The sequence below is a fragment of the Nycticebus coucang genome, chromosome 1 (assembly GCF_027406575.1).
Source record: "Nycticebus coucang isolate mNycCou1 chromosome 1, mNycCou1.pri, whole genome shotgun sequence".
NCBI lineage: Eukaryota > Metazoa > Chordata > Mammalia > Primates > Lorisidae > Nycticebus > Nycticebus coucang.
Window position 1 is genome coordinate 3,252,743 of NC_069780.1, and position 576,716 is coordinate 3,829,458.

The window sequence follows — 576,716 nt, forward strand, 5'->3', positions numbered from 1 at the left end:
CCTGAGCCTTGCCTCTCCTGCCCACAGGCCTTCTCCTTCGTCCTCCTTCCTCTGTTTTTTAACCTTCATGTGCCCTTTACTAAGTACTTTCTCCTTTATAACCCCATGCACTGGATTAGATGTCCTGGCAATCTATTCTACAGTATTTTTTTTCCTCTCAAATTGTATTCATCAAACATTTTTGTAAATGCTTAACTATTCGTATCTTCATCTGATCTATAATTTCTGTGTGGTAGAAACGCCGTCTTGCTGTCTATTTCTGTCTTCCCAGCTGGAAGCACAAGCTTAGCATGTAGCAGGTGCCCAAATATTGATCAATAAATCCATGACTCAATAAAGCAATATTGAAAGCATCTGTTTCTCTATGGCCTTATGTATGTATGCATGCATGTCTGTATGTATTTTTTTTTGTTTTTCCTCTAAATAACTTGCTATAGTTTTCTCCTTGTTTTCATAGTAACATGCCTCATTGAGAATTCCAACAAATAGGTGTGATGCTGCTTGTCATACAAGTGTGCCTTGTTAAGCTTAGGTGAATACACTAATTAGACAGCTGATAGATTCATCGTACAACATCCAAATGGCCAAAGGTTGAAGTCCTAACTGATGACAAAATGCACCCTTTTCCTTCCATTCACATTATTACTTCTGTTTTTAGCAATGCAAACAAACTTGTGCTAATTATTAAATTAATGATAATTATAACATTTTCTAGTCTATACAAGTTCTCTAACAATAAAATGTGTGAACACAAGTTCTCTAACAAGGAATTTTAAGCAGAGACTTTATTCCAGTGATCACTTTGCAAGCTGAGAAGGGTAGTCCATGTAAAAAGAAGGTGTGTTCTGACCAAAAGGTTCTGAACCAAGTCTATGTCTGCAAATGAGAAATTCAAACGTGCTTATATACTTTGATTGGCTGACATACTGTTCTGGTGACCAGCACATCCAAAGCCTTGAGTTATGCAATATTCAATGTATCCATGTAACAAAAACACTTGTGCCCCCTTAATATTGTGAAATAAAAAAGGAGATTTATACAAATGCAGAGGAGAGGAAGGAGGCAGAAAAAGGGGGAGTAGAGAGAAAGGATAAAGGGAGGACGGGAGGAAAGGGGATTCAGAGAGAGAGGGACAGGAGAGAAGGCCTGTCGGTGTGGGGACACTGAAGAGACCCCGGACACGTGAGTGAGAGAAAACCTTGGAAGCTGAACATCTAGAAGGAAAAGTATAAAAGACTAAGGAAGAACCTGAGCCTGCCCGGTGTCACATAAGAAATCAAAGCCAAACCAGAGATGTGTCTTTTAGCTAAATAAGCACTTGGTGATATTTTATTACATCTTTCCACTTTAAGAGTTCACCTACCACCCAAACTCTCATTTTTAATATAACAATAGTAGAAGCACCAGGTAATACCTACCAAATGTCTTAAGATCAGGCACCAGAACAAATTTTCCCATGGACATAGATTCTGTATACCTGTCATATTGTCAGGCAACAAGATGAATTTTGTGGACAGGTGAAGTTACCTCGTTACCAATTATAAACATATCATTTGTTTTTTAAATCATTTTTATTGAGATTCTTTTATAATGTAAGTGCTTCTTTCTTCTTTAAATAGAAAAGATAGAACATAATTTAAATCATATTATGGCTTTTACTAAAATCATTCATTTCACTGTGTGGAATTTAAAATTTTAACTGTCAGTCTGTCTATTCTATTAATGTGAAGCTGTCAGCCATTATTTCCGTCACACCTACTTCAGTCATTCCTCAATCCATTCATTCATTCCTTATTCAGCATTCCTAGCTTCTACCACTGTACTGGTTTAAATTTGTGGTTTATATAAGCAATAAAAATGACATTTCAGTGTTAAAAGAAGAGTAAAAATGTCTGCACGGTACAGTGGAAATACCAAGAGCAGTCAATGTGGGGAGAGTCAGAAAAAGCTGAGAGAATCTTACATTATGAACAGGAATTAGAAGATGGAAGTGGGGAATGGTATTTGGAAAAAGAACAGACTTAATATAAGAAATACCATGAGCCAAGGATAGGAGCTGTGAGCTACTTAAAAAGCATTAACTAAAAAAGTTAATTAATGAGGTTTATACTTTGGAAAAAGGAGAGATTTGTTTCTCAAAAAGGGTAGCAACCTGCTGAGTGGCCATTAGAACAGTTTGGGAAGAAGAATCCCCACAAAAATGAACCAGATTTTATACTGCATGGGGTGGTCAAAGTAGGTCATACACATTCAACAAGCCCCATGGGGAGGGGCGTGCATACTCACGAGGGAAGTCCCAGGGACCATCTCTCCTCCTCTGATCCTGTCCTGTCATGCTGGGAACTCAGTTTTAAGGTGTTTTTGGAGTCCCCTTGGCCAAGAGAGGTCCTTCCACTAACAAAGGCTTAAGCTTTTGTTTTTAGTTCATAGAGAGTAAGGAAGGAAGATTTGATCAGATTTCTGTTTTAGGAAAATGACTCTGACATTACTTTTCATCTTCTCTGGTTTTTAAATTTATAACATGCCATGCTTGGTGAACAGAGAAATGAACATTAAAGAACCACAAGATAAATGAGAGCTGACAAACTAAGGTAGGTAAGATATTTGGTTTGGTTGGAAGAGCGTTAGGATTACCCTTCCATATGCAAAAGACATTTTGGAGGTGAGAGTCTTCCAAAGATAAGATAGTGAAGTCAGAAGTTAAAGCAAACTGTGTCACATTTTCAAAATGTATAAATTGTTTTAGGGTGATATGATTATATTTTTAGATAAACTCAACTTTATATCCCTAACATATATATAATTATATATACATTTACATATGTACACACATGCATACCTTAGAAATAAACATGAACCTGCAAATGACATTTTACTATTGTTGATAAAATAGAATGCTTACTGTCAATGGGGAAGTCTGGCTATTGATTTCTTTTTTTTTTTTCTTTTTTGTAGAGACAGAGTCTCACTTTATGGCCCTCCGTAGAGTGCTGGGGCCTCACACAGCTCACAGCAACCTCCAACTCCTGGGCTTCAGCGATTCTCTTGCCTCAGCCTACCGAGTAGCTGGGACTTCAGGCGCCCGCCACAACGCCCGGTTGCTGTTTGGCCGGGGCCGGGTTTGAACCCGCCACCCTCGGTATATGGGGCCGGCGCCTTACCGACTGAGCCACAGGCGCCGCCCCTGGCTATTGATTTCAAAGAGATTCTCTAAAAGCAATGAAAAAACTGAGTGAAGAAAGGCTCATGGCACTCAACAGAGGATGAAGGCTATCAGGGAATTAAATTCACAATAGCTGCTTGCCACTGTTTTTTTTTGCAGTTTTTTGGCTGGGGCTGGGTTTGAACCCGCCACCTCCAGTATATGGGGCCAGCGCCCTACTCCTTTGAGCCAAAGGCACCGCCCTGTTTATTTTTACCGTGTGTACACGTGCAGTGGTTTCAATATGATCCGAGGGGCTAAGAATGCAGCTGGAAGCCAGAGCGCGTGAGAGCATCACTGAAGGCTGCACAGTGGACACCCAGCCTGAAGACGTGTTCAGGATGTTCTCCTGATCTGGATATCAGGAGCGGAGAGGGCAGCCCTGGACTGAGGAGGTGGAGCTGGGATTCTAGCTCCTGCCTGGCGTTTATTGCTGTGATCCTTAGTGTGAATCACGTGACTTCAATTCTGACAGTCTGGTGGTGAAGATGCTGTCGAGAGGCATAGCAGAAATTTCTGGCTTATATTCCCAAAAGTGTTGACAGAAGGTGGGTAAAAATCTTCCATTAGACGCAATTTTTCATGTCGTTCATTCATTATTCAAGCAATAGAAAAACAACACATCCACACTGGTATTTACACATCAAAACCATCCCATATTGAAATTAATTAGCAACGAAAGTCCTAGTATACATTTTCTTTTAGTTTTGGTGGCTCACGTCATGTCGTCGCTTACACAGTTAGACTTTTATTTTGTGATATGAAATACAATAGATTTTGTATTTAAATTTGCAAATGGCTAAATATCCTTTGAGAAAAATAAAAGCTACCCTGAACTATCAGGAACATTCTCAGGACCTGGTGAGGCACAGCACACCACCCTGCATGTGAGGGACGAGTGATCAGATGCTGACTTCTGTGTGTGGAGACTTGCACAGGCCTCTGGGTTCTGACTTAACTCGAATATTACTTAGCTTCTAAAATAGTGGCTTACAAAACACAGAATGATAAATCTCCCATGTTCCTATTCACATACGGGCACCAAATATTAAAAGCAATTGATCTCACGAGATAAAGGGTAGAATGTGGGTTATCAGAGGCTGGGAAGGGTAGTGAGGAGGGAGGGATAAAGTGGGCTTGGTTGATGGGGGCAGAAACACAGATGGGGACCAGGTAGAATCAATGGTAATTGAGAGAACAACAAAGTGACTATAATCAACAAGTTAAGGTACAGTTCAAAATGACCAGAATAGTGGACCTGGCATGTTCCTACCACAAAATGATAAATGCCTGAGGTGATGGAGACCCCGATCATCCTAATTTGATTATTTCACATTGTATGCCTGCGTCCAACTACGACATAAATCATATGAAGAGATACAAATATTCTGTATCCATAATAATTAAAAATAAAAATAACATAAAATAGCGCTGAACACATCTTAGTGGATCGCATCACCTTTTTAAAACCAATGAAGACACAGTGGAGTCACTCTTTCCAAAAAGCATCCACACCCACAGACACACAAAATTCTTCTTATCATTTTAGGAGGTTTGTGGATGCCCCAAAGGACCATCCTGGGAGCCAAAGTTAACTCCTCCTGAAGCAGATAATTTGGTAACAATTTATCCTGTTCAGCTTTGCAGCATTTTGATGCAATTTTAAGTCAAAGAGTCATAGATGTTATTATGTGGGAAACCAGTGTAGACTGAATAATTTCAGGCGGCGGCGCCTGTGGCTCAGTGAGCAGGGTGCTGGCCTTGTATGCCGAGGGTGGTGGGTTCAAACCCAGCCCCGGCCAAACTGCAGCAAAAAAATAGCCGGGCATTGTGGTGGGCGCCTGTGGTCCCAGCTGCTTGGGAGGCTGAGGCAAGAGAATCACGTAAGCCCAAGTTGGAGGTTGCTGTGAGCTGTGTGAGGCCACGGCACTCTACCCGAGAGCGGTACAGTGAGACTCTGTCTCTACAAAAAAAAAAAAAGAAAAGAAAAGCTCTCTTTGAGTTGTAACTTTTTGATTCACACTTTCTGTGGTTGTTTTCAAGATGAGTGTCTTTTAGGAAATTTCTTAATCACGACAAGCCTCCTCTCATTTGCTGCCTGTTTTGCTTACATCACAGTTGCTTTGAACTAAATAGACTCAATTGTGATCTCTAAGTGTGAGCATAACCACAGCAACCAGGTTGTCTTAAAAGTGAGGAGGCTTTCTGCACCCTCTCCCTTTTTCTAGTAAAGAATCACAACAAAGTGTGAACTCAGTAATTTTGCAGATTGATGATGATAGGGGAAATTTTAGGAAAAATGAATAAGGAAAAGAAAAAAGGAACTTTCTCAGAGACCTGCACGAGACAATTTTGAAATGAAGCTTAATTAGATTGCCAACAGATGCATGTGGAAGAAAATAAGCATTTCTTGAAGAAAAACTCTTAGGTATTTTAAAATCACATTTTAAATTTCAAGCTGGAATAGAAGTCAATCTTCTATAATGAGGAAACATTTGATTCTTTGGAAGGTGTTGAAAGTCTTAGGTAAGCTCTACGTTTGGCTTCATAGCTTATGACATTTTAAAGCCCTTTCATGGATTCTATGTCCTTGGTCCCTATAGTGCTGCCACATATAAAAATAATCTTTGCCTCTTATTATGTTAATTTTATAAAGTGAAAAAGAACAGATACCTTTCTTTCCACTTCTGTACCAAACCCAGGGGGGCTAACATCTAAGCTTCTGGATATTCACCCCCGTACTGCTGTCTTTAACGTCTACCATTTGTCCTGCATCAGAAGGTAAATCTTCAGACTGTAGATATTTTGCTTTCAGAATTAAACACTGTGAATTTAATTTAATCTAAAATTAAATTCAAAATTTAATTCAGAATTAAATCCTGTAACTTACATACCACAGATGAGAGTCGCCTTTGCCTTTTGTGTTTATCATTTTGCTTCTAACCATTGAAAGGCGGATGTTTTTCTGAGTCTTCGCGCCGTGTGTGAATTAGGAACAGACAGGAGGAGGCAGCAGGTGGCGGAGGCATCACCACCAGAGCACTAGGGGGACCGAGCTGGTCCGTTTCTTCACTGCTGTCTTCTAAAGTCAACACCTCTATTTCACAAGTTTCCACTGTTCATGAGTATTTACCAGTGAGACTATTCACAATGAGTAACTTTGAGCTTTACTGCTGTTCATCAAACATGTGGATCAGAGGAACCCTGGGTGAGAGTGTCAGTGCTTAGGACACCGAGAAGGCCGTGGATCAGAGTAACCCTGGGTGAGAGTATCAGTGCGGTTTTTAGGACACCGAGAAGGCTGTGGATCAGAATAACCCTGGGTGAGAGTGTCAGTGCAGTTTTTAGGACACCGAGAAGGTCGTGACGCTGCCTCCCTGCAGCGTGTTCTTTCCTCACCTGTTTTGTTGCCATAATGCTTTGCCCTAAAGTTACCATGAGCATGTGTGTGTATCCAGGGTGCCAAAACCCTGCCAAACAGATCTAAAACCTGACAGACAGCATGCTGATAGCTGTGAGAAGCATCTTTACTCACTTTTATCAAAATGAGGGAAACAAAGGTTAGATCCAATTTTCACGTATATTAATAAGGAAGACTTCATATACAGTATGACAGAACACACCTTTTATATTTACTTTTCATTGAAAAGAGTATCTTTACTTATTTTGTTAATTTATGGCACTTCAAAATTGAACTGGGCATTATTCAATTTTGTGATCGTACCTCTAATTCTTTATGGTTTCATACTTAGAATAAGTGAGTAAATGTAGAATTGGTTCAGAATAAATAAAGTATAATAAATTAAATTAGCAAAGAAATTAAAATATAATGGTAAAATAATGACAAATAAAATGCCAAAGTTTATTGAGTGTTTACCCAATCAGTGGTCTAACGCCACCCTTTCTAATGTATCATCTGATTTATCTTCACGCAGTGCCGCGGAGGAGGCACAATTAGTGCTTTCATTTTTGTAGATGACAAAATTAAGGAACAGTGTCAGGGTTTAAGTCCAACCAGTTTGCTTCAGGAACCACTTGTTAACAAGGATACATCTCGGGCACAGCAAAGGGTCTTCCAAGTGGAATGGAGCTGGGATTATTGCTCGTTTGCCTGTTCTTTAGACTTGGACAGATCACCAGTGCCTTCTCTGCCATTTAGAAATTGGAACTGAGCTAGCTCGTGGAAACTGGGGAAGGGGACTCATGAAACAGGTGAAAACAAGGTTATAGAAAGAGGTTACATAGTATCTGCCAGAATATTGAATTGGAAAAGCAGGGGGTAGGGAAACATGAATATCAGTCAATAACTTAGGAATTCAAGTTGAACAACTTGTAAAATGAAAAGCCTCAAAATGTGGACTTATTTCCACACATCCCTCAGTGATTAAGTTCATAAATTTGGTGATGCTAGTATGGGAATTGTCCGTTGAGAGAGGGCCGAGAGGCGCTAAATGACCTATGTGTGAACTGTCCTAGTTTTGCCAGCTCCAAACAACCAATGAAAAGAGAGTGTGCACCTTGGTTTCCAGACGGTGTCAAGTCGGTGTGGAAATTTTCTTTTAGTTTTTATTTTATTCAAATCATGTTTGTTCCTATACTAGTAGTTTTTCCTTTGGACAAAGAATATGCCATTTAGGGAGTATACCTCATTTTAAGCTAATGAGGTATACTACTAAGTATGATGAGGCTACTCCCTAAACTAATGAAGACAAACGATATAAATTAAACAAAAAAATTTTACCAAGGAACAGTCTTGACACACTGAACAGTGAGATCTGACACGTCTTATATATAGGAGAAGCTTTTATGTAATAGAATCAAGGTTATCATCTTCAAGCACATTAACATTTAGATTTACTAGCTTGGAATTTCTAGAATCTCTGGGGTGATTTAAAATGCAAAAACTAATCTTTCTAGATCCTGAAAGAATATGGTAGTGGGTTAGAACTTCACGCCAGCTCCAGGTGGAATCCTGAACCAGCATATTCCGAAGTGGTGCCACATGCTTAGTGCAGAACTGGGCCTGGGAGAAATGCACATGCTGTCTGCAGAGCACTAAGCTCGGTGAATATGGGGCTACTTGCAATTTTCTATAAAGTATCACCTCGTTCATTACAAGGTATTCTTACCTGCTCCTGCATTTACCTGGATGTACCTTCTCTTTTTCCTCTGCCCTTTCCTTTCATTACATTGTGAGCTCCTCTCTGCTTTTAAAATTCTTTAAAATCTGTTCAAAGCAGATTTGGCACCTGTAGCTCAGTGAATAGGGCACCAGCCACATACACTTAGATTGGTGGCTTCGAGTCCGGCCCAGACCTACTAAACAACAATGACAACTGCAACCAAAAAAAAAAGAAAAAAATAGCTGGGTGTTGTGGCAGGTGCCTGTAGTTCCAGCTACTTGGGAAACTGAGGCAAGAGACTCGCTTAAGCCCAGGAGTTTGAGGTTGCTGTGAGCTGTGATGTCACAGCACTCTACCCAGGGTGACATAGTGAGACTCTGTCTCAAAAATAAATAAATAAATAAATAAATAAAAATCTGCTCAAAGCACAAAGCATTAGTTTCTCTTGGAAGCAATTTCATGATCTTAGTCTTAGGTGGGAATGATGTCTTGTGTTTTCTTCTGCACTCCCCAATTCATGGGGAGAACACTGAAGATTTTAAGCAATATTAACAGAATATGCAAAGACACAGCGAGAAGACATTACATTTATGAAAATAAAAGAAGATCATTTTAGCTAAAGTAGATGAAGTCAAAGAGAAGTGAAATGGAATTAGGTGAGTTGAGTAGCCAGGAGTTGGGTAACAGAGCTGAAGTAATGAATTTGGATTTTACTCTGTGTGCACTGGAGAGGTACTGGCCCCCCAACCAAAGCAAGTGACATGGCCTCATGTGCTCCCTGAGGAATGTTGCCCTAAGATGGAAAAACTCCTTTCTTTGTGGACATGCCCAGGCTAGTAAGAACAATCAGTTAGATGTTCACAGAAAGGAAAGTTACCGGAGGGCTTCCCACGGTTGCAGCTGGGGGCTGGGCACCTGCGGAGGTAACGGGAAGAGTGCTCTGCTCTATTCTCCTTTTAGCAAACTATTCTTTCTTAAGTTTTAGGGAACGAATCAATCAAGAACAAGACAGCTAGAAGCTGTTGTGGTTAAGCTTCAGCAAAGTGTTGAGCAAAGGGTCTCGATTTAGAACTAGCTGTGTATGTGTCCAGCAGCGTGTGCTGAACACAGAATCTCTTAGCTGTATTTATGATTTCACCATTAGATGTTCCTTTTTCTATTTCTATGCCTTATTTTTCTTTTGACTAGTGCTGTGTATAAAAACACCCAATAAATGTGAGAAGTTACCAATGGCCTGAGCGCGCCTTGGTCTCCCCCTCATAATAATCATTCTGTGCGCAGTGCTTATCTCTGAGTCTCTGAGCATCTAGTTCTGAGGACAACAGTGCAGTGAAACATCATCAATATATTTAAGCAGAGGCAGATTTAAAGGAATTATTCTGTTATGGGTTACATATAATCAGTAGTAGAAACAGGAAACCACTGGTGAAGTCCAGGAAGAGCTGGCAGCAGCCTTGACTGAGGCTGTGTGGTGGACAGAGGGATAAGCAGCTACATTCGAGATTTCATTTTCTGATGGCCTGATACGGAAGGAGGATGAGAGTGAAGGGAAGGATCTGAGCTGGCATCGGGGTTCCTGACTTAAGTAACTGGGTAGAAGTACTGCCATTTCTAAATTATGGAAGAAACTGGGCCAATAAGAAGTTGGTTGAGGAGGATGGGTTCAGAGGGAATCGAATCGGACAGAGCTGAGGGGCTCTGCCTGCATTTTCAGTTGAGAGGATTGTAGGACAGGCAGACGGAGATGTCACAGGCAGACAGAGATTGTAGGACAGGCAGACGGAGGATTGTATGACAGGCGGACGGGCAGCTGTGGACACACAATCCTGAAACTCAGAGGAATGATCTGAGTGGGAGATAAGAGTTGGTAAGACATCCTGCCTACAAATGATCCCTAATGCCAGAAGAATGAACCTTACCAAGAAGAAGAATGTATGAAGGAGGAGACAGGGACAGACCCGAGGGCGCAGACCTGAAGAATAGCAGGAGAGGAGCAGCTGCAAAGGAGGCAAGAAAGTCCAGCTAATGGCTTCCAAAAAGAACCAAGAGAGTCTTGTCACTGAAGAGAGAAATAATTCAGATGGTAGCAAACTATGGTAAAATTCTGCTCCTACAGTTCATAATCTGAAGACAAACAAGTATTCATGGATTTGGCAACATAGAGGCATACTGGTTAGTTGTAGGTGTTGACTTGGCTGGGCCAGGGGTGCCCAGATATTTGATCAAACATTATTCTCAGGTTCCTTTTTGTTTGTTTTATTTTTTTAATGAGGGTGTTTTTAGATGTGATTGTCATTTAGGTAGATTTTGAGATGAGCAGATGGCCTTCCATAAGGTGAATGGTTTTCATCCAGTTAGCTAAAGCCTGAGGGGAATAGAAATACTGGCTTCCTCCAGAGAGAACGTCCCAGCACTGGCTCCCCAGAGAGAACCCCCCCAGTACTGGCTCCCCAGAGATCCCCTCCAGTACTGGCTCCCCAGAGAACCCCCCCCAGTACTGGCTCCCCAGAGATCCCCTCCAGTACTGGCTCCCCAGAGAACCCCCCCAGTACTGGCTCCCCAGAGATCCCCCCCCAGTACTGGCTCCCCAGAGATCCCCTCCAGTACTGGCTCCCCAGAGAACCCCCCCAGTACTGGCTCCCCAGAGAACCCCCCCAGTACTGGCTCCCCAGAGATCCCCTCCAGTACTGGCTCCCCAGAGATCCCCTCCAGTACTGGCTCCCCAGAGAACCCCCCCAGTACTGGCTCCCCAGAGAACCCCTCCAGTACTGGCTCCCCAGAGAACCCCTCCAGTACTGGCTCCCCAGAGAACCCCTCCAGTACTGGCTCCCCAGAGAACCCCTCCAGTACTGGCTCCCCAGAGATCCCCTCCAGTACTGGCTCCCCAGAGAACCCCTCCAGTACTGGCTCCCCAGAGATCCCCCCTCCAGTACTGGCTCCCCAGAGATCCCCTCCAGTACTGGCTCCCCAGAGAACCCCCCCAGTACTGGCTCCCCAGAGATCCCCTCCAGTACTGGCTCCCCAGAGAACCCCTCCAGTACTGGCTCCCCAGAGATCCCCTCCAGTACTGGCTCCCCAGAGAACCCCCCCAGTACTGGCTCCCCAGAGAACCCCCCCAGTACTGGCTCCCCAGAGAACCCCTCCAGTACTGGTTCCCCAGAGGGAACCCCCCAGTAGCCCTTGGACTCCTCCACATGTTCCCTGGGCTTATCCATCTGCTTCAGTAGCAAACTGCCTTGGAGTGAAACTACTGCAGGGCTCTCCTGGGCCTCTAGCCCAGCAGCCCACTCTGTGCATGCTGAGCTTCTCGGCCTCTCTAACTGTTGAGCTGATTCCTTATACTAATGACTCTCTATGCACACGGGTGTGTGTGCATGTGCCTGCCACTCTATATTTCTGTTGCTCTGGTTCTCTGGGGAAAACTGAGTAATACAGGAGGTCATGGGGACCTTTTGAGGTGATCACTTCCAGGAGAGGGTTGGAGTGGGACAATGAGGAGATGAAAACAAGAGGTGCAGCAGGGCTGGTGAGAGGCACGGCTATGGAAGAGAGCAGACACAGTGACGGGGTAAAGAGCCGAGAACGTGGGCTCAGGAAAATGCTGTAGGACGAAAGGTACTAAGATGTGTGTCCACAAGTAGTGCTTAAGAGGGAAGGACTAATAATAGGAGAGCGGGGAAAACAAAAGAAAACCCTAGAGTAGGCAGGAGCAGGTGTAATTGTGTCACAAGTGGAGGAAGGACAATTGCTCTCACCTCCTGGAAGTGAACAGGCATGTGGTGATGTCCTGGTTTGAACAGTGTCCTCCAAAAATTAATGTCCAACTGGAACCTAAGAATTAGGCCTTACTTGGAAATAGGGTCTCTCTGCAAACATAATTAGTTAAGATGATCCTGGGTTAGGGTGGGCCCTCATCTAGTCACTGACATCCTTATAAGAGCAGCAAGCACCCACCCAGGGGGAGAAGTTCTAGCTCCTTAAACACGGTGTAACAGCCAGAAGACACTTCCCCGTGAGGCGCGTGTGAGTGGGAGAGCGCCTGGCCTGCTTGCCTAGAACCACAATTCACCTGCTGTACTTTCTCAGCCACAGACGCTCTCAAGTGCCGCTTTAGGGTATGAAGCAGCAGAACAGGAAACAGATCAGCTGTACAGAGAATCCAGGGTGACAAAAGCAAAATCATGAATGAATGCTTATAGACATGCTTCAATAGAACCTCTGGCTTTGAAAGGCTTTTTGGAGATGATCGCTCTTACAGCTATGATTAGCTACTGAGGTTGTGGATTTCGAGTAACGTGATCATGAATTTCAAAAATGCTTTTAAAATCTATAATATTATAAAATTCATTACGTTTACTTGTATTTAATTGCCAAGCTTAGAATACTATCATAGACTCCAGAATCCTCTTATAGGCTTATAAATGATACAGTCTCTTCTTCAGCTAAAAATACATTCATGGACTGCATCAGAAGGAATACGCTCTAACAAGCACCTACATGAAAATACGGAGTGTCTCCACATGACAGAATGCTAAAGCTGACTCAGAGGGCATCTGGGAGGGTTCTAGTCTCCTTTTCAATCGAGGATTTTCATCTGGTGCACATGAACCTGATTTGGGATGGTAAATGGTCTCCTTACTCCAGTGACGATCCAGCCTGTCTGGCTGTAGCCCATTCTCAGCAGAGAGTCTACCAAGAACATGAGCAGCATCGATTCAGAGCCATCGATTGGCAGCCCCGATTTGTTCTGTGAGAGCCAAACTGTAGTGTCGTCTCATTGTACAGGACAGGTATGCATGTGTGCCATTTCTCCTAGTAAATGTCTCTGCCTTTAAAGAATATATGTGGAATGTGTGTGAATTCATGCACATCTTTTCTCTAGATTCCTACTTCCTGTCAATTCTAAATGAATTGACATTTAGTCAGATAATTAAAGCAGGAATTGTGCCAAATCAAGAAACCGATCGATCCCATCATTTCACACAATAGCAAGTAGGTGGAGGGTTTAAGAGTCCACTGTAAGAGAGGCTGCTAAAACTTAAAGAGTAAAGGTGTTGCCTAGACTCAGTGCCTCCTAGAGACACAAAACCTCTGTGGGCTCCTGTCAAGTAGAATCAAACAGTCAGAAAGGAGGAGGAGGAAAAGGGAGAGCTGATTACAGCCCCAGCAGCCAGGCCCTGAGCGGTGGAAGGCAGGGTGCCGTTGACAATTCCTGAAGGAGGGAGAGAACACCATCATGCTGTCTTACTTGTTCATACAGTGAGTGTTTATTGAGTGCCTGCTCATTTTACTCTCCTAAGTGCTCAGAACACATCCGTGCACAAAACAGATAACAAGCAGCTTTGCGGGACTTACATTTTGGTACTGGAAAATAATGACAAGATCCATTAGAAAGTAAGAGGTGCTATAGGAAAAGGAAAAATACAGTAAAATAATTAGACTGGGCGTCCTGGGGCAGAAGGTAGCAGGTTGCAATTTTAAACAGGACGGCCAAGATAGGCTTTACTGAGCAGATGACTTTGAGCCATGTGTGACGGACAGGAGGGGTGGTGGTGCAGAGTAAGGGTGGGCAGCTGTGTCTGAGCAAACAGGGTCACAAAGGCTTGGGCGAGGGGTGCCAGAAAGACAAGGCTGGGGGGGCAGGACAAGGCCTTCCCAAAGACGTCCGTATCCCAATCTCCAGAATCTGTAAATAAGTCACGTTACTTAACAAAAGAAAATTAAGGCTGCAAGTAGATTTAAAGTTGCTGATTAGCTGGCCCTGAGTTGGGGAGATTATCCTTCATTATCTGGATGTACAATCTAATCACATGAGTTCTCAAAAGTAGAGGACCTTTTCCCATTTTGGTGAGGCAAGGAGGTGGCAGAAGGAACACAGAGATAAACATGAAAAGTTCTAACCTACTGTTGTTGGCTTTGAAGGAGGGCGAAGGGGCCACAAGCTCAGGAATGGGGGCATCTGCCAGAACCTGGAGAAGGAGAGGAAATGGATTCTCCACTCGAACCTCCAGAAAAGAACACAGTCCAACCTGAGCCACTGACCTGTGTCAGGCCTACCGAGCTGGGTGGTGATGTGTGTATTGCTTACACCATTAAGCTGCAGTAATTTGTCATGGCAGTGATATAAAACTCACACAAGGATTCATGGGAAACTCTGGGGCTTGGTGCTAAGACAGTGGAGGGAATGAAAATTCTAGATGAAACAGGTTGGGGGCCAGTCAGGCGGGAAGACAGGAGTCCAATTTCCTACTTGTTAGATTAGAAATTTCTACTATTCATCCCCGTGGAAATGTTAAGTCAGTAGCTATAAATATGAAACTGGAGTTCGGGAGACCATATGGACTGAGAGATACACTTGGGAGTTTCTAGCCCGTAGCCGGTATTTAGGCTGGAGAGGAGACAAGCTCACCACACTTTCTCACTGCATCTAGAAATCTCTTCCAGGCTGGGATTTAAACCCTAAACTGTCCTTGTTCCAACCACCCTGACTCTATCCTTACATAATTGAATTTACCAGTATATGCACATTTATTTTTCATCTGGTGGTTAAAAAAAAGTAATAGTCTGATTAAAATAAGTTATAAATATCCATGTAATAAGGTCACCAAGTTTCCTGACTATTTTAACTTACTTTTTGGAAATGATCTCAGCTGCAGTTAAGATGCTAGTTGTCTGAGGTTAGGCAGATCTGTGAAGGGAAATCTGCAGGGAGAAAGTGAAAATAAGAGACGAAGAAAACTGTGCCCCTTGTGGGGATGGTTACGAAGGTGTTTCCTCACTTATTCAAAAATACCTTTCAGGGGTACAAGGCTGTGGGTACACAAAGATTGAGAAATGGTCTTCTCCTTCTCTAAAATAAAATTCACAAGGATGGTAGGTAGGGGAGAGTAGAGCTCATTTTATGGGGGCTTAAAAGGCTGTGGTTAACATGAAGGGAAAAGCGGGAAGGCCTGGGGTGAGCCAGGAGCATAAAAATTAAATAAGGACCAAAGACATGAAAGAGAGAAAGAGCACAGATGCACTCACCTCGACGGGGCCTGACTCTCACGGGGCAGGGACGCCGCAGAACGTCTGATGGCAGCCAGCACAGAGTCGGAGGAGGAGGAGAGGGGAGAAGGAAGGAGGAGGAGGGGGAGGACGAGGGAGGAGGGTGAAGGAGGAGGGCCCACAGGGAGGGAGGCATTCACACGGCCACGGTGACAGGTACAGCAAATCAGGTGTGATTTAGGCGGAGATAAATGAGGACGGACAGGAGGGAACAGGGGCCCGAGCCATTTTAGAAGTGAAATCAGCTGGACCTCGGGGCTGATTAAGTGTGTGGAGTGAAAGAGAAAGGAAAGGATGATGGTGAGAAAGGTGAGCTGGTTCTCTGTGAGGCTGACTTGAGTGAGGAACGCAGCAGAGGTCTGGGAACGGGGGTTTCCTGGGATGATGGCAATCATTCGGTTTGGGAAATGTTGGGCAGGTGTTCAGCAGACAGAGATTTGGGATTAACTCTGCAGTTTATGACAGGAGATGGCAGAGCAGCCGAGAGGACGGAGAGGGTCGGAGAACGGCTCCCTGCTTGTCCTACAGAGTCTCTTCTGACTCAGAAATTGTACAATCCCAGATTGTATAAAGTCTATAATGTAAAAATCAATATTTGTAATCCAAACATTTGCAACAGTAGCTTAAAAACACATTTTCAGGCACATGGGCTCATGGGACTCACATTAGAAATCGTGAGATATAATTTTTATTCCCTTTTGTAGATGAGGGAGCTAAAAGAACTTAGGAGACAAGCTTGCTTAGCACATGGCGTGTGCTCCATCATCATCCTCACTGTAAAGTGAGGCAGCGAGGCTCGGGTTCATGAAGCAACTCCTCCACTCACAATGAGTAGACCTCAGGAGCAGCGCAGTGCCCACACTCACAACCAGGCACCAAAACTGTGCGTGAAGGAAGGAACCTCATCACAGTGTCGCCAGAATAGAAGTTGTCCCTGAGCCTTCACCAAGCAGAAATTCGTTTTCATCCTTGCCTTCAAATACTAGTTGCTTTGAACTAGTAGTGGGAGTTTCTGCTTGTTAAGTCTCCAAATGTCTCCTCTGAAAAGAAGTGTGCTTGGTGTGGAGGCACTTGTAAGTTTAGCACCTTGCTTGTCCAATAGCAGATCATAGAAGAGCTTTGTTAATTTGGTTTCAGCTTCCAGAGACATCTTGTAGGGCAGGATGATAAGATCGGTGACTTACGTAAGAGTTACAAGTGGCTGGGAAGAACCATTCTCTCCCAACATCAGAAAACGTGGGCTGGGCGCAGTTGCTCACGCCTATAATCCCAGCACTTGGGAGGCTGAGGCAGGTGGATTGCCTGAGCACACAGGTTCAAGACCAGCCTGAGCCAGAGCAAGACCTCGTCTCTGAAAAATAGCCGGGCATTGTGGCGGGCACTTGTAGTCCCAGCTACTTGGGAGACTGAGGCAAGAGAATCGCTTGAGCCCAAGAATTTGAGGTTGCTGTGAGCTGTGACGCAACAACACTCTACTGAGGCAACAAAGCGAAACTCTGTCTCAAAAAAAAAAAAAAAAGAAAGAAAGAAGGAAGGAAGGAAAACATTGGGGTTTTAGCAGATTAAAAATAAAATCAACAAAACCCAACACTACTCAGTGCCAGGTGAATTAATAACAACCCAATGGTGGGAAAGCTAATTCATCAACAATTTAATTGAAACTATGTATTGGCTGAAAAATAGCAGCCTTTCCAAGCAACAGTTTTAATGCAATAGCTTGCTGCCACAAAGGAGGTGTGTAGCTTTTCACAGAATGTCATTTACCAGAATGGGGAGAATTTATGTAACAATTCTAATTCTTAGGTAAACCCTGTGATGATTTTATAGAATTGATAACACCTTCTTTTCTATTTCGTATTTATGATGCCAAATCCATTTTAGTGGGTTACGCTTTGCTGGGTAGGCAGTGTCTTAATAAGCTTTTAAATTTTGTCTCTGGCTCTAAGCGATTTGACCAAAAGTATCTGGGTCCACAGTGAATGTTTCTAGTATTGGTTGTTGAATTGAGATAACACCTGTGTACCCTAAGGCACAGGTGTTTTATATTTTTATATTTTACTGCATTCTGAGTAATTTTTTTTTTTTTTTTTTTGAGACAAGAGTCTCACTACATCACCCTTGGTAGAGTGCCGTAGTGTCACAGCTCATAGCAACGTCAAACTATTGGGCTTAAGCGATTCTCTTGCCTCAGCCTCCCAAATGGCTGGGACTACAGGTGCCTGCCATAATGCCCGGCTATATTTTTTGTTGCAGTTGTTTAGCTGGCCCAGCTGGGTTCGAACCCACCACCCTCAGTGCATGTGGCTGGCACCATAACCACTGTACTATGGGCACCAAGTCTCGTTCTGAGTCGTTTTAACAGTCCCTTTTTCTTTGTCTAATACTTCTTTAGCAAGCAATGTCCTCTTTTCATCACTTTCCAATTGCTTTTTTTCTTAGCTTCTTCAGAAGGTGAGACAGTTATAGGGGATGACTTTGGTGTTGATATTTCTGCAAAGTGTATTAATGTAACTGCACGAGAGTCACATTTTATTTGCTAATTGTTTGGGTGCGTAATTGTACCATGGACCATCTTTGCAGAAATAGGTAACTAATAGCAGTCTCTCAGTTGACCGTTTATTGCTTGCCAAGAGAAAGAATAATTAGCTAAAATTCTCCAAAATCAACATCTGGAGATCCTTCTCAATGAGTCCATCCTATACATTTTTAAAGCTGAATTGTCTTCAAATTCCTGAAGTCCTGTTGTGCGCCACCCTCACTAAGACATAGTGACCATGGCTCAAATAGCTGTGGACGATCCAGGAAATCTCTGATTTGGCTAAGAATGAAAGTGAAGATGCTGAGGACAAGGGCAGTGATGATGACTTACATGTGAGCTCTTCCGTGTTAGGCTCTGCTGACAGCTTGACTTGTCATTTTTCATACAGTGACATGTGACAGTTTTGCTTCCCATTTGCAGATGAGGAAACTGAAACTTGAGGTTTCGTTCATTTTAATTATAAGAGCAGAAGGCAGCAGGCAAGCTGAGCTCTGTGCCTGCCACATCTCTGTTCTCTGCTTTTTCTATCATTTAGGTGTCACATGAGTGAGGTCACCCAAGGCCACTTGGGTACGAAGTGGCTGGCAGAGTTTGCAGCTGAGTCTGTCTGCCTCTGTGGTCCACGCTGAAAACCACTGCACTGCCTGTGACATTACACAGCACCTTCCATGGTGGGGCTCCCCTCCTTCCATCCTCCTGGGTCCTCAGTGATGAGTCCCCAATAATCCTCAGGTAGTCAAGGTCCAAAACTGGGGGGCAGCTTTTATATAAAACAGTTCTGAGACTGCACATTCTAAAAATAGAAGTCCCCTTGTCCTCATAAACCAGCATTAACACCATCTCCTCTCATCCTCCTCATAGTTCAACAGGACAGAAGTCAGCAGAAAGCCTCCTCTCATGGCCTTTTATTTTGTCTTTATTCACTGAAAACCATTAAAATCCACCCTTATGTGAAAACAGGAGATGCTGTCTCTTAATTTGCATCTTTTGAGAAGGCACAAGTGACAATGAACTTGATGCCATTTTGTTTTGCAGGAGGACAGGACAGGTGCCGTTCCTCTGCCACGAATGTGAGGATAAAATCTAGAGAGCCAGATCTCTACTTTGTTAACATTTTTATTGCTACATGCTCTGAATACAACAAATAGCTTCAGTAGTGTACACTTTGATAAAAAGGAATTTTTAGCTCCGTAGAAAAGAAAGCTCAAAGGTCAGAAGGATAATGAACACGGGTGTCATTACCGGAGGTGTGTGTGTGTGTGTGACCGCTTTTCTGTTTCCCTGTAGACCAGACATATGCACATGCAAGTAAACTAGAGAGAATTTTATTCGAGGGAAATTGTTAGGGGAAAAAAAGACTATGACTTGAGGCTCAGGGATTGCTTTACTATCTTGAATTAACCTAATTCATTTGATCTTCAAAATTCTTGCACAAAGTAGCAGCGATTTTTTTTAGAGGTATGGAGTCAATGGAGTTTTTCTCCTGTTAAATGCTGTTAGTTTACAATGGTCGGAATGCAGAACGTCTTGTGTATTCTGTGCTTTGAGAGGTTAACACATCTACATTTTAGTTTGCATAATACATTTTTAGACAGCTCGAGTACTGACCTCAAAAACATTATGCTGATAATGCTTATCTTTCTTTTCTAAGTATAATTCATAAAGGCTTTATCTCTTTCACATACTTTAAAAAATGTTTCTAACTCACTGTTTCATTAAACAGCCAGCTGAGCCCATATAATTTTACATTTCCTTGAAGGGGAACAAGTCATCAGCTTAATATCAACTACTTCACAAATGCAAAATGTTTTAAGAATGTCAAATTTTGTTGTTTTACCTCTTTGAGTTGGCTGAAGAAGTTTGCTTAAGGTTCTCTATTATCACAGAACAAAGTATACATATATAATTATATCTCTCTAGTTTCCCAAAATATGTCATTGATAGTAGTGTAAATATTTAGTACATAAAAATACTATCAAGGAAAAAAAATCAACTTTTAATAAATATCTTCGGTTCTGAATTCTATATACAAGTACTTTACATCCACTCCCTGGAGAGAGCGTTTCCGGCTTTGCTGTGAGCGAGGTGACCACACATATAAATTACTAGCATGTTATTCCAGTCAGATGCACTGTGGTTGCGAACATTTGCATATGAACCATGTGGAAAATAAATATCTCAACCATTGACAAATGCTTTCTTGATCCTGTCTCCAAAGCCCCAAAGCCCTATTATACTCGAATGTCAGTTTTAGATTGGTAATATTTTTCTCAGCTACCAACATACAAACAAGTCATCCCAGAACACTTTTCTTCATGATTATTACAGTACATTCAGTGAAACTGCTTGTATTCACCAACAACAGAAAATTAAAAAGGTAATAACAGCACCATCACCAGAGTGCAGGGCACCTCCCTGGCATCTCTTGAGGGCATGGGAAAGACCTTCAGTTTTGTCCGGCACAGGCTCATTACTAACCTGGGTTCCCTGTCAGCGACGCTCGCTAGGACATCAACCCTGCTCCTTTTAGCTGTGAGGGGAGAAGGCAGCAGGTGGGCTGGGATCTGTGTGTCTGCAGCTGCTCTGGGTTTTTTTTTTTCTCATGTATAATTTAGGTATCACATTGTTAATTCTGCAAAACCATACAACAAAACCCTCTGTCATGTCAGTAGCTGTAATTCTGACTTCCCTTTTGTAATATTTTGCTTTAAAAGTCAACCTACGGGATGTCAAATAAGGCAACAGTCAACGGCAGGCACCAGGAACATCCAGAAATGTGTCATAGTAAACAATCATCTGAGAACAGCTCTCAAAATAATACTGATTTCTGCAATATACAGTATTTACACAACAGCTGCAAATTTGCTCATACAATATTTCTAATGTAGATAAATAGGAATACAAGTATAAGAATTTTTTGCTCCATTTCCAAAATTTCTTGTTAAAGTGTAAACCATTGATATCTCTTTTTAATTTTTACCATAACTTTTTTAAAACAACAAAACTCAGCTGATATGCACAACTGGTGACCGTCCCTTCTGTGTCTCAGGGAGTAACCAACATACTCAGCAACTTGTTTTTCTCCTGTTCAGTCTTTGGTGCTTTCTTCCAATGAATTCTGGTAAACAGTCAATGCAGAACCATGGGAGGATGAAAGCAGCTAGAAAGTGAACCAGCACTTTTTGTTTTTCCACTTACAGATACATGTGAGTTGATGACCCAGAGATTTCCACTTTAAACAAGCGTATGCACCATGGGGAGAGGGAGGTTGTCCTGGTTCTCCTCTGAATTCCAGCCTTTGGGGTCCACGCCCTCATCTTGCCAAGGCAGATGATCTTACTGGATGTCTCTTGTCAACAATCTTTTCATCTTTCTTTGAGGTTTTAGCCTGAGAAGCACCTGCTGAGTCACTGACCGCAAGGAAGGCGGCAGTAGCCGTCTGCGGAGCTGAGTGGAGGCGGCCACTCCTTTTGGGTGGGGAGGTTGGACCCGAGACCAGCCTCACAGTCCTCCTTCCTACCTGCTGAGCCCCCCTGGGGGGCAAGTTAGCTGGGTGGGGTTCACTGTGTGGCCTGAAGGCAGCAGATGCACCTGGGCCCCCCATGGAGACACCACTCAGAGATTTCTTCTCTGCAGGGGTCCCTGGATGAGAAGGAACCAAAGAGGCCAGCATCACTGGAGACCCGGGGAGGTCACTAGGGTTAAAGACAATGTCATCCTGCATTTCAGCAGCTTCTAGAAGGTAGGGTGGTGGCAGGGTGCTGCCGCGCCTGCTGCAGGACTCACAGCACAGCCTGTTGTACCCAGGGATGGAGCAGTAGCGCGCCAGCACCTCCATCTGGCAGAATATGGACTTGTCTCCCAAACACGGCTCATCTGCAGAAATGGAAGGAAAGCAAAGTGATACGCTCACTGAAGCACTGAAAGGAGGAAAGAAACTAAAATTGTGATAGAGGATCAAAAGATGGAAGTGAAATCTGACATCTGTGGGAGCTTTCGATAGGAGACTGCATTAAAAATACAAAGGAACGTTAGGGTGGATTCACTGACGTGGGTAGCTCCTTATCCACAAAGAGTGTCGATGATCGCTGCTTGAATATACAACCAGGAGTCTTCACATCTATGAGGATGTTTTTTTCTTCAAAGTAGGAACATACTATTTGATTTTAGGATGAGAAGATAGGATTATTTATTTAACCTTTCAGTTGAATGTTTAGGATAGGAAAAGGCAAGTGTTTTGTTATTTTATTGTATTTCTGGCTTTCTCATAGATTAACTGCTATATTTAAATTTAAATTTAAGATCAAAATAAATAATAAAAACCTGTTGGAATGAAATAAATCTTAAAATTGTATTATCCAGAGAAAAATGAAAACATCATTTTGGTTAAAAGAATATACTCCACCTTGAATATAATAGTTTCATGTTTACCACTGAGTATCCTCAGGGTATTTGTTACATGAAACCACAAATTTGTGTGAAATGTGCCAATTTTCTTATGAAGAATGTATAGTTCTTAAATTTAATTTCATTAGCTAGACAGCATTTTATGTTTACAGGGCACTAAATACATGAAACCCTTGATAACATCTAAAGTAATATTCAGAAAACACTTGATACATGTATGTACACGTGATATTTTTATTATTTACAAATTTTGATGACTGCAGGGTATTAGAACTAGATTTAAATTTTTCAAATAATCCAAGTATTGAGCTCGAAAAGCTTTCCTTTCCAGTCATGGCAGGGCCAGTCATGTGGGAGGGAGCGGACCCAGGTACACAGCACCCCTGGACACGTGCAAAACCGACGGGCTCTCCCCACACCCAATTAATAAACACACAGAACTGGAAATTGTGGCCTTTATGTAACAGAATGAAAATTTCAGCACATTACTGCATAATCCCACATTTCTAGGTAAGGAACCTGCTGTACAACTCGCCAAAGAAACTGAAAAAGCCTTTCTCTAAAGACTGAAAAAAAAGAAAAAAGAAAGAAAATGTCTCTTTCCTATATGTGTGGGCTCCAGGCCCGAGGATGACAGGACCTTCTCTGACCCTGGACTTTCTCCCTCCTCCAACCCTTCCCCTCCCAGCGTGTTAGAGAAGGAGCCCACGAGACTCTCACATCTATGTGTGAACAGTTTGAAATCTCTGGTCTCATTAGGGGCAGAATGTACTTTTGTGTGGGGGAGGTAGAGGAAGACATATTCCAAGAAAAAACAAACAGGAACCAAGGAATACACTGCCTTGTATCAGGAGGAGCTTAAAGGCAAAAAATGAAATCATACAATCAAAATAGGCCCAATCCCAGCCATCATTACACTTGCCTGTAATCCTGGCTACGTCAGAGGCTAAAGCAGGAAGATTGTTTATTTGAGCCCAGGAGTTCAAGGCCAGCCTGGACAACACAGCAAGACCCCATCTCAAAAAGAAATGAGATGAAGTCATATGACAAAATCAGTATTTACAAGTAAGGAAACTTTTTAGCCTTCTTGCTCTACTCCCAAATCATTGTAATAAGTTCAGCAAAAGGGTTTTACCTGTGGTCTAAAGAAGCCATTGGGTCCTAATGGCAGTTTATGAGATTCTGATGGGAAGTATTACTTATTTAATTGAAATCTGATAGAAAGATGTGACCTCTCAGAACTTGTACAATTGGCCTGTGTGCCTAGATTTCAGAGCAACCCAGTAGCTAAAAAGAATGTGGAATCACTCATGCAGGTGTGCTATGTTATTGGTGCTTTGGTTTTTACAATAGAACACTTTCTTTTATGTAAAAGAGGAGAATCAAGATGATTCTTGCTGACCTTGGGTACATCTGCAGAAATACACAGCTGGGCCAGCTCTGAGGACCAATAAAGCTCCTTCCCAAAAGCAACGACTATATCAGAATAAGACATTATGGTGAAAGTAAACTTTAAAACTTCTAACTGGGTGACGTTTTTCTTCTGGTTTTGACTTGAATTTTGAGCTTATAAAAATATTTTCCAAAGCCAAGTTATTAACTATGTAGGTCCTATGTCTCCCTCTCGTGGTCATATTTCTTATCACCACATGTACAAATGAAAATTTATAATGAAGTACTTAATCAGATTTAAAAAAGCATAAGCCTGAAATTTCTTCAAAAAATAAAACATTTGATAAGATAGCATCTTGCAATTTTGAAAAAAAAAAAAAGGTAGCTTAAATATCAGCATATGTCAATAATTAACCTATGCCTTACTTACAGGGTTAGAGGCCAAGGAAAAAGCAACTTCTTTAATACTGAGTCTCACTAGTGTGTCAATGTCCACAGAGGTCACGGGCATGGATTTAGAACCGCATGTCGGAAGGAGGTTGTGAGAGGTGGAGAAAGGGGAGAAGGGGAGGGATGGATGACGGGATGGGGAGGGAGAGGCAGGGATGGGGACAGAGTGGGCAGGGGAGAGGGTGGGAAGAAGACAGAGATGGGAGACAGAGGTGGACACGGGGAACAGAGGAGCTTGAGTAGAGACGAGGGGCTGGAGAGACAGAAAGCAGGTGGGGACTATGGGCTTCATGTTTGTGTCCCCTCCCATTCACATATTGAAAGTTAACCCCCAAGGTGATGGTATTAGGAGGTGGGGCCTTTGAGAGGTGACTAGATCATGAGGATGGCACCTTTGTACCTGGGACCAGCACCTTGTAAATGACGTCTTCTGCAGCCTTTCTCACCAAGAGAGGACCATTCAGGAAGCCCCCACCAGACACCACATCTGCTGACACCTTGGGGACTTGCCAACCTAAACAACTGCAAGCAATAAACTTCTGTGTTTTTTTTTTTTTTTTGTATTTGTTAATAAGTTACTTGGGCTAGAGTTTTTGTTACAACAGCAGCTGGAATGGACTAAGATGCTGGGGAAGAGACAGAAAGAGATGGAGGTGAGAGAGATGGAGAAACAGAGAGAGACGCAGATGAGGACAGGGAGAGATGAAGAGAGAGTGGGAGAGACAGGGAGAGACGGGGCGGGAGAGACGGGGAGAGACGGGGCAGGAGAGACGGGGAGAGACGGGGAGACGGGGAGAGACAGGGAGGGAGAGATGGGGAGATGGGGAGAGACAGGGAGAGACGGGGCAGGAGAGATGGGGAGACGGGGAGAGACAGGGAGAGACGGGGCAGGAGAGACGGGGAGAGATGGGGCAGGAGAGACGGGGAGAGACGGGGCAGGAGAGACGGGGAGACGGGGAGAGACAGGGAGGGAGAGATGGGGAGACGGGGAGAGACAGGGAGAGATGGGGCAGGAGAGACGGGGAGAGACAGGGAGAGACGGGGCAGGAGAGACGGGGCAGGAGAGATGGGGAGACGGGGAGAGACAGGGAGAGATGGGGCAGGAGAGATGGGGAGACGGGGAGACACAGGGCAGGAGAGATGGGGAGACGGGGAGAGACAGGGAGGGACAGATGGGGAGACGGGGAGAGACGGGGAGAGACGGGGCGGGAGAGATGGGGAGAGATGGGGCAGGAGAGACGGGGAGAGACGGGGCAGGAGAGATGGGGAGACAGGGAGAGACAGGGAGGGAGAGATGGGGAGACGGAGAGATGGGGAGACACGGGGCAGGAGAGACAGGGAGAGACGGGGCGGGAGAGATGAGGAGACGGGGAGAGACAGGGAGGGAGAGATGGGGAGACGGAGAGACGGGGAGACACGGGGCAGGAGAGACAGGGAGAGACGGGGCAGGAGAGATGAGGAGACGGGGAGAGACAGGGAGGGAGAGATGGGGAGACAGGGAGAGACAGGGAGAGACGGGGCGGGAGAGATGGGGCGGGAGAGACGGGACAGGAGAGACGGGGAGAGACGGGGCAGGAGAGATGGGGAGACAGGGAGAGACAGGGAGGGAGAGATGGAGAGACAGGGAGGGAGAGATGGAGAGACAGAGAGACGGGGAGACACGGGGCAGGAGAGACGGGGCAGGAGAGATGGGGAGACAGGGAGAGACAGGGAGGGAGAGATGGGGAGACGGAGAGACGGGGAGACACGGGGCAGGAGAGACAGGGAGAGACGGGGCAGGAGAGATGAGGAGACGGAGAGAGACAGGGAGGGAGAGATGGGGAGACGGGGAGAGACAGGGAGAGACGGGGTGGGAGAGACGGGGAGAGACGGGGCAGGAGAGACGGGGAGAGATGGGTAGGAGAGATGGGGAGACAGGGAGAGAGAGATGGGGAGAAAGAGAGACGGGGAGACACAGAGACGGGGAGACACGGGGCAGGAGAGACGGGGAGAGACGGGGCGGGAGAGATGGGGAGACGCGGAGAGACAGGGAGGGACAGATGGGGAGACGGAGAGACGGGGAGACACGGGGCGGGAGAGTCGGGGCGGGAGAGATGGGGAGACGGGGAGAGTCGGGGCGGGAGAGATGGGGGCGGGAGAGAAAGGGACAGGTAGACTCACGGGGTAGAGTAAGATCAGAAAGTGGAGGGAAAGTAGAAAGTGACGACCAGAAATCAGGTGGGACGGACAGAGAGAATGTGAGTAACGTGCCAGCAGCAAGTGACAGGACCTTGGGGTCAGAGAGCCAGTCAGACCCTGAGAATGAGAGAGAAGTGAAGGGAGAGACGAGGGTCGGGGACAGATGAGGACAGTGAGCAACAGTGGAAGCAGGAGACGGGAGAGGGACTGAAACCACCTATGTGTTTTGTTTCTTTCAAAATTGCAACTTGCTTTGTATTTTAAACAAAGGGAATATACTCTGCGTTGTCAATACAGCAAGGTGGAAGGTGAGGCAGATGATAAATCAGAGCATCTGTGCCACATGGCTATTTAGAAATCACCCTGGATATGGGTAGTCAGTTCCTGGGAACATTTCAGAGCTGAGTGACATTTATCATCCACATGTCTAATTGAGTAATTTTCGAAAAATATCTCAAAACCTTCTGCAATTATGTGCCTTTTAATAATGATGCCAAGTTATAGGTAAATAAAATAACAGAGAAAGAATAAGTAGCCCCCACTAGAAACACAAGTTGACAAGGGCTATGGACAGAGCACGTCCCTCATCCAAGCATCACCTCTGAAGAGGAAGGACAGGGCTGCAGCCACTGTGACAGGTGATAGGACAGGGCATCACCTCATGTACTGGCCCTAAAGAGCCATATTAGGCTAATGTTACCCAGAGTGTCTTTCTTTGGTTATTTCTCAATAAGCACATGCATATTCCATAGCTTATCCTGAAAGGAAATTCTACTTTTTGAGGTTTAAAATATCAGAGCAGTGAAGTGCATCAGTGTCACACCCACCGTTACAAGGAGGCAGCTGGCAGGCTCTGGCTGACTCTGGCCTCTCCCCATCACACTGGTCTCCAGCCCTGCACAGGACCTGCCTCACCTCTGTTCCTTCACCGCAGGTTACTGAGCACTAGGGAAACAAAGGCTGTGTCAGACATGGGTGTCCACTGAGATCTGCACTGATGTGCTCACACAGCTACACACACACGCACACACAGCTCTGGAGCTAGTCATACGTGGGTGTCCACCAAGGCCTGCACACATGTGTTCACACAGGCTACACATACACACATGTACACAGCTCTGGAGTTCTTTGTCTTTTGATGTGGTGCCTCCCTGTGGCTTTGAAGACAGATAATATTGAGTTTATATCCTGGCTCCATTATTTACCAGCCTGGACATGTTTTTACTCTACAAACCTCAGAACCTCAGTTTCTTTATCTTGTTGAAAGCTAGGATAATAATATTTGTTTTATAGAATTGCTGTTCAACTACTAGAAGGCAAAAGAAAAAATGCAGGCAAAACATTAGTAAAAATGTCTGTCACACAGGAAGCATTGTCCGTGAAAGAAGCCATTGTTATGATGATGTCAGTATTTACTGTGGGTCCTAAACAGAGCGGCCATGTCTGTGTTCAGGTGGCTAGTCATGATATTGAGTTCCTCACTTCACCCTCACACATGGCAGAATTTGCTACCATGCTACCTGGTTTAATTTAGCCTTCTTGAAACTACTAAACTCCACTGAAGGGGCCTATTGTTCTAAAACTAAGTCCAGAAGCTTCCATGCTGCTGTTCCAAGTACGCACCCTGGTGGAGGGACTTCTGAGACTTTGATATGAATTATCTCTATGGTCCTGGGTGGTAGCCTTCACCTGTGTTATGGTTTGAATGTCACCTCTAAAACTAATGTTGAAACTCATTTGCCACTGTCACAGTGTTGATATGGGCCTTTGGGAGGTGAGTTGACGGCGTGGGTCAGCTCAGCTGTCCCTGGAGTGGTTTGCTGCCGCAAGAGTGGGCTCCTGGCAAACGAATTTTCTCTCTGTCCTTGCCGTTCCATGCCTCCTCCATGGACCTCCCAGGTGCTCACGTCAGGCTCTTGGACTTGCCGTCCTCCAGAACCATGAGCCGAATAAGCTTCTGTGTTCATAAATGACCTAGCCTGTGGTATTCTGGAAACGAAGAGAACCTGCCTGTTCTCTCTGAGCCTGTCCTCCATTTCCTCATTCTTTCTCTATCTGCTTTTCTGATGTCTTTTCCTCCAATAAACTCTTTGCAGCCACATGATTTCTTATTTTGAGTCTTTAGAAATACTAAAGATAGGCCGGGCATGGTGGTGGCTCATGACTGTGATTCCAGCATGCCTGTGAGGCTGAGGCAGGAGGATTGCTTGAGCTCAGGAGTTTGAGACCAGCCTGAGCAACAGCAACCTGACTCTACTAAAAATAGAAAAATGCAGCGGGGAGCCTATAGTCCCAGATACTCAGGAGGCTGAGTGCAAAGGTGTGAGGGTGCTGTGAGCTATGATGCCACAACACTGTACTCATGCAAAGAAAAAAGAAATAGTTGCAATATTGGTCACACTGAGTGAGCCAGTCACCAAGCAAATATAACCGGGAACATCATCTGGGTGGGTACCACACACCAGGCACCATCTGGGTAGCAGGGAAAGAAAGCAGCTCTTTGTGGGAAGTATGGCAGTCAGACTCCAAGTCGGGGTGACGTTGTGCGAAGTGTGTGCACGGGTGACAATCACAGACTCAAAGTCAGGGTGACGACACCCTTTGTGCCCACCCTGGGGTGAGCTGCGCTGCCTCACAAACGCAGAGGAGCTTCCAGGGAAGGCGTGCCCTGGCAGTTGGCAGTTGGGTCCTGGAGATGAGCCTGGTGGGTGAGGGTGGGATTACTCTGGTAAATGGGAGGAGGCAGGAAGGGCAAACAGCGGAAAGAGGCTCAAAGAAGCAGGTCTGCTTGGAGCAGTGGGAGGTTTGCTTAGCCTGGGGCGGAGCTGGGGAAAAGCGAGGATGAGAGGCGTCCGGGCGGGGCCAGATGGGTAGGGCGGGCAGTCAGCTGTGGGAGTGGAGTTGACACTGTAGGACTGGGACGTCAACAAGGACTTTCAGCACAAGACCAGTCACCTTCCAGAATCCTCTGTCGCAAACACCCAAACACCGTCCGTCCCTGCCAACCAATCATAAATGAGCAAACCTTTCCAAAGTACTGATTTTTCTAACACCTTCTGATTATTACAAAACATGCCATGATTGTCAGCTGGCACAGAGCCTAGCTGTTGTTGAGGTCAAATTACAACAGGCAGCGCCGGTGGCGGCGTCTTACCTCGCTCCAAGGCCCAGTCTTCCAGGGCGCGGGGCAGGGCACGCGGTTGCAGGCCCGGCGGCTCTCCGGGCGGTCGCCGGCGCAGTGCTTGGCGGGCACCGAGCGGCTGCTGCCGTTGTGCAGAGGCTGCAGGCAGCGCACGGTGCGCAGCTGCGAGCCCGAGGCCCCACAGGTCCTGGTGCAGTGTTCCCAGGCCTCCGCCACCCAGCTGCGGGAAGGGTCAGACCAGCAGTGTCACTGGCGTGTGCGGAGCAGAGCACCCCACCCTGCAGGGGGTCCCCGAGTCCTGACCTATGGGCTGCACTGCAGGCCAGAAAGAAGGGCACGGCCCACGATTCCAACAGGCCTGAGCTTCTGTAAGCCGTCCCATAGGTCACAAGGGGAAATTGTAGAAAACCGACCCTTTATTTACAACATATCTATTACAGAATTTTACAAAGAAGTAGCAAACAAATGTAGAGAATGTTTTGTAAAGATTTTTCAGGCCTTGTTATTTTTGCCACTCTCAGCGCCTCTGAGACCTCTTTCCCTCGAGTGTGATACGCAGAGAGCTTCTGCGGGCCACTGGGGGGTTGCTATGTTAGGGTTAGACGTGAGCGAACTGTCACCCCTGCCTGATGGTCTGCAGGGAGGCAGAAAGGAAGCCTGACCCCGGCCAGGACAGACCTACGTGGCCGAGGCTGCCTTTTCGTGAAATCTACAGAGCTTTCTCCTGCCTTCATATTCCAGCTGAGATGACCATTGCATTTCTGCAGTTGTTGGCTGAAGGCTGGCTGGGACAGCTGTGCTGTTTGGATAGCTCACTATTCTTATTAGTGGGCCTGGGGTAAAAACTACTTCCACCAAGGCACCTGATGGAAATATTTCCAAAGAGGCATTTTCAACAAGGCTTCCCCTGGGCCATTCCCAAGTTCTAGTGTCAATGTCAGCACCCCAAGAATGCTCAGATAACTGTGGATCCAGTATTATAGACACGTCTCCATCATACATGGTTACCAAGTGCCACACGACTATCGCCACTGACTCCATCTGGCTAATTACTCTGCCAGTATGGAGTTGAGACATACTATTTATTGATTTTTTCCAAAGTTCCTCTTTCTCGCAGTTTTTTTTCTTTCCACATATATGAGGAGCCAAATTATAACCATGATAACGTTAGCCTTGGTAGCCTTTAATATTCACCATTTAAGACTATTTTATCTTCTTAAACTGAAAATAAGTGTATTGTGGCAACTGAGCTGAAGAGTTTTGCTCAGTTTTGAAGAGCTCAACAGCAACTCCCACATAAATACCAACATTGTATGAGAGGTGCACTTCACACAATAGGCACCCAGGTGACCTTTCTTCCATCCTGAAATCCCCAGAAGGATAATAAACAATACAAATGTTAAAACCCACAAAGCCCAGGATAATTAACAGAGCTTTCTCCTGCCTTCGTACTCCAGCTGAGATGGAACATAATTTGGGGACCTAGAAGGCAGATGGACATACGGCAGCAAACTCAGCCAAGCTGAGAAGATGAAGTCTAAGTTCATGTTATGAGCTTGCAAGGAAACTGACTTGCACACAGCATTTTAGAAATTACAGGCTTAGTGGTTCCGGTAGAGCCTGGGCTCTGATGGGGAGGGTAAGGTTAGGGCGGAAATCAGGAGGACTAAGGAAGAGTGATTTTTAACCACAGAGAGTAATTACCCCTTTTCCAATTCAGATGAAGACATGTTGTTTATCCCCTATAGAACATGACCATACTTTTAACAGAGTACCATGGACATGATCAAGAGAGAAGGAAACCATAGTAAAAATAGAGGGTTATGTAAAAGCCCCTATGTGAAATTGTGAGACCACTCGAGACACCTATACACACAGAATCTACAGAATAGCTCTGCTCTATGGAATCTGATCATTTCATAAGAAAAGCCCTACACATACCATTAATTGAGGGTCTTTCAATTAAATGGATAAGCCATATCATACTATAGTAAAGCCCACCAGCTTACATGTCTCAACTATAAAGCCACCTTCCAGGCAGCCTTGGTAATGCAGGATTCTTATGTATGAATGAATAGCCCAAACCACCAGACATAGGAAAGGATAAAGGCGGTGGAGGTGGGGTGGGGAGGGAAGAGAGAAAGAAAAGAAAATAACTTGAAAGAAATAATGTGGAAAAAGAAAATAACTTTGATATCCTAAAAGAGATAAAGAATCTGAAATAAACAAATGTCTTCAGAAAGGAATACTTGATGACCAAAACATAGATCTTAAATATTAATGATACGATAGCAAAAGTGAAAAATTCAGTGGAACAATGTATAACAGGAGAGAAAATCTGAATTACAAATGTCCCAGAAAGAAAGAACACTGAAAAATATGAGAAATTTTTCAGAGAAAAAATGTAACAAAATCTTCCAGAGAAGAAAGATATCAGTTTCATATTTTAAAAAGCCTATAGGAATCATTTGTGACAAAGTTGATGAACCTGGAGGACTCTATGCTGAGTGATGTGAGTGTGACAGAGACAATTGCCACATCAGCTCACTCACAGAACAGAGAGGAGAATGTGGTAACCAGAGACCCAGCAGGAAAAAAGGGGAATGAATGGGCAGATGTTGGTCACAGCATAAAGGAATAACCTTTGGGATCCACTGAATGGTATGGTGACTATAGTTAATAATAACATAATATACATGTTTCAAAATTGCTAGAGAATTAAATATTTGTACCATAACAAAAAGATAAATAGGGGATGTGATGGATGGGTTAATTAGCTTGATTTAATCATTCCATAATATAAATGTGTATCAAAAATTCACATGGTACCATCTAAATATGTACGATTATCATTGTTTGGTTTTAGAAATGTCTACAGGTACACAGAACAATGGGTGAGGAAAGGTGACTAGCACGGCACCTCCACTGTGAAATGCCAGGGCCTGAGAGGCAGGGTGAGGGTCCTGCAGACTTGAAAGACAAACAGAAATAGGTCACGTAGAAAGAACTGGGTAGGGGTCACAAAGGCAACTGACGTTCCAACAGCAACATGGAAGTCTAGAAAGTAATGAGATGATACTTTGAGGTTCTCAGGGCTCCTGTAGATATATGGGGCTGTATATATATGTATGTGTGTCCAGATTATCAAAAGTGAAAGAGTTTTCATATAATCTTATATTTTAACTTCATGTACTTTTCTCAGATGTCTAAGAATGCAATTTATATATAGAAACTTTATATATTCTGTTTTAATGACGATGCTGGAAGGTGAGACCCACCAGAATGAATGAGTAAGTAAACCCATGGATAAGACTCTAATCACACAGGAAGCGAGAGGCCTCACACGATAGAGAGGCAGTGGGTCCCAAGGAGGGTGGAGAAAACAAACCCCAGGATGCAGCCAGTAAAACACCAAGCTGCAGCCAGAACAGACCACTCTCTGTTCTCTCAAAACTCTTCTCCTCCATTAGATGGAAGTGGTGGGACACTTAAGGATAGTCAGTATTTAGAGAGAATTGACACTTAGGAGGGAAGCCTGGGGATGAATTAGTGAAAGGTGATAAAAAATCTAATATAAAAACCAACACATTCATTAACTGTACAATAAACAAAATTCTATAAGAACAGAAACATAATCTCAGAGCATGGGACTCAGGTATTAAGAAGGACACATGTTCTATCAACTCTGAATATTGATATTATTGATATTGAAAAGGTGTGTTTGATCAATACCAGAAGTATTAGGAAAGGAAGAAGTGTGGTCTGTGGCTGTGCACTGGGTAGGGCTTATAAAATAATGCTAAATCCTCACCTTTCATAGTGAAAATTCAATATATGATATCAAGCCCCACCCCCTAAAAGAGTTAAAACATAAAAGCAAAAACATTTTACTTAGATGGAAACAAATAATTACCAAATATTAAAAGAAACATAGCAATCAAAAGTGGTTGTTTTTGAGCAGGAAAATGGTGTAAGGCAAGTAAATTGCAACTTTATATAATTCCTATGAAATGATTTGACTATTTAAAGGAAGTGCATCTAGAGCTTTATCTAAAAATAAAATTAAAACTGTAAAGAGCTGAAGACGTGAAAACCCTTCCTGCAACCCAAGGACCTGGTAACTGAATGAACGCTCACAGCGGGTGTGTGCACTCCTGAAGGTTGCACATCCGTCTAATGGGCTTCGGCTTCTTGTCGGCCTCACAGAAGCTGCGGTGGACCATTTTATTATCACTTTTCCTACGGCATCCATATTTAGTGTACTGGAAACCTGGAAAAGGAAATACGTTTCTTTGGGTTTAATCACTTATTCATGCTCTCAGATATTTGATTACTCATTCAATCATTCATACATTGAGTCATTCATTCAATAATATTTATTGTGTGCATACAATAAGCCAGTCACCACAATAGGTGCTGGAGGTCCCTGAGGGAATTAAAAAACCCAACATCCTTATCCTTTTAGAGCCTACATTTGTTGGATATCATCATTTATTAGATAGCAACTATGTACTTGTTAATGAACTGGGCTGTAAATGTACACAGGCCAGTGTGACAGTCAGTACCCAGCCAGCTGGGCTGTGCCAGCGCTATGTGAACAACTTACTGCAGGGGGCGCCAGAGGAGCAGGGACAGTTTGCCCAGCTGGAGGACCAGCACTGCGCAGTCTCAAAGTTCAAGTACTGGGTAAAGGAAATGAAGCAGAATTGTTCTCAAAGCCAAGGAAATTACATGTCTAGAAAACCTCAGGTCCTCAGACAGCTAAAGTATCATATGTGAAGAGGCAGAAAGGCTCAGATCCTGACAGGCTTCATAGTCAGACGAGTGTTTGGACTTCGCCCTGAAGGTTAAGGAAGTGCTGGATGGTGGTCTCTCAACCACCAACTTTTAATTTTTAAATATATATATAATATACATATACATACATATTTTAAAAGTATATGTATATATGAAGAGGGAGAGAGGTTGCCAAAAAATGTTTATACATTTTAAGAAAGGAAAAGTCTATTAAAGTATTAAAGTTGTAATACTCAAGTTACGTTTGCCTTCTGCTGAAATACAAGATACAATATACAATATAATAAACATTATCATGTATATAGTGAGTCTTATGATTTTAATAGTTTTATTTTCTCTTCTTAAAATGTGTATACTTTTTTGGGCACCCTCTGTGTAGTATACACACACATACACACACTTACAAATGTATACATACATATATAGGGTGTCCCAAATGTCACCCCTAAAGTTACCATGCAAAGGGAAAATAGGAAACTGTAGCTAAATGTATCTTTGTTTATAGAACATTCACTATGAAATTTTACAAAGAGGTGGTCCACATACAGAGAATATTTTGTAAATATTTTAAATTTTGTAATGAATATTTTGTAAATAAAGGTACATTTGGCTACAGTTTCCCATTTTCCCTATCTACGGGGACTTTGGGGGTGACTTTTGGGACACCCTGTGTGTGTATATACATATATATATATACACACGCATATATATATATACACACAGACATACATATATAGTTTTGAAAAATTTCAAACATATAAAAAGTTGTAAGAAAAGTACAATGAACATTTGTGGGCCTTGCATCTAGATTAATCTTTTCTTACTATCTCACCACACTTGCTATATTCTTTTTTATGTGCATATTATTTTCTAAACCATTTGAAAGAAAGCTATAGCCTTTCTGAGCTTCACTTCTAAATACTTCAGCATATGTTTTGTAACAGTATATTCTTCTACATAACTACAATGTAACTCTTAAAATCAGGACCTTCAGTGCAGATACAATGCTGTTATCTCACATACAGACCATAATCAAACATTTCCAATTTTCTTTATAATGATTTTCCAGTCAAGAATCATGTGTTGTATTTAACTCTTAGGTCTCTTTAGCCTCCAACAATCAGGAATAATTTCTGAACCTCTTTTTGTCTTTCACGGCATTTGGTTTTTTTGAAATGCACAAACCAGTTGTTTTGTAAGATGTTCTGCAGTTTGGCTCTTCTTAATTGTGTCCTGACAATGAGGGTCAGGTTATTCATTTTGGGCAAAGGCACTAGGTAACATGATGTTGTGTCTTCAGGGCAGAAGGATTTTAACTGGGGAAATAATCCTACTCATTCATTCATCCATGCATTCACTCAAGAAACATTATCCTAGAAATGAAGGAAAAGAAGAAAATCAAAGTTAGTTGACTAATAACTAAGCCTCTTGCAATAATCCTGCCTTCCAAATAATGAAGTCTGCTGACAAAGAAGGGAAGCTGCCGACCGGAAGAAGGTGTGTATCTGACCAATCTCGCTGCCAGGTGGGCACCTCAGTACAGCAGGGGGGAGTCTCAACTAATCAAGCAGCTTGTAACAGACAAAAAAGTGTGATTTAAAACAATTAAGTATTACCCGTTAGAAATACCCCCTTGAATTTGGAAAATAAATGGCTTTCACAGGCATTCCTTACTGTGAACAATTTATTTTTGTTCTCAATTATTCCCTGCCATTTTTGTGACCACCCCTGGCCTTTTCCTGCCTATTGGGAAGAATTTTGTCTAGGCCAGCTTGGTACCAGAGCTCTTGTTCAGAAATAGTGGAACAGATGATGGGAGAAAAGGAGGCCTCTGAGCTCCCTGACGGCGTGTACTTCAGAGCTGGCACCCGCAGCCAGGCTGTCTGGGTCTGAATCCTGCGGTCTGGAGCCAGTTCCTTTTCCTCCCGGTGATTGAGTTTTGCTGCCAGTGCACTAGAGCTAAAAATAGCTCCCACCTCAGGGCACTCTAGGGATCCATGTAGTGATCTCTGCAATAGCATCTGGTCCCCAGGACACGGCACAGTCAGCTGCATGGTCACAGGGAACAAACAGACCTCTCACTCCCAAGGAATGAAAAGAAATGTATGGAGACATGAAGCGGAAGTGGAGAGGAAATGTAAGAACCAGGGCACACACAAGTCGGGAGTGTTCTGGAGTCTGGTGAAGGGAACCATGGCAGTGAACACAGGAGGTGAGAACCCCGAGAAGGCAGGGCAGGGGTGTCCAGCCTGCCCCTGCTAGGAAGGGTCCCGTCCTCTGATCATTCTGAGATCTCCATAAAAACGCCTTGTATTAATGTTTTGGTGGTTATGTCTGCGTTTCTCAGATCATGGCCTCAACTAGAGACAGTTTCTAAGGCAGAAGCAAGACGGGTTTTTATATGAATTACACTGTAATATAATAAGTGTATTCAATTGTTACCTCCACCACAGGGCTTGGAACACTGAGACCAGCTCTTCAAAGCCCACTCAAAAGTGTCTAGCTCCTCCTGGATGACGTTGTTGCTGTTGATCGTGGGCGCCGAGTCCTCGTGAATGATGTACTTGTAGGTCAGGCTAGAGCGGGTATCATTCTCCTGAGGTATAATCTAACAAATACAGGAAATCTACATGTAAGTCACTGCAGAGTTTTAAATTTTGAGTGTAAAATTGCAAGTATTTCAGAATATTGCTCTTATTAAAAAAGAAAAACTTCCAAGTATTTTCTAAAATTATAACTTTTTATTTCTATCAACTAAAGAGCAAATGTTCTCTGTTTCAGAAAAAGATACAAATATATATAAACCTTTGAACATATGGGAAGTACATACAGTGTGGAGTGTGAGTTTGGATTATCAAAATTACAACTTTGTAACAGTCACTAGAGGCTTCTTAACTATAACATCTCCTTAGTGCATTTTAAAATTATTCTTTATGAACTATTTTGTTCTGATGATAAAGACAGTAACATTCCCTCCCCAAAGCATACACATTATGGAAAAATATAAAGAAAATGAAAATCATCCATAATTCTACTTAACTATAGAAAACTAAAGTCATTATTATTATTAATAATAATATGATAATCATGATGTGATCATTAATAGTACTGTTATTATTATTTTGGGATAGTCTCTCAAGATATTTGACTGTGTGTTTGCATTTGTGTGTGTGTGTTTATATGTGTGGGTAGAGACATCATTTTCGGGCCTTGCTAGTCAAACACCTGATGTGTCAGGCACATTTCCCTAGACACTAAATATTCTCTGAATATGTGTTTTCATTACTCAATTTATTTTTAGAAAGGGAGGAGGGCAGAAGGAGAAACGGGGAGTGAGGGAGTAAAGTCATGCTTCAAATTATAAACGTCAGCCCCGTCTTTGCTCCTGAAGGTGTTATGTATAATTTAACTACTCGCTCACTAATAAATATTTGCAGTGATTAGAATTTGTCCACACCTTTGTGGGGATTTCCAGTTCTCCTTAAAAGGCTAAGGGGAAAAATACTTTTTATAGTTCTTATACTAGACTGTTGAATGGCCTTCCAGAATATTTAGAACAATGGTTTCTTTAAAAATGAGAATATGAGAATGTTCATTCAACACTATGTGTAACATAATTTTCACCTTGATTAATTGGATGGGAAAAAGATCATTAGTTGTTATTCATTTGATAACTAGTAAAGTTTAAATTTCCAAGGTTTATGATTCACTTTATCTTTTCTGCTGCACTTTGCATGATCATCAGTTCTGTTTTTACTGGTACTGTACATATATTTTTTCTTTTCTAAATAATAAAGTATTAATCCTTTCTTGTGATAAGAATTGTGCAAATATTCTCTCAGTTTGTTCCTTACCTTTTACTTTGTTTAGGGCAAAGCAGTCCTTTACAATATACATATTTTAATTGATTTTAATGTAGCTTTTGCTACATTAAAATATACAAAGGAGAAAATGTACCATTCATTGGTATTTTAATTGAACTTTCAGAAACAGATTTTGTTTGGGAAATGAAGTGACACTAAACCTCCAGGGGTGAAGGGTCTGGTTATCTGGGTTCAGTTCTCCTCTTTCTCATCTAGTTGGGTGTCTGCTCCTTTCAGCCCCAGATGGCCCGGCCAGCATACTGCAGGGCTGCAAACCTAAGCTCTCAGTCCTTAGAGAGGAAAACCAAGGTCATGTTGAAAGGGCACTGCTTGTTCACACCTCCCCTCCTGCTACAAATCCCCTCCTTGTACCTCCAGCCAGGATACCCCCGCAGTCCCGCTGTGTTCAGTGGCAGACCTGGGGGCAGTCGTGAGTGTGGTCAGACATCAGGGCTACGTTTCTACAAGAGGATGCAGTATACTTGTGTGAGAGTGAAATGGGGTTTCTGACCTCCAATCGTTCAAACAAATAATGTGAATTAAAGTGCAGTATATATTTTTAGTATGTATTAGTATATATTAAATTTAGTATATATTTTCACATAAAACTATCTTATGGAACAACATGAGAGTCCAGAAGTAGAGCCACATAAATTTGGACATTAATTTTTGACACAAATGAAGAGGCAATTTAGTAGAGAAAGGACAAGTCCCTTCAACAGATAGTGCTGGAACAAGTGGACATCGTAGTGCTTTGAAACACATGTCCAAGATCAGGTTAAAGAATGCTGACATCGGTCCTGGCCACACTATCTCACTTCCTCTGTCACTTGAGCCCAGCTGGCTCTAGCAGAAGTCACTGCCATGCTGAGAGGTCACCTATGCAGCCCGTGCCAAGGAACCACACGGAAGATGGCCCGGGACAGCTGTATGACTCAGCTTGGGAGAGGGATAGAGTTGCCCCCAGTCAAGCCTTGAGGTGACTGTAGCCACAGGTGAAAGCAACCTCAGGAGATGCCCTGAGCCAGAGTGAGTCAGCTGAGCCGCCTCAAATACATGATCACAGACTCCAGGACATCAGTGCTGCCCGTAGTCAGCACTAAATCTGGGAGCCATTTTTTCTGCAGCAACAGTGACTAATATTGACACATGCAAAGTAAGAAACTAACATTTCATACAAAATTAACTCAAAATGGTTCATAACCCTCAATGTAAAATATAAAACTACACAACTTCTGCCAAATAAAGAAAAAGTAGAAGAAAATGTTTTGATATTGGATTAAGTAAAACATTCTTTTGTAACAGCAAAAAATCAATCTAGAAGAGAAAAACTAATAAACTGGATTTAAGCAAAGTTAAATTATATTGTTCCACAAAAGAAACTACTAAGAGAAGGAAAGACAAGCTATGGACTGGAAGATACTTGCAAATCGCATATTTCACAGATGTCTCACTTCTAGCATAGGAAGAACTCTCAAAACTCAACAAAAAGAGAAAAAAAAACCTTACTTTGACAACAGCAAAAAATTTTAACAGACACTTCAAAAGAGAAAGAAATTCAAAGAAAAAAAGAGTTAAATTGCGTGGGAAGATTTGATTTTAGATTCGTATAATTTGCACAGGACATCCGATGAATATAAATGGTGAATACAAACAGAATCGAGTAACAACTCAATCCAGTGTGTGTCTCCTGATTCCATTCAGGAAGAGTAAGGGACTCGACTTCCTGATATCAAAAATGATCAAACTGGATGGAATAAATGTGGGAACTTTTGTTTTTGGCAAAGGATAACATGGAAAAGGGCAATGATCCCTGTGAGAATAGAAACCAGCCAGGTCTGACTTCCTGACAGCAGCCAGGTTCTGGATCCCAGCACAGGGAGAAGCTCGAGCCACACCCAGCAGTCCCAGAGCTGAGGTAGAGACCAGAGTCTGGGACTGGCAGGGCAGGGTGCTCACGAAAGGTGGACTACAAGTCTGCAAAGTTGACTCAGGGTCTGTGCACACCTGGGCCAAGACATCATGGGGCCCGCAGGGAGAGGCTGCTGGGGTCTGGGGGTGACAGAGATGCTGGGGTTCAGGCAGGGCTCAGAGTGGAAGTTCTTCTGCAGCCCGAGGGCAGAGGCCTCACCAACACCTCAGGTATTCTGTTACAGCACCAGCAAGGCCTTGTCGTAAGAATAAAGACAACACTGAAAGAGACCAGTTGTACTGAAGAATAAAATCAGACCTCAAAGGACCAGGAGCCTTTGACAACGACTTAGCTGCCTGCCAGAGCAAAACCCAACATCTCACAGTCTATCATCGGTAATGCCTATTGTACAAGAAAAAATTGTCAGAGCAGGAAAATGTGACCCATAATCAAAAAGAAAAGAAAAATCAGGCACTGGAAACAGATGACATAAAGACCCAAAATTGTAAGTCAGGAAAAATCACTGCACATACTCAGAAACGCAGCAGAGAAATGGATATTACAAAAAATAAAAAATGAACAAAGTAGAAATTCTAGGAAAGACAAGTACCCCATCTGACATGAAAAATCTAGTGGACAGGCTCAAATTGACAGGGTAGGATTGGAGATCAAATAAGAGAACAGCCACTGAATTTAAACAGAGCTCAATAGAAATCGAATCTGAAAAACTTACTTTGAAAAAAGTTTATAAAAAGATGAACAGAGCCTGAGACTTGTGGAGCAACTTCAGCTGGTTTAACATACATATAAACTAGTCCCAGGAGTAAGGGAGAGAGAGAGAGAGGAAAAACAATGGACTTGGAGAGATAATGGAAAATTTACCTAAATTTGGTGAAAAACATCAACGTCCAGAGCAACGTTCTCAGTGATCCCCAAACACTTGCACAGACAGCACCACAAGCTGAGGGTGCCACAGTCAGACTAAGCAAGACGGAGAGATAAAAAGGAAACCTTTGAACGTGCCGGAGACAACCCACACCTGCACGCAAAGCAGCGACACAGTGAGGCCTCTCCTCAGGAGGGCTGGGTTCTAGACGACACAGAGCAAGTACCAGGCGGCTCCTATACCTGGTCCATTAGGCCTTTCTTCACAGCAGATGAGACCGAGGGCAGAGGCCTCGGTCATGGATCCCTAAAGCAAATTTTTACACTTCCAGTTGTTTTCAACATAGCCCAAACCGGAAGAGTGTTAGCCACATAGAGCCGGCCTGCTCTGCACACTGCATCCCATCTCTGCTAAGTATACAGCGTGGACATAAGGCTCGTGTGAGATTTAAAATGGTTGAAACTTTAAATCAACACATGCAAAGGCCTTGTGGCTCTCAGGGTCCAGCTGTGGCCGTCTTGGAGCTCTGTGGTCCCCAGATGCCCCGTGGGGCTGCTGAAGGTATCATCACGCATACATGTGCAGGGCCTCTCCACTTCTCCCTCTCTGCAGAGGCCCCTGGCCCTCCTCACCTCTGGGGAGTGGCCCCACTTGTAAACCCGTTAAGGCCTCACCCAAACTTTAGCTTGTGGGTGCTGCCGCCACCTGGGTTTACAGCTGACACTTCGCTCAGCGCCCAAATCCACCGAACCCCCTGCAAGATCGTAACATTTTTAAAGTGCTGAAAGATAAAGATAACAGCAATCCTAAATTCTATATCTAGTAAAGACATCCTTCAAAAATGAAGGGGGGTTAAAAAGACTTTCAGATATTCAAAAGCCGAAAGACTTATTTGCTAAGTACACCCACACCACAAGAAATGCTGAAGGGAGCTCTTCATGCTGGAGGTGGACGATCCGAGATGGAACGTTAGATCTACAAGCAGAACGCAGAGCACCAGAAATGGCAGATATGTGGGTAAATATGAAAGGGGACCTTTTATTTTGTTGTCTTTCAAGGATAGTTAGCACTGAAGTGAAAAATCATATACTGTATCATTCAGTTTTTGGTGCATATACAGTAAACATATGAAGATGTTATACAAAGGTCAGACGGGAGATAAACAGAGTTCCAAAAACAGACAAATATTCAACATTCAAGGTGAAAGTGTTTCCATAGAAATTGACTACACAATTATAAACCCAGCCAACTCCATAGTGAGCCGGTGACGCCACATACCAAAACAATCACAGGGTCGTGTAAGGGTCCGTCAGTGTGCAGAGTTTCAATGTCGTCTTCGATGTTGTAATCCCACTCCACACCGAGGTCTATGAAGGTCCGCGACTTGGCCTCCTCCCCTTTACCATTTAAAATATAGTGGCCTGTAGCCTGGTTCTTGATAGCTGAAGAGAGGAAATGAGTAGTTGGCATGCATCTTATTTTATCGATGACAGTGACAGACTCCTAGCAGGCCCACCCCTTTCCATAAATCAGTGGCCATGGTTTTTTTGTTAGTATCCAGCCATCCAAAATGGGTGTTAGTTCTGATGTTGTTCCCCTGTTGTTCATTAGGCATTCGAAACCCTTAAGAAGCATCCCTAACTAGTCGAAAACAATGGCAAGGTGGTTAAATAGGCAAAGATAATGTTTGCAAATATTCTCATTTGAAAACATTGCCAAAGAGCTTAATGATTTCTAATGCCTTCATCCTATAATTTCTTCAGAAAGCTGGGAACATTTTGAAATTAATGATACTTCTCCAATAATTAATGTGGAAGATCCATGCTATGACAGGATTAGCACTATGGGTTCTTTACTGTGTATTTCAGGCCAATAATTTAGTTCTTGTGATTGTAAAATTCTAAATCTGTATCACCTACTTACATAGTTAGAAAAATCTACTTAATGTGGATAGAATTATTAATGTATGCTAGAGCTAGTATGTATTATGAAATAAAATAAAAAACAAATAAAATATCTGGGGCGGCGCCTGTGGCTCAACGGAGTAGGGCGCTGGCCCCACATGCTGGAGATGGTAGGTTCAAACCCACCCTGGCCCAAAACTGCAAAATAAATAAATAAATAAAATATCTCATTAGTGGGGATTTTAAATTTTGGAGATGCTTATCAGAATATAACAGTAAGTTTGAAAACAAAATTTTATTAGTTACTGCTATTGAAAACATGAGTAATTCTAATTAAATACATTTATTTCTCTTGCGCTTTTAAACTAGTGTAGTTTTTCCAAGCATAGTAATCTGAATTCTAGAATACAAAGTAAGAAATTTTAAATACTAGAAAGAGAACTATGGCTGATAACTAGACTGTTATGACATCTAGCACTGAATTTAAATATTAGAACAATTCTGTGAAACACTATAAAACAATTCATCTTTTTAAAGTCACATATAAAATTTGTCACAAATTTTTATGGGGTTGATAGATGATAGTTTCAGATATCTTAGATTTCTGTTTTCATAAGCAAAGAAATACGTAGAAATCTGGTTTATACATATTTTAAATAATAAACCCCTTTAAAGTGACATTTCTGTATGTCAGTATTTCTCATAAAAGAGAAAAAACTTCTTCTGGAAATTATAATCAGTCATACACACAAATCTGCACATGCCAGTCAAAAACCAACCTGGCAGGTGTCAGATATCAGAGCCATTTATTCTTCAGCTAGAAAAATTCACCTGAGGATGCTTTTCCGTCAACGTGCTAAAAAATGCATTAAAACTAAGGGGCTGCATATAGTGCCATCAATTAAAACGCCAGCCCTCACTTGCCAACAGAAATACAATGCATTTTTCTATTACTCCTTAATTTAGTGCATGTTATTAGCATGTTTCTTTTTGTTATCCTCCCAAACAGAGCAAAACATGCATCACAAATACAAACTTCTCAAATAATTTTTTTCCCTCATGCAATTATGAATGAACTCATTCCTACCAAAAATTTAAAACTCTTCTTTGGGACATTTCTCATTAAAAAAAAAAAAAAAAAAACAATAGGTTTGAAATGAGCAACTAAAGCCCCGTAACATTCAATTAATTTCTATGTACATGTGATTCTCACGTACGTGTACACACATGCACACCAGCCCCATGGGTCTGTTTCTTTGACATTTCAGTGTTTCAGGCATCGGAAAGCAAAGCCAGCTGACAGCAACACTTACCAAGAACATGAGGGGAAGCCTCGTCTTCTTGGATCAACACATGTCTAGCCCCCGGGGGTATATCAAACATCTTAAGGTACCCTTTGCATGTGTGGTAAACATTGTAGGAGCAAAGAAGAAAACAAAAGCAACAACCGTGTTAGCAGAGCTCCGAGTCCCCGCCGCTGCTGCAGGCAGAAGAGGGCACCCGTGACTGAAAAGGGCAGTTTCCGGAATTAGCTTCCAAGCATTATGCACCTTTTGTGACATCTGGCATGACATTAGAGAAAACTTTTCTTTATTGAAGAGGGGGAAAATGTTAATCCTGTTACCAATTTAGTAGTCATTTATCTTGCATTGACTCATAAATTGTATCAACAATTTAGGCAAATACCATCCTTTCCTGTGTCTCCGTGTGATTCTAGCTTTCTAAATAACTCTTATGAAGTGGGGCCAATTTTCAGAGTTCACCGGGTGGTGAACATGTTATTTTAAAAGCCTAAGTGGCAAGTATGATAGCTAAATTTCTAATTATTGATATTTTTATTGATATATTTTCATGTTTAAAAGTCTAATCTAAAGAAATTATAAAAGAAAAATCAGTGGTTACCTTTCATTTTCCTCGTGATCAGAATTAATTTTTAAATGTCTAGACGAGTGTCATGATGGGACTATTTTAAAATGCATATTACAGATGTGACCAGACCATTTGATTGTGAGATGTGTGCATTGCCTTACCTGCACACTGACCTCACTCTTCCAAGCCAGAAATAATAAAATCAATACGCTTAATTGCTTGTGTAATGTATTAGTATTAGTAATTACTATACTAATACAGTAATACTGATAGTAATATTATTAATATTACTATTAATATTTCTATACTATACTATTATATTACTATAATATTATTACTATCAGTATTACATATTATACTATTACTATCAATGTCACACATCACAAATCTTCATAATATAATCACATGCCCTAAAAATTACCTCACAATTATTCAGAATTAAGATTATAACTCTAAATTAACAATGGTCAGATCCAAACGCCTTTATCTCATGACCATCAAAACAAAATGAATATAGAAATATTATGCAGTGTACACCTTCAGCATATTATGAAACCACTGATTCACATTCCAGATATGATATTGACGGGAATTCAGTTATCAATACATAATTATTGTTGGAATCAGAAAAAGCATGCTGTTTGTCACTTCTATATGTACAATTAATATGTGTCTATGTGCAGATTTATCCAACCTTTTCACAGTATTTGTTAGAGTTCTAAGGAAAGGGAATGGTTATTTTGGGATTGGGTTTTTAGCCTGTCAGCCCAGTCCTGTGTGCCTGAGGATGTGATGGCTGGAAGTGTCATGCGCGGACACCAAGTACAGCAAAACAGCCTGATGTCAGTTACGGATGCCCATCTTTCTGCAGTCGGCTACAACTTACCCAGTACATTTTTAGCTTCTCTTGTTTCAGCAAGAGAAACATTACGAGCTCCTTTGGGTAAAGTGAAAGCGCCTCTGGTCTTCCCTTAAATAGAATGTCTTTAATTAGTAGAAGTTTCATGTTTACCAAAGTCTGGCTGTTTCATTGACTATGCTTTAGGCCACATGAACTTGATTACGGAAGGTATAAAAAATGATTGGTAATTTTATATATTGAAGTAAAATGAATTTATAATAGTTAACTAATCCCAATAAACTGTTAACAGTCAGTGAAAGAAAGACTGAGCATGAACGCAAAACAATGTAGGGATCTGAAGTTGATACTTGCAGAGTTCACTTTCCAGCAACTTGAGTTCTTTATGGCACCTCTTGCTTAAATGTTCCCCTGTGGGAAAAGGTTAATTAGTCTATTGAACGACTATGATAACAACATTAGTGCAAAGAAATGGGTGTGAGATTGTCTCTGAGCAGTCTGAATCTGTATGACCTTTGAAAATCTTCCCGTTACTCTGACTTTGATTTGCAGTCTTAGAATAATGCTGGAGGCATCTGAAAACAGTATCACTACCTTATACCACATATGATATGGACAAATGATCACGTGAAAACCTTTTTTTTTTATATTATTTCGCTCTGGAAATAAAACAAAATGAATCATTTTATACCTCAAAGAATCATCTATAACCCCAACAAAGAAAAGACAGAACATTAATTCACAGCAAGATGGAGAAAATTACATTTGATTCCACCAAAACCATAGTATATTTATGTAATTATAATCCCAATTCATCCAGAAAGCAAAAAGAAATTTTTGCTTTATAGAAATTTACAAAGTATAAAACATGATAATTTATCAAACAAGAATGACAAAGACACGGGTAACGAGAGCAGGGAAAGCCCACGAGAGACAGGTGAGCGAGTGTCCCTCAGCTTCGCTCTCGTGGCTGTGTCTGACAGCGGAGCTGGTCTGTGTGCCCTCGGCCTGTGCTCCGTGCTGGGCGTCCAGCCAGAGCCACAGGACCCAGAGAAGGCATCTGGTGAAGACTAAGTTTTTCTTATTTTTTAGTCAATAAAAGGAAAAATTACCACTGTTGACAGTGTACTTAACCAAATTCCTTCCCTTGTTTCTGTTTTTTTCTTTTGTTTTCCGTCATTCCGTGAGATTCACTGACATTTGTCCACTGAGTCCTTGCTGCCTAACTTAATGATCTCCATTAAAAACACAAATTATTCAGTAAGAAACATCCAAACATTTGATAAAAATTCAGATGAATATCAAGAAACTACTGAAAGTTTTTCCTGTTCTTTGTTATAGGAGGATAGCTTTTTTCAGTGTAGGTCACAGGCACAGAAGTTCACATTCACGAGCATTTGTTTCTCACGTCAGTTTTCAGTTGTACCTCAATTTTGTTTAAAAATAAATTTGTAAAAATCATGGGAAATATAGATTATAGATTCACAGATTTATAAACAGGATAAAAAAATTGTTTGCTTTCAAAATAAGAGTAGTGAAACTAATATAATATATAAAAAGTCATATCTAAGGTTTTGTGATTTTTTTAAATTCCTGGTCAACCATTTACATGCAAGGAGAGTTCAAAATAAACATGGATTCTAGTAATTAGATCTGCAATTGATTAAAAATACAAAATGAAATACAACTACTACAGCTAACCACTATCATTTATATTGACTTTATTTGTTCCTTATCTAAATCTAGTGGATAATTTTTTCATCACAGATGCTAGGGAGTATGAATTCAGTCGGAGGTTTAAAAGGTAATCTGAATTAAAATAAATAAGCAGCTAATTTGTGGTTACGTTTATAAAGAAAATGCTACACTTCCAAAAGAAGTCTCAAAAGTATAAATTATAGAGAAGAAAACTAAATTCATGAAAGGCCTCATCTTACCGAGCTTCCTGGGAGTTCTAGTAAATGTCCCCTTCACCGTTCGACAGTGGGAATTATCTCCTCCACAGACTCCACATTTATCCTCAACCTTGTTAGAACCAATTTCTTTATCACAGCCCACTTTCTAGGGAGAGAAGATGTTAAATGTGGCTAATTTCAGTATGCCAAGATCAGCTTTCCAGAGAACGATGGACCATTTGTTTAATCACAGTGCACAGTCAGCCAGTTTGTACCAAACTTTCACTGTAGTCATGCTTTTTAACACCTCTGTCTTTTAAAAAACTAGTATAAAATCAAATGACTTGCACTGTAGGTAATAAAGGATAAATGTTCCCCATTTTTTTTTTTTTTGCAGTTTTTGGCCAGGGCTGGATTTGAACCCACCACCTCTGGCATATGGGGCTGGTGTCCTACTCCTTTGAGCCACCAGCACCACCCCGTGTCCCCCACGTTTAATGAAGTCCTTACTCCATCATAAATGTCTTAATCATCATCAAACATGTACTGAACACAGACGTAGCTGAGGCTGGGGAGACAGAGAAACTATACAATGGTGCTTTTCCCTTTTTGCTTTTCTAAAGAATAATAATATGGTGAGTCATGCATTAGTGTGATCTTTAAAGCTGTTTAGATTTTAGATGGAACTTTGATGAAGTGGTGGAGACTTCTGCAGCGCTCTGGAGGAACACAGAGAGAATGGAGAAGCATTCCAGGAAGGCACAGAGGCTAAAACAGAGCCACAGAGGTTGCATATTCACAGAAAATGGGTACAGAGATCAATGTTTAAACCCATGTTGAACGAGGGGAAGGTTAGTTAGCGTTGAGAGATAGGGAAGAACAGTGAAGTTTCTGCCCAATGCAGGCTGCCAGGATGAGTTTACGTTTTCACATTAATTTAACAGGGAACTAATGAAGGATTTCTGGACTAGGGCAGGTCCTCCTGTAAAGGACAAGGATTTAGGAGACACCACTGCACTCCAAGATTAGAACGAAGGTGGGCAGGGAAATTAACAACAACACAGATTTAATGGACTAGAAATTCTGAGTGGTGGAGGATGAACAAGACACATACTCAATCTGCTGTCGAGGAAGTTTCAGTCTGACTCTGAGGCATCTGAGCTCCTGAGACCATTAATATAACGCTTTAGTGTTATTGAAGTGAGGAGTAAATAGCCCTTAGGAGCAGTGTTTCAGTTAAAAAAGATAGAGGAAATTGACCTGCATTTATAAGGTAAAATGAAGCGAAGACACTGATTTTGCTTCTCCGCTCGCTACTTTGATTCTGCTGTAGAGCTGAGAGGTTAAACTGAGGATAAATGGGAAGGTGAGAAGAAAGAGTCATGTTAAGATACACCCTGCATCGAAGTTTTTAAAACAGGCCTTTTATTTTAATGGTAGTTGGCCACAAGGAAAATACTCCATGCAAAAGCATTGTTCCCAATTTGTGCTCCCAATCTAGAGGAAGCAGGGTTACTTAGAATAAACTGGAAATTAGGAAAACTATTCAAACTTTCATTCTGCCAAGGGCCAAAGTTAGAATTTAGTAAGCATAATTTCTCCCAAATTTACTTTAGTTACTTAATTATTCATAGATTCTCACTAAAATGCGATTGCACAAATAAGAAACCATTTCAACAGATTTTAAACGTGCAGAAACACATGATGGCGGAGGTGCACGGGACGGGGGAAGCCGCCGCACTCACCACGCACTCCCCTCGCACGCAGATGCTGTACGGGTCTTTGTAGGAGCAGCGGGTCCCGTCCTGCGCCAGCTGCTTCATGTACGCCACGTCTCCTGTCTCCTTGGACTGACAGTAAAGATGGCATCTTTTCTTGGCTGCATGAGATGGAGGATAAAATTAACTGTTTACCTAAAATGGAGTGTTTGAACAGCACAGTTTATTTTTAGATACAAAGTTTCAATGTCCTTTTCTGAAAACAAAAGGAATACTCTAAAAATAAACAGAACAAGGAGCGGGGGAAGAGGACGCACACTCAGATGTGTTTAGCAAGGGCGACCATGTGACACTTGTGAACGGGTAGTAGTAACAGGTGAGCTGGGACAAGAGGTACCAACTGTGACTGCTGGCAAACCGGGCATGTGACAGCCCCAGATCTCACTGCAGCTGTTTAATATGCCTGGATTCTAAGCCAGCTTAGTTTCAGCACTGCCAGAGCAGGGAAGGCTGTCTCCTTGGTCTCCTTCAGTCACCTAGCAAAGTTTTTCCTTTTTAGAGGATGCAACTCATTTCACCAAAGCAGATAAAAATAATGCATTTCTTCTGAATGCATTGCAACTTTGAATTCCTACAGGAATCTACTTTTTCTTTAAAACAGGTTTAAACTGAACCCATTAGGAATTATATCACATGATAAATGTCACTGTTTTCTCTTTTATTCATCTAAATAGGAAATATGCCAAGAAGTTGCCACTTGAACATATTTACCAAAAATTCAGAAGTAAAACATTAAAAGAAAATTTTAAGTGTATTCCTTAAAAACTAGCTTATAATATAAAAGTAAAGGGTTACAAAGTATCTTTTGTTATTAAATAATGGTCTTTTTCTTGGCCCTGACTCAAACGTCAAAGAATTCTATTTTTCTCTAGTTCAGAAAGGAATGGCCACCATATTGCAGAAGTGTTTCCTTAGGATTTCAGCTGGACCAGGAAATCCAGCACCTCTCCCCGGTGAGACCTTCCCACTGGTCTTTTCACTGGTGACAGGGACATGCTATTTGCCAGGAACTGTTGCACAATTCTTCTCTCTCCAGGGAAAGGAGTACTGCGCCTTATTCTTGGAAGCCCCGGAGGACCTACCCCTGAAACACTAGGTTTCCTAAGTTACCCTGTAGGGATCAAGAGTCCACAGCCCAGGGTCAGCCCCAAGTGCCGTCCACACAGCAGGGAGAGGGGCCACTCACAGTCGGCGTGCTCGTAGGGCATCCAGTGGTGTCTGCTGTTCTGGTATTCAAAGTGCGAGTTTCTCTGCTGGCACTGCTGTGCTCGGAAGTCCTCGAAGTGCTTTTGGCATTCTTCCGTATTGCAGAGCTGGTACTCAAAGTTGACACCAGGACAATCTTGACCACCGTTGATGGGCCTAAAGAAAAGAAAACACTGAAAAGGCCTTTCGGCTCTGAGCCAGCAGTCCAGGCTCCCAGACACAGTGCTTGAGGCAGACAGCCAGGGCCCCTGCACGGAGAGGGAGGGAACCGCCGCACAACCCCTGATCTCAGTCCCGGCCCGAAGTGCCCTTGGCCCCTGCTGGAGGGAAGTTACAGGATAAAGCTCAACTAAAGGAAGCTTTCAAACAGTATATCCTAAATGCATGACAGAGTATATAAAGAAATAAAAAGGATGCTATGTGGACTGAAGATTAGGTTTTTCTCCGATGTATCCAATGTGTTGATGCAACTTGAAGGAACTTAGACCACAGCTCTACGCCTTGGTTTCCTGAGAGGTAAAAAGCAAATGATAACACTGCCGCCTTCCTCAGGAAACTGTGAGGACTGAGTGCGTTCACAGGCTCAAAGCCCTCGGGAGGACACAGGCTCCCTGTGACCCAGAGCTGCTATCGCTATTACACTCTTTACTGTTTTTCCCACTTCTACCCATACAACCGTCATCTTTTCCAGGGGGAAGTTCTATGGTGTGCTGCACCTGTGAGTCCTTATGAAAGACATGTGCAGCACCGCCCTGCTGACGCACAGAGACGTGCACAGAGCCGTCCTGCTGGAGCACAAAGACGTGCACAGCGCTGCTCTGCTTTAGCACAAAGACGTGCATAGAGCCGACCTGCTTTAGCACAGAGACGTGCGCTGCGCCGCCCTGCTGGAGCACTGAGGCGTGGGCGGCGCCGCCCTGCTGGAGCACAGAGACGTGGGCGGCGCCGTCCTGCTGGAGCACAGAGACGTGCGCAGCGCCGCCCCGCTACAGCACAGAGACGAGACGTACGCAGCGCCGCCCCGCTACAGCACAGAGACGAGACGTACGCAGCGCTGCTCTGCTTTAGCACAGAGACGTGCGCAGCGCTGCCCTGCTGGAGCACAGAGCATAGGCTGCTCAGGGGTTAAACCCCGGACAAAGAAGACTGCCTTGAGTTTAGGATTTCAGGGGATTTTCCTCATAAACTAAAGTTTGCTAAGTACAACATTGGGAATTGATAAATTTATTCTGAGTGAATGAAAGCTCCCCAGCCTTTCGTCCCAGTCTTTCTGTCGGGCCACACCCCCCACCAGGAAAGGCGTCCTCCCCTCCTCCCAGCCAGTGAGTCTGTCTGCCGGCCCTGCCCCCTCCCTTGCTGGCCTCGCTACCCCCACCCCGACACCCCAAGCTTCCCAGCCTCTTGGAGTGGATCTTACAGGGTAGCACCCAGACACCAAGTGTGCAGCCATCTACTTCCCCTACTAGGCTCCTTAATATTCCTAAACACTAATTTCTCCAAAACTCTAATCTTCATTCCTGTTTCTCATCTTCATCACTGACCGCTCTTCACAAAATTAATAAATGGAGATTTATCCAAAAGAGACACTGGCTTGTGAACTGTTACTCGTTTCTTTCCCTGCTCTGCATTTCACGTGCACTTCGTGGAACAGAGCAGTAATGATGTGACAGTGAAGTATTTTTTCTGATATACCCCCAAATAACAAGAACGGCAGGGATCGTACTCACATGGGATTATTGCACTGGCGTGTTCTGAAGCGAACACCGGTTCCACAAGTCCGGGAGCAAGAGCCAAACTTGGTCCAGGACCCCCAGCTGCCATCCTGCCTCTGCTGACTGGCGCTCTTCCACATGCAGTGGCCTTTGTAACACCACTGAGGAAATGGGAAAAGGCAATTATGAAAATTCTGCAACACCACAGCTGCACCTGTCACACAAGAGGAACTTCACTGCCTCTTTCTTTAGGTGTCCAGGTGAAGATGCATTTAAAATTATCTAAAAGCAATTTAAGATGCCCTTATTGAAAGGGTCATTTAGGTTTGCTATTTTAAGTATAAAATTTAAAATAAAAAACGACATTCACTAAGTTTCTGTGATGCATTCAGCGTGTGTTAGACACATGATCAGAGCGCACGGTAGGTACCGCTCTGCTCATCTCTGCCAGGGCCTGCAGCAGGGCAGGGGTCAGAGGGCAGCGTGCTCCACACTGAGCTGATGACATGAAAAGATGTCTCGATTTAGAGAATAGTTGCCATAACATAGCCAGCTTTCAAAGCACTGTCACTTACTTTTAAAAATTTTCATTCAGAATGTTCTAGAAGACAGAGGTCAGATAGATGATCTTTACCTTGAGGATGAGGGACATGGAGGCTGAAAAGGTCATGAATGGCTGAGTCCCCACAAGGCAGTTAAGTGTGACAGTGAGGAGCTGGCCCCAGGGAGGTGCTGAGCCCACAGCACCTGGCCCACACTGGGTGCCCAAAGATGCTCCTCACTTTTATTTTCAAAATTTGGACTTACTTTTCAATGTAATAAGTAACAAAGTTTTATATTTTAAAACTCAACTTTAAAATTTAATATAACACAAATATACTTAGAGGAGTTGGAGGCTATACCATACTTCTTTTTAAAAGCAAAAATGAATCAACTCACTATGGTTCTTGTTTTTCGTCAGAAGTTTGTGATACTGAATTTTCCCAAAGCAAGAAGCTGGCTCAGCACAGAGCCAGACAGTGCCAACACTTACGGTGATAGGTTTTATTATTATTATGCATATAATTCTCATCACAAGCACAGTTCATACACATTGGAAATTAAGCTTTTAAGGAACTAAAAGCTATGTAAATCTTGCCAGCTTCTGGTTCTGTCTACACTGTCTCCTGTCTACACCAGTCAGGGCTCTTCAGCTTGAGTTCCCAGCACGCCTCTGTTTGGGGATCTTTCCTCACGAGCAGCACAGCTTGGCACTTGGCCGTTCTCTGAGTATTCAGTCCTGAGTACACAATCTGAAAGTTAAAACTCTGGGCATCTTCCGTCCAGAAGCAAGGCCAAATCCTCTGTATAAGTTCACTTGACACTTATTTCTGGACAGCTTTCACAAGGAAGGAGAAGCTCCTACCCCCACCCCCCAGTCCGCCAGCTCCACCAGGGGGCGCTGTGCTCAGTCTGTGCTCAGGGGCCGAGTGTGGTCCCATGGACAGCAGGTGCCAGTGCCTGGGCCTGCAAGTGTTGGGAAAAGGTTTCTGCAGAGTAAGAATTTTAAAAGGGGGATTGTCCCAGATTATTTAGGTGGGCCCTATGTGCTACTACATGGATCCCTATAAAACAGGGGCAGAGACTGACACAAACAGGAAAGGCAAGGCAATGTGACCCCAGAGGCAGAGGCCGGAGTGGCCAAGGCACGTGGGCAGCCCCCAGAACTTGGAGAGGACAGAACAGGCTCCTCTGGGGAGTGTGGCCCTGCCTATATGGGGACTTCAGACTTCCGGCATCTGGGACTGTAAGAGAATAAACTGTTGTTGTTTAAGGCCACCAAGTCTGTGACAATTTGCTTTGGCAGGCACAGGGACGAGCACATTCTTTCAGTGCATTCCCAGAATGAAGTCTCCTGAATGTGGTTTCATAAACACGACAGTACAGCTATCGTCACCATTTTCCAGACCTGTCAAGCCGAGTCTTACATCTTCACAGTGTGAATAGAGACACTCACTTTTCTTTCTTTTTTTCTTTCTTTCTTTATTTTTTATTAAATCATAGCTGTGTACACTCACTTTTCCAGTAGCACATTCAGTCCCATCGAGCGGGGGACCCTTCTTAGTTTTGCAGAAGTAGGGGTTATCAGGATGGCTACACCACAGCTGTTTGCATGGGTCGAAGGTTCGGAACTGCGAGAGAGGATCAAACTCTCAGCAAGTGCTCAGACAGTGCGACATGTACCACCATGTTCCACAGTCTCTGCACGCCGTGTTTCTTGGGTATTTTCATTTCAGGTGAACAGCCAAAGTTGTGGCATGTTAAGAAAAAACAGTTGCATAAGAATTCCAAGTAGAAAATACTTTGATTCTGCTTTTCTAAAGAAACAGTAATAAACATTGATTCATCTAATCCCTATCACTTAATCTGGAAATTGTATTGTTCATGATATTGAGCCCAAGCTTTATAATCTCAGATCTAAAACAGTAACGCAAGTAATTAGGAGCTCACCGTATATAGTTTAGATGGACCAAATGTTGTATATAAGAGATTTCAAATAACAAATCAATTTCTTCTCAGAACTATGAAATACTTATTTTTCCTGCTCTGACACCACAAAGCTTGGTCCAACATATAAAAGCCCTTCCTTTTGCTAAAAAATGAACTACTAAAGATCAACATGGAAATTCAACAAGACACACCTCTCATCAGAGCAGTATGTGGGAGACAGTGCTTAGTGGAGTCCATTTTAGCATTTACTACGCACCAGTATTGGGCTAAGCACTGTAATTACATTACCAAATTTAATCCTCACACCAATCCTATAAGGTACATACCATTGTTATCCACACTTTATATATGAAGAAACTAACCTGGAGAGATAAAATAAGGTGCCCACGGTTGTACATTTAATAAGCATCAGGTCCAGCACCTGACCCACCCAGTCTGAGAATGGTGCCTGTATTTCTGACTCCCCTGCTGTGCCACACAACTATTGTATGAGCAAATACCAGCACAGCCCCTTCCTACTGTCACACGTGCATGGAATCCTGGCCCCCACATCAAAGCAAAGCAGTATATCCAAGGCTTAAGAGTCATCTCTGAAGGGCACAGAAACCAGGGGAAGAACAGAACATCGAGGTTGGAGCCTGGTAGCCCTAGTTTCACAGCTCAGCTCCCCTGTTTCCCAGCCATGTGACTCAATCAGGTTGCTTAACCTCTGCAAGTGCTTTTCTTGTACAGTGGAAGTACATCAGTTTTCATCCAGTCTGTTGTGAGGATTAAACAGATAGGACATGTAAAGCATCGAGCTTTCGCACATGGCAATGCAATGAACACAAAGTACTTGGTAGACGCTCTCCTGCTGCACCTGTGAGTCTGTGAGCTCACCAAGCAGGGGCTGCACAAAGAGATTTTAAGGGGCAAAGTCTGCATCAACTGTGAGCCACGTACCGCAGTGCACATTTTATAACCAACGCCAAAATCAAAACGGGCAAAGTCGGCATCAGCTGTGAGCCACGTACCGCAGTGCACATTTTATAACCAACGCCAAAATCAAAACGGCATTGCTCGTCCATAGAATAATTGATTCCAGGAAGTTCAGGGAGTTTGGGCCAATCGTGTTCAAAAGGGTCATCAAGGAGACAGTCATAGGAACTGTAGGAAGAAAAATATTACATGTAGCTAAATTTTCATTCTTTATAATCATGTCCTAGTACAAAAGTTAAACTTTAGTTTATGTACTCTAGAATTTCATCAAAATCATAGAACAAGTTCACAAAAGCATACACATTAAGGCTTTGGCTTCGGTTCCATTTAGAAAAAGACCCTTCACCCTCATTTGTGCCAGGAAAGTAAACCACGTATGACCTAAGAATCTAGTAAAACCACGATTATTTGCATCACAATTAACCCCCCACGTTGCCTGGCAGGGCAGTCCTGACACCTACACTACAGTGTGGGGGAGGGTGGTATAATACGCAGGCAGGAATCACATGACCAGGCTCTGCTCATCCTCAACTGAAGTTTGACCATTAGTCAAAGATTCCATAAAGAATTTACTAAAGGTAAATTATATTACAGCTAAAAATTCACTTAAATTCTAGGCTTATTGATTAAAATATTGGAAATATTAAAATGTTATGGAATATTGTACCAAATTCTGAGTCATAAGAAAATGTTTATAATCAACAACCATTTTCATTTCCTAAAGTTTTGTCTTGATCACAATCCTGAGTCAGTTTCACATCTGTAGACTATAAAATAAATGCTCTTGTGACACGGCTGGGGACGCACGCACTGGATGTATCTTTTCAGCTCTTGGCCACTGCATCGGGACCAGTGGTACCGGTGGAAAGCTGCCTGCACCAAGGGGGCCATGACACTGCCCATGGCCGTCTCGTCGCCGCACCTGTTCCCTTGGCCGTCATGCTCCATCCCCAACCTGGAACACAAAGGAGACCTCCCCAGTGAGACTCAGGGGGCTACAGTTTTTGTTTCATTTCTGTTTTGAAAATAAGTGCTGGGAGATATGTGTTCTAAGGCAATGTGGCTTTCCCAGAAAAGTCACAGAAGCAGATATGAGGAGCAACCTGCTAGGAAAGCCTTTCTCCTCCCCTCAGAGCCCAGCAGCGCCTCTGCACACCGGAGTCACTCATCGAGTTTCAGTGGCCTCCGTGCAGTCTCCAGCCACTGACTTGGCAAAAGACAAGAACTCCCCCCTCCCCCCCACCCCCCCCCACCCCCCACTGCTGCAGTGCACTCTGCCCAACACGGACACAATACTGGGAGAAGCAACCGGAAAGAAAAAGTCCTTTTTTTACTTTCTAGCTGTTAACAGTGACTTACACATGGCCAGTTTCGTGGGCTACTACAAAAGCAGATGAAAAGCCATCCTCGTGATTCAGGGTGCAGCTTCTCACAGGGTGACACATGCCCGTGACTGGCGCGTACCCTGCAGAGAATGACAATCACTCTTACTTTCATTGTATGAGAAAACACACTAAGAATCACTCTGGACCTTTGCCTAGGAAGGAAAAAGAAAAGCTTTTCAGGACACAGGCGAGTATTTATTTCCCTGCTAAGAGGGTGCCACGTTCTCTTGGGAAAGTCGCAGGTCATGGTTCTAAAAAGATCCCCTGGGTCTGCCTTTTCTTCCGTCCCAAGAGAAGGACCTGCCTGGGGTTATCATTCTCTCCCACCCACCAGCTATGCCTCGTCTTTCTGCTTTATAAATGGTCCCTCAGATTGTGGTATTGATGAAGGGAGCCAGAAATTCCATCAATGCTGAAGAGGAAGCCATCAATCGGCTTTTTCAGAGCGTGCCGGTGAATGCAGGCCGACTCTGGAAGGAGGCTCTCTGGCCACGGTCATTTCTCATGGTGTCTATTTTCTCACCCCAGACAGTTAGTGGACATTGCGTTGCATCTTACAGCAACCCCTCTGTACCCCAAATGCACAATCATTATTCTTAAGGCAAGGTTAATTGATTACAGTATTCAAGTGGCATTTAATGTGTGGATTTCACAGAAGTCCCTGGAAGCAATAGGAAAAAATATATGCTTGGCTGGTACATGGTGGGAAGTGGTGGTGAAGATGTGGATACTCAGACAGACTGCCTAACTCAGGATTACTTTAGAAAGTCATGCTCTTTTAAGTTTTCTTCTATGTATTAATGATAATACCTTGCATTCCAGCAGGTCCGAAGTCTTGCCTGGTTAAGAAGATTGCATGATCATGGTGTTCAGAGTGGTTGAGATCGGATCTCTGCTGCTGGCAGGCCCAGCGACACACATTCTCCAGGCTCCTGGATGGGTTTCCCCTTTCGATGAGGCTGATGGACTGAGAGGAAACAGAACCTTCTGCACACCATAGTATTTTCCCAAAGACATCCATGAATAACTTTCTCTGATGCTGAAATTTGGGATTAGAGTACTTAATACCTTAGTAACTTTGGGGCTCATTTAGTTCCACGTTGGCTTGGGAATTCTATACACCCATGGGAGGCACCAGGGGGTGACCAATATTGCCATGTAAACTGATACACTTCTAAGAACCTCTGATGCTAGGATTTCCTACTGTGGGGCAACTGCATACGAATCGTTTGAGTAAAATTTTAATAATCTAAATATTCCTTGATTCCGCTTAGATTTGAGTTTCATTGACATAAAAAATTAAAATGTTGGGAAAAATTCTAGCATAAGACCTTTCCCCAGAGATGTGAAAATAAGAGAATTATTTAAAATTTGTGTTTATTTTTAGTCCAGAATTAATTAACATGTGGGAATAAGTTCTTCCATGATCTGGCAAAGACAGTCAAATCTTAGTTCATAGGGAGAAGTCAAATTATATTAACCTTACTCTACAAACAAATAAAAATTCCAATTTTTACATGTCATGGTAATGAAGAGAGGTAGATTCTTACCTTGTAGTTCCAACAGATGAATTTAAATTCCTTGGAATGTTGCTACTATCACATTATGGTCAGGAGTTAAAAGTTCAGAGGGGAAAGGGCCCATCCTTCCAGAACCCAGGAGCCACACTTCCCAGAGTAGTTCTGGTAAAATGAGAAACTGAACTTGGAACCCAAATTATTCCCCACTTGGCTGACGGACTGAGATTTTTGTTGCATTTCTGTAAATGTTATTATCAGTGTTTACATTCTTTATAAAGTTAGCATGGCTTGTGATACGCTGATCACATACTTTTCCAAACAAATAACTTAACAACCGACTGAAGGCTGTTATCTCCAACTGTAGTTAGCGTGTACTGGATGTTGGCACCACACAGGAGGTCGGGGCCATGGGAGGGATAAACTAAAGATCAACGACACCCTATCACTAGAAAATGATAAGGGGATGTTAAGCATGTAATGAAATGCAAACACATGGATTTTTCCCATTTCCTAAATGCACAAATTCATTACTGAAAAATATTTCATAACCAGAAGAATTTATTATGGGAGAGGGACATAATTTTAAACATCAAGAAAATTATCAGCTTAGTCATTTCCTCCTGAAAGGGAGAAAACCTTTTTACCCATTTCACTATTTCCAAGTAGAGGACACATCCTATCACATTTTACAGGTGCTAAAATTAACTACATTCTACGAAATGCCTACTGTATACATTTTCATTCAACTATTTGTTTTTTGCAATAAAGCTCTTTTACATGAAAAATGTTCACCTGTGTGTCACCTTCCTTTAGTGGACAGATATACATGTAAAATACTGTTTTTAATAAATCAAGAGAAGGCAAACGTGTGTCTTTTGTGTGCATTGATTGATATACTCCAATCACCTGGAGAGTGTCTGCCACCAGCAGGCATTTCATGTGAATGTTTGAATGAAAAAATCAATGGCAAACTTGATGACTGTCATGGGCTAAGGAGGTTCTCTTTCTTCAGTATGAGGTCTGTTTCCACCCACACCGTCATGCTTAAAATCAGAATAGCGACCTACATCTCCATGGAACAGAAGTAAACAAGCGAGTAACAGCAGCACAGAAAGCATTCACGATCTGCTCAAATTTGGAGTCTCTACCCACTGTGGAAGTATCTCTCAGAGCCAGCGGGGTCTGTCTACGCCATGTGCTGCTGTAGCTTTAGTGGTTTCGTCTTCTGTTTGTTGAGCCAGTTTCCAGTATTTACAACTCACATATTTTAAGACATTTTACCTTTGCATAACCCAGCATTATCATGCGCACCAGGACCACGTTTATATGCACTCCAAGGGACTCGTCGTGGTAAATCTCATTCACCTAAGGAACAGAAGAGATGGTTGCTAGAGGAGGCCACCGCAGAGGCTTCCCGAGAGGCACAGCACTGAAAGGTTAGCCAGGGAAGTCCCACAGCACAGGGACAAATTACCTTTTCTTTAATTGGGTTTAAACTGAACTCTGAAATGAAGTCATTTACTTTGAGCTTTGGAACAATCTTTGGATATGTGAATTACTGCTCTTATAACCTCCACAGTGACAGGAACCAAGAAAATGTGCTCAAAAAGGGCTTCATTAAACTGCTGTGGGGCTGGAAGGAACCTACGGATGATGTGACCCATGTGTGGCACTCACGGGAAGCAGTCGCTGCAGGGTGACGCTGACATGACGCTGTTGCCCTGAGCTGCTGCACCCGTGGTGACGAGAGGCAGACCAGGCCCACTGGGTCCCATGTGGAAGCTTTTTGATATGTGAATTACTCGGGTAACAGTACAAGTGCTTATCAGATTGTTAAGTTTAGATGTAGCTCAGAAGAGCAAAGTTAGTCACTGCTTTTTATTTAATTTTTAAAGTCAAGCTGAAATTTCTAAAAGTGATTTGGCACACTTTAAAATCATTGATACTGGAATTAACCCCATCCCAGAGGTTATAGGCCACAATGTTTTATACAGACGAGGATGATAAAGCCCAAATAAATTCAATGACATATGAAACACACTGGCATACGAAGCCACTGGCAGCTGTGGATGTAAAGTGGACTCTAGTTACACCTTCTGATTAAACTAGTGCAAAACTGGTGCTAAATTCATGCTAACAAAACATGCTCAGCAACCTGGCAAATGCTACTGGGGATGAGAACAGAAGGGTTATGCTAGAATACAAAGTTCTTAGCTGATCCCAAGGACAAGAACTCAACACCTGTCACAACGCCTAAAGGAGGGCTGGGATCCCTAGGGGCACAGCCCACCTGAAACACGCAGAGGGAAGATGGCACACTCTCACAGGGAGCGGCTTTGAAAATAAGATGACTCCAGAAGAAAGAACGTACTAAAGAAAAGTCACAAGTCATGCAATTTTTGACCTGCCATACTGACCAAGACACAGATCAAGAAATTTCAACCGAAATATTTCAAGAGTCCAATGTGACTGTACAGAACACTTTCAAAACCAAGGCCTTGAAGCAGCCAGCAGGTGTCTGTCTGACTAATGTCTGGGACACAATGAGGGAAACACAGCAAAGCCACACAGGTGGGAAGCCTAAGGCAGAATCTACTGACGAGGGCGAAGTGTGGTTCAAAAGAGAAAGTGTAAGGTCCTTTGAAGTGGAAAAATGCATGTGTAAACATGTACGTACATGTGTAAATATACACACGTGCATGCCAGCACACACATGTACTCACACATAAAATGGTGAGATCCAATGTCAAACCTTCACAAAATGAGCCAAGATGTGAAAGTACAAGTCTGCCGCACAGTCCTGCATTTCACAGGTGTGCAGGCCAACAGCTCGCACCGACATTGTCCCACTCCAAGCTAGTATGCACCTGAAGTCCCGAGCTCATTCTTCTGTGCTATCTTACGGCAGAGGCGTTTGAGAACACAGAGATGTGCCCAGAGAAGAGCAAAGAGCAAACAGCCCAGAAAATATGTCACATCAAGAGCGGCTGGGGAGACACAGTGGTGAAAAGCCTGAGGACCAGACCTTAACGAATCCTGATTTGACCCCTCACTGCCTGTGAGATGTTCACCTTGCTGAGCCTCAATTCAAGGAACATAATAAAAATACCATCCCACAGACTTGAGTTAAAAAGTGAAAGATTTAACGCATGTAAACAAATTGCTCAAAAACTACTGTACACGTGAGCGTGGGGGGGAGGGGTGGTGGTGTTTAAGGACATTAGAGCATGGGAAACGGAGAGGGAGACCCTAGAAAGATGACTTAGGAGCTGTCATGTGGAAAGGGGTTCAATTTATGCTGTGTATCTATAAGAAACAAAAGTAGAAAGCATTCACATCACTTAAAGGGTAAATTTCAACTCAATATAAGGAGAGTGTGAGTGCTGGACGAAAAGCTGGCATTTCCTATGGCCTTTTTCGCCACGGGCAGATTCTCTTATCTTACCCCACCCTCAAATTTACTACAGACTGAACCAACCCTTCCATCCTCCTCTTCTGAATTATCTTTAACAAACACCTAAATCTATAGTTCAATAAAAGTAAAACGTCCAAAGCCAGGCCTGTCACCAGCCCATTCACTCAAAGACTCACAGACATCCCAAGAGGCTTCCCGCAAGACAGCAGCTCCAGGTTAGAAACGTGGCTTCACAATAGTCACCCAAGGACGTGGTCAGCGCAAGTGAAATGTGACAGCATTTGACGTTAAAAAAATGATAGGAAGCAATGTTCGTAAATAAAAAACTGAACAATACAGCCTAAAACTAGACGAAAGTGAATTGAGTTCTGGAGGAGGAGGAGTGTAGCGGGAGGAGGCACCTGCAGCCCGTGCGGCACCCCAGGGCAGCAGGGAACACCAGCCTCAGAAAGCCTTTAAATCACAGACTGAAGGGAAGGCAGCAATAACAACAAATAGTTTGTGATAATTCAATTGGTATAAAACATACATATAACCAGTGTAAACTAATAAATTCATTTCCACTTGGTAAATTTTAAAATTAAGGCAGCACAAAGAAAGTATAATAGACAAGGTTATTATTTCCAGTACTTACTATGTTAGAGAATGAATCACCATTTTGAAAGTCGAATTTCCATTAAACAAAAGAACTTAGCAGGAGCCATTATCATGCTAGGCTAATTAGAAGGCCTGGTGCTCCAGGGGAATCCAGAATCAGTTGCGGAATCTTCTGAATTTGCATACATTTTTTGAAACTCAAGATGTACACATAAATTATTATGGGTAGGAATAATCAACTGTAAGGGAATAATATTTTCACATAGCAAAACCCTTCTTCCATTGTGGCAAATTAGCAAATGCTAGAAGTCTACACTGTGCAAAGCACTGAATCTTACCTATTATTTTGCTTTTTAAGACCTAAAAGAGTTGGTTCCTACACAGTACTCAGTTTTCAAAGGTACCTAATGATTGTGCACGTTTCATCTTGCCAGACCTCATCAGTGCCTGGAGAAGTGTTGTGTTTTATATTCCAAAATGCATGGGGTGTGGCAAGAGCTGAGAGACCTCACAGGTCTCAGACTCCGAGATATCAAGCCCTGGGTAATGGTCCCAGTTTGGCCAGTTAAGGCTGAGTGCCCTTTGCGGGTAATATAGCCTGTCTTGTTGGCAAAATGTTACCAGCCTAGCTCCGCCTCCTTCCCAGGCTGCTGCTCAGATGAAACACAATGCCACACAACTATACTCAGCGAAATGCGATCACACCCATCCACCCATCCCTGCAAAAAGTTTTAAAGGTCTGGGGTTATAGTTTTGTAATCTACCAGAAATGATCAAGAAAGACAGTTGCCTTCATCATAGTTTGCACTGAGAGGGATCGCAAGACTCTTCTATTTGAAATTGTTAAACTCAATCAAATGATAGACTCTAAAGTATTAAGTATTAGAAAATCATTTGATCGTAATAGTTTTTTTTTTTTTTTTCTTAACAGTCTACATGTTTAGAGCAGTGCCTTCCAGCAGGTGGCAGTGTGTCTGTTTCTGGAGGGAGGGGAAGGCCGGGCAGCTGAACACACCTGCGTCTCTGCACACACCATCGGTGTGTCTGTCTTGTCCCATATTCACACACAAATAAAACACCTTCCTTAAATAAAAAATTCAAAACCTGAGGAAAATGCTACATTTTCTATTCTTACTTGACTTTTGAAAGCAAGGAAAAACATTGAAAAATACTAAACAAAGATTTTATTTAGATTTTTCTCATGTCATCAGATTGTAACTTCATAAAAGAGGCATAAAAAAATCCCCACGACCTGACTGTTCTTAACATTCAATAAACAATATATAAAAACAGCTGAAAGTATTTCATACTGAATTAACAATTTGAATCTGTCAAGGTAGACTAAAATAATATTTGTTGAGAAAGTATAATTTTGAATGAAAAAAAGCAATTTGGGGTGGGGGGGCAGTGCCTGTAGCTCAGTGGGTAGGGCACCGGCCCCATATACTGAAGGTAGCAGGTTTGAACCTGGCCCCGGCTAAACTGCAACAAAAAAATAGCCGGGTGCTCTGGTGGACACCTGTAGTCCCAGCTACTTGGGAGGCTGAGGCAAGAGAATTGCCTAAGCCCAGGAGTTGGAGGTTGCTGTGAGCTGTGATGCCATAGCACTCTACCAAGGGCGATAAGTGAGACTGTGTCTCAAAAGAAAAAGGAATTTTTAAAAGTAAAAGCAAATTGAACAACAGAGAAAAAGAATAATATTATATAGAGAACTTTCCAGCTTCCAGAAACTGCTTTAAACACTTTACTTACATTAATTCAAGCAATCCTTGCAAAAACTTTGGATATATTATTTTCTCCATTTTATATTTAAGGAAATTGAGGCCTGAAGAAGTTAACTAACTTGCTCAGGGTGACACAGTTAGATAATGGACCCAAGGAGGAAAACCCAGGCGGTGTGTCTGCAGAGCCGGCAGCGTTGACCATGCTGCTGCCATCGCACAGACCTCACACCACAGCGCTGACTCCACGCACGGAATTTGGTTTTAGAATAATCCATAACCATTCACTACTATTTAAAAATATGGTGTGGAAACATATTGAGAAAGAGAACTTAAAATTTTCTTTTCCTTTTGATGATCTTTCTTCCTGTAAATTATAAGGAAATGACTTGGATTCTGAATTTAATATAAGAATTTCTTACAGATTAATATAAGGGTATTCTGTAAAATATTTAGGAAAAAATAAAGAGAAGATAGAGCAGCTCAGTGGAAAAGCTGAATCAGAAAAGAACAGGTAGGGTAAACAAGTAACCAGTGTTCTGGGGTTTCAGAGAAGCAGCAGTGTGAACACCCTAAGACGTCACGTATCTGCCCCACATCCACAGATCAGTGGGCGTCTCTGTGGGACTGAACATCTTTTCATGGGAATCAACCCACTGGGCCCTGGGTAGATTTTCTATGATGTGTTTAGTGTGGAGCCCAGAATCTTTATTAAATTAACCTGAAAGAAGGGGCAAACAAAATATTAATTCAATTTTCAGATGACCTTAAACCCGCAAAGGTTGCCAGTCATGTCGGGGCAGGGAGAAAAGGTAAAATCTAATCAAGTTTTCCTTTCCTTGAAAGGAAAATTCCTTACAGGTTTGTTCCTGGACATTTCGCTGGCAGGACAGTCTGACCTGCTTTGTCTGACTAGTTGATGAACAGCTTTGTCTGGCATCAACAAAGCAGTGCTCATTTTCCCCTCAGATGGGTGGGTTAGTCTTGAGAGGCAGGATGGCCCAGGGCTGTGAGCACGGGCTGTGCAGCCGGACTGCCTGGACTTGACCTTAGGCATACAACCCTGGGCGTATTACTTGTCTCTGTGCCTCAGTTTCTCCATCTACAAACTGGGATTATTACAGTATTTTTCTCAGAGGATTACTGAAAGTAATAAACTAGGTCACATATATATATATGGCACTTGAAATGGAACTTGGTTTTACAAATGCAAAAACATTTGTTAGCAATAATGATTGCTATTATTCACATAGAAGCCAATAAATAGTGCATACATATATTTTTTGAAGAGACTTTTGGTTAATGGAAGGTAAATAAGTAATGAAAAGATAGCCTGAGTGATTCTGGCTGGAAATAAAATAATTTTAAAATCGACTGAGGAAAAGTATTGCTCTGTCCAAGAGTCTCTCTCACATGGCTGAAAGCTGCAAACACTGAACTTATTTGGAGTGTCAGCGCCACACCCTATTCCTGTTAGTTGGGGAAGTACACTGTCTCCCAATCTGCCAACTCTCTTCCCTCACCCACAATCTCACCTATAATCTCAGATGAAATAATAACTACCGCTTGCCAACATTTTCGTTCAATATTTACTGAACAGCTGTGCCCAAATGTTCTGGGCACGGGGAAGGGAAGAGTAAATGAATGTCAGTCTGTTCTCATCAACCATATATTCTATTCAGCAAAAAGGGCTACGAGGATGAAAAATAAATATATACAAAGGCATATACGCAGACAAGGTCACTTCAAATGAGAATAGGTACATCTGAGTGGCAGTAGAGGCGGAGGGGCGGGGAGAGAGAGTGCTACTTACAGTGGAGCAGAAGGGGAGGGACAGACATGGCCACGTGAGCAGTGGGGAAGAGCAGTCCAGGCAAAGAAGAGAGACCAGGTGCAAAAGCTCAGCACCCACAGAACAGTGGTTACGGTGCCAGCCACATACACCGAGGCTGGCAAGTTTGAACCCAGCCAAGGGCCAGCTAAAGAACGACAACAGCAACAAAAAAATAGCCGGGCGTTGTGGTAGGCACCTGTAGTCCCCGCTACTTGGGAGGCTGAGGTAGGACAATTGCTTAAGTCCAAGAATTTGAGATTGCTGTGAGCTGTGACGCCACAGCACTCTACCAAGGGTGACATAGTAAAACTCTGTCTCAAAAAACAAAACAAAACAAAACCCAACTCAGCACATGTTAGAAAGCTAAGACCCCTGCAGAGAAGAGACAGAGACTTCCTCACCAATGCCTTATAACAAGACTGACACTCACAGAAGTCACACAATGCTGAGGAGAGATCTCCTCGCCGACACTGTGTACATTGACCGGGACACGGAGAAGTCACACAAAATTCTTTCCGATGATGGACATGCGTGGGGCCCAAGTGCGTGCTCTCTACCTGCAGCTGCCTTGTCTTTCCCATGATGGACGTGCATGGGGCCCCAGTACGTGCTCTCTACCTGCAGCTGCCTTGTCTTTCCCATGATGGACGTGCATGGGGCCTCCGTGTGTGCTCTCTACCTGCAGCTGCCTTGTCTTTCCCATGATGGACATGCATGGGGCCTCAGTGCGGGCTCTCTACCTGCAGCTGCCTTGTCTTACTGATGATGGACGTGCGTGGGGCCCCAGTGCGTGCTCTCTACCTGCAGCTGCCTTGTCTTACTGAAGCTGGACGTGCGTGGGGCCCCAGTGCGTACTCTCTACCTGCAGCTGCCTTGTCTTTCCCATGATGGACGTGCATGGGGCCTCCGTGCGTGCTCTCTACATGCAGCTGCCTTGTCTTACTGATGCTGGACATGCGTGGGGCCCCAGTGCGTGCTCTCTACCTGCAGCTTCCATGTCTTTCCCATGATGGACGTGCATGGGGCCTCCGTGCGTGCTCTCTAACTGCAGCTGCCTTGTCTTACTGATGCTGGACATGCGTGGGGCCCCAGTGCGTGCTCTCTAACTGCAGCTGCCTTGTCTTACTGATGCTGGACGTGCCTGGGGCCCCAGTGCGTGCTCTCTACCTGCAGCTGCCTTGTCTTTCCCATGATGGACGTGCATGGGGCCTCAGTGCGTGCTCTCTACCTGCAGCTGCCTCGTCTTTCCCATGATGGACGTGCATGGGGCCTCAGTGCGTGCTCTCTACCTGCAGCTGCCTTGTCTTACTGATGCTGGACGTGCGTGGGGCCCCAGTGTGTGCTCTCTACCTGCAGCTGCCTTGTCTTACTGATGCTGGACGTGCCTGGGGCCCCAGTGCGTGCTCTCTACCTGCAGCTGCTTTGTCTTTCCCATGATGGACGTGCATGGGGCCTCAGTGCGTGCTCTCTACCTGCAGCTGCCTTGTCTTACTGATGCTGGACGTGCGTGGGGCCCCAGTGCGTACTCTCTACCTGCAGCTGCCTTGTCTTTCCCATGATGGACGTTCATGGGGCCTCCGTGCATGCTCTCTACCTGCAGATGCCTTGTCTTTCCCATGATGGACGTGCATGGGGCCTCCGTGTGTGCTCTCTACCTGCAGCTGCCTTGTCTTTCCCATGATGGACGTGCATGGGGCCTCCGCGCGTGCTCTCTACCTGCAGCTGCCTTGTCTTTCCCATGATGGACGTGCATGGGGCCTCAGTGCGTGCTCTCTACCTGCAGCTGCCTTGTCTTACTGATGCTGGACGTGCCTGGGGCCCCATTGCGTGCTCTCTACCTGAACTGCCTTGTCTTTCTGATGATGGATGTGCATGGGGCCTCCATGCGTGCTCTCTACCTGCAGCTTCCTTGTCTTACTGATGCTGGATGTGCATGGGGCCTCAGTGCGTGCTCTCTACCTGCAGCTGCCTTGTCTTTCCCATGATGGACGTGCATGGGGCCTCAGTGCGTGCTCTCTACCTGCAGCTGCCTTGTCTTACTGATGCTGGATGTGCATGGGGCCTCCGTGCGTGCTGTCTACCTGCAGCTGCCCTGTCTTACTGATGCTGGACGTGCGTGGGGCCCCAGTGCGTGCTCTCTACCTGCAGCTGCCTTGTCTTTCTGATGATCGACATGCATGGGGCGCCAGTGCGTGCTCTCTACCTGCAGCTGCCTTGTCTTACTGATGCTGGACGTGCGTGGGGCCTCCGTGCGTGCTCTCTACCTGCAGCTGCCTTGTCTTTCCCATGATGGACGTGCCTGGGGCCCCAGTGCGTGCTCTCTACCTGCAGCTGCTTTGTCTTTCCCATGATGGACGTGCATGGGGCCTAAGTGCGTGCTCTCTACCTGCAGCTGCCTTGTCTTACTGATGCTGGACGTGCGTGGGGCCCCAGTGCGTACTCTCTACCTGCAGCTGCCTTGTCTTTCCCATGATGGACGTGCATGGGGCCTCCGTGCTTGCTCTCTACCTGCAGCTGCCTTGTCTTTCCCATGATGGACGTGCATGGGGCCTCCGTGCGTGCTCTCTACCTGCAGCTGCCTTGTCTTTCTGATGATGGACGTGCATGGGGCCTCCCTGCGTGCTCTCTACCTGCAGCTGCCTTGTCTTTCTGATGATGGACGTGCATGGGGCCTCCCTGCGTGCTCTCTACCTGCAGCTGCCTTGTCTTTCTGATGATGGACCTGCATGGGGCCTCAGTGCGTGCTCTCTACCTGCAGCTGCCTTGTCTTACTGATGCTGGACGTGCGTGGGGCCCCATTGCGTGCTCTCTACCTGCAGCTGCCTTGTCTTTCCCATGATGGACGTGCATGGGGCCTCCGTGCGTGCTCTCTACCTGCAGCTTCCTTGTCTTTCTGATGATGGACCTGCATGGGGCCCCAGTGCGTGCTCTCTACCTGCAGCTGCCTTGTCTTACTGATGCTGGATGTGCCTTGTCTTACTGATGCTGGATGTGCATGGGGCCTCAGTGCGTGCTCTCTACCTGCAGCTGCCTTGTCTTTCCCATGATGGACGTGCATGGGGCCCCAGTGCGTGCTCTCTACCTGCAGCTGCCTTGTCTTTCCCATGATGGACGTGCATGGGGCCTCCGTGCGTGCTCTCTACCTGCAGCTGCCTTGTCTTTCCCATGATGGACGTGCGTGGGGCCCCAGTGCGTGCTCTCTACCTGCAGCTGCCTTGTCTTTCCCATGATGCACGTGCATGGGGCCCCAGTGAGTGCTCTCTACCTGCAGCTGCCTTGTCTTTCCCATGATGGACGTGCATGGGGCCTCCGTGCGTGCTCTCTACCTGCAGCTGCCTTGTCTTTCCCACGATGGACGTGCGTGGGGCCCCAGTGCGTGCTCTCTACCTGCAGCTGCCTTGTCGTTCCCATGATGGACGTGCATGGGGCCTCCGTGCGTGCTCTCTACCTGCAGCTGCCTTGTCTTTCCCATGATGGACGTGCGTGGGGCCCCAGTGAGTGCTCTCTACCTGCAGCTGCCTTGTCGTTCCCATGATGGACGTGCATGGGGCCTCCGTGCGTGCTCTCTAACTGCAGCTGCCTTGTCTTTCCCATGATGGACGTGCATGGGGCCTCCGTGCGTGCTCTCTACCTGCAGCTGCCTTGTCTTTCCCATGATGGACGTGCATGGGGCCTCAGTGCGTGCTCTGTACCTGTAGCTGCCTGGTCTTACTGATGCTGGATGTGCATGGGGCCTCCGTGCGTGCTCTCTACCTGCAGCTGCCTTGTCTTTCCCATGATGGACGTGCATGGGGCCTCCGTGCGTGCTCTCTACCTGCAGCTGCCTTGGCTTACTGATGCTGGACGTGCATGGGGCCTCCGTGCGTGCTCTCTACCTGCAGCTGCCTTGCCTTACTGATGCTGGACGTGCGTGGGGCCCCATTGCGTGCTCTCTACCTGCAGCTGCTTTGTGTTTCTGATGATGGACGTGCATGGGGCCTCCGTGCGTGCTCTCTACCTGCAGCTGCCTTGTCTTTCTGATGAGGGACCTGCATGGGGCCCCAGTGCGTGCTCTCTACCTGCAGCTGCCTTGTCTTTCTGATGATGGACATGCATGGGGCCTCAGTGCGTGCTCTCTACCTGCAGCTCCCTTGTCTTACTGATGCTGGACGTGCGTGGGGTCTCCGTGCGTGCTCTCTACCTGCAGCTGCCTTGTCTTTCCCATGATGGACGTGCATGCGGCCTCCGTGCGTGCTCTCTACCTGCAGCTGCCTTGTCTTTCTGATGCTGGACGTGCCTGGGGTCTCCGTGCGTGCTCTCTACCTGCAGCTCTCTTGTCTTACTGATGCTGGACGTGCATGGGGCCTCAGTGCATGCTCTCTACCTGCAGCTGCTTTGTCTTACTGATGCTGGACGTACGTGGGGCCCCCGTGCGTGCTCTCTACATGCAGCTGCCTTGTCTTTCCCATGATGGACGTGCGTGGGGCCCCAGTGCATGCTCTCTACCTGCAGCTGCCTTGTCTTTCCCATGATGGACGTGCGTGGGGCCCCAGTGCGTGCTCTCTACCTGCAGCTGCCTTGTCGTTCCCATGATGGACGTGCATGGGGCCTCGGTGCGTGCTCTCTACCTGCTGCTGCCTTGTCTTTCCCATGATGGACGTGCATGGGGCCTCCGTGCGTGCTCTCTACCTGCAGCTGCCTTGTCTTTCCCATGATGGACGTGCATGGGGCCTCAGTGCGTGCTCTGTACCTGCAGCTGCCTTGTCTTTCTGATGCTGGATGTGCATGGGGCCTCCGTGCGTGCTCTCTACCTGCAGCTGCCTTGTCTTTTTGATGATGGACATGCATGGGGCCTCAGTGCGTGCTCTCTACCTGCAGCTGCCTTGTCTTTCTGATGATGGACGTGCATGGGGCCTCAGTGCGTGCTCTCTACCTGCAGTTGCCTTGTCTTTCCCATGATGGACGTGCATGGGGCCTCAGTGCGTGCTCTCTACCTGCAGCTGCCTTGTCTTTCTGATGATGGACCTGCATGGGACCCCAGTGCATGCTCTCTACCTGCAGCTGCCTTGTCTTTCTGAAGATGGACCTGCATGGGGCCCTAGTTCGTGCTCTCTACCGGCAACTGCCTTGACTGTCTTCTTCCCAATCACAGTCATAGCTCTGAGTCTCTACTTTCTTTTAAGGCTCTTTCCCATTTTTCTTAGAGATATTAGGTTCATAAGATCCACTCTCCATGCCCTGTATTAGGTGCCTCCCTTTCTGGAGTTACTCTGCTACTTTTACTAACATTTTCAAGTTTCTTTCATGGGAAAACCATCCACCTGCAATGTTTTGCAACCTTTAGAACGATTCACCTCTGTAGCCTTCAGTGACATCACTCTGTTTCTCGGGCACTGTTGGCTCTGCCTTCTCTGAAGCCCAAGGGGCAGTGTTGCCCAGGTCTTGTTCTGAGCCTTGTTCTCCTCACATACTCCCCTAATTGTTCAGTTCACTGTCGTTTCTTCAGCCAACACCTACTGGCTTACAAATTCACAATGTCCATGCATCTCATGCTGACTCACCCCTCTCAGGCCCAGAATCGTCGGTTTAACTGCAATACGGAGGCCTGTCGACTTGGAAATGTACCCAGATACCTCGAAGTGCACCCATCTTTTCATTAAAATCTGTTCTTCTCCTCTAAACATTCTGTCACAGCTCAGGACTAACCCCTTCTTGACTCTTTCCTCTTCTCCAAGCACTAGGTCAGCCTGCCACAAAGTCCTCTGCTCATCTCACAAGTCTGCCCACCTGCACATCTGGCAGCATCAGACCCATTCAGCTCACTTGGAATGATGCAAGAACTTATTGAACTTTCATAAACGTTGTGTGATCAGGGCACATTCCACTAGTCCTCTAGAAAGAAAGCTCACAAAGGTCAGATACTGTTTCCAGTAAGTTTGAGCCTGTCCACTCGTGTTAGTTTTACTTTTACCTCTGTAAGCATCAGTGAAGCTTTGGAAGGATGGGGAGTCGGCTGTCCACGGTGAGGCCCCACGGACTCTGCTGCCTGTGGAATGACGGACAGGAGCCCAAAGCCCAGGGAACTTTGTTTCCTTTCCTTCAAGACTGAAGATGATGGTTCCTTCACTAAGCGAACCTTTTCTATGTCTTAGGACTCTGGGGAAAAATAAAGGCTGGAGAATACTGGGAAGGATAAGACCATTCAGATATTTGTAGTAAAACAGAGAAGAATGAATGAATTTCAGGAAGGGGATTTGCGGTGCAGAACAAAGAGGAAAGGGATGAAGAAGCTGAGATGCTTCAGTAAAAGCCAAAGACACCCGTAGGCTGCAACCCCAAGTGGATGCCAGGCTATGTTAAGGTGACCCTGAGATGGGGACTTGCTCCAAGAATGCCAAGATATCCCTGGGAAGGTGTGCATGGTCATTTAAGGGGTGCTCACTGCAGGCTGTCTCTGCAACCTGGTATGTTCAGTCCACACTGGAAGAAGTAAGAGGGTTTGTTGAAGAGGGTAAGTATGATGTATAAAAGGGGTTTGGACCCAGACGGACTGTGGTTCATCCCCTAATTTTGTCACTTACGTGTCTATGTTCAGAGCGCAGTGTCTTAAGGGTCTCTGTCCTCCAAATCATTACAATGCATCCAGAATTCTCTTTCTAAAATGTAGACTGGTAAAGTCATTTATCTTTACAACCCTTTATGACTCTTCATTAGCAAGATGAAATTTAAACTCTTTAGGAAGCACAGCAAATTTCTAGAGCTAGCTCTCCCTCCTCCCTCCAGCCTCCTCATCTGCCATTTCTCCTAAACACCTTTCAATTTTACTATGCGGACCTACCAGCTGTGCTCCAAAGACACCATGAAGTAACCCGTTAGTATCCTGTTGCAAGCTGTTCCCCATCTTCCACTGTCTCTCCTCTTGTGTAGCAGAGAAAGGCCAACTCATCTGTACCGTTCAACTCAAATGATGCATCCCCACTGCCCTTATTTGCCAAACCACATTCCCTCTCTTTAACTTTATGTTTATACAGGAGTTTGTGGCTGACTCTTTTGAAGAAGCTATCATATTTTATTATTATAACATTATTTGTTGATTGGTTTATTTCACCTTCTAGAATTAGCTCCTTTCCACAAGGAGCTAATTTTATTAATTTTTGCCTCCTAAGAATCGGACTTGAGAGACTACGTGTGCTAAGTGAATAAATGTCTAGAGGAATGGTCTGAATTCCAGTGTCAGGAATGGATCACAGATGATGACTCCACATATAAAACAGATGTGATCTGCTCAGTCGCCAGAACACATGTCTTCCCAGATAAATCCACCTGGCATTCATGCACAACATTTTCAGAAACATTAGTTAAGAAAACAAAAGCAGTATATTGATTTAATTATCCTTAAGTAACTAGTAACCACACGTATTTGCTAACCCTTTAAAAAGTCCATTAGCCCATTAATGCTTTGTAAGGACCAGAGTGCTTTTGCAGAGTTTATATTTTCTTTTACAAATATTAGGTTGGGAATCCTGCCACATCCAGATATTGCGTCTAAGCTGCTGTTGCTGCTTCATCATCCATCAAAAGAAGCCAATTTCAATGTAAGAAAGAATTAACTAATTCTTTTTATTTCTTAGAAGTGCATGGCTGTTTTATTTTTTATTTTTATTTTTGTACTGACAGGAACTCTCTTAAATGAGTTCTTTTCATTTGATGGGTCCTGAAATTAATACACTGATTCACTTCTTTGCAAAGCACTGAAAATTTCACCAGGCACAACAGAGCCAAAAGATCACTTCACAGATGTAGCAAATGACTAAGACACTTGCCCCCTGTCACAGACAGCAATGTGTTGCTAACAGGTAGCACCTGGCACACTGGAAGAAAATAACCCACCCTATTAGCCACAAAACTCCACTTCATCATCCTGTTAGAATTTTAAACTAGACACTGACTAGTTGGATTTAATCAGGCAAGTAACTGAATTCTCATTTCAAGTACATGAGTGGTGTCACGAAACACAGACGCAGATGAAGAAAAGGTAAAGGATACATAAAACGCCTCAACTGGGTAACAATCTTTCTTGTAAACTGGTATTAAAACTAAACACATATTAGGGTTGAGAAGTATTAACCAATTCAAGTATATTGTAGAGAACCAGGCGCAGAGCAAGGGCTAAAATGTTAGTAGTATAAGCCTTCATCCTTGATAACATAAGTCATTCTTTTGAATCGAGACCCCAAACTATATGATTTCAAACACCTTTGAAGCTTTCATCACTAACTCTGATTCCACATAATCTTTTTTTTTTTTTTTTGTAGAGACAGAGTCTCACTGTACCGCCCTTGGATAGAGTGCCGTGGCGTCACACGGCTCACAGCAACCTCTAACTCTTGGGCTTACGCGATTCTCTTGCCTCAGCCTCCCGAGCAGCTGGGACTACAGGCGCCCGCCACAACGCCCGGCTATTTTTTTGTTGCAGTTTGGCCGGGGCTGGGTTTGAACCCGCCACCCTCGGCATATGGGGCCAGCGCCCTACTCACTGAGCCACAGGCGCCGCCCGATTCCACATAATCTTTTACTCATTGACCCTCATCGACACACTAGGCACCATTATCCAGCAAAATGTTCAATGGAGAAAAAGTATACATCACGTGGTTTCCTCCCTGTCCGTCAGTCTACTGGTCCAAGGGAAAATCCCAAGAAGCCACCACAAATCCCCTGTTATCACTGCAGTCATCATGGTCCAACAAGCCACCATCTCTTGCTTAGGCAACTATGATTGATTACCAGTGGACCTGTCTTTATTGTCCCTGTATCTCTCTGATTTTTCTTTACAAGGCAAAGTGAACTGGCCTGCGATGGCTTTTCACTGCACTTAAAGCTGTATTCAGACTTCTTTCTTGACCAGGCAAGGTGCTTGCCTTCCTCTCTAGCTCCAGCTGACTCCTTGAACACCAACCTTGAGCCACAATGAACTTTTGTTACTAAAACGCATGCCCTTTTACATGGAGACATCCAGTTCTCCAACACCATTTATTGAATAGGGAGTCTTTCCCTCAAGGTATGTTCTTGTTTGGTTTACCGAAGATTAGGTGTTTGTAAGATGTTAGTTTCATTTCTTGGTTTTCAATTTGATTCCAAGTGTCTGTCTCTATGTTTGTGCCAGTACCATGCTGTCTTGACCACTGTGGCTTTGTAGTACAGACTAAAATCTGGTATGCTGATGCCCCCAGCTTTATTTTTATTACTAAGAACTGCCTTAGCTATATGGGGTTCCATACAAAACGCAGAATCATTGTTTCCAAATCTTGAAAGTATGATGTTGGTATTTTGATAGGAATGGCATTGAATAGGTAGATTGCTTTGGGAAGTATAGACATTTTAACAATGTTGATTCTTCCCATCCATGAGCATGGTATGTTCTTCCATTTGTTAATATCCTCTGCTATTTCCTTTCTGAGGATTTCATAATTTTCTTTATAGAGGTCCTTCACCTCCTTTGTTAGGTATATTCCTAGGTATTTCATTTTCTTTGAAACGATGGTGAAGGGAGTTGTCTACATGTAAAAGACTGAAACTGGACCCACACCTTTCCCCACTCACAAAAATTGATTCAATATGGATAAAGGACTTAAATTTAAGGCATGAAACAATAAAAATCCTCCATGAAAGCATAGGAAAAACACTGGAAGATATTGGCCTGGGGCAAGACTTCATGAAGAAGACTGCCATGGCAATTGCAACAACAACAAAAATAAACAAAAGGGACTTCATTACACTGAAAAGCTTCTGTATAGCTAAGGAGACAACAACCAAAGCAAAGAGACAACCTACACAATGGGAAAGGATATTTGCATATTTTCAATCAGACAAAAGCTTGATAACTAGGATCTATAGAGAACTCAAATTAATCCACATGAAAAAAGCCAACAATCCCATATATCAATGGGCAAGAGACATGAATAGAACGTTCTCTAAAGATGACAGACGAATGGCTAACAAACATATGAAAAAATGTTCATCATCTCTATATATTAGAGAAATGCAAATCGAAACAACCCTGAGATATCATCTAACCCCAGTGAGAATGGCCCGCATCACAAAATCTCAAAACTGCAGATGCTGGCGTGGATGTGGAGAGAAGGGAACACTTTTACACTGCTGGTGGGACTGCAAACTAGTACAACCTTTCTGGAAGGAAGTATGGAGAAACCTCAAAGCACTCAAGCTAGACCTCCCATTTGATCCGGCAATCCCATTACTGGGCATCTACCCAGAAGGAAAAAAATCCTTTTATCATAAGGACACTTGTACTAGACTGTTTATTGCAGCTCAATTTACAATCGCCAAAATGTGGAAACAGCCTAAATGCCCACCAACCCAGGAATGGATTAACAAGCTGTGGTATATGTATACCATGGAATACTATTCAGCTATTAAAAAAAATGGAGACTTTACATCCTTTGTATTAACCTGGATGGAAGTGGAAGACATCATTCTTAGTAAAGCATCACAAGAATGGAGAAGCATGAATCCTATGTACTCAATTTTGATATGAGGACAATTAATGACAATTAAGATTATGGGGGGGGAAGCAGAAAGAGGGATGGAGGGAGGGGGATGGGGCCTTGGTGTGTGTCACACTTTATGGGGGCAAGACATGATTGCAAGAGGGACTTTACCTAACAATTGCAATCAGTGTAACTGGCTTATTGTACCCTCAATGAATCCCCAACAACAACAACAAAAAAACCACGCCCTTGCTCTTCTGCTTTTAGTCTCAGTTCACTCACCATCTCTTGAGAGACGTGACCATCAGGTCTACGCACGTCCCCTGCTTGTTACTCTCTTTCCTGCCAACTGGTTGGTTTGCTGCATAGCCTCACATAACTTACGACGTGCTTATCTGATTTCCTTACCAGTCTGTCATCTCACGAGGAAAGGAAATAGTTTCTGCTGTGTTCATCACTACATGTACAGATCACGGTTGAGACCCATTCCCAGCAAGAAAGAGTAAACCTACAAATTTTTAATATAATGAGACACGATATATAGTATTTTAACAAAGGCTTAACATATATCACAAATTTCTTCTTTGAAACACAGATGGCTTATGAAGAAGCTGAGAATGGGCAATAGTCGTGTTCTTTTAAAATGTATTCATATCCATGTATTTCTTCTTTGTGGATAGGGTTGGAGAAGTTTCAAGATCTACAAAATAGAAAGAGTTAAAACAAAAAGGAGATGGAAAGTGTCTGATAATTCTCCCCATGAGGGAATCTGGATGGCTGAAGGGTATTCCTCTCCCTGTGGGGTGTCATACCGAAATCTTCTACACCTGCTGAACATTGTCCACTTGTTCACTCAGCCCTTAAACCCCAGAGAAAAAGGCTAATGTAGGGAGCTGCCTTTCCTGCATCCAAAGCCCCAGGTTTACATGACAAGTCACCTGCAGAACTTTTACCACATTCATGTGGTTACTCGTCACTATCATTAGGAAAAATGGCCCAGAAATAAATGAAAAATACTTGTGTCCAAAAGGTGGCTAATTTGCAGACTAATTTAAAAGAGCAGATAAATCAAAACAATTTAACACTAGTCCTGAAATACAGTATATTACATTTTAAGGGCTTTTTTCTAATTACACTTAAATTATGTTTGAGTTAAAATTAAATACAACATTTTTTGAATATAACTTCAATTTTGTCTTCCCAGTAATCCTGTCTTCTTTTAATGATTAGTATCACCACATTATCATTATTTAATACTGCTTTGGAAATAGCAGACCATTTTTAAAAAATCATCTCCATTGTATTAACATTTTAAAGCCTGCTTCCTTTAGAAAAATGCCAATAACTTTTATTTGTAATATAGTTGAAAACAATGCATGGCAGCCAACAATTAATTTACTTCTTAAACACTGCTTTCATCGTATCATTGCGCTTGTCAGTTATTTCCTCTTCTGACTCCCAAGATCATTCATAATCTACCTCTACAGATTTATACTCATTTGTGCACTTAGTCCTTCTTTCATTAAAAAAGACATTTTATATTTAATAATATAAGACCTTTTTTCAAGATAAGAAAGCATGAAATACAAAATATAAGCTTCCCTTTAATTAAAAAAAAAAGTTCATTTTAAATTAAAGGGATATTGTGAGGCCAATCACTTGGACCTGAAAGTTCTCCCTTCACGCAGGAGCTGCGTGGTAACGTCATCCAGATGCTGGTGAAGTAAACAGACTACCAGGTCAACTGGAGGGGGAATGGACTTGCTGACTAGCCAGCCATGGCACAGGGGCCAGAGGATTTTAAAGAAGACCAGCTCTTTCCCTACCAGAGGAACACCTTTCCCCCCCAATTAATGCAAATAGATGAGATTTTCTGCTGTAAGTTTTCTTTCATAACCCTGTGAAAAACACAAACAAGGCAAAACAAAAAACAAATCTCTAAATATGCAGATTAAGTCCCAGCTTCTTGATAAATTATAAAACTAATGACCATCTTGTTGAATCTTTCAATTTGTAAACATGGAAACTAAATCACAGCAAGGGAAGAAATTTCTCTAAGGTCACAGAGTCAACCCGTAGCAGAGCTAGGACTAAAGCCTCACCCTTCCAAACCCAGCTTAATACTCCCATCTTGTCATGATTGGACAACCATGGCCCTATCTCCATTTTCTAAAGTGTTCATAGTATTTATATCACGATATAGTGCTGACAGTATAGGTTTTAATAACAGCATACCTTTTATTGCTTGATTTTTCTTTCTTCTAATTTCCCCAAGTGTTTTCCTTTGTCCTCAATTACTCATAAGCTCTGTGAGGAGCAGAACCACATCAAATCTCTCCTGCAGGACTCCTAGAGGCTTTCACAGCTCTGAGAGCCAGTGTGGGGCCTGCTGAGTCTGTGCTGGTTGACAGGGATGGCCAGGAACGCACTGGCTAGTACAGGTAAGAACAGCATTTCCATAGAGATTTTTAAAGTTGGGAAAACTTTACAAGAGAAACTTGACATGGATTGTGATTGTCGATTTCCTCATGTGTGTGTGCATGTGTGTATATGGCCCTGCACACAAGACGTGATGGGGTTTGCCCCTTTCACCCCCTTAGCACCTCCATTGCTTTCTCATGAGTCATATGAGAGGACTTTCCGGGATCAGAGGGTCAAAATCACTTGCCCAAGGTTGCACACTAGCAAGTCATACAAAACACTAATGTGATCCACTGACAGCCTTCTATACACATTTAACACCAAGGCTAGTAACTTGGTTTCTGCATGTATTTGTTCTTCATAACAGGAATTAGTGCCAAGGAACAAGAACAACAAAAAACGTCTGAATTTCCTTTCATCTTTTTCTTTTTTTGAAACAGGGTCTTGCTGGAGTGTAATGGCGATATCCATCGCTCACTGCAGCCTTGAACTTCTAGACTCAAGGGACCTTCTTGTCTCAGCTTCCCAAGTAGCTAGGACTACAGGTGCACCCCACCACATTCCACTAATTTTTGAAATTTTTATAAGAATGTGGTCTCTTCTTGGGCTCAAGTGTACCTCCTGCCTCAGCCTCTTAACATGCTGAGGTTATAGGCATGAGTCACTATGCCCAGCTGTGTTTGAATTTCTATGTTCATTTTCAAATTCACAGAGATATGGTATATATATATAATTTTACAAGCTGACATCTCAATGAAACAAAATATGTTTAACAGATAGACTTAAATAGGGCGGCACCTGTGGCTCACTGAGTAGGGCGCCAGCCCCATATGGCAAGGGTGGCGGGTTCAAACCCAGCCCCAGCCAAACTGCAACAAAAAAATAGCCGGGTGCTGTGGCGGGCGCCTGTAGTCCCAGCTACTTGGGAGGCTGAGGCAAGAGAATCGCTTAAGCCCAGGAGCTGGAGGTTGCTGTGAGCTGTGTGATGCCACAGCACTCTACCAAGGGCCATAAAGTGAGACTCTGTCTCTACAAAAACAACAACAACAACAACAAAAAACAGATAGACTTAAATATTGGTATAAATAAAATCATGATTCATGAATTTTAGAATTGGTCTTCTCCATTATAATTGTTTCAAATCTAATTTTGAGCATGGGGTGGGGGCAGGGAGAAGGTAAAACAACATAGATACTCAAAGAAATTAAATTAAAAATTAAAACCCAGGAGCAGAGGTGGTGAGAGAGAAACAAAAGAGAATACTTTGGTAATAAATTTGCAATATCAATTATAATATGTATACTAAAATGGATCAAGGTAAAACAAAGTACACCAATAATTCAATTACCTTTCAGAAGTGTTTTATACATTATCATTTCTCTTCAATCGATTTCTGCCAATCCAAAGGGGAAAAAAACGAACGCCAGTCTGAGGATGTTGACAAATGTTTCTACATGTGATTAAGGGCTTATTTGAGAGAAGTGAAGGACAATTCTGAAGAGCACTCTGGTGACCATCGTGCAGCACTGAGCGAGGGCTCTGTAACTGCTACGTGACCATTTGAATTATAAGGTTGAAAAAAGCTTATCTGTTCCAAAGCTATTAACACCATGAACCCACATAGTTACCAGCCGTAAATCACTCTGCGGTTGTGAGATGCAGGTGACGCTGGGCAGACGGATGCCGCGTTTACAGAGCGCGTGAAGCCCTGAGTGTCTGATCACCCCCAGAACAAAAGGGAGATGACAAGGTGGTAGTAATTCCACATAATTATGGCTTTTCAAATTTATGATTTTCCCCCGATGACAATGGGAAACCTGTTAATCAGCCAAAGAAACTTGGGCTTCACGCCTCCTTCATTTCAGCATTCTTGGCTGTTAAATATGGGAGACCAACTTTTAAAATTTAATGCAGTTCGAGGCCCGTTTGGACACTGGGCGCAGCCATGGAAGATCTCACACAGGTCTCCAAGGGGCCCTAACGAAACAGAGAGTGAATTAAAACACCCCCAGGCCTGGAAGGGGCGGCTACTCACGATGTTCATCAGGGTGAGGAGGTAGTTCTGCACGTGCTCCCTGCCGTGGAACCGCACCACCGAGTCGTCCACGCCCAGCAGCACCTCGATGTTGTAGCTGCCGTCGGCCACGTGTCTGCGCCTGCGCGCGGCGCTCAGCCTGCGGCCCAGGCTGCTGGAGGCGGCGCCCAGGCCCGCGGGGCCGCGCACGTCCGCGTCTATCCGGAAACAAAAGGAACCCAGGAGTTCAGTTTTCCCGGCGGCCCCTCTAATCACCACGTAGAGAAAAGACTCTTGGCAGGGGCCTGTCACTGCAGTCGGCCAGACCTGAGCTTCCTGGCACCTGCCCCCGACGGCGCTGGGCGGAGCCAGGCCGGGGTGAGAGGGCAGAGGGCGCGGGGACACTGGCGTTCCCCCAGGTGGAGGGGCTTGTCCCCAGCCCAGGCGCAGCCCCCTCCTCAGCGTGCACAGCAAGGGCAGTGCGAGCACAGGACGGGCTGGGGCTGACAGAGCAGCTGACCTGTCAGTGGAAAGTGCGTGTAAAAGCCACCTGTCACTATCATTTAGTGTGGTTAATTTACGTCACTACAGCCATGGAATGCAGCATTTCTGTCACATACATTTAAATCACTCCTCTTTCCAATAGCCCTAATTTAGAAATCAAATCACAGCATGACAGCACAGCGTCTAGTGACATGGTCACTCTGCAAATGTTACTGTTTCTTCTGAGGATGACATTCTCGTGAATGCTGGGAGGGAAGAAGCCGCTGCACAAGGTGCATCACTGAATGCTGTAGCTCTATCTGTGCTGCCATCGTGGAGGGCGGGTCATCCTAGTCATGTGTCCAGCGCCCCTTCATAGCTGACCACCTCCCTACACTAACCCCCTCCCTACACTGACCCCCATCCTACACTGACCCCCATCCTACACTGGCTCCCTCCCTACACTGATCCCCTCCCTACACTGGCCTCCTCCCTACACTGGCCACCTCCCTACATGGACCACCTCCCTACACTCACCACTTCCTTACACTGACCATCTTCCTACAGTGGCCACCTCCCTAACTGGCTCCCTTCCTACACTGACCCCCGACCCTACACTGACCACCATCCTACACTGGCTTCCTCCCTACACTGACCCCCTCCCTACACTGACTCCCGACCCTATACTGACAACCATCCTACACTGGCTTCCTCCCTACACTGACCACCTCCCTACACTGGCCACCTCCCTACACTCACCACTTCCTTACACTGACCATCTCCTACACTGGCCACCTCCCTAACTGGCTCCCTCCCTACACTGACCCCCCTCCCTACACTGACCACCTCCCTACACTGGCCTCCTCCCTAAACTAGTCTCTTCCCTACACTGACCACCTCCCTACACTGGCCACCTCCCTACACTGGCCTCCTCCCTACAATGGCCTCTTCCCTACACTGACCTCCCCCCTACACTGGCCACCTCCCTAACTGGCTCCCTCCCTACACTGACCCCTCTCCCTACACTGACCATCTCCCTACACTGGCCTCCTCCCTAAACTAGTCTCCTCCCTACACTGGCCTCTTCCCTACACTGACCTCCGCCCTACAATGACCACCTCCTTACACTGACCATCTCCCTATACTGGCCACCTCCCTAATGGGCCTCCTCCCTACACTGACCACCTCCCTATACTGACTTCCTCCCTACACTGACCACCTCCTTACACTGACCACCTCCCTATACTGACCCCCTCCCTACACTGGCCTCCTCCTGAAGTCCACCTAATTTTCATAGACCAGACACACACCCCATGTGTGTGTCAGCACAGTAAGCCTGGTTCTTTAAGTTGACCACCTCCGTGTGCTGACCAGTTCATCACAGTCCCTTGGGTGGTCACTGCCAGAGATTCTACCGTATATCTGAATCCGAGACAGCAGAGTAGGAGGTCAGTCAGAAAACGACCCATGTCCAAGGAAAAATGAAAGTTAAACAATTTCTTATTTTATGCAGTTCAAGGAATTTAAATTTTTCACTTTCCAAATAGACATTTTCTACCATATACATACACACATAAGCACATACATTGCCTAAAACATAAATACACACACATACACATAAATACATACGTTTGTATTTGAAAAGAAAGAGTGAGAGAGACACTATCAGCTTTAATGACCTAGATTATCCACCTTCAGATGACTATAGTTTGTGGAAAGAAAATGTTTTGATGGATTAAAAAATAAAATCTATCATTTGGTACTAAAATTAAATAGGATATTCAAAATTACTGGTGCATTAAAAACTGAAAATATATTTATCTCCATTCAAAGTATGTAAAACTTATACAGGATTCTATTTAATAAACTGTCTTGATGTCTAAAACAACCACATACCTAAAAACAAGTTTGACAGAATCAACTCTGACTCATGCTTTATATGGAGGTTTATTTAATGCTGTACCGGGGCCTGTAAGCCATTTGAATCAGCATCTGACATTAATAAATAGGTATTTTCCTCTCCACCTTTGTGGTTTTAATAAGGTCGAGGAGGGGGGAAAAAAAAGAAGTGTCTCTTGGCCAAGAAGATTGATGACCAAGCCCTAACCACATAGGACTAGGTGCAGTGGAAGTATAGATCCTATTCACACAACTTCTGCCTTTCAAAAATATATAGAAACCCAACACTCCCACACACACACAAGTAGGGGCATAAGCTCTGAATGTGATTCCTCAGGTTTGAAAGCTAGACTGTCACTCTCTTTGACACAAGCCCAACTGCTAGCTCATTAGCTGGGAATTTTCTCCTCACCGAGGAATCACATTGGCTCCACAATACATAATAACTGTAACCATCACCCACATCCAAAAGAAAGCTTTCCTCAAAAGTTGCTTTGAAGAGCTGCAAACGTGTACCGAGGGCAAGAAACCACACCTGCAAACAGCGTTAACCTCAAGGCTGTCCACACACTTGAGGATCTGAAAAGTTGTGATGGCTAGTGCCTAAGTAGGAAGTTCACAATGAGCTCTCAGTTCCAAAAATGGCTCTTGTTGGCAGAATTCAGAGACAACATCCAGTGGAAATACACTAGCAACGTCATCATATTGTGAATCCTGACCCGGGAATGGAGCAGTGAACGCTCCCTCGGGAAGACAGTTCATTCTGCTCTAACACACCTCCAGGCCGGCCTTTGCATCCCTCCTTAAATAGGGGGTTTTATGGGGAGAGAAGAGAATTCCTTTTTTATTGCATAAGAAACCTAGGAAAGAAGAAGGAAGCCTTTTAAAATTGAGAATACTTCTGTCCCATTTTCCCCTGGGCCGTGCAATATTCTTTCCATGTTTCCTAAAAGGAGCAATGTCAAATATTTGAAGAGAGTGGGATGGCTTCTGGCACTTTTACTCACACACGTCATTTCAGTTACAGTCAGCTCAGAGACTGTGAAATGTCCTCATTCACAATGAATTTGTCTTTGTCTGTCTGCTTTATAAAGGAGCGGTCAAGTGCTAGTGACAAGGGCTTTGTAATCAGACACCTCTGGCTTTAAACTTTGGTAATTGCACCTCCCAACAGTGTGATTTTACTTAAGATGACAAAGCTGTTTGACCCTCAATTTCCTCATATATAAAATGGGAAAAAAGACCTATTTTTGCAGTTACTGTGATGACATGAGTGATAATGCTAAAAACCCTATGCACAGTGCTTAGATATGTGTATTCAGTACTTACAGCTACTACTTCAGATGACGATTTTCCCATTAAAAAAGCCTTTATTTTTTAAAATCCATTTTATTCTATCACAAATTATATAGTTATTTTCAAACAGAAGGAGAAAAAAAATCTGGAATTAGTGAAGGAAAATCTGACTGCTAATAACTGTAACAAGAAAGAGGCTCACAGGGTCTCCTGCAGAGCACAGTGTAGGTACAGGTGGCTGTTCTCACCCCCTGGGCAGGGTCCTGTAAGACCGGTGGAAGTGGTGGGGATCCACTGAAGAAAAGCGGTTAAAGAGACAAGCGGTTAAAGTTAAAAGCAGTAAGAGATAAAGAGACAAGACATGCAAAATAGAATTTTCAAAGGTGGGAACACAGGAGACCACCACTAACTTATGGGGTTCTAGCAAATGGCCCTGAGTGTTCCACCCACCTTTTATTGAAAGTTATCTTGTCATTTAGCCCAGACAGTAAACTGAGGAAAGGAACAAAAACATCAGCAGTTTCTCTGAGTAAGCATGTTAGCTCTTATTCTATCTATAATCATTAACATTAAGGGTCTGAGAAGTCTTGAGTAATCCGAAACCTGAGCCCTATGTAGGAGCAGCCTCCTGTTTGTGGTCACGCACAGATTCCTTACGGGAGGTTAGACCCCTCTGGTTCTCTGTGGAGCAGCCATGATGGTGTCAGGCTCCTCTGAAGAATTGGTGGAATGTTAGACTTCTCCTCTGATTTCCACCTGATAGCGTTTACCTCCGTGATTAGGGTACAAGCTCTCCTGCCCATATTTCAGGGATAAAGCTATTCCCTTGATCTCTGACCCGGCCATGATACAAATCCCCACAATGGGTGTTTGCTTTGACCATTGACTGGGCAGGGGACAGCCTGGTTACTGTTCCTCCCAGGCCTTGCGTAGCTCCCATTATTCTTCAGTGTTCACAGACCCAGCAGAGGTGTTTTCGATCTGTATCCCATTACAGGCCAGGCTTTTAGCAAAAGCAGGAACTGCTCAGATAAGGAATTTAGCTGCTGGTTTAAAAGTAAACTAGCTGAACTGTTTTGATTATACCTTGCTCAGCTTATTTCCCTGTTTTTTCCCTTTTTCTGGGGGTGTTTTCGCTGCCCAGAGTGGGATCTTCGGACCCCATTCCTTCTGTAACAAGGACAGAAGCATCTTGACTTTCAGGTAAAATTAGGATCACCCCAGCGACATGGGCCTGTTTAATAGTTTGGAAACCTACTGAAGAATTGGGGCGAGCTGGCTTACAGATGGCACTCACCTTTACTCGCCACGTATTTTTTGAGAACTCACACAAATACAGAACCCGAGAAGGTGGGAAACCACCTGTGTCCCCCTGGGAGTGATCCCCAGGAACACCCACGAGGGTTGGATTTATATTCAGAATGAAGATGAATTGTATCATGCAGTAACAAGCCAGTGTATAGTCTTCAACAGCTTTCACAGTAGCTGGGGTAGGCAGACCTCATCAGGTACCAGAGCAGGCCTTTCAGTAATAGTTCTCACCTGTATAAAACTTCCCACTTAGAAGACGATGTTCTCTGTGACATAATTTTAGGTGCCTACATCTCTAACTCTAGCATTATCTCTGCCTTTTACCCCAAACTACAGGAATAGAAAAAATTAGTGGGAAATATCATGATAATCACATCCAAATGCTCTGGAAGATTTTTCCTGCTTAGAAGAAGAATCACAGAAAAGGCAAGTTCAGTAAGTACAAGCAGAGTGCCCCTTGGTATAGGGGGCTGAAAATGATGGCCTGCTGGAGGTGCCCTGTGGCACCCTGCTGTGCTAGGGCCCCCTCAATCATGGTGGCTAAGTAGGGCCACAGAAGGTAATTGATGTGTTAGCAGAATTAGCATACAACCCAAAATTCCAGCTAGGAGTCTCCTAATAGGTGTGCTCTCAACTGAACATTAAAAAAAAAAAAGGCAAAAATAAAAAGTGACATAGTCACAGTAGTGCTATTATTCTCAGGGTTCACTGCAGAAGAGGGAAGCTCAGAGCACTTTTTAAACTTGGCAGAAACATCAAAGATAATTTTTTAGAGTGAGTTTTCTTTATCAACCTTTTTGGACAAAAGTAAGATTTTGCAACTTACCCCAGGAGGTACAGGTGAGCATTAATTAACGTTAGCAAACATTTTGATTGTTTCCATTTGTGCCCCTCCTCAGTTTCCCAGTTGCTGCATATGAATTTGCAAACAAAGGATAACTGTACTGTAAAGCCTATTGTATTGAAATGAATATGGGGAGGTGCACATGGGTGGCCAATCAAGTCAAAATAGTTATTTCAAGTGTCAAATGTAGATCGTTAGTGTTAAATGGGAATTTTGAACTTACTAAACAGGAAAAGTAGAATATTACTTGTATTGCTGATTAAGAATACTTAGTCTTGAAATATTTTCAGGAATATGGCATGTTCATATGCCTAATCTCATTTATAGGAGATCAGAGTATAAAACTGGTGAAATCACTCCCATTCCAGAATAAATTCCTATGGGACAAAAAGGACAGGAGACAAAGGTAAAACCGGAAAGGTACACACACACTGATCAAGTTCTGAGTCCATGACAAATACACTGGGGCTGGCTGAAAGGCAATCCTAGCCATCCTGTGATAAGAGACTGTGACAGACTCATATGCCCAATACCCCTTCCCTGCTTCTGAAGGAGCAGTGTCAGTGTTATTTCAGGTGTTAATGAATCCAGCTAAAGTCATTTCCCAGTCGCCCTCCTGAGTAATGATCACATGTGATTAGGAAAAGCCAGTGAGATCTGGGCTGAAGTACTGCTTATATCTGGGTGGCTTATACTGAGGACTTCCACTGGCTTACTGTAGAAGCTTTCCACGAAGGCTCCTCCAGGGAGGCAGTTCATCCCAGCAGGTACACCCTCTGGCCTTCCACTCGATACTCTTTCCTGCTGCTTGGAATGTGAACATGAACTCCATGAGATGATCTTAGGATCAAGGCATGGCTGAATATGGTAGGGTAGCTCCCCTGGGCAGAATCTGACTCCCCAGCAACTGTGGGGCTGCCACACCAGGCCTGGAATACCTGCACCAGACCTCATTTCATAGAGGGGTAACACCTTGATTGTGTTCAGGCCACTGGTCTGATGAATTTTCTCTTATAGGTCACTATCTAGTCCTCACATGTATTGAGCTGACATATTTTAAAAATATTGACTAAGTTCCCCCCTGCACCCCTACTCTCCATGGGAATGCAAGTTATGTTCATGTTAACAAGTGAATGACAAAGTAAGATTCACTTTACCAAAATGTACCACAGCAGCCTTTTTTGCAGTGTGTCTACTTCAGAAAATGAAGAAGTATCACACTGCTTTTCAGTAATGATGAACACGGGATGAGTCCATATGTAGAAATTCAGCATTCCTCATGAACACAACACTGTTATAGAAAGAAGTGAGTGGAATTCTGCATGCTGGATTTTCCCAGAATTGGTGGAGATCCTACAATCAGCTAAAAACAGGTGTAAAATCCAACAAACGTCATCTAGTAATGTCAGAAGCAGAGAGCAGTTAACATAAATAACCGTGTTGACCTGTTTGTATCCTGTAATAGTGAGTTTTTCATTAACATTTTTTAAAATGAACACTTTCTAAAAGGATAAAGTAACAGCATCTCCATATATTTGGGGCACTATTCTACCAAGATATGAAATGTTTCTGTGAAAATCAGCTGTAACCTTCAAAAACTGGGAAATTCCATAACGATAGTTCAAAGCACTATATTCAGGCCAATTTATGATGTCAGTTCAGAACCTTCATGAAGAATAAGTGTTGCTTTTTGTTGTTGTTGTTAAAAGACATCACCATTGAATGACTATTAGTCTACATGATTATTTTCCCCCCAAGTTCTAATTCTAAAATATATGTGTTTGCTTTTGTTTTTACTGACTACTATAAGGATTGACATACGAAAATTTTTAATGGAAAATGTCTTACTTTTGAAGTAAAAACATGTGCTTATGCTTTGGGTTTGTAATCATCAGCAAATACAATTTTAAAAAGTCACCTTAATGTCTACAATATAAGCTCTCACTTTCTATTATGAATTTTTTTTTATTAAATCATAGCTGTGTACATTAATGCAATCATGGGGTACAATGTGCTGGTTTTACATACAATTTGAAATGCTTTCATCACACTGGTCAACGTAGCTTTCACAGCATTTTCTTAGTTATTGTGTTAAGACATTTATATTCTACACCTAGTAAATATGTACCCTTGTAAGATGCACCATGGGTGTGGTCCCATCAATTACTCTCCCTCTATCCATCTTACCCCCTCCCCTCCCATCCATCTCCCCTTTTCCCTTCTCCTTGGGCTATAATTGGGTTATAGCTTTCATAACAAAGCTATAAATTGCTTTCATAGTAAGACTGAGTACATTGGATACTTTTTCTTCCATTCTTGAGATACTTTGCTAAGAAGAATATGTTCTAACTCCATCCATGTAAGAGGTAAAGTCTCCATCTTTCTCTAAGGCTGCATAATATTCCATGGGGTACATATACCACAATTTATTGATCCATTCATGGGTCAATGGGCACTTGGGCTTCTTCCATGACTTAGCAATTATGAATTGGGCTGCAATAAACATTCTGGTACATATATCTTTGTTATAATGTGATTTTTGGTCTTCTGGGTATATACCTAGTAGAGGAATTGTAGGATCGAATGGCAGGTCTATTTTTAGATCTCTAGGTGTTCTCCAACATCTTTCCAAAAGGAACGTATTAGTTTGCATTCCCACCAGCAATGTAGAAGTGTTCCCTTTTCTCCACATCCATGCCAATATCTCTGGTTTTGGGATTTTGTGATGTGGGCTAACATTACTGGAGATAGATGATATGTGAAAGTAGTTTTTATTTGCATTTCTCTGATGATTAAGGATGATGAGCATTTTTTCATGTGTCTGTAGCCGTGTGCCTGAGGAGGACCCCTGGGGCAATTGAAGCAACATCAAAAATACACTACTGGGACCTGATCAAACTAAAATGCTTCTGCACAGCCAAGAACACAGTAAGTAAAGCAAACAAACAGCCCTCAGAATGGGAGAAGATATTTGAAGGTTATGTCTCTGACAAAGGTTTAATAACCAGAATCCACAGAGAACTCAAATGTATTAGCAAGAAAAGAACAAGTGATCCCATCTCAGGCTGCGCAAGGGACTTGAAGAGAAACTTCTCTGAAGCTCTCACTTTCAAGAAGAATCTTCTGTACTATGTTACTTACCTGTTTTTATCTGCAAATAAAGAAAACTTAACCCAAAAGTGTTTTAAGCAATAAAGAAGTGTTATTAGTTCACATAACAAGAAATGCAGAGATAGGGTGATTCCTGGATTAATCTGTCAGTAGATAAGGACCAGGAGCCTCCCATCCTCCCACATTCTGCCATTCTTGGTGTATGAACTTCGTCTTCAAATTAACTCCTTTAAATTATTTCAAAAGGCTGCACCATTTTAGCACTATAGCCAGGTCCAACAGACTGTTTCCTCTTGCCTTTCTTAGGGGTAGGTAAAAACCTTTCCCAGATGCCCGCTGGTGCCTTTAACCATGTGTTTCAGAGGCTAGAATCAGATTCATATGCCCATAGAAAAGTCATCCACAGATCAGAATGGAACTCCAGGCCTGTTTTGGAGAAATCAGAGGTCAAACTCCGGGTCACCTCCTCTGAAGCACATGGTAGAAGTGTGAATTCATGAACAATACTCAGGTTCTGTTAAAAAAGAAAATAAGAAGGGCCAGGGTCTAAAATGACAGAGGAGGTGGAATGACTGTTGCCCAGGCAGCCTGTGTGCGGGACTCTCCTGCTCACATCTCCCCCTGCCCCACCCCTTAGTAGCACTCACCAGCCGGTCTCTTGTATTGTGTGTTAGTTTGCACTAATGCGTTTTGCATTTAACCTGTCCTATAATCTGTCTGGTGATCATTTCTGCCTTCTGTTGGCATCTGGATGCCATTTCCATAGTAGTGGGTTCTCAATGCTGTTGTTCCTAAACCCCACTGCAACCATTTCTTGAATACCACTGAAATGTCTACATATAAGCAAGGTTGTTAGGTAAAATACACAATTCCTTGGCAAAGTCAAACTTAAGATAAACAACACTTTTTTAGTAAATCTCAAATATTGCATGAGACATACTTAATAAAAACTTGCTCATTGTTTATCTGAGACTCAAATTTAACTAAGAATGCTGTTAATATATTCTTATGTATTAAATCTGGCCACTAGGTGTGGGGATTATCTTTCCCTAGGCACTGACTTACATCCTCCTCCTGTCTCACTTTCATACCCTGCCCTTCTGTCTCGGGTCTAGCAGAGAACTCTGATCCAGGCATGGCCAGTTAGGACGTACAGTTTCCTTGGCTCCAGTATTGGGCTAACGGGTGGCAAATGGCCTAGGTCAGGCTGATGAAACCAAGACCTAGGACTTTTATTTAGAGCTAATAGGGAAAAGAAGTTCTCTTTGCTAAGCTTGAGACTGGCAGAATATAACGATGTAGATCCTGGGGCTGACATAGGAATAGTTGTTGGTTTTAGTTTAATGCAAGAAGAGGAAAGTGGAGACCGCTGACAGGATAGATTACACCCCAGTGATGACTCTGAACCTCTGAACTCAGCCATTCATTCTTTGAACCTTGTTTTTTTCTTTTTTCAGTTTCATGAACCAATAAACTGCCACCACCTCATTCTCTTCTTTTACTGCTTTTTTTCCCTTTTGTGTAAGACAGTTTGATGTGAGCTCCTGATAGCTGGAAAGGCACACAGCCTATAAGTAGCCCATCTGGTCCTCCGGCTGGGGCCGACACTAGTCCTCATTTTCCTTTCCACCCTTGTAACTCTTTTTTTTTTTTTGGAGTTTTTGGCAGGGGCCGGGTTTGAACCCACCACCTTTGGCATATGGAGCCAGTGCCCTACTCCTTTGAGCCACAGGCACTGCCACTAACTCTTTTTTAATAAACAGTTCTTACATAGTTTTTTGAAAGGGATTCTATATTCTATTTTATTTCCTGATTTAATTATTTTATTCTTCCTATTCTGTTTCATTCATTTTCATGACTTTATTTTATTTTTTCAAAATAGTAATTAGGGGGGGTTCACATGTTTTCCGATGTGGCTAGCTTGTCTAATGCTTATCTTGTGTGCTCATCACCAGAGTAATGTTCACTGCACCCAAGTTTTCATCACCCCCCACCCGGCTTCTCATGTTCTTTATATCACTTTGTGTCTGTGTATGATGACTTACTAGCTCCCACTTATTAGTGAGAACATATGGCATTTGGTTTTCCATTCCTGAGATATTTCACTTAGCATAATGGTCTCCAGTCACATCCACGTTGCTGCCAATGATGTTATTTCATTCTTTTTTCTGGCGGGGTAGTATTCTATGGTCTGTTTACACCACATTTTCTTTATCCACTCATGAACTAAGGACACTTAGGTTGATTCCACACCTTTGCAATTATGAATTGTGCTACAATAAACAGTTAGGTGCCGGTGTTCTTTCCATAAAATGACCTCATTTCCTTTGGGCGGATCCCCATCGGTGTGATTGCTTGATTGAATAGCAGGTCTACGTGCATTTCTTTCAGGAATATGAATACTGTTTTCCATAGAGGTTGTATGTGTACTAATTTGTAGTCATAAGCATAAGTCACCAACTCATAAGCATTCCTTTCTGTCTGCATCCATCTATTGTTTTTTCACTTTTTAATAATAGCCATTGTGATAGGAGTGAGGTAAAAATCTCATTATAGTTTTAATTTGCATTTCCCTGGTGACTAGACGGGTACAGGATTTTTTCATATGTTTGTTGCCATCTGTGCATCTTCTTTCTATTTTACTTTCTATTCCATTTTAAATGAAGGACTTCCTTACTAGTCACTTGCTTCCTAGTTGCTTTTACTGTTCTCATTCAGCTAAATCTTAATTTAGAAGATAGCAAAATTTTTAACTTTCACATTTTGCTGCTTGAAACATTAATATTGTTCTAATTAACATCTCTCTTCCTCTTCACAAAATTATATTCCTTCTTATCCACAGCTTCTGCAGTTGAGCTCTACTAAATCAAGGAGGTGATGAAAAAGCAGAGGAAGATGCCACCATACCCCGATCATAGGTTATATTCTAGTGATTTTAGACTGCAAAAGTCAAGTTTTTCTGAATAATCACTACTGCACGGAGAGATTAGATTCTCTTGCACAGCTGCCACTTTCAACGCTCATGTTATCTATCAGCTGCCTACTATATGCTACTTTATCAAGAACAGAAAGTTTCTTCACCTCAAACTTTCCCAGGACTCTACATTAGTATGCCAAATTTTTCTCCAAAGGCATATGGAATGATTAATAAAAAATAAACAAGCCATTGTAGCCAAACTATTAATATTAACATTTCCCATTTATTATTTGAGATAAATAAATAATGTGCATTCTCTACCTGTCACTGTTCTACTCAGAGTCCAACACTGGCCGAGGCAGACATGGTGCGTAACCTCACAGAATGTCCACTCCACTAAAAAAAGCTGTGAAGTTGGGTACAAAGAATAAAACAGAGTAAGAGAAGTAAGAGGGACAAGGGGAGGGGGGGCTAATTTTAGATAAGGTGCTCAAAAAAGAAGGCAGAGATTGGGCAAAGATCTTGGAAAGTCATGGAGAAAGCAGCTGAATGTCAAAGTCATATTTTCAGGAGATACATGCAAACTTTTTGCAAGCAGTGAGTACATTCGTATTTATGTTGTAGATCTTTTCCTGAAAGATCTATAATATAATATAAAGAAAATCAGAATGGGTTCAAGAATGTCGTTAACACACTTTCTAAAACAGCTCCACGAAGGTGCCCTGCCCCCACCCTTAGAACTGATGAGCTATCACTTCCGGGATTGTATCACGTTATGTGATTTCAGTTGACCGTAAGACAGCAGCATGTATCTGGGTACCTCTGATCTAACCTCATGAGCTTTAAAAGCAGAGAGCAAACCTGGCTGGTGGTAAAAGGGAAAGTTGGAAATAAGAATGATAAGGAAGAGGAGGGAACTTGTGAAGGGACCAGACAGCAGCCTCCAGGGGCCATCGTGAGCACAGCCTCCAGGTACTGACCGTGAGCCACAGCCAGCAGTCAGCATGAAAATGGGGGACTCAGGCCTATAAGGACAAGTACCTGAATTCTGCCAACAGCCTGCAGTAAGGATTTTTCCCAGAGCCTCCAGTTAAGAGTTCAACCTGCTCATACCCTGATTTCAGCCTAAGCATAGAACCAGCCCAGCCACCTTGACGTCTGACCTACAGGATTGTGAGCTGACCACCCAACACCGCTTTAAGCCACTGAGCTTGTGGGAATTTATGGGGCAGGAATAGAAAATAACATGAGAGGAGCCGAGCTCTGGTCCCAGCTCCGCTATGATCCGATTGCACGATTTTGAGGAACATGTTAACACTTATCTAAATCTCAGTTTCCTTGTCTGTAAAACAAATAAATTGGGTAAAAGAATTGCTAAAATATTCTTTCTGTTGAATTTTAATGATTAATAATTGGACTGTAATTTCCTACTTTACGTTATTAAAGATGCTTATTACTATGGCTTTTGCGATCATCTATGATTGATCTTACTTATAAGTTGCTCGATGCCAAACCCTTGGTCAAGGCTTTAATCACAACGAAAGCACATGGGGAAACAAGCTGCACATTAAGGAGCCTCCAGCATGGTGTAAGAGTCTGGTAACTTATCACAGTAAGAGACAATCTTCTTGCCATTTAAAGGAGAGCAGGGAATGTTCATGAGGCCTGAAGACACAGAGATATATGTACCACATCATTCTCTTCTCTAAAAAAAAAAAAAAATCTGTGTTTCTAGAGTTCATAAACAACCTCAGTTGTCTAAAAGGTGACATTTAGATTATTTAAATTACATACTGTCAAATCAGCATTTTATCTTAACTGATTAAAAATTTACTTTGTCTGGGCAGCGCCTGTGGCTCAGTCGGTAGGTAAGGTGCTGGCCCCATATACCGAGGGTGGTGGGTTCAAACCCAGCCCCGGCTGAACTGCAACCAAAAAATAGCTGGGCGTTGTGGCGGGCGCCTGTAGTCCCAGCTACTTGGGAGGCTGAGGCAAGAGAATCGCTTAAGCCCAGGAGTTGGAGGTTGCTGTGAGCTGTGTGATGCCATGGCACTCTACCGAGGGCCATAAAGTGAGACTCTGTCTCTACAAAAAACAAACAAACAAAAAATTTACTTTGTCTTTTTGTTGTGATGTGATAACACTTTATTAAAACACCTATGCTAGGCCAGGCGCAGTGGCTCATGGCTGTGATCCCAGCACTCTGGGAGGCTGAGGCGGGGGGACTGCTTGACCTCAGGAGTTGGAGACCAGCCTGAGAAAGAGTGAGATCCTGTCTTTACTAAAAATAGAAAAACTATCTGTTTTTTTGGTGGGCTCTTCTAGTCCTAGCTACTTGGGAGGCTGAGGCAAGAGGGTCACTTGAGCTCAGAGGTGTGAGGTTGCTATGAGCCGTGACGCCACAGCACTCTACCCAGGGCCACAGAATGAGAAAAAAAAAAAAATAGTAGGCTTTCACAATAAAATTTTTATTAAAGCAGAGTTCCAAATACATGGAATTAAATGTGTATATTATTATAACAAACTATTAAAGAAGTGGTCATTTTTCATTGAAAAAAATCTAAACTGCTTATGCTCATTTGAATAACACTGATCAGTTTTGAGTAATGCTCAGTTGTAAGATCAGTTTTTATAGTTACATCATACAGTTAAACATATTTAGGAAATAGTAATTATCACAAATTTAAGACAAATCTATACCAGAACAGTATTTAGTATCTAATACTATGAATGAGATAGTATAATCCCTAATCCTCGAATAACTATTCAAGCTAAATTTAATGACATAGCATTTTCTGCATTCATTAAACATTTTCGAACCATATAATACTTCTAGAATGAATTTCCACTAAAGACACTTACTTGCTAAAATAAAACCATTCTTATCTAAGGAATAAAATATGTCAGGAGAGAAACTGCTGTATCTGTACTGACCATAAACATGCAGGCCTCTAACACATTCTCCCAGATAGTATTGGTCCTGTGGGTGCAAAACATGGGTATTTACATATCTTTCATGTGTTCTAAAGCATATGAAATACATCTATAATCGTTGTAATAATATTTTTGTCTGCTAGTTCTAACATTTCTGTCTAATCTGGGTTGTTTTGCCAGACTGATTTTTCTCAGTATTACAGGTGGCATTTTCCTGCTTGTTTGCAGACTCAGTAATTTTTGGTCAAAGGTCTGATATTATGAATTTTACCCTATTGATCTGCTGGATATATTCCTCTAAGTATACTTGAGCTTTCTTCTTAGATGGAGTTAAATTACTTTACAATAGTTTGCTCCTTTCACACCTTGCTCTGAAGATTTACTAGGCAGAGCAGGGCAAGGCTCATCTGGAGCTAACTACTCTTCACTCATGAGCCCAGAGCCCTACCTCATCTGCGATGCTGTGGGAACCAGGAGATGTTGCTACCAGCCAGGGGAACAGGTGCTGGTCCCAGCCCCACATACAACCAGGCCCTGCTGCCTCTCATCTTTGCAGAAGGTTCTTTCTGAGGTTCGCATGGTTTCCCCCACGCTTGGGCTGACCAGGACTCAGCTGAACCCTAACAGGGGCCTTCTACAGACTGTCAGCTCCCAGCTCTGTACAACCTCCTCTTCCCCACACTCTATCCCGGGAACTCTGGCCACCTTCATCTCTCCAGGCTCTTCACTCTGGTTTCGTTATTCAGATCTGTCAGTCTCCAGCCAGGTTCCCTGTCATGGAAATTCAGGCTAGAAACCCTCAGCCAGTGAACTGGGGTCATCCAAAGGCTCACCTCGTTTGCCTCATCTCCCAGGACCACTGTCACTCATTGTCCGATACCCCATGTTTTATGAACTGTCGTTTCATGTATTTTGTTCATTTCTGGTTGTCTAAAGCAAGAGAGTAAATCCAGTCTCCCCTATTCTATCTTGGCTACAAGAAATAGTCCACTTAACTTGGTTTTATAAGAATAGACGGTGGCTCAATGGCCATTTAGCTTTCCCTAAGTGACTCTCTACACTTAGACTTGAGGAGGTAGAGAGTGGTGAAGTGTTCAGTGCAATCCCTGACAATGCTCTTTCATTAAAACATCATGAGACATTAAATCTACTCAAATATGCCCTCATAACACACAGACATGAAAGGGAGAGCAGCTAAGGTGAGGCAGCATTTAGCAAATCTCAAAAAAATTATATTCTCCTTTCTCATAAAAGAATGCAAACTTCTTTGTTCATTAAAAGCTATGTGAAATAAAAAGAACAACAAACTGCCCTCTAAGTATAACCAAAAGAAAAGAGGTGCTTGTTACTGATTGCAAACACGGAGAGCATTCACAAAATTAAAACCTCAACAAACACAGGTGTCACCTCACAGGCCAAAAAACACAATGTTTGAAATATTCCCGGAGCATGTTTTGCTCTGAGTTCTTCAGATAATTACAAACTAAGTTTAAAGATCAGAATTAGATGATAGAAAATTGGTGTGAACTTCAGAAGCCACACTACAGTGCAAGGGTAAGAGGTAAAGGCCACAAATTGAAGTTCAAGGTCAGCCTTTTCTTAAAATTAACAAGAGCAAGAACAAGCAGAATGAAGTGGCCTAGTCAAAAATGATGAGCTAGTGAGGAGAAAAGTAGCGAAATGCTGATTCACAGTGCACAGGTCCTGAGATTGGTCTTACTACATTTTAGAGGGCCTTTATACATTTTTAGTCTAAGAAACCTAAACATTTACATGTTCAATTCAAATTGAGGCACATCTGATGTACTGTCACAAGTATTGTGAAAATGTGCTACACTGAGTGTGGTCAAAGTCCACAAATGCTGATATTTTCTTCAAATACTAGAAAGGAAAGCCAGACTACAGGTAACGAGTCAATTTCCATGTGAGATGTGAGTTCATCCCTCAACTCATTTAGTAGTTTTAATGATCTAACTGATTTGGTAATACAAGGAAAATCTTCACAAATGAAAATGCTAGGATTACTAAAAAGTTCATTATCAGCTTCCCTCCCACCCTCCTCTTCTCTTTCATTCTTCCCTCTTATTCCCTTTATCTCAGGCTTTTTCCCCATCTCCTCTCTCTTCTTCCCCCATTTCCAAACATTTCTTGAGTACATTTTTGGCACAAAATCTGTTTTAGCTTCTACAAACAAAATGAGAGTAAGCCCAGACTTCCGTCATCAAAGAGGTCACAACTTAACAGGAGAGAAGACGGGGTAAACAGTCGCCTTCACACAACTATGGAAAACACAGCTTACCTAGAAGAATCTGAGAATGCTAAAGGAAGTGATGTCTGAGCCAGATTTTAAAAGCTGCACAGAAATTAGACGGGTGGAGGAACAGGGCAGGTCTTTCCAGAAGTGGACACATGAGCAGAAGACCTGGAAGGGGGAGCAGACATTCAAAGTGGATGGAGCAAAAAGTAAGAGGAGATTTGTGTTGGAAGATGTGGTTGCTTGAGGAGATCGTGAAGAACCTTAAATATTTTATGAACAGGTTTTGGGCTAGTTTTTCTGGTGCATTTCTGTGCCATACTTGTTATTCTGGCATAAATATTAGAACTGTTCTTGTACATTTTCAAATGTTTCTTAAGTTGAACAATAAACTAGTGGGCACCTTCCTCATAGGTCTGTCTACCCCCGAATGTGATTTCTGGAAGTTCAGGCTGGATCCTTAGAATTCTCTGTTGCACATTTGTCTTCCATTATAGCAAGGAGAGCGCAATGATGGGGTCGCCGTGCTCTTGTTATGGGGTGGTTGTACTCAGTCGTGGAAGCTGTCTGGCAGTCACCATTTATCCCATCCTCACTGGCATAGGTTCCCGCAGACACTGGGACCCCTTCTCCAATGTGCTTGCACTTGGGCTCCCAGATGAGAATTACTTAAACCTGGATGAACTCATGTGTGATCCAGAATTCAGAAGTGGCAGACGTGGTTATGAAGACACGGTAGAGACAGACAGGGGTTTTCTGAGCAGGCTTCTAGGTCTACTTCCTGGCCGTGTGGCTATTGAAAGGAGTTGGGTAGCAGTGGCAGCAGTCCGTTATCCCTGGTTGCATTCTTGGTGGTGGGGTGGTGAGGTCAGCAGGCCTGGCAGCCGCCACCCCATCCCTCCCCTGACATTAGCAGGTACAGCAGCTGCCAGGGTGGGCCAGTCTTCTGTACTGTTCTGGGAACTGGTCCTGGAGCTCGAGACTACAGGCTACCCCTCCATTATCCAAAAATTTAATGTGCTCCTAATTCTTTATATTAAATCCTTTCATGCTTAAAATAGCTAGTGTGGTTTCAATTTCCTGGAACTGAACCTTGACATATATATGGTAAGTTATTTAGCAAAACTAGGCCTCAGATCCACACCCATGCAGCAGGAGGAATGGGCTACCAGAGGGCTGCACAGTCCCTCCTACCTCCCAAATTCCACTTCTGGGGCTTTTTACTTTTATGGAGCTTGACTAATTTTTTCTCTCCTACATTCCTCAGGAATTGCTTCCAATCTGGCCTTTAGTGTACTGTTCCATATAACTGTTTCACTTGATCAGTTAGTAATATAGAGCTAGCATTCAGAAAATCTACCAAAAGGCACAGGACATGGGCAAGAAAGGGAGGAGAGCTCACTCCATCATCTGACGGACATTTACTGCGTGCCCATGATGCTCCAGGTACTTTCAAGTGATCTCACATTACCTCCTTGGCTTAGTCTGAGAATTTGTTTAGACAAAACAGTTCTAGAAATACTTTGCTCTTCAACTGGCTTGCAGTTTAATAATAAGTTTCACTACCACCCTGCAGACCCCTGCCGGCCCCTCTCCATCCCGGGCTCCAGTCCGTAGCTGCTGCTTCACAGACATCTGTCAGGACGTTCCCCTCCTCTCTAAGCCACTGTCTCTTTTTCCAGCCCATTCTGCTTTCTTCGCAGAGTGCCCATCACACACCTTCCTCTCTGACGCACTCTTCCACCTCTGTGTTTCACCCCTTCCACTCTGAGCACCCCAGGTTTCTTTGATGTAGCCCTTTGCAAATCATGTTCTCACCAACGGGTCGAGAGTAACTCCCAGGTCCATTGACTTTTACACGTGGTCCCTTGGACGAATCATTTCGTCATAAAGTTTTAATACGTTTTGAACCTAAATTATATTCTGAATTATAGGACATTTCTACATTGCTGTCCCAATGTCTTCTCATGATTATTCTCAAAGCATCAACTTATGTCAACATAATATGACCTCAATAATTTCCTTGTACTTCCTTTACAGACCATCAAAACAAGGAAGCCATTTTTACTTTGCTTGTCTCATCAGGCCCTTCCTTACAAATTCTGATGATTCTTATTACACAGTATTATTAGTTTTCCATTCCGTCACCATTTCTGTGTCCAGTATTTCAGGTTCTGAATATTATACCACGTCTTCTCTTTCTGTCTCCTACACCTACCCTATATTTTGCCACCTGAATTATCTTCTTTAAGTGTTACTCCGAGAGCTTTGGGTATTTCAAATCTGATTCCTTTCTTCATTAAATATAAACCTTTTGGTATTTGCCATAACATTTAACTACCTAAAGTATCTACCTCCCATTGTATTCCCATTGTATTTATTTTTTCTCTAGAATATGTATGCTAATTACTTTTCATTATAGTCTACAGAGTTTGGCCATTTTTCTTACCAGCTTGCAAAGTTGTCCATCTAAACAAAATGATCTTTAAAGGAACAGCTCTAAGTCTTCCCTGTGCCCAGGGACCAGCTTATATCACTTCTAACTCTAATCAATATATTCAGCAGTTCCAAAGCACTTTCTACTAAAGTCTGTTAAGCTAAACCCCCCAAAAACCCTGAAGGGTCAAAGGTAAATTTGTGTGTTACATTTTTCCTGCTGTTTAATGCTGAGGTCCCAATGCCAGGGCTGCAAACCTATACAAGTCTTGTGTGTGGCCTGTTAGGAATGGGCCGCACAGCAGGAGGCAAGCAGCTGGGGAGCCAATGAAACGTCCGTCATCTGCATTCACAGCTGCTCCCCATCACTCGCATCACTGCCTGAGCTTCACCTCGACCAGATCAGCAGCAGCAGTGGGTTCTTATAGTGCACGCAGGGGATCTAGGCTGAGAATCTGATGCCTGATGATCAGAGGTGAAGGTGCTGAGCTCACATTATCCTAAAAACATCCCCACCCTTAGACAATGGAAAAAGTGTCTTCCACGAAACCAGTCCTTGGTGCCAAAAAGGTTGGGGACCACTGGATTAATGGATATCAGAGTAAAGAACAGACACAAGTAATGAAATTCACACAGCACATAACTTCATACAACAGTGATAATGTCTCCTAAAATTCATGTTGAAACTTAATCCCCTTTGTGATTAAGAGCTGGTTAAGTCATGAGCAGATTAGGATCCTTACAAAAGGGGCTGTAGGAATGAATTTGCTGCCCCTCCTGTGAGCACACCACCTCAGTCCCTCCTTCCCTTCCACTTTGCATTATGTGAAGACATGACCCATCTGCCTTGTCCCTTCTTCATATCGACTCTGTGGGACCACAGACAGAGGGACATCAGGAAATGTTCTTGACTGAAGAATATTTTGTGATTTAAAAAAATCTGTCCATCAGTTATTGAGTCTTTAATAAAAGGGAAAATTTGTTTACAAAGTAGTCCAATGAGCCTGAAACACAGGAAGTAATGAATAGATGTCTATTAAACCAAAGAGTGAACAGATCAGCAAGTGAATGCTTGGCTTTAGAGAAAATGAGGCTGTAAATGGATCACAATGTACAAATGCACAAATTACAGGAGAAGGAAGAAGGAAAGCATGACAAGATGTCACCCAAGTTTCTAGCAGAACTGAAATTGATGATATAAACAAAAACTGGGGATAAATTACACAGGCAGGAGTGGGAGTCTGATTAAATAAGCCACATCTTACCACATGTGCACAGAGGCCCACGCTGCTATGTCACACGCTGTTATGGTCTAGCTCACACACACTCATATACACAGTTACACTCACTCACACACACACAGTCACACACCAACACACACACTCACATATACAGTTATATTCACTCACACCCACACTCCCACACACACACTCACATCCACACACACTCACATCCACATACTCATGCACATGCTCAAACTCACAGTCACACACATACACACAAGTACTCACACTCATGCTCATAAACACACTCACAAACACACTCACATACACACACATAGTACATTCACTCCCACATTCCTACACACACCACACACTTGCACACACACACACACACTCACACACTCTCCTGCTCATACGCTTACACACATCCACACACATATATGCACACACTCTCACTAACACTCACTCACTCACACACCCAGAACAGTCACTCCTCACGACTCAGCGTGCTGTGTTTAGGAACCTGTCTACTTGCTGAGAACTTTTGTAGCCCCCAAGCCCATGCTCACAATGCCTTCACAGTCACCTCAGACATTCACAAAGTGGTAAAACAAAACAAAATTCAACAAGGAAAGAACACAAAATAAAAAAATGATCCTCTATAAGGAGGGAAAAAATGTTTTACTATCTCTAGATGATATCACTGTTTTAGTTGTTTATATAGAAAATCTAAAAGAATCTACAGATTAATTCTTAGAATGAAAAGGAATTAAGAAAGTCATTGAATATAAAGCCAACATCTATATTCACCTGCATTTCATATATTGGCAGAACAGAAGGACAAACTATACTATTTTAAAAAGTATTAAAAATTTCATGGGAAAAATGTAACAAATATGTGCTACACCTCTGCATCGAAAACTATAAACATTACTTACAGGCAAATATTACTCACTCCACACTCGCAAACATTACTGAGCAACCAAGCTTGAAAAAGTATATGCAATTTACATCTGAGAAAGTATTCCTATGTAGAATATTCAAAGTACCTTCCACCAAACAATAGAGCAGATATCCTAACTTTAAGAAATATTCTTAGACATGCACTTCACAAAAATAACACTCTTATGGTCTATAGACATAGACATAAAGGTTCTCAATACTGCTAAACATCAAGAAGAAAGCAAATTAGAGCCAGAGGGGACACACCTGCCACAAAGGCTGAAAACAAAGTCAAGCATTGAATAGAACTGGTCGACTGGCCCTCAGGAACACTGCAGATGCATGTGGGGACGCTGCTGTGTGGAGCCATCTAGCATCAGCTCCACGAAAGTAAAAGAAGGAAGAAAGTAATGGTTCCAAGACCAAATAGATAATAATTGATGCAGTGTACATTTGATCCCAAGTATATGCATTTCCAAAATCTAAACATGGCTTCCTAATTCCTGTAAATGTCAGGATGCTTTGAAATGAATATTTAAAAGAAGGGAGACATGTTAATAGACTGAATGAATAAGGTGAATATGATGGTGCTACTGATTAGGGGTCCCATCCAAGAAGACCAAATCTGATTATTGAGCTCTACTGATTATAGAGATAATTAGGGGTCCCACCCAAGTAGAGCAACCAAACAGCTTTAATGAACAAAGTGACTATATACAACAGCTTCAGGGGAAGCCTAGGAATCCAGACTTTAATTCTGATTTTCTAGCTCAAAAAATAATGTTGAAGTTGATCACAAATAATCCAGATAGGAGCATCTGACATCTAAAGCATTTTAAAGTGGATCAAACATTATAAACAGTTATTATGTGAAGTTTAGAACATCACTATGACAAAGAAAATATTTTCCCCATTTGCAGACTAAGTAGCTGAAGATAAGAAATTAACTTGATACTTTTCTGACTATAAAATTCATACTGTTTTCACCACCACACTATTCTGGGTGTAAATAAACAGCATTTTACTTTTGTGGAGCTGGCAGTTATTGAATGTATTCTGCCTGTTTCCACATGAATGGACAAAACACAGGTGGTAGGACATGAAGACAGTACAGAGAATGGGGTGAAAACAAAAAAGCAGATCAGAACAGCTATTGACACATATAATAGAAATGCTATGCTAGGTGTTTTTACTTTGTACATAATTTCATTTACCCAATAGCCTTATGAAGGCTGGTGTCAATGTAACATTCTTATAAATGAGGCTAAGAGAATTTAAGTCCTTACCCAAGAACATTCCTTACCTCAAGGAACATTCTAGAATATAGCTAAACTGAGATTAAAGCCATCTATAGTCTTTCCCCTACTTCACACTATTGTCAAAAGTTTGCAGAAGACACTTCCCACCAGCTGTGGTGAAATAAGAGGCAGCAACACAATCTTCCCAGAAAAGCAACTACGAAAAACAAAACTGATACTATGACTTTTGTATTAGAGGGCTGATGAGATAACCAAGACATGACAGAAAAACAAGAACTTGTGTAGAATGAGCTGGTACTCCCAAAGCCAGGCTTTCTCCTTGGAGTGTATGCTGATTATTGTGGAGGTCAAGGGCAGAAGTCAAGACTACGTGAAGGGGTCATTGCTCAGAGTCAGAGAAGCCATTCAAGATTTGGGGTGTCTCGTGGGGATGGGGAGACAAATCTTTAAATTCATGAGTTCCCATGAAATAAGGTGAAGAGGTCAAAGTTCTGGTGAGACGAGAGGTTCAGAGACTAGAGCCTGACTTCTTTATCCTTAAGAAATTCAAATTTTTTTTTAAAAAGGCAACATAAATGGTTAAGGCTTCAATAAAAAAGGTGGTTAAAACGCAGAACACAGGTTGTAGCACTGAAGAGACAGACTCTGAAGGTCAGAGCTGGCCAAGGACGTATGGCCTTACTCAATACTATAGTTCAGATGTCTACAGGAGAACTAGAAAAGCCTCCCTGAAGACATATCAGGTGACACAAACAAACAGAAAGATTGGCAGAATCAAGACTGTTAAAATGTGCATACTGCCCAAAGCCATCTACAGATTCAGTATAATTCCTATCAAAACACTTTTCACAGAATTGGAAAAAACACTCTTAAATTTCATATGGAACAAAAAAAGCATGAATAGCCAAAGTACTGCTAAGCAAGAGTAACAAATCTCAAGGCATCACATCCCCTGACTGCAATTACACCACAGTATGACAGTAACCAACACAGCACAGTGCAGGGAGATGGCAGAGGGGGAGGGAGAGCCCAGAGCACAGTGCAGGGGCAACGGTGGAGGGAGAGGGAGAGCCCAGAGCACAGTGCAGGGGTGACGGTAGAGGGAGAGGGAGAGCCCAGAGCACAGTGCAGGGGCAACGGTGGAGGGAGAGCCCAGAAATGAGCCTTCACCAGATGATGCTGGGACTGTAGGCAGCTCTCACGCAAAACAGTGAAACCTGATCCTTCTCTCACTATATATATAAATTAACACACGTTTGGAATAAAGACTTAAATGTTGAACCTGAAACCATAAAAATATTACAAGAAATCCTAGAAAAACTATCCTTGACATTGGCCTAGGTAAAGAATTTATATTAAAACCCCCAAATCGAATACAACAAAAACAAAAATAAATAAATGGGACTACATACTAAAAAGTTTCTGTACAACAAAAGAAAAACATGCATTTATTTAATTAAGAACCTAAGTTGCAGCTTATTTGTCCCACTGAATGTGTGGAAACAGTCCCTGGTTTGTGCTGATACAGAACTCACAGGGATTATGTTCTTGCTCTTATGCTTTCACTCATCCAAGCCGAGAGCTGTTTTTAGCCTTAAGCAGCTAACCCAGAATTTAAGAAAACCAGTCACAAGGCATTATGTCCTTCACAACTGTAGTAGAATTATTACATATGTGAATTATTTAAAAATTGGATAATTTTATGTGGCAAAGAAAGAAGAAAGTTGTGAATAGAAGAAAGTAAAAGGTGTCAATATTTATTAACTAGTCAGTGTAAAGATAAACTCTTCAATAAAGGATTTTTTTTAACCTTTTTCTTACACTAAATTCTCTTCCTCTTCTGTTTCTTCCACTCTGTCCATATTGGTGTCTTATTTATTGCTATTTTAGTTATGTATTTCAAGAGAATGAGGTGACTGATTATATTTTACACAGTTTCTTGGTTTAAAATGCCATGAAAGGAATTCATTTTTAAATGTGGAACCTGTCACTCTGACATCAAAACATCACAACAGAAATGGAGAGTGAAGAATATTCTCAATAGCACCTTTAATTCTAGTCATTCTAGTTAGTATTCAAATAATTACTTGTATTAAGAACAAGAGGTTTTAGATGATTAAAGCCCCAAAGCCACTAGCTAAGCTTCATCATTTCAGTTCTTCGCTGTTAAGAAGAGCCGACTGAGTCCCACAGGTACTGCATGAAGGGAGGTCACATCAAGGTCGTAACTGGAAGCTGCTCGCCTTGAGATGTTTCCTCTCGCTGTGTTTCTTCTTGATCTCAATCTTCTCAGCACCTATTTTATGACCAGCTCCTCCTCCATTTCTAGCATGTGTTACCCTTCTGACTTCATGTGGGCACTGTCTTCCTTCCCACCACGATGGCTCAGTAGACCAGCCCCTGCGAAGCCTGAACAAATGCTGTTATGCCTTGCGAGGCAGCAGATCAACCAGCAAACCAGACTCCTGACTACAAGGAGCTGCCCCAAGCAGCCAGTGCATTTCTGGGAGTTCGGTGCATTCTGTTGCACAAATGTTTCCTTAATGCCTACTATGCACCCAGCACTTTCCAGGTGCTGAAAAGAAAATGAGTAAAACAGACAGGCTCCTGGTCATTCATGAGCTTACACACTGTGATGGAGAAGACCCAGAATAAACATGTGACTGCACAGGTACAGGATGATGAACTGTGCCGAGGGCAGGGAAGACGCAGTGCTCGGTACTCTGCAGACATATGATGCCTGGCCGTCCCATCGGCAGGGTCAAGAGAGACCCCAAGGATGTGGCATTCAGCCAAGATATAAAAATGATCATTAGGTGAGGGCCAAGCCAAGCCGGAGCCACACCAGACAGAAGGCTGCATCATAGGATGCTGCAGGTGGACATAAACTGGCAGGCCTTTTCTTACAGAAAATACTTACATTATTACCTAAAAGTGGAGAGGATGGGGAAACCTTAAACTTTACACAGGAGGGATAAATTAACATATATTCCAGAACAGTGGTTTTTTTTTTTTTCATTCCAAAGAAGAAAAATCATCTCCCTTATCTTAAATTCCGTCAAGAGTCTCTTTTGCATTTCCAAAAAAGAAATTTAAAAAGGACCCAAAATTATACAGTCAGGACATTGAATGGCTTAAAATTCCATAAGGGAAAACACAGATGACACAGAGTAAAGGTGCAAAGCTAAATAACGGTTTATAAGGAGAAGAAAAAAGAGGGCAGAAATGCCACAAACCAGGAGCAGTAAAAATGTAAGAGAGGCAAGTTCACCAAGAACATCAAGAGAGGAGCCTTGGGTACTATCACCTAGAGTTCACCATGAACATCAAGAGAGGTGCCTTGGGTGCTGTCACTTAGAGTTCATTATGAATATCAAGAGAGGAGCCTTGGGTGCTGTCACCTAGAGTTTACCATGAACATCAAGAGAGGAGCCTTGGATGCTATCATTTAGAGTTCACTGCAAACATCTAGAGAGGAGCCTTGGGTGCTATCACTTAGCGTCCACCAGGAACATCAAGACAGGAGCCTTGGGTGCCATCTCTTAGAGTCCACCATGAACATCAGAAGAGGAGCCTTGGGTACTAACACCTAGAGTTCACCATGAACATCAAGAGAGGAGCCTTGGGTGCTGTCACCTAGAGCTTACCATGAACATCAAGAGAGGAGCCTAGGGTGCTATCACTTAGAATTCACCACAAACATCAAGAGAGGAGCCTTGGATGCTATCACTTAGAGTTCACTGTGAACATCTAGAGAGGAGTCTTGGGTGCTATCACTTAGAGTCTACCAGGAACATCAAGAGAGGAGCCTTGGGTGCCGTCACTTAGAGTCCACCATGAATATCACAAGAGGAGCTTTGGGCACTAAAACCTAGAGTTCACCAGGAACATCAAGAGAGGAGCCTTGGGTGCTATCACTTAGAGTTCACCATGAACATCAAGAGAGGAGCCTTAAGTGCTTTTGCTTAGAGCTCACCATGAACATCAAGAGAGGAGCCTTGCGGGCAGCACCTATGGCTCAAAGGAGTGGGGCACCGACCCCATATGCCAGAGGTGGCGGGTCCAAACCCAACCCTCATCAAAAAAAAAAAAAAAAAAAGAGAGAGAGAGAGAGAGAGAGGAGCCTTGGGTGCTGCATTTAGAGGTCACCATGAACATCAACACAGGAGCCTTGGGTGCTGTCACTTAAGAGTCCACCATGAACATCAGAAGATGAACCTTGGGTGCTAACACCTAGAGTTTACCATGAACATCAAGAGAGGTGTCTTGGGTACTATCACCTAGAGTTCACCACAAACAACAAGAGAGGAGGCTTGGGTGCTGTCACTTAGAGTCCACCATGAACATCAAGGGAGGAGCCTTGGGTGCCGTCACTTAGAGTTCACTATGAACATCAAGAGAGGAGCCTTGGGTGCCGTCATGTAGAGTTCACTATGAACCTCAAGAGAAGAGCCTTGGGTGCCATCACTTACAGTCCACCATGAACATCAGAAGAGGAGTCATGCATACTATCACCTAGAGTTCACCATGAACATCAAGAGAGGAGCCTTGGGTGCCTTCACTTAGAGTCCACCATGAACATCAGAAGAGGAGCTTTGGGTACTAACACCTAGAGTTCACCATGAACATCAAGAGAAGAGCCTTGGGTGTTATCACTTAGGGTCCACCATGAACATCAAGAGAGGCACCTTAGGTACTATCACTTAGAGTCTAACATGAACATCAGGAGAGGAGCCTTGGGTGCTGTCACTTAGAGTTCACTATGAACATCAAGACAGGAGCCTTGGGTGCTGTCACTTAAGAGTTCACCATGAACATCAAGAGAGGAGCCTTGGGTGCTGTCACTTAGAGTTCACCATGAACATCAAGAGAGGAGTCTTGAGTGCTGTCACTTAGAGTTCACCATGAACATTAAGAGAGGAGCCTTGGATGCTGTCACGTAGAGTTACAGATTCTCACACATGTATAATGGAATTTCCTTGGAAAGTCTCCATACTTAGTCAAGAGAACTCCCTCTTGGTAGTGACCCTATAATGCTTCATGTATCAACTGAATTATTCTCTAAAATCAGTAAACCAGAATTTCATTTTTCTTTCATGTTTTTCCTTCTCACTCACATTTATGTTAGTGTGTATTGTGTATGCGTATATATGTGTGTACTCGTATGTTAGGCAGTGTAAAGCGAGGGTCCTGTATTCCTTCAGTTTTTTTTCTTAAAAAAAAAATAAAAAAAATTTTTAGCCATATGATCAGTGTAATAAAAGAGAGGATAATGTCTACTGTTTGTCCAAATCTGTTTTAAAATTTTACATGAAAGACAAAGAGAGAGAGTGGGTGATCACACTCCTGACCGCCAAGAGCTCCATCACAGCATCCTCACGAACAGATCCCAAGTGACTTAGCAGATGACCTCCCAGGATTCCTCATGTGTCAGGTGAGAAGCCAGGGTTCAGAGCCAGGTGGCCTCACCCAAGAGCTGCCCGTCAGCCCACTGTGATACTTCATCCAACGTAATCAAGGCTGAAACACTGTGATGTTGTTAAACGTTCATAAGAAAGCAGGTCTCACTATGGTGAACTAGCATGTCTTTCAGATCTCCCCCACTGACATTTATATTTTAAAAATAAGGTGAGATTAAAACACAACATCTAGTTGCAACATAAGAGTTCATTTACAAATAAAATATCTTTTTAGTAGTCAATGCTACCAAAATATCAAAAACCTGTTCTTCATCTCTGGTTGTTAAAGGATAGCTAATATAAAATATGAGATAGTTAAAATTCATGCTTGCTTCTTTTAAATTCATATTTTTATTTTTTAATTTAAAGATAATCATACAAGTTTTGCGGATGGTCAGTCTTGGAGGTAGCTAGAGGAATTATGAGGTAAAAGAAAATATTCTCACAATCTTCCTTAACCCACCCAGGAAAGACAAAGTAAACATTCTAGTCCAAGTTTTGGAAAAAGGACTCTCTATTGTGTGTGACCAAAATGAAAGAGAGAAGTGGCACCACCCAATCTCCTGCCTGCAGCCCCATGGCCAGACATCCTTCATCATGAGGACAGGTGAGTGAAAGGTGTAGTATCAGTGATGCTTTGGGACCATGATCTTTGGCTATCCAAGAATGCTCATTTCCAGAAAAGCTACAGGCTTGTCAGTTTTCAAAACATCCTTGAACTATCACAGATGTCCCACTGCCTTCCCTGGGCTCAAGTATTACACAGGGTCCCCAAGCCTCATTCAGCAGCTGGCACTCATTCCCCAGTGATCTTTTCTTTTTTTTTTTTTTTTGCAGTTTTTGGCCGGGGCCAGGTTTGAACCTGCCACCTCTGGTATATGGGGCTGGCACCCTACTCCTTTGAGCCACAGACACTGCCCCAGTCTTTTCTTATTATTTCATATTAACATGAGAGTACAAATGATTAGGATACATTATTTGCACTGAAGGTAAAGTTCCAGTTGCAGCTGAGTCCCTCACCCAGGGGCTGGGCTACGTGCCTTTACACTGTGTCCATGCCTTTCCTAAGAACATTTTATTTAATCTTCATAACAGCTGGGTGAGGCAGGCATCCCCTGCCATCAGCCCCATTTTATAGACCACAAAACAGAAACCCAGAGGCCATTCTCCCAAGATGCAGCGACTGATAACTGTCAGAACTACAGCTGCTGCCAGTCTGATTGAGCTCACTCAGCCACTGAGCCAGTCGAGTCTGGCCTTTCATCGATAATTACAAACATTCCTCAATGGCAAATACCTTCCACAGATAGTGGTGTGACTTACCTGGTGCTATTCAAGGACCGGTTCTTATGCTGGAATTTCCTAAGTGGAAGGAGGTGTCAACCACCCCTGGGCTGACACTGAGGGAGAGACCAGCTTGTAGGGATATGTGGGAGTTGTCAGGAATGAGCCTTATCTCACTCTGGAACAGGGCTGACTACGGAGATGCAGCATCTGAAGTCTGAGAGTGATCTTGCTATTGAATAAAGTGCTGTCAAGATTTCTCATCAAAATTAACTTGAATTTGGTGCCTGAGGCAACATAAGTGGTGCTGATCAAAACTCAAAGGGATCAGTCCCTCCCTAGTTGATTAAAAGGCTCAAACTCAAAGAATGTTATTTATTGCTGTCCCATGGAGTATAATTAACAGAAGATGAAAAAAGGTGTTCTTCTGCAAGTTCGTAAAGAGTATCATTTAGCAACATCAGATGCTAAAGAAGTATTTTCTAACATCAAAGTATAAAAGCCCAAATCTAGGTAATTACCAAGTAATTAGCCAATCTGTGTCTCATTTGTGGTGAGATAGAAAATAACTGAAAACACATCATTCATTATTTAAGAAGTTTTTCCTCATATATAAAGAGAATATTACATCCACCATGAATAGATATGTATTGATATGTCTACTAGATGTATTTTCATTTTTCAGTAAGAGTTGTGGTTCTACTGAATCCAAACCATTTCACCATGTTCTGTTTCTCCGGGAAAATGGAAACAAAGTGTAAGGTGTCTAGGCAGGCCCGTGGTCAAGCTGTGCTCTCAGAAGGCTTTCTGAGTAATCTGTTCACATGGCTAGAGACAGCCTTATTTGCAGTGGACATTAAACAACTCCAACTTTATTTAAAATGAAAGAAATTACAAGTGAGAAAAGAGAAAGGGAGAGAGAGATGGAGGGATGGAAGGACAGAGAGAGGGAGAGAGAGATGGAGGGAAGAAAAGGCAGAGAAACGGAGAGAAACGGAGGGATGGAAGGACAGAGAAAGGGAGAAAGAGAGGGAGGGATGGAAGGACAGCGAAAGGAAGAGAGAGATGGAGGGATGGAAGGACAGAGAAAGGGAGAGAGAGATGGAGGGATGGAAGGACAGAGAAAGGGAGAGAGAGAGGGAGGGATGGAAGGACAGAGAAAGGGAGAGAGAGATGGAGGGATGGAAGGACAGAGAAAGGGAGAGAGAGAGGGAGGGATGGAAGGACAGAGAAAGGGAGAGAGAGAGGGAGGGATGGAAGGACAGCGAAAGGGAGATAGAGAGGGAGGGATGGAAGGACAGAGAAAGGGAGAGAGAGATGGAGGGATGGAAGGACAGAGAAAGGGAGAGAGAGATGGAGGGATGGAAGGACAGAGAAAGGGAGAGAGAGAGGGAGGGATGGAAGGACAGAGAAAGGGAGAGAGAGATGGAGGGATGGAAGGACAGAGAAAGGGAGAGAGAGAGGGAGGGATGGAAGGACAGAGAAAGGGAGAGAGAGATGGAGGGATGGAAGGACAGAGAAAGGGAGAGAGAGAGGGAGGGATGGAAGGACAGAGAAAGGGAGATAGAGAGGGAGGGATGGAAGGACAGAAAAAGGGAGAGAGAGAGGGAGGGATGGAAGGACAGCGAAAGGAAGAGAGAGACGGAGGGGTGGAAGGACAGAGGAAGGGAGAGAGAGATGGAGGGGTGGAAGGACAGAGAAAGGGAGAGAGACAGAGGGATGGAAGGACAGAGAAAAGGAGAGAGAGATGGAGGGATGGAAGGACAGTGAAAGGAAGAGAGAAACGGAGGGGTGGAAGGACAGAGGAAAGGAGAGAGAGACAGAGGGATGGGAGGACAGAGAAAAGGAGAGAGAGAGACGGAGGGATGGAAGGACAGAGAGAGGGAGAGAGAGACGGAGGGGTGGAAGGACAGAGGAAGGGAGAGAAAGATGGAGGGTGGAAGGACAAAGAAAGGAAGAGAGAGACGAAGGGATGGGAGGACAGAGAAAGGGAGAGAGACAGAGGGATGGGAGGACAGAGAAAGGGAGAGAGAGAGACAGAGGGATGGAAGGACAGAGAGAGGGAGAGAGAGACGGAGGGGTGGAAGGACAGAGAAAGGGAGAGAGAGACAGAGGGATGGAAAGACAGAGAAAGGGAGAGAGAGACGGAGGGATGGAAGGACAGAGAAAGGGATAGAGAGATGGAGGGATCGAAGGACAGAGAAAGGGAGAGAGAGACAGAGGGATGGAAGGACAGAGAAAGGGAGAGAGAGATGGAGGGATGGAAGGACAGAGAAAGGGAGAGAGAGACAGAGGGATGGAAGGACAGAGAAAGGGAGAGAGAGACGGAGGGATGGAAGGACAGGGAAAGGGAGAGAGAGACGGAGGGATGGAAGGACAGAGAAAGGGAGAGAGAGAGGGAGGGGTGGAAGGACAGAGAAAGGGAGAGAGAGAGGGAGGGGTGGAAGGACAGAGAAAGGGAGAGAGAGAGGGAGGGGTGGAAGGACAGAGAAAGGGAGAGAGAGAGGGAGGGGTGGAAGGACAGAGAAAGGGAGAGAGAGAGGGAGGGGTGGAAGGACAGAGAAAGGGAGAGAGAGACGGAGGGGTGGAAGGACAGAGAAAGGGAGAGAGAGACGGAGGGATGGAAGGACAGAGAAAGGGATAGAGAGACGGAGGGATGGAAGGACAGAGAAAGGGAGAGAGAGACGGAGGGATGGAAGGACAGAGAAAGGGAGAGAGAGACGGAGGGATGGAAGGACAGAGAAAGGTAGAGAGAGACGGAGGGATGGAAGGACAGAGAAAGGGAGAGAGAGACGGAGGGATGGAAGGACAGAGAAAGGGAGAGAGAGAGGGAGGGGTGGAAGGACAGAGAAAGGGAGAGAGAGAGGGAGGGGTGGAAGGACAGAGAAAGGGAGAGAGAGAGGGAGGGGTGGAAGGACAGAGAAAGGGAGAGAGAGACGGAGGGATGGAAGGACAGAGAAAGGGAGAGAGAGACGGAGGGATGGAAGGACAGAGAAAGGGAGAGAGAGACGGAGGGATGGAAGGACAGAGAAAGGGAGAGAGAGACGGAGGGATGGAAGGACAGAGAAAGGGAGAGAGAGATGGAGGGATGGAAGGACAGAGAAAGGGAGAGAGAGAGGGAGGGGTGGAAGGACAGAGAAAGGGAGAGAGAGACGGAGGGATGGAAGGACAGAGAAAGGGAGAGAGAGACGGAGGGATGGAAGGACAGAGAAAGGGAGAGAGAGACGGAGGGATGGAAGGACAGAGAAAGGGAGAGAGAGATGGAGGGATGGAAGGACAGAGAAAGGGAGAGAGAGAGGGAGGGGTGGAAGGACAGAGAAAGGGAGAGAGAGACGGAGGGATGGAAGGACAGAGAAAGGGAGAGAGAGATGGAGGGGTGGAAGGACAGAGAAAGGGAGAGAGAGAGGGAGGGGTTGAAGGACAGAGAAAGGGAGAGAGAGACGGAAGGATGGAAGGACAGAGAAAGGGAGAGAGACAGAGGGATGGAAGGACAGAGAAAGGGAGAGAGAGACGGAGGGGTGGAAGCACAGAGAAAGGGAGAGAGACAGAGGGATGGAAGGGCAGAGAAAGGGAGAGAGAGATGGAGGGGTGGACGCACAGAGAAAGGGGAAGGAGGAGGGCAGGTAAGATCCTTTGCTTACTCACTTGTTTATACTAGATAAGAAAGACACAACTCTAAAGGTATTTTTTTAATTGGAAAATAACATTTTGGTGGCTTTCTTTCATGTGACTTCAAAACTGTTGTTGGAAGGGAGTGGCATATTGAAAAGAAAGACCAGATTTATTATATCTGGATAATTATAAAAACAGTTCTCCTAAACTCTATTTAAGGTTTGTCAATGACCAACTCACCCTCAACCTCTTGGATGACAAAGCCAAAAACAGAATGCTGGGGTTGGCCAGTGGACATCACTAAATGAGAAGGTTTGGAAGAGAGGGAGAGGGGAGGAGAGGAAGGGGAGGAGACAGGAAGGAAGAGAAGACAGAAAGGAGCTTACCACACTCACTATCAAAAAACATATAGTGATGGAGTCAACCCACTCCTCAGGTAATACGTAAGTCAAATTCTTTTTATAAACTAATCAAATGGGTAGTAATTATTTAATTGACATTCAACGACTTGCTCTTATGCTGGAATTTCCTAAGTGGAAGGAGGCATCAAGCCGCCCCTGGGCTGACACTGAGAGAGAGACCAGCTTGTAGGGACATATGGAAGTTGTCAGGAGTGAGCCTTATCTCACTCCTTAGTTAATTGACCAATTTTTTTTTTATTAAATCATAGCTGTGTACATTAGTGCAATCAAGGGGTACAATGTGCTGGTTTCATATACAATCTGAAATATTCTCATCAAACTGTTTAATATAGCCTTCATGGCATTTCCTTAGTTATTGTATGTAGACATTTGTATTCTGCATTTAATAAGTTTTGCTTGTACTCATTCTAAGATGCACCATAGGTATGACCCTACCAATTACCCTCTCTCCACCCCAACATCCCCTCTCCCCTCCCATCCCTTGGCCCTTTCCCATATTCTTGTGCTATAGTTGGGTTATAGCCTTCATACGAAAGCTATAAATTAGCTTCATAGTAGGGCTGAGTACATTGGATACTTTTTCTTCCATTCTTGAGATACTTTGCTAAGAAGAATATGTTCCAGCTCCATCCATGTAAACATGAAAGAGGTAAAGTCTCCATCTTTCTGTAAGGCTGCATAATATTCCATGGTATACATGTACCACAATTTGTTAATCCATTCGTGGGTCGATGGGCACTTGGGCTTCTTCCATGACTTAGCAATTATGAATTGGGCTGCAATAAACATTCTGGTACAGATGTCTTTGTTATATTGTGATTTTTGGTCTTCTGGGTATATACCTAGTAAAGGAATTATAGGATCGAATGGCAGGTCTATTTTTAGATCTCTAAATATTCTCCAAACATCCTTCCAAAAGGAATGAATTAGTGTGCATTCCCACCAGCAGTGTAGAAGTGTGCCCTTTTCTCCGCATCGACGCCAACATCTCTGGTTTTGGGATTTTGTTATGTGAGCTAATCTTACTGGAGTTAGGTGATATCTCAAAGTAGTTTTGATGGGGAGGACTCCCCAGGCAATTGAAGCAGTATCAAAAATAAACTACTGATCAAACTAAAAAGCTTCTGCACAGCCAAGAACATAGTAAGTAAGGCAAGTTCACATCCCTCAGAATGGGAGAAAATATTTGCAGGTTAAACCTCTGACAAAGGTTTAATAACCAGAATCTACAGAGAACTCAAACATATTAGCAAGAAAAGAACAAGTGATCCCATTTCAGGATGGGCAAAAGACTTGAAGAGAAACTTCTCTAAAGAAGACAGGTGCACGGCCTACAGGCACATGAAAAAATGCTCATTATTCTTAATCATCAGAGAAATGCAAATTGACCAATTTTTCTTTTAAAAACAACAATAAAACCCTTTTCAGGATGGATCTTTAACCCCAAAGTGCTTGTTAAACCACAAAGGAATGTTACCAACTTAAAACAGGAAAAGCCACAAAAAGATCAAGAAATGCTACATGAAATATAACTAATGTTCTTTGAATTCAAACCTAAGCTTGCAGTAAAGGAGAAGTCACCAGCACCCAACCCAAAGAAGAAATAGACAGCCTTCTCTGCGTTGCTGGCAGCATCCGACAGCCGGCTGAGGGTCCCCAGCTATTCCAGGGCTGGCAGGAGAAAGGGACTGGAGACACTCACATAAAACAAAGAGAATATTGTAAACGCCTCCGTTAGTATAGGGAAAAGTAGGAGTTCCTGTCAACATGAGTGCCGGTGTGACAAGGCCTGCTGCCAGCTGCCACACCATCACCACCCCTGTGAGGCCTAGTGCCCAGCCCACGGATTGCACCAGGGGAAAGGCTGGTGGCCCCCCGCCTCACAGCCTCGTCTGGCCAGCTGGGGCTAGAGCCCAAGCTCTATCCAGGCATAGCACAGTAGCCTGTGATCAGGCCAGCAGAGGAACTGGGACTTCCCTATCATGCAGTTTAAAAGCACTGCAACCCAATTATTGAGGCCACTGTCCCCAAATCTGTCATCATCCCCTGCCAGAGCTATTTGTTCTGCTCTGGATGCAAGGGGACAACAAGGGGCTGTCTGTGGCCTCCTGCTACTCCCCCAGGTCTGTCCCAACGTGCCCAGCAGCCCCTCAGGTCTGTCCCAACATGTCCAGCAGCCCCCCAGGTCTGTTCCAACGTGCCCAGTAGCCCCCCTAGGTCTGTCCCAACGTGTCCAGCAGCCCCCCAGGTCTGTCCCAATGTGTCCAGCAGCCCCCCAGGTCTGTCCCAATGTGCCCAGCAGCCCCCCAGGTCTGTCCCAACATGCTCAGCAGCTCCCTCAGGTCTGTCCCAACATGCCCAGCAGCCCCTCAGGTCTGTCCCAATGTGCTCAGCAGCTCCCTCAGGTCTGTCCCAACGTGCCCAGCAGCCCCTCAGGTCTGTCCCAATGTGCTCAGCAGCTCCCTCAGGTCTGTCCCAACGTGCCCAGCAGCCCCCCAGGTCTGTCCCAATGTGTCCAGCAGCCCCCCAGGTCTGTCCCAACATGCCCAGCAGCCCCTCAGGTCTGTCCCAACGTGCTCAGCAGCTCCCTCAGGTCTGTCCCAACATGCTCAGCAGCCCCCCAGGTCTGTCCCAGCATGCCCAGCAGCCCCCCAGGTCTGTCCCAACATACCCAGCAGCCCCCCAGGTCTGTCCCAGCATGCCCAGCAGTTCGTGTGTGCGCTACATCTACCCTGGCCATAGGACAGTCTCCAAGTTCTGCTCCTTTAGAAACATAAAGACATTCCTTTCTTGTTCGAGTCATGGCATTTTGGGCTCTCTTTGTGGCAGCAGTTTAACCTATTCCAACTGAGATCCAGGTTACATTTCGTCAGGGGTCTTCAAGACCACGTGAGGGTTTGATGCTGCATAGGAGGACTCCCAGGACTCCGTGTGCCATCTTGCTCAATGCCATGGTTTATCACAGTGAAAAGACACAAGGAAAATCAGCAAAGGGGAAGTCGTTGGTGGTGAGGTCCAGAAGAGGCCTGGCTTGAGTGTGCAAGAGTTCTCCCCCAGTAGGGTCACATGGGACATGCTGTCTACCAGGAAAACCATCAAGGCTCAGTGTCCAGGGCTCTTGTTGGGGGTGGGTTGTGCAGGTACCCTCTGCCTGGCGCAGACCACAACTCCAGATTTCCTGAAAGAAAGCGAGTGATTGGCGTCACCGCACCGTTGGCACAACCGCTCAGGTGCCAGGCAAGACACAACCTACCAAGGAGGCCTTTCCAAGGATAAGTGTCTTGAGGCTGCTGTGTTAACACTTTCCCACATCTGTACCCTAATGAACACATATTGTATATAATCTGGTAAAATTATGAAAATATTCACAAGAATAATTCATATCAAAGTTTGTGAATAAGTACCCCTTAGGTAGGAAGGAGTGCGAAGGGATGGGTGGTAGGGCTTTAACTACATCTGTAATATTTTCTTTTTAAAAGAAAGAAAAGATCCACAACCAATATGGGAAAACATTGATAGCTGTTTAATCTCAGGTTAAATACGCTAGTGTCCATAATTTTATTTTTGTTCAGTTTTATAACTTTGAAATGTTTCATTTAAATTAAAAGATGAAAGTTCAAAATGACCAGGAATGAAAATCCTACAAAGAGGAAACCATCCTTCACAAAAGCATACCATTAATAATATTTAGAAAGGATTATTTAGGAAGAGAAAGCTATGAGCAAACTCATGTGTGCCAAAGTTAAGACAAAAAGTTATAAGAAAAATATTTTGGAATGATATAGATAGACTATAAAAGAGGGAATCTGTGATTAGATCAATTTTTTTTTATTTATTTATTTTTTATTAAGTCATTTGTATATAGATCACAAATACATTTATGCCATTATGGGGTTCAATGTGTTGATTATTTGTACAAATTGGAGTGCTTACATCCTACTAATCAACATAGCCTTCACCTCATTTACCCGATGACAATGTTAAGACATTTGTGTTCTACACCTGATAGATCCAACTTGTACTTGCAATATGCTCCATAGGTGTGGTCCCCCTACTAACCCTCCCTCTATCGACCCACCTCCCTCCCTTCCCTTCCCCTCCCCTTCCCTCCTTCATCCTAGGCTATAGTTGTGTTTCATTTTTCATATGCAAGTGTGAGTGATTATAAATTGGTTTCACAGTAGTACTGAGTACTGGAAATTGTGAATTGTGGTACATGTATACCATGGAATACTACGCAGCATTAAACAATTAAAAAAATGGAGACTTTACCTCTTTTATGTTTACATGGATGGAGCTGGAAAATATTCTTTTTAGTAAAGTACCTCAGGAACAGATCAATATTTAAATAGGAATGATCATGTGTATGTATGTGTAGCCTGAAAGGATGAGAGAAAAAGGAAGAGGGAAGGGAATGGGAGGAGGAGGGCAGAGGCACAGCGGGGAAACAGGTGCAACCGGAGAGAATGTGTTTCTGGTCTCCTCTGCTACTTCAGATATTTCCCGATCACAGGTCTACTAGAGATTTGGAAATTATACAGATGCAATGTCCTCAATGGTCATACTTTTTCAGGATGTTTGAAAAAATTCAGCTTATAAAAATCATCTAAATTCATAATTCTGGCCCACAAGGAAAAACTAAAACCATGTTAAAATAAGTAGGAAACACAGAATTATCACAGCCCTATAATATTATTTTGGGAAGGCTGTTGTGAGAATTACATTACAAAATATCAACCATGTTAAACAACTTTTTGAAAGCCTCTAAAATTCTCCATGACTACTTTTATTTAAAATAACATTTACATTTATTTATGATGATGGTGGTGATGATGTTACTCCAGGAACTTTATCTCATTTAATTCTCAAAAGAGCCCAGTGAAGAAGACAGCTTTTACCCTCTTTTTCTATGTTGTAAAAAACAATGAGAAAGACACAAAATGCATGCTAAATAAAAATAAATGGTCTGGTATTTCAGAAGTGCAAATAAATTCTGAAGGTTTAAATTGTCTCTGACGGAGCCTGAATTCACCCTGGCAGACTACGTTCAAAGCTTATATTTTTAACTTCACTTATTTTGCCCACTTTATTTCCTATTATCTCATACTTTATGAAAACATAATATTCAGCTAAAAATAACTACATTTCCTCTACTGATTACTCATAATTTTGGCAAAGCAACTGTTATTATACAGGAAGGAGCAAAAGGGTACGTTTCTCCTGTGAATTAGGAGAAGGCTTCCGTACCATTTCCGCCATACCAGTATTCCAAAGCATAGCAAAATCACCTGTCTGGGAAAGCACTTCACTTCTTAAGCTATTCTGTAAATACCAGAAAGCTATTTTTAAAATAAAAAATGAACTGTTCCTGAAAACTTCCATGCTTTCCTAACTTCCCAAGGATGACCCTTTCTCCTGAGTTCCTAGAAAAAAGGAATTCTGGCTAACCATATTGTTTTTCAGCTTCCTTTATGTGTTGGGCAATGGAAAATGATTATGAGCTTACTCTGAGCTGACCGTCTTATGGAATGATAAGGCCCCAAACGTGGGATGTCACACCCCACCCCCGCCCAGTCCGTCTCTGCTCATCAGACCACACCTGCGGCCCTGTGCTCACGGGACATTTGAAATGGGTCACACACGGGTAGTCACAGGGAAAAAAATTCTTCTCTTCGTGGCACTTTGCACTTCTAGCACACGAGACAGTTCATTTTTATCTAGTATGTGTATGTTGTCTTCTTCTTGTTGCTAAAATAGGGTGTTGGCCAAGCTGGGTCACAGAGCTGAGGGTGGAGGAGGAGGAAAGAAAGAAGAGCGTGTTTCTGGCAAAGGAAATGGCATTCCCAAAGGCCCACACTGAGGAGAAGGCTGACCAGCCAGGAACTGAAATGTCAGTGCCTCTGGGGTAGATGGTGGAAGAGCTTGTTAATAGAAGGGGCCTGCTGGAAAAGCCCTGGTGAGCCCGACAAAGCAGGGCTGGGCAGAGTCAGGGGCTGATGATAAGACTGTGAATCATTCAGAGCAGGGGCTGAATCTCCCTGACTGCAGTTCACACCCTGAACTTGAGTTGTACCATTTGAAATCATCCATATTCAGCTAATGCTGGACCTACAGAGATGGCAGTTACCTACCTGTCACTCAATTTCATTAAACGCCTGAAAGGCAGTAGAGTTAGAAAGCCAGGAAGCTGTTCAATAGTGCAGGAAATAAACTAGAAAACACTGCTTGTAGTGAAAATATTAATGAAGTAGAGAAAATGGGTGACACGTCACTGAGGCCACTGCGGACGAGATGCCTATGCAGGAAGACAGGAACGAAGAGGGTGACCCAGAATCAGAGTTTAAGGGCTTGAAAACAGGAACAACTCTAATCACCTCATTCAATTTTTACAATCAGAAAATTACTGTTTTTTCACTCTTTCACTCAAAAAATACATTATGTGTCCCAGGTGCCAGGCCCTGTGCTGAGCACCATGAGGACAATGCAGCCTCAGGGAGCTTAACACTCACGGTGTCCATCTGGGGTGTCCACGGCACAACAGAGGCAGGAGCCTCTTTGGTCTCACTGCTAATGGCCGAACGAGAACCAGGGCTCCTGTTTCCTGACTCCCAGAGACCACAGCCCTTCCCATGATACTATCCCACCCAGGTTCCATAAGCTTCACCTGAGACAAGTGCTGCTGGGCCCCTGAGCCTTAATGTTCCATCTAGGCACGGAGTGGCAAGCGTCCTTGTCCCTAATCATGGAACTGTCCCCTTCACAGCCGCCCTCTGACTAACCCTGTGCTTTGTGAGCTGGGGGCTCTTACGCTCGTATATCTACAGCCCTACTGACAACTACCCCAGCACACCACAGACTCTTGTCTTTCTATATTATCAAAAACTTTACTCCCTTCATCTGAAGGAGAGGTAAAACTGTATGACTATATTATAACACGTAGCATTATTTTGTACTGAAAATTTGCTGTTTCAAAGTATTTTCACAGCTTTCCTGGTCTCCTCCAGCCCCTGGATTAGGCGTGGGGGTAAGATGCTAGTAGGTTTAAGGCATACACAGCTTCTTCAAGAACAGTTCTAAAGGAAGAAAGAGAGGTACAGGAGATAAAGGAATATAAATTCTTTCTTTACCTCTTTGCCTAAAATCAATTTCTTTTTTTTTTTTTTTACCTTTTTTTACTTGACGCTATTTCAAAGATAATTGGAAGCAGCCAACTTCTAGTTCTAATAGGAACTATAAAGAATTTGACTCACCCCTTGTCTTCAAAAGAGCATACCTACAAAACAGTGCCCTACCCACCAGATACTTTGCAACAGAAGTGCTGGTCTCCAGCCCTTTCCTTCTTCCTCATGATCTGGCGTTTTTAGGCTGGAATTGGAAGCTGAGCTGAGATACTCTATTTATAAACCGTAAACCACAATAGGCAAGAGAACCCGGACTAAAATGCTGACTACTTTTCTTAGACTGATAAATTTATTATTTGAATTTTTTCAAATATGTAATACATAAATACATGATTGAATTTTTAAAATCATGCAATAAAAAACTCGCAAAAATTGTCCCTCACCATCCCGTTGATGCAGGACAGGTGGCGCCACAACCTGCCACCCTAGCCCTGGTGGTGTTGGTGCAGCTGTAGCTGGCAGTGGAATCCCTGAGCTGAAGGGTAGGCGGGGGTCCTGGAAAGCTCCAGTAGCTCCAAGGGCTGGACACCTGGTGGGGAGACTCTGGTGCCTTGCTGTCTCCTCCCCTTGCACTTCTGACTGGTGAATTTCATGTAAGTTTCCAAGGTCTGAGCATTCATTGAGGACAGACTTTGTAAAGAGAGCTTGTTCCCCACCTGGGTTTGCTCTGCCAGGAGCTTTGACTTTTGTAATTTTTCTATTCTTTGTTTCTGTGAATAAATCTTGTCTTGCTACTGATCCGTGGTCCTTTGATTCATTCTTGGAATTGCCAGACCAAGAACCTGAAACTCTGGTATCATATTTGCAGAGCCAGCCAGGAGAGAAGACCAAGTTCCCGTATGGCCATCTCCCAGTTAAAAGTTAAGAGCTAAATTTTATTACCCTCAAACACAATATTACGATATATAATGATTACAATCATAGTCAAGCCTCTCTGTACACAGACTATGTGAGGAAAGTCAGCACCAGGAAAATGGAAAAGCCATGGAGATCATTACCTCATTAAACAGTTACAGACTTATTTGCAACATCTGCTGTCTGCGTGAACTGACAGTCCAGGAGAGGAAGCAACACAGGTGGGCAAGAGCCAGCGCCCTTCAGCGTGCATATGACTAGATAAGAGTCTCAGCACAAATCACCTGTTACATTTGCGGATTTTTTTAATTAAGGAACTGTATTTTAGACAAGCTATATTTATGCAAAGGACAGTGGTCAGTTGGAAGTAAACAGTGTAAACACTTCATAACTTGGTGTAACCCCTAGCTTACTCTTCTTGTTTTTCCAGGCTGACTTTTCCCCCAGGAAGGAACAGATTAAAGGGCAGATTGCTTCAAGCACTAGAAAGGTCTCTGGACTGACCCCTCCTCCAGGGGACTCTTCCAGAGAAATAGTGCTGGGGAGAACGGGGGCAGCCCGAGAAAACCCCAGCGGAGCCCCCAGCACCAGCCTGGCCGAGGGAAGCAGCAGATTCTCTCGCTTCCAGAAACTGACTTCACAAGACCAGGGGAGCCTGGCGGCGCGGCTTGGCCTCTGTTTAATTATTTCACAGAAATGTCAAAGGGGGTTAATCTGCAAGTCCAGTCACGTGCTCTCACAAAGGGCCACGGGGGAGCTCACTTGGCCTCCCTCCCTGCACCGGGCTGACCACCGCCAGGCTCGTCCTGCCCTCACCTGGGTACCGCGGTCAGGGAGGTGGCAGTGACGTCACCACCCCCAGGCCGCAGTTGGTGGGTGACGGGGAGCCCCCCACAGCGCCCACGTCTGCAGCGCAGGGCCTGCAAACACCCCTCATCCCGAGGAGCGGTGCATTTTTCTTTATTCAAAAGAAATCATATTGGAGCATGTTTCCCTTACCAAAACAGATATACTTAATTTAGCTATTAAATATGACTGCACTAGATTCATTTATTTCTATACTTAAAAAGAGTACAAAATAGTGTGCTTTTTAAATCCAATACATATATGTTACCCAATTGACGCTCTGATATTAAAAGTTCCCTAGTTGGGTAGGCAGTATCTGGCTTCGAAAGAACAAAAGTCCTATGAAACCAAGTATCGCACCTTTAGTTCCCAATATATATGCATGTAATGGCTTAAAAAAGCAAATCTGAGCTGTGATGCCACAGCCTTCTACCGGGACAACAAAGTGAGACTCTGCCTCAAAAAAATAAAAAAAAGCAAATTTGATAATCCAAAGAGCATTAACTAGTTATTCCCCTACATTTTAAAATTATAGACCCCTTTGAAAATCTTTTAAAAGCTATGAAACCTTCCTCAGAGCCAAGAGGCCGCTCAAATGTGCACATGCATAGAAACTTCAAGGAAACTCAAGGGCAGTGCAGACTTCGTGACACCTTTCAGACTAAGAAACTTTGTTCCACAGACCACAGTTCCATTAGAAAAAAGAAAACAAACCTGTCCAGGCTTTTATGAAAAGTATTTATGTGTACAATAGTAATTTTCTTAAGAGACTGAAGTTTCTCAAAGCACTTTATCATTTTCCTTGCTAACCTGCCTTATAATGTGTTCTTCAAATCGATCTCCCTTAAATTTTTATAAACAGACAACATGAAGGAAAATAAAATATTCATTTTTATTCTCAAAGGAGAATATTATATAAGATTTAAAAAGTAAAAGGTAGACATGAATTAAAATAGGCAAACCATATGTGCAGGATTTGAATGGATGGTCTCATTTAGTCCTCAGCCGAGACAAATATTACCTCTGCCTTTCAGGATGTGGATTCTCTCTCTAAAGAGGTGGTCTAGCGTTTGCCAGGTAAAGTTAAATACAGAAATACAAGCCAACAGTCTAAAAAAAAAAAAAACAAAACAAAGAGGAGAGTTGTAGTCACTCACCTATAATGACAAAAAAAGGAGACAAGTTGGAAAAAAAATGTATGTTTAAGGAATTCAGAGTTCAGTAGAGACAAAAAGTGTATAGGAGTTGATAGTAAGGTGTGGGAATCATGAATGAATAATAAGATAATATACTGAGGTTCCAGGAAATGAAGGACAATGCTAACAATATTATGTTTTATCCAATAGGGAGTGTGGAACCCCTGAAAATTTTTAGAGTGAACAACAACATATAGGTATTTCAATTTACAAAGATCACTACATCTTCAATCAAAAGCACAATATTTGTAACAGTACTTATATTGGAAACGTGCATGAAAACATTTACTGGAGTATGGAGGAAAAACAGAATTTCTATTGTTACCTTCATCATATTATTTATAATTTCTATCTCATATAGCATGCATGTTCCATAGTGTATAAAGGATAGTAATTTGCCTGGACACGTGGTCTGGGTACACACCCTCGAAGTCTGCTAGCCTATCTCAAAACAGAGTGAAGGGAGATGGGTTTAGAAGAAAGAGAACAGTCAGAGGCTGCTGCAGTATTTGAAACAAAATATGATTAGGCTCTAAACAAAAATGGAAACAGTAGAGCCTGATAGAGATTTTGAGAGCAATCTTAAGTATAAAATCGGCGTGTCTTCCTTATTACCTAAATAAGAGGTGCCTGAGGCAGAGGAGCTAGTGGGTGGACGCTGGTGCCATTAACTGGACCAGGATGGAGAAGCAGATGCAGGAGGTGGCTTAGGACTTGGTGACCTTGGTGACGGTCAGAGACAAGCTGAGTGTTAGCCAGGCTGAGTTGGGATCCCTGTGGGGACCTTGCCCCGAGGTAAGGTGAGGAAAGAAGCAAAATACCATTTATTTTGTAAATATTAATAAATAATAATTAATGAGACAGCAGATGTTGAAAACCAGATTTCAGTGAATTGAGGAATAAAACACGAAAAATGCATCATAACACAGTATAAAACAAAGTGCAAAGTGGGCAGATAAGAACTATCGGATTTCAAGGGGAAAACAACACACATTCAGGGGAACATGGAGTGACACGTGGGCTGGATAGTGAACACTAAATGCAGGTGACATGCAGAGACGGCAGGTGCAGGAGAGTGTGACTAGGTGTACAGAAGTCAAAAGGCACAGGGAGAAAGCAGGCGCCCAGCCAGCTTCCTCTCACACCTGCTTCTGGGCAGGCACCACCCTGCACCCCAAGCTGTAGCCCCTGACCCAGCTTTACCTTTTCTGTTTTGTGCCCCGCAAGTTTATCCGACACCCCACATGCATGGAAGACATCTCTCTCTCACTACTTACCACACTGCATAACTTCTGTGAGTACTTTTTTAAAACTTGTAAAATAAGATTCTTCACAGTCTGGTGCTAACCAGCCTTTTCTTAGGCAATGAGAAAAGAATATAAACTATCGCTGGGCAGTGGTAGGGCAGAAAAAAGAAGGAGAGGAAGACAGGAGGGAGGTTACAAGGTGACTGGGCATCTTGTGTAGGGCACCCTATCATTAACGGCATCTTGGGGTCGGCAGGATTTCAGGTTTATACCTGAGACAATGTTTTCTAGAGAAGCTTTCCAAAGTGCCTAAGGTCACGTAGCTCATCAACAGAGCGGTTATTTGGACACATGTCTGTCTAGCTGCAAAGTCCCTAATAGAAAAAGACTGCGGGTATTGAATGAGCATGATACTTGAAGCCATGACAAGAGGGTCCCTTTGGAAACCAGCTAGGATCCAACTGGCTGGGAGGAGAATTCACACTCAATGATGAGAGAAGAAAGACGGCCCCACACGCCCGAACAGAAAGGATAAGGAGGCTGCCCTGAGTGGGTCCGAGGACAAAAGAACAGAGAACAAAGGGACAGTGTGCTCGAAGCCTGGTGAAGAAGTCCAAGAAAATGGGTTATGAGAAAAAGAAAACTACTAGAATTTTTAGATCTCCAGAGAAAACTATTTACATCGAGTGCCGAGGACGAAAGCCACAGGGAGGGGGGCCGGCATACGAGACAGGGACAGGGAGGAGGCTGCAAAAGAAAGTGTGTTCTTCAGAGAAATGTGGCAGCCGTGGTAATGAGAAATAACAGCGTCTACAAGGGCAAAGGGTCCAAAGCACAGTCAGTTGTTTGTGAAGGCAGAGGAGACCTGCATCATCCTGGAGACTCACGAACACCGTCATTAAAGTTCGTAAGATGAAATGACTGTCCTTAGATCACAAGAAGGAAGCTAGTGACAGAGGCCGTAGTGACGAGGTAAGCCAGCTGTGCCTCACGAGCCCACAGGGCCCCACGAACAGCCTGCTCTGCCTCGTGCTTTCCATCCCTGGGCACCACTCGACCACCCCCCACTAACGCCAGTGAGGGCCTCACAGAGGCTTCACTGCACAATCTGCGTCTGACAGACACCAGAGGTGATAACGTCAGATGCCAGACGTGATGACATCTTTCGGATCTTCTTCCTATAATGTCCTTCTGAGAACTACAGACGCTCTGGCTTCCTCTGTATCGCTGCCTGTCCTACTTCCTCTTTCACATCCTGAAAAATACCAGCTGAGGCTCCTTTGTTCAGTTGTAAAAGTGCATGAAAGTCTACCACTTTATCGTCAAACCAAGAATGGAGAAAAAATTTTAATTATCTTCCTTGGTCAGTGTACCTAACATTTTTGAGTATCAGAATCACTCAATAATTCAATCAATATTATTAAAGACCTACCCTACAACGGGCACTATGCTAGACCCTGAATAAGCAACACTAAACAAAAAAATTTGAGTAATCCTTCCTATTTTTGACATATAATTCTTGAGAGGCTCAAAGTAAATAAAGCTTGTAAAGAAACTTAGAAAACTGTATAAACTGTGGTACAAATTCTGGACCCATAATGTACCATATGGGACCTATTTATATATAAATAGATTAAGTAAAATTAAAAATTCAGCTCTTCCCTCGCACTAGTCACATCTCAACAGCTGCATATTACAAGCAGCAACCATATTCATTGAATAGCATTGATGTAGAACATTTCCATCATCACAGAAAATTCTATTTAATGTCAAGTACCCAAAAGCCGGAAGTAAAAACACAGCACCTCTGCATGATACCAGGGGCTGAGAGATAAGTGATACTGTGATAAAAACAACCATAAACCACATGCTCAAAGAAAGATGGCTATTAATCTTTATAATATTATAAAATCATCATATATTTCCTGGACCATTCATTATAATGCTAACCACACATGGTTTGGTTTTAATTGTACATGTATGTTTCTTAACCAAGCTTTACTACACTATTTGATGTGAGAGGACATAGTGAGCATTCAGTAAGCAAATGATAATAATAAAGTATCTTGCTTCAATAATCCCTATGTGTTTCTCTAAAATTTATCATTAGTAATTTAATATTATGTCTTCACAGATTTTAAAGGCATAAACCATGGACTTCTATTACATTTCTGACAAATGTTTTAGTTTATTTATGAATTAGCTAAAACCTATGAGCTCTTTTTTTCTTCTCCAGAACATAGGAAATAATAAAGATCATTAAAGAAATACGTTAGTTGGGGTGGCTCCTGTGGCTCAAAGGAGTAGGACGCCAGCCCCATATGCTGGAGGTGGTGGGTTTAAACCCAGCCCTGGCCAAAAACTGCAAAAAAGAAAAAGAAAAATGTTAGTCTTATATGCTTAGATTTACTATTTCTTTATTGTTATAAAGACCCAAACTAAAGATCTAATTTTAACACTGGCTCAAAGATCAGATTCAAATATTTGAGTCTGTTTTTATAAGATATCCTTGGCTAACTTTACTCTAAGAAATTTAACACAGTTGGACTGTCTTCCTTTGGCTGCGAAACACCTTTTATAGGAACGTGGATTAGGTCTGGGGCGGGGATGTGGAGGAAAGGTGGTTAAATGGAAAATCATGTGATGTCATCTTGATGCACATGTTCTTACACTGATCACAATATGTTTTCTGAAATAATTGCATATACCTAAGTCTTATTTTTAGGTCCCTGTACCTAGAAATATATGGGTATTCTCAAGGGGCTAAGTGCTGAGCATTTGGACTTCCCACTCCCGTGAGTTTACTAACCTTCTGGGGAATACCCCACTCACCCTGTTGTTGATGCTGTAGTCACTGGATCTGAGTACCTAAGGTCAGAAACTGCCATGATGATTGGTTTTAATTTTTCCTTTGTTATTGCCAAGAACTGAAGAATACTAAAACAGATGATCTCCCTGTTTGTACTGAAGGAGGCCTGGACATGATACCTCGGTCACTTTTCTATATCTGGAAAAAAAGTTACAAAAGTCTGCAAAAGTAAGTATACGGCTTCAGGTGACTCTATTACTACTGCATATTCTCTGATGTGCAGAAACAGCCTTAGTAGTTTTAATATCATAAATAGAACATCATGTTTCCATATCCACAAAGAAAATGATATTGATTTCTTTTTTAATCATACTTAAAAATCTATAAATAGAAAATAATAATCAAGTAGCACTAAGATCCCAAATTTAGACATATAGACATGGGAAAACTGAAAACTCCTAGTTACTCAGGATGTCAAAGCTGTACTTGCGATGTGTTTTGGGTCAAACACAGGTGAAAACGTATGCTTACATTATATAGATGAAAATTTATTTTTTATAACATTAATTCCACTCTTAACCCTGTTTTATGCTCTTTTAAATTTATTATCATCCCTTATCCCAAATTACAGGTAAAAACTGTGAAAAGAAAAGCATCCCCCCAGAGCCATTTGACAATCCTCTGACAAATACGGTTTCTGCAGCTACAGTAATATGAAGTGACAACAACACTGACCACAGACATATAAGAACTCATGCAATGGAGATGATTTGGAACATAGAATGCTTATTCCTCCCTGACTCTGTGTATAGATGACCTTCTTACCCTTCCTAAGAACTGGCTGGGAGGCTTTGACAGAGAATGGAAGGGTAGGATTGCACGCCAGGAACCTGGCATCAGGAATAAAGAAGACACAAATAAATAGAAAGACATCTCAGGTACATGGACTGGAAGACTTAAAATTGTCAAAACGCCCACACTACATAAAGCAATCTGCAGATTCTATGCAATCCCCATCAAGATCCAAGGGGCAGTTTTTACAGAAATAGGAAAAAAATCATAAAATTACTGTGAAGTCACAAATGATCCTGAACGTCCATAACAATCTTGATAAAAAAGAGCACAACTAAATGCATCACATTACCTGATTTCAAAATCTACAGGTTATTACAAAGCTATAGTTGGTAAAACAATACAGTTCTGGCATTAAAAACAGACATACAGACTAATCGAACAGAACAGAGAGCCTAGAAGAAAACACAACGCATATGGTCACTGGCCTTCCACTGGGTACCAAGAATACATACGGGAGAAAGGACTGTCCTTCAACAGACAGTATTGAGGGGCTGGCATGGGAGCTCACGCCTAGAACCCCAGCACTCTGGGAGGCAGAGGCATGTGGATTGCCTGAGCTCACACGTTCCAGAGTATCTTGATCAAGAGTAAGATCCCGTCTTTACTAAAAAGAAAAATTGAGGCAAGAGGGTCACTTGAGCCCAAGAGTTTGAGGTTGTTGTGAGTTATGATGACACCATGGCCCTCTAACCAGGGCAACAGAATGAGACTGTCTTAAAAAAAAAAAAAAAAAGTATTGAGGAAACTGGATTATCTACATGCAAAAGAATAAAATTGAACCTTCCCCTTATGCCACACCCCAAATGGATTAAAGACACAAACATTAAGAACTTAACCTATAAAACTCCTAGAAGAAAGCAGAAGGGAAAAGGTTCACAATATTGGTATGATCCCAACAGCACAGGCAATAAAAGAAGAGAGACTACATCACACGGAAATCCTTCTGTCCTGCAAAGAGAATAACCAACAGACTGAAAGGCAACTATGGAATGGAAGAAAATGCTGGCAAAGCATATATCTGATACGAAGTTAATATCCAAAACATATCAGGAACTCTTTCAATTCAAGAGCAAAAAAAACAAAAGAGCATAATTAAAGAATGAGCAAGGCGCTTGAATAGACACTTCTTCAAAGAAGATATACAACCAACCAACAGATATATGAAAAGATACTCAGTCTCCTTAATCCTCAGGGGAAGCAAATCAACTCCACAGTGAGATACTGAGATATCATATCACACCCCTTAGAGCGGCTGTCATGTAACTAGGCGGGGTGAGATGCAGAGAAAAGGCAACCCTCGTATGATGAACAGGAAGGAGAAAGGTGCGGCTCCTCGGGAAAACAGAATGGAGTTTCCTCAGAATATTAAAACAAAACCACCACATGAGTTAGCAGTTCTACTGCTGGGTATACATCCAAAGGAACTGAAATCAAGATTTCAGAGAAATATTTGCACTTTGATCTTCAGCATTACTCACGATATCTAAAATGTGGAAACAACTGAAATGCTTATTGATGGATGATGAATGGGTAAAGCAAATATAGAATCTATATACAGTAGAATGCTATTCATCCTTAAAAAGAAGAAAATTCTGTCCTATGTGATGACACAGATAAACCTTAAGGTCGTTGTGCTACGTGAAATCTGACAGTCACATACAGAAAAATGCAATACAGAGTCTGAGGGATCTAACATAGCCAAACACACAGCAGCAGAGAACAGAATGGTGGCTGTTAGGGACTGGCCAGAGGGGAAACGAGGAGTGCTTCTCAGCAGCTGTGCAGTCGCGGTTATGCAAGATGACAAAGTTTAGCGATCTTCTGTGCAACAGTGTGCCATGGTTAACACTGTGTTATACACTGAAAAGATGGTTCAGGATAGATTTCATGTTAAAATCTTCTTAGTGTTATAATGAAAATAGCATAAAGGGTCACAATATTCAGTTGCTAGAATTCAATAAATATTTCTCAGAGAAAAACAGATTTGTAGACTAGACTTGTGAAAAGAGACAAAGGGTCTTCTAAATATTCTGAGTTCTCGTAACATTTTCAGGAGACCAGATTGCAAAGTTGTTTTTTTGTTTTTGGATTTGGTTTTCCTTCTGTGGAGAGAAAGTCTTAGCCATCATAAGGCTTAATCATGAGGCTGAAGTTGTGAAGAAAGAGCATTTGATTAGAGGAAGGAAAAGACGAGCCTGGCCTTGCTGATTTTAGCTGGCTTCTGGGATGAGGAAAACAGACAGGAAAGGCGGAGAGTGGCTCTAATTCTTTCTAGCTCCCTTCAAGGCCAAGTCTCAGATGGGGAGAGATGAGATTAAACTAAAAGTTTAAAACATTCAGGACTTTTACATACTGATTAAAAGATATCGGCATGTCCTTTAATTTGGATTAATGGGGTTAAAACACATAAATCGTTGAGGAACAGCAAGGGCCAAAGCCTTTTGTTCTGTTGTTTTTTTAAAGATCCTGGGAGGAGAGCTCGCTATGGGCTGCCAGGACATCAGCCCAGTTGCAACGAGAACAGCAGCATCTAGAGGTGCTGAGAGCCTGTGCAGAGGGCTGCAGAACCAGGGTCAGTGTGGTGGCCCCACAACAGAGCTGGAGAAATAGGAATCTCAGCCCAAGTCAGGGAGGTTTCTGCACCAAGGAGAGCAGACTCTTGTCAACTTGGCAGTAAATGCCAGAGGGGTTGATAGAGACCAGGCATGAAAGGTTTGTCAGGCCGCAGGTGCCTACTCAGCCAGCCAAGGAAGCCCCCACTGTGGTTAACATTATCAGATTTAATGCAAGATAGAGGCGTGATACTGTGGTTGACATACCAGATTTAATGCAAGATAGAGGCGTGATACTGTGGTTGACATACCAGATTTAATGCAAGATAGAGGCGTGATACTGTGGTTGACATACCAGATTTAATGCAAGATAGAGGCGTGATACTGTGGTTAACATACAAGATTCAGTGCAAGATAGAGGCGTGATACTGTGGTTAACATACCAGATTTAATGCAAGTTAGAGGCGTGATACTATGGTTAACATACCAGATTTAATGCAAGATAGAGGTGTGATACTGTGGTTAACATACAAGATTCAGTGCAAGATAGAGGCGTGATGCATTCTAGATTGTAGGATACCTGGACTTCGTTTTCCCTGGCTTTTTTTTTTTTTCCCCGTTTGTTTTTTCCATGAACATTAGTAAAGAGTTTAATGTGTAGCACAAAGTAACTACCTTATCAATAAAAAGACTGTGCATATCTATAGTTCTTACTACTTAGAGTAAATTCTTAGCTTCCTGTTTACTTAATTCCTATTAGGAATACAACTCTTGAAGTTAATTCAAACTATTTGAGTTGTTTTATCATAGTTACAAGGTTGTGAAAGAAAGAAATAGAGATAAACAATGCTCTTACGCACGCTGCAACTTGGGCTAAGCAATAGTAAGGTCCTGAGTCTCAAAATAATACATAATTGGGAAAGGTGACAAATCCAAAGGAGACAAGGCTTTTGTTCCACAGTAAGATTCTGGGTGATCTCTGTAATAATTATTTTGTCTGATGTCCACGCTTCAAATTGTAAATCTGTAAAAATAACCCCTATATGTAGAGAGGGTACCAAAAAATTTGTACATATTTTAGGAAAGGAAAAACACTGTGTTAAAATTATAACACTCAAGTCACATTTGGCTTTTGCAAAAATAAGAGATACAGGACACACATACCTGTGATAAGCGTTATCAGTTCGTGGTGAATATTACATTTTTAATGCAGTTTTTCCTTTCTTAAAATGAGTATACATATTTTTGGCACCCTCTGCATATATATGTCATGAATGTTCGTTAATAATTTTTGTAAGTCTGAGCTGACAGCATTTTAGGACATTTATTTTAAGAGCAAGGGTGCCGGTGGGTGTTGAAAGGACACCCAGGGGCCGGGTGGGGAGCAGCCCTGTGTGAACAGTGCAAATGCTGCTTCTGAGTTTTGAAACTCTGGGTCTTCACAGAATAGGAAAGGGTGTTGACGAACACAAAACAACATGTCCCAGCCTAATTAACTGCACTCAGCTTCCTTTAAACATGAAGAGGGAGGTCCATCTCCCACACCTGGCAGAGATTTCCACTACAACTGCCCACAAGGCTCAGAAGCCAAGGCCAGGCTTGGGAAGTGAGGAAAGAGGAGGCTTCTCGGCATCAAAGTTCCTCATTGGCTTCATCTATGTATCATCCAAATTTAGAAATGAAGAAATTAAAAAGTGGCTCTCACATTCTAACTTCCATTAGTAGAAGACTGTTTTGTGGCATTTTATTAGTATGAGTGTCACAGCACAGGGCACAAGAAAATCTATGCTTATCACTCATTTCATCTTTCAGTGAGACAAGAACCGTGGGGCTTAGACACTGTTTCTCTCCCTATAGCACCTGGGATAAGAACTGACAAAACGTGTCAACCTGAAAACAAAGTACAGAGGGCTGACCTTAGCGAAATATTGTAGTAGCATACAGACTTAACCTTTAAATGACTCACAGCAATAGCTTCCATAGGAACTGGATGAAAAATACCTAGAACTAAAGACTTTCCTATGAAAAATAGGAAATATACACAGGTTCGGTGCCTGTAGCTCTGTGGTTAAGGCCCCAGCCACATATAGTGGGGCAGGCGGATTCGAACCCAACCTGGGCCTGCTAAACAACAATGACAACTGCCTCAAAAAAGATAGCCAGGTGTTGTGGTGAGCACCTGTAGTTCCAGCTAGTTGGGAGGCTGAGGCAAGAGAATCGCTTAAGCCCAAGAGTTAGAGGTTGCTGTGAGCTGTGACACCACAGCACTCTAATGAGGGCGACATAGTAAGACTCTGTCTCAAAGAAAAAAGAAAAAAAAAAGAGAACATACACAAAGGCTCAGAATGCTTTACATGCTACTATCAGTCAGAGATCTGATATAAGGAACAAATACCTCAGGCCAAAAGCATTGAACAAGTTAGTGGGGGGTGTGTAAGTCATTACAATCATCCTGAAAGATTAAAAACAAATTGACTAATGCTTCTTTTGGACTTGTCAAATATTTTTTTCAGATACTTAGTAAGCAGCTAATAAGTGATATAGGATCATGCTATTTGTAATCAGCTGTACATAGTAATTTCTATACAATATTACTGGGGGAAATGGCTCTAATTTTTCCTAAAACAAAGCTTTCCAACATGTAGTTACAAATTCAAGAAATTCCATTACAGTTTTTTTAATTTAGATATTTAGACCCGATAAATTATAGGTGAAAATTAGAGTAAATTTTTGGCATCTAGAAAGAACAAAACTAACTATTCAGCTCTGCTTACAGTCCTATTAATTATTTCATTGTTAATTGAAGACATTTATTTTGGCCCTCACATTTTAATTTATAGTTGTCATAATTTAAACTTGAGTAATTCAAATAAAAATACTATTTCTGTGCTTCACTTATTTTTTCCCATTGTTCCATTTCTTTTCAACATACGCCACCAACCTCCACCCCACATACCAGAAAGATGACTGGGGGGAACAGACAGAGATGAAGACTCCATGAAGAGAGAGAGAGAGTTGAGAATAACCCACCTGAATCCCCCATAGGGATGCAAGGCCCCTCCCACACACAAACATGAAGTTTGCAAAATGCCAAATGAACACGTTTAGGAGTACATAACATTAATTCTCAAAAACAAATCTTATATTCAAAGTTAGTGCCTGATGACCCAGCAAGGAAAATAAAAAACAGCCACACCAAAATAAATAACACCTAATTTCAAACTTTCACTCTTCACAGATGATATGATTGTATATCTGGAAAACACAAGGGATTCTACTACATAACTCTTAGAAGTGATCAGGGAATACAGCAGCATCTCAGGTTACAAAATCAATACTCATAAATCTGCAGCCTTTATATATACCAACAATAGTCATGCTGAAAATATAACCAAGGACTCTATTCCTTTTACAGTAGTGCCAAAGAAGATGAACTACCTGGGAATTTAACTAACAAAGAAAGTAAAATATCTCTATAATGAAAACTATGAAACCCTGAGAAAAGAAATAGCTGAGGGCGGCGCCTGTGGCTCAAGGAGTAGGGCGCCGGTCCCATATGCCGGAGGTGGCGGGTTCAAACCCAGCCCCGGCAAAAAACCAAAAAAAAAAAAAAAGAAATAGCTGAAGATATTAACAAATAAAAAAAATACCACATTCATGGCTGGGAACAATCAACATTGTTAAAATGTCCATAAACCCAAAGCAATATATGATTTTAATGCAATCCCTATTAAAGCTCCACTGTCATACTTTAAAGATCTCGAAAAAATAATACCTTGTTTTATATAGAATCAGAAAAAGCCTCGAATAGCCAAGACATTACTCAGCAATAAAAACAAAGCAGGAGGAATCACGCTACCAGACCTCAGACTATACTATAAATCGATAGTGATCAAAACAGCATGCTACTGCACAAAAACAGAGAAGTAGATGTCTGGAACAGAATAGAGAACCAAGAGATGAATCCAGCTACTTACCGTTATTTGATCTTTGACAAGCCAATTAAAAACATTCAGTGGAGAAAAGATTCCCTATTTAACAAATGGTGCTGAGTGAACTGGATGGCAACCTGTAGAAGACTGAAACTGGACCCACACCTTTCACCATTAACTAAGACTTTCACTGGATTAAAGATTTAAACTTAAGACATAAAACCATAAAAATACTACAAGAAAGTGCAGGGAAAACACTTGAAGAAATCAGCCTGGGCGAATATTTTATGAGGAGGAGCTCCCAGGCAATTGAAGCAACACCAAAAATACACTACTACTGAGACCTCATCAAACTAAAAAGCTTCTGCACAGCCAAGAACACAGTAAGTAAAGCAACAGACAGCCCTCAGAATGGGAAAAGATATTTGCAGGTTATGTCTCCAACAAAGGTTTAATAACCAGAATTCACAGAGAACTCAAACATATTAGCAAGAAAAGAACAAGTGATCCCATCTCAGGCTGGGCAAGGGACTTGAAGAAAAACTTCTCTGAAGAAGACAGGTGCACGGCTTACAGACAGACATATGAAAAAATGTTCATCATCCTTAATCATCAGAGAAATGCAAATCAAAACTGCTTTGAGATATCATCTAACTCCAGTAACATTAGCCCACATCACAAAATCCCAAAACCAGAGATATTGGCGTGGATGTGGAGAAAAGGGAACATTTCTACACTGCTGGTATAGACTATGCAAACTAATATGTTCCTTTTGGAAAGATGTTTGGAGAACACTTAGGGATCTAAAAACAGACCTGCCATTCGATCCTACAATTCTTCTACTAGGTATATATCCAGAAGACCAAAAACCATATTATAACAAAAGTATTTGTATCAGAATATTTAATGCAGCTCAATTCATAACTGCTAAATCATGGAAGAAGCCCAAGTGCCCATCAACCCACGAATGAATTAATAAATTGTGGTATATGTACACCATGGAATATTATGCAGCATTAAAGTCTATTATGGAGACTTTACCTCTTTCATGTTTACATGGATGGAGCTGGAACAATTTCTTCTTAGCAAAGTATCTCAAGAATGGAAGAAAAAGTATCCAATATACTCAGCCCTACTATGAAACCAATTTATAGCTTTCTTTTTCTTTTTTTTTTTTTTTTTTTGTAGACACAGAGTCTCACTGTACTGCCCTCGGTAGAGTGCCATGGCATCACACGGCTCACAGAAACCTCTAACTCTTGGGCTTACGCGATTCTCCTGCCTCAGCCTCCCGAGTAGCTGGGACTACAGGCACCCGCCACAACGCCCGGCTATTTTTTTGTTGCAGTTTGGCCGGGGCTGGGTTTGAACCCCCCACCCTCGGCATATGGGGCCAGCACCCTACTCACTGAGCCACAGACGCCGCCCAATTTATAGCTTTCTTATGAAAGCTATAATCCAATTGTAGCCCAAGAAGAAGAGGAAAGGGGATAGGGAGGGGAGGGGGCAGGATAGGTGGAGGGAGGGTGGTTGGTGGGACCACACTTACAGTGCATCTTACAAGGGTACGTGTGAAATTTACTAGGTGTAGAATATAAATGTCTAAACACAATAACTAAAAAAATGCCGTGAAGGGTATGTTAACCAGTTTGATAAAAATATTTCAAATTGTATATAAAACCAGCACCTTGTAACCATGATTGCATTAATGTACACAGCTATGATTTAAAAAACACACACACAAATTATCCTTTTTAAAAAGTCAATCACATAACGTATAAAGAGAAATAATGAAACAAAAGATTATTAGACTGCCAGAAATATTCAGATTCCTTACAAAGCTGCTTCCCATGTACTAACATAAAAGCTTATAAATAAGTGTACCTGGAGAAAAAATAAGTGAGGGCTTGGAGAACTGTTTAGGTGGGCACACTTGGCATGATGAAAGTCGGTACGTACCAAATATTTTATCGAAAATAAGGTATGTCCTTAAAGTAAAAGTGGTTGTCACAAGAGAAGCCAAATACTAAATGTATACTACATATTTTAATAATAGAATATATTTTATATTCAGAAAGAGAAAATACATTTTAAATCCTATGAAGGTTTTTCTTGGTATGAACGTCTCTCTCATGAATCAATAATTGATGCATCTGCACCGGTTTCTGAGCAGGCAACTGTTTAATTTAAGAACCAAGATCTGGCCCAAATTATCTAAATTAGCTTCCTGCCCTGACATGTTCACTGCCTTCAGTTTCACTTCAGCTACTCAAATAGACCTAGAACTTTCAATACATTTTCTCCATTAATGCTATATCAATAACTAAATAATAATCTTAAGCTCCAAAATCTCAATACATTTTGCCTCTTTCCATATTCAATCCTTTATTTAAAAAAATATAGAGTTACTTTGTAATCCTTTAACACTGATCCATATTTCTCATAAGCTCCTTTCAGGGAGCCAATTCATGAAGAGATGAAGTGGGGCCAGCAAGTTATTTTAATAAAGGAAAAGACAATATTATCCTTTATGTTGCACATCTGAGAGCTCCTTAACCCTCACTCTGCTTCCTGATTCTTTTTTGTAATAATTCATTCTTCATATTGCCTTCGTTTTTGTCCATAATTGTTATAAATATCTCACAATACAAAACCAACCTAAAAAGAAAGTTGATAAACATGATTAGTATTTCCACATGGATCCAATAGTAACCTGAGAAAATGATGCAGATGTGAAAAATGTATAATTTAACATCTACCTAAAGGAATCATTGCTATTTGACATATCTTGCTAATCTAGTAATATTATAGCCCATGCTTCCTTTACTGAGAAAACATCAGCCAACATTAATTTCTATTATTCAATTTGTGTGCATGAGCTACCAAAGCTCACCAATGATTCTCTTTGATCAGGGTACAGGTCGTGAGAACTTCCAAATCCAAAGGGTTCGAGGACCCACTGATGTGTCTGTAAAGGCAAGAAAGGGCCCTGGACCCAGGAAGTTCTCAGTGTCAGTGACAGAGGAACAGTCCTCCCATGTTTCTCGTGCTTGTTTCATGGCTTCATTCCCCAGCAACCAGGACCAACCCCCAAACCATCCCTGACTCCATGTGGCTCCCACCTGGGACAAAGACACGCCTTCACAGCACCATGGCAACCACACCAGCAGCACAAGCACTTGGGTTCATGCAGGAAGATGAAAATCCTGAAAGGAAGCTGGGAGATAAAGGCTTACTATTCCTCGTTTCCCACTGGTAGGAAGTAATTACAAAAATTACTTTAACACAAAGCTTCTGGTGAATGAATAGTTAGTAATTTGAGGGGAGAAGCCTAAGGCTCGGGGATTAAATTAAAAATATAAAAAGCTGAGTGATGTCATACAAGTACCCCCACCTTCCCTTAAAAAGTAGGCTGCTTAAAGTAAGCTCTTTAATGATGATGTAAACAATTTAATAGATAATCAGGGGTATATTTTGGTTTTCTTTATCTGAGTTTAGACAAGTGAATGATTGAACAGCAGAAGTGACCCTTTAATATTTTATTAACCATGGTGTTAAAATTTCAAATATAAAATAATTTCGTCCAAAGTAAAGATGCCAAAAACAGATGTAATTTTAATACCCTTAAAGCAGAAACTGAAAAAGAAGTAGACTAGTTTCTTAATCGTAGGCATGCCAAGTTTATGTTTGCTGCTTAATGGAAGGGTGGTATTCCTTTGCCAGAAACAGCAGTGCTCTGTGCTATAGGCACCTGCCAGCTCTGCACTAGAAGACACCATTATCTACACTGTGAAGTACACAGCTGCTCAAGGTCTTATTCTTAAAAGAGTAATCATGAGGCACAGCACTGCATCTGTGATTTTACTATTTAGTTCCATATATTTTAAAACAGCTCTTCCTATTTCTACACATTACAAAAAACAATGCAACCTCTCTATGAAGAGTCAAGGAAAGGAAATCTGCTCTCCATGGGACTGACTGGGGGTTTTTGTTTGTACCATATGATACATCATCTCAATAGTTTCAAAGCTGTGACTTTTGCTGAAAATTCAAATGGATATTTTTAGGGGACAGAGAAAAGAAATAGATGTTTGCATTTGATCGGGTAGAAGAGCTGAGGGTTCTCAAGTGTGGTGAAAATATGATTTTGGTTTCATTTCTGGGTTTAGTTTTACTTTTTGAGGACACAGTGTCTGCTTCACCTACAGCAAATATCTTTCATGGGCTCCCAGTTCTGTGCGATGTCCACCTTCTGACCCTCAGTGACACAGCTGGGAATGAGGGCGCAGAGACGTGCCAACCATCCACAAGCCAGACTCCCGAGCTAATTATCTCTACCCATCCCCACTGCAACACCCATTAACCCCGGGCTTGCCTAGGGGCTATGTGTTTGTGATTCACTCAATATTTCAATGGATCTTCTAACTTCATCTATCCAAATTGCACCCATTTGCCACCCTTTCACGAAGCCCATTTCTATTTCTTACTTGATATGTCTGGATTCTGGAAAGATAATTTTCTAGTCTTCTAGATCAGATCTGTTTTCTTTCCAATTGAGCTCCATCTCTCCAACTCACTGCTACTCACTCAGCCCAGGTCCTGACTGATTTCAACGTAGAGCACTTGCAGCAAACTACAAAACTCAAGTGGACGGCAATTCTGGGAAGCTGAACTGCCAAAGCCAAGAACTCTATCCAGGCAATCACTGTGACAACTACAAAACACAGCAGAGCATGGACAGAATTCTCCTTCCCCCACGGAACCCCGCTGGGCCAGAACGGCTTGCTGAGGATCAGAATACCTCCTGATGACTTCTGCTGTCAGAGAAATTGATGAAGACTGTGGCTCTCAAACACATTTCTTTCTAAGTATTAGCTTAGGCATTTTACTCTTCTGACTAACTCATTAAAAAAGACCCCACTTGTCTCCTAAAATAACATCTTAAAGTGGCCCAGAAAAAGTACTATGTTATATGGTACTTTAGTTTTCATTTAGAAATCAATGTACTTTTCTACCTTAGAATTTGTTCAATTTTACATTTTAGAACGATGAAATACATAAAAGGATATTCTTAATTTACACTTGGAAGGTACTTCGTCTGTGAGAAAGCTTGGCTCTCAGTTCTGTGACCAAGAAGTTGGAGTGACTTAAAAGCTACAGTGTGGTACTTAAGAGTTGTAACTCTAAATTACTTTCTACTCCAAGGAAGAGAGTTACACTTCTAACATACATGGTTACGATTTAAGACCCTTGAAGAACGTAAATTGATATTACCCACAGCTCAATTCAATCAGAACTTCGTAAATAATAAAATGAAAGTCAATAAGTTCATATTAAGGTTTACCATGGAACATTCCTAGAGAAATGAATAGTTTTATTTTGCTTCAAAATTTAAGAGATAGAGAATTAAAAGAATTTCCTGTGCTTTGACCCAGGATCACTGAAAACTTTCCCAAGATACATTACCATAATTTGTGGCCCCCTTCCAGGAGAAGGCACACTTCTATTCATGACTGACAGACGAAATAAACACTCAGCCATGCATACTTGAAAGCAATTCTTATTGTAAACTGAGTGTGTTAATGTTGGTGCTACTGGAACTGATATTTTGAATAATTTTCTAAAAAAAGTTCCAAATTTCCTTAATCCTAACCAACCCACTTAAATGTATGTATTCTGACTACTAAGCTACTTTTCCTATTCTATCATCTAAAAACACAGTAAGTATTACTCACAATATTTCAAGAAAAATATCTCTCCTTTCTGTAAATATCAAACTAATATTTATAGAAACAGATGCCTTCAGGAACTGAATTATACTAACAGGAAACAGCTTGATGACACTATACTCGTGACAGATGAGACGAATGGGAGGACGGCCACATCGCCAACCTAACTTACAACTCCCCCAGACAATTCGATAACATGTGCTTTTCTGAAATGTATTTAGCCATTGCTCTGAAGAACATTAGAAATTAATAATATGCAGCACACGAGACCTTCAGAAAAAGCTCAGTGTTGTACTATTATTCTTTGACATAACCAGTCTTCTGATTCCGTGACATTTTTAGAATGTGAAAACACAATGAGAGATGAGATTCACACGTGCACAACCTGAAGACAAATAACATCTGACTATTTGACTTTGACAAAACTCTTAATGCGTAAACCTTTTGCCACATACTTGATTATTAACAGCTATGAAATAACACCAGCTAGTCTTCCTTATGCACCTACTGCTGTTGAATGTTATACTCAACAATTTGCATTATGTCTACTACTTAATGCAATGGTGCAAGGTCTTTTATTTCTTTATTCACAGGTAAAGAAATTGAGTCTCAAAGGCCAAGTACTAATCTAAGATGTCGGGGCAAATTGCTGTTGAGTTACTATTCGTATCAGCTGTGACTGAGGAGCTCATGCCCCTGTGTTGGTCCACACTGGGGGAGGCAGGCTCACATCTCATACGCTGTATTTACTAACATGGTCCTGTTGTTCCAACTCAGAAAGTTCTCAAAAAGGTTCAGGCTGAACTAACTCTAAGCTTCTTCTCTGTGAGGGCAATTTCTCTCTCTAATTTACAAACATATCTCCTTCATACCAAGTTCTTTTCAGATTTCATTGAGACAAATGCTCAAAATAGGAAACGTTCACATGCCATACTTTGACTTTACTCTCACTGACTTTGAAATAAAATTCAACGAAAGATTTGACTCATTGTCTCCTCCATGGAGTAAAAAGTTTTGCAAAACAGACTTTAAAGTGAAATAGGACAATTATTTCCAAACATATTCATCTCACTGGTAATACAACAAAATGCAACTCTTTACTATGCCGATGTATCTTATTTTAACAGTTTTAAAATAACATTAATAATATGTAAGATACTTCTGGAAAGCACAAATACATGTATTTCCAAATTTTAACATAAACTAAAGAAAAGAAAGTTTTAAAGTAAAACTTTTCAAGGAAATCATAAGTAACAGACGCATCAAGGCCATAAGACTGCACTGGAGTAAAATGATGCCAAGAACACAGAACTTCTCTGGGCATGTTTGAAAAGAAGAGCCGCACGCCATGGTTTACAAATACCAATGCTTCTGCTGTCTCCACATAATACAAAAGCACGTGACAATCACATTCCCTTAATTCCTGGGAGGGTTGTTTTGATAATATCTGAAACTATATTTCATTATTAAGCTTTGTTACAGACGCCTACCTGGGTAGTGGAAGTCTCTGGACATATCTACAGGAGCCCGCTCCACTGCCGACCTCTTGTAGACAACGTGAATCCTTCCTTTTTCTTCCTCCATCTGTTTACCTTTTTCCAAGGGTTCAATGAAATACTCTTCATTATCACTTTTTATCATTCCAGCCTAGATTAAGCATAAAAAGTATTAGTTTAAAAACATGTATCTACCACCTTCAGCTCATGAGTACTTCTTTTTAAATTGCAAGAATATAATTTGTGAAAACGAAAGCTTTTTCTTTCCACATTTCGCTATGTATTTAAAATGGCTAACCACAATTTACATCAGATAAAAATTCACATATAATAGGGATTTACAAAGTTCATATAAGGTAGGAAGCATAATTCACATAGGGTCCAAATAAGGAAGTCATACAGTGTACACATTTCATCAGACTGCAGAAGTGCTTTATATATTCCACTTGGTTATTTTATCTCTAAAAGAAATTCTATGGGACACAGAAGCTCACAAACATCTCTAATAACGCCTTTTGGGAAAAATTCTAGAGAATCCTCAAAACGTCTCTAATACAGCCTTTTTGGAAAGAAGTCTGGAGAATGCTCAAAGAGCTAAAAGTAGACCTTCCACTTGATCCTGAAATCCCATCAGTAGGCATCTACCCAGAAGAAAAAAATCATTTTACCATGAGGACATTTGCACTTGAATGTATACAGCAGCTCAATTCACAATCACAAAGATGTGGAAACAACCTAAGTGCCCATCTACCCATGAATGGATTAACAAACTGTGGCATATGTACACCCTGGAGACTTTACATCTTTTGTATTAACCTGATGGAACTGGAGAAAGTTCTCCCTATTCTTCCATCTCAAGGATGGAAAAAGAAGCATTCCATGTACTCAATACTAGTTTGAAACCAGCAGATGAACAACTGCAGAGCTACATGAGAGAAAAACACATCTCAAATTCCAGATTGGGGGAGGGGGAGACCTCAGTAAGCCCCCAGCTAACAGGCACATTAGAGGGGTGTGCGGCTCACCTCCTGGGTGAAAGACTCAAAGTACAACTCAGACTTTTCCTCACAAATGCAAACAATGTAACCTAATAGTATGAACACTTATGTTAATCTGAGATAAAAAATATATCTAATTTCCCATAATGACTGTGGTGGAGCTGTTGTCTGTGCATCTTAAGTTTGCTGTTTTAAAATTCATTTACATCTCCTTCCCCTAACACTATGGCATGTCCTGGAGGAGTTCCGTGCTATGCTCAGTTATTTGTCTTTAAATAGCCTCTTTAATATGCTGTGGAAACCTCACATTTATAATATGTATTAATTTGAATAACTAACTCAGATTTGTCCTTGCTTAATCTAACTTCATTATATATATCATATACATATATAATATATTATACATATTTTCTTTCCTTCCTTAAGCTCTATCCTTTCACACTAAAATCCTATCCTACTCCATCCATCTGGAATTTGATCCAATTCCTTCCATCTCTCTATTGTTTTTTCTGACTCTCTTTCATCTTTTGATTATTTAGAAAACACCAGGGCTGTACCCAGTACTATAGCTAAACACAAATGATGGTTTGTCTAAACCAGGCATCCTCAAACTTTTTAAACAGGGGGCCAATTCATTGTCCTTCAGACCATTGGAGGACTGGACTATAGTTTAAAAAAAAAAAAAACTATGAACAAATTCCTATGCACACTGCACATATCTTATTTTGAAGTAAAAAACAAAATGGGAACAAATACAATTCACACTGCTTCATGTGGCCCACGGGCCGCAGTTTGAGGACACCTTGTCTAAACTATGTCCTCCCTTAAGCACTAACTCCACATATGTTCAGGTACTTTCAACTCACATTTATCCTTTAAAGTTCATATAATAATATGTCGCATTTATTTAAATGTTAACATATTCATTTGAAGGCAAAATTGAATAAATAATTTATTAGTGTGGGAATCATAATCATTTTGAAAACATGTAGGAGATTTACAGGTCTTATTTTTTTCCTGAGTTCCTCAACTGATTCTATATTTTCACCCATGAGGTCACTGTCTCTCATGGATTACAGGCAAGACAGGGTTTCTTACCCTTCTAACTAACAGTCTGATGTTTCTGCCATCATGGTGTCATGAATGGGAGGTGCCCTCGCCAGCAGGTGCTTCCAGCTAGGACACCTCTGATAGCAGCTTTTCTGTTTCAGGTGGTTCTGGCCCCTCTTCTTTTCTGACTGCTGCCACCGGACAAGGCTCTCCACCTTCTTCCCCTGGATACTCCTCCCGGGACTCCTACAAGCCATGGCAGCTCTGCGTGCCACATCTGTACCCACTTCATGCTGTGCACATGCAGACTGCCCTGGAAACTATGAAGCTGTATATTGCAGGAAAACATAAACAAAGCAACCCCACGGTTCTTGGTCCTTACCTTCTGGACCAACTCCTACCCTGCACCAGTGGCCCCTTAGCAGAGACGCAGACCTTCCAGATAGACACTCCTACAGGTAGTTTGTTTTTTTTTTTCCTCATATGGCAATTTATATCTACTCCTGTACTGTGAAAATACACAGTATTTTTCACAAGTGGAATTATTGATTCTTCCCTCTTCGAAGTTGTTCAATGTCAATGGATTCCTCTCCTCTACAAATACTATTTCCAATATTTTCTCATGTTTTTAAATTTTCCTTTTAATTTCTTCAACATTATGTCATGTTTGCATATCTCAAACCTCAATACTCATGGCTTTTTTCCTTCTTGACCATGGATGGATTCATAATGTCCATGAAAAACATCCACTTGAATGTTTGCCTCAGAAGGTGTGGAGAAAGGTTTTAGAGGGAATGGAGTGAGTCCTCTTGTCTCCTGGCCCTTAACACAAATTTCAGGGTTGGGTTTACCTCAAGGTTAAACTTTTCATTCCCTGTCTCCCCACAGGACGGGTAGGTGCTGAGGCAGGCACATCTGTCTCCATTCACCTTTGACTCCTCACACTCCATCATAATTCCTGCCACAACACATGTGCTCAAGAAACTTCTGATGAAAAACTACATGAGTGGGTGGTTCATGAGTGGTGTGAGTGAGAGGGGGAAGAGTTTTTAGAAACTCTTGGTGGTTTTCCCAAGGTGAGAGGATGCTGTGCTGGCGACGTGAGGGAGGCGTCCCAGGTGGGGAAGGCGTCCTAGGTGGGGAAGGCGTCCCAGGTGGGGAAGGCGTCCAGGTGAGGAAGGCGTCCCAGGTGGGGAAGGCGTCCCAGGTGAGGGAGGCGTCCAGGTGAGGGAGGCATCCCAGGTGAGGGAGGCGTCCCAGGTGAGGGAGGCGTCCCAGGTGAGGAAGGCGTCCCAGGTGGGGAAGGCATCCAGGTGGGGAAGGCGTCCAGGTGAGGAAGGCGTCCCAGGTGAGGAAGGCATCCCAGGTGAGGAAGGCGTCCCAGGTGGGGAAGGCGTCCCAGGTGGGGAAGGCGTCCCAGGTGGGGAAGGCATCCAGGTGAGGAAGGCGTCCCAGGTGGGGAAGGCGTCCCAGGTGGGGAAGGCGTCCCAGGTGAGGAAGGCGTCCCAGGTGGGGAAGGTGTCCCAGGTGAGGGAGGCGTCCAGGTGAGAGAGGCGTCCCAGGTGGGGAAGGCATCCCAGGTGAGGGAGGTGTCCAGGTGAGAGAGGCGTCCCAGGTGAGGAAGGCGTCCCAGGTGGGGAAGGCGTCCAGGTGAGGGAGGCGTCCAGGTGAGGGAGGCGTCCAGGTGAGGGAGGCGTCCCAGGTGGGGAAGGCATCTCAGGTGAGGGAGGCGTCCCAGGTGAGGAAGGCGTCCCAGGTGGGGAAGGCATCTCAGGTGAGGGAGGCGTCCCAGGTGAGGAAGGCGTCCCAGGTGGGGAAGGTGTCCCAGGTGAGGGAGGCGTCCAGGTGAGAGAGGCGTCCCAGGTGGGGAAGGCATCCCAGGTGAGGGAGGCGTCCAGGTGAGAGAGGCGTCCCAGGTGAGGAAGGCGTCCCAGGTGGGGAAGGCGTCCAGGTGAGGGAGGTGTCCAGGTGAGGAAGGCGTCCCAGGTGGGGAAGGCGTCCAGGTGAGGGAGGCGTCCAGGTGAGGGAGGCGTCCAGGTGAGGGAGGCGTCCCAGGTGAGGGAGGCGTCCAAGTGAGGCAGCGCAGGTGCGAGTGAAGGGGTTGGAGAGGGAAAGCTCATGGTGGGCAGCAGGTGAGGGAGCCTGTCTTCAGAGAAGAGGCTGTGCAGGTGGCTCTGGGAACAGTGTGTGGAGCAGTGGCACTGCCCGGGGTCTGAATTTCAGTATGTGGGAGTAGAGAACAGAAGAGGAAGAAGAGAAGGAAGAAGGGATGAAAGGAAGAGGAAGGAAAGAAAAGAGAGAGAATGCAGATGAGACGTACGACAACACAGTGCTCTTCAGATGGGTCTAAGTGTCGGACGGAATCAAAGGCTAGAGAGCAAGCAAGCAAAGAGCAGAAATGATAGTCCAGGTGGCAAAGGTGGCGATGGGGAGGGAAAAGAGGAGTGAAGAAGGAAAGGAGGAATTAATTCAAAAGTGATTACATGAAAAATTAAAGCATTGGGTACCTTATAGAATGTAAGCACCTCTCCTCGAAACCTTCCAAGGTCCCCCCTTCTCACTCAGATTCATAACCAAGTTCTTACCAGGCCCACCTAGACCCTCCCTGATCTCAGCAGCAGCAACTTTGAGATGCCGTCAGTTCTTGAACCTGCTCACTCTCTCCTCTGTTGGTTCCATTCCAGCCAACATAGGCTGCTTGCCCACCCGTCCTTGAATACCCCGGCACGTGCTTCTGAGACCTTTGCAGCTGGCTCTTTCTTCTACTTGGAATCTTCTTCTAGGACCCCACATGCCTGAGTCCTTGGGTAAGTGTAAACTTCTCAGAGAAGTAAACCCCGATTACCCGCCTGCCTCCTTCCCCTGCTCTCAAAGCCCAGGAGACTGTGCAGCCCACTGTGTCCGCTGCCCGTGGTCAGCCTCCCACCCCAGCCTGCCCATCAGGATTGACTTCTAGTCTGTTTTGTTTACTGTGTCTCCCAGCACCTGCAAGAGTGCCTGGCACAAAATAGTTAATCAATAAATATTTCTTTTTTTTTTGTTCCTTTTTTTATTGTTGGGGATTCATTGAGGGTACTATAAGCCAGGTTACACTGATTGCAATTGTTAAGTAAAGTCCCTCTTGCAATCATGTCTTGCCCCCATAAAGTGTGACACACACCAAGGCCCCACCCCACTCCCTCCGAGTGCCAGCTTAGACCATGCCTTGGTTTCAAGGTTACATGACTAGAAAACAAACACTTACAGAAGCTTACAAAACGTTCACAGAAGCAGAAACGCCAAACGCAGAACCTGACTGGAAGTCAAGAAGCAGTTAATTGATTTTATCTTAACCATGTTCACCTAAAGTAGTGACGAAAATTTCTGACCAGCAGCGGGGAAGCAAAGAACTGTAACCCACCCTAGAGGCAGAGCATGATGGAAGCCGAGTAACAGCTTCCTTGCATCTGGGCACTGTGAGTCTGGGGAGATAGGACTCCAGGCATCTCTGGCTGGTGGGATCTGCCTATCATCACCCCTGTGAGGATACAGGGAGTCAGCGAGAGACTTCTGGACCCCAATAGGAGGACTAAAAAAGTGGAAAAACGGCAAGTGGTCGCGTGTGTTCAATCCATCTAAACCCGCCCGCAACTGTAAGTTCAGTAGCAGTGACACTGCAAACCAGAAAGGTCTTACCTGTGATCTGTTTTGGTGTCTTTCGACTTGGCACTCAGTTGAACTGCCTTGGGGAGAGACTGAGCGGGAGAGCGGAGAACATTCGCCATTGTGTAGGGCCCCAGTCTGAGCCGCTGAGCCAGACGGAGATAATAGTGTTTGGCTGTGGGTCACAGGGAGCCATTGTGAGTGATCTGCCCCGGCAAGCTCCGCCCTCAGGATTGCAGAGCTAGAATCGGGTGGGAGCTGGTAACCCAGTGACCGAGTAGCCTAAGGGCGGGGTCTGAGCCGCCTTGCAGCCCTAACCCTCAGGGGCAGAATGAGACCGGTTTTGGCACACTGGGTAAGTGGATAGCCACTTCAGCAGTGATTCCAATGACAAGCACTTTCCTGGGAAAGCTTCTGCTCAGCAAGTTTACAAGTTCAAAGTGCCTTTTAAGTGGGCTGAAGAGAGATTTAGGGTGTCTACCTGCTGGGGTTTGAGAAATCAGCAGCCTCCAGTCGTATCAGAACTGTGATTAACATCTCATACCCCAGAAGACCACGTGTTGCCCAGACAATATTCAATAACATATACATACTGCTTTGTTTTTGGTTGTGTTATTTTTGGTTTGGTTGGGTTTTTTTGTTTATGTTGATGATATTGTTTTGTTTTTTAATTTCAACCTTTCCATATCCGTACAGATCCTTTTTCTTTCTCAATTTTTCTAGTTTAATTATAATTTCCCATTGCTGTCTTTTTCAATAACTAGAACTTCATTTTTGCTAGCGTTTCTACCACTATTATTTGGTTTTTCACCCAATTTTAATCCGTAAAGTTTTCTGTTTGCTTGTTTTGGTTTGATTTATAGCATTTTGTCTTTCCTCTCTACTTGGTGGAGGCGGGGTACTGTGTCTGATCAGGTTAGCAAAGAGCTGCTAACATCAAGGGAACCATCCAACTGGGCACCCCCAGAAGGTGGGTTTTTTTAAAGTTGTGTCAAAGTACCCTACTGTACACCTATATTGCTCTGTCTCCCTCTTTCTGTGCCTCTCTTCTTTTTGTCAATATTCCTTTTATCCACACCCTCTCCTTTCTCTATTTTTTTTTCTTATCACTCAGTCCTCCTTTCTTTCATCCCTTTTTTGCTCTTCAACCTTCTCACCCTTCTGGTCCTGTAACCCTTAGTCCACAGGCAAGAGAACGTAAAGAGCAAGAGGAAGTGAAAGGAAATTAGGGCAAGGAAACAGATAAAAGAAATCACTCATGAGGAAGACTCAGCAGAAAACTCCAGGCAACATGAAGAACCAGTCCAGAACAACCCCGCCAAGGGACCATGAGGTAGCTACTGCAGAGGATTCCACATATAAAGAAATGTTAGGAATGACAGAAAGGGAATTTAGAATACACATGTTGAAAACAATGACAGAAATGATGGAAACAATGAAGGAAACTGCTAATAAAGTGGAAAATAACCAAAAGGAAATCCAAAAACAGAATCAAATCAGAGATGAACGATATGAAGAATATAAAAAAGATATAGCAGAGCTGCAGGAACTGAAACAGTCAATTATGGAACTTAAAGATGCAATGGAAAGTATTAGCAATAGGTTAGACCATGCAGAAGAAAGAATTTCAGAGGTAGAAGACAAAGTTCTTGAGTTAACTCAGATAGTAAAAGAGGCAGAAAAGAAGAGAGAGAAAGCAGAACGTTCGCTGTCAGAATTATGGGACTTTATGAAGCATTCCAACATATGAGTTATAGGAATCCCAGAAGGGGAAGAAGAATGCCCGAGAGGAATGGAAGCCATACTAGAGAATATTATAAAAGAAAATTTCCCAAATATCACCGAAGATTATGACACACTGCTTTCACAGGGATATCGGACCCCAGGTCACCTCAACTCTAACCGAGCTTCTCCAAGACACATTGTGATGAACCTGTCCAAAGTCAAGACAAAAGAAAAGATTCTGCAAGCTGCCAGGAGTAAGCGCCAGTTGACCTACAGGGGCAAATCCATCAGAGTGACCGCAGACTTCTCTAATGAAACTTTGCAAGCAAGAAGACAATGGTCATCTACCTTTAATCTACTTAAACAGAACAATTTCCAGCCCAGAATTCTGTACCCTGCTAAGCTAAGCTTCAAAATTGACGGAGAAATCAAATCATTTACGGATATACAAGCATTGAGGAAATTCGCCACAACAAGACCAGCTCTACAGGAAATACTTCAACCTGTTCTGCACCCTGACCACCACAATGGATCAGCAGCAAAGTAAGAACTTAGAAATTAAAGGACAGAACCTAACCTCCACACTGATGCAAATGATAAAACTAAGCAATGGACTCTCACAAAATAAGACGAATAGAATACTACCACACTTATCAATTATCTCAATACACGTTAATGGCTTGAATTCCCCACTGAAGAGACATAGATTGGCTGACTGGATTAAAAAACACAAGCCATCCATTTGCTATCTGCAAGAAACACACCTGGCTTCAAAAGACAAATTAAAGCTCCGAGTCAAGGGTTGGAAGACAATTTTTCAGACAAATGGAATTCAGAAGAAAAGAGGAGTTACAATCTTATTTTCAGATACATGTGGATTTAAAGCAACTAAATTCAAAAAAGACAAAGATGGTCACTTTATATTGGTCAAGGGAAAAATACAACAAGAAGACATTTCAATTCTAAATATTTATGCACCCAATTTAAATGCTTCCAGACCTCACTCAGTCTGAGCAATATGATATCTGATAATACCATCATAACAGGGGACATTAACACTCCTCTTACAGAACTGGACAGATCCTCTAAACAGAAATTAAACAAAGATATAAGAGATTTAAATGAGACCCTAGAACAACTGTGCTTGATAGATGCATATAGAACACTCCACCCCCAAAATAAAGAATATACATTCCTCTCATCACCCCATGGAACATTCTCCAAAATTGATCATATCCTGGGACACAAAACAAATATCAACAGAATCAAAAGAATTGAAATTTTACCTTGTATCTTCTCAGACCATAAGGCACTAAAGGTGGAACTCAACTCTAACAAAAACGCTCGACCCCACCCAAAGGCATGGAAATTAAACAATCTTCTGTTGAATAACAGATGGGTGCAGGAAGAAATAAAACAGGAAATCACTAACTTCCTTGAGCATAACAACAATGAAGACACAAGCTACCAAAACATGTGGAATACTGCAAAAGCAGTTTTGAGAGGAAAATTCATCACTTTAGATATCTACATTCGAAAAACAGAAAGAGAGCGCATCAACAATCTCACAAGTGATCTTATGGCATTGGAAAAAGAAGAACAATCTGACTCTAAACTCAGTAGAAGAAAATAAATCTCCAAAATCAAATCAGAGATCAATGAAATTGAAAACAAAAGAATCATTCAGAAATTAATGAAACAAGGAGTTGGTTTTATGAAAAAATAAATAAAATAGATAAACCATTGGCCAGACTAACGAGGAACAGAAAAGTAAAATCTCTAGTAACCTCAATCAGAATTGACAAAGGGGAAATAACAACTGATCCCACAGAGATACAAGAGATCATCTCTGAATACTACCAGAAACTCTATGCCCAGAAACTTGACAATGTGAAGGAAATGGATCAATATTTGGAATCACACCCTCTCCCTAGACTCAGCCAGGAAGAAATAGAGCTCCTGAACAGACCAATTTCAAGCACTGAGATCAAAGAAATAATAAAAAATCTTCCATCCAAAAAATGCCCTGGTCCAGATGGCTTCACTCCAGAATTCTATCAAATCTTCAAGGAAGAGCTTATTCCTGTACTGCAGAAATTATTCCAAAAAATTGAGGAAGAAGGAATCTTCCCCAACACATTCTATGAAGCAAACATCAACCTGATACCAAAACCAGGAAAAGACCCAAACAAAAAGGAGAATTTCAGACCAATCTCACTCATGAATATAGATGCAAAAATTCTCAACAAAATCCTAGCCAATAGATTACAGCTTATCATCAAAAAAGTCATTCATCATGATCAAGTAGGCTTCATCCCAGGGATGCAAGGCTGGTTTAACATACGCAAGTCCATAAACGTTATCCACCATATTAACAGAGGCAAAAATAAAGATCACATGATCCTCTCAATAGATGCAGAAAAAGCATTTCATAAAATCCAGCATCCTTTTCTAATTAGAACACTGAAGAGTATAGGCATAGGTGGCACATTTCTAAAACTGATTGAAGCTATCTATGACAAACCCACAGCCAATATTTTACTGAATGGAGTAAAACTGAAAGCTTTTCCTCTTAGAACTGGAACCAGATAAGGTTGTCCTCTGTTACCTTTACTATTCAACATAGTGCTGGAAGTTCTAGCCAATACAATTCAGCAAGACAAGGAAATGAAGGGAATCCAAATGGGAGCAGAGGAGGTCAAACTCTCCCTCTTTGCTGACGACATGATCTTATACTTAGAGAACCCCAAACTCAACCACAAGACTCCTAGAAGTCATCAAAAAATACAGTAATGTTTCAGGATATAAAATCAATGTCCACAAGTCAGTAGCCTTTGTGTACACCAATAACAGTCAAGATGAGAAGCTAATGAAGGACACAACTCCCTTCACCATAGTTTCAAAGAAAATGAAATACCTAGGAGTATACCTAACGAAGGAGGTGAAGGACCTCTATAAAGAAAACTATGAAATCCTCAGAAAGGAAATAGCAGAGGATATTAACAAATGGAAGAACATACCATGCTCATGGCTTGGAAGAATCAACATTGTTAAAATGTCTATACTTCCCAAAGCAATCTACCTATTCAATGCCATTCCTACCAAAATACCAACATCATACTTTCAAGATTTGGAAAAAATGATTCTGCGTTTTGTATGGAACCGGAAAAAACCCCGTATAGCTAAGGCAGTTCTTAGTAATAAAAATACAGCTGGGGGTATCAGCATACCAGATTTTAGTCTGTACTACAAAGCCATAGTGCTCAAGACAGCATGGTACTGGCACAAAAACAGAGACCTAGACACTTGGAATCGAATTGAAAACCAAGAAATGAAACTAACATCTTACAACCACCTAATCTTTGATAAACCAAACAAGAACATACCTTGGGGGAAAGACTCCCTATTCAGTAAATGGTGTTGGGAGAACTGGATGTCTACATGTAAAAGACTGAAACTGGACCCACACCTTTCCCCACTCACAAAAATTGATTCAAGATGGATAAAGGACTTAAATTTAAGGCATGAAACAATAAAAATCCTCCAAGAAAGCATAGGAAAAACACTGGAAGATATTGGCCTGGGGAGAAAGACTTCATGAAGAAGACTGCCATGGCAATTGCAACAACAACAAAAATAAACAAATGGGACTTCATTAAACTGAAAAGCTTCTGTACAGCTAAGGAGACAATAACCAAAGCAAAGAGACAACCTACACAATGGGAAAGGATATTTGCATATTTTCAATCAGACAAAAGCTTGATAACTAGGATCTATAGAGAACTCAAATTAATCCACATGAAAAAAGCCAACAATCCCATACATCAATGGGCAAGAGACTTGAATAGAACTTTCTGTAAAGATGACAGACGAATGGCTAGCAAACACATGAAAAAATGTTCATCATCTCTATATATTAGAGAAATGCAAATCAAAACAACCCTGAGATATCATCTAACCCCAGTGAGAATGGCCCACATCACAAAAGCTCAAAACTGCAGACGCTGGCGTGGATGTGGAGAGAAGGGAACACTTTTACACTGCTGGTGGGACTGCAAACTAGCTACAACCTTTCTGGAAGGAAGTATGGAGAAACCTCAAAGCACTCAAGCTAGACCTCCCATTTGATCCTGCAATCCCATTACTGGGCATCTACCCAGAAGGAAAAAAATCCTTTTATCATAAGGACACTTGTACTAGACTGTTTATTGCAGCTCAATTTACAATCGCCAAAATGTGGAAAAAGCCTAAATGCCCACCAACCCAGGAATGGATTAACAAGCTGTGGTATATATATATCATGGGATACTATTCAGCCATTAAAATAATGGAGACTTTACATCCTTCGTATTAACCTGGATGGAAGTGGAAGACATTATTCTTAGTAAAGCATCACAAGAATGGAGAAGCATGAATCCTATGTACTCAATCTTGATATGAGGACAATTAATGACAATTAAGGTTATGGGGGGGGAAGCAGAAATAGGGACGGAGGGCGGGGTGGGGCTTTGGTGTGTGTCACACTTTATGGGGGCAAGACATGATTGCAAGAGGGACTTTACCTAACAATTGCAATCAGTGTAACCTGGCTTATTGTACCCTCAATGAATCTCCAACTAATAAAAAAGAAAAAAAAAAGAAATCCCCACCCCCCAACCCCACCCTGCCTCAGCCTCCTAGAGTGCTGGGAGTACAGATGTGACATGTGTGCCCGTACACATGTCACAAAAAAAGAACTGTAACCCAGACAAATGGTCATAGCTGCAAACAAACTGGATGTGGGACGCATCTTCTCAGTGGCAACAGCTAAAGCTGTTAAAAGAAAGGAGGAAGGAAAGTCCATGATGGGCGGCGCCTGTGGCTCAAAGAGTAGAGCGCTGGTCCCATATGCCGGAGGTGGCGGGTTCAAACCCAGCCCCGGCCAAAAACCACAAAAAAAAAAAAAAAAAAAGAAAGTCCATGAGGAGGTTGGAGGGAGGCTGAGGAAGTGCCCTGACCACCTCAGAAGACACCCGCACAGGAACTCCCTAAGACCTCATCCTCTGGACAGCGGCCTGCACGGTTCTGTTGTAACCCCATGGGCTGTTCCCACTGTGCTCCCCGCTTCCTTGCATTCGCTTCCCCTTCCCTCTGCTTCCCTCAAGGCCCGACTGGAGGGTGGTCTGCCACCTGTCTGGGAGTAAGTGTCCTGCAGCACGGGCACCATTTGTCGGCTGCTGCGTCGTGTCCAGGGGCTAGAAAGCGCCTGCTTCAAGGTACGTGCCTCGTATCAGAGGGAGGGAAGAGTAAATGATTGTAATCGTCACAATTACTGTGACTGATGCACATGGGTAGAACCACACACACCACAGAGTCTAAACCACCCATAGCATCACAGGTGGCGTCTTGCACAGCCCTGCCCGCACCCTGTGACAGTCTCTCCCAGCAGCTACCAGAGATGGAGCAACTGTTGACAGTCTGAGCTTGCAGGTAAGACTATGCATACTTAAGGGAGAAGAAAAGTCATCAGCACTAATAAAATACTGAAGGCTTTCTATTCACTAAAATGCTCGTTGAGGTTGTCACGTATTCAACAAGTGTTTTTGGAAGCTCAGAGACGAAGCGCTGTTTTGTCCTGATGTAAGTGACACATCCTGCTGCTCCCTGACCCTTCCATTTTATTCCAATTGATACATTGAGCACATGTGACAGCAGAGTGACTTGCAGACATGAAGCCCAGCGTGCACAAAACCAAGAAGCCTCAGAGCGTGGCGTTCCAAGTATTGGTACTATGTATAACACAACCAGAATTTTACAATGTAGAAGTGTTTAGAAATGTCACACAGAAAACTATATATGCTCCTAAGGGAGTTTGTTTAAACAGACGCAATGATTTTAAATTCACCTTTATCATTAATCAATATATGACAGTAAGATAACATTTTATAAATTTCCCTTTATAACACAAAGCCATCCACATTTATAAATTTCCCTTTATAACACAAAGCCATCCACGTTTATAAATTTCCCTTTATAACACAAAGCCATCCACATTTATGATTCTAATCCCATGCAACATTACAGGAAATATTTATTGTATTTTTCAAACTATTTTCCAAAAGTTAACATTGATTTAAATATATATATGGGTATATTATGCTTAGTATTATATACAGCACTAAGCACATTATATTAAACACGTTTTGCTTTGATTAATTCTTCACATCATCCTGTTGACAGCATTTTGGAAGGACATTTATGAAACAATCATCTATGCTAAAAAGCCGGCTGCAAAATTCCCCTCTCATCTAGTCAACTCTCCCAGCTATATCCCTCAACCCAAACACTGCCAGAGTCCAGGAGTAAGTCAGACCGCCGCTGAGGATAGGAATAGTTACCACAAAGGCCACACTCCTACCCACTGGAGGGTCCCTGCAGCCACGTGTGGCATCCAAGGCTAATAAACCAAGTTAGACAGTTTTATAGTTCACCAGAGTGCAAGTGGCAAACACACACGGGGCCAGGTGCATGGGAGGTTTCAGAGGAGACCGTGTCTCTGAATGCCCTTTGTAAGCAATGAAGTCCTGCAACAAATACAGAACACCAGTTGTCGTATATCTATAATAATAAGTATCAGTCACCAAGGAAAGACTAAATTTCACCTAACTCAAGACGCACACAAAAAAAGTGTGAATGAAATTTTAAGGAATTTGACCCCAAATTACAAGTTTTTCTTAGAAATTCTGTGCCAGATAGTCCAGAAATCTTATGCCATGGAATCGTTCCATTTTTAAGTGTGACACCTAAAGGTTGCCTTACTGTAGATGTTCTCAAGTCTGTTAAGGAAGGAGAGCAGGGCTGGTATCTCTTGTTTGGTATACCAAGAAATAGGTGCCAAATATTTAACATGCAATGACCGGACTAAATATCCACCTTTTGTGCTAAATTGGTTATAATGTTACACTGGAAAGCAGCAATGAGTTTAAAATGTCTGGAAAAGACACTGAGAGAATTTTATAATAATACTGTATATAAGAGAGGGGGAAATGTCGATATAATATTCAAGAAGGACTCGTCATGCCTCCGTGACGTGGCGGCACCATCTTGGTTCACTGAGGAAGGGCTTTGGGGGAAATGCTCTTGGTGCTGCTTCCTCAAACATCTATCTACCAGTGTACCAAGGAAACACATTGTCTGATTCCTACTTCATCACTGGAATGGACATACATTATCACATGAAGATATTTCTTAAATAATCCTGAGTTCAGGCTGCGTTTCAGTGATCCCCAGAATTTCTGCAGCAGCTGCCCTGGGGAAGGCCAGTGGCTGAGAAGGGCTGGAAACAATCAGCAGTACCCACATGAAGCTGTCCTTGCAAACCTGCAGTGCGATAAGCTCACTTACTTAGGATGCATTTGGAAAAGGTTCATGAAATCAAAGATGTAGTAAAAATGCCTCCCGATGCCCCCCACTGTTTCCATAAAGTCTGCCTGCCTGTCTTCCAAAGGTAGAAGTAATTCCGGCCTCTTTTGGACTCCCCGCGCTGTGTCTCCATGTCGAGAGCATTTATGCTGCTGACTGTGCATTATAATTATATACATTATCGGTGATAGAACCTGGAAATTAAGAGATGTTGAATAAGATGGTAACTGGAACCTGTGCTTAAATCTGATTAAATGCCAGATGGATATTGAGTTTGGCTGGCATTTCATTCAACGATGATCCTTCTGGAAGCCTTGTGAATCTCTACAGCATCTAACTTAATCTCCTGCAAATGGTTCGAGTCCTAAGTTTAAGGAAAAAAAAAAAGAATGATGCCATCTCAACCTAGGATTCAATTAACTGCTAAAGCAAATGGATCCAACCTTAATTAGGGACATCAGACACTTAGCCATCTCTGCTTCACCACCATAACCAGACAGCACACTCGCTAAGCCCCCGCTGCCTCATTCTTTTCAAAACACAGGTGGTAAATATTAATAAAATGCTGTAAAGATTTCCTGAAGACTAAAAGATTTTCTATACTATTTTCCCCTGAATCCTCTAATTTCTCTCATCTCCACTACAGGCTCCAGCCTCCACTAAGAGAGGCCACGGTTATTTGAACTCCACATAGGATTACTTTCATTTGACTGCACTCAAGTGGTAAAAACATAGGCCTAAACATAGGAAAGTGATTATACAAAGACAGCCTGGGAAGCTCATTATTTTAATAACAGTAAATTTGTTGTTAAGAATTTTTCTCACTATCATCCTCTAATTGCTATGTGAGAATCCAGGAAAAAAACATTCCCACAAATTTTAGTAGTAGGAACAATTTTGCTTCTTCTGAGAAATTGGTTCATTTTATTTTCTAGCCACTGTATAATACGCAACTAGTTAGTGCCTATGAGAAAACTCAGGGTCAAATCCGTACCCTACCTCTAGGACAATCTGATACCAGGAATCCTTGGGACTGACTTTTTCTGAGACGTTCTTTTCCTTCTCTGATTTTCTCTTCTCAGTGACTTACTCTATTTTAAATATCTTATTATATGAATGTACATAAACTGCTACTTATTCTTTGTCATACTGAAGAAGGGAGGCGTTCGTCAAAAAATCACAAGTCCTATATGTCAAGCTAAAACCAAAACATTATGGTTGATCTGAAACAGAAAGCATGTCTTCTGGAAATGTGTAAATTCTATGATTTCAGCATGTTGAACACTAGCTAATATTTCACAAATAAACAAGTATTCCTAAAAAGGTGAGGATACAGAAATGATCATTTTTATCGTTCTTAGCAAAACGTGATAGTTCCTAACCCTAATCTTGCTTTTCCTTAATTTCTTAATGATTTACATTATACAATGGACACAAATATGAACTATATAAAATTGACTTTTAATTTGGGTGTTTGATTCTAAGTCACTGGAATTCCACATGTATGCAAACTATCACCTCACTAATCTGGGCAGAAGGCATATCTGAACCCAACCAGATGTTTCTTGTTACTTTTCATTGTTTTGTGAAACTTAAAGCAAATCAAATAAACAATGTCATCTACTCCACTTCTTTCTAGTGTGTTTTCCTAAAAATTAAGTTAGGTGGCTGGAAAAAGGATTAGCCCTGTATCATCCATCTTCTAATGTGATGGCTTAAAGCAACATACACGTACCTTTCAGTTCAGAAAGTCTGACAGGTGCAAAGGAGTTAGCAGGGCCAACTTCCAAAAGCCCTGAATGCAGTGGCCTGTCCCCTTCCAAACATTTTCTTACCTGCCCACTCCCCCAACACCCCTCAGAACCCAGGGGCTTCATTTGCCACCTGAAGGTCATACACCCCCATTCCAACATAACTGAAAACAGACTAAGCTGAAAGGTGCAGGAACTTCCCACTGGAGGTGAGAGTGGGACCCAGAGCATCCCGCTGCCGCCGCCTTCTTCCCAAGTCTCTGCTGCTAACAGTCACACCAGCTGTGGCCATGTTCCTGCTATTTGGCTGGTCGTGTTGGGGCTCCCAGCTCAGCTCTTCTGTCCCACGTCAAATGAGGTCACGGGGAACAGAGGCGAGGCACACACGTGGGCTCTGACACCTACGAACAGGTGTGGGAATGAGGAGACACAAAGAGCGCCCACCTGCAGCCCAAAGCTAGGAAACAGGAGAACGAAAGGGGGGGAAAGAAGGAGAAAAAGGAAGAAGAGAGGAAAGGCCTGTCCAGTGTCTCTGTGCTACAAACTCAGAGGCCTGGTCAAATGAGAGACAGAGCACAAGGGAGGGCCACAGATGAGGCGCACTCTCCTGCCTCTGCAGCACAGCAGACTCGCCCCAGCCCGGCTCTGTCGCCTGCGGTGCTACCAGGACCTGCCCCAGCAGACGGAGGAAGTTACTGCTAAAATTCCAAAAAGAAAGGTAAAATGTCAAGTAATGTTAAGGCACAGAAAATAGAGCTTCATTATTTTTTTCTTTTGTGAAAAGAAATAGAAAGTTGAAACAACGAAATTATGTAACAGCTTTAAGGATGGGACACAGCAAGTGAAGAGGAGGAGGAGGAGGACGAGGAGGAGGGGTCGTGCTCAGGAAACTGACCTGGAGACTGGCTGGGAGAGGTTTCACCTACCCTCACTCTCAGAAAGTCCTAACAGTCTGGGTAAAAATGTTTTTCATAAGCGTTTGACATTTATGGAATTTATGGCGTGCAAAATTTTTTATTCAACTAAAGAAAACCTTGGATCCTTTTCAAAAGAATATAAATTCATTGCCTCACTTATCTGGTCTGGTTTTTTATGTAAGGCATTTTGCCTGGCAATTTTTCTGACTCATGATGAGGTTTATAAGGACATGTATGTATAAAAAAACCTCTAAGAAAACGTTTAAGTTATATAACTGAAGCCATGATAGGATCAAAGATTATAAAACTTAATTTTATTAATAACCCCACAAACCAATAGAGCCCTTCTGCTTAAATGTTCATTATCTCCTTCCTACTCTTTCCATTAAAATGACAATGTCCAGGCTTAAAAATAAGGTGACCCTCTCCTGCCTTCACATGAAGGAGAAACCCCAGCTTGGTTGAAACAGAACATGGGTTTAGGTCACAGCTTTGCTATTAATTAGTGTTTCTCTTGAAAAGCCATTTAAACTCTCTGGGCCTCAGTTTTGTAATTTGAAAAATTAAATGAGTTTGACTAGATAATCTCTAAAGTGTCTTCCAACGCAATTATTCTATCGTTTAAATTATATTCCAATATTCAGGCTCCTAGGAAACATGTATATTTGAAAAGTTGCTCCCTGCCAATATCCCAAGACCCACTTATTCCCAAAAGAAATAACGTAAAATATGATTGTAAGACTAATATAGTTAACTCCTTATGAAAGTAGGTCACCAACTATAGTGTGCCAAAGAATTTAGTTCCCAACCTCAGAGACTTTTCCATGTTCTAACTCCAGAGAGTCTGATTCAGATGGACTGGGACCGGGATCAGAAGCCTGCAATTTTAACAAGCACTTCAGTGCTGCAAATAGTACTTGCCTGGAAATTAGAGTTTGAGAAAAATTGCTTAAAAATAATGTGCCAATCAAAATGGATTTTTGGAGGTTTATTCCTTTACTCCATAACAAATTTTAAGATGATTATTTAAAGGAAGCATGAGTAAATGGAACCTATGAATTAAACCCTATGTAATAATTAAAATATATAATAAATAAAGATATAATAAATACTGTACACATTTCACAGGTTTTTAAGAGTTTACAGAATGACTCAAAAAGTCTTCACAGTTATGAGAAAAAATGAAAAATTATGCTCTTTAATTCAATAGAAAAGCATTAGAAATTCTAACAATTAAAAAATAGTTGAAGGGGAAATGTAAACTCCAAAAATATGTTACTTTTTTTTTTTTGAGACAAATTCTTACTATGTCACCCTCCATAGAGTGCTGTGATGTCACAGCTCACAGCAACCCTAAACTCTTGGGCTTAAGTGATTCTCTTGCCTCAGCCTCCCAAGTAGCTAGGACTACAGGAAACCCGCCACAACACCCAGCTAATTTTTGTCGCAGTTGTCATCGTAGTTTAGCTGACCCATGCCGGGTTCGAACCCGCCAGCCTCGGTGTATGTGGCTGGCACTGTAACCACTGTGTTACGGATGCTGAGCTATATCTTACTTTTTATCTTAGAAATTATTCAAAATAGCATTATTAAACATACCAAAATACATGGCCATTCCAAACCTTCATGAGTCCAGGAGATTAGTGACTAATTATTATTAAAGCTATGATCGTGCCTTATACCACATTCTGAGGATATATGTTAGAGTCCTATTCCTAAAGAGAGAAGCTAGATCACAATCAACATTGACAGAACTGAAATCAGCAAGGACAGGTGTAATTTGTAGGAATTCTGCTTATGAACAGCAGTTCAGTAACCGCTCCCTCGCAGCTGCTGTTGCCTTGTGCTGTTGGGTGGATATGGGAAACCCCCACCAGGTTTGGTATCTCCTGGGGCAGAGTTTTCAGACTCTAAAGTGGAAACGAATCATCTTGAGATCTTGTCAAAATGCAAATTCCAATTCAGTGGTCTAAGAGTTGTGCAGGGGGAGCATGCTGGGCCCACAAAGTTCAGTATTTTTGATCCCCTCTCAGGTGACACTGATGCTTCTGGTCCCCACCATACACCTTGAACAGTGAGGCCTTGGGGCACATCGACTGCAGGCCACTATGGCTGCCTGCACCTTCCACAGATGGCCATGACACCCCGGCCTCCTACCCCACATGCCTTCCTCAGTGTGGCCCTGGCACCCCCCACGAGAGGTGGAGTTTCCCTCCTTCCCCTCGAATCCGGGCCAGCTTTCTTTCCCGGCTTACTTGTAACCAAAAGGCTGTGGCAGCTATGTCACTGCATGACATTCTGGGCCTAGATGCTACAACTTCTGCTCCAGTCTCAGAGGACACTCTCCCTCCAGAGGCTTCCAACTGGAACCCAGCAGCCACAGGGGAGAAACCCAAGCTGTGCTGTGCAAAGAGGCCAGATGCAGGCACTCAGTTGACAGTCCAAGTCCAGAATCAACTCAGCCCAGGCATTAGGCCTGTGAACGGAAAATCCCAAGAGACCCTCCACACTCAGTCAAGTAACACCCCGTCTTCTGACCCTTCCCAGATGAGGACCCAGACATTCTGGATTAAACACAAGCCATCCACACTTGCCCTTCCTGAATTTCTAACATAAAATCCATGAACATCATAAAATAGCTGTTGTGTTATATCTTCAGTTTGAGGTGGTTTGTTACTTGACAATGTAAAACTAAAAGAATGGAATTACAGTTGAGGCAGGGAAAAGGCTAAAGGCAGAAACCTGACCCCACATATCATTTTTAATAGTTCAGACAAAGGTGCAGCTTAGGGAGGGAAGGTCTCGTGAAGGAGATGAACCATCCAAAGTTATTAAAAGGACGCATGGGAAAAGTCTGGTTGGATAGGTGAGTTCTGAGATGAGGCAAGAGATTGTAAAGAAATATTATGGGAATAATAATCTCTTAAATGTAGAGAATTGCAAAGGAACTTTGACGAACAGTAACTAAGTACAGATGGAAATTTGAGAATGGAACTTGGATCATTGGGTTGAGACTTCAGTATGGTCTTTTGTTCCATCAGTGAGACTTTTTTTCATTAAACCAATTAGAACATCCCCAGAGCAAAGTAACAATCAAATTAGAGAGAGCAAAGGGAAAGCTGGAAGGAGAGAAATAGAAGCAAGACGAATTAGACACCCATAGGGCATAAATAGAAGTTGGAAGGAAGAATTATGGTACGATGGCTAAATTAGTGCTTGCAATCTGGTGGTACTTCCACTGAACAACTGTTTTTGAAATGCTATTATAGGGGCATCCACCTTTCCAGAGACCAGGGGTATAGTGAGGAACTTGACAGTGCCACTGCTCCGTTGAGTTTAAAATACTAGTGAGGACAATAAGTAACAGGCAAACAGAAAGACAGGCCGAGCACCCCAATCCTCAAACTCAAAGCTGAAACGCTCTAAGACCTGAAAGGTTTTGATGGTCACATGAAGCCACAAGAGGAAAATTCCACCCCCGACCACTCATTTGACAGGTCACAGAGACAATGCTGTCAAAACTTATGTAAAATACTGTCTACATTTGCCTCGGCCTATGGACAAGAAGGTGTGGACAAGCGAATCTCATGTTCAGACTTGGTCCCCTCCCCAAGACATATCCTGATGTGCATGCAAGGATTTCAAACCCGGGGAAGTTCAAGGTCCCAAACACGGCTGGTCCAAAGCATTCCAGATAAGGAACGTGGCAATGGTGCTTTCACACAGTGCCAAGTATGATGAGGGAATGAGGCAGAGCAAAGAAATGGAACCACTCCAGGAAGGAGAAATGGGAGAGAGATAAACACAATCTGTACATGTGTATACTAAATACAACCAAGAAGGAGTCTATGGAAAAGTAGTAATGGCAGCAGCAGCAACACTAGTAAAGGCCTACGAGAAAGTAATAATGAGAGAAAAAGCCAGGCCTTATGATGGATAATAAGTCACCAGCAAATGAGAAGAAAGACAAGGCAGCTTCCTGACCAGAGGCACAGGTGCCTGTCAGGAGTTGGGCGTCATCCCTGAGCCTGCACCAGAGGCTGCAGAACTCACCCACACCTGCGACTTCCTCACCCTCCTGGCGCACGTGAGAACTGCATTTCCCAGTCTGCTCTACAACCAGGTGTGCGCAGAGACCAGCCAATGGCATAGCTAGAGGTGACATTTGCTCCTTCTTAGCCTGGCCCTGGAAAGCCTCCCACAGCATCCTCTCTGCCACCTATGCACAAGGGAACTGGCACTAGCAGCTTCTGTTCCCCTCAGGTATGCCCTTCTATGGTGGAGCATTAACTCCCTTTCAACTGTGTCCTCTGGGGGTCCAGGGCAGCACGTCGCCAGGCTCTACACAGTCCTTGGTGCTTCAGCACCCCGTGTGGGCTTCCCTGTAAAGAATCCCTTCATGAAGCCCTGCTCAGTTACATATTTTAAAGAATGAACCTGACAGAAAAATGTAAATAAAGGTTATAATGTGTAAGTATTACCGAGAACTAATAAAAGTGACAGCATGTTAGAACTGCAAATGATCTTGGTCACATTGACCAAGATCCTCAAACTTATTTTATATCCCCTCCTTATTTTATATCCGAGGACGGCGATGGAATGGATGAGTGCGTTTTTTTCCCTTTTATGTTTTCTACATGCTCATTATATTTGGTTATGCCAAAAGAAAATAATATATTACATGCCAAACTTTTTATATATTTCAGAATATGTCTTTAAGATATTTCTAATATTTTCAAGGAAAAAAGTAACAAGATCCAATTCTTAAACTCAACACCCAGAAACCAGTTTTGTGTCTGAACCACGTGCACCCAAGCTGGAGGGCAAAGACACAGATTCTCAGTTGTCATTCTTTCTGTGAAATCCTACGCTGTTTGTAGGGCTGCCAAGTGACCAAACCAGCCCCAAATGGTTTACAGTATTGAAATATGCTAACATTTTCCTGATGATCTTCTTATGATGGAAAAAACAAGCTTCAACCAAAGCTAAAGTTGGTCATTAATGTCAGCTCCTGATCAAGAGCCACACCCTGCCTGCAAGTTACATCAAAATGTTAAAGCATCTCTCCAGCTAACCCAGGAGTCCTGAAAAACATCCATTACCAAGTGCCAGGGATGAAGACATTTTCTAGTTTCTTTGTTTTCTTCCAAATTTCCTTTTGCTCTTTTGCAGCACCCATCTCATATCTTGAGTTTCTTCTAATATTCTTGCTCTGAGATACAACTTTGTATAACATGTACCATTCTAAGAAAAGGGGAAGGCATATCTGTCAGAAAAGCTATACTACACCTTTCTTCAGACCCAGCCCCGACCCAGGCACATCAAATATGAGGCTAAACTATATCTTGCTTTAAACAGCGACAGCAGGTGATCTAATGTGTGCCAGGCAGAGTCCAGTGTGTTTCACACATTTTGTTTGATATTCCTGAATCTTTCTCTCCATACTGTGCTGTACGAAAATGAAATTTCACATAAAAATAGTGCTGTCCTATAACAAATTTATTAAAATTATTTGCTGCCACCAAAATATGTCTCTTAATGTCATAATCTTAGTTAAATACTATACTTATGATGTTTGGGGAGGGGAGAGGAACAAAAGACCTCTTATTTTATCCTGTGGGAGAGAGCCACTGAACACTGGGCCTCCTTCTCCAGGTAAGTCCCACTTGTGAGCCTAGGTATGATCCTCCCCTGCTTAAAATTGAACAAATATTTTCCTCACAATACTGAACTCGCAGTCCACCCTTCTCTTCTCACCTGGTAGTCTGTAGGCTTGCCCCTGCTGAGCCCACAGTGTTTGGCAATTCCTTGAGAGGCCTGGGCGTTGTGCGGGCCACTACGCAACAGTGCAGAAACAGTGACTCCAATGGAAGTTAGGGGGTGCGGGGAGAGGGGGACATGCAGGAGATAGAGATGGACCATGATGGTGGGCAGCAGACAGAGGCACTTATGCCCCAGGTCAGACTTTGGTGGTGCACTTCCCTGATTCCTCTGCTCTCAGGAGGGAGCCAGGCTCCAGCCCCCTTGGGTTGCCAGCAGCAGTGTGTGGCAGTGGCAGGTACACTGATAGACCTGGGCTCACTCTTTGGAGGGGCACACCTTTGTGACTCCATTGTTCACTGGAGGAAACCAGACTCTAGCCCCTCAGGTTTTCAAGATGGAACTACCTATGGATCACTACTACTGGGTCACTGGAGACCCTCTAAACTCTTCCTGTTGAGCACTGATTGTATAAACTGAGACAACTAGATTAGAACTCTTGACCTGGGCTGTCCACCCAGGAACCATTCAAGGTTGAACAGTGGTTGTTTTGTAGCAGGAGAGACAGTTCTCCACCTCTAGCTGTCACTGGTAGGGGACAGGACACCACAGTTGCTTGTATCTCTCCACAGATGAGATTTCAGCCTCATACTGCAACTCATTAGGATGGGATAGAGGCAGGCTGACTACAAGACAGAGCCAGCTAGCACTATCACACCAAGCAGCACCTCAGAGTTTCTGGCTATAGCTCTGAAAGGGACCTTTGTAAGGCTATAGGGGATAAACCACAATCACCAGACCCAGCTCATTGGTAAAGGGTTGGTTACCTCCACTTCCAGAGGCCCTCAATCCAATCTCACCCTACCAGTTTTACTAGCCAAACTGCAGAAAATAATCATGGGGAGGAACCAGCAGAAGAACTCTGGCAATGTGAATAATCAGAGTAGATCAACTCCCCCAAGGAATGACAAAGGAGATGCAACAGAAGATGCCATTCATAGACAAATGGCTGAATTGCCAGACATAGAATTCAGAGTGTGGATGGCAAATAAATGAATAGAATGGAGGGAAAGATGGAAATAGAAATCCAAAGAGTTGTTCAAAAGTTGTCTCAAGAAATTAATGAATTCAAAGACAAAATCACCAAGGATATAGACATAATGAGAAAAGACATAGCAGAGCTCAAGGAAATGAAAAAGTTGTTCGAGGAGCTTCAAAATACAGTAGAATCCCTCAGTAATAGAGTAAAGCAGGCAGAATAAAGGATCTCCAAAATTGAAGAGACAAGCCTTTAGAATGATGCCAAGCATTCAAAGAGGCAGAAAAATGGAAAGCAAAGACAGATCACTTCCTGAGAGAGTTGTGGGATCATTCCAAAAGATCAAACATCTGACTTACAGGCATTCCTGAAGGAGAAGAGGATGGTCCTAACAGCACAGATGGTCCACTCCAAGAGATTATGGAGGAGAATTTCCCAAGCATTGCAACAGATACAGAAATTCAGATAGTAGGCATTTTCAGAATGCCAATAAGACTCAATTCAAATAAAGCATCTTCAAGACAATTTGTAATTAATTTGCCAAAGTTAATATGAAGGAGAAAATTCTGCAAGCAGCCAAACGTAAGAAAAGCATAACCTACAAAGGGAGAAATATTAGAACAAGTGCAGATCTTTCAGACAAAACTTTTCAAGCCAGAATATGGTGGTCACTGACCTTCAAACTTCTAAAACAAACAAATAAACAAACAAAAACAAACAACTTTCAGCCCAGGATCCTGTATCCAGCTAAAGTGAGTTTCATTTGTGATGGAGAAATCAAACACTTTACTGACATACACATGTTAAGGAAATTTGCCATAACTAAACAAGCTCTCCTGGAAATGTTCAGACCCATTTTCCATAATGACCAGCACAATGTTCTTCCACCATAGTAAACTCACCCAGAATTTATCAAACAAAACCTAACTTCCACAATGGTGAAAGAATTAAAAATTTCCATTGGACCTTTGAAAAAACATGACAGCCAAAACACTACCATACCTATCAATTTGCTTGATTAATGTGAATGGCTTAAACTGTCCTCTAAAGAGGCAGAGGTTGGCTGACTGGATACAAAAACTCAGGCCAGGTATTTGTTGCCTACAAGAGACTCATCTTACTCAAAGGATAAAAAGAGTCAGTATGAAGGGATGGACATCTATAATACAGGCAATGGAAATCAGAAAGAAAAGCAGGGGTTGCAATGTTATTAGCAGATACAATAGAATTTTAAACCAACAAAGATAAGGAAAGACAAGGATTGTCACTACATATTTGTCAATGGAAACACTCAACATGAAGAAATTACAATAATTAACATTTTTGTGCCTTACCTAAATGCTCCTCAATTTATAAAGTAAACCCTAATAGATATGAACACTTTGATATCTTCCTGCAGTATAATAGTTGGAAATTTTAACACCCTTTTATCAGTTCTGGATAGATCCTCCAAGAAGAAACTAAACAAAGAAATAATAAACTTAAACTTGACCCTAGAACAAATGGGCTTAAAAGACATCTATAGAACATTTCATCCTAATAAAACTTAATACACATTCTTCTTATCAGTGGATCATCCTCCAAAATCGATCATATCTTTGGACACAAGTCTAACCTCAACAAATTTAAAAGAATATAAATTATTCTTTATATCTTCTCAGACCATCATGGAATAAAAGTTGAACTCAACAGCAACAGAAATCTTCAACCTCAAAGAAAGTCATGGAAACTAAATAATCTTAGGTTGAATGACAGCTGGGTCAAAGACAAGATTAAGAAGGAAATCACCAAATTTTTGGAACAAAATGATTACGAAGAGAGAAATTATCAAAACCTATGGGATGGTACAAGGGCAGTCCTAAGAGGGAAACTTATAGCATTATAAGCCTTCATCAAGAAAAGAAAAAGAGAGGAAGTCAACAACCTAATAGTTTATCTCAAGCAACTAGAAAAGGAAGAATAATCCAAACCCAAACACAGCAGAACTAAAGAAATAACCATAGTGAGAGCAGAATTAAATGAAATTGAAAACAAAAGAATCATTCAGGGGATCAACAAAATAAAAATTTGGTTCTTTGAAAAGATTACTAAAATTGATAAACCTTTGGCTAGCCTAATCAGAAACAGAAAAGTAAAATCTCTAATAACATCAATCAGAAATGATAAAGGAGAAATAACAACAGAAATCACAGAAATTCAAAAAATCCTCAGTGATTATTATACAAAAAAATCTATTCTCAGAAATATGATAATCTGGAGGAAATGGACCAATACCTGGAAACATGCCACCTTCTTAAATTCAACCAGAAACAATTAGAAATTTTGAATAGACCTATATCAAGCCTTGAAATGCATCAACTATAAGAAATCTCCCCCAAAAGCAAAGTCCAGGACCAGATGGCTTCACATCAGAATTTTACCAAACTGTCAAGGAAGAACTAGTACCTATATTACATAACCTTTTCCAAAACACAGAAAAAGAAGGAATCATCCCCAACACATTCTATGAAGCAAATATCACCCCAAATCAGGAAAGGACTCAAAAAAGAAAGAAAACAATAGACCAATATCATTAATGAATATCAATGCAAAAATATTCAGTAAGATCCTAGCAAACAGAATTCAACAATACCTCAAAAAAAATATCCACCACAATCAAGTTGGTTTTATCCCAGGGTTACAAGGTTGCTTCAACATATGTAAATTTATCAATATAATACACCATGTAAATAAAATAAAAAACAAAGACCATATGATTCTATCAATTGATGCAGAAAAAGCTTTTGATAATAACCAGCATCCTTTCATGATTAGGACACTTAAGAAAATAAGCATAGAAGGGACATTTCTTCAACTGATAGAGGCCATCTACAGCAAACCCACAGCCAATATCACATTGAATGGAGTAAAATACAAAACATTTCCACTCAGATCTGCAACTAGACAAGGATGCCCATTGTCACCAGTACTATTCAACATAGTAATGGAAGTCCTAGCCATCACAATCAGGCAAGAGAAGGGTATCAAGTGTATTCAAATGGGGTCAGAGGAGGTCAAACTCTCACTCTTCACAGATGACATTATTTTATACCTGTAAAACCCCAGGGAATCAACCACAAAGCTCTTAGAAGTGATCAAGGAATATAGCAGCATCTCAGAATACAAAATCAATACTTAGAAATCAGTAGCTTTTATATATGCCAACAATAGTCATGCTGAAAATATAACCAAGGATTCTATTCCTTTTACATTAGTGCCAAAGAAGATGAACTACCTGAGAATTTATCTAACAAAGGAAGTGAAAGATCTCTATAATGAGAACTATGAAACCCTGAGAAAAGAAATAGCAGAAGATGTTAACAAATGGAAAAACATACCATGCCCATGGCTGGGAAGAATCAACATTGTAAAAATATCTGTACTACCCAAAGCAATATACATATTTAATGCAATTCCTATCAAAGCACCAATGTCATACTTGAAATATAGTACTTTATTTTATATGGAATCAGAAAAAAATCTCAAATAGCCAACATATTATTTAGAAATAAAACAAATCAGAAAGCATCATGTTAACAGACTTCAGACTATACTATAAATCTATAGTGATCAAAACAGCATGGTACTGGCACAAAATAGAGAGATAGATTTATGGGATAGAATAGAGAATCTAGAGATTAACCCAGCCACATATCATCATTTGATCTGATAAGCCTAACAAAAACATACATCAGGGAGAAGATTCCCTATTCAACAAATGGTGCTGTGAAAACTTGCTGGTGACCTGTAGAAGACAGAAAATGGACCCTCACCCTTCACCATTAACAAAAATTGATTCTCGGGTGACGCCTGTGGCTCAAGGAGTAGGGCGCCGGTCCCATATGCCGGAGGTGGCAGGTTCAAACCCAGCCCCGGCCAAAAAAACACACACACACACACACACAAAAATTGATTCTCACTGGATAAAAGATTTAAACTTAAGACATGAAAATATAAAAATACTAGAATAGAGTACAGGGAAAACAGTTGAAGATACTGGCCTGGGACAGTATTTTATGAGGAGGACCCCCTTGGCAATTGAAGCAACACCAAAAATGTATTACTGGGATCCGATTAAGTTAAAAAGCTTCTGCACAGCTAAGGGCACTGTAAGTAAAGCAGACAACCTTCAGAATGGGAGATTTTTGCAGGTTATGTTTCTGACAAAGGTCTGATAATTAGAATCCATAAAGAACTCAAACTAATCAATAAGAAAAGAACAAGCAAACCCATTTCTTTATGGGCAAGAGACTTGAACAGAAACGTCTCTGAAGATGATAGGCACATGGCTTACAAATACATGAAAAAATGCTCCTCATGTTTAATCATCAGAGAAATGCAAATCAAAACCACTTTGAGGTATCACATAACTCCATTAAGATAGCCCACATCACAAAAATCCCAAAACTGCAGATGTTGGCATGGATGTGGAGAGAAAGGAACACTTCTACACTGCTGGTGGGACTGCAAACTAATACAGCCATTTTGGAAAGAAGAATAGAGAATTCTCAAGGGACTAAAAGTTGACCTACCATTTGATCTTGCAATATCATTATTAGGTATCTTCCCAGATGAACAAAAATCATTTTACAACAAAGACATCTGTACCAAGATATTTATTACAGTCCAATTCACAATAGCCAAATTGTGGAAGCAGCCTAAATGCCCATCAACTCATGAATGGACTAACAAATCATAGTATATGTATACCATGGAATACTATGCAGCCATAAAAAAGAGGGAGACTTTACATCTTTTATGTTTACCTGGATGGAGCTGGAACATATTCTTCTTAATAAAGTATCTCAAGAATGGAAAAAAAAAAAAGTATCAGTATCCAATGGACTCAATACTACGATGAAACCAGTATATAAACACTTACACATTCATACAAATGACAAAACACAAAGACAGTCCAGAAAGAAAGAGGGGAGAGGAAGAAGAGGGAGGAGAGAGGAGAGGGTGAGTGGAGGGAGGGTGTTTGGTGGGATCTCACCTAATGTACACGATGCAAGGTACATTTCAAAACAACTAAGGTTATATTGTAAATATCTTAACACAAAAATAAGTGAGGTGATGATTATGTTAATTAGTTTGATTTAAACATTCCACATTGTACATTAAATCATCATATTGAGCCTCATAAATGTACACAGTTATGATTTAATAAAAATTAAGTAAAAAACGTATGCTTATGTATAAATGATTTTCCAAGCATTATTATGTCATTTCTTACAAAACATTTAAAAGGCAGCAAATGTGCTTTCTGTTACGTATACTAGCTGATCAGTGCTTTTGTTCTTTTGAAGTTGTCCCACCTACCTAGTATATCATTAGGGGTAGGAGTAGGGATTATAAAAAGTCGCTTTCAATAATAAAGCACTTTTTTAAATGGAATAGCTGTCCTCTCTTGCTTCCTATTACCACCTACACTAGTGAGGTGGATGAAATCCCATTAAAATAATAGCAGGCCAATGACTGGTTGTGTCTATACTAACAATCAGTATAAACGGTACATCCCAGCCTTCAGCCCAAGCACGTGCTTTTTTTCATGTAGCCCCTGAAAACAGAAGAGACGGGTGCTCCTCTGCATCTGACAGTCACATACTGCAAGCAACATGGGGCTCCCCCAAGAGAAGTTTTTTAGGTCCTAGTATCTGGTACCAGAACCATGGTAACAATGCCAGTTCACACCTACACAGCCCATTCCATATTCCATTTGCTTGTTCAGTCTTTAAAACCACCTTGTGCTATTTAAAAACTAGGACTCTGGGAAGCGACATGTGCAAGGTCACATTATGAGCAGCATCCCAAGACTTGAACCCCTGCCTTTCACCTCCTACCTGATGTTCTCTCTACCCCATGGAGCAGAATGATGTCCTGGACCTGTAGGAAAGGCAAGTCCCGGCACTCCACTCTGGACCCACACAATCAAAACTTCAGAGGCTGGGTCCTGTGGTGGGCAGAACTGTGAGTGGCCCCGGGTCCCCATCCCAGCCCCCAGTGTGCACATCCTGCAATTTCCCCTCCCCTTGAGTGTGGGCAGGACCTGTGGATATGAGGGAAGGTCCTGCCCACACTTAGGTTACTCACACAGTGGGGGTGAAGGGATTTTTGCAGATGCAATTAAGATCCCAAATCAATTCTTTTGGGTAAATCACAGGAAGGTTATCCTGCCTGGGGGGGGCAAACTTAAACAGGTGAGAGCTCTTAAAGTCAGGGGTGGCCCTTTCTGAAGTTGGAGGGAGTGTCTCCTCTGGCCTTGAAGGAGTACATGGCCATGCTGTAAGCTGCCTACAGATGGGTCCTGCAGTAAGGATTCAAGAATGGCCTCTAGGAGCAAAGATTGGTTGGCTGATGTCTAACAAGAAAATGGGGACCTCAATTATGCAGCCACAAGGAAATGAATTTTGTCACCAATCTGAAAAACTTTGAAAGTGATCCTTTCCAAATCAAGCCTCTTGACAGTAAAGCAGCCTAACCAATATCTGGACTGCTGCTTTTGGAGATGCTCAGTGGGGGATCAAGCTAAGCTGTACCAGACTTCTAACCCATGGAGACCGGAGGATAATAAACAGATTTTTTAAAACTGTGGGATTCATGCTCATTTGTTACACAGCAATAGAAAGCTAATGCAGGACCTGAAGTCTTGCTCTGGTGCACCCCGTAAGCCTCTGCACTATAACATATCTTACCTCCAGGTATCAGAAAAGCTGATCGTGCATAGGTGGGCAATCAACATTCCTACGTGAAGCCTAGATTTAAAATCAATTACATACATACAAGAGACTTTCTCATGTACAAAGCTGTAAGGCTTTACATCTGAAAGACAGCTGGACTTGCTAATACCCCATCACTGAAAAGGAGAGGCTTGGCCAGCTGTGGCAGCCTGGACACCCTCTGGTCACTGTCATGGCAGAACTTTTCCTAGCCTTTTGAGTTTTCATGGTTTTAGCCACTGTGATTTATAATGACTTCTAGCCGGAGTACACTGACTTAGCCATCTTCACTCTGCATGTAGGGGAACTAGGGCGCGGGGCAGCGGTGTGAGGGTAGTAAGGCAAGGATTTGTGGGCCTGTGAACAAAGCCTGCCAAAAGTGCCAATGCCTGATGCTGTCCATGAACAAAACCTCTGCTTTCAGGTAGACAGAGACTCTCTAAAGCAGTGTTTCATAAGCCTTTTGGTCTTAGGACATTTTTACATTAAGATTATTATTAATATGTAAGTTATGTTACCTAATATTGGATTAAAAAATAAATTTATGAAATATTTAATTAATTAAAAAATTAAAATTACTGGATTCATTACACGGTAAAATGGAAAACCTCTTTATGAAAAAATGTTTTTCAAAGCCAAATTTAGTGAGAAGAGTGTCATTGTTGCCCATTTTTGCAAATCTCTTTCTGTCCAACTTAAAAGAAGACAGCTGAGATCTCTCCTACCTGCTTCTGAATCAGTTCCTTGTACATATTATCATATTTATCTCTTGTAGCATCTGGAAAACTCCACTGTACACTGGAGTAAGAATGAGAATGAAAAGAACAAATAATACTTGATGAAAATGATTTGATCGTACAGACCTCCTTTCAGGGTCTTGAGGACACAGGATAGGCAGGCTTCCTGGTTTGCCTGGAACTACCCTGGTTTTAATCCCACATTCCAGGGGACCCTCTGTCCAGGGCAAACCAGGATGATGGGTCACCCTGTCTGTACTACACTCCAGAACTGCAGTGGCAAGACAGAATCACAAAGGTGGACTTGCTGAAGATTGTAACACCCACTAATTACCACTCTGCCCTGGAAATCGCAAGGCCCCCAGCTCCCATACGCCCACAGTCCTGGCTGCACACATGTCCACCATCACTTACACAGCGTGCAACAGTCAGGTGCTAATTCCAAGTCAATGGAAGCTTCTCAGTAGCAGATGCCTAAAATAAATGTTTGATGCTATATTAGGTAAAGTCAAAATTAAGCTATATTTAATTTTGGTGGTTTGGGAACTTGGAATTGAACCAATGTAACTTAATAAGTAGCCATTAAAATCTATTCATTTTTAGAAAGAAAAGTAATACATGCCATTCTATGAAGTATTTACTTACAAAATGCAATCTAAAGTGTTACTCTTATAGTAACTAATTACCCCAAGCAACAATGAAAAACAATTAGCTTCCTGATAATTAGCTCATTTTTTCAAAAAGCTTTCGTATATGTATATATACACACATATAAAAATTCTGCTTTGTGACATTCAAGTGCCAAACCACGTTTTCTCTTTATCACCTTTAGTTCCTTTTAAACGAAATTGTGTATGAGTAAGTCTTTGGTCAAATATAGTCATCGGTTTCCGTAATGTTTTCCTTTTTTTAGGTGAAGAATTTCTTAAATGTTATGTATATAAAAACTAACAGTGACTAGTATAATGTTTTAATAATTCCTACGGTGCTTTTTTGTTAAAACAGAAATGACAAAAATCATATTATTTAGATTAAAATGTTATAAAAATCATCACCATAACCAGTGGTTTTCCTTCATGCAAGATATTTAACGTTATTGAATTGGCAACAGATGTTCATTTCAAACTCAAGGCATTTTTTTGCCATCTTTCTCACAAAATTAAATGTGTACCTACTGTTGCTATGTTACTAGTATAAGCCGTACCTTGGCTTAGTAATATTGTTTAAATAAATCACTTTCTGAAAAGGTGTGGCTGAAACTTTAAAATATTATTTCCCAATGCAATAATTTCCTTAAAAAAAAAAGGTGGCTTCCTTCTCCAATTTTATTTTTTATTAGATTTTATTTCACAAGTTCATAAGAAGGATATTTTTCACTTTTTAAAAGAAACACATCTAATAATGTCAATGCAAAATGTAAGAACACAGGCAAGACATCTGATAACAAATTTTCTATTTTAAATAGAAATAAAGAAAGCGAACTGCTTTACACTGAAATACAGCCAGTATTTTAAACGTCACCGTTTTGATAAAGCTTACTTTTATTGCCTGAAAGAATGATGATAGTTATGTAACACTAATTATACAAAAAGTACCAAAATCGGATAAATGAAGGATGAGCTTCTCAGTATTTTTCAAACACCTTTCTACAGAGGCCAAAGTCTGGCTTCCATTTTATAACCAGGCATCAAAATCGGGTAAAGTATTAGCACGTTAAAGGTGTTTTCACTGCAGATCAATCGCTCTGTAGCAGAAAGCTCACATCTGCACTCATGTTCCTGCCATTAGTTTCTCCATGGTTTAGCTCACTCCCCCCACAAAGCCAGACACATTCTTCAAGGAGAAAAGAAAACTGCTTCCTTGCTCAAAACCTTCCATGGATATCCGTTTCCTAAAAGAAGCAGTTTGCACCTTCAGCACAGCAGATGATGCTGTCAGCCCAGCCGCCCTCATCTCCTGCCCGTTTATCCCTTCAGCAGGCAGGCTGGGGGCCTTCGGGCTCCCGGCCCATGGCACATGCTCAGTCACAGCTCTAAAACCGCGGAGCCATCCTCCTTCAGAGCTCACATCCCCCGTGTCGGCAAACACACCTATCCTTTAAGTGAAGACACAGCACAGTGTAGATAATTCAAGAAAATTAAAATTTTTCAGTGTATGGATTTTGTTCATTTGTATGTAAAATCAAAATAATTTCACCAAGTCTAATAGGAGTGAATTATATCTATTCGATTTGGATTCGCACATTTTTACTAGGAGAATTATCATGAGAAACCCTTACTGTTACTTCTGTGTTTGTCATTTTTAATTGAAGTAAAGTTAGTAGATGATACAATGGGGCCTGGCATCGTGGCCCACACCTGTAATCCTAGCACTCTGGGAGGCCGAGGCAGGTGGATTGCCTGAGCTCAGAGATTTGAGACCAGCCTGAGCCAGAGTGAGACCTCATCTCTAAAAATAGCCAGGTGTTGTGGGCACCTATAGTCCCAGCTACTAGAGAGGCTGAGGCATGAGAATCACTTGAACCTAAGAGTTTGAGGTTGCTGTGAGCTGTGACGCCACAGCACTCTATCATGATGACAAAGAGAGACTCTGTCTCAGAAAACAACAACAAAAAAACCAAATGATGCAATGACTCACAGATCTCATGCATTCAATACAATGAGTTTTCCCAATTGCAGCTACCTATGTAGTGAACATACAGTGAAGATACAAGATGTATCTGTGGGTTTCAGAAAGCTCCTTCATACTTCCCTTTGGAGTCAGTTTCTCTCTCTCTTGCCCAGACAACCACTTCCTAATTTCTGTCATCATAGATTGTTTTGTCTATTCCTGGACCTCCTACAAATCGAACCACAGTGCATGTAGACTTTTTAATCTGGCTTCTTTCATTCGGCATAATGTTTTGAAGGGTCTTCATCCTGAAGATTCATTCCAGGTGCCCCCAGTCTGCAGACTGGAGTGCCCTGCTCCTGTAATCCTGCTCCCGCAGCGAGGCCTATCTTTGTCATGGGGAAAAGTCTAAACAGAGTTGGTCTTGATGTTGTAGCTACCAGAGTAAATATTCACAGCCTTTCCCTGCACAGAACCATCTTCTGCTGCTCCCCAACCACATTAAGATGACATGTAAGCCTGAGAAGAAGTCCTTGGTCAGCAGCCAGGTCACTGGTTCTGTGACCTGATGACGGCAAGGCTGACATCGGCATCCTCACGGCTTCTTGTCAGTCACTGGATGACCACCGCAGCTCCAGCCACCATGTTCTCCTGTGGGTGAGGACTTCAGACAAGGCACAATGAGGATGGGTTGTCCACTCCATAATGTCTAGGCCAGTGTTTTCAACCTTTTTTTATTGGAAGGTTGTGTTTTTATTAGCACATTGGAACCTATAGCTAAACTTCCATGACACACTTACATTATGTTGCTCACACACACAAAAAAGAATATACTTACTGTGCTTTGAACTTCTTATGAAAATAATTAATTGATGATCTTTAAAATTTTTCGCAGCCCACCTAAGATACTCTCACGGCACACTGGTTGAAAATCACTGATCTAGGGACCAGCTGGGGAGACGTAAAGTACTTGGTGTGACTAGAATGGCTGAGGTCTAGACTTCTCTATTCTAGAGGATCGTCCGTACATGCTTGGCGCTCAGGCTCGGACACTATGAAGACTCGCCTCTCCATGGGGCAGGGACTCTCACAGGATGTTGGCAGGGCTCTCAGAGGGCACTTAGATGGGGGGCACTTGAGAGAATTGCCCAGAAGGGACTGCTCTGAAAGGAACGGGCCAAAGTGCCAAGAAATGGAACATTGTGTGAAAAAGGTTACCAGTACATTTTAACTAGTAGCAAGAAAGAGGCAACTTTCTGGTTTTTTCATCTCAGGGAAGTCACTTGTCATTCTTGTGGGGAAAGGTGACAGATATCCCTGAATTAAAAAAAACCTGACTCACCACTGGGAGACCTTTAACCTGGGCTAGTGACCCAATGTCTTCAAACTTCACTCTCCCTTTCTGAATAATAATGGTAATTTCATGGGTCATTACAAAACTTTTGAGATATACAAAATTCAAGAAATGTAAATTCCATGTGGACAGAAACAAAGGAAGTATTCCCAGCAACAGCCACATGCTATAATATTAGAAAGGTGATTATTTTATATACTAATTTACTATAACAAAAAAGCAATGAAGTAATAATTCTACCTTACTATATTAATGTGTTAAATAATTTATCCATCATGATGGTGGGAACATGGGAAGAAATTTTTATAATTGAGTCCCCTGCCCATGTCTACCTAGTGAAATCCTAGTCGGTCATCATAACCCAGTCGAAAGACATGCATGTGTGAAACTACCCCTCACCAGGGTGACAGCGGGTCCTATGTGTCCCTCGCACTTTCATTTCAGCTCTGTGACACCATGTTGTGATTACATATTGATTCACTCAACGTCTGCTGAGTCCCTCCCGTGTGTCAAGCAGCGTGCTGGGAGTGCTGATGCTGGTTGGTCAAAACAGTCTCACCACCAGGAAGCTCACCCTCTTTCTCTGCACCAAGACATCTTATTCAGCACACTCTTTAGCAATTTCTCGTTCTCCTAAATTTTGTTTAATTAGTTTTCCATAAGAGAGAGTCTTGTTCATAGCTCATTGTTAGGGAGTCAAGCACAATCTGTATTAAAATAAATTACTGTAATCATGACAGGTAGTGTTTCCTCATTCACATTCCAAGTTGAACTAATCCTTTTTCATATTTTTACTATTACTAGGTTTAACAAACCTCAAAATCCTGGCAATAGAAAAGAATCCTACTGGTCACATTGGTGATCTTCTGTGGTCATCCAAGTGTGATCCGTGGCACCAGTTACCACTGACACAAGCCCAGTGGGCTACAGACTGACCACCCACATCTCCCTGGAGACAAAGTCACATAGTTACGGAGCTGGCATAAAGAGGTAAGTGCCTCGTCCTTACTCATCCTACTGACTCATGACTCATCCTCGTGTCTGCCACTGTATACTACAGGAAGTTTAGAGATGCTCAGTTGGGGTTATTAGGGCAGCAGGCAAGAGGGTGCACCCTGCACGGGGCTGTGTGTGTGTCTGTGCACAGCAGAGCCACTGCTGACCCCCTTCTGGGAAAAAATGAAAAACACAGCAATGCACAGACAGTTCCTTCTCCTGTCCCTAGAAAAACAACTAATAAAAGAATTCCCTGCCACCCTCACCAAAATCTAAATGGGGAGGTAAAAGAGGTACACAAATCCCAGGGTATGACGCATGATAAAAATTCCTTCCTCTCATGTCTTTCCAGGATCATAAAAAATAAGTTGGTAGCTGTCAGCACGGCCTTATCCTGGATATTTAAGGATCAACATTGAACACCTCAGGATTTTTTTTTCCAATTCAAATCTAAAGCCAGGTTCATAGTTACTGTGTTAAAAATAATGTATTCACTTATAAATTTCTCTGGCTTCTGAAATCCAGGGACTTCTCCGCACGGGTGTCTGTGTGAGTGTGTGATGAGCATGCTTGCTCACCTTCATCCTTTTCCTGTGTGAAGCTATGAGCACATTTTGAGGGAGTAAGTGGTCAGTAAACAAAGGCTCACTCATTGAAACAGTGTCACCAGAGGAAAGGAGCACAGGTAATCTAGGTGACATTACAGTTTATAATGCAAACTGAAAGATACTAATGCCTGAATTCAGATTATAGCATGAGGCAATTTATAACAGCAGAAAAGGAGAGCCAAGCCGACTGTCTCGTGACTGAAGATTGCATAAATATGGCAGAGCCACATGATGGAGCTCAGCTCTGAAGGGAGAAGGGGGAACCAACCTCTGATGTGTGCTGGGACAGTGATGAGCCTTGCAGCACACTGGGTGGAACAGGCCAGTCACAGAAGCCACACAGCATGACCCGTTTATATAAGATGTCCAGAAGGGGCAAATCCACAGGGACATAACATATATTGGTGGTTTCCTGAAACTGAGACAACAGGGAAAGAAATGGGAGGGAGCAGACAGTGACTGCGAATGGCCCAGCTTTCGTTCTGAGATGATGAAATGTCCTAAAACAAATTTCGGTGACAGTTTGCAGTGAATATCCTAGAAACCACTGAATTTTAAGTAGGTGAATTGTATGGTATGTGAATTACACCTTAATAAAATATTACAAATAAATACTACACTGTAGCAGTGAATGACTTTGTGTATTCAGAGAAGCACTGGAAATAAATACACACCCATGTTTATAAACAAAAATATGAGAGGAAAGAGGGAGGCAAGACTGAGAGAAAGGACTCTCCTCCAGGGTCCAACACCAGGAAATGACGCACGTCACACTAGCCAACCAGGACAGCCACCAGCATGTTCTAATAATCTGTGGCAAACTTTCTCAAACTGCCTCAAAATCTCAGTGAAGGGCACTGTCCTTAAAAATGAGGACCACAGGGAAAACAGTTCTACAAGGGCCGGACAAAAGATTTTAACACATTTACTTGGAAAGCTTGAAAATGAAAACATGTCCAATAAGAACAAAATAAAAAGGGAGCAGAGGCAAGACGGCTGACTGGAGCCACCTTTCCACAGAGGCTCCTGTCCAGAGGAGAGTTAAAGGATAGAAGTTTAGCAAGTAACCTAGTGGATTAGAGCTGTGCCAAGAGAGAAGGTTGAAGAATGCATATCGACCCTGCTGAGGTGAGCTGCAACCCCAAGGATACAAACAAAAGGTTAAAAATCCATCGCCAAGCGGATGGAAGTCCCCTCCCCCGTGAGAATGGCTGGCAGTACTCCATACAAACAGGTGAGCAGAGTTCAAAAGTCCTCCCATTTTATCCCATGGGAGAGAACCTCTAAAAACTGCACCTACTTCCCCTACCAGGGTGCCATGGCGCTCTCCTGCCAGGCATAAAACTGTACAAAACTGTATATATTCTCTACCTGCAATTCTGAACTCCCAGCACTCCCCTCCACTCTCACTCTGAGGTCTGGAAGCCAGTCCCCCAGGAGCCCAGATTCTTGGGTATTTTCTCAAGAGGTGTGGACAGGGCAGGGACTAGTGCTGGTCAGTACTGATTCTGTGGCATGGGAGTGAGGAGAGGATGGTCAGCGGAGAGCACAGAGCAGCAACTGCAGCGACAACAATAGGGCTCACACCCCTGGATATTCCGGAGTCACACCCCATGTCTCTCTGGGCAACTAGAGGAGGCCGGGCATCTTCTCTGGTGGCAGCCACTGGAGCAACAGATCCGGGATGGAAATGCAGGCCCCGTGAGTAAAGGGTTTGCCTAAGGCAGTACGGGCCTGGGCGGAGCGCGGGGACTAGAATACACGAACATGCAGAGACTGCAGACTCTCAGGGCGGGGCTGACCCAGAGGACCCCTTTACTGAGCTTAAGATGCACCCGGCCCTCAGGGGATCATTGCTGAGACAAAGGAGAGCACACAGAGGCTGGAACTGACAGCTACAGTGCTGCCTCAACAGAAACTATAGCTGAGACTGGGCAGCGGCACAGACTGGGCCTGAGTCACAGGTTCTGTGAACTCAAACAGCATCTGTTCTGCAGGGGAATATAGCCAGGACAGAAACAAATTCCACGAAGTTGTTCTGTTCTGTCAACAACATCAATCAGGGGTAGGGCTGGAACTGATTGAACTGCTCCAGCCTCCATTAGGCACCTGAGGTTGTCAGGCCTCACCTCCCCCTGCTGGATAGTGGCAGAGAGCAGTGGCCTGGCCGAGGAAACATAGATCTTCCTGTGATTCAGGCAGGTGCAAACACCTGGAGTACCTGCACATTGGAGGGAACTTGATCACAACCTGGTGGGGTTATCAGTGACTGGGTGTGACAGAGGTACAAGGTGGGGAAAGCAGGCATCAACCTTCCCAGACTAAATATTTGCTAGGTGGGTACTTGTGACCTCACAGAGCACTGAAGCAAGTCATACTTGAGCTGCCAGCAGACCTGTGCTATCTAGTTACTAGACACCTTTTGAATGCTCCCAACTGAGACTGGCACTGACTGAGACAATTAATTTGGACCTCTTAAACTGGGCCAATCACCCAAGAATATCCAAGTGGTACCCTGGGTGTGTGTGGTTGTGGGAAAATTTGATTTTCCTTTTCTAATTGTTGCCTATGGGGGGCGGGGTGGCTTAATTGCAGGTATTTCTCCATAGCTGAGACTTCAACCCAGAGTAACTGATTCATACTACCCAAAGCAATATATAATTTTAATGCAATCCCTATTAAAGCTCTACTGTCATACTTTAAAGATCTCAAAATATATATATACTTCGTTTTATATGGAATCAAAAAAAGCCTCGAATAGCCAAGACATTACTCAGAAATAAAAACAAAGCAGGAGGAATCACACTACCAGACCTCAGACTATACTATAAATTGATAGTGATCAAAATAGCATAGTACTGGCACAAAAACAGACAGGTAGATGTCTGGAACAGAACAGAGAACCAAGAAAGGAACACAGCTATTTACCATTATTTGATCTTTGACAAGCCAATTAAAAACATTCAAGGGGGAAAAGATTCCCTATTTAACAAATGGTGCTGGGTGAATTGGCTGGCGACCTGTAGAATACTGAAACTGGGCCCACACCTTTCACCATTAACTAAGATAGACTCTCACTGGATTAAAGATTTAAACTTAAGACATGAAACTAAAAAAATACTAGAAGAAAGTGCAGGAAAAACTCTTGAAGAAATCAGCCTGGGCAAATAATTTATGAGGAGGACCCCCTGGGCAATTAAAGCAGCATCAAAAATACACTACTGAGACCTGATCAAACTAAAAATCTTCTTCACAGCCAAGAACACAGTAAGTAAAGCAAGCAGACAGCCCTCAGAATGGGAGAAGATATTTGCAGGTTATGTCTCTGACAAAGATTTAATAACCAGAATCCACGGAGAACTCAAACATATGAGCAAGAAAAGAACAAGTGATCCCATCTCAGGGTGGCCAAGGGACTTGAAGAGAAACTTCTCTGAAGAAGACAGGCTCATAGCCTACAGACATATGAAAAAATGCTCATCATCCTTAATCATCAGAGAAATGCAAATCAAAAGTACTTTGCGTTATCATCTAACTCCAGTAAGATTAGCCCATATCACAAAATCCCAAAACCAGAGATGTTGGCATGGATGCGGAGAAAAGGGAACACTTCTACACTGCTGGTGGGAATGGAAACTAATATGTTCCTTTTGGAAAGATGTTTGGAGAACACCTAGAGATCTAAAAATAGACCTGCCATTTGATCCTACAATTCCTCTAGTAGGTATATATCCAGAAGACCAAAAATCACATTATTACAAAGATATTTGTACCAGAATGTTTATCACAGCCCAATTCATAATTGCTAAATCATAGAAGAAGCCCATGTACCCATCGGCCCATGAATGGATCAATAAATTGTGGCATATGTACACCATGAAATATTATGCAGCCTTAAAGAAAGATGAAGACTTTACCTCTTTCATGTTTACATGGATGGAGCTGGAACATATTCTTCTTAGCAAAGTATCTCAAGAATGGAAGAAAAAGTATCCAATGTACTCAGCCCTACTATGAAACTAATTTATAGCTTTCATATGAAAGCTGTAACCCAATTATAATCTAAGAATATAGGGAAAGGGGAAAGGGAGGGGAGGGGGGAAGTTGGGTAAAGGGAGGGTAATTGGTGGGACCACACCTACGGTGTATCTTACAAGGGTACATGTGAAACTTACTAAATGTAGAATATAAATGTCTTAACACAATAACTAAGAAAATGCCAGGAAGGCTATGTTAACCAGTGTGATTAAAATACGTCAAATTGTATATAAAACCAGGGTATGGTGCTCCATGATTGCATAATGTACACAGCTATGATTTAATAAAAAAAAAGAAAAGAAAAGAAAAGAAAAGAAAAATAGGTGTAAAAACCTGAGATCACCCTTTCTTCTCCTGACCCCTGCTCAGAGGCGCTGAGCAGTGTGGCTGGCTGTTCTGGGATGGACATGCTGCAGACTCACGGCCATCTCTGCACCATGGTGGGCACACTGGGCACCCCGTGCTAGAAAGCAGACCACGTGAGCGGCACAGACATGACTAACCCGTGTTTAACCCATTGTCTGGCCATTCCCACTTACTATTTTTCACGTACATTCTAGAGGTAGCAACTCTTAATACTTCACCTTAGACAATCTTTTCCTAGGACTTCACTGGCACCAATGCCACCAAAACCCAGAAGCCGGCCATGACTACACCATCTGAGAAAGTCAGTGGTGAGCAGCAATCTGCAGCTGACGTCCTATTGATATAGGGCGGGTGGCGCCCCAGCCAGCTCAGCCCAAGCTGAGGGAGGACCTGCCCTCCACCCTGGGGGTGTTGGTGGGCAGCAGCCGGCAGAGGAACCAACGGGGTTGGGGAGAGTGGGGCTCAGGAGGCTCCAGTGGCCAGAGGGGCTGGACAATTGTCAGCTCAGGGAGTGCCATGGTGTCTCTGCCCCAGCCTCTGTCTCCTCCCCTTGCATTTGTGGCTGAACAGGTAACACCCCACCCTAATTTCCCAGGCCTGGTCAATTTCATGTAAATTTCCTAAGCCTAGGTAGGAAGGGATTATATCCATTCATTTGCTGGGCTATAAGTACACCCCTAGACAAAGGACCCAGGAGGGGAGTTTTTTTCCAAGATGGGTTTTTCCCAACTTGGGTTTTTCCCTCTGCCAGGAGCTCTGGTGCTTTTTCTCTGTATTTTTTTCTATAAAATAAATCCTGTCTTACCACTGATCTGTGGTCCATGGATTCTTTCCTGAATCCCCAAGACCAAGGACCTACTGAAGAAGAAATTCCGGTAACACTATTATGGCAAAAGTGCAAAGTCCATGAGGCTTCTCTCCATCAGTCTGCAGGTGCGTCCAGCCAGGGCCTAGGTCCATCCCACCATCTCTCCCACCTGCCTTGCTAGGAAGGCCTACAAGAGAATACCAGCAAGAGAAGCCAGACACACAAACACAGTGTGCCAGTGATCCCCCTCAGGACTAGCCTCCAAAGATGAAGAAACTGGAAAAAATAGAAGAATTGAGGGGGGAGAGGAATAGGAAATAAAAGAGAAAGATAGAAGGAAGGAGAGAGAGAGAGAGAAAAAGAGAGGAAGGGAAGAAAGGAATGTAGAAAGGAAGGAAGGAAATCAGAGAAAAGAGAGAGAGAAAGAAAGAAGAGAAAATCTTCAACGGGTATGTTGTTCCTAAAGAAAACCCTTAGCACTGACACACAATTTCCATTATTTTCACTACAGAGACAGACTGCAGACAAGGAAAAGGACAGAGTACCCTTTTATGAAATCATCTACAGACCTTCAGGAATGTCAAAGCCTACTGCTGGCCAGGCATCTAAACTGGAGAGGATCAAATCTGACCCTATCCTGGCTGGATCTACGGATTCTTGAAGGTCAAGTAACATTGCGCATTAACTGACTGCCTGGCTGGAGTGGATCTGGGCAACTCAGAACAAATGTCAGCAGAAAAGAAAAAAAAATTGATAATGGGAAAAGATTTCATGGATTTCTCACTAATGTCTGAAGTCACTTCTTACCAGCGGATTCCAAAATGGAAGCAAACCATGAGTCTAACAGATTGACTGGCATTCAGAAGGAAGTCTGTGAAGCCTAACTTGGTCCAGGTAGGCCTGAAGGCACCCGTGAAAAGCAGCCCCCGTCCAATGCCCACGTACTTACAAACAAGGCCAGTTCTAATTCATGACGTAAATTGACTATTTTTTAGACCCACACATTTGTAACTACAGATTCAGAAATAGAATGATACTAAGAAGAAATAAGTTTGTTACACAAGCTGCCTCCAAAAAAGATTCAATTTCAAACTTTCAAAGTTATGAAACCAAAACCAAAACCCAATTACATTTTAGATGAGAGTTTTCATAAATTACGCACACTGAAGGAAATATAATCCATCCACTCTTTCTCATGTGTAAATGGGGCCTTACTGGAGGTTTTAAACAGCTAAACAATATATTTAAAGTTGGAGGGTTTCACTCCCTTTGTTTAGGGAGTCACTTTTATAAAAACAAAAATAGAATAAAAAATAAAAATCATGCCTTCTTGAAATCTTAAAAAGTATTGGCCAGCTCTAAACTCTACAAAGTGTGTTATCTATAATAACAGAGCCATACTATGATATGTATATATTTATAATGTATTGTTTATTAATATCATTACTAGCACAATATAGTGAAATATACCAATATATTGTAAGAAGCATGTCTATACCAATTGAAGAACATATTTAGGGTATTATCAAACTGATCTTTCTTTTTTTCTTTCTTATAAACAAAACTGTCCCAATTACCTCAGGGAGTGCAAGCTAGGACTCAGGCGACTTGTATTTCAAATTGCTTCAAAGTGTAGTTGTTTGCTTAAACAACTGCAAGCCCCTGTGTAGCTATGAACAGAGAAATTAGCAAGTAAGTCCACCAGCAAGGTAGACCCTTTTTGAAAGTGTCTCAGCAATCAGCCTCAATCTTTCAAGCAAGTTTCTTAGTAAATCAATTCAATACTGGTCTGGGTCACTGCAGTTCTCATAAGACACATGCAGGCTTGAGCCAAGTTCATGCAACAGATCTGATGAGTCTCTGCTGTATAGTTGGACTTGGGCACACGGTGCTACAAATAGGACCACCTTCGGTACCCTGCCTCCACCTCCTTCAAACCACTGTCTTCCCTCCAACTACTTGCTCATGAACAATGACCAAATTCCGTTCCCCAGTTTTTTAGCTGATAATATCAGAAGGGTATACCATGGTCTATCTCAAGAGCACCAAACACAAAGAATTTTTTTAAAAGGCAGGGGTGGTGATGGGGGTGTGAGAAGTGCCCCTGGATCCATTGCTACATACTCTGATGTTGCTTAGAGATTTACTATTACATTTGTGTACTGAAAGAACTACAAAACATTCTGACTGCTTAACCAAATGCACTCAACAAACACTCACCTGTAGTCTCAACTCTTTGCTACATTTTCTTATTCTTGCCACCTATTAATATTCTAAAAGCAAGCAGAATATGGGAGGAGACTGCATCTGGGAGGAGGCTCCCGTCTAATCTTTGGTAACAGCACGTCAGGCCCCAGGATGGGTGGTGGTGGAGGTAGGGTAGTCAGAGAACCCATCCCGACACATCTCGGACCATGCCTGGTAGCGATGCAGTTCTGCCTGATGCTAAAAATAATCTCTAACATTTATTGAGCATTTACACGTAACAGTGTTCTAAGCACTTTATAGATATTTACGCACGCAAATCACCCACCACTCCAGTTAAGTAAGCGCTACTGGTTTTCCCTGTTGGACAGATGAGGAAACTAAAGCACAAAAAGGTTTTGAAATCATTTCATAGATAACATACCCAGTATGTGGTGCAGCTGAAGTTCAAATCCAGGCAAACTGGCTCCAGAATTACTACTTATTAAACGTCTCTAATAAAGATTCAAAATCAGGTGAATGTGTTTGGTTAGGTAATTACTGTTTGGCAAACAAACCAGCAACACAAATGCAGAGTGCTGTGGTTCCAATAAGTGCAGGCCAGCTTGGGACTGTACGTGTTGATTCCAGTAAGTACAGACCAGCTCGGGACTGGCACGTGCTGGTCCCAGTAAGTACAGGCCAGCTCGGGACTGGCACGTGCTGGCCCCGGTAAGTACAGGCCAGCTCGGGACTGGCACGTGCTGGCCCCGGTAAGTACAGGCCAGCTCGGGACTGGATGTGCTGGTCCCAGGAAGTACAGGCCAGCTCAGGACTGGATGTGCTGGTCCCAGGAAGTACAGGCCAGCTCAGGACTGGATGTGCTGGTCCCAGGAAGTACAGGCCAGCTCGGGACTGAACGTGCTGGTCCCAGTAAATGCAGGCGAGCTCAGGACTGGACGTGCTGGTCCCAGTAAGTGCAGGTCATCTTGGGACTGGTACGTATTGATTTTCTTTCCCTTTACTTGTGAGAAAAGGTTCTTTTTAAAAGGGTAAGAAAGCAAACCTGAGCAGAGCATACTCACTGGAATTGGGTACATCATGCTAGGTGAGCTTAGGTAAAGTTCAACTGAGCACCAGGGGGTAAGGCAAGAGAGGCTCCCCTCTCCACACACACAAAATGCAAGCTTCTGATTCAACGGAGGGGAAAGAAGCAGATATACTTTTATTACACTGATTGTATGGACTTTGCCAATTTGCTTAAAAGTGGGAATCACTGCACACACACATCAGCACTCACACGCACAAGCATGCACACACGAGTTTGCACACAAACACACACACATATGCACACACAAGCACTCACGCACACGAGTAAGCACACATGCACATACAAACAAATAGTTTTGATTTTACATAAGAAATATTTTTGATTTTATAGGTAATTTAGCTAAAGTGATTTGCTGATGAAAGGCCTAGAACTAATTTGTAAGATCTGAGGACAGGAGGAGCTGTGATTAGAAAAATCATAATAATTACATCAGTAACGTACAGGGCCATACTTGGATTTGAGCCACCCCGTGCCAAGTGTAAATTGCCACAAAGTGGTTTAAAGTGGTTTGGGATATAAGCATTGGAGTCTGACAGATCTCAACAGTCATTTTAGCACTTCAGTGTTCTCATCTATGAAGTTGGGATTGCAACAGTGATCGCCGCAGAGGGCTGCTGGGAAGATTCCATGGTGCGAGCCTAGAGCTGCTTGATACATAGGACCTGGCGCTTGCTGGCTGTCATTGTCACTCCTGTGAATCAGCAGGCCTTGTTATAGAAATGTCATTTTAATTCAAAAATTGCCACAATAAAATATCATAAGTGGAGGAACACCAGGAGAAGGATGTTAACAGCTCCTGGAAGTCCAAACAAGGACAGACACCGTCCAGGCTGGATGCGGCAGAACAGAGTGGGAGACGTCACAGAGTCCCCCTCACCGCTGCAAAGTTACAAGTGAAGGGGCTGGTTTCCCTTAGTGTCTATTCAAAACAAATTCACCCTTCAGAAATCCATTTCATAGTCCCACATCATTATAAACAAACAACAAATTTAAAACATTGTCCTGATTTTTTCCTTTTTTATTGAGAAATGTATGGAGATTGAGTATCAGAATTCCTGTGCCTGTGAGGCACAACTAGTTGCAATGCCACAAAGGAAGGTCTATGTGCTTGTGTGTTTAAGCACTTCAGCTATCAATAAAAAAAAAAAAAATTCTGATCAACCACGCTAGAAAAACTGACTTAAATTTCTCTCTTCTCTCTATAAAAATGATATTGCGAAATCACTCAGAAAGAAGCAATTGAAGTTTGAAAGCCAGAAAATATAGTAAAAACACATAGAAATCTGTCAGGTAGTTACTTAATAAAAAGATTCCATTTCTTCTAAATTTTGTGATGTTAGTGATAGTTATCAGCTTTACCAAATTTGTAATTTTTATGATTTTTTTCTCATGCTATATATTCATATTGTCTGTAATTTTGTATTTGCAACATATTCCTTTTTCTAAAATGTGGTCTGCAAAAGTATGCAAGTTTCTGAACCCACAAACCTGAATCCACCCCTGATTATAGTAGAAACTTCCCCAGCAACCTCTATGAGTGAGCTGTTGAAATATCTGCGGTGTCAGGCGGCACCTGTGGCTCAGTCGGTAAGGCGCCGGCCCCATATACCGAGGGTGGCGGGTTCAAACCCGGCCCTGGCCAAACTGCAACCAAAAAATAGCCGGGCGTTGTGGCAGGCGCCTGTAGTCCCAGCTACTTGGGAGGCTGAGGCAAGAGAATCGCCTAAGCCCAGGAGTTGGAGGTTGCTGTGAGCTGTGACGCCAAGGTTTTAAAACTACTTACATCTACTAAGAATGCCATCTGCTGTGCTGACACAGGTGCCCACCAAGTCCCACCAGGGCTCGTGTCCTCGTGATCCCTACCTTTCCACGCAGCCACACTTGAGAGGAACCGTGGAGAGAGTGCACGCACTGCTCGGAACCGCAGGGGACCACTGGAGAGGAAGCGTGGACAGAGCGCACGCGCTGCTCGGAACCGCAGGGGACCACTGGAGAGGAAGCGTGGACAGAGCACACGCGCTGCTCGGAACGGCAGGGGACCACTGGAGAGGAAGCACGGACAGAGCGCACGCGCTGCTCGGAACGGCAGGGGACCACTGGAGAGGAACCGTGGAGAGAGCGCACGCGCTGCTCGGAACGGCAGGGGACCACTGGAGAGGAAGCACGGACAGAGCGCACGCGCTGCTCGGAACGGCAGGAGACTGTGTGCTCATTTGTTCTGTGTTCAAACAGAGCACTACTGCTCTAAGTCCATTCAGGGAGCAATAACAGAAGGATCAAAAGTCAGGAAAGTCCTTGAGAAACTTACCAAAATAAACATATTTCAAACAGCAAATATTGGAAGATCACAGCCTTCAATCTGTAGAAATAATCATTGAAGGAAATCACAACAGACCACAACAGAGACTGTGGAGTTGTGAGGGCATGAGCATGTTTTCTTTCTCTTTGTTAAATGTCTTTTAGCATCTCCAAATACCAAAGGAAACAGTATTTATGACAAACAAGGTCAATTGAGTAAAATTTTTCTGGTAGCCCAAATGTCCTCCTTTGCTGAGAGACTTTACCAGCTCAGCCTAATTATCCATAGGCATTATCTACAAGGAACTGGTAGACAGAGCGATGCCTGAAGGTGACCCACCCAGCAGTCAGGGGTTGGAGATGATTAAAGGCTTAAGTAACAGGAATAGCACTTTAATTGGCTTGCGATATAAAGGAACAAAATCGTAATAGATTTGGAATATTCAATGATCTAGCATTAGTCAGGCAGACAGGAAGAAGAACTATTCCAAATTAGATACTGCACGCTTTTGTAAATCTGGTAATACAAATTTTTGCATGTTTTATATTAAATAGAAGTAGCCATTTTAATTAAAATGGAGTGCAGTAATTCATAGATACATCACTGAAACTAGGAGGCACCAAAAGATGCTTCTGTGCTACCAATAAACAAACATTTATTGAGGTTAACAGCCTTTTAAGAACTTTGCTGCTCTATCCTCAGACTGTAGGTACACCCCCCTCCATTTTATTCTGAGTTACAAAGGTGGCACAGTTGACCAGCGGCAGGTCCTAGGTCGACAGATTCCACAATCTGAGTTGTTGGCTCCTTGGCACTGTCTTCTCCTAGAGTCATGACAGACTGATTTAAAACCAACTTTTCATCTTCAAAATATACAGAACATTTTATACTCTTTCTTCCATTCTCTCTGTTTTGCAGTTCATTAAATAAACTCATTTTCTCTGTTAGACATTATGACAAGGGCAGGTTGCAGTGACTCCCATTTGGCAGAGAGGAAGCCAAGGGAAGAGGAGGAGCCAGAGGCTTGGCTCTGATCGCCGCCTCCTGACTGCAGTCTACTCCAGATTGACACAGAGCAGGGCTTTAATCCCCTGAGTTTAGAACCCGTAATATCCAGAGGTGGAGGTGGTAGCTTAGGTGATAATGAACAAAGAAACCAAGTAATTCATTTTCTTACTATCAGGAGAGAAGAGACTCCAGGACTGTGTATGACATTGCTAAGGTACCCTTACCCAACTAACTCACTTCAAATAATTCACACCAGCCAATTATCCCAGAGACCCAAACTCTCCATATGTTAATCCCTCCCTCTCCGTGTCTCCCTGTCTCTGAACTATGTACATGTATGCAACTAGAGAGTAAGAGACCATAATGTTAATTAAAACAAAAACTAACAAACAAAAACAAATAAAACAACCGTCCATGCCCTCCTTCCTAATGCTGCTGCTAGATGACAGGAGCACTAGCAGCCCTGCCTTCACCACGGTACTCCCTAAATTTATTGAAATAAAAAAATTAAATGAAACAGAGAAAATGGCAAGCAAAAAATGCTTAGAGTTAAACATAGGAGGTTGACAGAAGAAAAAAAGGAAACGTGGTCCCAAGGCATATTAAATGTTGGGTATTTAAATGTAAGTAGTTAAGTAAATGCAGGTAACAAGGTTTTAAGAACAGGAATATTTTAAAACTTTCTTTAGGTCTAGTTATCTTGTTAGAAATTTGAATAAATGTTGAAAGGGATGATAATTCAATGCAAAACTGAGTCAATGGTGAAACACAATGACACAAGTTTTCACACACTACCCTAGACTTTACTAAGACGGTCCCCAGGTTACAAACCTCTAGGGTAAGTAATGATCAGGATTAAAACAAGCAATTATTCAATACCTCCAAATATCAGAAAGGGCTTCTGCTTAAGTGCCACACACTGCCAGTGCCGGCAGAGCAGAATGGAGCATGGGCCTTCAAGGAGCACTTCAGTATTCTCTGACAGTCTGGTGACCATAAATGACTCAATTTTATCACACTCAGTTTGCGTATAGTGCATAGGACAGCAATTGATAGGAACTAACAAAACACAGGAAATATTGATGAAAATGCTAATGAAAAACAATTTTGTATACAAAAATATTTTTTCTACTTTTCGGAAGCAATTTACATACTATAAACCATCAAATATAAAGACTCCTGTTAGATCATGAAGCCATCGGAAACACTTGGAACCAGAATCAATTCTGAGTTCGGGATGAGGTGACAGATACAGATGCTGTTTGCTCTGTGGAAGGAGAAGCCTAAAGCTGGGGAACGGCCTGACGCCAGGCAGTGAAGTTTAGAGCAAATGAGTCACTTCTCCATCTGAGCAGAGACACTGGAAGATGGCTGTCCCGGTGTCATCAATACCTGGTCATCAAGAACACTTTGCAATTGTGGAATCAAATGGAAGGTCAACTTTGAGTTCTTTCCCACTACTGGATATCTACCCAGAAGAACAAAAATCACTTTATCATTTTACCACAAAGACATTTGCATCAGAATGTTTACTGCAGGTCAATTCATAATCACCAGGTCATGGAAGCAACCCAAATGCCCATCAATGGATTAACAACTGTGCCATATATATATACACACACATACCTCGGAATACTATTCAGCCATAAGAAAGATGGTGACTTTACATCTTTTATGTTTCCCTGGATGGAGTTGAAACACATTCTTCTTAGTACAGTATCCCAAAAATGGAAAAAAAAATCCAATGTACTCAATACTAATAATATGAAACCAATATATAAATAATTACATGTCCACAGGAACAATAAAATAAAAATACAGTCTAGCAAGGAGGAGGGAAGAGGAGGGGGATGGAGGAAAGGGATGGCAATCAGTGGGCTCTCACCTAATGTGCACAATGTGAGTGTGCTCAGGACACCCCCTGGGTGAAGGGCTCAACTACAACTTGAACTTCTCCTTGGAAGTGAGAACAATGTAATCTAAAAATTTGTACCCTCATATTAATTTGAAATGAAAAAGAAAAAAATTTGTATCAACAACAAAAAAAGCAAATGCATTTCTATAATCTAATGAACATGGAGAAACTAAAATTAGAACCACAACATCATTCACAATCACTCCAAAGAAAATGAAATACTTAGGTATAAGCTTATATAGGATCTCCATGCTGAAAAGTACAAAATGCTAATGAATGAAGTTACAAACCTAAATGAATGGACAGACATACCATGTTCATGGAATAGGAAAAAAAAAAAAAACTTTGGATGAAAAAAATACTTGCTTAGTATTTAGACTCTTGGTGGTCATATAAATGCATACAATTTAGAAATGAGGAGTCTTTTAAAAAGAAATCCTCAGCAATAAATGTAAGTTATCAAAACCAGTGTATGTAGCACAGAATCTTTATTAAGAGCCTGGGGTTCGTATTCTCTAGGGCTAGTTTTGCTAAACTTTCCAAATCCTCAGGCCCAATACCTGTGAAAAAGGGATAATACCAGGACTGAGAAAATATATAACAAATCTAGTACCTTACATATACAAAGATCTCTAATTAGTTATTATTATTAATAGCTATCATCCCAATACAAAAACTCTAATATCTTTTGGTTACTTAATCAGAGGGAGATTTTAGCATAAAAGTAAGTATCCCTTACCAAAAATGCTTGGAACCGGAAGTGTTTCGAATTTCAGATTTTTTCAGATTTTGGAATTTTCATATATATATATAAAATGACATATCTTGGGGATGGGACCCAAGTCTAACATGAAATTTATTTATGTTTTATAAACACTTTCTATACAGAGCTTGAAGGTAATTTCATACAATATTTTACACAATAAATTTTTAGATGAAACAGTTCTTTTTTGTTTTAAGATACTCTCACTCTGTGCCCTGGGTAGAGTGCTGTGGCCTCACAGCTCACAGCAACCTCAAATTCTTAGCCTCCAGTGACTCTCTTGCCTCAGCCTCCTGAGCCTGAGGGACTACAGGCTCCTCAACACGCAGCTAGTATTTCTTTCTTTTTTTTTTTTTATTAAATCATAAATGTATACATTGATATGAGCATGGGGTATCATACACTCGCTTCATAAACCATTTGACACATTTTTATCACAGTGGTTAACATAGCCTTTCCGGTGTTATCTCAGTTACTGTGCCAAAACATTTACATTCTACCTTTACCAAGTTTCGCAAATACCCCTGTAATATGCACCGATCCCCCTCCCTCTACCCACCCCCCTCCCTTTCCCACTTCCCCCTATTGTTAAGTTGTAGCTGAGTTATAGCTTTCACGTGAGAGTCCCAAATTAGTTTCATAATAGGGCTGTGTACATTGGGTACTTTTTCTTCCATTCTTGAGATACTTTACTAAGAAGAATATGTTCCAGCTCCATCCATGTAAACATGAAAGAGGTAAAGTCTCCATCTTTCTTTAAGGCTGCACAGTATTCCATGGTATACATATACCACAATTTATTAATCCATTCGTGGATCGATGGGCACTTGGGCTTTTTCCATGACTTAGCTATTATGAATTGGGCTGCAATAAACATTCTGGTACAAATATCTTTGTTATGTTGTGATTTTTGGTCTTCTGGGTATATGCCCAGCAGAGGAATTACAGGATTGAATGGCAGATCTATTTTTAGATCTCTGAGTGTTCTCCATATATCTTTCCAAAAGGAATGTATTAATTTGCATTCCCACCAGCAGTGCAGAAGTGTTCCCTTTTCTCCGCATCCACGCCAACATCTCTGGTCTTGAGATTTTGTGATATAGGCTAGTCTCATTGGAGTTAGATGATATCTCAAAGTAGTTTTGATTTGCATTTCTCTGATGATTAAAGATGATGAGCATTTTTTCATATGTCTGAAGGCCGTGCGCCTGTCTTCTTCAGAGAAGTTTCTCTTCAAATCCCTTGCCCAGCCTGCGATGGGATCCCTTGTTTTTTTCTTGCTGATGCGTTTGAGTTCTCTGTGGATTCTGGTTATTAAACCTTTGTCAGAGATACACCCTGCAAATATCTTCTCCCATTCTGAGGGCTGTCTGCTTGCTTTGCTTACTGTGTTCTTAGCTATGCAGAAGCTTTTTAGTTTGATCAAGTCCCAGTAGTGTATTTTTGAAGCTGCTTCAATTGCCCGGGGGTTCTCCTCATGAAATACTCACCCAGACCAATTTCTTCAAGGGTTTTCCCTGCATTCTCCTCTAGTATTTTTATAGTTTCTTGTCTTAAGTTTAAATCTTTAATCCAATGAGAGTCTATCTTAGTTAATGGTGAAAGGTGTGGGTCCAATTTCAGTCTTCTGCAGGTTGCCAGCCAGTTCACCCAGCACCACATTTGTTAAATACGGAATCTTTTCCCCACTGAATGTTTTTAATTGGCTTTTCAAAAATCAAATAGCGGTAAGTAGCTGGATTCATCTCTTGGTTCTCTATTCTGTTCCAGATATCTACTTCTCTGTTTTTGTGCCAATACCATGCTGTTTTGATCACTATCGATTTGTAGTAAAGTCTGAGGTCTGGTAGTGTGATTCCTCCTGTTTTGTTTTTATTTCTGAGTAATGTCTTGGCTATTTGAGGTTTTTTCTGATTCCATATAAAACGAAGTAATGTTTTTTCAAGATCTTTAAAATATGACAGTGGAGCTTTAATAGGGAGTGCGTTGAAGTTATATATTGCTTTGGGTAGTATGGACATTTTGATAATGTTGATTCTTCCCAGGCATGAGCATGGTATGTTTTTCCATTTGTTAACATTTTCAGCTATTTCTTTTCTTAGAGTTTCATAGTTCTCTTTATAGAGATCTTTCACATCTTTTGTTAGGTAAATTCCCAAATATTTCATCTTCTTTGGTACTACTGTGAATGGGATAGAGTCCTTAACTGTTTTTTCAATTTGACTGTTGTTGGTGTATATAAAGGCTACCGATTTATGAATGTTGATTTTGTAACCTGAGACGCTGCTGTATTCCTTGATAACTTCTAGGAGTTTTGTAGTAGAGTCCTAGTGTTTTCAAGATACACAATCATATCATCTGCGAAGAGCGAGAGTTTGATCTCTTCTGACCCTATATGGATACCCTTGATCGCCTTTTCTTCCCTAATTGCGGTGGCTAAAACTTTCATTACAATGTTGAAAAGCAATGGAGACAATGGGCAGCCTTGTCTGGTTCCTGATCTGAGTGGAAATGATTCCAATTTAACTCCATTCAATATGATATTGGCTGTGGGTTTGCTGTAGATAGCCTCTATCAGTTTAAGAAAAGTCCCTTCTAGACCAATTTTCTTGAGTGTTCTGATCATGAAGGGATGCTGGATATTATCAAAAGCTTTTTCTGCATCAATTGAGAGAATCATATGGTCTTTGTTTTTTAATTTGTTTATGTGCTGAATTACATTTATAGATTTACGTATATTGAACCAGCCTTGAGACCCTGGGATAAAACCAACTTGGTCATGATGTATAATTTGTTTGATGTGTTGCTGGATTCTGTTTGTTAGGATCTTGTTGAATATTTTTGCATCTATATTCATTAGTGATATCGGTCTATAATTTTCTTTTCTTGTTGGGTCTTTTCCTGGTTTGGGGATCAGGGTGATGTTTGCTTCATAGAACGTGTTGGGTAGTCTTCCTTCTTTTTCTACATTTTGGAACAGGTTGAGTAATATAGGTACTAATTCCTCTTTAAAGGTTTGGTAGAATTCTGACGTGAAACCATCTGGTCCCGGGCTTTTCTTTTTAGGCAGGTTTTGTATAGTTGATGCTATTTCTGAACTTGATATGGGTCTGTTCAACATTTCTACTTGATTCTGGTTAAGTCTTGGAAGGTGGCGTGCTTCCAAGTATCGGTCTATTTCCTTCAGATTTTCATATTTCTGAGAATAAAGTTTCTTGTAATATTCATTAAGGATTTTTTGGATTTCTGATGAGTCTGTGGTTATTTCATCTTTGTTGTTTCTGATTGATGATATTAGAGATTTTACCCTTTTTTTCCTGATTAGGTTGGCCAGAGGTTTATCTATTTTATTGACCTTTTCAAAAAACCAGCTTTTTGATTTATTGATCTGTTGTATTATTCTTTTGTTTTCAATTTCATTTAATTCTGCTCTAATTTTGGTTATTTCTTTTCTTCTACTGGGTTTGGGGTTGGAATGTTCTTCCTTTTCCAGTTGCGTGAGATGTCCCATTAAGTTGTTAACTTCCTCTCTTTCCGTTCTCTTGAGGAAGGCTTGCAGTGCTATAAATTTCCCTCTTAGAATTGCCTTTGCAGTGTCCCAGAGGTTCTGATAGTTTGTGTCTTGTCGTTTTGTTCCAAAAAATTGGCAATTTCTTTCTTAATCTCATCTCTGACCCAGCTATCATTCAGCATAAGGTTATTTAACTTCCATGTTTTTGTATGGGTATGCAGATTCCTGTTGTTACTCAATTCAAGTTTTATTCCATGATGGTCCGAGAAGATGCATGGAATAATTTCTATTCCTTTAAATTTACTGAGGTTAGACTTGTGACCTAAAATGTGGTCAATTTTGGAGTAAGTTCCGTGGGCTGATGAGAAGTATGTGTATTCAGTTTTGTTGGGATGAAATGTTCTGTAGATGTCTGCTAAATCTATATATTGGATGGTTAGGTTTAAATCTAAGATTTCTTTGCTCAGCTTCTTTCTGGAGGATCGATCCAACACTGCCAAGGGAGTGTTGAAATCTCCGACGATTATGGAGCTGGAGGAAATCAAGTTACTCATGTCTGTTAGAGTTTCTCTTATAAATTGAGGTGCATTCTGGTTGGGTGCATAGATATTAATAATTGAGATCTCATCATATTGAGTATTACCCTTAACAAATATGAAGTGACCATTCTTGTCCTTCCTTACTTTTGATGGTTTAAAGCCTACTGTATTTCTATTTTTGGTAGGGATGAGGTCTTGCTCTTGCTCGGGCTGATCTTACTCCTGAGCTCAAGTGATCTCCCAGCCTCAGCATCCCAGAGGGCTAGGATTATAGGTGTGAGCCACCCCGCTCAGCCTGAAACAAAGTTTTGACTATGTTTTAATTGCAGTGCATCACTGTGAAGTCAGGTGTAGAATTTTCCATTTGCTGTGATATATCAGCAAAGAGTTCCAGATTTTGGAGCTTTTCAAATTTTAAATTTTCAGATGAGGGAAGCTCAGCCTATATTCCAAACTTAAAAACAAAACCAGGAAACAAAATATCAAATATTAAGAATGTATTTTTTTCCTTTTTCATTACCATCTTCTTTAACTAAAGATTTGAACATCATAGTCACAGATTTCTTATTCTGCTCACTGGAGCTGCTTAAGATGGGTTTTCCAGTTATGCTTACCCTTCTGGCAAGTAAGGAAACTAAGGAAGGACAATAATTATATATATTATTATTATACCATATATATTATGAACATGCACCATATATTATATGAACATGTGTTATGTATTTTAACAATTTGAAGTCAATTTCAAAAGCCATTAGCATTTTAAAAATTGACAGAGAGACAAGAAAAAAACATAAAGGATTCAATAAATGTCAAAGTTAGAGACAGCCCATTTGACACAGAACACTGAAAAGTTAAGCTTGCAATGATAATTTAGGCGTATCCAAGTGCAAAGGCCTCTAAAAAATTTCTTGAAAAAAATTAATGAAGTGCCAGTAATAAAAATAATATGTTAATAAAATACACAAATAACCCCACAATAAGATAATAAAAGGCCTGGCCTAGAATTGAAAGGAAAACTAAAACAAGTCTCCACCTATATCCAACTTTCGAGAACACTTTTAGGTATGTCCAAAAGAGGAGACAGCCACAATAGATGCTACAGAAGCTCAGAAATGCGCTTATTTATTTTGTGAAATCAGGGGGACATTCAAATACTGAAGTTGTCTTTATAAAATGGCATCACCTATTCACAAATTCATAGATACAAGATGTTCACAACTGTTGACTGAGAGATCTCTTCTGGGAATTCATCATAAGACCCTGAGTCAAAAGAATTATGAAGCTACAGGCATTCAGACAGATGTCACCTCGTCATTACCTGTAACTGAGTAAACCACAAAGATGGTAAATAATAATAAATAAAAGGTCTAATTTGGAATCTTCAGTTAAATTTAACAAATATGTACCACACACCAAGCCCAGTAGTAGCCGTGAACACACAAACCACGGAGAAATAAAGGCCTTGCTGGTGACACGGTCTCACTCGACCATGTCAATCAGATGGAACATGACAAAATCAGTTAATAAGACAGTTAAACCAAGTAGATGGATAGTTATAGTAAAGGTCAGTGCATATATAAAAATACCAAATAGAAATTCTGACATACTATGATTTGAATCATAAATACTTAATAGAAAGTGGAAAGACACATAATCATGAGAAGACTAATCAGTAGTTAACTCTAATCCATCATCACTGATGTTAATTTGACAGGCTGGTTCTCACACTATCTGTCATCTGTCAAAGATTCTCTTTAAACACATTTTTTCTTTGATGGATGGACATCTCTTCAGCCAGTCCCATCTGTTAGGAGCAGCTTGTGCTACAGCACCAGAAGCACCACTATCCTCAGACAGTGGATGTGAGCAACTACGGGGGTCTGAAAGCGACAGGAAGAGCAGGTACAATGGGGAAGGACATGCAACATGTGCTCCTAACTTCCAGACTGACACTCTCAGCACCTTCACTAATACAAACCTTATTTCTCTGCCTGGTCCTTCCGTTCAGCTGTCTAATGAAGCATTTTCGGATTCCCTGATCCATGGCTAACTTATCCATTTCATTTACCTGGCCTAATTGATGTTTACTATGTGCAATGGAAGTTTCACTCAGAGTTTTATCTTAAGTACTAAGAAATACTTCACATGTTAAATTGTTCCTTTCACTATTTTTTTCCAGTATTCACTCATGTTTGGCCAGGTGAGGTGGCTCATGCCTGTAATCCCAGCACTCTGGGAGGCCGAGGTGGGTGAATTGCTTGAGTGAAGGAGTTTGAGAACAGCCTGAGCAACAGTAAGACCTCATCTCTACTAAAAATAGAAAAACCAGCCAGGTGTTGTGGTAGGCACCTGTAGTCCCAGCTGCTTGGGAGGCTGAGGCAGGAGGATCGCCTGAGCCCAAGAGTTTGAGGTTGCTGCGAGCTGTGATGCCACCGCACTCTACCCAGGTGATAGAGTGAGAGTCTGTCTCAAAAAAAAAAAGAAAAAAATTTTTATTCAGCAGTCACTATATCCTGGCTACCCCCCTGAACACTGAGGATTGAGTCGTGAATAAGAAGAATTTCCTGTCCTCATGGAATTCACATTGAGAGAAAATAAAAAATAAAATATAATTCAGATCATAATAAATGCCATGCTAAGAAGAAAGCTGGTAAGTACTGAAAGAGTGATGGGAGAGGAGAAGAGCTTGCTGTTAGAGTGCTGGGGGAGGGGAAGGGCTTGCTGTTAGAGTGCTGGGGGAGGGGAAGGGCTTGCTGTTAGAGTGCTGGGGGAGGGCGTGCTGTTTTGCCTCTTCTGAGGATGGGACTCTTGAGCAAGAGCCTGAATAAGGTGAGGGATTAATAAAGCCACAAACCTCCCAAGACTATGAGCACCTCTAACAATAGAAGTAATAGTATAAATCTATTTTGGAAAAGAGAAACCAGAAAGATGACATATACTTTCTTCCTTTTGTGCTATCTAGTCACAGCCCATGACTGGCAGAGTAAGTGTGGCCCAGTCCCAAGCCCCCCAAACAAACATGATGCGTTTTGCACAAGTGCACAGTCAGGTAGCACATAGCAACATCTCAGGCACCAGTGGTTCACATCTACAACAGTGGTCCCGTAAGATTACAAGGAGCTGAAAAGTTCCTGTTCCTTGGTGACATTCTGTGATCCTAACCTCACGTAGTCCTGGGCTAATGTGTGTGTTTGTGCATCCTAGTTTTGAACAAAACGTTAAAAAAGGATCCCTATTTCTCACCGTGTATAAGACTAAAGATGAGTTAAAGACCTTAATGTGAGACCTGAAACCACAACTGTTCTGAGAGAAACCATAGGCATAACTCTTCTAGACATCAGCCTGGACTAAGAATTAATGGTTAAGACCCCAAAAGGAAACACAGCAACAGCCAAAATAAATAGGACTTAGTTAAATTAAAAAGTTTATGTGCCACAAAGGAAATAACCCAGAGTAAATAGACAACCTACAGAATGGGAGAAAATATTAGCAAACTATGCATCTAAAAAAGGTCTAGAATCTATAAAGAATTCAAAAAATCAACAAGAAAAGAATAATCTCATTAAAAACTGGTCAAAAGACATGAGCAGACACTTCTCAAAAGAAGACGCACAAATGGCCAACAGATATATGCAAAAATGTTCAACAATGCTAATCATCAGGGAAATGCAAATTAAAACCACAATGAGATACCACCTTACCCTATCACAATGGCCATTCAGTATATTATAAAACAACGGATGTTCGTGTGTGTGTGTGTGTGTGTGTGTGTACATAAAGGAACACGGATACACGTTGACAGAGCTGTAAACCTGTACACCCTCTATGGGAAACAGTGAGGAGACTCCTCAAAGAACTAAAAATAGGCCTACCATTAGATCCAGCGATCCCACTACTGGGTATGTACCCAAAGGAAAAGAAGTCATTATATCAAAAAGACACCTGCACCTGAGTGTTTACTGCAGTACAATTACAAAGATATGAAACCAACCAAATGCCCATCAACTGATGAGAGGATAAAGACAACGTGGGCTATAGACCATGGCATGCTACTCAGCCATGTAAAGGAATGAAGTAACATTATTTGCAGCAACTTGAGTGGAACTGGAGAGCACTGTCCCGAGTGACGGATTTCAGGGATAGAAAAACAACCACCACATGTTCTCACTTATAAATGGAGCCTGTGCTGGGCACACCTGGTCGGGAAGTGATATAAAGGACAGTGGGAAACTCAGACGAGCCTGGAGGGTGCTCAGAGTAAAGCTTACTCACTGGGTTCCGTGTACACTGCCTGGTGACGTGCATGCTACAAGCCCCGACTTCCACATCATACGTATCCAAGCAACAAGAGCACTTCCACCCCCTGATGTTTGGAAATAAATATTAATTTTAAAAGTTTAAAAGCAAAAATAAATACTCTTGAGAATTCAGAAGGAAAAAATTTTCAAAATCAGAAAGTTTAGAATAAGATATAAAGACTATGTTTTGTACAGCTATACAAGGCGTTTGTGTTTTAAGGTGTGAGCACAAGAGTTAAAAAGTTACAATTTCTTTCAAAGTTCCTAAAGTGACAGTAAGTTAACTTATCATGGAAGAAAGAAAACTTGTTTATAAATTTAGTGTTGCCTAAGTACACGGTTTCATAAGGTCTCCAGTATTATACAGTGACGACCGAGGCCTTCACCTTCACCCAGCACCACTCACTAATTCACAACTGCCAGTCCTGCAAACTGCATTCATGGTAAGTGCCCTACCCAGGCTGCCATTTGTCATCTGCTGTAATGTATTTTTACTGTACCTTTCCTATGCTTAGAAGTGTTTGTGTTATAGTTGCCCGCAGTATCCAGTGTGTAGCCTAGGGCACAGGTGTGCAGCCCAGGAAAACAGGCTTCGCCAGGTAGCCCAGATGGGAGGGTGGCCACGCCTCCATGTAAGTGCACTCTGCAATGGCCATAACGATAGAACCATATAATGATGTATTTCTTGGACAGATCCATCCTTAATTGATGCATGACTGTGTTGGTACATAGCTCTGAAATGCCCAAACTCTGAAAAAGCCAACCCCCTTCATATTCTTCTCAGGTTATCTATCTTTTGGTATTTAAACCAAGGGGAAGCACACATCGTAATCACTCAAAGAAAAAAATTCTATCCAGACCAAACAAAGTAAGACAAAGCCACAGTGAAAATCAAGGTTAACTATTCTAATAAAGTAACTTTCCACAGCTCCGCAAAGTTCAGCCTACGAGACTATTCCTTCTCCTTTTCCCTCCCCAGCTCCTAGCACTGCCTAAAAGTAGTAAAGGGATTTAGGCAATTTTTGGAAATTTATTTTTCAGTGTTTCTAAATCTACTTTGGGTACTAAAACAAGCAAACAAATAATAAAGCATTTGGTAAGAATTTCTTTTTTAAAAAAAGAAAAATTCGCTCTTCCCCATCTCTGCATCTTCTTCTTTTTTTGACTTGGCGAGTCACAGGTGGCCAGCAGCAAAGCGCTCTCCCTGCCATCAGCCAAATAGAAGCCTCCCTGGAAAGGATCAAGAGCTCTGCGTTCCGTCAACTCAACATCCCAGCGCTAGCACCGGCCAAGCAGACACAGTGGCCAGCCAAGACACACAAATGGGCCTTGGCCGAGGGGGGCCAGGTTCTGGGGCCAGCCCTCCAGTCTAAACTTCTTAAGGAGTCCACATAAACGTGCTTTTATTGGGAAGGTGCTGCTGCATCTGAAAAGCACAGCTTCAGTTCAGACACTGCCACCTTTCACGGACTCTGTTGGCTTAAGGTGTGTGCAGCTCAGTGACTGGGACCTGCGTCATAGCTACCTGCCGCTAGCGCGTTTAATCCCCAAACCAAAACTTCTGGAGCCACACTGAACACTGGCTGTTTTATCAAAAAGAAAATATGAGTGAAGAAGGGCGGAGGGCCACAGAGCTTTTCCCTGCCTCACCCCAACCCCATCCAAATAGAGGCTCACACTGGGCGAATAAATGATTACAGGTCTCCTCTGTCTCTGCTGCCTGGTGGACAGAATTTAAATTTAGTAAGGGGATATCACCCCTTCATTCCTTTCCTGGTCTGTCAGTAACCAAACATTGCTTAAAGGTTAGATTGCTTAGAGATGGGGGTGGGAGACATGGGTGGGTAGGGCTCAGTTTTGAAACCTATAAACTGAAAAGATTTTACAAGCAGTTCAAAGTTTTTACTGTAAGTCTATTTTTTAAATACCCACTAACAAACACTTACTGAGCATCTAGTCTGCGCTGAACTGTGTGTGGGGGATCAAAGAGAATATGGTCTTCACAACCCTGGAGAGATGAGCAGTCCAATTCAGTCAAAGACTGTTGGCAACAAGTAAGAATAAAAATGACTGCATCCTGAGTCTGCGCGATTCAGAGTCCTAAGAATGTGTGAGAAGAGTCTCTCTAAAGTGATGGACTGAAATTCCCTGAGCCAGTTTGTAAAGGTCGTCTCCTAACTTAAGTTTCAAACTGCACAACCTTCACCCTAGAAGTTTCAGACCTTTACTGGAATTCTGTGTCACCACGGGTGTATCCGAGCTTCCCCGGTGACTGGCAGCCACCCTCACACACGTGCCACCTATTCATCCGGTCAGCACCGGGCTTCTGAGACAGTCGGGCATTCATCTAGGTGCTGGGAATGTGACAGAAAATAAAACAAAAAGATCCGCTGCCTTTATGAAACTCGCAATCCTCTTCAGCAGAGAGAATATTAATAGGTAAATAAACATGATTATTTGGCTAGTGATGATTATGATGCTAGAAACTGCCCCGAGGCCTGGACGACATGAGGTCGAGGGCCGCGTGTCATAGGGACTGGTCTAGAAAGAGTGGTCTAGGGAACCTTTTCTGAAGCAACACTTGACCAAAGCTCGGGAGGATCAAAGGAAGCTGACCGTGGAGAAGGAGCGGCTGCTGGAGGGGAGCAGGAGGAAGAAGTGAGCTTGGCCAGTTCCAGGAAGACCCAGAAGGCCAGGGCAGCTGGAATGGGGTCAGCCAGGGCCGGCTGGGAAGCTGCAGCTCAGTCCCAGCCAGGGCTTGGATCAGGAAGGCCTTGAAGACCAAGTAACATGTTTGGACTTTATTTTGGCAGTGACAGGCCGCTACTGGGGTGAGAGGGTTAAACACGGGGGCGGCAGGGTCTGATTTGCTTGTTCCAAAGTCCACTCTGACTGTCCTTACTCATCTGAATGTTCACTGAGCATTTACGGTCTCTACACACTGGGGATAAAGAGTGAACCCTAAAGAGCAAAAACTCTACCCTCGTGAAGTTTAGGCACAGGGCAGAGAGATTTAGGGGCAATTAACATGAACAAACAAGTCAGTTCAGTATTTCAAATGATAATTTCTACAAAGGAAAAAAGAATAAGAGGCTATAGTGCAGGGATGGAAGACACTGTTGCAATGGAGCTGGCTGGGTCAGCAATCTGGTCGCGTGTCAGGAAGGCAGACATAACTCAGGGGCAGGGGCGGGGGTCACGGTAGCTCCTGGCTGGCGCAGTGGCCCATGGAGAGCGTAGAGGGACAACTTAGAGAGGCACCCTGTGGCAGAGTCCTGCGATCCCATGACATATACTCTTATACTTTCAGTGACAAGGAAAACCACTCATCGTTTTGAGCGGAAAAGTGATCATCTGACCACCGCATGGAGTAAAGGCAACAGGGCCACCGGGGAAACTCCTGTTGGCGCAGAAGAGACTCTAGGTGTGCTGTAGGTGTGCTGTGTTCTGAAGGCAGGGCCAGCGAGGTTTGCTAAGGGCCAGGCTGTGGGGTGGGAATGCATGAAACACTTCCAGCGGGTTCTAACGCTTCCGTCTTGGACACAGTGCTCTTTCTACTGTTCCTCTCTGGCCTCTCCTGGCACATCTTCTGTATTTCCCTGGGGGGCTCCATTTAATCGAATGCTACATGCCCAAAGTCCATCCTGAGCCACCTTCTCGTCTCTGCTTATAAGCACTTTTGAGCATGTCCATCCATGCTTCCTGCTTCAGCTATAGCTGTATGAGGTTACTCCCAGAGGAACACAGTGGAAAAGGTCCTCCTTCAGGGAGAGATACACGTAGGGCCATGCCAAAGTTCACTTCTCCCAGCTATGTGACCACAGGTAAGATGCCTGACCTCTTTGAATCCACTCCACCAATGGTCAGTCAGGGATGGTAATACCCAAGGGGACGCTGAGATAATTTAACACTAAATCCTCACTATGTCTCTAGCACATTGAAAGAACTGAAGCATTGTCTCAAGTTTGCATTTTATTTTACTTTAATCTTTATTTCTGGCTAAAACCCCTCTCAGAAAAACTTGTTCTTTATTTCTGTTTCCCACTGTTGGTGACCCAAGAGTCACCTTCAGCTCCTCCCACTTCATCAGGTCCAATTTCTAATCGCCAAGTCTGCAGACTCAGAATCATAAACCCTGCCGATTTCACTCATTCCTGTTAACACAGGCACGAAGGTCCCCAACAGTGAGTAGCTGACCCCTGTGTCAGCCTCACCCTGCTCGCTCTTGTTAATGCAGGCACGAAGGTCCCCAACAATGTGTAGCTGGCCCCTGTGTCAGCCTCACCCTGCTCCCTCCTGTTAACGTAGGCACAAAGGTCCCCAACAGTGCATAGCTGGCACCTGTGTCAGCCTCACCCTGCTGTCTTGTTCCTGCCACACCACTTTTCACAGTATCTACAGCAGTACCCTCTCACTTCTCCAAAGTGCTGTCCCAGTGATCTCCCTAAAATACAAGATCATATTACTCCTAACTGAAAAGCTGTGACTGGCTCCCCATCCTCTAAGTAACATCCAAGCTTGTTCATATGTATTCAAGATACATAATGTCAGCCCCATGGCATATCTCCAACCTCCACTCTTGCCTTAGCCCGTCTTTACTTATATTCTTACCATTTAAAAGTCACACTGTCCTATTCTACCACAATCTGTCCCATGTTACTTTCTCTGCCAAAAGAAATGTATCCCTCCCCCCCACCCTAAGTCTCCACCTGTCTTAACTCCTCTGAAGCATCTTTTCTGAGTATGTCAGACCAAACTCAGCATCCCTTTAAGTGATGCCAGAGCAGAAGTTTGCCTCACTCTACTGCTGCCTTCAACACATTGGATGAGATCGCTTGCTTCCTCGTATAGCGCGTCAGCTGGACAACCATCCTTGAAGACAGAACCGCTCAGGATTCTTCTCTGTATCAATGCCCACCATTCTGCAACAACCTGTAGCATGATTATACAGAGGAGTCAATCAGCATTCAAGCAGATTAAACTATAGTTCATCACATCTGACCTCCATGTATTAGGGCAAAGAAGGTTATGAATGGTGGTCCATTTTGCTTGAATAGCCATAAAACAAAGAGGGCACCCCCAAAATGTGTACACATTTTAAGAAAGGAAAAAACTTATTAAAATTGTAATACTCGATATATATCAATAACAAAAGATGAACACAAGTCACACCAAGCACCTTTTGTCATTGCAGAAGTCAAATGTAACTTGAGTTTTACAGATTTAATACAGTCTTTCCCTTTCTTAAAATGTGTATACTTTTTGGGTACCCTCTGTATATTATTTTAATAATCCTCTAGAAATTTTAAGTCTAAAAAAATCTATGTACAGGTCAAGAACATCTTCATTGGATCTAAAAATTGCCAAATGACAACCTAGTTTAGACACCTTCATTTACATATTCTAACTTAACAACAACAGCAAAATTGAATGTAATATGTGGAATAAAAATATGGTTTGGAAATTTTCACAATTACCATAAATATGATGCTAATAGAATTTGTAATATTTTCATCAAAAGCTTATAGGAGTCTTAAGAACAATAAATCAGGACAACAATTAAAATTTACTTTGAAATACAAATACTTCAATGGCAAATATTACGTAATCACTTCATATTCAAAGTTTTGGGGATTTTTAAAAAGTATTTTATAATTTTACTAGAAATTTCCACATGGCAATTACATAAATGAGGAGGGGACTCCCTGTGCCAAGCCATATTCAAATGACCAATCTGGAATAATATGCAGTGATTAACAAAAAACGTTAGTCAAATACAACTAGTTATGTAACATTTTCCTTTAAAGCTTAAATAATGTCTTAAGTAAATCATATCAATTCTTGAAGACTCTGCTGGATCAAACATCACAACAAAGTTAAACTATATCTCATTTATTTTTTTCATATTTAGGGGAGAAAGTAGTCTCACAGGTTTCAAAAAGAAGATAAGACAGCATCTTTCTTACCAGGAATAATAATTAAATAGTTGGTCATAATATTCCATATGTAATTTCCTACAGTACAAACATATAAATCATACTATGATCATGTAATTTAAACCCTCTTCATCAACTTTTATTGACTTAACAAGTTAGCACTCTTGTGCCCCCTAGTGGATGAATCAATACAAATGTGTTTGTTTTCCAGAGTTAAAAATTGGGCCTGAATGGAACACATGTATATTCAGAAAAACACTTAGAAGATATATATAGCAACAGTTAACCAGTTTCAATGTATCCCAAGAAGCTCATGAATACTGGATGATGACACCCAATTATAAGGAAAAGAGATGGCTTGAATTCAAACTCCAACCCATAGTGACACCGCCTGAGGCTGTCATTAGACATTAGATAGAGGCTCCCCTTCATCCTAAAAAGAAGCCAATAATCGCAACTTCTCAGGTTGTTGTGAAAACTGAAAGAGGAAAATATATGTGAAGTGCCTTGCACAGTCCCTGGCACTCATTAGACTATTAATAAATCTGCTTCTTTTCACCCTTCTTGCTGTGCAACCCCTTACCTCTCACTGTTGGCATATACCAACAGGGTGTAGTTGTCTCCTAAGTAAAACAGGTTTGAACTACACAGGTGCACTTATATGTGGGTTTTCTCCCGAGTCTGTGCTCCTGGGACATCAAGACCAACCCCTCCTCTTTCTGTTCTTCCTCAACTCTTCAACATGAAGAAGAGGAGGATGAACACTTTCATGATGATTCTTTAATAGTAAATATGTTTTCTTCCTTATGATATTTCTAATAATATTTTTTTCTACTGGCTTACTTTATATAAGAATACAATATAGAATAAATATAACATACAAAATATATGGTAATAGACTGTTGATGCTATTGGGATGGCTTCTAGCCAACAGTAGGCTACTAGTCATGTTTTTGGTGAGTTAAAAGTTACATGTGGATTTTCAACTATATGTGAAGGTTGTGGCCCCAAATCCTCACTTTGCTTGAGGGTCAATTGCATTGTCCTGATGTGCTGCATTTTGGTAAGTATTCTTCTGAAAATTAGATACTGGGAAAGGCTCCCTCTCAATGCCATTTTAGTCCAGTCTGATACTGGCCCTTCTGTTGGTTTCATTCAGAATCAGGATTCCAGCACTTTCAACAAATTCTCTTAGTTACAGGGACCTGATCTCTCAATCTCTTAGACACATATTATAGTCACTACCTACCTCTCAGGAGAACAACAAGGACTACCAGGACTATATCCAAAAGTTCCTTTAAATTTCAAAGCAAAAAAGAAAAACAGTAAGTATTTTTTGAAGTCATATCCTTCTTCCTGTGTTACATTCATGACTTAGAGCAGTGGCTCCCACGATTTGATCTGTGCACCTGGGGAAACATGAGACCCACTCTGTCCAAAGAGTCTGCAAGGTCCAGATTATTCTCACCTTAATATGAAAATGTTTTTGCCTTTTCATTATGTTGATATTTGCACTGGTGGTGAGTAAAATAGTTTGGCTTTAGCATGAATCAAAGCAGTGGTACCCAACATGTTCTAGGAGTCACCATCTTTTCATCATGACAGTATAATAATCATTTTTAAAAGTCAGTTGCAATCAATAATGCCCTGATAAAGCAATAACAATTACTAATTGTATTAAATCTTCAGTCTTAAGTACAAAAATTTTAATACCCTATGTGACACAAAGGGGAAACGCACAACCATAGACAACTTCCATCGCACACCAAAACAAAAGCTGTCTCAGGGAACAGCACCTGTGAGACTGTTTGAGGTGTGAGCCAAATTAGCCATTTCGTCATGGAACACCATTTTTCATTTTTACATGAAATAACAACTAACAGATAAATAGCAGTTATTCAAATTTGGGCATTTGGCAAACATCCTCTTGAAAATGAATAAAGTAAGCCTGTCTTTACAGGGAAAACAACTGACAGGATTTGTTACAAATGATAAAATTCACAATTCCAAGCAAAAATTAGAATTTTGGAGTACTTTTATCTGTCCGTGTGAGCTTGACAGTCTCCCAACACTAAAAGACTTGTTCTGATTTTATCTGTGGATATATTAACAAATGTCAATAATGTAGCATCTCATAACTCGTCAATGTGATATTTTCCAAATGACCAATGCATAAAATTATGAAATCATACATGGATAAATGATCCACTGAAAGTACAACATAGATTTTAATGTAAAGGAATACAAAAATATGGATAACAGTTTCAGATTCGACATTGCAACTAACATTTAGAATGTGTTGAGTTTTAGCATAGGATCAAAGAACATGCTTAATTATATCAAAAAAAGCTTTTAAAAAACCCTTTCTTTTCCAGCTGCATATGTTCATGAGATTTTATTTTCTTTATGTACCTCAACCATAACAACATACAGAAATACAAAATCAGATATGAAAATCTGTCTTATACTGAGCAGAAGTTACAGAGATCAGTAAAAATAAAGAACAATGACATCCCTTTATGGATTTTTTTGAAAACATAGCTGATTTCATAAAAAGTTATTTGTAAACATATGCCAATTATATAATTACTGTTATAAAATAAATAAATATTTTAAAATTTTTTCAGCTTCAGTTTTTACACTATCGATAGACATAACCTACATAAAAAAAATCTTTTTGTGGTCTTCAACAATTTTTGATGAGGGTCCCAAAGTCAAAAACTTTGAAACAAAGGCCCCCCGATGAAGAGGGCTACCAGGAGAGATGACTTCTTCCTCATTTTGAAGCCAGAATGTCAGAAACTATGCAAAATAAAGCAGATGCTTAGGGTTCCTGAGAGACATGCAAGGCAGACTTAGAAATGAAAACTGAGTTTTATATCTGGAAAGGCCCAGGAAACAGGAGACAGGACTTGACGATGTAAATGACAAATAGAGCAATAATTTTCATGAATCTTCTGATATGCATACATTCTCAATTCCACGGTATCTCATATTTTTGCTAAGGCCAAAATTTCATGCCCCATAGAAGAGAAGAAGCCTATAAAAAACCAAGTACATGCTGATCACTTGTCCTATGAAAATAAAATATTATCCTCTGTTATTGCAGAGTACGTGCCAAATGCAGAAAGATCCCTGGTGAAATATCCTTTAACAACATGCAAAGTAATTCACTGAAGGTTTATACAGTATATTAGAGACACATAAATAGTGCTTTTAAACACACTTGTAAGTTTTGCTTCCACGAAAAGCAGTTTGTTTTCTTACTGTTTCACCAAAATAGGCTAATTAACCTACTAGTCCATGTTATAAAATGCTTTTAAGCTAAAAGTCTAATAATGTCTGGAGTCAGTTTCTAAATATGTCAGTTAGGTCAGTTTATAAATTGTGCATTTCAGATTTTTCAAAAACCCATTTTATTCTGTCAGCAAGTGACCAATACATACTAAATTTTCCAATTTTTTTAAATGAATTTTACAATGTCATCTTGTCTCATATATAGTCAAGATTTTATTCCATTAAAAAGAGCCATTACCTCTTCCACTGTGCAGTTCTGGTAAATCCCAATAACTAACCAGGGCTGTTCTCATGGGAATAATTACTGAAAATGCCACACAAAAGATAGGCGAGAAGAAGGATTAAGTCAGTTCTTTATTCACGGATAGCTCATGTTGACAGTTGTAGAATGACTTAAGTGCCCCAGAGAATTTTGATAAAGATTGTTTCACAGGTCAATCTAAGGTGCCTCAATGTTAATAAACCTTATTATAACGTTTGATGACCGTAAGTATGAGTGAAGGAGAAATTCATCTACAAGGTAGAACAAAGTGGAGAAAAACAAAATAATTAACTTCCAACAATAGTAATTTGGGACTCTATGATAAAAAAAGAATAAAAAAAATAGTGACAAAACTAATGATAATTTAATTATGCACAGACTTGCTGATATTCAATCCATATATACCCAAAGGAGCATATCCTAGAGATCTTATGGATCCATGACCCGAAATGCAATCATGGATTTCCATGTCCAGGACGATAGGGCAGACATACTTCCACTCCACCTTGAGATTCTCCCTACACAGTACAACAGTCTGTTCTGGTCATTACATAAGCATCAAATATAAGACTCTCAAGGTGAAGAGAAGAAGGAAGACTGGCTAGAGACCTCAAGACCTGTGGTGAGACACTGGGTTTTGTTTTTATCTTTTCTTTTTTATTTATTTCTTCATATACCCCAGATTTAGAGAAGGGGAAAAGCTGGCAACTAAGAAATGCAACAAAAACAGGCAAAAGAAAAAGAAAGAAAGAAAAGAAAAATAAAGTTCTTTCTAACCAAAAGACCAAGAAAAATAAAGTTCTTTCTAACCAAAAGACCAAGAGAGGGCTAATCTAGGAAGATAGAAACTTACAGATAATAATAGCTCTGCCCAGCCAAACACCAGAGAAAACTCCATGGCCCCACCCTCATGGTATATAAAAAAAAGCCACATGGGGAGGTGAGACTTCCATCCCTGCTCTTCCCCAGTACACTATGCTACCAGTGGGACCACATGAAAAAATAAAACTCCTACCCACTGTCCATCAGGAACGAGGCCCTTTTCTTCTTCCTCAATGGGATGCTGTCAAACAAGGCAAAGTAAAGAGTTAGAATGTTCAGTATCGCCCATCAATGAGGAGATCTGTTATTGGAAGTCGTCCCCAACATGACGTCAGTGGAGACTATGTGAAGGGCCAGAACTCCTGCTCTTTTCCCTGTTCTCAGGTATAAGCAGAGGCCTGGGGGGAATATGAACTTCTGTCTCCACATGATAGTGACATGGCAGACCCCTCCCCATTTCATCTGCCTAAGTGGTGTTGGAAAAAAAAACAGTTGAAACAGAAGGTTTAAATAACATTCAGAGTCTTATAACATATGAAAAAGTACAAACATCAATCAAAAATCACTTATTATACCAAGAAGCTAAACAATCTCAAACTAAATGAAAAAAGACAATGGATAGATGCCAGCATTGAGATGGCAGAGGCGTTAGAATTATCTTACAAAAATTTTAAGGCAGTTATGATAAAATATTTTAATCATCAAAAACAAACATGCTTGAAATAAATGAAAAGGGACGAAGTCCCAGCAAAGGAAGAGAAAACATAAAGAAAACTCAAGTGGAAACATTACAACTAAAAATTATAATAAACCAAACAATCATTTGGAAGGACTCAACAACAGGATGGACAGAGGGAAGGGTTAGTGAACTGGAAGGCAGAGTAATAGAAACTACCTAATCTGAACAAAAGAAAATAGAGTAGGTAAAATAAATAGAGCCTCAGAAACCAGGGGAACAGCAAAACATATCTAACATGTAAGCTAGAAAAAGACTATAATTTTTTCAAACAGGTAGAATGACAAAACCAGTAGACTACAATTAAGTTATGTACATACACCTTGAGCAGCCACTAAAAAGTACACAGGGATGTACTTGAACAATGTCTGGTTACTGACAAATCAAAATGAAATTTTAAAAATGTTCAAGTAATTTCACAAGAGAGGAAAATGAAAACAAAAAAATTAAAAACAGAAAGAATTAATAAAACAAAAAGTGGTAGTCATAAACCAGTACCATAATTATATTAAATGTAAAGTTCTAAATATAATAATAAGAGACAGAGATTAAAAGATAAAACTTTAAAGCATGATCCAAATTTATACTGTGTATAAGAAACTCATTTCGAATACCTCAAAATAGGCAAGTTGTAAGTAAAAGAACAGAAAAAGATATATTATGTAAATATCAATAAAAGTAAATCAGTAATACCTATATTAATATCAGATAAAGTAGACTTAAGATCAAAGAAAATTACCAAAAACAGAAAGAGGTACTACAAAATGATACAATGGTCAATCCAAGAAAAAGAGATGGTAATATTAAATGTGTATGTACCAAATGAAAGAAATGTAAGATACGATATGACACAAAAACTGATAACTGGAAAGAAAAAAAAGGCAAATCAACAATCACAGTTATAGTCATTAGCATACCTTTCACCAGAAATGATAAACAGCTAGACAGAAAACTGGCAACATAGGGCGGCGCCTGTGGCTCAGTCGGTAGGGTGCCGGCCCCATATGCGGAGGGTGACGGGTTCAAACCCATCCCCGGCCAAACTGCAACCAAAAAATAGCCGGGCATTGTGGCAGGCACCTGTAGTCCCAGCTACTCGGGAGGCTGAGGCAAGAGAATTGCTTAAGCCCAGGAGTTGGAGGTTGCTGTGAGCTGTGTGAGGCCACGGCACTCTACTGAGGGCCATAAAGTGAGACTCTGTCTCTACAAAAAAAAAAAAAAAAAACTGGCAACATAGAAGAACTCAATAACACCAACAACCAGCAGGATCTAATTAGTATCTATAAAACATTCTGACCAGCACAATGGATCGCCAGCAAAGTAAGCACTCCAAAGCTAAAGGACAAAACCTAGCTTCTACAATGATGCAACAGATAAAACTAAGCAATGGGCTTTCACAAAATAAGATTAATAGAATGCCACCAGTCTATTCTCTCAATAAATGTTAATGGTTTTAATTCCCCATTGAAGAGGCATAAACTGGCTGATAGGATTAAAAAACACAAAACATCAGGGTGGCACCTATGGCTCAAGGAGTAGGGTGACGGCCTCATATACTAGGGGTGGTGGGTTCAAGCCCGGCCCTGGCCAAAACTTCAAAAACAAACAAACAAACAAATAAAAACACAAACCATCCATTTGTTGTCTGCAAGAAACACACTTAGCCTCAAAGGACAAATTAAAACTCAGAGTTAAGGGATGGAAGACAATTTTTCAAGCAAAGGGAATTCAGAAGAAGAGATGGGTTGCAATTTTATTTTCAGATATAAGTGGATTGAAAGTAACTACAGTAAAAAAAAGAAAAAAAAGACAATGATGGACACTTCATATTGGTCAAGGAAAAAATACAAGAAGACATTTCAATTCTAAATATTTATGCACCGAACTTAAATGCTCCCAGATTTCTGAAACAGACCTTAATTAGTGTGAGCAATAGGATATCCCATAACACCATAATAACAGGAGACTCTAACACTCTTCTTACAGAACTGGACAGATTCTCTAAATAGAAACTGGGAGTTAAATGTGACCTTAGAACAACTATGTTTGACAGAACTATATAGAACACTCCATCCCAAAGCTAAAGAACATACACTCTTCCCATTGACCTGAAAAATAGATCATATCTTACAACACAAAACAAACCTCAACAGAATCAAAAGAATTGAAATTTTACCTTGTATCTTCTCAAACCGCAAGGCAATAAGGGGGAACTCAACTCCAACAAAAACGTTCAACCCCACACAAAGGTGTGGAAATTAAACCCCCTTATGCTGAATGACAGTTAGGTGCAGAAAGAGATAAACAAGGAAATCATTAACTTCCTTGAACATAACAACAATGAAGATACAAGCTGTCAAAACCTGTGGGATACTGCAAAAGCAGTCCTGAGAGGAAAGTTTATTGCTTTAGATGCCTACATCCTAAAAACAGAAAGACAACACATCAACAAACTCACAAACTATCTTATGGAATTGGAAAAAGAATAAGAATCTAAATCTAAACCCACTAAAAGAAAAGAAATATCTATAATTAAATCAGAGATTAATGAAATTAAAAACAAAAAAATCATTCAGAAAATTAATGAAACAAAAAGTTAGTGTTTTGAAAAAATAAATAAAATTGATAAACCTTTGGCGAGACTAACTAGAAACAGAAAAGTAAAATCTCTAGTAACCTCAATCAGAAATGATAAAAGGGAAATAACAACAGATGCCACAGAGATACAAAAGATTATCTCTGAATACTACAAGAAATTCTATGCCTAGAAATTTGACAATGTGAAGGAAATGGATCATTATTTGGAATCACACCCTCTCCCTAGACTTAGCCAGGAAGAAATAGAGTTCCTGAACAGACCAATTTCAAGCACTGAGATCAAAAATCTCCAAACAAAGACCTGATTGTAAGAGGGAGTTTACTTAACAAATGCAATCAGTGTAACCTGGTTTTTGTACCCTCAACGAATCCCTAACAATAAAAAAAAAAAAGAAAAGAAAAGAAAAAAAATCTCCAAACAAAAAAAATGCCCTAGTCCAGATGTCTTCACACCAGAATTCTATCAAACCTTCAAAGAAGAGCTTATTCCCATTCAGCAGAAATTATTCCAAAAAATTGAGGAGGAAGGAATCTTCCCCAACACGTTCTACAAAGCAAACATCACCCTGATACCAAAACCAAGAAAAGATCCAACTATAAAAGAGAACTTCAGACCAATTTCACTAATTAATATAGATGTGAGAATTCTCAACTAAATCCTAGCCAATAAATTACAGCTTCTCATCAAAAAAAGTCATACCCCATGATCAAGTAGGTTTCATCCCTGGGATGCAAGGCTGGTTTACCACATACAAGTCCATAAATGTTATTCACCATATCAACAGAAGCAAAAACAAAGACCATACGATCCTCTCAATAGACACAGAAAAAGCAATTGAAAAAATACAGCATCCTTTTCTATTTAGAACACTGAAGAGTATAGGCATAGATGGCACATTTCTTAAACTGATCGAAGCTATCTATGATAAACCCATGGCTAATATTTTACTGAATGGAGTAAAACTGAAAGAATTGGAACCAGACAAGGTTGTCCTCTATCACCACTACTATTCAAAATAGTGCTGGAAGTTCTAGTCAATACTATCAGGCAAGAGAAGGAAAGAAAGGGCATCCAAATGGGAGCAGAGGAGGTCAAACTCTCCCTCTTTGCCAATGATATGATCTCTCTTTAGAGAACCCTAAAGACTAAACCACAAGAGTCCTGGAAGTGATCAAAACATACAGTAATGTCTCAGGATATAAAATCAATGTCCACAAATCAGTAGACTTTGTATATGCCAATAATAGCCAAGATAAGAAGCTAATTAAGGTCACAATCCCCTTCTCAGTAGCTTCAAAGGAAATGAAATACCTAAGAATATACCTAACAAAACAGGTGAAGGACCCCTATAAAGAAAATTATTAAACTCTAAGAAAAGAAATAACAGAAGATATAAACAAATGGAAAAACATACCATGCTCATGGCTGGAAGAATCAACACTGGTAAAATGTCTATACTTCCCAAAGCAATCTACAGATTCAATGCCATCCCTATCAAAATACAAACATCATACTTTCAAGATTTGGAAAAAATAATTGTGTTTTGTATGGAACCAGAAAAAAATGCCATACAGCAAAGGCAATTCTTAGCAATAAAAACAAAACTGCAGGCATCAGCCTACCAGACGTTAGGCTGTACTACAAGGCCATAGTAATAAAAACAGCATGGCATTGGCACAAAAATAGAGACACAGACATCTGGAACCAAATAGAAATGCAGGAGAGGAAATTAACATCTCACAGCCACCTAATCTTTGATAAACCAAACAAGAACATACACTGGGTAAAAGAATCCCTATTCAATAAATGGTGCTGGGAGAACTGGATAACCACATGTAAAAGACTGAAACTGGACCCTCACCTTTCTCCATAAAATTGATTCAAGATGGATAAAAGACCTAAATTTAAGGCACAAAACGATAAAAATCCTCAAGGAAAGCATGGGAAAAACACTTGAAGATATTGACCTAGTGAAAGACTTCATGAAGAAGAATTCCATGGCAATTGCAACAACAAAAATAAGCAAATGGGACTTAACTAAACTGAAAATCTTCTGTAGGCTAAGAAGACAACAAACAAAGCAAATAGACAACCTACACAATGGGAAAGGATAGTTACATATTTTGATAACTAAAATCCACATGAAAAAAAGCCAACAATCCCTTTTATCAATGGGCAAGAGAGATAAATAGCACTTCCTCTAAAGAAGACAGACAAATGGCTAACAAACATATGAAAAAATGCTCATCATCCCTAATTATTAGAGATAATAATGCAAATCAGACCTCCCCTGAGATATCATCTAACCTCAATGAGAATGGCCTACATCACAAAATCTCAAAACTGCAGATACTGGCCTTGATGTGGAGAGAAGAGAATACTTTTACACTGCTGGTGGGATTGCAAACTAATACAACCTTTTTGCAAGAAAGTATGGATAATCCTCAAAGAACTCAAACTAGACCTCCCATTTGATCCTGCAATCCCATTACTGGACATCTACCCAGAAGAAAAAAAAATCCTTTTACCATAAGGACATCTAAACTACAGTGTTCATCGCAGCTCAATTTACAATCACAAAAATGTGGAAACAGCCTAAATGCCCACCAACCCAGGAATGGATTAACAAGCTGTGGTATATGTATACCATGGAATACCATTCAGCCATTAAAAATGATGGAGACTTTACATCTTTTGTGTTAACCTGGATGGAAGTGGAACACATTATCTTAGTAAAGCTTCACAAGAATAGAGAAGCAAGAATCCTATGTACTCAATTCTAATATGAGGACAATTAATGACCCAGCACATGGTGGGAGGTGGGAGAAGGGGAGAGCAGAGAGAGGAAAGGAGGGAGGCAGTGCGGGGGTCACGGTGTGTGTCACACCTTTTAGGGGCAGGACATAATTATAAGAGGAACTTTACCTAACAAATGCAATCAATGCAACCCGATTCAAAAAACTAAAGAAAAAAAAAAGAATAGGTTACTCACCCTATAAAATACTGTATCACAGGACCCCTTCCATTTTAAGAAATTTACCACAGACCCTGAGAGAACTGGAAGAAACAAAACTTACTAACTTACTAACCAACTAATGTCACTGGGAAAAATAATGAAAAAAAAAAGGTTTCAGAATGGGTGAATAATAGGTATCTTGTTAGTTTATCACCCCCAGTCCATCCCCACACAGGTAACCAGGTGTGGATTAAAGATTGGAACCTGAGCCTGCTGAAACCATGGTGAAAAGGCCCCTCCTTGGTGATCCTGTCCACACCAACAGCAGTGAAGGTGAATGGCATCCCTGCCTGGATGCATCACTCACGTGTGAAATCAGCCAGCGATGGAGAGTGAACAGTCCAACAACACCCAGGGCATCCCCACTGTCTTACCCTGAAAAAACAGACTACAGCCCTGCCCCAGTCACACAGTAGGAGCTGACTGGTCCACGAAAGGCAGAAGCTTGAGGATGAGCAGCAGAGGCATGGGTCTGATTACTGATTCTTTGCTTTGGATTCTTTCACCTTCCTTCTTTAATCTGAGGCGTAAGACATGATGAAGGTTGTGAAAAATGTAGCCAAAAGGTGACCCAAAATAGACAAACTGTCAATTTTGTGTATGTGTGTATATATATATATATATATAGTGTTATATATTATATAACATAATTTTCACTTGTGTTATTGAAAATATATATATGTGTGTGTGTGTATATATACATATATAATTCTACCAAAGAATAGCAAACTACACACACTTTTAAGGCACTTTCCTCCACTTGATAAAGAGCATCTTCTAAGGCTCTGCAGCCAACATTCTACTTAGTGGTAAGACTCAAGACTTACCTCTTGAAAGTGGGAACAAGGCAAAAATGTCTACTTTCAGCCCCCTTATTCAAAACAATGCAAGAAGAAAAAATAAAACGTATGCATAGTGGACAAAAAGAAATAAAACTTTCTCTATTTATAGGTGATACAATTGTCTACACAGAAAAATCTCAATCTATTTAAAAGTTTATAGAACTAATAAGTTTAGCAAGGTAGCATAACAGAAAATACACATGCAAGGATGAAATGTGTCTTTATATTCACAACGAACACGTAGATGCCAAAATTTAAAATGCAGTACCATTTGCAACCGCTAAAATATAACAAAATATAAGTCTAAAAAAAACATATACATGACTTGTATGCCCAAAATTACAGAATATGGGTGAAAGAAATCAGAGACAATCTGAATAACGGAAGGATACAGTATGGTCATCAATTAGAAGACTCAACATAGTAAAAAAAGAGGCAATGCTCTCTAAATTTGTATATAAGTTTAATGTAATTCCTTTCAAAATCTAAGCAAGATTTTTCATAGATACAAACCAGATTATTTTAAAAATTTTCCCAAAAGATAAAGAAATTGAGATGGCTAAAACAATTTGGAGAAGAAAAATAAGGTAGGAACAAGCAGTTTACCCAATTTCAAGACTTGTATTGCTAAGGGAATCTGGACTGTGCGGTACTGGGGAGGGATAAACACACAGACCAGCAGGGCAGAGAACCCAGAGGTATATCTGCTCAGATGCGCCCAACTGATTTTTCCAAAGGCAATTCAGTGAAAGAAGAGTCTTTTCAACAAATGACAGTGTGTAGGACAGCCCACTGTTCCTTTAATTTGGATTTCCCTAAAGGTTGGTGTTCTTTTCATCAATGCACTTATTTCTCGTCTGTATCTTCTCTAGATATGTGAAATGTCTGTGAATTTTCTATTTTGTAGTTGGATTTTTAAAAATTACATTTTCAGCTTGTCTGTTTTAGATAAGTCCTTTGTCGATACGTGGTTTGCAAATATTTTCTACTACTTTTTAATGTATCTTTCCTCCTCTTAACATGGTCTCTCACAAAGCAAACATTTTTAATTTTGATGGAGTACCATTAATCTTTTTTTATGGTTTGTGGCATAAGAACTCTTTGCCTATCTCTAGATCATACAAATGTTCTTGCATTTTTTCTAAAAGTTTTATTATTTGAAGACCTACATTTAAGTCTATGATCCATTTTAAATCAATTTTGCATAAGATGTGATAGATGGGTCAAAGTTCACTCTTTTGCCTACAGTGATCAGTCACCCTCCACACTACCAGAAAGGCTAAACATACAGTGGCGTCACCAAATGCTTGCAAGGATGTGGAGTGTGCATGAAACACTCATGCTTTGCTGGTGGGAATGTAATATTTTATAGCCACTCTGGAAAACAGCTTGGCAACGTTTTAAAAAAGCTAAACAGGCAACTGGCATATGCATACAACAATTTCACTCTGAGGCACTTGTACTAGAAATGAACAGTTATGTTCATATAATAAAACTCAGTACACAAACGTTTATAGCAGCTTTGTCATAGCCCAAACCTGATGTGCTTCAACAGGCAACTGGCTTCCAAAGTCTGATACGTCCCTTATATGGGATATTATTCTTCAATAAAGAAGGGACAGACTATTGGTGTTCACAACAACCTGACTGAATCTCTAGAGAATGATGCTGAGAGAAAAATAACCAAATACTAAAAGGTTACCACGAGTCCGTTATATAAAATTCTTAAAATCGCAAGAATAGAAATGGAGAACAGATTAGTGGTCGTCAGGACTAAAGCAGGAGGTAGAGTGGGAGGAAAGCAGGGGGCGCTATAAAAGGAAAACATGAGAGATCCTTTCAGGGATGGGACCCACCACTGGCACTACACTGGTTTTCATGTTGTCCTACAGTTTTATCAGACGTTACCATTGAGGGAATCTGGCAAAAGGATTTATATTATGTCTTCTAACTGCATCAGAATCTGCAATTATCCTTAAAGAAAAAGGTTTATTTCTTTAAAAAATGCAGATTGCTTTAGTAAGTAGGGCCCGAGGTTCTATATTTATAAGAAATCTTCAAGTAATACAAATGTTGCTGGTCCAGGGAACAGTAAGTCACTAGAAGAAGCCCATGTACCCAATTGGAAAGAGAGTAGTAATAAAAAACTTATAGCTAACATTATATAAACTGTGAAAGACTGAATGCATTTTCCTTAAGGAGAGGAGCGATAGAGATCCCCACTCTCACCTTACTTTCAACATCACTAGTGACCCTGACCAATGTAATGAGGCAAGAAAAAAAAAAAAGGGTGGCCAAGCTGGGCAGGAGGAAGCAGCACTCTCCTTATTCCAGGAGCATGACAGTGTGTGCAGGAAATCCTAAGAAATCTACCAAAAACCCACTGAGACTAAAAAGCTGCAGGCAGACTGCACTCCTAAAACTGGTGAGTTTCATTGTGCTATGCCTCAATGAATCTGATTTTGAAAACTCTATAGATAAATTTGACATTCTAGCCTGCCTCGGTGAAAGCAGTATTAGTGATTAATCTTATAATAAAAGTTTTAGACTCATTTCTGTTCATAGAAAGCCCTCCAACCCCTTTTATTTCTCTTCTCTCAAAACAATGACAGCCTATTTCAATGAATTTTAGGAAGTTCATTCTTTATTTGAATAAAGAATAAATGATATCAATAAAATGATAAAATAAAATATATCATCCTCAACATAAACAGATATCACACCTGGTTTGCCCTGGTGCTGGGTACAGAATAAATTTGTGGTTAACAGTGGTTCTCAGAGAGGTGTTCATTAGTGCTCAACCTCACTGCAGAAGATCATGGTTTGGATAAAAGCAAGAAGGAAAATATGCAAGGCACATCCAAGCCTTCATTAAGATAGCATTGTTTGTTATATTTATTTGTTACATGTATTCCAAAATAACCCTGAATCCTCCCTCCTCCCTGCCTCAATCACACAACAGAATTATGATAAAGTGTAAAAAAGGAAAGCAAAATAATAATAACAAATCAGAAAGCCTTGCCCTCCACAACAGTGCACTTTACATATTAGGACACTACCCCAGCTTCTCTCATGTCTGAAATTCTTCCAGTGATGTCTCAACAGCAAATCGTCCTTATTTTGTTCTTTTAAAATATAATTTTTCATTATCATTCATAAAACAAAACACTACCTTTACTCTTTTAAAACTGGAAAGTTTGACCATCTATGTCTCACCCAAATATTCCGGGGCTGAGTGGGCTTAAAGCAGTGGAACAAAGGCCAGAGAGGGATGGGTGTTTTTGCATCTCGACAGGGCACAGACGCAACTCCACGTGGCTCACCACATCTGCTCTGCATTCCTCCACCAGAACAGAGATGCAGCCAGGAAAATTCACTTCCTTTGAATTACTGTACTCACCTGAGTAAAAACAGGGTGGATCCCACGGTCTGCTTACAGCAAATCTGTAGAGCCCGCATTTTTCATACGGGATGAATTAGAAATGGTCTTTGGATGGTGAGGACGAGCCACAGGGCAGGAAATGTGCAGTGTCCCTGAAGACTGCAGCCACTGTCATGAGTCCAGCCTCCCTCATAAGTGGGCACCTGAAGGTTACTCAGGTAGCAAGGGATATATCACCTGCTGGCCATAGACCACTCTAGCAAACAGATTTCTAAAAGTACCAGGCCTTGAAACTTCTCTTCAATCAAGTCTGCCTCTTTTTTTCTATTTCTCACGTCGCACAAATAAAAGGCATGAAATACTGCGTAAATACTGTGTAAACGTGAGTTAGATGAAATGGGTTAAAAGGAGGAATGCAGCATTTTATACTTCTGACTGTTTCTGCAGCCACCAGGTTTTCATTAAGCCTCAAGAATGTGGGTTTGTGATTATTTTCATGACAACAAACACTAAGACAGGGGAACAAAATCTGTAGTTCAAAGAAATGCAATATTCCAACGTTTACCCACATATTCCAATATACTATTTTTGCATATTTTGTTTCCAACTCAGGAGGTTTCTTGAAACTTCTACAAAAATTTCTTAATCTTAGTGATTCATTCACAAGGGGTTTAGGTTAAAATGTTTATAGTTTATCCTAGAGTTCAATTCTCAAGTAGTGATTTCTGAGCTGTTATAAATATTTGAGCAGTCATGGAAAATGGATAACAAATCAAACTTACATTTATTCTAATGCAAAATGTTAGTAAGTTTGCCTGTATCAACTTCAAGCTTTAATTACGTGTGTTCTAGTTTAATAGGTTATTGAGTTTTTGAGATCATTGGAAAGATACGTTCATGATAAAATCATTCAAGGCAAATATTTCTTTCTACTATTCCTCTTACTTCCCAACTTTTCATTTTTTAAGTTCCCTTAATTTCCAACCTCTAATTTCTTTTCTCTCCTGAGATATATTTGCTGCTCACAACCATACCTGCACTTTTTAATACCCCCTAAATTCACAAGAGAAATAAGCACTGGCATGGTCTGAGCACTTGCCTCCCCCCCAGATTCACATGTTGAAACCCCAAGGTGATGGACTTAAGAGGTAGGGCCTTTGAGAGATGATCAGGTCAGGAGGGTTTCACCCTGAAGAATGGGACTAAGACCCTTCTAAGAGAGGCCTGAGGCAGCTTGTTTGCCCCACCCGCCCCCTGCCCCAGGTGAGGATGCAGACAGGGCTCTTTGAAGCAGAGAGGAAGCTGTCACCAGACAGTGAATCTGCTCATCCTTGATCTGGAGTTCTCAGCGTCCAGACTGTGAGCAATGCACATCTGTGGTTTATAAGTTACTCTAAGGTGTTCTGTTATAGCAGCCTGAACAGACTAAGGTGACACCCTAGGATGTACTTTCATGCAAGAACTGTACATAGCAGGAGAGTTGCATGCTCCTTAAGCCAGACCAAAAATTTTCTATAGTAAATGTTATTTGCGTGTTATAAATGAGGAAACTGACATCTACAAAAATTAATTAAACTTGTCCAATTTAACAAAGTTTCTAAATGGCACAGCTAGGCTTTATCCACTTCCAGTTTACTCCAAAACCCAGTATCTATTTTGATTAAGACCATCCTTGTTAAATTCCTGGATTTGAATATTCATATACTTTACTAACATCTCTGCTCAGGTTCTGGTTCTCATTCAAAAGTTAAAGGCTTTGAAGCACAGGTTTTATGTCTATTCCACAAAGACAACCATCAGCCCAGCTCCCCCTCAGGTCTCTGAAGTAAAAGCCCTCCAACATAATAAATCCAGGGCTTTGGACACATTCTATTTTTAGAATGCTTCAAGAGAAGCAAAAGCCAGGAAAATCAAATTTTCAAATACTTCTGATACCAAAAAGTTGAATCAAATGTAAGAGGAAAAAAAATGCGTCTTTTCTAAAACCAACTGTATTACCACATGGAATAAAGAATTTAAGAACAAAAAGTGTCACATACTTAATTCAAGGGAAGAATCCAGGCACTCGAGGGTCAACGCAGTGCTCAGAACGGCCAGTGTGGAGCACATTGCCCCTCTCTCTGGTTCTTTTTGCTCCTCTGATCTACCCCTTGCTCATTCCCCTGCAGAGGCATTCATTTAAAAAGGTGGGAGAGCAAAACAGAGCCTTGCAAATAACTGCTGCCCAGTCAGCTACTGATTTTTGTCGGTATTTGATGAAAACTATGCCCCATCCTTCTGTGATTTAAGGGCTTCCTTTAAGGACGAGCCCATCTACACTCACCAAAGATACTGAGAGGTTAAATTTTTCCAAAGTCACCAGAGGACAGGCAGGGTGCCTACTGCACACCAGACGCTGTGGTTGAGGATTTATGTTTTTTACCAAACATATGTCAACTCTTAGATCTTTATATCTTTTTCACACACAAAAAATGATTCATTGTGAATAGGCATATTAATAAAATTATATTATCTTGATGTTCAGAAAAATAAGTAGAAAACAAGAGAAAAAAACTTAACATGGATTTTCTCCTCCCTTAAGAAGGAAAAAGGACACCTGTGCTAAAATAAGTTTTTAAAAATTTGCAACAAGTAATCGCACTCCACCACAGTGATCAGTGAACTTCTTAAAAGGTGGCTCGGAGCCAATGACAATTAACTAGAGAGTAAAGAAGACAGTGGCAGAACTAACCAGCAAAGCAGCACTGTCACAGCTCCTGCTAAGTGGGACAGACACCCATGTTGTCTGTCCTCCCACCCAACATGCCTGGGCCATCAGTACCATCACCTCTGGTCCCCTGTTTTCCATGTGTGCACAGTCTTATATAAATCAGTGTATTTCACTATGACACAATAATAATCATTTTTTAAAAGTCAGATGTAATCAACAATGTCCTGATAAAGCAATAACAATTATTAATTTTATTAAATCTTCAGTCTTAGTACAAAAATTTTAATGCCCTGTGTGATAAAGAGGGGAAAGTTGTTTCAGATTGGTCTTCAACATGGGCATTACATTTCCCTCTTGTTACAGCACTTGATGGATTCTATGGGTTTGAGTATATTGTGATTTCATTTTCATTTATTTTGAGAACTTTTTAAAGTTCCTTTAGATTTTTCCTTTGACCCAATGATTGCTCAGTGAGTATTTTAGTTTCCACATAGTTTTGAATTTTCCCATTTACTTGCACTTATTGATTTCTTATTTCATTGTTTTGTGATAAAAAAGTGATTTTGACTTAGAAATAATTTTGAATTTTTAAATTTTGTTGAAATTTGTCTTTTGACCTCGTATGTGATCTATCCTGGAGAATGTTCTGAGTGAGAACAATGAGTGCTCTTCTGCTGTGGATGACAAGCTTTGTGTACAGTTAGAAGCCCTTTGCTCTACAGAGCTGTTTTATTGATGTTCTGCCCAGATGCTCCACTCATTATTGTAAGTGGAGTACTGAAGTCTCTAAGTGTTATTGTATTGCTGTCAATTTCTACCTTCAGATCTAAAAATAGATGCTTTAAACATTTGGGTGCTCTGATGTTCAGTGTGTACATAGTTATAATTGCTATTATCTTCCTATTGAATCTACTCTTTTATCAATATATAATGACCTTATTTGTCCTAAAGACAGTTCTAGACTTAATGTCTATTTTGTTGGATATAATAAGAAAAGTCACCCTGTTTTCTTTTGGTGACCATTTGCATGAAGTATCTTTTATGTCCCTTCACTTTAAGCATTATGTGTATCTTTACTGCTAAAGTGCATCTTGTCAGACAACATAATACTATATCTTGTTTCTTTATCCATTCACCTACTCCATGCCTTTTGTTTGGCAAGTTAATCTACTTACATCTGAAGCATTTAAAGTCATTAGTGTTAAGTGAGGACATACTGTAGCCATTTTTATTACTGTCTGTTTGTCTTAACAGTCGTTTTGTCCCTCTCTTTTCTTCTTTTGCTTTCTTCCTTTATAACTCTGATTTTTTGTGGTAATTTGCTTTAGGTTTTTCTCTTTATCTTTTGTGCATTTATAGGTTTTGTTCTTTGTGATTAGCTCAAAGTTTGTATAAACTATCTTGTAGTTTCATTCTTCAAGTTGGTAATTATGTAAAATTCAATTGCATACAAAAACACTATGCTTTTATTCACCCATATACGAACTGTGTTTTTGTATTCAGAGCGTGCTGCTTCTTATATTGTGTATCTGTTAACAAATTGTCATCCAGTAACTTTCTTGTTAGTGCTGAAAGTAAGTTATGCACCTCCTTTACAGTGTTAGATTGATTTGTACATGTCCACATGTTGAGCTTTACCTGTTGTGCTTATGGTTTCAAATGCTTTCTGCTGCTGTTTAGTACATTTTCTTTATTTATTTTTGTTTCTTTAGCACATTTTCATTTCAATATGAACTCAAGCATTTGTTAGGCAGGTCTAGTGGTGGATAAACTCCCTCAGTTTTTGTTTACCTGGGGAGGTCTTTTTCTCTTCTTCATTACTAAAGGATAATTGTACCTTGTATAGTATTCTTTGTTGACAGGGTTTTTTTTTTCCCTTTTAGCACTTTGAATATATAATCTCACTCTCTCTTGACTTGCAGGGTTTCTGCTAAAAAAATAATTCACTTGATAGTCTTATGGGGGTTGTCTTGTACAAGATGAGTTACTTTTCTCTTACTGCTTTCAAAATTCTGTTTTTGATGTTTCACAGTCTGATTATAATGTGTACCAGTGAAGTCTTCTTTGGGTTTATGACGTTTATAGACCTGAGAGGTCCATAAATGACTTCTGAAGATAAGGTCTACTTCACAGATGTAATCACAAGCTTTAGGTATCTGTTAAAAGTACTATACATGTTTTTAATTAGAGTAAACCAAACTCTAGGCCAGAATTTAAACAGAACACAAGAAGGAAAAGCTTATTTCAACAGGACAATCTCCTCCTGCTGGTAGATATATGATTCAGAGTAAATTCTGCTCAGACAAAATGATGTGAAAACATATTTCTTAGCCTAAGGAAAGGAAACTACTTTTATTAACAAAAAACAGTTTTCCATAGTGAGCTGAGTTCAGCACCTGTCTTATATGACACTCTATAATAATGCATCTTCAGGGGCTCCAGCATTTCTTTGAAGTTTGTCTTTGAGAGGGAGAAAAGTAGCCTATGTTATGTAGCTATTCAATAGATCAACCACGAAAGTAGTGAATGGAGGGAAAAGTGGCCCAGCTCATCTACAGGCAGCACAGAAAACACACATGTGTGAGTCCATCTGCATATAAACACAGATTTAGTGTCAGAGACCACTAAAGCTCATACTTGCCACTTTTTAAAAAAGAATTACAAAGCACTGTCTACAGCAGACCTCTTGTTTGCCTGTCTGGTGCCCCTTTCCTCTTCTCCTGGTAACCATCCCGTAGGACTCTTTTGGAGAGCAGCCCCTGCCCTGCTCTGTGGCTCTGGGGTCTTGTTACGTACAGAGCCACCATTCAAAGAGTGACTCAGTCTAGGATGGACCAATCAGAATCTCACTGCTGGGAATTTAAATTTAGAGAAGGGCCATACATCATGGTTGGAACCAACCATTCCAGTCTTCCAGGAAGTATGTTTTGATTGAAAATTCTGTAGTTGTCCCGTCATTCTTTCTTGAAGCTTGGCTATTTAGCTTTTCTTCCTACTTCAGTAAATCACTCAATGTGCTTCCAGTACACTCTATTTTTCATCATGTTTGCCAGATGCTATTTCTCTTGCCAATAACCAAAAAAAAAACCCTCACCTGATAAGGCAGAAATATGCTAAGAATACTTATTTTGCTGCACTATTTGAGACACTGCTTCTCAATGAGCACTTACACCACTGTAAGACCTCCACCACCTCCCCCATGAAACCCTTTCAGATTAATGGAAATCAGAAGCCACTCTTGCCTTTATCCTGCTAGCCCAACACAAAATTCTCCATAGGCTTTTTGTCTATTTTCTAACTAAAGGCTTTATATCTCTTATTATTAATGTCCAGTACAAAGTTAAATGCTCTTCTCTTTTGACTGCCATGTTAAAGTCTTTATGGCCACCCACATATTGCTTTAATACATGTAAGCTGTTCTATTAAGTCATGCATGCCTTTATTCACAGCAAGCATGTCCCTTCTACTTAGAATACATACAGATAACGTGCATAACAGCACAGACTGTGCACAGCACCATTCACAGTGCATAGTAACACGCATATGCCCATGCACGGTTTAAAGCCACGTCTATAAAGGGCAATTTACAAACACATGCACATTATAAAATATTCATAAATATTTACTTTTCTTTAAAGTAAAACATGGAAGTCCTCATACTCAGAAATACTTCCAGTCCCCCTCCAAATATCCTCTCTATAAATAACTACTGCTAGGAGTTTGGGGTGTCAGATTCCATTCTGTACCCTGACAATGACCCATTCATAGCAATTATTCTGCAGAAGCTTGTAAGCCTGCTGAACAGAAGGGTTAAAATGGGTTAATTAAAATCTCCCACCAATAACTCTTGGACTGAAAAAGTTAAGAGTTAATTTTACTTCACTTTTCTAAGATATGTTTCAAGGCAACTACAGGAAAACAATGAGCATGGTCATGCTCTACATTGGGAAAGAAGTGAGAAAGGATTTAAATGCGTTTCTGTTTCCAAGAAAAAGCAGCATTAGGTGAAAATACCTTACATTTTTAAGAGAGAATATTTTCAAAATATTATCTAGATGACTCAAACATAAACAAGCATAATTTCATAATACCAATATTTGAGTCACAATCACTCATAGCTATTCATTAGTAGACTCTACAAGAATTTCTTATCATTATAGGAATACTATTTGGCACAATTTGAGCTAACAAAATTACTGTGTGGTTTAATTTTTTTAGTAATACAAACCTGACCCTAAATTTTAAGTTCTTTTGTTTCTACAAACATCCTGCTCTTGGGGCTCTCTCTCCTTTCCTCCACTACGTCTCTCTGCATCTTCTCTGGGCCCCTCCCCTTGCTCTCTAAAAATAGGCATCCTCTTCATCAGTAGATGCAGAGGGCACACGGGCAATCTCTGCACCTTTCCTCAATCAAAAGGTTTCTAAAAAAAAATTAAGTTCATTGAAAAAAAGTATTTTCCATGGCTCCATCCGTCAGCTCTGCTCTCCGTACATCCTCAGCCCACCCCTGCCTCAGCCTTACTGACCTCCTTCATGCCCCATGTCTTCCCAATTCCTATCCCTGGCCATACTCTCTTCAGCACCCATAACACCCATCTTCTCTTGCTAAACATCTCTATCTGCACATCCGGTTGACAGTTCACATACAACCTTTTTATTCTTCTCTTGTTTGGTTTTCCATCTTTCCTGGTCATGCCAGCTCAAAACTCTTAGCACATTTGTCTCCCCTCATAATCTTTCCTCCCCTCTTCATTCACACCAGGTGCCAAGTCTTAGGAGTTCAGCTCAGCAATGTTCTGCACTCTTTCCCTTTTCACTACGTCCTTAGTGACCGCTCTGGTCCCGATCACGCTACTCATCATCCAGCTATTGCAGTAGATTGACCTTCTAAGCTCTTCGCATGTTCTATGATGAAGCCAAATTAAAATTTTCACTATTCTTCCTTCTCTATACTTGCCACATCCATATCTTTACTTTTATGCAGTAGACCCTCCACAGCTGACCACCTCCCTACACCGACCACCTCCTTTAGTTGACCTAATTTTCATAGACTGGACATGTGTATCAGCACAGCAGGCCTTGTTCCTTATGTTGACCACGTCTGTGTGGTGACCAGTTTGTTACAGTCCCTTGGGGGTGGGGGTTCAACTCATACAGGCTCTACTGTGTTTTCCTTCACACAGACTGGAATTCCCTCTTTCCCATCTATCTGTGTGTAAATGTTGAATATTCTTTTTTTTTTTTTAATGTTAAATATTCTTTAGGGCCTCCCCTCAGAAGCCCTCCGTGACTCCCGCTGAGGGAGAGCTCATTCTACTCTGTTCATTGACTGCCCCTCTCCCTCCTCTCTTCTTCCCTTCCCTTCCCCCCCTGGCCAGCTCTCATTTTCACTGGTACAACAACTATTTCTATAACCCCAGTCCTTCCTCATCTATGGATGCTAACTATCAACAGTATTATAATGACTTAAATAAGTTGAATCCAACTGTTGCAAGTCACAAACATTTCTAGGAGATCCCAAGCAGCCTTCCCCTGCATTAGTGAATAAGGCTTCTCTCACTGTGGTTTTTATTTAAATTCTCCCCTTTGTTTCCGTGGGGCTCAGACATAAATCTATTAAGAACTGGAGTAGTATAAAAACATGAGCAACAAACAGCACCCTATGCTTAGAATTGTTCTGATGTTCAAGACCAAAATAGCTGGCTCTTCTTCCCTTAGCTAAGTCTCTCTCAGGGGATCCATCAGATTTTGCCCCCACTAGGTCTCCCTGGGCTCACCCAGCCCGTCTAGACGCCAGCTACGCCACATACTCATCTATACTTCCGCCTAGAATGAAGCTATAGTCACTGTTCCTTACTGGACTAAAAACTTTTTGAGAGTGGTATTCATGTTTAAATAATATATACCCTCACTGAAATATTTTACATAGTTTCTTACACATAGACCACCCTTAATGGTAAAAATAAAATAAAATTATTTTTAAAATAGTCCAAATTAATGATCAACAACATTTAAAAATCAATTCAAATATTATACTTATAATTTCTGTAATAGGAAATCTAGGCCCTAACAATTTAAGATTACTTCTATGCAGTGATTTACCACCTTTCCATACTTTATCAATAATCACATGCCCTTAAATATTTTACATTATCTTTTAAAAACAATTTCAAAAAAGGTGCTAAAAACAGTGAGAATTTGGTACCTACCTCATGTGGTTGTTTTAGAATTAAATCACATAATACATAAAAAGTAGTTAGTATAGTATCAGGAATGTAATCAGCCCTCAATAAAAGTTAGTTTATATTATCTTCACTGTGGAAGTTACAATTATTTTTAATTGTTCCAAAAATAAATTTTACAAAGAAACACCTTCAAAAATGACTACTTCATAAATGATACATACAGTATTCCAAATGTTGAACATTACCTACAGCTTATGTAAAATTCTATCTTTGTCAATAATCACTTCTAATTTAATTCAAGTCAATCATCTTTCAATAGTCTACCTCCATTGCTATAATAAAGAGCAGTTAGCGGGGAAATGAAGACACAGTAACCACACGGAAACAAATGCTTTCAGTAAGCAAAAGAAATGATTTTAACAAGTTTCCAGGCTACTTAACAATAGGACTGCTCTACCTAAATCTCTGAAATAAAGTCCCAATATCTAGATTTCCATCTGAAATGGCTTCAAAACCTCCCATTGAAAACCAAATGCTATAAATGTCCTCTTCACAGGCAAGGATAACACCGGAATTTTAAGTAAAAGCATGGCAGACTTCTCTAGAAATGAAGCTTAAGTGAGAGGCTGGATAAACTGCTGGAACTAATATAGAGAGAGAAGACGGACCCCAAGGGAGGGACATTTCAAAATCCAATCGGAAATGGCACATCCTTTCTCCTACACACATCCATGATTAGAAAAAAACACTGAAAGCCTTTCCTCCCACCACTGGCCTTCTGAGTAGGTGTGGTGGGACAAACTTCACCCTCAATATGCACAACAGATCTCAATCTTTTTAACACCTGGTCAAGTTTGCAAAGTCACCAAATAAAGCTTAATCCAATTAGCTTCTCCATTGCTTTTCCTTGCCCTGGAATGTTTTCTTTCTACAGAACAGATGAAACAGCAACAATGCCATCATCCTGGTTACAATCCTCAGGAGATGATGGAATCCCTGCCTGCTGAGCACACCCCCCACAGAGCAATTAACCATGGTGAGGAGAAGCCTAGAGGCCAGGAACAGAGAGGGAACCCAGTTCTCCTACAAAGTCTGAAAGTTCTATCCTATGTGATGAAAAACAGGAAGCCTCTGAAATTAGACCATTTTTAGTCCTAACTTTAAACGAGGGGTGATTATACTTGCCATCAAAGGGAACGTTTAAGTCTCCCACACACATGTTCAGTTCTACTCAATCATTACACCTTGTGTTACAGCTTTCTTGAAAACTGATATAGAAATGAATCATAACCAAAAAAAGGAACAATCTTCATTTCTGACAATGTTAAAAATGTTTAAAGCATTATAACGTTTTGAAAAGGTTATAACCATTATAAAGGTTTAACAATTAACTTCAAACAATGTTTTAAAAAAGGAAAAACACGCCTACGTTTGAGCCAGTACCAAAGGAAACTAGATTCTTGATAGCAACTATTTAATAGAATTATTAAGTGATAAAAACATAAAACCCCAACCTTAACACTACCACATAAAAAATAAGTATTTTCTTACTTTATTTTCAGATTAATCTCTTCTATCAAAATAAATAGGAAAAATAATGATGCTTGAATTCAGTAACCTAATTTTTAAGGAGTCTTGGATATCACCAAATAATCTGTCATATCACAAAGACTTAAGAACTTAGTATTCCAAAAGTTAAATGCGAAGAACAAAAAGGTAGAGAGAATGCAGAATGCATATTCAGTCTATTTTGACACATGCATTAAAACAAATAAAAATACACCTTTTTTCCTCTTTCTAATAAATTTTGAGGCAATTTCTTTAAATCTTTACAAAGATAACACAAGTCCAGAGTAATAACTCATTTTTTATTCCTGAAAAGCACAATTTCTAGAATTCTTAGTTAAAACCCTGAGGAGAATGTTATCCTATATATCTTACAAGCATTTTATTTTCCAGGACTGTGAAAACAAATTAAACCAAACAGTAAAACTGTATAAATGTCACTCAAATTAAATGAAATATAAAGAAATCTTATTGTCTACCCTACATGGTTATGAAATAATTCTACACATTGCATTAAATTTTAGTTAAGATTAAATATGAATAATCTATATTGAGAAATTTTTAAGTTGTTTAAATAATTATATGACTCATCCCTATTGCTTGTTAGTTCAAAAATTAGTGAACCTGCTCTACTGATATGCAACCCACTCAAAATGACTCATTTTGACATTTAATTATTTCCATGCACACTGGGGACAATATCTTTAACATATGACCTGATTATAATTAGATCATATTAAAGGATGAAAGCTTGGTGCATGTAGCACAGTGGTTACAGCACCGGCCACATACACCAAGGCTGGCAGGTTTGAACCCAGTCCCAGGCCAGCTAAGCAACAATGACAACTGCCACAGAAAAATAGCTGGGCATTATGGCAAGCGCCTGTAGTCCCAGATACTTGGGAGGCTGAGGTAAGAGAATCGCTTAAGCCCAAGAGTTGGAGGTTGCTGTGAGCTGTGCCACCACGGCACTCTACCTAGGGTGACATAGTAAGACTCTGTCTCAAAAAAAAAAAAGAAAACGGATGAAAATGTCCTTAGAGGGCAAGAAGAATACCAAAATTATAAGTGAAAGCCTGGCAGACTACTATAGAAACCAAGTTTAAGTGAGACGGTGGGATTAACTGCTCACGGCTGCTATCTATAAATGCCAGGACTGAGTTGTCTATTCATCAAAATATTGTTGTCTCATCAAGGTTCAATTTATGTAAGTTGAACTACAATTTCAACTATAATTTGAGTTTGACCATATTGCAAAAAATAAATAAATAATTTGCCTCTGAAGATGTACTGTGTCTTGTTTTCTATTATAAGGAAGCTAACAGCATGAAACCTAACATACTTCCTTTTCAAGCTTTAACTGCCAAAAACTTTAGAGCAATCTTTACTTCCCAAGTGTTTGATTTTATTCTGTTCACATGCTTGAGAAGACTCCCTCTAGCTTCCTTCACACAATCTTTGTTCTGATGTCTCCTTAAATGATGTAGCTGGCATGGTCCAAACATGTGGTCTCCTTGAGTCCTTTTGGAAATAAGTAAAAAGGACATCCCCCAACAAAAAGGGAAGAGTGATGGGAAGGAGGGAGGCAGCAGGAAGAAGGCAGAGAGCTGTGCAGACACCTGCACTCCTGCACTCGGAACCGCCACCGCCCTGCTGTTCCGCTGGTGCACAGCACTAGACTTCCAAAATAGGTACACTTTGGCAATGTTCTGTGATTTTTAAAGTCAAGGCAGTGACAACACTGTGTAACTTACAAACTGAGCACATCTAAAGAGAATAATAATGATAATAAAAGATTGTTGAATGTTTTTATGTCTAACGTACTATACTAATTGCTTACTTATTTATTGCTCACAATAACACACAATGCAGATTTTATTAGTATTAACTATTATTATTTATTATCACCATTTTACCAATGAAGAAACTGAGGCTTAGAATGGTTTTGTGTCTAGTGCACGGTACACCTGGGATTCAGACTGCTAACTTCAAAGTGTGTGCTCTTCGTGAGAATGCTCTCTTCACTGCTAAATAAAATTTGCATTGTTAGTCTGAGGTATACTTCTGGAGTATATAACTAACATTATGCTTCATGCAAACTAGGCACAGGACAACCAGCTTGACTAAAACGTTAAAATGAATAATAATTTAATATCACCAAACCAAGCATTTGAGTCAGCTGAGGGGAAGGACAAATAGAACTGGACAGAACAGGGAGCTGCCCCAAGATCTCTTGAAGTGCCCTAGATTCATAACCAGGTGCAAGACAGGAGAAGTGCAGGTCCCACGCCTGGGGCCCAGCTCTTTCCCTTCTGCTGATTCAGCATGGGTGACACTGACTTCAGCACTCACCTTCTCTGGGAATCAGTTTTCTCATCTATAAAATAATGGGAAAGAGTCTAGAACAGCCCAGAACCCTGTGGCTCTACTGCCCAAACCCAGGCTACTCTAGGCTCCTCCTTGGCGCACTCCCAGCTCAAGGATGGCCGGAGCATCACACGTAGAGGAGCACCTGCTATGTCTCAGAGTGGAACCAACCTGTTGAGTCCAGGGAGCCCACTCCCAACTAGTAAGGACAGACAGACCCTCCTCCTCCTTGCTGGACAAACTCTAAGTAAGTACCTGGATTAGATAAAAGACTCAGAAGTAAGCAGTCACATGATGTCCCTACTACTAAGAAGTAACCTACCACACTGATGTAACTTAGAAAAGTCTGCAAATTAAATTTCTCCCTAAAACTTCACCAATTATTAGCATTGGAAGCTAATAAAATAAAACAAAACTGTCAATAATGCGATTAGGATAACCCAGAAACGAAGCCAGTTATCAGTCACACTGTGGGACGGAACAGCTCGATCACCTTAATAGACACTTAAAAGAAGTTTTAGGAATACATTTGTCCACCTTCTTTTGGCCTCACCCTCCAAGGAAAGAGAAATGGGCAAGGTCAAGATCACACTTAAATAAAACTGTAAAGGGTAGAAAATGCGTGATCTTCTTTGCTCCTCCCCCTCCTTCCCAATGCCCCATTTTCCCAGGTCAGGTGCTGCCCAGTTTCTTTCATGCCCTTCCTGACCTGTGCCTTGTGTCCACAGTCACCCCCCAGCCCTGAGCTCTTGTCCACCTGCTCATCTCTGGTCCCTTCATTGCCCTTCACAAGCAAGTTTACTCAGTTGCTGTGTGATCTGATCTAAGCTAAAACTCATAACTAGAGAATGAGACCTTTGCATTTTTTAGACAATGGAAATTCCAGACAAGATGACTGTGAACTGGGGGGTGGAGGCGGGCAGGGGCTCTTATAACCCTCTGTGTCATCCCCGTGTACCTATGGGTCGCACAAATCAAATTCCCCCTTAAGAAAAACATGGGGCTGAGGACGAGAGGTGGTGAGATATCTCAGGAGAATTTAAAGTCTGGGATCAGCAGCACTGACCCTTTTGGGCTTTACCCAAAGGAGGAAATTGCTGCCTGCTCATGGCTTCCCCACACCGGTGCCAGGCAGCTGGCCAGCTCGCTAACCCCTTCCCTGGCCTCTCCCTGGCCTCTCCCCAGCATCGCGCAGACGGCACAATCCATGCTATCTTGGCCCTACCGTAACCCTGCAGCCTTGATAAAAACTGGCAAAGGCAGCCCAACCCATGCTATTTAAAGCTATAAGCAGCTACTGTGGTGGAGATGAGCTGCTCCAGTGGCAGAGGAGGCCGGAACAGGGAGCGTTTCACTTGTCCTGATGAAATTCACTCACCTGCTGAAGTCAGGCGCCCAGGTTTGAGAGAAAATAGCCCCATTCCATTTATTAGTTACTAGTACTCACCCATCTATCCCATCCAGCAATTTTTTTCATAGTTACACCATTTCTCAATCACAAATCTTACAATTCAATTTTCAGACTCAAAATATACTAACGAATGTATAAGGAGTCTCATATTTACTGAAATGCCTTTAATGGTGGTGTTTAGTTTTTTGTTTTCTTAATTCAAAAACTTAAGGGGGTACAGGTGTACAGGTGTTTTTGTTAAATTAAATACAAACACACACACACATACAGTGCACAACAAAACAACACACGGACTTGTTCATGTAACCACGCACAAGCATGCCTCCGTGTACCCCATACACACAGGGAACCCCCACAGAACCAGTGGGAGAGCCACACACATCTGTGCTTGAACAGACTGCCACAGCTACCTGTAACATTAGGAACAGCTGCTGGGAACCAGGATAACATAAAGATCAAAATCACAGTTTCTGGATGCAGATATCAGGGTCGTCAGTGAAACACAGAACAAGATACTCAACTCATCCTACTCTAGAAATAGAATTGTTGACAGGATTAAGATGATTCCCATAAAGGACAGACCTGTGCCTGGCCCACCATATTTAGTGCTCTTAAATTTTAACTAGAATTAGCATTATGATGGAATATCTATGATAGCTCAAAAACACCACTGGAGCAGATTAGTCTTCTTCTAAAACTCAGACTTTATTTCAGCCAACCCTGATAATCTGACTTCATGGCCTCCTTATCCTCTCACTTCTGAAATTTGCTAGACAGGCACCTTGTCTAGGAAACTTGTATTCATTCTTAAAAACTCTGCTCAACTAAAACATCCCCTGACCCCTACCCTAGGTTGGGTGACTTTGTTACTTATTTCCTAAAATAGTATCCCTTTCCTTTATACCATTTATGCACATTCATAGTTATTTACTCATTTGGGCAATTTTTTACAAAGCAATGCCCATATTCCCACTCCACCTAAGTCCCACGGGGCAGATATAACTGTGCCTGCTTTGCTCGACATGCACCCACAGCACTGAAAGTACCAGGCATACAGCTGGTGCTCAATAGCTACTCAATGAATCAGTGAGTCAACCAAGTTCTATTCAGATGTCAGCTGATCTGTTTACACCCTCCCAAGAAGCAGGCAGAGTGAGAATTCAGTCACAGGAGCAGAAAGAATCCTGGGAGAGACCCAGCAAGACAAAAGTTGGAAAAACTAATACTTGTTTAAACCAAGTCAAACAATCCAAGAACCTGAAGCAGTATGGCTTTCTGTACTTGGCCGAGACGCTTTATAACATTCCTTTAAAGAGGAAGCATAAAAGAAATGGCTCAGGGCAGCAGCAGAGAAGCAAGGCCTATATGCAAAGGGAGCATCCTTCACGCTTTCAGGAACTCAGTGGGCCTTCGTGCCCCTAGGCCATGAGACACGGTGCCTGGTTTGGGATACCGGAGTGAACACTGAAGATTCTCATGGAGTCTCCAGGGTGGTACAGAGAAAGGGAAAAGGCATTAAACGATCACCCACGTGATCGCCACAGGCAAGCTACTGCAGAATAGACGCAGGCTGCACATACCAGTCCGGAGCACGCTCTGCGTCAGACAAGACCGGCAGGGTGGAGCACGGAGGGACCCAGAAGAGGGGCCTGTGGAGCAGAGAGACAGGGAAGAGGGCCGTGTGGAGCGCAGAGACAGGGAAGAGGGCCGTGTGGAGCCCAGAGGGACCTCGAAGAGGGGCCTGTGGAGAACAGAGACAGGGAAGAGGGCCGTGTGGAGCACAGAGACAGGGAAGAGGGCCGTGTGGAGCCCAGAGGGACACAGAAGAGGGGCCTGTGGAGCAGAGAGACAGGGAAGAGGGCCGTGTGGAGCGCAGAGACAGGGAAGAGGGCCGTGTGGAGCCCAGAGGGACACAGAAGAGGGGCCTGTACAGCGCAGAGACACGGAAGAGGGGCGCTGTGTGGAGCACAGAGAGACAGAAGAGGGGCCTGTAGAGTGCAGAGACACGAAAGAGGGCCGTGTGGAGCACAGAGACAGGGAAGAAGGCCGTGTGGAGCCCAGAGGGACCTCGAAGAGGGGCTTGTGGAGAACAGAGACAGGGAAGAGGGCCGTGTGGAGCGCAGAGACAGAGAAGAAGGCCGCGTGGAGCCCAGAGGGACACAGAAGAGGGGCGCTGTGTGGAGCACAGAGAGACAGAAGAGGGGCCTGTGGAGTGCAGAGACACGAAAGAGGGCCGTGTGGAGCACAGAGACAGGGAAGAAGGCCGTGTGGAGCCCAGAGGGACCTCGAAGAGGGGCTTGTGGAGAACAGAGACAGGGAAGAGGGCCGTGTGGAGCGCAGAGACAGGGAAGAAGGCCGTGTGGAGCCCAGAGGGACCTCGAAGAGGGGCCTGTGGAAAACAGAGACAGGGAAGAGGGCCGTGTGGAGCATAGAGACAGGGAAGAGGGCCATGTGGAGCCCAGAGACAGAGAAGAAGGCCGCATGGAGCCCAGAGGGACACAGAAGAGGGGCCTGTGCAGCGCAGAGACACGGAAGAGGGGCGCTGTGTGGAGCACAGAGAGACAGAAGAGGGGCCTGTGGAGTGCAGAGACACGAAAGAGGGCCGTGTGGAGCGCAGAGACAGAGAAGAAGGCCGCGTGGAGCCCAGAGGGACACAGAAGAGGGGCGCTGTGTGGAGCACAGAGAGACAGAAGAGGGGCCTGTGGAGTGCAGAGACACGAAAGAGGGCCGTGTGGAGCACAGAGACAGGGAAGAAGGCCGTGTGGAGCCCAGAGGGACCCGGAAGAGGGGCCTGTGGAAAACAGAGACAGGGAAGAGGGCCGTGTGGAGCACAGAGACAGGGAAGAGGGCCATGTGGAGCCCAGAGACAGAGAAGAAGGCCGCGTGGAGCCCAGAGGGACACAGAAGAGGGGCCTGTGCAGCGCAGAGACACGGAAGAGGGGCGCTGTGTGGAGCACAGAGAGACAGAAGAGGGGCCTGTGGAGTGCAGAGACACGAAAGAGGGCCGTGTGGAGCGCAGAGACAGAGAAGAAGGCCGCGTGGAGCCCAGAGGGACACAGAAGAGGGGCGCTGTGTGGAGCACAGAGAGACAGAAGAGGGGCCTGTGGAGTGCAGAGACACGAAAGAGGGCCGTGTGGAGCACAGAGACAGGGAAGAGGGCCGTGTGGATAGGCGAGACACAGAAGGTGGGGCCTCTAGGAGGGCAGAAAGACAAAAGAGGGGCCTGTGGCGCGCAGAGACAGGAAAGGGGGCCATTGGAGAGGAGAGACACGGAAGGTGGGGCTGCGAGGAGCGCAGAGAGACAAAAGAGGAGCCTTGTGGAGAGCAGACACACAGAAGGGGGAGCCTCATGGAGCACAGAGGGACACGGAAGGGGGACCTCATGGAGAGCAAGATACTAGAGTGTCTGTGTCACCTGCAAAGCTGACCCTCAGGCTATAAATGCAAAACGGCTGCAGAAATTCACAAGAACTTCCCGTAACTACTGGCTGCCCAACAGTGTGAAGGTCAGCTTGAAAGCACCATCCCCCACCAGGAAATCTTTGTCTGAACAAAATGAGTGAACTGAGAATCAGACAAGTTAAGTGATGTCTGTAAGCTCACAGAGCTTCCGTGTTCTCCTGGAACATGGCCTGGGGAAGTCACACTCATGGTGCTTCAAAAAACATGCCATTCCCAGGTGAGGTGACTGAGGGGGAACTGCAGGTGTACAGCATTGATCCAAGCTGGGACTGACAGGTGCTGAGTCAAGCTGGCCAGGATTATGACTGAGTGGTGGCAAGGGCCAAGACTATTACTGGCAAAAAGGAAGAAAAAAAAAAAAAAGATTGAAATTCCTTAGCAGAGGAAGGAGGTCAGCTGAGAAGAGCCAGTATCCAGCATCATGGCACATAAACAAGAAACAGTTGCATTAGGGTCTGGCACTAATTGGGAGCATGTTAGAAATGTCTACTTTCAGGTCCCTCCACAGACCTGCTAATCAGAAACTCTGAGGTGGCACCCAAGAATCTAAATTTTGAGTAACCCTCAGGAGATCCTGATGCCCACTAAGGTCAGAGGTCTCTTTGGGAAAAGGATGATTCTCAACTTCACTTCTAGATGCCTCAAACACAACACAGGAGGACTCTCTTGGGGAAATGACCGCACCAGTAAAGCCAGCACAACACTCCTATCTCAGGTGACTTGGCTCTTCCCTAAAAGCCCATCCAAGGGACAGTCCTTCTGCTCTTAATATTACAAGACATGTGTTGCTTAACATCAGGACTACACTCTGGGAAATGCATCCTTAGGTGACATTCTTGTCATGTGAGCATTACAGAGTGTACCCACACAAACCCAGTAGTGCAGCCTCCTATACACCTGGACCACACACCTGTGCAGCACATTACTGTACTGAATGCTGTGGGCACCGTAACACAATGGGAAGTCTCAGTGTCTAAACACATCTAGCATAGAAAAAGTGCAGTAAATGGGTGGCACCTGTGGCTCAGTGGGCAGGGCGCCAACCCCATATACAGAGGATGGCGGGTTCAAACCCAGCCCTGGCCTAACTGCAACAAAAAAACAGCTAGGCATTGTGGCAGGCACCTGTAGTCCCAGCTACTTGGGAGGCTGAGGCAAGGGAATTGCCTAAGCCCAGGAGTTGGAGGTTGCTGTGAGCTGTGTGATGCCACGGTACTCTGCCAAGGGTGATAAAGTGAAAACTCTGTCTCTACAAAAAAAAAAAAAAAAGAAAGAAAGAAAAAGTGCAGTAAAAATAAAGTTTAAAAGATTTTTTAAAATGGTACCCTTGCATAGGGCACTTATGAATGGAGCTTCCAGGACTGGGGGTAACTCCGGGTGAGTTGGCAGTGAGTGAACCTGAAGGCCTGAAACAATACTGTCCACTACTACAGACTTTACACACACTGCACACTACACTTTTAAAAAACAGTTTTCTTTCTTCAATAACAAATTAACCTTAGCTTACTGTATTTTACTTTATAAACTTAACTTTTTTTTAATTGTTGGGGATTCATTGAGGGTACAAAGAACCAGGTTACATAGATTGCATTTTTTAGGTAAAGTTTCTCTTATAATTGTGTCCCACCCCCAAGAGGAGTGTCACACACACTGACCCCACACCCCAATCCCTCCTTCCCTCTCTCCACTCCCCAATTCCCACATTTCCTCACCCCTCACCATGCACTAGTTCACCAATTGTCCTCATATCAGAATTGAGTACACTGGATTCTTGCTTCTCTATTCTTGTGATGCTTTACTAGGAAGAATGCTTTCCACCTCCATCCAGGTTTATAAAAAAAGAGATGTAAAGTCACCATCTATTTTAGGGGCTGAATAGTACCCCATGGAATACCACACCTTGTTAATGTGTTCCTGGGTTAGTGGGCATTCAGGTTGTTTCCACAATTTGGGGATTGTAAATTGAGCTGCAATAAACAGTCTAGTGCAAATGTCCTTACAAAAAAGGAATTTTTTCTTCTGGGTAGATGCCCAGCAATAGAGTTGCAGGATCAAAAGGGAGGTCTAGTTTGAGTTCTTTGAGGATTCTCTATACTTCCTCCAAAAAAGGCTGTATTAGTTTGCAGTCCCATACTCAGTATAAAAGTGTTTTCTTTCTCTCCACATCTGCAGCTTTGAGACTTTGTGATGTGGGCCATTCTCACTGGGGTTAGGTGTTATCTTAGGGTAGTTTTGATTTGCATTTCTCTGATGATTAAGGATGATGAGCATTTTTTTATATGTTTGTTTTGGCCATTTGTCTGTCTTCTTTAGAGGTTATATTCATCTCTCTTGCCCATTGATGTAAGGAATTATTGACTCTTTCTCTGTTAATTTGAGTTCTCTGTAGATCCTAGTTATCAAGCTTTTGTCTTTAAAAGCTTGCAAAATAGGTAAATGTCCTTTCCCATTGTATAGGTTGTCTATTTGCTTTGGTTGTTGTCTTCTTAGCTATACAAAAGCTTTTCAATTTAATTAAGTCCCATTTGTTTATTTTTGTTGTTGGTGCAATTGCCATGAAGTCTTCTTCATAAAGTCTTTACCTAGGCCAGTATCTTCAAGTGTTTTTCCCATGCTTTCCTTGAGGATTTTTATCACTTTGTGCCTTAAATTTAGGTCTTTTATCCATCTTGAATCAATTTTATTGAGTGGAGAAAGGCGAGGATCTAGTTTCAGTCTTTTACATATGGTTATCCAGTTACCCCAGCACCATTTATTGAATAGGGATTCTTTTACCCAGTGTATGTTCTTGTTTGGTTTATCAAAGATTAGGTGGCTGTGAGATGTTAGTTTCATCTCCAGGATTTCTATTGAGTTGCAGATATCTATGTCTCTATTTTTGTGCCAATACCATGGTGTTTTGATCACTATGGCCTTGTAGTACAGCCTAAAGTCTGGCAGGCTGATGCCTCCAGCTTTGTTTTTATTGCTAAGAATTACCTTAGTTATACAGGTTTTTTTTCTGGTTCCATACAAAACACGGAATTGTTTTCCAACTGAAAGTACGATGGCAGTATTTTAACAGGGATTGCATTGATTCTTTGATTGCATTGATTGCACTGATTGATTGCTTTGGGAAGTATAGACATTTTAACAATGTTGATTCTTCCCAGTCTTGAGCATGGTATGTTTTTCCATTTGTTAATATCTTCTGCTATTTCTTTTCTTAGGGTTTACAAATTTTCTGTATAGAGGTCCTTCACCTGTTTTGTTAGGTATATTCCTAGGTATTTCATTTTCTTTGAAGCCACTATGGAGGGAATGGTGTCCTTGATTAGCTTCCCATCTTGGTTATTATTGGCATATACAAAGGCTACTGATTTGTGGACATTGACTTTATATCCTGAGACATTGCTGTATTTTTTTTATCACTTCCAGGAGTCTTGGGGTGGAATCTTGGCACAGTATAAGATCATATCATTGGCAAAGAGGGAGAGTTTGATCTCCTCTTCCCCCATTTGGATGCCCTTTCTTTCCTTCTCTTGCCTGATTGTATTGGCTAGAACTTCTAACACTATGTTGAGTAGTAGTGGTGATAGAGGACAACCTTGTCTTGTTCCAGGTCTATGTGGAAAAACTTTGTTTTACTCCATTCAGTATAATATCAGCTGTGGGTTTGCCGTAGATGGCTTTGATCAGATTAAGAAATGTGCCACCTATGCCTATAGTCTTAAGTGTTCTACTTAGAAAAGGATGCTGAATTTTATCAAATGCTTTTCTGCATCTATTGAGAAAATCATATAGTCTTTGGTTTTGCTTCTGTTGATATGGTGAATAACATTTATGGACTTGTGCTAGCCTTGCATCCCTGGGATGAAACCTATTTGATTGTGATGGATAACTTTTTTAATGTGTAGCTATAATCTATTGGCTAGGATTTTATTGAGGATTGTTGCATCTATATTCATTAGTGAAATTGGTCTGAAGTTCTTTTTAGTTGGGACTTTTCCTGGTTTTGGTATCAGGGTGATGTTTGCTTCGTAGAACAAGTTGGGGAAGATTCCTTCCTTCTCAATTTTTTGGAATAGTTTCTGCGGTATGGGTATAAACTCTTCGTTGAAGGTTTGATAGAATTCTGGTGTGAAGCCATCTGAACTAGGGCATTTTTTTGTTGGGAGATTTTTTATTGTTTCTTTGATTTCAGTGCTTGAAACTGGTCTCTTCAGGAGATCTGCTTCTTCCTGGTTAAGTCTAGGGAGAGGGTGTGATTCCAAGTATTGATCCATTTCCTCCACATTGTCAAATTTCTGGGCACAGAATTTCTTGTAGTAGTCAGGGATCATCTCTTATATCTCTTTGGTATCTGTTGTTATTTCCCCTTTATCATTTCTGATTGAGGTTACTAGAAATTTTACTTTTCTGTTTCTTGTTACTCTGGTCAAAGATTTATCAATTTTATTTATTTTTTCAAAACACTAACTTTTTGTTTTATTAATTTTCTGAATGATTTTTTTGTTTTCAATTTCATTAATCTCTGATTTAATTTTAGTTGTTTCTATTCTTTTCCTGGGTTTAGGATTAGATTGTTCTTCTGTTGCCAATTCCATAAGATGGTTTGTAAAGTATGTTGATGCACTCTATTTCTGTTTTTAGAATGTAGGCATCTCGTGTGATAAATTTTCCTCTCAGGACTGCTTTTGCTGTATCCCACAGGTTTTGATAACTTCTATCTTCATTGTTGTTATGTTTGAAGAATTTAACAATTTCCTTTTTTATCTCTTCCTGAACCTGACAATCATTCAGCATAAGGTTTAATTTCCATGTCTTTGTGTGGGGATGAACATTTATGTTGGAGTTAAGTTTCACCTTTATTGCCTTGTAGTCTGAGAAGAGACAATGTATAATTTTTATTCTTTTAATTTTGCTAAGGTTTGATTTGTATCTTAGACTGTGATCTATTTTGGAGTATGTGCCATGGGCTGATGAGAAAATGTATATTCTTTTGTTTTGGGATGCTGTGTTCTGTATATGTCTATTAATCCCATTTGTTCCAGGGTCATGTTTAAGTCCTTTATATCTTTGTTTAGTTTCTGTTTAGAGTATCTGTCCAGTTCTGCCAAAGGGCTGTTAAAGTCCCCGACTATTATAGTGTTATGGGATATTATATTGCTCAGACCCTCATAAATCTGGCAGAATTTAAGTTGGGTGCATAAATATTTAAAATTGAAATGTCTTATTGTTGTATTGTTCCTTTCACCAGTATTAAGTGTCCATCTTTGTTTTTCTTAACTATAGTTGCTTTGAATCTGCTTGTATCTGATAAGATTGCGACCCATCCTTTCTTCAGATTTCCATTTGCTTGAAATACGGTTTTCCTTCCCTTAACTCTGAGTTTTGATTTGTCTTTCAAGGCTCAGTGTGTCTTTTGGAGACAACATATGGATGGCTTGTGTTTTTTAATCTAATCAGCCACCTGTGCCTCTTTAGTAGGGAATTAAATCCATTGACATTTATTGAGAGTATTTATAAGTGTGTTCAATTTTATTCATCTTGTTATGAGAAAGTCTGTTGTGTAGTTTTATCCTTTGCATCATTGTGGAAGGTAAGTTTTGACCTTTAGCTTCTAGATGTTTACTTTGGGGGTGGTCTAGTATGGTATTCAGTGTTGAGAATAGATCTAAGTATTTCCTATAGAGCTGGTCTTATGGAAAATTTCCTCAGTGCTTGCATATCTGCAAAAGATTTGATTTCTCCATCAATTTTGAAGCCTAGTTTACAGGCAATTTTGAAGCAGGATACAGAATTCTAGGCTGAAAATTGTTTTGTTTAAGAATGTTGAAGGTGGATGACCATACTCTTCTGGCTTGGAACGTTTAAGTTGAGAAGTCTGCTGTTATCCTAATGGTTCTGCCCCTTTAGATCAGTTGGCACTTGCTCCTAACTGCTTGAACAATTACTCCTTGTCTTAACTTTGGACAGGTTCATTACAATGTGTCTTGGAGAAGCTCTGTATAAACTTAACTTTTTATAATTTGTTAACTATTTTGTTAACTAATTTGTTAACAACACTTAGCTTGAGAGACAAATCCACTGTACCACTGTACAAAAATGTATTCTTTCTTTATATCCCTATTCTATATTTTTTCTTTTTAAAAAGCTTTTATTTTCTTTTTACTTTTTAAACCTTTTGTTAAAAATGAAGACCCAAACGCATACATTATCTGAGTTTACACAGATAAATCATCAATAAAACTGTCTTCCACCTCCACATCTTCTGCCACAAGACGGTCTTCACAGGCAGTAACAGGCTTGGCTATGTCACCATCTGTAACAACAATGCCTTCTTCTGGAGACCTCCTGAAGGATCTGGCTGAGGCTGCTTTACACTTAACTTTTAAAAAAATAAGTAGACATGTGCCCCCAAATAATAATTAAAAGTATAATATAGCAAATATATAAACCAGAAATACATTCATCTTTTATCATTATCAAGTATTACATGCTGTACACAATTACATATGCTCTACTTTTATACAGCTGGTAACACAGCAGGTCTGTTTAAGCCAGCATCACCTCAAACCTGAGAGCAATGCACTACCCTACAGTGTTCTGACAGCTATCATATTGCTAGGTGATAGGAATTTTTCAGCTTCACTATAATCTTTTAAGACCACTATCATATATGTGGGTCATCATTGACAAAAGTGTATTATGTGGCACATGACTATAGATATTTATAGTCTACTTTAAATATCACACAAACTTCACAGACACCTTGTATACATATATACATGTATTTTTTTACACCGGATATTTTCACATTTATTAGGAGTCAAGCTGAAACATCTCCCTACTGTGTAACAGTAGTTAGATTCATTGAAGCCTTCAAGAGCACAGGACTTATTTCATATTTAGTGGATTAAAAAATAAATTTTTAAAAGTAGAAAAATTAGGAAGTAAACACATCTCAGCATTTGGAAAAGTGAACATTTGTTTGCATAATTTCTATGCCAAGCCATGACTAATGAATAATAGTTAATATGATGCTTTAATGTCTTTCTTGGACAGGAAATCATTGTCCATAGGATAAATCAGAATACAAACTTAGTTACAGAGTCATATAACATCAATCCTAGAACAACCCTCAGAAAGCTAATCGTTAACAGCTTCCTAATTTTACATCCCTAAGTCCACAGAAAGCAGCAGAAGCAGTTATGAAGGGCTGGGAAAGACTGTCACCATTTCATACGGCTGAACAAAATGATGCAGGTCTATGAATAATTTAACTGTTTTACTGGAAACAGTATACAAGACCAATATGTAAAGAGATTAATTTGTACTTACTGGGAACTTTGGCTAGCAATTTTATATGCTTTTCATTTTTTAAAGGTAGAAAAAATTATTAATAGTTCTTCTGGTTTACAAAATATTTTAAAACATAAGGTACAACAAGGTGAACAAAAAGAATCAATGATCTAACACAAGCCCCTAGTTTTTTTAAGTTTCAAAAGAGTAACAACATGTTGCCATGAATGCAGCCCAAATGCCAAAACATCCTTATAGAGGAACATGGTTCTAATTTTTTTCCAAGCACAGGATATAAAAAGAAATTCTCCCTGAAAATTTCAGATCAATGGCTGGGGTCTAGGACCAGTATGGCTCTGAGTCTTCCCTCATCTGTATAAGCTAAGCCTAGATGTGATGCCACAGTTGGAGCCAAGCGTGGCAATGAAGTACAGCTGACCAGATAGAGACAGAGATCTCATAGTGAATTATTTTATCTGGACCCATGTCACTGTGCTTGATCTGCTTTCTTGTCCTGGCAGCCAATTAATACCATCCTCAGAGCCAGGTATGCAAAATGAGGGACTATAGGAAGCCAGACATGGAAGCTAGAAATACGTGCACACCCTAAGCAAGATCAAATATCCTGCAAGCTCAAAGGAGACATACTCCAAGATCACAATCAGTATTTTAAAAGCATGTGTTTCACAGATAATGCTAAATAAAATGTTTTCCAATGTGTTTGAGTTGCTAACATTTGCAAATTCTCTCAATTAACTGCTGTTTTTCATTTTTCTCTCAAGCTTCACGTGCTCAGAAATCAACATTAAGACAGGTCCTGCCAAGTTCACAAAACACCCAGCAATAGCACAGTTCTCTGAATCTACAAATATTTTCTGCTTGTGGGGACATCACCAGACAGAAGTAGGCCTTCCAGAAATCTCTTACATTTTTAATTGGAGTTGAAAAATTCTATCAGCTAATCCAAAAGTCAAAGACTGCAAAGTCTATTGTGAGAATGCCATTCAAGTCTAAAAATGCATTTCCTAGTAATTGCGGCTAGGCATCCCTATGTCACTTCCATCTCCACCTCCTTCAATTGCCTCTGCATTGGTGAAGAGAATGTACACTCCTTGTTGGATGCCTTTTTCATGGAAGACTCTGGACTGGAAAAAGATAGATATAAGGTACCATATTAACCACCCTCACTTAATAGGGTGGTTAATAAAATTAACAAGGTTGGGAAGACTCACAAGAACAATATTTACCATCTGATGCCATAGAACTTTTTATCTTTATTCCAAAAATATCTCACTCTGAGTTTTGTAATTTAAAATACACAGACCAAAATGAAAAGTCTGAAAAAAATGTCAAAGTTTTGGCTTATGCATAGTTACTTCCATCTCACCTGAGGTGTGGGTTACATCACACTACTGATGGGAAATGCTTCCTATAGCAGAGTTCATCTGTGACATGGGGCACTGAATGACGGGGTGGTCAACTGTGCAAAACCTAAGTACAGTGATGACAATAACAATAAGAGGCCAATCATATCATGTCTTTGTCAACTCTCAAAACTCTAGTAAGTAGAAGAGGATATTTTCACTCCATATTTCCAAGTAGAACCCAAGGTAGAACTTTCTATATGGAATAGCTATATATGAATAAGATGGAAAGTAATGAGTTTCCCATCCTTAGAAATTTTCAGTAGGGCAGAGGTGAGAGGATTCCTCACAGAAGATAATGTTGAAGGTACCTGTGATCAGGTAGATAAGGCAATCTTAGAATACAAATGAGACTCTGCCCACCAAATATGAGGGATCCATCCACTCATCACTGATTAATGCTTCTGATCACAGAGGTACAAAGAGTAGCAACTTTTCTTGTTGTTACTCCCCCTCCCATACCACTGTTGCAAGCCCCTCCTCATCTGACTAAAGTGACTTCTAAGACAAATAGATAGCACCTTTTCTTGGCACAACTCCCTGCCTCCCCATTTTGGCAACCATTTGTTGCACACTAGGACATTCAAAAGTAACTGCATATATGTAAGAAGTTAGAAAGTCATCATCCATGCCCAGGAACAGCACAGGCCTGAGAATACCCTAATTTTATAGATCAGGATAATACTAAGGCTAGAACAGTTTATAACAATCATAAATACAAAAACCAGCAAACCTGAGGAAGGGGGAGAATCTTATTTTCAGAGATAAAATTTTATTAGACTCAAAAGTCCAGTTTTCAACAGAAAAAAAAGTCACAAGGTACACAAAGAAACAAGAAACTATAGGTCATTCAGAAGAAAAATAATAAACCAACAAATACATCCCTAAAAATCACTTAAATGGCTGATCTACTAGACCAGTGGTTCTCAACCTTCCTAACGTGGCAATGTATTTTCATTGTTAAAAAGGGGTCACAACCCACAGGTTGAGAACCACTGACTTTAAAACAACTATCTTAAAGATGCTTAAAGAACTAAAGGAAGACATGAAGAAATTCAAGAAATGATGTATGAACAAAACCAAAATATCAAGAAAGGTAGAAATTCTCAAAAGAAATAAAAATTGAATTCTGGAGCTGAGTAAAAAAAATAACTGAAATGAGAAATTCAATAAAGGAATTCAAAAGTAAAATTAAGCAGTGAGAAGAATCAGTAAACTTGAAGATAAGACCACAAAAATTATCAAATCTGAGAAACAAGAAGAAAAGAAAGAATAAAAATGAGTAGAGACTAAGGGGACATGTAGAACGCCATTAATCAGACCAACAAGCACATTGTAAAAATTCCAGAAGGAGAGAGAAAGGGATAAAGAAAATATTTTAAGAAATACATATTAAAAATTGGAAATATCCCAAATTTGAAAAAAGACATTAATATAAAAATCTAAGAATCTTCTCTATACATATACATGTGTTTATTTGGTTTCTACTTTTTGCCTTCACAAAATTAAAAAGGCTTAAAATTTAATAACAATAACAATGTTTAGGATAAGGACTAGAAACAGAAATCTTGCAAACAATGAACGAAGATAAATACATTCAGAAAAGAAATCAAACGATTGCTGCAACAAAATATTGAGTAATAATAATAATAATGCAAAAAAAGAAACATTCACATTGTCAGATAAGAGTATGTCTATCATAGAATTCTTTGACTCTGAGGTTCAGTATGGAGTCATCAGTTAACTTCTTTTTTTCCAAAAGTCTCAAAAAATAGACAACTAATATTTATAAATGAAAATGAAAGATAATTTCAAAAAACAGATCATGCCAAATCTTATAAACAATAAAAAAAGAAGAAATACTTCAAAATCTCTACTTCATCTGGATACACCTTATATTAAAATTGGAAAAAATATATTATTATAAAGGGAAATTATAAATATAGAGAAAATTTTTTTAAAAATCTAAGAATCTCGGGGAGGGAGACAAGATGGCGGACTGAAACCAGATTTCCACAGAGGCTCCCGTCCAGAAGGAGAATTAAGGGACGAAAATTTAGCAAGTAACCTGGTGGATTTGAGCTGCACAAAGAGAGAAGGTAAAAGAATGCACATCAATCCCACTGAGGTGAGCTACAATCACAAGGATGCAAACAAAAGGTACAAAATCCATCACCAAGCGGACGGGAGTCCCCCCTCCCCCATGAGACCAGCTCAAGAGCCCCACAAACAAACAAATGGGCAGAAATCAAAGGCCCTCCCACTACATTCCATGGGAGAGACCTTCTAAAAACTGGACCTACCTCCCCTACTAGGGTGCCATGGCATCCTCCTGCCAGGCATAAAACTGTATAAAACTGTAAATATCCTTTGCCTGCAACCATGAACTCCCAGCCCCTCCTCCACTCACACTAAGGTCTGGAGGCCTGTACCCCAGGAGTTCGGATTCTTGGGTGATTTCTCGAGGGGTGTGGACAGTGCCCGAGCTGCAGCTGGTCAGCGCTGACCCTGGGGCACGGGAGCGATGAGAGGGCAGTCAGCTCAGGGGGAGCCACGCCAGGGCGGCATTTCCCGGAGGCAGGTTGCAGCAGCCCTCCTTGGGCAGCAATAAGGCCAGGCATAAAACTGAGTGAAACTGTATATCTTCCCTGCTTGCAATGCTGAGCTTCCAGAGCTCCCCTCCACTCTCGCTCTGGGGTCTGGGGGCCTGTTCCCCAGGAGTCCAGATTCTTGGGTGATTTCTCGTGGGGTGTGGACAGTGCATGAGCTGCGCTGACTCTGGGGCACGGGACCGAGGAGAGGATGGTCGGCTGGAAGGGAACCGCTCCAGACCGGCAGTTCCCTGGGACACGGAGCGGCAGTTGTCTTCTGGCAGTGGTGCGGCCAGGCATAAAACTGTGTGGAACTGTGTGTGCTCACTACCTGCAGCTCTGGACTCCCAGCACTCTCATTTGCCCTCACTCTCCTTCGCCCTCACTCTGAGATCTGGAGGCCAGTCCCCCAGGAGTCCGGATTTTTGGTGATCTCTCGAGGGGTGTGGACAGAGCATAAACTGCAGCTGGTCAGTGCTAACTCTGGGGCACGGGAGCGAGTAGAGAAGGGTCGGCTGGGTGTGAGCCACACCAGAGCTGCAGTTTCCGGAGGCGGATCAACAGCCATTCTTTTTTAACAGCAAAACGCCTCACTCCTGGATATTCTGAAGCCACACCCCCTGTCTCCCTGGGAAACCAGAGGAGGCCACCCGGGAGTAAAGGATTTGCCTGAGGCTACTCACAAACCCGGGAAGCTTCCAGGGTGGGGCCGACTCAGAGAGGTAACCGAATACAAAACTCCAGCAGCAAAGACAGGACGTTGAAACTCAGAACAGCTTCTCTTCTGCAGGCGATTTTAGCAGGAACAGAGACAGAATCCTGCAAAGTTGTTCTCTTCTGTTCTGTTCTGTTCTGTCAGTAACATCAATCAGGGGCGGGGCTGAGCCTGAGTCAACAACCCCCAACCTTCATCAAGCGCCCAAGGATGTCAGGCCTCACCTCCTCCTGCTAGATAGCAGCAGAGTGCAGAGGCCTGGCAGATTTCCTTGTGATTCAGGCAGGTGCAACCCCCTGGAGTATCTGCTCACTACAGGCAATTGGGTCAGCCATCTGCAGTGATACCAGTGACTGGGTCCAACAAAGGGGCAAGGTGGGGAAGGAGGCATCAACCTTCCCAAAATGATCTATTTGCTAGGTGGCTCCTCCTGACTCCACACAGCACTGGAGTAAGCCATATCAGAGTAGTCACCAGACCCCTGGGACCCAGGTCCCAGAGACCTCTTGAACTCTCCCACCCGCGACAGGTGCCAACTGAGACAATCAATTTGGACCTTTTGAACTGAACCAATAGACTGAGGACTTTTCAGGTGGTGCCCTGGGTGTGCGGTTCTAGGAAGGTTTGACTTTCCTTTTGCAATTGGTGCCAGAGATGGGCAGGGTGACTTAATTGCTGGTTTTTCTCCACAGCTGAGACTTCATCCCAGAGTAAATGTTTCACTAGGGTCGAACAGAAACCAGCTGAAAATAAGACAGAACAACTTAGCCCCATCACACCAGACAGGGCACCAGTTTCTCAGGCCACAACAATGTACGGGCCCTTGACAAAGCCCCAGGGGAAAAACCAAGGAGAGTAAAACAACCATGGGGTGGAATCAGCGGAAAAACTCTGGTAACATGAATAACCAGAATAGATCAACCCCCCAAAGGAAAGATATGGCTGATGTAATTGAAGATCCCATTCATAAACAACTGAATTAGATGTCAGAAATCGAATTTAGAATTTGGATTGCAGACAAGATTAACAAAGTGGAATTAGGAATTCAAGGAGAAATTCAAAAGTTGTCTCAAGAATTTAACGAATTTAAAGACAAAACCACCAAAGACTTAGACACACCGAAGCAAGAATTTGCAGCCCTCAAAGATATGAAAAGTACAGTAGAATCCCTCAGCAACAGAATGGAGCAAGCAGAAGAAAGGATTTCTGACATGGAAGATAAAGCCTCTGAACGCTCTCAAACTCTCAAAGATGAAGAGAAATGGAGAGCAAAAATGGATCATTCTCTCAGAAAGCTTTGGGATAATTCGAAGAAAGGCAATGTACGAATAATTGGAATTCCTGAAAACTATGAAGAGACCTCGATGGGCACAGAGGCCCTTCTGCATGAAATTATGAAAGAAATTTTCCAGACATGCCTAGAGATTCTGAAATTCAGATAGCAGACAGTTTCAGAACCCCAGCACGACTCAACCCCAATAAGACATCCCCCAGGCACATCATAATTAACTTCACTAAAGTTAATATGAAGGAGAAAATTATCAAAGTTGACAGGAGAAAGAAAGCCATTATGTACAAAGGGAAGAATATTAGAATGACTGCAGATCTCTCTGCTGAAACTTTTCAAGCTAGAAGAGGGTGGTCATCGACTTTTAATCTCCTAAAGCAAAATAACTTTCAACCCAGGATCTTGTATCCAGCTAAACTGAGTTTCATTTATGATGGAGAAATGAAATACTTTAATAACATTCATATGTTGAAGAAATTTTCCATAACCAAACCAGCTCTTCAGGACATTCTCAGACCTATCCTCCATAATGACCAAACCAATCCTATACTACAAAAGTAAACTCACTCAGAAACTTCGGATCAAACTCCAACTTCCACACTGGCAAAGGGATTAAAAATGCCCACTAGACCTTTGAAAAACTCGATACCCCAAATTTCACCAGACTTTTCAATATTCTCCATTAATGTGAACGGCCTAAACTGTCCTCTAAAGAGGTATAGGTTGGCTGACTATGCCAATTCAGGCCAAATATTTGTTGCATACAAGAGTCACATCTTAACTTAAAAGACAAATACAGGCTCAGGGTGAAAGGATGGTCATCCATATTTCAGGCAAATGGTAATCAGGAAAAAGCAGGTGTCACAATTTTATTTGCAGATACAATAGGCTTTAAACCAACAAAAGTAAGGAAGGACAAGAATGGTCACTTCATATTTGTTAAGGGTAATACTCAATATGATGAGATCTCAATTATTAATATCTATGCACCCAACCAGAATGCACCTCAATTTATAATAGAAACTCTAACTGACATAAGCAAATTGATTTCCTCCAGCTCCATAATAGTCGGAGATTTCGACTATTGACTCCTTTGGCAGTGTTGGATCAATCCTCCAATAAGAAGCTGAGCAAAGAAATTTTATATTTAAATCTAACCATCCAATAACTGGAATTAGCAGACATCTACAGAACATTTCATCCCAACAAAACTGAATACACATACTTCTCATCAGCCCACAGAACCTACTCCAAAATTGATCACATCTTAGGTCACAAGTCTAACCTCAGTAAATTTAAAGGAATAGAAATTATTCCTTGCATCTTCTCGGACCACCACGGAATAAAACTTGAGCTGAATAACAACAGGAATCTGCATACTCATACAAAAACATGGAAGTTAAATAACCTTATGCTGAATGATAGCTGGATCAGAGATGAGATTAAGAAAGAAATTGCCAATTTTTTGGAACAAAACAACAATGAAGACATGAACTCTCAGAACCTCTGGGACACCAGAAAGGCAGTTCTAAGAGGGAAATTTATAGCACTGCAAGCCTTTCTCAATAGAACGGAAAGAGAGGAAGTTAACAACTTAATGGGACATCTCAAGCAACTGGAAAAGGAAGAACATTCCAAACCTAAACCCAGTAGAAGAAAAGAAATAACCAAAATTAGAGCAGAATTAAATGAAATTGAAAACAAAATAATAATACAACAGATCAATAAATCAAAAAGCTGGTTTTTCGAAAAGGTCAATAAAATAGATAAACCTTTGGCCAACCTAATCAGGAAAAAAAGAGTAAAATCTCTAATCTCATCAACCAGAAATAACAAAGATGAAATAACAACAGACTCCTCAGAAATCAAAAAAATCCTTAATGAATACTACAAGAAACTTTATTCTCAGAAATATGAAAATTTGAAGGAAATTGACCAATACTTGGAAACATGTCACCTTCCAAGACTTAGCCAGAATCAAGTGGAAATGCTGAACAGGCCCATATCAAGTTCAGAAATAGCATCAACCATACAAAACCTCCCTAAAAAGAAAAGCTCCGGACCAGATGGTTTCACGTCAGAATTCTACCAAACCTGTAAAGAGGAATTAGTACCTATATTACTCAACCTGTTCCAAAAGGTAGCAAAAGAAGGAAGACTACCCAACACGTTCTATGAAGCAAACATCACCCTGATCCCCAAACCAGGAAAAGACCCAACAAGAAAATTATAGACTGATATCACTAATGAATATAGATGCAAAAATATTCAACAAGATCCTAACAAACAGAATCCAGCAACACATCAAACAAATTATACATCATGACCAAGTCAGTTTCATCCCAGGATCTCAAGGCTGGTTCAATATACGTAAATCTATAAATGTAATTCAGCACATAAACAAATTAAAAAACAAAGACCATATGATCCTCTCAATCGATGCAAAAAAAGCTTTTGATAATATCCAGCATCCCTTCATGATCAGAATACTTAAGAAAATTGGTATAGAAGGGACATTTCTTAAACTGATAGAGACCATCTACAGCAAACCCACAGCCAATATCATATTGAATGGAGTTAAATTGGAATCATTTCCACTCAGATCAGGAATTACACAAGGCTGCCCATTGTCTCCATTGCTTTTTAACATTGTAATGGAAGTATTAGCCACCACAATTAGGGAAGAAAAGGCGATCAAGAGTATCCATATAGGGTCAGAAAAGATCAAATTCTTGCTCTTCGCAGATGATATGATTGTATATCTGGAAAACACTAGGGACTCTACTATAAAACTCCTAGAAGTTATCAAGGAATACAGCAGCGTCTCAGGTTACAAAATCAACATTCATAAATCGGTAGCCTTTATATATACCAACAATAGTCAAGTTGCAAAAACAGTTAAGGACTCTATCCCATTCACAGTAGTGCCAAAGAAGATGAAATATTTGGGAATTTACCTAACAAAAGATGTGAAAGATCTCTATAAAGAGAACTATGAAACTCTAAGAAAAGAAATAGCTGAAAATGTCAACAAATGGAAAAGCATACCATGCTCATGGCTGAGAAGAATCAACATCGTTAAAATGTCCATACTACCCAAAGCAATATATAATTTCAACGCAATCCCTATTAAAGCTCCACTGTCATACTTTAAAGATCTTGAAAAAACAATACTTCATTTTATATGGAATCAGAAAAAACCTCGAATAGCCAAGACATTACTCAGAAATAAAAACACAGCAGGAGGAATCACGCTACCAGACCTCAGACTTTACCACAAATCGATAGTGGTCAAAACAGCATGGTATTGGCACAAAAACAGAGAAGTAGATGTCTGGAACAGAATAGAGAACCAAGAGATGAATCCAGCTACTTACCGTTATTTAATCTTTGACAAGCCAATTAAAAACATTCAGTGGGGAAAAGATTCCCTATTTAACAAATGGTGCTGGGTGAACTGGCTGGCAACCTGCAGAAGACTGAAACTGGACCCACACCTTTCACCATTAACTAAGATAGACTCTCAGTGGATTAAAGATTTAAACTTAAGACATGAAACTATAAAAATACTAGAGGAGAGTGCAGGGAAAACCCTTGAAGAAATCGGTCTGGGCGAGTATTTTATGAGGAGGACCCCACCCCGGGCAATTGAAGCATCTTCAAAAATACACTACTGGGACCTGATAAAACTAAAAAGCTTCTGCACAGCCAAGAACACAGTAAGTAAAGCAAGCAAACAGCCCTCAGAATGGGAGAAGATATTTGCAGGTTATGTCTCCAACAAAGGTTTAATAACCAGAATCCACAGAGAACTCAAACTCATTAGCAAGAACAGAACAAGGGATCCCATCACATGCTGGGCAAGGGATTTGAAGAGAAACTTCTCTGAAGAAGACAGGCGCACGGCCTTCAGACATATGAAAAAATGCTCATCATCTTTAATCATCAGAGAAATGCAAATCAAAACTACTTTGAGATATCATCTAACTCCAGTGAGACTAGCCTATATCACAAAATCTCAAAACCAGAGATGTTGGCATGGATATGGAGAAAAGGGAACACTTTTGCACTGCTGGTGGGAATGCAAATTAATACATTCCTTTTGGAAAGAGATATAGAGAACACTTAGAGATCTAAAAATAGAGTTGCCATTCAATCCTGCAATTCCTCTACTGGGCATATACCCAGAAGACCAAAAATCACATCATAACAAAGATATTTGTGCCAGAATGTTTATTGCAGCCCTATTCATAATTGCTAAGTCGTGGAAAAAGCCCAAGTGCCCATCGATCCACAAATGGATTAATAAATTGTGGTATATGTACACCATGGAATATTATGTAGCCTTAAAGAAAGATGGAGACTTTACCTCTTTCATGTTTACATGGATGGAGCTGGAACATACTCTTCTTAGTAAAGTATCTCAAGAATGGAAGAAAAAGTACCCAATGTACTCATCCCTACTATGAAACTTATTTAGGGCTTTCACATGAAAGCTATAACACGGTTACAACCTAAGAATAGGGGGAAGGGAGAAAGGGAGGGGAGGGAGGGGGGAGTGGAGTAGAGGGAGGGGGATTGGTTGGATTACACCTGCGGTGCATCTTACAAGGGTATATGTGAAACTTAGTAAATGTGCAATTTAAATGTCTTAGCACAATAATTAAGAAAATGCCAGGAAGGCTATGTTAACCAGTATGATGAAAATGTGTCAAACGGTCTATGAAGCTAGTGTATGATGCCCCATGATCATATCAATGTACACAGCTATAAGAAAAAAAAAAAAGAATCTAAGAATCTCAATAAAATCCAAATAGGACAAATTCAAAGAAACTTACACCAAGATATATTATAATCAAAGTGGTAAAAGATAAGACAAGACAAAGAGAGAATTTTTAAAGAAATAAGAGAAAAGTGACTCATCATATACAAGACTTTCAATAAAATTATCAGCAGATTTCTCATCAGAAATTGTAGAGGCCAGAAGGCAGTGGCCTAATATTTTCAAAGTGCTAAAAGAAAAAAGTGTCAATTAAGAATCCTATTTTTGACAAAACTGCCCTTCAAAATTGTTGAATAAATTAAGAAATCCCAGAAAAATCATAATAAAAGCTGAAGAAGTTTATCACCATTAGATGTTCCCTACAAAAGAATGCTAAAGGGAGTCCTGCAGATTGAAATGAAACAATACTATACAATAACTTTAAACCAGATAACGAAATAAGGATCTCAGTGAAAATACATGAGCAATTATAAAAGCTAATATTATTATAGTAATGGCATATAACACAAATTTTGACTTCTGCGTGATTTAAGAGATCAATGAATTTTTAAAAATTAATAGTTTAGGTTTCTGGACAATGTATAATGGTGGACTGTTATGATATCAACAACTCAAAAAGATGGGTACATAGCTATCAAAGGGGGCAGAGTTTTGTTGTTATTGAATTTAAGCTATTCAATATTATAATGTTATAACTTAAGGATGTTAAATGAAATATCCATGGAACCACAAAGAAAATAGCTAAAGGATATATACAAAAAGAAATGAGTAATAAATTTAAATGTTTGGCTAAAAAATGTAACTAAACACAAATAAAGACAGTAATGCAGAAAATGAGGGACATAAAAAGCTACAAGGCATATCAAAACAAATTTTCAAAATGACACAAGTAAGTCTTCTCATATCAGTAATTATTTTAAATGTAACTGGATCAAACTCTCTGTCTCAGAACATTTTGTGATGCTGTAACAGAATACCATGGATTGGGCAATTTACAAAGAGAATGTTTATTTACCTCAAAATTCTGAAGGCTAGGAATCCAAGATTAGGCAACCCCTCTGAAGAGGTGCCATGATGCTTCAAATCATGGCAGAAAATAGAAAGGAAAGTGGTACAGTGTATGCAAAGAGACACAGGAAAGGCTTTATAACAACTCACTCTCACAATACCTAACCCAACCCTGAGAGGACAAGAGCTCACTGCTCCCTGCAAAATCACATTAACATATTCTTGAATGGGGTGCCCCATGATCCAAATAACTCCAACTATACTGAACCTCCCCAAACTAGCATATTGGGAATCAAATTTCAATATGAGTTTCAGAAGGGGCACATTCAAGCCACAGCACTCTCTAATCATAAGAAAGAAGTTGACAGGGTGGTGCCTGTGGCTCAAGGAGTAGGGCACTGGTCCCATATGCTGGTGGTGGCGGGTTCAAACCCAGCCCCGGCCAAAACACACACACACACACACACACAAAAAGATTGAAAAAAAAAAAAAGAAAGAAAGAAAGAAAGAAGTTGACAGATAGATTTTTTATATGATTCAACTATACACTGCTTTTAAGAGACTCACTTTAAATCCAAACACACACAAATAGGTCAAAAGCAAAAGGATGGAAAAGGATAATGCATGCAAATAGTAACCAAAAGAGAACAGGAGTGGCTATACTATTGTCAAGCAAAATAGAATTTAAATCAAAAAAGATCACAAGACACAAAGAAGAACATTATAAGTATGTTAGTAAAAGGTTAAATACAGCAGGAAGATACAACACTTATAAACATTTATGCACCTAACAACAGACTACAGGAATACATAAAGCAATAATTGACAAAATTAAAGGGATAGACAATTCTACAGTAATAGTTGGAGATTTCAATAATCCACTCTCAACAAATGATTGAACAACCAGCCAAAAATAGAGGACTCAAACAATGCAAAAAAAATCAACTGGACCTAAAAGATACACAAAAAACTCCCTGCTATCTGGAATTCAACCAACCAAGTTCAGGAGCTTGAACTTGGTGTGCCATGTGGTCAGTAAGCTGATGTTTTGTGCATCAATCCCACAGCTCCCATGTGTTCTCTGCAATGGATTTAAGTGTTAACATGCGTTACTTGAAGTTAAAAAAATATGGTAGTGAAGTTTAAAAGTGCATTGATTGCCATTTAACTAAAATTGTACTCTGCATTTACAAAACTTTGATATACAGTAGGTGAAATTTGTCTTAATTTGTCTTAATTTACTTTTAATTAGCATATTTCAATATTAATGTCAAGTCATACAGAGTTTATGATATGGTACGGTATAGTGTGGGATTCAGAATTAGGTAGGCCTGTTTTTAACAGTAACTCTCAAGTAACCAAAAACTACTTTTATCTAGAATCTACTGATCCCCATAGGTGCCAAATAATGGAGAAATTACTTTACACAAAACACTCTATCCAACAGCAATGGAATACACATTCTTTTTAAGTGTGCATGGGACATTTTCTAGGACAGACCATATGTTAGGCCACAAATTAAATCTCAAATGTTAAATACATTTGAAAGGATAAGTATCATACAAAGTATCTTCTCCAGCCACAAGAGGATAAAGTTAGTAATAAATAATAGAAGGAAAAAAAATTCTTAAATTTGTGAAAATTAAACCACACATTTTTAAACAACCAATAAATCAAAGAAGAAATCATAAAGGAAATTAGTAAATCACACTTAAAGAAGAATGAAAATTAAAACAATATATGAAAACTTATAGGAAACAGAGAAAGCAGTACTAGAAGAAATTTATAGCTATAAACACTTAACAGTGTAAAAATTAAGTCTGCAAACTCATCCTAGAAAAAGTGCTACATACTTCATTGCTGAATATCACTATGGTCACTTTCAAAGTACTCCCCTTAGGAAGCTGTTCACTGACACCAGCACCTAGTCTACCCTTCAAAACAATTTTGGAACTTTTTTGGGAATCACCTTCAAAGCTTTCATTGCATTACTCCTGGTGTCTTGAATGTCATCAAAATGTCTTCCTTTCAATACTTCCTTTATCTTTGGGTAAAGACAAAAGTTAGTGGGAGCCAGAGCAGGAGAGTAGGAAAGATGGTCTAACACAATTATTTGTTCACACATATAGTGCTGTGTGAGCTGGTGCCTTGTCAGAATATAAGAGCCACGTCTTTTTTATGCCAAGATTTTTCAGTTAAGATTTTCCTCAATAGATGTTTATTTCTGACAGCCGACAATTCTGATACATAATTTGATAACTTTTTACAATTTTTTCATCAGTTCTGCTTTCTACTGGCTGTCCTGACCACTCTTCATCAGTGACGCTTTCTCTCCCCTCAGAAAAATGTTTAATCCATTTGTACATTGACTTTTTTTCATGGCATTATCCCCATAGACTTGGACTAATATGTTCCTGATTTCACTTCTACTCTTGCCAAGAAATTTAGCAAATATTTGTTCCTTGCTCTAATTCAAGCTCTAACATTCTCTCAATGGTGACACAAAAACAGTAATGATCACCACATAGCAAGACGCCACCACATGTTGACACAAACACAGCTGTGAGATCCCGATCTACCAAGGTTGTGAAACCTTGCTGGGTTGTTTGTGCAGTGCTGTCAATGTAAGCACATGGTGGCAAGTTCGTGAACTTAATTGTTAAGAGTCATGTTTGGTCCTATATTCAGGTAAATACTGACTGAGCCTACTTTGACTCCCAGCGTACCTGTTGTGTGTGTTATGTAGTGCATCCATTTTACCCACTCTCTTCCCACTCTCAGGGCCATTGTGTGTGGACCCCGCACAGCCCCCTGCCTTCCCAGAGGCCTGCAGTCCCTCAGCCACCCGATTCCTGGACCACACTTGACTACTTCCCTACAAGACGTGCCTTCTGTTCAATTCTCTGAGGTAACAAATATTGCTTCTTCCATAAAACTTTTTAGCATTCAGGAAGAAATAATTTTTCATACTCTAAACTCTCACATTTCATCTCCTGCAGTCTCGATTTTAAAACATCTGCCCTGTACTTCAGTCACTCTTTGGCACGTGTGTGCACATTACTTCCAGTACTCTTTGAAGACAAAGGTTCTACCTACCCCCCTTCCCAAGTATGTGCCACAGTAGTCTATGTAGCACCTTAGGTATGCCAGTGTTTCCAGTGTTTCGTTAACTTCGATCAGCATTCATGAAATCAAAGATCGTTAAGTCAAATGAACGGCTGTGTGTTTGGAGCTGGGAGCCTTGAGGCTGAGCTCAGTCTGCAAGAAGTCTGTGACCTCAAACAGAGGCACACACACGGGTTGATTCTGTGCTTCACATTTGTTCTTGTTTTAATTATACCCAGAAGAAAACACTTAAAATGTCATTGGCAATGTTTTCAGAGTACTTAAGCATTTCTTAAGTATCTTCAAAAACTGGTATTAGTTTTAATGATATCATGGTTTACACCCAGTTGAAAAGGACAGCATTATGTCCTGGCGCCTGTGGCTCAGTGAGCAGGGTGCCGGCCCCATATACCGATGGTGGTGGGTTCAAACCCAGCCCCAGCCAAACTGCAACAAAAAAAATAGCCAGGTGTTGTGGTTGGCGCCTGTAGTCCCAGCTACTGGGGAGGCTGAGGCAAAAGAATCGCCTAAACCCAGGAGTTAGAGGTTGCTGTGAGCTGTGATGTCACAGCATTCTACCAAGGGTGATAAAGTGAGACTCTGTCTCTAAAAAAATAAAAAGAAAGAAAGAAAAAAAGAGTGGAAAGAAAAATTACTTCTTGTGCCCCAATGCTGGTTTTTCATGTCTGTCTAAAAGCAAATATCATTTTCCTCAACTGTCAATGTCAATGACCATGAGGAAGATATCATTATCCTCAATTTTTAACCATCTTTAAGTTTTATTTTGAAAAGTTACAATATCAAAGAAGAAATAATTGGAAAAAGTCATAATCAATTCATAAAATCATGAACTGTGACCAGGTAGTACTCGTAAATAAAAATGAATAATTTGGATTAACTACAAATAACAACTATAAAAGTTATTTTTTAAATTTGAAAACACTTTGGACTATTTATTTTCATTTCCCACTTTATTCCAATATCACATCCTTGGATAGTATTTGTGTAAGATAAAGTAAGTCACACAAGAGAAAAACAGGCCCCCCTCAAAAAAAAGAAAGAAAAAGGCTTGACATATGTATGATAAATTTGCTACCTCGCCATTTGAAAAAGGAGGGGTGGGGGGGCTGATGTGTCCAATAGCTCAGGCCTGGCATAAGCGGGCCCACAAAACTAGGTCGAATCTATCAGGTCCCATCAGCCACTGCTTGACCAAACCTCCCCGGAGGGAGCAATGAAGTCATAGTACTGGCTCTTATAGACTAATTAAACTGGTGAATTCTCATTATTCTCCATTTTGAAAGAGGCTGATACCTGCGTTTTTTTTCTTCTACTTCTGAGAGCTAAAGGGCACAGTGACCTTGAGCTTCTTCTAATCCTGCACTGCTGAAACAGCCTGGTGTAGGTACATGGAAGTGAAACACAGTTTCACCTGCTGTCTGTCAGCTTCTCCTAAGGTCCACAGTGACCTTGAGCTTCTTCTAATCCTGCACTGCTGAAACAGCCTGGTGTAGGTACATGGAAGTGAAACACAGTTTCACCTGCTGTCTGTCAGCTTCTCCTAAGGTCCCTTAAACCAGCATGTAGACCATGAAGGCTCAGATGTCCCCTCTGTCCCACCAATAAAACACAGGACACCTTTCATGGATGTCTTCCATGGAGGAAGGAGTGGGAGGTGACAGGTCTTCTCATAAAAGCAAATAGGCAAATTCCCACGTGTTAACACCAGCCCTCAGAAACCTTCTTTTCTAAATCTATTGTGAAAAGCTACAAACTTGTACCTATTTTTAGTATCAAGCATATTGTTCACAAGATCAAGCTGTATCACAGCTCATAATCACAGGTCAAATGTTCCCAAAGGCACATTGGCTCATATACTTTTTAAAATAAAGCTTTTTGAAAAGTGTCTCTATAGCTAGACTTACTAAAATGGATACAGCAAGAAGATATTTTTGAAGGGACCAAATCCCAAAGCAAAAGTCATAAGGATGGGATCTAGGGCTGTTTCTGTTACAGGTTGCAGATGCCCACAAAGACATCACTCATCCAGTCTTCCTCCAAATCTAACAAGAACAAAATGCCTCTGATATTAGCCAGATGTAACTTATCAGATATTTTTGAAGAGACCCCCTTGATCTTATTATAAAATCAGCCTGCTAGGAGATCACCAAGCCCAGTGACTTAGGAGAGCTGCGAGCCAGTTGGCTCTTCCATTTTTACCTGGCTTCCTCTTATGACAACCCAAGGAAATTGGCAAGGCAATATTTTTCTATAAAGTCTAGAAAAATCTAGTTCCTTAATATTATGAAACACATGACATAAAGCCTACTGACCAAATAACCCTTTATTTTGGCAAATCTGTAGACCACAAAATATGATTGTGAGCTGCCACTACTCACAGGGGAGATTTTTTGGTGTTACTGAGCAGATGCCAGGACTCTGTGGAAGAAATCTATTTTCATCTGGGATTCTCGGCCAGAAGTGTCTTCCCACCGAGAAGTGTGTGAAAAGCCTGCCACTGCCGTGACGCCCGGCCACTGGACTTTCCTTTCAAAGGTGAAACAACACAGAGGGGACACAGGTCAAGGCTCTCTAGCCAAAGACCCTCGGGAGCACACTTTCAGCTGACAACCTGGGCTTATTACCCATTGCAGGGGAAGAATGTACAGCAGGAAGGATCATGAGCATCTCAGTAAGGGAGTGTGGAAAAGAACAATGACCATTTATAGAATTGGAGCTTTGGTTGGGTAATTTTGAGGAGAGTCTAAAGAAGTGGGACATTGTTCTAGACTGGATGCTATCAGAAAGTGGGGACAACTCTATAATTGTCACAATAATTCTTCCCTATAAGTAGGGCAGACTAGAACAAGAGAGAAGCTGTCATTGGTAAAGAAGTGATAATCTTGACAAAGAACAGGAAAGCTCAATGTGGAGCAGAAACAGCATTGTTCTTGGTCACACTAGGTAAGAACCTTGGTCAATCCCTTTGTGCAGAAGATCTTGTTGATGTCAGAAACCCAGAAACTGACTGAGTACTATAGTGTCTAGATCTCCCAGACCACAGCTCTGCATCCGTCACTCAAGGAATTTTCCTGTCCTGTTCAAGAAAACGTGTGTCCCCTTCAAGGAAACTTATATTAAAGTGCCTTTCCTATGATCATTTCATATGTGACCCAGGAGAGGTAGACTCTACCTGATGATTCCAGGCATGTTTCTAACATCCAGAATGGGCAAAACCAGCCAACTGTGACTGTTGTTTCTCAAACTGTCTGTAGCAAGGAGCAGTTTCTATCTTCCCTAACCAGCTTCAGACAGATATTTTTGTACACATAAAATAAATACAATTCAAATAAAATAAATACAATTCAATAAAAAATACAATACAATGAAATTTCATTACTAGAATAATAAATGAACAAAAAAGACAACCTATGATGATTATTATTATTATTAGGGCCGGTACACATACAGTAACTGTCGAATTGCTGCAGAAGTTTCTAAACACTTCGTCTCACTGTATTTATCTTGTCACAAACCTGAGTTTGTGTAGGATGCTTTTTATTTTTGTTTTTGTTTTTAAGTTAAATTAAAAAAACCATTTTGTTAAATAATAAATTCATTCTATCTGGTGTACTTCCCATTTCAAATTCTCCTCACACCAGAGGAGAACAAGAGGTGAGAAATATGACTTCTGGAGGAGGTCTGGCTATGAACCCTCCTACTCACTGCGGCCAGCCCCTCCCTCTGTGTGACAGCCTCAGAGAACACCTGCAGAAAATCAGATCACTGTAACCACTTCTATACCAAATCCAAAATTAACCCGATCGGAAGGAGTAAATCTCCCATGCAGGCAGGGCTTCCATGGTCTCTCTTCCATGTCAGGAGACTTAATCATATACTTGCTGGGCAGAGTTTCCCAATGGTATGTTTGGGCCAGAAGTGGCTATATTTTCTACTAGAATAGGTTGGATTTGATTATAATCCCAGAGCCTCCAGAACAATGGTTTTATATGCCATCAGGTTAATCCTCAGGCATCTGTATGATCTCAGTATCCCGGCTTCCCTCCCTACAGTCAAGAAGGCCAAGTTTAAGTGCCTGTATAGATAGTTTGAAGGAAAAAACAGATTCAGGCATCACCTTTTCAGCCAAATTCATTCACAATCTCATCAATCATATTTCCCACTTCATCTCTGCTAAGGGTTGATCCTGTCCAGTGTAATTCTGCAATTTTAAAAATTCCCCCCCAACTCATTGAAGCAACCACTGTGGCCCTGAGATTTTGATCTCCCCATGACCTTGCTTTTGTTTCTGCCACCATCAGCTTTCCTCCTTCTGGCACACAGCTTCTGTGAGCTGCAAACTCTAGAGCAGACACCCATCAGCGCACGTCCACACTATCAGCACTGCCTGATGAGCCCCCTGTTCCTACATGAAACTCAGGGGCTGGCCACTTCTCTTTGCTTAGAGACTGTCCCATTCATAAAATCTTTTCAGAATATACTTTACACTAACCACAATTTCAGGTAAATAATTCATATACATACACAAAATATACACAAAACATATATAAGTATTTTATAAATGTAATTATATGTAAATATTTATATACATACTACATATTTTTTTAATATTTGCCAGAGACTTTGGAGATTTGAATTCTATGGCAAACACATATTTGAGCTCCATGAGGATGTACCCAGATTATTTCTTGCACCATTTCACAGTGCCTGGAATAGTGCTTGGCTCATAATCAGCTTCCTACAAATATTTTTAGAATAATTAATTCATGGATCAAAGAACAGAGCCAATGAATACTTGTAATGTACAAGTTTCACACAGACACATATATTATGCTGTCATATACATGGTGGCAATAGTTAACACCACATCTGAATGAGAAATTAAATAATACTAATAATTAATGTTATTCACACTTTATATCTAGTTGTTACTGCCCCCAGAGTTCTGTATCTGTGGTTAGATAAGTCAACATGTACAGTTAATAAAAACACCGATTATTAAGTCAGGTTTAAGAATCACTACCATACTCCATTAAAATGACGTCTTTACCCTTTTCCTTCCCAAAATGAATTTTCAAGCCCAAATTTCAAATCTTAACTGAGGGGATAAATAACACTGAATTAATATTTATACTTAAGATACTTTATTCAAAAGTGTTATTAAAAAAGTATGTTTTATGTAATTTATTTCCTTTCCTAATATATCTCAGAATTGAATCAAAGCTCTCCCAGTCAATACTTGAATCTAAACTTTAGTTTTCTAGAAAGCAATTAATTCAATGGCTCACAGGCCAATAGTCAATCTTTCACACAGAATGAGAAGAATTTCAGGGACGCAGCACATCATCAAACCGAATGTGGGCTGTAAAACATAAGCCAGTGGGGCTCAGGCTGGAGAGTCAAACCTGGCTCTGTGGGCTGTGCAGATTTCTGGGCTCGTTTTCAAAGCCCTAGAGAATGTCAGGAGTCAGTACAAGACTATAAAATACCTCTACCAGCATGAATCACCAGCATTTGGTAAGACGCACAGTGTCATAACTGCACTGGGCTGGGCATGCCCGTAAAGGGGGCAGTAACAGAATGTTGGTGGCATGGCGGGAGGGCCAGCCAAAGGAGAATGATTTTTTAACCAGGAATGTGAAGGATATTTTCAGAGGAGCAGTGACAAACAAAAAGTAATAGCTTCAAACGCCCAAGAAACAGCAGCCTGATAACCATAGGGGGAAAAAATGGTCACTCATTTTGAACAAAGTGTGAGAATCAACTGTGTGTGGAGGAGGCACAAGCATTTATACAACTTTCAGTTGACAACTAGAATTACTAAACAAATAAAAATACTTCGTATCTACAGAGTGTGTGAAGAAGGGTCAGTTACTGCTGCCCTCAACCATGACCTTAAAAATCAACATATGGATGTTTTATTTGGAAATAAGAATCAGCCCCCACGCAGACAGAAACATAGTGCATGCTAATGAGGCCTTTTGCTCCTTAGGCAAATCCTGCCGGAGGACCTGCTAATTTCCCACTTTCACAGGCTGTAAGGAAACCCAAAAGACGTTCTTTATGACGATATTCAATGTTTCCACTTATTTTAGAGGAATCTATGTTTCTTTAGAACGTTTTCGGAAAGCTGTGAAAGAAATAAGGAAATAAAATCCTCCAGTGTAACACAAGTGAAAACATAAACAAAACATGGTAAAATAGTCATCTTTTGTTTCCTGGAAAAATGTTGTCCTCATGTCACAAATTAAGCCAAAGCACACAGCTTTGACAGTAAAATGATTTCTAATGCTTTTTCCTGAACTTAAAATATAACAATGAGGCTTCCTTTCCAATCTACCTTCCAAACCATGCTGAAACCACCCTGTGCTCTCAACACCTGTGAACACGCGCACACACACAGACAGGAATGAGCCTTACCAGACCATCACAGTTGCTAATAGCAACAGAGGTTCCTGGAACGTCCATGATGTCACCAACATAAGCACAGTTGGTCTGCAAAGGCTCTCTTTTCCAGATTCTTTCTGAAGCTGTTCCTGGTTGATGGCCATCAGTGGGGTCAGTCACTTTCCCAGGCTCTGGAGATGTTTCATGCCATTCCACAACAGCCCCGGGAGCCACCAGCTGAGTGTTGGGCTTTAGACGCAGATGAAAACCCCTGCCAAATGCGGTGATGTTAAAGAACAACTGCTCAGCGTTGGAAGAAACATCCCTCGCTGACCTCTTTTTGTGATTTGCAGAAAGAATATGGGAGAGATAGCGTCCTTCCAGATCTGTGCTGACTGGAGTCACCAGCTCATACTCTCTCTGACTCTTTATTGGTAAATCTGTGGGGGTGAAAAACAGAATTGTAGAACTTGGTGAGCTTCATGCAACAAGAACACACAGAGGACACAAGAGGTGCAAGGGGCCCTCGGGAGGCCATGCCACAGAAACCTCAATCTGCACAGGGAGTATATTCCTGCATCATCTCGGGGTTCAATAAATCATTTTTAATTTAAAGAAATTATTACATTGTGAATACTCATATCTCATTCACACATTATATTTGACAAAATAAACATAACAGGTTTCCATGAACTATATCTGGCTTGCTTAGAATTAAGACTTACCCTCAATTAATTCATTATTGGCATAACAGACATCAGTTACAAACTTTTAACAAAGTTGCTGTTATATAGGAAAAAATAATTTTCTGATTGTTTTCATTTTTTTCCTGTAGTAATCCTAGAATTTAGACTAATTGCAGTGGCTACCTTTTGTTTCATCTACCTGAGCCAGTAATTTAAGTGCTGTGGTTTACATACATTTTTCCATCATGGCAACCCTAAGAACCACACTTCACAGGTGAGGCAACTGAGACTTGGGGGCAGGGACAGGGCAATAGATGTCCAAAGTCGAGCAACTGTGACGCTCAGATGCAAATTCAAGCCACTTCCACAGCTCACACACTTGTTCTGCTATGCCATGCTCCATAAATCTCCATTGTCAGAAAAGGAGAAGAACTGGTTAAAAGAAAAGGAACGATAATCTATAAATGAATGTTTACGTGCTGGTTGGGAACGGACTCTCACTCGGCACCACAGTCCATACACAGGACAGACAGCCAGCTGAGTCTAACTGTGTGTGGAGCCCGCCTTACAACAGGGTTGACCACCTACATGTTATCCAAATACAAGCATTGTGTCTCTTAAAACACAAATACCCTTGTAAAAAATAACACATTAAATGAACAATTTGTCCTTAATAGAAATGTTTTTTGTTTTGTTTTGAGACAGAGTATCTCACTATCTCGCACTTAGTAAAGTGCCATGGTGTCACAGCTCACAGCAACTTCAAACTCTTGGGCTTAAGTGATTCTCTTGCCTCAGCCACCCAAATAGCTGGGATTATAGGGGCCCACCACAACGCTCGTCTATTTTTTGGTTGCAGTTGTCATTGTTTAGCAGGCCCGGGCCAGGCCTGAACCCGCCAGCTTCAGTGTATGTGGCTGGCGCCGTAACCACTGTACTACGGGTGCAGAGCCCCTAGTAGAAATGATTTTAACACACTGTTGACTGGCAATTTTATGCATATGCTATCCTATGTCACCAGCTATTATTCCAGTGACATGATCAAAAAAACTTTTACAAAATCCAACATTACCCCATTACAAAAATCGCAGTAGCTAAGGCAGATGCAACATAAGTTAACTTGTGATCAGTCAGCAAAGACTGGGGGTAAAAACACAGGTACCTCATGACCCATCAGCAAGGTGTTAGGACCATAGGACACTAGAGAAGAAAATGAGGAGGACAGCAAGGAAGAAGAGAAAGCATGGAAAGGGGAATCGGAGAACATGAACTAAAAAGTCCCCTCCTTTCCTAATTCTATCCTGGGACCAGGCCTGTAGTGCATTACAGTGCCCTGAAAACTTTCTGAGTCACAGCTGCCACGCACACAGAGAAAATGCAAGTTTTGTCATCTAATAAAGTCTTCAGAGCACGAGATCTACAGGTGAACCTATAACCTAGGCTCTTAAAATATCCTTGCAGAATCATTACATTTCCATTATTCCTACTTTTTAAGCAATTTGTGAAGTACCACAGGCTTTGTTATCATTTTGCCACTTAAGTCATAAAGACCAATGTGGGGAAACAAAACATCCCTCTTTGTTAAATGCACTCACTCCTAAGCAGTGAAGGAGTGAGGACCGTAACGTAAGGGACAAAGTGTGTCCGGCTCCCAGGCTGACAGCCAGGCAGCGCAGTCCCGCTGAGCCACGCCAAGCACCAGCGTAAGCACCAACACAGACACCCGGTCTCCCTGACAACCAAATCCATGGGGATACTTTCATAAATTCTGGTTTAGAGAAAAAAATTCGAAATATAAGGAATGAACATGAAGGTCGAGGGAGCACTGATGGAGGAGAAACTTTCACAGTAAGAGATGAATCAAGCCTTTGGATGTGGTCCAACAAAGCCTTTCCATTAACAATAACTATACATTCCTTGAAGACCAGAATGACCCACTCAACCTGGTATTCCCACTATTGTTTAATACAAGACTGCACATGCCAGGGTCTCCTGTCCATTGGATTTGTTTAATATGTGTTAGGATCGAGGTGACCAGAGAGGCTTTGCTTTGTCATCTTTGCTGCTACGCAGACTGGCCTAAAACTACACACTACTCCAGGCCCACAAGAGTATGGCTGCACCTGTAATCTCTGTAATTCTTTCTCTAACCATCAGTTTACTGTTTCAAGGGAAGGGAGAAGCAATGTTTAATTTCAATGCATGGATTCCCCATCTCCCCTGAAGGGAAATCACACAACCCAAGTCTAGACAATATACTGATGCCTGCATTAAGTGACTGGAGAACAGAAAATCAGGAAGAGCTCAGGAAGGCTCCTCTATACCCAAGAGGATACCAGGGCCTCGAGCTTACAGGAAACCATACATCTTGGATTCTCTGGGGACAGTTCCATTTTCCACCGTTAGATAATATGTTCTGATTTTTTTTAACTCAAAATAAAGGTAGTATATTCCTATAAAGCTTTTTTTCCTTTAAGGCTAAATAGCAAATCATTACTAAATTGTACACATATGAAACATTTCTGAAATTAAACCCTGAATGAATCATTTTCCAACTGAAAATTAAGATAATGAGAGGAGCCCCCAGGTCTGTGGCAGTTAACAGAATTGACAAAGGAGCCACCTACTCACCTCCCATCTAGGAGCAGAATAAACACTGAGCTCTGCGCTTTTTGCCTGAGGAGACATCATCTCTAACACAACAATCACAGCAGGTGAATATTCCTGCCCTTCTCACAGACGGGAAAGCAGACCCAGAAGGCCTGACGCGCAGCAAGCAAGGGGCCTGGGCAAGTTTGTGGTTCTGATCACTTGGCTCTGAAGCCCGTGCTCCTGTGCTCCCATCCACGCCAGGACAGACAGAGCACCTGCTGTCATAGTTTAAGGTCTCTAAAGGAGAATGAGGACGGGAGTGATGTTATACCCACATGCAGCCCCGTCAGCAGACTGTCCTGTGGAGCAGCATCAATAATTTCTATAAAAGAATCTTAAAATCTGCATCTTTGGGAGAAAAAAAGGGTGGGGATAGAAACCCCAAGGGATGAAAAGCATTTTAATCTCAGATCACAGTCACATAAGCAAACCGAATTAGGTCAATGTTAACTGAGCCCCCAGGAGTAACACATTTGATAGGCCCAAGTACAATGTATCACACTGCCATGAAGCAGAGCAGCCCATGGCTGAACAGGGAACCACAGAGGCAGAAAGCAGAGGGTCAAGCCCACGTAGGGCCCCAAACAAGGCACTTATTTTCTTTTCAGTTCAGTTCAGTTGCCAACTGGAGGTTGGTAACAGTTCCAATTTCTTAGATTTGGTGAGAGATTCAAATAGCATTCTGCAGAAGATTCAATAAATATTAGCTATTACTAACTTAAATGTAAATTAGCTACTCACTAAAATAATGTCATGTTCAATTTTAAAGTTAGAAACTATAAAATTGTCAGCTGAGATGGCTGATGAGCACAGCAGTAGGCACACAAAAACTTTGTGGGTCGTGAGTTCCCCAAGCAAACCCTGATATTTGTCACTAATGATCCACGCATGGCCCAGATGTGGACATCTGTTCATAGCCCACTGGTATCTGTGCCTGCCTCGTCTGTCCCATTCCTGGTACTGTGGGTGAACGGTCACCTTACCTCAGAGCAAACCCTCCACTGTGTACAATAGCCCTTCTTACATTTCCCGTGTTTCCCAGAACAATCTCAGCAGTTGTCCTCTCACTGCACCCATCATGTTTTTCAAAAATACAAGACCATTCCCACCAGCAGATAAAGAAGCTGTCATGTTAAAGATAAAAACCTTCCTGGATGCCAGACCCATCATACCCCACTCCTTCCTTCTCCAGAGCGAAACACTTTGAGAGACGGACTCTGGGAGACACCTCCAGTCGTGGGCCTCCCAGCCTGTGCTCCTGGAGACACCTCCAGTCATGGGCCTCCAGGTCTGTGCTCCGGAGACACCTCCAGTGGTGGGCCTCCTGGCCTGTGCTCTGGGAGACACCTCCAGTCGTGGGCCTCCTGGCCTGTGCTCTGGGAGACACCTCCAGTCGTGGGCCTCCCGGCCTGTGCTCTGGGAGACACCTCCAGTCGTGGGCCTCCCGGCCTGTGCTCTGGGAGACACCTCCAGTCGTGGGCCTCCCGGCCTGTGCTCTGGGAGACACCTCCAGTCGTGGGCCTCCCGGCCTGTGCTCTGGGAGACACCTCCAGTCGTGGGCCTCCCGGCCTGTGCTCTGGGAGACACCTCCAGTCGTGGGCCTCCCGGCCTGTGCTCTGGGAGACACCTCCAGTCGTGGGCCTCCCGGCCTGTGCTCTGGGAGACACCTCCAGTCGTGGGCCTCCCGGCCTGTGCTCTGGGAGACACCTCCAGTCGTGGGCCTCCCGGCCTGGGCTCTGGGAGACACCTCCAGTCGTGGGCCTCCCGGCCTGGGCTCTGGGAGACACCTCCAGTCGTGGGCCTCCCGGCCTGTGCTCTGGGAGACACCTCCAGTCGTGGGCCTCCCGGCCTGTGCTCTGGGAGACACCTCCAGTCGTGGGCCTCCCGGCCTGTGCTCTGGGAGACACCTCCAGTCGTGGGCCTCCCGGCCTGTGCTCTGGGAGACACCTCCAGTCGTGGGCCTCCCGGCCTGTGCTCTGGGAGACACCTCCAGTCGTGGGCCTCCTGGCCTGTTCTTTCTTGTACACTTTCCACTCAGGCTCCTGTAAGGTCACCAGTGACCACATGTTGCTGAAGCCTGTAGCCAAGACTTGCTCTTTTTACTTACCAGTTTATTTCTCCTTCTGTCTTAAAATACCTTGTTTACTTAGCTTCCTAGGCACCATTCTCTTCCAGCTCTCCCCTCACCTCCCTGGTCTCACCTTCTCATCCTCCCCTCCTCGTGTCCCTTTATTCCCGTGGCCTATAAGCACTAAAATCCCAGCAGACCTGGTCCAGGGACGCCTCTCCTTTGTGCCCATCCTCTCCAGCCCGTGGGCTCCTCTTGTAAATCCACCTGCCTGCTGAGACGCCACATGCATTGTCACCAGGTATCTCAACTCACCATTACCACAAAAGTGAACTCCCATCTTCCTGCTCCTCAATCTGCCCCTTTTCCATTTCTATTCTTCTAGTTACTCAGACCAAAAACCTAACTAAACCATCCTGAACTCCCATGTGCCAAAACCGCAATCTTTTAACAAATTCTGTTAATTCTGCTTTCGAAACGTATCTCTAACTGTTCCTTACTGTTCCCGCCAGCACCTGCACCAGTCCTGAGGGCACTTCCTCACTGCTCCCCTCACTCCTGCTCATTCTCAAAACGGGCAATTTAGGTGTGGGATTGAGTCCTTCCCCCGCAACCATCCCACTCAAAGGAAGATGGCCGCACAGCCCTGCAGTCTGAGGCCAAGGGTCCTCACCTCTCAGGGTCCTGGACTTGCTGTGTCCTCTGCAAAGCCCCCCACCCCACCCCACTGCATGCCTCACTCCTCAGTGCCTTTGGGTCTTTGCTCTAACGGGAGCCTCTAAGTGAGCTCTTTCCTGACCACCAGTCCCCGTGGGGTCAGCTACTATTCCCTTTCTGTGTTTTATCTTTTTCCACAAATTGTGTCACCATCAGACACCCTACAAGCTGTCCCCATGCGTTTGCCTGAGTATGCTTCTCTACGTAGACTGCCACAAGCTACATGAGGGCAGGGCTTTCCCTTCTCTCTTCACCACAGTTACTACTAAAACTGAATCCTGAGTCACTCAGTAAACATCTGGGAATGCAGGAATGAATGGGCAAGTGAAAGAGAGTGGTTCAAGCCTGGAGGGCATCGGAAACAGTCAAGCATCCTCTTGTCCCTAAATAGTGATTTTACCACCAAGCCATGAACGATGGCAGCTGACAAGCGGTCATGTGCCTCTAATGCCAGAATTTTGCTTGAAAAACCTGTGTGTATTTCTCGCAGTTCCTGATAACTTACAAATCAAACACTTTATAGTATCCAGGTCTTCTATTTTAAGCTACCAAGAGCAGAAACTGATTTAATCATTAAAACAGACGTCCTGGCAGGCAGAGCAGCCCCTCGTCCCAGGGAGCAGCCGCAGGAAACCAGCCCCCACTCCCCACTCCCTTCCAATGCTCCTAGAATTAGAATTACACAGGTCAGACTTTTTCTTAAAGACCCTGAAAAATCATCCAATCTCTGCCTCTCTTACAATGCAGGCTTTGGAAGTAGATGAAAATACCTTTTTCTTATGTTAGCAGCCTTCAACCTGCTCCCGCTCTCTGTGAGAAGTTTGCCCTCAAGTGCCCCGTGCCTCTCTCCAGCCTGTCCTGGTGAAGGACAGTGATGGTTGGAAGTCTGGGAAGCCAGGAAGTTTGGAAGCCCAGCGCCTCCCTCTTCATGCTCCTGGGAGCCTAAGAAGGAGCCCGGGCTCGCCCACTTCAGCAGGGCAGCCCTGCCTGGCTCGGCGGGGCCTGACGGCCGGGCGTCGGGTGCACTGTGCCTGCCAAGGTGTTGGCCCTGTCTTCCACCCCAGCCTGTTGTGTGAAAGGTGTTTTATTTGTACTTATATCACTAGTTTTTCTATTCCTCAATTTGTTCAGAATGTAGGCAGGCCAGAGGACAGATCCTAATTTGATTCAAGACACCTGAACTGCACCTAAGAGTTGCCACATCCCTGATGGCAGCCCGATTATGATGCAAAAAATTCATCTTGTCAGGTCATTCCCTTATAGCTAAACTCCTAGAGTTTAAAGTAACGCCTTCTTCCTCCTTGCCCTGCATAAAACAGCCACACTCTTGGTACCTGTGTGTGCGTGTGTAAGATATGTGTATAAATCTCTACAGACTCATGCAGCTAATATACACAACCTACAAAATGAATAAGGAGGCAATGTCCCGTGTCCCCATACCCCTACAGACCTTGGACTTCCTATTTTAATGTCAACCATGTTAAACTTTCCTAAAGGTTCCCAAACTTCAATCGTTCTGAAGGTTTGGGCCCTTTATACACTGTGTTTTGCATGATACTCTGCACAAAATAAACCCTCAATAAACCCAGGTTGAAAGGAAGAAAGGAAAACCTCCCCTAAACTGTAACCTGCAAGGTGAGTTCTCTTTCAGGCTCAATACTCTGAACCAAACTGCGTTCACACCTGGATACTCGGCACGCCCTCCTGGCCTCACAGTTTCTTTCATGATGTGCTGCTTCTCCTGAGTCGGGCTAGAAAGCTATTTCAATTCAAGCCCTACTGATTTTTCCTCAGGAATTTCTCTCAAACGAACCTTTTTCTTCTTATCACGTTTAAGTCTTCATCACCTCATACTGAAAAGCTACAGATATCAAGTCCAAACTCCTCATGTAGAGCTCCTCACTACCAAATATTATTTAATTATCCCCAAATACTGTCTAGACCAAGATTTAAAACACCTAATTTTCACCACTTACTAACTCAGTGATTTTTCTCAGAGAAGATTATCCACATTTTCACTGTAAAAATGCAATTATCTGTAAAAACACAGGTAATAATATATTTACTTCATAGGCTTGTCATTAAGTGACCTAATCAGTCCACAGGGCTCTCAGCACTATCTGACACACAGCAGGTATTCGGTAAACACTAGCAATTAATATTATTATATCATTCCCTCCAAATAGCTTCAATAGCTCACCATAACTTCAGCATAAAAGAGACTTACAAAATCTATGTCTTTTTTTTTATATTAGATCTGAAAATTGCTCAAAAGACCATCTGCTAATCAAATCCTCCCACTTAAAAGGTAAGTAACAGAAACTCAGAGATTAAGTAACTTAACCCAAATCAAAAGTTAAGCTTGGCATTGAAGGCCCCCCACACTCAGCCCCTAATTTCTTTCACCGTCATCTCCCATTGAAACCCTCTGTCTGACGTGCTGGAAAGAACCAACTTGAGCACGTCTGCCTTCACAGCCCCATGCTGGAGCCTCCCCAGAGAAAAGAGCCACTGCTTTCTCTCCATGTAGGCAAACCTAGGGGCCCCCAAGGCCTATCTCAGGCTTCACCTTTCTCAAGAAACCTTCCTGGCAAGTTGTCCACAGAGTACAACTCAGATGTGCTGGTCGGAACTTCCACAGCTCTGTCAAGTCATTTGATACACTCGTGCACTATTTAAAAATTTAATAAAAATTTCTATGGGAGAAAAGCTACATGCCAATGTCTTGTACTTTCAAGATTTTAAGCTCTTTGGGGCAGAAGTACACTGTCTTCATTGTATTTAAATGGCCCCAGTGTACAGCACTCTTTGGAAAAAGGGGGCGGGGGTAGGAGAGGAGAATGGGGCAAGAGGGCAGTCTGCCCAGGCACTCGGCCACCAGCTCCTTGTGGAAGGAGGGCTTCCTGAGGAAGCATGCTCCGCGTGGGGCTAGTCAGGCACTCAGCAGGGCACCATAGCCCAGCCTTTGCGATCATTATAACTCCTTTTACACGGTCAGCCACATATGCCACGAGTGAGGACAGATAGCTTGGCTCCTTCTAACCACACTGTAGAATTATACACAAATGTCTCCTAGAGAATGCCAGATGTCCCCAACACATTACGCAGCTCACACTGTAGGATAGTAAGAAAACAAAGTATTCAGTAGTGCAGTGAGCACTGTAAGGATCTTGAGTGACCACAGACATTTTAAAGTGATCCAGTTAATACCAAAGCTACCCCAGGTACACTTGGACCAACACAACATGGCTGTGACGTCCCAGCAGGGAAGGGAGCAGGGTGAGACAGTGAGCACTGAGGTGTGGGCTCAGAAAGCACTGGCTGATAGGCTCTTTGCCATCTTGCAAGCAAATTATGAAAATTAAGGCTCAGATACATTACCTGTAAAAATGTAGATAATGGGGATCCAGTGAGGTAAGGTCCATAAAGGACCTGGCCCACCTAGTAACATTTCTGTTGGTGGACAGTGAATGGTGTTGTCATCACCACTGCCTCTGACTAGAGTGGCTCGGTGGCAGGCTGCTCCCATCCTAGCACCCCCTGGCCTCCCAGCCCAATGCTCCCAGACCAGAGTGACATTTCTGAGATGGTTAGAAGGACCTTACGTTTGGGCTCAGTGCCTGTGGCTCAAGCGGCTAAGGAGCCAGTCACATACACCTGAGCTGGTGGGTTTGAATCCAGCCTGGGCCCGCCAAACAACAATGACAGCTGCAACCAAAAAAAAAATAGACGGGCGTTGTGGCGGGTGCCTGTACTCCCAGCTACTTGGAAGGCTGAGGCAAGAGAATCACTTAAGCCTAGGAGTTGGAGGTTGCTGTGAGCTGTGATGCCACAGCACTCTACCCAGGGCGACAGCTTGAGGCTCTGTCTCAAAAAAAAAAAGAAAGAATAAGAAGAAGGACCTTATATTCCTCTTGAGCAGAGGGCCTGACATCCAGCCCACGGTGAGCATGCACACCCCACCACCCCACCTGCAGGACTGGGATGCTCCCGAGAGCTGCTGACAACCTGCTACTCAGAGGCAGTTCAACAAGCAGCTTCCTCTGTCAGGAACAACTTCCCAGAGTGTGGTAATCTGGCCTCAAGAATGAAATCAAATGAGCATTTTCAAGATGGACTAAAGAAGCAGCTCCAACATCATTACCAAATCCTGAGGGTGAGGGAAGGACTTTCATCAGAATCGATCAGGGCCAGCTGCTGCAGGCCGCGGCGGGGGTGGGGCGGCTGTAAGGAGGACAGCACTGTGAATGCTCCTCGGGCAGGGGACACATCTTCTCTCCAAAGCAAGAATTAGTTGTGACCCAGGCTGAAATCTGAGTCCAGCGTTCGTTCTTCCTCACTTCGACCCTCCCAGGCTTTCCTCACCACACAGCAGACACCCTTTCTGGTGAGTCTTTTACTTTAGTTGCAAATCTATTTTCATAGTCAAAGAATTTTTTATGAAGCTTTTTTTTTTTTTTTTTTTTTTTGCTGGGGCTGGGCTTGAACCCTCCACCTCCGGCATATGGGTGCCCTACTCCGTTGAGCCACAGGCCCCACCTGAAGCTATTTGAAAGAGGTAAAGACAGTGGGTTTTTTTATTCATGGTCAAGAAAGAATAGTTGTGAACTTAAATTCTTCTCATTTTTAAATCTGGCTTTTCAATAAATATTTGCTGCAATTGCACAATGTTTATGTTCAAGAGAACCATTGAGGAAAGAACAGCACGTTCTTTAGTGTCCTAAAACATGAAACCAGGTAAGAGAAGATACTTTAAAAAAAGAAGAGCACACTTTGAAGAAAACGATGCAAGCATTTTCTCTGCTACATCTTAAAATGAAAAAATAATCAATAATAGGATAACGAGTATAGATTTTTTTGAGTCCCAAATGCCAAAATTTTAAAATCCGATCTTAACTTTTAAAGAAGCCCTTCTACTGATCATATTTTGTGTTATTAGAAACTTTAAAGACTCAAGAACTATGCTAGGCACTCTACAAATCAGTATTTCTCATGCCTATGACAACTTTTTGGTGAATAACACTTTTAAAGATTGAGTCTAGAATGTAAAACCATGAAAACTGGCATTTGTCTCTTGGGGAAAAGGCTGGGGGAAATGAGATAAATAAGAATGATGGAAGCACTGTGAAAAGTTTTCACTGAAATTTCACTTGTGGAATTATGTTTTCCAAATCTAAAATGCCTGGCTTGACGTTTGACAAAGGTCTGAGGAGCCAGCACTGTCCAGGCGGTCATTGTGTTAGTTTCCTATTGCTCCTGTAACAAATCACTAAACATCTGGGGACTTACAACACTGCAAAAAAATTATCCTATAATTCTGGATATCAAAGCCTGAAACAGATTGCAGAAGGCTAAAATCCAGTCTCCTCCCTTGGAGGAGTTCTAGGAGAGGACGCGTTTCCTCACCTTTTTCAGCTTGCTCAGCCCGCCAGCATTGCCTGGCTCATGGCCCCTTCCCCATCTTCACAGCCAGCAGTGGCAGATGGAGTCCTCCCTGCTTCCATCTCTCTGGTCTCTCTCTTTCATCTCCTTCTTCTACTTGTAAAGACTCCTACCTAGACAAGCCAGGATAATCTCGCTACGTTAAGGTCATTTGACGGGCAGATTCCACCTGCAGACTTAATCCCCTTTTTCCATGTAACATAATATTTAATATACTCACAGATCCCTGGGGCTTGGGCACAGATATCCTTGGGAGGACCATTATTCTGCCTTCCACAGCCAACATTTCCCATCCAATGCTGTGGGAAACCTCATAGTTGTGGCATTATGTAAGTATCTGGTTCCCCAGCAATCTTCCCTCCTTTTTCTGTAACTGCACCCCAAATTTCATCCAGGTTAACCATTCCACATTCCACTTGGAGTCTGTGTAAATCAGGCATAAAATGTCTCAGTGCAGGTCAAACAAAGCACTGCATCCCCTGACCTTAGTGAACGATTCAAGGGCAAGCTTATGACTCAATCCAAGTAGCCAATAAAATTTCAAGAAGTTTACTAGAACTACAAAAAAAGAGGTGGCTGTGTGGGGTGGGGTAAGAGGTAGATGGTAGCTGGAGTTGCTGGTGACAGGCTCTGCCACATTTGGGGGGCTACGAGTGTTACCCTCATAGAGAAATGAAGTCAACAAAGAGGAAACATAAGAAAGACAAGGGGAACGAGAGGAGGGAAAGAAAGAGAGAAAGAATGAGAGAGACTGAGTCCTCACAACATTGTTTGAACCCTAGAGCCAGCTGCATGCGACTTGCTGACCATCCTGTGTGGACTGGGCTCCTGAGATCTGCATCCAGAGGTGTTGTAACTAGTACAGGACCGTTCTCGGTGAAGTGGAAAGAAAACTACAGTAAATAAGATGAGAAGAAGTAAAAGAACCGTGTCTGGTGTACACACCGCCAGGGGCAGCTGCTCTCGCCACTCCTGACCCTCTCCCACGGCTTCCTCCAGGAGCTGAGCAGCACCACCCCGAGCCACTGACATGAACACAGCACCTGAGAACAGAACTCAGAGAGCTGTCAAGTGGGAGCCAAGTGGCTGGAGGGTTCACAGGGTCATGGCACAGGAAAGGAAGGTTCCTGGGAACTCGTGGTAGTGGGCAGACCGCTCTAACATGTCGGGATTGGAACGCCATTCCTCCTAGAGCAAAAAGTGTTTCTTCAAAAAAAGGATAAGTCTAAGACATGCTAATAATAATAGTTACTAGTCTAGCTTGCTTAACACAGGTTAGTGTCTAATGAATCTTCACACATGCCTCACAATTCTGTGAAGTAAATTGTAGTATTATGCCTGCGTTACAGGTAAGAAAGCAACACTCTGAGAGGTCAAGGTCATCAGCTGGAACACGGTAGTCAAGATTTAAACCACACAGTCAACAGTCTGTGCTCCTGACCACTCAGTGACAGAAGAAGATGAATCTTAGGTCCTCCACTGATTATACAGCTTTAGAGTTTAGATTAAAGAACAGATTTTACATGCAAAAGAGAAAGGCGTTTACATATAAAGAAAAGAAACTCAAACTCATAAGAATAATGACTTCAATATATATGGACTATGAAGAAAAATGGCAGAAATAATGATTTAATATCTAAGACCACGGTATTTGAGGAATCACAACTTTAATCCTGTTTCACTTTCCATAAGAACTAGTTTTGTTGTGCTAATCATGTTAAGAACATGACATACTGTTTCACGTTGCTCACTATTTGCCCTAAATTCCACAAAGATTCATCAGACTGCATTTGTGGCAATCATTTTTATAAACAAGAAGCTGACATTTTACCACAACATCTCTCCCAGGGTTTTACAGTTAGTCAGCGAAGGCATGTAAACGTATCTGGAAAATTAAGATGAATCAGTTACATGTGGGGACAGAAGTTTCTACTAAGAAACTTCTCATGCTTTACTACCTATTTTAAAGAACGCATAACTCTCATGTGCTATTCTATGAGGTGGATGAATCTTCTCATAGCACTAATAAGTTTACAAGAACATGTGCACAATATAGTTGTTTATACTTATTGGAAACTTGACAGCTAGAGAAATGACGAATTCATTGCATCTTTCAGGGACTGGAAACCAAATATGAAAATATGCATTCATATATCAAGAACTAAGTCAACATTTTTAATTTACATTATAAGTCTAAAAATCAGTATGTTGCTGGTGGGAGTTCAGATCCTACAAACTTTTCCAAAAGGCATTGTGAAGGCTGGGTGGAGTGGTTCACACCTGTAATCCTGCACTCATGGAGGCTGAGGAGGGTGGATTGCTTAAGCTCAGGGGTTTGACACCAGCCTGAGCAAGAGTGAGATTTTGTCTCTACAAGAAAGGAAAGAAAGGAAGGAATGGTGTAAGAAAGGAAGGAAGAGGGGGAGGGAGGGAAGGAGAGAGAGAAACTAGCTGGATGTTGTGGCTCACACCTATAATCCCAGCTACTCGAGAGGCTGAGACAAGAAGATCACCTAAGCCCAAGAATTTAGTTTGCTGTGAGCTGTGATGATGCCACAACCCAAGGAGACAGAACGAGACTCCATCTCCAAAAAAAAAAAAAAATTCATTGTTATTTGTTAAGTTGTTTTATTCAGTTACCAACTTCTAGGGCTCTCCCCGAGAATAGTCATTGGAAATACAAGCAATGATCTATATAGTACGTGCAGTACGGTACCGAGTGGCAGCGTCCACTGTCACGGGAAACAGGCACTAATAGGAAGCTGATTACAAAAATTCGGGCTTATCAGCATGATGGGATTAAAATGATGCCCACAAGGACTCTGTAATGATATGGAAAAATGATGCTAAAATATTAAACAAAACAAAAAAGTAGACTGTATTGAAAAAAGACTGAATAAGGATCTGCTAAATTTAACAGCAGTTTGGGATTTAGACTACCAAAAACCTGAAGAATGCAGAAAAACTAAATACAATTACAGTAGACATATGTAAAGCATCCATAATGAGGGAAAAAACTGATTTATTAAAAATAAAATCCAACTACTTATAGTAAGAGAAGTAGTATATTTGAGGAATAAAAGATGATCTCTATTTTAAGAACACTAAAGAGAGTGTTCCCCAAATTCTGCTAATAGCAATTCTCGCTGAGGAAGTCTGAGAGTTTCTCAGGGGAACTCATATCAAAATCAGGGTCTTCATATCAAAACTACTTGTGATTTTACCAGGCAATTTGGAATCGTCCCTAATGGATTTCCAAGGTAATCTAGGTTGGCTACTCACAAGCAAAGAATGCTCAAGGATATCACCCTGGAAGCAGAGGTGACCTCGAGGGTTTCTTATCATTTCTGAGCAATATTCTAATTATTTAGTCCAATGAAAGCATGGGGAAGAAATATTTCAGCTAAATAGAAACATGCTGAACTTAACAAAATTTCATCTAAGAAGCTTGAAGCACTTAATGTTAGCCATATGCACGCTCGGCTAAGGATGGAAGCTCCATCAGCAAAGCCGACTCCATGATCTTTAGTTATAAAGAATAACAAATTGGGCAGCTGAGCCTCTAAATTTTATAAAGAATCCCTTTAAACCTCCTTCTCAATCACTTTTTATTTAGGATTGCTTCTGGCAAATTGGATTGATAGATTTTAATCTTAGATTATCTTATTTCCACTGATGCCAGCAACAGGACAAATGAGTCCAAGTAGAAATTAGTTGACATTCCAAAATTATACATAGAATTCAATTCAACTTGCCAAATATGTATTAAGCACAAACAGAAAAGCATAAAAAACCTAAGAGGCCTAAGTCTCTGTACTCTGCGGAGTGAAAACAGGAGACACAGGAATAATTAACTGCACAGCCACTGTCACCATCATTTTCATGAGGACCAATTGAACCTGGAGATGAGGAGAAAACAAGAGTATTCAAAGAAATTCAGTGCACGAATCCTAATATGATGATACCCTGCTTGCTAGGTCTATTAATTGAAAACAAGTGTTTGAGGATCCACATAGTGCCAAGCACTGGGTTATATACTGAAGAGACAGGTGTCGTCAAGACAAAGCCTTTCTCTCGTGGGGGTCACAGCAGTGGTGATGCTTACTAGTAAACAGCTAGGTAAAGACTCGCGCTAAGCCCCGAAAACCAAATAAATACCTGAAAATTATTTTAAAAAATAACCTCTCACCAGGCAGTGCCTGTGGCTCAAAGGAGTAGGGCGCTGGCCCCATATGCCAGAGGTGGCGGGTCCAAACCCAGCCCCGGGCAAAAACTGCAAAAAAATAAAATAAAATAAAAAAATAACCTCTCACCAAACTAGATGTCTGAGAGGACAAGATTAGCAGCTCTATTTTTGAAGAACGAAAGAGAATTGAATTTACAGCTGGGGAACAGAAATGGGGAAGAGAAAAATAAACATGCCCAGTTCTAAGAGAAGGGAGGGGAAGGGAAGACAATTTAGCCCTAAAGCCTCACAAGAATTTTTCTTCAAATGATACTCAGGCAATCCAAGGTGGTAGGTAGCTTATGAAACAAAGGGACTCAGAAACAAAGGGACTATTTTTCAGATTTTCCAATTTCTGCAGAACTATGACTATTTCCTAAGCCACGTGTGTCACAGAGCAAGCCTCCTTATACAGTTAGGCCAGTTGCCTACAATCACCCAATGCCAGAATCTGAGTCAGAAATGAAAGAAGCCCTGATATAGTACAGAGATGTGTCGATCTCTCCTGGAACATGCTTGCACACACACGAACACCCACAGACACATATGCACTTGCAGGGTAGGTGGGTAGGTAGGGAGTTCTCTTTAGTTGACAAAGAGGTGCAGAACTAGGTCCGGGTTCAAAACCCATGGACCCATTTGCTCTAAGGTGAATCATTCTATCCCACACACCAAGAAGGTATTATTCCATTGGTTGAAAAGGGAAGGAAAGAAGCAACACCCCATACTAGACATGATGGAGGCCACGTCTCTACACATACTCTACCCTGCCTCCCTCACACGCTGCCTTCTGCCTGCCTGAATCAAAGCTGCTTGAAGCACAGAATATGTATTTTTAAAAACTGACTTCCTCGGCTACACACTAAAGGATACCTAGGGTGGGATTTGTTTATTAAAGAGCTCAAAAAATGGCAAAATTTATTTATCCTGTTAGAAGTCAAGAGCGTGATTCCGTGTCATTAGGAGATGGGGCAGGCAGTTGGCATGAGAGAGGGGCAGGGGCTGGTGACATCCCACTGCCTGACACGGGTGCTGGGACACAGGGGCCTCTGCCTTGGGAGAGTGAGCAAACACCTGGACACATGTCCTACATGGATATTGTATTTCAACAGAAAGGTTATTTTATTTTTGCTTCTTAACGAATTATGGTTTATTATTAATTTATATTTACTTCTTCCTGAGACCTTTAATTACTTGGATATTATTCAGAGCCATGGAATTTACCCAGCAAATAAATAAAATCTATGAGCCTTTACTGATCTGCCTTGATCAAACAGCACCTCCAGGCAGCTGTATAAACTACTTCTAAGTCAGTTAGGGGAGCAGGGGGATATAGGTACAGGAGTACCTTTCCCCCAAACTTTAGGTTAGCCCTGTCTTAACTCATGGGGACAGGGGTGTGAAACCCATTATTGTACATAAGCTTTTCTTATATTGGCATTTTAAAGTCTGTCTTAAAAGTTACACAAATTATCACAACCAAAGCCAAATTTGTGTTTGCTATCACAAGGTTGTCAGCCAAAATCTGTTTCTTAACCTTCCCCTTCTCTTCATTCAACTTGAAAATGATAATAAAAATGTCAACTTGAAAATGATAATAAAAAATGATTTAAAAAGACAGACATCCCATAAAAGAGGAATGTGAGGGCAAGTAAATTCCTAGCATCACAACTTCAACAACTTCACTGATCCAATCCTATGATGCCTCGGCAGCCAAAATGGTCTTCCTGCTGCACTGGGAAGTCGGAGGAAGTCTGATGGTCTGGATGCTGCTGCTGCTGCTGCTATTGAGTTTGCTCATCCGCTCCCCTGTCCTGTCCGGGGCGAGTTGGGACTCCGCCTATACACAGCGCAGGCCGCGCTGGGTGTCTGGGCAGCCCGTTAGTTCCCATATGATCAGGTGATGACCGTGAGCATGAAGAAACTCTTCCCGTGTGCAGTGAGGTCAGTTCAGTGCCCCTAAGAGAGCGACGGTCCTCCACAGAATAGACCGAGCAGCTGCAGAGTCCATCCAGGTGGTGACGGAGCTCAGTCACAACAGGGGGCCGCCCTTCCTTAAAGTGTTCAGCCAAAATCTGAACTTGAGTATTTTAAGCTCTTTTTATCAGATGATCTTGGTGAAATTGTGTCCCAACAAATATGTAAGATGATTATGAGTCATCCACAAACCTCTTTCCCACCCTAAATAAATAAGAGGTGAGGAGTGTGCAAAAAGCAGAAAAATTGGACTGGAAAGGGTTGAGTGCTCTGCGCCCACCTCTCCTCCACACTGCTGACTGGTCTTCCTCCTACCAACCTCAAGCACACCTGTGCTGCTTCCCTCCCTCAGAGAACAAGCCTGGACCAAAGTTCAACCCACAGCCTCTTACCCTGTAGCATCCTGATTCTACCTGAAAAATTTATCAAAGCAATATATTTTACTTTGTGAATGGTCCTTTGTTGGGACAGGTAATCTTAAAACATTTCTTAAATTGCATATTGAAAAGTTGCGATGTTTAATTAAAAATAAGACTGTTTTCTTTTCCCTTCTCGTTCAGGGATTGGTTAAAGAACTCCTTCTTTAAAAAGATACAAGTTGATAGCTGAATGGTATCAACTACAAATAACTACTGTCTCCTCATTGATGCGTGAATATTTTTAGTGCAATTCTCAATCACTCTCTTCTCCTCTGCTCTGATTTCACCAGCCAGGTCTGAGCTGGGGGAATATATCTGACAGTATTAAGCCCTGGGCAGGAAGGAGCATTTTGACTTATGCACAAATAACACACTGCTTATATCCACGTGGCTCTGGGCCTCAACCTTGGGTATAGCCCTCTAGTTAACAAGCATAGATCTCCACCATGTACTAAAGTAGGCAGCTGTGTGACCACTCAGGCTTTATTTTCCTCATCTCTAAAAGAGGCACAATAGTATCCCTACCTCAAAGTGTGGCTGTGGGGATGAGGGGACTGGATGCATATGAAGTAGTTAACACTGTGCCTGCATTTACACGGCCCATGACTCGTAACTATGTCTGCAGCAGCAACAATACAAACTTTCTTTCTAAATGATGGCTTTTCAATACCACTTGACAAATACAGAATTTACAGAGACTGATACTCTGCCAAGAAGAAAATTTATCTTTTAAAGTAATCCTAGTAAAATGTGTATTAAAAGTCTTTGAATGCAGCCTGGCTTCTTGCCAGATGACTTTCAGTCTCTGCCTTCAGAACAAATATAGTATTATTCTAAACAGCTTCAGAAAAGACCAGCGACTTTGGAGTGACCTGCTGCAAGCCACTAATACTCTCTGAACCTCAGTCTCATACGTGGGAATGATACGTGGGAATAATAATCCCCACAACATCAGGTAATACTGAAGTTTTGTCATTTGCAAAAGACCTGACAGTATCTTGCACATTAGTAGATAATTAGTTTCAAGCAGATGGACTAAAAGAAGTGATCAAAGGATTACCCAAAGCAGAAAACATTTTAACAGAAAATTGTTCATCCTGTACACTTCATTTCCCCCTAATTTGTAGCATTCTTATGACTTGCCTTCTGTGCTCAGCAGATGTGTTGCTCCTACTGTTACATAAGTTGATGATATGATTTTATTCATCTCCACGTCTTCCAGCCTCTCCGTCACCCTCCAAGTACACATCAGTGGCCAGTACAGAGACAGTGATGAATGAAAGTCCAACAGCAGCAGAATTTCTACATCACTATAATTGAGCCTGAAGAAAGTGGGACCCTCCTCCAGACAGAGAACCAGATGAATAGAAATGTTTCTGGACCACAAATTATTTTTTTAACCACCAGTGGGAAAAATTTCAGAAACAATATTTTTCTAAGCTTACTCCACTCCCTACTTTGCGCTAAGATAAGAGTGACATCTGAGAACAAGGCTTACCTATTTGCACCATTTCTTCATTACCAGCCTGGAAAGGAGGGGGAAAGTAAGAAAAAGAAACAGTTACTGGGTTTCATCTTATCACCCCATGCGTTTATTTCTACCATTAATGCTTTTCAGAAGCTAGCTGATCAGGAGACGCGAGAGACTGGGACTGGAGCCCACAGGCTGCACCCCGGTCTGCAGACGGTTCTAGTGGCAGGAGCGTGAGCCAATTCAATAACCACTGGGGAAGGGAGCTGTTTGGCCGTCTTAATTTTAATTTATCTTTTATGGAGCCAGAAAAATAAATACTGACACTCAACGGTTTCTTCCGAAAACTCCCGTACTGGGTCCGGATTAGAAAAGAAAGTCTCTCAATTTAAGAAGGCAGACAGAAACCTAAACGGGGGGCCGATTCCTCAGACTTGAGGTCTGGAGTCAAGGAGACAATTCCCTGCGTTTTGCCCAAGGGCCAGACCAGGCAGACCCCAGAAACTCGCAAATTCTGTCCCCGAGTCCCAGCGGCCCCGGGCCGGCTCGGGAGCGTCGGGCTGCACCTCGGGTGTCCGAGGCCGGGGGCAGGACGAGGGGAACCGCCGCGGTCAGCCGCGCTCTGGCCCGGAGGAGCCGCGCGGGGGGAGGGGAGCGGCGCCGGCGCCTCCGGCCGCTGCCCACGAAAACGCGGGCAGGAAACGTCCCGGCCCCCTCCCCAACTGTCAAAGCCCAGCCCGCCGCGGTCCCCTCGACCGACACGTGTCCGCTGGATAGCGCCCGGTCCGGCCGGGACTTCCCGCGTCCCCGCCCCGGGGCCCGAGTGCGCCGCGGTCGGCGAGGAGAAGCCCCGCGAGCCGGACCCGCGGCCGCACCGGGCACGGGACCCCGGAGCAGCGTCCCCGGCCGCGCGGCCCGCGAGGATGCGGAGCGGCCCCCGGTCGCCGTCTCTGCCCCGGCGCCAAAGCCCCAGGTGCGACCTGCGGGGTCCCGGGCCGGTCGCGGCCACCACCCCCACCCCCCACCCCAAAGCCCCGCGCGGCGCCGACTGCGCTCCGAGCCCGGAGGGTGGGCCGGGGAGGGAAGCGGAGGGAGAGAAGGGGGAACTTTTCGGGAAAAGGCTGGGTCTGAGTTTTTATTGTCATTATTTTCCACTTACTTGTCCGTGAGCTGCAGTCCTAACTTCTACCAGCGCGGCCATCAGCCAAAGTGACAGGAGAACCATCACGAGCCGAGTCCACTGTCCGACTGCGGGCGGAGCGGATGCCCGGGGCAACCCCCCAAAATAAGTTTCTCTTAAAAAAAGAAAGAAGGAAAAACGCAGAATTTTTTGCGAAGATCCGCAGCGCTGCGCTTCAGTGAGGATGAAACCCGAGCCGGGGCCGGCCTGGCGCCGCCGCGCTCCCCGTCACCTCGCCCGTCCTGGCGGCGGCGCGGCCGGGGGCTGCGCCCGGGCGGGGACGCGGCTCCCCTGGCTCTGGCCGCGGCGGCTCGCCCGGGACCCCTCGGGCACCGCGGGTCCCTGCGCGGCGCGGACGGCGGTCGGGCTCCCGGGGCGCGGGCGGCGCGGCGAGGCAGCGGGCGCGGGCGCGGGACGGGCAGGGGCGGCGGCGGGGCGGGGGCAGCGAGGCGCAGGCGGGGCGGGGCGGTGGGAGCAGCGGGCGGCTCGCCGGCTCCCGGTGCCTCAGGGCGGCCGACTGCTGGCGGCCGGAGACCCGCGGGGCGCTCATAAGGCGGCGAGCCCCGGCCGCCCCTCCCGCCGCGGCGCCCACGTCACCCCGGGCCGGCCGCGCCCCCAGCGCAGGGCCGGGACCGGGGACCACGCGGGCGCTGTACGGCCCGGGCTTGACCCCAACCAGAGCCTCTCCTTCCCTGTAAGTTCCCTGGAGAAGGAGAAGAGGAGGGGAGAAGAGGGGAGGCGGGGTGGGGGGAGAGGTGGGGAAAGGAGGGGAGGTGGGGCGGGGTGGGGAGAGGAGGGGAGAAGAAGTGGGGCGGGGTGGGGAGAAGAGGGGAGAAGAGGTGAGGCGGGATGGGGAAAGGAGGGGAGAAGAGGGGAGGTGGGGTATGGAGAGGAGGGGAGGCAGGGTGGGGAGAGGTGGCAAGAAGAGGGGAGGCGGGTGGGGAGAAGAGGTGAGGACAGGAGAGAGGAGGTGAAGGCAAGGTCAAGGAGGAGGAGAGAAGAGAGGAGAGGAGGGCAGAAGTGGAGGGAGGAGGGAGAAGAGGGGGGAGAGGTGAGGAGAAGAGGGGAGGACAGGACAGAGGAGACGAAGGCAAGGTAGAAGAGGAGGAGGGAAGGAGAGGGGAAGGGAGAGGGGAGAAGCGCAGCGGTGGAGAGAGGAGGGGAGGGTCTCTGGATGCAGCTGGTCCTCTTGGGGGCAACCGGGTAGAGTTACTTAAAGGAAGGAGAGTGCCTGGGCTGGTCCTGGGCTGCAGGAAACACATCTTCTACAACCTCCACTCACTCCCAGTCCGGGAAAGTCTCGGGAGAAGCCCTGAACCTCTGGGTCTTCCTGATAACCCAGTAACCCAGGTGATCTGGGTTACTTCCCACGTTTTTGTTTTGTTTGTTTTGTTTTGTTTGGGGGGGGGTTGTCTTGCTCTTTGAGCTCTTGTTTATGCTTTATTCATTTTTTAGTTTTGAAAGACATCATGTCCCTTCTTTGACTCACCCGGCTGCTTCCGTTTATCACTAGAGTGCACAGGCCTTGGGTCTCTTCCTCGCACTCAGACGAAGTTACCGAAAGACTTGTGCCCCCTGTTGCAGCCTGGAGCTTCCTGGGAGCGGTGACACCAGCCTGCGGGGGGTGGAGGGGGGTGGGGGGTGTGCAGCCCAGTGCGTGCCCCCCACCCCCCGCCCCCCAGGAGTGGACTAATGTGCAGAGAGGAGGAAAAGGAATTATCTCCTGCCTTTATGGAGCTATCTGAAGGCCCCTTCCAAAAACAGCCCATGAGAAGAATAATTAGGCACAAATTCAGACATACTCTTCAAGACTTCAGGTGGAAAGGATCTTAAGAAGGCCTGCCTAAAATTAAGAGGAGAAACTCATGTTTGGTTTGGGATGAGACACCTCCATAAGTCATACCTCCTGTAAAAATAGTGTGAGTTTGGAGGGTTACCTATAACTTTTTTTTTGAGACAGAGTCTCACTATGTCACCCTCAGTAGAGTGCTGTGGTGTCACATCTCACAGCAACGTCCAACTCTTGGGCTCCAGCGATTCTCTTGCCTCAGCCTCCCGCTTAGCTGGGACTACAGGCACCCCACCACAATGCCTGGCTATTCTTAGAGATGGGGTCTTCACAGGCTGGTCTCAAACCTGTGAGCTCAGGCAATCCACCCACCTCATCCTCCCAGAGTGGTAGGATTACAGGTTTCCTATAATTTTGATGCATCAATTATTCCTAACGAGGTAAAGCAGTGTAAAGATAACGGTTAAGCCTTTATCGTACTCATTACAAGATTTGGTGTTCACTGGTATTTTGTCTGCTGTGTCATCTCAAAGTCATATAGCCAAGAGGTTTACATTTTACATATGTAAATGAGAAACCAGATAATGCCACCATCTAGTATAACTCAGGATATGAGGTTAATTTGTTCATTATTAGCTGAAATTAAAATTCCATGCCAGCACTAAAGTTATCTCTAAATTACTTTTTTCTTTCCATTAAAGCCTGTAGTATTTTTGTAACCTGTCTTTGACTTGCGGTCCAGAAGTGAGTTGGTGAAATTTTCACGTAGTTTTCTTATTCATTAAAAAGAAGTAACTCTAAACATTCCATAAATAAAAATTATGTCAGTTCACACTGACAAAAGAATACATCATCAGGAGACCTGGGTTCAGGCCTAGCTCACAGTGGTCTGACCTTGACAAGTCACTAAAACTCTATTTTAGTTTCTCCCCTATGAGGTATTTCAGCTTTAAAATGCTCTGATTTAAAGTTATAATTAATAGTGTATTTAGCCACAGTGTCACAGTAGTGCCTTTCGTATTAATTTTACAACATTCAGACATTTGTTATCACCTAACTACTGGCACAACAAGCAATTCGTGTGACTTACAGGGAAACATCCACTTGAGAAATTTTTGTCCATAACCATAGAGAAAATGCATAATACACTGTGACCCAAAAAAGTTTCATGATTTAGTACTTACCTGTAATGCATGCAACAACCCTGATATTTTCTTCCTATTTTTTTTTCCAAATACAGGGTAAATTGATTTCACAACCCCATGAGTCACAACCTTTACTCTGACAAGATCAATTTAAGAGCATAAGATATGGTTTTTATTTCTATGATTCTAAATACAATGAGTTCTAATTAGTAGGATTCTCCTGGCATGCTCTAAGAAGACTTTCCCAGAGTGTTCCTTGGAATGTTAAGTGTTTCACCAGAAAAAAAAAAAAAAAATCCCTAACAGTCAACTAAAGTTTGTGAAATACTCAGCTAACCAAAATAAAAAAGATTTCCTTCTTTTAGGCATCACGAGGACTTTAATAACACAAATACATCGTGAGTCTTCAAGGGAAGATGTAGTACAGTTCAGTCCCCCACTGACGTGACTATAGAATGTGTTTTCCTGGTGCTTTCCCTCTGCAGAGCACTCTTGGGCACATGCCGTTACAAAGCTCAATTATTAAAGTAAAATGAACTTCCATTTAGGTTCCATGCACACACAGATTCAGCCTCAGTTTTCTAAACTCTAAGATTGTTTAATAATACTGCTTTTGCAAAATGTTCATGAAGATTAGCATGATGTTGCGTGTAAACTAACTAGCACTCTGTCTAGAACATAATAAGGGCTTAAGTGTGGCTTTTTTAGCTGAAACTGATGGCATCTTACAGATGGCTCACTAGTAATGAAATAGGGGAAGTTCTAAAAAACTAGAAAATGTAAACAACTAAAATACAGTTGACTTTTTTCTTTTTTTTAACCAGAGTCACTGAATTCCTTTCACAAACTGGCCCTACCAGCCTGCCCCAGCATGGCTTCCCTCCCCTCCCCTACGCTGCCTGGGCTCCCCCTTCAGGGTTGCCCTATCTCACCCTTGCTCCAACTGTCGCAGTCTTCAACCCCACCTTCCTCTTTGTAGCCACGTGGCAAAAAAACATTTTATAGAAGATGCTAATAGGAGCTCCACAAAAATTCCAAACCAATACTTGTAGGATATTTTCTTTCAAAGTATGTTTTAACTTCATAAACAATTTTTTAAAGTAATCATATGTGCACAGCTACTGGTGTGTCATCTTCCTAACTTTTTAAATCATCCCCTTTAAGTCATGATTTCATGAAATCAGTCGACATGTAGACATTTTACTGGTGCCTCCTCATACTGAGTAAGCAGAGTTGTGGGATTATTTTCTGTTTGAGGCTAACTGATCAATTTTTTATATCTTGTCATTATTTGATATTTTTGAGCCCTAACGGTTATTGCATGTTGAACAACTGTACCTGTTAAACAAATGAACAACATTTTTGTCATTGCCTACACCAAAGAAGTCATCAATAAACTCTTCTCTTAGTTTTGTGGTGATTATCTTGGGCTATGTAACTTTCCCACATGTTAACATATCTAATAACCTGTCAGTATTCTTTAGATACACTATAATTTTTCTTTTTTTTGAGACAGAGTCTCACTATGCCGCCCTCAAGAGCACACAGGTCACAGCTCACAACTCACAGCCACCTCAAACTCTTGAGCTTAAGTGATTCCCTTGCCTCAGCCTCCCGAGTAGCTGGCACTACAGGCACCCACCACAACACCCAGCTAGTTTTTGGTTGCAGTTGTCGTTGTTTAGCAGACCCAGGCTGGGCTCAAACCCACCAGCCTTGGTGTATGTGGCCAGAGCCCTACCCACTGAGCTACAGGCGCCAAGCCCAGATACATTATAATTTTTAATTTTATTTTACTCTGTGATGAAATACATTTGACAATTCTATACTCAAATTTGTTCAAAGTGTAAATATAAAACTTTCTTGCATCAAGAGGGACTTTACCTAACAATTGCAATCAGTGTAACCCGGCTTATTGTACCGTCAATGAATCCCCAACAATAAAAAAAAAAAAAAAACTTTCTTGCATCATAAGTGTCTAGATTTATATCTACTTCCTCCTCTAAATTGAGGGCCTTGACCTGTATTTTGTTCACTTTCCATCACCAATGTCTTGTCTAATTTCTACTGCATGGAAGATGCAGAGTACTTTAACGACTAAAACCCTGTCCTTCTTATCCCCTGCCTGATGATAAACTTTATTCCAGGTCCTGGGATTCTTGACACCTAACTGATGTTAGCACAGAGGAACATTAGAGTAAGAACAGGGGACCTACCACTCTGGAACACTGAGAAGCTGGGCTGATTTCCCATTTTCCCCACACTCACCCCCTACAGCCTCACAGAATAAAGCTACAGGACAACCAAAGTGAAAGAGTGGAGGTGACAGCAGCATGTGTAGAATTATCTTGTTGCTCGTGGAGATCAAGAGTTGATCTCAATCTCTTTCTGTTCTCACATGTCACCCTCCTATTTTACACAACACTAATTTTTTCATCTCTGGGCCAAAGAATGTTGTGTAAACATTACACCTAACATTTTTTTAACCAAGGCACTAGGTGGTTAGGAGTTAAGATGCCAAACTTTCATGCTCATTGAATACGGCCTGGAACATAGTAGGAAAAAAAGAATATGTGTTGAATGAATGAGAGAGTGAATAATTACTGTCTCTATTTAATTGAGTGAGAGGAACGTGATTTCCCCCACTACTATCAGTGACTAAGCCAAATCCTATTTAGGTTTTTTTCATAGAAGTTTTCAGAGGTCTATCAAAAGTTTAAATAATTAAACATCAGAAAAATTTATGAACATTAGTATCAGGAAATCGGGGATGGAAAAGCCCTCTTCGGTCATCTAGTTTGTGTTCTGGCTCGTGGTTGAGGCAGTGTTCTTCCTGCAATCTGTTCTGTCAGGGGAAAACAAATATCTTGCAAGGATAAATTTGGTGTCCAGGAGTCTTTAATCATTTTCTTTTAGAAAAATAATGTCACAATGGGATAAAATCTTGTAGGAAAATTACCCTTCATTTTCTTTGATCTTCCTCTTTTTTCTTGACTTTGAATTATCCATTGCATCCTTAACTATGATTAGCACCATAATAGCCTCCTTTTTAACTCCATGATAATAAAGTTTGGTTTAACAACTAATATATTTAGCTGTTTATACTCAACCAACAAAAGCATATATTTCTCTGTACTTTGCTTTGGTGTTGTAGTCTTTTTATATTTCTTTAAGCCTTCAAAACATTTTTTGCTTGGAAACTCTGAATGATAATAGAAGAGCCAAGACTTTTAGCAGAAACAAGAAAGCAATTAAAATTTAAAATTCTTTCAAATGTTCTTTAACATGGCATAACCTATAATAATATTTGTAACTATTTTAATAGCAAAGGATTTAGAATTACTATCAGGCTAGTTTGCATGTATCTGTTGATTTCCCTGTTGATATGATTGCTCAAGGAATTCTAAGGTAGCAGGATGGTGGATAAAGCAGATGCATGTTTAGAACTGATTCTCAGTGCATTCTCCTGGAGAGGCAAGGGTTCAAAGTTGGGGGGTGGGGCATAGTGCTTTACCATTGCTAGGCAATTCATGTTTGATAAACTAACCGACACCTACCAGTCACCAAAGCTTGCATTTTCTATACAAGGTATATTTTCTAGACCTCTCAACATTGCACAACATTTGGGAGGTACATCACAGCACCTAAGACACTGAATTAATTACCATGTTTAAAACGTTAAAGCAGGAGTCAGACTTTTCAGTCAGATTGAATAGGCTTTACTGAGAGGCGAGAAATCCAGACAATAGGTGGTTACAGCTCAGAAATGGGATCCTTCAATATGATAGTGTAAGTACCTACCAGGCAGAAACTTAGTCAAGTGTTCTGAATTCACACCAGAGTCAAAATAAGACACAATGAGCTTATGTGGGGGGAAATAGCTGCATTAAAATTACAGTTGACAACACTTGCATATGAAAAATGAAACACAACTTTAGCCTAGGATGAAGGAGGGATGGAGAGGGGGTGGGAGGGATAGTAGGGGATAGTAGGGGGACCACAACTATGGAGCACATTGCAAGTACAAGTTGGATCTATCATGTGTAGAACACAAATATCCTAATGCTATAATTGGGAAAATGAGGTGAAAGCTATGTTGATTATGATGTAAGCACTCCAATTTGTACAAATAATCAACACACTGAAAATGGCATAAATGTATTTATGATCTATGTACAAAAGACTTAATAAAAAAATAAACTTAAAAAAATAATTAAAAAAAAACAGGGATGGAATTATAAACAAATGAAATAAAAATGTCATTCATTCATAAAAAAAAAAATTACAGTTGACAGAATCCCTCCACTTGGGTTGTTAGCAAAGCTAGTTAACAGAGCAAATTCTATAATAATAAGAAGTTCCATACATCTTTGAAATTATGTTAGAAACAGGATTCTTTTCATGGTATCTGAAGGTAGAGAGAAAGAGTCAGACACCTTCCAGGCATTTCGCCCAAGGGCTAGGAAGTCAACTGCACCTTGGGCCCTGGGAGGCACAATATGTTTGTTTTGGCATCCCCTAGATATATTCAAACAAATATATCATGAATATATGAATTTGTATCATGTTATTAGTCTTCTGAATCCTCAGAATCCAATATCCAGCAAAAGCTTTCCTGAAATGTTTACAAGGGTTTTCGGCTCTTGTTTCATTTTGTTTTGTTTTAAGGGAAAAACAAATTATTGCATCCCATCGAGTTACTGAAAGTCATCCCCAATTTTACTTAATAAAAACAGCTTTTAATTGGAATGATACAAAGGAGATTAGCATAGCCCCTGTGCAAGGATGACACACAGATATGTGAAGCATTCCATATTTTTTGCCCACTGTCTGCACTGCTATTCAACATAGTACTGGAAGTCCTGGCCATCGCAATCAGGCAAGAGAAGGGGATCAAGGGTATTCAAATGTGGTCAGAGGGGGTCAAACTCCCACTTTTCACAGATGACATGATTTTATTCCTGGAAACCTTCAGGGACTCAACTATAAAACTCTTAGAAGTGATCAAGGAATATAGCAGTGTCTTAGGATACAAAATCAATACTTACAACAGCTTTTATATATACCAACAATAGTCAAACTGAAAATATAGTCAAGGACTCTAATCCTTTTACAGTAGTGCCAAAGATGATGAAATACCTGGGAGTTTGTCTAACAAAGGAAGTGAAAGATCTATATAATGAGAACTATGAAACCCGAGAAAAGAAATAGCTGAAGATGTTAACAAATGGAAAAACGTACCATGCTCATGGCTGGGAAGAATCAATATTGTTAAAATGTCCATACTACTAAAAGCAATCTACAGATTTAGTGCAATTCCTATAAAAGCACCAATGTCACACTTTAAAAACCTTGAAAAACTAGTACTTCATTTTATATGGAATCAGAAAAACCTTGAATAGCCAATACGTTACTTAGAAATATAAACAAATCAAGGGGTGGCGCCTGTGGCTCAGGGAGTAGGGTGCCGGCCCCATATACGGGAGGTGGCAGGTTCAAACCCAGCCCTGGCCAAAAAAAAAAAAAAAAAAGCAAAACAAATCAGGAAGCATCACGTTACCAGACTTCAGACTATCCTATAAATCTATAGTGATCAAAACAGCATGGTAGTGGCACAAAAACAGAGATGTAGATGTATGGAACAGAATAGAGAACCAAGAGATGAATCTAGCCTCTTATTCTCATTTGATCTTTGATAAGCCTAACAAAAGCATTTATTAGGGCAAAGATTCCCTAGTTAACAAATAGTGCTGGGTGAACTGGCTGCCAATCTATAGAAGACTGAAACTGGACCCATATCTTTCACCTCTAATAAAAATTGATTCTCACTGGATAAAATATTTAAACTTAAGACATGAAACTATAAAAATACTAGAAGAGATTTCAGGAAAAACACTTGAAGAAATCATCCTGGGAGAATATTTTATGAGGAGGACCCCCAGGGCACTTGAAGCAACACCAAAAATATATTACTGAGATCTGATCGAACTAAAAAGCTTCTTCATTATTAAAGTCACTGTAAGTAAAGCAAACAGACAGCTTTCAGAATGGGAGAAGATTTTTGCAGGTTACGTTTCTGACAAAGGTCTGATAATTAGAATCCACAGAGAACTCAAACTAATCAATAAGAAAAGAACAACCCTATTTCTTTGTGGGCAAAGAGACTTGAACAGAAGCTTCTCTGAAGATGACAGGTGCATGGCCTACAAAATGAAAAAGTGCTCATCACCTTTAATCATCAGAGAAATACAAATCAAAACCACTTTGAGATATCATCTACCTCCAGTAGGATTAGCTCACATCACAAAAATCCCAAAACTGCAGATGTTGGCATGGATGTGGACATAAAGGAACACTTCTACACTGCTGGTAGGACTGCAAACTAATACAGCCATTTTGAAAAGAAGTATGGGGAATTCTCAAGGAACTAAGAGTTGACCTATTGCAGGATCAGTTGACCATCTGATCCTGCAATATCATTACTACATATTTATCCAGATAAACAAAAATCATTTTACAACAAAAACATTTGCATCAAAATGTTTGTTGCAGCCCAATTCACAATAGCCAAGTTGTGGAAGCAGCCTAAATGCCCATCAGCCCATGAATGGACTAACAAATTGTAGTATATGTATACCATGGAATACTATGCAGCCATAAAAAAGAGGGAGACTTTACATCTTTTATGTTTACCTGAATGGAGCTGTAACATATTCTTCTTAGTAAAGTATCTCAAGAATGAAAAAAAAAAGTATCAGTATCCAATGTACTCAATACTATTATGAAACCAGTATATAAACACTTACACATTCATACAAATGATAAAATACAAAGTCCAGAAAGAAAGAAGGGAGAGGAAGGAGAGGAAAGAGAGGGTGAGTGGAGGGAGGGTGTTTGGTGGGACCTCGCATAATGTGCACAATGCAAGGTACATTTCCAAACAACTAAGAGTATATTATAAATGTCTTACTACAAAAATAAGTAAGTGAGGTGATGGTTATGTTAATTAGTTTGACTTAAGTATTCTGCATTGTATATCAAATCATCATTTGAACCCCATAAATGTATACAGTTATGATTTAATAAAAATTAAGTTTAAAAAAGCAGCTTTTAAATAAGATCAGTTCTTTAGTCTTTAGGGTATTATATGCATTCTTGAAGGTAGCAATTAACTTTTTCCAGACTAGAACTAGTATAAATTGGCAAAGAAATGAAAATGGGATTAAAATGGGATTTAAAAAAAAAAAAAAATTCACCATAGAAATGAAAAACTAGTTATGAAATCAACAATCAGCCCTAGACTGTCTCTCCCTAAGAAAACACAATGTACAATCAAAGAATATAGCTTTTTAGGAAGAAAAACCAAAAGAAAACAAAACAAAAACAGAACTCTGATCTGGAAGGTGTGGGTTTTTGTCTAAATAGGTCCTCAGCCACATGATAACAGATGTAATCAAGTAGAAATTATTGCCACTCTTATTTTGTTTCTATTACTATAAAAGGTCACTTATGGTAATAAAAAAAACAAAAAGCCACTAAGATTTATGTCTACAGTCTTTATTCTCTTGTTGTCACACTAAATAAAGTAAGAACTGAGGATCCACTACTATTCTGGCAAACTGCAAAGGCTAAGTGCTTAGTGGAGACGGTTCAAATGTGAAATTACAGAACTATTTTAGCCACCCTATGCCATCTAGAAGAAATATGAACATTTCAGAAAGAAGTCTTGCTATCAACATGACTTAACCCAGAATCAAACATTCTAATGATATTTTAATGTTTTTCACACAGTTGAGGATAATTATCATAAATACTTATTCTCTGTATTAAATTATTTTTATCAATAACTGAAGTTTTTAATAGCATAAGGAAGTGATACAAGTCTGTAAACTTCAGTTAATCCTCAAATCTCTTGCCTGGGTCACTGAAAAATTTCCAGCATATGAACTAAATGCCTACTTGTGACAATTCATCCTGAAAATATATGTCACTATTTATTACGCTGTTTTCTTAGATGCACATAAGAAGTTGACTTGTGGAGGTTTTAAAAAATTGCGCACTTGTGCAACTCCCAGCTATTCTGATTCAGTCGAACCACTGTGGAAACTTGGCATCTTCCTACACAAGTCAATCTCTTGTTACTTACAGCAGTGCCACTCAAATCTTTATGCTATTTTCATCCTAACACATGCAGGTTCTGATTCAGTGAGGCTGGGGTGGGGCATTTCTAGCAAGGTCCCAGGTGATGCTAACATTGCTGGTCTCCAGAAGACACTTTGAGCTGTAAGGCCATAGGACAGCTAATTACCAAAAACAGGAACAGCATGACACTAAAACAAGCATGAGCTACTTAGAATAACATCTAATTTTCTCTCCTATTCCTTACTAAACATCCATTGTACTCAATCAACATATAATTTAGAACTAGGTAAAAACAGGTCCAGAAAGCATCTCTGTGGCATTGATTAGGAAATTGTGTTTTTGCTAAAAACTCACCAACTCACGTGCTTTCTTACACAGGGAGCATATTCAAGAAAACCAGTTTAAGAAAAGTTAATTATTAATTTTCACAAAATAAATCATAGTCCATGTCCTACAATCTGTTCCGGAATGTCTAGTGCTCCCGGGAACACAGACAGACGCTCCTTCTGAGGAGCTGGTTCTGAACTGGCCCTACAGTGAGCCTGCACAGAGGATGGAGACCGGCCCACAATTTGCTGTCTATTAGCAGTTTGCCCCAAATAAGTATTAAGATTCAGGAAACTGAGGTTATTGATCAAAGAAAAGGCAGTGGCGGGACCGCAGAGTAGATGATCTTATTGAAAGAATAAACATAAAACACAAAATTTTTCATTTTGAACTAGTTACAGTTCAAACAGTCATACAGCGCTTTTTGTCATTGCCATCTGCTTGAGTCCTTCATCTACATTTCAATTGGTTCAGAACCAGGAGGAGTAGAAAGCAGGACAAAGACAGTAACTTGTCACTTACTCCCTACCCTCAAAGACCAATCAATATCTGTATAGATTTTCTTCCTTTGTCCACGGTTGCTATGCACTACTTCATAAGTTTTCTAACCTGAAACCATTCTTATTTTGTGGTATAATCTCTTCTCAATGGTGGTATAATTTCTTCTCAATCATGATATGTTATTATATTAAAATCATGTCATATTACATTTTCTAATACCTCGTGTAGAATGTTTACACTGTCATAATTGAGATAGAACTTTTTTCTTTTGTCAAATTTTGCCATTAGGCTTATATTAGCTGAACGTTTTCTTCTTAGGGTCTTCACATTCATTCTTTCTCATAGGTTTAGAAGAATTCACCTGTAAAACTATCTGGACAGGAGCCTTAAAAATATATACGATTTTTTATTACTTCTCCAAGTCATTAAGATATATAAATTAGTGATATATAAATTAGTGACTAATTATTTTAGAGTCTATTTTACTAACTTATATTTTCTATAAAATAGTATAAATAATTCAAATCTTTATCATTATTAATATAGTTATGTAAGAGTCTCTTATTTTTAAATTTTTATAGATCCATCATTATATTAATGTTTTAGTTCTTTATTATTTGGTTAATTCACCATCATTTTATATATTTTTTTTATCTTTTTAAAAGGAATAGTTCTTAGCTTTTATAATTATCTATAGATTTTCAACTTGTAGTTGCTTATTTACCTCTTGTATTCATTAGTTTTTTTCCTACTTTCCTTAAATTTGACTGCTTATTTTCTACTTTTTTGAGGTTTTTAAATATCATTTAATTTTACTCATTTTATTTAATAATAAGAACAGGTGGACTCTCATTTTCTAAAATGGTGCCTTTGGGGGGTGGTCATTTATTGTAAGTTTTGATGCACTAAATTTCATTGTTCTTTTTTTCAGTGTAGTCTCTGGAAATTATTTCTTTAATTCAAGAATTGCTTAAGTATAAGTTTATTTTCTTTAAACTTATGCTAATAATTTCTATTTTTTATTTATTTTGCCTTGAGATTGGTGAGCCCATTTTAGTTTCCAGACTCAGGCTTTCTTTGGCTCATTATAATTTTCATTAATTCTCTTTTTATTAGTACTTTTCTCTTACTCTATTCTGAAATCTCTACCATATTTATGGAATTTCTTGCTCCTGTCTACATCTCTTTTCTTTCATTTTTATCTCTATTTCTCTTCATTTATGTTCTTAAAGAGACTTTTGACCATCCAAACCTAAAATTCTACTTGCTATCATAGACCAGCCTTTCTTCACCACCTCCTTTATTGCTTCTAATTTGGCAATACTTTTAAAAACTTCTTGGATAGGTTTCTTCTCATCACTGACCATGTTGGTCACATAGATGTAATGCTTCTTTGAATCTTACTGAGTACACAAATAAAGAGGTTTAAAATGTATTCCTGATTCTCGTAGTAAGCTCCAATGCTTCAGGGAAGCCCCTTCTGTTTTTCTAAAATAACTAATGTGCCTGCTAAGTCTTCTGTCTCCTCAGGCACACCAGGGACAAAGGAAATTAATTTTCTTGTTGTCACTGTTAGAAGTTGACAAGGAACTGCTAAACACTATGGGTCTCTGCCCAAACCTTTCAAGCATAAACACACATAAATATGAAAAGCTGAGATTTACTGTGATCATACTTTGCTAGTTCAGAGGTACAGTGGCCTGGGGAGAAGTATCTGAAGCCAAAGACAGCAAGGAGTGGCCAGGAATTAGCTGGAGGAAGGCCACCATTCTTTGCCTTGCATGGCTGCAATTCTACTAACTAACCAAAGAAGCGCCCCACTCCTCACCTGGTGTGCCAGGTAGGCAGGGAGTGGATGCCACCTTGGAGTCTCCACTTGCCGAGACCTTCTAGAACCAGTGTGTTTCTCAGAATTGTTAACAGGAGCCATGTCACAGGACTTTGGAGGGAGGGCAAAAGAAGAGGGCTGGTGGCTCAGGAGGATTCTGCAGATGCTTTGCACCTGTTCCCAGTACGTTACCTATAGAAGAGAATGTGTTTGATCAACCATTTCTTTATTTCAATCCTGATTATTTGAGAAATAGAAATTGTTCAAAGTTTCTCATGTGAGAAAATCCCTACTTCTGAATTACCAGAAGTGATAAAAGTTACTCCTTTTTTTTGTATCCCATTGATTATTTCAATTGGAGTCATAGCATCATTAGTCATAGATGCTTAATTAACGATCTTTATTGATGGAGAGGCTTTCTTTTTTTAATTTTGGCAATAAAATGATGCTCCACTCACCCTATGTGATGTCTCTGAAAACAGAGCTTAATAACTGGGTCAGCCTGTCCAGGACATCTGAAAAAATGCTCGACTTACTTTGGTCCACGAGTGGAAGGAAAGTCACATAGGAGCACATGCTCCCTCTACATTTCCCCAGCTTCTGGCAACTTCCAAAACAGTGGCAAAGAGAATTTTGACCGAGCACCTCAGAGATCTCTTCAGCCTTTTTGCTCAGAGAAGTCATGTTTCTCTCTGTGGATCAATAATATATTCTGCCTCACTGTACATAAAAGAATTATATTTTAAATCCAAAGAATAGACCATACCAGAAGTTCACCTTTTATAACAAAGGGAATAATTTCATTCGTAGATAGAAACTGTTAACAGCATGATTATAAGACATAAATGCTTTCTTAACAGTAAAATAAAAAATGAATAAATGAGTTGAATGCTTTTGGTAAAATATATGCAAATTTAAAAACATATATGATTACGATTTTCTTAAGATAAGTCATCAGAAATATATCTTTTTAGATCCTCTTTCTTATTATCTTCTTTCTTCCAAGAAAAGTTATCCCTCCTAAGCTTCTAGTATCTAATTCCTCACAAGCATCTCAAGCACCTTTACCTGCAAACTGTCATAAAATATAAAAAAGAAAGCATTCATGTGAATGCACCAAAATACAAACATTTCTCATTTAATTTGAGATACTAACCATGCGTGGACAGTAATTCATTCACACACAAATTCATAATTCAACTCACCACACTCTGTTCTGAGACTTCTGAGGAAAGGCCTCCATCTTTAAGTGCACGTGGTCTGATTTGGTTTCACTTGATTTTTGTTTATCTATTTGTTTTATTTATATTAACTCTTTGGTAAAGGTACAGAAGTCATTATGTATGACAATACATAATGAACATTTGTACATTTGAAAATGTATTATCTTAAATCAAATTTTAACAGATAATAATATTAAAAATGTACTTGCTACAAATTCTTTATCACATTCTCTAGGTATAAAGACAGGCCTAAGGCTAACAAGGAAACACAGGCAGAGGTGCCATGATCCACCACCACCACCTAATAAATCCGTTTCTTCTAAGTTAAGAAGGGAAAGTGGCTACATGAAAGCTAGATTACCAGATCATTGATTGTCAGATTATTAACTGATCAGATTCACTAAATCTATACTGCTGCATTCTTGATGGGGGGGAGAGGGTCTTCCCTGAAACTGCTCAGTTTGGGAAACTGTCTCAGTAAGGAAGACTTCTGACTGCATGGAATAGAACCTCACCAGGAATGACCCTATTTGTCTCAATAATAATAAGAAAACCATTCAGGCTAGTGCTAAAAATACTAGCAAGGACCTGTCTGTCCATCTTTCTGGGTCTCATCCTCAGGATTACAGCCTTATGGTTACAAAATTATTGCTACACTTCAGGTATAGAAACTTCTATGAGGAGGAAGGGGGGAGAAATCAGTGATGGACAGTTGGCACCTATAAGCAAGAAAACAAAACCTTTCCCAAATTCAGCAAATTCTCTGTAAGCCTCATTGGCAATTTCTGTGTTGTATGACTACCACTAGTTTCAAAGATGTCTGGAATATTGAATTATTTCAAGTAGGCTGGCTGCCTAGCTTAACCAAATTGACTCTTTTAGTAAGACAGGGGGGAAAAAGCCGAGATATTAGATAGACAGGGTATTATCTGCTAAACAGCCTGCACCCGCAGATGCCTCTCTGTTGCTCTAAGTCAGCGATTCACAACCTGTGGGTCGTGACCCAGAGAACTGTATTAAAGGGCTGTGGCATTAGGAAGGTTGAGAACCACTGCTCTTAAGTAGTGATAATCCTGAGCCACTTGTTCTGTAATGTCAGCTGAATCCTAAGGTGGCAGAGGAGTTGAAGCTTCCTTTAGATCTAAGCAACATGAATAGGTTACTTTAAGTAGTCATTTAAATAGATTTTGTTTCACATGCACTTAGATACATTCAATATACTTTGTTTCATTCTTCTCCACACTGATAATTTAAAACAATCTATACAATGTATTTAATGATATTCACTATAAAATTTCTGTTGAATTTACCATTTCAAATCTTTTACACCATCTTCAAGGATGTAATGTCCTCTATCCCTTAAATGTATCAGAACATTTCATTCTATATGTACATTATTTACTTAGAATAATAAAAAAATCTGTCCCCCAGTGCCTCCATCTTTCCTCAAAGCTCAACCTGACCTTGCTCTTTGACTGTGGGAAAGAAGGAAAAAAGGTCCATCCTCCATCTCAAAGGCAATTATTCAAACGTACTGGGATTTTTTTTTAGCTTTTTATGTTAGAATAGTATGTAATTTACCAAAGGTCACAAAGATAGTATGGAGAAGTCTCATAAGCCCCACTTCCAATTCCCTCTATTACTAACATCTCACATTAGTGTGGCAGATTTGTCATAAGTAATGAGCCAATATTGACACATTATTATTAACTAAAGTCTATACTTTATCCAGATTTCTTTGTTTGTTTGTTTGTTTTTGTGCTAACATCCTTTTTCTGCCCCAGGATTTCACTGAAGACACCACATCACATCTAGTTGGCAAGTCTGCTCAGGCTCTTCCCGGCTCCAGCCGTTTCTCCTACTTCCCTTGTTTTTCACAACCTTGCTGGTTTTAAGGAGTATTTGTCATTTTATAGAATGTCCCTCTAGTGGGTTCTGTCTGATATTTTTCTAATGATTTAATGACAGTTATAAAATTTGAGGATGAAGAGCACAGAGTTGAAGCTCCAGTGTGGCCACCTTGCGGGGAGGGTGGGTGGGTGCTATCAGTGTGACTTCTTACAGAGATTCACCCTGATCACTGAGCCAGTCTTCAGGCTTTTCACCTGCGAAGTTCTCTTTTTCTTCCCCTTTTTCACGTTGTACTCTGTGGACAAAAATGACTAGACACAGCCCACGCTTCAGAAGTAGGAGACAGTCTTCTCCTTGAGGATAGAATATCTACACAAATTATTTGAAATTCTGCATGGGAGACTGTTGGTTGTCCCTCTTGAATTTATATAGGCAATCATTTATTTATACTGATATGGACTCGAGAGTATTTATATTATACTTTGGACTATGACCCAACAGGCACCACCTCCTTGCTAAAATAGTTCCCATTTGGGCCCCCTGGGACTCATTCTGGTGTCTCCAGGGTACTTTTGACATACTGCCATCACTGGTGTCTGTATTGTTTTGGGTATTTTTCTAACATTTCACTAGCAGGTGCCCTAGGCTTATCTTGTATATTTCCTGTCCTAACCCGAGAATCAGGTACTTCTCCGAGGAGCCCTGGTTCCTTTTGTTAGAGAACAGCATGAGAAACCAAGTTCTGGGTAGCAATTTTGTTGTAACGAGAAGTACACTGGAAGAGAGTTCAAAGCTGGAATGATAAGAAAGAGGCTCACAGCCCGATTCTGTCATTTCTGGATGTGTTGCCTTGGCTCTGTTACTTGACGCTGCTCGTTAGTCTCTGCGTGGATATGGCACTGACGGCTCGCATAGAGAACAGGGCGTCTCAGCCTCGCACTGCTGCGTCTGTGGCAGGAAGCTGTCCCATGCGTTGCAGAACACGTAGCAACCTCCCCGCTCACTAGGTGCCAATGGCCTGTGTCTGTCATGACAATTAAACACGTTGCCAAACGCCCCTGAGCTGGGGGAGGGGGGGAATTGTTCCCAGCTGAGAACCGCTGCTGTACAATATTTACTGTGTATCAGCCACTAAGGGCGTGAAGTGTGTTACTTCTGGAAGGCTTACAAAAATTCCTGAGATTGATGTTGTTTTCTAGTGAGGAACACTTGCCTGGGGCTTTACAGCAATTAGAGGTGGTGCTAGGGTCTAAGCCCAGAAAGTGCGTCTTTGAGAATTCTTATCTTAACAGCACCAGCGCTGCCTCTGCAAATATACGAGCATTTCCTTTGCCTCACAGAGTTGTAATGAGAAGTAAATCAGACATCAACATAAACACATCTTCAGGTGCTCAGTACGGACAAGGCCTCAGGAGATGCTACTAGGACAGACTGGATCCCCCACCTCGGCGGACTGGCTCTGCGGCACTCTGACGCTCACCTTGACTTCCTCCTCCACAGGTTTTGTTGTTGTTGTTGTTGTTGTTGTTGTTGTTTTATCTTCTGCCTAAAAATATGCTCAGATTTTTTCCAATCGAAGAGTCTTTCCCTCAATGGGGGTTCTCTTTCAAGTTATCAAACATTTTACCACCAGGTTCACTTCTGCCTTCATAATGCTTCACAGCCTGATCCGTTTCTGTCCGGGAACACCTGTTGACCTAATCCAGGACGATAACGGACAAGCAAGCTCGAGGACACATGTTAAGACTTCCACTTCCATAGTTATATGTGTAGTTTTTTCATATCTATACTTCTTACCTACCCTGTGTTTTGAAGCACAGACTCTTAGTTTCAAATTCCTCAGGAACTTTATTACTTAGAGTTCCTGCAACTTTTCAAAAACCCCATTTTCCAAGTGGAAGTCACCATTTATACTCCCAAAGTATTCTTGCCAACATCTTTATTTTTCTTGATGGGAAACTTAAATCATCAGTATCTCTTTTATTTCTCAATCTATTACCTTATAGCACATTTTCATCAAATTATATATATTTTTGACTTCCAAAAAGTATTTTTTTACATGTAACCTTTTTTATTTTGTGATAAAAGTGCTTTGATATAAACTTCATTTTAACCACTTTTAAAATGAAACTTTGAAAAGTAAAAACAAAGTGTATACTTTCTTTACTCTGTATATTCAGGAGTATGCAGTCATTTTATTGGTTATTGAGTTCCAAAAAGTCTTTAGTCAATCTCCATTTAATACTAATTTCTACCACTTTAACAAGCTTCCTTTGATTACTCCCCGGAACATTTATGTAATTCGATAAATGGCCTCCTGCTTCAGTCTTTCCTCCCCTAAATAATCTTGAAAATCATGGACAGATTCTACTTCTTAAAACACAACTCTTATAACACAACAGCCCTACTCAAAACTGTCTGTGGATTCCAGCTCCTAAGACAGTCACTCTTCTGTAATCACCCACCATGTAGTTGCTACAAAGTGAGATGGGCTGTGAGTGTCAGGTTCACAGACAATTGTGAAGACAGCACAAAAACAGAAGGCAAAATAACATCATATAATTTTAATAGAGATTAATATTGAAATGGTCATATTATGAATATGCTGGGTTAAAGCACATTGTGAAAATGACTTTCACTTTTAAGAAGTGATTAACAGAAATTTAAAATTACACACGTGGTCACATATTTCTGTGGGACACTACTGGCCTGGACACTAAGTGCACATTCCTTGGCCTATTATGTAAAATCTATAATTTGCACCTTCCTTTTCTTCTTTTCATATATATGTGAGCGTGTATATATACATATCCACACACACACATATACATACCTGTACGGATGCACCATGTGCTACGTTCAGTTTAAACAACTGTCCCTCCTAACCACAGCCCCCCTTTGCCATCTTCACGTTTCTGCCCATGTTGTTCACTCCGGACAAAACTCCCCTGCCCCATTCCTGCCTTTCAGAGCATTTTTATGAGCTAGTAACTACAAGCTAATTCAAGAAAGCGCGAAAGCGTGAGCATAGGACATTCTACTGGCTTGTGTAGCTGAAATATCTAGACACGAATTTGAGGAACAGCTAGATGGGGGGTAGTTAAATAAGTTATCAAGACATGAGGCTCATCCTCATTCTCTCTTTATCCTCCCCCCTCATCCCCCTCTTTTACTCTTCAGCTCTCAACTCTGCCTTCCTTTGTGTTGGCTTCAGTTTAATTTCAAGATCTCTCCACACAATAAACTTCCATACTTCCTAATTTAGAAACCCCCAAAGAAGGAAAATGCCTTTCCACTGCATTAGAATAATTGTTGCCCACTGGCTACGTTTAGGTCACATCTACATCCCAGAAACAATAATGGGTTAACCTCACCCAGACCGGATGGCCTGAGGGGAGAGAGGGATTCTCTCCACAGGAAAATCAAGGTGATGACCCCATAAGTTAAGGAACTGGCTTCTGAGCAGACAGATCTAATGGATGGGGTCATGTTGTCAAACCACACAGCAGGTCCTTCAAAGTTCACCTCCAACGGTCTCTCATCATGGAGGTGAGGTCTCTACCTCTCCAGTTGGACGTGATGTCTTTCTTTTTGATCTTCAACCTAGATTGTTTATACTTCTCCTACAGCAATTGGCATTTTCTACATTGTATTATATTTATTTCTGTCATCGTGTGAGCTACCTTTACTCCATTCCTCATATTTTATTACAATACCCTAATGAGGCCCTCATGCACCATTGAGTTCATAATAGAAATCACATCTTTACTGAGTTGAAAAAAAAAAATCACCATTTAACATCAAATCTTTTATTAGGTGGTAGATTTACACACCTAAAAAAAATGATCTAGGGCCAAGAATGACTAAAAGTAACTTAATATAGTTAAGATTTTTATGAGAGATAAAACGTGATAATTCTGTATCCATACAATATATGCAGAAAATTTTAATTTTTAATAATAGATTTAAAAAGATATGTGTGTGTGTGTGTGTGTGTGTATTGTTTTTGGTTTTTTTGAGACAGAGTCTGACTTTATCACCCTCGGTAGAGTGCCATGGAATCACAGCTCACAGCAACCTCAAACTCTTGAGGTCAAGTGATTCTCTTGCCTCACCCTCCCAAGTAGCTGGGACTACAGGTGCCCACCACAATGACCAGCTATTTTTAGAGCCAAGGTCTTGCTCTGGCTCAGGCTGGTCTTGAAACTAAGAGCTCAGGTGATCCACCAGCCTTGGCCTCCCAGAGAATTAAAATATTTTGAAAATAACCTTGATTTTACATATTACTACTTACATAGTTACAGGAGAAGAAGAGTGTTAGAAAAGGAGGAAATCAGAATCAGAAAGAAAATGGATGGGCTGAAGAGAAAATCAGGCAAAGCAGGAGGAAGAACAAGGGTCACGGGGAAGAGACTTGCACCATGAATCAGAATGAGGAGCTAAGATGAAAAACCCGCCTTCCAATTCCTCTGCATTAAAACGAGGGAAAAGGAAAAACAGTGAAAGAGAAAAATCTGATCACATGGGAGAAAATACAGACAGTCCCTGACCTAGGATGCTCTGAGTTTTTGATGATGCAAAAGCCCTGTCCATCCAGTATACCGTGTGCTCTGAAGCTTGAGTTCTGGGCTCTCCTGGCCCGGCATTATGTGACCTGAGACTGCCTTGATGCTGGGTCAGCCCAAGTGACCACAGGAATACAAACCAATACGCTGCAGTAGTGAGTAAGCGGCACTCCGCAGCATTCTGGACTGTCAGGGATGTTTTGATGTTGTGTTTTGTATTTTCCCATTTCACCATGTCTACAAAACACCATCTGTGTACAGTATTCAACGCTCTGTTATGAAATAGGCTTTGTGTTAGATGATGTTACTGGACTGCTGGTTAATGTTCAGCATTCGGAGCGCATGAGAGGTAGGCGACGCTAAGCTATGATGTTCAGTCGGTTAGCAGCATTGAGTGCACTTTCAACTTAGCATATTTTCAACTTACAGGAGGGTTGAGGAACACCTATAATCTTGATTGAAATAAAAGGCAAACAATGACTTGGGGGACAATTGTTAAGAGGATTTTAGATAAAAACAGTGCCTGAAGCATAGTAGTTTTGACACCAGAGGGCTACCCAGGGCAAGCTGTGCTCATGATGGCAGCAGGGCTGGAGGGTGAGTGGAATGTGCTGGACTGCCAAACCCCAAACCCTGACCTCATCTGTGGTTGTTGTATCTTGGCTGTATTTTGAATGTGTTTATGTGGGTCATACATTTCCCCGTAGTTCCGAGTTGCTGTACCACTCCATTTAGCTGCCTTTTAGAGACTTACCTTCTCCCCGAAGGTTCTTGAGCTTGAGTTCCCTGGTTTACATCACAACACTCCACCACTATTTCTAATTTTGAAAAATTGGAAATCCATCCAAGGCCTACATATAAGAAAATAGACAAATTAAGGTCATGTAATATGCAATGTTATGTAATTAAAAATTTATTTTGTAAATGGTATTTTATAACACTTGGAAGTCCTTTCAATATAGTAATACAAATACCAGAATTTATAGTTATATATAATTATGTTTTAAATGCTATAAATAAAATATCATATGTATATTCATTACTAAAGTGAAATGGGTAGAAATAAATCAAAATATCATGCATCAATATCTTGTAAGATTATCAACAACTTGTTTTTTTATTGTAGTTTTCTGTATTTTATCAATTTCCTATAAAGAGTTTCATTACTTTTATAATCAGAAAACATACATAAAAATAAACTGCGCTCTTACAAATGTAGATAGGACATTTGAACACTGGTCAGGCGTCTGGGGTTTCAAGGTCTTAATCACTACACATAGTACCAGCACTCTAGTTTGCAGCCTGAAAGCGCGGCAGAGCGGCTCCACACACCGTACTGAGCACAACACGACATTCACCTCTCCGCCTTTGTGTTCGGTGTAAATGTGTTTCCCTCCGAGATCAAACCACACGCAACTCTGAGAGCGGTGCTGGCTTCGTCATATTTCTCACAACACCCGCATGTTGCTGTACACACCTAAATAACACTACTGATGAGGTACACAGTATTTCATTTAATCTTCGCCACGGTCTTACTAGTTATAGAATGCCATTTCCCCTTGGCCCTCGTTTTACAAATGAAAAAAGTGAGGCTTCGAGAGATTAAGTAACTGGCAAAGCTAGGATTTGAAACTAAGCAGTTTCGTTCCATTCTATTCTGGACAAAGAAAAGTCCTGCCTCTGTGTCCACTGAATTCATTTCTTCTCTTTATCTGCTCTCTCCTGTGTCCAAAGGGGCCTAAATTCCTGCAGCCTTGTCTTTCTCACAGCCCTTATCCACTGGCTCAGTTCCCTTTGGGATGGGAGGGGAGGGCCACAGGGAGGGAGAAGCCACTTCACCCTCTGCCTGCGGCTGCATCTCCACCCCAGGGCTGCAGTTGCTGCCAGACAGCCCAGGCTCCTCCTGGAACTTCCCCTTTCCCCTCCAGCCAGCGGCAGTCCTAACAACCTCTTGTTGCTACCCTCTGCCCCACTGACCTCTCTAGCTTTTCAGCCCCTGTCTAACCTGTCTAGCCAATTCTACGGATTAAGTTCCCTGTTTCAAATATTGACTTGGCTCATAAAACAACTTCCCAGTTAAAATTTTTCCAGAAGAGTGCCCACTGGGTTTTATAGCCAAATTTGATAGACTATATGAATTTCTCAATACCAGGTTTTTCAAAAGATATTTATAAAGGGAATATTCGTCCAGTAGACTCTCCGTGAGTTGACAACCCAAGGGACTGTAACAGACTGGTCAACACAGAGAGGTGGGCAGCATAAGGAACTGGGCTGCTGGACTGAGACGTCCATGTGGTGCACGCGGGGTCTGTGAAAATGAGGTCAATTTAAGGAGGTGGTCAACATAGGGAGGAGGTCAGATATGGTTTATGCCCTAAGACTCTATAGACCAGGCTACAGAAATCCCCTGATTTGGGAGGAAAGCCTTGGGTTACATCCCAAATACAACTGGTAGAACTTCAGAATCATTTGCAGACATTTTAAAAACTGTGCCAACCACCAAGGAGCCCAGCCTCCTTTGTTGGTCTGTTCCGACCTCTTCCCCCTCATGGGGAGGACACCTTGCTCACTGCTGCAGCTCTGGCTGTCAGACCTGTCTGGCATACAGTTGGTGCTCATTAATGCTCCATTAAGTTTTGGGTAGTATGGACATTTTGATAATGTTGATTCTTCCCAGCCATGAGCATGGTATGTTTTTCCATTTGTTAACATTTTCAGCTATTTCTTTTCTTAGAGTTTCATAGTTCTCTTTATAGAGATCTTTCATGTCTTTTGTTAGGTAAATTCCCAAATATTTCATCTTCTTTGGTACTACTGTGAATGGAATAGAGTCCTTAACTGCTTTTTCAACTTGACTGTTGTTGGTGTATATAAAGGCTACCGATTTATGAATGTTGATTTTGTAACCTGAGACGCTGCTGTATTCCTTGATCACTTCTAGGAGTTTTGTAGTAGAGTCCCTAGTGTTTTCCAGATACACAATCATATCATCTGCGAAGAGCGAGAGTTTGATCTCTTCTGACCCTATATGGATACCCTTGATCGCCTTTTCTTCCCTAATTGCGGTGGCTAAAACTTCCATTACAATGTTGAAAAGCAATGGAGACAATGGGCAGCCTTGTCTGGTTCCTGATCTGAAAAGATATATGGAGAACACTCAGAGATCTAAAAATAGATCTGCCATTCAATCCTGTAATGCCTCTGCTGGGCATATACCCAGAAGACCAAAAATCACAACATAACAAAGATATTTGTACCAGAATGTTTATTGCAGCCCAATTCATAATAGCTAAGTCATGGAAAAAGCCCAAGTGCCCATCGATCCACGAATGGATTAATAAATTGTGGTATATGTATACCATGGAATACTATGCAGCCTTAAAGAAAGATGGAGACTTTACCTCTTTCATGTTTACATGGATGGAGCTGGAACATATTCTTCTTAGTAAAGTATCCCAAGAATGGAAGAAAAAGTACCCAATGTACACAGCCCTACTATGAAACTAATTTGGGACTCTCACATGAAAGCTATAACCCAGCTACAACTTAACAATAGGGGGAAGTGGGAAGGGGGGTGGGTAGAGGGAGGGGGATCGGTGGGATCACACCTGTGGTGCATCTTACAGGGGTATTTGCGAAACTTGGTAAATGTAGAATGTAAATGTTTTGGCACAGTAACTGAGATAACGCCGGAAAGGCTATGTTAACCACTGTGATAAAAATGTGTCAAATGGTTTATGAAGCGAGTGTATGATGCCCCATGATCATATCAATGTATACAGTTATGATTTAATAAAAAAAAAATGCTCCATTAAGTTAACGCCACCAGATGTGTTAGTTGTCTGATAATTACTCTATAAGTTTCACAGGATTTTCAACATAACACCTCTGACAAAGTTGCAAATTCACCAATTAGTCACATTTTGATAATTTTTATAAAGAACACTTAAAACTTCATGTAATGTTCTCTGATGAGAGAGGAGAAGCAGAGAGACGTGTTGACCAACACAGGCAGAGCGTAGGTATTTTAGAAAGATCTTCAGAGGTCCAGAGAGGACCAAATGGTCTAAAAACATTTTTTTTCAATTAAAAAAGCAGAAGAGAAGTTTCTCTTCAAATCCCTTGCCCAGCCTGCGATGGGATCCCTTGTTTTTTTCTTGCTGATGCGTTTGAGTTCTCTGTGGATTCTGGTTATTAAACCTTTGTCAGAGTTATACCCTGCAAATATCTTCTCCCATTCTGAGGGCTGTCTGCTTGCTCTGCTTACTGTGTTCTTAGCTGTGCAGAAGCTTTTTAGTTTGATCAAGTCCCAGTAGTGTATTTTTGAAGCTGCTTCAATTGCCCGGGGGGTTCTCCTCATGAAATACTCACCCAGACCAATTTCTTCAAGGGTTTTCCCTGCATTCTCCTCTAGTATTTTTATAGTTTCATGTCTTAAGTTTAAATCTTTAATCCAATGAGAGTCTATCTTAGTTAATGGTGAAAGGTGTGGGTCCAATTTCAGTCTTCTGCAGGTTGCCAGCCAGTTCACCCAGCACCATTTGTTAAATAGGGTATCTTTTCCCCACTGAATGTTTTTAATTGGCTTGTCAAAAATCAAATAGCGGTAAGTAGCTGGATTCATCTCTTGGTTCTCTATTCTGTTCCAGATATCTACTTCTCTGTTTTTGTGCCAATACCATGCTGTTTTGATCACTATCGATTGGCCTTCAGACATATGAAAAAATGCTCATCATCTTTAATCATCAGAGAAATGCAAATCAAAACTACTTTGAGATATCATCTAACTCCAATGAGACTAGCCTATATCACAAAATCTCAAGACCAGAGATGCTGGCGTGGATGCGGAGAAAAGGGAACACTTCTGCACTGCTGGTGGGAATGCAAATTAATACATTCCTTTTGGAAAGATATATGGAGAACACTCAGAGATCTAAAAATAGATCTGCCATTCAATCCTGTAATTCCTCTGCTGGGCATATACCCAGAAGACCAAAAATCACAACATAACAAAGATATTTGTACCAGAATGTTTATTGCAGCCCAATTCATAATAGCTAAGTCATGGAAAAAGCCCAAGTGTCCATCGATCCACGAATGGATTAATAAATTGTGGTATATGTATACCATGGAATACTATGCAGCCTTAAAGAAAGATGGAGACTTTACCTCTTTCATGTTTACATGGATGGAGCTGGAACATATTCTTCTTAGTAAAGTATCCCAAGAATGGAAGAAAAAATACCCAATGTACACAGCCCTACTATGAAACTAATTTGGGACTCTCACATGAAAGCTATAACCCAGCTACAACTTAACAATAGGGGGAAGTGGGAAAGGGGGGGGGTGGGTAGAGGGAGGGGAATCGGTGGGATCACACCTGTGGTGCATATTACAGGGGTATTTGCGAAACTTGGTAAATGTAGAATGTAAATGTTTTGGCACAGTAACTGAGATAACGCCGGAAAGGCTATGTTAACCACTGTGATAAAAATGTGTCAAATGGTTTATGAAGTGAGTGTATGATGCCCCATAATCATATCATTGTATACAGTTATGATTTAATAAAAAAAAATTAAAAAAAAAAATAAAAAAGCAGAAGACAAACTGAATCACCGAGGTCAGAGCCCCTCACCCACCCCCCCATGGTGGACAAGGCCCAGAATGTTTGTAGAAAATATTTAGTTTTGGCAGAGGTAATGTGTGGCTTTGGATAGTCACTTACTCTCCATTTCATCATACGTAAAATGTGACAACAATATCTTCCCCAATCTGTGTCATAGGAATTAGACATAAAATAATATAAAAATAATCCATGTGAAAAATAATATTTTATGAACTGTAGAGTGCCATATCATTATCAGGTTGGAAAAAACTAGAAGATCAAAATATTTTCAAAAGAAAGAAACTTTGTATATTGTGCACACCTTATTTATACACACTGCAATGACTCTGGACCACAGCCTGATCTACTTTAGTGAAATATATTCAAGCATTTTCAAGCCTAAGTCCCTCTGTAAAAATCTATATGCTGTTAAAAAATTGAAAATTCCTACCAGTCCAAATTCTTTCAAGGAGTGATTGCATATGTCAAAAACAACAGAAATATTTTTGTTCTCTCTTATATATATATTTTATACTTCATACTGAGAATTAATACTGGACACAGGAAAATTAATACAAAGATTAGATGATTTCTGACCATGCAAGTGGGAACTGCAGAGCCCCTGAGCTGTAAGTTTTATATTTATAAAGCCAGAAGAAAAAGGATCATCTCAAAAAAAAAATCTGAAAGCCCAAATCAGAGGTACTGCAGGCTCATACGATCCAGGCACAACTGCAAATGTCCCTGAACAGGTAAGTGAACAATGCAAAATCTCTGCTCCTTTCTATCAACAAGTTATCTTTTTTTTTTTTTACTGTTATCAAAGGGCTACATGGGAAAAATACTCCTTAATTACTTTCATCTATATGTATCATGAGTGATACTTTTAAAAGAATCTCTGAGTGACCTCTTCTTTTCCCTACTACCAATTTGATATGGTTTGTTTTTCCATCATCTCAATAAGCCTCCACCCAGTGAGGTCAAGCCTCCCTGTCTGACAGTCTGGGGCTCAGGTAGCTAAACTGTGGTTTCTAGCTGTGAGATCTCTGGGAGGTACTTTTGTGCTGAACAAGTATGGACCCTGGATACTCAGAGGAAAGGTCGGCATTGTCACTCCAGAGTTCTTTTTTCTCACGGTAGCCTGGCAACCACACTGTGTCTCTTTGATGGAGGGTGGTTCTACTAGAAAACAGCTTTATGAGAAGTGTCAGGGTCATCTTTAGAAACCCAAAGAAAACAAAACAAAACTCTCCCCCCCTCCCCAAAAAAAAGCCTGCCACCAAGAAGGCAAAGAAAAAAACCCACACAACTCAATTATTCAGCTGCACACAACTGGGCCTGTCAGGCCTGGGTGACAACACTCACTTGAATTTCATTAAGTTTGTCCTGGGAGCCTGGGAGCTGCTCAGCCAGACCTGCCACACTAGACAGCCAGCTCCAGGCCCCTGAGGCCACTGTTGATATGAAGGGTTCAACATCCCTAGGTTGGGTAAATTCCAACTCCCCCAACCTTTTTTTTTTTTTTTTGAATTATTAAATCATAGCTGTGCACATTAATGCAATCATGGGGCACCATACACTGGTTTTATAAAACCAGTTTGACACATTTTCATCACACTGGTTGACAAAACCTTCCTGAAGGAGAAAGTTGGGTGGCCGGATGGCTGGCCGAGGAGGACTTTTCCCACCAACACTCTCAGCTTCTGCAGTCTGCCTGCTGAAGGGGAAAGTGGAACTGGGAATTCAAACAATCACATCCGGATCCAGCTCTGCCCCTTCCTAGTTCTGTTACTTTGGGGAAATTAACTAACCTTGCTGAACTTCAGCTTCCTTATTTGAAAGCTAGAAAGTCAAAAGTATTACACCTGAAAGATTCCTCAAGATTCAATCAGGTAACATTGCTAAGAGGTCTGGCAGAATTGGCTTTCAATAACTCTTCTCATATCCCTGCTTAAATCTCTAAACAGATTTATTACAGAATAATTTCCAAATTTGAAAACACAACAGAGAATCTTCAAAACCTAACTCTGGCAGAATGTGCCTATTGCTTCCAAAAGCCTCTCAGACCACCTGTCTTTTCCCACACATCTCTGTCTATGAATATAGCTGCCTGAGCATCTATGCACAAGATTTTTCTCTTAACCAAAATATTTCCAAGACCCATTCAAATATTCCCAACTCTTAACTCTTCTGGCAGAGTTAATCAGTCTCAGGGTTCCCATAGCACTTTGTACTTTTTCCTATTAAAAAATTTTAACCGTTGGGTGGTGCCTGTGGCTCAAAGAAGTAGGGCACCCGCCCCATGTGCAGGAGGTGGCAGTTTCAAACCCAGCCCCGGCCAAAAACTACATAAAAAAAAATAATAATAATAATAATTTTAACCATTATAATGACCTGCTTTGAGAATTTCTCTCCTAATCTTACAGGAATGATTTCATACCATTGTATTTTTTATTATTCTAATATTTAACACGGCATTCAATAGATATTTAATTGATGAATGGATAATTTCCAGAACATCTTAAGTCATTTTAAAATTTACATTTAAAATTATTATTTTGGGTACACCTATAAGTTAGCACAGAGTACCTATATAGAAATCCATAAACCTGAAGTCTGGAACACAATGAAGAGGACCAAAATAAGAATAAAAGAGCTAGAAAGTGAACAAATACAAATACTACCAGCGCGAGCTAAAAAACTTTCCTTAATAACAAACCCTGTGCAGAGACACAGTATGATTATTATTAGTAATGCTCGCTATTTAAGGATGTGCTAACAGTTTCATGCCACTAAAATCAAATTATTATTTTGATTAGTTTGAGAAGAATTGTTTTTGGTTAATCAAATATAATTTGAAATTATTTTAATTACTTTAATTTTAAATTCAACATGTTCATTTCCTTCTGATGTTTATGCCATTGAAAAAAGGCTTAATTAGGACCACAAATATATAAAATTGTGGAATTCGAAATACCCTGGACATAGCTAGACTTCTATCCTATCTTTTTCTACAAGTGAGAAAGGTAAGACCCAGAAATTTGAAGAAACTTACCCAAGTCAAAGCCGGAGTAGAGCTAAGTTCTCTTGTCTGCCCACCTAGGCCTCACTCGTCAGCACGCCCTAAAAGGAAGCACCAGTTGGTGATACGGAGATGGTGAGAACCACAAGAAATAGGAACATTTTACCATCACAGACACTTTCTATACTGAGCTCACCCTACTGAGACCTAAGCTTTTAGGAAGCTTACAATAAAGAGAATCTTATTTCATTAACAACAGACTTGAAAAACAAATCTTTATTCTTGTTATTATTTTTCATATCATTATTATTATTATTATTATTGAGAAGGGGTCTGGCATACACTACTGAATCACAGCTCTCTGCAGCCTTGAACTCCTCGGCTCCTGTGATCCTCCTGCCTCAGTCTCCCCATGTTGCTGAGATCATAGGTGTAAGCTACCAGGCCTGGCTGTTTACATTATAATTAACTTACCAACTGCCTTGACTTAGAATGAAATCTTAACTTCTTATCATGACCAATGTGACATCTGCCGTTCTCTTCCTGGAACAATGTGCAAGCTACACAAGGTGTGGTCCCTGGGCCGAGGCCCATGTGTGAAAGTGACAAGAGACTTGTGTGGCAGCTAATGTGGCCACATGCCGGGGTGAGGTGCAGGCACAGCTCACTGCACAGGTGTGCCAACTGCCCACATACATACTTTCAATGAAGTAAAACAGTTTTGTAATTTTTTTTTTCTTATGCTGGTTCTGATAACACTTATTAAAACATGATTTTATGGGGTGGAGCAAGATGGCGGCCGAGTAACAGCTTCCTTGCATCTGGGCACCGTGAGTCTGGGGAGATAGGACTCCAGGCATCTCTGGCTGGTGGGATCTGCCTATTATCACCCCTGTGAGGATACAGGGAGTCAGCGAGAGACTTCTGGATCCCAAGAGGAGGAATAAAACAGTGGAATAACGGCAAGTGGTCGTGTGTGTTCAATCTGTCTAAACCCGCCCGCAACTGTAAGTTCAGTAGCAGCGAGACTGCAAACCAGAAAGGCCTTACCTGTGAACTGTTTTGGTGTCTTTGGACTTGGCACTCAGTTGAACTGCCTTGGGGAGAGCCTGAGCAGGAGTGCGGAGAACTTTGGCCGTTGTCTAGGGCCCCAGTCTGAGCCGCTGAGCCAGATGGAGCTAATAGTGTTTGGCTGTGGGTCACAGGGAGCCATTGTGAGCAATCTGCCCCGAGAAGCTCCGCACTCAGGGTCACAGAGCTAGAATCGGGTGGGAGCTGGTAACCCAGCGACCAAGTAGCCTAAGGGTGGGGTCTGAGCCGCCTTGCAGCCCTAACCCTCAGGGGCAGAATGAGACCGGTTTTGGCACACTGGGTAAGTGGATAGCCACTTCAGCAGTGATTCCAGCGACAAGCACTATCCTGGGAAAGCTTCTGCTCAGCAAGTTTACAAGTTCAAAGTGCCTTTTAAGTGGGCTGAAGAGAGATTTAGGGTATCTACCTGCTGGGGTTTGAGAAATCAGCAGCCTCCAGTCGTATCAGAACTGTGATTAACATCTCATACCCCAGAAGACCATGCGTTGCCCAGACAATATTCAATAACATACACATACTGCTTTGTCTTTGGTTGTGTTTTTTTTTTTCTTTTGGTTTGGTTGGTTTTTTTCCTTTATTTTCATGTTGTTGATATTGTTTTGTTTTTTAATTTCAACCTTTTCCATATAGATCCTTTTTTTTCTCAATTTTTTCTAGTTTAATTATAATTTCCCATTGCTGCCATTTTCAATAACTAGAACTTCATTTTTGCTAGTGTTTCTACCACTATTATTTGGTTTTTCACCCAATTTTATCCCGTAAAGTTTTCTGTTTGCTTGTTTTGGTTTGATTTATAGCATTTTTGTCTTTCCTCTCTAATTGGTGGAGGTGGGGTACTGTATCTGATCAGGTTAGCAAAGAGCTGCTGACCTCAAGGGAACCACCCAACTGGGCACCACCAGAAGGTGGGTTTTTTTTAAGGTTTTGTCAAAGTACCCTACTGTACACCTATATTGCTCTGTCTCCCTCTTTCTGTGCCTCTCTTCTTTTTGTCAATATTCCTTTTACCCACCCCCTCTCCTTTCTCTATTTTTCTTATCACTCGGTCCTCCTTTCTTTCATTCCTTTTTTGCTCTTCAACCTTCTCACCCTTCTGGTCCTGTAACCCTTAGTCCACAGGCATGGGAACTAAAAGAGCAAGAGGAAGTGAAAGGAAAATTAGGGCAAGGAAACAGATAAAAGAAATCACTCATGAGGAAGAATCAGCACAAAACTCCAGGCAACATGAAGAAACAGTCCAGAACAACCCCGCCAAGGGACCATGAGGTAGCCACTGCAGAGGATTCCACCCATAAAGAAAGGTTAGGAATGACAGAAAGGGAATTTAGAATACACATGTTGAAAACAAAGAAAGAAATGATGGAAACAATGAAGGAAACTGCTAATAAAGTGGAAAATAACCAAAAGGAAATCCAAAAACAGAATCAAATAAGAGATGAACGATATGAAGAATATAAAAAGGATATAGCAGAGCTGAAGGAACTGAAACAGTCAATTAGGGAACTTAAAGATGCAATGGAAAGTATCAGCAACAGGTTAGACCATGCAGAAGAAAGAATTTCAGAGGTAGAAGACAAAGTTCTTGAGATAACTCAGATAGTAAAAGAGGCAGAAAAGAAGAGAGAGAAAGCAGAACATTCACTGTCAGAATTATGGGACTTTATGAAGCGTTCCAACATACTAGTTATAGGAATTCCAGAAGGGGAAGAAGAATGCCCCAGAGGAATGGAAGCCATACTAGAGAATATTATAAAAGAAAATTTCCCAAATATCACCAAAGATTCTGACACACTGCTTTCAGAGGGCTATCGGACCCCAGGTTGCCTCAACTCTAACCGAGCTTCTCCAAGACACATTGTGATGAACCTGTCCAAAGTCAAGACAAAAGAAAAGATTCTGCAAGCTTCCAGGAGTAAGCGGCAATTGACCTACAGGGGCAAATCCATCAGAGTGACCGCAGACTTCTCTAATGAAACTTCCCAAGCAAGAAGACAATGGTCATCTACCTTTAATCTACTTAAACAGAACAATTTCCAGCCCAAAATTCTGTATCCTGCAAAGCTAAGCTTAAAAATTCATGGAGAAATCAAATCATTTACGGATATACAAACATTGAGGAAATTTGCCACAACAAGACCAGCTCTACAGGAAATACTTCAAACTGTTCTGCACACTGACCACCACAATGGATCAGCAGCAAAGTAAGAACTCAGAAATTAAAGGACAGAACCTAACCTCCAGACTGATGCAAAAGATAAAACTAGCAATGGACTCTCACAAAATAAGACGAATAGAATACTACCACACTTATCAATTATCTCAATAAATGTTAATGGCTTGAATTCTCCACTGAAGAGACATAGATTGGCTGACTGGATTAAAAAACACAAGCCATCCATTTGCTGTCTGCAAGAAACACACCTGGCTTCAAAAGACAAATTAAAGCTCCGAGTCAAGGGTTGGAGGACAATTTTTCAGGCAAATGGAATTCAGAAGAAAGGAGAAGCTGCAATCTTATTTGCAGATACATGTGGATTTAAAGCAACTAAAGTCAAAGACAAAGATGGTCACTTTATATTGGTCAAGGGAAAACTACAACAAGAAGACATTTCAATTCTAAATATTTATGCACCCAATTAAATGCTCCCAGATTCTTGAAACAGACCTTACTCAGTCTGAGCAATATGATATCTGATAATACCATCATAACAGGGGACTTTAACACTCCTCTTACAGAGCTGGACAGATCCTCTAAACAGAAATTAAACAAAGATATAAGAGATTTAAATGAGACCCTAGAACAACTGTGCTTGATAGACGCATATAGAACACTCCATCCCAAAGATAAAGAATATACATTCTTCTCATCACCCCATGGAACATTCTCCAAAATTGATCACATCCTGGGACACAAAACAAATATCAACAGAATCAAAAGTATTGAAATTTTACCTTGTATCTTCTCAGACCATAAGGCACTAAAGGTGGAACTCAACTCTAACAAAAACGCTCGACCCCACCCAAAGGCATGGAAATTAAACAATCTTCTGTTGAATAACAGATGTGTGCAGGAAGAAATAAAACAGGAAATCATTAACTTCCTTGAGCATAACAACAATGAAGACACAAGCTACCAAAACCTGTGGGATACTGCAAAAGCAGTTTTGAGAGGAAAATTCATCGCTTTAGATGCCTACATTCGAAAAACAGAAAGAGAGCACATCAACAATCTCACAAGAGATCTTATGGAATTGGAAAAAGAAGAACAATCTAAGCCTAAACTCAGTAGAAGAAAAGAAATATCCAAAATCAGAGATCAATGAAATTGAAAACAAAAGAATCATTCAGAAAATTAATGAAACAAGGAGTTGGCTTTTTGAAAAAATAAATAAAATAGATAAACCATTGGCCAGACTAGTGAGGAATAGAAAAGTAAAATCTCTAGTAACCTCAATCAGAAATGATAAAGGGGAAATAACAACTGATCCCACAGAGATACAAGAGATCATCTCTGAATACTACCAGAAACTCTATGCCCAGAAATTTGACAATGTGAAGGAAATCAATCAATATTTGGAATCATACCCTCTCCCTAGACTTAGCCAGGAAGAAACAGAGCTCCTGAACAGACCAATTTCAAGCACTGAGATCAAAGAAACAATAAAAAAATCTTCCAACCATAAAATGCCCTGGTCCAGATGGCTTCACTCCAGAATTCTATCAAACCTTCAAGGAAGAGCTTATTCCTGTACTGCAGAAATTATTCCAAAAAATTGAGGAAGAAGGAATCTTCCCCAACACATTCTATGAAGCAAACATCACCCTGATACCAAAACCAGGAAAAGACCCAAACAAAAAGGAGAATTTCAGACCAATCTCACTCATGAATATAGATGCAAAAATTCTCAACAAAATCCTAGCCAATAGATTACAGCTTATCATCAAAAAAGTCATTCATCATGATCAAGTAGGCTTCATCCCAGGGATGCAAGGCTGGTTTAGCATACGCAAGTCCATAAACGTTATCCACCATATTAACAGAGGCAAAAATAAAGATCACATGATCCTCTCAATAGATGCAGAAAAAGCATTTGATAAAATCCAGCATCCTTTTCTAATTAGAGTATAGGCATAGGTGGCACATTTCTAAAACTGATTGAAGCTATCTATGACAAACCCACAGCCAATATTTTACTGAATGGAGTAAAACTGAAAGCTTTTCCTCTTAGAACTGGAACCAGACAAGGTTGTCCTCTGTCACCTTTACTATTCAACATAGTGCTGGAAGTTCTAGCCAATACAATTAGGTAAGACAAGGAAATAAAGGGAATCCAAATGGGAGCAGAGGAGGTCAAACTCTCCCTCTTTGCTGACGACATGATCTTATACTTAGAGAACCCCAAAGACTCAACCACAAGACTCCTAGAAGTCATCAAAAAATACAGTAATGTTTCAGGATATAAAATCAATGTCCACAAGTCAGTAGCCTTTGTATACACCAATAACAGTCAAGATGAGAATCTAATTAAGGACACAACTCCCTTCACCATAGTTTCAAAGAAAATGAAATACCTAGGAATATACCTAACGGAGGAGGTGAAGGACCTCTATAAAGAAAACTATGAAATCCTCAGAAAGGAAATAGCAGAGGATATTAACAAATGGAAGAACATACCATGCTCATGGATGGGAAGAATCAACATTGTTAAAATGTCTATACTTCCCAAAGCAATCTACCTATTCAATGCCATACCTATCAAAATACCAACATCGTACTTTCAAGATTTGGAAAAAATGATTCTGCGTTTTGTATGGAACCAGAAAAAAACCCGTATTTCTAAGGCAGTTCTTAGTAACAAAAATAAAGCTGGGGGCATCAGCATACCAGATTTTAGTCTGTACTACAAAGACACAGTGGTCAAGACAGCATGGTACTGGCACAAAAACAGAGACATAGACACTTGGAATCGAATTGAAAACCAAGAAATGAAACTAACATCTTACAACCACCTAATCTTTGATAAACCAAACAAGAACATACCTTGGGGGAAAGACTCCCTATTCAATAAATGGTGTTGGGAGAACTGGATGTCTACATGTAAAAGACTGAAACTGGACCCACACCTTTCCCCACTCATAAAAATTGATTCAAGATGGATAAAGGACTTAAATTTAAGGCATGAAACAATAAAAATCCTCAAAGAAAGCATATGAAAAACACTGGAAGATTTTGGCCTGGGGAAAGACTTCATGAAGAAGACTGCCATGGCAATTGCAACAACAACAAAAATAAACAAATGGGACTTCATTAAACTGAAAAGCTTCTGTACAGCTAAGGAGACAATAACCAAAGCAAAGAGACAACCTACACAATGGGAAAGGATATTTGCATATTTTCAATCAGACAAAAGCTTGATAACTAGGATCTATAGAGAACTCAAATTAATCCACATGAAGAAAAGCCAACAATCCCATATATCAATGGGCAAGAGACATGCATAGAACTTTCTCTAAAGATGACAGACGAATGGCTAACAAACACATGAAAAAATGTTCATCATCTCTATATATTAGAGAAATGCAAATCAAAACAGCCCTGAGATATCATCTAACCCCAGTGAGAATGGCCCACATCACAAAATCTCAAAACTGCAGATGCTGGCGTGGATGTGGAGAGAAGGGAACACTTTTACACTGCTGGTGGAACTGCAAACTAGTACAACCTTTCTGGAAGGAAGTATGGAGAAACCTCAAAGCACTCAAGCTAGACCTCCCATTTGATCCTGCAATCCCATTACTGGGCATCTACCCAGAAGGAAAAAAATCCTTTTATCATAAGGACACTTGTACTAGACTGTTTATTGCAGCTCAATTTACAATCGCCAAAATGTGGAAACAGCCTAAATGCCCACCAACCCAGGAATGGATTAACAAGCTGTGGTATATGTATACCATGGAATACTATTCAGCTATAAAAAAAAAAATGGAGACTTTACATCCTTCGTATTAACCTGGATGGAAGTGGAAGACATTATTCTTAGTAAAGCATCGCAAGAATGGAGAAGCATGAATCCTATGTACTCAATTTTGATATGAGGACAATTAATGACAATTAAGGTTATGGGGGGGAAGCAGAAAGAGGGCTGGGGGTGGCCTTGGTGTGTGTCGCACTTTATGGGGGCAAGACATGATTGCAAGAGGGACTTTACCTAACAATTGGAATCAGTGTAACCTGGCTTATTGTACCCTCAATGAATCCCCAACAATAAAAAAAAAAAAAAACATGATTTTATGATGCTGAATCTAATCTCAAAAATACGGGCTTGTGGTTTGTATGCAGTTTCCTTCGTTTCACTTTATAATAATTAAGTTTTATTGTATTTTAGAAAAGCCATGTGTCCCTCCTTCACGCTATGGCCTCACTGTCGGGTTGGGCCTCCTGGCCCTCCGATGATCCAAGCTCTGTCTGCCTTCGCACTTATAGCTCCTGCCCACAAGCCTTCTCCTGGCCGGCTCCTTCTGTCACCACAAGCTCTGTCTAACATTGCCATCTTCAGAAAACCTTCCCTCACGTTAAGCAACATAATTATCCTTCTAATTATCCTTCATATTTACCTGATACGTTTTTAAATATCTCATACATATCTAAACTCCCCTTACTCCTTTTTGTCTAGTTCATTTATACAGCTAGTGCTTATATGTGGATGGATGTCCCAGCTCAGAAAGAAGAGAAAACAGAATTCCTCCTTTCTCTGCCTCAACAGATTAGATGATGTCTGCCCAGACTGGTCAAGAGTTCATGTTTATTCAGAGATGCTAACCTCTTCAGAAAACACCCTCAAAATATGCTGAAAAATAATGTTTGACCAACTAGTTGGGCAGCCTATTGCCTAGTCAAGTTGACATATGAAATTAACCATCACAGAAATACTGCAGAAATATAAAAATTTCTTCCCAAAATGTTTATAGGGAGTTTCTGCGCACATAAAAATTAGCATCCTAGCACGGCTGTGCCACCAGACATGGGTGGGATTATTTGTCAGAAATAAAACAAGTGTTTGTGTTCAAGGTGACAGCTTTGAAAGGAACGAAAACAATTATTCATTAAAAAATGGAGAAATTATTTGCTAACAGTAAACAAATATACAAGAATGATTATATAATAGTTGTCAGCTGCTTTGAGTTCCCACTGTTGTCAGAAAGTAAGTGAGGGAAGCTGGAGCACGAGACGTTTAATTTGTTTTGGACGCGATGTGTAAAGCCGTCCGGAGAGTGAAGTTTCTGAGTTTGTGTGTGGCATTCTTTGATAACAAACACTGGCTTTAGTCAGCTCCTCTGACAAGCCAGGGCTGGCCTCAGCTGCAGGCCAAAGGGTCTGTGTCAGGGGTGTAAAGTGAGGAAAGGCTGATTTGGATCCCCTAGATGTCCAGTCATAAACATCTTATCATAATCAAGATCGGTTCACTGCACTTCACTGCAGACTTTCCTGAACTAGCTACAAACACTGGTGTGTTGCGCTGTTCCCAGGCCCATGGAGAGCTGCTTTCTGGTAACGCTACAAACCACAACTCAGCCTCTCACGGTCCAGACTAGGAAAGCCCTGACTGTCTTTATCCCAGACTCCCTAAATTTACAAAAACCCTTTCTTCAAAAAGAAAAAAAAAAAAAATCTATTAAAAGGTTGCAGAAGAGTGATATTGTGCATGACAATTGCCTGGGTCCATTTTGTATGGCTATAAAAGGAACACCTGAGGGTGGGTAGTTGATAAAGAAAAGAGGCTTATTTGTCTCAGAGTCCTGCACACTGTGCCAGTGCCTGCTTCAGATGAGGGCCTCAGGCCGCCTCCACTCAAGGAGGTGAAGGGGCCAACATGTTCAAAGACCACACATGCGAGGGGAGGCAGGAGAGCGGGTGGCGGGTGGCAGGGTGAACTAACAGAGAGAACGCGTTCGTCCCCAAGGAAGGACATTAGTCTGCTCAGAAGGAATCTACTTCCATGCCTCAAAGGCTTCCCATTAGGCCCCATTCCAACATTAGGATCAAATTTCAAGATGATAGTTGGGGGAACCATCATTCAAACCATATCAGTGAGGTTCTGGAACTTCTATGTGTCTACATTCCGTAAGAAGTCTCGAAGGGGAGTCCCTTCTATGACCTTCAAAGGGGCTGCCCACAACTGCCAAACGCCAGCCCTGCTGAAAGCGCTGTTACGTCGGCAGAGACTCCGTGTCTTGGTACTGACTACTTCCCTCCGGATGAGGGTGCTCCAGAACCCCCAAATTTAATATGCAAGCGGGTGGCCACAGCCCCCGAGGTGCCTTTACATGGCTACTGTGGGGTGCTGTCTAAGAGTGCAACATTGTAACCCAGGTAGCCCTGTTGAGCAGAGGTAATAGCTACCACCTAAGACGAGGGCTGGGCCCAGCTTAGATGGTTCTGAACGTGGAATAAAGGGAAATTCTAGGTCAACCCTAATGGCTTCCTTAAGTGTGCTGACTGTGTTTTCCACCAACCCCTTAAGAGCTGTTTGACTTTCTTGCTGTGTTTGCCTCTTCTCAAAAGCAGGCAGCGGGTAGTAAGACACGAAGGAACTTTTGTGAATAAAGACCCTCCATCCCTCCCCATGCCCAGCTCCCACAAGTGACACAGGAGATGACAGAGAGGGTGTGCGCAGGACTGCACAGCTCCACTGCGAGAAGTGGCAGGTGACGCCTGTTTCCTCTTGGGCCATGAGCTCAATGTGAGTACAAGGTTTCTTTCTTGTTCACTCCTGTTTCAATAATACTTGGTCCCATGTGTGAGACACAATAAGTGTCTGATAAATATTTTAAATTGAATTCCATTTTCTTCATATTATCTCCAGATTGGCATCTGACTAGGTGAATGAATGAATGAATATGTTTTATCTTTAGTAGAGAAGACCAATAAAACATTAACAAAATCTGGGAAAAATATATAAGTGGAAAAAAAATTGGTGCATTACTCATATTCACACATGAGGTACGTGCAGCCAATGTCAACATTATTAGCTAACATCGGTGGCACAATTGGCTTTACGTCAAGCCAGTGAGGAAAGACTGCTCTTGTAGAATCCTGCCTCTGTAAACCCATCTGACCTTGCTCTTACTGCTGACTATTAAGAACTCTGTGATCAAAACAAGATGACAGCCCAAACCCTTGTGGACACAGGTCTTCCTCTCTCATTCTCTCTCTTTCTCTCTCTCTCACACACACACACACACATATTCCTACTTTTGTAGCTTAACTCCAGGGTTTCTCCTGTCTAGACTTCCCTCCCTTCTCCTGCCCACATACCCAGAGACCACCTGTCCTCTGGGTCTAGTCAAGGCTTTCCCAGAAGCCCCAGTGCCTCCAGGATCGTTAGTTATCTCCTTAAGTTTCCTCTTAGACCCTGCAGGAAAACTAGCACCTTGTACACCACTGTGTTCTTATTGTCCATATCTAAGTTAGCTCTTTACTACATCAATGTAACTCCACAGAATGTCATCTTGCTGCCAGATTATTTATATATGTATTGCTTATTTTAGTATATTAAAATTAAATATCTTGGAGTTCTTTTATAACCAACAGTATCTATTATTGAATCATTTATGTCTCCTGGTAATGAGTAAATTATATAAAAATTACTGTTTGGGGCCCACCTTTTTATTTTTTTATTTTTTTTGTGGTTTTTGGCCAGGGCTGGGTTTGAACCCGCCACCTGTGGCATATGGGACCGGCACCCTACTCCTTGAGCCACAAGTGCCACCCAGGGGGGCCCACCTTTTTAAAGATTAATATCCATGGAACACGGATTTCTAAATGTTTTACATTAGGAATTAAATGAAGAAATGAGAAATAACATATTATGTAGGAGATACTCTGGGAAATATTTTATTTATATCATCACATTCAATTTCTAAAATAAACTATGAGGTGTATTATAACTCCTTTTATAGATGTGGAAACCAAGGCTGAGAAATGTATAATGTATCAACCTAATATAAAATCTATGCCTTAATTCAAGTTGTCTCCTAAATGTACATAAACACACAGGCACGCGCGCGCGCGCACGCGCACATACACAGAAACACAGAGACAGAAAGAATCAGAATTTAAACCAGAGTCTGATCCCTTTGAAAGCTATGAAATACTAGTTTATTCACTTTTCCTATTGTGATTCACACATATTTCATTTGCCACCTTTGTGTGAAAATGAGAGAAAACTATTAATAAAATGCACACTGTGTTTCTATTTTTCACAAGCACCCGAGTATTTACTCTGCACAGGCAGTTAATCTTGGAGAAACTACTCAACCTGAACCATGATTAAAATTACGACACTTTAGTTATAAAGTTAACAGTAAAATAGTAAGTTTTGGAGATAAACTTTCCTTCAGTGTGGGTAATTACACTCCTTCACTCACTGAGCTGTGGGAGTGAGAACTATGACATCTAAACACATGCGGGATCCCAAGCAGCTCTGAGCAAATGTCAACTATGTCACTAGTCTACGGCTGCGGTTACTGCCAGTCCATTACCGACAAAATCGGATAGTTTAACAAAGATCTGCATTCAGTTCTCCATATATTCCATTCTGGACTAGAATTTGAAATATTAGAACCGTCTTTTTATAGTTTCTCTGATTTTCCTAATGAATGTGACACACCTTAATGAAAGAGGATGAAGGTGTCTGGAGGACGAACTCAAATCCCGGCCCTGCTTCCTCACTTCTGCTCTGACTGGGGCAGTGAGTGTCTCTGGCTCTGAGGCCGGAGGCAGGGCTGAAGGGCCAGAATCAGGGGCATGCATCCCCAACAATCTCACTCCTAGTGTTCTATCCCACTTAAAGGCGTATATTTTGGGGGACAAATCTAAATTTTTGTTCCTCTTCTTTTCCTTCTACTCCTGCTGGTAACGACATACGCTCTTGCATCTTGTGGAATCTTTTTTCTTGGAAGGAAGCATGTATGTGTGAGAAAGCATATCATCTTTTAAATACCTGCTGAATTTCAAAATAGGATTTGACCCATAAATAAGCAAGTATTAGATTTTCATGCTTTGAAAGTATGAAGTACAACTCAACTGTCTAACTCAAAAAATATTTAATATTCAAATTTGAGCTCTCCAATCTGTACAAAGTATGTAAACAAAACATGAATATCCCCTAATATTCTGAAATTTAAAAAGAACTACTAATGAAAAACAAAAATTGAGCTCTCATTCCCACTAATATTGCTAAAGAACATAAGCCTTTTTCTTTTTTAAAAAAGGCAGTTTGGGGTTTTTTCAAGATGGCTGATTAGAAGCATTTTCAGTGTGTGGACGGTCACACTCTGGGCACTTTATCCAGGAGGGAACACAAGAGCTCAACAGAAAAGCAACAGGAAACTCCAAAACCTGGAAGGAGAAAGAAACGTGACCCCCAGACCCGGGGCGGCCCCTCCAGGAGGAGGAGCGTCCTTGGTCCTTCCGCAGCGCCTTGACCTCCAGCCCGAGTCTCACTCAGCGGGCGGTGGGAACCCGGCGAGGATGAGCCACGCCCGGGAGGGGGCGCGCTCCGGGGCCTCTGCCCGTCCTGAAGCCACAGTCTGGCTCTTAGCAGCCCGAGCCACCCTGGGAGGCAGCAGCACCAGGCCCGGGCAGCAGAGACGCTGCTCGCAACACGAGGGCATGAGCAGGGACTGGTCCCAGCAGAGGCTGACAGGCGCATGGCGGGGCACAGCAGGACGCTGAGGGTGGCACCAGCCCTCGGCCTTGAGCAGGGTTTTGAAATATAATTAAGTGAAATTTTGGGTAAGCAAACAAGGCAAGCCTTAACCCACTGTGTTCCTCCCTTGGCATCAAACCCTGCGGCTGCAGCTCCTGTCCCGGAGGGAATCTCCCGTGTCGCTGGTGCCGCTGCGGGTTACAGACAGAGAGGTCTCGCCCCAGAAGCCTGCGGCTGTCACTGCATCTCCCACGTACCCACTGTGACCACTGGAGAGCAAAGGGCCAGCTCAAGAAAGCTCCTGGATGGTTGTGTTTCTCTCTTCACTGTGAGGCAAATTTGTTAGAAGCCTTTAACAAAGAAAACAGTCACTGGATTATGTGGCTCACACAGTTTTCCTGCGTGTGTCTCATCCCTCCCACAGTAGGTGACACATTAAATCGCTAGATTTAACATCTCAGTGTCTCCGAGTGTCTCTAGCAAATCATCACTCCCAACTCGCTCACCAAGAAAGGCAGCAGTATGAATGGCTCCATATGCTGGCAAGTGTTCCCTGTAGAAACCAAACTCCAGAAAGTAAGATATTTCATTATTGTCCTGGTTGTGGCCAAATATAATTCACTTTGAGGTGCTTATTTAATATTCATTCTTCACTACTGTCACAATAAAGTACTCAATAAATTAAAAAAAAACCTGAAAATAAAATTATAGTCCTTCCTGTTAACATTAGATACACTCTGCATGGGGATTCAAAAATGGAAACAAACAAAAAAAAAGTATCCTATTAAAATTCTAAAATTGGGTGGCACCTGTGTCTCAAAGGGGTAGGGTGCTGGCCCCATATGCCAGAGGTAATGGGTTCAAACCCAGCCCTGGCCAAAACTGCAAAAAAAAAAAAAAAGAAAAAAAAAAACTTTATTCTAAAATTTTAAAATTGAATTAAGCAAAAGACAAGTCATATTACTAAAAAGTAAGTATATAACTAAGTCTTGTGGATTAAACTTGATTACACTGTTGGTAAAATTTGAGTGCTGCTATAAATAACATTATTACATGTGAGGGTTTATGGGAAGAGACGGATAAAACAAATCATAAGATAATTAAAGATGATCACAGTGAACTATCTCTAATCTACATCTATATCTAGCACAAGCATAAGGAAAGACAGAGGAAACACTGGATGTCCATGACCTCAAGAGTAGAAGGAGAAAGGGAAGAGAAGGGAACTGATGGTGAACGGGAAAAGGGAAAGGCAGTGCTGTACAGACAAGGGAGACGTTTAAAGAGCTCTAAAAACGTTGCCACATATCGAAATTATAATTTATAACTTCACTATTATGGAAGTCAGAAAACTTCCAAAGACCCAGAACATGAGACAAGTTAATGTAGGCCTGGAGGTAGTCAGCACATAGGGAAATCATTGCAACCCAATTTGGGGCAGTAGGCTGCCAGTCTTCTGACACCTCTAAAAGGGAAGGCACCGTGACAAACGGACGAGGGAGGGATTCTGACAAAAAGATTTGTCAAGCTGACATCTACAGTGTTTCTTAGATACAGATCCCAAGTCCTCACATACCAGATTCACCTGGGTGCTTGTCAATAATGCAAACCATGTGGTCTCATCCACTTTGTAGAGACCAAAGGAGCGTGTAGGTGGAGAATTAGCAACTTATCGGAATCCCCAAATATTCTTACGCATACTAAAGTTTGAGTATCTTTTAGGACTTTATTTAATTGTAAAGGTAGAAGCAGCTGTACAGTATAGAAGTTGAAGAAAATCATAAAGTCATTTACCCACAAATTCTCATCATAATTTAAGGCATAACGAATTTTTCCTGGTAGTTGGTAAAAGTAGTTATTCTGATTTTCAGATTTATAAGGTAGAGATTGGATTATTAAAAGCCTAGGAAAGCAAGTTGTAGCAAAATAAATTTATAGCTTCATAAAGTTATAAGAAAGCATTTTAAGTTATTTTCTAATTTTTTTTGGCTACTCATGGGAGTAAACCAATTCTCTGTCCACTCTGCCTCCATAATAAATGACTACTCACGAAAAGCATTGCTAAAAGATGTTCTCTCTTTAAAGAAATGAACAGATCAAAGGTATCTGTTATATGATAAACTTGCTTGAATATGGAAGACACAGGTCAGTTGAGGGGAAAGCTTAGAAACCCTAAATGAATCCTAGATGACAAGAAAGACACGTTCTGCTTAATTTTCAGAGGAAAGCCAAGTTTAGAATAAGAGTCATTAATGACAAAAAGCAGTTAACGAATGTGTGCTGCCACATCAACGATACGACTGTATCCTAAAATAATGGGATATAGAATAAATAATGACAAAAATAATATTAAATGTATTTTTGAATCACAGGAAATTAAAAAAGCAAAATCACCAAAGACCAAGAACAACCTAACCAACCAACAAACTAAATAAATGAATCATAAACTGAAATTAGAATGCAGAGTAAAAGGGGAAAACAAGGTTTAAAGGTTTGCCTGGGGATAAACAGTAATTCCAGGAATAAAGATCACCCCAAATCAATGCATGTACATGGAAGGACAGTGGATAAAGCCCAGGACCTGCCAAAGAGTGTGGCTGATCTGAAACCCCATCACAAAGCTGGCACAGAAAAGTGGGCTCTCCCTTCTGTGAACAAGCTGACAGAGAGAAAGGGGCCTGCCATCTAGGAATCTAAAGGAAATCTATTTGTCTCTGGAACTCTGGCTGCAAAACCAAAAAATGACACTTATAATAATAGTTTCCACTTGGGAATTGAAAATCATAAAACTGCTCTCACACAAATCTAGGATTCAAATTTACATTACTCAAGTGTTCATGGAAAAATCAAGCTGATAAAATTTATCTAGTCCCAGATAGAAGCAGCCCCCTGGGAATGTTTGAAAAGAAAATGCCTGAGAATTTCCAGAATTATTGAAAGCACTAATCCGTAGTTACAGGAAACACAGAGATAAACTGCACAAAAAGTAAAACCCCAAACCATATAGTGATGCTACAGAACTCCAGCGACAAAGAAAGGATCAGAGAAAAATCACATGACCCATACCGAGGTGGCTGATGCATCCTGAGACCTCCCTCCATGGGTCACACTTCGTATGAACTTGTGACTTCTAGCCAAAAGAGTAAGATAAAGACAGTGGATGATAGGAATCTGACCAAAGCCATCACTCTCGATTGGGTCACCTCATGGCAGACTCAATTTTAGCAGACTGAAGGGGGAGACTGTAGAAGAAATAGACAGCATGGGGGAAGGGCCAGTGAAGAGCCGCATTGCAAGTAACAGAGGGGCTTGTGGGAGCTCAGAGAAGCCTCCAGCTCACAGTGGGAAAGCAGACTTCAGTCTCACAATAAGGACGAGCTGAATTCTGCTAACCACGTAAGGCCAAGAAAGGACCCACAGTCCAGAAAGGAATGAGTCCCATCTGATACCTTAATTTCAGCCTGGAAAATCCCTGAGAAGACCCAGCTAAGCCATTCCTAGACTACTGGCCCACAGAAATTGTGAAATAACCAACCTAACCCAACATTATTGACAACTAGTGTTTTAAGCCACTAGTTTGTGTTAACTTGTTATGTAGCAATAGGAAACTAATATATAATTTTATATATTATAAATTAGGAGTTTAGTGTAAACCCATGCAGACATATGTTCAGAATCAATGGGACATAGCTAATGAAGCCCTCCAAAGAAATTCAGAGCATTACAAACATATAACACTAAAATGAAAACAAATCATGTAATTAAAATAAAAACATCATCAAAGTAAAGTAAAGTAAATCAAATAGAAAAAGATTACTAAAGGCAAACACTGTTAGAAAACAGAGAAAAGTAGATTCTTGAAAACAAAAACAGACAACTTATCAGCTGAGAAAGATAGAAAGAATAAAAAATATACACAAAAAAGGTAAAGGGGACAATATTCACCAAAATGCAAGGAAGTTAGGCCAATATATATAAATAAGAATTTATATATATACAACATATATAAATAAATATATATATGTGAGCTAAATATATAAATATATATATATAAGAGAAAAAATTGCGGCATTATAATTAAAAAGGAAGATTATCTTTGTTTACAGATGATTTGATTGCATATCCAGAAGACTCAAATTAATACATTGATACTGTAAGTAATAAAATAATTTGAAAGTAGCAAGAAAGAAAATTAACTTGAAATCAAGGCTCTCAACATGTAAAAATTACCATTTAAGAGATAAAAATGGAAGGATCACATTTATACTTGAAAAGATAAAATAAAATAACTAGCATAAACCTAACACAAAATGCACCGAAAGCTATAGAATAAAAATAAAACACTAAGATGCAGACTGTATCTTAAAAAATAGACATAAATATTCTTGTCAGAAAGAGTAAATTCTCCCAAGATTCATTTCTAAATGTAACACAATCACAATTTTTTAAAAATGCCTTTTTTCCCCTAGAGCTACACAAGGTGCTTTTAAAGTTTAAATGTGAGAATAAATAAGCAAGAATAGGCAGAAAAAGAAATAGGAGTGTGGGGATGGGGATGGGTACCTGGGCCGACTCGATAACATGTAACTCCTCTGTGATATCAGTTGAGACCAAAGACAGACTAGACAGCAGCTAGAAAATAACAGGAAATAACAAAAATCGACTCACAGGAAAACAGAAATTTACTATATGATAAAGGGAACATCTCAAATCACTAGAAAAAAAGATGAATTTTCAAATAATAACTAGACAACCTTATAGGCGTATGGAAATCAGGACCCGTTCCTCACAACATACCCCAAAATAAATTTCAAAGAGATTCCAGATGTAAATGTGAAATAGTAACCCCTGAAAGCATGACTCAAAATCCAGATGCACCATTAAAAATTCAAAGAGAAATAAATAAGAAGGAAAAACTAACATCACACAAATAGAATAGTCTTTATGAACAATCAAGTCCTAAAATGGAGAAGAATAAGGTCAATTAACACCACAGAAAATGGAGAAGATATAAGAATAGACCGTAGGGAAAAATAGCGACTTTTCCGTTGAATAATGTTCCTCCCAAACGGACTCTCAGAATGTGATCTAATTTAGGGATAGAATTTTTGCAGGTGGAATTAATTAAGACGGAGTCATAGTGGATATGAGTGGGTTCTGAGTCCTTTGAAGGAGGCGGCGTGATGACACGGGGACTGGCAAGGCCGGGAGGAGTGAGAGACCTGCGAGCGAGGTCACCTGCACGGTGGCCGCCACCTGCGCTGTCCCCGCTCAGCGCCTTCGGGAGCCGCGACGGCGCCCGCACCTGACCCACCTCCGGCCACCGGGCGGTGGGATGGGGCTCACGCTGCTGTTGAGTTAAGCCACCGAGGTGGGAAGTGAATACACAGCCCTCACATGAAAAACTGGCAGTTGGAAAAGTGGAAAAATCAAAACCCACCACAGAAAGATTATTGTGCTCTAGGAAAGTGACAGAATGTTAAAAATTCAGCCGGTATCACCCGTTGGCGAATGCAGAGAACCGTCCTTCACTGCGGCTCTGCCATGCTGAGAGCAGAAGGCGAGGAGCGTCTGAAAACCCTTTGGACACCCGCGCGCACTGCCCGCCGCTGTCCCACCCCAGGCAGTTCCCGGGCACAGCGTCTGGACAGTGAGCCGCGGTGACAGCAGGAATCAACACTGCTCTGGAAGGCCAGGCAGGGCCTGGGCAATGGCCAAGGTCCAGCCCAGCCCCTGTGCCTGCTGCAGTGACCCACAGAGCAGTTCCTGAGTCTGGCATCCTATTGATGTTATAAAATACTCCCCTCTGTGTGTTGATAAGAGCATAGTTATTATTAGTGAAGACACTGAAAACCACCTACATGTCCACGGATCAGCCACTGGGGTGAACCCGGATGAACGCTCGACTCCACACGCCCGGACTTGGAGGAATCTCAGGAAGGAAGGCTGAGTGGAAACGCCCTGGCGCCGGAATGGTATGGTATGATCCGGAAAGTGAGGTTCTGTTCCCTAAGGTGGATTGTGGACAGTTGTTAAAACTTGGGATGGAAGAGATGCTGGTGGTATGTATAAATAAATATGTTCATATTTTAAGAACAGGGGGAAGTGCATAGATAAAAATCACCTTTAGAAGCTGAAACTATTTCTTTTAATCCTCTTCTAATTGTATCATCTTTAAAAAATAAATGATTGTTGATATTTAAACAGTAGACCCCACATTTCACTTTGTTACAGAGGCACTCTGCTCAGAAAAACTACTGCAATGCTGTCCAGACAACCACACTTACCTCTGGACAGGGCCGTCCTCATACTGTGACCCAAGTACCCCTACTGACCGGCTGTGAGCAAAATCTAAAGTACAGGCAACATCTCCAGAATAAAATGTCTCTTTTAGGGCTGTCAGTAATGAATCTAACCCTATTAAATAAAAGTCTACCTTGATATTGGAACAGGGAAATTGGTTATTTCCCAGAAATGACTAGAGGAAGTTTTCTCATTCCTTGAATTCTGTGATTGTAAACCATAAATCCACCACCTTCCTGATGTGTCATTGTCTCTCAGTAATAAAAATGTTAATAGTCTGTGTTTTGTATGCAACTAAATGAGGACAACCACGACTGTGAACACGGCCCAGTGTTTGTGCCATTCAGGTTTAACCAGGGCCTGACTGAATCCTCCGTCGGTGGCATCTGCTGGATACTGGTCTGTAGCTGTTCTAAGCGTTCTGATCACAGGTGCCGGCAGACATAATTAGTCATATCACCTTAGCAACCACTCTTTGTGCTTCTGTCTTTTGTGACATTGGCTGATGTCTCTCATTGAGTCTCAGCTATCTCTCTAAAGCACGGTTCTCATTCAACTTGTTTTCTGAAAATGTTTCCGAGAGAATCCCTGGGCCTCGACCTTGGCAAACAGGACGTGATGCATCGTTCAGGTCACAGGGTGAACCTATCTCTGCACCTGGACCCCATCGGCACCTAGTTCCTTTACCCTGCTCTCAGGTCCCTGTCCAGGGAGCTGTTCTCCAGACCACAGTGTGGATGGCATCACCCCCAAGGCTATGCAGAGCTCTTTATCACACATCCAGGGCTTATTTCCCCAAACCCGATGGAAGCCCAGGCCATCAGGCAGCTGCTGTCCCTTGTATAGACTACAGATGAAAACCCTCACCCCAGGGAGAACCTGCCCTGTGCAGGCGCAAGGGATGCCTTCACAGCTATCCTGGCTGCCTTCACTCTTGAACACCGTTGTAACCATTAATATCAAGATCCATGCCAGCATCTGCAGTTTTGAGATTTTGTGATGTGGGCCATTCTCACTGGGGTTAGATGGTATCTCGGGTGGTTTTGATTTGCATTTCTCTAATAATTAGGGACAATGAGCATTTTTTCATATGTTTGCTAGCCATTCGTTTGTCTTCTTTAGAGAAGGTTCTATTCATGTCTCTTGCCCATTGACATATGGGATTGCTGGCTTTTTTCATGTGGATTAATTTGAGTTCTCTATAGATCCTACTTATCAAGCTTTTGTCTGATTCAAAATATGCAAATATCCTTTCCCATTGTGTAGGTTGTGTATTTGCTTTGGTTGTTGTCTCCTTAGCTGTACAGAAGCTTTTCAGTTTAATTAAGTCCCATTTGTTTATTTTTATTGTTGTTGCAATTGCCACAGAAGTCTTTGCCAAATGTGGAAACAGCCTAAATGCCCACCAACACAGGAATGTATTAACCAGCTATGGTATATGTATACCATGGAATACTATTCGGCCATTAAAAAAGATGGAGACTTTATATCCTTTGTATTAACCTGGATGGAAGTGGAACACATTATTCTTAGTAAAGCTTCACAAGAATGGAAAAGCATGAATCTTATGTAATTTTGATATGAGGACAATTAATGACTAAGTACACAGTGGGGGGTGAGGGAAGGAGAGAGCAGAGAGAGAGAAGGAGGTGGGGTGGAGAAAGGAAGAGAAGAGAGAGGGAAGGAGGGAGGGGGTGGGGCCTTGTGTGTGACACACCTTTTGGGGGCAAGACACAATTGTAAGAGGGACTTTACCTAACAAATGCAATCAGTGTAACCTGGTATCTTGTACCCTCAGTGAATCCCCAACAATAAAAAAAAATCTCGAGATCCGTAATTCAGCTAAGCACTTACATGAATGGTGGTGGAGGTGCCGTGCTGTCCAGGTCACATGGTGAGAAGCTGGACAGTTTCAGCAGAGATGCTTTATAGGAAAAGCAAATCTAGAGTAGGAGGTCATATTCGTTCTGTTACAAGGCAGAGGGCCAGAGGCTGGAAAAGTGGATGGAATCTCAGACCCTAACACAATGTTGTGCTCCTTGGTCGACTTAGATTCTAGATCATTTTTATTCCCCACAGAAAATTCACCCTGCTTCAGAATGTCAGGCAATGCTCCTTAGCTCACTGCCTATTTGAATCTCATTTAGTCAGTGTGCTGGGATCTCATTACCACCTGCCATCCCAGATTCACACTAGGTAAGGCCTCCGGTAGTGAAGGCTGCAGTACAGACAGTTCCACCTGCCAGGGCACACGCATGTATACATTTCACCTCCACTATTGTGCCAACCACCACATCGTGAACGGTCCTGTCTACATGAAACTGGCTGTCCAATATGCCAGGACCTAATTCCCTGAATGAGAAAGAAGAATGAGAAATCTTCTGCTCTGTTTGCAAATTTACATCCTCCTGGGACACCCTCTTGATGGGCTATTGGCCATGTGCACTCACATGCACTTACAGTGCGCTCACATACAGAAACTTCCTGTTGTCTGCACATAATCTTCCCCCTGCCTTCACCATATTCAATATGGTGCCCTTTTAAGAAAAAGGATCTGAAATCCCCCAATCCCAGGACACGTTGTCATGAACCGTGGGCTCACTTTTCCATTTGAAATGGCCCATTTGATGTCTGTATAGATTCTCATTTTTGTGTTAAAAACAACCATAAACTTGAGGCTTAAAGCAGTAACTGCTGATCAATTCACTGTTTTTATAGGTCTATACTTAGCAGGGGTCTTCAAACTGCGGCCCATGGGCCGCATGAGGCAGTGTGATTGTATTTGTATTTGTTCCCATTTTGTTTTTTTACTTCAAAATAAGATGTGTAGAGTGTGCATAGGAATTTGTTCATAGTTTTTTTTTTTAAACTAGAGTCTGGCCCTCCAACAATCTGAGGGACAGTGAACTGGCCCCTGTTTAAAAAGTTTGAGGACCCCTGGAGAGAGTGGGCACATCCTAGCTGGTTCCCTGCTTAGAGCTTCACAGTGCTGACATCAAGATCTCGGACACTCAGGGACAGAGATTGCCCAGGAAGGAAGGCCAGCTTCAAACCTCAGCAGGTTGTTGGCAGAATGCATTTCTCAAAGGCCGAGGAGTTCCATGCAGCTTGCTTCTTATAAGCTAAAAACAGAGAAAAAGAGAGTCTCTACTGTGTGGAGTTTCTGGCTTTAGGGAAAACCTAGACCATATGTTCCTTAAAGGCTCGCCTCATTAGACTGGACTCACCCAGGACACTTGTCCTTCTGGTTAGAAGCAAGCTGTAGGATGCATTCCTGCAGGGTGAGTCCCTGGAGGCCACCCGAGGCTGCATCTCACAATATTCTCCACCAATAGGTGCACTAATCCTGTGCTGGGATCATGATCAAAGCCGAGGACACACGGCCAATGCACTCACAGGAGCAGGGTCTACTGAGCAATACCCCAGCTTCCTCTCTGGTCATCCTTCCTCTTCCCCATGGAGGTACGTCACAGTAGTGAACATTAGGCCTCCATCAGGAACACCCAGGCTGCAGCCACTGTGCGTTTCCATTCTGGACCACGTCCCCCAAACCTATTGACCTAGCAGATGTCATAAACAAGTGAGAAGCAGAGCTCTGAGCAGGTCAGCTGCTAAAATGCTATCTGTTTCCTTACCTGCACATCAGGCAATGTATCTCACTCTTCTCTTCCAATAGATGCAGATTATATGCAAGATAAAAGTAAATCTCTCTGTCAGCAAAGAATGGTTGAACTAATCTTGCTCTTCATTTATTTTGCTTCTTTTTGCCCTATACAGCCCTGACTTCCTATGCCTATATTTTTTAGTGGAGTCAGGGGTTCCTGACTTCAAAAAAATGTTAGTGTCTGAAATTTCAGAGAGAATAATTTAAGATCCCAATGCATATTTGGCTACTGATATGAAAATACAAACAGTGCAAAACAGTAGCATACCCGTGCAGCAACTCCAGAAACCTGGAATCAGCCTTTTGACTTTCTGCTGCTTCCTCCACAGCCTTTACCCCCACTCGCCACCCTGAAGATGACGAGTGACACAGAAGGTGCCCTCCTTCTCAGAGCAATGATCGTGAAGATGACAAGTGACACGGAAGGTCCCCTTCTTCTCAGAGCAATGATCGTGAAGATGACGAGTGACGCGGAAGGTCCCCTCCTTCTCAGAGCAATGATCGTGAAGATGACGAGTGACACGGAAGGTCCCCTCCTTCTCAGAGCAATGGTGGTGAAGATGACGAGTGACGCGGAAGGTCTCCTCCTTCTCAGACCAATGATGGTGAAGATGACGAGTGACGCGGAAGGTCCCCTCCTTCTCAGAGCAATGATGGTGAAGATGACGAGTGACGCGGAAGGTCCCCTCCTTCTCAGAGCAATGATGGTGAAGATGACGAGTGACGCGGAAGGTCCCCTCCTTCTCAGAGCAATGATGGTGAAGATGACGAGTGACGCGGAAGGTCCCCTCCTTCTCAGACCAATGATCGTGAAGATGACGAGTGACACAGAAGGTGCCCTCCTTCTCAGACCAATGATCGTGAAGATGACGAGTGACGCGGAAGGTCTCCTCCTTCTCAGAACAATGATGGTGAAGATGACGAGTGACGCGGAAGGTCCCCTCCTTCTCAGAGCAATGATGGTGAAGATGACGAGTGACGCGGAAGGTCCCCTCCTTCTCAGAGCAATGATGGTGAAGATGACGAGTGACGCGGAAGGTCCCCTCCTTCTCAGAGCAATGATGGTGAAGATGACGAGTGACGCGGAAGGTCCCCTCCTTCTCAGAGCAATGATGGTGAAGATGACGAGTGACGCGGAAGGTCCCCTCCTTCTCAGAGCAATGATGGTGAAGATGACGAGTGACGCGGAAGGTCCCCTCCTTCTCAGAGCAATGACGGTGAAGATGACGAGTGACGCGGAAGGTGCCCTCCTTCTCAGAGCAATGATGGTGAAGATGACGAGTGACGCGGAAGGTGCCCTCCTTCTCAGAGCAATGATGGTGAAGATGACGAGTGACGCGGAAGGTCCCCTCCTTCTCAGAGCAATGATGGTGAAGATGACGAGTGACGCGGAAGGTCCCCTCCTTCTCAGAGCAATGATGGTGAAGATGACGAGTGACGCGGAAGGTCCCCTCCTTCTCAGAGCAATGATGGTGAAGATGACGAGTGACGCGGAAGGTCCCCTCCTTCTCAGAGCAATGATCGTGAAGATGACGAGTGACACGGAAGGTCCCCTTCTTCTCAGAGCAATGATCGTGAAGATGACGAGTGACGCGGAAGGTGCCCTCCTTCTCAGAGCAATGATGGTGAAGATGACGAGTGACGCGGAAGGTGCCCTCCTTCTCAGAACAATGATGGTGAAGATGATGAGTGACGCGGAAGGTGCCCTCCTTCTCAGAGCAATGATGGTGAAGATGACGAGTGACGCGGAAGGTGCCCTCCTTCTCAGAACAATGATGGTGAAGATGACGAGTGTCACGGAAGGTCCCCTTCTTCTCAGAGCAATGATTGTGAAGATGACGAGTGACGTGGAAGGTGCCCTCCTTCTCAGAACAATGATGGTGAAGATGACGAGTGTCACGGAAGGTCCCCTTCTTCTCAGAGCAATGATCGTGAAGATGTCAAGTGACAGGGAAGGTCCCCTCCTTCTCAGAGCAATGACAGAATGCTCGCCCCTGCCTTTTACTTGCACACTTCCCCATATTTTGTGTTTGTGGAGTCTGCTTTTTTGACAAGAGGAAGAAATCCTAAAGAGCTGTTGTTTGAAACAGAGACGTTCCAACAGGGATCATCTCTGGGCATTGGGATTATAACCAATTTTTACTTTTCCCTTTTTGGTTATTGTAAAAGCTATCACAGTTAATATAATTTTAGGCTCCAAGGGGGAGACAGAATTTTATATTAACTTGCTCTTTTCAATGGAGAGGCTGCTCTGAGGGCACAGGCAAACCTCCCACGGTGCAAAAGTCACTTGGAGGAGGCCTGGAAAGTGGACACAGCCTGGTGGGTATGATGTTAGACAGCACCCTGCTTCTTCTACCCTGCAAGTTACGTTAATCCCTGTGAACCTCAATTTTCCCATCTGAAAAATGGCATAATTTTCACTGAGGGCGAGATCTTTGCGTGAGAATTAGATGATGTACCTAAAGGACTGGGCCCCAGGCCATGGGAAGTTGAGTTCCTATAGGTAGCTGCAGAGATTTCTGGACACAGTGGACACTACACAAACATCGCTTTCCCTCTCCTGCCCTTGCGCACCATGGACAGAACCTGGGCATTTCTGCAGCTGAGTTGGAGCTCACTCACAGAGGTTCCAGACACTGAAAGCAACTTCCAAAACCATCCTTATCCCAGAGAAAGAGGCTTCTAAGACCACGAGGGCCACTGTCCAGAGGGTCCCATGGGTGTGGGGCTGGGTGTGGCAAGTGACCCATTCCACAGACACATGATGAGCTCCCGCAGACACCCAGAGTAAGCACACAACAGGGTCCACGTCTGCTCTCATGGATTTCCATTCTAATGAGGCAGACACACAATAAATAAGTAACAAACAAACAAACAAACAAACAAAAGATTTAGTTGTTTGAAACTTTGCTTGCAAGAATTTTTGCTGTAAAATAAAACATCATCCATTTTAGGGTCAAATAAACAGCTCAGGGTCAAGTAAAAGGCCATGTACTCCTCACAGACCCTGAGAACACAAGTCTGAGGCCACACACCTCCCACGGGAAGAACGACAGTAACAGGTGTGCAGACAGCACAGGACCCCTAAGAGAGGGACCCAATCCAGCAACCCTGCCGACAGAGTCCTTTCTCTGGCCATTTGAAAGCTAATTAGTCACAATCCTTCCTGAATTCTGAGATTTTCATACCAAGGTAACCCTTCTACGGCCTCCCCTAGGCTTCAGGTGAGTTCACCGTCCTCAAGTCTTTCATCTGTGAGACTGTGAACTCAACACTCCACCTGGAATCCCACTTCTCCTGCTCACAAACCAACAGACTAGAAACAGGACCACATTTCTCAGGCTCTGGCAGACTTCTGCTGTGCCAAGGCAGTGGCTAGGGGACACCGATGGACCCAGGTCTAGGACACGAACCAGAAGGGCTGCTGCACCCTGGTTGACAACCCCAGTATCTCAGATGCCATATTTCTTTGTTTCCACACCAAAACCCCACCCATCACAGAGGAGATTAGGTTGGGGGTGCGGCATCAGGATCAGAAAATTACTTTAAGGCCCGAGGTAGTGAGCTCATGCTTGGACCATGACAGGAGGTGTTATCAGGGTGCACAGGCACCGTGCAGAGTCGTGGTGACAGCCCGCCGCCCCCCACACCCTGGCCTCTGCTCCTTGCTGCTCTCTCCCCTCCCCCTCCTTGGCTGCCCCCTCTGGCATCTGCCCTGCTCAGCCTCTGTCAAGTTTCCAGTTCTTGACCTTGGCTGCCTTCTTGCCTATGGGTTGGACCTGACGCCTACTCTAGTTTTCCTGGACGATCCTGGCAAGTCTCACGGTTTTGACCTTGTCCAGCCCCATATTGCTATTTGCTTAAATGTCCTTTTCAAAGATAGCTTTAAAAAATACTGTTTGAACAATTTTATGGTTTTTTTTTTTTTTTAAGTCTCTAGTTACCTTTATTTTTTTCTTAAGAACAATGTATTTTCTTACCTCGGACCAGACTTGGGAGTCTATAACCTACTTATAAATTTTGTAAATATCTCCCTCAAATAAAGATGAGAGAGGCATTATTTAAATACACAAAATTCAATATACTTTAATGAATAAACTTTTGAAGAATGAATGCAGGAGGGTATGAAAATATGTAGCACATACAGAAAAATGAGAAATTTATTGAGTCATACATTGTCTAATTTCTAAAAGGACTTGGGTAGCAAATACCTATATAGAAAATGTTTGAAATGAAGGACAACTGTATTAGAAAAAGCACTAAAAATGTATCAGAATGCTTGAATTTTTGTCTCAACTCTTCCCTTTATAGAGTGACTAGTTTCTTTTAAGATTCAGTTTTTCTTTTCTGTAAAATAAGAATATGGATGTTTAGGTTGGGTGTGGTGGCTCACACCTATAGTCCCATCTACTTGGGAGGCTGAGGCAAGAGGATCCCTTGAACCCAATAGGGTTGTGAGGTTGAGGTTGTTGTGAACTAAGACACCACAGCACTCTACTAAGGGTGACCAAGTGAGACTCTGACTCAAAGAAAAAAAAAATCAAGTGTAATTTTTGTTTCTTTGGCTCTTGCTCCCATTCATTCCCTGAAAGGAAGGCTCTCTGGGTCTTCAGAGACCCACCGGGAGGTTCCGCACATCCCCACACACTGTGCAGCCACCTGCCTCACTGAACTCGGAGAGCACCTCCGAGGTGCTAGGGCTGCTGATCACAGACAGGTAACATCAACTCTTCTTTAAAAAAATCTGCAAAAAGGTGGCCAATGTGTGTAGAATATTTTGTAAATGCTTTGTAAAATTTTGTAATGAAAATTTTGTAAATAAAGATACATTTAGCTACAATTGCCCATTTTTCCTGTGGATGGCGACTTTACGGGTGACTTTGGGGACAGCTTGTAGTCTTTCTAATTCATGCAGCTAGCATATGGTAGTGCTGGTATTTAAGCAAAGTCTTCTATTAATATGACACAATGATTATGGCAAATCTATAGAAACAAAATATTATTCTGGAACCCAGACATCTTCTGAGAACAACTAGTTAGTTGTAGATATCAAGTGATTCTGCTCTGATCAACTTTAGATCAACTAACTAACCAATGCCTATGATGGCATCAAAGTTAAACTTTGTCTTTGTATATACTGTGCCAGATAATCTCTGTTTTGGTCTCTCGAAGGCCCAGAATGTCATAATGCACCAAGGGGGACAAGCTGTGTATGGAACAGTAAGCTCAGTTCAGGAAACTCCCTGTCTCTCTTTCTCCTTTATTTATCAGCTGTCTTTGCACAGATGTGCCTTCTAGAAGTGGCATTTAATTTTTTACATTTCATATACCTTGCACAGTTATTTAAATTTTCAAATATATAGACACAGCCATGTAATAACAGGGTTTTAAAAATTGAAGTATGTAAGTATCTTCTTAGGTAGAGTTGTCAGACTTAGCAAATAAAAAAATAAAAATACAGTATACTCAGTTAAATTTTAATTTCACATAAACCACAAAAATTTTTTAGTATAAATATATTCCTTGTAATATTTTGGACATACTTTAAAAATTGTTTATCTCAAATTCATATTTAACTGGATGCCCTATAATTTATCTGGTAACCCTAGTTTAAGGATACAGGTTTCAATCACTAGGCTATCACTTTAATGTTGTGTACCGGTCATTTCGGGCTACTGCATGAGAAATGCACAGTTGTTCCAGTCTATTTGGAAGTTTTGATGTGGACCATTTAAATTGCTAAGCAGCTTGGTAGGTCCCCTACAGTCACTTGTCATCACAGAGATTTGCAGCATATGTGGCCCTTGATCTGAACTGTAGTCAACTCACAAGCTGTCTAGGGTTCTCTGTCATTTTCTGCTGGGCTGAAGCCAAGGTAATTATGGATTTCTCTGGAGGAACACACATCCATTGATTTTAAGTTGTCTGGGGATGTTAATTGAATATAAGTTTCCTTCTGCCATGACTGTGTCTTTCATATATGCTACACAACAGTTGGGGAGAAAATAAAATGCTTTTTGTGGAGAAGTCTGGGGTTTTGCATTTTTTGTTTGTTTAGCTTTAAAGAGGTAATTTTGGAAGTGAGGTTGGTAAAAAGCAGGTTGGTAAAAAGCAAGGAAGTCAGCGGAGTCTTAAAGCAAAGCTCTTTAAACTTAGGTCAGTGATCTTGTGAGGCGCAGGGTGAATTCCGGCTTGAGGAGCCCCGCTGGCCTCGTGCACATCTCAGAGGCCACCGCAGACCAGACAGAAGCGTGAACGCCCTCCGTCACTCCGCTGTGCTGGCTCACAGGCCTTCCCGAAACCAGCCCCACAGGAAAGCCTGATATTTGAACTTTTCACTCCTGGTTCATTTTATTAGACAGCAGCAAAAGTTATCCTGTACTAAGTGCTGACGAGAAGACTATAAAACACTTACTAATTAGCCCTTGTGTTTCTCCTTTCCTTTCTCTTTGGATACACTCTTTTAGAAGTCACTTCTTTTTAATTCACTTGCCGATAATGAAACATGTTTGAAAACAAAGGTAATAAGGAGAAGGAAAATAAGAAAGATGAGTTACAGGGAGACCACCCAAGAAAAACGTTTTTATATGCCATTAAATACTTTCCAATCTTTTAAACTCCTTTCTACTTCTGACCTCAACAGACAAGACCTAAATGTCTCAAATATTAAAAAAAAGAAAGAAAGAAAGAAAAATAACATAGTCTGTGTCTAAAGTTTTCACAGAGGTTGTAGAGGAATCTATAATGCATTATAACATTTTATTTGTATCCTTAAAAGTTTCTGCATAAATAGATCTTTTTTAAAAGAAGTATTTCCAGAAGGAAAACTGCAATTGAATCCCCGTTCTCTTCTCTCCTAATGCTGTATAGTCAGAGCACCATCCAAATGCCAGACAACCTCAATGCAGCCAAGCTGGGGGCTTAAGACAACTTTTTATAGACTTATTTTTTTAGAGCAGATTTAAGTTCATGGTAAATTGGAACAGAAGGTACAGAGATTTCCCATATGCCCCCCTCCCATGACAGCCTACCCCTTTATCAACATCAGCTGGGTGGTTTTTAACCCAAACAAAAGCCAAAAGAGAGAAAATTGTGGTGAAAGAGAAAAATCATAAAGGAGTCTACTCAAACCATCTTTTAATTTTTATCTTTAGCCTCTGTATTGTAGATTCCTGTATTAACACACAGTACATGCCCACATGCATACCGTACACAATTACTCTTACAAAGTAAATACTTTACTCATCACCCAAACACACTCTCAAAAGGTCTATGTGGCCTACATTTGAAAATAGCCCCCACACTAGGATCGTTAGCTGTGAGGTTCCAAACTGACCACTGTCAAAGGAGCTGCCGGCCGCCTTCTTCTGTCATGATGAAGTGTCTCTAGACCAGTGTGCATGCTATGTTAGGGTGAATGACGATTCATTTAGGATTAAGCAATAAATAGATAAATGAAAAAGCATTTCAAGCATGAACTATTAGATTTCAGAAGAATCCATTTTCAAAAGAAGGACCACAAATGTCTACATATTTGAGAGGCAATGTAGGTTTGTGGTTTGTGCATGGAAAATAGTAGGTTGCAAGCCTCCTGAGGGCACAGACTCACCACGCGACCACCAGCAAATCATGGAACTGCTCCCCGCAAACTCCCTTGTCTGCAGTAGGGAGAATCCTGCTCCTTCCCACCCAGGAGCACTGGGATTGTCTAAGGCAGTGGTTCTCAACCTGTGGGTAGCGACCCCTTTGTAACAATGAAATACATCCTGCATATCAGATATTTACATTATGATTTATAACAGTAGCAAAATTACAGTTATGAAGTAGCAACAAAAATAATTTTATGGTTGGGGGTCACCACAACATGAAGAACTGTATTAAAGGGTCACGGCATTAGGAGGCATTAGGAAGGTTGAGAACCACAGGTCTAAGGGAATAGCCCAGGGCTCCCTCACACGGGGGCTCAGTGCTGCTAGGCAGGTTCAAGGCTGTGAAGTGTCCCCCAGATAGACAAAGCTGAGCCTTCGTTAGAGCTCCAGCTTTGCTCTGCTCAACTCACTTCACGACAAGCTTGTTATGCAAGGACATTTATGAGTCACCTACATGCATGTGGTATTTTTTGCTCTATGCCAGGATCTCTGCAGGTGCCGGCCATGGTCCTGGGCATTGTGGAACACTAAGCAACATCCCTGCTCACCCCTGTCCCAGCTGTGACAAGCAAAAAATGTTTCCAGACATTAGTAAATGTACCTCAAGGGCACAATCGCCCCCAGCTGAGAACTGCTACTCTGTACTAAGACAGTGGTTCTCAAACTTTTGTGAACACAAGACTCCCTTAAAATGCTGGTTTAAAATGTGGATCCCTGAACTCCACATCCTAAGATTTAATTGAGCAAATCTGAGTTAAGGGCCAAGAGTCTAATTTTCAGCAGACATCCCAGATGATTCTGATGCAAGAGACATACTCTAAAACCTTGAAAAACACTCCACTTGGGGAAGGCAAAGCTTTAAGAAAGCATGGTTTCTACTCTGAAGGAGTCTGGGCCTCCCCTTCCCTCTCTCCCAGGGAACACACCAGCCACAGTCACCGGCCACAGACACTGGGACTGGGTGGTGCTTCTCTGTTCCACTTTTTATTGAGGATGCAATGAAGAAATTTTTTTGTGGTTAAGTTTTATGAATTTTAGCAGAGGGCTGGGAGAAAGGAGATAAAATGAGGAGACAGAACAGAAAAGAAGTTAATCCTTGCAATTAGGAAACAGCCTGCACATTCCCCCTTCTACATCTTCTTAATCTTTCTTAGGAAAGGTGGTTTTAGTAAAAGCACTTAATGAGAGAGTTCTAGACCTGGGTGCAGGGACAGTCCACGGAAGATACACTGCATATTTTATCCTCAGCCCCAGCACTGGTTGTCCAGGATGGGAACTCATTGCTTACTGCAGGGTCCCGAATGAATCTCACAGCCACACTGCCCCAGTAATTAGGACTGAGCAGCTTCAGCCTGCACTGCACTAACGAATACGCACTTTTGCTTCCCCCTTGTAATTCATGGGTTGTGTTTGGGAAGATGAAGGGAAATCTCACCCAGCAACCCCGCAGCACTTATTCTTATTGCCCACTCAGCCCCTGAAAGCCCCGAGTCTGACTCACCTCCCAATCCACTTCTTCTTGTTGGTTTTCTATGAAATCATTGGTCTGATACCTCACTGACCTCTTTGAAGGCAAAGGCTACTTTTACAAAAATATTTTTTGTAATCTCTGTCCCTAGTAGAATGTGTGGTGTCAAAAGTATTGTAAAAAAAAAAAAAAAAAAAAGCTATTTTTTGAATGAATGGCTTGATAAATGAATTATTCACCCGTCTTTACCACCACTGATCCGGGGCACTTTCTTCCTCAGCTATTGTTTTAAAGAGGGCTAATTGGGTGTCCTTGATTATAGACGGAACTTCATCTGAAACTGTTTAGAGTTGTGTCAAGACTTTTAGCCAGATTAAAAAAGCAGTTTTTCCTGTTTCCAGGCTCATCCCCTCAGTGGACACTCACCAGTGCTCTCCGCCCACTCACAGGGATGACTGAAGTCCTGTGGAGCTTCTGGTCACCAGCACTAGCCACTTTCTAAATATCTCTGCTAGTGAAGTAGCATGTAGATATTCTCAGGAAAAGGCAGAGCCCACATTGCAGTTCTTTAACAACATTCATATAAAACATTACATATTATACATTAAAATTATGCAACCATAACTTTCAACCAGAGGGCTGTTTGTTCCCAAACTCATAGCACTTACCTCTAATGCCCTCCTTCTAAAAAGAATATCCATTTCCCCCTTATTTGTTTTCATTGAAAATATAGACTAGACAGTCATTTTTTTTTACAATAACATTTAAGAGAAAAAATTCTAAAGTTTAGAAGGATTTTTTCTAAACTTTATTATTTTTACAGCTTAGTTCAGTTATTAGAGTCTATAAAACTTCTGAACAATGTGAAGTTTACAAAAGTGGAATCACAAAGGATCTTTGCCCTTGTGGCACATAAAATTGCCTTGGGAGACAAACCTCTGATAGAAAGTGGCCAAGTAGCCCAATAAAGCAGGCTGTGATAGAGTGCCAGAGCCAGGAGCACAGGCACAAATTTGGAAAGGCATTCTGAAAACGGAGCAGCCAGAGGCCTGAAGGAAGCACGTACAAGTCTGAGACTCAGGCTGATGAATAGGAAGGTCAGAGGAAAGAGGGTATTATTTAGAGAATTAGGATATGTGGGGGGGGGGTCAGAAAAAAAATGTAGAATAGGAAAATGAGAATAGTGTAGCATGATTCAGGGTATCTGTTGATAAACATTAGAATAGAAGAATCTAGAGATGAACCCAGCCTCACATCACCATCTGACCTTTGATAAACTAAACAAAAGCACCCCTACTTAATAAATGGTGTTGGGAGAACTGGTCAGCCACACGTAGAAGATTGAAACTGTACCTGCATCTCTCATCACTAATAAAAATTGACTCTCACTGGATAAAAGATTTAAATTTAAGATATGAAACAATAAAAATTCTAGAAGAAAGTTTAGGAAAAACTCTTGACAAAATCAGACTGGAAAAGATTTTATGAAAAAGACCCCTATGGCAATTGCAGCAACAATAAAAGCTAAAAATTTTCTGGGCAGCGAAGGATACAAGTAAAGCAAAAAGACAGCCTTCAGAATGGGAGAAGATATTTGCATGCTGTGAATATGAAAAAGGGCTGATAACAAGAAACTACAGAGAATTCAAATTAATGAACAAGAAAAGAGCATATAACATCATTTCTAAGTGGGCAAGAAACTTGAATGGAAACTTCTTTGAAGATGACAGACGAATGGCCAACAAACACATGAAAAAATGCTCATTGTCCCTAATCATCAGGGAAATGCAAATCAAAACCACTCTGAGATATAGCCTAACCCCATTGACATTAGCCCACATCACAAAGTCCCAAAGCTACAGATGCTGGAGTGGATGTGGAGAGAAGGGACACTTTCCACTGCTAATGGGATTGAAAATGAATACCATCTCTATGGAAAGAAGTGTGGAGAATCCTCCAAGAAGTAAAAGTAGACCTTCCATTTGATCCCACAGTATCACTACTAGGTTATCTACCCAGAAGAACAAAATCATTTTACCACAAAGACATTTGTACTGGAATGTTCACTGAAACTCAATTCGCAATTGCCCAAGTGCCCATTAACCCATGAATGGATTAATAAACTGTAGTATAAGAAAAGATGGAGACTTTACATCTTTTATGTTTACCTGGATGGAGTTGAAACACATTCTTCTTAATCAAGTATCATAAGAATGAAAAATAAGTATCCAATGTACTCAATACTAATATGAAACCAACATACAAACAACTATATATAAACAGGCCCACAGAAAAGAAAAACACAAGTACAGTCCAGCAAGGGTGGGGGGAGAGGAGAGGGTAGGGGAGGAAGACAGTGATTGGTGGGACCTCATCTAATATGCACAAAGTAGGGGTGTTCAGCATGCCTCCTGTGTGTAGGGCTCAACTATAATTTGAATTTTACCTTAGAAATGAAAAAAAATGTAATGTAAACATATGTACTTTCATATTCATCTGAAATTTAAAAGAATAAGCTGATGTCAGTGATTTGATAAAAATAAATAAAATAAAAATAAATAAAACATTACTAAGTCAGTTGAAGTCACCTATATTCTTCTTTGTGTAAACTCCTTTTGGTAGAGATAATTATCTTGAATTTAATGTTTCTTATTCCCATGAATTTCTGAATATTTTATAACACACATAATTAAATATTTATACAAATACTGTAAAAATACACACATTGGAGTAGAGGAGTATCAGCTACCTGGCACACTTGATCCAGAGTACCTGGGGCGCCCAGCCGTGCAGTAGGCAATAGGGAGCCATGAGGTGGAGGAGTAACAGAGGAGAGCAGTATTTGAAGAATGTTAGTTTGGAATGTTTACAAGTTGGACAGGGAAAAGTGGAGATGGTTTGCAGATTGGAGAGGGGAAAGAGAAAACTGGAGGCAGGAATTCCAGTTAGAAAACTATTAATCTAATTCAGGAAGAGGGCGGAGTCCCAGAGTAAGCTGATGACAGAGAGGGACAGATGGGTGTAGTTTTGTCAAAAATGAGTTGATAGGACTGGGATAATTTATTTACAGGATATATAGGGTGAAGTAAAAGGATGAGGAATTGGTTCCAATTTTAATCACAAAATCCTGGACACGTGCCTCTCCCTCTAGTCATCTACATCCTCTCCTCTCCAGCTACCCTGGCCTATTAAAACTTGCACAGAATGTTCTGCCCACTGTGTTTGAGAATCTATGAGTTTTATGTTTCTTTTTCCTTTTTTTTTCTTACAATTTCTAGGGGAATAGTACCTAAAATCTAAATCCAGCAACAGTAGCAATGTGACTTTTGAAAGGCAAAGTCCAAAATGTGTATAACCTCAATATTTCATAGATAATAGCTATCTTTTTAACATTTTTCACCACATGCCTCCATTTATTCATGGTGCCATTAAAAATGTTCAGTATTCATTCCTGAAACCAACCCTAGACCTTTGGATCCAAGAGTAGCGCCAATTGTATGATTGCTTAGACATCAAAGCCTTCTCTCACTAATGTCCTTACCAGGAGACAAAAACAGGCAGGTCTTTTCTCCCTGGTTGAGGCAAAAGCCTCTGTTGTTCAGACTAGCACACTGTACATTCCTGTGTGGTTTTATGTGTTTGATCACCGTGCAGATGGAGGATCTGCTTTTCCCATTGCTATCAGCTGAATGTGTGTAGAGTGCGCCCTGCCCAAACACATCTGTTTCATTGGGCAGAAGTCAGGGCTCACTGCCCTGGGACAGCCGTTTCTTGGAAATGCTCATAGGATCTTCAGTTTCCCCTTTTGAGGTATACAAGGAAAATATTACCCTGGAGAAATATCAAAGGATTTCCTGACACCCACAAAGGAAACAGGTGTACACATACTTGATTTGATAAAAATGGGGTATACGAAGTATACAAGTAGTGGCTGCAGTCCAAGCATATTATTCTTCCTACTCAACTATGCCAGTGGCCCACTCAGAATGCTCCCGCCCTCCATGCTCATGGCCTCCATAATAAATCTGAATGCTTCTTTCTGGAATTCAAGTTCCTTCACAACCTAACCCCACCTGACCTTTCCAACCACACTATGAACCTTGCCAAACTAAGCTATTTACTGTTAACTGATCCTCAACCCAAGCTTTACCCTTGCTGATGTGCTTTCTTCAATTTAACCTATAATCCAAGAGTCCAAATTCACAACATCATAAGAGTCCTATTTATTCAGCAACCCATGAAGACTTTCATCACCTCCCAGCTGAAAGGCAGCTCTGCTCCTTTGTCCTCCCATCACAAATCATATGGATTTCTCTGAAGCTATATCCAGTTTCTACCTGAACTCATGGTCAGAGCTCTCACCTGTGGACTGTGCACACTGGAGAGTGTCTATGCCTGATTTTTCTTTGAGTGGTTCACCCGCACATTAATAGAAAGAATGGTGGAATGAGAAAACTTAAGCCCTTAAGTCTTTCTATTTCTGGGTATGTCACCATGATCCAGACTCTTAACCTCTTTGGTGATGAGTAACTAAATTGCAATATGCAAGCATCATTTTAGGATCGGCTCTGATAATTGCATAAAAGCCATTACCTAAACTCTAAAGTGAACCCTTGCATACCATTGGTAGGATGTCAATTAGTACAGCCATTATGGAAAACACTATGAAGGTTCCTCAAAAAATTAAAAGTAGAACTACCATATGATCCAGCAATCCCACTACTAGGTATATATCCAGAGTAATAGATACTCCGACATTTACTGTAGTATTATTAACAACAGCAAGATAGGAAACCAATCATTATTGGACTAATAGATAAAGGGAATTAGATATATATACACAATGGAATACTATTTAGTCATAAAGAGAAGGAAATCCTGCCATTTGCAAAAAAGATGAAACTGGAGAATGTTATAAGTGAAATAAGCCATGCACAGAAAGACAAACACTACATGGTTCCACTCACATGTGGAACCTGAAAAAGTTGATCTCACAGAAGTAGAGGACAGTGGGATGGTTACCAGAGAAGCAGAGGACGGCACGATGGTTACCAAGAAGTACAAGATGGCACAGTGGTTACCAGAGAAGTAGAGGAGGACGCGATGGTTACCACAGAAGCAGAGGAGGGCGCGATGGTTACCACAGAAGCAGAGGAGGGCGTGATGGTTACCAGGGAAGCAGAGGAGGGCGCGATGGTTACCACAGAAGCAGAGGAGGGCGTGATGGTTACCAGGGAAGCAGAGGAGGGCGCGATGGTTACCAGAGACATAGAGGACAGCGCGATGGTTACCAAGAACTACAGAATAGCACAATGGTTATCAGAAAAGGAGAGGACAGCACAGTTGTTACCAGAGAACTACAGGACAGCACAATGGTTACCAGAGGCTGAAGGAGCACAGGGAGGATGGGGACTGGGGAAATAGTGGTCAAAGGACCCAAACCATCAATTAGACAGGAGCAGCCAGTTCAAGAGATGTGCTGTACAGCATGGTAACTGCACTGCACAATTCCCCACTGTATTCTTGAGAAGTGCTGAGAGTGAATATTTAATGTTCCAACCACAAAAATCATAACTGTATGAGGTGGAACGTATGTGACTTTAGTGATATCCTTGATGCATAGCAGATGCTCTCAGTCATTCAACAGAACTTTGTGAATCAGAGGACTGAGAAGGCTTCAGTGATGTAGGCGCCCAAACGTGTCCTGTTGTTACCCCTGCTCAATTCAAAATGATTACTTTTACTAAAGTAGAGGGTCATTTGTGAATGTTCTTATTGTTTGCATTCAGAACTATAGGTACTCAATTTCCTTATATGGAGGTATACTGAAATTATGAGGAAGACTGTATTCTATGAATTGCTTGCTACAAGATCTGAAGTTCTTAGAATTTATACAGTTTGTACCAGAAGAGGTTTGAACCCAGTGAAGTGGGTTTTCTCCATCGTTGAGAAAGGCAGCGGGCAAGCAGGTAAGCATGGTGGGCTGCCTAGCTGAGTCTGTGAGACAGTGAGGTGCGGCCCGAGGGTGCCGGGACCTGAGCGGACGAGTGGGGAGAGGCAGCTGGTAGAAACAGGCAGGGAGGACAGGAGGGAGGGCAAGGAGACAGGCTGCTGGGGACAGCTCTAACAGTCACCTCACGAGATGGAAACTAAATTTTGACAACTTAAATTACATTAATATTGTGTCTTTGTCTCTTAAGCCCGTATTTGGGTGGTGAGATGGGAGAAGCTGTGTAGGGAGCACAGGTGTGCATAAATCCCACAACCACATCCTTAAATGAAGATTGCTCTTGCACAACTTTGTAAAAAATTACTCTGCAATATTTGAGATACAACAGGTTTAAATAATATTTCCAGCTTGAAAAATGAAATATTATTGTACTTGAACATCCTAGTTACCCTCTCAAATTGAGTCCCCATCCCTCTCTGAGATGCAGCCAGTATACTGAATTGCACTTCTATTATTTCCCTCTGATTCTCTATCATTATATGGGCATTAAATGACATGGAGTGTCATTATATGTTTAACTTTTTCTTTACTTTCAACTCATCTACTTCATAATCTATCCTAAAAGTTGTGAGACTCATTTTTTTCTACCACCTGCTTTAACCATGTTTTAGTACCACCATTTTGCTCTTTCCTTCTCCCCCTGCCACCATCTCTTGCATGAGAATATTGAATAGCTCTCTTCTCACAGTAGGATTAAATGTCTCATGCTCAGTTTCATATAGTTCTTTAAAATCTCCAAGCTGTTCCCTTTGTTAATATTTTCTGCTGGTGGGAATGCAAATTAATACATTCCCTTTGGAAAGAGATATGGAGAACACTTAGAGATCTAAAAATAGATCTGCCATTCAATCCTATGATTCCTCTGCTAGGTATATACCCAGAAGACCAAAAATCACATCATAACAAAGATATTTGTACCAGAATGTTTATTGCAGCCCAATTCATAATTGCTAAGTCATGGAAGAAGCCCAAGTGCCCATTGATCCATGAATGGATTAATAAATTGTGGTATATGTACACCATGGAATACTATGCAGCCTTAAAGAAAGACGGAGACTTTACCTCTTTCATGTTTACATGGATGGAGCTGGAACATATTCTTCTTAGTAAAGTATCTCAAGAATGGAAGAAAAAGTACCCAATGTACTCAGCCCTACTATGAAACTAATTTAGGGTTTTCACATGAAAGCTATAACACAGTTACAACCTAACAATAGGGGGAAGGGGGAAAGGGAGGGGAGGGAGGGGGGTGGTGGGTAGAGGGAAGGGGATTGGTGGGATTACACCAGCGGTGCATCTTACAAGGGTATATGTGAAACTTGGTAAACGGTCTGTGAAGCTAGTGAATGATGCCCCATGATCATATCAATGTACACAGCTATGATTTAATAAAATAAATAAATAAATAAATAAATAAAATAAAATAAAATTTCCAAGATGCCTAGGGTTATGTTAATTTAGGGAGTCTTATTATAGATAAACAAAACGAAGTTCAGAATTGAAGTTCCAGCTCTTTTCATCACAGAATGAGTTAGACATTTGTCTTCCTAGAACTCATTTTGGTAACATAAATTGGAAGAAGTGTTAAAGAAAAAGATTATTCATGATACTTGTTAGAGTAGAGTAAGTGACCATGGCAAGGGGATTTTGCCGTGGGATGAAGTCCAAACATGGCTGGGCACATATATATAGCCGTTTATAGGCAAGGAGCAGGGGAGGTGAGGGTCAGTGGATGGGAATCACTAAAGAAGCATCAGGAGTGAGGAGGCCAAACCCGCCTAACACAACTCCTGCTAGAACAGGCCAGAGTGACCGGATGCCACCTCAGGGTGACAGAGGAACCCAGGCAGACACAGCGGGAGCAGGCATCCAGAATGAAGGGTTCTTGCTAAACCGACTTAGCTGGCTTCTCACTACAACTGGATTTTACAAGGAAGTGCACGGATGGGCCTCGGAGAAGGTTCAGGGGCCTGGCTAAAGTCTGGATGAAGGGTCTATGTCAGAAGTGACTATATTTAAATTCTCTCCATTGCCCTTTCCAACTCTAGTATTTGCCTTTTTACTCTGCCCTCTGCAGATGAGCAAACTCACCATCCTCATTATTAAATGTTCTGTTTTAAAAAATTCTTTTGCTAGTACTTTCTTAAAACATACATTTTGGTCAGTAGAAGTGAGATATTTCTGCACATACTTCCCAAAGCATAAACTAAAATCATTTTCAAAAAGCATCTGCTGGTCAGTTCTATTGAGTGACCTGCTGCGTACCCTGTGAGGTCTGCAGGGCAGCGTTACCGTGGCTGCTCCCCCAGTGTCAGCATGTGGGTCAACACCCTTCCTTGCCCAACTGAAATCAGTGAGATAGGCTTAACTTGAACCCCATCAAAGGCAATTACTAGTCCGAGTGCCTCAAAACTGGTAAGATTCTCCCTATAAGAGGTCTTTCCAGAAAGGGACTAACGGACGCAGGTGCAGTGAGGAATGATCTCCATTCCGATATAGCGTGTGCACAGTTGGGCTGTTATTCTTGAAAAAAATTGTGTCAAATAGAAATATTCCCCATTTAATCCCTGCCCACTTTTTATTGAAAAGTGTGAGGGAAAATCAATTGAATAATCCTTAAGTTCCAAGAAAAGGAAATAGAATTTTCTCCCATATAAAAATAGTAAATTAACATTTCTTTTCTTTCAAGGAATGTGAAAAGTTCCATCCAAGACTCTCTGCTAAGGAAAAGCGGAAGCTTGGTTGATATAAAGGTTAAGAGTGTGTTCTGGTTTTAATTCATTAAATGCTATTTGCTGTACACAGCTTATACTTATGGTCCAAGAAATTGGCATAGTTACTTAATTTAAAGAAGGTGACATTTCATTTCTTTGAACAGACTCCAAGACCGGCTGGGCTTCCAGAATTTCCTGCTAATGCATATTGAATAACTGTGATAGACAACCAAAGGGGTGCTTTGGGCCATCCTACATCACTCAATTAACATGTGCTGAGTGCTAATTACAAATTTCAGTGCATCAAAAATTTAGAATGTTGTCTGTTTGCCAGGCATTGCTGAGGTGCTTGCAATGCTCCATCTGCACAGAGAAAACACACACACATCCAGGGAGGAGTCACATGCCACAAATCCTTCCAGGGGCGACACAGCCTCGGAAAGCCTCAAGTTTCTCTTTTGAAGTAGGAAAGGAACAGGAGTTGTGCGGGTGCTGGTCTTCACAGCCTTTGAAGAAGTAAACATTATACTTAAAGTTTGCTGAAGTATTTTTTAGTCCATTCATATTTTGTCATTCCAGAAGCAAAGAACACAAAAATCATAATTGTTCAGTTCTAGCATCTAAGAGAACTAGAACTGAGGGGCATATTTTCCTTTATTATTAAAAGCTTGACATCTAACTTCCATTAACATATTTATGAAGCAATTATGCCTCCTCTCTCATCATCATTTTACCTCTAGCAGAGATTTAACAATATCAAAATGCTTTTAAAAGATATTTTTTACATGAGTGCTGACGGAAATAGTATAGACAAATGCTGGCTGCCTCTGCCGCAAAAGTCGAAGCTATTGAGATAGTTAGCAACATACGTAAAAAGCGGTACATTGCTGAGACACTTTTTGAATCTGAGTAAACCGCTCTCAACAAATACACTATTTTCTTTCCAGTTCATGAGACTTCATATTTAGCTTCCAAAGTCTGATTAGAATAGTTCCTTGTGGTAACAAGGAAATAATAAATATTTCATCAATCTCAAGAGGCTAAGAAACGGTAGAAAGGTGTTCTAGTTTAACAAAAGCGCAATGACTTCATTCATACAAGAGAACAGTGAATTAAAAACAAGTGAAAAGTTCACATTTGTGCTTTAGAGGGCTTCCAGTGAATAATACCATGGCATTCTCATTACATTATTTAAAATGTTTGTTGGATAACATCACTTGCTTTGTACAATTACTGAAATGGCTTATTCAATATATGTGGGCTGTCTTTGTTTAATCAGATTAACTTCTCGTTACCACCCTTCTTCTTTTGCTAAGACTTGGTCTTCCAAAGTAGAGCTGAGATTAAGATCTGTGGTCTCCATAACAAATCTGTTCTAACAGTTGTGTTCCTCTCTGAAATAGATTACTGGAAACAACTACGTGGCCCTCTTTCCCAGGGCTGTGTGAGAAGCGGTTAGCACCAGCTGGATTTTCTGCCTCTCCCTTGCTCGTTGCCGCTCTTCCTTCCTGTCCTGTCATTCTGTCGTCCTTCCTCCCTTTCCTTTCTTTTCCCTATTCTTCCTCTTATTTTGTTTTCCTTGAACGTGTGTTGTGTGTACCTGCTATTGGCAAAACATCATGCCAGATCCTGGGAATCAAAAGATAAATAAATCACAATCCCATAAAATCTGTTGTGACAGATACTATGACAAGTACAAGACAATCTGTGGCATAACAGAAGCAGACAAACTCAACACTGTTCAGGCAGAAAGGCTGTCAACAGACACTCCTGGGCTTGGTGTTGATTGTAACTTTGATTCTGTTTGTCTGACTTCCGTGCTGTCCCATTAACCCCAAACTAACTGGGAATGTGTCAAGTTATTGGTCCCTAGGGTTGGATTAGGAATAAATAGCTGCCATGCTTCTAAAATGTCATTTCATAGATTTTATAACAACCACATCTCCGTACCCTCTTTCTCACATTACCCCCCACATCCCCACACATTCACTCTCAACCCAGAGGCCACAGGCCTTCTGCCTTTATCCTTTTATTCTTTCTGAGCTGCACAGCAGGCATGCGGAGGAGGAAGACAGAAAACAGAGAGCTCTTCAGCGCCAGCAGCAAGCTGGCAGCCTGTTTCTGCCACACCTCTCTGATCCACTCCTCCCCCACCGAGCCCGCCACGGACCACTTCTCCACCAAACGCTGAAAACAGAAGGAAAACCCACAATACAAGATGGTCTCCCCAATCAAAAACAAAACTCCTTAAAGCCCAGACCATTTACTGAGGACACAAAGAACATTGCAGGGCAGCTGCCCAGAAGGACCTAACACCTAGTTCTAGTGGAAGAGACAGGCCTGTGAGGACAATGACTCCGTGCCCGAGTGTGTTGTCCAGACCAGGCCTGTGAGGACAATGACTCTGTGCCCAAGTGTGCTGTCCAGACCAGGCCTGCTTTATACACTTCACGTACAACCATCTTTATCCTCACCCCAACCTGCAAAGTAGGCAAACTATTAACATCTCCTATTTTACAGCTAAGAAAACTCAGGCATAGAAAAAATTACAGGTGCCAGAGTTAGAAAACTATCTCAAGGGGCATCTGTTTTCAGAGTCCATGTTCATAAGTCTTAGGCAGAACTGCAGGCCATTTTAAAGCAACCTGGCAAAGGATGCTATTGACACAGGCTATCTAATCAAAAAGCTAGAAAATACCTGATAAGCACTCCTTTAGAAACCAATTCTGTGTGTTGTTTTCCCCAGCCCAGAGAGCAGGCCTGGAGAAACCCTCGCAGCCCTCCTCCTGCTGAAAGACTGCCTGCTTTCTCCGGCTTCAGAATGGTTCTTTTCATCATGGCTGTTTAGTGACAGATAAGCCCTTGCCTGCCAATCAGCATCTCACCCTGTTCTATGTAGGCAGCCCCAATCTATGGAGTTTTATCGTCACTTGGTAAAGGGATTCATGCCCATAATCTGAAGTGTTTGATAATTGTTGCATCTCCTAAATTTCTCACCTCCATCCATTTTTAGGAGTTACACTTTGGAACTGACACTCCAGCATTTGGTAATCCCCTCACCCCACACTTGGCAATAAAATCTGTGAAGCAGTCTCCTTCCGGAAGCCAGGTTTTCTGGTAATACCCTAATTGGTTAAGTATGTATTATAGTGTGTTTAATAACCGAGCCCCTGGATTTTCGGAACAAATGGCGTGCACATGCTTGCTGTTAGCCTTCTGAATTGTGAATAATGGATGCCAGGCTCATCCGAGTCACCACGATTGAGACACTAGCCCTTCTGTAATGAAATGACAAGACAGCATTCTGTCACAGAAGGGACACCCATGTACCCACACTGAATGTGCAAACTTCTGAAATTCAGTGGAATTTAGGAGGGTGGTCTCCAGTAGACTTCCTCTTCTATATGGAGGCAAACTATCATATCCCAAAGCAAAATTGAAGCCTGCTGCAATCATTCTTACAACTCCTAATCACTAGTCAGCTGGTGAAAAAGAGAACAAATTAGTTACACGTTGTGGGCAAAGGCAGATATAGAATTTACAACATGTTTTATATTATAATCACATGAAAAGGGGACACACTGCAAACATGAGCAACACAGGAGATTCACCTGGACATACTATGCGTTTATATTGCTACACCTCCAAGTGCGGCTATTACAATATCATGATAAAGTTGGAGTTCTGTCCCATCCCTGGAAAAATCCTAGAAAGTATATCCTCCCTTTCACCTCTGCTGCCGCAGTTCAGCCACTTGTCCTGTGGTTGTGGTAAATGTAAATGCTTAATCACTGACTGTCTAGAGGAAAAAAGCTCCGATTTGTATGTGTGCCATTTTCTGTGGTGTCAATACTCCTCCCTGGCCAATTCTAAGCTGCCAACGTGGCATCACTGAGCGTGGCTGCGGTGAGAAGTGCAGCAGAGCCTGCTTTGTGGCATTTCCACCAGTAGATATAACAGATGTGGTCGACTTCCAAAACACAGAAAATAACAGAGTAGAGTAAAATCATTAGAACATGAACTTTTAATCTTTATTACCTTTGATTTAAATGGTTAATTACAGGTTTGTATTTATTCAAATAACGAATATGGTTAACACAATTTTTACTTGGAAAATTCCTGAAAGTTTAACAATCCCTCCCGTGAGCTGGTTCAATGTCCCCTTGGATCACTGGCAGAGGGAGAATATCCCCTCCTCCTCGCCCACCACACCATCCTTGCCACCAGGGTGGAGGCCCAGGAGGCCTCCCTGACATGAAAAATGTCTTTCTGGCCCGAGCTCCCCCCGTCCGACGCGGCCTGCATGCTTTCTTTCACCAAGCCATCTTTTGTGCTTCATTCAACACATACTTCTTATAATGCTCAAAGTATTGAAAACATTTTTTTTTTAATTTTCGAAAGATGCCTTTACTATAGAATATGACCAAACTCTGTAATGTTCAAAAATTGTAGATGGTGACTCTGTTGAGTTGATGCCTACAGAGGTGAAATGCAAACCTGAAAAGCAATTGCACAGCATCCCAATTGCCTGCACTCTGAAGAAAGTAAGAGAAGCCAGAGGAAGAACCGTGAGGATGCCTGGGGGAGAGCAGGCAACCAGCAATGAGAGTAGCCCCCACCCACACAGTCTGCACTTGACAGGGGCTGCCCCCACCAGCATGCAACCAGGCCTCTCTACTGAGCAAGGCTCAGCAGGGCTACACGGCCATACCTCCCTCTTCCAAACCACACGTCCCACTCACATGGCCCAAGGCCCACCTCAGCATCCACGCAGGCCTCTTCCCGAGTTTCCTTCTCTGGGGGTGGACGGCTTTTGCACCACCAGGCCAGAAGGGTAGCCAAGAGATTACTGGGGACTGGTGCCAAGGGGTCGGGATGGAGCTGGCACCTGCAGGCTGGGTTCCAAGTACGTGCTCATGAGACCCTTCACAGTAAGAGACATGGCCAAGGTGGAAAGAAAAGGAGTCCAGTGCCTGTATTTGAAGTCTGTGTAGGGCCATCACGTGTTAGAGGTGAGCCTGGGGAAAATGCTACAGAGAGATCAGTCAGTGGAGAGGCCCCAGCGTTATCTCCCCAGTGTGGATCCTCTCCGCAGCACCCAAAACATCAGTCGTGCCTCTTTCCTAAGCCCAGTGATCAGCAAGACTTTGTGTTTCTGTGATCACTGAGGACAGATGGTGCCACCGACCCCTTCCCATCCTAGAGTTTCTGCCAAACATCTGCATTCTGTTCTGACAAAAAGTGACCTTTCAAAATAAATACAATCTTAAGAAGCTGAGCTTGTAGGCTCCACATTTTACTGCTCCCAGCGCTGCCCTCAGGTCTCTGAGGGACGTGTGACCAGTGAGCAGCATCCCCTAAAAGACATGTCTGTTGTCTAATCCTTAATGTTCCCAGTCAATCCCTTCAGGAATTCAATGAGCTTAATTTCATTATCATGCAGGGACAGTTGTCTCTCTCTAAATAAGCTCCTTTAAAGGGACTGCTTAGATGAGGGAACTCCTGGTCAGAGCCTGCTTGCTGTTAATTGCTTCCCAGTTGTAACCATCTCTGAAGGGAGACCCGTCCACCACCCCCAGGGGGGCTGGGGTGTTTTCCTGGGCCCTCTCAGAGCATCCATCCAACCTCTCACTTGTATGGGATCGTTGTGGTGAGGTATCTTTTGATACCTTTTCTTGTGCCGGAGACAAAACTCACTCCCTTGAATCAATGAATAGTCAGTGTTGATTCATTTCTTGGGTTTTCCTTTGTTCTGTTGACGTTGTTTGTGATCATCCATTACATTTTGTTTGTTCTCTTTTTTTCATTGCTCTAAAAAGAAATTTCAGTTGAAATTATAGTCTTTATTCTTGTTATTTTGAAATCTAAAAAAAGTGAACTTGCTGCATCTATTGAACTTTCTTGTCAGGACAAGCAGAGAGGGGGCGTCAGAGACAGACCTTGTGTTGAACGTCATCATACAATGCCTAATGTCAGAGGAAACATGGTTATGAAATTCATGTTAGGCTGATAGTTCATCAAATCAAACTAAAAAGGGGATAAGATTTGTTATCAGTAGCACTCAACAGTTTTGGTACTTGTTTTAAAGTCATTTAATATATGAATATTTTCTATGTAAAGAGAATTTCTTCAAAGGCATAAAGAAAAAGTATTTTAATTGATAGGTGGGATCACACCTGTGGTGCATCTTACAAGGGTACATGTGAAACTTAGTAAATGTAGAATATAAATGTCTTAACACAATAACTAAGAAAATGCCAGGAAGGCCATATTAACCAGTGTGATGAAAATGTGTCAAACTGTTTATAAAACCAGTGTATGGTGCCCCGTGATTACATTAATGTACACAGCTATGATTTAAAATTAATAAAAATAAATGAATAAATAAAATAAATAAAAAGAGGTGGGGAGACAAACGTATGTTTAAATTATACTATGTGGGGGGAGGAGACAGGATGGCTGACTGAAGCAGCTTTCCACAGAGGCTCCCGTACAGTAGGAGAGTTAAAGGACAAAAATTCAGCAAGTAACCTGGTGGATTTGAGCTGCACTAAGAGAGAAGGTTGAAGAATGCACGACAACCCCGCTGAGGCAAGCTGCGACCACAAGGATACAAACAAAAGGTACAAAATCCATCACCAAGTGGACAGGAGTCCCCTCCCCCATGAGAATGGCTCAGAGTGCCCCACCAACAAAAGGGCAGAGTTCAAAGGTCCTCCCACTACACTCCACGGGAGAGACCCTCTAAAAACTGGACCTACCTCCCCTACTAGGGTACCACAGTGTCCTCCTGCCAGGTATAAAACTGTATAAACTGTATATGGTCTCTACATGGAATTCTGAGCTCCCAGCGCTCCCCTCCACTCACAGTGAGGTCTGGAGGCCAGTCCCCCAGGATTTCAGAGTCTTGGGAGATTTCTCGAGGGGTGTGGACGGGGCCTCGACTGCAGCTGGTCGATGCCAGCTCAGGGGCACGGGAGTGAGGAGAGGACTGTCGGTGGAGAGGGGACCACACCGGAGCGGCAGTTCCCTGAGGCACAGTGCGACAGCCCTCTTTTAGTGACAATACGGCCAGGCATAAAACTGTGTGAAACTGTGTGTGTTCTCTGCCCGCAACCCCAGGCTCCCAGAGCTCCCCATGCTCCCCTCTGCTCTCGCTCCAAGGTCTGGAGGCCTGTCCCCCAGGAGTCTGGACTCTTGGGCAATTGCTCAAGGGGTGTAGACAGTGCTGGGCTGCAGCCAGTCGGTGCAGACTCTGGGGCACGGGAGCAGAGAGAGGACGGTTGGCCGGAAGGAAACTGCACGGGAGCAGCGGTTGCCTGAGGCATAAAACAGCAGCCCTCTTTTGCTAGCAATACGGCTCACTACCGAATATTCTGAAGCCACACCCCCTGTCTCCCTGGGCAACCAGAGACTCTGAGTATAGGATTTGCCTGAGGCAACTCCAACTTGCAAACCGGGGAAACTCCCAGGGTGGGGCTGACCCAGAGGTCTGCTTTACCAAACTTAAGACGCACCTGGCCCTCAGGGGATTGTCAGCCTATAGACAATACAAGAGGAAAGACAAGCTCATTTGGAACTCAATTCAGCTTCTCTTCTGGAGGGGAACCGTAGAGTTGTTCTGTTCTATTCTGTCAGTAACATTAATCAGGGGCAAGAATGGACCTGAGTGAAAACCCCCCAACCTTCATAAAGCGCCCAAGGTTTTCAGGCCTCACCTCCTCCTGCTGGAGAGAGGCAGAGCGCAGCGGCCCGGCAGACTTCCTTGTGATTCAGGCAGGTGCAAACTCCTAGAGTACCAGTTCACTACGGGCAACTGGGTCAGCCAACTGCAGGGCTATCAGTGACTGGGTGTGACAGTGGTCCAAGGTGGAGAAGGAGGCAGCAACCTTCCCAGACTGATCTATTGGCTGGGTGGCTCCTCCTGACTCCATGCAGCACTGGAGCAAGCTACACCAGAGTATCACCAGACCCCTTTGATCCAGGTCCCAGAGACCTCTTAACCTCTCTCACCCAAGACAGGAGCAGACTGAGACAATTGATGTGGACCTTTTGAACTGAACCAATCACCTGAGGACAAATCAGGTGGTGCCCTGGGTGCACGATGGTAGGAAGGTTTGATTTTCCTTTTCCAATTGTTTTCTGGTGGGGGTGGGGTGACTTAATTGCTGATATTTCTCCACAGCTGACACTTCAATCCAGAGTATCTGTTTCACTAGGGTGGAACAGAAACCAGCTGAAAACAAGACAGAACCACTTAACCCCACTACACCAGACAGGGCCCCAGTTTCTCAGGCCACAACATTGTACAGGCCCTCAACAAAGCACCACAGGAAAAAAATCAAAGGTAGTAAAACAACCAGGGGGCGGAATCAACAGAAAAACTCTGGTAACATGAATAACCAGAATAGATCAACCCCCCCAAGGAAAGATATGGCAGATGTAATTGAAGATCCCATTCATAAACAACTGGCTGAGATGTCAGAAATCGAATTCAGAATTTGGTATGCAGACAAGATTAACAAAGTGGAATTAGGAATTTGAGGAGAAATTCAAAATTTGTCTCAAGAATTTAACGAATTTAAAGATAAAACCACCAAAGACTTAGACACACTGAAGCAAGAATTTGCAGCCCTTAAAGATGTGAACAATACAGTAGAATCCCTCAGCCACAGAATGCAGCAAGCAGAAGAAAGGATTTCTGACACTGAAGATAAAGCCTTTGAATGCTCCCAAACTCTCAAAGAGGAAGAGAAATGGAGAGAAAAAATGGATCATTCTCTCCGAGAGCTCTGGGATAATTCGAAGAAGGTCAATATCCGAATCATTGGAGTTCCAGAAACAGATGAAGTGGCCTCGCTGGGCACAGAGGCCCTTCTGCATGAAATTATTGAAGAGAGTTTTCCAGACATGCCTAGAGATTCTGAAATTCAGATAGTGGACAGCTTCAGAACCCCAGCACGACTCAACCCCAATAAGACATACCCCAGGCATATCATAATTAACTTCACTAATGTTAATATGAAGGAGAAAATTCTCAAAGCTGCCAGGAGAAAGAAAACCATTACCTTCAAAGGGAAGAATATTAGAATGACTGCAGATCTCTCTGCTGAAACTTTTCAAGCCAGAACAGGGTGGTCACTGACTTTTAATCTCCTAAAGAAAAATAACTTTCAACCCCAGATCTTGTATCCAGCTCAACTGAGTTTCATTTATGATGGAGAAATTAAATATTTTAATGACATTCATATGCTGAAGAAATTTGCCATAACCAAACCAGCTCTTCAGGATATTCTCAGACCTATCCTCCATAATGACCAACCCAATCCTATACCACAAAAGTAAACTCACTCAGAAACTTTGGATCAAACTCCAATTTCCACTGGAGAAAGGATTCAAAATGCCCACTGGACTTTTGAAAAACTCGATACCCAAAACTTCACCAGACTTATCAATATTCTCCATTAATGTGAACAGCTTAAACTGTCCTCTAAAGAGGCACTGGTTAGCTGACCGGATACAAAAACTCAGGCCAGATATTTGTTGCATACAAGAGTCATATCTTAACTTAAAAGACAAATACAGACTCAGGGTGAAAGGATGGTCATCCATATTTCAGGCAAATGGTAATCAGAAAAAAGCAGGTGTAGCAATTTTATTTGCAGATACAATAGGCTTTAAACCAACAAAAGTAAGGAAGGACAAGAATGGTCACTTCATGTTTGTTAAGGGTAATACTCAATATGATGAGATCTCAATTATTAATATCTATGCACTCAACCAGAATGCACCTCAATTTATAAGAGAAACTCTAACAGATATGAGCAACTTGATTTCCTCCAGCTCCATAATAGTTGGAGATTTCAACACTCCTTTGGCAGTGTTGGATCCATCCTCCAACAAGAAGCTGAGCAAAGAAATCTTAGATTTAAACCAAACCATCCAACATTTGGATTTAGAAGATATCTACAGAACATTTCATCCCCAGAAAACTGAATACACATACTTCTCATCAGCCCATGGAACTTACTCCAAAATTGATCACATCTTAGGTCACAAGTCTAACCTCAGTAAATTTAAAGGAATAGAAATTATTCCTTGCATCTTCTCAGACCACCATGGAATGAAACTTGAGCTGAATAACAACAGGAATCTGCATACTCATACAAAAACATGGAAGTTAAATAACCTTATGCTCAATGATAGCTGGGTCAGAGATGAGATTAAGAAAGAAATTGCCAATTTTTTCGAGCAAAACAACAATGAAGACATTGTCTCAGAACCTCTGGGACACTGAAAAGGCAGTTCTAAGAGGGAAATTTATAGCACTGCAAGCCTTCCTCAAGAGAACAGAAAGAGAGGAAGTTAACAACTTAATGGGACATCACAGCAACTGGAAAAGGAAGAACATTCCAACCCCAAACCCAGTAGAAGAAAAGAAATAACCAAAATTAGAGCAGAATTAAATGAAATTGAAAACAAAAGAATAATACAACAGATCAATAAATCAAAAAGCTGGTTTTTCAAAAGGTCAATAAAATAGATAAACCTTTGGCCAACCTAATCAGGAAAAAAAGAGTAAAATCTCTAATCTCATCAATCAGAAACAACAAAGATGAAATAACAACAGACTCCTCAGAAATCCAAAAAATTCTTAATGAATATTACAAGAAACTTTATTCTCAGAAATATGAAAATCTAAAGGAAATTGACCGATACATGGAAGCATGTCACCTTCCAAGACTTAGCCAGAATCAAGTGGAAATGTTGAACAGACCCATATCAAGTTCAGAAATAGCATCAACCATACAAAACCTCCCTAAAAAGAGAATCCCGGGACCAAATGACTTCATGTTAGAATTCTACCAAACCTTTAAAGAGGAATTAGTACCTATATTACTCAACCTGTTCCAAAAGGTAGAAAAAGAAGGAAGACTACCCAACATGTTCTATGAAGCAAATATCACCCTGATCCCCAAACCAGGAAAAGACCCAACAAGAAAAGAAAATTATAGACCGATATCACTAATGAATATAGATGCAAAAATATTCAACAAGATCCTAACAAACAGAATCCAGCAACACATCAAACAAATTATACATCATGACCAAGTCGGTTTCATCCCAGGGTCTAAAGGCTGGTTCAATATATGTAAATCTATAAATGTAATCCAGCATATAAACACATTAAAAAACGAAGACCATATGATTCTCTCTCAATCGATGCAGAAAAAGCTTTTGATAATATCCAGCATCCCTTCATGATCAGAACACTTAAGAAAATCAGTATATATTTATTTATTTGTTTATTTTTTATTAAATCATAGCTGTGTACATCAATATGATCATGGGGCACCATATACTTGGTTTATAGACCATTTGACACATTTTCATCACGTTGGTTGACAGAGCCCTCCTGGCATTTTCTTAGTTACTTTGCTAAGACATTTACATTCCACATTTACCAAGCCTCACATATACCCTTGTAAGATGCACCACAGGTGTGATTCTTTCAATCCCCCTCCCTCTATCTCCCTCCCCCCTCCCTCCCCACCCTTTCCCCCTTCCCCCTATTCTTAGGTTGTAACTGGGTTATAGCTTTTATGTGAAGGTCCTAAATTAGTTTCATAGTAGGGGTGAGTACATTGGATACTTTTTCTTCCATTCTCGAGACAAATTAAAAAAAAATACATTTCCAGCTATTGTAAAATCATAAATATCAATTCAAATTACTAAATAATAGTTAGTATGAATGTTTAAAGTCCTCCACTAGTAAATACTGTCCCTAAAAATTAGTATCATATAAATTTTTTTTCACAACTGGTAATCCCAGGACATTCTAGTTGGCTCTCTTTGATTTCTGAATATACTAATGTCTATTAGATAAAAGGACTGTACCTGTCCTTTTGTGCACTAAAAGATAAACAGATAACTTTACAGAGTGACATCAGGAAATGATCCCGAGATTCCACTGTCTTCTGTTCTTACTTTTTTGCTTATGTGTTTGTTTTAGGAGTTGTCATAATCCAGGTTTTTTATTCTTCTCTGTAATACTGATAACATCTGAATAATAGCATCTTCTGTCTTTATTTAAAATTGGAGATCATAACTCATGAATTTGTTTCCTTTATTTTAAGTTTTATAATTATACCTCAATTACACTATGGAATTCATTTAAAATAAAGAGTCACCACCCAGGCAGGAGTGCAGGGGCTGGTCACAGGCTTGCTCTGAGAACCCTATAGCCTCAAAATGTCAGGCCCAGCTGTCCCAGCTATATAAGACTACCGATATGCACCACCACAACCAACTCTAAAGTCTTTCATATTGATGCAAGTAAAAGTACATACAGTTAATAAGGAAAAACAATGGTAATTATCAAATCATTATTGTCTGACCTGAACTGTAAAAAAATGATTACTGATACGAATATGTTAACATTAAAGAGAAACTACATATAAAATAAAAGTTGATCTCATACTAAACTAAAAAAAAAAAAAGAAAGAAAGAAAATCGGTATAAAAGGGACATTTCTTAGACTGATAGAGATCATCTACAGCAATCCCATAGCCAATATCATATTGAATGGAGTTAAATTGGAATTATTTCCACTCAGATCAGGAACCAGACAAGGCTGCCCACTGTCTCCATTGCTTTTTAACATTGCAATGGAAGTTTTAGCCGCCGCAATTAGGGAAGAAAAGGCGATCAAGGGTATCCATATAGGGTCAGAAGAGATCAAACTTTCGCTCTTCACAGATGATATGATACTATATCTGGAAAACACTAGGGACTCTACTACAAAACTCTTAGAAGTGATCAAGGAATACAGCAGCATCTCAGGTTACAAAATCAACATTCATAAATCGGTAGCCTTTATATATACCAACAATAGTCAAGTTGAAAAAACAGTTAAGGACTCTATCCCATTCACAGTAGTGCCAAAGAAGATGAAATATTTGGGAATTTATCTAACAAAGGATGTGAAAGATCTCTATAAAGAGAACTATGAAACTCTAAGAAAAGAAATAGCTGAAAATATTAACAAATGGAAAAACATACCATGTTCATGGCTGGGAAGAATCAACATTGTTAAAATGTCCATACTACCCAAAGCAATATATAATTTCAATGCAATCCCTATTAAAGCTCCACTGTCATACTTTAAAGATCTTGAAAAAATAATACTTCATTTTATATGGAATCAGAAAAAACCTCAAATAGCCAAGACATTACTCAGAAATAAAAACAAAGCAGGAGGAATCACACTACCAGACCTCAGACTTTACTACAAATCGATAGTGATCAAAACAGCATGGTATTGGCACAAAAACAGAGAAGTAGATGTCTGGAACAGAATAGAGAACCAAGAGATGAATCCAGCTACTTACCGTTATTTAATCTTTGACAAGCCAATTAAAAAAAAAGTGGGGAAAAGATTACCTATTTAACAAATGGTGCTGGGTGAACTGGCTGGTAACCTGTAGAAGACTGAAAGTGGACCCACACCTTTGACCGTTAACTAAGATAGACTCTCACTGGATTAAAGATTTAAACTTAAGACATGAAACTATAAAAATACTAGAGGAGAGTGCAGGGAAAACCCTTGAAGAAATCGGTCTGGGTGAGTATTTTATGAGGAGGACCCCTCGGGCAATTGAAGCATCTTCAAAAATACACTACTGGGACCTGATCAAACTAAAAAGCTTCTGCACAGCCAAGAACACAGTAAGTAAAGCAAGCAAACAGCCCTCAGAATGGGAGAAGATATTTGCAGGTTATGTCTCCGACAAAGGTTTAATAACCAGAATCCACAGAGAACTCAAACGTATAAGCAAGAAAAGAACAAGTGATCCCATTGCAGGCTGCGCAAGGGACTTGAAGAGAAACTTCTCTGAAGAAGACAGGCACATGGCCTACAGACATATGAAAAAATGCTCATCATCCTTAATCATCAGAGAAATGCAAATCAAAACTACTTTGAGATATCATCTAACTCCAGTCAGATTAGCCCATATCACAAAATCCCAAGACCAGAGATGTTGGCATGGATGTGGAGAAAAAGGAACACTTTTGCACTGCTGGTGGGAATGCAAATTAATACATTCCTTTTGGAAAGATGTTTGAAGAACACTTAGAGATCTAAAAATAGATCTGCCATTCAATCCTGTAATGCCTCTACTGGACATATACCCAGAAGACCAAAAATCACATCATAACAAAGATATTTGTACCAGAATGTTTATTGCAGCCCAATTCATAATTGCTAAGTCGTGGAAAAAGCCCAAGTGCCCATCAATCCATGAATGGATTAATAAAGTGTGGTATATGTACACCATGGAATACTATGCAGCCTTAAAGAAAGATGGAGACTTTACCTCTTTCATGTTTACATGGATGGAGCTGGAACATATTCTTCTTAGTAAAGTATCTCAAGAATGGAAGAAAAAGTACCCAATGTACACAGCCCTACTATGAAACTAATTTAGGGTTTTCACATGAAAGCTATAACCCAGCTACAACTTAACAATAGGGGGAAGGGGAAAGGGAGGGGAGGAAGAGGGGTGGTGAGTAGAGGGAAGGGGATTGGTGGGATTACACCAGCGGTGCATCTTACAAGGGTATATGTGAAACTTGGTAAACGGTCTGTGAAGCTAGTGAATGATGCCCCATGATCATATCAATGTACACAGCTATGATTTAATAAAAAAAAAGAAAAAAGAAATAAATAATTATACTATGTATCCTTAGAATTACATCATTTGGCTTAATCATTTAGACATACTTTTAAGTAATGGTGCTTTTTTAAAAACTAAATTCAGGTGCACAGAATAAATTAATCACAATCTTTGCTCATAACATACTGCTTCCATTGGTGTATGCATGGCCTCCTTGGCATATATATATATATATATATATATGTATTTTTAATAATAATAGGCCCAGGTATCCATCTCCACAGCTATCATGAGAACTGAAATATTAACAAACACCTTACTGTCCCTGTGTGACTTCCCCCATGCTCTCCTCCTTCCACTCCCACTTGAGGTAGTTACTACCCTGAATCCTTTGTGCATCATTCCCTTCTTCTATGCCTGTAGTCCCAGCTTCTCTGGGGCTGAGCCAAAGGGTGCTTGAGCTCAGCAGTTTGAGGCTGCAATGAGCTATGATGACTACTGCACTCCACCCTGGGCAATGGAGTGAGACCTGTTTGTAAGAAAGAAAAAAAAAAAGCTTAAATTTCATAAGTATTTGTAAAAAATAATGTTCATTTTTATTGTTTTTATGTTTTTAATTTTATAAAAGGTATATAGCACATAATATTCTAGAACTTATTTTATTTCACTAAATATTATACTATGTTATATATTTATTGTTATATGAACATCTGTCTGCATGGTCAGATGTGGCTGTAGTGTTTTATGACTATTTTAAATCACTTTCTTTTTTTTTTGTATCTTCTCATAAACAGCTTTCTGTATAAAATAAACGAATAACATATATCAATTGTATGCATTTGTATAGCATTAAAAACATTCCTACTGAATTCAAATGGAGCCAGCCCAAGATGATGGGCAGCATTGTGCTTCCAGTCTGAGTGGAAAGAACAAGACAAAAGTCTAAGGAAGCAGTTTTGCTCCAAAACTAGAAATTGAGAAACCAAGACTTTACCACCAATTCAAAATAATGAGATAATTGTTTTCAAAATATATTTGAAGGATAATATCATTATCATTACAGTTTAACTTTTCACTAAGCTATTTTAACAAAGTTATAGCCAAACCTCCCACATCATGGGCTGAGGGCCACTGTCAGACACAGGTGCCCTAGGCCAGCTCCCCTGCCTCGGTTGACTCTGTGAGTGGTGGGAACATGACACTGGTGGTCCTGCCGGTTGGTGGGAGAGGCTCTCTGCTGTGCAGATAGTGGGGGGTCTGCACAGCAGAGAGCCTCTCCCACCAACCGGCACCTGGACGTCCACATGGCACCTGGACGTTTGAATGATGCCACCTTCCTGTACACATGAGTGATAGGACCCTCCAAGTAGACACTGGGCTTGGCCACGTGACATGATTTGGACAATAGGAATACAAACAGAAATAGCAACTTCTGTTTATTTTTTATATGAAATAGGTACTTCTAAAAAGTACTTGCATGAATTCTTTTCCTCTCTTGGAATCTCTCTCCGTGATGGTCAAGAACATTGTGACAGGGCCACCTACTGAAGGGAATGAGGACGCCTGGAGGGACCAGCGGCCACAGCTCTCCTAGAACCACCTCAGCTCACTGGGTCAGCCGCAGTCGGACGTGTGAACACACCCGCTGGGGTCAGCCAAGCCCAGCCCACATCAGTGGACTAGCTGTAACTTGGTAAGAAAAAACAACGGTTCTTGATTTAAGCCACCAAGTTTTGAGGGAAAGGTGTTTTATATAATTTATAATTGGCATGACCCCTGCGAATCGTCCGCTTGGGTTCACTCAGCTGACAGCGGCTAGGCAGTGGCGCCTCCCTGTCTCAGATAGTTTTCCAGATCTCTGGGCTAACACAGTCCTCACTGAGTTTCCCGCCCTCTATACACAGTTCTCCGCCTAGTTCTACGGTCACAGCTTCTTAATCCTTCTATCCCCATCTCCTACTCAAACCTCCTCTTTGGTTTCTCAACAGTTTTCAACGATGCATTATAACTAGACCCAAAGGGTTAACTACCAAAAATCTGGTTTCTCTTTCCTTGAAGGCAGAGAGAGAAGCTTAATTTTAAAATTGCTCTCAGAAGTGAAGACAAGAGGGGAATAAGGAGGTGGGGATGATGAGGAGTTCTGAGTGCTTCGGGCCTTCTAATGCACCAGAAAGAGCCCGAGAACACTAGTAAGTGGCCCAGTTAGGACAGGCTGCCTGCCCCCTTCCTTCTGTACACCTTCTCTGCAGGTGTGTGTGACCCAGACGGCTTCTGTCTCACCAGTTTGGTTTCACGTTAACACCAATGACTCACATTTTTAAGAAAATCATCCCCCCTGTGAAGTGTTGCCTGTTTATGTCTGCCAATGCTCAGATACCGCGTCACACCCGTTCTGTCAGTCACACTCACACCCTGGACTCTGACCCGTTCCCCCTGCTCCCACTCAGTCATTGACGCCCACTGCCTCCAAGGTTACCCGTGGCCGCCGTGGCCGTGAAGCTATGCCGAGAGACACGGCATTCTAAAGGTTGTGCTGGGACTTGCACTGACATGGGCTCCTGCTGTCTCCCATCTCCGGGGGGACTGTCCCCTCCTACTGTCACGCATCCAGATAGTGTGCCGCCCAGGAAGCCCTGTGTTGTCCCAAAGTCAAGATTTTGCTTAAAGCCCTTCTTTCTGTAAGTCTCATGAATGAGTCCAGAGCACTGTTCCTGAAGATGAATATTTGCAGCAGACCCTTGCCAGCCTGCGTGTCCCCACTTCATCACATTCTTTTTGTTTTTGGCAGTCATCCTACTCCCATGATAATCAATTCACACAGACGGATACCTCCAGACCACCCACTATCTGAGCTCAGGAAATGTTTCTGTGTCTGCACAGATCCCGGGGGCAGGCACACACAGGATCGGGCTAATGGGGTGGTGGGACCTTCCCTACACACTGCTGCAGGAGACATGTCAAGGAGACCTTGACATGCTACAAATGTCACCTTAATACTATTCACTCATCTTCATTCTCTCACCAGGGATCAGACCATCACAGGAGTGGTGGGCTCTCAGTCATTTCTAGTATCTCATTCAACTTTTTTGTCATCATCCCTCTGGGCTTAAACTGTGCAGGGAGAAGGGAACTCAAACAGCCTCCACATCCCTGCTCCCCAAGACCCCCACCACACCTGCACAGGGCTTGGCACATGGAAGGCACAGGATGTGCATTTGATGAAGGAAGGAAGGTGCAAACACCCCCCTGCTCATCTACACTTCAGGTTCAAGGATAATGAAAGCAGCTCAAGTGGAAAAGAAGAAAAAGACAGAAACCAACAGTAAGAACGGCCAGTTCAAGTGACACGATGCCCAGAGAGGGCAGGCTTGTTGGCAAGTGGGTCCCGGCACTCCCCCGCGCTCTCCTCGTCCCTCCTGGAGCTTCATGTCCCTTTTATTTTTTATTTTTTATTTTTTTTAATTTTTTTATTAAATCATAAGTGTATACAATGATATGATTATGGGGCATCATACACTCACTTCATAAACCATTTGACACATTTCCATCCCAGTGGCTAACATAGCCTTTCCGGCGTTATCTCAGTTCATGTCCCTTTTATACAAGCAGCAGCTCCTCTGGGGGAAACGTCTAACAGGCAGCTGTAACCACAGCCAGATTTGCTCTTGTTCTACTTCCAAATTTTTATCCCATCTATTTTATTTAGTCTTTACCCTCAACAAAACTATCTCATCATGGCATTTATGGTCGCATTTTCCTCCACTACTCTCTTATGTCTAGACTATCGACAAAATAAGAAATCAAGACCTGACTCACTTTGCAGTCTCTGCGGTGGAAATCCTCTCACCATGGTCTGTCCCCGGCTCATTGCTGGAGGAGGTGGATGGTCTTTGCACCTCATAGATACAATACGTGTGCCTAACCTTCACTAGTGTATAGTAGTAAAATAACTATGTGCTGATGAGTTTTAAGCATTTATTACCTTTGTTTTAAATATAATTCATTTCAATTATATTTATATCATTAATTTTTAACATCAAAAGTTTGAAAAATTCCTGAAAATTAACAGTCAGCTCTCACAAGCCAGTATGAACCAGCCATAGCACATATCACTTTGATTTTTAGATAAAAAAATAAATGAGGATATGGAAGAAAGAAATTTGATGGTAAGGTAATCAGTCGGTGTGAGGTCAGTTATGTCTAGCCAGAGAAGAGCAGGAAGCGGAGAAGGTGCACTACAGAGACAATACGGAAGAGCAGGACAGGAGCGGGGGGACGGGGCTTCCTGTGCGCTGTGGGAAGGTTTATCCTGCAAGGAGTAAGGGGCCAGGGGCCATTTCTGAGCACTTCTTATGTGGCCAGATTTCCACTCTAGAGGTTCTTGAAGACGTCTGTTCATCTAACTGTTTGAATAGATGCTAATCAAGTGTTTTGGTTGGCAATCTCCAACTCAGTGCCGGCGAACAGCGTGCTCTGAACGTGTGTGACGCTGTCGACAGGGGGTCATGCAGCGTCACAACTGCTCAGTTCTGCCTCCTTCCCTCACTTCTCCTTCTGAGCAGGGGAAACGGGCACGTATGATAGGAAAAACCCACTAGGCACAGAGGATGAACTACACGTCAGGTACAATACATTAGAGGAAAAAATTAAGTCAATATGGGTTACTAAAAAAGTAAAATAAAATTAATTCCCAGTTAGGACTAAAGCAGAAGACAACAGACCAGCAAGGACATCTGAGAAGAGGGCAAAGATTCAAGGTCGTCTGAAGGAGAACCAGACAGCTCAGGAAACAGAGAACCCCAACAGACGCTGGATTTGGACACCACTGTTTTTGATTATTAAAGGAAAAATAAATTTGGGGAGTAAAAGGATTTCCTTTATTATAAGCATGAAAATAAACTTTTCCCCCTAGCCTGCCTTCTCAGCCTTACTTTCTATATCTTGAAGACCTTCTTAGTGAATCTAATATGATATATCTCTAACACAGGTCCCCATGCCTTATCCTGAGTATGAGAAATAAGATTGGCTTCAAAAACTAAAAATCTTTCTTTTTTTTTTTTTAAGACAGAGTCTCACTCTGTCACCCTGGCTAGAGTGCTGTGATGTCCTGCTAGCTCACAGCAACCTCAAACTCCTGGGCTCAAGCTATTCTCCTGCCTCAGCCTCCCGAGTAGCTAGGACTGGAGGCACCCCCCACACACACCTGGCTAGTTTTCCTACTTTTAGTAGATATGAGATCTTGATCTTGCTCAGGTTGGTCTCCAACTCCTCAACTCAAGCAATCCACCCACCTTGGCCTCCCAGAATGCTGGGATTACATGCGGGAGGCACCATCCCCAGCCTAGAAAATAAAAATGTTAAGAACAGGTGTCAAGAAAGAAAGAAAGGAACTGATGGGGGGGAGGGAGGGAAAGAGGAAAGAAAAAACGGAAAGGAAAAAGAAAATGCCAAGTGTTAGAAAAAAAATCTGCCATAAAAACAGTAGACTACCTTAAAAGATTACTGACCCAATGTACACAGCCCTACTATGAAACTAATTTGGGACTCTCACATGAAAGCTATAACCCAGCTACAACTTAACAATAGGGGGAAGTGGGAAAGGGGGGGGGTGGGTAGAGGGAGGGGAATCGGTGGGATCACACCTGTGGTGCATATTACAGGGGTATTTGCGAAACTTGGTAAATGTAGAATGTAAATGTTTTGGCACAGTAACTGAGATAACGCCGGAAAGGCAATGTTAACCACTGTGATAAAAATGTGTCAAATGGTTTATGAAGTGAGTGTATGATGCCCCATAATCATATCATTGTATACAGTTATGATTTAATAAAAAAAAATTTTTTTCTGTAAAAAAAAAAAAAGAAAATGCCAGGAAGGCTATGTTAACCAGTGTGATGAAAATGTGTCAAACGGTCTATAAAACCAGTATATGGTGCCCCATGATCGCATTAATGTACACAGCTATAATTTAATAAAAAAAAAGATAATGTTACTCATTGACCATGAAATTAAACATTAAAATAAAATTTAAAATAAATTTAATATGCCAATTTGCCGGCAAAAAAAAAAAAAAAAAAAAAAGATTACTGAGAATTGGTGAGTACTTCCAAACCCTAACATAAATTCTGGCGCTAGGGGTGGCAACTGTGACCTCAGTTCAGAGTCTTAGGTACGTGGAAAGGCACAACACTGGGGTCTGGGTGGAAGTGTGTGATTCCGTGGATGGGCTCGTGTGAACTCCCATGTTCTGCAGGCTCTTCGCTTTGTGAGGCCTCACAAACATCTCACAGTTGTCATCTGTGAGGCAGGTCCCCCCCATTTAAAACACACTTCAGGCTTAGACGTTCTTGAAGGCGTCTATTCATCACAATTGCTTGAATAGACACTAATTAAGCATTTTGGTTGGCAATCTCCAACTCAGTGCCAGTGCACCGCATGCTGTGAACGCTGTGTGATGCTGTCGACAGGGGGGTTAGGCAGCGCTGACAACTGCTCAGTTCTGCCTCCCTCCCTCCCCAGGCTCTGTAGGTTCAGGTAGACACCAAATTGCTACTCTTAGTTCAATGTCCTAGGTAGCAAACCAGGAGCTTGGAAATACTAACACAACTTCAAAAACAAGCTCATTGCCACAAAATCACTTGAATTTTCAGAAGATGGCAAAACGTGCTTCTCCTGATTTATAGCAAATGCGTAATGTTGTCTGTGTGTTTTAGAGTATGTTTCTGTGTCCAGAATATTTAAAAGGTGCCAAAGTGACAGTGTCCCCACTAAAAAAATCATGAGACCCAAAGAATTAATAATTAAGGCTCCACGTAGACTCACAAAATCAGCATGGCAGAGAAGGGACTAGAAGTCAAATTGACCTTACTGCTAGCTTTGGCCTTCAAAGTCTGAGGAGCATTGTACGAGATATAGGACCTAGGTCCCTTTGAGGAATTTCTGCCCTAGATTTTCTATTGATATTTTAGAAAGTTATCTTTATTTTCCTCCTGACTTTACAACACTTATTAGTATGATGCCAACTTTGCACACTTCAATGTTTATAATTATTTTTGAATAAGATCAAGAACCACTAAAGCGATGCCCAGCAGTTTATATCCCTGCTGTATAAAGGCAGAAGATGCCAAGGCACTTTGTGATCCTTCCTTCCACTGGATTACTTTCTTTTTTAATTTTTTTATTGTATTTATTATTTTTTTAGAGACATAGTTTTACTTTATCACCCTCGGTAGAGTGCTGTGGCGTCACAGCTCACAGCAACCTCCAGCTCTTGAGCTTAGGCGATTCTCTTGCTTCAGCCTCCTAAGTAGCTGGGAGTACAGGTGCCCATCACAACGCCTGGCTATTTTTCTGTTGCAGTTTGGCCGGGGCCAGGTTCGAACCTGCCATCCTTGGTATATGGGTCCGGCACCCTACCCACTGACCACAGGCACCGCCCTTGGATTACTGTCAGAGAAGAGACTGAGACAATGTAACCTGCTAAATAATGAGGTTTCCGGAGGTCTCCTCAGAGCTGCTGACACAGCCTTCTGAGAAAGCATTTCAAGAAGATAGAGGGAAAGTTAAAAGGAGCCAAGACACAGCCTTCTCACAGTCTAAGCAACCAAAGGAGGCTCATCGTTAGCAAACAGACAACACGAAACGCCAAACTGCAGACATTTGCTTGGGCCAATCAGGTCGATGCGAAGATGACAGCAAGTGAAACACAAGTAACCCACGTGGTCTGGTCAGCACTGGGGGCTAGTTCAGGGGCCAGGCGGCAGGGATGGAGTCCTGGAATAGTGAGAGGAAGACAACTCTGAAAACTCTTCTTATTCTTAGAACCTCCGAAGCTTGTATGATACATTCGAGTCCAAATGTCTTTCCTGGAAACTTGGAATCGGTGGTTCTGGATTCAGAACTGGGGGATGATGTTAAGGAATCCTAACTGAGACTAAAGGAAAGGTTTCTGGTTTCTCTTCCCTTCACCCCTTTCTAATCCCTCCTCATGCTTCTTCTTTCTTTTGCATCTAAGGCAAAGGTACAAATCAAAGTGACGGATTGTTCCTGCCAATAAGAAAACAGTATGCTTTAGGAGAGTCTCCAGTTGATAAGCCAAAGGGTTACAGAATGTGAACTCCAAAGGAGGAAACAAAGCAGATTCACAGGTGGTGGGGTGAAGGGTCTGGAGCGACCCTGCGCACACTGGGAGGCTGCACCAGCCCTTGGTCTGGCCTATGAACTGCGGGTCCGTGCTGCCCTGACAGCTGAAGGCTAAAATCCTGAGCTGACGGGAGGAGAGACCCCTTCATCAGCAAGGCTCATTACCCGAAGGTGGGTTTTAACCCATGTTTGCATCCCAGACCTCTCTGAGGATACTTCCCAGGCTCCTGCTCCACAGTGCACCACAATCCTCGCATTCCTCCACGTCTCAGTTTGGGATGGGCCAGGACCGCTGCTCGTGAGGGGCTAGAAATAGTAGAAGCACAACGACTTGTTCAAGCAAATAAGTTGCAGGAAATGAACAGCAACTCGGCTGACACAGGAGGGTTAAACTGTTCTCATCAAAAGGAACAAGCTGTCGAGGGGGCCGAGTCCTCCTGGTGGCTGCTGGGGAGAGGTGACCAGGGGACACCGTGCGCTGTGCTTCCCTCAGCTGCCAGAGAGAGGATTTTATTCGCACACCTATAATTGCCTACAATTTCTCATGACATAAAGACCAGAAGACTAATGAGAGGAAGGACTTGTTGCTGTTTGATAATTTGAACCAACATAGAGTCCCTGTCAACTGGGACAAGGCAGCTCTGTCCCCAGCCAGGTGCCCCAGCAGCTGACGTAAATCAGGAGCCAGATTAGAGGGCTAAGTCCCCAACTGGGGTGTGAACGCCTTCCAAAACACCGTTTGCCTTCTTGGACTTGAAAGGATACAGGAAGAATAGAAAAACTTCTGCCTTGCAGGCACCTCTCCCCAGAAGTCTGAAATTCCCTGTCATCTGGGAAGGGAGCTGCTGGCCAGGTCACGCCCTCACAGCCTCACCCAACTTTCCTACCTATAGTCTTATTTGGGTTTAATTTGGAACACAAGACCACTAATATTTTTGGCCAAATGATAAAATACAAGTGGGTAGTTTGGATTTAAAATGTCAGTTCATATGAAGATTTTACTGTTATTCTTATAAATAAAGTGGAATTTTCCCTCAAATGACGTAAGGATTGCAGAGAAGTGGGCGGTGGAGACTGGTGAAGCCCACACGGAGCTCCTGTGGTCCCTCATCTATCTTTTCAGGACAATCTGGAACAGACAACTCACTTCTAGGCTTGGGGAAGCTTCTGTAATTTTGGTAGATTTTCTTTTTCTGAGAGGGAATAAAAGCATTTAAATTTTGCTTTCTGATTTGATTCTTCCTTTAATAGAAAAAAATAAATAAAATCAATAATAACAGCCAAAATCCTTCCCTGTTACCTGTGCAGTAGTGAACTGCTTTTAAAGTGGCTGGTGTATTTTCTGTTCAGGTGTCAGGGCAGATTAGCTCCAAACTTAAATATGAGAGCAACACGGTGGGTCACACTCACTCAGTCCCCCAACGCACAGTCACCAAAAATAGAAAATCCCTAGATATGCTAGTAATTACAGCCTTTAGGTAGATTGGTAGGAATTCTTGCTTGTATAGTATTAATTATCTTTACTAGCAAAGACCTTGACCAGCTTTCAAGTTTTATACTTGTATTTTCCATAGGTATAAAACTGTGTACTTTCCCCAGAGTGCTTTAGCACTTACAATTCTCAGAATAAGCTTATGCACAGGTAATACATTGATTATCCTAGTTTTCTGGTGAGCAAATGAAAACCCAAGAAAGGGCCAAGCCTCCGGCTTGCTCAGGAGTATTTAGAAAAACAACAGCAACATGATGGCTCTGAGGTGGCTGCCTAAGCGCAGCCCCCGGCCCCACCCGAGTCCCTCCTTCTTACTATGTCACATCTCCACAGTTCTCTCGGCCTTTCAAATAGGACCAAAAAGCCATTTGTGTTGTTCTCTCCTTTCTGGCTTCTCCTTTTATACTTTAAAGTTTAAATAAGTTTTTAAACTCATTAGAAGACATTTTTTCTAATTGAGAAGGTCTGCTATTACCTGTAATAGCCTCTGTTCGTAAGTGCGAGTTGTACATAAGTCCAATGTTTGTAATTTGGGGACTGCCTGTACAGGAACTTGATCATTTAGGATCTCCTGGGCCTTGCTAAAAAGTTGGGCAGTCAAAGTATAATAGAAAGGCTTTGGATAGTTTTGAGTTAAGAGAATGACACAAATTGAATTACGTTTCTAAAACAGTGGTTCTCAACCTTCCTAATGCTACGATGTCCTTTCATTGTTACAAAGGGGTCGTGACCCACAGGTTGAGAATCACTGTTCTAAAAGGTCATTAAGTTTTAAAAAAATTATCACTTTGTTTAGGAGCAAGGTGCTGGTGGCCAAAATGCTCCCTTGTGCATTTTTTTGATAAATAGTCAATTCTGATTTCTGTCTTAGGAAGTTAATGATTATGTGGTAGTCAGTGAGCCCACAGGCAGTGATTTGTTCTGTGTCAGGGTGTGTTCTGTGCCCTGCAACCGGCAGGAGACGCTCCCCGCTGGCCACTCTGCTCCCCTCCGGACACAGTGACACACTGTGGCACAGGAAGAAAAGGGCCACGCCTCTTACGGCCTCTGGTCAGAACTGGCACCCTGCTGTCTCTGCCAGTTCTTTCACCAAAAGATTGGCCAAAGAAAATCACAGGGATTGTCTCAAAGTAAAGGAACAAGTGATCTATTTCACCTTTAAGAAGGCAGGGAGATGAGAAGACTCCAACTCCATCTTCTAATCTTTTCTCCCATTTCAGCCCCCTCCACCCAGACTGATTTTGCTGTTCCTCAAATATACAAGGCTCATCTCAACTGGAGAGCACCAGCCACACTCTTCTTTCTTCCTGAAAGTGTAATCCTAGCACTTTGGGAGACTGAAGCAGAAAGATCTCTTGAGTCCAGAAGTTCAAGACCATCCTGAAAAATGTAGCAAGAGCCCTTCTCTAAGAAAAAAAAAAAAAGTTAATAATTAGCTGAGTGTGGTGGAGCATGCCTGTAGTCCCAGCTACTCGGGAAGCTGAGGCAGGGGGTCCACTGGGGTCCAGGAGTTTGAGGTTGCTGTGAGCTATGATGACATCACGGCACTCTTCCTTAGGCAACAGAATGAGGATCTGTCTTTTTAAAAAATGATTAAAAATAAATTAAAAAAAAACAAAAGAGCAGCCACACCTACTACACATCTCCACACCCATCATTCTTCACCCTGTGATCTTGTTTTGTATGTTCTTAAGGGAGACAGACAAAGCATTACCCAAAAAAAGTGTGCGTTTTTTGTTATCTGTCTCCACCACTCTATTGCAAATTTTTTAAGGAATCTATTTTGTCTCCATTATTACCCATAGTATTCCCAGCACCCAGATGGTGCCTGGTACACAGTATTCCTTAGATGAGTAAATGAAAGCCGTTGTTATTATTGGGCCACCCGAGGAAAGACTGCTCATGGCTGAGTCTCATCAACAAGCCAGGCATCAGAGGCTCCCCATAAATTTCCTTCCAGGGAGATGAAGATGCCTTCTAGGCCCTATGAAGAATTCTGCATCCCATGGGGCCCTGTTATATATTTGGCCACAGAATGGCCACAGCATTTTTATTTTATTTTATTTATTTATTTATTTATATATTTTTTTTTTTTTTTTGAGACAGAGTTTCACTATGTCGCCCTGGGTAGAGTGTCGTAGCTTCAGCTCACAAGCAACCTCAAACTCCTGGGTTTAGGCGATTCTCTTGCCTCAGCCTCCCGAGTAGCTGGGATTACAGGTGCCTGCCACAATGCCCAGCTATTTTTTGGTTGCAGTTGTCATTGATGTTTAGCAGGCCCAGGCTGGGCCAAACCCTCCAGCCTTGGTGTATGTAGCCAGAGCCCTCCTCACTGAGCTATAGGTGCTACACCAGGCCACAGCATTTTAAATCAAGGAACCGCAAATGAGGACACCACAGAGTGTCACGGAGGCATCTACTAAACAGACCACACATGCAGAAAAGCCCTCTTGCCTTTTGGCTGCTAATTCTCCAGGCAGGCTGGCACTACCTTAGACTTCTCTGCTCACAGAATCAAGAGAAATAAACAAGATGTGAATTTACCTGGACCCAGTGAAGGCCTAAACTGCACAGTGCAGGGAGTGACGACAGCTCAAGTGAGGCATTTCTGGACTCTGCAAAGCTCTGTAGGCCTTTGGCGGCTCCAGGTCACACACTTCATCTCATGGTGAAATGGGCCTCGCTAGACTGCGTTTGGCTTCACAGAGGCCATTAATGAAATTCAGATTGAACCTGTGCAGATTTCATTTTAAAATGATTCCTTAAAATTTTACAGGGAGCTTAGTTCTTAGGACATTTTCAGAAATGGGAGCCAGGCTTTTGTTTGAACACATAGTAAGACGCCTGCAATAATAATAATAATGGTAATGGGCAGGGCGATCACAGAAGCAACTGGAAGGCAAAACGTATGAAACTGCAGCTCCCTCAGGTTAATTTGGTTATTTCTTTATAAAACTTAAGGGCTGCTAAAACACAACAATGATCAACCCTCTTGGAATGGGCTGCATAGTCTCAGTGGGTTTTTTCACTATTATTTCTTTGGGATGGAAAGTGGGGAAGGCAGAATGATGTTGAAACTTTCCATCACTGTTTTCTTCTGATTCAGCAGTTTTGACAAGAGCCCACATTCTCACACAAATCCTGTGCAGCACGCTCCTCCAGGAGAGAGTCCTGCTCTGTCCCCAGGGGCTGAGCAGTAAAAATGCCCCTTCTCTCTCTCCCCACTCTCTTACTTTTCTGAAATATACATCATTCAACAGGAGGGGAAGATGCGGATGAGCCTCTGACCTCAAAACTCTGCCCTCAAAACTTTCTGAATTTTTAGTTTCAAACAGAACTTGAATATTTAAGGCATTTAGATATAATAGGATTTCCAAGTTTGGATGGAGTGGAAAAGATGGTAAGGGTAGTGGGGGTGAGGACTAAGAAACAGTAAATATCACAAACTCTTGACAATTCTCAGACATTGAACCATTCTCATAAAATAATGTGCTGAGTTCTAGGTAAGTGAGCCAGGAACACGCAGATTCAACGTCCATAAAAATACACTGGGGTTCAAAAACCAAGAGGGAAAATATTCTGAATGTTCAAATCTTAGTAAATATTTTGAAAGGAGTATTTTGGGAAACAATACGTTGGGCACATGTTTACTAAACCTAGTGCCTGCTTGGCATGGTGGCCCCACTGCTCAGGCCCCCAGGGGAGGGAGACTGAACTCTGCTTTTCAGATTCTGAGTGTCCTACAACTAAAGATGGAAACAGAAATGCTAGCATGGGCTAGAAATAACCCTAATAGACCAAAGAATTTTCTATTTACAGCCCCAAAATAAGATCTTTGAAAGAAGTGACTCACTGATACACGTATTCCAGCAGGTGCCGCCCGTGTGGGAGCAATGGATACAACATCATATGAATTAACAGACAAAACCCTGAATCCGCAAATGAACCCCGAGAGCGGCATTATCAGTAATTCTGCACAAATGTGTGTTCTGCTTCACAGTTACACGTTACAAAGTTCAGCGCATAACCTCTCTGTACAAGCGTAGGATTTTCATCCCTGAAAGGAATATAATCCTTGTATTAACCATCGAGATTTAGATTGTATGCAGTGAAAAGGGCCTCAAGGAGCTTGCATTATTATGTTTTAATTTAAAAAATTGACAGATAAAACTATATGTCTTTATCATATACAACATATTGTTTTTTTTTGTTTGTTGGGTTTGTTTGTTTTTTTTTTTTTTTTTTTGCAGTTTTTGGCCAGGGCTGGGTTTGAACCCGCCACCTCCAGCATATGGGGCCGGCACCCTACCCCTTTGAGCCACAGGTGCCACCCCTACAACATATTCTTTTGAGCACTATACACAGTGCAACTGACTCCAATGAACGAATGCATTATCTCACATAAGTTGCCATGTTTGTGGTAAGAGCCCTTTACATCCACACTCTTAGCATCTTTCAAGAATACAATACATTGTTAACTATAGTTTTCATGTTGTACTATAGATCTCTTGAGCTTATTTCTCTTATCTAACTGTAATTTGTATCCTTTGGCCAATGTCTCCTCACAACCCTCCTCCCCCATTCCCAACCACTCTAGCCTCGGTAGCTACTATCTGACTCTCTACCTCTGTGAGATCAACTCGTTTAAATTCCATGAATCAGTCACATCATGCAGGGTTGGACTTTCTGCCCTTCCCTTTATGGTCAAGGCCAAATTTAATTATCAGCACCTTGACTCCTTTACCCATACAACAGAGATAGAAGAGATCAACTTCTATGCAATGTATAAATTCTTCTTTTTTTTTTTTAACCATCATTGCTACCACATGAGACTAAACTTTAAGGGCTTTGATAATCTGCTCCGACTATTCTTCAACATTCAACCTTTGCACTGGCCAGTCAGCCTCCTTGATAGTGTATGAACTTACCATGTTTGAGCAAAGTCTCAGTAAGATCAATGCTACATACTTGTCAGCAAATGATCTTCCTTCTACAAGTCTGCAGTGCTCCGTCCTTGAGTGCTCACTCCCAGCACTCCAACCCCCACTGCTCTGCACCACCAGGGGGCGGGGCATAGAGCTCAGAGCTCTGCCACGCTCTCATTACCATCTGCGCTGGACCTGCCCCTGCTGCTCAAGTCTAAGCTTCTTCCAGGTGGAGTCTTACTCCTCCCACAGCACATGAGCACATCACACACAGGTGCTGCAGGAATGTTTGACGCTCAAGAGACATGCGGTTAAAGCAAGAAATGACCAAAACACTGGAAAGTGCTGTCAAAGGATGAGGAATGCCACACAACAATGAAAAGCTGACGAAGAGTAATTGATGCAGCACCTCAGAGGAACCAGAGAAGGTTCAGGAAAACATGAAGAAACACATCCTGCAGAGCCCCGGACAGGAAACTCTGGGAGCAGCAAGGAGACATTCAGCCCAGTTTATAATCTCCCATGGTCATACAACCCACGTGCGCAGCATCACGGCCCACCTCAGGTGGGGTGGGGAGTGGACAGGCTGAAGTCCTCACAGGCCTTCCCAACCAGGGTGAGGGGCCCAGGCAGGAAAATGTCTACGTAACTCTCCCTGCGTGGGGATCCGCAGTACAGGCAGACTAAGGAGAGTTACCACAGCTCGAAGGGGTAGAACCCCCGTATACATTATCTGTCCGCTTCAGCTGTTCCTGTGTCCCTGTGTCCTGCTCACCCTTTACCCAGCCTTCCTGGGGGCTGTTAGCTCTTCTCTCCCATTTTTAACCTTGACTGCTGTGCATTCTTGCACGTATACTCTGTTGTGTACCCAACAAGAAGACTCCTGAGAAGCAGGATAGGCTGCTGCTTGGCACATGAAACAATGTGTGTACTCACTGGCTCCCAGGCTGTCTGCTATAGTTTGGTGTAAAATCTCATCTCCCTTGGTGACCACTGTCCAGGCTGGGGCCCACTAGTCATCCAACAAAGTGGAATGAGCACCCACACAGGAGTCAGAAAGCTCATTCTTAGGAAAACCAAGAACTCCAGAGAAAGAATGCCTGCTGTTCTGAAACCTCAGACTCTGTGTCTGATCACTGGTAGATGCGACTGCCAACTGAAAATGCACCAAACACAGAAGTCACAGCCAACTTTTTAAAGGACAATTGAAAATCATCATGTTTTTAAAAAATAAAACCACAATCTGAAATACAAACAAGATAAAAAAGTTTTTCTCAAAAGAAATATGTATAGCCAGGCATGGTGGCAGGCACCTGTAGTCTCAGCTACTTGGGAGGCTGAGGCAAGAGAATAGCTTGAGCCCAAGAGTTTGAGGTTGCTGTGAGCTGTGACGCCATGGCACTCTACCGAGGGTGACATAGTAAGACTCTGTCTCAAAAAAAAAAAAACAAAAATGCAGAACTGAGGAGATAGGAGAATAATAATAGCAGTAACATTACCCTGCAATTTGTCTCACCCAACAGATTAAATTTCATCAATCACTTTATCATACAAAATAGACAATTAGATAGAAAAAAATTCTCGGAAATTAAATGTTTTAGTACATACATTTTTAAAATTAGTAAAAAATTAGAAAATAAAGTTAAGAACGTATTTCAGAAAAATATAAAACCCCAAAAAGCTGAAAATTATTTTTAAAAAGACATAAAAGATAGTTCTAGAAGGTCTGACATTTGATTGATAGGAGTTGCTGAAAAGAAAAACATATCCAAAAAATCAAACCAAACCAAAACAAACAAAACCCTGTTCTTGGAATTAAAGAGTTGCAAAGCCTCACGCTGAGGGGACAGACGGAGCGTCCAGCAAAGCATGTCTTTCTAACACCGTGAGAGAAGCCCGTCAGAGCGCGCTTTAGAATTCCAGGGTGAACAGCTGCCCGAGAGTCACAGGAGGCCAGTGGAAGGAAATGAAAATCTGTGGGCTTCCAAACGCCCCGCTGGATGCTGGAAGACAATGGAAGATTCCCGCAAATTTTCAGGGGAAAATTCTGTAATAGCTTTCCTTTCTAATCTGGAGTTTTTCTGGCCTGTAACTACTGCGTGTGTGTTTATTACCGTGTCTTTATCTATGTCTACATCTTCCTGTTCTCCTTTAAACAACATCCTGTTCCAATTCCCTGGATCTCTTTCCTGGAACATCTATTAGTTAAATGTTAGAGAGACTAAGTTTGTCTCAACTTTTTCCTTATATTTTGAGAGTTCTTTATCTGTTTCTGTATCTTGACAAACCACCAATCATTATATGGATTGAATGAGGACATTTCAGCACGCATGGCTGCACTTGGTCACCTGAACCTGAGGGTGCGACACCCTTATACCAAGACGGTCGGTGAGCAGGCGCGAGACCACCGCCCAGAAGCAGCAGGCCTCCAGCGGTACTGCACACCCGCACCACGCTCGGCACAGCAATATTGGGCTCTATTGATTATTTCTTTAACAGTAAAATGTCTCTGAAGAAACTCTCTTGGAAAATATAATCATTTTATAAGGAAATATTCTAATAAAAAGTAAAAGAGTTAGCAACTTTAGAGGACACAATTTCTACCAGAGGAGACATGCAGTCCAAGGTCGCCGCTTGGCACTGCAGAATTCGCTTATTCTTCCTCGGAATGAAAATATTGTCACATTTTATGGGGGCAAGACATGATTGCAAGAGGGACTTTACCTAACAATTGCAATCAGTGTAACTGGCCTATTGTACCCTCAATGAATCCCCAACAACAAAAAAAAAAAAAGAGAGGGAAAAAAAAAAAAGAAAATATTGTTAATTTATCTATCGAAAATTAAAGCATATGATTATTTTGTAAGGATCGGAATGAAATTGAAGGGTGATATAAGACAGGAAATCCTCAATGTCCTGATGGGAAGCAGAGAACGCAACATGTCTAGGTTTATTATTTAGTAACATGGAGGGAATTGCAAGAAAAGAGTTTATAATAGTCGCTGCTACAGAATTTGCGCTGGAAGTGGAAAAGAGTAAAAAAATGGAACAGTGTTTACCTCTCACTTTATGTATTTTGGGATCTATTTTACTTTTTAATATATATTATATATCTTAATAAATATTTTAATGTATTTAAATGAATAGATCTAACGCATGAGATGACAGATGGGTTGCAGTCATAATCACCTTGAATAAAGGCTAACAAACTCAACACTGAGAGAGAGCCTGTTTCTTAGTCTTACCTGTCACACCTATAGTTTTCTTGGAGCAATTTGCAATTAAAAAAGAAGAAAGCGCTGTGCTGGGATGTGCGGCTCCCCGGAGCTGGCGACGCAGCAGCAGAGCGAGCGCGGCCGAGGCCCCGGCCCCAGGCCCGGGCCCCAGACCCCGGCGGCGGCCCGGACGGCTGGGTGAGGCCCGCGGCCTGAGCACCCTCGGCATCGCACTCCTGGGCCTCCGCGGGCCTCCACGGCCCCTGCGCCCAACTTTTCCACCCTCCCCCTTCCTCCCCTGCAACTCCAGCAACAAAGAAAAGTAGTCGGAGAAGGAGCGGCGGCGACGCCGGGTGGCCCGCCCCACCTCGCCGAGGAAGGCGGTACAGTTAGGGCCACCCAGGTAATGGGCAGTCCTCTGGCGGAGCAGGGCTGCTCACTGGTAACAGCGACATCAGCATGGTGTTGCCTAACGACATGTATGACTTACGTGACCTCTCCAAGGCTGAGCTGGCCGCACCTCAGCTTACCATGCTGGCAAATATGGCTTCAACTGGGGAATAAATGGCAGCTGCTGTGATTACCTGGTTGGTGAAGACAGACAGATGGCAGAGCTTATGCCTGTTGGGGATAACAACTTTTCAGACAGCGATGGAAAAGGACTCAAGGAGTCTTCCTGAAATAAAAGACGAACCCAATGGACTGGAAAACATGGAACTGAGAAATTTGGAGCTCAGTGTTGTAGAACCTCAGCCGGTATTTAAGGCATCACCTGCCCCAGAAGTTTACAGCTCAAATAAAGATCTTCCTTCAGAAACACCTGGAGCAGAGGACAAATGCAATAATTTGAAGACCAAACCCTTCCGCTGTAAGCCGTGCCAGTATGAAACAGAATCTGAAGAACAGTTTGTCCATCACATCAGACGGAAACTACTGCAGTGGACCTGCCGCTTCCCGTGGATGTTGTTCAGAAGGAGCCTGCTCAGCTGGGGCCTTCCCCCATGGAAGTGGTTCAGAAGAGGCCTCGGAAAGTCGTTTGGACTTGGAATTTGACTGGGAGGCCAGAGATTTAAGAAAGCAGATTCTCTCAAGACAGGAGTAAGTTGTGTGATGATGGTGCGTGCTTTGTGTGCGTGAATGGGAACTGGTTAATGTTGAGTTCTAGGCTCCGACAATCATTGTCAACAAAAGGTCAAGCTGCAAATACTTATGTTTTAAAACTTAAATTATAAAGCTAGCTAAATCTTTCTAACAACTACTTTAATGTTCGTGGCTACATTTCACCTAAGTTACAGTTTACATTAGATAGAAAAAGATTCTTCTTAAGCATAGATTGGATATTGAGAACCCAGCTGGGGAAGAGGTTTTTGTGGATTCCTTCATACTGCAAAAGGAAAAAAATTGCCTTCTGGGGAACTGAACTAGTTTCTAATCTAGTCTTTAAGATTAGAATGTTAAATACAAAAATATGAAGGAAATTAAACCCCGTATTGTTAAAATGATCTGTAAAAACATTGTTACTGGAAATCGATTGGGACTTGAGGCCTTTCTTCTGGAAAATAAGGACTTGTCAGGCCTGTATTCGGTTCTGAACCTTATTGCATGTATTTGTACTTATTAAAAATTGTTTCAATGAAAAATATATTAGCAATATGAACTTTGGTCATTTGGAAGTTCTTCCATTTGAAAAACGTTATTTGCATGGAACTCTTTGAATCTTTTTTTTTTTTTTACTTTTTAGTCACCTCTCCTTGCCACAGGAGGATAGAATTGAAGCTAGAATTTTCCCTTTTGATAAAGGAACAACAAAAAAAACGAACATGTATTTGTAAATTGATGTTTAGTAAGTAGTGATAAACTTGAAGTGCTAGAGTACAGTATAAGCCTTAATCCTAGGTTGTCTTATGAAAATAAATCTCTTTTAACTATCTTTTGAATCTATAATTACATGGGTTTTCAAGATATTTTAAGTTATATTTTTTCTTCTTTTTTTAGAGCTGCTTATTTGGGGGATACTTTTTATTGAGGTGTAATTCACAAGGGGCTACATTTTCTTTCTTTCTTTTTTTCTTTTTTTTTTTGATAAGGCTTCTTATAACTATGGCTGGATGTTTTGCTTTAGTCTTCCAAGAAGGGCCATTTTATTTTTTTAAGAGGTACTTCTAAAGTCATGTGGTCATTAACTTTGGAGGCTATTTTGCATGAGTGATGATACAAATTAAAACCCACGTAGACCCATTGCCTATAACCGCTCATTGCATGAATGTTGACAATGGAAGGAATAGCTTACCAGTGATATACTGTCAATTCTGGACGGAAAAGCTGGGGAAAAAACTTACTTTTCTTCTTTTTTGCATAAGTCAGAAAATCATACAGTTAGTGTGCTGACTTTCCTTGTTGACCTCAGCAGATAAAGTGAGTTGACAGTGTTAATTCAGACTGAAGAAATTGTCTGAATCTTGGTTTGTGTAGATTTACAATCTACATGCAATATTAACAAATCAGATAGCTATGCCTGCCCCATGTGTGTACATAGGCTCCCTCCCACCCCTTCCACACCCATTAGTTACTGTACTTTGTAAACTGGCGTTGAAACATTACAACGTTTGTTATACCAATTTATAAACTTATACAGTGCAATATGTGTATTTTTCTGAGGCAAACCAAAGGTAAATTTCTCAAGGTTCTTGCTGCCTTCTTTAGCAGCATTTGATGGATCTTTTATACATTTGTATTAGATAAAAATAAAGCAGACTGCAAATCCTTTTTTAAAAAATTTTAAACTATGTACCAAGTTTTGGTCCAAATTGTGTAGGGTAAGTTAAATTGCATTCTATTAACCAACATGAGTGTATTTCTGTAAGAATAGTTATGTTGAAATAAAGTTTTGAAAAGCAAAAAAGAAGACAGCACAGAGGGTTTATAAGGCTTACTTCGAGAAAGCATTGGTTTTAACCTCGGTCCACTGAATATGATGGCACTCAAGCACAGTGCAGCTGAAAGAAAACTAATAACTAAGAATGTCAGGAAATATGATGTAGATACCTGATAGAATATTATGCAGCCTTTAAAAAGAAGGAAATTTTGTTACTTGCAACAACATGGCTATACCTGGAGGGCATTATGTTAAGTGGAATAAACCAAGAACAGAAAAACAAATCCATATGATCACACATGTATATGAACCTAAAGAAGTCAAACTCATGGGAGCAGAGAGCAGAATGGTGATTATTAGGGCCTGAGAGGTTGAGAAAGAATGGGGAGAGGCCACCAAGAGTGACCAAGGGTGCAAAGGTTCCGTTAGACCAGTGGTTCTCAACCTTCCTAATGCCGTGACCCTTTAATACAGTTCCTGTGGGTCGCGACTCACAGGTTGAGAACCGCTGAGTTAGACAGAACTAATTCTTCCTTCTGGAAATCTATCATAGAGCATGGAGACTATAGTTAGTGACAATGGAGTGTGTACTTGAAACGTGCTCTGAGAGTATAGCGTAAATGTTCTCACCACAAAAAAGCGTAAGAGGAGATGTTTTTGTTAACTGGCTTGATTAAATATTTCACAAAATTTATATATAATAGAAATATATATATTAGAACTAGTGAAGTTTCTTTCTTGTTTGAATCAGGAAATTGTTTGAATATGAGAAGACCAAGAAGATATCTTTGAGGATAGTGACCGTGGCTTACTTTTGCTTCATTCTTGTATGTAGTGACTTCTACATTTACGAAATTGAGTTGAATGTGCATAAACACCCTGGCAGTGTTGTATTCTAGAATATAAATTTTAATACCTGCCGATTTTCCCTTCATTTCACCTTATTTCTTTAAGCCCTAAATATTCTTAACTTGCCAAGCACATACGTGTTGTAAACACGTTTAGAAACAAGCAGAAGCATACTGTTGGATTTCATATTTAGTTTTGGAAATTTATTTTTCTCTATGGCAACAAATCATAAAATTTTGCCCTTAAAAGTACTTCATGTGTGTTTTCTATTAACTATGTATGTCCACAATACAAAATTTAATGAGACAAATCTCAAAAATATGCTTGGGAAACATTGCCGAATATATTGGTTCACTTTTTAATGGAGAACTCGTTAAAGAGTGCATTTAAACACTTCTAAAACACTGTATTTTACACATGGTTCACATTTATTATTAGAAATTAGAAAATAGGGCGGCGCCTGTGGCTCAAGGAGTAGGGCGCCGGTCCCATATGCCGGAGGTGGCGGGTTCAAACCCAGCCCCGGCCAAAAAAAAAAAAAACCAAAAAAAAAGAAATTAGAAAATAATAACAAATACCAAAAAAATAATACTCTGTCTATGTATTATTCTTATTTATACCATAATTATTTATATTAATAAATTTGCATTGTATTTTAATATTCTTTATTATAATAATATATTTTTTGCTGCTAGGAATTTTTCTTTTATTTATTTATTTTTTTATTAAATCATAGCTGTGTACATTGATATGATCATGGGGCATCATTCACTAGCTTCACAGAGCGTTTGACACACTTTCATCACACTGGTTAACACAGCCTTCCTGGCCTTCTCTCAGTTACTGTGCCAAGACACTTATGTGAGAAATATATATGGATAAATTGGCTGGCAGTGGCGGCTTATGCCTGTAATCCTAGCATTCTGGAAGGCCGAAGGCAGGTGAGCTCAAAAGTTCGAGACCAGCCTGAGCAAAAAAGCAAAACTCCATCTCTACTAAAAATAGAAAAACTGAGGCAAGAGGATTGCTTGAGCCCAAATTGGAGGTTGCTGTGAGCTATGATGCTACAGCACTCTACCCAGGGTGACAGCTTGAGACTCTGTCTCAAAAAAAAAAAAAAAAATAGATGAATTTGTGTAAATATATAAAGTATGCTTTTCACAAAAATGGAATTATCTCTTCCTACAATCTTTTCATGAGCCAGTGTGTCATTAACACAACTCATTTTTGTGTCAACAGACATAGATCTGCATCATTATTGCCAGAAGCTGAACAGATCCTTTTATAAGGCTATGCATTATTCAGCCAATATCTTAAATGTTGGACATGGATGTTTATAATTTGCAACTAACAGAACAATATTAGAATAAAACTCCTCCTATGCATGTATCTTTAAATGAATATGCTTTTACCTCCTTAGGTTACATTGCCTAGAAGTAAAATTGTGGGGTCAAAGAATCTGCACAGTTTGAAGGTTTTTTTATGTACACATATCCAACTTGCTCTTGGGAAAACTGAGACTAGTATACATTCCACTAGGAATTAAGAAAATGACTTCTTAATTCACATATTTTACAGTACTGGATATTAATATTCTCTTTAATCACTTACCGATCTGGTTAAAAATATTCAACTTGTGCCCATTTGCTTATTACTGAGTTTAAATTTTTTCAATGTTTATAACATTTCTTTTGCAAACTGTTCATGTTTGCTGTTATACTACTATTAGGGTGTGAAAAAACTTTTAAGAAAATTCCAACTTACTTATAAATAACATTTCAGTTTCTTGTAAGTCTGTATTTTTGAACTAGGATTTGGCAAGTGATGAGCATTCATATGTAGAAGACTCATTATTGTTTTGCTTTCACAAGCCTTGCCAATAACAAACTGTTTCTTAGTCTTGTAATAGTACAAAGGTATGCTGAAATGTTGTATTTTGTTTGCCATAGAAACAGGGGCAGTGGGGACAGATTTATTGAAGATGGTGATGATGACTTAAATTTCTGATTTTTTAATGATAACGCTATTTTGAAGGGGTTATAATTTTTAAATTGATCATCTCGAGTGCCCTAAAATTCCTTTTGCACCATATATTTATTCAAAGGCTCAACCTTATTTTCCCTAATTATTGTTTTTTCCTTGTTTTAAACCCCTTTCAAACAGCAGCATTTGCTCAATTTTGTTGGTAAATGTTGACACACATTGTAGTCTGTCACAGTCATTCTTCCTAATGTAAGTTTTTCTTTCCTCTCCTTTCATTCTTCTCTCCTTTTCTTTTTCCTTCCCTTCCCATTATTGCATTTCTTCACTAGTTCTCTTAACTGACATAGCTTCACCTTTCACCGTATGATCACAACAAAAGCCCTTTGACTTAGTAATAGAAGACAGCCTTGTAGTCGGTTGGAAGGTAGCCTCTCAGAAGATAAGTCCATGTCAAACCCCTGGAACATGTAAATGTCACTCTATTTGGGGAAAGGGTCTTTCCAGATACAATGAAGTTGCAGGTCTGATATGACGAGATCTTTGTGTAGCATCTGGGCCTCCATCCCACGATTTCCGTGAGAGATGCAGAGGAGATACGCAGAAAAACAGGAGACACTGTGGTTACAGAGGCAGAGAGCAGAGTGATATAGCCGAGAACAGCAAGAACAGCTGTGCAAGCTGAGGAAGGCAAAACCCCAAATCTCCACTACAACCCAGATGGCTTCATCTCCAAATTCTACCGGACCTTTGAAGAGGAACTAGTACCTATATTATCCAACCTTTTCCAAAGCATAGAAAAAGAAGGAATATTTCCCAACACATTCTATGAAGCAAATATCGCCCTGATCTCCAAACCTGCAAAGGATCCAACAAAGAAAGAAAATTATAGACCAATATCATTAATGAATATTGATGCAAAAATATTCAGTAAGATCTTAGCAAACAGAATTCAACAACACATGAAAAAAATTATACACCATGTTCAAGTTGGTTTTATTCCAGGGTTATAAGATTGGTTCAACATACTCAAACCTATAAATATAATACATCACATAAATAAAATAAAAAACAAAGACCACATGATTCTCTCAATTGATGCAGAAAAAGCTTTTGATAATATCCAGCATCCTTTCATGATCAGAACACTTAAGAAAATGCATAGATGGGACATTTCTTAAACTGATAGAGGCCATCTACAGCAAACCCATGGCCCATATCATATTGAATGCAGTTAAATTGAAATCATTTCCACTCAGATCAGGAATGAGGCAAGGATGCCCACTGTCTCCACTACTATTCAACACAGTAATGGAAGTCTTAGCCATCACAGTCAGGCAAGAGAAGGTGAGCAAGGGTATCCAAATAGGGTCAGAGGAGATTAAACTCTCACTCTTTGCAGATGATACGATCTCATACCTGGAAAATCCCAGGGACTCAACTACAAAACTCTTAAAAGTGATCAAGGAATACAGTAGCATCTCAGGATACAAAGTCTATACTTAAAAATCTTTTATATATACCAACCACAGTCAAGCTGAAAATATAGTCAAGAAAATGAAATATTTGGGAATTTACCTAACAAAGGGCATAAAAGAGCTCTATAAAGAGAACTATGAAACTTTGAGAAAAGAAATAGTTGAAGCTGTTTACAAATGGAAAAACATAGCATGCTCATGGCAGGGAAGAATCAACATTGTTAAAATGTCCATACTACCCAAAGCAATATACAGATTTAATGAAATCTCTATTAAAGCACCACTGTCATACTTTAAAGAGCTTGAAAAAAATAGTGCTTTGTTTTATATGGAATCAGAAAAAACCTTGAATAGCCAATACATTACTTAGAAATAAAAACAAATCAGGAGGCATCACATTACCAGACTTCAGGCTATACTATAAATGTATAGTGATCAAAACAGCATGGTACAGGCACAAAAACAGAGAGGTAGATTTATGGAACCAAGAATAGAGAACCAAGAGATGAACCCAGCTACTTATCGTCATTTGATCTTTCATAAGCCTATCAAAAACATTCAGTGGGGGAAAGACTCCCTATTTAACAAATGGTGGTGGGTGAACTGGCTGGCGACTTGTAGAAGATTGAAACTGGACCGCACCTTTCACCATTAACAAAAATTGATTCTCACTAGACAAAAGATCTAAACTTAAGCCATGAAAGTATAAAAACACTAGAAGAGAATGCAAGGAAAACACTTGAAGAAATCGGTCTGGATGAATATTTTATGAGGAGGACCCCCCCAGGCAATTGAAGCAACACCAAAAATACATGACTGGGACCTCATCAAACTAAAAACCTTCTGCACAGCCAAGAATACAGTAAGTAAAGCAAGCAGACAGCCCTTAGAATGGGAGAAGACATTTGCAATTTATGTCTCCAACAAAGGTTTAATAACCAGAATCCACAGAGAACGCAAACATATTAGCAAGAAAAGAACAAGTGATCCCATCTCAGGGTGGGCAAGAGATTTGAAGAGAAACTTCTCTGAAGAAGACAGGCACACGGCCTACAGACATATGAAAAAATGCTCATCATCCTTAATCATCAGAGAAATGCAAATCAAAACTACTTTGAGATATCATATAACTCCAGTAAGATTAGCCCACATCACAAAAATCCCAAAACCAGAGATGTTGGCATGGATGTGGAGAAAAGGGAACACTTCTACCCTGCTGGTGGGAATGCAAACTAATATGTTCCTTTTGGAAAGATGTTTGGACAACACTTAGAGATCTAAAAATAGACCTGCCATTTGATCCTACAATTCCTCTACTAGGTATATCCAGAAGACCAAAAATCACATTATAACAAAGATACTTGTACCAGAATGTTTATTGCAGCCCAATTCATAATTGCTAAGTCATGGAAGAAGCCCAAGTGCCCATCGACCCACGAATGGATTAATAAATTGTGGTATATGTACACCATGGAATATTATGTACCCTTAAAAAAGATGGAGACTTTACCTCTTTCATGTTTATATGGATGGAGCTGGAACATATTCTTCTTAGCAAAGTATCTCAAGAATGGAAGAAAAAGTATCCAATGTACTCAGCCCTACTATGAAACCATGAAAGCTATATCCCAATTATAGCCCAAGAAAAAGGGGAAAAGGGATAGGGAAGGGAGGAGATGGGGGTGGATGGGAGCAGGGAGGGTAATTAGTGGGACTACACCTATGGTGCATCTTCAAGGGTACATGTGAAATTTACTAAATGTAGAATATAAATGTCTAAACACAATAACTAAGAATATGCCGTGAAGGCTATGTTAACCAATTTGAGGAAAATATTTCAAATTGTATATAAAACCAGCACATTGTACCCCATTATTGCATTAATGTACACAGCTATGATTTAATAAAAAAATGAAAGAAAAAAATTTGTGAAGAATATGTAACAAAATGGCAAAATGGTCATGAGTGAAATAGACAGTATATAAGGTATAAACACATATCCACTATCGTTATATGTTTTATAAATATATTTTAATTTATCTACAAGATATAGTTATAATTACATGTTTATGTCTTTAGAAAACAGAAATAAAATACACAGTTGCATATGCAAAAGAAAAACATTGTCAACCAATATAACAAATATTAACAGTAGTTATCCCTAGTTGGTGTAAGAGTGATTTTTAGTATTTAATTATAATTTTCTGAAATTCCCACATAATATGTTGTGTTAGTTTTATTATCTCAGTTTTCTAAACATTAATACTAACTTAAAATTTGCTAGAGCACATAATATAGAAATAAGGGGGCTGGTGGTGTGAGATTATGCCCACTCACAGAATTGGATTTCTGGAAAAGTTATTAACACTCTTAGTTTACAGATGAGAGAACTGAGACACAATTAGGGCTGAGTGATTCTCCTGAATTTCATCCAGATTGGTAATGGCAGAATGTGAAGGAAAACCCAAATTTCTTGGTTCCTGGTCCAATGTTCTCTTTACCATATTGTGTTACTGCCAAGAAACCAATGACAAAGCTGCCACGGGGCCTTACAGAGGAATGGAGTAAACTTGAAAAATACTGTTGTAATATAAACAATGGCCATCCAACTCCGATCATTCATCACTGCAAAAGAAAAATTATGACCTCTCTAAGCAATGAATCATTAACCTCCACTATTCAAATAAATATTTACATACTTTAGTAGAGCTACAATAGCTAATGGTCTCAGACAAGGAAGACAGATTAGACCCAGTAAGACTTTGACCTGTGCTGATCTACAACTAGTCTCTTTTGGGACAGTAAACAGGTAGATGCTGGTTCGTTCATGGGTTCATTCGTGATGAATGGAAATCCACCTGCTGCTGCCTCTGCCATTCTTTCCACATCAGAGCAATGCAGCGTCTCTCTCCACCTCCTTACTTAGGCTGCTATGTGGAATGTCACACCTGTGCCCCAACACATCCTTTGAAAGCATCTAATTGCAGAAGGAAATGCCCTATCCCAGAAAGGGAATGACCAACAGCTGACTCTTTTCTTAGAGTAGAAATTTAATGGTTTGACTGGACATTATTTGTGTTTGGGGGAAATGGAGAGGTTAGAAAAAACCTTATAGAAACCATAGAAACTATCTCCAAACATTTAGAGATTCTAAGTCTCCGTACTCTGTTGCTTGCAAGGTAAATCAAGTCCTCCAGAAACAAGCAAATAAACACAGAATAAACAAACAAAACCCACATTCACTTCCATCTAGTTTCTGTTTCTGCACATAAAATGTTTAATTATCAGAAATAACAGAATTTCTGCCTAAAAACTTTTCAGAGCACTAATATATCATAACAAGGAATTAGTACTAAAATATTCATGTAGTTAAAAGAACTTTTAATCTTTGAACTATGATCAAGTATGGCATGTAAGGTGCTTTTCGGGAACTATGAAACAGATTGTAATTATTTGAGAAACCTCAGAAAGATCCATCACATCATCAGCAAAGAGGAAAACTATTGTTTGGATGCTTAATTCTAAACATCAAACAAGATTATGGCTTGTGCTTTGGTGTTGAACAAAAGCAAAACTAACCTACTTGTGCTAAGAAGAGTATTTCTGTACCCAAGAGCCATAAATGAGGAGACTCGTGTTGCATGGTGGTAAGGATGTCTCTGCAGACTGCCAGGTGAAGGGACGCACAATCCAGAGAGAAGAGAAGCCTGGCTGGCATGACACCTGCTGGGCGGGTTCCTGGTTAGAAAAAGAGACTGGAAAAATTCTCTCACTATTAGGCAAGGATTTCATGGGTGGCATGACCCCACTGGATCTCACCCTCTCTGGTCCCAAATTAATACAGAAAAAGAAGATGACTTCATAGGTCATCGAGTGCATGCCCAATTAGCAAGATAACACGGGGCCTCTTTCCAGTAAATCTCTGTGTGTGCATGTTCTGTCTGTAAGTACGTGTATTTATACTGTGATCTCTATTGAAATTTTTCTATAGGTGCAAATATATATGTATTTAAATGAATAAAATAGATATTTTCAAATATGTTTACACTGGCTGGTGCTCTGGCCAGTAGTGGAATTGAGCAACTTGCACATTTGCCTTAGATGTTTAAAATATCTTCCAAGTGGATGGATGAGCCCTTGACTGGGAAAATACCTTGACAGACACACAGAAGCCTCAGCTGTGCCACTAGGGACCAGAGAGAAGGCCCAGCCTGCCTTGCTCTGAAGCTTCCAACAAGGCTCTTGGTTTGACAGGGCTCTGATACCCAACAGCAGCTCTTCTGTGAACCTCAGGCAGTGCAGGCAGACTCCAAACTCATTCTCATCCATCTTGGCCCAACAAAGACTTGTTTGAAGTATACAAGGTTAAAAAACCTCTTTGGATGTATTTTCAGGGAAGATCTTTATCTGTATAAGATGGTTGAGGTATGGCATGCCTCAAGGTGAAAGTGAAATCTTTCCAAACTTTCAGCCTTTGAGCCACATCAGCTTCCTCCTTGGATGGTTCTACCAGTTTCGTTCATGTTTTCTGAACTATGGGAGATAATTTACCAGCCAATATCTAGAATGCTGTCTGGGAATTATATCCAGGTTCATGTCAATACCTGTTATGTGAACCTGCACTGCCTCCTCACCTGTCCATCACCCCCGCTGGGATTTGACCCTGAATCTCCATCACTTTCTATGCTGGGTTTACATTCATCTCCATTGCTTTAATGACCTTTCATCAAATCACTGTGAGTCACCCAACTGAATTTCCCTCTACTCGCTTAGGAAAGACTATCTTACATTCCTTGTTCCTCAGTCTTTCTGTTTGTAATTCAAGGATGGGGTGGAGAATGATACCAATTGTTTCAAACTCAAAGGTCTTTAGGAGGATTGAATGAATATACATACATATATGTAATTAGTTTCTAAAGCCCTAAATCTTGATATGCAGATGAGATGTTGGTATATTTCCCATATTCTGTCCCTACTGGCAGGAAAAGCTAGCCTTCCATGTGATCTGGTTACCACTCTTTAGTCTCAATGTTCTCTCTCCTCGGAATTTCCTTTCTTCCTAAATCTTTGGATTATCTTCCAACCAGCCTGGCTGCACCAAACGTTCCTTATTCCAACAGTTGTGGCTTTGGGCAAAGGACTTTGGTTCAAAATATTTACTGAGAGTCTTCTAAGCTGGATACGTGGTTTAAAGAAAGAAACAGATTTGCACAAGATAACACAGTACACAGCAGAACGGGAACAGAACTCACATCTTCTGTCTTAGAGACAGCATCCAGACACTACTCTAGCCGTCTTCTCATGGTTACCTCAAGGAATTAAAAGATTATCGCCAAGTTTGACACAGGCCTACAATTTTGTTAGTTTAGTATGTCAAAATTGCACTTACCCATCCAAATACTAACCAGGCCCAACCCTGCTTAAGTTGTGAGATCCGACAAGCTCAGGTGTGTTTAGGGTGGGATGGCTGTAGACATCAAATGTGTCCATAATTTCCTCTTAGAATTTTTGTGGAGATATCACAATTTTTTCCAACAATGAAAAGCCTCAGATACCAAACAAGTACTTTTTATATTTTAATAATCTATACTAAATATTAAAATGTGGTTTTGGTTCTGTTTATATTACATTTTTAAACGTTTAATCTATTTTCATATCTATTCTAATTACAAATTTATGCCTGCCTCTTTTATATGATTTCTTGTCTGTATTTCAGTTTACTTACTTAGAATTAATGTTTTTTATATACTACCTGATACTTTCAAAACTATGAATACTTTTCTTGACACATTCTTAACAGAAGTAAACCACCACCATTTTTACCAATTGTTTATTTTATTTTTATCACCCTAAACTCCACCCCACTTCTGCATAAAGAACCAGGTTTTTTTGTTTGTTTTTTTTTTAAATCAGTTGTCCTATTTTCTATGTGGAAAGAAAAGATCTTTCATTTTGTTCTATTTAATATTTACTTTTGGTTATGTTCAATTTGTTTTGCTTTTATCCCCTTACACCTGCCGGCCATGACTTGGCTCTTCATTCACTCTCCTTCGATCTAAACATCATGTGGTTCTTGTATTTAGCACGGCATAATGGTTAACAGACATGCTTTGGAGTCTGACAGATTTGAGTTTGAGTTCTGCTCTGTACCCCCTGGCTGTTCGCCTGGGCATGTGAGGTAACTCTGCCAAGTCTCAGTTTCTTCCTCCAGCAAGTACTCCCTAGTGACAGCCACAGTGGCTCTCTCTGCTCAGCATCCTGCAAAGGTGCTTCCCCCTCAGTGGTTTTGTTCCTTCCCTGTGAATGTAGTTCTTCATGTCCTCTTCTGGTATTTTAACTCTATGATTATTCAGATTCTTTTGCTCATTTACCTCTCTCCACCTGCATCCCAATGTACTGCTTATTCAAAGAATCTTTTGTTTTCAAAGAAATAATGTGTTCTCGGTATTTCATTGGAGACACAAAGCAGAGACTTCAATGAGTGTCTTTTTCCCCCTGTGGTTAGTCTTTCCCAAAGCCTTCTCTTTTCGGTCTGTTAAGTGCGATGGGTGGTTTACGTGGCCAAGTATTTCCTTGTGTCCTTTGTTGCTTTCTTCCTGTCCTTTGATGAAAACTTGAGAAAGTCTCATGAATTTTCAGCTTGCTCTTAGGTAAGGGACAGTGCTACAGTTACTTTAAATCAAAAACAATGGTTTAACTAAAATGTCCTACTCAGAAACTAATCAGAACTAACACGTTCTGGGTGTTAGAAACAGATTGCTAACACGTTTCAGGCTGGAATTTGCAGTTGAGATAGAGACAAGGGGGTAGTGTCTCTATTGCTCTGTGCTCAGGTGACCATGCCTAGCTAGCTAGCCATTTTTGAAAACTTGCAAGGTAAAATAAAGAAAGAAAAATGTTTTAAAGAATAAAGACCTCATTCAAAAAGATATCCTCAGAAATTGTCTTCAGGAACCCCCAAACCAGCAGAGATTTGAAGCTCATTTTTCAGCAGTCTATTGAGGGCCCTTTGGTGATCTCCATCACTCAGGATCCCTCTCCCACAGTTCTCAAGCCTGGGTAGATGCGTGTCTGTATGGGGTGGGCCCTGGCAACTCATTCTGCAATCTCTGGGAATTCAGGGCTCACCTGGAACATCCCACAGCTGGATGGGATCTCCAGGTGGCTCAGTTGGCTAGGCCCTGCGATGATATCACTCTCATACTCTCTCTCCTGTCTGCCCACATCTGCTCCACAGCAGAGTCTTCACTATTCTTTGGACTGATAAAAAAAAAAAAAAATTCTGGCTACACGATGCTCTAGTCTGCCCAGGCATGAGTCAGGCACTAGTTTTCTATGAAGAGCCTCTGTGAGCCTCAGAGGGATCTTACAGTTTCTCTCCTCTATGCCTGAAGGCAAGAAAGCTGAACTCTTCAATGTGTGCATGTGTGTTGGGGCAAGGGAGCTATCATTTTATAGAAACAGTTTCCTCTCCAAACAAATGTCTTAAAAAACTACTTCCTGACCTCTTTTTTGATCTCTTACTTAGCTGAGGGATCCAAGGGTCATAGAACTGGTAAACAACTATTTCCATTATTGTATTAATCATTTTTTAGCATTTTGTTATGTTATGATGTTTTAACATCTTGGCAAGCCTACTGACCCAAGAAGAGACTGCCCTTTCCAGAGCTAGTTAATTTCTAAAGACAGTAAATAACTCACTTGCGAGTTCACATCTTTCCCATGAAAACTAGCCAGTGCAGAGTCCACACCTTTAACTGAATCCTTATCGAATTTTCACATAGCAAGCTAATATGTCCCCTGCCCTAAATCACCCAGGGCCAGGTATCAGACACTTCTACACTACATGACTTAAACTAGCTTAGGCTGTTTACCCTTCCTGGCTTTGCTTTCCTCACAGAGACCTGGGTCTGATGCAAGCTTTTCCCTCACACCTTCTTCTGTCCCTGACCAAAACCCATGGCCCTGCATGGTATGGCATGCTCTTGTTCTCTAGAAATGTAATAAAAATCCTCTATCAATGACACCTCTCCATGCTGTCACTCAGTTATCTACAAGTTAAAATCCAGAAATAAATATAATTTAAGTGCCATAGTCACTCAAATACCTAATATACAGGGTATACTATAAAGTTCGTGTGCAATTTAAAAATAATGTGCAATTTTAAATTGCACACAAACTTGATGGATATCCTTACATAGTTTCAATTTTATCATCTACTTCTGAATTTATAACTGCATTTTTGAAGGAATATAGAGCCAGTCTAAAGTTTCACATATGTCTTCAAACTGTCCCTGGGGTGGTGTGTTTTTTATATTCAATTGACATAATATGTGCCAATCAGCACTAAACGATGGGGATATGTCATTTCTGTCAGATGCACAGAGTTAGATATTTGACAGGATCAAGATGGCTGAGTAGACACAGATAGTCAGTGCCTCCTCCACAAAGAGGATTGGAATATAAGTAGTACGTTTTGAACACACTGTCCAGGAGAGAATGCTAGAATTCACCAGAGAAATGACAAGAAGCACCAAAGGTAGGTAAGGAGGGGCTCAAGGCAGCTTTTCTAGCTGAGGCTGGCAAAGTGATAACAGACAGGAGAAGTTCTTGGATACAGCAAAACAGTAAGAGAGATCTCCCCAGTGCTTCACACTCCCAAACAGGCTTTTTAAATCTTGGCTACTGGAGAACCACTCAATATACATAGGCCTTAGGATAACATAGGGAGCTGCCTAGAGATTGCAAAAGGACGTTGCTCCAGAAAAAGAACTCACATGGAATCCCACATGCATCAGAGCCTAGAGCACCTCCAGCTGGGTGCCGTCTAGACACCAGGTACCACAGATGTGGCTGCCACCACTGTGCTGCTCTGAAGAGGGAGAGAGGAGACAACCCTGGGTGGGGGGGTCCACCCCACCCTGCTGTGAGCTGCTGTTGAGGCTGAAGTGTGAATGGATGGCACTCTCTGCAGCTTCTTGCCCACACTGTTTGCTCAGAAGCAAGGCCCAAGGAACCATTTTGGGAGTTTAATTCTGGGCTGCATCCTGCCTTTGGGCTGAGTTCAGGCTGACGTGGCTATAGCTACACACTACTACAGCCGCCCCAAATCAGAGCTAAAGTGTCCTACTCAACCAGCAACATAGATACATCTTCAAGAAAAATTTCTCTACAAAAACAATTTCTAAAACTTGGAAGAAATGATTACTATACTAGATACACAGATATAATAGAAAGACACAGGAAACATGAAAAAGGAGATGTGACACCACCAAAAGACCATAACAATTGTCCAGCAAAAGTTCTAAGTACAAAAGAACACATCAAAATGCCAGACTCAGCATTCAAAATATTGATTTTAAAGTAGGTCAATGAGACACAAAAGAGAAATCTGAAAAACAATGAAAAGAAATCAGAGAATAAATTAAAGCTATGAATGTGAAAGTTACAAAGGAGATATGTACCTTAAAAATAACTGGAAGTTCTGGAACTTAAAAACTTACTGAAGGAAATAAAAAACACATGTATAAACTGCAATAATAGACTATGCAGAAGAAGAAATCTCAGAACTGAAAGGCAGGAGTTTTTGTTAGTTTGTTTGTTTTCTCTATACATATACATGTGTTTATTTGGTTTCTACTTTTTGCCTTCACAAAATTAAAAAGGCTTAAAATTTAACAACAATAACAATATTTAAGATAAGTACTAGAAACAAAAACCTCGTAAAGAACGAACGAAGATAAATACATTTGGGAAAGAAATCTGAAGATTGCTGCAATGAAATATTGAGTGATAATAATAATGCAAAAATTATAACATTCACATTATCAGATAAAAGTATGTCTATCATATATCATAGAATGCTTTGACTCTGACTCAAATCTCAGAACTGAAAGACAGGAGTTTTGAAATAATCCAGTCAGGAAAAAAAAAATGAATGAAAAAGCCTTTAAGACTTCATCTGGGATACAGAAAGTGATCAAACTGATGAATTATTAATATTCCCAAGGGAGAAGAGAGATCAGAAAGTTTAGAAAACATATTTAAGGAAAAAAATCAGTGAAAACCCCCCAAGTCTAGCAAGAGATTGAGACATACAGCTCAATGAGCCTCAGCGATCCCCAGGCAAATACACTGCAAAAAGGACTTTACCACAGCATACTATATTCAGAATGTTTAAAGTCAATGTGAAAGAAAGAATATCAAAATTATCAAGAGAAAAGAATGTAGTCACTTATAAAGGGAGCCTCATCAGACTATCAGCAACCTTCTCATCAGAAACTTTATAGGCCAGAAGAGAATGGGATGATGTTTTCAAAGTGCTGAAGATTAAAAACAGTCTGCCAAAAATGTTATATCCTACCAGAATAAGTTTTATAAATTAAGGAGAAATAAAGTATTTCCCAGACAAGCAAAAGATATAAGAATTCACCAGTACTAGACCAGCCCTATAGGAAGGGCTCAAAGGGATCTTAAAAATGAAAATTATAGTTAGATATTCATGAATATGTCATGAAAACACATGAAAATATAACTCACAGGTCTTATAAAATAATCACACAAAGAAGAAAGAGAAAGGAATCAAATAGCCAAATTACAGAATTTCATCAAACCACAAAGACAGACAAAAGAGAGAAGAAAGTATTTAAGAACAACAATTAACAATATAAAAAAGGAATAAAACCTCACATCTCAATATTAACCTTGAAAGTAAGGGGTAAAATGTTCCACATAAAAGATACAGATGGCAGAATAGATCAAAAGCATATTTTGATTATGTGCTACTTACTAGAAATTGTCTTTTCCCTTAAGAACATACATAGACATAAAGAGTTGGAAAAAGACATCCCATGAAAGCAGAAAAAAGCAACCAAGAGTAGGTGTACCTTCATCAGATATAACAGACTTTGACTTTAATAAAAAACATTAAAAAAAAGACAAAGAAGGCTAGTATATATTGATAAAGATATCACTCCAGCAAAAGGATATAACAATCCTAAATACATATGCACCAAACACTAGAGCTCCCTCATTCCAAAAATAAATATTACTAGAGCTAAAGAATAATGCAGACAGAAACATAATAATAGTGGGGCACTTCACCACCCCATTCACAACACTAGATAGATCATTGAGATGGAAAATTAACAAAGAAACATTAGATTTAAATCAGAATTAAGACAAATGGACACAACAGACATTTACAAAACTTTCTACCTAGCAACTACAGAATAAACCTTATTTTTAGTAACAGATGAAACATTCTCCAATAAACAAGTCTTAACAAACTTTAAAAAATCAAAATCATACCAAGTGTCTTCTTAGACCATAGAAGAATAATGATAGAAATCAATATGAAGAGGAACTCCAGAAACTAGGTAAACACAATGATCTCAGGGTCAACAAAAAAATTATGATAGAAGCTTAAAAATATTTGAAATGAATGAAAATGAAAGCAAAACATACCCAAACCAGTGAGATACAGAAAAAGCAGTACTACGAGGGAAGTTCATAGCATTAAATGTATACATCCAGAAAGCAGTAAGATTACAAATTAACAACCTAAGTCACACCTCAATGAACTAGAAAAACAAGACCAACCACTCCCGAAGTTGGCAAAAGAAAAGAAATAGCAAAAATCAGAGCAGAACTAGATGAAGTAGACACTGAAAAGACAACAGGGTAGATGCACCCAAAAGCTCTGCAAAGAGAAATGAAGAAACAAAAAGTTGTTTCTTTGAAAAGATAAATAAAATTGATAAACCAGTAAAAGAAGAAATACCCAAATAAACAGAATCAGAAATGAAGGAGGAAATATTACAACTCATACCAAAGAAATACAAAAGATCATCAGAGACTATTACAAACAGCTATACATTTATAAACTAGACAACCTAGAAGAAATGGATAAATTTCTGGAAATATATTACCCCCCAAGATTAAAGTAGAAAGAAACAGAACTCCTGAACAGACCAATAATGAGTAGGAAGATAAATCAATAATTAAAAATCTCCCCTCTAAAAAGCCTAGTACCAGATAGTTTCAGAACCAAACTCTACCAGACATACAAACAACTAATACTAACCCTCCCGAAACTGTTGCAAAAAATGGAGGGGGGAGGAATTCTCCCCAACTCATTCTACGAGGCTAGTATAGCCATGATACCAAAACCATTCAAGGACAAAATAAAAAAAAAGAAAACCTCAGACCAACATCCCTCATGAACATAGATATAAAAATCCTCAACAAAATACTGGCAATTGAATCCAACAGCACATGAAAAAGATAATACACCATGATCAAGTAGGTTTTACCCAAGAGATACAATGATGGTTCAATATACAAAAATCAAAAAATGTGATACAGCACATGAATAGAATTATGAAAAAAACCATATGATTACATCAATAGATGTGAAACAGGAGGACTGCTTGAGCCCAGGAGTTAGAAGCTATGATTGCACCTCTGTAGTCCAGCCTGGGTGACAGAGTGAGAATCTATCTCTAAAAAAATAAATAAGTAGGCTAAAGACATAAATGCTATTTTTCAAAAGAGGACAAACAAATGGCCAATAAGCATATGGAAAAATGTTCAACATCACTAATCACCAGTAAAACACAAAATGGAACTACAATGAGATATCATCTTACACGAGGCAGAGTGGCTATTATTAAAAGGACAAAAAAAAAATAACAGACATTGGTAAAGATACAGAGAAAAGGGAACACTTATACACCATTGGTAGGTATGTAAATTGGTGCAATCTTTAGGGGAAATCGTATGATGATTGTCCAAAGAACTAAAAATAGAACTACCACATGATCCAGTAATTCCACTTCTGGGGATCTGCCCATAGGAAAAAAGTCAATACATAAAAAAGGTACCTGCAATGGCAATAACATTCACAGTTGCAGAGCATCAACCTAAGTGTCCATCAATAGAGGATTAGATAAAGAAAATGTGATATATATTATGTGCAATGGAGCACTATTCAGTCAGAAAAAGAATGAAAGCATGTCTTTTGCAGCAATATGGATGAAATTGAAAACCATTCTCTTAAGTGAAATAACTCAGACAGAGAAAGACAAATACTGCATGATCTCACTTAAAAGTGGAGTGCACATGGGCACAGAATGTGAAAGGATGGACAGTGGAGACTCAGTGGGGTGGGGCAGAAGTGTGGGGGGTGACAGGAGGCTGGTTCACAGGCACAACATGTGTCGTATCACTGATGTTTCCACTGAAGGCTCTGACTTCACCACACAACACAATGTATTGAAGTAACAAAATTGCATTTGAACCTCATGAATATATACAAATAAAAAATAAATGGAGAAAAGAGAGACAAAAGAAAACTCCTTCCACACGGAAGCGTAAGGTCTGGTTGACCCAGATGCAGCTAAGCATATACAATCAGTACCCTTGAGTATACTGTCACTTAGAGGTAGCAACCTGCCGTACAACCACTGCCACTATGTTAGTTAACCAGAAAAAGACACTTCAATTGGTGTCTACAGTTGTGAGTAAACCAAAGCCATAGTTAAAGTGTTATGGCCCCGAGGTCTTTTGATGAACACATTTACCAAAACATCACCTCAAAGAGTATTAGATGAGCCAGAACAACAGTCTGAAACCAAGTTGCCATCTCAACGAGGAGTTAGGATAGCGGGGAACTAAGGTGAAATTTAAAGAACATGGAGACAGATGATGGGTAATGAGACAGAGATGTGAAGGACATAGTGGAGAACCAAATGAAAGTTCTGAGTGGAAAAGCAGGTGTATGCAGGGCTACTTACCTGGCTCCCAGGAGGCTGGGCATGTTCCTAATGGCAGCTGGTGAAGTAAACAGGAGCCCATGACAGCGGGCCTCCGCGAGAGGAGGAGGTCAAGGTCTCAGGTGCTACCTTTATCATGGTTCTAATAGGACATTCGGCTTTCTTCCTTCTTGATGAGTCCAAGCATATTACTCTGGAATCCTGGAATTTGAGCAGATCTTGGGGAAATACTTTAAGTATCGAGGTATGACCTTAAGAAGAAGAGGCAGTTCAAAAAGACCAAAGGGCATTTGAGCATAGTGAGCACCAGCTTTCAGCAGAGAGGACTGGAACACAGTGAGGACCAGCTTTCAGCAGACAGGACTGGAACACAGTGAGGACCAGCCTTCATCAGAAGGGATCTGAGCACAGGAAGCACCAGCCTTCATCAGAGGGGATCCTAGCACAGTGAGCACTAGCCTAAAGCAGGGGGGATCTGAACACAGTGAGCACCAGCCTTTACCAGAGGGGATCTGAGCACAGGGAGCACCAGCCCTCAGCCCAGTGGATCTGAGCACGAGGAGCAGCAGCCTTCAGAGAGCTTCTCTGTGTCTAGGAGGCTCAGGCAAGTATTGTTCCAAGAATAAGCACTGCTGGTCCATTTACCTGGCTCATAAAGCCACCTGCAACTCCAGAGGTCATTGCCATCTTAGTCTGAAGACAGAAGCTTGCTGCCTCTAACTCTGAATAATGGCACACGACACCTCCTTTGCTGGGGAGAGTAGCTGGTGGCTTCTGACTTCCTGTGGGTAGACCATGCAGGTACAGAGCTGGTGCATCATTTTCACAGACCAGCTACTCTGTCTTACTCCAGCACAGACATAGCCACCTGAACTAGCACTTCTGTTTCTCTGAGAGTTGAATGATTGATTAATAGTGCTCAATCTCTCTCTTCACATAACAGAAGCCTAAGGGTTGACTTTGTACAAATAGTAAGTTTCCTGAGTTGTTGGTTCAGATTTAAGGAACAGAATCTCTTGCCAGCAATGGTGATAAGTGATGTCAAGAGAAATTATTAGATTAGAAACAGAATTTAAAGGGAAGTCAAGTCAAAGCAAAGATTTATAATCTTAAATTTTTAGATAGATCTATTGTGACTGAACAGGTCTTTTTAAAGAGAAAAGGCATGATAAAAAGCCAAATGTCCCATAGAACCTGAGGAGACTGAAGCAGACAGACCCATGGTAAATCCCTATCCAAGAAGGAGCACAGCCCAGGCAGGTCCTCACGCACACGCAGAGCTGGGCTGCGGCTAACGAAGGGCTCTTAGGAAAGCTGATCTATCTTTTTCATGCCAAAGGCAAAGAGATGAAACCAACACTTCCCTTTTCAAATTCCTCAGCTTTTTCCAATTTTTCCCCTATTAAGCTTGTTTTTACTTTATTTATTTTTTAAACTTGGATTTTCCTAGTACACATTATCTACCTAAGCCTAGAGATTTTCTCAGATCCTATAATCCACTGAAGACAGTTCTTAAACAATCCCTTGAAACAAAGGAAGTATAGTCAAGACATAGTAAGGACTGCTCTCACTATAACATTCTAGTTGTCATGGCATTAAAATCAGAGGAAGACTCTTCCACAAGGAAAACCACACCGCTTTGGTCAAGAGATGGCTATGTAGTATTCACATTCAGAACAAATGTGGTATCTCAGACACAGGGCTGAGGTGGTTTCTAATTTAAAATTAGATGTTGAAGAAAATAAATCTGATACTATAAAAAATTATACATGTATCAGGCTAAAAAGGATTTTTTAAACAATTGTCAGGCCAACACATCATATTGCCAACCCATAAATTGCTTCAAGGAGCAGATGGAATTTATATCACAGACTCTCAAACCTCATGGGGTGGGATCTTTGAGTCCAATTAACCCCTTGGCAACAGTATTTAATCCAGAGGAATATGCCTGAAGCATCCAAAAATACTTTGTCTTGACTCATCTACTGCAGAATTTTCCACGGCATATCCACTGGGGCAAGGCAGCATGGGCCCCAGGCAGTGAGCCGGGTATAGGGACCCTCCTCAGAACGTAGGTTCTCTCCTCCCACATTCTCAAGGGTATCTCCATAACACGTTACAAGGCAGTGTTCCCATCAGCTGGATCTGCCAGTCAGCCTTGCTAAGACTACTAATGCAAACGCCAAACCTCCAATTAAAAAGAAAACAAAAACCCAACAAATGATATCAAAGATGGCAAAACGTGGACAATTGGAGTGGAGTGTTTCATATGAAATGTCTACAATTTCTGTAGATATTTACGGTTGCAAAAAACAATACAACTTCTTTATCATTTTATTAGTGTTTTGAATATTAGCTCTTCCACTTCCTCTTTAACTTCCAAGCAGTTAAGCTAAGTCAATGCATTTAAGTTAATCAACTCAATTCTTAAGGTTATGGTTTGCATGCTGAGGTGCTACGGGGGCAAAGGGTCAGACTCTCCTTCCCCAGGGGGCTCAAGAACAAATACCCAGATACCTCTCAAAGGTAGCAGCCAATCCCTAACCCAAGACCTAGTTTGTCTACAAACAGAAGAGCTTTATTCAGCAGTGACACTGGGAAGGGCAGATGATAAAAGAAACGAAGTAAGCAAGTAACAAAGTAAAGCAAGACAGAAATCGCAGCTGCGCTAGACCAATCTGACTCAACTTTTTTTGTTAATAAAGTCATAAGCTGTTTTCCAGTTGCCCTGGACCCTCAGGTTGAAGGTCATGTAACCTAAGCATGCCCAGATGGACAAAATGTCAACCCCTCGTGGGACTTAAGTACCGAGGAGCTGGAGTAAGCAACTGCACTGCCCACTGACCTTCTCCACCTGCCTGCCAACCTGAGAGGATCCAGGACCCAGTGAGTTTCAGCCCTGGCTTCAACCCAAGGCAGGATCTGGGGAGAGGACGTTTCCCAGTGTCCCCTGTTAGATCAAGCCTCATTACCCTGTTCCTGTAAAGCCAGCCTAACCCCTCATTAGGGACGCAGTGCATTGGGAAGGATGCCCTGTGCTCCTCACTTTTTCCAAGTAGTAAAGTCCCTTTGTAACTGATTCGGCTGTGTCTATTGGCCTGACATCTGCCACCTGAACAAACCTCTCTCTTTCGAAGGTAGCAAAACGAGAAAGGCAAGCAACACATTTGAAAGTGCATGCTTGTTGATCTGAAAGCAGAAAGGCTGCAAACAATAAGCTGAAAAACACTTGATAGAAAAAGTCTGGAAGGAAATACATAAAAGTCAGGAAATACATAAAAGGCTTAATGCAAATAAAGCCTTTGTGCTGGTGGACTTTTGGTTTTTTCAATGCCTCCACCGTCACTACTGAAGTGTCCTTCAGCAGCTCTTGCCAATGATTGGTGTTTGTTGCTTAAGCAAACTTTTATCTCCTCCTTTGTCTACAAAAGAATTACCTCAAGAGATTGTCAGCTATGGTTGGATGAGTTCACTATTACTGTTGTTATTAATAGGAATCATTGATATTTGTTAAGTGGTTGTACACTTCTCTGAGCATACTTGGCAGGTGTATCTTCTAATCTTCCAGCAGTCAGGACAATCCTGTCCTCCAAGATATCAACATCATTACCCTCACTTTATACATGAGGGATTTACCTGGGGTCACTCTCACCCTCACCCCACACTTACTCAGCATTCATTCTTTCTTTTAAGATGCTGCTATGATTTCAATTGTTGGAAATTTAATCCCCATTGCAATGGTGCTGAGAGGTGGGAATGTTAAGAGTGTGTTAGTAACGGATTAGTGCCATCACCTTGGGAGGGAGCTCCTCATGAAAGGACGAGTCTGAACCCGCTCCTCGCCTCTCTGCTCCTCACTTGCATGCGTGCTCGCTTCTGCCATGGGAGGACACAGCAAAAAGCCCTCCCAGATTCAAGCCCCTCAATATTGTGCTTCTCAGCCTCCAAAACTATAAGAAATAAATCTCTGTTGTTGATAAACGACCCAGTCTCAAGCATTCTATAGCAGCACAAAACGGACTCGGAGCAATACTTACCACAAGTTTGTAACTATTGTGAGAGGAAACTGTTAAAAAATTAAGCAAACAAAATTAAGGCAAATAATTAAACATACTCTGATTTCAACCTTGGTTGAAAAACTTGGTCAAAAGTAGTTTGGGAAGAATTTAATGTAAGTGTAAAAAATGGTTTTAAAAAATAGGTGTGGATGGTGCAGCCGAGTGGTTACAAGTGGGGCTGTGGAGTTAGACAACCTGCACTTGAACCCCAGCAGTGCTCCCTGTTAGCCAGGTGACTGCAGGCACGTAACTAAACATGTGCCCCAATTTCCTTGTCTCCTTAATGAAGACAATGATAATATCTATTTCATTAAAATCATCAGCAGAATTAAAGGAATTAACGTAAATAAAGCCTTAGAATTGTGTTTGTTACATAGTAAACACCGTATGTTTTAACTATTGATTATTTCTAAGTATTATGTATGCTTTCAATTTTGTTCTTCATGTTTTGAAATTTATAAATTTTTAGCATATGTGTGTTTATTGGATTGAAAAAAACATTATGAACGTAATAACAAGTGGTCAGCAGCAACCCTCCATAGCTGACTTAACTGAAAATTCTGTCCTTGTTAAGATTCGAGCTCCTTTCTAACACTCTTCACTCTTCAGCTTCTTAGAAAATTTGTCCCACTGACAGGTAGGTGACTTGTTTTTTAAGGAAAGCTGTGTGAATTACAGCCATCCAGGAGTCTCCCTTTGGGAGCAGCTGTTTGAGCAAATATTCAAGGTTTCCAGGGTCCCTTAAAGGGACAAAATCATCAAGCAAAAGTAACGAACATCACTTTCCAGGTAACCTTGTGAAAACTAGATGGAGGGCAAGTTAATCAAGTTTTCCTGACAACTGAGCCTTCCATTTATACAACCCTTAGCAACTTGCTTTGAGCCATTAGTCTTACCATAAATACGTGCTGAAGCAAATGCAAAAGCCTTTACACCACAAGTTAGCAGAACTAGATTCTCAAGAAACACGGCACACACCAGACAACTGGGAACAAAGGCAGAAGGTGGGACCTCTTCCAACCAGATGCTCCTCAAAATATGTGGCAAACATTTTAAAGAGTCCTGTAAGAATTTCAAGAACCATTCTTCTGGATTATGAAAAGCACAGAAGGAATACAAAGAGCAGATGGTGTGCAAAAGCTGTCTGAGACTTTGAAAGGAGCGGGTTACAATGTAATAAAGTGGAGGCAGTTCACGTATATTTTAGGGAGCACGCAGCCAGACTTAGGGAGCACGCAGCCAGACGTACACTAAATCCATAGACTGCCCCCCCCCGCCCCCACCACACCCCAGAGGCTTCATTACTCAAAGAAAGCAAACTTTCTGCCTGTGGTGAGCTGGAAACACTCAACACAATCTGTCTGTATTACAAATTGTAATTGAAGGCTTTTAAATAAATAAAAACTAGGAATTGGGTAATGATAATTTTAATTAGCAATATGTATTGAGCTCTTAAATTTTGTCCATTTGGTTTCTTTATAGGACGTTTAAACTGTTTTTTGCTACAGTTGACAATATGGGTACATGGCCCACTTCCTGCATGCAGGGCACAACTACAACTCTGGCTGCACCTTACAGATCCAAACAATGTAACCTAATCATTGCACTTTCATATTAACCCGAAATTAAAAAGGTATATGGAGCCTGTTTTTTGTATTCATATGCTGCACCGTGCGCTGTGATCACTCCCTGCTCAGGATGCACTCTGCCTGCTGCCATCAGGAGACACAGGCCGTGCTATTCACCCTGAAGTGACAGAGGGACGCCTGTGGTAGCCCAAACCTCAGAGTGCTAAAGCCATTTACCTCTCCCATCACTTTCAGCAACAAAATATCAGAAGTGCCAACATGTAAAGCATAGCCTTTATGGATCTACCAGGAAACAAATATTTCCTGAAAAGCCCCCATGAGACAAGAATTTCAGGGTATAATTGGACTGAACTTCCACTAAACATAGTTCTAACTGGATGACATTTAAACGTTTGAGAAAAAATTTCTAGCTCTTGTATATGGTTCTGAATTTTCTCCCTGTCAATTACTTCCTGGATATTTTGAAAATACAATAAATATAATTAGAGTGAAAGATAAAGAAAAATTACTCTGATTATTTCTCTACTTGTCTACCCATGAGTACCCTATCAAGAGATTAAAGGGGTGTTATTGCAACACCAGTCTGCTCTCTAAAAGGGAGAGCTTTTGTTTTTACTTGTTCTTCTTGGTTGCTGAAAGTGAGACCATGCCAACACCAAATGAATCTTATTACACAGATTCTCCAGGTTCATCACGATTTCCACCTGCAGGTTCCTCTAGATTGTCTGGGTCTTTTCACTCCCATAGTAGTTACAGGTCCACAGCCAACCTGTCCATCCAAGAGATATATCAAAGTCTTTGCCATTTGATTAGGGCTATCCATTGCTGAGATTAATCTGCTTGACAAATTACAGTATCTCTTTTGCCAAAATGATACTTTCCTAATACAAATGCAACTTTGTGACCAAATACGTTTAGTTTTCTCTTGCTTCAAACCCTGCTACCTACCAAGGGTGAATTTTCCCTTCTGACAGCAAAACTAAATCTCTATTTGACGAGGGATCAGAAAATAAGGCTTTCACATTGGAAGGCTGGAATTTTCTATTTAACATTCAAGAGTTGATACCGAGATCACTTTGAAGTGTTTGGCTATATTCTGAAAGCCAACTACGCACAAAAATGGATACTTTGTTGAAGTTTGTAAGAAATTGCCTTCATTGAGCTAACACCCATTTCTGCCCCAATCGACATACCCAGAGAACTTTGCGTGACAGATGGTGTCTCCCTGTTTTGGAGCCGACTCTACTGCCCGTTATCTGTTTCCTCGAACTCACTCCCTGCCTCCACTTCCCGCCTGCCCGGCCCCTTCCTCTCTTGCATTTGGTTTCTGCACCTCCTCCTTTTTCTTTCACGCTAACTTAAAGTGCTTTTTTGATACTGCCAGAGCCATTTTATTGGCAAAACTATGCTGCCTTCATGTCTTCACTCACCCTGAATTCTGCTGTGCTGAGAGCTGCCTTGGTTTCCCCTCCTCGGTGCACTTACTCATCACACCAGGCCTTTCTTGTTTCTCAGGGGTCTGCCTTCTGCCCTGCATACTTGTCTTTCATATTCCTTCAGTCAGTGAGTTTATAAACGCCACTGCTTCCACATTTCCTCTGAAAAGATAATCCCCAAGTCTCCATCTTTAGTTCTTACCTCCCGGCTGCCCCTCGCCTGTTTACAAATGGCCGCAGAGTCGTTCCATTGGATGACCTGCCATAATTTTCAACTCTACATTCAACCTATTAGAAGCTGACCTCCTCGTCTGTTTTCCAGATTAGCTCTCCTTCCTCACCACTCCACACAGCCTGGACTTCACCACTAGCTCAGCTTGCCAATTCTCAAAACTTGGTGTAGCAGAATATAAACTTCAGCAGAGCGCAGATTGTTCTGATCCTGGAGGAAGGCCAAGCTCCTAGAAGAGTGATTAGTACAAAGTAGGTTCTTAATAAAGACTCGCTGAGGGAGGAATTGTGAGTATTGGAAAGTAGAGTATATGAAGGTTCAGCACTTGGTTTGCTGCAGTGGGGCCTCAGTGTCACCTGTCATGTGTTATTATTATTACTATTATTCTTGGTAGTAGTGGCCACATTAAAAAGATAACTATAACCTCTTTCTTTATTCACTTGCACTTAGATACAATTTGGGGGTTTATTTTTCTCCTAAATTTAGGAGAACAGAAATGTTGGTTTGTCTTTGTGCTTTACCATGGAATGCCCGGGAGTTATAACAACACAAAGGAAAGGGTCTAAGGAATAGTCTTCCTGCTTCTGCAGAGTTGTGGGGAGGAATAAGAGAGACAGAATCTGGGAGTAAAAAGATCATCTCTCTCATTCATCTGTTGATTTTGCAGGCACTATACCTGAGGCACAAAATTTTCACAGTTTTGTAAACACTAATAAATGACAATTGATCTTAAAAGAATATGAAAACATTTTCAATTTGAATCTTCACAAAAGTAGGTGGAAGGTATCCTCCCTGATTTTGGACCAGAGCTAATGAAAAAAATTGAGTAATTCAAAATCTTCAATATTTTTTCCTCTTTGAAGGAATGCTAGAATTTGATTAATTATTCTTATTTAATATAATCAGAATAAAACATAATAGCAAATGCATATAATTATTTTGTTCCTAGTTTTTTTTGCCATGTTAAAATGAGGATTGGGGATTTCAAACTGAGAATCTTCCCTTGTTTATTGGTTTCTTTGATCCATTCTGTTATTTTATGTTGCTTTATTAATATAATTTATGATCTTGCTAGTTTATAGTATTTTATTTTTAATATTTTTATATATTTACTTCTTCTATTCCAGAAAATCGGATTTGGGCAAAAGTAGATAGTGTCCATGTGTTGACATGCAACATTAGTACATCTGATTGCTGGTAAAAATCTTGCCTTCAATTCTTTAACTCTCATCAGTCTCAATATTATACCAAAAAGTACAGTGTCTAGAGTTAGAATGGGAAAACGCTAGTCCAACTTCCAGCCCTGGCCCTTTGTAACTGTCTAGGGTTGGAATGACTTCTTATAGCAGTCCCAAGCCTTGCTTGCGATGGTGGCAAAGAAGCCTGCTCAGGACAAACCCTGAGTTCATGCACTGCCTTGGTGTCATCACTGATGACAATGGGTTGTAGGTGTGAAGCAAGTTAATTAACATAAAGCATTAAGCATACTGCCCGGCATGTAGTTGCAAAGTTGTGAGAATTAGAGAGAATTAAATGCGATGCTGGTGGTATTAACAATGATGTCAGGTGATATCTGAGCACTCCCTGTGTGCCAGACCTTCTTTTATATTTATGTGAGTTCACTTAATCATTACAACAAACTCACGAGGAAGGTATTTATTTTACAAGTAAAAAGAATAAAATTCAGAGAAATGAAGTAACTTGAATAAGGTCACACAGCTATAGTTAAGTGGTAGAGCCTCTTTTGATATCATGAAATACGATAAAGATGGGCCTGAAACATGAGTAGGTCTTAGTGTTTTATATGTACCTTGCTAAGCTCCAACATCTGCATGAAAACTTATTTTATGTTGCAGTCATGTTTGACATTATCTTGCAAAGTTCTATGCTGGGGACATTTTTTCTGATGCTTCTTCAGTTCCTTACAAATGTTCAAATACTGGCTTAAATATGACTAACAGATAACAGGGTAAACTAAGATTTTTGCCTTCTTTTCTCCATACATAATGAATAAAATACATACAGCATAACAGTTGTCAGCAGGAGCACTATCTGGCTTTGACCCTGGGTCTACCATTTTCCAGGTAGGTAACCTTGGGCAAATGCTTCAATAATTTTCTCATTCTCCTCTTCTTCATTTGGAAAATGGAGGTAATAATAGTGTAGCCCTCATAAACTTGTTGTAAGCCTTGAAGATATAATACATTCAAAGCTCTTAGCATAGTAGCATAGATAATCACTAAATAAATATGAAAATGGAAAAGGGGTAATTTATTTCTATAACAGTTTTCTAACTCACTTTCTCATTAGAAACCACTAGAATAATTTCACAACATATCAGTCATTGATTTCTGCCATAGGTCTGGAAATAAATGCACATTAACACTGTGTTTCTGGCAAACTGGCCTTTGAATTTAAACTTGACACATTAGCTTTTTATATTTTGTAGTGAGCTCCATGGTTCTTGATCTTTCAGCATTCTCCACAGAATCAGTTTCACCTCAGTAACTCCCCTTAATCAAGTGCGAATTCACTCCATCCATGACTTTCTCATCCTCATCACACCAGAGAGTCAGACTTTTAACTTCTGCCTTATCGTCCCCTCATACAAATACAAACGGAGATGACCTAACTCCAAGGCCCCTTCAAGAGCATGACTCAGACAGAGAAATTCTTACTATTTTAGCATCTTACCCCTGTTGGATGACCGAACTAATCTTATGGCAAATTCAGCTTTCACGAGTGTTATTTTTTAGGGTTGCTTTGGCCACAAAAACTCTTATTGCCAGAGATATGAAAATGGAAAATATGAGCTTTGCCTAGTAGACCAGCACCATCAGTTTTGCCACAGTGACAAAACATTCTTTCTTCAGAAAGCACTGGCTCTTTCCTCTAAGGATGACCCGGGGCCCCTCCCCTCCTGCCCACCCAGCCTTCAGTAACTGACTCTGTGCCATGAAGGACAGGCAGGTATGAATCCACCTACTCCCCCCACACTTAACTGACAGCTGAACAAGCCCCACATTCTCCCTCCAGATAACTGGCAGCGGCGCCAGAGACTCAGAACAGCAGGCAGGCAAAGAAAAACAATTTCATTTCTCTCAGACTGGCTGCTCCTTTCCAAATGTGACAGCTTTTCTAACCAAATGGCTCATATTCTAGTCAGTTAGACTGAGGAACAAATAGGGTGAACAGTGACACCAAATGGTTAAATATATTAAGAAAAGGTGTTTATATCCCATTTCACATCAGAGGTGATTGAGTTCCTTATACGGACAAGTAATAAACAAGAAAAAAATAAATTAAAAGTAGGCAGTAAATAAGAAAACAAAATACTTTGGAATGTAAAAATGTGTATAGCATAATCTTTTTAAAAAAACAAATTTGGGCTACTAATTTGACTTTAGTCTTTCTAGCAGTGCATAGGAAAAAAAGGAAATCTGTTCAGTTTCAAAAGGGAAATACAATTCTTGCTTGCCACGCCCACGGCATATAGCCGTAGTGAGGCAGTGCTGTCCGCGTTATAGAACGACGGGAAGGTGGTTTGTGCTCCCCGGAGCTTTGCCCCCAGCGCCCCCAGTATGCACAGCATCAGAAATGTTGCCTAGCATGCTCAGTTACCCGCTTAAGTTTAAAGATTGTGGCGTCTACTCATGTGTTTGTCATCCTGTACCAGAAGTCTGTTTGTTCTGATAAACTATCAATATGTACTTTCTTAAGAATGAACACAATACACTGTTGATCCAGATATAACACCACCTCATGAACTACTAGACTCAGTGGCACCAACAATGAGCACATAAAGATGTTTTCCCACCATAAATACCAGTGAGCTAAGACGATAAGCCTAAAGACACGAAATACAAATTATCTACATAAGTTACAAAGTCACTGAAACACATCCACCCACCATGAAGTCCTGTTCAGAACATCTTACTTCACCAACTGTCACGCATAATAAAAATCAATAGAAAAACTAATACTTGTCAAGAAATTTACTCTAAATCAAAATTATAATTATCAATAACAATAAGATCAAATAGTAAATGTAGAATTAGTCAAGCATTAACATAAAGAAGATATCAAGCTGTTCTAAAAAGATAATAAGAAACTAAAAAAAGAGTTGGAGGCGGTAACATTCCTGAGATAGGAGAAAGCGAGCAGAGTTGACTAATAACCGCTACCCTCCGGGAAGCGGAACCTTAAGACATAACAATGCATGATAAATCACACTTACAAACACAAAGATAACCCGCGCACGTAAGCAAAAAGATTGCAAGCTCTGTAAAAATGTATAAATACCAACATGTGTACCCAGTAAATTTGCAGCTGCATACTTCACCCGTAGTGTGTCAGACTGTCATTCCTGCGCCGACCTCGCAACCTTCCTCGTTCCTTCTCCCTACTTTCCCTCGGACTGGAGCCCACCGACAGGGCGGTCCGTGGCACTTTCTGAACCTATAATGACAGAAATTTTTTAAAGGGGGGCTCTTAAATATCTATTAAAAAGTAAGGGCCTTAAAAATGTGTTCTGTTCCTTTCTTTTTTCTTCATGTGTGTTTTTATTTATATCATATTATCTTCTTTCTCCAAATCCAATTTTCAACCTTTTAGTTTGGATTTTTATTTTGGGACCATTAGATCATACTGAATTATACTCTTTACTCAGTCCCTAGTCAATTAAAACCAGCCAAGTAGATCAGTTCTTTATAAGATTTCTTTTTAAGCATTGATGAAAATTTCAGAGAGCAAGAAGAACAAAAAAATGCAGGCACTGCTGTTTGACAGATCAACTACTCCTGATGATATTCAAAATATCTTTAATACAACCAACATTTCAAATTATTATTACTTTAAGTTGCTTAAAAAGTTCATATAATCCATTTGTTTAATGTGGACTTACTGAGAAAATGTTAGGCTTTAGAGTGTGTTACAGAAAACAGAATGAAATGATAGGGACAGGAAACAGCCTCAGAAAATAAAGAGAAATAGTATCGAGGGAGTGTATGGAAGCTGAAATTGAAGAATAAGAAATGAGAGTGATAAACGCACATGAGGGAAAAAGAAGGAGGGATTTAAATCTTAAGAAGCAAAGGCATGGCAAAGGCAATTGGGTTATTGGTGACTTAAGCTAAACTAGGGGAATGGAATACAAGATGAAAGAGATAGAGAAGTGAAGAAAATAAAATGTTGAGTCAGAAAGAGAGGAAGTCTAAGAATGCTTTTAAAATAACGGCAATTTTAGCATACTCGAAGGTTAAAGTGCCAGAAAGTAAAGCAATGTGGAAAGAAACAAGTAGTTGGCTCAGAATGGACTCTTAAGAAACTCATGTTAGATTTTGGTTGCTGCTGAGACAGAAAAGAGGTAAAGGAGTAGAAATAAGATGAGAATGTGCCAGGCAGCGCCTGTGGCTCAGTGAGTAGGGCACCAGCCCCATATACCGAGGGTGGCAGGTTCAAACCCGCCCCGGCCAAACTGTAACAAAAAAATAGCCGGGCGTTGTGGCGGGCGCCTGTAGTCCCAGCTACGCATGAGGCTAAGGCAAGAGAATCGCTTAAGCCCAGGAGTTGGAGGTTGCCGTGAACTGTGACACCACAACGTTCTACTGAGGGCGATAAAGTGAGACTCTGTTCCTAAAAAAAAAAAAAAAAGATGACAATGTGCCCATGAAAATGACACAGACATGCACCTTTCATATTCTTTCCATCACATTACAGAAAGACATAATCAGAGAATTGCCAGGGTGAGTGAAATGTTAGATGACAAGACCTCTGAGAAAAGACAAAATAAAAGCCAATTCCACCCCCTACAAAAGGTGAGTGGTAATGCTGTTTCCCACAAGGATCCTGCTGGCCATTCCTGCGGCAGCCCGTGGAGGTCATTGTTAAAACCGTTTACTTCTTGATCTTAAAGAAATGAGAGTCCTGGAAGCTCCTCCCTCCTTCCCCTCGTTCATATGTCTATCATAAAGGCCCCAAATCTTCACTGCCTTTTTTGACATGTGCGTCTCCCCCACTAGACTGAATTCTGGAACAGGGACTGCATCATAGGAATTTTGTATATCCATGCCCAGTACCCAGTGTACTTTTCCATGTATTTTCCCAAAAGGATAGAATGGGTGCTTGGTATTTGTTGGAAGAACCTGCTCTCTCGGTCCTCACTTCTTCAGTTTCTAGCAATAAACTATCAAACTGCTCAGTTCAAAAATGTAGAAGCCACCCTCCACTCTCCTTCTCTCCTGTTCAGTTTTTCACCAAGTGCTACCTGTTCTGTCCACAGTCTGAACTTTGTGTCATCACCTCTTATCATGTCCTTCTTGCCACCCATCTGGGCTGTAGGAACAGCTTTCCAGCTAGTCTCCCTCGACCCCCATTGTCGCCTGCAGCCACAGTAATCCCGCAAATCTTAATGCCAGTCACGTCACTCACCTGATTCACCTCTTCTGATGTCATCCACTTATACTCAGGGCATCTGCAACCTGCTGCCTCTCCCATCCTTTCCCCTTACTCAACACACCCATCTGCAGTGGCCTTGGTGTGCCTGGAACAAGCCAAGCCCGTTTTTACCTCCTGCTCTTGCTTTGATGTCTGGAAATCTCTCTCTCTGTGTTGGGCCCTGCCATGTGCCTGAGGTCTAGTGCAACTTCCGGATCTTGACTAGAAGTAGATCCATTGAGCTACTTCCACATAGCAATGACTCAGCAAGGCCGGGGCTGAAACTGCCTCTACCTAGATACAGCGAAGGTGGCATCATGCCATTGGTCCAACCCTGTTACCACCCATCACACCACCTCAGTCCCCGCCTCCTTTCCCCGCCCCTTCCACACGCCCTATATAAGCGGCTGCTTGTTGCAATAAAGTTGAGTTCCTGCTTGGACAGACTCCTGGCTCTGTGTGTTCCTGTTCGGGCTGTCTACACTCACCATCCCGCTCAGCCCCTGGGATGAGATCGGGCTGGCCCCGATCTTCCCTCAACTGTGACTGCCAGAGGACCCGGCATCTCTGTAATACCTGAATGACAGATTCTTTCTAATCGCCCATTGTGTGCTCAAATGTCAGCTTCTTAGGGAGCATTTCTAAATTACTTTTTCTATACAGATGGCCTTACTTTGTTTCGTTTTTTTCATAACATGTGTTACCCCCTGAAATCATATGCTTATTTATTTTCTTTTCCTATGCTAAAACAAAAAACTCCTATAAAAGCAAATATTTTGTCCCTCTCGTACTATATCCCTCTATCTGCAGGGTCCTGAACATATAGAATGTGCTTAATAAGTAAAAGCCACATGAACAAACTGTTCTGTTGGACAGGAAGATGCTCAGTTCAGGGATAGACACTTTTCATTCATTACCTATGACATACACAGCTGGGCTCAGGCCTGTAATCCCTGCACTTTGGAAGCCCAAGACAGGAGGATGGCTTGAGCTCAGGACTTCAAAACCAGTGTGAGAAAAGTGAAACCCATCTCTACAAAAAAAAAAAAAAAAAAAAAAAGAAAAGAAAAATTAGCCACATGTTGTGGGCACCTATAGTCCCATCGACTTAGGAGACTGAGGCAGGAGGATCAATTAAGCCCAGAATTTGAGGTTGCTCTGAGCTATGATCCCACAGCACTCTAGCCTGGGTGAAAGAGTAAGACTCTGTCTAAAATAAAAGCTAGTTGTATTATGTCTTATGTCTTGGTTTCTTGTTATCATTTTTAAAAAGATATTAAATATAAGAAATCTGTAAAATCTAATTTTTCTCAGAAAATAGTTCTATGCTAAAAAGTACATCAAAGGAGTTTAGAGATGAAGAGAATTCTAAGAGGGCCTTTACCCGATCCCATACCTACTTCTCAGTTCCCCCTCACTGAGACCCTCCTTCACACTGCAGAGCGAGGGCACCACGGCTCCTGGGGAAGCTTATCCCACTGTTAGGGGCTGGTGTTGTCATGCTGAAGTAAAACATGCTTCTATGCTTACAAAACGGGGTAAATGACAGTTATGACATCACCCAGGACTGGTGAGACAAGGCAGACAAGAGAGCCCTGAGTCACCTAGAAACTGCGCTGTCCCAGGTCGGGCTATCCTACAGCCAGGAGGCAGATAAAAGCCTGAAGACAGGTGGCTGATAAATTTCTAGCCTAAAGCAATAAGGAAGATAACTTCTCTGGTATAAGAGGCTCCTGGGTTTGAAAATATTTAGCCTGACTCCTGCTGTGCCTTTCAGTGCTTTATACTAATAACTCCTGATTCTTTTTTTTAAATTTGTGTCTCCTAGGCTAATTTCAATATTTTTTATTATGCTATGATTATATATAATGCAGAAATCAAATAAGCAGATGACTTAATCCACCGGATTAACCCAAAATGTTTAGGTTATAGATGAGTTTAAAACAATCAACCAAAAATTTATAGCCAGTAGATACAGGACTGATTACAAGGCAGACACCACTATGCCTTTTCTTCTGGTATTTCATCCTGTGGCCTCTTACACAGACCGCATTTCAATCCTGCCATTTTATGTACTGTTAAGATTACTAGTTTCAGACTTCACACAGCACATTGTGTACCGAGGGAAGGACCCTTGGTGAGCCACATAGTATGTGACAAGACTTAGCAAAGCAATTTCAGATGGTTGTTTTAACATGATATAAGCATCACCCATGGGCATTCAGAGCAGCAGCTCTGTCTGACCCCAAAAGGCATCTTACACTGTATTTATTGTAAGTAACACAATATTATGCTTCAATCAGCATATTTTTATTTCAGTTCTATCTCATTTAGCTTTTTTAGAATCTAAGAATACGATTTAAGTATATGAAGTAATAAGACAATTTAAGGAAGCATATGAACTAATAAGAGAATTTAAGTATATGAACTAATAAGACAATTGAGGAAGACAATAATTAGAAAATAACTCACATTAAGCAAAATATTTGGAATTATGAAACTTTCAAAAATATTTTAAACAATAAGTCATATATTTATAACGTTTCCTAAACTGGGAACTACAGGTACCTGCCATAACATCCAGCTAGAATCAAATTTTTAAAACATCTATTTCTGTATTTTTCCACTAAATTATTTCCTAACATATAAAATCAGAAAATTAAGTGTGTGATTAAGATATCCGTTTTCTATTAATGGCAAATGAAAATGCTCATATATTAAAAGATTATAAACAAATCTCAAAATATTATTACAGAGCTGACAAAAGAGAGAGAAAGGGAGGGAGAAAAGAAAAGAGGAAGGAAGGGAAGGACGAAAGGGAAGAAGAACAGAAAAAAATAATCATAGTTCCATGTACAATTAAGTAAAAGACAAATACAAAGTGTTTCTAATATATATGACAGAGTACAAAAAAATACACATTTTAAGAGAGGAAAAAAACTGTATTAAAATTGTAATAGTCAATATATACTGATAAGAAAAGATGAATGCAAGTCACATTTGAATACCTCTTATACAATGCAGAAATCAAATGTGACTTGTAGAATATTAATATAGTTTTTTTCTTGCTTATAATGTGTATAATTTTTTTGACACACTCTGTATTTGAATCAAGTTTAAAAGCAACAAAAACATAGATAATATAAGAATTTTCTTTAAATTGCCAGAAATAAATTTTTATGGAGTGTGCTACAAATAAATATAAGTGTGAAAGTAAGAAACATTTACAACTGACTATCACTGCATTTCGACATTGCTTCTTAAGTAAAGGTAGTGTGAATGGCCACTGAGAGATAAAATCTTACTCTGCAGTTGACGGAAACCTATCACCATGAGTAATAGCTAACGTTCCTACAATGCGCTGAGCAGAGTTCTTCAGAGAAACAGAACTGACTGGCAGCACCCACCCACACACACACACACACACAGAGAACTGGCTCTCGCCCTTGTGGCAGCTGGCCGACCCTGAGTGTGCAGGGTGGACTAGCAGGCTGGGGGAGTGGAGGGTTTGATGCTACGGCCTTGAGTATGAAGGCCATCCAGAGGCAGAATTCCTTCTTCCTCAGGGAACTTCAGCCTTTCTTCTTTCTAGGCCTTCAAAAGACTGCATGAAGCTTATCCACATTATGAAGGGCAATCTGCTTTCTCCAATGTCTGCCAACTTAAAAGTAATTCCATCTACAACATAGATTTGAATTTTCACAATTGCTCATCACCTTGGAGATGGTTCAACTACTTCCATAATTACGTAAAAATTGAGACAAATAGCCCTGAAACATGAATCATCTAACTAAATTGTGTTTACTAAGTCTTGGTCTAAAGCTACTCAAAGATAACCTTTATTTCAAGTATCATCTGCAGCCCATCTGGGACTCTGACATATGGAACATCCAAGGCCTCAGTGGAATGTGTCTGGTTCCCTACAGTAACTAGGACCATATGCAAAGTCCTCCACTGACAAGCTAAAAAATAAGAAAAGAAAGAGAACTTTTTGGTGCATTTCCATCTACAAACAAAACATTAAAAAAAACAAAGATACTTTAAAAAGCTATTATGGCCTTCAGATTTAAGCAATAAAAAAAAAAAATCCTAACCACTGAGCATATAATGTAACTTGTCACAGCCTATGACTAATTACCACAGAACAAGTCCACCCATGCATAAGAAGCACTTAATTACTGAAGATACATGCTGTAAGCTTATCAGCACTTCTGTCCACCGACGTGGATTAACATTAGCAACATCAGCAAATGAAGGGCTGCGAGGGGGATGAAAAGAAGCTTGTCCTTTGCTCATTTGGTGGTTGGTAAGAGGTTGTGAAATACAGTTGAAGGAACCAGGATAATATACAGAGCATGAGAGTGAGACCCTGGTGTGCAGTTTCCCGAGAGGGACGGGCACAGGTGGTACTATGGGCAAAGAACAAATAAGGTGTGTGGGTGTGTGGACCATTTTAAGGAACTTCCAGGGCAGCAGAAGGAATGTCTTCTATTCATCACGGCTCCCCCAGGATGGTGAAAACCAGACGCTATCCATCAGGTACGTGGAGTGAGACGGACCTGCACTAGAAGAAAGGAAGGGGGTGTGCAGCCCCACGGGGTGTCCATGCTGAGGGAACACCGCTGGCCGGTGCTGTTCAGCCACCCGCCAGCAAGTCATTTCACTTCTTTGGGCCTCAGTTTCTTCATTTCTAAAATGAAGCCTGTCCCCCATGGAGTCCAGATGTTGGGTATTTTCTCGAGAGGTGTGGAGATATATTTTAGGTATTATTTATTCCAGAATAATTAATACCTAAAATATATCTATGAGTCACTAACGTCTTACAAAAGCTGACAGCCAAGAGGAAATTGGCTGACACAGCAATGGCAATTGTGCAGAAGTGTTAGTGGAAGGGGCCACGTCTGCCCCAGAGGGGAGGTGCTGTGCACAGACTCCACAAAAAGCTTGCCTTGTGGAGACTTGTCCTCCATCATGCCTCACCTCCACCACGAAGAGCAAAAGTGACTCCTACTTTTCACACAGAACGTCCCTACATTTGTCTCTACTTTGTAACAAAAACAGTGCCCCAGCCTCGCCTCTCACAGTCATGGTCATCCCTGAGGCTTTCCTGCTGGGTCCTCCACAGAGCACAGAGCCGAGCTGTTCCCTGAAGCTGGAGGGGGAAAGGGGTGGGGGGGGAGACAGGGCTGGGCAACTGACAGAAGGTCCTTACCAGTCTCAGGCCTCAAAACTGGGTGAAAGTTCATATGCAGCAGGAAAATAGGGCTTTTATCCATAGATTCTAAGGGAGCTCATGCATTTGCCCTAATGCGGGTATTTTACTGATGTGTGCAAAGTTTCAAAACCAAGACAAAAATCCACACAAAAGATGAATGGACAAGAACAACACCTACCCTGAGGACACTGCAGGAGCCACTAACCCTGTGCTTCAGGCGCTGGCGAACTGGTGGCAGAGACTGGACATGTCACTCTCTCCGCTCCCTGATATTTCTCACTGAAGAATCGTATGGAAGTATGTTACACACAAACGGAGACCGATAACAGCGTAGGAATTCTTTACTTCTACAAAGACATCCAGCCCCACATTTACTTTTGAAACTAGCATGCTTGACTGAAGGGCCCTTTGCTCTGTTACTGAGATGATCTTACAGACCCACTAACGAGCTTTGTTTCACGTGCACTACACTGAGAGCTTATTTTTCACAAATATATAGTAAATTGTACTAATGGACATAAAGGAGACAGAAAAAAATCCTAAGAAAGCACCCACAGTGCCGTCTAGGAAGACCTCCTCTGCGTTCCTCTTATTTGTATGCATTGTTATACTCCGCTGACCAGTGAGTCACATCCCAGCTTGCAAATCTGCAGACTAGGAATGCTTTTGGAAAGCCTGCCTTGCACTCCCTGGAGTCAGATGGTGTATTGGGAGTGTATGCAGTTGTCACTGGAGCAAGAATGACCCAAGCAAAACCCAAGGAACACCTCTTGACATGCTGCCTGTGCTGGCTGCCCAGGAGAAACAGGTCCTGTCTGCTAACCACCGAAGCAAGAGGTCGCCCAGTATCCTCTCCAGGGGAAGTTTTCCCACTAAAATTGCTCTGTGTGAGTTTCACAAAAGACCATGTTTTGGATATGGAAATCCTTTACAAGGAGTATGGGATTTTCTATCTCTGTATTAGATGCTCTTAATCACTTTATCTTTTAAAAAGAATCCTTTCTCCCACAAAAATGGCATAGTATGCACCAGTTGTTGCATTATCAGTCATAAAGACACGGCACTGGGAGGTTCATAAGAACTTAGTGGGGCAACTTGAAGATTCTGAGGTTAAAGCATTAGCCTTGAATTGTCTTCCTTCATTGCAATGATCAGAAAAAAATGGCTAAGTTATTTATAATAAGTTACCCCCACATATATCCTCTAATTAGTATTCAGATGAAATAGGCACATTACCCTGTCATTGTTTGATTCATACTAAAGCACCCTGTAAACGATCTGGACCAGCAATGTCCAGTGACTTTCTGCAATGATAAAAACAGTCTGCTTTTTTTTTTTTTTTTTTGTGGTTTTTGGCCAGGGCTGGGTTTGAACCCACCACCTCTGGCATATGGGACCAGAGCCCTAGCCCTTTGAGCCACAGGCGCTGCCCAAAAACAGTCTGCTTTTTACTGTCCAGCGTCCTAGCCTGAGGCGGTTTTGAGCTCGCAAAATGTGACAAATATTACCGATGACCTGAACATTTAATTTTACTATTTCCATTTTTTATTTATTTATTTATTTTTATTAAATCATAGCTGTGTACATTAGTATGATCATGGGGCACAATACACTTGGTTCATAGATCGTTAGACACATTTTCATCACACTAGTTAACATAGCTTTCGTAGCATTTTCTTAGTTATTTTGCTAAGACCTTTACATTCCACATTTACTAGGATTCACATATACCCTTGTAAGATGCACCGCAGATGTAATCCCATTAATCCTCCTCCCTCCACCTACCTCCCCCCTCCCTCCCCTCCCTTTCCCCCTTCTCCCTATTCTTAGGTTGTAACTGGGTTATAGCTTTCATGTGAGAGTCATAAATTAGTTTCATAGTAGGGCTGAGTACGTTGGGTACTTTTTCTTCCATTCTTCAGATACTTTACTAAGAAGAATATGTTCCAGCTCCATCCATGTAAACATGAAAGAGGTAAAGTCTCCATCTTTTTTAAGGCTCCATAATATTCCATGGTGTACATATACCACAATTTATTAATCCATTCGTGGATCGATGGGCACTTGGGCTTTTTCCATGACTTAGCAATTATGAATAGGGCTGCAATAAATATTCTGATACAAATATCTTTGTTATGGTGTGATTTTTGGTCTTCTGGGTATATGCCCAGTAGAGGCATTACAGGATTGAATGGCAGATCTATTTTTAGATTTCTAAGTGTTCTCCATATCTCTTTCCAAAAGGAATGTATTAATTTGCATTCCCACCAGCAGTGCAAAAGTGTTACCTTTTCTCCACATTCATGCCAACATCTCTGGTCTTGGGATTTTGTGATATAGGCTAGTCTCACTGGAGTTAGATGATATCTCAAAGTAGTTTTGATTTGCATTTCTCTGATGATTAAAGATGATGAGCATTTTTTCATACGTCTGAAGGCCGTGCGCCTGTCTTCTTCAGAGAAGTTTCTCTTCAAGTCCCTTGCCCAGCCTGAGATGGGATCCCTTGTTCATTTCTTGCTAATGCGTTTGAGTTTTCTGTGGATTCTGGTTATTAAACCTTTGTCAGAGACATAACCTGCAAATATCTTCTCCCATTCTGAGGGCTGTTTGTTTGCTTTACTTACTGTGTTCTTGGCTGTGCAGAAGCTTTTTAGTTTGATCAAGTCCCAGTAGTGTATTTTTGAAGCTGCTTCAATTGCCCGGGGGGTCCTTCTCATAAAAAACTCGCCCAACCCAATTTCTTCAAGGGTTTTCCCTGCACTCTCTTCTAGTATTTTTATAGTTTCATGTCTTAGGTTTAAATTTTTAATCCAGTGAGAGTCTATCTTGGTTAATGGTGAGAGGTGTGGGTCCAGTTTCAGTCTTCTACAGGTTGCCAGCCAGTTCACCCAGCACCATTTGTTAAATAGGGAATCTTTTCCCCACTGAATGTTTTTAATTGGCTTGTCAAAGATTAAATAACGGTAATTAGCTGGATTCATCTCTTGGTTCTCTACTCTGTTCCAGACATCTACTTCTCTGTTTTTGTGCCAGTACCATGCTGTTTTGATCACTATCGATTTGTAGTATAGTCTGAGGTCTGGTAGCGTGATTCCTCCTGCTTTGTTTTTATTTTTGAGTAATGTCTTAGCTATTCGAGGTTTTTTCTGATTTCATATAAAATGAAGTATTATTCTTTCAAGATCTTTAAAGTATGACAGTGGAGCTTTAATGGGGATTGCGTTGAAATTATATATTGCTTTGGGTAGTATGGACATTTTAACAATGTTGATTCTTCCCATCCATCAGCATGGTATATTTTTCCATTTGTTAACATTCTCAGCTATCTCTTTTCTTAGAGTTTCATAGTTCTCTTTATATAGATCTTTCACGTCCTTTGTTAGATAAACTCCCAAGTATTTCATCTTCTTTGGCACTACTGTGAATGGGATAGAGTCCTTAATTGTTTCTTCAACTTGACTATCTTTGGTATATATAAAGGCTACCGATTTATGAATGTTGATTTTGTAACCTGAGACACTGCTGTATTCCTTGATCACTTCTAAGAGTTTTGTAGTAGAGTCCCTAGTATTTTCCAGATATACAATCATATCATCTGCGAAGAGCGAAAGTTTGATCTCTTCTGACCCTATGTGGATACCCTTGATCACCTTTTCTTCCCTAATTGCAGTGGCTAAAACTTCCATTACAATCTTAAAGAGCAATGGAGACAATGGGCAGCCTTGTCTGGTTCCTGATCTGAGTGGAAATTATTCCAATTTAACTCCATTCAATATGATATTGGCTGTGGGTTTTTTGTAGATGGTCTCTATCAGTTTAAGAAATGTCCCTTCTATACCAATTTTCTTAAGTGTTCTGATCATGAAGGGATGTTGGATGTTATCAAAAGTTTTTTCTGCATCGATTCAGAGAATCATATGGTCTTTGTTTTTTAATTTGTTTATGGGCTGAATTACATTTATAGATTTACGTATATTGAACCAGCCTTGGGACCCTGGGATAAAACTGACTTGGTCATGATGTATGATTTGTTTGATATGTTGCTGGATTCTGTTTGTTAGAATCTTGTTGAATGTTTTTGCATCTACATTCATTAGTGATATTGGTCTATAATTTTCTTTTCTTGTTGGGTCTTTTCCTGGTTTGGGGATCAGGGTGATGTTTGCTTCATAGAACGTGTTGGGTAGTCTTCCTTCTTTTTCTACCTTTTGGAACAGGTTGAGTAATATAGGTACTAATTCCTCTTTAAAGGTTTGGTAGAATTCTGACGTAAAACCATCTGGTCCCAGGCTTTTCTTTTTGGGGAGATTTTGTATGGTTGTTGTTATTTCCGATCTTGATATGGACCTGTTCAACATTTCCACTTGATTTTGGTTAAGTCTTGGAAGGTGACGTGCTTCCAAGTAACGGTCAATTTCCTTCAGATTTTCGTATTTCTGAGAGTAAAGTTTCTTGTAATATTCATTAAAGATTTTTTGGATTTCTGAGGAGTCTGTCGTTATTTCGTCTTTGTTATTTCTGATTGATGAGATTAGAGATTTTACTCTTTTTTTCCTGATTGGGTTGGCCAAAGGTTTATCTATTTTGTTGACCTTTTCAAAAAACCAGCTTTTTGATTTATTGATCTGTTGTATTATTCTTTTGTTTTCAATTTCATTTAGTTCTGCTCTGATTTTGGTTATTTCTTTTCTTCTACTGGATTTGGGGTTGGAGTGTTCTTCCATTTCCAGTCTCTTGAGATGTCCCATTAAGTTGCTTACTTCCTCCCTTTCTGTTCTCCTGAGGAAGGCTTACAGTGCTATAAATTTCCCTCTTAGAACTGCCTTTGTGGTGTCCCAGAGGTTCTGATAGTTCGTGTCTTCATTGTCGTTTTGTTCCAGAAATTTGGCAATTTCCTTCTTGATCTCATCTCTGACCCAGCTATCATTCAGCATAAGGTTATTTAACTTCCATGTTTTTGTATGTGTATGCAGATTCCTGTTGTTACTCATCTCAAGTTTTATTCCATGATGGTCCGAGAAGGTGCATGGAATAATTTCTATTCCTTTAAATTTGCTGAGGTTAGACTTGTGACCTAAGATGTGAGTGATTCTGGAGTAAGTTCCGTGGGCTGATGAGAAGTATGTGTATTCAGTTTTGTTGGGATGAAATGTTCTGTAGATGTCTGCTAAATCTAAATGCTGGATGGTTAGATTTAAATCTAGAATTTCTTTACTCAGCTTTTTGTTGGAGGATCAATCCATCACTGCCAAAGGAGTGTTAAAATCTCCAACTATTATAGAGTTGGAGGAAATCAAGTTGCTCATATCTGTTAGAGTTTCTCTTATAAATTGAGGTGCATTCTGGTTGGGTGCATAGATATTAAGAATTGAAATCTCATCATACTGAGTCTTACCCTTAACAAATATGAAGTGACCGTTCTTGTCCTTCCTTACTTTTGTTGGTTTAAAGCCTATTGTATCTGCAAATAAAATTGCAACTCCTGCTTTTTTCTGGTTACCATTTGCCTGAAATATGGATGACCATCCTTTCACCCTGAGTGTGTATTTGTCTTTTAAGTTAAGATTTGACTCTTGTATGCAACAAATGTCTGGCCTGAGTTTTTGTATCCAGTCAGCTAACCTATGTCTCTTTAGAGGGCAGTTTAAGCCATTCACATTAATGGAGAGTATTGATAAGTTTGGTGAAATTTGGGGTATTGAGTTTTTCGAAAGTCCAGTGGACATTTTTAATCCTTTTGCCATTGTGGAAGTTGGAGTTTGATCAGAAGTTTCTGCGTGACTTTACTTTTGTAGTAGAGGATTGGGTTGGTTATAATGGAGGATAGGTCTGAGAATATCCTGAAGAGCTAGTTTGGTTACGGCAAATTTCTTTAGCATACGTATGTCATTAAAGTATTAATTTCTCTGTCATAAATGAAACTCAGTTTAGCTTGGTACAAGATCCGGGGTTGAAAGTTATTTTGCTGGAGGAGATTAAACGTTGATGACCACCCTCTTCTGGCTTGAAAAGTTTCAGCAGAGAGATCTGCAGTCATTCTAATGTTCTTCCCTTTGAAGGTAATAGATTTCTTTTGCCTGGCCGCTTTGAGAATTTTCTCCTTCATATTAACTTTAGTGAAGTTAATTATGATATGCCTGGGGGATGTCTTATTGGGTTTGAGTCGTGCTGGGGTTCTGAAGCTATCTGCTATCTGAATTTCAGGTTCTCTAGGCATGTCTGGAAAATTCTCTTTCATAATTTCATGCAGAAGGGCCTCTGCCCCCAGTGAGGCCACTTCATCTGTTTCAGAAATTCCTATGAGTCAGATATTTGCCTTCTTCAAGTTATCCCAGAGCTCTCTGAGTGAGTGATCCACTTTTGCTCTCCATTTCTCTTCCTCTTTGAGAGCTTGGGAGCGTTCAAAGGCTTTATCTTTGATGTCAGAGATCCTTTCTTCTGCTTGGTCCATTCTGTTGCTAAGGGATTCCACTGTATTTTTCATATCTTTGAGGGCTGCAAATTCTTGTTTCAGTGTGTCTAAGTCTTTGGTGGTTTTGTCCTTAAATTCTTGAGACAGCTTTTGAATTTCTCCACGAATTCCTAATTCCATTTTGTTAATCTTGTTTGCCATCCAAATTCTTAATTCGATTTATGACATCTCAGCCAGTTGTTTGTGAATGGGATCTTCAATTACATCTGCCGTATCTTTCCATGGGGGGTTGATCTATTCTGGTTATTCATGTTACCAGAGTTTTTCCGCTGATTCCGCCCCATGATTGTTTTACTCCCTTTGATTTTCCTCTGGTGTTTTGTCGAGGACCCGTACAGTGCTGTGGCCTGAGAAACTGGGGCCCTGTTTGGTGTAGCGGGGCTAAGTGGTTCTGTCTTGTTTTCAGCTGGTTTCTATGTGACCCTAGTGAAACAGTTACTCTGGGTTGAAGTCTCAGCTGTGGAGAAATACCAGCAATTAAGTCACCCCACCCACCACAGGCAACAAATGGAAAAGGAAAATCAAACCTTCCTACAACCACACACCCAGGGCACCACCTGGATAGTCCCCAGGTGAGTGACTCAGTTCAAAAGGTCCAAGTCAATTGTCTCAGTCAGCAGCTGCCTCAGGTGGGAGAGTTCAAGAGGTCCCTGGGAACTGGATCACAGGGGTCTGGTGACTGCTCTAAAATGGCTTGCTCCAGTGCTGCGTGGAGTCAGGAAGAGCCACCAGTAAATAGATCAGTCTGGGAAGATTGATGCCTCCTTCCCCACCTTGCAGCTCTGTCACACCCAGTCACTGCTAGCCCCACAGGGCTGTGACCCAGTCAGTTGTCTGCTGTAAGCAGATACTCCACGGGTTTGCACCTGCCTAAGTCACAGGGTAGTCTATGTCTGCTCGACTAGGCCGCTATTCTCTGTCTTTATGCAGCAGGGGGTGGTGTGGCCTGTCAACCTCAGGCACTTGATGGAGGCTGGAGGTGTTCACTCAGTTCCAGCCCCACCCTTAGTTTATGTTACTGGGTGAAGGGAACAACCCTGTGGGAGTTTGTTTCTGACCTTGCCAGATTCCTCTGCAGAGGAGAGGCTGATTTGAGTTGCCAGAACCTGTGCCTCAGGCCCTGTCTGTAGTCCTGCATGTTTGTATTCGCAGCACGATCAGTTGTTGGCTTTAGCCTCTTGGCCTCCTTTGTCTATAGGCTGGTGATCCCCTAAGGGCCAGGTGCATCTTAGGCTCAGTAGAGTGGTCCTCTGGCTCAGCCCCACCCTGGGAGTTTCCCGGCTCTGCGGGTGTGTTTTCTAGTCCCCATGTTCCACCCAGGTCGGTACCGTCTCAGGAAATCCCTTTACTCACGGGGCCTGTGTTTCAGTCCCAGGTCTGTTCCATGGTGGTTGCCATCTGAAAAGATGCTCGGCCTCATCTGGTTGCCCAGGAAGACACTAGGAGAGGCTATGGGATATCTGGGGGTGAGCCTTGTTATTGCTGAAGACGGCTGTTGCTCTGCACCTCGGGGCACCACCGCTCCAGTGTAATTCCCTCTCAGCCGACCCTCATCTTCTCACTCCTTTGCTACAGAGTCAGCACTGGCCAGCTGCAGTCCAGGTCCTGTCTACACCTCTCAAGAGTTCACCCTAGAATCTGGACTCCTGGGGGGGCAGGTCTCCAGATCACGGAGTGAGAGTGGAGGGGTGTGTTAGGAGCTCAGAGTTGCAGGTCGTAACACCAAGCTCATTGAGACCAAATGAACAAATAAACAGATACAAAGGTTACCAGGCACATGGGCCCATAGATAGAGAGACAGACGGAAACACATAGACATACAGGCAACAGCCACGACAACAGCAATATAAGAACAACTGCAATAAAAATAGTGATAATCGTAAAATAATTGAAAGAAAGAAAAAAAGAGAGAAAAAAGTGGTGTTAGAAGGAATGTTAAATGAGAAGAAAGAAGAAATTAAAATTAGAAGACATAGAAATAAAAAATATATCTATATAAAAAGTAATAATAAAAAATTATCGAAATCTCCTCTAAGAAAATGGTGAGGAAAAAACAGACATAAACAAAACAACAACAACAAAAAACCCCACGAAAACCAAAACAAAACAAAACAAACAAAAAGAGGCACCAACTACAAAAATATTCTTGTGTGTAGAAATATACCTATAAATATCTGTATGTCTGCTGTAGGGATCAACTTCCGTAGGAATATATTCATACTGCAATATACTTTCTGGACACCAGGTGGCGCAGTGAGTGGTTCCGAGACACACCTGATTTACAGTTTATACTGTTACCATGGTAACCACCTTCCATGGCCCATCGCCATTTTGGAGTTTCCGTAAAAGTTCGTCACCTAAGAATTGTGCAACCTCGGCTGTTCTTTTCCAGATAGCACTTGCCATCGACCTTCCCACTCAGTGCAGGTGTCCACACTTCCTAAGTCCCTCCACTCTGTTCCCAGGTTCCCCTGCAAACTGGCGACTGCAATCAGCCATAAGGGGAGCGGGGCTGAGTTCGCGCGGTCGTTGGCGGGCTCGCGGCTCTATCTCCTGTAGCTGGTTCCTGAGGCTTCAGCAGCCAAAGCCAGTCTGCGGCTTCAGTAGCTTCGCGGCTCCAGAAGCCAAAGCCGGGTCCTAGGCTTCAAGCCGGTTCCCTGGTGGGAGCACTTGGGGGACTTACTCTGAGTTTTATGGTTCACAGTTTCCCTTTTGGATGGGCGCCCACCAGTTCGCCGGGCAGCCTGAACCACCAGCCCCCTCCAACACCTGGGGGAAAGGTGCCCGCCCTTTTGGGTAGTTCGAAATGTCTGTTTACTGGGCAAGATCCCTTCCCTTCAATTGTCCAACAGTTTGCCCAGCTCCCCGTGGTTTTGAGTATCTCTCCTTTCGGACGCCTCCCTCAGTTTAGGATTAATTATTTGTCAATTGGATTTTGTCAGCATTTACAAGCTGCAGACCTCCGTAGGGGAGGGGCCTGCTGGCTGGCACTGCGGAGCAGGGAAGAATCTCTACAACAGAGTCTGTAATTTTAAATTACCCCTCATATATAGCAAACCGCAAGTTCGCTGGGCATCTCTAGCTGTCTGTCCACTCCAATAATCCACACACAGGGAAGGTCCAGACCGCCTTTCCTCTCACCTGGTGGCTTGGGAGCGGTGGGCTACACGTCCGTCCTGTCCGCCATCATGCTCCGCCTCCTTGAACATTTAATTTTAGAGTGACATAATAGACACTGGAGACTCAGAAGCAGGAGGGGAGGAAGAGGGTGCAGGATGGAAATTACCTACTGGGTACCATGCACACTACTAGAACAATGTGTATATTAAAAGCTCAGACTATGGAAATACACTGTGCAATTCATCCATGTAACTAGAAAACACTTTACCCTCTAAACCTATTTAAATAGAAAAATAAATTTTAAAAAAGTAAAAAAATAAAATTCACTATAAAAATTACTTTTTACATTAAAATAGCCACAAGTAGCTGATGGCTATAGGGTTGGATAGTGCAGGTCTGCTGACTCGTTCCTCAAAACGTACCACTTGTAGAAAGCATCATCTTCACCCGGAAATGTCTTAGAATTGCAACTTACAGACCCCACTCAGGGCAACGAATTAGAATCTCTATGTTCGTAACAGCCTCTGGCAATTTTATAAGCACATTGACATTTGAGAAGTACTGATCTGGAAGGGAAATTCTCAGTGCTGTCTACACTGGTAACATTCAGGTGCCTTTGAAGGTACCAGAGACACTTCCAGGAGGCTACTTAAAAAATATTTTCAAAATGAGATTAAAACCCATTGCCTTTTTTAGAGCTTTGGCATTAGCATTGATAGAACAGAGACAATGGAGGATAAAACATTTGGTGCCTTAGTACGAATCAAGTCACTGGCGCCTGTGGCTCAAGCAGCTAAGGCGCCAGCCATATACACCTGAGCTGGAGGGTTCGAATCCAGCCTGGGCCCACCAAACAACAATGACGGCTGCAACCAAAAAATAGCCGGGTGTTGGGGCGGGCACCTGTAGTCCTAGCTACTTGGGAGGTGGAGGCAGGAGACTCACTTGAGCCCAGGAGTCTGAGGTTGCTGTGAGCTGTGATGCCACAGCACTCTACCCAGGGTGACAGCTTGAGGCTCTGTCTCAAAAAAAAAAAAAGTTACTGGCACCAAAGTGTAGAAATAGTCATTACTTTTTTCACTGCCATATCCCCATAGATCAAGAAGAAAAGACTAATTACACTTAGGAATGTTCTTGAAGATGCAGTGAAATGTACTGATTTTCTCAAGTCTTGACCATAGAATACATATGTCTCTTAATATTCTGTGGGGAAAAGAATTAATGTGTATAAAGCACTACTTCTCCAAATGGAAGTGTAATGGTTGACTTAAGATAAAGCACCTGTGAAATTCTTTGATTTTTCAAACTAAACCAGCTTCTTTTTTAAGGAGCAACATTTACTTGAAGAAACTACTAATGAACAAACTGTGAGGACTCATAGTTGGGGCATCAAACAAACATTTTACTGAAAATGAATGAAGCAAGTCAATTGCTTCAAGGAAAATATTAACTGAACCTATTTCCAATGATAAGAACACTTGAGCTTTCAAGCAGAAATTAAGGTTTGTGAAAACTAGTATTTGTCAGTAGGATTTTTTTTTTTTTCTGCAGAGTCTGGCTCTGGTGCCCTGGTTAGAGTACAATGGTGTCAGCCTGGCTCACTGCAACCTCACACTCTTGGGCTTACGTGACCCTTCTGCCTCAGCCTCCTGAGTAGCTAGAACTACAGGTACTTGCCACTATGCCTGCTAGTTTTTCTATTCTGAGTAGAGACAGGATCTTGCCTTTGCTCAGACTGGTCTTGAACTGCTGACCTCAAGGGATCCTCCTGCCTCAGCCTCCCAGAGTGCTGAGATTACAGCTGTGAGCCATCTTGCCCAGCCACTAGGATCAAGACATCTTCCTACCACTAAAAGACTTTGCTAAGAGCTTGGTAGATTTATTATTGAAATACCTATATAACCCAGGAAAACAACATGTTTTGAATGACTAATGTATAAACAAAAGATCCATTCTAAAAGATAGAATAATAAATTTTAATATAACTGAGTATGTGTTTATTGATATGGTTCCAGATTTTCACATTGCATATAACCTATAAGAAACTATCATTTGTCAGGTTTTAATGTGGTATCATAAAAGTACAATTACATGAAAATCCAATTAAAATACTCTTTCCCCATCACATTTCTCTGTGAGCCCAAATTGTCTTTGTGTAGTTCAACCTAAACAACACATCAGAATACAGGGGTAGCTGTCTTCAAACAAGCTGGACATTAAGGAAAAGTGCAAAAAACCTGCTATTCTTTTACTATATTTGTTTTGGAAATAATAGTTACTTTTCATTAAATACATTACGTATGTTAACACAGAGGGCATTTATTATTGCTATTTTTAAATAGGAAATAGTATTTTCTAAAATATTCCCAGTGTAAATTTTTTGCATGGTAAATACCGATAGATATTTGCAAAATAAACTAATGCTCATTGGGGCCCTCAATAACTTTTGAGAGTGTGGGGGCCTGAGACCAAAGGGCTGGGTGCTGCTACCCTACGGGGTGTCTTAAGAAGCCTGATCGAGACCCAGGCTGAGAGTCACTACTCTCTTCACCCGACTGGGCAGCTCCTAACATTTCAGAGGAACAGACAAGACTTGGCATCCTCAACAAAAGAAAATGTGGAGTATACCAGGGGTAACTCTGGGACAGGGGAGTGAGGAGAGAGCAGGAAATAGAAGTATTTGTGGAGCCAACAAGTGGTGAAAGAAGGCAGGAGTTTGCTTGTTACCTCTCTGTATCCTCCAGATTGTGAGAGAATTCTTCCAAAACTCAAAACCTGCTGGCTGAGTGGGTTTCTTGTGACACCTGGTGATGGAGAGTGACGCAAACAGAAACATGTTGGTGCAGGTGGTGGTAGGAGCAGCCTCCACTGACACCTGAGGGGTCTGTGGAGACCCGTTTCTAAAGATCACTGGAAACACATGTAATGTTGCGTGGTCACCAATGGAACCCCTCCACACACAGCTACTCTTATCTACCATCATATACACGTATTTTCAAACTTGCCTTTAGCTATGTAGGAGCTAAATTCATCCACAGTGACTTTCTGTGGTTCAATTTTTGGCTGTCAGTAAAATTGTGTGTTGAGAATTGGCTGACCACAGCACAACCAGGAGCCTGGCTGGGCAGTCTCTTCTCCACTCTACAAGCAGTGAGGGGCAGTTACCCTTTAAAAATTAGGGACACACAGCACCTCCTCTCTCTTATTGACTATTAGCCATCACACGCTCTGTGGTCCCTGCACCCAGTTAGGCTAATTAAGAATCATTATTAGGTGGGCAAATCGGTAGCTCTCTGAGTGCAGACATTGGAAAATGGGTGTCTGCAGGTCCATGACCTCACATTTCTCCAAGTGTCTTAGTGCAGATTACAGTCCCGAGTTTTTGTCATTCTCAGATCTAACAACTCTGTGCCCTTCTCACTTGCCTCTCCTCTCAACCTTGGTTTTGAAATTTTTATTGGATGAAGGTTAAGCAGCAAAAACATGGGCAGGTTTCAAAAAGCCTAAAGGGCCACTGTGAGGTGCAGGTGGCAGCCAATGCTGAGCCGCCAGCCAGGAGCAAAGCTTCATCAGTATTTACAGCCACTCACCAATGCTGGAATCATGCTTGAGCTCCACCTCCTGTCAGATCAGTAGCAGCATTAGATTCTCACCAGAACCCTACTGTAAACTGTGCATGCAAGAGGTCTAGGCTGGTGTGTCTCACGAGAAGCTAATGCTTGATGATCTGAGGTGGAACTGAAGGGTGATGCCCGCTATGAGGAGTGGCTGCAAATACAGATTATCATTGGCAGAGAGGTTTGACTGCACAGAGGCTGTAATAAATCAATTGCTTGCAGACTCATCTCAACACCCTATCAGTGTAATCCCAGCACTCTGGGAGGTGGAGGCAGGTGAATTGCCTGAGCTTATGAGTTCAAGACCAGCTGAACAAGAGCAAGAGACCATCTCTAAAACTAGCTGGGCACTGTGGCGGGTGCCTATAGTCCCAGCTACTTGGGAGGCTGAGGCAAGAGGATCTCTTGAGCCCCAGAGTTTGAGGTTGCTGTGAGCTATTATCCTAAGACACCATGGTACTCTACCAAGGCTGACAAAGTAAGACTCTGTCTCCAAAAAAAAAAAAAAAAAAGAACCCTATCAGTGAATGGCAAGTGACAACGGGCATTTTCTTCCCTAAGGCATGTTGTATACTTATTTCCTTATATATTACAATGTAACAATAATAGTAATAAAGTGCATAATATATGTAATGTGCTTGCATCATCACAAAACCATTCCCTGCTCCCTAGCCCATGGTAAAACTGTCTTCCATAAAAACACTCCCTGGTGAAAAAGGTTGGGGATCCCTGCCTTAGACAACTGCTAACTCAACCACCTTTGCATTATAGTTGAAGAAAATAAAAAAACTTGAGTTGCTTATTCTGGTTCCAAAAATGAATTATTGTGAGAACCAAAGTCTATTTCCTCTGCTCGCTTTTGTTTGTGATTCTTGAGAACAAAAAGTTGATTATTTTCAGGGGAGGGACAAGGGAGAGAGGGAGAACAAGAGAGCAATGTTCGGGAGGATGAACTAAAACTAATTTTCTCAGCCCGTACTCTGTGCCGCGTTCATTATGAAAATGACAGCATCATAATCAGAGTGAACTTTAACACTCTGGAAAAGAGAAAATTTCAATTTTAAGATGTATAAACCAAGCTGTACCCAAGTCTCCTTTTTAATTCTTACACTCGGTAGTGTGGACAACAATGATTTTTACAATTTAATTACAATGGGAGGAACCTAGAAATAATCTACTTACCTGACAGTAAGGAATTAGCTTATAATTACAATATATCTCTTTAAAGAAAACATGTATAATCATTTAAATCATGCTGAATAAAATATTAGAGACAAAAAAATTTTTTTTCCAATACAGCATTAATGAAAAATTGAGTATAAAAATACACTACATTGAGTCTGATTCCAATTTTGTATTTTAAAAGTAAAAATGTAGTGTCTTCAACGTTGGGCTTAAAATACATAAATGAACAAATTAAAGTAGATGTGAAGAGCATCAGCCAAAATATTGAGTTTTTACCTCTGAGAAGAGATACAAGTATTTTTAATTTTCTTCTTTATATTAGTCTATATTCTTAGATTTTTCTAAAATGTACATTTGTAGATTCTACTTGTAATCTGACAAGTAAAGTTTACACTACTACATTATATCCAGTGTTGTCAAGAATATGTAGAAATCATGTCACTTATGTTCTTTTAAGAACATGTAGTACTTTTAAAATTACATTTTAGAAGTACAATTTCCAAGCAGGATCCAAAATTTAACAATCACTCTTCTGGGACATTATCTTAAAAAGATTAGAGAGAGGTATGAGAGAATGCAAAACATCCGGATCCTAGAAAACAATAAAATGTGTACACCATAGATTTCAGACAGCCTCAGCAGAATCTAGTCAGCAACTCATAATCAAACATACTAATATTTCTGTAGCAAATACGTGAAGGGTAAAAGCAAGTAGAATAAATAAAGACTGTTAATACTCTCAATCTAATTCTAGTCAGCTTTTGAAAAAATGAATTTGCACTAAATATTTTAAATATGTTTGGTCTACTTAATTTTTTTGGATTTCTGAATTATAGACAAGACAATGTAGAGCTCTGCATTAAGAGATGTTCATCACAGCCTTGTTTGTTATGCCACTAAATGTATATTGAGCTATTGTCAAGTAAGTTCCCAAAACTCATCCTAGAAAAAGTTCTTTGAAGGGTGGGCTAGGTGCTGACATCAGTGCATAGCTTTCCAAGGGGGTACTTCAAAGCTGACCATAGTGATATTCAGCAAGGAGGTATGTAGCACTTTTTTCTAGGATGAGTTTGTGAACTTAATTGTGACACCTTTGTGCAATGACAGTTCTGATGGCCATGCCAGACGAAAAGTTCCAAAATTGCTCCAAAGGGTAGACTAGGCATTGGAGTCAAGTGACAGCTTCCCAAGGAGAGTACCTCAAAGGTGGCACTAGTGATAGTCAACAACAAGATATGCATATGTATTATATATAGAATTCATTTCTAGGAAGAGTTCATAAACTTAATTGTCCAGGCTTTATACATTGAACTATTCTTTGAAAGAGAAAGATCTTCACAACATATTACTAATAGAAAGTAGATTGAAAAATGGCATCATCAGAATTTTTTGCTTCTGGAATGATGGAGTAGATATACTGTTCCCTGTTTCTTCTACTAAGTACAACAAAGAACCCTGTACACTAGAAATAAAACAAACATTAGAAGACTGAAAGGTAAAAAGAAGGCACACTTGTCTTTTTTGTTGTTAGGACCCAACAAATGATATAGTGGTGAATTTGCTAAATTTGCTATTGCTTCATCTCAAATTTGAAACAGAAGAATCCAGTGATCCAATAATGTCAATGGCTGCAAACAGTAAAGCCCCAACATCTATTTTTTTTTCCAGCTTAAGAACAAGAAGTAGTCTATCAAAAATAAAGCTTTGCTGCCCCCTCCTGCTTGAGCTAGGGGCTGGTTAAAAGCAGATGGTGGGCCTCACCCCTGCACTGTGACTGGGCAGGTCTGCAGTAGGGCCTGAGTATTTACATTTCTAACTGGCTTCCAGGAAATGTTGCTGCACATCAGGGCCCTAGGTCAGAGGCCCTTTCCCCCAGATCACTTGCTCTGGGGGGAGCCAGCTGTTCTGTGAAGCGAACACTCAGAAGAATGTCCATGTGGCAAGGAATGGAGGTCTTCTGCCAAAATATTATGAGGAGCTGAGGCCTACCAACCATCACATGAGTAAACCTGGAGGCGGAACCTTCCTGCTATGGCTTCTTGGGACTTCAGCTGAGACTACAGCCCCAGCCGAAAGCTTAACTGAAACCTCATAAGAATCCTTGGGCAGAAGCACCCCATTAAGCTGCTTCCAGATTCCTAATCCAGGGAAATCTTATTTAATAAATGTTCATTGTTTTAATTTGCTGGAAAAAAAAAAAAGATAAAGCTTTCTTGTCTAGTAATGAAGCCCACTCACTGTGATAACAGTAATTACCATATACAGAACCTAATTCCATCCCCACACAGTAGTAATCAGGCATCTACTACCCTTTTTCCATGGTCATGTCAAAGGAGGCCTAAGTGGAGAGTCGTGACTTTCACGAGGAGTCACTAAGCAATTAGGAGCCCACCCCTACCAGGGAGTCTGTCGAAACAAGGAGGAGCTATAACTCCTCTCACCCTATCCAGCAGTGAGAGCACCACCATCTGCTGGGTATCAAAAGAGGTCAAGGGAGGAACCTGAACTTCCATCTCCATATGCTATGAGGTCAAAATGACATAGCAGCATCCTTCCCCTGCTGGAGCAGTACCAAAAAAAGTCCACTAGAATGAGGTTTAAAATATAGTGCCTCAAAATAATATAGGTTCAGCTTTCAATAAAAAATTTACTCATAATTACCAAGAGCAAGGAAAATCTCAAACTGAATGAAAGGATATTCGATACATGTCAACACTAAGATAACAAAGATGTTATGATTATCTGACAAAGTTCCAGAAGAGGAGGAAGGAGAAGTCAAGGCTAAATGGGTACTGGAAGAGATAATGGCTGAAAATGCCCAATTCTAACCAGAAATATAAACCTATGGACTTAAGAAGTTGAATGATTGAAATCATTTCCACTCCAGACCAGAAACCAGGCAAGGTTGCCCATTGTCTCCACTGCTTTTTAACATTGTAATGGAAATCTTAGCCATCATGATTAGGCAAGAAAAGGCAATCAAGGGTATCTACATAGGGTCAGAAGAGATCAAACTTTCATTCTTCACAGATGATAATGATTGTATATCTCAAAAATACCAGGGATTCTACTACAAAACTCCAGAAGTGATCAAGGAATACAGCAATGTCAGGTTACAAAATCAACACTCATCAATCTGTAGCCTTTATATATACCAACAATAGTCATGCTGAAAAAACAGTCAAGGACTCTATTCCATTCACAGTGGTGCCAAAACAGATGAAATATTTGGGAGTTTCCCTAACAAAAGATGTGAAAGGTATCTATAAAGAGAACTATGAAACTCTAGGAGAAGAAATAGCTGAAGATGTTAACATGGAAAAACGTATTATGCTCATGACTAGGAAGAATCAACATTGTTAAAATGTCTATACCACCCAAAGCAATATACAATGTTAATGCAATCCCTATTAAAGCTCCTCTGTCATACTTTAAAGATCTGGAAAAAATAATACTTTAGTTTGTATGAAATAAAAAAAAAAAACTTCGAATAGTCAAGACATTATTCAGAAATAAAAACAAAGCAGGAGGAATCACACTACCAGACCTCAAACTATACTATAAATCGATAGTGATCAAAACAGCATGGTACTGGCACAAAAACAGAGATGTAGATGTCTGAAACAGAATAGAGAACCAAGAGATGAACTCGGCTACTTACTGTTATTGGATCTTTGACAAGCCAATTAAAAACTCCCTGTTTAACAAATGCTGCTGGGTGAACTGGCTGGTGACCTGTAGAAAAATGAAACTGGACCCACACCTTTCACCATTAACTAAGACAGACTCTCACTCAATTAAAGATTTAAACTTAAGACATGACACTATAAAAATACTAGAAGAAAATGCAGGAAAAACACTTGAAGAAATTGGCCTGGGCGAATATTTTATGAGGAGGACCCCTCGGGCAATTGAAGCAACACCAAAAATACATTACTGGGACCTGATCAAACTAAAAAGCTTCTGCACAGCCAAGAACACAGTAAGTAAAGCAAGCAGACAGCCCTCAGAATGGGAGAATATATTTTCAGGTTATGTCTCTGACAAAGGTTTAATAACCAGAATCCACAGATAACTCAAACACATTAGCAAGAAAAGAACAAGTGATCCCATCTCAGGGTGGGCAAGGGACTTGAAGAGAAACTTCTTTGAAGAAGACAGGTCCACAGCCTTCAGACATATGAAAAAATGCTCATCATCCTTAATCATCAGAGAAATGTAAATCAAAACTACTTTGAGATATCATCTAACTCCAGTAAGATTAGCCCACATCACAAAATCCCAAAACCAGAGGTGTTGGCATGGATGTGGAGAAAAGGAAACACTTCTACCCTGCTGGTGGGAATGCAAACTAATATGTTCCTTTTGGAAAGATGTTTGGAGAACACTTAGGGATCTAAAAATAGATCTGCCATTCGATCCTATAATTCCTTTACTAGGTATATATCCAAAAGACCAAAAATCACATTATTACAAAGATATTTGTACCAGAATGTTTATTGCAGCCCAATTCATAATTGCTAAGCCATGGAAGAAGCCCAAGTGCCCATCAACCCACGAATGGATTAATAAATTGTGGTATACGTACACCATGGAATATTATGCAGCCTTAAAAAAGATGGAGACTTTACCTCTTTCATGTTTATACGGATGGAGCTGGAACATATTCTTCTTAGCAAAGTATCTCAAGAATGGAAGGAAAAGTACCCAATGTACTCAGCCCTACTATGAAAGCTATAACCCAATTATAGCCCAAGAATATGGGGAAAAGGGATAGGGAGGGGAGGGGACAGAGGAGGATTGGTGGAGAAAGAGTTATTGGTGGGACTACACCTACGGTGCATCTTACAAGGGTACATGTGAAATTTACTGAATATAGAATACAAATGTCTAAACACAATAACTAAGAAAATGCCATGAAGGCTATGTTAAACAGTTTGATGAAAATATTTCAAATTGTATATAAAACCAGCACATTGTACCCCGCAAATGCATTAATGTACACAGCTATGATTTAACAAACAAAAAAAAAATTAAAAAAAAAAAAGTTGAATGAATCCAAAACAGGAAAAAAACCAAGAAAATCCATACTAAGACACATCTGAAAACTAAACACAAAGGAAAATATCTTGAAAACAGTGAGAAGAAATGACAGCTTATCTATATGGGAAAAGCACTTCTAATGACAGCAGATTTTTCATCAAATCTGTGAACATAAAATTTTACCAGACCTACAAAGAAAAGCTGGCACCCATACTGCAAAAATTATTCCATAATATTAAGAAGACAGAATCCTCCTCCAACTTACTCTACAAAGCCAGTATCATGTTGACATCAAAGCCAGGAAAAGATACAGCAACAACAACAAAAAAGAAGATTACAAACTAATATCATTATGAATATATATGCAAAATCTTCAGTAAAATACTAGCAAACTGAATTCAACAGTATACCAAAAAGTAATCCACCATGACCAAGTGGGCTTATCTGGGAATGCAAAGATGGTTCAACATACATAAATCAATGTCATTCACCACATAAACAGAAGCAAAAAAAAAAAAACAAGAAAAAGACAAATGATCACTCAACTGATGCAGAAAATGTGTACAACAAAATTCAGCATTTTTTGTGATAAAAACTCTCAAAAAACTAGGTATAGAAAGAATATATATCAAAATTATGGAAGCCATGCATGACAAACCCACAGCCAATATCATACTGAATGAGGAAATGTTGAAAGCATTTCCACTAAGAACTGGAACAAGACAAGGGTGCTCATTGTCACCACTCCTATTCAACATAGTGCTGTAATTCTTAGCCAGAGCAATCAGGCAAGAAAAAGAAATCAAGTATATCTAAATCAGGACAGAGGAGGTCAAACTATTGCTTTTTACTAATGCTCTGATCTTCTATCTAGAAAACTCCAAAGACTCCAACAAAAGACTCCTGGAATTAATAAATAAATTCAGTAAAGTCTCAGGTTACAAAATCAATGTACACAAGTCAGAAGCATTCCTATATACCAGTAACAGTCAGGCTGAGAGTCAAATCAAAGATGCAATACCATTTGCAATAGCCACACACGCAAAAAGAAAAAAACTACCTAGGAATAAACTTAACCAACAAGGTGAAAGATCTCTACAAAGAGAACTATGAAACGCTGAGGAAAGAAATCACAGATGACACAAACAAATAAACAGAAAAACATAACATGTTCATGGATTGGTAGAATAAACTCTTGGAGATGTAACTGCTACAGCAAAGAGCATACTTTACTTTAAAATTTAAAAATTTACAATTTCAAATTTCCCTCTAAAAAGACAAAAACACATACCTTACAACAGTATATAAGACCATCTCTTCCAAAATATACTAATACAGAATATTACCAATCCAGTCTTTCAAGTTTAATTTTTTATAATTTGAATTAAGAAAATGAACTACATTAAAATATTTTTTCATCCCCAGCAAGAAAAAAAATCTTGGCTTCCTTTCACTTTCCTCCTACCCTATATATAGCACCCCATCCTCAGCCAGCCCCGTGTTAGAATCACCTGTAGTTTCAAATTTCAGATTATTACTGAGTACAGTAAATCCTAGAATAATGTCTTCAAAATTCTGAGACAAAAATGACTAAAAACTTAAAATTCTATTCCTAGCCAAAGTAGAATTCAAGAGTCAAGACAAAGGATATTTTTGGACATGCCAAGGATTAGAAATTTTCTACCCACCAATCTTATTTGAGAGAATGACTTGAGAGTATATTCTAGTAAAAGCAGAAGTAAAAGAAATAGGACGGCAAAGGACACAACACCAGAGAGCACAGATACAGGCAAAACTAATAGTTATGGCTAATTGTTTTTAACATGTGTACCTAGTATTTATCCTTGCAGCCTGAAGACTTACTGCTTTCTTGAGCTCTGGAAAATGACCTCTTCTTTTATTTAATTGATGTTTTTCTCCCACTTGTTCTCTCCTCATTTTCCCAGGATATTACTATTATTTGGTAATGGGTATTCAAGGTCTAGTCAAGAATTTAATTTCTTTTAACTTTTTTCTCATACTTTCTGTGGTAGAAAGAATAAAGCTTTCCCCCACCTTCCCATGAGGGTCCCATCCTGGATTCCCCACATGGACTCAATGTACTCATCAGGACCCTTGTAAGAGGCAGGAGGAACATCAGAGCCAAAGGAGACAGACGTGGCAGCAGAAACAGAGGTGGGGGGAAAGGTGAAAAAGACAGGAAGATGTTGCACTGCTTGATTTGAAAATAGAGGAAAGGGCCAAAGCCAATATAGGAAGAAATTCCAGGAGCTAGAAAAGGCAAGAAAACAGATTCTTTCCAGGAGCCTCCAGTAGCAACAGAGCCCTGCCAACACTTTGATTTTAGGATTCTGACCTCCAACGCTAGAAACTGGGTTGCTTTAAGCGTCTAAGTGAGGTAATGTGCTACAGCAGTAACAGGAGACTGCTATACTTTGCGATGAACCCTTTATAACCTTGCATTGCTCTCTGTGCCAGCTCCTCACTTCACCTCTCAGTGTACTGATTAGACTTTCAGCTCTGTCCTTTCAGCTATTCAACCTATCGACTGAAATGTTTTTTGCAAGTTATGATTTTTGTTATTTGCAAGAACTCCAACTGTTTCTCCCTCCCTTAGGGGACTGCTTTTGTCTTATGGATGCAATATCCATTCAAATCTGAGGATATTAATTACGCCCATGAAAAAGTTGTTGTGGTTCTTCTATCATCTCCATTCCTTTCCCTGATTGAGTTTGAGAACTACTCCTGTGGTACCAGTTTTCCTTTAAATACGCGGTAATTCTCCATTGTTTGCTCTTAATTGTATTTGAGCATCTTACTTCAACAATAGTTCTGGTTACTCTAGCCTGTCCCTCAGCATTGTAAGAGCAGAACAATAAAGAAAATTTGGCAACATGGATACAGCTTTATCACATTTGAGTCTAGGAAATCCTTTCCATAGATCATGAGGAGATTTGAAAAAGACCAGTACAGTATGTGCACTGAAATTAGAGCAGATGCTGGCCAATACGCCTTTATTTGGGGGGCATCCTTGTTAAATACCATCTTTCTCCCTGAGAAGTCATGAATTGCCTAAACTCCTGCCTCTTCAGGAGGTGATACTAAGTGTCTACCACTGGCCAAATGCTAGCATCACTTTTTCCTTTTTGTTATTTTTTAGTGGTATGTGTGTATGTGTGTGTGCGCACGCACATGGATGTGCTGACGTATTTGGGTCTTTCCTATCCCTGTAGGCATCTGGAGTTATTTTAGCATTTTCTTCTGTGTAGCATCCTATTCCTAAACCTATAGGTGTAAGTAAAGATGTCTGTCTGAATTCAAACTCTTAGCTTTTAAAATTTGATTTGCTCCATTTTGCCCAAAATAATAAATAAATCTCTATTAATTTAATTCAAACATTTTATATACCATGGAATCTTGTACTGAAAATTTATTATTCCCAATACCAACAGGAAATCCCTAACAGCTCAAGAAGTGCATTTCAAGAAGTGCATCTCTGCCCCACAGATTCAGGGGGAAACAGCAGAGTGGAAGAGGCTCTTGATAAGACATACATGAGAGAAATACATTCAGAGGTATTCTAGAATCACTTTTAACAATGGTCTGATGTCACCTTTAAAAATAAAGATATAACCAATAAGTTTTAAAATAAAAAGTAAAACGTTGGTTCTCTGATAATAATTCAGAAAGAATAATAAATATCATGAGATCATTGTATTCTGATACAAATCTCAAAAGTCAAAAATCACAGAACTGCAGGAAAATTAAAGTTAACTAACATGAGACTCTCATTTTACAAATGAAGAAACTAAATCCCTTAGAGTTTAAGTGATTTTTCAAAGTTACGAGGTATTTGTCTCCAGAACCAGAATGGATACTCCCAAACCACTGTGCTTCTGTGATAAACTGTTTTGAGTTTTCTTTAGTCTAGCATCACTTAGATATTTAATAGCATCATGAAAACAATGTCTTTGTCTATGTTGAGTTATCCTACAGACTATATATTCTAAATACAGGAGATTTCTGTGATAAATTCTATAATAAAGGGTTTAGAGTTTTCGTTAGCTTAGGGCCACTTTGTAGTGCTACCAAAGAAATGTCCTTATTCACAGTGAATTATCTGATTAGCCATCGTATTACAGAAGACACTAGTTTGTTGCACATTCTTCTTCCAAACTCAATGACCGGCCTTTTCTCCTATTTCTTTCTTTCTTTCTTTTTTTTTTTGAGACGAAGTCTCAAGCTGTAGAGTGCCGTTGCATCACACCTCACAGCAACCTCAAACTTTTAGGCTCAAGTGATTCTCTTGCCTCAGCCTCCCAAGTAGCTGGGACTATAGGAGCCCGCCATAATGCCTGATTATTTTGTTGTTGTTGTCATTGTTGTTTCGCAGGCCCAGACAGGGTTCAAACCTTCCAGTCTCGGTGTATATAGTCAGTGCCCTAACCACTGAGCAACAGGCACAGCCCCCCTCATATTTCTTAAAATTATAAAAAGCATTACTATACAGCAAATACAGTATAAATACATTTCTTTCCAAACATATTCCCTTCAAAATAAAATGTTCAAGCAGTAAGAAGAAAGTGAACCCTGCAATGGGGGCTGTAGCCCTTTAAATTTCGGAAGAACTTCTGTGTCAAAGTAGGGCAAGGAGAATGAGGCCCGCAGAAGGCTGTAGCCCCACCCTCTAGTCTTGACACTCAAGACCCCTGCTGCATGACCTTGAGTGAGCCACAGAGGTGCACTAGCTTTGCTGTCTCTGGAGTTAGCTTGCAGCTTTCCCTTTTTTTTAGAGACAGAGTCGCACTTTGTCGCCCTCGGTAGAGCGCTGTGGTGTCATAGTTCACAGCAACCTCTAGCTCTTGGGCTAGGCGATTCTCTTGTCTCAGCCTCCTGAGTACCTGGGACTGCAGGCGCCCGCCACAACACCCGGCTATTTTTGTTTTAATTGCAGTTTGGCCTGGGCCAGGTTTGAACCCGCCACCCTCGGTATATGGGGCCGGCGCCCCACTCACTGAGCCACAGGTGCTGTTACCTGATTTTCTCTATGATTGAGAGAATTTCTTTTAAATTACGGACACATATAATATTTTCAGCCCAACTAGATACACTTATAAAATTGGAAGGATATGTTTATCTTTTTAAGCCAGGAAGCAAACAAAAGATTGCATGAGAAAATGTATAAACTTGGTTCACAAACTCATGCTGCCTTCATTGTAATCACCTCACATAAAAGTGGGCTTAGTCAACTTCAGAACCGCAGGCCCCACAGCCAACTCATGTTGAAAAAACACATCATTGCAGTTGGTATTTTTCCAAATAGGGATGAAAAACTTTCACTAAGAATTGCTGCACACACCTCCTAGAGTGTTACCAGATTTTCCAGAATTGCTAAATGGAAATAAGCCCAATTTAGTATATAAGTATCATTGCAACTTTACACCAAACACTTTAAATTTTTTATTTCATGGTGCTTGCTAGCTATGCTTTCATAGACTGTTAGAAATTCTAGTAATTTGACCCTTTTCCATGTGACAAGCATTTCTCTCCCTTCCTTTTCAATTGCTGTGAAATCTGCATGACTGATGTTGCTTTCAAATTAAACAGCCCACACGGAAGTACTGCTATTGCACAGGGGCAGTAACAAGTGTCAAGGCTGCAGCTGGGTTCCTTCTCGCCCTCTCAACTCAGAAAAAAAAACACTGAGTAATCCAGGGGTTTCTGCCAAGGCCTATGGGAATTATGTATTACACGCAAATTCAAGCAAGCTCTACATTTCCAAATACAATCTTAGAAAACTACTAATTAGTTCAGTGCATTTTACTGTACATATATGTAATGATGCTTTGATTAGAACATATAATGGTTTAATCAGTAATCATTCATACCCACTGATTCAGGACTTGAAAGCCCTTTTAATATGCCCAGATGGAAACTTAAGGATGTGGTATTAGTTATCTTAAAGCACTATCATATCTTACATATTGTAAATTTCCAAGTTATTTACATGTATTAACTTGCTTGAGCAGCAAAACAGCCTGCTGAGGTGGGGTGCAGTGACATCTGTACAGATGTTACATGTGAGGCTATACATGATCATTGTCTAGAACACAGAATCTGGCTCAGGTTTTCTTCAAAATGAGGTGTTAAAGCAGTAAGTGGCCCAGAAGGAGTGCTCAAAAAGTGTTACCTGCCCTCCAAACTGCTGGTAAGTGGCAGAATTGGGCCTGAAAATCAAATCTTCTGGTACCCAATCTAGTATTTTCTAGGCTGTATGACATCAATTTTACAGATAAAAGTTAAACTCAGATAACTAAGCAACTAGCCATAGTCTCCTACTGGTAAGGGCAAGAGAGGATTGCAGTTTGCTCCCAGCAGGACCCATTGGCCAGCTCCTGGCCCTTCTGCGGACACAGGGAGCATATTCTACTCTCTTCCTGTGAGTTGAACAAACAACTCCAAGCCTGGTGTAGTAGTTAGTAGCAGAAAATGAGCTTCCTGATTACAAACACCCTGGCTCTCTGTGACTGCTTTTTAAATTTCCATTATGAAAATTTTCAAACATACGAGGTCTAACAATTAAATTCATGAACTTGTCCTAGAAAAAGTGCTGCATACCTCATTGCTGAATATCACTAGGCTCACCTTTGAAGTACCCCCTTTGGGAAGCTGTGCACTGATGTCAGTGCCTAGTCCATCCTTCAGAGTAACTTGGGAACTCTTTCTGAAATGGCCATCAGTGCTGTCATCTTATTACCCTTAATGTCCTGAATGTCATCAAAACATCTTCCTTTCAATATTTTCTTTATCTTTGGGTAAAGAAAAAAATAACTGGGGGCCAGATCAGGTGAGTGGAAAGGGTGTTCCAATACAGTTATTTGTTTACTGGCTAAAAACCCCCGTACAGACAGTGCTGTGTGAGGCGCATTGTCATGATGCAAGAGCAATGAGTTCACCTTTCATGCCAAGATTTTCAGTGAAGAGTTTCTGAACTGTTTCTCTATCAATGTTTAATTAGTCTGGTATGCTTCTCAGAGTCAACTAATGGTTGTAGTGCATAATTCAACAAATTTTTGCAATGCTTTTGTCAGTTCTACTAGTTACTGGCCACCCTGACCTCTCTTCATCAGTGATGTTTTCTCTCCCCTTAGAAAAACATTTACTCCATTTGTACATTGCTGTTTTCTTCATGGTATTATCCCCCAAAACTTGAACTCACGTGACCCTGAGTCCACTTCCACACTTGCAGAGTTTTAACACAAAAGTTAATGTTTGTTCCTTCCTCCAATTCAAGCTCCAACATTCTCCCAACAGCATACAAAAACACGCAACAACAACAATGAACACCACTCAGCAAGACACCACCACATGTTGACACAAACATAGCTGTGAGACACTGATGTACCAAGTTCATGAACTTCACTGAGTTGTTTTTACAGTGCTGCCAACATAAGCACACAGTGGCAAGTTCATGAACTTGTCACACCTCGACCACAAAAGTACAGATGGATAACATAAAGATCCTCATGAACCACACCACTTAGCTTCAACAACTACCAGTATTTTTCCTAACTTGTTTTTTTTTTTTTTACATGCACCTTATGATGTCTCAAGACTGCTGGCTGCATGTTTTCAAGGAGGAAAAGGAAACAAGCCATCCTAAAAAGAGCTGGAAAGGAAGAGATTGTAGCTCCCACGCCTCCTATTTTCAAGCCCCCACCTCCAAGTCAGAGGATAAATTTACTGTATGTTCCAAGAACCAAGAATGCATAGAATTAAAGAAGTGGCCTGGTTGGTGCCTGTGCCTGTGGCTCAAAGGAGTAGAGCACTGGCCCCATATGCCAGAGAAGGCGGGTTCAAACCCAGCCCTGGCCAAAAACTGCAAAAATAAATAAATAAATAAATAAATAAATAAATAAATAAATAAGTGGCCTAATTCCTCTACTAATTCAGATTCAGGTTATTGATTTGCTGATCCCAAACACAGTATAATTTGAAAGTATTTTTTTCTTAGTTATAAATCTTTGTTGTGAACTCTGCCACTTCTAATTCCCATCCCAGTCTCTTTACATATGGTTTACATTACACTTCTTAAACTCTGCTTTAAATTAAATTGACTTTAAAAAAAATAAAATAAAATAAAAATAAATTAAATTGACTTTTGATTGTGTTTTTACTTTCCTGTAGTAATTTTAGGAAGATTTTGCATTCCTTTTTACAAGTGGAAGGTCAGCTTTTATAAAATAAGTGCTTATGAAACATTTATTGAATTTATCATTTTTATTTATAATTTTTATCATTTTCCTTATAAATTCTAAAGGTTAATTTAATCCTTATATTCTGAAAACTTTTCAAAGTTATCCTGAATTAAGGCAAAATGATGGTTTCCCAAAATATATAATTTGAAACAACAGAAAAGGAAAGTATCCTGAGGAATCAACTAAAAAAACAAAAAGTTGGGAAGAGGCGGAGCAAGATGGCAGCCGAGTAACAGCTTCCTTGCATCTGGGCACCATGAGTCTGGGGAGATAGGACTCCAGGCATCTCTGGCTGTTGGGAACTGCCTATCATCACTCCTATGAGGATACAGGGAGTCAGCGAGAGACTTCTGGACCCCAAGAGGAGGACTAAAACAGTGGAAAACCGGCAAGTGGTCGCCTGTGTTCAACCCGTCTAAACCCGCCCACAACTGTAAGTTCAGTAGCAGCGAGACTGCAAACCAGAAAGGCCTTACCTGTGAACTCTTTTGATGTCCTTGGACTTGGCACTGAGTTGAACTGCCTTGGGGAAGGCCTGAGTGGGAGTGCGGAGAACTTTGGCCGTTGTCTAGGGCCCCAGTCTGAGCCGCTGAGCCAGACGGAGCTAATAGTGTTTGGCGGTGGGTCACACGGATCCATTGTCAGTGATCTGCCCCAGCAAGCTCCGCCCTCAGGGTAGCAGAGCTAGAAACGGGTGGGAGCTGGTAACCCAGCAACCAAGTAGCCTAAGGGTGGGGTCTGAGCCGCCTTGCAGCCCTAACCCTCAGGGGCAGAGTGAGACCGGTTTTGGCACACTGAGTAAGTGGATAGCCACTTCAGCAGTGATTCCAGTGAGAAAGCTGGGAAAGCTTCTGCTCAGCAAGTTTACAAGTTCAAAGTGCCTTTTAAGTGGGCTGAAGAGAGATTTAGGGTGTCTACCTGCTGGGGTTTGAGAAATCAGCAGCCTCCAGTCGTATCAGAACTGTGACTAACATCTCATACCCCAAAAGACCACGTGTTGCCCAGACAATATTCAACAACATATACAAACTACTTTGTTTTTGGTTGTGTATTTTTTTTTCTTTTTTTTTTGTTTGGTTGGGTTTTTTTGTTTGTTTATTTTGACGTTGTTGATGTTCTTTTGTTTCTTAATTTCAATCTTTTCCATACAGATCCCTTTTTCTTTCTCAATTTTTCTAGTTTAATTATAATTTCCCATTGCTGCCTTTTTTAATAACTACAACTTCATTTTTGCTAGTGTTTCTACCGCTATCACTTGGTTTTTCACCCAATTTTATCGCCATAAAGTTTTCTGTTTGCTTGTTTTAGTTTGATTTATAGCATTTTTGTCTTTCCTCTCTACTTGGTGGAGGTGGGGTACTGTGTCTGACCAGGTTAGCAAAGAGCTGCTGACCTCAAGGGAACCACCCAACTGGGCACCCAACCCCCAGAAGGTGGGGTTTTTTAAGGTTGTGTCAAAGTACCCTACTGTACACCTATATTGCCCTGTCTCCCTCTTTCTGTGCCTCTCTTCTTTTTGTCAATATTCCTTATCCCTACCCCCTCTCCTTTCTCTATCTTTCTTTTTTTTCTTATCACTCGGTCCTCCTTTCTTTCATCCCTTTTTTGCTCTTCAACCTTCTCACCTTTCTGGTCCTGTAACCCTTAGTCCACAGGCACAAGAACTTAAAGAGCAAGAGGAAGTGAAAGGAAAATTAGGGCAAGGAAACAGATAAAAGAAATCACTCATGAGGAAGAATCAGCAGAAAACTCCAGGCAACATGAAGAACCAGTCCAGAACAACCCCGCCAAGGGACCATGAGGTAGCTACTGCAGAGGATTCCACCTATACAGAAATGTTAGGAATGACAGAAAGGGAATTTAGAATACACATGTTGAAAACAATGAAAGAAATGATGGAAACAATGAAGGAAACTGCTAATAAAGTGGAAAATAACCAAAAGGAAATCCAAAAACAGAATCAAATCAGAGATGAACGATATGAAGAATATAAAAAGGATATAGCAGAGCTGAAGGAAATGAAACAGTCAATCAGGGAACTTAAAGATGCAATGGAAAGTATCAGCAACAGGTTAGACCATGCAGAAGAAAGAATTTCAGAGGTAGAAGACAAAGTTTTTGAGATAACTCAGATAGTAAAAGAGGCAGAAAAGAAGAGAGAGAAAGCAGAACGTTCACTGTCAGAATTATGGGACTTTATGAAACGTTCCAACATACGAGTTATAGGAATTCCAGAAGGGGAAGAAGAACGCCCCAGAGGAATGGAAGCCATACTAGAGAATATTATAAAAGAAAATTTCCCAAACATCACCAAAGATTCTGACACACTGCTTTCAGAGGGCTATCGGACCCCAGGTCGCCTCAACTCTAACCGAGCTTCTCCAAGACACATTGTGATGAACCTGTCCAAAGTCAAGACAAAAGAAAAGATTCTGCAAGCTGCCAGGAGTAAGCGCCAGTTGACCTACAGGGGCAAATCCATCAGAGTGACCTCAGACTTCTCTAATGAAACTTTCCAAGCAAGAAGACAATGGTCATCTACCTTTAATCTACTTAAACAGAACAATTTTCAGCCCAGAATTCTGTACCCTGCTAAGCTAAGCTTCAAAATTGATGGAGAAATCAAATCATTTACGGATATACAAACATTGAGGAAATTCACCACAACAAGACCAGCTCTACAGGGAATACTTCAACCTGTTCTGCACACTGACCACCACAATGGATCAGCAGCAAAGTAAGAACTCAGAAATCAAAGGACAGAGCCTAACCTCCACACTGATGCAAAAGATAAAACTAAGCAATGGACTCTCACCAAATAAGACAAATAGAATACTACCACACTTATCAATTATCTCCATAAATGTTAATGGCTTGAATTCCCCACTGAAGAGACATAGATTGGCTGACTGGATTAAAAAACACAAGCCATCCATTTGCTGTCTGCAAGAAACACACCTGGCTTCAAAAGACAAATTAAAGCTCCGAGTCAAGGGTTGGAAGACAATTTTTCAGGCAAATGGAATTCAGAAGAAAAGAGGAGTTGCAATCTTATTTTCAGATACATGTGGATTTAAAGCAACTAAAGTCAAAAAAGACAAAGATGGTCACTTTATATTGGTCAAGGGAAAACTACAACAAGAAGACATTTCAATTCTAAATATCTATGCACCAAATTTAAATGCTCCCAGATTCTTGAAGCAGACCTTACTCAGTCTGAGCAATATGATATCTGATAATACCATCATAACAGGGGACTTTAACACACCTCTTACAGAGCTGGACAGATCCTCTAAACAGAAAATAAACAAAGATATAAGAGATTTAAATGAGACCCTAGAACAATTATGCTTGATAGACGCATATAGAACACTCCACCCCAAAGATAAAGAATATACATTCTTCTCATCACCCCATGGAACATTCTCCAAAATTGATCATATCCTGGGACACAAAACAAATATCAACAGAATCAAAAGAATTGAAATTTTACCTTGTATCTTTTCAGACCATAAGGCACTAAAGGTGGAACTCAACTCTAACAAAAATGCTCGACCCCATCCAAAGGCATGGAAATTAAACAATCTTCTGTTGAATAACAGATGGGTGCAGGAAGAAATCAAACAGGAAATCACTAACTTCCTTAAGCATAACAACAATGAAGACACAAGCTACCAAAACCTGTGGGATACTGCAAAAGCAGTTTTGAGAGGAAAATTCATCGCTTTAGATGCCTACATTCGAAAAACAGAAAGAGAGCACATCAACAATCTCACAAGAGACCTTATGGAATTGGAAAAAGAAGAACAATCTAAGCCTAAACTCAGTAGAAGAAAAGAAATCTCCAAAATCAAATCAGAGATCAATGAAATTGAAAACAAAAGAATCATTCAGAAAATTAATGAAACAAGGAGTTGGTTTTTTGAAAAAATAAATAAAATAGATAAACCATTGGCCAGACTAACTAGAAATAGAAAAGTAAAATCTCTAGTAACCTCAATCAGAAATGATAAAGGGGAAATAACAACTGATCCCACAGAGATACAAGAGATCATCTCTGAATACTACCAGAAACTCTATGCCCAGAAATTTGACAATGTGAAGGAAATGGATCAATATTTGGAATCACACCCTCTCCCTAGACTTGGCCAGGAAGAAATAGACCTCCTGAACAGACCAATTTCAAGCACTGAGATCAAAGAAACAATAAAAAAGCTTCCAACTAAAAAATGCCCTGGTCCAGATGGCTTCACTCCAGAATTCTATCAAACCTTCAAGGAAGAGCTTATTCCTGTACTGCAGAAATTATTCCAAAAAATTGAGGAAGAAGGAATCTTCCCCAACACATTCTATGAAGCAAACATCACCCTGATACCAAAACCAGGAAAAGACCCAAACAAAAAGGAGAATTTCAGACCAATCTCACTCATGAATATAGATGGAAAAATTCTCAACAAAATCCTAGCCAATAGATTACAGCTTATCATCAAAAAAGTCATTCATCATGATCAAGCAGGCTTCATCCCAGGGATGCAAGGCTGGTCCAACATACGCAAGTCCATAAACGTTATCCACCATATTAACAGAGGCAAAAATAAAGATCACATGATCCTCTCAATAGATGCAGAAAAAGCATTTGATAAAATCCAGCATCCTTTTCTAATTAGAACACTGAAGAGTATAGGCATAGGTGGCACATTTCTAAAACTGATTGAAGCTATCTATGACAAACCCACAGCCAATATTTTACTGAATGGAGTAAAACTGAAAGCTTTTCCTCTTAGAACTGGAACCAGACAAGGTTGTCCTCTGTCACCTTTACTATTCAACATAGTGTTGGAAGTTCTAGCCAATACAATTAGGCAAGACAAGGAAATAAAGGGAATCCAAATGGGAGCAGAGGAGGTCAAACTCTCCCTCTTTGCTGACGACATGATCTTATACTTAGAGAACCCCAAAGACTCAACCACAAGACTCCTAGAAGTCATCAAAAAATACAGTAATGTTTCAGGATATAAAATCAATGTCCACAAGTCAGTAGCCTTTGTATACACCAATAACAGTCAAGATGAGAATCTAATTAAGGACACAACTCCCTTCACCATAGTTTCAAAGAAAATGAAATACCTAGGAATATACCTAACGAAGGAGGTGAAGGACCTCTATAAAGAAAACTATGAACTCCTCAGAAAGGAAATAGCAGAGGATATTAACAAATGGAAGAACATACCATGCTCATGGATGGGAAGAATCAACATTGTTAAAATGTCTATACTTCCCAAAGCAATCTACCTATTCAATGCCATTCCTATCAAAGTACCTACATCGTACTTTCAAGATTTGGAAAAAATGATTCTGCGTTTTGTATGGAACCGGAAAAAACCCCGTATAGCTAAGGCAGTTCTTAGTAACAAAAATAAAGCTGGGGGCATCAGCATACCAGATTTTAGTCTGTACTACAAAGCCATAGTGCTCAAGACAGCATGGTACTGGCACAAAAACAGAGACATAGACACTTGGAATCGAATTGAACACCAAGAAATGAAACTAACATCTTACAACCACCTAATCTTCGATAAACCAAACAAGAACTTACCTTGGGGGAAAGACTCCCTATTCAATAAATGGTGTTGGGAGAATTGGATGTCTGCGTGTAAAAGACTGAAACTGGACCCACACCTTTCCCCACTCACAAAAATTGATTCAAGATGGATAAAGGACTTAAATTTAAGGCACGAAACAATAAAAATCCTCAAAGAAAGCATAGGAAAAACACTGGAAGATATTGGCCTGGGGGAAGACTTCATGAAGAGGACTGCCATGGCAATTGCAACAACAACAAAAATAAACAAATGGGACTTCATTAAACTGAAAAGCTTCTGTACAGCTAAGGTGACGATAACCAAAGCAAAGAGACAACCCACACAATGGGAAAAGATATTTGCATATTTTCAATCAGACAAAAGCTTGATAACCAGGATCTATAGAGAACTCAGATTAATCCACATGAAAAAAGCCAACGATCCCATATATCAATGGGCAAGAGACATGAATAGAACTTTCTCTAAAGACGACAGACGAATGGCTAACAAACACATGAAAAAATGTTCATCATCTCTATATATTAGAGAAATGCAAATCAAAACATCCCTGAGATATCATCTAACCCCAGAGAGAATGGCCCACATCACAAAATCTCAAAACTGCAGATGCTGGCGTGGATGTGGAGAGAAGGGAACACTTTTACACTGCTGGTGGGACTGCAAACTAGTACAACCTTTCTGGAAGGAAGTATGGAGAAACCTCAAAGCACTCAACCTAGACCTCCCATTCGATCCTGCAATCCCATTACTGGGCATCTACCCAGAAGGAAAAAAATCCTTTTATCATAAGGACACTTGTACTAGACTGTTTATTGCAGCTCAATTTACAATCGCCAAAATGTGGAAACAGCCTAAATGCCCACCAACCCAGGTATGGATTAACAAGCTGTGGTATATGTATACCATGGAATACTATTCAGCCATTAAAAAAAATGGAGACTTTACATCCTTCGTATTAACCTGGATGGAAGTGGAAGACATTATTCTTAGTAAAGCATCACAAGAATGGAGAAGCATGAATCCTATGTACTCAATCTTGATATGAGGACAATTAATGACAATTAAGGTTATGGGGGGGGGAAGCAGAAAGAGAGAGGGAGGGAGTGGGGTGGGGCCTTAGTGTGTGTCACACTTTATGGGGGCAAGACATGATTGCAAGAGGGACTTTACCTAACAATTGCAATCAGTGTAACTGGCTTATTGTACCCTCAATGAATCCCCAACAATAAAAAAAAAAAGAAAAAAAAAAAAAAAAAAAAAAAAGTTGCTCCACAATTATTGACACTGGAAAAAATAAATGTCTACCTCAAATTCCTAGTCTACGAAAAAACTCATCATACAAACTACAGGTTTCTTTCCTCTGCTAAGCTTTATGTTCTGATCATAAAATAAAATGGCAGACATAGAAGTAGCAGGGTTGAGACAGGAAGTGGAAGTGGCATTGGCAGACAGTCCACAGCCACTTCATTATGTCATACTCAGTGCGCAGGGGACACTTTCATCCAGCATGTGAAATCCTTTTCAGCAACGCTTTCATTGGCCCTTAAATTACCTCTGAGAGAAGGAAAGGCACATTGCTACACTTTCATAAAACAGAAAAGGGAGTCGTTGATGTTAAGTCCCCACCAGGTTTGTGGAGGAAACCAGTGGATACCTAAGGGTTTGAACTGCTAACTTGTGGATTATTCACACTGCCAGTTAGAATCTTTCAGTGAACACAAACTGTGTGCTAGATCCACCTCTAGGTATTAGGGATATAGAGAGGAAAATTATCCTATATACCTGAAAGCAACTTACAATTTGGTAAAAGGAAACAAACATTTAGAATAAATGCAAGGAACTCCTACAGGTATTATAATAAAAATGCAGTGGAACCTCCACGTTGATCCCCTCCCTAAGGTGACCTATGGACACACACCACATGTACATATCCACACAGTAGCCTCGATTCTTAGTGACCATCTCCATGTGTTGGCCAGTTTGTTAAAGTCCACTGGGTGATCAGTTTACAGAGGTTCTGCTGTATGTGCTAGTTTTAAAGGGAACCCAAAGGACAAATCAGGCTATTCTACTGAAACACAATAGAGCAGGAACCACATCACCCAAACCTTGAAGAGTGATTGGGATATTGACTGGGGGATCAAGGGCAAGTGGCCTCAATCTCAATAGTTCTCACTGTCTCCCATTAACACCGAGGACTCAGGGATCCACCTCCGCTGCTACTATCTTTGTCCTCTATCCATTTTCAAAGTTAAAAGCTATGCCTCAGGTGAGAAGCATGACTGGAAACTGCCCTGGAGGACATCAGCTCACACCAGCTCATTGCCAAGATGTCTTTATGCTGCAGCTTCTGTTCCCTTAAGCCCTTCGGTCCAGACAGGACCATAAACCATCATTTAGACTCTCACTCAAAGGCAAGACTATTATTGAGACAATTTTAGACAAAATCCTAGGAAGTAGAGCCTGCTGTTGACAGAGGATAGAAGCGGGGACCTTGGGAAATGATCCATCACAGAGATGATTTGAAAACAATCATTGCATCAACATCACAAGGAGTTGAGTTTTTTTCTCTGCAAAACAGGAAAACAGCTTTGCATCCAACTTTTGATTATTGTAATAAAGAAATGGGACATTAGCAAAGGGTTTCTGTCTCTGCCATCTGCCAGAAATGCAGAAATACACCCCACTGTAAGGCAGTGTTTAGATGGGTGCCCCAGCTCAGGAAGGCTTCCTCAGTCTGCGCAGACAACAAGGCAGGCGGTGCACAGGCCTTGAGAACACGCTGGCAGAGGCTCCTATTCCAACTTACAGTCTTACCTGATAGATATCCCTCAGACAAGGTTTTCAGTTTTCCAGATATTATTTTCCTCATCTTTAAAATGCATGGTATAAGAATTAGAATTCAGCCTAGGTAGAATTAAATGAACTAAAAAACACCAGGTACTTACAATGGAAGCTGGAGGACAGTAAGCACTTAGCTCCTGCTCCATCAGCAGCTTACCAAACACTGCCTTGAAAGGACTGGGCAGCACTTATTTCAAAATAAAAGTAGAAGATTTTATGTGAAGAATTTTCCTCTCATCCAATCCATAATGTAAGAGGGAATAAAAAAAAATAATAACACTTTGCATCCCTCAAACCTAATTCTTTCCCTAGCCTGTCTTTTCTCGGCCTTTCCTTCACCAGCATAAATGATTACAGTTCTCTTATAATTTTTTCCCCTAATTTTAATTCTGGAATGTTTAATTCTTTTCACTGCTTTCATGTAAAGTTATTCCAAGATCCTCTTATCTTGCTGAAATTGCAGGTCCCTAAACAAATAAAGGTGTGACTAATGTTGATTCTAGAAGGATTAATGAGCTTTTACGTAAGCTATTTTCTTGTTGACAAAATTTAGTGACTTGCCTTAATATATGAAAATAGATGAAAACATATATTACTGATTCGTGTTTGATATGACATCATTTACAAGTCTCCTTCCATTGTAAGGTATAGGTAAGGTATGCTAATCATAAGTAAGGATATAATTTTAATGCTTATGGTCCTTTGCCTTTTTAACTGGTTATGAGTCTGTTTCTACTTTCTATTACTATTATCTAAGACCCTAGTGGTTTATTTTTTAAAGAGATAGCATCTGGCTCTGTTGCCCGAGCTTGAGTGTGCAGTGGCATGATCACACTTCACTGTAACCTCAAATTTTCTCTCAGTGCATTTAATGCATGTGTGCAGAATATGAGTATACTCCATCATTATTCAAATGATTTGTAAACATAAATATGTGTCAGACCATCAATCACACTGACAAAACTTCTCATGTATGTCTAATACTTCATACATGCCCTCAAATCCTGCAGAGTTGGGAGCCTGAATACAAATACATATATGTGTGTGTGTGTGTGTGTGTATTTTTTTTTTTCGTTTTAAAAAAATTTGCCCCCTAGATTTTCTTTTTTTCTGCATTTTTCCCATGTAAATACAATTTTTCATTGTTGCCTTCTTTAATAATAAGGGCTTCATTTTTGCTAGTTTTTCTGCCCCTGTTATTTGTTTTTTCCCCAATTTTATCCCTCAAGGTTGTTCATTTGTTTATTTGTTTTAGTTTGATTCACAGTATTTTGTTTTTCTTCTTTATTTGGTGGAGTTGGGGTCCTGCGTCTACTAAGGCTAAGCAAAGAACTGTAGACATCAAGGGATCCACCCAACCTAGCCCTCCAACCCCCCGCCCCAGATGCTGGGATTTATAGGTATGGGTCAAAGTACCCTACTATACACCACTTTTACTCCTGTCTCTCAATTTCTGTTCCTCTCTTCTTTGTGTAAATCTTCCTTTTTACTCCCCTGCTTTCCTTTCTCTTTTCTTTTTTTTAATCTTTTATCCCTTCTTGTTCTTCGCTCTTCAATTCCTTTTAGTCCTTGACCAAAAGGACACTTCAGCACCTCAGGTCAGAGGCACAGTAACTTAAAGAAGAGGAGGAAGTTAAAGGAAAAAGTAGGGCAAGGAAACAGACAATAAGAAAACACTCATGAGGAAGAAACAACAGAGAGATGCTTGCATCATGAAAAACCAAAAGAAAGAAATCCCCCTAAAGGCTCATGAGGTAGCTACTATGGAGGATTCCACCTATAAAGAAATGTAAGAGAGGGCTGAAGCAAGATGGCGGCTGAGTAACAGCTTCCCTGCAATGGGGCATGGTGAGTCTGGGGAGATAAGACTCCAGGCATCTCTGGCTGGTGGGATCTGCCTATAATCATCCCTTTGAGGATACAGGGAATCAGCAAGGGACTTCTGGACCCCAAGAGGAGGACAAAAACAGTGGAAAACTGGCAAGTGGTTGCGTGTGTTTGATTGACCTAATCCTGCCAGCAGCCATAAGTACAAGCAACAGTGAGATTGCAAACTGGAAAGGCCTTACTGTGAACTGTTTCGGTGTTTTTGGACTTGGCAATCAGTTGAACTGCCTTGGGGACAGCTTGAGCAGGAATGCAGAGAACTTTGAGCATTGTCTAGGGCCCCAGACTGAGCCACTGAGCCAGACAGAGCTAATAGTGTTTGGCTGTGGGCTGCAGGGAGCCATTGCGAGAGAACTGCCCCAGAAAGCTCTGCCCTCAGGGTCACAGAGCAAGGATCAGGTGGGAGCTAGTAACCTAGTGACTGAGCAGCGGGGACTGAGCTGCCTTAAAGCCTTAACCCTCAGGGGCAGAGTGAGACTGGTTTTGGCACACTGGAGCCTCGGGCTGTTGCTCTGGGAAGAGTGCTGTGGCGTCACAGCTCATAGCAACCTCAAACTCCTGGGCTTGGTGCTGCCTGGACATCCATAAGAGCTGTGCCACAACACCCGATCTGCAACCTGCGCCCACTGGGCCTCTGCATGCCCTGAACAGGAACTACAGGAGCTGCACAATCCTGCGTCCTCCCCACCATACCCTCCCTGCCTCCATACCAGCCCGCTCATCTGGCCAGGAACTCTGGTAGCCACATGTCCTCTGGAGCCCTCCCTGCCTCTGTACAGAGCCCTTCTCCTGGCCAGAGACTACTGGAGCCTTGGGCTCTTTGTGCCAAAGTCACTGGGCACCAGGCACTCCCAGAACTGTGCACACCACCTCCCGCCCTGCTGCTGGATCTCGGTGTGTCACATTCTGGAGATGCTTCCACAACTACAACTCCCTGGCTGGGGCAGCCCCAGAGGAACTACACAGGGTCGCTTCCTACAAAGATCCAGCAACAATAGAGTGATCCCGTGGGGGTCTAATCTTGGAGAGACACCTCCACAACTCTGAGGACAGCCAGAAGCAATGGTTAAAAACAATTATGAGATTAAATCAACAGAAAAACTCTGGCAATATGAATAATCAGAATAAATCAACTCTCCCAAGCAACAATGGGGCAGACACAGCACAAGATCCCATGCACAAACAAATAGCTGAGATGTCAGAAATCAAATTCAGAATCTGGATAGAAAATAAGATCGAATTAGAATTCCAAGAAGTAACCCAAAAGATATCTCAAGAATTCAACTAATTCAAAGACCAAATGACCAAAGATTTTGACACATTGAGACAAGAAGTTGCGGCCCTCAAAGATCTGAGAAACACAGTAGAATCCCTCAGTAACAGAATGGAGCAAGCAGAAGAAAGGATTTCTGACATTGAAGACAAAGCTTTCGAACACTCCCAAACTCTCAAAGAGGAAAAGAAATGGAGGGCAAAAACAGATCACTCTCTCAGAGAGCTCTGGGATAATTGAAAGAAAATCAATATTCATCTTATAGGGATCCCCGAAAGCAAAGAAGTGGCTTCACAAGGCACAGAGTCTCTTCTCCATGAGATTATGAAGGAGAACTTTCCAGAAATGCCAAGAGATTCTGAAATTCAGATAGCAGACAGTTTGAGAACTCCAGCATGACTCAACCCAAATAAGACATCCCCCAGACACATCATAATCAATTTCACTAAAGTTAATATGAAGGAGAAAATTCTGAAAGCAGCAAGATGAAAGAAAACCATTACCTACAAAGGGAAGAATATTAGAATAACTGCAGATCTCTCTGCTGAAACCTTTCAACTAGAAGAGGATGGTCATCGACTTTTAATCTCCTAAAACAAAATAACTTTCAACCCAGGATCCTGTACCCAGCTAAACTGAGTTTCACTAATGACAGAGAAATTAAATACTTCAATGACATTCACATGTTGAAGAAATTTGCCAAAACTAAACCAGCTCTCCAGGATATTTTCAGAACTATCCTCCATAAAGACTAGCGTTATCCTCCACCACAAAAGTAAACCCACCCAGAAAACTTTGATCAAATTCCAACTTCCACAGTCGCAAAAGGATTAAAAATGTCCACCAGACTCTCGAAAGGCTTATAAATATTCTCAAATAATGTGAGAATATTTATATTTAAATATTAAAATATTTAAATTGTTTAAATTGTCCTCTAAAGAGGCACAGGTTGGCTGACTGGATACAAAAACTCAAGCCAGATATCTGCTGCATATAAGAATTGCATCTTACATTAAAAAACAAATATAGACTCAAGGTGAAGGGATGGTCATCTATATTCCAGGCAAATGGAAAGCAGAAAAAAGCAGGTGTTGCAATCTTATTTGCAGATACGATAGGCTTTAAACCAACTGAAATAAGGAAGGATAAGGATGGACACTTCATATTTGTTAAAGATAATAATATGATCAGATTTCAATTATTAACATTTATACACCCAACCGGAACATACCTCAATTTACAAGAGAAACTCTAACAGACATGAGCAACTTGATTTCTCCCAGTTCCATAGTAGTTGGAGATTTTAACACCCCTTCAGCAATGCTGAATAGATCCTCCAAAAAGAAGCTAAGCAAAGAAATTTTAGATTTAAACTTAACCATTCAACATCTGGACTTAACAGACATCTATAGAACATTTAATCCCAACAAAACTGAATACACATTCTTCTCATCGGCTCACGGAACATACTCCAAAATTGACCACATCCAATGCCACAAATATAACCTCAGCAAATTTAAAAAAATAGAAATTATTCCTTGCATCTTCTCAGACCATCATGGAATAAATGTTGAACTCAATAACAACAGGAACCTGCATACCCATACAAAAGCATGGAAGCTAAACAACCTTATGCTGAAGGATAGATGGGTTACAAATGAGATAAAGAAGGAAATCACCAAGTGTTTAGAACAAAACAACAATTAAGACATGAATTACCAGAACCTCTGGGATACTGCAAAGGCAGTCCTAAGAGGGAAATTTATAGCACTGCAAGCCTTCCTCAAGAAAATGGAAAGAGAGGAAGTTAATTACTTAATGGAACATCTCAAGCAAGTGGACAAGGAAGAACACTCCAACCCCGAACCCAGCAGAAAAGAAATAACCAAAATCAGAGCAGAATTAAATGAAATTGGAAACAAAAGAATTATACAACAAAACAATAAATCCAAAAGTTGTTTTTTTTTAAAGATCAATGAAATAGATAAACCTTTGGCCAACCTAACCAGGAAAAAAAGAGTAAAATCTCTAATTTCATCAATCAGAAATGGTAACGATTAAATAACAACAGACCCCGCAGAAATTCAAAAAATCCTTAATGCATACTACAAGAAACTCTATTCTCAGAAATATGAAAATCTGAAAGAAATAGACCAATACCTGAAAGTACGCCAGAATGAAGTGGAAATGTTGAACAGGCCTATGTCAAGTTCTGAAATAGCATCAACTACACAAAATCTCCCTCAAAAGAAAAGCCCAGGACGAGATGGCTTTATGTCAGAATTCTACTAAACCTTTAAAGAAGAACTAGTACCTATACTACTAAACCTCTTCCAAACTATAGAAAAAGAAGGAATATTACCCAACACATTCTATGAAGCGAACATCACCTTGATCCCCAAACCAGGGAAAGACCCAACAAGAAAAGAAAATTATAGATCAATATCACTAATGAATGTTGATGCTAAAATACTCAATAAGATCCTAACAAACAGAATCCAACAACACATCAAAAAAAATTATACACCACAAACAAGTGGGATTTATCCCAGGCTCTCAAGGATGGTTCAATATATGTAAATCTGTAAATGTAATTCAGCATATAAACAAAGTAAAAAATAAGGACCATATGATTCTTTCAATCAATGCTGAAAAAAAAGCTTTTGATAATATCCAGCATCCCTTCATGATCAGAACACTCAATAAAATTGGTATAGAAGGGACATTTCTTAAACTAATAGAGGCCATTTACAGCAAACCCACAGCCAATATCATATTCAATGGAGTTAAACTGAAATCATTTCCACTTAGATCAGGAACCAGGCAAGGTTGCCCATTGTCTCCATTGCTCTTTAAGATTGTAATGGAAGTTTTAGCCATTGCAATTAGGGAAGAAAAGGCGATCAAGGGTATCCACATAGGGTCAGAAGAGATCAAACTTTCACTCTTCGCAGATGATATGATCGTATATCTGGAAAACTCTAGGGATTCTACTACAAAACTTTTAGAAGTGATCAAGAAATATAGCAATGTCTCAGGCTACAAAATCAACCCCCATAAATCTGTAGCCTTTATATATACCAACAATAACCAAGCCAAAAAAACAGTCAAGGACTCTATTCCTTTCACAGTAGTGCCAAAGAAGATGAAATATTCAGGAGTATACCTAACAAAGGATGTGAAAGATCTCTACAAAGAGAACTATGAAACTCTAAGAATAGAAATAGCTGAAAATGTTAACAAATGGAAAAACATACCATGCTCATGGCTGGGAAGAATCAACATTGTTAAAATGTCCATACTACCCAAAGCAATATACAATTTTAATGCAATCCCTATTAAAGCTCCACTGTCATACTTTAAAGATCTTGAAAAAATAATACTTCATTTCATATGGAATCAGAAAAAGCTCGAATAGCCAAAACATTACTCAGAAATAAAAACAAAGCAGGACGAATCACGCTACCAGACTGTACTATAAAACGATAGTGTTCAAAACAGCATGGTCCTGGCACAAAAACAGAGTAGATGTCTGGAACAGAATAGAGAACCAAGAGATGAATCCAGCTACATACCGTTATTTGATCTTTGACAAGCCAATTAAAAACATCCAGTGGTGAAAAGATTCCCTATTTAACAAATGGTGCTGGGTGAACTGGCTGGCAACCTGTAGAAGATTGAAACTGGACCCACACCTTTCACCATTAACTAAGATAGACTCTCACTGGATAAAAGATTTAAACTTAAGACATGAAACTATAAAAATACTTGAAGGAAGTGCAGGGAAAACTCTTGAAGGAATTGGCCTGGATGAATATTTTATTAGGAAGACTCCCTAGGCAATTGAAGCAGTATCAAAAATACATTACTGGGACCTGATCAAACTAAAAAGTTTCTGCACAGCCACGAACATAGTAAGTAAAGCAAGCAGACAGCCCTCAGAATGGGAGAAAATATTTGCAGGTTATACCTCCAATAAAGGTCTAATAACCAGAATCCACAGAGAACTCAAATGTATTAGCAAGAAAAGAACACGTGATCCCATCTCAGGGTGGGCAAGGGACTTGAAGAGAAACTTCTCTAAAGAAGACAGATGCACAATCTACAAACACAAGAAAAAAACTCATCATCCTTAATCATCAGAGAAATACAAATCAAAACTACTTTGAAATATCACCTAACCCCAGTAAGAGTAGCCCACATAACAAAATCCCAAAACCAGAGATGTTGGTGTGGATATGGAGAACAAGACACACTTCTAAACTGCTGGTGGGAATGCACACTAATACGTTCCTTCTGGAAGGATGTTTGGAGAGTACTTAGAGACCTAAAAATAGACCTGCCATTCAATCCTATAATTCCTTTACTAAGTTTATACCCAGAAGACCACAAATCACAATATAACAAAAACATCTATATCGGAATGTTTATTGCAGCCCAATTCATAATTGCTAAGTCATGGAAGAAGCCCAAGTGCCCACTGACCCATGAATGGACTAGCAAATTGTGGTACATGTATACCATGGAATATTATACAGCCTTAAAGAAAGACGGAGACTTTACCTCTTTCATGTTTACATGGATGGAGCTGGAACATATTCTTCTTAGCAAAGTACCGCAGAAATGGAAGAAAAAGTATCCAATGTACTCAGCCCTACTATGAAGCTAAATTATAGCTTTCACATGAAGGCTATAACCCAACTATAGCACAAGAATATGGGGAAAGGCCCAAGGAAGGGGAAGTGAGGGGGTAGTTAGGATGGAGGGAGGGTAATGGGTGGGGCCATACCTATGGTTCATCTTAGAATGGGCACAGGCAAAACTTACTAAAGGCAGAATACAAATATCTACATACAATAACTAAGAAAATGCCATGAAGGCTAAGTTGAACAGTTTGATGAAAATATTTCAGATTGTATATGAAACCAGCACATTGTACCCCTTGATTGCACTAATGTACACAGCTATGATTTAACAACAACAACAAAATAATAAAATATTTCAGATTGTGGTGGCTCCTGTGGCTCAAAGGAGTGGAGCACTGGCCCCATGTATCGGAGGTGGTGGGTTCAGACCCAGCCCCGGCCAAAAACTGCAAAAAAAACAAAAAAAGTAATAATAATAATAATAGAAAATATTTCAGATTGTATATGAAACCAGCACATTGTACTCCTTGATTGCACTAATGTACACAGCTATGATTTAACAATAAAAAATAAAATAAAATAATTAAAAAAAAAGAAATGTTAGAAATGACAGAAGAGGAATTTAAAATATGGATGGTAAAAACAATGAAGGAAATTGCTGTGAAAGTGGAAATAACCAATAGGAAATCCAAAATAAGAATCAAATGAGAGATTAACAATATGAAGAATATAGAAAGGATATAGCAGAGCTTAAGGAATTGAAGCAGTCAATCAGGGAACTTAAAGATACAGTAGAAAGTATCAATAACAGATTAGACCATGCAGAAGAAAGAATCTCCAAGGTAGAAGATAAAGCTCTTGAGCTAACTCAGGCAGTTAAAGACACAGGAAAAAAGAGAGAAAAAGCAGAACGTTCACTGACAGAAATATGAGACTTCATGAAGCATTCAAACATGAGTTACAGGTATCCCAGAAGGGGAAGAAGAATGCCCAGGATTAATAGAAGCCTTACTAGAGGATATCATAAATGAAAAGTTTCCAAACATCACCAAACATTCTGACACACTCCTTTCAGAGGGATATTAGACCCCAGGTCATCTCAACTCAAACAGAGCTTCTCCAAGACACATTGTCATGAACTCGTTCAAAGTCAAGACAAAAGAGAAGATTCTGCAAGCTGCCAGGAGTAAACGCCAACTGACCCACAGGGGCAAATCCATCAGGGTAACTGTAGACTTCTCAACTGAAACTTTTCAAGCCAGAAGACAATGGTCATCCACCTTTAATCTACTTAAATAAAACAATTTTCATCCCAGAATTTGATATCCTGCTAAGCTAAGCTCTAAAATTGATAAGGAAATAAAATCATTTACTGATAATCAAACATTGAGGAAGTTTGCCACAACAAGACCAGCTCTACAGGAAATACTTAGACCTATTCTATACCCTGACCATCATAATGGACCACTAGCAAAGTAAACACCCATAAACTAAAGGACAAAATGTAGTTTCCACAATGATGCAAAAGATAAAACTAAGCAATGGACTTTCACAAAATAAGATGAACAGAACTCCACCAGTCTTATCAATTATCTCAATAAATGTTAATGGCTTGAATTCCCCACTGAGGAGGCACAGGCTGGCTCATTAGATAAAAAAAGCATAAGCCATCCATTTGCTGTCTGCAGGAAAGATACCTAGCCTCAAAGGACAAATTAAAGCTCAGGGTTAGGGGATGCAAGACAATTTTTCAGGCCAATGGAAATCAGAAGAAAAGAGGGGTTGCAACCTTATTTTCAGATAGAAGTGGATTTAAAGCAACTAAAGTCAAAAAAAGGCAAATATGGACACTTTATATTGGTCAAGGGAACAATACAACAAGAAAAAATTTCAGTTCTAAATATTTATGCACCCAACTTAAATGCGTCCAGCTTTATGAAACAGACCTGAAATGGTCTGAGCAGTATGATAACCTGTAACGCCATAATGGCTGGGAACTTCAATACCTTTCTAAAAGAACTAGAGAGGTCCTCTAAACAGAAACTAAACAAAGATACAAAGGACGTAAATGTGACCCTAGAACAACTGTGCTTGATAGACATATATAGAACACTCCATCCCAAAGCTAAAGAATATACATTCTTCTCATTGCCCCATGGAACATTCTCCAAAATAGATCATATCCTAGGACACAAATCAAACCTCATCAAAATCAAAAGAATCAGATGACAAGGCAATAAAGGTGAAACTCAGTGCCAATAAAAAATGTAATCCCCACACAAAGGCCTGGAAATTAAACAACCTTATACTGAATGACAGTTGAGTCAAGGAAGAGATAAAAAAGGAAATCATTAACTTCCTTGGGCATAACAACAATGAAGATACAAGCTACCAAAATCTGTGGAACACTGAAAAGGCAGTCCTAAGAGGGAAATTTATCACATTAAATGCCTACATCTGAAGAACAGAATGAGAACACATCAATAACCTAATGAATCATCTTAAAGAAATGGGAAAAAAAGAGCAATGCGATCCCAAACCTAGCAGAAGAAAAGAAATAAGAAAATGAAATCAGAAATAAATGAATTTGCAAATGAAAGAATGATTCAGAAAATTAATGAAACAGAAAGTTGGTTCTTTGAAAAGACAAATAAAATTGATAAACCATTTGCCTGATTAACCAGAAATAGAAAAGGAAAATCTTTAATAACCTCAATCAGAAATGAAAAGGGGGAAATAACAATTGATACCACAGAGATGCAAGAGATTATTTCTGACTACTACCAAAAACTTTATGGCCACAAACTTGACAATGTGGAGGAAATGGACCACACCATTTTCCTAGATTTAACCAGGAAGAAATACATCTCTTGAACAGACCAATATCGAGCACTGAGATTGAAGAAACAATAAAAAAGCTTCCAACAACAACAACAACAACAACAAAAAGCCCAGGACCAGACTGCTTCATATCAGAATTCTATCACACCTTCAAAGATGAGTTTATACCTATACTGCAGAACTTAGTCCAAAACAATGAGGAGGAAGGAACCTTCCCCCCTACATTCTATAAAGCAAACATCACCTTGATTCCAAAACCAGAAAAGAACCCAACCAAAAAGGAGAACTACAAACCAATTTCATGAATGAATATTGATAGAAAAATAGTCAACAAAATCTTAGCTAATAGACTGCAGCTACTCCATTAAAAAAAATATACATCACAATCAAGTAGGTTTCATGCAAGTTTGGTTTAACATACACAAATCCATAAATGTAATACACCATATCAATAGAAGCAAAAACAAAGACCATACGATCCTTTCAATAGATGCAGAAAAAGCATTTGACAAAATTCGGCATTCTTTTCTAACAAGAACACTTAAGAACAGGCATAGGTGACACATTTCTTAAGCTGATTGAAGCCATCTATGACAAACCCACAGTTAACATCATACTGAAAGGTTTGATAAAAAACTGAAAGCTTTTCCACTTAGCACTGGAATCAGATAAGGATGCCCACTGTCACCACTATTATTCAACATAGTTCTGCAAGTTCTAGCCAATGCAATGAGGCAAGAAAAAGATATAAAGGGCATCCAAAGGGTGGCACAGGAGGTCAAACTCTCACTCTTTGCAGATGGTATCACCTTATGCTTAGAAAACCCCAGAAACTCAACCACAAAACTCCTCAAAGTCATCAGGAAATACAGTAATGTCTCAGGGTATAAAAATCAATGTCCATAAATTACTGGCCTTTGTATACATCAATAACAGCCAAGTTGAGAAGCAAGTCAAGGACACAATCCCCTTCACATTAGCTTCAAAGAAAATGAAATACCTAACAAAAGAGGTGAAAGATATTTCAGAGTGAATTATAAAACCCTAAGAAATGAAATTGCAGAAAGCTCGGTGTCCATGGCTCAGTGGTTAGGGTGCTGGCCACATGCACCAGAGCTGGTGGATTCAAAAGCAGCCTGTTGTTGATGACAACAACAACAACAACAAAAATAACTGAGTATTATGGTGGGTACGTGTAGTCTCAGCTACTTGAGAGGCTGAGGCAAGAGAATCACTTAAGCCCAAGAGTTTGAGGTTGCCGTGAGCTGTGATGCCATGGCACTCTACCAAGGGTGACATAGTGAGACTCTGTCTCAAAAAAAGAAAAAGAAAAGAAACAGAACTTGCAGAAGACACTAACAAATGGAAAAATATATCATGCTCTTAGCTGGGAAGAATCAACATTGTCAAAATGTCTATTCTACCCAAAGAAATCTACAGATTCAATTCCATCCCCATGAAAATACCACATCATATATTGAAGAACTGAGAAAAAATAGTACTTCATTTTGTATAGAACCAGAAAAATCCCTGTATAGCTAAGGGTATTCTTAGTAATAAAAACAAAGTTGGTGGCATCACCCTACCAGACTTTAGGCTATATTACAAGTCCACAGTAATCAAAACAGCAAGGTATTGGCATAAAAATAAAGACACAGACATATGGAACAGAATACAAAACCAAAAGATGAATCCAGTCTTACTTGCCATCTGATCTTTGATAAACCAAACAAAAGCATACAGTAGGGAAAGAAATCTCTATTCAACAAATGGTGCTGGGAGAACTGGATAACCACATGTAAAAGACCGAAACTCAACCCACACCTTTCTCCACTCACTAAAATTCTCAGGACAGATAAAAGACTTAAATCTAAGACATGAAACAATAAAAAATCTTAGAAGAAAGTATGGGGAAAATTGTTGATGATGTTGAGGAAAGATTTTATGATGAAGACTTCAGCGGCCATCAACAACAAAAATTAACAAATGGGACTTAATTAAGCTGAAAAGCTTCTGCACAGCTAAGGATACAACAAGGAAAGCAAAAAGACAACCTTCAGAATGAGAAAAGATATCTGCAGGGTATCAATCTGACAAAGGGTTGATAATTAGAATTTACAGAGAATTCAAATTAATCAACATAAAAAGAGTAGACAATCCCATGTACCTCTGGGCAAAATACATGAACAGAATCTTCTGTGACGAAGACAGACGAATGGCCAACAAACATGTGAAAAAATGCTCATTGTCCCTGATCATCAGAAAAATTTAAATCAAAACCACCCTGAGATATCACCTAATCCCAGTGAGACTAGCCCACATCACAAAGTCTCAAAGGTGCAAATGCTGGTGTGGATGTGAAGAGAAAGGAATACTTTTACACTTCTAGTGGGACTGCAAAGTAATATAACCTTTTTGGAAGGAAGTATGGAGAATCCTCAAAGAACTCAAATTAGACATCCATTTGATTCTGCAATCCCATTATACTAGGCATCTACACAGAAGAAAAATTATCATAAGGACAGTTGCACTAGACTGTTTATTGCAGCTCAATTTAAAATCACTAAAATGTGGAAACAACCTAAATCACTAAAACGTGGAAACAACCTAAATGCCCACCAACCCAGGAATGGATTAACAAGCCATGGTATATGTATACCATGGAATACTATCCGGCCACTAAAAAAGGTGGAGACTTTACATCTTTTGTATTAACCTGGATGGAGGTAGAACACATTATTCTCAGTAAAGCATCACAAGAATGGAGAAGCAAGAATCCAATGTACTCAATTCTAATATGAAGGTAGTAGATGATCTAATACAAGGGGAGGGGTAGGGGAATGAGGGATCAGGGAGAGGGGGATCACAGTGTATTTATTGCACACTTCTTGGGGGTAGGACACAATTACAAGAGGGACTTTAACAACTGCAATCAGTGTAACAATAATTTTTGTACCCTCAAAAAATCCCAAACATATATATATATATATATATCAGTTAAAGTGCTTTCTGTGTTTAAGAGAATTTGATATATTACCTTTCTGATTTTAAGTTCTAAAGAGAATGCGTGCATATATTCTACTCAAAGCAATCTACAGATTCAATGCCATCCCCATTAAAATACCACATCATATTTTGAAGAACTGAGAAAAAACAGTACTTCATTTTTTCTGAGAAAAGAACCAGAACTGAGAAAAAATATATATATGCATGCATTCTCTTTAGAACTTAAAATCAGAAAGGTAATATATCAAATTCTCTTAAACACAGAAAACACTTTAATTGACAAACACAGATTATCCTGAATTTAACAAAGAAGTGCTAATATTACAGGGTTGATTTATTTCATAATACATGTTCTTAGTCCAAGATTATTCTAGGATTAAATCACTTCACCCAATATAGGGAGAGATTTTTATTATCTCACACAAGCTAAAGGTAGTGGGTTATATAGACCTTGATGTACCATGGAGCAGAAAATTGATTCCAGGATAATGATACCTAAGACCATCATACTTGTGCTAATTTCTTCCACTGTTGATTGGATTCAACAAACCCCATTAGTCCCTAATTGGATGCTAGAATCCTATCATGCTTTGTCCAAGTTTGATGATACCTCATTCAACTAGATTCCACATGCATTCTATATTCATCTAGATACCAGTGTCATTCTATCAGCCATGATCTCTAGCTATTGCTGAGCAAAAGAACAGAGTGCTGTTTCATTCTAGTTTATAAACAGGATTCAAGTCCTGTCTCTATCCATTTCTAGTCCATGACATGGGCAATTTACTCCATCTCTCTGAATCTCAGCTTGCCCTTTAATAAAATGGAAAGGAGGTAACATAATTACCTTTAAATACACATCACAGGCTTTCATTAGCACTTTACAAGATATTTTTAAGACCTTGTAATAAGGTAGAAATGGTTCTCGTATTTCACAAGAAAAGCAAAAAAGAAACAAAAGTAAAAGTTTTCCTTCCATGTATCTTTACTTGCAGGTAGAATAAGTGAAAAACTGTCAAATAATTAGGACTATTTTTAAAACATATACCAGAATGTATATATGTTTTACACCTTATAAACATACTATATTCTTCTAGTATCTTTGTAATATTACCATTTTCCAAGTAATTTGTCTCACTCATTTCAGAATCTGTGATTTAGTCTTGTTAATATGCCCAAGGTTAAGAATTTGATTTTTAATAAGTCATTTGAATACGAAGTTGTTCATTACTAGTGTCTATTAATTGGAGACTGATTTATACACTGGAGTACTCTACAGCTATAAAAATGAATGAAGAAACTTACGCATTAATATGAAATAATCTCTAAGATTTTTTGATAAAACAAAGCAAGTTAAGAAATCGTGCATGAGCATATTATTAATGTTGAAAAATATAAGAGCAGTAAATACACATATGTATATTTGCTTAAAATATGTTTGAAAGATTACTCAAGAAAGGGAAATTTGAGTTGCTTGCTGGTCAGAGTTCTATTTGAAAAAATTAAATAAAATTAAAATATTTTACAAATCAAGTAAAATCTGAAGAAAAAAGTAAAAAATAAAATAGATACTATTTGTTGATGAAACTGAAAATAAGTATATGAGCAGTCTTATTATAGAATTCACAAACTAAATCTTCATAATGCAATTTTTAAAACTCTTTCATAGGAAAGATTTGGCTTCTCCCTTTCATTTTAAAGTACATATTCTAGAATTTTAAAAAGTAAAATAGTTATATAGTTTTATATACTAATGTATAAAAATACATTGAATAAAATAAAACAGCCTTTTGCTTTATTATTACATTGCAAATTATTATTATAAATGCATAGAAATTTATAAATTCTCAAAACAAGTGCTTTTTAATACCAAAATCAATCTACTTTTAAAATCCAGTCTGTCTTGTTAATTATGAATCATGGATAAAACTTCTGGTAAATAAATAAAAATTTCTTCAAAATTATCTGCTTCACTTAGCGTTACAGAATACCTTTAGCAACTTAGCCATGTGTATGCGTATGTGTGTGTCAAAATCTGTGTGGTAATTACCAAAGCTTTTTGTTCCTCTTCACTTGTGGTTGTCTGAGTATTTGATGCCCATGTCTGACATTTATAGGCACGTATGCTATGTATGTACACATTCCCAAACACACACATCTACTTTTAAAGCATTAAGATTCGCTATTGGTAGCAAGAAAATAAAATGTGCTATTAAACTTTTTAAATACAAGAATCTATTATTGTCTTTGCAACAAAATACACAAAACATTAGGAGAGACTAAATCACTCTTTAACTTTAAAGGACTGAATGCCCTTTCAAATAGTTAACTGCAAAAATGCATAAAACTATGAAACACATAAAAATGGTATGTAACAAATAGTAAAGCATAATGGAAGTTTAACTGTTAAAAGAATAAAATCTGCTAAATGAATAATAGCAGTAGCCAAGCCAGCTATGATTTCATGCTTTTCCATTGTAAAATGTCAGAATCCATTCACATATAATAATTCCAGAGGGAAAGTTCCACAGTTTTAAGATATTTGTCAAGTAACAAGTCAACTTCTGTAGAAACCTCACCAGTTTAAAGACAAAAAAACCCTGCTGATGCCACACATTCCTGAGAAAAGCAAAGATTAAACCTCCTAAGAATTAGAGAAATGCTTAGTTTTGGGGGGAAAAAAAGAACAGAAGTGCTTGGTTAGTTACCTGCTATCCAAAGTCACCTGTTCTGTGCCCATGCAAAAAGATGACCATGTAAGAAAGCACAAAATAAGCCTCCGCTGTGGCGAGAGGCGGCGAGAGCCAGTCTGCTCAGCTGCAGGATGCTGATGAGCTCTACCACATGCTTGTCTCTTCTTCCATATTCTACATACTCCCTCAACAAGACAGAATTAGTATATTTTTCAAAAGTTCGTTTATTTTTGTTCCAGTCAAGCAGAAATGGAACTCAACTTAAGTTGGCAGAAATAAACAAGCTAGGGAAACTATCTTAACTTCCTTCCTAATTTCCTACAGTAGATGGAATGCATCACTGACCCCAATTCTTTACCTTCCCTCTTATGTGATTTTGGAGCTCCTCCCACAAAAGCAGAGTGTACTTCCATGCCCAATGTGACTGACTTTGGTCAAAAGCATGAGACCGAAGTAATGGTCCCCACTTCCAAACCTAGACCACAAGAGCCTTTGCATATTTTCAATCCCTCTCTTGCATTTCTTCCATTATCATGAAAAGAATGGGCTAGGGCCAGCCGCTTGTCACAGTAGGAGGACAGTGGGAGATACATGGAGCAGAGCCACCTCCACCCAACTGCAGACATGAAAACGTGTGCGGCCAAGACCAACACAACTGTCCAACTGAGGTTAACCCAGATAAGTTGACTTGCAGATTCATGAAAACAATATCTGTTTTAAGCCATTGAGTTTTAACTGATATACCCCCTCAAAAACTTTGACATTTCTCCTTTCTCTCTGAATGCTTCTCCTGATCATTTACCAAGTTAATAAGTTAATACATCAACAAAGTGTTTCATTGTACTAGGAGTTCCAGTTTTACTTTAGGTTTTAAAATTTCTACTCTGTAAAGAACACGTGTCAGGGAATAATTCCATTTCTCCATACTTGGTTATCTCCTTAATTAATTAAATTCATCTCAGTAACCTCAGATTATTCAAAGCAAAGTGACCATTGAATTGTGAATTTGAATTCATATATTCTCACTTCATGAAGCTTCATTCTCAGTCTTTGCAAAAATCTTATATGCATCAATTTGTAGGGGGATGAACTATCTTGGAGAAAGCCAAATAAATAAACTTTACAATGAACTTATAATGGGAATGCACCTAGAAAGACTGCCAATCAGTAAGAATAGGACTGCCAAAATGTGAAAAGATGGAAAGTGAAGAAAAAAGCAAAACAAAACAAAACCAAAAAATGATAAGTGAAAGCTTCTACTGACCAAGATAAATAAGAGAGAAGACTCAAATTACTAAAATCAGGAATAAGGCATCCATATTTGAAATAAAGAAGTAAAGCTATCTCTACTTCCTGATAACATCACTTTTGTATATGAATCCTAAGGAATTTACCAAAAAACAATTAGAACTAATTAACAGCTCAGCAGGGTCATGGGATATAGGATTAATACTAATATGTAATAACCAACTGGATTGTATACAATAGCCAGACACTACACTAATGTGAAACTAAGAAAGCAATTCCATTTATAATAGTATCAGAAGAATAAAATTCTAAGAAATAGTCTTAACAAGATAATTGCAAATTTATGCTCTTAAAACTATACAACATTGTTAATAGAAATTAAAGAAAATCCAAAATGAGTGGAAAGACATCTAAGCTCCTTGATCAGAAGACTTATCATTGTTAAACTGTTAGTATCCACTAAATTGTCTACAAATTCAATGTAATCCCTGTCAAAATTCTATCTGGCTTTTTAATAGAAATTACAAGTTGACACTAAAATTCATATGGAAATTTAAGAAATCAAGAACAGCCAAAACAATCTTGAACGTGAAAAACAATTTAAAGGACACTTCCTGATTTCAAAACTTACTACAAAACTGGAATAATAAAACAAGTGTGAGAAGTGATCAAGGAATATAGCAACGTCTCAGGTTATAAAATCAATAATCACAAATCAGTAGCCTTCATACTTGCCAACAGTTGTCAAGCCAAGAACAAAATCAAACACTCTATTCCTTTTACAATATACCAAGGAAGATGAAATACCTGGGAATATATCTAACAAAAGACATGAAAGAGCTCTATAAAGAGAATTATGGAACTTTGAGAAAGGAAATAGCAGAAAATGTCAACAAATGGAAGAACATACCACGCTCGTGGCTGGGAAGAATCAACATCGTTAAAATGTCCATACTACCCAAAGCAATGTATAGATTTAATGCAACCCCCATCAAAGCACCAATGTCATACTTTAAAGATCAGAATAAAACCCAAATAGTAAATACAGTTCTCAGACATAAAAACAAATTTGGAGGTATCACGTTGCCTGACTTCAGGTTATATTATAAGGCTATAGTGATCAAAACAGCATGATACCAGCACAAAAATAGAGACACAGATCTATAGACTAGGATAGAGAATCTAGAGATGAACCCAGCCACATATTGTCATTCAATCTTTGATAAGGCTAACAAAAGCATGCAATGGGGAAAAGAATCCTTATTTAACAAATGGTGCTGGGAGAACTGGTTATCCACACCCTGAAGACTGAAACTGGATTTGCACCTCTCACCAATGACAAAAATTGATTCTTGTTGGATAAAAAATTTAAATTTAAGTGACACAAAACAATAAAAATTCTAGAAGAGAATGTAAGGAAAACACTTGAAGATATTGGTCTGGGAAAGAACTTTATGAGGAAGACCCCCCTAGCAACTGCAGCAACACCAAAAATAAATAACTGGGACTTGATCAAGCTAAAAAGCTTTTGCACAGCTAAGAGTACCACAAATAGAGCAAAAAGACAGCCCTCAGAATGGGATAAGATTTTTTGCATGTTATGAATCTGACAAAGGCCTGATAGCTAGAATCTACAGAGAACTCAAATTAAACAATAAGAAAAGTGCAAACAACCCTCCCTACAAGTGGGCAAGAAATTTGAACAGAAACTTCCCTGAGGATGACAGAAAAATGGCCAAGAAACATATGAAAAAATGTTCATCATCTTTAATCATCAGAGAAATGCAAACTAAAACCATTCTAAGATATCACCTAACCTCAGCAAGATTAGCCCACATCACAAAGTTCTAAAACACCAGGTACTGGCATGGATGTGGAGAGAAGGGAACATTTCTACACTGCTGGTGGGATTGTAAACTAATACAGCCTTTTTGGTGAGAAGTATGGAGAATCCTCAAAGTAGACCTTCCATTTGACCTCGCAATCCCATTACTAGGTATCTACCCAGAAGAACATAAATCATTTCACCACAAAGACATTTGCACTAGAATGTTTATTGTGGCTCAATTCATAATTGCCAAGTCATAGAAGCAACCTAAGTGCACATCAACCCATGAATGGATCAACAGACTGTGGTATATGTATACCATGGAATATTACTCAACCACTAAAAAGATGGAGACTTTATGGGATGGAGTTGAAATACATTCTTCTTGGTAAAGTATCACAAGAATGGAAAGATGAATATCCAATATACTCCATACTAATATGAAATCAATATATAAACAATTACATGTTCCTAAAAACAATAAAACACTATTATAGTCTAGTTCGGGGGGTGAAGGGGGAGGACTTATGGCAGAGGGCAGGATCTCACCTAATGTGCACATTGTGAGGGGGTATAACCCACCCCCGGGTTAGGGGTTCTTCTTTTTTTTTTTATTAAATCATAGCTGTGTACATTGATATATTCATGGGGCATCATTCACTAGCTTCACAGACCGTTTACCAAGTTTCGCATATACCCTTGTAAGATGCACGGCTGGTGTAATCCCACCAATCCCCTTCCCTCTACCCACCTCCGCCCCCTCCCTTTCCCCCTTCGCCCTATTATTAGGTTGTAACTGGGTTATAGCTTTCATGTGAAAACCCTAAATTAGTTTCATAGTAGGGCTGAGTACGTTGGGTACTTTTTCTTCCATTCTTGAGATACTTTACTAAGAAGAATATGTTCCAGCTCCATCCATGTAAACACGAAAGAGGTAAAGTCTCCATCTTTCTTTAAGGCTGCATAATATTCCACGGTGTACATATACCACAATTTATTAATCCATTCGTGGATCAATGGGCACTTGGGCTTCTTCCATGACTTAGCAATTATGAATTGGGCTGCAATAAACATTCTGGTACAAATATCTTTGTTATGATGTGATTTTTGGTCTTCTGGGTATATGCCCAATAGAGGGATTACAGGATTGAATGGCAGATCTATTTTTAGATCTCTAAGTGTTCTCCATATCTCTTTCCAAAAGGAATGTATTAATTTGCATTCCCACCAGCAGTGTAGAAGTGTTCCCTTTTCTCCACATCCATACCAACATCTCTGGTCTTGGGATTTTGTGATAAAGGCTAGTCTCACTGGAGTTAGATGATATCTCAAAGTAGTTTTGATTTGCATTTCTCTGATGATTAAAGATGATGAGCATTTTTTCATATGTCTGAAGGCCTTGAGCCTGTCTTCTTCAGAGAAGTTTCTCTTCAAATCCCTTGCCCAGCCTGTGATGGGATCCCTTGTTCTACTCTTGCTAATGTGTTTGAGTTCTCTGTGGATTCTGGTTATTAAACCTTTGTCAGAGACATAACCTGCAAATATCTTTTCTCATTCTGAGGGCTATTTGCTTGCTTTACTTACTGTGTTCTTGGCTGTGAAGAAGCTTTTTAGTTTGATCAAGTCCCAGCAGTGTATTTCTGAAGCTGCTTCAATTTCCCAGGGGGTCCTCCTCATAAAATACTCGCCCAGCCCAATTTCTTCAAGGGTTTTCCCTGCAGTCTCCTTTAGTATTTTTATAGTTTCATGTCTTTTTTTTTTTTTATTGGGAATTCATTGAGGGTACAATAAGCCAGGTTACACTGATTGCAATTGTTAGGTAAAGTCCCTCTTGCAATCATGTCTTGCCCCCATAAAGTGTGACACACACCAAGGCCCCACCCCCCTCCCTCCATCCCTCTTTCTGCTCCCCCTCCATAACCTTAATTGTCATTAATTGTCCTCATATCAAAATTGAGTACATAGGATTCATGCTTCTCCATTCTTGTGATGCTTTACTAAGAACGTCTTCCACTTCCATCCAGGTTAATACGAAGGATGTAAAGTCTCCATTTTTTTTAATGGCTGAATAGTATTCCATGGTATACATATACCACAGCTTGTTAATCCATTCCTGGGTTGGTGGGCATTTAGGCTGTTTCCACATTTTGGTGATTGTAAATTGAGCTGCAATAAACAGTCTAGTACAAGTGTCCTTATGATAAAAGGATTTTTTTCCTTCTGGGTACATGCCCAGTAATGGGATTGCAGGATCAAATGGGAGGTCTAGCTGAAGTGCTTTGAGGTTTCTCCATACTTACTTCCAGAAAGGTTGTAATAGTTTGCAATCCCACCAGCAGTGTAAAAGTGTTCCCTTGTCTCCACATCCACGCCAACATCTGCAGTTTTGAGATTTTGTGATGTGGGCCATTCTCACTGGGGTTAGATGATATCTCAGAGTTGTTTTGATTTGCATTTCTCTAATATATAGAGATGATTAACATTTTTTCATGTGTTTGTTAGCCATTCATCTGTCATCTTTAGAGAAAGTTCTATTCATGTCTCTTGCCCATTGATATATGGGATTGTTGGCTTTTTTCATGTGGATTAATTTCAGTTTCTATAGATCCTAGTTATCAAGCTTTTGTTTGATTGAAAATATGCAAATATCCTTTCCCATTGTGTAGGTTGACTCTTCGCTTTGGTTATTGTCTCCTTAGCTGTACAGAAGCATTTCAGTTTTATGAAGTCCCGTTTGTTTATTTTTGTTGCTGTTGCAATTGCCATGGCAGACTTCTTCATGAAGTCTTTCTCCAGGCCAGTATCTTCCAGTGTTTCTCCTATGCTTTCTTTGAGGATTTTTATTGTTTCATGCCTTAAATTTAAGTCCTTTATCCATCTTGAAACAATTTTTGTGAGTGGGGAAAGGTGTGGGTCCACTTTCAGTCTTTTACATGTAGACATCCAGTTCTCACAACACCATTTTTTGAGTAGGGAGTCTTTCCCCCAAGGTATGTTCTTGTTTGGTTTATTGAAGATTAGGTGGTTGTAAGATGTTAGTTTCATTTCTTGGTTTTCAATTCGATTCCAAGTGTCTATGTCTCTGTTTTTGTGCCAGTACCATGCTGTCTTGACCACTGTGTCTTTGTAGTACAGACTAAAATCTAGTATGCTGATGCCCCCAGCTTTATTTTTATTACTAAGAACTGCCTTAGCTATACGGGTTTTTTTCCGATTCCATACAAAACGCAGAATCATTTTTTCCAAATCTTCAAAGTACGATGTTGGTATTTTGATAGGAATGGCATTGAATAGGTAGATTGCTTTGGGAAGTATAGACATTTTAACAATGTTGATTATCCCGTCCATGAGCATGGTATGTTCTTCCATTTGTTAATATCCTCTGCTATTTCCTTTCTGAGGATTTCATAGTTTTCTTCATAGAGGTCCTTCACCTCCTTTGTTAGGTATATTCCTAGGTATTTCATTTTCTTTGAAACTATGGTGAAGGGAGTTGTGTCCTTAATTAGCTTCTCATCTTGACTGTTATTGGTGTATACAAAGGCTACTGACTTGTGGACATTGATTTTATATCCTGAAATATTACTGTATTTTTTGAAGACTTCTAGGAGTCTTGTGGTTGAGTCTTTGGGGTTCTCTAAGTATAAGATCATGTCGTCAGCAAAGAGGGAGACTTTGACCTCCTCTGCTCCCATTTGGATTCCTTTATTTCCTTGTCTTGCCTAATTGTATTGGCTAGAATTTCCAGCACTATGTTGAATAGTAAAGGTGACAGAGGACAACCTTGTCTGGTTCCAGTTCTAAGAGGAAAAGCTTTCAGTTTTACTCCATTCAGTAAAATATTGGCTGTGGGTTTGTCATAGATAGCTTCAATCAGTTTTAGAAATGTGCCACCTATGCCTATACTCTTCAGTGTTCTAATTAGAAAAGGATGCTGGATTTTATCAAATGCTTTTTCTGCATCTATTGAGAGGATCATGTGATCTTTATTTTTGCCTCTATTAATATGGTGGATAACGTTTATAGACTTGCGTATGTTAAACCAGCCTTGCATCCCTGGGATGAAGCCTACTTGATCATGATGAATGACTTTTTTGATGATAAGCTGTAATCTATTGGCTAGGATTTTGTTGAGAATTTTTCCATCTATATTCATGAGTGAGATTGGTCTGAAATTCTCCTTTTTGTTTGGGTCTTTTCCTGGTTTTGGTATCAGGGTAATGTTTGCTTCACAGAATGTGTTGGGGAAGATTCCTTCTTCCTCAATTTTTTGGAATAAATTCTGTAGTACAGGAATAAGCTCTTCCTTGAAGGTTTGATAGAATTCTGGCGTGAAGCCATCTGGACCAGGGCATTTTTTGGTTGGAAGATTTTTTATTGTTTCTTTGATCTCAGTGCTTGAAATTGGTCTGTTCAGGAGCTCTATTTCTTCCTGGCTGAGTCTAGGGAGAGGGTGTGATTCCAAATATTGATCCATTTCCCTTACATTGTTAAATTTCTGGGCATAGAGTTTCTGGTAGTATTCAGAGATGATCTCTTGTATCTCTGTGGGATCAGTTGTTATTTCCCCTTTATCATTTCTAATTGAGGTTACTAGAGATTTTACTTTTCTATTCCTCGTTAGTCTGGCCAATGGTTTGTCTAGTTTTTTTTTCAAAACCAAATCCTTGTTTCATTAATTTTCTGAATGATTCTTTGTTTTCAATTTCATTGATCTCTGATTTGATTTTGGAGATTTCTTTTCTTCTACTGAGTTTAGGCTTAGATTGTTCTTCTTTTTCCAATCCCATAAGATCTCCTGTGAGATTGTTCATGCGCTCTCTGTCTGTTTTTCAAATGTAGACATCTAAAGCGATGAATTTTCCTCTCAAAACTGCTTTTGCAGTATCCCACAGGTTTTGGTAGCTTGTGTCTTCATTGTTGTTATGCTCAAGAACATTAATGATTTCCTGTTTTATTTCTTCCTGCACCCATCTGTTATTCAACAGAAGATTGTTTAATTTCCATGCCTTTGGGTGGGGTCGAGCATTTTTGTTAGAGTTGAGTTCCACCTTTAGTGCCTTATGGTCTGAGAAGATACAAGGTAGAATTTCAATTCTTTTGATTCTGTTGATATTTGTTTTGTGTCTCAGGATATGATCAATTTTGGAAAATGTTCCATGGAGTGATGAGAAGAATGTATATTCTTTATCTTTGGGGTGGAGTGTTCTATATGCGTCTATCAAGCACAGTTGTTCTAGGGTCTCATTTAAATCTCTTATATCTTTGTTTAATTTCTGTTTAGAGAATCTGTCCAGCTCTGTAAGAGGAGTGTTAAAGTCCCCTGTTATGATGGTATTATCAGATATCATATTGCTCAGACTGAGTGAGGTCTGTTTCAAGAATCTGGGAGCATTTAAATTGGGTGCATAAATATTTAGAATTGAAACGTCTTCTTGTTGTATTTTTCCCTTGACCAATATAAAGTGACCATCTTTGTCTTTTTTGACTTTAGTTGCTTTAAACCCACATGTATCTGAAAATAAGATTGCAACTCCTCTTTTCTTCTGAATTCCATTTGCCTGAAAAATTGTCTTCCAACCCTTGACTCGGAGCTTTAATTGGTCTTTTCAAGCCAGGTGTGTTTCTTGCAGACAGCAAGTGGATGGCTTGTGTGTTTTAATCCAGTCAGCCAATCTATGTGTCTTCAGTGGGGAATTCAAGCCATTAACATTTATTGGATAATTGATAAGTGTGGTAGTATTCTATTCATCTTATTTTGTGAGAGTCCATTGCTTAGTTTTATCTTTTGCATCAGTGTGGAGGTTAGGTTCTGTCCTTTAATTTCTGAGTTCTTACTTTGCTGCTGATCCATTGTGGTGGTCAGTGTGCAGAACAGGTTGAAGTATTTCCTGTAGAACTGGTCTTGTTGTGGCAAATTTCCTCAATGTTTGTATATCCGTAAATGATTTGATTTCTCTGTCAATTTTGAAGCTTAGCTTAGCAGGGTACAGAATTCTGGGCTGGAAATTGTTCTGTTTAAGTAGATTAAAGGTAGATGACCATTGTCTTCTTGCTTGGAAAGTTTCATTAGAGAAGTCTGCGGTCACTCTGATGGATTTGCCCCTGTAGGTCAACTGGTGCTTACTCCTGGCAGCTTGCAGAATCTTTTCTTTTGTCTTGACTTTGGACAGGTTCATCACAATGTGTCTTGGAGAAGCTCGGTTAGAGTTGAGGCGACCTGGAGTCCGATATCCCTGTGAAAGCAGTGTGTCAGAATCTTTGGTGATATTTGGGAAATTTTCTTTTATAATATTCTCTAGTATGGCTTCCATTCCTCTGAGGCATTCTTCTTCCCCTTCTGGAATTCCTATAACTCATATGTTGGAACGTTTCATAAAGTCCCATAATTCTGACAGTCAATGTTTTCTGCTTTCTCTCTCTTCTTTTCTGCCTCTTTTACTATCTGTGTTATCTCAAGATCTTTGTTTTCTACCTCTGAAATTCTTTCTTGTGCGTGGTCTAACCTGTTGCTGATACTTTCCATTGCATCTTTAAGTTCCCTAATTGACTGTTTCAGTTCCTTCAGCTCTGCTATATCCTTTTTATATTCTTCATATCGTTCATCTCTTATTTGATTCTGTTTTTGGATTTCCTTTTGGTTATTTTCCACTTTATTAACAGTTTCCTTCATTGTTTCCATCATTTCTTTCATTGTTTTCATCATGTGTATTCTAAATTCCCTTTCTTTCATTCCTAGCATTTCTTTATAGGTGGAATCATCTGAAGTAGCTATCTCATGGTCCCTTGTCGCGGTTATTCTGGACTCGTTCTTCATGTTGCTGGAGTTTTATGCTGATTCTTCCTCATGAGTGATTTCTTTTATCTGTTTTCTTGCCCTAATTTTCCTTTTACTTCCAATTGCTCTTTAAGTTCTCGTGCCTGTGGACTAAGGGTTACAGGACCAGAAGGGTGAGAAGGTTGAAGAGCAAAAAAGGGATGAAAGAAAGGAGGACAGAGTGATAAGAGAAAAAAAAGAAAAAGAGAGAAAGGAGAGGGGGTGGGTAAAAGGAATATTGACAAAAAGAAGATAGGCACAGAAAGAGGGAGACAGAGCAATATAGGTGTACAGTAGGATACTTTGACACAAACTTAAAAAAACCCCACCTTCTGGGGGTGCCCAGTTTGGTAGGTCCCTTGAGGTCAGCAGCTCTTTGCTAACCTGATCAGACGCAGTACCCCACCTCCACCAAGTAGATAGGAAAGACAAAAATGCTATAAATCAAACCAAAACAAGCAAAGAGAAAACTTTACGGGATAAAATTGGGTGCAAACCAAATAATAGCAGTAGAAAAACTAGCAAAAATGAAGTTCTAGTTATTGAAAAAGGGAGCAATGAGAAATTATAATTAAACTAGAAAAATTGAGAAAGAAAAAGGATCTGTATGGAAAAGGTTGAAATTAAAAAACAAAACATCAACAACATCAAAATAAACAAAACAAAAAAAAAAACCAAGCCAAAAAAAAAAAAAAAAAAACACAACCAAAAACAAAGCAGTATGTATATGTTATTGAATATTGTCTGGGCAACACGTGGTCTTCTGGGGTATGAGATGTTAATCGCAGTTCTGATACGACTGGAGGCTGCTGATTTCTCAAACTCCAGCAGGTAGACACCCTATATCTCTCTTCAGCCCACTTAAAAGGCACTTTGAACTTGTAAACTTGCTGAGCAGAAGCTTTCCCAGTATAGTGCTTGTCACTGGAATCAGTGCTGAAGTGGCTATCCACTTACCCAGTGTGCTGAAACTGGTCTCACTCTGCCCCTGAGGGTTAGGGCTGCAAGGTGGCTCAGACCCCACCCTTAGGCTACTTGGTCGCTGGGTTACCAGCTCCCACCCGATTCTAGCTCTGCGACCCTGAGGGCGGAGCTTGCTGGGGCAGATCGCTCACAATGGCTCCCTATGACCCACAGCCAAACACTATTAGCTCCATCTGGCTCAGCGGCTCAGACTGGGGCCCTAGACAATGGCCAGAGTTCTCCGCACTCCCGCTCAGGCTCTCCCCAAGGAGAGAGTGCCAAGTACTTGGTACTTCAACTGAGTACCAAGTCCAAAGACACCAAAACAGTTCACAGGTAAGGCCTTTCTGGTTTGCAGTCTCGCTGCTACTTAACTTACAGTTGCGGGCGGGTTTAGACGGATTGAACACACGCGACCACTTGCCGTTTTTCCACTGTTTTAGTCCTCCTCCTGGGGTGCAGAAGTCTCTCGCTGACTCCCTGTATCCTCACAGGGGTGATGATAGGCCGATCCCACCAGCCAGAGATGCCTGGAGTCCTATCTCCTCAGACTCACGGTGCCCAGATGCAAGGAAGCTGTTACTCGGCCACCATCTTGCTCCGCCTCCAGGGGCTCTTCTTAAAAAAAAAAAAAAAAAAGTGTAATATCAGGAAAATGTTAGACATACGGACCAAAGAAATAGATTGAAAGTACAAAAATAAGGTCCACATCTATTTTTTTCAACAAATGATGCTGAAACAACTGGATATCCATTTGGAAGGAGGAGGAGGAGGAAGAGGAGGAGAACAGCAAGAGGAGGAGGAGAAGGAAGAGGAGGGGGAAGAGGAAGAGGAAGAGGAAGAGGAAGAAGAACTCCTTCATAAGATCATAACACTACAAAAATTAACTAAAAATTGTTATAGACATAAACATAAGAGCTCAAAGGTATTACTGTAGCTAGTGGGCTGGCCTCCTGGTCTGCTTGCTGCAGGTTATGAGCACGGCTCTATCTTTATACATCATCTGGCACTGCCACGGGTACGTGCATATTCAGACTCTCAGAATCAAATATGAGCTATGAAACCTCCAGGAATTTACACAATCATTTTTAGCTTCAGTGCCTTCATTTGTAAAATTTAGTTAGTAGCAGCCTGTACTGCATTGAATAATAATTTATAGCCCATAGAAGTATTTTCTGAGCTAACCTGGAAAAGATAGATCCAATATTGCTAATACATCAGCTATTTACAAGAAAGATAATATACTTTTATGCTGAGGACATACTGAAATAGAAGATAAAAGTGCTTAGCACAGGACCTGGCATAAAGGAGACACTTGGTTTTTTTCTTAATTTTTCTTGGTTTTTCACTGCCAGGCTTTCTGTATAACCCCTTTGGGGTGACACACATTACACATGCTAAGAAGCATTAGAGTCCCCTGTGACTGCAATCTATATTCCCCTCCTAGTTCATACAGATTTGCTAAAAAAACCTTAGATAATATTCCTCCTAGATCCCAGAGAATAAACACTAGTCCTGAATTGATTTCTTCATTCACTCAATCACATCCTCAGGCTTCCACCTCTCTAGTAGGAAAGTCAGTCAGAAACAGGGCTGTGAGTGTTTCACGCAAGCGCGATATATGCAATTAAACAGTTCAGTGTTAAGAAAAAGTCTTCATTTTGTTCTGCCTACTAAAGAACACACACAAACCATTGGATCAGAGAAAGGATGCTTTCTCCATTACAAATCCCATTTGGTCCAACTTAGCCACTGACCCTCTTTTTAAGGATAATGTTGTTTATGGAGCATAAGCTGAAGTGGTATGAATGGTACTTAGTTTTTCTCTTCTCCAAATTAGCACATGCACTTCACACCTATATGATGGCAACAGTTAAAATGTGAGCAGATGCAACAACATTGGGGCCTGGAAAAGAAATCTTTATGCTGCCCTGAGAGGACATATGGTGCACATTTCAAGTCTGTGATGTCCTACAAAGCACCAGGCTATGCTCACCCTCAATATATGATTCAATTTTGCACAGAAATCACCTTTATTTTGTCTCCCATGTGCTTTTCTGTAATCTGGCCAGCAGCTATAAATCCACTGCTTACCTAAAATTAATTCCTGGACATTCAGGGAAATAAGAGTTTTTACCCCTCTCTGCATTTTAGGGTGGGTTTCTAATAGAAGAGAAAAATCAGTGAACTTAGACCCAAAGTCCCTAATAAGTTACATGTGGCAAGCATTCCAGCAAAAATCATATAAGTATAGTAAAGTAAGAATTCTATAAAAGTTTATTTTTAAAACTTTCTATTAGTAGTCTGAATTTTCAGGAGATTGGCCAGCTTTTTTGGAATACACTTGAGGCATATGAAACTTTTTTACTCTTTTCATTCATTTATTATTCATTTAGTAACCATTTGTACATGTTAATAAGTAGCAGATAAAATATGTAGCATTTAAAATTGACTCTGAAGGTTTACAGTAGACTGATTACCAATGTCCAAAATATGGAACATTGCTGCCTTTTCGAGGATAGTCACCTTTAATACCCTTTTAATTTAGGGATTTAATGTACAAACAAGCCTTCTGTATTTCTCATAAATTTCTAACTATTAGCACTACTGGGAGTACATTTTTCTGGGACAGAGAAGATCTGTAAAAACCTATAAATTTTTATGATTTAAAATCATTTAAGCTAAAATGTCTTTGGGCTCAAAATGCCCATGTGTCCAGTGGAATCGAGACTAAAATCATTCAAGTTGGAGGTGACTTGAACTAGCCTGGTCCCAGGTAAATGTATAATATGAGAAAAAATTGTGCTTTCCCAAAGCCATCTTATTTCCCCATTTTACATGTACTGATATTATTTTATTGGCCTTGTAAACTCTCCTATTCATAGAACTTCATGTGAGGGGTACAGGCTTTTAATGGTGGCCATTAAAAGCCATAAGCCACCCATTGTGGTGAGTCACTTTGTAAATACATGTATGCAGCATCAACTACCATATTGGTTCAATCGGTTTAGTATTGATAGCTAATATTAACAAATGGCTCATTCTTATTAGTTGAATTCATTTATGGCCCAATTAAGATGAAGAGGAATCCATAATATGCATTCTCAAGAACACAATAATAATTGCCAAAACTTACTAAGGCTTACTATGTGCCAGGCATTTTGTACATGTTTCCTGTGTTATCTGATTTAATCCTCACAGTAACTATATAATGCTGGCGCCTTATCCTCATTTTCCATGAAGAAATTAAGGCCCAGAGAAGGTAAATGACTTCAGTACCATACAGTGTCAGCCTGCCTTTGAACCTGAGTGTCCAATCATAGTACTTTTATTATTTGCCACTCAATACTCTCCTTCTATGGAAGTTGAGATAGCCACTTTTACTGTATTATTTTGCATAATTTCTAAATTACAGGAGAAATCTGCAATTGTATGTCTGAATCCCTGAGTTTAGCCAGGGTGGTTGTTTACTGTGGTCCAGTACTAGATGCAAGGTCTAACCAAGCGTTAGTCACTATTCTTCAAAGCAGCTGCCTAGCTCACCATGGAGTCCAGCCACCTGATTTCATATCTTTGAAGCCAAGTACAGTAGCTGTAAGCATACCTGAAGCAGTCTGCCTTATGAAATCAGAATAATTAAAATGAAAGTGGGGTGGCACCTGTGGCTCAAAGGGGTAGGGCACTGGCTCCATATACCGGAGGTGGTGTTTGAAAAACTCATCCCTGGCCAAAAAAATAAAAATAAAATGAAAATAGATTTTATAAGGTAACTTTTTTTTTTTTTTTTACCAATTAAACTCCATCAAAGAAAGGGATTTTTTCCCACTAAAATCCAAAGTTATTTGTAACATGGTTGGTGAAAGCCTGGAGTGCTTGAACAACTCCACAGCTCTAGGGAAAGGTATTTAAAAACCTCTGGGCATCAGTGTTCGTATGTGAAAATTGAGAGTCACACATTGGGGGTTAAAGCTGCTCTGAGCATGCATAAATGTAGAGTTCTTCCTTCCAAGAGTGTCTTACCTGCTACTGCCTCCTGGGAAGCATTTTATCAAAATGCAGGGCCTGAAGAGCTCTCTTGTGCTCTGATTCTTTCTTCTCATTCTCCTTTTCAGGTTTTCACTGGGGGCAGAGATAGTGGCCATTACAACACAGAGAACAGGAGGAATGGCCAGAATGTGTCATCTGTGCCATGAAACGTGCCATGAAACACTCAGAGTCACTTTCACCCAAGGCTTGTGGAGACGGGGGACTCTAGAGTTTCCTTTCTGCCATGTGGGGCCAACATGTGCTTATAGATACAGAGGAGGGAAGGGCTAGCATATACTAAATATAGAAATTTTCTTGCTGATATTACCAATGCAGAACTTCAGTGCCTTTTCCAAAGTAGAATCAACTCGCAAATACCCTGAGATAGCATGTCCCCATCTCAGCTGATACGTTTAGAGCAAAGGTGCTCACATGCAAGTACGTTAGTTCCTCCACTTCATTCACAACTGAAAATAGTAGCCACACTATGTTATAATAAGCATTAAATAGTCATCTCATCCTATCTCCCCCGAGCAAATCCAATGACCTACATACTTAATGGAGGATTTCAATTTTAAAATGGAGGATTTCAATTTTAACTAGAAAGTGAAGAAAAATCTCAGGAATGGGACTGATATTTAAAAATGAATCTAAGGGCAGTGCCTGTGGCTCAGTGGGTAGGGCGCTAGCTTCATATACCAAGGATGGTGGGTTCGAATCCAGCCCCTGCCAAACTGTAACAAAAAAATGCTGGGCATTGTGGCAGGTGCCTGTAATCCCAGCTACTCAGGAGGCTGAGGAAAGAGAATCGCCTAAGCCCAGAAGGTGGAGGTTGCTACGAGCTGTGATGCCACGGCATTCTATCGAGGGCAATAAAGTAAGACTCTGTCTCTAAAAATAAATAAATAATAAATAAAATAAAAACGAATCTAAACAACAGCAACAAATTCACTGTACAAAAAAAGCCAAAGCAGCACTGAGTTCCAGCCTCCTATGTTCCTGGGTTGCTCAGTCCACTCAAATAGGTGGAGTCTAGGGCCATGCAAATCTCCAGCTTGGTCTCCTGCGTACAAGAGACCACAGTTCCCCTATGCAAAAGAATTCAGTGACATTTGTGGCAATGGAGCCAAGCACACTGCTGGCTTGACCACGGGCTATGCTATGATCTCTTGTGCCTTTAACCTTGGCTCATAGTTCTTGTTCTTGGCCACATCAGAAGTTGTGGTTGGGCTGCTCACATTCAGTACATAATCATGGAAGAAAAAAACAAAAATCAACTAAAGATATGGTCAAACCACGATTATGCTAGGCATGCTATCCCAGTTCAACAAAGGAATATTTGAGCCTTGATGTAATTTTAAAGTAGAACTTGATAAACAATGTGTAAAACCAGTATCCAAGTGCTTAAATATGGAACCGTCTTTAGCTTGCTTGATTTTGTGAGTGAAGCAGGGATAAGAATCATGTTTTCCCCTCTTCTGCTCCAGGTACCTCACTCCACTGGGAAGAAAATCTGCCATTCCACGTTTACAAATTTCCAAATTAAACGCTTGTCGCTTATCTATTGCCAAACAAATAATGCTCGCACAGGCTACATAATTACATGACTTGAGCACACACTCTTTCACTTAGGTTCCCCTTCCATCTGGCAAACTCTCTAAGCCATGGCCAAAATATTCCCCTTTCCTCTTCTTATCCTGAGGCAGCTGATTCCTTTACCTTCAGACATGTCTCTGTTAACTTTCCTGCCAAATTGTCCTGTGACTCAGTTCCTACATCCATTTCCCTCACTGCATAATTGGTGTCTCAGAGTCAGGGACCATGTCTCACTTGTCTCCATAGTCTCTGGTGCTTGGACAGGCAGACCCTCACACATACCAAAAGTAAGAATTGCTGAAGGAATGATGAAGAAATCAGCAAATGGTTCTACCTCTGTGTCAATGTTCTACCAGATTTCATAGAAAAAGACTAAGAAAGAAGAGTTGTACAACCTAGTATAGTATCTAGCAACTGAGTGAAATACACACTTTGGATTTAGGTCAAACTCAATCCTAACAATGGTAGGTATTTTTCCAACCACCAAGAGAGTAAAAGAGACACCCTGATGGATGGTCTGTTTGCTCAGCTCATCCATCAGCCATCCATGAAGCCAGAAAGGGACACTCTGAGGCCCACCAGGAGCTGAGGGTGCTGCAGACTGGGTGAATGAGGTTTATGTTCTAGAAGTCAGAACATTAGCCCACACCAAAGAATATTACTCGACATATGAATGCAGTGTCCCACATAAATTTATCTTTTCATGCTAAGTTTTCAATCAGAAAATAGGCATGTGAAAGGAGAGGAAAATAAGAACTAACAGAGTGTGCTGGGTCTTGCCGTGGAGCTTGATCCCTTCCCTGCGCATAGGAAGCACACATTAAATGTTGATTCATCCACTGGGCACTTTACTGACTTCAAGGTCTGAAACACAATAAAATTCTCATCATCCATCCCTTTGCCCAGGGCAAACAGGTCTCCACCTTGCTGCATGTCAACAGAAGCATCTCACTCAGGAAAGGGCTTTTTCATCACAGAGGAAATAGCCAAAGTCTTGCATGCCTGAATGAGCTACAGTTTAGGGTTGAAAAGAAAAAAAGGCTTATAAGCAAAGATGTTAAAACTTAATTCAGTTTCTTAGTCTCGGAGACAAGGATCGTTCAGAACCCCTCCTTAACGTAACTTAGATGCATCTGAGAATACCAAAAGATCCGAGAAGTTTCATCAGACTTTCCACTCAGACGCACAGACCTTCCGATTTCAGAATAATTCTTCCAAACTAGCTTCAGACTCATGTGAAATACAAGGCCTCAGTAGTACCAATGTTCTGAGGCTTGAAAAGATTCTATTTCCCTTGGAAATCCTAGCACAAAGGTCATTAAAAAAAGTATGGCATAATTTTACAAAAAATTTTTAAATCACCTTTATTGTACTTCTAACATATTTGCAACTTCAGAAAATACATGCTTTCTAAGTTTTAAAGAAATATTCTCATAAAGTATCTCAAAGTCTAAAAAATATTTAATGGAATAAATTCAAGATATTGATTATATGTATTGATTATAGGTAATAATAATGTATTATATTCTCAAAAATTTCTGAGAAAGTAGATTTTAAGTGTTTTTACCACAAGAAATTAAGTATTTGAGGTAATACATATGTTAATTTTGTCATTCTACAATGTCCACATATTTCAAACTGACATATCACAAATGGAAAATATATATAACTTTCATTTATCAATTTTAAAAAATGAAAAAATTCTGGGCAGCGCCTGTGGCTCAAAGGAGTAGGGTGCCAGCCCCACATACCGGAGGTGGTGGGTTCAAACCCAGCCCCAGGGGAAAAAAAAGAAAGAAAAAATTCTGCAGAATTAGTCTGATTTTTTTTTTTTTTTTACTAGAAAGTTTATGCCACGTGAATGAAGATCTGGAGTAAGTACTACTTGAGTGTAAAAGCTGAAAAGGAGCAAGTGTGGCTCAGGTGTGAACACAGGGCTAAGAGACGGGCAGCCACCGTCACAGGGTATGTGAAGAGTTAATTCCTCTCATGGAATGAGGAGAGGATTGATGATACACCCAGAGGATATATGTGCATCAGGCTAGAGAGCCTGTTTCAGAAGGGTCTTCATGGAAGGAAGAGGGATTTATTAGCTCTGTAAAACAGAACAATGGGTCAAGTCTCTGTTCACCTTCAGACTAGTTGGCCTGCAGTGTGGAAGCTAGCTCCTGAGGCAGATTGTGCCCTGTGAGGGGAAGCCCAAGGCTCCTGCTTCACTGCCTACACAGGGGCAAAGACGTTTACCCAGTTCTGCCCGCAGGCCGCATCCCCATCCAGCCCTGCCACAGCGACACTGGCATGTCAATCTCTCCCGCCTCTGGCCTCTACTCCTCCACTGGTTCAGAACCACATTGGAAAGAGACTTGGTTGTCACTCCCTGAGCCCCAACAACCACCAATGTTTAAGGGAGGGGACATGAAAAAGAAAGCTCCAGCTACAGAGTGGTGTACAAAGTAGTGTCAGGGGAACCAAGAGAGTAGAGCTTCAAGAAGTGGGAGAGGGGTGGGGGGTGGGGGGTTAACCATCAAGTGCCAGCCCAGCAAGGGTGACAAATGGTTGGTTTCTGTGAAAACAAACATTTAGATAGTAGACCAAAGGGGGTCCTTAAAAAAGTTGTCGGTTAGCTGGCATCCATCCAGGCAAGAGCAGAAAGCACACTGAAGTAAGATGACATAGGACTAGAGGACGGGTCCTGATTATAGTCATGGGCTGGGGGCTACTCACTGGGACGGATCCTGGACCACTGTTTAGCTAGTCCATGCAAGAATGCTCTGTAATTGTGAACACACGAATAATGGGGCCCTACGTATTCAGCTATGCTTAGAACAGCAAGGAAAATTAGGGCTGCTGCCAAAACCTCACTGCACACTGACCAGTGTCATTGTGGTGAAAGTGGACAGTAATGTAGCACTCACATCACAGTCACAGAGTGGAATCAGATGACCCTGTCTAATCTTTCTGTAACTCCTCTATTCTGGAAACAGGGCGCTTTCTCAGTCCCACTATAGAAGGGACTAGAAAGGATGGGGCTGATGGGGCTGCCTTTCTTAAATAAAACATGTAAAGAGTACAATGCTGTACCATTAAACATGAGCACTATGCTATGCCACAGATACCTTGTACGACTGTAACTTTATATTCACTGAACAACAGCTCCCCACCCCCACCCCCTAGCTCCTGGCTACCACCATTCTATTTCCAGCTCCTGCAAGTCTCACTTTTTTAGATAGCTCATGTAAGTGGAAGAGTGCATTATTTGTCTTTATGTGGCTGACTTGTTTCATTTATTATTGCAAATGGTTAAGATTTTATTCTTTTTGGTTACTGTGAGAAATGCTGTGGTGGGTGTGGGAGTGCAGACATTTGTCTTAGATCTGATTTTGATCCCTTTGCGTATACCACCTGGGAGTGGGACTGCGGTATCACACGCTTGTTCTGTGGTTAGTTTTTGAGAACCGCCATACTGTTTTCCACAGTGGCCATGCTGTTTGACATTCCCACCTACAGTGTACAAGAATTCCCATCTCTCCACATCCTCACCATTTACTACCTTCTGGGGATTTTTTCAGTAGACCTTCCAAAAGATGTGCAGTGGTATCTCATTATGGTTTTAATTTGCACTTTCCTAATTTTATACAAGGACTAAAAATATCTCTTCCCCATAATATACACATACGCAAACCCATACACATACACACACAGAGACACACACAGAGAGACACACACACACAGTGACATACACACACAGAGACATACACACAGAGAGACATACACACAGAGACATACACACACAGAGACATACACACACAGAGAGACATACACACACAGAGACATACACACACAGAGAGACATACACACACAGAGACATACACACAGAGACATACACACACAGAGACATAGACACACACACAGAGAGAGACTTACACACACAGAGACATAGAGACACACACACAGAGACATAAACACACAGAGACACACACAGAGAGAGACATACACACAGAGAGACATACACACACAGAGACACACACACACAGTGACATACACACACAGAGACACACACACAGTGACATACACACAGAGAGACATACACACACAGAGACACACACACACAGAGACACACACACAGAGACATACACACACAGAGACATACACACACAGAGAGACATACACAGAGAGACACACACACACAGAGACATACACACACAGTGACACACACACACAGTGACACACACACACAGAGAAATATACACAGAGACACACACATACAGAGACACACACAGAGAGACATACACACACAGAGACACACACACAGAGAAACACACACACAGAGACACACAGAGAGACACACACACAGTGACACACACACACAGAGACACATACACAGAGAAACACACACACAGAGACACACACAGAGACACACACACAGAGACACATACACACAGAGACACACACACACAATGATACACACACAGAGACACACACACAGAGACACACACACACAGTGACACACACACAGAGACACACACACAGAGACACACACACACAGAGACACACACACACAGACACACACACAGAGACACACAGAGACACACACACACAAAGACACACACACACAGAGACACACAGAGACACACACACAGAGACACACACACACACAGACATACACACACAGAGACACACACACACACAGAGACACACACACATACACACATACAGGGTGGTAGAGTGTGGTGACATAAATGACAAGGTAGGAATTCAGCTTAGAAGGCAGACTCCCCAGACTAGAATATGGCCTCATTATCTGTGTATTTTTGACAAATTGCATAATCTCCGTCCCAGGCTTCATGTTCCTCCTCTGTAGAGTGAGGAAAACAGTACCTAAACCAAAGTGCTGAACCTGACACACTTAGAATTCACAAAATATGCGTTGCTATTGTCACGATGATGATGATGACGCTAATTGGGCATGATTAAAAATAAGAAGGAAGAAAACAAGGCAGGAAGAAAGGGGAGGAGGAACGGAAAGCGGGAGGTTAGGGAGGCTTATAAAGCCTGGGTTCACTTTCAGCACCTAACAATGAAACACAAAACTTCCATGGTCCTGTGTGTCAAGGTTCCTGACAGTGGATGTTCTTAGCCAAAGAAACTAATAATTATCCATAACCTCCATCCTGAAAATATATGAAACAGAGTAGATTTTCATTATTTAAAAAAGGCTCGATTTGAAAAGGCCACTTTTCAAATTTTACCAAAATAACAATTTGACCCTAACACCCAAAGTTTGTCTTAAAGCAGCCTATGATGTTACTGATTGCAGGAACAGATAAGGTAATACAAAGAAGGAACACATCTGTATAGTAATACACGTACCATACAAATTATCAAGCTAATTTGTGGACCAAATAATGGAAATCAAAAGTGCGTCACTGTAAAACCCTATTATCCAATCACTGACATTTTTTCCAATGTTTTGAACTGAATTATGGTGGAAAAATCATTTTCCTTCAGCACTCAAATGGATAAAACTACTTACATCTGTAAGGGCAAATGAGCATGTTAGAATTCCTATTTTGTGAGTACCTTTTAGAAACTCCAAGGGCTGTCAACATTGTTTCTTTGCAAAAAAAAAAAAAAAAAAAATTCAACTGAAAGAAAATTCTTGTGTTTTGTGCAAAACAGCACCTGTGGTGCTCGGCGACACATCTGGCTGCGTTGCTTTGATGGAGAAAGCAGCAGCCCTGACACTGGAATGCACTGCCATCCCGACCGGCTCACACGGGCTCACAGCTTGGCCAGCAGCACTCAAGGAAGTATTTTCTGCTGCTGTGAAAGTTGTCAACTTCATCAGAATCACCACCTTCTAAAGAAATTCTGTGAAAAAGTAGAATAAGAGTATAGTTTTTTTCCTAGTATATGGACACTTATTGGCATTCCAGGGAATACGTCAATGCATTTGAGAAAACTTCAGAAAAAGAAAATACATTAATAAAAGCCAACTTAGAACAATTTGAAAGGGAGATATTCATTCAGTGTTTTGATTACTTGGCAAGTATTTTTGGCCATGTGCATGAGGCGAATCTTCTGATCCAAAGCCCTGCTTCTGAAACTCAAGAGCAGATTTTGGCCAAGATGTCAAAGCAAGGGCTTAACAGGATGAAGCTGAAACTAATAAATCGCGGTGATCTCTCAGCAGCCAGTCTTTAAGGAGTCAGAAACCCTGCAGATGTCTTTGGAGGACTTCATCAGCCTCTCAGACCTTGAAGTAGACATTCGTAATCCGCTCCTTGCTGACACAGCATTAAAACACACATTTCATCAAAGATCCCATAGTTGTGAGAACTAAAGAAATGAAGTGACCCAAACTCAACATGAGAAGCTTCATACAGTCCTCACACTATAACATTAGCTTTCTCCAACACCTATCTGTCCACTCTGTATAAAGCAAATTTTAGTAGCTTTTATTCTGTTTGCTTTCATGCACATCTATAGTCAGAAATTTTGCCTTTGAAAATATGCAAATATTCATAATCAGTTCAAAGTCAAAGATGACTTATATGTTGCTAAATTTAAGTCCACTCCACTAAACCAAAGAGCAAACAGCCTTATTTTAGAAACATACTCCTAAAAATGAAGATTAATTTTTTGTTTTATTTACACAATTTGGATTTATTTCTGTGCTTTTCTACTCAGAAGTCATTAATTTTTTCATGATGCCACCATTCCAAGAAGAATGCCTACACACACATTACCCATGCAGTGCCACTCAACTACTTTGTAGCTTGTCTTTCTACACATACTAAAATAATCTTTACAAAAAAGCTTTGTCTTTTGAGATTCTTTGTGTCTACAATGCAAAAGAAAGTTGAGAACCAAAGTGATGTATGATTCATAGAAGAAATTGATAAATTGCCTTAATCTACTGTCCCTGAATTACAGTGTTTTAATTTGAAGGCAGTCAACTTGCATCAAAGTACTACATTGAGGCTACTCGATGAACACTTACGTGCACATGTGGAGGTGAAACTCGATGGGTATCAGGAAGAGTGGAGCAGGGAAGAGGAGGAGGGTAAATTCATACCCAATTGGTGCAATGAACATATTCTGGGTGAAGGCACACTTATAACTTTGACTTAAATTGTACAAATTCAAATTATGTAACCAAAATATGTGTACCCCTGTAATACTCTGAAAATTAAAAAAAAATTAAAAGTTGATAAATCACAAGATTTCCCTAGAATATCATGTTTACAAAGTGGCACTGAGCAAGAGGAAGTCCTGAACATGGGGGACATGTTGCACACCCTGACTGTATAATAACAATTTTTAAAACTTTCTCCATTCATTTAAACAGGGAGTTTTAGATGCTGTCCAGAGGAACATAGAGATGTGAACTCACTGCGTACAGAGCTGATACGTACTCCCAGGTGTACATGACTATCTCCGACAATGCCTACATCCAGACAGTATGAAAAGAACTGCTCTATCTCCCTGCATTCAGAGACAGCATTTTCAACAACAATAACAAAAGATGCAAAAATCATCACAACAATCCAGTGAATATTGGTTGCCCCAATTTACAGGAAAACTGAAGGCCAATACTCCAAAGAAGGAAGCCTGAAGAATTCTCCCTGCAGCAGTGGGTTTTGTAGTTGAGTGTCCTGGGCTCCAAGAGACAGGCATCTCCAGTGCCCAGTGTCAGTGTGTCCCCTGTGTGAGCTGAAGATTCCAGGGCACAGCAGGAGTGGCAGCAGGACTCACAGAGCTCGGACTGGCAGTGTCAGACTGGACTGTGCTGTCTGTGTAGCCTCCACACTGGTTCTCTAGACCTCTTGGTGATTCTGTGATTTACCCAATATCCATTTAACAAATTCCTTTTCTGTTCAAACAGCCAAAATGAATTTCTTGCAACTAAATACAGAGGCTGGTTTACTAAAAAAGAATCAATTTAGATCACACTGTCAAAGCATACACTAAAATAAATGGCAAATGGAGAGACTATTTAAAAAATAACATACTTAAAACGAATAAAATACAGGTGAATATCTGATCTCTGAATAGGGAAGCCTTTGTGGATTTAGGTAAAAATATTTTTAATATTTTACCAACCTCGGCCAAAAACTGCAAAAAACAAAAAAAAAGATTTTTACATGAACTAGGAGTTCCATAGAGAATAATATGATAAATGGTATAAAGAAATATTTGCAACAATTAAGAGTAGTTTTACTATTTTATACATGTATAATATTTTACAGGTTAGTAAAAACACTAATCAGTAGGGCGGCGCCTGTGGTTCAAAGGAGTAGGGCATCGGCCCCATATGCCAGAGGTGGCAGGTTCAAACCCAGCCCCGGTCAGAAACTGCAAGAAAAAAACAAAACAAAACAAACAAACAAACAAAAAACACTAATCAGTAAAATGGCAAAGAATGTGAAAATAGAATTCACAAAAAAGAAAATATAAGCCAATAAATGTCTGGGAAACTATTCAACAATGAAAAAAAAAAGCCCACAAATAGTTCAGAATTCCCAGTCAGTTGTTCAAAAAATACCATGTACCTCCTAAGTGCCAGTTTAGTGATAATAGCACATTGATGAACAAAGGTAAGCCAATGATTCTGAACTGCTGTCATCTCAAACTTCTTCTAGAACTGCCATTAACCTTCATAATAGCCAGCTATATTTGTTTGCTTTCTTCTTCTTTTTTGCGTGCCCAAAATCCAGTGAAAAGTATTCATGATCATGAAAGTAGTCAAAATACAAAGTATGAAAAATGAGTAATTATGCATAATAATTCACCATGTAGATAACCATATGGGCCTCATGAAGGGAAATTTATCAAACTAACTAGTAAGGGAACAATGGTCAGAAATGAAAAAATTAGTTAATTCCAAATATAAGTCAAAAATAAGTCATTTTCTAGGAAAAAATGAGACAGACACACTATTTTGATGGATGTCTATTACTTGATTACTCAAACTCAAAAGTTATTCAAAGGAAATTACAGTATATGACAAAAACTCAAATATTCTTCCACAGTCCTGCAAACTCTGCCTGTGACCTCTGTCTCTCCCCTGCAGTGGCAATTTACACTATAAAAAAATAAGTGCTCATTGGCTTTTATTTCTAAAACTAAAAATTTATCTTTAAGTAGGTGTGGGGGGCCCACCACTGAGGAAGGGATAATTTGTCCTCATGGCTGTAAGATGTCACAGAGGGCAGAGGCTGCTACAGATCATAGGCAGTGTACAGTTCATTGTATGGCTTCTCTACTCCCAGGATGCTGGGATGTTGGCTCCAGGGCAGAAATTATTTGGTTTTAGTCCATCTAGGAGTTTGTAATATTCTGGGTTCATCTTTAAAAAGTAATAATTAGATGGTAAGAGTAATTAAAATACGGAGAATTATGGAGAATTAAATGTTAAGGTCTCAGGGAGATTGGAGGTGTGTTTAGAAAAAGGACATAAAATGTCAGTTAGACAGGAGAATAAATTCAAGAGATCTATTGTACAACATAGTAACTATGGTGAATAACAATAGCATGCTTGAAAATTGCTAAGAAAGTAGATTTTAAGTATTCTTATCAAAAATGAAAAAATATATGAGGCAACAAATATGTTAAATAGTTCAATTTAGCCATTGTGCAATGTATATGTATTTCCACACAAATTGTACACCATAAATATGTACAAGTTTTTATTCACCAATTTAAAAAAATAAGTGAACTTTTTAAAAGATGAATTATATGATCTTAGTCTTCAAGGAGCTTAAAACCTATTGAAGAAGATAGATAATTTGACAGATCTTAAAATAATTAACCCTTCCACAGGGGACCAGTACAAGCTGACTTGGTAAGTGGCTAATGCAACAAGAGTTTATTTCTTATGTAGAATATTTAAAAGTACATCATAACTTAGTGAGTTCTAAGCACTGATTCTTTACATTGAACAATCTGATTTGGTCAGATAAGGGTCCCACTTATTAAATGTGAGTTTGAGAAATAAAAATCAGGTCCCAAATGTATTAATATATACTCAAGTATTTTGAGAAGATAATAAAAATAATATCCTGAAAAAAAGGTAGCAATTATCTGGTCCAAATTTCTTCTCCTTGAAGCCACTGACTCTTTCTCTCCCAAATCCCAACTAATTTCCATTTAAAATGGACTTGGGGTCACCTTCCTTAATTAGTCTAAGCATAAACTAAGTTTATAGCAGTAAAGCCTGCAGGATTCTGGGTATTGTCTTTGTTCACACCATGCAGAAAAGTGTAAGCATATTTTTAAATTTAATTCTAAAACTAGATATATTTCCAACCAAAGTAAAATGAATTGGGGGGACAAAATTTAGCCCATAATACAAGCTAATTCAGGCTGCTGGTAGAACTCAGCTTTTATTTGTTTGCTTATTTTGTATTTACAAATCCAAGCCCTTTTTGTCCTTCCATGGCTGTCAACGGGAGCCACTCACCAACTCCTACAGGCCACCTACCTTCCTCGTACAGCTCCCCTCATCCTCAAACATGCCTTTCTTCTTGGTTCTCATACCTCAGATCTCTCTCTGATATTCCCTTCTGTTATCAGCTGGAGAAAAATCTCTACTTACAAGAGCTCATGTGGTTTGATGAGTTCCAAAATGATAAGGGATTAGGGAAGGACATCTGTGGGATGTCCTTCTGACATTTTTCTCACCACAGATACTGAAGGTATGAATTCACTAGATGGGCCATTTTGGCATGGCAAAAGTCAAAAATAAATCAAATACATGAATTGGCTTAAAAAGTATTTGGTATGAGGATTCTGTGTGATTCTCGTCACCTTGACGGGCTATTCCCTGAGGTTTGCAGAAGGAAGAATAGGCTCTGTGTTCTGTGGTCTCTACAAAATTATGCCAATGCCCCATTATTTTGTAATATCTGAAGACAGTTTTAAATTTAGGATGCTAATAGAGCCCCTGGCTAAACTTAGAGACAAGAACTTCACAGGAAATAACTTATTTAAAGATGGTTTTTAAGACATTCAAAAAATACCTAGTCAGTTTTATTTTTCTTATTGGCTAAATTATTTCCTGTTAGGTGGTTATGTAAGAATAAACATTCCTTCATATTGATAGAGTCAATGCCATACAACATTGCCTAAAATTAATCAGACCTACTCTCTAAATAATTATCATTCTGATGGAAGAAGAAGATAGGTGGTGGGCTTATGGAGGAGAAAAATGACCTTTACATATCATATGACTCATGAAATAAACTTTGTTGGGCTCTTCCCCTCTCACCCAGATGACAGCCCTAGTCTTCTTTTTCTTTTTAATTTTTTTATCTTATTTGTTTATTTATTTATTTATTTATTGCAGTTTTTTTTTTGGCCAGGGCCGGGTTTTTTGTTTTTTGTTTTTTTTTGTAGAGACAGAGTTTCACTTTATTGCTCTTGGTAGAGTGCCATGGCATCACACAGCTCACAGCAACCTCCAACTCCTGAGCTTAGGCGATTCTCCTGCCTCAGCCTCCGAAGTAGCTGGGACTACAGGCACCTGCCACAATGCCCGGCTATTTTTTTTGTTGTTGCAGTTTGGCCAGGGCTGGGTTTGAACCCGCCACCCTCGGTATATGGGGCCAGTGCCCTACTCACTGAGCCACAGGCGCTGCCCTCGGCCCTGGTCTTCTTACTGTGCCCCATCCCAGGTCATCCTGTCTCCCTCCAACGCGTTCTCTGCACTGCTGCCAGAGTGCTTTTGCCAAAATACTTCCCACTATGTACAAGGTAAAATCCAAGTTCCCTAGGGCCTTCAGCCATTTCTCCAGGGCCATCTCCTCTCATTCCTTCTACTCACACTCCAGCCAAGTCCTCTGTGAGTGAGAGTTTCTGCAGACATGATTTTTCACAACTTGACTCTCAAGGTGTAATAAATAGATACTCATCTAAAATGTATGAGTGAGTGAATAAATGATGCTCTGGCACACCATTGTACTCTCTATCCCTTGCCACTCAACAAACCCCACTCCCCATCCCTTATTGTTTCTCTTTGAATTCCTATTTGCACTCTAAATCCTACCAAGAAGTAGGATTTGCCAGCAACTCAACAAATCCCACTCCCCATCCCTTATTGTTTCTCTTTGAATTCCTATTTGCACTCTAAATCCTACCAAGAAGTAGGATTTACCAGCAACTCTTTTTTCCTGATCACCATGTCACATCTAAAATGGACTTAATTACACTCTCTTTAATCCTACCTTGTGTATCCTCATGAATACTTAAGTATATAAGTCACCGTATTTCAGTTTGGCTGGGGCCAGGTTCAAACCCACCACCCTCGGTATATGGGGCCAACGCCCTACTAACTGAGCCACCTACCTTCCTTATACAGACCCCTTCATCCTCAAATGTGGCGCTGCCCTATAAGTCACATTTTAATTGTGTCTTTCTATAGTTATTTTGTGATCCATAGACACAGTTACATCAACATCATTTGGAAACTTTTTATATGTGCAAATTTTTCGTTTCTACCTCAAGCCTACAGAATCAGGAACTATAGGGGTGGGCCCAGGAATCCATAGTAACAACCCCTGGTTTCAATAAATGTTAAAATTTGAGAACCCACCGTCCTAAGGACTTGCCTTATTCATGTCAAATATCCCGAGTGCCTAACACAAAAGTAGATAATAAGCAAATGTTTATTGAGCTGAATTTTCATTTTCTAAGACTTTAATTCAATAAAACCATCATTGGTCTTCTGGATGACTTCCCCATATAAGATTCTCAAATGTTTTTAAAAAACAGACTAACAGTGTGAAAGATAGCGATTGTTCCTAGGCTAACTTAATTTGGCAATGAAAATTGTAAAAAAAAAAAAAAAAAAAAAAAATATATATATATATATACACACACACATATATACACATAAAAAGTTGTGAAAAACTTTTCCAAATAATCGTTGTAAGAATGTTTACAGAACATATCCAACAAACATGGATCGCATGCCAAAGTTTAATATCAATTTATTCTTCCCTTCAAAAAAATTATCTCAAATCATAAAATTTAGGTTATGTCAGGGTCATGAATATTGGCAGGAAATATTCTCTCATTGAAACTTGGAGGAATTTTGTTGTTGCAGTTGTTGTTAGTTTCTCTTTACTACAAGGAATGCTGTGCCTGGATTATGAATTCCGAGCATCTTAAAAATGAATAGATGTGGTCCTCTGAGTCTTGATCTCTAAACAGCATCCAATTCTATCAAGAATGGCACTATTAAATTGAAGGTATTAATCCTCATTGCCCAATTATCTGACTTTCTGTTCTTTCAAAGGAGCCTAAAAAAAATTGGAAGCATCAAAAGGACAGCCTAAAGGTAGCAAAGGCACTCAGTCAGTCCTGGTAATAAATAAATAAGAACCTGGTGTTCTCGGCCACTGATTCTTGCGTTCTTGGCCTAGGATTAGGAATGCATATATCCAGAATGTGCTGAGCAGCTCATGATTGATAGATAACATGCTTGTAGTATAAATCAATACTTTTGATATGCCTCCTCATGAAAGAGAAGATTAGGGCAGGAGGAGAAAGATCTTTCACAGTTGTGGTGGGTCTCCTCTTAAGCATGTAAAATACCCTCTTCCGAGTCCTCCAAAACTCCCACCCCTTTTTGAAAAGAGCTTACTCCTTATCCTATGGAAGTTAAAAAATCAACTCAGAAGTGCCTCAGGTTGAAGTAGTTTGGGAACTGAGGAGAGATTTACAGTCCCTCTCCTCTGCCCTTTCATCTGTCAGCTCAAACAAATGGTTATGCAAAGTTTCAGCTACTAAGAAGGGTACCGGAATTTTGATAAGGTAAGAGCTATAGCCTCATAAATCTTGCTCTAAAGCACCTAAACCCTTAGAAGTGATCTAAGCAATAAAGCATCATCCCCTGAACTAAAGGGAAAAAAATTCAGAAACTTCTGTGTTGCTTACCATGTACTTGCTACACATAATAAAAACACAAAGGTTTCTGTTTAACTATTTAAATGGCTAAAAGTCCTAACTGGCAAGTTGTGAACACAAGGGTCTGTGTCAGGTGATCCAAGAGACAGACTTAAGTACTTGAAAGATGTTTGATCTACTTAACAGGAAACACAAACACTATTTAGGTGATGGGCACATATTAGCCCTGACTAAAATATGATAAAAGCTATCCATGTAGTGAAAACATTTGTACCCCCTTAATATTTTGAAGTAAAAAAAAAGAAAGAAAGATGATTGAAAGAGCTGAAAAACCAAAGACTGGTCAGTAAGGCAACAGAAATTAGCAACCAAAGAACAAAAAGAGGAGGAGGTAAAGGGAAAAACCATGCTGTACAGTGGGTCAGCTGCCCAGGGGGAGCTGCGGCAATGACGGAGGACCAGTCCAGACTGTGATGAGAGGCACGCACCAGTATAGAAAGCATTTCCAAGAAATCTCAAAAACTGAAATGGGCGAAAGGGAGTCAGAAAATGGTTCTGAGAGGAAGCAAGCAAATGACCAGCCCCACTGTCATGCTAGAGTTTGTTCTCAATGTTCTTGAGACATTAAAGTGCAATAGGATACACAGAGTTATAATTGTTTAACTTTTAAAGACTGATGAATACCAGTTTCTATAAACTATTCCTATCTTAAACAAAAGCTGCTTTAAAACTACTCTCAGAGCGTAATCATAGGAAAATATACACGAGCATTTTTTTATTTACATAGCATCATAAATGTGCCTTACATTTATGATGCTATGTTACAGCAATTAAGTTTCTCTGAAAGGAAATCCTTGAAATCCCTGAGAGCCTTGAGAATGGCTTCCTCATGAAAGCATGAGGGACTAATGTCCAAAAATGGACATGGAAACATATGGTATTGAGTAAGGCTGTATATATCTTCTAGAGCGTAGGCAGAATTAATGGGGCTTTAGGAAAGATCTTCTTATTTGTATAAAAAGTAATAATTATAATTAAAATATATTGAATCAAAATACGTTAACTACTAAGTTAAATGCTAAATTAGTAGTGGTCATCTAGTACAAATCTCCACTCACTATAGCCATTGTCTGTTTCTCCTCCAAATCCTGATTTATTTCTCTTCAACCTGTATTGCATGCCTCTCACCCACAAGGAATATGCATTCGGAGTTTGTAGACTACATGGGTCGTTACATGAGTAACTTAACAGTATAATTTGCTGAACACTTACCATGGGCAAGGTGCTGTGCTAAACTCATTATTCACCTGTCTTAGTCCATCCATCTTGTGCACTAGAATAAAATATTGGAAAGGGAAATATATAACAAACAGAAGTTTATTTTCTCATAGTTCTAGAGGCTGAGGAGTCCATGCTTAAGGCAACAGCAGGTTCAGTTTTGTAGTTAAGGCTGTTTTCCACCTCCAAGACGGTGCCTTGCTGCTGACTCCTCTGGAGGTGAGGCACATGGAGCACACATGTCCTCATGTGGCAGAAGACGGGAGAGCAAGTTAGTCAAGAACCTGTTTCATAAGGGCCTTAATCTCATTTCTGAGGGAGGTTCCTTCCCGATCTAATAACCTGTGAAAAACCCCATCTCATAATACTATCACATTGGCCATTAAGTTTCAACATCTGAATTTTGGAGAAGACCTATTCAGACCACAGCAATGCTTTGTCACACTTAGTCACATTTACCCAACTTCCATGGGGTAAGTACTACCAATATCTCCATTGTGAAAATGAAGATACTGCAGAGAGGACAGATTAAGTATAACAGCTTGCACAAGGTCCTACAGCTAACAGATTACAAAAGCAGATGTTTAGTGTAGCAGAGTCTGTGCCTTGCCACTAAAAAATGCTGTTTCTCTTAGTCATAAGGAGACCAAAATTTAATAGGTTATTAAGAAAGTTTTGAGACAGACTGTGTTATGGTCCACTATTTCCCTTCCAGAAACAGTTGACAGCTTCCTTTTTGATTTACCCATTGCTGGGAGGGCTTCATTTGTTTCCATCCTCACAGATTTCAAAATTTTGTAATGACTTACATGTTGAGGATAAAGTAAATAGGAATAATAATGCTCCCAAATTGAGTAAAATAGATTCTACCAGAAAAGGTACAGAGTGTTTCCTCTAACTCTATAGGATCCAGATAGGTCAGTAGAGGTGAGACTAGAGCCATCAGGAGTTCATTTGGCCCTCACTACACTCTGGGTTCCAGATTATGAAGACACAGTACCTGCTCATAAGGACCACGAGGCTAGTAGGGAAAAGAGATCTGTGTGTATAATAATCACAATAAAATGTACCATATGAGTCATATGCAAAGACAAAAACATACAAAGGGTAAACGTCTAGATGCTTCTTGTCTTGTGACAGGATTACATCCCAAAAGTCAAAAAATCTTAAATCACACTATTGTAAGTCATGGACTGTCCACTGACATCATTTTAATAAAGACCGAATAAGGGTAAAAATACATTATAGATATTTTACTGATAAGTTCCTGAGAAAATTCCCAAGAATTACAAATTGTAATTGTTAAAATGCCTTTTGATAGGAGATATTTTTATTTCACTATTACCCAACACTGTGCATTCCATTGCAAATATCAGACAGTTTTAGGATCACATGAAGCTTGAGAGGTCATCTCCACTACCCTGTACTCCTATCCCATCTCTGTCCTAACATACCAGGAAGATGAGAAAATACTCTACTGTCACAGGCAGCCAACAAGAGAGATTTCACAACATCAGGACTTAGTAGCCCATTCCAAAGTTTAACAGACTATTGCGTTAGCCAGCTTTCTCTCCCATGTTATCTCAAGGACCAATATTTTGTTCTTTCTAGAGAAAGAAAATCCAGGCTCTTTGATATTATGTAATTTGGGCTTTTGATCTACAGAGGTTGAAATATCCTCAGCAATCTCAAAGCTTGGCTCAAAACCTTTGATCCTCAGCCATCACCCTAACCCCTTGCTGCAATCACTTTTACCTGCAGAACACTGCCTCCTATCCTTAAATCAGTGTACTAAAAACAAATGAACAAACAATACCTGGTATCTACTAAGTGTTGGGACTTACATGAAGCATTTTCTCACAAAGCACAGGACAACCCATCCGCAACAAAGTGTATGCCCATAGCACCAAGAATGAGAAACCCTGTGTTAAAAGCCACATAAGAAGCCACTGATGAAACAGTCAGTGGGCCAGGGACTGAAGACCAACTCAGAGGGAAGAAGAGGCTAAGGTCATGGGAGATCTTGCAGACCATGGGAAGGACTTTGGAGTTTACTCTACAGGAGTTCTAAAGCCATTGGAGGATTTGACCAGAGAGGTGACATAATCTGATGACATTCTAAAGGATTCTTATAACCACCATGCAGAGGATGGGTTCTAGGAAGGCAAAGGTAGAAACAGGGAGAGGCTCTTGAACCCAAAGTGAGAAATCATGGTGGTGGTGGTGGTGAAGGTGGTAAGTAGTGGACTTCTGAATATAGTTGGAGGTAGAATGAAAAGGACTTACTGATGGCTTGCATATGTGGGGTAAAAGAGAGGAGTCAAAGATGACTCCAAATTTTTCAGCCTGAGAAACCTGAAGGATGGAAATGTCATCTGCTAAAAATGAAGGAGGCAGAGGGTTTGGAGGGGGAACAAGACAATCACTTCTGGGCATCAAGCTCATTAGGCATCCAAGTGGAAGAGACAAGTGTACCTGGATATGAGAGAGAAAGATACGAGATTCAAAGGAACGTTCTGGCTGATGATAATGTATTTAAAATTGTGAGGCTGAATCAGATACCTGAGAACTATGGTGGAAAGAGAAGATTACACTGCACCCAGGGGAACCCCAAACTTTGGAACTTGTGGATATGAGAAGGTCAGCCACTGGATAGGAGGGAAACAAAGACAGTGGTGTCCTGGAAGCCAGATGGTACTTATCATCGTGACTTTGAATCATGAGAAAAAGGTAGACTATTACTCAATGTGCTCTTTTGAAATTCTGATAATAGGTCACATGAAATACTTAATACAGGCATCCATAATGTTTGTGTGTGATTTTGAATTGTACACGAACTTTTTGGGCATCCTATATATTTTAACAAGATATTCATACAAAATAAAGTTTAAAGATATTTTTATAACTTACACCAGTTATATTGAAAATCCGTGCATGGTAAGTACTATAATCAGTTTTTGAAGACCACAGAGATACAGTGAAGATGCCCTTTGTTTTCATTTGATTTGCAGGTCATACTGTTGTGTTCTTTTTATTTAGCTTTATTTCGTTGATTTTAAAATACATATTTTTAACATTTTGACAGTTCTAAAATAGAATGTCCTGACAGGTGGTAAAAACATCATGTTTCGGTTTAATTGGCCATTTTTTATCTTTTACAGTGGGTAAAAAATAATAGCAGTGCATCATATAATCAGAGGCATCTTAAATTTGATAAAATATTTTGATGATTTCTTAGAATATAACTAAGGTTCACTCTCTGCATGCTAAACTTCCTTCTTACCAGGCATGTAACCACAACCCCTGCAGACCGGGAGGATTCTCACCATTCTGGCTAGAGTTTGTAGGCAGAGAACTGGAAGGGATGTTGTTAGCAACTCTGCACAGCCTCTCTCCAGGTACTTAAGTTGCTTTAGCAGCTTAGTTTTATCATTTAAACAGAGTGTCAGAGAAAACCCTCACTCCCTGCTGCTTCACAACTGCACAAAGCTAGCTTTTTGCATAAAACTAATAGGCCATTGCCTTATATTAGGCCAGCATCACCCTCATCAAGAATCCCTAACTGCTTTCTAACTGGCCGTCCCACTCCCAGACTCTTACCAACCCCATATGCAATCCTGCAGCAAATCCTGTAAATATTTATGTTCAAACTGTGTCCGGAAGCCAATGACCTCTGACTTCACGCTGGCACTGTCTTCCGCAATAACCCCCCCCCCGCCCCCCTCCCCGCCGCCTCTTCTCACACCCTTGCTTTCTCTCACTAGGTTGTCATCACAGGACCAGACTGGCAGTTCTTTTTAAATATCAGATGATGTCACACTTCTTCCCTGAACCCCCTCATAGCATCCTATGTCCACAGAGTAAAAGCCGCAAAGTCACTGTAGTCCTCACAGTGGCCACCAGGAACACACAGCCACATGAAGAAGACATGGGTTTCTCTAGGGCCGTAGGTACTTCAGGCAGGTGGAGAACAGAGGTGTGGGCAGCATGTCCCTTGGTGCCTCACTGTCTTACCTCTAAATTGCAGGCTTTACACTGTCACAGAGAACAACTTCCTCCCACTTAGGGACTCTCAGATCCTGCTCCGGGAGACCATAACACTTTCATTCTAGTAACATCTTCAGTGGCTCACTCAGAGAAAAGGTTGTGTTTGAATTCATCTTTGTATTCCCGTGACTAGAATAGTTCCCTGAAAATAATAGGTTTTCATTAAATTTCCTCTGAATTAACTCTAAGATCTAGAAGGCTATTTTAATCTAAAGTCTTATTATGGTCAAGGTCAAGATGTGGTATTTAAATAACACCATAAAGAACCTAAATTTATTAGAGGTTACTCTTGGATAAACATAAAGAAAACTATTTTTTAAATTACAAATATTATCTAAGACTGATAAAACATTGAACAATAATCAGTCACTGACATGATCATCAAAATGAAATTTTCAGTTTTATCATCAGAATCTGGAAAAGCTTCAGGGGAAAGTGACACAGGAAAAGTCATTATAACAAGGTTATATTATATTCAGGTTAATGCTTCTGAATAATGAGAAAGGAGAGAAGAGTTTGGCACAAAAGAAAAAGTAAAAAAGTTTCCTGATCAATTCACTATTTTAACCATTGGCTTTATTATTTCTTGCACCATATATAACTATCATCATGTCTAAAAACAAGGCAGAAATTCTTTTAGGAATAAAGTTACAAGCCTACTGTCCCTTTCCCCATGGGCTTGAGTCTGACCCCATTAAACTCTCGTCTTAGACATAAAGCATCTTCCCTGAGCTCCCCCTTCAGCCCCACTGAGCACCTAAGCAGTTCTTGGAGCTGTGCCTCCCATTGCAGGAGGCACCGTGTAAACCCCAATGTGAAGAACAGTAACCTCCCCCACACTCTATTTTCCTGGATTTATTTTCCTTAATGTTTAAGAGGAAGGTAATATATCAGTCAGCAGATCAAACGGAACACTTCGATTTATAAGTAAAGGGGCTTTATAAGCTACATATTACCCAGAACTCACCTGCCCAGATGTCTGACCTTGTTGTCAGGAGTTGGCAGCTATCCCTACACATGCAGTTTTGATTCTTCAAAAGTAAAAGTAGAGACCACTTTTCTCGTATAGACACCACCTCACAATGGCATCCGATGCATTGCTATTGCCTTCCCGTTAAGTTATGTTTTCTGATCCCAAGACATTCACATAAATGAATGAGCACCAAATGAGAATGAACGTTTCTGAGGACAAATTCTGGATTTAGGTACTGGGATCTTTGGCTAAACTTGGACTTGTGGTGAAACTGGTAATGCAAAATGAAAACTATTTGGCTCTCAGCTATGTGCAGCATAGAAAACAGATCTCAGGATCTCCGCCATGGCAAGCACACCTGCGGGGGGCGGGAAGCCCAGGTGTGCACAGGCTGGTAAAGCCGCCCCGGGGTCATCGCCACAGAACCAATGTCGCTGACGCTGTTGCCTGTCTGCTCATCCAGGCACTTGCCTGACCTTTCTGCAAGGCCAAGGTAACAGAACTCCTGGTAAGCATGCACTGTGCCCCAGGGAAGTGTATCGATTCTATGTTTGTTTTACTTGGATTATTAAAATGTATCTCTTCTCATCCTCTTTATTTAACCCTAGTCTTTCTAGAAGTTCAGTCCAAATGAAATTTTTCTTAGATTTCTAGGGGTAAAAATTCCTCGCTAAACCCATATTATTTTCAGCAAAGGAAAAGGGGTGATATTGGAAACCCAGAGTCTCACCGTTGGCTGTATCTGGATTCATGGCTGCTCAGAGAACAATAAAGGCCACGCTGCAGAGGCTTACTTTCTGCAATGCCAACCCACAGGGCTGTACTACTTCCCACAGGGCTGTACTGCTTTCTGCATGCAACCCACAGGGCTGTACAGGTTCGAACCTGGCTCAGACCAGCTTAAACAACAATGATAACTGCAACAACAACAAAATAGCCAGGTGTTGTGGCGGGCGCCTGTAGTCCCAGCTACTTGGGAGGCTGAGGCAAGAGAATCGCTTAAGCCCAAGAGTTTGAGTTGTTGTGAGCTGTGAGGCCACCACACTCTACCAAGGGCGACAAAGTAAGACTCTTGTCTCAAAAAACTAACGAACAAAAAACAAGGATTTGCATTTGAAAGGGGTGTTCAAAAGCAGAGTTAAATTCAAAGGCATTTTGTCATTAAAAAATTACAAGTCATCTTTTCCTTCCTTCCCATCACAACACACACACACACACACACACACACACACACAGTACTCCTGATTGTGGACTCACATCTTTGGTGGGAGAACCGGCCCTAAGGAGAGATGCACACAGGCTATCGGAAATTCCCAAAAGCGGGCCAAGTGATGAATTTCTAGGAAGTGAGGAAAATACTAAATTTTCTATTTCCTGCCCTGCATGGTAACACATGGATCATTATGAAAGTTTTAATACACAAAATAAGAAATGCAAAATCTGCACAGGTGGAAAAAATGAAGCCCTCTCAGCAACACCAATAAACTGAGCAAGTTGAAACTCGCCTGAGTGAATCAGAAAGGACATTGTCAACTGTGTTTCTTGGAAGTGAAATAATGGACCTTAACACAGTGTGTCTGAAAACTTTCATAGTGAACTACATAATATCCCAGCCCCATAACCCTAAGATTACTGGGGAAATCAGTGAAAATATGCTATGCACAACGGCAACGTGTGATGGTGCTCTGGAGGAATGAGAGGAGAGGCATCCACATCAGGTGAGACAGATAGTTTTAGGCGTCAGCTTGACTGAGCCATAGGATGTCCAGATTTCTGGTTAAACATTACATGTATTTCTGGGAGTGTCTAGGAGGGTGTTTCTGGATGACATCAGCACGTGAGTTGGGGAACTGAGTAAAGCAGATGATTCTCCCCAGTGTGTGTGGGCATCATCTAACCCACTGAGGGCCCGAATAGAACCAGAAGGTGAGGGAAGGGTGAATTCTCTCTCTGCCCATCTGAGAGCTTCAACAAGGGTCTCTTCCTGCCCTAGGCCTACAACTTACACCATCAGTCCTGGTGCTTAGGCCTTTGGACTCGACTGGACTGTACACCACTGGCTTCCTTTGGACCTGCGGCTTGTAGATGGCAAATTGTGGGACTTTTTGGCCTCCATAATCACGAGTGAATTCCTTATAATAACATAAGCCACCGGTTCTGAGTCTCTGGAGAACACTGCTACACCTGGGCGGAGGGAGAACAGCTTTGAGGACAGGGTAGCAGAAGCAGCAGCTGGGAGCCAGGTACACAGGAAACACACCCTGAGCAGGGATGTCTAGGGCAGATATGAGAAGATGGAAGCGAGCAGGGCCAGAGAAAGGTGGGGGTGGCCTGCTGAGTAAGGCAGTTGGGTGGGGCTGGGGAAACCTTACGGGAACTTGTGACTTAACTGACCAAGTGTGTCCTGCACACAGTGCAGTGTCCATGTGTGGACACAGGGTGAACACTGCACACCACAAACACCCCAAGTTTTGGTAAAATCAAAAGTTAGATCAACACTCAGCATTTTTTGACAAACAAGAACAAAAATGTGAATATGAGGTAACCAAGTGGATCAATGGCCAATAAAAAAGGACAAACGTGCCTGGAGACGCAGAGAGACCAGTGAGAGTTACATGAACAATTTCAAAGGGAGAGAAAAAGCACATTTATACCCTTGCACTGCTTCTGGGTTGGTGTCTCAGAGAGAGAGAGACCCACTCCACCTCTCTGGAAGTACACTGTGCTTCTCGTCATTTAAATGCACTTTCTCCTTGCCTTGCTGAAGCCTGCGTGAGTTTGCCTTCGCTTTCTCTTCATGCTGCCAGGTCTCTCCTCACTCTCACTTTCTACCTGCTCCTCACCTTGGCAGATCTTGCTGGTTCTGCTGAGTCCTCCAACCAGGTCCACTGGGTTCTCGGAACCAGACCCTACACCCCAATAGTAAGCTCCCCTCAAACCTTCCTTGAGAATCCACATAAATGTTGGAAGGTATTCAGTTTTCTACTTTATCTGACAGAAGTCTTGGAGCTTTTTATTTCCTTATTATTGAAGGGATGGCTTCAAATATCTGGAGAGCTAGGTGACACTAAGTAGCTTATTCACACATTGTCTATTTAATTGTCATAACACTCCTGGGGCATTTTTCCCCCCTACTTTATACACAAGGAAACTGGGATTCCCAAAGGTTTAGTTAAGTACAAGAGACAGAGCCAGGATGTGGCTGCACCACATCCCAGGCTGACACACACTGGTCCCTTGAGGGGCCCCAGTGAGTAAAACTGACAGGCATGTCTCTAATGCCAGTAATACCAGCATGGGACAGGAGATGCACTGGACAAAGAAAGCACAATGGGGACAAGACCCAATTTTGCTAGACCAGTCACACAGGAGGGAACTATGGTCGTATGTTATTTTTTCTTTTCTTTTTTTATAGATAGAGGGTCACTTTGTCGCCCTCGGTAGAGGGCTGTGGCGTCACAGCTCACAGCAACCTCCAGCTCTTGGGCTTAGGCGATTCTCTTGCCTCTGCCTCCTGAGTAGATGGGACTACAGGCACCCACCACAATGCTCGGCTATATTTTTGTTGCAGTTTGGCAGAGGCCAGGTTCGAACCCACTACCCTCAGTATATGGGGCCAGCGCCCTACTCACTGAGCCACAGGCGCCGCCCTATTTTTTCTTTTGCTAAATATTTGTTGAGCACTTAATTAAGTATAAGTATATTGATAATAATCCTAAGTATATTTATAATCAGCAATATCTTTCCTTATCAGATAAACACTGAACATTAAAGTAAACACTATGTCTGAATGAACACGTAATGCAAAGTCTATGACAAACACAGCCCCATTCATTCTGCACCTACCTTGAGGTCCTCTGCAGACAGAATGAATACATGGGTATAAGATGAGATTCTAATGTGATGAAAATGTGTCAAACGATCTATGAACCAAGTGTATGGTGCCCCATGATCATACTAATGTACACAGCTATGGTTTAATAAAAATAAATAAATATAAAAAAAATAAAAAATAAATAAAAAAAAAGATGAGATTCTGACTCCAGGCCGCTTACAGGGCATCATATGCCAACTTTGGTAACTTTCCTGGAACTTCCAGTCATGCCAAAACTTACACATTGTCCTCTGAGCTTCAAGCTAAGTTTACATCAAGATCAGGAATTTTATTTTCTTTTTTTTTTTTTTTTTCCTCCCCCCCACCCAACCCCCTTCCCCCAGGAATTTTATTTTCAATTCTGTTCTACACTTTTGCCTACATAATCATTGCTATACCTGTATTTTTTTCTTAGAGGGCTGATGAAGCAATTTCATACAGATGTCGACTCCACTAAGTCACTTAGCTCTAATTTAACTTACAAAGGGGTATTTAAGAAATTAGCATCAAGACAAAAATATTAGCACCTGTTATAGGCCATAGCCCTGGGCCCATAGTTGGCATTACAAAGAGACAGAACTTCCCCTCAAAGAGATCACAGTGGTCTGTCAGCCACAATAAACACAAGGACCTCCTATAGGACAATATATGCTACCCTGAAAACAAGCATAATATTCTACTGGAAAAGGATGAATATGCAGTTAATGTGGTTAGAGAGTTGCTAACTACAAAACAAAGATATATTTTTCCCCAATTTCCATCATTTTATTGCTCATGTTACTTTAAAAGGCAATTATTCGCAGTATCTGGCATATAGGTGGTACTCAAAAACATTTGTTGATGAAAATGTAGAAAATGAAATTAAAAAAATTTTTTTTATTAAATCATAGCTGTGTACATGAATGCAATCATAGGGTACAATGTGCTGGTTTTATAAATTTGTTGATTTTTATGTGTGTCTTTAGTTCAGGAAGAAAAATTCAGCTTTTATAACTATCATTTGATGAATAAAATGTCAGACTTATTTCCATGTTGATTGTTTATAAATATGAGTGTGTGTATATATGTTAATATGTCTGCATTAATAAAACAAGAGAAGCTGCCATTTAAAAGCTGTGAGCTCCTGGAAAATCTTTCAGTGACAATGACCTTGGACAGATCTTCATTCAGACAGAATTTTGGAATATTTCAGTCATGTGACATAAAACAGAAGCTCAAACTGAAGAATTTCTAGGCTTGGCAGAGTAATACTCCCTTGTATGCAGAATTCAAAGATACAAGAGAAAAGGTGCTTAAATTCACATCATGAGATTGAGAGCTTTCGTATGAAAAAGATTGAGCCCCCCCCACACACACACACCTCATAAGATTTAAAGCAAATAGACTATCTCTGCAGCACTGAAGTGGTCTCAGCTGACATCAGCTATCTGAAAAGTACACCAAAGGCTCTGGATAAGTCATTCAAGTTGTCAGAAAAGACAGGTAAGTATTGATGACCTTGGCTCAATGACAAGACCCCAGTTATAATGAGGAAGATGAGTTTTAAGCAGCTGGTATTATAATCCCCCTTCTCTCCAATTAGCCTGTCAATCTAACTTGGGTAGACTTTCAGGTGGGTGATTATATAATTTATCAGCCAAACCAAGATATTTTTGAGAGTAAAAGAAGACACTATTGATACTTTGTGCTCTGGTAATAATGACTATGTTTGAGTAAATCAATTGAAAACATTTAACAGTGGGAGCCCAGAACAATATGGAGGTGTCCTCCCTATAGTGTCAGAACACAGGGGTTAGTTAAAACCCACAAAGCACATGACACTGCCTAGAAGGGTAAGTGAACTATGACAGAGAGAAGAGGAAGGCTCTGGAAACATAAATACTTTAAGGGATAGGAAAGAAGAGAGAAGTTAAAGCCTGGCGACGAAAATTATAAAAGCTAACATTTTGGAGTGATAGCTCTAATCCAGGAATTTTATTCAGTGTTTTTTCACATATTATTATTTTATCTATTTCTTAAATGTTTATTTACTTCGGTGAAATTCTGTATGCTGATAATTCATTTGTTAACAGGATGGACACACTAGCTATCATCAAGTTTCTATTCTCTGGGGAAGAAGGTATTGAATGACTATTTACACACAAATTTTCATAATTAAAAACTTCACTCTTTTCAACCTTGAACATCCTTGGGGACCTTAGAAAGCTTGTTTCCCATGTGGCTGTTGGAAAAGGAATGAAACATACAAGCAACACTAGCAGAAATCTCTGAATCTGCCCCTCCCATCTGTCCCTCTAGGCACACAGCCTGGTTTGCTTAATTTACACATAAGGGCTTTCTAATTATTGATTTAAGTGCCTTGCCAGAGAGGTTGCCTTAGAAACAATTTAATGTTATCAAAAAATCCTTAAACTTAGAAAAGCAAGTAGAGTAGAAAATTAAAGGTCAGCATTGTTGTTAGAAGCAATGGTGTAATCAGACCTATCAACAGTCATCGGCATCCTCCTCAAGTTGCCCAGATTTTTTTTCATGTATTCAAAAGGCTTCTCAAAAGAGAATAAAGATTTCCAAGATGTTTTTCTCCTTTTCCATTTGGAAATGTTTGCTTTAAAAAATAAAATAAAATAAAAAAGTCTGCTGCCTGAAGCAGAAACTCAGAGCATTCATACATCCATTTAAAATCTCCCGAGCACCTTTTTACTCCCGAGCACCAGTCCACTTACTGGACTGCAACACCCTCTCACCACAGACTTTGAACTTCTCCCTTTCTTCTGAGGAAGTATGAATATTCCAAATGCTGTAGGAAAAGTATATAGCAGGAGGTTAAAGAATTTGCTTTTAGGGTGTTGCCTGTGGCTCAAAGGAGTAGGGTGCTACCCCCATATGCCAGAGATGGTGGGTTCAAACCCAGCCCCCGCCAAAAACTGCCCTCCCCCAAAAAAGTGCCTTTAAATTCCAGCTCCACCACTTATTATCTCTATGACCTTGGGCGAGTGACATCAACTCACTGGCCAAAGTTCCTTATTAATAAAACAGAGATTAAAAGGTACCTACCCACTTCAGGGGTTTGAAGAGCAAATAAGCTAACGTATCATGCATATCAATGACAGCATTTACGCATTCTTCTTTTCCAGTTATCAAAACTAAAACATTTATTGAACTCTTGCCCCACATGCCAGGCACCATCAGAAGCTAGGAATACCAAGATGACAATGATACAAATGGGGTCTATGCCTTTTTTTTTTTTCTTACTCTTTATGCTAATATGGGTGATAGTCACTTGGAGCTCACAGTTTTGCCCTCATAAATGACTCTACCAATTGAATTTATGTGCCAAAAGTTTTCAGGACACACACACACACATTTTAAGAAAGGAAAAAAACTACATTAAATTGTAATACTCAATATATACCAGTAACATCTGCCATCTTGTCTGTTGTATCTTTTATCTCTTATAATTGCAGAAGTCAAAGGTGACTTGAGTATTACAATTTTTTAGTACAGTTTTTTCCTTTACATTTTTGGTGCCCTCTGTGTATATACATAATATACACACACATATCCACACACATGTATGAATAAAGCTATGGTTCTGTAAAGGGATTTGCTTAAAAGAGCAACAAAAATTAAAATAGATGATGGATATACACTGATTTGCCTTAATATAAAGATAAATTAAGAGTTCTCTCTAAACACTGAGACTACATATTAAAAAAAATTAAAACAACTGGCACTCTATAAATTTTTTTCCTAGTTAGTTAAGAAATATTTACAAAGATATATACCACAGTTCCTCTGATTGTTTGTCTATAGGAGGAATTCAAAGTACAGAGAACTTTCTAGCCAGCACTGGAAAGGGGATTTTGAGACCTATCCTATTTTGTCCCTTTCACTCCTTAGCCTCATCCACCCCTTTAAACCTTCAACTGGAAACCTTTTAAAACTGATTAGACTGTTAACATTCCTAAAATAAAAACAGTAAAATAGTTCTCAAATAAAAGCAATATGCCTTACCAACAAGGATTTCACTTAAAAAATACTCTTTTTCCCCCATTGTAGAGAGGAAATCACTAGCAGAAGTACCAGCTTCAGATCTACTTAAAGATAACACATCAATAAAATATTCAAAAAGGTTTGGCTCTCTTAACGATTAACACATTTAATGCTATTGCTTCAAATGATAGAAGAATACTACCCAACATTCTACTGCCTTCTGTAGCTTCTGCACAGAAAACACCCTTTTCCCTGACACAGAATTTCTCTCACCCTTTTCCCCTGCTCCTTTGCCAACTGTATTTTTATACATGTTTCTGGTCACGTTTAACTTTCAATGTGAATGCTGCTGTCTGAGCAGGGAAAGAAAAGCAACCCTAAGATAAATACAATTTGAACATGTGACGGGACGACTCTTAAGAGAAGAACAGATCATTCTTAGCTGGTGTGTGGGGGGTAAACTGCATGCATATTAGCCACGATGGCCTGTAAGACACACAAAATACCGTGTCTTACTATGTATTGTGTGCACATTCTGCCCAAATTGCTAAGGAAAAAATAAGGATATGCATTATACATGAGTATGGCCTGGGAGTGGAGGAGCCCAGTGGGTCTCCACATCCTTCCACATGGGCCCCAGGCACAAATGGTTCCAGTCCAGGAGGATCCAGGATCCAGCGGAGGGCCCAGGGCACCCTCTGCCAAGTGCAGCCATTAGGGAGGAGGTAATGGCAGGGCCAGGGAGGTATGGGCTGTGCGGGTGGGCCGAGGACTGACACCTGGCCACAGTGAAGGGACCAGGAGCTGCACAGGCCTCAGAAGCTCCCACCCCTCCCCAGGTACCTGGCCATCTAAGCTGGGGCCCCAGCCTGACAGGGAGAGCAGGGCTCCTTCACAGAGAAGGCTCCGGGAATGTGGTGTGGTCCCTACGTTAGCCAGGGGAGCGTTAGCCCTCTCCAGACGTGGCCAGTCTCTCCTGGCCAAGAGCGGACCACTTTATTGAGAGGAGCTTTCCTGAAAGTTTGAGCCAAAAAAAATAGGTGCAGGTTAGACATGGAGTACATTTTACATGGCCAAACAAGGGGCATAATATTTAATTTTTTGTGGGTAGCAAATAGTAAGCTCAAGCACTTGTTTGTAATAAATTTCAAACAAAGAAAAATTACTTTTTGTCAAGAGATGAATTGCTAATAAGTTAAAAGTCTGCGTGTAAGACAAAAGCACAAGGGTTAAAGAAATGATTCAGATAGTCATAAACCCTCCCACCTGTCTCTTTTCAGTCCTATCTTTACTATTAGTATCACATTAAACGCCATCTAGTCTGTTATGACTCTTACGTTCCTAAAAACTTAGCCAAAATTATGTACGAAAACAATTATTTCCGTGAAGGGAAAAAAATAGATTCAGACTCAGTAACAAAATTAGTTTTCCTGCAAGACTTTCAGTAATAAAGTTGGCTTTTTAATGGCTGAAAGTACATTACTATAAATGAAACTTCCAGTTCTTGACAATTACTAACTCAAGATAAAAACTTTGCTTTTTGCCTCCTTGTACAAAGATTTACATAATACAGTAGAACCTCTGTAAGTTGACTACCCAAAGGACTATAACAAACTAGTCAACATACAGAGATGGAACATAAGGAACTAAGCCCGATACACACATATACTTTTTTGTACAGCGTTTATTAAAGAATACTGAATCATATATAATCAAAACAAAGTAAAATAATACAAAATCAATACATTTACTGTTTTCTCATGGTTTAATCATTCTTTCTGGAAAGAGTCAATCCTGCTCTGTTTCTTATTCTTATCACAAACATAAGCAGAGAAAGCACTCTCAGGGCTGGCTACACCACTCAGCACACTTGGACATTTTTCCACAGCAAGTGACGTCAGCCGCATCATCAGATGCCCGGCATCCCCAGCCTCTGTGATTTCTGCGTCACACTCACTTGCTTCTTCCACTTCCACAGCTGCTTCATGCGCTTTCACACTTCGTACTTTGGAAACTTGCTTCTGGGTCAGGTTCATTACAGGTTGCCATCTCATCATCCATCGCAACAAAACCTTCAAAATCTACTCCTTCGAATTCTGCCTTGGGAGATGGACTGTCTGATGGGGCCAAACGTCATGCTCTTGAGTTGTGATGAATCCAACTTTCCTGAAACACTTCCGTATCATTTCTGGCTGAACTTTACTCCAAGAAGAACTGATCCACGGGATGGCATCCTGAGTGCTGACTGACACAGCAGATGACGTTGCTTCACAGGCGTGTGTGTGTGTTAGTGATGGCTCACTGCAGGAGCCGGGCTTGCTAGCACAGTTTAAATGTTTTGATAATGCCTTGGTCAAGAGGTTGGATTTTTGGATATTTGGAAGCAGAAATTTCTGTGCCAAGTTTAGGAGATGAGTCACTTGCAGGTGGCCAGGACCATTGTCTACTGTCAGTACAATAAAACATTTCTTCTTGGGTGGTGCCTGTGGCTCAAAGTAGGGCGCTGGCCCCATATACTGGAGGTGGCAGGTTCAAAACCAGCCCTGGCCAAAAACTGCAAAAAAAAAAAAACAAAACACATTTCTTCTTCATTTCTCGATTGATACCTCTTACCCGCTCCTTAAATAGAGCACCAGTCATCCCTGCACACTTGATTGTTCTCCAAGTGACAGGGAGGTCTTTGCCTATTTAACAGTCACCTATGGCTTTAGTTTCTCTCCAGTTGAGCTAGTGAGAAGTAGAACTGAGAAATGTTGTTTGCACAGTTTTCCACTCTTACATTTGTCACCCTTCATGATGAAGCTCCTGTCAGGCATCATCTTAAAGAGTCTGCACTCATTAGCATTAAAGACGTCATCAGCATTAAAAATGCCACCCTTTTTAAAGCCTCTGGTGAAGTCTGGAAACTTTTTGATGAAGTCTTCCAAAACTTCAATGAATTCACCACACAAAACTTACTGGAGATCTCATGTCGCACTTTAAATTTCTTGACCCAACCACTTTATGCTTGGAAATCTGCCACACCAAATTTGGCAACTGTCCCAACCTTTGGCCCAGAGATCTGGGTATTAACTGTCCTCATTTGTTTGAACCAGCTTAATGTAGCTTTGTTGACTTTATCAAGGGAAGGTTTCCACCTGTAGCTATATAAGGAAAACTGTAGATCTCCACTTACCTTACCATATCTCACCAAGTACTCCATGTTTATGTTTTTGGCTATTGCTAACTGTGATCCTGCTAAAAGCAAAATGTTCTGCCATCTTTCTTTGGCTGCTTTTTCCCCCAAAATGTAGAAGATCAACCTTTTCCTTCAGTGTCAGCTCTCTGAGTTCTTTCCTTTGGGCCATCATGTCTTGATTAATGGTAAAATTTTTCAGTAATTGTACCTACAGTTCAGACCAGTAATTCATGTTGAAAAAACCTTCTCCAACAAGTGACAAACAATAGGACATTAGGCCTAATCCAGCATGTGTTAATAATAAAACATGAAAAAATAACTTACACTAAAGAAAAAATAATTCAACTATGGGGCAAAACTCACACCTTCTATCCCTTGGTGTAAAGTGAACTCAACTAGTCAAGTAATAGAGGGTAAATTATTATTGTATGTCACAGTCCCAGTGGTCAAGATACAACTTACAGCCATGGTCAATATACAGAGGTCAGTCTTCCATTGAGTACATGTGTTGCATGTCTGGTGTATGAAAATTAGGTCAAAAATTAGGTCAACTTAAGAAGGTAGTCAACCATGGAGGTTTTACTGTATATCTTAGACATTTTTAATTGCTTTTGCCCATTAGTTATGAAGAACAAATCTCAAAGCCAGATAAACTATTGCAACCCAACAGTATTTTATACCCATATTCTTGGTGCTAGTTTTCATTATGATGTATTGCATTGTGACCACATGTTCTATAAATAGAACATTTAAGTTCTATAATATAATATATCTTTATTCCTCTATTAATCATTACTTTTAAGTTAGGAAAACTGATGGGGTTTTTTTTTTTCATAAAATAAATTTTAGCCAAAGAGTTAAAATATAAAAACCATCAACTCATGCATAAGGTTTCTCCTTCCACCATAATGACCACAAGATTAAGAATATAACAGATAACATATACATGGGCACATTTTAAGTGTGACACTTGCTTGGGACTGGGGACAAAGCATATGATATGTACTCTCTATCTCAAGAGGTGATATGGAAACCATTATCAGTTGAAATTTAGAAAGGTATCATGGGGCGGCACCTGTGGCTCAAAGGGGAAGGGCACCAGTCCCATATGCCAGAGGTTCAAACCCAGCCCTGGCCAAAACCACACACACACACACACACACACACACACACAAATAAAATAAAATCTAATAAATAAATAAATAAAATATATAAAAAAATAAGGAAAGGTATCATGGTATTTGCCATTTAGTTCACAATAATTCAGCAGAGACAATTAGGTATTATGAATGTGCCAGTTAGTTTAAGCTTCAGCTCTAAGGTAAACAATTACTCTATAAAATTTACACTCCAAAGATAATTAGCAGGTATTCAGAAAGGCCTCACTCCAAAGGGACTACTATAGGCATTTACCCATATCTTACTCAACAGCTCAGACTTTACTAACCAGCTTTAGCAAGTAAGTATTAGAAGTGGTTTTTCTTACTGAAATTATTGGTTTCTTATTTAGAAAGATAAATGTTAGAAATGGGCTCAAGGTAGTCCAGACATGCAAATTTGCCAAGATGTTTTCATGTCCTTTCCTAAACACACATGACCAAAGACTAAGACTCCTAGAAGCTGGAAGCTCTTGGCCTTCACCCTTATAGGTAATGCTCAGGCTTGATTGTTGAAGGTCTTGCTTTGAGCTCTTGGATTAGGAGGAATTTCAGCTGCCTTCCTGAATCTGCACTGACATGTGTGTGCTTCAATCAAATCATTCACGTACGGAGGTAGCGAAAATATCTACAAGGGCTGGGACTTCATCAAGCTTACCTAACAAAGTATATCAACAGCTGTGTATCTATTTGCTAAACACTGTTTATTTACAAAATATCTGAATGATGGCATTTTGGGCAATGTGGTGAGTGAGGACTGGGCAAGGCTGGCTGGTGGAAGGCAAGATTGGCAGACAGGTCTCTCTTTGATGTTTTCCTTTCTCTGGTTCCCTAAATCATGGTCCGGTGGTAGAAAGAGACTCGTCTGGACCAAAAATGAAAGAACTCGAAACATCAGAGGGACCGGTCAGATGCAATCTTGCCTTCCAGTACACCAGCATGCCCCGCCCAGTCCTACTCTCCCTGTGATGCTGAATGAATGAACCAGAGAGAGACTCGTCCGGCAGCAAGACTGGGGCTCACACCTGTAACCCTTTCACTCCAGGAAGCCATGGTGGGAGGATACTTTGAGCTCAGGAGTTCAAGACCAGCCTGAGCAAGAGTGATACTCCATCTCTACTAGAAAGAGAAAAACTAGTCAGGTGTCTCATGGGGCACCTATAGTCCCAGTTAGTTGGGTGGCTGAGGCAGGAGGATCACTGAGGCCAGGAGTTTGAGGTTGAGTGAGCTATGATGCCGTGGCACTCTACTCAGGGCAACAAACTGAGACTGTGTCAAGAAAGACAGAGAGAGAGAGAGAAAGAAAGAACCATATGATGCAATCTTGTCTTCCAGTTGCCACCTGGAGAAACTTGACCAGGATAGTACTGAGATTCTTTCCTCTGCCTAATCTAGCCTATTCTTAAAACTTTCCACTATGTTTTGTATTTCCTTGAATGAATTTTTCATTTTCAGAAGCTCTGCTTTATTTTTTTAAATAGTTTAATTTCTTTGGTGATTCTTTGGTGAACTGTTTCATGAAGCTTCTTTATTATTATTATTAAATCATAGCTGTGTATATTAATGCAGTCATGGGGCACCACACACTGGTTTTATAGACCATTTGACATATTTTCATCACACTGGTTAACATAGCCTTCCTGGCATTTTCTTAGTTATTAAGACATTTATATTCTACATTTAGTAAGTTTCACATGTACCCTTGTCATGAAGCTTCTTTAAGAGAAAGGTTGTGTCTTACTTATTTTTGTGTCTCTGGTATATCGCACTGATCTTGAAATAAGATTGAAATCTTTGTTAAAATGAGCTAAGTAAATTCATTCACTTCACCGTTTTTGTGGTTTGTGTTGTGCTTCTATTTTCTCCTTTATTTCATGGAGTTTATAATCCATATTCAAAATTCTTTATCAGCCATTTCAATATTCTTATTTTGGTTGGCTTACCATTGGTATGGAGTTACTGTTTTCTTTTGTGGGGTGTACTTTCACTCTAATTTTTCATGTATCCATAGACCTTTTGCTGATTCCTTCCCATCCGGAGCAGCTTTTGCTTCTTATTTTTGGATTTCCTTTTGTTTAGATAATGGCATGCCCAGTTTAATCTCTGAGACAGTGGGTGGTGCTTGTGGGTGAACCAAACCCTGCATGATTGAGCCAGTAAGTACCTCCTCAACAGATTCCAGGCCTCTCCCGGGTTGGTCTCTGCTGAGACCATGCTCATGTACTACCCCACCCCCACCCCCCAGCTTCTTCCCACCTGAAGAAGTTCTGGAGATGAGAGCTGGCCCTGGAGCAGCACTGTCCCAGACTGCAGTCCCTGCAATCTGAAACCTATATAGAGGTGGAATTTCTCTATTCAGTCCTGAAGTTTACCTCTAAATCTTCTGAATGTTGATCCATACAACCAGAGACATTACTACTTATATCATGGCTGCTCAGTTGCTTCTTTCTGGGACTTAAAAGGGTTATAGTCATAGTAATCCTAAGATTCCACAGTGACAGCAGCTTAAGCAAAAACTAAAAATGATATCAGAAAAAGTAACAAATATTTCAATCTTATTTCAAGATCAATGTGAGACTCCAGAGACACAAAAATAATTAAGACACAATCTTTCTCGTAAGGAAGCTGCATGAATCGGGAGGGAGGAAAATGCCCCATAGAGAAAGAGAAACATTGAGTCAGCTGCAGAATCCAGAACAGCAGTCCTCTCTTATGCAGCTTTGCATTCTGAGGTTTTCCTTTCTGTAGTTTCAGTTATCTATGGCCTGAAAATATTAAATGAAAAATTAAAACAAAAACAACGTATAAATTTCAAATTGTGCACAATTGTTCGTCTGTTGTGATGAAACCTCATGTGGTCCCACTCTGACTCACCCAGGTAGGAATCGTCCCTTCGTCCAGAGCATCGGCACTATCAGCTCTGCCTACTGCCAGTCACTGCAGAGTCTTGGTTATCAGGGCTACTGTCAAGGTGGTGCAGTGTTGATGTTCAAGTCACCTTATTTTACTTCATAATGTAAAATGCAAAGGCTGGCATTCTGTTATAATTACTGTATTTTATTGTTGGTTATTGTTGTTAATCTCTTGCTGTGCCCAATATAACAAATTAAACTTTATCATAAATGTGTACATATAAAAATAAAACAGTGTATCGGGTTCAGCACTACCTAGAGTTTCCATCCAAGGGAGTCTTGGAAGGTATCCCTTATAGATAAGGGGGGACTAATGTATTGAAAATTTTTTAAATCTGCTTCTTTCTCCTTTAACTTATAAAAATGAGTAAACCTTTTTTCTATCCATCTCAGAGACAACCATTATTCTCATTTCTAAAGTGACCTAGATCAGGTTGGATAACAGGCTACTGTTGCTTTCTCAAATGCTGGTGATGTTTTGAGTTGGTCCTTGGCCACTTCCTGAAGGATGGTGGAACCTATTGTTCATCAGACTGTTGTCTTCATTGCTCACCCTGACCAACTACTTTTTCCTAGCATTTAATTACTTTGGAAACATTAAAAAATTTTACTCTCTAGTGCAAAGTTTTATATCGATCTTTTTAATCTTAAAAGAAATTATTGAAAGTCTGATCACCTCTTTTTCAAGAGATAAAGTATCAGTCTCTTTCTGAGGCTACAAAGTAAATAAATCAGTCATCACCCTGGCCCAACACAAAAAGTAGCTCTTAGCAAGGTGTCATGTTGGAAAAACACAAATGAACTACTGAGAGAACTTGAGGAACTGTTACTGCTGCTTGAGGAATTCAGCAGGACGGAGTCATTATAAGCCAATGTATTGTGTGTCATTTCATAATGAAACTTTTTGTAAAGGCACATTAACATCTGGATAGTTCTAGAATTCTTACAGTACATAAAATAGAATAGTTCAATAAACAATAAGATGACATCCTGTGGGGGAACCTATTTCAAGGTAAACTACAGAATTATACAGACTCTGAAAAGTCCCTTTTAGCATTCACCATGCTCATCAGTAAAATAGAACATCTGCTTCATTTCTTCATTGTCCTGTAAAATCAGCTTACTTTGCTGCTTCCTTTTGCTTCAAAGATACAAAGATACATACAACCTTCATACTGAACAATCCACTGTGAGTATGTTAATTTATTGTCTACAAAATGCCACAGTATACAAAGTTGCTAAAGATAATCGCAACAAATGAACAAAGATAAGAAGTATAACAAAGGGGAATGGTAAGCAGGTGGGGGAGCAGAGAGGTAGAAACAGAGATTAAGTAAGGATTCTGACTTTGGTTAATCCATGGATCTTTAAAGATGGTGAAGGTAGTTCCTCAGCAGAAGGTATCATTCAGCAGGGGATGCTTTTATGCCCACATTTACTCAAAGGAGAGAAATGTTTTTCTTTTTTTTTTTTTTTTTGGTAGAGACAGAGTCTCACTGTACCGCCCTCGGGTAGAGTGCCGTGGCATCACACAGCTCACAGCAACCTCTAATTCTTGGGCTTACGCGATTCTCTTGCCTCAGCCTCCCGAGCAGCTGGGACTACAGGTGCCCGCCACAATGTCCAGCTACTTTTTTGTTGCAGTTTGGCCGGGGCTGGGTTTGAACCCGCCACCCTTGGCATATGGGGCCGGCGCCCTACTCACTGAGCCACAGGCACCACCCAGGAGAGAAATGTTTTTCAAGCAATTTAATTTAAAAGTCAGAAGCCAAAATTAGCATGACTTCTCATTCAAATGAAATATCAATTTTCTAATTCTGTTATCTTCTGCAAAATAAAATCCACTCAATATTTTATCTTATAATACAGATGCATTATCTACTGGAGATGAATATCTATACAGCTATAATGTCCCTTTTTTTGTTTATATTATGTGATGGTCAATTTTTTGTATCAACTTGATGAGGCCATGGTGGCCAGATATTAGATCTAACATTATTCTGGATGTTTCTATGAAGGTATTTTTTAAATAAGATTAGCATGGAAATTAGAGGATTTTGAGTAAGTCAGATTATACCCCCCAAAGTGGGTGGGCTTCATCTAATTACTTAAGGCCTTAATAGAACAAAGATTTACCTCCCCTGAGCAAAAAAGAATTCTGCCAGCAGACTGCACTGTGGGTTTCAACTGCAATTCCTTCCTGCCTCCACAGTTGCTTAAACCAATTCCTTTAAAAAGGCACTCTATGTCCATACATACAAATATTACCTATTTTGCTGGACAGTTGTGATAGATCAGACTGAAGATTTTACTTTTGTGCGCTTTTCATAAGAAAAAATTAACACACTAAAGAGAATCTTGCTGATGTGATTGTAATGTACCTATGTAACTTACTTTGGAATGTTCTGTATCTTTAAACTTTTTATTACATAAGGTTTAGAAAAATAAAAAATAAATTAAAAAGGCACTCTACTGGGTTCCGTTTCTCTAGAGAAATCAGACTAACACACACATACATATATTATATGTAATATATATTTTAATATATCCCTGTTATCTGAATTTATTCAGTTACTGACTTCAGAAAGAATACAGGTGGAAAAAGGAACCTATAATTGAACCAAAATAAATCTCAGAAATCATCCAATTCTCTGGTGTTCGTTTTGTAAAAGATATTCAGCATTTTTTTTTTTAACAAAAAATGATAGAGAAGCCCACTGTGTGAGACAGATAAAGAAGAGGAGCCACACTAGCTGAAACACAGAAAGCTACAGCCTCAGCTCCAGACTCCTATCACCAGAGCAAATCTAGAAACCTCCAGGCAGTATCTAAGGTTCTACAACTTGAAACTGTAAATTTCTCTTGAATTGTAAATGTTAAAAGAAAAGAAAGGGGAAAGTGCCAATAGCAAGTCATGGAGATTTGAAGAACAAGCTCAGTTTTCCAAGTTTTAATACTATAGTACAATATTCTTTTCACTATTTCACAATGTCCCTCAAGCTATGTAAACTCTACAATGTCTTTTCATTAATAAGTCATGAGATTAGGCAAATCTGAAAGTTGTATCTAAATTATTTAAGAAACACTATCTTTCCTATTCCAAAGACAGGAATACTGAAGTGGCTTATTTGCATATGAAAAAGTTGAGAAGGATATTAAACTGTAAGTGTGAGGACAGCGTTGAAGATGTTGAGACTGACGTTATGAAAATTTAAACAATAAAATACAATATTTAAATGTAAAAGGTTACAGTAATAATGCACAAGAAAATATTGTAATCAGGCAAACCTCTGAAAGGTGAGTATGTTTCTATGTTCATTACAGATTTGCAGTGAAAAGACTTTATGTTAACTTATTTCAAGGCCACTTTCAATTTTACACACGTAATGTTAATAACAGTCATAAAAAGGAAGAAGAGCCAACAAATTAAAGCATAATGAGACATATGCACGCCTAATGTGCAGAGTGTATACTTGGGTTATGCCACACGATGGTCTCCTAAGGGCTTCCAAATACATTATTTTCCTTGCTTGCTTCAGCTCAGATCTTTGTTATTAGTTGACTATACTTTTTAATTCCTATTATAAAATTGTTATTAGTCAAAAGCATAAAAAATGTAAAGAGCAAGTCTTAGTTAACAGTTTCGCAAGCTGATGTTAAGCTTCACGAGTTTTCTATTGATACATAGCAAAACACCACAAACTGAGCCGTGTAAAGCAATGCTTACTTATTCACTCACACTCTGTATGTCAGACGTCTGGCTGGGCTCCACTGGAATTTCTACTCAGAGTGTTATAGCTCAAAATCAAGGTGTTGGCCACGCTGGGCTCTCATCTGGAAGGGCTGAGAAAATTCACATCCAGGCTTATGCAGACCCTGGGTTGAATCAGGCTCCCTGCATTTATAGACTGAGGTCTTTGTTCCTTTGTACCCTATTGGCCAGAAGCTGCTTCCAGGAACCTGTGGCTGCTCTCCAGGTCTGCACGTGGCCCTTTCCATCTTCAAAGCCATCACTGATGCAGCAAATCCTTCTTGTGCTTTGAACATAGTTGGCTTTTTCATCTGCCACCAGTCAGAGAAAGCTCTCTGCTTCTGATGTTCTCGGTAAATTAGATTAGACCTACCATGATTAATTCAGTCTATTGATTAGTAATTTTAATTACATCAAAAATGCCTTTGCAGTTAAGATAATATAATCATGGGCATAACATCCTATCAGATTCAGTTTCTTGAACTAGAGATTAGGGCAAGAAATGTCAGGAAGGCAATCTTCAGATTTCTTCCTCTCATAGCTGAGATCTCCATTTAAAACAACTACTTTGCCAATCTCTCAATAGAAAAGGTCCTTCAGGATACTTTTCAATTCCACCTCCCTAACCCCTAATGCCTGTCCTTTGCCTCTCCCACTTCAAGAGGCTTTCAAGTGAATTCACTTTTCCTCATAGGCTCCATTGCCATATTTCAGTATTGATTTAAATATACATTATAGTGTGTTTCCTGTGTCTCAGCAATCCTTACATCACCAATTTCCAGACATTTTAGATTCATCCATTAAGATTTAATTCTTTATCTTACTCACTATAGTGTTCTCGTTGCCAATGACTGCATTTGTCATATATTAGGCACTCAATAAATAGTTGCTGAACCAATGAGTGAACATGTTCATGTGGCTCATTGTCCATCATATATTCCTGTTCACTGTATCTTTTCTCATTTGAATTCTTAATTTTGATGCAAATATATTTTATTGAGACTATTTCACATCTTTTTCTCAGAGAGGTTACTTGGATGACTCAACTTTGAGCTGTTACCTATCCTTGAATATCTTTAGTCAGGTGACTAGTACCTTGGCTGGATATGGAATTCGTGAGTGTCTGTCCTTTTTCTCTGATGTCATTCTCTTGTTCTTTATTCCAGTGGCATTATGATTCTTTGTTCTGTCTAGATAATGTGATCTTTCTTTCTGGAAGCTTAAAAAGTTTACCATGATGAATTAGCTTTTAAATACCTTACCAGAAAATAACTGAATGATTGTCTTTTCTCATCAGTGGAACCTGGGCCCTGTGAGAGCTTTAAATATGCAGACTCAAGATTAGATTCAAGCTGGAAAATGTTGCCCTAGGACTTAGTTACTGTTCTCCTGCATCCGTTCCATTCCCCTCCCGAACACCTGCTGCCAGATAGTCAGGTCCTCGATCCACCCTCCAGTCTTTTATCTTTGTTCTTACAGTTTCCGTCTAGATTTTGCTCTGCGTTTGACATTATTTCTAACACTTGGTCTTCTGGATCTCTAACTGTGTCTCAACAGGGCTCATTACATACTGAATATGCTGGCTTTCAGATCACGTGTTTGAGCTACTGGAAGTCTTCCCTTTCAGAACTCAGACGTTCTTAAGTGCCTTCATTATTTAATTCAGCTGTCCATCTGTCTCCTCCCAGCACTGCTTTCTCTGCATTTCCATGCACATGTTCTGTGGCTTGTTTCTTCTCTTTGGGATGGCTAGACACTCTTGGGTGGGCTGTTACCTTTTTTTGTAGCTTATTTGGGACTTAGATTTTATTGTTGAGATAATAGAAAGGATAGTTAGTAGCTAAGGTTTTCGGCATATGGGGCCTGTGGTAAAAATGGAAGGTACCAGGCCCTACAAAATTTTCCTGAACCCTCTTACCCTAAATGGCAGAGCAGAAGCGAATTAGCCTCTCCATTGTCTCTGGACACTTATGGAGGTGAGACCAAGAACACTTACCTGATATTTCCCCAAGATTTTCTCAGGATTAACTGCCCTTGGTTTTCACTCTATAACCCAGAGAAACCCTGTGTAAGTTCTCACCAAAAGAATCTCACAGTGCCTAAGCCCTCACCTGTAGTCCAGTACCTCACAGAATCAAGTCTCTTAAAATTGGGGGGAGCTGTGGTTTGATCACATTCCTAAAACCACCCAAACTTAGATAACCACAGAACACCCTCATTGAATGACACCCATTGCCATTCTAATAACAATGTTCAGATTTAAAGTTTCACAAAGCACATACTTTGGGAAATGCAGATAACCATCCCCTTGGGGAGCACCATTAATGAACACTGACTTGTCTGGTAAAAAATTCTCACAGTGCACGCTTTGGTCATGATCAATATATCAAAAACAGTGCTTCTGATACAGAAGAAAAAATATCACTGAAAAGGAAATAAAAGTAAAATAAACACTTCTAAGTTCACATGATGTTATCTGCATATTTTGAAAACAATTTCATTACTTGGTGGGAAGTCAAATGAAGCCATACACAAATTTAATACTCAAAAGAGGAATGAACTGGTATCGGGGTATTCTCTGCTTGCCAAACTGAAAGAATGTTACTAAAGATCCCTTACATAAATACCTTTGAGTGAACCAATAGGCCTTAAAAGTTGCATTACCCAAAGCAAATTCCCATGGCAAATAAAGTTTTTAGATGAATACATCAGTTTTTTCTCTCTTTAGCCTAAAGAGAAATTACTATCAACCATCAACAAGGCAGCAAGTTAACATTTTTGGGTTGTCTCTCATAGACCATTTAAAATCTGTGACACTTCTATATGGATAAAACTTGCAAGTGCTTAAGAGAAGGAGATTATACAAGGGGACAGGAATCTTGGGGCTGTCTTCACAGATGCCAAGAAATAAGAATAATAAAAATTCAAGGGAATCTTTGTAAAAAATAAATAAATAAAATCTGTGACACAAAGTAAACATTTCTCCAGTTCTAGAAGGGAGATAGGGGTCAGCTCTCTGCCACCTGAAACAATCTCTGTTCAAAACATGCAGACTCCATGTTCGCTGATCTTCTTATAATTCTGGTATGGGAGCTTTCAGGTTGGCTGAGGATGTGGATATTTTAAAAGTTATTACCAAAATGGGACATTTTAAAATAATGTTTTATTTGAAAATGTAAAATGATTTTGCACTATTTTATATATCAGTTACAAATAGGATTAGAGTAGAAGAAAAATATTAACTTACAGAACTTTTTCATGAATGCTTTGTGTGTTTAAAAGGAACCATCTCACTTTCCAGACTGTCTCAACTCCCTCCCCACTCCACTGTGTTGCAGGAAGAGAACATGCAAGAGGCTTACAATGGTCACAGAATTTATATGTCTGGGGTTTCATTATTTGTCAAATGATAAGATCAATTTTACTTTCCACTTATCTAGATTTAATAATGGCATTTATAGCAAAAAAATTAAAAGTCATACCAATTAGGTCCAACTTGCTCTTCAATTGTTAATCAAAATTTAATGATAACTTATGTGTACAGCATTGCCATTGTCATGGCTTAGCAACTCTTCGTTCTCTCTTCTTCTGTTGAATGACTTCAGTAGTTGCTAAGGATGAATTTGATGGAAAAAAATAAAATACAAACTCCCCAAATCCAAAATACTTTCTGTAGACTTCACCAAAATAAAAAAAAATGAAAGCACCTGACAGGATGACTGCGCCTTCGGTTTCTTCCGAATTCAGCTGCTCCTGGATCTGCAAAAACTCCGCCCTCCGGAACCCCTGCAGGGCATGGGGACCCAGGCAGCGTGACCCCGGACAATGTGTGCGCCTGGGACTGCTGCGTCCAGAAGAGAAACGCGTGATACACAGCTGAGGGCTCTGGAACCAGGCCAGTGAGCTGAACCCCACGTTCCAGAAGCCTCTTGGAAGCCTTAATGTCTTCATCAGTGAAACGACTTCATGAGTCTTCCATCTCGGGCTTCACAACGAATTAACCCGGTGACATCAGCGAAGGGCCAGCGTGGTGTCATACGACAGTGACTGTCACACGAGTATTTGTCACATGAAAGTGTCACACAATAGTGTCTATCACGGACGTGACTGTCCTATGACACTGTCCCATGTCGGTGCCTGTCCCATGAGTTTCTATCACAGGAGTGTCTGCCCGGCAACATTGTCACACGAGTGTGTCACACTAGTGTCTGTCCCACAAGTGTCTGTCACGAGTGTCTGTCCCATGACAGTGGCTCCCAAACGGCAACTGCACACACGCAGCCCCACTCACAGGTCTCTTCCTTCCCTTTCCTCTGTGCCCAGAGACACCAGGAGAACGCCTAGGAGCCCGCCCCACACGCTCCCCCATGCACGCAGCCCTCCGCCCTCCCGCGGCCCTCACTCGCTCTCCGCTCCCCGGGATCGCCCCTCATCCTCCTCGCCTCCTCTCCTGCCTCTGCTCCTGCTGCAGTGAACCGCCCTCCGGCCGCCCAACACTCACGCTCTGCAAGCTGCGGTGCCAGTACTTTTCTCTGCCTGGAAGCTCTCCACACGCTTTCCCCACTAAGTCCTGCACGTCCTTTGCTACAAGTCAAACGTCACTTCCTCTGAGACCCGGAAGTGCGCCTCGGTATGCCTTCCGGGCTCCTCTCCTGCCTGCACCTGCTGCTGTCTGCGCTCAGCTTTGTTCATTGTTCAGTCACAGGTCACCTCAGGGTTTCACCACAAATTGCTGTCTGTCTTTCCCAGAACATGAGTCTTTTCAAGTCAGGATCCATCCCCTATGACCACATGGTTCAGCTCAGTGTCTGGCACTTAGCATTCAGTAAGATATTTGTAATTAGAGCGGACGTTCAACTTTCCAATTCCCATAAAATGGACCTTTTCCCGTTTGTATGGAATCTTCTATAGTCCCCACAGCAATGGCTGCTGACGCCCTGCCTCAGCTCGGGTCCCCAAAAGCAGATCTGAAACAAGGACCATGAATGCATGAGAGAGGTGATCCTAAAACACTGAGGGGGGTCGGCGCGCGAAGCAAGTAAAGGATGACTTGTCGTGTGCAAGACTGGGACCGATTCCTGTGGGAAACAGTGCAAAGGAGGATCCCTCACCCGAGGAGTAAGGAACTAAAGAATTTACCCACCAGCTCCAGATGGTGATTGCTGCTCCTTACACCTGCCACGTGCCCCCCACCCCCACCCCCAACGTAGCCACCCTTGGCCTGGGAGAAAATATCGAAGAGACGTAGATTCTGCCTGTGTCCAGGCTCGGCTTCCAGGGCTGAGAGAGGACACATGGCGCCCTCAGCTGGGCCCAGCCGGCCCGGCCCTGCCCTGGAAGCCACGGTGGAGCCCGCTCGGCTGCCAGGCTCTGATTTCAACTCTCCAGGGAGTGGCAAACGTGGAATTAAACAGCAAACATCCCCTTCCCAGAGACAGAAACCCCACACTGACAGAGCCAAAGGGTTTTCACAAGAGCTGCTCCTTATTTATAGTTTGCTTCTAGGATTGTGAGCTAGAAAAATACATAAATGGATCATCCGAAGAAAAACGTTGCTCACAGACACAGGTTACCCTGCCAGTACCGGTTCTCAGAAGAAGAATCTCAACTTTGACGATCCACTCCAGTATTTAAATGTCCTTGAGCAATATAAATAACTTACATTTAGCAGATATTTACCGTACATCAGAGTACAAAGCTGAGCTCATTTAATCTTCCCAGACACCTCACCCCACGAGGTAAGTACTGGTATTATCTGTGTTCTTTTTTTTTTTTTTTTTTTGCAGTTTTTGGCCGTGGCTGGGTTTGAACCTGCCACTGGCATATGGGGCCAGCGCCCTACCCCTTTGAGCCACAGGCGCTGCTGCTATCTGTGTTTCTCATGTGGGAAAACTGTAGGGCAGATGAGTTAAGGAGTTTGCCCAAAGTTATCTATGTATTGCTAGTAAGCGTTTGGAGCTAGTCCTCTAACCCAAGTATCTGTGAACCCAAGATACATATTCTTAACTTCCATTCATTAAGTTCATTCTTACTCAAATATCCTCTTCTTTAAGCTAAATTATATTCATTTCTTTAGCCAATCCTCAAATATATTTCTTGTTTTCCTGTCCGTATTCATGCATGTTTCTCTTTAGCAATCTCTCAATTTTTCACATTCCCCAATAAAAATATATCAAAATGCTATGTATACAAACTGCATCTAGTTCCTGGCAAATCCATAAATCACAAAAATATGATTGAAAAATTATCCAGGCCCAAGTCTTGCCCTCTCTTCTTCAGACATCAGGTCCTTCACCACTTGTTCCACCACTTTCTCCAGCAATTACCAATCCCTGGGCTCAGTCCAGGCACCCAGCTACAGTGTCTGGCCTGCCAGCAGCACAGCCAGTGTCTATGCAGGAGCCAGGGGATCAGGCTCCCAGATCTCTGTGTTCCAATTCACCAGCTTCTGGGGTGGCTGGAGGTCTGGGGCCTTGGCCACCGGGATAGCCAGGGGTCTGGCAGGAATAGGAGGCATCCAGACCGAGAAAGAGACCATGCAAGAACTGAACGACCACCTGGCCTCCTACCTGGACAGAGTGAAGAATCTGGACAGCAATAATCAGAGACTGGAGAGCAAAATCCAGGAACACCTGGAGAAGAAGGGGCTCCATGTCAGACACTGGGCACATTACTTCAAGACCATCGAGGACCTGAGGGCTCAGATCTTTGCAAATGCTGTGGAAAATGCTGGCATCATTCTGCAGATTGACAATGCCTGTCTTGCTGCTGATGACTTTAGAGTCAAGTATGAGACAGAGCTGGCCATGTGCCAGTCTGTGGAGAGCGATACCCATGGGCTCCGCAAAGTCAGTGACGACACCAATGTCACTCAGCTGTAGCTGGAGACAGAGATCAAGGCTCTCAAGAGGAGCTGCTTTTCATGAAAAAGAACCATGAGGAGGAAGTAAAAGTCCTACAAGCCCAGATTGCCAACTCTGGGTTGATCGTAGAGGTAGATGCTTCCAAATCCCAGGACCTGAGCAAGATCATGGCAGACATGCAGGCCCAGTATGACGAGCTGGCTCGGAGGAACCAAGAAGAGCTGGACAAGTATGGTCCCAGAAGATTGAGGAGAGCAACACAGTGGTCACCTCACAGTCAACTGAGGTCACAGCTGCTGAGACAATGCTGAGATAGCTGAAGTATATATAGTGTAGTCCTTAGAGATCAAACTGGACTCCATGAGAAATCAGAAGCCCAGCTTGGAGAATAGCCTGAAGGAGGTGGAGGCCCATGATGCCAAGCGGATGGAGTAACTCAATGGAGTCCTGTTGCATTTGGAGTCAGAGCTGGCACAGACCCTGGCAGAGAGGCAGCGCCAGGCCCAGGAGTATGAGGCACTGCTGAACATCAAGGTCAAGCTAGAGGCTGAGATCGCCACCTACCACTGCCTGCTTGAATATGGGGAGGACTTCAACCTTGGTGATGCCCTGGACAGCAGCAACTCCATGCAAACCATCCAAAAGACCACCACCCACAGGATAGTGGATGGCAAAGTGGTGTCTGAGACCAGTGACACCAAAGTTCTGAGACATTGAGACAGTAGAGCAGCGTGCCCTTATAAAGAGTTCAGAGGTCACTGGACAAAAAAAAAAAAAAAAGGAAAGAAAAAGAAAAAAGTTATCCATAAGCATAACCACTTATATCTTCAATGAAGCCAACCAAATAAGAGTATTATGAAATTTATTCCCTGCTTAAAAACTTATAGTACATAGGACATTAGGCAATTCTGAAACAGAGTTAAATTCATTATAATCCCAAAAATAATTCAGTGGTGCCTTGGGTGATGAAAGTTTTCTGATTATCCTCATAATACAAGCTAAGAAGGAAAATTCAACCACCGTGTCCAAGGAACATTATGTATTAAGGTTGATTTTTGTTTTCGAATGTGGGGTGAGTTCTTTCAGCACAGGACATTTCCCCAGACTCCCAAAGCTGGCAAAGTGCCCATTCATGTCACTTTGCTTCTTTCCCATTAGATGGATCCAGAGCATGTGACGTATGCGGTAGATCCCATTAGATGGATCCAGGGCATGTGACGTACGCGGTAGATCCCATTAGATGGATCCAGGGCATGTGACGTACGCGGTAGATCCCATTAGATGGATCCAGGGCATGTGACGTACGCGGTAGATCCCATTAGATGGATCCAGGGCATGTGACGTACGCGGTAGATCCCATTAGATGGATCCAGGGCATGTGACATACACAGTAGAGCAAGTTTCAACTTGTCTTAAAGTTTAGCTTCACTGTCACTCTGTGGGTCTCAAACATTAGCAGTTTCCAAACATCTAACTGTATACTAATCAAAATCATTATTTTTGATATGCTATTTTTTAATTCCCTGACTTATAACCAGAATATATGAGGTCTAACAAGTGAGAGTACAGTATGTGCATACGTCTTTGACATGTAACACTCATTCTTGTGTGGTCCTCAACTAAAAGATAAGAGATGCAGCTGTTTGTCCCTTCACACCGAGTGACTCTAGGTGCCTGTGTTGGCTTTCTCAGTTCACCCCTCTAGATTCACCTCCTCTGTCCAGCTCTGTGCCCTCACGGGCCAACCTGTGTGGACTCTTATCAGTGGGCTGCCTTGCCCTCTGCCTTTCAGTTGGGTCTGTGCAATGAGGAACATTGACTCTAAGTTTTTAATATCATATTACAGTGATTAATGTACTTATTCATGCATAGTAAGTATCTTTTGAGTACCTATTATGTGATACAATCTGTGCCAGTAATCAGAGATACAGTGACAGCTAGATACATGTAGAGTTGAGATCTCATGGTCCCGACATTTTCCTTTATGAATCCCATGTTGAGAGTATTTGTCTATGAAATGTATCTAAGTAATTTTTTACTTTTAAAAATTAATAAAAGACCATTTACAGATGAGTGGATTTTTAAAAAGTGGTATATACATACGATGGAATATTAGTCACAAAATGGAGTAAGTGCCAATACAAGCCATATTGTGGATAAACCCTGAAAATCGTCTGCTATATGTAAGAAGCCAGACAGAAAAAGGTCACACGTTGCATGCTTCCATCTACATGAAATATCCAGAATAGGGAAATCCACAAAGACAGAGAGAAGAATGGTGCTTTCCAGAGGCTGGTGGGAGCTGTGGGTGCCGAGTTTCACTGCAGGTGACGCAAACATTCTGTAACTAGATAGAGGGGGTTCTTGCATAGCACTGTGAATGCAGCAAATGTTAATGAAGTGTATGCTGCAAAATGGTTAGTTTTATGGTATATGAATTTTGCTTTAATAAAAGAATTAATCAAAGATAGGTATACTGGCCTATCAGCATTCCAATAAAGATAACCAGAGATTACAATACTAAGATGACTTTATTACAGATAAAAGCAAAAGGAAAATGATGCTTAAATTTGTCTGTAAACTAATCTTTTGCCCTCATTATTCAGACAGCTTTTTAATGACTGGTTTTGTATCCAAATTATCTTTAAAAAATGAAATGCTATTGAGAGGTTACACAGGTATTCCAGGCACCATACCATGTTCCACTATACATTTATGTATTATTAGGTTTATATAATCAAAATAATAATGGCAAGAAGAGGAATCACAACAGTAACATTATCATCAACAACTACCATGAATTACATCTAACATTTATTGAGCTGTTAGTATTGCCAGGAATTGGGCAAAGGGCTTGACAGGCATCGTTCCATTCAAGCTTCATGGTAACTAACCTATGAGGTACTGTACTGTCCTAATTTTTCAGATGATGACACTGAAATTCACGGAAGTCACATAACTTGACAAACTTAGTGCAATGCCAAGCCAGGGTCTCACCCCACACTGTCCCCAGCAGCAGGATTGTTCACTCTGTCTGCTAAATCACCAAACCTAAAGCTTGGGTGAGCTTGTTAAGCTATTTAGTCTTCTTGATGCCAAAGAATTAAGCACTAACAAAACTGAGTTTCTAGGCCAAAAAGTGAAAACCACACCATTTCCTAGCCCAGAGTCTTAAGAAAGCTCAGAATTGATGTACCAACAGTTGATATATGCAGACAATGTTTCTATCTGGTTATTCTTTAATGTTATACCTGAATTTTTTAAATATTGGGAATGATGTACTCCAACTTAGGAAATCTATTAGACATTACCTCTCAATAAGTATTATTTTATTCAATAATTTATTTAGTGAATCCCTAACATGTCTGAGCATAATGTCTTTAAATAGGCTTTTTTAATTTTAGATAAAGGAATTCTTAAGACATACTCAATTTTTACAATAAAGGCAACAGCCATGTGGGTACAGCTGTATCACCCTAGACAACTATTCTAGTCCATTTTACCCTATGGGTAGAGTGCTGCAGGTGAATGCAAAATGTTTCTTATATATTTTATCCGAATTAACTTAATAGCAAAGTTCTGATATGCCCATTGCCTTGGTTTTACAATATATGTGCCATTTTTTAAAGTGATGATAAAATAAAGCTTACATTTCATTTAGTCCTTAAGAGAAATCGATCAGTATTAATGTCAAGCATTAGTTCATTGAAACTTCTAAATTGTCAAACATGCGCAGCTTGTTTTAGGTCTTCTTATAGAAAATCAATAACATAAAAATATTATCCCTCATTTCATGAGAATGACCCCGTGCAGTCCCCACTGGGAAGTCATCACCATCGTTGCTGTGACTATTGGAATGCACATTTCTCATGCACAAGTATGCCTGGCATAATGCTAAAAAAAGATTCAGAAGAAAGTGTATTGGATAACCCAGATATATCATAGGACAAATGACCCTTCATCTGAAACTCATAAAGGAAAAAGCTGATTTCTCAGAATGCTTAAGGAAGTAGAAGTTCTGATTAATTAAATGTTCTAAATTATAAAAAAAAAAATCTATTTACATTTCCACAGTGCTTGGAAACCTTAACCTTAAACATTCCTTAAGCAGCATTTGCATTGATTTTACTGAATTAGTAAACACAGCTGAGGAAAATGTCCTCTGAGAGCTGAGAATTTTGGCAGTTTCTAAAATTTATTCTTAATATTTTCACCATGATTAGTACTCAAATACGTGAATCAATATTCTCAATGCTGGTGACTAAAGAAAATTGCAATAGATTTTGCACCCAGAATATTTCCTGAATAAGTTCAAATAAGTTCATTGACTTACTTACATGTTGTTTGTCTGTTTGTACTATGAAAATTTAAGTTTCTGCTTTGCTCATAATTTCCCTCTAAGAGTAGCAGCCCCAAGAAACAGTTTCTGCACAAAGTTGCCCTGGCTTGCCTCCTACATGCTGAGTGAAACCTGCTGCCCTGGCCTCGGAAAGGAATGCCTAAGTTAAAGGCAAGTGGCCACATAGTTTGGACCTAAAGGAACCCATCACATCTAAGGTGGCTTGTGTGAAACTCTCCAGGCCAGAAACAACATGTGGGCAGTGACTAATAGAACACACAGGATTAATTTTCCTCCAGAAATATCAACTTCAGTCTTAGAGATTTGGGGTCCAAAATGATTACCCAGTTGAAGACTCTGGGGTTCCTTGCATCCTTCTAACAGTCTCATTACCTGAAATCACAACACACTAGCAAAAAAAGAAGTATTAAATAATATATACAAATAATATATATTTAATAATTTAAGAAGTATTAAATAATATATGGATTATGTAATCCATATACATTTCAAATTTAGTAATCTAAAATAACTCCATATATATTATTTAATACTTCTTTAATTTAATAATTTATCATAAATAATTATAATATAAATAATTTATTATAAATAAATTATTAAAATTAATAATTTAAGAAGTATCAAATAATACATATGGATTATAAAGATTGATTCTAGTCAATCAGTCTTCAATAATTAATGAGTTTGAACACAATCCATATTTTATTATGTACACAAAATGGAGCAGTGGAAAGGGCATGGGCTTTGGAAGCTAACTTATGTTTACATCAAGATACTCTGCAGAGAATATTAGGCAAGTTATAAGGACCCCTCCTGAGCCCCACTGTCTCATTTTTGCATTGGGTGGAATAATCCTGACCTCACAGGTTCTTACAAGGAAAGGTCTAGCACAGGGGTCAGTCACACAGCTGGAACTCAAGAATATTTATTCCAATCCTGAAGTAGGAAAGTGTGTCAGGAGTTGAAAAAGTGAGGCAAGAGATCTTAAAAATGGTAAAAAAAAAAAAAAAAAATTGAATATTAATGTTGGACTGTCTTTCTTTGTTCATTTTATAAGTGATACTTGAAATCAGGTCACACTTTCTGAGTCAAACAAATGGAATTCAGAATGGGAAAATAATCTCTGTTGTTCTATCCATGTCCATAAGAATCCAAGAAAATCAGACAGATATCAAAACATGATTAAAAAGTAAGACAGCTTAAAAACTTTTTTTCCTACTTTGTCAGACTTTTCATAGGTTTACCTTTGCTTTCAGCTGAAATGTCCTTAGTTTGAAAGAGGCCATCCCATTCCCTCCAAGTGCAAGTTCAGTTTATGCTCTTAGAATAGGGTCCTTTGCCCCAGGGCCTGCTCTTTCCATTTAATACCCTGTACTACTTTTCTCTGAGATCCCTGTAACAAATATTAACTTACATGCAAGGAAAGCGAGCAGAATTTCAAAATGGGCCAGGGGCAGCATTCTTAAAAATAACTCTGAGGAACAACACTGCTATCCAATAAAAACATGAGCGGAATTCAGAAGAGTTATAGTGTGGGATTTGTACATTTATCTCTCTTTGAAAAGGTAAAATAAACACAAAAAATTCCATAAAAACCAAAACCAAAAGTCACCTGCCATCAGCGCCACTCTGCCCTTTCCAATAAACACTTGCTGGCAGAGGCAGGAGGGGAGTCTCAGTTTCTTGCCTCTGGAAGTGACAAGCACATTCTTTCCTCATTCACTAGGCTGCTTTCCTCCCTCCTAAACTCCAGCTGTTCTCAAACCCAGACATTGTTCCCTTCACTAGCTGGCCTGTGGCAATCACTCTCAGCCAAGACTGCCTCTCTCTGAAACCTCTCGGGGACACCAACAGCCAGGACTTGGAAGCTGTGCCTACTTAAAGCAAGCTGAGTTTTTGGCAGAGAAAGAGAGAGGGAGAGAAAGGGGGAGAGAGATGAATGGGACGTACTTTGTGTTGGCACAAAAACTGAAACCATTGTGTCTGGACGATGCCTGATGTGCTGGTCCTGCCAAGGGGTGGCTGATAATTCTCGTAGCAGTTTGCAGACTTTGAGACTATGGGATCTTGTTTGCATTGTGGTTTATACAGCTTGAGACCCCTGAGTTCTACTGTGTAAAATGTAAAATGCTCTCAAGATAAATATGTCTATTATGACTATAATTTCTTTCTTTTATCTTACAAATGTGAATACCCATAGGACCATGAGCTACTTAGTGGGGATTTTTAAACCCATTCATTTGTATAAACAAACGTCACAAAGATGATGTGAATTAACCTCCTTGGAGATTATAAGAAGTGTATTATTTATGTTTCTAAAAATTAATTGTTCCTCCCTTGGCTGTAAGTGTGACAGAGGTGGTATGAAAGGCTCATTTGTTCACTTCCAAATCCAAGAAAATCAACGTTCAGAAGAAAAGGCAAGTATTTGCAAATTTTTAGAAATTCTGGTTTCAAATGTTAAAAAAAAAAATGTTTCATGTGTCAAAAAAATGTTACAGCTATTCTTTGTCCAAACTATCCTGACTTGGCAAATAGCCAGGAATGATTTATTTTAACTCCACATAAAGCTGTTGACCACTGTCTACAGAGCTTCTATGAAGTACAGCTCATTCACTTGGCATTACATTAAGGAGAGATGTTAGCCAAAAGCTAACCGGTTGAATTAGTCAGAATATGGATTTGGTGATGTGTGAAAGGGACCTAAAAACAGAAGTTTAAACAAGAATGTAGTTTTTTCCTCATTCTCCTAACAGTATGGTGCTCACAGCCCAGAGCCAAGAATTCTAGCTCCTGGTGATCCACCATCCCCAAACCGTTCCTGTCATCTGTATGGTTTAAGATCATCTTCATTCCAGCTAATGAGGGAGAGTTCACCACTTCCCCGTAAGAGAACAACTACAAATTTGCACACATCATTTTCACCCAGATTCCACTAACCACAACAGGGTCACGGGGCCAGAGTCTGAAAAAGTATTGTCATTTTTGAAGCATCCATGTGCCAGCCAAATATCAGGAATTCTATTAATTTAGTACAAGAATTTATAAACTACCCACGGACCAAATCTGTCCCACTGCCTGGTTTTAAGTGATTTGTAAGCTAAGAATGGTTTTTACATTTTTAAGTGGTTGAAAAAAATCAAAAGAATAATATTTTGTGAGGTGAAAATTATTTGAAATTCAAATTTCAGTGTCCAGAAATAGAGTATGCTCCCTTTAACTATCATCTCACTTTCCACCATTTCAGTTTCCCCATATTCAACTATGGTGGGAAAATAGTAAATGAAAAATTCTAGACATAATCTCTGAGTTTTAAATTGCAGGTTATTCTGAGTAGCGTGATCAGATCTGGTACCACCCGCCCTCTGACTAGCTCATCTGCACTCTAGATGCCACCCACTCCGCAGTCCGGTGAGGCCCTCTCAGGCCCTGAATCCCTGTGGTGGTACCACAGTGCCGTGCTCAAGTAACCCTCACTTTACTTAGTAATGGTGCAAAGTGCCAGAGCAGTGACACTGGCAGTTCACTTATGTCAGAGAGGAGCCATGAAGTACTTCCTTTTAGTGAAAAGGTGAAAGCTTTCAACATAATAAGAAAGAAAAAAAAATCATATGCAGAGGTTGCTAAGAAGCAACCTTCCATGTATGGTAAGAAGGAATCTTCTATACATAAAATTGTGAAAAGTGTATTGATACAATTGTTCTGTTCTATTTTTAGTTATTACTAACAATCTCTTACTGTGCCTAATTTATAAGTTAAACTTTATCATAGATAAGTGTGTATAAGAAAAAACAGAGTATGTAGTGTTCAGTACTCTCTATGGTTTGGGGCATCCACGGAGGATCTGGGAACACACCCCCTCGGATAAGAGGGGCCTACTCTGAACTTTCATTAGAACACAGCTGTGCTCATTCACTCCCATAACGTCTCTGCGCACTTTCATTCTACAAGGGCAGAGTTGAAGAGCTGTGACAGAGACCATTTCGCTCACAGAACCTAAAACTTTTAATGTCTCACCCTTGAAGGATTTTCTGATCTCATTTTAGAAGAAACAAAAACCATGTTTTGGTGGTCAACTAGCTGACTTGGCCTTACTGAAGCAGTAGGGATGGAGAGGAAGGTGGGTTTTAAGAGGCTAAAAATGAGTCCTATTTCCTTACAAGTTTTTAGTATGGTTGTGTTAGTTGTCCACCTTTGCATTACAAATTACCCCAAAGCTTAATGGCTTAAAACAATACACAGGTATTATTCCATTTCTGTGGGACAGATTCTGTGGCTTCTCTGGGGATTCCTGGCTTAGACTTTCTCATAAGATTGCACTGAGGATGTGGGCAGGGACTGACATCTCCTCCAAAGGTTTGACTGGGATTGGAGAAGCCACTTCCAGAGGGCTCACTCATATGGATGTTTGCAGGTCCTTGGGACATAAGCTTCTTCTAGTATGACCACTAAGTCCTTCCACAATGAATTATGTGTGTGAGAGAGAGTGAAAGAAGGAGAGAGAAAGGGAGGGAGAGAGAAGGTGGGAATAGGCAATAAGCCACAATGCCTTCTACACCTTCTTCAAATTCTCACACGGTCACTTCCATCCTATTACTTTGTTAGAAGAGATCATTAAGTCTACTCCAGCCCCAGCCCATACTCAAGAGAAGGGAAATTAGTTTCCACCTTCGATGAGAAGATTAGCAAAAAATCTGTGGTCATTAAAACCACCGCAATAGTATTTGAAAGAAAAAATACAAGCAAATAATCTGTTTGCAGGTAACTCTAGGGCAGGGGTCCTCAAACTTTTTAAACAGGGGGCCAGTTCCTTGTCCCTCAGACCGTTGGAGGGCTGGACTACAGTTTAAAAAAAAAAAAAAACTACGAACAAATTCCTATGCACACTGCACATATCTTATTTGAAGTAAAAAAACACACTGCCTCATGTGGCCCACGGGCCATAGTTTGAGGACCCCTGCTCTAGGGAGATAAGGCTGGTCATTCTGAAATAATTATGTGTTATTTGACCAGGAAAAGGTTTATAGGCCTACATCAGAGACAGCAGCTCCAATTAACTGGTAATAGTTGCCTGGAGCACTATGTTGAGAGATTCTGATTGATAGCTATCGAGTCCACACTTTTCCTTGAAGTAAAAAAAGCTTGAAAGTCCAAACAATGAGAATTTGGAGAAGATGCAATTTATGAGGTCTGTTCAAGTCTCCAGAAAGTCCATAAAACCAGGGCTCCTGGGCAGCTTTCCCAGGATGCTTCTCTGGAGTGCAGGCTTCCCAGGAGATTCCCATCCCCCACTTTCTTCCAAAAGCCTTCTTTCTTTCATTGGTATCTATTGAGCACTTGTGGGTTAGACATTGTTACTCTGCCTGCCGGAAGTAAAATGAGGAACAAGATAAACGTCTTCATCACATGCTAAGGCAGGAATTTCGGTCTTCTGCAAAACGTTGGTAAAATAGGAATTTCTGCCTTCTACAAAAAGCCTTAAATTTCCCCTTTCCAGAAATCACGTTTTATTTCTGATGACTATATAATTGCACTAGATGATCTAGATTAATATTAAATAATAGTGGTGACATTTCTTTCTGGTGCTGTAGCTCAGGGTTTCCAGAGTATGCACCAGGTGACAGTGTGCCTACAGGGTGTTAGGAGCTGGAACTGGAGTGGCAGGGTTTGCTGATCACAGAGACGGGGACATATTGAGTCAAACACAGTGAAATGGATTTCTCTAGTGTGGACAACTTTCATGCGCCCATGAGTCACCAGGAAAATGATGGTATAACATGCAGAATTCCACAAGGTTATTTGGCTTTAACACGTTGTATGTTTTGTTCTGCTTTCCTTTGTTTTTAAAAAATGAACTGCGTTGGTGGTCTGACAAACACTGCTGGAAGGAATCTAAAGTCTTTAGGTTGCCTTACCTTCCTCTCAGCCACACTGGTCTCTTTTGGTCCCCAAGATCTTAGAGTTCAAGGCAGCACATAAATGTCCATTGTTATAACAATATACAAATCCTAGCTGGAAAGGAAACAAGTAGTGGTAATTACTCTCGTGGAGTAATCCCTTAATGTCTGAGTATTTTCAACCCATACAAGTAGGTATAAACACATAATTTATTCAATTATTACATAATTATAGACACATGGAATGTTTGCACATCCATGCATTTATAGATATGTGCATATTGTGTATAACACGTTGGCGTCAAAACACCTTTCTGATTATCTGAAAGTATAGATTTATTAAATGAATACAGTGTCTCAGGGGGTTATACAATGAGAAGAGGGATGCTTTACAAGTGTGAACTCATTAATGTAATTAACAGCTCAGAGGATCTGAAGAGACAATCATTAAACACATCACTGTCACAACGGCAGAACGCACAGAGAAGGTGTGCCAAGGGTGTTGCACCACTTGGAGTGTATGTGTACCAGAGGCCGCAGAAATGTGACAACAGGGGCTTAACCAAAGAGCCTCCCGTCATTCGCCTCACATAGAAAAGAACCCCGCGGGGTCCACGTGCTTCTCACTCTAACCACTGTTACATGACTTCACCTCTCATCTCGCTGTGAATCGCCTCCACTTGGCTGGGCACCTTCAGCCTCACTCTTTGCTTTCCAGCAAGAATAAGAAGGAAGAAAGAGTAAAGGAGAAAAATCTAGCAGCTTTCTTCAATGACTTCATGAGCGGAAAATGTCATGTAGTCATTGGTAATTGCAAGCAACTCTGGGGAAGTATTTTAGCTGGGCTCACAGGGCAAAATGCAGTTTCGTAAGCAAGAAAAAGTGACTGAATGTTTGGTAGACCACTTGCTCTATCTTTTCCAGATTTTTACCTTCGTCTGTGAGGGTCAGAGAAAGTTAAAGCCAATAATTACAATGTTTTTTAAATAGATACTTTTGTTTCTTTTTAAATTCCTGTCCTATCTACCATATTTCTAACCAAAATATACCCCTCCAATTTACTTAGCAGTTTACTCTTGTCATGAACAAATTTTCATGGACTTTCTACTACTTCCTTTGAATAATAATGAAATAAAAGTGTAAATAATTTCCATTAAATGTTTGAAATTTTCATCTTTACTGTGTTAAGAAATGGTGGCTTGCTTCTGTTTTTAGTTGAACTATTTTTGCCAGCAAAAACAATAGTTCACACTGGCAGACGTGGAATGTTTGCCAGCATGAAGAAAGTACTGTACAGAATAGGATTTAGCATTCCATGACACGCATTCCCTCACCCTCACAACCCTGGTTTAAAACCTTAATTGTTTTATAGCTGTGGCCTCAGTACTTCAGAATTTTAACTCCCCCCCCCCAACTCTGTAGTATATAGAAGTACACGTGTGAGCTCATAGTGCCAAGAGTTTTCTTAAAGCTATCACATTTCTACTTAAAATTCCGGCTTCATTCTGAATAGACCCTGCTGAATACCTTCTTATCCAGAACACAGAAATACATTATTACAGTCACTAATCTCTCTACTAATTCCTTTAATTTCTCTTTGACGCTCCTCAACACCTAAAAAGCACTTTTCACTCCTTGTTTCTTTTAATTTCTTTTTAAGAAATATAATTTCAAGCTATCAACTTTCTAATATTCATCTTCTAATGAATGGATACTAGTTAACTCTCATTTTTAACAAATTCTTATGTCTATGCAACCCAAGCGGGTTGTTCCTAGAAACTACATTTCCTTCCCAAATGTCACGTGTCAAAGTACTATTTATGAAGAATCTGGTTCAAATCGCACATAAAAGTCCATTCTTCCTGGCTGGGTGCAGTGGCTCCTATAATCCCGGCACTATGGGGTGCCAAGACAGGTGGATCACGTCAGGATCCTCCTGATCCTGGGTCAGGAGTTCCAAACCAGCCTGGACAACATAGCAAGATTCCCTCCCTACAACACATTTTTTAAAAGTGGTTGGGTGTGGTGGCATGTGCTTGTAGTCCTAGCCACTCAGGATGCTGAGGTAGGAGGACTGTCTGAGCCCAGGAGTTCAAGGCTGCAGTGAACTCAGATCAGACAGCAGAGTAAGACCCTATCTCCAAAAAGAAAAAAGAAAAAAAGTTCACATTTCTCAATGTCCAATCAAGGGGAAATGATTTATTATACATAATATGATTATTATGTTTCCACATAAAATGAAACAAAGTATTTAACAACATGGGAAAATGTTTGTAATTTATTAGGCGCATTACAATGTGATAAAAACTGGAAACACTAAACAGATGGGAACTAGAAGGTGATGTCATGGTAGATCTATAGTGTGCATTTTTTTCATTTCCTTCATTTTCTCTGTGTATTGACTATTCATTAAGGTGCAGGTATTATTTTGATAATTATGAAGAAAGTATAAAAGTAAAAATTATTTTTAATAATTGAAATCTTATTTTTAGCTATTTCCTTTTCTGTACTGTTTCATGTTTTTGTTTGTTTGATTTTTTTTTTAATTTTTTGGCCTTTTTGAAATGCTCAGCAGCCTCCTCTATCCCCCAAATGCCTCTTCCACTACTTCCCTTAACAAGGGAGCTTCGGCTGCCCCCTCCCCCGCCTTTAGAGAAGCTCTCTTGTACCCCCCACTCAAATTCATAGGTTACAGTCCCAGCACCCTCAGAACATGGCCTGGTTTGGAAATAAGGCTGTGGCAGGTATAAGCCCCTGCCCATCTTCTTTACGAACCTACCAACTTTTATGAGCCTATTTCCACTGGCAAGGTGCTTTTACTATCTATTTCCGCTTGGACACTGTAATAACCTACCCCAAGGTTCAGTGACCCAGATGTAAATAGTGAAAATACCTCCTCTCATGGTCATTGTGAGGATTAAAGAAATTAATAAATAATGCATATAAAGCAGTCCAACTAAGGGGCCCACCACAGAGCTGCCCCACCACACCGCAACAGCAGCAATGGTAACACAGAGCTGAAAATACTCAAGTACAGTATGTATTTGTGCATTTTGACAAAGTTTTGGTCAAAAAGGGTTTTCTTTTTTTTTTTATTTTTTTGCAGTTTTTGGCAGAAGCTGGGTTTGGACCCACCACCTCCAGTATATGGGGCCGGCGTTATACTCCTTTGAGTCACAGGCACCGCCCCAAAAAGGGTTTTCAAGAAACAGAAAAGACCCATAGAAATGAGACCAGGCACAGTGGCTCACGCCTGTAATCCCAGCACTTTGAGAGGCTAACGCAGGAGTTCCAGACCAGCCTGAGCAAGAGCCAGACCCCACCTCTAAAAATAGCCGGGTGTTGTGGCGGGAGCCTGTAGTCCCAGCTACTTGGGAGACTGAGGCAAGAGGACCACTTGAGCCCAAGAGTTTGAGGTTGCTGTGAGCTGTGACACCAGAGCACTCAACCAGGGGGAAAAAAGTAAGACTCTGTCTTGAAAAAAAATAAAAAGTTATTTAAACCAGACAAAATGATAGAGAGTGTTAAGTAAGGAAGTGACATTCAAAGAGGCTAAGGGATGACGCTTACTCTGCTGACTGGTTCATGGTGGGACAGAGACAGGAACCCAGTCTCTGGGCCCTTGGTGGGTATCTTTGCATTTTCACACCCCTGCCCGTGCTCAATGCTGGCCTGGGTGGCCTCTGGGACAGCTGTCTTCCTAGAGGACATCTTCCCCTGTTGGTCCTCACTGCTGTGTGACCACTCACAGCATGAGAATAACCTTCTCTTTGCTCTTAGCACATCCCAGTTGCTAATCCCTTCTTGAACTGCTAGGTGAACCTCAAATTCTCATAGGACTCGTGTTTCCACCAGACGACTTATTATGTGAATGGACATTCTCTTTGTGGAATTCTTTCCTGATTGTGCCTCCTTGGAACTGATCAGTGTGAAAAGTGATGGCCACTCCCAGCTTTATCCTCCTAACTGCCTCTGCCTGTCTTGTGGCCTAAAATTAAAATAAGGTCACCGTCAGGTTTTTTCCAAACTTTTGTACCATGATTGAGAAGGGAAAGGGTGGGTTTTACTAGACACTGAGAGGAAGGTTCCTGTAACTCCCGCATAAAGAGGTAATGTGGGGGAGCCAAAGCAAGCAGAGAGATTTAACACCAGCTGGAGTACAACCAGGAAAGATGTTAACACCCTGAGCTTTCCACGAACTTTTCTACTGAAAGTCCCAAGCCAATGGATCCCTCATGATCAGAAATTATTGGAAACTTGATTTCAAACTCACTGGAAAGATGAGACAATAAATGCCTTTCAGGGAAGGTTTTACTTAGGTTAATGAATGACCACATTTCAACGGCTTAAGCTTACTCCGTGGGTGTAAATGTGTGAGTAATACTCAAACCCACAGACCTAGGAGTGATAAAAGAGCTTGGGTTGAAAATTCTACTTTCATAATTATCCTGATTTTCCTCTGAGCAACTACGGAGAGGAAAATAATGAAACTAACAGGAAAACTCATAAATCTGTGACTCTGGAAGGAAAGGGTCACCTCCTCTTGGGGGAGACAGCACATACCCAGGTCCAGCAGGAACTGCTTTCTGTGATGTGCTCGGGAGGGAATCTGGAGCAGAAAGGCCCTTCTCAGTTTGAGTCTCAGCTTGCATCCCTCCCCTTCTGGTTCACCCAGACATTACCACTGCCTTCACCCAAGATAAGCTCCACACACCAAGCCATTTCGAGAACAGAACTATGTTTCTGATGGACCTATGTTCCGAACAGCTCTCCAGCCGGGGATGGACACCCGGGGACACAAGTGATCCCTCAATTTGTGTGGACTCAGAGCCCTAAAGAGAACATAGAAGAACATACAGAATTACCGAGGTTTTCAATAATTCTTTGGCTATGAGTTTGCAATTTCTTTCTACTAAAATTCTGGATGCCTCCTTGTTGTAGCTGAATTGTATCCCTCAATCAAATGCATATGTTACAGTGCCAGCACCCTCAGAACATGGCCTGGTTTGGAAATAAGGCCGTGGCAGTGTAATAGTTAAAATGAGGTCACACCAGAGCAGGGTGGGCCTTCGTCCAGCAAGAGTGGTGCCCTTATAAAAAGGGAAACTTGGACACAGACACTCGCAGAGGAAAGATGAAGACAGACAGAGACAGACACTGGAGTGGTGTGTGTATGCCAGAGAATACCCAGGGTCCCAAGATAGCTGGAAAATGCCAGAATCTATAAGGGGGAAGGAAGTGTTCTCCCCACAGAGTCCAGAGAAACCGTGGTCACTGTGACTGCAGCCTTTCATCTCTAGAACTGTGAGAAAATGAATTTCTGTGGTTTCAAGTTAACCAGTTTGTAGTAGTTTACTATAGCAGCTCTAGAGAACTAATACAGTGATTTATTACTGAAATTTGTTTAACAATCCATCAACTAACCTATTTGTTAATAAAAGAATTGGAAAATGGCCAGGTACTGTGGTCCCCACCTATAATCACAACACCCTGGGAGGCTGAGGCAGGAGGATCTCTTGAGCTCAAGAGTTCAAGACCAGCCTGAGCAAAAGTAAGACCCTGTTTCTACCAAAAATAGAAAAATAAGGTGGGTGTTGTGGTGAGTACCTGTAGTTCCAGTTACTGGGGAGGCTGAGGCAGGAGGATCTCTTGAGCCTAGGAGTCTGAGGTTGCAGTAAGCTAGGCAGATGTCATTCACTCTAGCCTGGGCAACAGAGTGAGACACTGTCTCAAAAATAAATAAATAAATAGAAGTTGAAAACTACCTCACTTTGAGAAACATTTGTTACCCACTTTGGAGTGGTTCACTCTCTGAATTTCTAAGAAAAATTACAACAAAAGGTTCACCAAAATTTCTCAAAGAACTATTAACTTTACCTCTAACTCTTCCTTAAAGCCTGTTTGTTTAGGGAGCTAAAATTAGACAAAACAAGGGCAAAATCAATGTTAAATATTGGAAATTAAACATTTTAGCTGGTCTCAGTCTTGATGGGCATCAAAGATTCTAAAGTGCTTACCAGGGTGAATGTGTGGCACACACTCAGAACTTTGTACATAAAATATGGACACACACAGACTTATAGTAATGCCTGGAATAGACAGGAAAGAATTATAAAACATTTAGGGGAGGAGGGACCAGAGCGAGAGGGCAGAACAGAAGGATCATTTAGCTGAGCTATCCTAGAACAACTGGGGAAAAGGAGAAAACTCAGCCATACCTAGCCCGGGATCACCCGGAGTCATGGCTCAGGGAGCACAGCAAGGAAGTGGTGAGCTGTGGCATGGTGGAAATCTGATGAATTACGCAAGTGATTGTGACCAGGTGGGAATCCACTGGCCCCACATGCAAGTCCAGGATGGGAGGAAGCCTTTCCAGAGTTTTCAGTTGTTAGGGAAAGCTGCACGTTGAGTGGAAAGCTTGGAAGAGTGGGCAGACACAAACAGTATAAAGCAACCATATTTGAATGATGGTTGGAGTGGACTTGCCATAGGCTTGGTGTCTGGATAGGCAGCCATACTGAGAAGGTCTCAGCGACCAGGGGGCTGCCATTGTGGGAAGCTCAGGAGAAGGTCTTAGCAGTGACCTAAGGCATGGTCATCTTAACGCTGCCTGCAGGGATCAGAACTCCATTTTTGGGACAGGCTGAGGGACTCTCACACCTCACCTGAACTGAAGTCAGGGTGCACTGTGAGACCTGCCTCTGAAGGATTCTTGTGAGCTTTAAGATCCCAACTCAGTGGGGTCTGAAAGCTGAGGAAAGAATCAGGTGCTCACCAAAGGCAACTAAGTTAGAAACAAAAACTTGGCTGGGCTCTCTGTCTTCTAAAAAAGCACAGCGCCATCTGGTGTCCTGGCAACATACTGTCATCAAGAGCAAGGACTTCTGTTTAATTGGCCACAAGGAAGAATCTGGCTCTGCTCAGGCTGAAGCCAAAGACCTAAGTTCTGAGACAAGGTAATTTGAATCAAAGGAAGCATTGAGAAGTAAAAAGGAGGACAAGGAAGTGAATAGAAGAAATAACAGATGAGGAAGAACCAACAGAAAATTCAGGCAACTTGAAAAACCAAAACAGATGAAATCCCACAAGGGACTATGAGGAAACTACTGCAGAAGATTCCACCTATAAAGAATTAATGGAGTTCCCCAGCGTGTGCCCAGAGAGACCAGGAACATGGCACTCAAAATAATGGAGCAGCAGAGAAGGGAATGAGGCACCTCTGCTTCGCTGACAGACAGCCACCAGAAATACCCTGTGGTGAAATGCGTCTACCTCTTGCCAAGATGAACACTGAGGAAAAATGAAGAAGATTGAAGAACATCAATGAAAACTTGCAGAACAGAAATAGCCACACTGCTCTGGAGTCTTTAATTCATCCACAGCCATCATAAAAAGAGGCTCCCATTCAGAAGGAGAATTAAAGGACAGAAATTTAGCAAGTAACCTGGTAGATTAGAGCTGTGCCAAGAGAGAAGGTTGAAGAACATACATCAACCCTGCTGAGGTGAGCTGTGACCCCAAGGATACAAACAAAAGGTACAAAATCCATTGCCAAGTGGACAGGAGTCCCCTCCTCTAAAAACTAGACCTACTTATATAGGTAGGTCTATATATCCCATGGGAGAGACCCTCCCATGGGATAGACCCTCTATCCCATTATATCCCATGGGAGAGACCCTCTAAAAACTAGACCTACTTCCCCTACCAGGGTGCCATGGCGCTCTCCTGCCAGGCATAAAACTGTATAAAACTGTACATATTCTCTACCTGCAATTCTGAGCTCCCAGCACTCCCTTCCACTATCACTCTGAGGTCTGGAAGTCTGTACCCCAGGAGTCCAGATTCTTGGGTATTTTCTTGAGAGGTGTAGACAGGACATGGACTGTTGCTGGTCAGTGCTGATTCTGTGGCATGGGAGTGAGGAGAGGATGGTCAGCTGAGAGGGAATCACACAGGAGCAGTGGCACCCTGAGGCACAGAGCAGTAGCCATTTTTGGCAACAATAGGGCCCACACCTGGATATTCCAGAGTCACACCCCCGTCTCTCTGGGAAACCAGAGGATGTCAGGCATCTTCTCCAGTGGCAGTCACTGGCAGAACAGATCTGGGACTGAAACGCAGGCCCCATGAGTAAAGGGTTTGTCTGAAGCAGTACCGGCCTGGGTGGAGCACAGGGACTAGAAAACGCACACGCAGAGCTGGCAGATTCCCAGGGCAGGGCTGACCCAGAGTACCATTTTACTGAGCCTAAGACGTACCCGGCCCTCAGGGGATCATTAGCCCAGACAAAGGAGGGCAGGCAGAGGCTGGAATACAAACTGCAGCCGAGACTGACTGGGCAGCGGCACAGATAGGGCCTGAGGCACAGGTTCTATGAACTCAAAACTGACAGCTAACCGTGCTGCAAATACAAACTATAGCTGCGACTGGGCAAAAGCACAGACAGGGCCTGAGGTGCAGGTTCTGTGAACTCAAAATAGCTTCTCTTCTGCAGGGGAATTTAGCCTGGACAGAAACAAATTCCACAAAGTGGTTCTGTTCTGTCAGTAACATCAGTCAGGGGTGGGGCCGAGCTGAGTGAACAGCCCCAGCCTCCATTAAGCACCAAGGTTGTCAGGCCTCACCTCCCCCTGCCGGATAGTGGCAGAGAGCAGCGGCCTGGATGAGGAGACATAGATCTCCCTGTGATTCAGGTAGGTGCAAACACCTGGAGTATATGCTCATTGGAGACAACTGGGTCACAGCCCTGTGGGGTTATCAGTGACTGGGTGTGACAAAGGTGCAAGGTAGGGAAGGAGGTATCAACCTTCCCAGACAAATCTATTTGCTGGGTGGGTCCTCCTGACCTCACAGAGCACCAGAGCAAGTCATATTTGAGTTGTCAGCAGACCCCTGAGATCTAGTTGCCAGAGACCTTTTAAATTCTCCCACCTGAGACAGGTGCTGACTGAGACAATTGATTTGGACCTCTTGAACTGGGCCTATCGCCTGAGGACTACCCTGAGGTGGTACCCTGGGTGTGTGGTTGTAGGAAGGTTTGATTTTCCTTTTCCAATTGTTGCCTGTGGGAGGTGGGGTGACCTTAATTGCTGGTATTTCTCCACAGCTGAGACTTCAACCCAGAGTAACTGATTCCCTAGGGTCAGACAGAGACAAGCTGAAAACAAGACAGAGCCACTTAGTCCCACCACACCAAACAGGTCCCGAGTTTCTCAGGCCATAGCACTATACAGGTCCTCAGCAAAGCTCCAGGGGAAAAGGTACAGACACCAGTCCCAGCTTTTGAGCAAAGGGCTGGGTAATCACTACTCCTGGAGCTCTGAACCCAACTTTTCTTTATCCACTAATCTAGTCAAACACTATAAAATAATCATGGGGCAGAATCAGGATGAAAACTGTGGTAACATGAATAACCAGAGTAGATCAACTCCCCCACCCCCAAGGAAAGATATGGCAGACATAACTGAAGATCCCATTCATAAACAGATGGCCAAGATTTCAGAAATCGAATTCAGAATTTGGATTGCAAAGAAGATTAATAGAATACAGGAAAAGTTGGAATTAGAAATTCGAGGAGCAATTCAAAAGTTGTCTCAAGAATTCAACGAATATGAAGACAAAAATCACCAAAGATTTTGACACATTGAAGCAAGAATTTGCAGCCCTCAAAGATCTGAAAAATACAGTAGAAGCCCTCAGTAACAGAGTGGACCAAGCAGAAGAAAGGATTTCTGACATTGAAGACAAAGCTCATGAATGCTCTCAAACTCTGAAAGAGGAAGAGAAATGGAGAGCAAACATGGATCATTCTCTCAGAGAGCTCTGGGATAATTCGAAGAAGGCTAATATCTGCCTCATTGGAATCCCTGAACGTGATGAAGTGGCTTTGATAGGCACAGAGGCTCTCCTCCATGAAATTATGAAAGAGAATTTTCCAGACATGCCAAGAGATTCTGAAATTCAGATAACAGACAGTTTCAGAACCCCAGCATAACTCAACCCAAATAAGACATCCCCCAGGCACATCATAATTAACTTTACTAAAGTTACTATGAAGGAGAAAATTCTGAAAGCAGCCAGATATAAGAAAACCATAACCTACAAAGGAAAGAATATTAGAATGACTGCAGATATCTCTGCTGAAACATTTCAAGCCAGAAGAGGTGGTCATTGACTTTTAATCTCAAAAAAAAAAAAATAAATAAATAACTTTGAACCCAAGATCCTGTATCCAGCTAAATTGAGTTTCATTTATCATCATAGAAATGAAATTAAATACTTTAATGACATTCACATGTTGAAGAAATTTGCCATACCCAAACCAGCTCTTCAGGATATTCTCAGACCTATCCTCCATAATGACCAGCAAAATCCTCTACCACAAAAGTAAACTCACTAGAAACTTTGTATCAAACTCCAACTTCCACAGTGGCAAAAAGATTAAAAATGTCCACTGGACTTTTGAAAAACTCAATACCCAAAATTTTACCAGTCTTATCAATATTTTCTATTAATGTGAATGGCTTAAACTGTCCTCTAAAGAGGCACAGGTTGGCTGACTGGATATGAAAACTCAGGCCAGACATCTGCTGCATAAAAGAATCTCATCTTACCTTAAAAGATAAATATAGACTTAGGGTGAAGGGATGGTCATCCATATTTCAGGCAAATGGAAATCAGAAAAAAGCAGGTGCTGCTATCCTATTTGTAGATGCAATAGGCTTTAAACCAACAAAAGTAAGGAAGGATAAGAATGGTCATTTCATATTTGTTAAGGGTAATACTCATGATGAGATTTCAATTATTAATATTTATCACCCAACTAAAATGTGCCTCAATTTATAAGAGAAACTCTAACAGACATGAGCAACTTGACTTCTTCCAGCTCCATAATAGTCAGAGATTTTAACACTCCTTTCGATAGATCCTCCAATAAGAAGCTGAGCAAAGAAATTTTAGATTTAAACCTAAATCCAACATTTGGATTTAGCAGACATCTACAGAACATTTCATCCCAACAAAACTGAATACACATACTTCTCATCAGCCCATGGAACATACTCCAAAATCAATCACATCTTAGGTCACAAGTAAATTTAAAGGAATAGAAATTATTCCTTGCATCTTCTCGGACCACCATGGAATAAAAGTTGAACTCAGTAACAATAGGAATCTGCATACTCATACAAAAACATAGAAGTTAAATAACCTGATGCTGAATGATAGCTGGGTCAGAGATGAGATTAAGAAGGAAATTGCCAAATTTTTGGAAGAAAATGACAATGAAGACACGAATTGTTAGAACCTCTTGGATACCGCAAAGGCAGTCCTAAGAGGGAAATTTATAGCACTGCAACCCAACTCAAGAGAACGGAAAGATAGGAAGTTAACAACTTAATGGGACATCTCAAGCAACTGGAAAATGAAGAACATTCCAACCCCAAACCCAGTAGAAGAAAAGAAATAACCAACATTAGAGCAGAATTAAATAAAATTGAAAACAAAAGAATGATACAACAGATCAATAAATCAAAAGTTGGTTTTTTGAAAAGATCAATAAAATAGATAAACCTTTGGCTAACCTAACCAGGAAAAAAAGAGTAAAATCTCTAATCTCATCAATCAGAAACGACAAAGACAAAATAACAACAGACTCCTCAGAAATTAAAAAAAATCCTTAATGAATATTACAAGAAACTTTATTCTCATAAATAAGAAAATCTGAAGGAAATTGACCAACACTTGGAAGCACATCACCTTCCAAGTCTTAGTCAGAATCAAGTGGAAATGTTGAACAGGTGTATATCAAGTTCTGAAATAGCATCAACCATACAAAATCTCCCTAAAAAGAAAAGCCCGGGACCAGATGGCTTCATGTCAGAATTCTATGAAACTTTTAAAGAGGAATTAGTACCTACATTACTCAACCTGTTCCAAAATATAAAAAAAGAATGAAGACTACCCAACACGTTCTATGAAGCAAACATCACCCTGATCCCCAGACCAGGAAAAGACCCAACAAGAATGGAGAAGCATGAATCCTATGTACTCAATTTTGATATGAGGACAATTAATGACAATTATGGTTATGGGGGGGGGGGAACAGAAAGAGGGAAGGAGGGCGGTGGGTGGGGCCTTGGTGTGTGTCACACTTTATGGGGGCAAGACATGATTGCAAGAGGGACTTTACCTAACAATTGCAATCAGTGTAACCTGGCTTATTGTACCGTCAATGGATCCCCAACAATAAAAAAAAAAAAAAAATTAAAAATAAAAATAAATAAATAAAAAAGAAATATAAAAAAAAAGACCCTAACAAGAAAAGAAAATTATAGACCAATATCACTAATGAATATAGATGCAAAAATATTCAACAAGATCCTAACAAACAGAATCCAGCAACACATCAAACAAATTGTACATCACGACCAAGTCAGTTTTATCCCAGGGTGTCAAGGCTGGTTCAATGTACGTAAATCTATAAATATAATTCAGAACATAAACAAATTAAAAAACAAAGACCATATGATTCTCTCAATTGATGCAGAAAAAGCTTTTGATAATATCCAACATCCCTTCATGATCAGAACACTTAAGAAAATTGGTATAGAAGAGACATTTCTTTTTTTTTTTTTTTTTATTGTTGGGGATTCATTGAGGGTACAATAAGCCAGTTACACTGATTACAATTGTTAGGTAAAGTCCCTCTTGCAATCATGTCTTGCCCCCATAAAGTGTGACACACACTAAGGCCCCACCCCCCTCCCTCCATCCCTCTTTCTGCTTCCCCCCCATAACCTTAATTGTCATTAATTGTCCTCATATCAAGATTGAGTACATAGGATTCATGCTTCTCCATTCTTGTGATGCTTTACTAAGAATAATGTCTTCCACTTCCATCCAGGTTAATACAAAGGATGTAAAGTCTCCATTTTTTTTAATGGCTGAATAGTATTCCATGGTATACATATACCACAGCTTGTTAATCCATTCCTGGGTTGGTGGGCATTTAGGCTCTTTCCACATTTTGGCGATTGTAAATTGAGCTGCAATAAACAGTCTAGTACAAGTGTCCTTATGATAAAAGGATTTTTTTCCTTCTGGGTAGATGCCCAGTAATGGGATTGCAGGATCAAATGGGAGGTCTAGCTTGAGTGCTTTGAGGTTTCTCCATACTTCCTTCCAAAAGGGTTGTACTAGTTTGCAGTCCCACCAGCAGTGTAAAAGTGTTCCCTTCTCTCCACATCCACGCCAGCATCTGCAGTTTTGAGATTTTGTGATGTGGGCCATTCTCACTGGGGTTAGATGATATCTCAGGGATGTTTTGATTTGCATTTCTCTAATATATAGAGATGATGAACATTTTTTCGTGTGTTTTTTTCTTAAACTGAGAGAGGCCATCTACAGCGAACCCACAGCCAATATCATATTGAATGGAGTTAAATTGAAATAATTTCCACTCAGATCAGGAACCAGGCATGGTTGCCCATTGTCTCCACTGCTCTTTAACATTGTAATGGAAGTTTTAGCCACTGCAATTAGGGAAAAAAGGTGATCAAGGGTATCCATATAGGGTCAGAAGAGATCAAACTTTCGCTCTTCACAGATGATATGATTGTATATCTGGAAAACACTAGGGGTTCTACCACAAAACTCTTAGAAGTGGCAAAGGAATACAGCAGCATCTCAGATTATAAAATCAACATCCAAAAATCAGTTGTCTTTATATATACCAACAATAGTCAAGCTGAAAAAACAGTCAAGGACTCTATTCTGTTCACAGTAGTGGCAAAGAAGATGAAATATTTGGGAGTTTAGCAAACAAATGACGTGAAAGATGCCTATAAAGAGAACTATTAAACTCTAAGAAAAGAAATAGCTGAAAATGTTAACAAATGGAAAAACATACCCTGCTCATGGCTGGAAAGAATCAACATTGTTAAAATGTCCATACTACCCAAAGCAATATACAATTTTAATGCAATCCCTATTAAAGCTCTACTGTCATACTTTAAAGATCTTGAAAAAATAATACTTTGTTTTATATGGAATCAGAAAAAACCTCGAATAGCCAAGACATTACTCAGAAATAATAACAAAGCAGGAGGAATCACGCTACCTTTACATCGATAATGATCAAAACAGCATGAACTGGCACAAAAACAGAGAGGTAGATGTATGGAACAGAATAGAGAACCAAGAGATGAACCCAGCTATTTACTGTTATTTGATCTTTGACAAGCCAATTAAAAACATTCAGTGGGGAAAGATTCCCTATTTAACAAATAGTGCTGGGTGAATTGGCTGGCGACCTGTAGAAGACTGAAAGTGGACCCACACCTTTCACAATTACTAAGCTAGACTCTCAGTGGATTAAAGTTTTAACCTTGATACATGAAACTATAAAAATACTAGAAGAGTGCAGGGAAAACTCTTGAAGAAATTGGTCTGGGGCAGTGCCTGTGGCTCAGTCGGTAAGGCACCAGCCCCATATACCAAGGGTGGCGGGTTCAAACCCGGCCCCGGCTGAATTGCAACCAAAAAAATAGCCGGGCGTTGTGGCGGGCGCCTGTAGTCCCAGCTACTCGGGAGACTGAGGCAAGAGAATCACTTAAGCCCAGGAGTTGGAGGTTGTTGTGAGCTGTGTGATGCCACAGCACTCTACCCAGGGCCATAAAGTGAGACTCTGTCTCTAAAAAAAAAAAAAAAAAGAAAGAAATTGGTCTGGGTGAATATTTTATGAGGAGGACCCCTCCCCCCCCCCGGGCAATTGAAGCAGTTTCAAAAATACACTACTGGGACCTGATCAAACTAAAAAGCTTCGCACAGCCAAGAACACAGTAAGTAAAGCAAGCAGACAGCCCTCAGAATGGGAGAAGATATTTGCAGGTTATGTCTCTGACAAATAACTAGAATCCACAGAAAACTCAAACATATTAGCAAGAAAAGTACAAGTGATCCCATCTCAGGGTGGGCAAGGGACTTGAAGAGAAACTTCTCTAAAGAAGACAGGCACATGGCCTACAGACATATGAAAAAATGCTCACCATCCTTAATCATCAGAGAAATGCAAATGAAAACTACTTTGAGACATCATCTAACTCCAGTAAGATTAGCCCATATCACAAAATCCCAAGACCAGAGATGTTGGCATGGATGTGGAGAAAGGGGAATACTTCTACACTGCTGGTGGGAATGCAAATTAATACATTCCTTTTGGAAAGATGTTTGGAGAACACTTAGAGATCTAAAACTAGACCTACCATTCAATTCTATAATTCCTGTACTAGGTATATACCCAGAAAACCAAAAATCACATTATAACAAAGATTTTAGTACCAGAATGTTTATTGTAGCCTAATTCATAATTGCTAAGTCATGGAAAAAGCCCAAGTGCCTATCAATCCACGAATGGATTAATAAATTGTGGCATATGTACACCATGGAATATTATGCAGCCTTAAAGAAAGATGGTGACTTTACCTGTTTCATGTTTACATGGATGGAGCTGAAACATATTCTTCTTAGTAAAGTATCTCAAGAATGGAAGAGAAAGTATCCAATGTACTCAGCCCTATTATGAAACTAATTTATGGCTTTCATATGAAAGCTATAACCCAGTTATAACCTAAGATTATGGGGAAGGGGGAGAGGGAGGGGAGGAAGGAGGATGGGCAGAGGGAGGGTGATTGGTGGGATTACACCTGCGGTGCATCTTACAAGGGTAAAAATGAAACTTACTAAATGTAGAACATAAATGTCTTAACACAATAACTATGAAAATGCCAGGAAGGCTATGTTAACCAGCGTGATGAAAATATGTCAAATGGTCTATAAAACCAGTGTATGGTGCCCCATGATTGCATTGATGTACACAGCTATGATTTAATAATAAATTTTAAAAAAAGAAATAATGGACTTGTCAGAAAGAGAAGTTAAAATATGGATGATAAAGATAATAAAAGAAATGAATGAGAAAATGGAAAGACAGAACCAAAAGTCAGACAAGAGATATGTAAAATATAGAAAGTATATGGCAGAGCGTAATGCAATGAGGGAGACAATCAGACAATGTCAAGATGCAGTCGAAAGTATCAAAAATAGATTAGAACGTGGAGAAGAAAGAACCTTAGAGCTAGAAGATAAAGTTTTCAAGTTGACCCGGGTAGTTTAAGAGGCAGAAAAAAAAAAGAGAGAAAGCATAAAAGTTTAGAGAACCACAGGACTCTGTAAAGCATTCAAACACATGAATAATAGGGATTCCTGAAGGGGAAGAAGATTGTCCCAAAGGAATGGAAGCCCTACTGGAGACTATTACAAATGAAAACTTCCCAAGTTTTACTAAAGACCCCAACACACTCCTTTCAGATGGATATTGAACCCCAGGTCATTTCAACTCAAACAGAGCCTCTCCAAGACACATCGTAATGAACCTGTCCAAAGTCAAGATGAAAGAAAAAATTCTGCAAGCAGCCCAAAGTAAGCACCAATTGACCTACAGAGGCAGAGCCATTAGGATGACAGAAGATTTTTCAACTGAACCCTTCCCAACCAGAAGACAATGGTCACCTTCAACATCCTTAGACAAAACAATTTTTAGCCCAGAACTCTGTATCCTGCTAAACTAAGCTTCAAAATGGGTGAAGAATTAAAATCTTTTGAGGATATATAAGCACTGAGGAAATTGGCCCCAATAGGACCAGCTCTACAGGAAATACTTAGACCCATTCTCAGCACTGACCATCACAATGGACCACTAGCAAAGTAAACACCCCCAAACTAAAGGTCAAAATTTAGCTTTTACAATAGCACAAAGGATAAAATTACACAATGGACTTTCACAACATAAGATGAATAGAACTCCACCACATTATCAATTCTTTCAATAAATGCCAATGAACTGAATTCACCACTGAAGAGGCACAGGCTGGCTGACTG

The 576,716-nt window shown here is 41.0% G+C and overlaps 1 protein-coding gene, 1 non-coding gene and 2 pseudogenes across 3 annotated transcripts; 3 read left to right on the forward strand and 1 right to left on the reverse strand.

The window, feature by feature from the left end:
* Window positions 1–19,015: 19,015 nt before the first annotated feature.
* Window positions 19,016–321,696, reverse strand: ADAMTS3 (ADAM metallopeptidase with thrombospondin type 1 motif 3). The gene is made up of 24 exons (XM_053571068.1): window positions 321,664–321,696; window positions 313,758–313,854; window positions 291,612–291,747; window positions 290,480–290,507; window positions 270,829–271,235; window positions 143,402–143,558; window positions 81,045–81,241; window positions 59,816–59,899; window positions 57,825–57,981; window positions 56,989–57,094; window positions 56,441–56,584; window positions 55,665–55,797; window positions 54,219–54,332; window positions 52,177–52,322; window positions 50,430–50,605; window positions 49,211–49,344; window positions 47,508–47,631; window positions 44,156–44,236; window positions 42,217–42,380; window positions 36,720–36,885; window positions 33,618–33,750; window positions 29,493–29,700; window positions 27,166–27,283; window positions 19,016–21,787 (listed from the first exon to the last, which is right to left on the reverse strand). The coding sequence occupies exons 3-24, from the start codon at window positions 291,675–291,677 to the stop codon at window positions 21,225–21,227; spliced, it is 3,606 nt and encodes a 1,201-aa protein (XP_053427043.1). The 5' UTR covers window positions 291,678–291,747; window positions 313,758–313,854; window positions 321,664–321,696; the 3' UTR covers window positions 19,016–21,224.
* Window positions 299,284–299,386, forward strand: LOC128592514 (U6 spliceosomal RNA). Its single transcript, XR_008381903.1, has one exon. It is a non-coding gene; the product is annotated as a U6 spliceosomal RNA (small nuclear RNA).
* Window positions 321,697–393,811: 72,115 nt separating the features above from the next.
* Window positions 393,812–395,749, forward strand: LOC128587944 (RE1-silencing transcription factor-like; annotated as a pseudogene).
* A 151,276-nt stretch (window positions 395,750–547,025) lies between these two features.
* Window positions 547,026–550,254, forward strand: LOC128587952 (keratin, type I cytoskeletal 18-like; annotated as a pseudogene). The gene is made up of 2 exons (XR_008380667.1): window positions 547,026–547,278; window positions 548,938–550,254. The product of XR_008380667.1 is annotated as a keratin, type I cytoskeletal 18-like (transcript).
* Window positions 550,255–576,716: the final 26,462 nt, after the last annotated feature.

Bases quoted from the DNA above. Each gene is read 5' to 3' on its own strand.
- ADAMTS3 (XM_053571068.1), bottom strand. From the start codon at position 291,677: ATGGTTCTCCTGTCACTTTGGCTGATGGCCGCGCTGGTAGAAGTTAGG. The intron at 271,236-290,479 runs GTAAGCCTTGTT...TCACCCCCACAG, and splicing joins TGAAGAAATGGTGCAAATAG to ATTTACCAATAAAGAGTCAG. The intron at 36,886-42,216 runs GTATGTGGCGTC...TGTATTTGTTAG, and splicing joins ACGACCCTGTGATTGTTTTG to ATTATACCTCAGGAGAATGA.